Source organism: Sceloporus occidentalis, unplaced genomic scaffold (genome assembly GCF_023333645.1).
Source record: "Sceloporus occidentalis isolate IW3139 unplaced genomic scaffold, rSceOcc1.0.p SCAF_13, whole genome shotgun sequence".
In the NCBI taxonomy this organism is placed as follows: Eukaryota; Metazoa; Chordata; class Lepidosauria; order Squamata; family Phrynosomatidae; genus Sceloporus; species Sceloporus occidentalis.
The window spans coordinates 2,137,518-2,663,257 of NW_028316993.1; the positions used below are offsets into that span (position 1 = coordinate 2,137,518).

A 525,740-nucleotide genomic window follows, 5' to 3' on the forward strand; every position below is an offset into this window, starting at 1 on the left:
TTATCCCCAGAAGAAGGAACTCATCTTCTCGACTTGGCTCCCATTCACGGAAAGGACTACGCTAGGAATTGAGAAAGTCTGATGGGTATGAGCTTAGCCACTTGTTAGGAACAAGGTACAACTTACTGTTGTTCTTGTGCCACTGGGAAATACAGGGGAATGCTCACTGTTGCCCCCAAGGGGCCAATTCAGATATTGCACTTTGGAAATTCAGATTAAAAATCAGAAGACTTACCAGTTGCAGCATAAAGGCATTACACATATAACTTATTTCTCCCTCTATTATTGCTCACACCTGTTCCTGTTCCAGTAAATGTAATGAATTACAGCCATGGTAGTTTCAGGCAAAGAAATTAACTGCATTCCTCAATGCAAAAAGTAACTAACTGACAAAGCACAAGAATGAGTTACTTCCTATCTCCATTCAGAGGACCACCACTCTACATCCAAAGTTAAGGGCAAAGAAATGTAAGTTTGTTAGAAAGGCAATGGTACTTTTATAATCTCCTCATATTGTCATTTACAGTTTCATGTGCCACCATGTGTCACAGACTTGAGTTTTGGATCATCAACGATTAGGATTTTGTCTAAGGATCTAGGAAATCTTGGATTGTCATCAGACAATGTGACACGTTCCAAGTAGTGTTGCCTTTTGTAGTTGTCATTCAGTTATCCTATCTATGGTGATTTCATTCAGGTGTCTTGACAGTCCATTTGGAACAGCTCCCAGAGCACCTATCACTACTAGAACTACCATTGTATTAATATCATCACCATCATCAACATCGTCATCATCATCATCATCATCATCATGTTCCTTGCCTTTCTCTCATTATAACTTTCATACCCTACCTTCTCATTTCAGACAGTATAGCACAGATTGAGAGTCAGCATAGTTTGAGCACTGGGCCAGTACCCTGGAGACCAGGGTTCGAATCCCCACTTAGCCATGAAAACCCACTTGGTGACCTTGAGCATGTCACACTCTCTCGGCTTTAGAGGATGGTCATGACAAACCCTCCTTTGAAGAAACTCGCCAAGAAACCCCCGCAACAGGTTTGCCATAAGTCAGATATGACTTAAAGGGCAACCAACACACACACCAGAGATTATCCCTGGCCCATTTTCCCCAGCTGCATGGAATACCTAGTGGCTATAGTCAGCAAGTTACTTCCTTTTAAAAATAAAGAAGCTAAAGAAGGCTAAATTGAGAAATAACTCCAGACCAAGAGGGAATGACTGCCACAAGGACAGACAAGGAGCAAGGATAGATAGATATGTTTTATTCGGTCAATAACCAGCAAGATTTGAAAAGATGCAATGCATGATACATAAGTGCAGCGATAAATTTCAAGTGATACACAATAAAATCATGTAAAATAAAATAATATAAAAACACACACTCGCCTCTGATTTTATACATTTCATAATTACATGAAAATAAAAGACGCTAACATCCTTTGTACAAATAGCAAAGAAACATTGGCAGTATTTTAGGGATGCAAAGGAGCGGGGAGGGATCTGAACCTGTGTCATACCAGTTCAGAGCTGGTTCTCAGAACAGGTTCCTTGTTTTGACTCCCCACACACCCCTGTTCCCCGCTAGACTTAACCACTGATACCTTCCCTAAATCTAGCCCTTGTGATTCTGGGTTTTTTTTTTTGAACTAGTCCCCTCTAGTGATATTTCTAAGAACCCAAGATCCAAGCAAACAAGGCTACAGAGTTTGTGCATTGCCTCACTCGGCATCTTAAACCCCCAGACTTCTCTGGGAAGGAGCTCCCCCTGCTCCACGCATACACTTTTTTATATAACGCCCCGATTTAGGAACTTTCCCTTCTCTTGCCAGAGACTCAAATCCCTTCCTTTGTTCTCTGTCTGGCCTTCTTGTTCCCTCATGACGGGTCACATGCCCCATGGAGCGCCGGAGCTTTCCGAGGATTACCAAGTTGGCCTCTTCTGTTTCGTGGGGCCCTTCCTTGACAAAATGAACCTCGTGGCATGTGCCTTAAGCAACCAGGCATGGAAAGACCAACCTGGAGAACCTGCCTGGGCAGCTTCGGTGACATTTTTCCATCAAGGAACACAAAGTGCCGCATAGTCTTCTTCCAGTGGATAGTCTTCTTCCGTTGCTCGTGAGACAATGGGCACCTTGAGGTACACGACATGCGCAAGCTATGTAAGTGTAACAATGGCCATAAACACCATGTAGGGACTGTAAGACTAAGGCCATGGCCACCATAGAAGAGTCAGGACCATCTGTGATTATTTTGAAGGACTATCTAGATTTCTAGACAACATTCTCGCTCATTCATTCCCAAACTTTGGTCCTCCAGAAGCCCAAGACAGCTTGATCAATCAATCAGTCAATCTTTATTTATGGTCAATAGACCCGTTGAGGCGTACAGTAACTGAGATCACACAAACTGAAAGCTTGCATAATGCATAAGCCAATATAAAATGGACAAATTGCATTGAAATACAGAAAGTGAAGCATAAAATTAAGCATTCAGGTTAGATTTCAACACTGAAGATTGTTTCGGTTATGAAATGATAGATTCTAGGATATAGATCCTAGCAGAGGATTCTAAGTATTTCAGCAAACTATACATCCTAGGATTGTTTAGGATGGAAGCAGGGCACTTAAAGTGATATTAAACTGCTATAATTGCGCAGTGTGAATAGACCCATGGTCACCTGGAGGCCTTCGTCTTTGCCTGAAACCAGTTTATGAATGTTCAAAGAACAGTTCAAGGGGTTGAGGCAAGAATCTGAATGCGCTCCAAGGCTTTTGCCTCCCCCACACTCTGCCCAGGAAAGTAATGCCAGCTGTATTTTTTACTGCTGGGTTGGGCTCCTACATTACGCCGGCGAGACACCAAAAGCCATGATTAATTTTATTGTCCTTTTAATTTCATATTCTCCCTCCCTTTTCCTTTCTGCTGCCCATGGCTGCCAAGCCCTCCAGGGTACAGCTAGGATGGAGGGCAAGGAAAGATGAAATACAAGGAGGAATTCTCTTTAGAGAATGATCTCTTTTAATATTGCAATAGTTTAATTCCATCTTACTTTTGCAAGTTTTTAATTGTACTGTATTTTTAAACTGTAAGCTGCTTTGGGTCCCAATTCTGGGAGGAAAATGGGATACAATATCATCATCATCATCATCATCATCATCATCATCATCATCATCATCCATCTGATGAAAAATAGGCTTGCCAGTTCAGGATAGTCTCCAGCCCTGTGGCTTCTAGGCGAAAACCTGAGACCTAGGGATGGCCTCTGGTGAGGTCTTTAAGCATTATGTGCGGCTTAAGTACCAACCACAGCTTGTGTTCACCATTTATCATTTACACACAGTCACAATCTTAGCTAAAGAGTATGTTTCTAGATCAAGGTGCAATGAGGGGATCCTTCCTTCACACCTATTTAAGGAGATGGAATAAGGACCTTTTAATCTATCCTACTTGTTTGTAGCCAGAAATAGTGAATTAATTATTTCTCCATCAAGGAGGAGAATAGGTTAGGGATGCTGTTCTGGAGAAGGTTTTGTGATGGCAACTTTGACCAGTGGCCACAGGTTGGAAGTGAGTAACCAGTACTCATTTCAGAGATAAGAAACTACAGTACTGTTGGCCAATTGGCAGCCAAGCCACTGGGCAGCACTGATTCATTTCCACCATGTCGATTTCATTGTGAAACTCTTTTGACACACAATGGGTTGTGTTTGCTTATCGGGGCTGCCAAATCACCCAGAACTTGCCTTGATAGTGATTCCGTCCCTAATTAGATGGTCAAAGAAACAATTGTCCTGCAGAGCCTTTTCCAGTAAGTCTGCAGAAATGTTGTGGATTGAGAAACCACACAAGTTGAAACTGTGAAGGCGAAAAAAGGGGAACAATGTGGATGCTGAGTCACATCTTTCATATGTATTTATTTATTAGATCATTATCTCCTCCTCCTCCTCCTCCTTCTATTTATCCCCTGACCTTTCCCCAAAAGGGATGCATCTGCACTGCAGAAATAATCCAGTTTGACACTACTTTAACTGCCATGGCTCACTGCTATGGAGTTCTGGTAACTGTGGTTTTGTGAGACATTTAGCCTTCTCTGTCAGAGAACATTGGTGCCACAACAGCAAACAAAAATTCCCAGGATTCCACAGTGTTGAGCCACGTTAAAGTTAAAGTGTTGTCAAACTGGATTATTTCTACTGTGCAGATGCAACCTATGAAACTCAAAGAGACTCATAACTGCTTAAATAAACATAGTGGTTTAAATGTTGGCGTTCGACTCTGGAGGCCAGGGTTCGATTCCTGTGGCAAGTCACACTCTCTCCTCTTGACAATAGCTTTCCAGAACATGAGACAAACTATGTTCACTTCATTCAGAGACCTCCAAACACTGATTGAATAGCATCTACGTACTTTGTTCTGCCATCATACAATCCAGTATGTTGTTCTTGTGTGCCTTGAAGTTGTTTCCAACTTATAGAGACTCCAAGGTGAAGCTATCAAGGGGTTTTCATGCAAGATCTCTTCAGAGGACGTTTACCATTGCCTTCCCCAGAGGCTGAGAGAGTGTGACTTGCCCAAGGTCACCCAGTGGGTTTCATGGCTGAGTGGGGATTCGAACCTTGGTCTCCAGAGTCGTGGTCCAGCATCCAAATCCCTAAGGCACACTGGTTGCAACAGCTGCTGATTTTTAATATTAGTAGTAAGGGGAATGTATTCCCAACTATACTTTGCACTGTGTTCACTCCTCCTCCGCACTCATAAGCCACACAACACCATTAAAAACTCTTTGTTCTGCTTTTCATCTAAATTGCCTTGAATTACTGGTATATTGTGTCTCCTGTAACCCAAGAGAGAGTCAGTATGCTGCAATGGCATTCCAGGTTCAGATTTAGGCAATCTGAGTTCAAATTGTGGAGGAGGGAACAGGGACCTGTAGGCCTGCCAAAAGGTGACACTCCAGGGACACAGCTGAGGAATCAGGTAGTGCATTTTGGAAAACTGTAGCTTAGAATGGAATGGAACATTACAGTCTTTTACCATTTTTTGTGCATCATGGATCATTTTTCAGAGGATCTGAGACTCTTCTGGAAAATGCAACTCTCCTTTGATTTTAAATTGGCCGGATATGCCATTCAACCCAAAACAACAACAATGAATGAATGAGAGATTTCAGAATCATGTGCCGTTACTTAGCACATGATATGGCACATGCCGTGTGTAGATATACAGGTTGAGTCTCCCTTATCCTAAATGCTTTGGACCAGAGATGTTTTGGATTTTGGATATTTTTTTTTGGATTTCGGAATATTTGTGTTTGCATATATGTCTATAATGAGATGTCTTGGAGACGGGACCAAGTCTATACACAAAATCCATTTATGTTTCCTATACACCTTATACACATAGCCTGAAGGTGATTTTATATCACTTTAGTAATTTTGTGCATGGAGCAGAGTTTGTATACATTGAATGATTTGAAAACAAAAGTGTCACTAACTCAGCCACTCATGGAAAAATGTTTTGGAGTGTTTCAGATTTCAGAGACTCAACCTGCATCTCTCAATAAAAACAAACCTTATGAAATTTAGCAAATGAAGTGACCTACCGTGCTCTTGATGCGCAACTCTATGCCCTGGGTGTCCCCCATCACAGCTGCTCCAAAGGGGGACCAGCTCCCAGTCTTTCCAATCCAGCCAGACCTTTTGTCTCTCTTTGAATTTCCCCCGTGCTTTTATGAGAAGGGTTCTTTCTGCCGGCGTTGCCCGGATCTGTTCATACACGTGTGGGATCCGGCAGTGCAGAGGGCAACAGGGTTACCTGTGTTTCTCTGCAAAGAGAGAGGAAAAGAAAACAAGGAGGGGGAGAGTTACAGCTTGTTTGGGTCATGTTGGGGCTCGAAGATCCAGGAGGGGGACATTGCTGGCATTTTGTGCAGGGCATAGTACAGTTGGGCCCTGTATCCATAGATCCATTTCACACAGCATCCACGGCTTGAAAATATTCCCACAAAACATAAATTCCAAAAAGCAAACCTTGATTTTGCACTTTTATATAGGGACACCGTTTTACTGTGCCGTTGTATTTAATGGGACTTGAGTATCCACTGGTTTTGTTATCCACAGGGGATCCTGGAACCAAACCGCAGTGGATACCAAGGGCCCACTGGGCATCAAAAAACCAGCCTGGTGTAGTGGCTTGATCTTTGGAATAGGACTCCAGGAGACCAAGGTTCAAATCCTCCCTTGGGCAAGCAAACCCTTCACATTTATTCCATCTCAGCCTTAGAGGAAGGCAATAGGCTGGCATACCTCCTCTGAAGAAATCTTGCTTTTCAGAGCAAGTGTGGTATAGTAATTTAAGTGCTGGATTATGACTCTGGGGGACCAGGTGACCTTGGTCAAGTCACACTCTCTCAGCCGCAGAGGATGGCAATGGCAAACCCCCTCTGAAGAAATTTGCTGAAACTTATGGCTGTAGGGTCGCGATAAGTCTGACATGACGTGAAAGCACACAACAACAACAATAACAACAACAACAACAACAAACCAGGAAGGATAAGATTTCACCCCATCTTCTACTCTCCTACCTGCTGAGTTCACTGAATGCAAACTACTTTGACCCTTGGGACTCAGTTTGCAGCATCTGAAGGAAGCTGAGGACAAAGAGGGGAAAGTAGGAGGAAGCAGGACATTTTTAAAACAGCTGATAAGGTGGGATGACACAGTATTAATCTGGACTATCCTTGCAAATTCAATACCATTGAGGAATATGTTTGCAAAACCCAGCCACTCCACTGATAAGGAATCCTATACTTTGCCTATTTCTGCCACACATACCCCATACAGCCCATTTGAAGGCAGGGAGTTTGGAAACAAACAAGAGACAAGGGAGGTGGAAGACAGGGGGAGGAAATTATTCACTCGGTTGGGAACTAACAAGTGAGTGACATTAATCCGGAGGAGGACAGCTGGCTGTGTCTGACATCCTGGACCAGTGTGTGACAAAGCTGCCTGGCGTCTTGCATGGCACTTTGGCTTGCAGGATCATGGCACCCTACGGGGCTGTGGGTTCCCCCCCTCTGATATATATATATATATATATATATATATATATATATATATATATATAATGTAAAGGTCACCTCTAATGGGTGATTGGGGGACAAGTCTGGAAGAGGAATGGCACACATGTGCATGTGCTTTTTACCTGTGAGACAGAAGATCAGTCTACTGAAAACCACAGTAACAATCCAGGAGCAACCTCTGTTTGACTACAATTGGGAGAATTTTCTTCGATCCAAGACTCCCAGTGGCACACAACCCAGAACACAAGGGCACAACTCCAGAATGTGAAAGATGGCCTTTGATAAGTGTTTCCTGGGCCCTTTCACACTCCACAATTATAGCACTATGATTCCACTTTTAACTGTTATGGCAATGTCCTATGGAATCTGGGATTTGTGGTTCAGGGAGCAATATTTAGAGGGATCACACAATGGCAAAACACCCCCACCCCCAAGAAGTGGAATAAGTTTCAAGTGCCCCTTTATTGGGCATTGATGGTGCAAGAGCACAGGGGTGACTATTAATGACTTTGTAGGTTTGCATGCATCATGTGAATAGCAAATTTAAATGCAGGAACATTCATATACTATCATACACAATCACCCCATCTGAGTTCTACCACCAACCCCAAAACACAGACATTGGGTTGAAAATTGCCACTCAAAGTGAAGTCGAAGGCTTTCACAGCCGGGTTTTTCGGGCTATGTGGCGATGTTCTAGAAGAATTTATTCCTGACATTTCACTAGCATCTGTGGCTGGCATCGAGATTATTCTAGAACATGGCCACATAGTCTGAAAAACCCACAAAAAACTATGCCACTCAAAGTGGGTTTTTTAAGTACGCCATTTTGTGGTTCAGTGCTGTTTTGCATTAGTAATTTTGCTTGAATCTTTTAAACACAATGGATCATTTTAAGATGTGCTTAATCTTTCAACCGTGGCATTTTAACAGTCCAGTTAATTGCTGTGGGTGCATGCATCTGTCCATTTAAAAGCGTGCTTATGGCTTGTTAGAAAGATATCTACTAACAGCAATTAATTTGCAAAGGGAGAGGGAAGCCACCTCTCTGCTAGGAGCATGGATCATGTACTCTTGCACAGGTACAAGTTTATATACCCCCAGGAAAATCATGTGGCACTCAAGATTGCAATGGGCTGCAGCTCTTAGCATTCCTCCCCACTGGTTATGCTGACTGGAACTGCTGGTAATGGCAGTACAACAACATCTGGAGGGTTGCACCATTGCCACCCCTGGCACAGAAGATAAGAAAGAGCCTGAACTGGTTGCCAAAGAGACTGGCATCCATTTCTGACCAAGCTCATAACGCACTCCAGTTTGTTGAAGATATTTTCTTATTCTGAAAAATGAACAAACTCCAGACTTTTCACTCTTGGAGATGGATCTTCTCCTTCTGCCCCAGTTGCTCAGCAGAGATGGACCTACGGCAAGGTGGAGAGTGGGCCATTCTCCTCCCTACACTAACGTATTTTGGTGCGCCCAAGGCAACGTCACTTTTGACTGCCATTTTGAGTGGGAGTTTATGGGCTTTCAAGGTAGGGGGGCAGGAAGCAAACCATTGCATTTTTAGATGCACTTTGCCCAGTTTGAAGGGAGGGAAGTCAGCCTGGAAAAATTAAATGAGAGAGTTTGGGGAAGCTGCAGGGACTTCCATAAGGGTTCCAAGGGTCGCATGTAGCCAATGGGCCCGTCTCTGCCCTAGGGCATTTTGGTGGTGCTCTAGTCTTCCTGTTAAAAGCAGCAAAAATATAAACTACAACTGCATATCTGACAATTTAATGTTCTCCAAAACCCAGAAGTTCCACCTAAGGGAACAGTTGGTCCTTTGGCTAAGAAGGTCCTTCTTAGAAGTCCAAGTTTGCATCAGATGCCGCAGCACAACACAGGGCTGCGGAGGCACAAGGCTGGCAGAAGGGGACATCAAACACAGCAGAGAGGACAAAAGCATCCTTGTGCACAAATCCACCCAGGAATTCCAAGCTCTTGTTAATACCTTTGGAAATGTGTGTGGCGGAGCTGGACCTGGAGGCTGCCCCTGGTCCCAGGAGAAGAAAAGGGGGGACAGAAAAGGAGGGGGAAATGGGGCAGTGGAATTCGCTACCCAAATATGCACACGCATCACAGTACATCTAGAATGTAGTTTCTTTGCCCAAGGCAGGTCTCACCATTTTGCGCAGTCATCTCAGCAGCAGATGGTTTGGGTTCTTTTTGCACTTATAAGTTAATATTAATTTCATGCATTAAAAATGCCAAAATTTCTGCCAGCAAAGTGAGGGAGGAGAGCTCCAGAACTTCCCCTAATTGACATATCCCTGGTCTGTCTGTCCATCCTTCCATCTATTCCGTCCCTAGATCACAGAAGATCGTGGCCTGAAAAACCCACAAAAACTATGGATGACGGCTATGAAAGCCTTCAATTTCTCTGCATTGTTTTGAATTTGGCAGAGATCATGATCATGCAGAACTATCTCCTACAGGCCACTCAATACAGGTTTGTTACACCCCAACCTCCTTTTTATCGGACGTAATCGTTGCTGCAGTGAAAGGAGAGATTTCACCCTCCGCTCCTGCTCTCAAAATGTATACTTACAACTGGAGTGAAATGGGGATTGTAATCCACTTTAGTGATTGGGAGCATGGAATTGGTATTGGCGGTGACAGGCCTTTGGAAATTCATTAACAAAAAGTGGAAGCATGGATGGAAATCAAGGCGAAGTGCCTGGAATATGTGGTTAATTTTTAGCAATGATGTATTTTAAGGATGCTGAAAGTATATTTTATTGCAGTTCTTTGTATACATGTGCCTTCAAGTCACCTATCAATTTATGGCAATCCCATTAATTTCCAAGGGTTTTCTTAGGCAAGGAATATTCAGAGGTGCTTTGGCCAGTTCTTTCTCTCAAACATGGATATATAGCACCACTCCAACATTTCATCACTCCTCTCCAAATTAATGAAGTGCTAACTGTTTTTGCTTTTTACAGCCTTTTGAAGTAAGCTGAGGGCAAAGGAAGAAAGCAAGAAGAGAGGAAAGAAACTTTATCAATAGTCGCCGCGCCACAGGATTCATTACGGAAGAACCTTATCTTACTGTATGCACATATGTTGGAATTTTTCTGGGCTTGTGTAAGCTGTACCTGTTACGGTTGAACGTAGAATCACAGAATCCTAGAATTGGAAGAGGCCTCAAAAAGGGCCATCCAGTCCAACCCTATTCTGCCATGCAGGAACTCTCCATCAAAGCATCCCCAAAAGATGGCAATCCAGCCTCTGTTTAAAGACTCCATCACACTTTGAGGGAATGCATTCCACTATCGAACAGCTCTTACTGTCAGGAGGTTCCTCTTAATGTTTAGATGGAATCTCTTTCCCTGGAGCTTGCATCCATTGCTCTGGGTCCTATTCTCTGGAGCAGCTTGCTCCATCCACATTATGGCATCCCGTCAAACTTGTTTCGTTCTCTAACCATAAAGGCTGATCTGGAACCATAATAAAGTTCTGCATAATGCTTGTAACTTTGTGTTCACCCTAAAAATCAGGGGGGACAGGATTTTAGGTTTATCCGCCCCACCTCTCCGCCTCCCCAAAATGCTCCTCATCCTTGGCTTGGGAGGCCAGGGAGCAGCTGGGCGGAGAGTGTGGAAATCTTGATGATTAGTTTGTTTTTTAGACGCAGGGATTTGTGGCTGATTAACCTTAATCCCTTCAGTGTGATGGAACCCCATATGTGACTGGGCTCCAGTGAAAGGCGGGGGGACGATAGAAGGGGAGAAAGCATAGACAAGGACATAAATAATTTACGGTGAAAATCATACTCACAGACGCACACAGGGCCAGGATCTAACCATGGAACATATACATTCATGTTAGTCCAGGGCCTATCTCCAGATTATTTTAGGGGTCGTGTGTTCTGTGCTTTTTAGAGGGGACACACTCGGCAGACGTCCGGCATGGCAAAGATCCCATAGAGAGGCAGTAAATCCTTTTCTCAAGGCCAACCAAGGCCAACTCTGCCATCGGAGAAGAACCTGAGTTTGGGGTGGGGTGTGGAAAGCCATACCCTCCAACATTTCACAACTGAAAAGCAGGGCATGTGTGGCCAAGCGACATCAGAGAGTGGTCAAGATAGCGAGAGATTAATGAGGAAGAACCCACAAGCTAGGAGGGACTGCCGCAGTTTGCTTTTGCCGAAGCATACCGGGAAGGGCAACATTCTGCCCTCTTCTTTCCTCTCCTCCCTGCTAAGCTGAATGCAAACTGTGAAGTCAAAGGATTTCCGCCTTGATCATGCAATTGGAAAGGCGGGATATAAATAAAAATTATTATTATTATTATTATTATTATTATTTCACGGCCGGAATCCATAGTTTTTTGTAGGGTTTTTGGGCTATGTGGCTGTGTTCTGGAGGAGTTTATTCCCGACATATTGCCAGCAATATGTGGCTGGCATCTTCCCTGAAACCCAGTGGGTTTTATGGCTGAGTTGGGAGTCGAACCCCAGATCTCCAGAGTCATAGTCCAACTCTCAAGCTACAACACTACGCTAGGTGTAGGGGACATATTTTTGTTACCGGTCCATAGTTGTGCTTCCCACCATTACCACACAGACATTTAACACAAGGCTTTCTCTCTTTACATTATCTTCCATGCCAGGAAAACGTCTCATCTGTTAAAATTACACACCTCCCAACTGTCCCAATTTGGCAGAGACAGTCCCAATTCATCCTCTGCCATCCCACTTTTCCAGCTACTTTAAAAATGTCCCACTTTCCCCCTCTTCCTCCTACTTTCCCACTTCATCCTAGATTACATGGGCCCTTGGTATCCACTAGGGTTTGGTTCCAGGACCCTCCGCAGACAACAAAATCAATGGATGCTCAAGTCCCATTAAATACAATGGCATATTAAAATGGTATGAAATTTCTGTTATGTTAAAGATACAGGAGTGAGAGCAGATATAAAGGCGATACCAATACACAGAAGCTATGCTAGAATCAAAGAAGGGAATGGGGAAAATGGCAATGTGCTTTCTCTCTCTGCCTCCCTCTCTGACACAATCTGGTCACATTTTTATTTTCTGAATGACTTGCTGCGTTCCTAGCATCCAAACCTGGCATGGCCTCTCTCCCATCCATTATATAAATGAAAGCAAGCTGGCAGAAGAGGTAGATTTGAGGAAAACCAGCTCTCCGCTTGAATGCTGGTTGGTGTCAAGGGCATCTTTGCCCCTCGGACTGGGCAGGAGATAGGGTGGCATGACTCCTGTCCAAAAATAGAGATGATAGCCACAAAGCTTTTTGTCCTGATTGAGAAAAGGGACAGATTCTGTTCCTGAAAGGGGATTAATACTTGCCAGCCTGGCATCTGTGGTTGTCTGAGTGTAACTACATTCTGTATCAAAAGAAGGGAGGGGGGAAATGTGGCAGCGCCTTTAAGGCTACCTGTTTTTATTTCAGCATGCGCTAAAACGTGTTGTGTCTAATGTAACATTCTCACTTGTGTGGACAAAAGCTCTGTACCATCTTTGTCTCTATCATCCTCACTATTTGGATTGGTTAGCAACCAACTTTAGCAAAGAGGTGGGTTAGTCTCCACTTCCCAGCTCCACTTTTGTCCTCTGGCTGTCAGTGAAAGGTTTCCCAGCTTTTGAACTGAAACCTATAGTTTGTCTTTAATGGTAGCATGATGTACACCATGTTTTGTGGCGCCATCAAGGTGGTTCCACGTTATGTTGGCCTCCATGGCATCCTGTCATGTCTTGCAAACTCAGGGATGTGGCTTCTTTGAGTCCATCTGGATTTGTAGCTATGAAACGTTATCTCTGTTACAAAAAGCATCACTATTAACTTTCCCCACATTTCATCGCAAGATTCTTCTCACATTCCAGCGTTGGACATGACGACTTCAACATCAGTTCATCCCTTTTTTTCCTCCTCCTCTGCCTTCCTCGTCTTTTTGTAACATCTTGCCTGATGAAGAGCTCCGGAAACCTCAAAAGCTTGCCTATTTGGTTGACCTTCAGTTGGCCTCTTAAAAGGTATTACACTAATATGGTTTTTGGCATCCACTTTCTGAAGCTTCTGCCCTGCAGATAACATTGCTTGTTTATGCTTAAACAAAACAAGATTGGCATTTCTAAAGCCAGACAATCAAACATTTTAAAATGTTGTGTTGAACGAGACATTGCTGCCCTCTGTTGATCAGATGTTACTTTTACAGGGAATCTAGTCCTGTTCTTTGAAGACACCAACGAATAGGATCTGGAACCTAAATCTAAATCTACTCTGTGAGCTACCTCTCTATAACTTTGGACTTTGCTTCCCAGATGACTTCCATTATTGATGTTTTTACCCAATGTTTCCATTAAAAACAACCCAACTCTGTCGTTCTTACACAAAGCAGCGGGGAGAGGAAGCTTGCAAACATTGCTTCAGTCATGCCAGAGTTGAGCCGCTGGTGCTTCTTCTGCAAAAATGGAATTGCCAGTTTCCCTTGTTCGTTGTGCCTGCGCTTCTCCATCTCCAACATCTTGATACCAGGATTATCTTGACTTGATTGCATCTGACAAGTTTGCATTAAATTTAGCGGTGCTGTGACATATAGGCCCAGACCAGCCCACTTTTAGCTACCTTAATATGGATTAGAGGCCAGGCATCTCAGGGTGGTTAATTTGGACAGGCAGATGGGCATCTGAGGACATCGAGGCTTTCTCTTTGGAAAAGACAGGACCATGAGTCTTCCTTGGAGCTGGACGGAAGGCAGGGCTGGCCTGTGGTCAAAAATGGGTTGATCAGAAGAGGGCTGTGGCAAAACCTCAGACAGAAGAGATGCTGTGTCCACCGTTGGGAAGAATGGATGGACACTTGCATTGGGAAGATGTTTGGCAGAGGGCAGAATAGTTGGATGGCATAGCTCCTTGGACCAAAAATCTTTGCCGTCACTTATTTAGCACAGGTATTCTTACGCTTAATTCTGAAATCATGAAACAGGAGGGTTAGGAACATCATTTGTTTTGTAAAAAGAAAACTGAATTCTCAAGGTGCTAACCAAAAGCCTACCAACTTCTCAAGGGTGAATCAATGGAAGTCATAACTTGGCAGTCTCTCTCGGCACGAGTGAAAATGCTGCCTTTAACCTAAGGATCCGAGCTGATTTCATGGATTGTACCTTTGAGATTGCTTTCTTTGTTTGGTGACAACTCACAAGGCTTTCTCCACCATCAGTTGTAAAACAACCACACGGTGGCACTCTCTACCTACTAAATCCAGAAAGCAATTGCCACCGCAGAGTATCTTTCAGGAGTCAATCATCTTACTCTAAAATTTCTGTGGGTGCAGATTAATGCTTCTTAAAATCCTTCAAATTAGTTTTTGAAAGGCTTGTAATCGTTAACATTCCCTGATTATTTGACAACAAAACCCTAATAGTTAAATCCACTGTACCTCAAAGGTTGCAGGAAAGGTTGCTTCACCAAGTATAGAGAACACCAAGAGCCAAATGTTCAGCTTTGGAAATCATACTCTGGATTTGTTGATCGATCAACTAGACATTGCAACTATAGCGGCATATTAGGTGCTAATTTACCTTCAAATCAGGAGATGGACATGCATTAATGATAAGGGTACCACATTTTTAGAAGCATCTGAGCAAACAAAAAGTGGCATTTTTTTAAACTACCGGTCTTAATGCTGAGAATAGCTTTACCTCTTAAAATTTCTGTTTTGCTGGCTGTTAAAAGTGTAAGAATAGGTCCAACAAGAGATGGCAGCCTGGTTTAAAATTGTTATTCCTACATAGCCAGTTGTACAAAACAGATGCCATATTAGAGAGAACAAGAAGCTAAGCTTTCAGCCAAGCATGTCCGGTTGAAATCTTACTTCTGTTGTGAACCTACTCAAATCACTCTAGTCAAGCCACTCTTCTCAGCCTTGCCTTTACAACACAATAAAAGACCAGATTTATAGGACTGTTCCACCAGGATAAGATATTCAAAGATATAGCTGTGTTAGTCTGTAGAATCAGTACATAGAGACCTTGTAGTACCTTTGAGACTAACTGAAAGAAAGAAGTTGGCAACATGAGCAGACTTAAGTCTGCATCTGAGGAAGTAGAGTTAAGACTCCGAAAGCTCATGCTGCCAACTTCTTTCTTTCGGTTAGTCTCAAAGGTGCTACCAGATCTCACAAGGTAAGATATATGAAGCATCTTGTACATTCAAAAAATGCTAATGCTGAAACCATCACCTTAACACATTTTTGCCATTTTAGCAGTCGTCTTGCTCTGGAACTGGGTATAGCTCCAGGCCTCTCTGAGGGTTGTTTTGGTACCAGGCATGGACACATGTCACTGCTGTAGCATACATTTTATTAGAGGTAAATGATGCTGCAGATGAAATACAGCAGGGAAGCATTCCAGCTCTTTTGCTAATGGTGTCCAGCATCCCTCTCACAGCCAATGATAGAACTCGTCCCTCAAACAAATTCTATCCGGACTATCCTTCGATGGCATTCAATTCCAATCCCTATCACTGGACCTATGAAGAGTTGGGGTGGATATGAAGGCTGGGATCGGAGTTGGGGAGAGCATCTTTCTGTTGCTAGTTTACTTGCACAGTTCTCATTGCTAGTCTGGGGGAGACGAGTCATGCTTGTGCATTTTTGTTTGCTTCTGCACTATATAAACCTCGGTACTATATAAGCCTCACCTTGGGGGAAATGCACTCCAGCCTAAGAGCAACATTTGTCAGCATTCATTACTGAAAGAAGTCCTGGGAAGGCCTGAAACTACACCCGGTTCTAGAACAAGATAGCAGCTTTGATAGACAGAGTCTGAAACAACTTGCTTCCAGTGAAAGAACATAGCAAACTCCTTCCGCAAGCCACCCTTCACAAAAATTACGGAAACTAAGATGTCGTCATTCAACATTTATTATTTTTCTCTTACTGCTTCAAGGTGAGCCCCTATTGATACAAAGGTCAGAATCACAGACACGAGACAAATGGAAAACAGGAAAATAAATGATCTAGAAAGCACTTCTAGCCTAAATACAAAGCAAAATAAAAAGACTCGACTAACAGAAGGAAAACAAAGTGTAGTGTTCTTTGCAGGTATTTTACAAACTGAAGACCGAAAGCTCTTTTATTGTTGAAATGCCTATATCTACGCAGGTTGTGTGTACAAAAACCAGATATTTCAAAAATGTCCCCTTGTCGGGTGTGTTTTTGTTTGCTTTTTTGCAATTCTGGAAGAAAAAAAAAGTTTTACAAAAAACAACATCCAGAAGTCTTGCAGATTTCAAAGGATTTTTTTTGTGTTTTGTTTTCGTTTGTACATGATGAACAGGAATCAAGCCTCCTGATTCCGGAGAGGTACTACAATAGATAAGATAATCTAACATTTCCTCACACATCCTAGCCACTACAAACAGGATTTAGGAGAGAGAAACAAAATAAAAAATAAAATCTGGAGTGTATCCTAAGTACACAAGCAAGGTGGGGTTGCCCAGGGAGGGTTGGTAAGTGTTAAAGAGACGGGGAAGGAGAACTTAAGCCCGTTCGCCACGGATGCGGCGGGCCAGCTGTATGTCTTTTGGCATGATGGTGACCCGCTTGGCGTGAATGGCACACAGGTTGGTGTCTTCAAACAGACCCACGAGATACGCCTCGCTGGCTTCCTGTCAAAGCAAAGAAACAAGAGACACGCAGTCAAAACAAAGCTAGTTTGGAGGGGACAACTTTGCAATACACAGACACAGGGGAGATTTAGATATCTCATCTTTGCAGTGCCAACTGTTCCCACGAGGAGGAGCTGATTCTATGTGGTTCTTACCTCGAAGAGCAGCAAGTACATTAAAGCTTTATCTTACTATAGCCATTATGGTGTGGTGGTTTGAACACTGGACTACAACTCTGGAGGCCAGGGTTCAAATCCCTACTCAGCCATGGAAATAAAAGGACGACAAGAGAAGGAACAGGGAAAGAGGCACAAACCTGCAGGGCTCCAATGGCAGCACTCTGGAACCGCAGGTCTGTCTTAAAGTCCTGAGCAATTTCACGGACCAGGCGCTGGAATGGCAACTTGCGGATCAGCAACTCCGTGGATTTCTGGTACCGCCGGATCTCTCGCAGTGCCACAGTGCCAGGCCTGAATGGAACAACACACACACACAAAAATAGACTTAAAGCTTCTTCAGACTGAAACACTGTTAATTTAAAGTTGCTGAGTTTGCCCTCATTGCCAAATCAATGTGGATTTTAAATAATAAGCCGGTTGAAGATTTTTTGGAAAGACAGGAAATTGTTTATGGACTTTCACAGCAATAAGAAATCTCAGAATGTAATATGTGGTTACATTAGTCAGAAACGACTTGAAGGCAGTTTGGACTTTGGAGCCTTGCTGTATTTGAGGTATTTGGGTCCCCCCCCCCTTTCTCTTTTTTCTTTTTCTTCTCAATACTACTTTATTGCTATTATATATTTTCTAAGCGTATATCATTTTTATTTTGATTCTGTATTAGATTGTTAGTGTTAAGGAGCAACAAACAAATAAAATGCTCAGTCAGAAGTCAATGCTGTTGAGGATGTTTACACAAAACTAAACCAAACTAAACTGCATCCTTTCATTCTCAAATCTCCAGCACCATGACAGACCCTTGCCATCTCATAAGGCCATCCAGAAAACTTGAGCAACCATGTGAGGCCCATGTACCTGTAGCGATGAGGTTTCTTCACTCCCCCAGTGGATGGTGCGCTTTTTCGAGCTGCTTTAGTGGCCAGCTGCTTTCGAGGTGCCTTCCCTCCAGTGGACTTACGGGCAGTTTGCTTGGTACGCGCCATCCTGGGAGTCTCTTAGAAGTTAGGAAACCTGCCGAGGGAGAAAAATTGCAGGAGATTCATTCATAGGAAAAGCTAAATGCTGTCGACAGCTCTGCATCCTATTTTGCACTGCAGGTATAATCCACTTTGACACCGCCATGGCTCCATGCTATGGAATTATGCGGACCGTAGCTTCGTGAGATATTTAGCCTTCTCTGTCAAAGAGCTCTGGTGCCACAACAAACTACACATCCCAAGAATCCACAGCACTGAGCCATGGCAGTTAAACTGGTATCAAACTGGATTACTTCTGCAGTGTGGACACATCCCAAATTCTAGGGCAAGGTGGGCAAAGTCCAGCTTGGGTGTGATATGTGATCCCTTAGCATAGTTTCCACTCCCAATATTCTCTGATCCCTACCTGCAATTTTTAATTTTTCTAAACTTACAAATGACCCCTTTTAAAGTAGTTTCTGGTTTTAGAAAAGAGGAATAAGAAGCTCCTAGGAAGCCAACAACTTGGCAACATTGGTCCAAAACACACTGCAGCAACAATCCAGTTTGAGACTGCCTTAACTGCCCTGGCTCAGTGCTAGGGAACCCTGGGAACTGTAGTTTTGCGAGATACTTAGTCTTCTCTTTCAGAGAGCTTTGGTGCCACAATAAACTACAGTTCCCAGATCTCCCTAGCATTGAGCTAGGGCAGTTAAAGCAGTCTCAAACAGGATTATTTCTGCAGGGTGTTTTGGACCATTGTCTCCATGTCCCCTTTACAATGTGATCATGCTCAAGTGCCATGAAATACAATGGCACTTTTGGAATATATTTGAAGCTGTGGATAGTTGAATCTGTGGACAAAAACCCACAGATATGGAGGGCTGGTTGTTATTTCAGAACAGAGTGACCCAGAGGTCCTAAGCACCAAGGAGGACAAAGGCAGCACAAAATATAGGACATCCCAGGGAAAAAATTGTAGGACATGATCAAAGCAAAGCTAGAAACATTAACGTAAAGGTAGTTTCAAGCTTCTTAGCTTCTCAAGATGGAGGACATTTGGAGATTCATGGGCCAAAGGCTGAAATGTAGGACAGGTCCTGGGAAAAGGAGGACATGTCTGGTCTCACACACATAAATAAAACAACACTTTAGGATTCCAGATAAGGGACACTGAACTTGTTATCTTCCTTTTTAATAAATGGAAGTAATATGCACCCATTATGACTATGACAGGTTCATAAACAGTGTGTGTGTGTGTTGTGTTGTGTGTCTTGTGTACCACTTTTGTCATATTTTGGCTCTAAATTTCAGGAAGCAAACAGACGAAGAGATAATAATAAGAAGAAAAAGCTCAATTTATGAAGTGACGTAAATTATTATTATTATTATTATTTCCTCAGCCCTCAAATCTTCACAAAAGCAGAAAAGGGCCGTTGCCATGGCAACAGGACAGGCCTCCCCCCCCTTTTTCCTCTCTTTTTTCCCTTCCACAACTATTTATAGCATCCAATGAAGGTTAGGCTGAGGCAATATGGGCGCTAAAAAATGAGCAAAAGACTGTTCCCAAAGTTTTTATTTTTATTTGACAGAAAGAAATAATGACCACTGAGGAGACCTGGCTGAGGTAAAAACACCTGGGGGATATACTTTGCGTGAAAACTACAAGCCCCAAGAGCCTTTGCAGAAGAGGAGCTCTCTTGATTGGGTATCGAGCGTCACGTGGCACAAAGAAGAAAAAACAACCAGCAACAAAAGCGCATGCGCATCCTCTAGTTTCCCCCTCCAAGGCGGTAGCCCCTCCCTCCTCCCGACTGGCCTTCGCGCGGTCGGCCAATTATTGGCTTATAACCCAGCAGAGCGAAAAAGGGAGGGGCTGCAAAAAAACACAAACCCCGCTCGGGTGATTGACACCACTTTACAACCAATCCGCGTCCGAGATGCCTCAGCAGCTCCGACCTATCAAGGAGCCCGCCGTAATCCTCCGCTCGAAAGCCAATCAGCTTCGGGATGCACACGGAAGGCGGGACTGGGAGTTAGTGGGGGGGCGACGCATCTCCTCAGACGACCTCAGTTTCTCGTCAACCCCCCTTTTTTCTCTCTCTTTTACCTCATCCTTTCCCCAAAATGGAAATAAAGAAAGGGAATAAGGGCGGGAAAGGGTTCGGCGCCTCGTTGCCTTCATTTACCTGAGGGTTCTGCCTCGCAGTTTCAAGCGGCCGTTGGTCGTCCCGCGACGGCGCTCGCTCGGGCTGCTGCCTGTTTCACTCGCTTTCCGCTTTTCCCGCCAGCCCCAACAGAAAATGGCGGGTTCCAGGGCCAGGCTATTTAACCATCATGCAACGGGGCTGAAGTGGGGAAGGAAGGTGGGGGGAAGAAACGGCGGGTCGGCTGAGGTAACCGGCGCCATTTTGTCAGCGCCTCCTCGGCTCTGGTCACTCGCGTTTCTCATCCCTCAAGGCCTTTTCCAGCCCCAGAAGTACGAAAGTTAATTACATTATTATATAAAAAGCACACAGAAGCATAAAATGTTGGTTGTTTACCTTCCCTCATCGACCTGGAGCGCCTTTTTAGCGCCACTGTTATAGTCCCTCAGGGCCTTTTTTCATGCCAAAGAGTGAAAATAATAATTAAAAAAGCCACAGAAACATGAAACTATTGTTTGCTGTCCTTTTCAGCTTCATTTTTTATGGTCCCTGACAGACTTTTTTTCGAGCCAAAGAGTGAAAATAAAAATAAAAGGCCACAGAAACATAAAATGTTTGTTGTTTACCATTCTTGAGTGCTTTTTCAGCTCCACTTTTCTGGCCCCTGACGGCCTTTTTCAGCTCAAAAAGTGAAAAAATAAAATAATAATTAAAAAAAGCCACAGAAACATAAAATATTGGTTGTTTACTGTCCTCTAGTAGATGTCAAGCGCCTTTTCAGATCCATTTTTCCGGTTCCTGAGGACCTTTTTCAAGCCAAAGAGTGATGATAATAATAATAATAATAATAATAATAATAATAATTTAAAAATTAAATAATAATAATAATAAATTTTATTTCTACCCCGCCCTTCCAAGAAATGATCAGGGCGGCTTACAGAATTTTAAAAACATTACAATACAGATAAAATTCAATCAGCAATTAAAACCATTATTACAAAACAGGAACAGGAAAATGATAAGTAAAAAATACATCTAACAGGGGCAGTAGAAAAGGCAGAAACAATCATCAATCCAGGGTCAAGGAAACAGAAAGGGGCAGGAAAAACAGACAAACAATTTAAGGTGGGAAGGCCAGCCGGAATAGATATGTTTTCACCTGTTTTTTAAAAACATCTAACGAGGCGGCGGAGCGAAGCTCTGCAGGGAGCTTATTCCAAAGTACAGGGGCAGCAGTGGTAAAAGCCCTCTGTGAGGTCCGAGTCAAATTAGACCTAGGGACCTCCAACAATTTGGTCCCAGATGTTCTGAGTGTGCGGGGTGGATTGTGTGGGGAGAGGCGGTCCTCCAAGTACCCTGGGCCCAAGCCATTTAGGGCTTTATAGGTCAAAACCAACACCTTGTATTGAGCCCGGAAGCGAATAGGCAGCCAGTGAAGATCTTTTAAAATAGGTGTTATATGGTCCGACCTGGAACTACCAGCGACCAATCTGGCTGCCATATTCTGCACTAATTGCAGCTTCCGAGTTTGGTACAAGGGTTGCCCCATGTAGAGCGCATTGCAGAAATCCAATCGAGAGGTTACCAAAGCATGTACAACAGATTCTAGGTCCTTTCGGTCCAGGTAGGGACGCAGCTGGCGTATCAGCCGAAGCTGATAACAGGCACTCCTGACCGTCGCATCCACCTGGGAAGTCAGCTGGAGCGACGAATCAAGGAGTACTCCCAAGCTGCGCACCGAGTCCTTCAGGGGGAGCGTGACCCCGTTCAGGGCCGGGTGACAAATCTCACCACCAGGAACCGGGGAGCCTATCACCAGTACTTCCGTTTTCCCTGGATTCACACTGAGTTTGTTCTCCCTCATCCAGTCCATTACTGACGCCAAGCAGGCATCTAGAGGAGAGATGCCAACCTTAGTTACTGCATCAGTCGGAGACATAGAGAAAATTATCTGGGTGTCATCAGCGTACTGATAACACCGCGCCCCATGTCTCCGGATGATCTCTCCCAGCGGCTTCATGTAAATGTTGAATAGCATAGGGGACAAGATCGCTCCCTGAGGGACACCAGATGTCAGGGCCCTCCTATCGGAGCGACAGTCCCCCAGCTCCACCATCTGGGATCTGCCCGAGAGGTAGGAACGGAACCACTGCAAAGCAGTGCCCCCAATTCCCAACTCCCTCAGGCGTCCCAGAAGGATACCATGGTCAATGGTATCGAACGCCGCTGAGATGTCCAAGAGCACTAACAGGGACACGCTCCCCCTGTCCATGCCCAGACGGAGATCATCAACTAAGGCGACCATGGCAGTCTCAACTCCATAGCCCGCCCGGAAGCCAGTTTGAAATGGGTCCAGAAAATCGGTGTCGTCCAAGATCGACTGAAGCTGGAGGGCGACTGCTCTCTCGATCACCTTCCCTAAGAAAGGTAGCAGCGAGATTGGTCTATAATTATTATGAAGCAGGGGGTCTAAGGAGGGCTTCTTTAGCAGGGGTTTAACCACTGCTGATTTTAATTTAGATGGAAACTGGCCCTCACTTAGAGATGTATTAATTATGTGGTGCAACATTAGTCGCACCACGTCTCCCCCCTGAGCTGCCAACCATGAGGGACAGGGATCAAGAGAGCAAGTCGTCCTCCTAACACTTCGGAGGATCTTGTCCACTTCATCGGTACTAACAAACTCAAAGTGATCCAGTATAACAGGGACCGCGGACGCTTCGGACACCTCTCCTATAGGATCTGCACAAAAACTGGCGTCGAGATCAGCCCTTATCCGAGAGATTTTATCCGCAAAGAAGTTGTTAAAATCGTCGCAGCAGGCTTTTGATGGTTCCAAGATAGGGCTCAGGGTGGGAGGGAGCCGAGTTAGCTCCCTCACAACCCTGAACAGCTCTGCCGGACGCGACTCTGCGGACGCAATACGTGCAGCATAGAAGGAGTTCTTTGCTGCACGTATTGCCACTCCATAAGCTCTTAAATGAGAGCGAAGGAGTGTCCTGTCAGACAAGCGCTGATGTCTTCGCCATTTGTGCTCTAGTCGTTGCACGACCCGCTTCCTTGCCCCGAGATCTTCCGTATACCAGGGTTGTTTATTGGAAGCAGGCCGGAAAGGACGCTTGGGAGCAATGCTGTGTATAGCCCTAGAGAGATTAGAATCCCAGATGTCAACTAGGGCATCAACAGAATCGCCGTCAGAGCCAGTCGTATATCCCTCTAGGGCTTCTTGGAACCTTATGGGTTCCATCAGCCTTCGAGGGTGGACCATCCTAATAGGTCCGCCACCCCCGGGAGGGTTAATGGTAGGAGCCTTGATTCTAGCCTCAACCAGGAAGTGATCCGTCCATGGCAAGGGAGAGACATTAGAGATCTCAACCCACGGAACCTCCATGTCCGTACTGAAGATCACATCAAGAGTATTACCGGCACAATGAGTTGGCCCTGAGACTAATTGAGACAGGCCCATGGCTGCCATGGTAGTCATGAACTCCCGAGCCGCACCTGTTGGAATGTCACTGGCCTCGAAAGGGATGTTGAGGTCCCCCAGAACAAGGAGCCTAGGGGACTCCAACACCAGTTCCGAGACCAGCTGTGTCAGCTCGGCCAGGGAATCTGTTAGCGCACGGGGTGGCCGGTAGACCAACAGAATCCCCAGACTGTCTCTGGCCTTCAGGGACAGGTAAATACATTCGATGTGATCTGTTTTCCGAACTGGGATCCTGGTTAAGGAAAGAGTGTTTTTATGGACCAAGGCAACACCGCCCCCCCGCCCACCTAACCTGATCTGGTCCTTAACTGAGTACCCGGCTGGAAGGGCCTGGGCCCACACTGCCTCATTCTCAAGCCCACAGAAACAAAATATTGGTTGTTTATTGTCCCTCGTCGTTCTCAAGCGCATTTTCAACCCCGCTTTTCTGGACCCTGAGGGCGTTTTTTCAAAAAACTGAGGAAATTATTATTTTACCAAGTATTTGTATACTAATAAATAATAAATAATAAAAATTTATTTATATCCCGCCCCTCTACAAGGTGCAATCTGGGAATGTTTTGGGGTTTTTTCACTAAAGGATGGGGTACAAATACTCTTAAATAAATAAATGACCCCTAAAACATTTCATAAAGTGTGCAAAGAGTTGGACAAAGTGTACAATGTTTTCAGGTTGTTTTGTTGTCCACCTGGAACATGTTTTTTTGGGTAATTTGCCTTTTAAATGCCCTGTGAGGATCAGCTACATCATTAAATATAAAAACGGCCATTTTTCTAAATCCAAAAGTGAATTTATGGCTATGGCTTTTTGTGGTTTTTCGGGTTATGTGCCCATGTTCTAGAAGAGTTTATTCCTGACGTTTCGCCAGCATCTGTGGCTGCCATCTTCAGAGAATGCTGAATTTATAGCTGTTTCAGGCTTTGGTTTTCTCCCCATTTGTCCCCAAAATTGCCCTGGATTTGCCACGCTGCCCATTCCTGGCATACGACAACCTCTCTTCTCTGCGCACTATCTTCTTTATATGACACATGCCACGTTTCTGTGTGTCACATTGTGCCGCGAAGCATCAAAACGGGTTCTTACACATTGCTCCATTCTCCTTGATGTGACATGTCACATCCATGTGCAAATTAAAATCAGCCTCTCTCGTGTCAAGTGCTGAGTAACCTTGCATCTTTCACATTTCGTAACCAACGAAATGCATCACAAACACACCTGTCGTATCACATAGAGCTGGAACCCTGACGTCCGAAAACCTTTTAACCAATTTGCACCGAATCAGGCATATTATACGAATCGCATCAACACTTTCGAGCATTGGTTATCCAAACATATACGAGTATAAGAAGTATTTGTTCCCTGTTCATAGTCTTCAGGGTTTTTATTCCAGATCTCACAGCTCACATAAAACTAGCAGAAACCAGTTTCATGGTTGTTGCCACCATTTCCACATTATCCAATTTTTAACCATGTAGAAGAATCAGCACAAAAATCATACGCTTTAAGGGTTTAAAGAGTGAGCTTCAAGTCAGATATTTACAGCTGAATTCTAAGCACATTTCCTTATAAATACATGAATTGGAGACGATTTCCTCATAGCCATACTTGGGATTCAGCCTCAGCATGTACTTTTTAATACCACTTTTATTTATGGCACTCATAGGAAACTGATTTTTTCTTCTCTATTTTAGGATTTGCAGTTTATAGAGGGATAAACTGCAAATCCTAAAGCTATAAATCACACTGCACAATGCAGCTATTGCAATCCAAGTGGAGCCATAGTGCTATAATTATTATTAGTAGTTCTCTGTTTCTGCATAGCCAGAGAATGTGGCTGTCTTCTTTGTGACCTGATAATAGCACTGCCTCCTGTCAGGCCAAGTGACTTGAGGCTTGTTTTCTCCAAAGCGGTTTTTCCAGTGACCACATCTTGCATGTAAATATAGAATCATAGAATCATAGTTGGAAGAGACCGCTAGGGCCATCCAGTCCAACCCCTGCCATGCTGGAAATGATGGAGAATATACAGTCTGGCTGGAGGGAAATGTGTCTTGGAGCCTAGAACCATCATCCAATTGCAGTGCAATTCGCACTGTGGTTTCAGTTCCTGCTCTATTACAAGAGACTGGCACCATCTCCAGTTGGGCATTATTGGGCAGGTTGGCAAATCTCCACTGAAGAGAAAGATCCAGCACAGTCCTCTGACATTTAAACTCATATTCACTGGGACTGAAATCCTGCTTCCTGCAAACTTCTTCCAGGACCTGGAACAAGGCGGTGCTGGGCCTATGCACACCTTCATGCGCCTCCTGTCCGGGGCCCAAGAACATTCTTCTTAAGAGCTGCAGATCTGCCAGTTTGCTTCTTCTGAGTCTTCCTCCTAATACCAGATTTTATTCTCTGAATGTACTACATACTTTGCAAATTGCACCTTGTGTTTCTGCTTATGTAACATATAGTGGCCCTCTGGTATCTGCTGGGGTTTGGTCCCCCGTAGATGCCAAAATCCATGGATGCTCAAATCACATTAAATGCAATGGCAAAGTAAAATGAAGTCTCTTATATAAAATGGCAAAATCATTGCTTTTTTGAATTTATATTATTAAAAAAGATGTTCCAGCTGTGGATATGGTTGAATCCGTGGATAAAGGATACATGGCTATGGAGGGCCAAATGTATTATGATACAGAAGGCTGGTCTATAGACACTTTTTAGTATGGAACATCTAGTACCTACCTCTTCTGTTTCATCTTGCTAACTCATCTCATTACGAACAGCAGTTATACTATCAGAAACCATTGGGTGCATATAGCCTGCACTAAAGTACTGTTTGCAAACTACGATAGTTTTTGGCACTGTCTCTTCCTACACCACTCTTTGCATGAAAACAGTTTCAAACATAAAACTGTACCACTGAAAATGCACATTCTTCCCATTTATCCCAGCCTCCATTCCCCTCTACAACTGAAGTTTTAATTTTGTATTCCTGTTTCCCTTTTAATTCATCTACTGCTATACATATTCATAGCATAAAGAAATGTGTATATTGGAACTCAGAGAACCCAACAGCCTCAGCTCCATTGCCAGCCTCCTATCATGTAAGATGGGAAGATAGAGACTAGTTGTGGCTTTGACAGAGCCATTAAGTGGCGCTTTGCAAGAACCACAATCCCTAAGTAACTGCATCCTGTTGTCATGGCAACTATAGCCAGTTTTTCACATAAGCCTCCCAGTAGGGTATCAAAGAGCGCTTGCTCAGTGTTGAAAACTGGGAGATTTATCCCTTAAGTGTTCTATAATAGGTACAAATTGTTGGCCACAACTCATACCAAGCTGATTTGTTTTAGAGAGCATTTCTCCATGATTCAACCATCTAGGGGTCAAAAGAAAACAGAGCCTCAAAATGCCCTTTAGGGGGCCAGGAAGACCATAAAACACATCCCCATGTCCCATAGGACACAACATTCATTTTTTGCAAGGGCAGGTGCCACGTTCCAAGGTTTCCTGGAGAGCAAATGGGCCCACATAGGCGGGATACAAACCACCATATAGTACGTATAGGATACGTACTAGGGTTAGGAAGGGGCGGTGCTTCCACACACCCCTAACCCTAGTACGTATCCTATACGTACAAGATGGCGGCGCCCCTTCTACATGGGCGCCGCCATCTTTACGTACTGGACGCATAGTGTCCAGACGTGTCGCGGCGCCTATGATGTCGCGAGTCCGCGCCAGGCGCCTCGCGACGTCATAGAGGCGCCGCAAGAAGAAGCTCCGAAATGGAGCTTCTTTTTTGCTCCGTGCGGGAGCCGCGCGGTTTGACTGCTGCAGCTCCCGCGCGGAGCAAACGGCGGCGGCGGGGAAGCGCCGCAAAGCGGCGGTTTGTATCCCGCCATAGTTTCCCATGTGATGAGCAACTCTGCCATATCTCCCGCACTTTGGCCTGTTACAGACTGCCAAAATAAAGCTGCTTCAAGTCTCTTTGGAGGTATGCTGTTTAAATGATGCATGCATCCCAAGAATCCGGAAGCTGCACCAAAAGCTGCACTCCAGTGCTTAGGAATGGAGTGTGGCTTTGGCGCGACCTCTGGACTCTTAGGACCCATGCATCATTTAAATAGCATACCTCCAAAGAGACCCCAAGCAGCTTTATTTTGGCAGTCTGTAACAGGCCTTTGTTTTAGGCTTAAGGAAGCTTTAAACAAATCATAAGCGAATGGAAGTCATTTCAGTGGTTTGAATGCTACAGCTGTTAACGCCTCAGGAGGCAAAAACGTGATGAAATTAACCCCCACATTTCCCAGAGGACACAATCTTTTAAAAACAATTGGGGTGCCAGGAAAGCTCCCTAGACCTCTTCATGCCTATCTCCTGCTGTAGCCTTATTTATAAAGTAGAGCAATTGGAGTTAGAAGTTGTTGTTTTCTTGGTCTTGAAAAGCAAGGGGTGGGAAGAGGAAATAAAAGCTTTTCTGAGTCATTCTTCAAAGAACAGCCTCAGAACATGTATCCCATTTCAAATGGAAATATATAGGCTACATATGCCCTTCTATACTAAGGGACGGAAAAGATGGGTACCACAAAAGCTCATTCAAAAAGGTAGAGACCAGACTTAAGCCATGGCATTTAATACTGAAGGAGCAACAGTGGCTTTATTGACGGAGGACACCCTAACAGACCCAGTTCCAACCAAACCTAAAATAGTTATATAAAATGTAGGCGTGTGTTTACTATACAAAGCTGGAACACAATCCCAAGAACAAGAAATCACACAGGTGACAACATCTTAAAAGAGGCATTTTATTACCTGCTCACTGCATTCAATAGAAACAATCCATCAGAAAAGGCATCCATGGGCATAAAGAAAGCAAAAAAATTAACATGAACAACAGGAAATTCTAAACCTGATCAAGGCAAATTTTGGGGGATTGGATTCAATGGCAATTTTGGAAGCATTTCTAATTTTTTTGTTTAAAAAATTGAAGGCATTTGAGAATATTCAGTACCCAAAGAGCCAAAAAGCAAAAGATTGGGAAGGAGGCTCTCCATTCTCATCCTCAATCCAAAGCCAGAGCTACTGCTCTCAAATATTAAAACCAGAACCGTAAAGAAAGCGAAGACCCCATACAGCAAACAAAGAACACACAGAGTCAAAGTGGTAATTGTAGTGCCAGGCCCAATTCTGCCTTCAGGTGTCACATCCAGAGCTCAAGTTCTTCATCAGGCTTTGCTCAAGATGGCATCCTACGCAAAGGGGTTTCAGGGAACTGCCAGGCGTCTGATGACATTTCAGCAGCTCCCATCATCAAGCGCTCGGCCAAAATGAACAAAACAGATGTGTCCTTAAGCTAAGAAAGAAGGGCAAAACGTTGTTACAAAGATTTGGTATTAGCAAGGTAAACCAACATTTGCTTTTATCAACCTATGACCACCACCTCTTACCAAGTATACAAAAGCTTCAGAAGAGAGGCTTCAAAGTTAGATTTTACTTTAGGTACTTTCACAAGGCAGTATTGCCAGAAAACCAAATAAGAATTCCACCTCCCCAATGGAATTTGCCTTCACTCCCCAAATTTCTAGCAGTACAGTGAGTGAGATGGTTAAGGAAAGCCATTCAGCTCATGGCTGTGTAGTGAAGCTGGGCTCAAGATGGCTGCCCTTGCAGAAGCCAGAGAACATTCTTCTTACAACTTATGCTGGTGTAACCAGTGTAAATGAGCTGGAGCTTCTGGCCTTCATGTCCCAGGTCCTCTCTAAATTACATCTGAGGCATGCAATTCTACACCAACTAAAAACAAAGCACCTTCTGTAGAACAAGAGGTTGCTTATGAGTTGGGTGGCCATTTTTGCACCTGACAAATGCACCACTTTTTGTGACAAGCAAGATGGAAGCCTTTTATGTCCCTGGGAGTCCAATCAGGTTTCGGGTTTGGTTTTGATGTACATTAGGCATCATCCCCATGTTGAAGTTCTCAGAGCCAGTGTATGAAGCAGAGCCACCACTAGAGGGATCTGAACAACATGTACAAGTCTCCTGCCACAGGTTTTGAAGGAGTAGCATGCCAATCACCAGCTTGCTTTGATTTAGAAGAGCAATCTGGATCTCAGTAAGGAATAAGGACCAGCCTGGATTCAGAATTCTTTTACAGGTATTTTGGTCAGGAGAAATTTAGAGTTGCCTTTACCTTTACTCTCAGTGAACAGTTGCTGCATCCTCAAAGCCATTTTTATGCTAAAGCTGCTTTGATGGCCATAGTTATCTTGCGGAATTTGGTGTCATCATCCACAAAGCCATCTCCATTCTGGCAGAAAGACAGCAAGTTAGAGAGTGTATCAGCTCCGTTAACATTTCAAGGAAACAGGATGGCCCAAGTTCTTACTACCTGAGGTGGCTGTAAATGGCCACCCTCCTGAGCACACCACCACCAGACCCTTATCTCCGATGGAAGAGGAAAATACAGTTGGACTTCCATTATTGCAAGTGATCCATTCCGGACCCCTGCAAAAACAGAGGTTCGTGCATATTCAAGCCTCATAGGCTTGAATGAGGCTTGCCCACATGCGTGCCCACAATTGGAAACAAAGAATTACAGTGGGGCCTCCGCATATGCGGACGTTTTTAAAGCGGCTTTGAGTGTATGCGCTCAAGCCACTGGGCGCGCGTGGGGCAGAAGGGGCAGCGCATCCCATTTAGTTGAATGGGCGTGCGCGCCCGTTGCGCCCCGCGCACCTCTGCGCCGCCATGCACGAGCCCCATTGTTTACAATGGGGCTCGAGCATAGGCGGAAATCGCCATACGTGGCGGGATCCAGAACAGATCCCCCGCGTATGGCGAGGTTCCACTGTACAAAGGGCAGCAATGATCAACCCACAGGTCCCTGGACACTCTTGGATTACAGTTCCCAGAATGCCTCACTTTTGGTCATGCTGACCAAATCTTTGGAGAGCTCAAATCCTACATCATCTGGTGATCCGAGTCTGGGAAACACTCTTGACTGAATGACTGGCTTTTTTGGGCTGTACAATTGTTGAACTGTAATCTCAAGAACTGTGCCTCTCAAGCTCTTGGTGAGACTGAAGCATTTCTTAGACAGGAGAAGCACTTACCTTTTTGGAGTGCACCAGCTTCCCTGCCACTGTCACTTCAAACCATCCTGTGACCTGAGGAGTCCCTTCCCCAGTCTAGGTAGGAAAACAGGAGAAGGCAACTTAAGCAGGCATTCCACCTTCTGGATTTCTCATTCAATGAGAGCCTCTTAACTTCCCCAGCTCTTAAATCCTGGTATTCCTGGATACCAACTGTAAGAGATGTTGGATTATATCTTCATTTCTTCAGCTATACATCCCAAGTGGCCCTCCCTGTAAGGGCATCGCTTGCAGGCCAATCAGATACTTTATTAGTGCAGTCATTAATAAAAGTCATTTCAGCAAAATAACATTTTGTATTTTTACTCTGTTGAAGGTGGTACACAGATATCTCCCTCATGAAGTCATTTTAGACCTTCTGTTACAACGATCTGAAAACCAAATCTTTGAGATACTACAGTAATTCAGCTAAAATTACTAATAGGTGAAACCACAAAGGAGACAGTCTTTTCCTTGTTAAAATTTCTTCTACGGAAGCAAGGTTCTTATCGTTTTTGAGAGATGGATCATATATTTGTGGGAGAGCCCCTGCTTCTCAGGGCAACAGTCGTAGGTTCAATTCCCAGAGCCTCCAGTTAGAAGGATCTAGTAACTACAAGTGATGAGCAGAGCTCTCTTTCAAAAACTGTAGATGGACACTGCTTGTCAGAACATTTATTTTCTCTGAATTCAAAGATATAGTCAAAGACATAGCCATGTTAGTCTGTAGAATCAGTCTGTAGAGAGATCTTGTAGTACCTTTGAGACTAACTGAAAGAAAGGAGTTGGCAGCATCAGCTTTCCTAGACTTCAGCTTACTTCCTTAGATGCATCTTTAGTCTAGGAAAGCTGATGCTGCCAACCTCTTTCTTTCAGTTAGTCTCAAAGGTACTACAAGATCTCTCTACAAACTACTTATTTTCTCTGTTTAAGACATCATTCTATGCTCCCCTCAGTCCAAAAGGCGACATTACAGGGCTAGCTGGAGAATGGGTATAAATGGCACAGAGCATCACCTTCTGCTTCAGGAATATTCAAGTTGCCTGCCCACACTGCGCAGTTATAGTGCTATGATTCCACTTTAACTGCTCTGGCCGCATCCTGTGGCATTCTGGGACTTGTAGTTTGGTGATATTGATGTACTAACACATTTTCTCTCTCAGGGCCAAAACACACTGCAGACATAATCCATTTTGAGACCGCTTTAACTGCTCTGGCTCAATGCTAGGGAACCCTGGGAACTGTAGTTTTGGGAGACGTTTCGCCTTCTCCGTCAGAGAGCTCTGGTGCCACAACAAACTACAACTCCCAGGATTCGCTAGCACTGAGCCAGGGCAGTTAAAGCAGTCTCAAACTGGATTATTTCTGCAGTGAGGGTTGGACCATTGAAGCTAGTCTGGGTCAGCAACAGTGCTAGAGTCCCTTGTTGAGGAACCACAGAGAAGCCAGACAACTCAACCAACGTCAAGAGCGTATACTTACAATTTCCAGCTTGCCCGGAAACTCTTTTTCAAGTTGTTTCCTGAGCTTCTGATACTAGCAAAGAAAGAAAAGGGAGATGTTAGTTTTAGAGTTCAGAAACATCCAAGCCTGTCTGGGGTACTTGGGAGAAAGTAAGGCAAGCCTGAACCCCTGTTAATCCTCCCATTTAGACCCCCTAATCTAGATCTGAGAAGGGTCTGTGGCATTGCCCAAAGGGGCAGAGCTGTTGCAAGTGTACCAGCTAAACCTCTGCATCCATCAAGTTCTTTGGCTCCTTCCAAGAAGGCTGCAGCTTTAATTAACAAGTCAGGAAGAAGAAGGAGCTTACCTTGGGACTGTATCCTCAGGCCCCACTGCAAAAGCAACACAACACACAAAATTAAAAGTAGGTACTGCAAGAAATTATCTACAACCGCCAAGGAATTTATCTCAACTGGCACAAACATCCAGAGAGTCTGTATTTGAACGTCTTCTTCCCAGGCAATGGCTTTGGCTTCAAGCAGGAATGTTTCCCAATTAGTTTCAACTACAGGAAGAGGAATAATACGCACAATGGTTTAAGCTTAGCCTACAAACCCTTTGTTTAGGTCCAAAACACACTGCAAAAATAATCCAGTTTGAGACTGCATTAACTGCCTAGGGAACCCTGGGAACTGTAGTTTATTGTGGCCCCAGAGCTCTCTCAGGACAGAGAAGGCTCAATGTCCCACAAAACTACAGTTCCCAGAATTCCCTAGCATTGAGCCAAGGGCAGTTAAAGTGGTCTCAAACTGGATTATTTCTGCAGTGTGTTTTGGACCTAAGTGATGATGCGTCTCAAACAAGCTGCAGGAACGCAGTTTAAGAAGGCTTTAACTGCCTTGGCTCAGTACTAGGGAATCCTGGGAACTGTAGTTTTCTTATGGCCCCAGAGCTCTCTCTCTCTCTCTCTCTGACAGATGTCTCACAAAACTACAGTTCCCAGAATTCCCTAGCATCGAGCCAAGGGCAGTTCAAGCTGAACTGAACATTATTTGTGCCTTTATTATTACTATTACTATTTTATATTTTAATAGCCCACCTTTCTCCCAATATAGGGACTATATTTTGGCACTTTATGCACTAATGTCTTTTGCACTATATGCATTATTTGTGCACTATTTGCACTATTTTTAGCACTGTATCAAGGGCTGGGGGAAAAGGAGTACAAGCAATCCATAACAGCATCATAGCATAACATTATTAGTAGTATTATTACTATATTATTAATTACATAATGTTCCTGCCAGGTTTCCTTACCAATAGACCACCTTGATTTTGACAGCCATGATGATGGCAGCGAACGTTCAGGCCTCCAACGTTCTCTTATGGAACGCTGAGCTCCAGATCAAAGGCACCGACCGAACGCTGAGAACGCCAACGTTCCGATTTGGAACGTTGCTGCGACTGAAGGCCCTTTTAAGGCGCGGCGCGGGCGAGTCCACTATTTGCAAAGAAAAAAGGGGGGGGGACAGAAGGAGGAAAAACCAACCAACCCAAGAGCCTATTCCTTTTCTCTCCATCGATTTTTCCCTTCCTCTTTTAAATATAAAAGAAGCATGAAATTAAGGTGCAAAGGAAAAAAGGCACAGCAAAGGGCTGGAAAGGTGGCCTTCTCCCCCTCTGCCCAAATGGTTTGGCCCAGTTGGCGATGAATCGCATGACAGCCATGTTGTCCCTAGAATCATAAAATGCTAGAGTTGGAAGTGAGCACAAAGGCCATGACGCACTCCAACTCGCATTCTGCCATGCAGGAACTCCCAATCAAAGCAGAAGGCCACCCAGCCTCTGTTTAAAGGCCTCCAAAGAAGGAGGTCCAAGGCATACTGAGTAAGTCCAAAGCATATTGAAGATACATAGGATCATAGAGTTAGAAGATACCACAAGGGCCATCCAGTCCAACCCCTTGCCATGCAGGAACTCTCCATCAAAGCACTCCCAACAGATGGCTATCCAGCCTCTGTTTAGAAACCTCTAAGGAAGGAGACTCCACTACACTCCGAGGGAATCATAGAATCGTAGAGTTGGAAGAGACCACAAGGGCCCTGATCCAGTCCAACCCCATTCTGCCATGCAGGAAATCCAAATCAAAGCACCCCCGACAGATGGCCATCCAGCCTCTGTTTAAAGACCTCTAAGGAAGGAGACTCCACTACACTTCGAGGGAGTTTGTTCCACTGTCGAACAGCCCTCACTGTCAGGAAGTTCCTCCTAATGTTGAGCTGGAATCTCTTTTCCTGGAACTTGCATCCATTGCTTCAGGTCCTGTTCTCTGGAGCAGCAGAAAACAAGCTTGCTCCCTCCTCAATATGACATCCCTTCAAGTATTTAAACAGGGCTATCATATCCCCTCTTAACCTTCTCTTCTCCAGGCTAAACATCCCCAGTTCCCTGAGTCGTTCCTCATAGGGCATGGTTTCCAGACCCTTCACCATTTTAGTTGCCTTCCTTTGGATACATGGCTCCAGTTTCTCAACATCCTTTTTGAATTGTGGTGGCCAGAACTGGACACAGTTTTCCAGGTGGGACCTGACCAGAGCAGGTACAAAGGAGGACGTCTACTTAGTGGTGCATCCTTCTTTGGAGAAGGAGAGGAAATGAATAAGTAAACAACTGACTCCACATAATGGAGCAGTTAAGGAGAGAACTCATGGGGTTTAGTTCCTCTGCGCCATGCTTTCTGGATGCACAAAGCCCTTTGGGAGGGAGGAGCTGGGGAAGGCATTGCCCAAGCATGTTAAAATCTGTGGTCAGTAAGTGCAGTGTGTGCTGGGCTCAGTGTGCAACATCCAGTATCTGCACTGAACATTATACACAGTGATCATGATGTGCATTGTGCAGTGATCAGTGCATGCGCAAAACAGTATGTGCAGTGATCATGATGTGTGATGGACACAATGTGCAGGGCTGGCAGTTTGTGCAGTGACCAGTATGCACAGTGATAACAATAGCAATACCAAGTACATTTCTATACCACTGAACACTCCCTAGCGATTTACAATGGTGCCACAAGAAACGCCAATTCCCAGAATTCCATAGCACTGAGCCAGGGCAGTTCAAGCAGTGTCAAACCGGGCCAAATTTATTGCTCCAGTGTGGATTCAGCCCTAAACTGTGTGCAGATATGCTTAACACACCAATTACACAGCTCTGGCATAGGCTGGGCTGCTATTCCAGGCTGTTATCCAAAGCAGATGTTCATAAAATCACACATTTTTGTTTTTCACGGACGTCGCTCGATCGGCCGCGCCTCGGAGCAGCTGATTTTGAGCCTGTATCAAAAGACACACGAAACCGACTCTCTAACACAAGGCCCACTTGTATGTTCAGGATGACAATCCTGTGATTGAGAAACATAGCTGGGACCCTCTGTGTGATCTTTCTGTAGAGAGGCAACATCATAAGATTGGAAATACTGGGTGCCTGTTCCAAAACGCGCATCACATACACATCTGACCCCTTTTCTTAAATGTTAAAATGATCTGTTAAGTAAGCTAACACACGCCATGCCCTCCCACTGTCTGGTTTTTGGAGGAACAATCCTGATTAATCCCACTTTTTCAGCCATTTTTGAAATGCCCATTTTTTGTCTCCTCTTTCCTCTTTCTTTTCACCTTATTTCACTTGCTACAAACTGAATTCAAATAGCAAAAGGGGTGTGAACTCCATTAATTTAGCAAGGAGAGGATAGTGGAGGAGAGGACGAAATCATGCCATTTCCCAGTAGACTCAGGCAAAAGCACCATCTTCTCGCTTGGATGTCCTCCCTCATTTTGGTCATCTTGACCAACTGCACTTTTGATGCTGCTTGGCCACCTTTGTCCAGCTTTTCAGCTCTGAAATATTGACAGGTGCCGTATATACTTGATGATAAGTCGACCTCGCGTATCAGTCGAGTGCCAAAGTTATGGATTTTTATATAACCCAGGTATAAGTCAAGGGTAAACCTTAGGGACATGTAACAAAGGATGCAAAAGATGAAGGGAAGGGAAACGATACCAAAGCACACTGCTATTTTTCCAAAAGGCCGGAAGTGGCATCGCAGCAGAAAAAATAGAGAATGGTGGTGCTTCTTTTAGTTTCTTCCAAGATGGACCTTGCCTTTTGCTACTCTACTCAAAGAAGGAGACTGTTCCTTTTTGATAAGAGTTAAGGTACAGCACTTACAGTACTTACGTTGACCCTTGGATAAGACGACCCAGGTTTTTAGGGGTCAATTTTTGGACTAAAATTTCTAGACTTATACATGCCATAGAATCATAGATTTGGAAGAGATCCCAAGGGCCATGCAGTCCAACCTCATTCTGCCATGCAGGAAGACAGAATCAAAGCACCCGCAACAGATGGCCATCCAGCCTCTGTTTAAAAACCTCCAAAGAAGGAGACTCCACTACTCCTTGAGGGAGTGTTTGCCACTGCTGAACGTCTCTTACTCTCAGGAGGTTCTTCCTAATGTTGAAATAGAATCTCTTTTCCTGTAGTTTGCATCCACTGCTCTGTGTCTTATTCTCTGGAGCAGCAGAAAAGAAGCTTGCTCCATCCTCAATATGGCGCTGCTTCAAATATTTAAACAGGGCTATCATATCACCTCTTAGCGTCTCTTCTCCAGACTGAACATACCCTAAGTCTTTCCTCATAAGGCATGATTTCCAGGCTGGTCACCTTCCTTGGGACATGCTCCCTCTTGTTGCGCCAGCTGCAAGGCAGCAGAACACATAAATTAGTTTCTATCCCCTCCTAGTGGGCCCTTAAAAAACAACAACCGTCCTATTGCCTATTTCCAACAACCAGGTAACACAAAACATCCAATACAGGTTAAGTCTCCCTGATTTGAAATGCTTGGGGCCAGAACTGTTTTGGATTTTGACGTTTTTTCCACATGTTGGAATATTTGCCTATACATAATGTGATATCTTGGAGATGGCATCCAGGACTAAAGATGAAATGCATTTATGTTTCGTATATACTTTTTACACATGGTCTGAAGCTGGAAGGGAGGGTTTGCACCATGCTGAGTAACCGGAAAGTACAGGGTCTTGTTTGCAGGTGATATAACTGAGGTCCAGAACACACTGCAGAAATAATCCAGGTTGAGGCCACTTTAACTGCTTTATAAGTATAGTTTATAAGAATTGTAGTTCATTGTGGCACCACAGCTCTCTGAAAGAGAAGGCTAAATGCCTCGCAAAACTACAGTTCCCTGGATTCCCTAGCATTGAGCCAGGGCAGTTCAAGCGGTCTCAAACGGGATGATTTCTGCAGTCTGTTTTGGACCTAAGAGGGGCATCCATACCAGTCAGAACCGTATTAAACAGGAGAGTTATCATACTTGTGTTTTATAGACAATATTTTAAATAATTTTCTGCATGGAACGAAGTTTGCAGAAAAACAAGAAAGCAAAGGCGTCAGTATCTCAGCCGCCCATGTAGACAGTTTTGGATTTTGGAATTCCAGATGACTCAAGCTATATTAATTTTAAAACATCAGTCCTATGAGCAAAAGCAGTCCTTCAGGCCATTATGGACCATCTGAGACTCATATTTGCACCTTAAATTGAACCTGGACACAGTTAAGTAACCAGTGCGGTAGATATAAAATTGGCCAGATAAAGAGTTTGGAAAAGTTACTTTTGGAAAGGAGGCTGAGATGGTATCCTTCTCAGTAAACAAACCTGTGTTGCATTTTCTTCTTTATTAATAACTAGTGCCATCTTGACCCCAGTCTGATGTTGCATGGCCACATGGGGCCAGATTGTCAGCTGTGAAATGTTGGAGCGTATGCTACATTGCTAGACCTAAGCAGATTTTCTGGTTAGTTCCTGGATAGAAGATCACTAAAGGAGTCCTTTGTACATCCCCTTAAGTTCCATTATGGAAGGAAACTTAAATAGAAACATTACTCTTTCTCTCTCTTTTTTTCCCCAGTGTCCTGCACAATTTGGACTTCCCCAAGAAAGGCTCAACTTCTACCTGCTTCCTACTTGTGAATCATCATGATAAATCAATATTTCCCCGCTTCATTCTTGATATACATTTCCTCTCCATCTGCAGGATGCCTCACTGTGAGTCTCATGTCAGCAAAAAGCGCGATTGCTGCAAAAGAAAAGACATCCGACTGAACAAAGATAAAAATCCCCCTCCCTCCATTGCGCACACCACACTTTCGCAGTAATAAAACCCTCTGTTTGAGCCACTGATACTTATTTATAGCTTTCATCTCTTTGCTTGTACAGCAAATCCAGGAAATAAAAAACAGATGTCAGAAAGCTGTCAGATTTAGCTGGCTCATTCCTTCCTAAAATCATTAATGCAACTAAAGCATTTCATTCCTCCCCCCCCCCCCCCCAACCTCTTGCCAAAGGATGCCAAACTTGATCAGACTCCAAAGAATGATCCAGGAAGACAAAAAACAATATAGCAGCATTATTAATGCCAAGGCAGCATGGATCTGGTCAAGAAAGTCAATGGATAGCCACTAAGAACCTTATGAAAGAGCAAGCTATGGTATGAATAAATAATAGGATGCTGTTGCATATTTTAAAATGTCAGACTGAAAACTCTAGTACTGGAAATTGATTTTGCTGCAGATTAAAAATGTATACGTATAACTCAGCATTTTTTCAGGGTTCTGTTTATGTGCCAAATCTCTCACAACCACCGAACATCACTCTGAAATCAACATGGTTTAAGGTCTCTCCATGCTTCCCTTCCTTTCTTTTGTTGTTGTTCTGTGCCTTCAAGTCGTTCCTAAGGAGACCTTGACAAGATTTGTTCAGAGGTTTGCCTTTGTCTTCTCCAGAGGCTGAGAGCATGTGACTTGCCCAAGGTCCAAAATGCAATAACAAATTGAGTTTTTGACTTCTCTGGGATGTTTCTTCAGAGCAGAGGGACATAGGCCAAGCTCCTAGTCATGACTGCACAGTGAGAAATGATAGCAGAATGGTTGCGCTGGAGTTACAGGATCACACAGTTGTGCAATTGAATCCACAAGAGATGGTACTTTCCACCCACACAACCGTTGGACCAACTTCCCGCTTAGTGCTAAAGACTACACTTATGGAAAGTCCTAGAGATGTCAATTGCTTGTGCAATGGTTCATGCCACCGTAACAAGGTTTGTGAAATCCTGAACAAGGTACTTCCTTTGCATCACCTCCAAGAAAGTGCAGTCAGCCACTAGGAAATCCATCATTTATGCCGGTGTAAAGCCACAAGGGTTGCTGTGGCTTAGCAGTTAAGATGCCAGTTCTGACAATTGGAAAAGCCGAAGGTTGGCAGTTTGAGGTCCAAGGGCCACATGATGGGGTGAGCTCCTGTCACTAGTCCCAGCTTCTGCCAACCTAGCAGTTCGAAAGCAAGCAAATGCAAATAGATAGATAGGTACCACTTTGGTGGGAAGGTAACAGGATTTGGTGCAGTCATGATGGCCACATGACTGCCGGACTCATCTTCAGACAACATTGGCTCTTCGGCTTAGAAATGGAGATGAGCACTGTTTCCTACAGTTGGTTACAACTAGACATTCATGTCAAGGGACTACCTTTACTTTGTTAAAGCCACAATAGAATTGCAGGGGAAATAAGCAAATGGTAGAATGGATAATGTTAATTACCATGAAGTTAGCTTCGGGCCCTGTGAGTGAGAGAGCCCTAGGACTGCATCCACACTGCAGAATTAATCCACTTTGACACCACTTTAACTGCTGTGGCTCCATGCTTTGGAATTCTGAGAATTGTAGTTTTGTGAGACATTGAGGCTTCTCTGTCAGAAAGCTCGAGTGACACAACAAACTACTACAAATCCGAGAACTCCATAACCTGGAGCAATGGCAGTTAATGGCATCAAATGGCATCAAACTGGATTATTTCTGCATGGCACTACTTTAACTGCCATTCTACAGTATCCTGGGCTTTGTCATTTTGTAAGGCGCCAGCACTCTTTGACATAGAAGCCTAAAGACCTTGTAAAACTACAAATCCTAGGATCCCAGGGGATGGTGCGAGAGCACATAAAGAGGTGTCAATCTGCATTATTTCTACAGTTTAGATGCACCCTGAATTGAGTATACTTGGTTTGCAACAATGGAAGTGAACTAAATACAGAAGGCTAAAGAGGGAGGAGAGAGAAACGGGGACATTTTGAAAGCAGCCAAAAAACTGGGACAAGAAAGGAGTAACTGAGGCTATCTCTGCCAAATCAGGATAGTTGGTGGGTACCAAATAAAGCGGACAATCTTAGGAGATTCAACTTTTCACCCACACAATGCCACCTTCTGCCACCTGTGATGTGGCTGCTGAATGTGTGCATCTCAATGGGCATCTTACCTTTGCTTCTAGGGCAATGCCAGCCTCAGTTGGTGGAGAGATCCCCACTGAAAGATTCAAGAATATCATCTCTTCTCTCACCTTCTTCTCTCCCAGACTATTCTCAAACCAGTTTGCGGCTCCCATCCGCTCAGGAAGACTGGCTGCCTCTCGACTCTTACTGTTTGGTTAGGCTATTGAAGAAAGTGGGGGTGGCTCCATTGTGGAAGGTGGAGTCCTTAATCCCTGATAAGGTGCAACAGTTCAGATAAAAAGGAAGAGTGTGGCCCATTAAACTCCAGCATCCCTAGCTTACAAGGTTGGTTTGGAGGTTGGCAGTAAAGAAAAGCAAGGCACAGTGTGGGAGGATTCATCCGAAATCCTCCTCTCCTTTTTTCCTTCCAAACCAGATCCCATGGAAGACCTGAAAGGATTTGCGGTAGAAGCCCTGGACGATTTTGCCCAGTTTATGCCAGGTGCTGCCCACCAACCTAGCTTGGGGGGCTCCCGATTCTCCATCACCCCACACTGCCTCTCCCAGAATCCCATGCTGGGATGCTACCCGGGAACATGCTCTGGCCCTGCAGAACTGCCTGCCTATCCTCAAGAGAACTTCAGGAGTGGAGTGGCCCACGGAGAATGGTACCCAACTGGCCCTGCAGATGGACTTTACTCTTCCAGTAAGTGATGCTCTTATCTCTTTGGATTGGATCTCTGCAGGCTTTGGGGACAGAGCACATATTCTGGTTAAGCATGGCTTGGAAATCTTGTAGAGGTGGCTGGAGGCTGAGCTGAAAGCTTAGGCAATATCACACACATAGGTTGCAACAGTTTGCTTTTGCTCGAGTCTCCTGGGAAGGGCACGATTCTGCCCCTCCTCTGTTTTCCCTCCATTGGGTCAACTGAGGGCAAACTACTTCTGCAGGTTGAACTCAATGGGAAGGGGAGAGAGAAGCTGGGATGTTTTAAAAGCAGCTGATTAATTGGACTGTACCTTCCAAATTGGGACAATTAGAGGGTATGTTGCTCCGGATTGAGGGTGACGTGTAGTAGCAGCAGCCTTCTCCAAACTGGTGTCCTCCAGATGTGTTGGACTACAACTCTGGTTCTGTGGATGACGGGAATACGTATTCACAACACATCTGGAGAATCGTGGGCTGGGAAAGGCTGGATTGCAGGGGCAAAGGAGGACACAGTAGAAGTTTGTCTTGCCTTATCATGTTCAGAGAATTAGAGGTATGCAAGTACTCTCTGGGCTTGGATCTGGAAATCTTTGCCAAGAAACGGCAAGAGCACAATCTTAAAGAGGATCTTTGCTATGCTCTGATTTTGGGACAGATAGATGGCCTTCTGTTCCTTTCCTCCCAGTCTCCAGGTATGTGGGGACATCTGGATACAGTGTGCCTGGCGTGGACTGTTTGGGCTACTTGAGCGAGATGATCAAATCGCCCCAGTTCCTCACCGGGAACCCCTCCAAGCGGAAGCGGCGTGTGCTCTTCTCCCGGGCCCAGGTTCACGAGCTGGAAAAGAGGTTTGAGATCCAGAAATACCTGACTGCTCCAGAGCGTGAGCATCTGGCCACCATTACCCGCCTCACCCCAAACCAGGTGAAGATTTGGTTCCAGAACCATCGCTACAAGATGAAGAAGCAAGCCAAGCTTCAGGACTCCAAGGACAACCACCCGGGGCAGGGAACCCACACTCCTTGCGATAGTAGCCTCGTCTCTCAGCCGGACGGTGGCTACAGTTTTGCCAGATCTCCAATGGAGGAGAAATTCTTTCTCCAGGGCTTGGCTTCCAGTCCTGGTGCCGAACCCAACCCACAGCCCCTTGTAAAAACTCCTGAAATCAGCCTTTCGTTTGGTAAATCATGGTAGCTTACAGAGATTTCTTCCCAAAAGAACAAGAGTAGAGTGTGCGGTAACAAGAGGAAGCCCATGCAGAATGTCTGGCACCCAGTAGCATCACTAGGGGTGTGCAAAGTGTGTGAACTGCACCATCAGAAGGGGTGACACCAGGCACCAGCAACCTGTTCCAAGGCTTCACCCCCAGAAAGAAAAGGGGGCACTATTTTTGGTATGCCACTCTCCTTTGAGGGGCAAAGACAGGGCTGAAGCTGCAGACCTTTCTCTCTGCTTTCCCTTCCCGCAACCTCCCCTTCTGAATCTGTTTGGCTCCTTTTCACCATTGTCCTTTGGAGGGCCCTGTTTGCTGGGTTTTCCTCTTCCCTTGAGGATGGAGATCTTTTGTACAGTTGTCCCCTCATATCCATGGATTATTTATCCATGGGTTCAAACATTCATAGTTTTCATGCGCGTGCGCGCGCACACACACACACACACACATATATATATAAAAATTATTCCAAAAAGCAAACCTTGTTTTTTGCCATTTTATATAAGGGGCACCATTTTACTATCCCATTACAGTATATTTAATTGGACTTGAGCATTCATGGATTTTGGTATCCAAGGGGAGTCCTGGAACCAAACCTAAACAGATACCAAGAACAGATACTGTAATTTTAAACATGTTCTTGTTCAGGGGGTGTCCATCTTTGCTTTCTTAGTTATGGGGAGAGGGATTGCTGTAGCAGGACATTGGGTTCCTCCCCATCCCAGAAGGTCCATGTGAGGGACATCATTACAGTATGTACCACACTGGCTAACACTAACCCTAGTGACGCCACTGCCAGAACATAATGTGAGAACATTGCCTCTTCTTGTACCAGCAACACTCGATGGAAAAGGGCTGGTAAAATGCATCCCAGGCCATCAGACACAGCACTGAAAACATGTCAAGATTCACAACAGAAATCCCAAACTCTCTCAGGATTTTTCTACATAGGATTCCCAGATGTCAGGGTCTGGCCTCTAAGTGACTGCCGGGAAAGATGCTGGAAACACAGAGTCCAAGCTGCAGGATGAATGGATGAGAGCACTGCCCTGAAAACAACAACAACAACAACGATGTGCTATTGGGCCCAGTAGATACAGAGTGTTTTGGAGTGGCTGCTGTTCACTCTCCAGAGACTTAATTCCCTCCCTTCATTCCTTTGTACCATTTGTTAGACTTTTCATGTTTATTGGGCTCACATGCCCTGAGCAACTGTAGCTGATGTTCAAATGACATTATCGGATGCCTTTCCCCATGGAACTACCAAGGGCCATCCTTTGGTCTCCAGTTTTTGATCTGAAACGTCAAGGTCTGGGATGATACTAACCTGGGAGCCCTATTTCTGCCCCAGTCGCTGTACTGCCAGTTAGATCTCATCTATCTGCCTCCATCTTCCAGCGGTCCATCGATCCTAGCATCCTGTCTCCAACAGCAACAAGCATGGGATGCTTCAAGGGAGCCATTTAAGGAGACAGCCAGACAGTTACAGCATGAATAAACTATCTGATGCTGCCACTTAGTCCTGCCTTGCACTTTCCCTGTATTAAAAATTTTATTAGTTTACTATATTGGCTAACAGCCAGCGAAGAAGCATTCTTCAAACCCTCCAAGGTAGTTCAAGCAAAACCGTTCCACTCCCAGCTTTGCATCTGCAGGTTATGCATATGACACTCTTGGTTTGTTCTAGCCAGGTCCCATTAAATTATGCCTTCAGTCAGATAAGTCTGCTGTTTTGTGTTTGGGGTGTTCAAATAAACAATTGGAAGGGAGTCAGAATGAGAATCAGAATTTGGAGAAGTTATTTTTGGAACTGCACACCTTTTAAAAAAAAATCTCTTATTTTCTTCCATTGCCTACCTTTCTAACATGTCCACATTAGTGAAGAGCTACAGAGGAAAGATCGGAGACAGATTCTCACAGACACATGGAACATCATTCTAGATACTTTCCCAAGTTTTGTAAGTCATTCTGACTCTTAATTGCATTTAGAAGTCATAGAGCATAGCTGAACACATTAATATTAAACAACAATTCTCTATAAGGCAAAGAAGACCTGAAACCTGATCCGAAAAACAAAGGTTAACATCTGAAAAGGCATTTGTAATTGCAAGAATTCATAAAGATACAGGTTGAGTCTCCCTTATCTGAAATGCTTGGGACCAGAAGTTCTTTGCATTTGGGACGTTTTTATTTATTTTTGCATATACGTCATGAGATATCTTGGAGATGGTATCCAAGTCAAACCATGAAATTCATTTATGTTTCATGCACACTTTGTAAGCATAGCCTAAATGTAATGTTATACACAATATTTTAAAATAATGTTGTACCTGAAATGAAGTTTGCATACACCAAACCATCAGAAAGCAAAAGTGTCATTGTCTCAGATACTCATGTGGACATTTTTGGATTTTGGAGTATTTCAGATTTTGGACATCCTCACATGCCAATGGCATATATATGTCTGGGCCTGGATTCCACTCCACCAAATGCATCTGAGGAAGTAGACTGAAGTCTACGAAAGCTCAGGTTGCCAATTTCTTTCAGTTAGTCTCAAAGGTGCTACAAGATCTCTGTACATACTGATTCTACAGACTACAGGCTATATCTATGGATTTTGGAATTATGGATAATGGAGACTCAACCTTGAAACAGATAGAAGATAGATAGATAGATAGATAGATAGATAGATAGATAGATAGATAGATAGATAGATAGATATCCCACCTAGACATACTAATATTAGTGAAACTTATGTACTTGATAACTACCCTTCATTATGCACTACCCTTCTTTAACACGATCACAACAAGAATGGAGATGGCATGATAAACATGATAAACTTCATATTTAAGGATGTTCCATTGACAGTGGATGGGAAAAGTAGTTTGCCCTCCTTCTGAAAGTACCTGCAAGTAGGCAAGATCAATAACATCCTATATATCAGTATTACCTCCCATCTACACACCTTACAAACAGTTCCAGGTCCCTGTTCCACCAGCAGAAGCCAAGGGTTGGATAAGTTATTGGACTGAATTACAAGCAGAGTCTATTTCTCAATAGATTTGTTTGAAGAGCCTCTCAAAAAGTACTGCATTTTTTGCTAATTTTCTTGGACAACTTCGCTGGGCGTACATTCAGTTCCAGTCGGTTAGTCACTATATTTCCAGTATCTATGAAAGACTTCGTTTTGTAACTGCTGTGCTGCTATATCATCAATTGCCTTGTTCGTAATCAAACTGTGTCGGCACGGATTGTATTTGAATCCCTAATTATTTCTCTAGTCAATGAAAGGATTTATTCCATGTATCAGGGTTTATTGCAAGTAGGGTTGCCAAGTCAGGATCTGAAATTTCCAGGCCAAAACCTGAGAGCTAGCGATGGTAATGTCATAAGGGTGAGACCTGGTGCGGGCCTTAAATATTAAGCATTAAGCGACAACCATAGTTGCTTGTCATTCGAACACATGCATACAAGCAAACATGTACAGATACTATATTTTCCAGGTTGGAAAAAAAATACAGTGGACCATTGGTATCCACTGGTGTTAGGTAACCCTGTAGTACAAACACCTACTACAGCATGGCATAGTGGTTTCAGTGTTGGACTGCAATTCTGGGTTCGATTTCCACCTTGGCCATAAAACTCAATGGCAACCCTCCTCTGAACAAATCTTGCCAAGAAAACCCCATAGCAGGGTCGCCATAAGTCAGGAACAAATTGAAGGCACACATCAGTACATTTCATCTCTTGCTTCTTCATCTGAAACTCAAGCATTTTTCCTCTGAGACTTTGAGAAGAACTGGATGAGGAAATCAGAGCATGCTGATGCATCACAGCCATATTAAGTGTTTCCATGATATCAGATAGAAAAAGCTAGAAGTGCTAGATCTACATTTATTTATCCTCCCCCCCCCCCCAGTGCCATATAAAATGTAACCTAGAATGTACATCATCCTGTTCTGTTTGAATAATTTTGTGCGGTCCAAACCAAGCCCTTTGGAATCACTCATTTTATGGCTGAGTTATTGGTTCTGCATTTTGGGAGTTCCAGCCTGTCATTTCCCAATTATCCGAATGATGCATTTACGTAAGACTGAAATGTTGCCCTATAAATCTCTTCAATTTATGTTTCTGGCAAGTTACACTTAATTAACTGTTCAGAGATTGCTTTGTAAACCTTGCTTTGTAAATTTAACACATATCAGTCAACCATGAAGATTCTAGTTAGACACACACCCACACCCAAAACCGAGCCTGATGCCATCTCATTCCTGGGATGCAACACAAAAACATCCCTAAAAGCAACACAAAGGAGGACAGTATGATACGGCTCTGCTTTAATGTGCTGGATTTCAACATGGTTTTGCTTAGGTAGAAGCAGCTCTGGAGCTAAACGCAAAGCTCTGAACATTACTTTTTTATATGTGTCAAATACTGTAATGATGTTTTGATCCTCAGCATCTTGTCTGTTCATAAATAAGCCACTTCAAATTGTACTAACTCAGTGGATATGTGCTGCTACGTCAGTCAAAAATTGTGCTGCCTAGTAAATATTTGGCCGGCTTCTGTCCCAAGACTCGGCGTTCTTTGATGGCATCTAGAATAATTTGGCACCGGGCAGCTTTTGCAAATACCTGTTTGGAACTTCGTGGCGATAATGCCACCGTTTACTCGGGTTGTTCTGAGCCATTGAACAAATATGTACCCAAGCAGGAAACAAGGGACCGTGTTTCACATCCAGACGCTCTGAAGACTGCCTTGTGTTGGCAGCCAAGTAATCACAGATGGAAGGGGAAATGCTCAGCTTTTAAATGCTGCTTTGCAACACTGGTGCCAGAGAAGTGCAGAGTGATTCATTTAGTGTAGGGATGGGCAACCTATGGTCCTTCTGACATTGCTGGACTGTACCTTTAAACCTCAACAGTGGCTATGTCCATACCCTCCAATGGTCCCAGTTTGGTAGAGATGGCCCTGAGTAATCCTCTGCTATCCCACTTTCTCAATTTTAAAATGTCCCAAGGTCTCTCTCTTCTTCCTATGTTCCTCTTAGACCTTAGCTTACTTCATTTACTGAAAACTCAGTACAAAGTGTTAAATTGTTTGCACTCAATTAATTCAGCAAGGAAGTGAGGAGAGAAGGGGGAAGAATCTGGCCCGTCCCAGTAGGCTCAGGCAAAAGCAAACTGCTGCAGTCTCTCCTAGCTTGCGTGTTCTTTCCTATTAAAAACTTTTCCCATCCTGACCACACTTTGATCTTGCTTGGGCACAAGTGTCCCAGTTTTCATCTTTGAAATTTTGGAGGCTGTGTATTCATCTGTTTAGTGTTTATTTGCACCGGTCACAGGGGATACCTCAAGTCCAGCACTGGGCATAGCATAGTCGGTAGGCTTTCATGTAGCCCTTGCATCCCACATTTGTGCTATCACTGTGCAAATTAGATGCATTCTTAAGCTGGAAACTTGTGGGTCAGACCAAACTAGAATAGACCTATCCAAACAACTATTGAAGAATAATTCTATACATAAGCAAAACCCACTGATTCAGTTGATTTAATTGGGACCAGCAACAGAATTCAGATCCTAGACATTGCATGCATGCGCCAAATAAACAGGCCTCCCTGATCTTCTCTTTGGGCGTTTCGGATGATGCATGGCCCAAACCCTGGTTCTGGTGCAAACAGACCACCCGACCTCTGGCATGTTCTTCAGAATTAGGATATAACACCCTTAAACAGAAGTAAAATAATCTACAGTGGGCCCTTGTTATCTGCTGGGTTTTGGTTCCAGGACCCCCCTATGGATACCAAAATCTGTGGATGTTCAAAGCCCCTTAAGTGCAATGGCATAGTAAAATGGTGTCCCTTATATAAAATGGCAAAATCAAGGCTTGCTTTTTGGAATTTATTTTTAAAATCTTTTCAAATGGCGGATGGTTAAATGCATGGATAAGGAATCAGTGGATATGGAGGGTCGACTGGAGCTTTTACTCTGAATCTTCTGGGAAGATCCAGAGTCCTCCATTATGACACTGGGTGACTATATGAAATGCGTCCCACTGAGCTGGCCGGCACATGTACCGCTGGTGCCAGTTGTTCACTGTGGTCCAAATGAGGTCTCCATCCATGTGATTGAAGCTGGGCACCTCATGGTGACCTCAAAGCAAAGCGACCTGTGGCAGCAGTGGATGCATTCAGTGGATGCATGTGTGTGAACAGTTGCCCTGGCATAGGAACAGGTAACAGTGGAGGTCATAGCAGCCACAAGTATCCTGGCCCATGCAGACAAGGCCCCAGTTTAACTCAGGGCTCAGCCCCAAAGCCTGTTTTCAGTGTCTTAGTCCCACTGTGAAGCAATACACATATTTCTGAACATGTGCAGAGTGCACTTGCAGCATCAACTAGCCACAGCCAGCCTTTCTCTATCCTGCATTTTGGGAATAGTGCTCCCAGAACAGAGATGGCCGAGTGAAAGGGACAGATCTTATGCCTTAGTACCTCTCCCTTTTTAATTTAACCACCGCACTTACATTCGTTAACTCTAATTAGAAGACACGTTTCCATCTATAGCCAAACTAATCCACTTTTGGGGCCCTCTTTAATCTCTGCTGATTGCAAGTTCACAAGAACGATTAACGGGTGTTAAGAAGGAAATAATCTGAGTTATGTGAATTAAAGGCTCCTTTATACAAGCAGGACATCTTTTCATGAATGGTACCATTTCAGAGCTGAAAGGTTGAGTGCTCCACCATTAAAACTAAAAAAGCAAAAGCAAAATGTCTGTCTTGAACATAGGAGACTTTCACACAGGGGAAATCTGGGGATTAAAAAGGCACTTTCCCAGGAAAGTAGCACAATTACAGCAAAGATTTTCACACACATCGTAATCTGGGAGAAGAACCAGGAATGCTCCAGCAACAAATCATTAAAGCATCTGAGGAAGTAGACTGAAGTCTAGGAAAGCTCATGCTGCCAACTTCATTCTTTCAGTCTCAATGGTGCTACAAGATCTCTCTACATACTGATGCTACAGACTAGCGCAGCTATATCTCTGAATTCTCTCTTGAACATATTTATTTATTCAACATATTTACAGCTCTCTCCAGGGCAGGTGCACAAAGGTACAATGTAAACCCAAAATGTCTAAAATACTACAAACTGAAACAAACCAAACATGGCAAAACAGCCTCGGTGCCAGAAGGCACCATTGCATTAGCAGATGTCTGTGTGTGCAATACTAGATTTTACTCAAAAGATAAAGAAGAAAAAAGCATTTACAATATTTCTTAATGCATGATCATTACTAAATGGTTGACCATGTCTGACCAGCCTCAACGACAGACATTTCAAGGGGCTTAGTGGAGTCCCTATCCTAGCCATGGGAGTCCCTTGGGTCCACCGGTCTCCCTATCTATTTGGGAATTTATGCAATAACTCTTGCCCCTTCTTTAAATGGCACAGATTTGCTTTTGCCAGGTTCCTGCGTCGTGCCAACCAACCTGCCCAGAAAGCTTTGCCACCTTCTCATCCTGGCCTAACCCCGAGGCACCTCTGTACTCCTCAAGAATGCCATGAGCTCATTTTGCTCAGATCTTCGAGTGCCTCGGTCAATATTGACTGTCCTTTGCACCCAGCACCCACCTCCCCTTCCCCTGCGTGCTTTTTTTTCTTGGAAACCACTCTGGGACGAGTAAAGATCCTTGCATGGCGCCACTGCGTGTGGGGAAAACAAAGTCTTGTTGACTTTCCCCCCTTCTCAGGCGGAGATTAAAGGTGCCCTGTTGTTTGAAGCCGGGTTAAATTTTGGACAGGAAACAGACCCCATCTTCCTCATCGGGAAAACTATAAGCAAAAAGAAAAGGGCACAGTTTGATCTCCCTCTTCCCATTCCACACTTTAGCATGGAGAAGGAGTTGGAGCTGGGTTCAAGTGTTACCTTTATCTAGGATTCGTTCTTCTGTAGCATGAGACAAATTACAGAGTGTTCAAGGGCCTACAGAGACCATACTCTCCACAACCCCCTCCCTATCTGGGGTGCATCTACACCTTAGAAATAATTCTTTTTGACAATGCTTTAAGTGCCATGACTTAATAATAATAATAATAATAATAATAATAATAATAACAATAAATTTTATTTAAGTGGTCTCAAACTGCATTATTTGTACAGTGTAGATACACAATATAACAGCTTTCCTAAACCAGATGGCCTTAAGATGTGTTAGACCACAACTACTTTCCATTTCCTACTTAGATAGGTTAACCTAATAAAGGTTAAATGAATGAAAATAAATGAATGATACGTTGTTTGGGGATGATGGGGATGTGAAGCCCAACACACAAAGAACATTTCAGGTCAGGAAGGTTGGAATCAGAGGCCGGCTGCTTAGACATATAGGTTGAAGTTTTATTTTTTAAAATGTTATATTTTGTATTTTATAAATGCAATTTTTTTTAAAGGGAAGAGAATGACCTCTTTCTATGTTCAGGAACTCACAGTTAGCTTTCATTTGCACAACCTGGCACACATTTTTCTCACATCGGAAGACCCCTGCTTATTCCCGGGGCCATGTTCCCGGGACACAAATGTGCGCCTGTGAATCAGGCAAGCCTATGAATGTCAGCACATGACATGATGGCAACTGATGGGGAAACTGGCCCGTCAGTCCTGGAACTCACGTCCAGCTGCGATCACAGAAGGCCAAACCTGACATGACAGGCAGACCACAGATTTGACGTGGTTGGTGTCAACTGAACCAAACCAAAACAAACACAAAAATGAAAACAGAGGCTGCATGACGTTACTTTGGGATTCTGCAAAGAATGCTGTGGCACCTGAAAGATGAACCAGTTTTATTATAGTTTGAGTTTTCATGGACCATAGTCTATGCAAGCCCAAGCTATAATAAATAAGTTTGTCTTCAAGGTGTCACAGGATGCTGCCACACTGCAGAATTAATGCAGTTTCACATCACTTTAACTGCCATGGCCCAATGCTATGGGATTTGTAGTTTGTGGTGATGCCAGAGATCTCTGACTGAAGGCTGAACATTTCACAAAACTATAAACCCCCAAATTCCAAAGCACTGACCCATGCCAGCTAAAGCAGTGTCAAACTGTACACTTCTATCCCAAGGCCATGGCTGTATCCTATGGAACCCTGAAAGTTGTAGTTTCAGGAGGTGTTTAGAATTGTCTGGCCTAGAGCTCCCCAAACTACAAATCCCTTGATTCCGTGGAATATAGGCACTGTGTGGGAGTTAAAAGTGAGATTAAAGTGTTATGCTGTGTATAAAAGAGACCTTTGCTTTTTTCGCTGTAACAGACCAACACTGCAAGTTTTGCAAATCCGGAATACGGGGAAGTGATATTTTCTTCCCCATCTATTACTCCTTGTGGTAAAAGATCCCAATGTTACACAACAACAACAACAATGACTACAACAAATAGGTTTTTGTGTGCATAGCTGCTTCCCTGTTGCTGAGCTAAAAAGAGCTTGGGGACAGGCATACAGGTCAGGTTCCATCTAGAAGCAAAGTTGCCTTCCCCAACTCAGCACCCCTCAAATGTGCTGGAATACAACTCCCATCATCCTCATCCAGTGTGGCAAATGCTGCCTCAGGATGATGGGAATTGGACTTTGAAGCAACCAATAATCCAATGGAGCTAGGCCAAACTACGCGTCGTTGGAAAAACGGTTGCACATTGTCCTCCCTTGTTCACCTCCATCCGTGCCTCCACACACATCCCCATCTCACATCTTCCTCGGTTGTTTCTTTGTGCTTATTTTTAGCTTTTAAGTCCCTGGGGGTAGGGACCTGTCAAGGCTTTTACTTGCAAAGCACTACATACTATGTGCGTGGGTGGCTGACACCATATAAACAAGCAAACCAACAAACCATCCAATGAAAATAAAACACGGGAGATGAGAGAAGGCAGACTTGGTCTTGTTTTTAACTTTTTGTGGGGAGGGTTTACTTGGCACTACACGGTTATAGCACGACGAGACCGCTTTGACGTCCATTCCTGAATCCTACCAAACCCTGGGACTTGTAGTTTAGCGAGGCACTAGCCGTTTCCGGCAAAGCATTCTAAACACTTGCCCCCAAATTGCAAACCTCGCAATTCCTTAGGATGTTGCTATGGCAGTTAAGATGGAATTATAGTGTTGTAACTGTGTAGTGTGAAAGAGACCTGGCTTACAGGAGAACCCTCTGAGAATCTAATGAGACCTATAACTCCCTCCCTTGAATAATACTCACGAACCTACAAACACGGACAGTTTATTTGATTCTATTGGATATCGACTTCATATGGACTGATGGTTGTTGCTGCTGCTGCTGCTGAACATCAAGTGGACCTTGATTTATGGTGACCCTATGAATGAAACATCTTTAAATGCCAGAGCCTTGCTCAAGTCTTGCAAACTCAGAGCAGCCATGGCTTCCTTAACTGAACCAATTTACCTGTAGTATGATGCCCTACCTCTATACCTACTGCCTTCTGCTTTACATCTTTATTTTACTATACATAGCATTATCATCGTTTCCAAAAATATTCTTCCAGACCAGTCCATATGAACACGTCAGCATCTGAGCACTTGAAACACTTGGAAAATTAGCACTTCGAAAGACTAAATTTTTACTTTAAAATTGCCAGTAACTGAGAAACGACAGAGTATAAAGAAGAAAATCAAAAGGGTGAGTAAATAAGTAAGTAGTAAGTTCAGCTAATGCCTGCATAAGTCACATTCTGGCCACTGCAGAGTATGGTGTTTTCCAATGACCTTGTGTAATGACGAAAGTCCCTTCCCAAACAGGGTGACCAGGCATCCTCCTTTTCCAGGACATGCCCTACATTTCAGCCTCTTGTCCAGGAGGAATTTCAAAATGCCTTCCATTTTGAGAATGGCTAAGAAACATGGATTTACATTTATATGACAGGTTTAAGCTTTGGTTTTGAAATGTCCTACATTTTTCTTGAATGCCATGCCTTTTGAGGTCCCTTATCCTCCACTAAGGGTTAGGGCATCTGGTCACCCTGTTCCCAAACCCACTTTTTAGCTGCTCCAGACCACCCCAAAATCCCAGTTTACTGGCCAGAAGAGAGGAAGGAGTGGCAGAGAAGCATTTGGTTATGTTCCTGTAACTGGATGCAGAGCATCAATGTCATTTTCCTGGACCTCCAGAATCCCAGAGCAGAGGAAACCTCATTGCTGTATGCCCAGCTATAGGTACATAGCTGGCATACCCTCCAACTATCCCTATTATAGCTGGCAGGGTTGAGAGGGCGGATTTTTCATAGTTCCTTTTGTATGGGACTTTACAACATCTCTCCCAACCCAGGATCTTGGTGATCATGGACCCACTGAAGCTCATACACAGAGTTCTTAAAGCCAAAGGTTAAAGCGCCATCTTTAAAGGACACATTTGGCCTCTCCGCCTCAAGAAGGCACTACAAAACCCAGGGGCAACCTCCTCAACCTCGGAACGGTGGGCTCCTGGCCAGCAAACAAGGCAAACTCAACCCACTCCCTGGAGCCAGCTGGCAGGGACCAGGGCACTCCAGTCGCTAGACAAACACCGCTCTTGGCAAGCCGGGACCCAAGCAGCAGCATTCCAGAAAGATGAATCAAAAGGCAAGGACTCAGCAGCCAAGAATCAGTCCTGTGCCTTTGCCAAAGAGGCCTGTGCCATCTAGATCTCATTGCTTTGAGTGGGTTTTTGTGGAACAGATTGGCATTCTTGTCTCCATAGGCAGGCGTTGCCCTTTGTGCCAACAAGCCCTCTTCAGCACTTGGAAAGTTACATGTTGAACGCAATTCACAAGTGTGGTTGTTAATTATTATAACTAAGAATAATTGGTTATTGTTATAGCCACAATTGTTAAAAATACCTATTTCTCATGGCAACCAAAATAGTTACCTTTAATTATTTTCTGAAAAGAAACCAAAGCCAGACAATATACAGCTTCCCATTAAACGGTCCTGATTTGTTACGGACAGCAACAAATAAAATGGTGCCCATTTGGGACGAGGAGGAGAGATGTACCTGGCAGTGTCCAGCAGCTGTTGCAAATCCTGTGGAAAACAATTGTGCAAGGAGATACTAGATACCTCCTTGCATGGTGCCAGAAAACGTACTCACACTCGCATAACCCCAGTTACACAAGCGTTATGCCACCAAGACGCTTCTGACCTACATCTCTGGCCTTTGCTCTACCCTAAAGTTGCCGTCTGGTACATGCCTATTAGACCAACCTGAACTAGACCAACCTATTAGACCAACCTATACCTATGAATAAATAAGTCCACAGTTTGTGGGGAACTTACTTTCTTTTTATTAAATTACAAACCATAGCCTTGCTGGCTGGGTTACTCCAAGAGCCATGGTTCCCAAAATGATCTTTCCTATGCTCTGAATGTGTGCAGGGTTGACTTGCAGTCTAAAATATAATTTCCACAAAATAGGTTTTATATTGAAATCTCTGAAATTTACCCTAACAAAACAAGGATCATCTTAACAAGTGGGGTGCCACAAGCCATTTCCCGACTCTTTCTTGCACCCCTTTTACTTTATTCCGACTTGAGTGGCTTCACCTTATGGTGCCATGAGGCCTTTTCAATCTGCTTAGAAAAGATAACAGGCCTATTTTAAATTGAAAAAGCATGCCAATCGCCTTCTTGCTACCCTTCCCTAATGCAAACTTTCAAGCTCCTTTCCAGCCACCTGGGTTGGCCTTGGGTTCTTTGGAAATCTCAGGGCACTTCAGGTTCATTGGTAAAGATGGAAGGAAGTGAAAATATAATCCTCCTCTTGCCCTGGGTAACTCCCTGGACAAACAGCTCAGAGCCCACCCAACGTGAGCCTAAGAAGTGGGTCATGCCAGGCCTGGGCAGCCAGCCTCCTGCCACCTTCCCGTCTGCAAAGCAACACTGCTCAGGAGGAGGTCCCCCAAAGCAAGCATAGCATTAGGCAGGCTGAGGGATGAGGTGGTCTTTTATCTGAAAGGAGGTCTGTGGACCCAATGAAGTCCACCTGATCTAGTGCAGTGGTCCCCAAACTTTTTCGGGCTATCCCTTTCCTCTTGGGTGACAACCCTAGTGCCACTCAATGTTTTTGCAATGGAAAAAGGTCCTACTGCTGTCCACTTTCCACCACATCCTTCTCCATCTTATGACCCAGTCCACATTCTGCCATCCAAAACAGGCAGCAAAACCAAGAAGTTTATAGAGTTCCAGATGGATTTTGCTTGGGGTGGGACTGGATGACCTTTGGGGTCTCTTGCAACCCCCTAAGGCAGAAGACGAGAGCCATGGGCAAAATGTTGTTCTTCCCTGTCTTTCTGTTTGTGTTGCTGTTTCTGCCTCCCTGCATCATAAGGAGGGACCTTGTCCTGGGTTCTGGCTTGTGCATGTTTCTGATCTGCCCTTATTGACAAGGACAAGGGAAGACTGGTGGGAGGGGGGAGTTCAAAAGGAGGGCAAGAGGAAGGAAGCTTAAGGGTGCTGCCACACAACTGTCACGACGGCTTGCCAGTGAGAAGATTGAGAAGGGTCCCGACCGTCATGTCCACATGTGGGAAAGAGCACGTGGCCTGTCTTGGTCTCCATCTCAGTGTAGTTCCAGGCCTCCCCAAGAGTGCTTTTGCTGACACATGTTATTACTATAGATAATGATGTAGCAGATGCTGCATGGCACAGAAGCATCCTTTTGCTGATGGGGGTCTTGTTTTCCCATACAGTGTTAGAACTGGGGCCCCAAACAAATTCTACCCAGACTATCCTTGAGTGGTGATCAAATTCAGGCCCCATCACTGGATATATGGGGTACCACAGATCCAGGCCGATGGAAAATGAACTTCCAAGGGTTATATAGTGCAGAAAGAAACAAAGAAAATCAATGTTCACAAGTGTGACCCATATCCTCCCCTCATTGCAATGGGACCTTTACAAACAGGTTAGTAATAGAAGACATTTCACTTCCCCAGTAAGTCCAAAGAAGCCACATTTGGGAGCTGTGTTCTCTGTGTGCTTAGACACACTTTCTTCCATTATAACAAAAGTGGAGAAGTGGTGAAACAAATAAAAAGTCATCCCAGGATGTATTTTGGAAGAAGCATTCAAATGGTGTCTAGACGGTTTAAAATGTTATTGTCTACTTGTGCAAGGCTCAGCTGACCTGTTTCATTTCACATGTGTGAGGTTTGGACAAAAACGTGGCTGAAACTTGTTAAACTGCTCTTTCTTTTCTTGGGTGCAGGGACCTATTCTTATTCTTTCCATATTGTTTCTGTTATAATTTCTATAATAATAATTTTTTAAAATTAAAACAAAAGAAGTCATGCCCAGGGGCACAGCAACTTCATTAACTGAGGTGTACCTGTAAAATGTATGCAAAGGTGTTTGCGCACAGTTTAGATGTGTCTGCAGAGGGAAGCGTTGCAAAGCTTTCATCAGACACTCCCTACAAGGACCCCCCTCGAATTAAGAATTGCCAGTTTGGGGTGACAGGATATTAGGCTCATCCCTCCTGCAAAACAGGAGGGATTTTGTGTCTGTAAAGGGAAGATTGAAAGCAGGACACAACTTCAGCCAATGATGATAAAACTGACTTGCATTCCTTAGCAATGCAAGAGAATGATGTGCAAGTGCCCATTAGTCCACTGAGTGGCGCTATGGACATGCTGCTTGAAGAGCAGAGAGCATTTCCTTCTCTTTTGAATCTAAAGGACCAGTGAGGGTTAGATTGGATGAGACTGGGCATAATGGAGATAACTGTGAAGAAGCACAGATAAAGCATGGAACAAGCGTATGGGTGAAGAGATGCTTGGGAAACAATATGCTCCTTTCCCCACTCTCTACTAGTTTCATGACACTAAGTCCGATAAAGAGACCTGGAGAACTAAAAAATCTGCACATTTTTGTGACACAATGATTGGTTCCAAACTCTGCGCACTGGATTTTTCCTCTCGTGAGATAGCATGTCTATCATCCCTGTCCCATTCTCTTTTAACTGGTCTTTCTATGTCTCTTTGCAGCTGTTTATGTACCCAAGGGACCAAGGCACTACAAATAAAGGCGGATTACTGGACACCACCAGGATGGAAGCTAAACCTACTCCATCTGCAAAACCTCAGCCTCTAGGGAACAAAATAGGAAGGGAAGATGTCTACTTTGTCAAACTGATGCTCTCTATAGTTTGGCATTCTCATCCCACAGCCAGTTGTTTCTTGGATGTCCACAAACAGCACCTGTGTGTGAAGACACTTTCCAACCCGTGTTCCCCAATAACTGGTTTTGGGAGACATATTATTTTTGCTCTTGGAGGTAAAATAGAAGCAGCATCACCAGCAGCCCCATGAAGTCCTATCCTCTCTCTCCTGATCCAATCCCTCCTTTTAAAACCATCGATTTGGGGGCTATCACATCCTGCGGCAAAATGAATTTCACAGCCAGCATCCATAGCTTTTTGTGGGTTTTTCGGACTATGAGGCCATGTCCTAGAAGAGTCCCCCCCCCCCCCGACATTTCACCAGCAGCAGCTATGGATGGCATCTCCAGAGAAATCTGAAACGTCAGGAAAAAACTCTTCTAGAACATGGCCTCATAGCCCAAAAAACCCACAAAAAACTAATGAATTCCACAGTTTACCTATGCACTGAGTAAAGCGGTACTTCTCTTTCTTTACTCATGCAAGGCTCATCTGACCTGGCTGTTTCGCATTTCTCTTGCACATATTGTTAGTTTGGAATAAAATGTTTGTTTAAACATGTTGGATTGCCTTTCTTTTGTGCATCTGCTATAGGAACCCTATCCCTAATGAGTTTTTTGTGGGTTTTTCGGTCTATGTGGCCATGTTCTAGAAGAGCTTATCCCTGATGTTTCACCAGCATCTGTGGCTGGCATCTTCAGAGAATCCTTATCCCTATTCTCTCCATGTTCTTTCTGCCCCTGGTACCCAATCTCCTGTTAAAGAGATAATGCTTTGGAATACATCATAACTGAGGTATATCTGTATCTCACTGATACAATATCCTCTTTTACTTGCCATCCTCTGTGTTGCAGAGACCACACTTCGTCACTTTTCCTAGCTGGGGAAGTCCACCAAAGTCTGGGTCAGCCGAGATCACCTTTCCTGCCTCTTCTGCTCCTCTGTATAATCTTGCTTTCTTTTTCTCCCTCCTTCTCTTGTGGGTGCAATATTATAGGAGTCGCAACTATAAAGAAAATGGAAGAAATTAGCACTCGGGTTCAACAGATTTGCTCAGTCTTCTCTCACTACTGCTGGGAAAAGTGCAACCGCTGCCACGGTGCGCCAACAGGACTCCAGCCGTGGTCTGCTGGCGCAAGATGGAAAGCTGGCATCCATCTCTACTAGACAGCTTGGCACAAGGTGCTGCCTTGAGCCATAGCACTGAATGGAGGTGTGCAAGAGAGCCCTTGCTTTCTGGCAGCAGGCAAAGGACCTGAAGGAAAGAATGATACAAGTGTGCATCTTGTGCAATGTGTGGAGAGGCTTAGTTTTCAAGGACTGCAGCATGGCTGTGTGTATGTGTGTGTGTGTGTCATGGCTGCTGTTGCTGCTGGACCTTGGCAAGCGGTGCAGAAGAAGAGGGACTGCAGTGTGTGGGGGGAGGCTGGTTGTGAGAGAAAGCGCAACTGCTGGCAGGGCATTTTTTAAAGAGTGTCTATTCTCCCATGGAAAAGGTTCAGGGAGCTTTTCCTTTAAATACAATCCTGGCATTCAAATTGTATTGCAAGCGATTTTTGTTGTTGTTGAGAAAGTCAATGCAGAACTGCAAAGCCATTTGTGTATGTGTGTGTGTGCCTCCAAGTCACCTGTCAACTTATAGCAAACCCATCAATTTAATAGGGTTTTCTTAAGATACATATCCAGAGGACAAGCTGCGTTGGCCGTGCGGCAAAATACAGCTGGCCCTCTGTATCCACAGATCCTTTGCCCACAGATTCAACCGTCCATGGCTTGACAATATTCAGATAAATTCCCAAAAGCAAAGGTTGCTTTTGCTATTTTATGAGCTTCCGCGGATCTGGGTTTGGAAAAGATATATATTCAGGGATGATTTCGATTTTGGAGCCTCGCTCATTTCGAAGGAGGCATCAAAATGGGTGGGAATGATGCCCTTCCCTGATTCAGTTGTACGGCGTTCATTCATTTCTCTCTGCTGAGTGCCCACAAGCCAAGATCATTTTTAAAGGCATTTTTTAAAATAAGGCACTTTAAAGTCATCATTGTGTGTCCATATAAACACACAACGGCGACTTTAAAAAAATGCCTCGGCTGCTGGCATCCCCTTCCGTTGCCAAAACAAGCCCAGTTTAGATGCACCCCAGATGTGTTGGGATTGTGTGTTGCAAGGTGATGGATGCATTTCTGTGGCAGGAGAGGAAGGGAAGGAGACCTTGCATGCAGCAATGCAGCACAGAGGCAGTTGTGTATGTTTCTGTTGGGAAGCTGCATTCGTTTTTTCCAGCCGGTTTTCCAGTTCTGCAACATAGATGTCACCCCAAAACCCTTGGGAATCCCCTAATCCTTGGCCTGCTTCTGCAATAACCTAATTGTTATCCAATTGATATAGAGGGACTCCGCAACCTCTGTGTGTGTGTGTGTGCGTGTGCATGTGCATGGTGTGTGTTAGAGACTGCAGCAATGAATGCAGCTGAAATGCTGCAAAAGGGGTGTGAGTGTTCATGGGCAGATACAACAATCTCTTTCTCTGGCAATAAGGAAGATGGGGACAATAAGCATAAAATCATGATGCTGGTGCAAACAGCAGCAGCCCAGTATGTATTTAATCCACACGCAAGACAGGATGGCACTGTCACATTTGTATTACACTACATAAAATATAAAACTATATATACAACTCTCTCTCTTCTCTAGTTTTATATATAGTAATACCTATATCTATGTAGTGATATATATACACATACATACTGAGATAGATATAGTGGTATGTATATCTTTATCTATATAGTGATATATATACGTATATAGTGTGATAGATATAGTGATATCTATCACTATATCTAGTGATATATATAGATACAGCCATAGATAACATACACACACACACACAGGCAGACATATATAAAATAATGAGAGCCATTCTGTTGTGCTGAGTTGACCGCTGGACTAGGACTCTAGAGACCAGGGTTCGGATCCTGCCTTGACCATAGAAACCCACTGGGTGACCCTGGGCAAGTCACACTCTCTCAGCCTCAGATGGCAATGGCAAACTCCCTTTGAATAAATCTTGCCACAAAAACCCTATTATAAAAAGGCTTCCCAATGTTGGGCGGCAGATGGAGGGTCTCTGTCTGGTCTGGCCATAGAGATAGACACAATCACACAGAGGCTCACAAACACAGGCACAGAGACACACACTCACACCCACACCCACACTCACACACAAGCACAGAAACTCTTGCTCACACACAGGCATAGAGACATAGACACACCATACATACACATTCACACCCATACACACACACACAGAAACTCACACTCACAGAGAAAGAGAGAGAGAGAAAAGCACAGAAACTCACACACAGGCACACCATACATACACACATACACACAGGTACAGACACAGATACACACAGAAGCACAGAAACTCACACTCAGGCACAGAGACATAAGAGAGAGAGACATTCACACACCCAGTGAGAGAGACTCTCACACCCACAGATGCACAGATGCACAGAAACTCACACTCACACATAGGCACAAAGGGACAGACACACTCACACAAACACAGGCACAGCAGACACACGCGCTCTCAGACAGAGAGACCTAGGGATAGACACACTTACACAGGCACAGAGACTCACACTCACACCCATCCACAGAGCGAGAGAGATGCAGAGATAGAGACACTCACACACACACAGCCGCGTGCCTTGCACTTAATCCGTCCCCTTCCACCACTCCTCCCTCTCTCACACACACATCACACACACACACACACAACCTCCTCCTCTTACTCCTCTTTCCCTCCTCCTCCTCTGCTTCTTTTGGCTGCCCTTGATCAGCCAGGTGAAGAGAGAGCGCCCAGACCCTAAAGGAAAGGAAGAAAGGAAGAAGAGAGAAAGAAAAAGAAAGAAAGAAAGAAAGAAAAGACAGAAAGGAAGGCTGCCTCTTTCTCTGCTTCTCCAGATGCAGGGATGACTGGGGGGGTCTCTGCGGATGCCCCTGCCAGCCTCCATCCTTCCTCCTCCTCCTCCTCCTTCTTCTCCTCCTCCTTTCCTCCTCCTTCTCCCTTTCCTTCTTCCTGATGGCGAGGAGGGCAGCCTGAGGGCCAGCCAGGGAAGAGGAGGAGGAGGAGCGAGGAAGAAGAAGAAGAGGAGGAGGAGGAGGAGGAAGGGGGCCCCCGGGCTGCTGCTGCTGCTCCTAGTAGTAGGACTGCCATCCCCATCATCCCTGGTCGGAGGCGCCTTCGGATGCAGGGAGAGGCGCCCAGCCCTTCGGAGCGATGGGAGAGTGGACCATCCTGGAAAGGCTGCTGGAGGCTGCGGTCCAACAGCATTCCACCATGATAGGCAGGTGGGTCCCAAAGAGGAGGCATGGACGGAGGGATGGACGGATGGATGCAGCCACACGGGAGGGATAACCCGGATTGGCCCCGCTTTATAACTGTCTGGCTCAAGGCTATGGAATTCTGGGAGTTGGTTGTGGGCCCAGGGGGAAGGCCAACTAGGGCTTGATGTTTCCAGCAAGTTTCCAGCTCTTCTTGGGGCATGTCTTCCATTCTTTTCTGTCAGGGTCCTCCATTTGGAGGACACTTGGCCAGCCTGAGTAGGAAGGAGATGGGAGCCCCTCTTGTTTGGGCATGTCCTCCATTGTTTTCTGGCATGTCCTCCATTTGAGTGGTGAGGCTATCCAGTCACACTGGAGGAGGGAAGATGGAATCCCTTCTTCTTTGGGCATGTCCTCCATTTTAAAGGTGAGGACATCTGGTCAGTCTGGGGAGGGGGAAGATGGAAGCCCCTCTTGTTTGGGCATCCCCTCCATTTTTGTCTAGCATGTCCTCCATTTGGGCATGGAGGACCTCTGGTCAGCTGCTGGGTGGGAAAATGGGGGTCCCCTTTTATTTGGACATGCCCTCTATTTCTCCAGCAGGTCCTCCCTTTTGGAGCTCCTTCTGGTCGCTCACCCAGAGGAGAAAGAGCCATGGATTTATATTGATATAAATATATAAATGTATACATCAGTGTGTGTGTAATATTTATACAGTATATAACTATATACATGTGTATTTGTTTTAAAGCCCTTTCCAAAACTCTAGCCATCTAGGATCTGGCAAGTGCAGCTTGTCCTCTGGAGGGAAAAGGAGTGGAGAGGGAAGCTGCACCTGTGGAAATGCTCTGCTGCTTGGCATTTGAAAACACTTCCCCTGTTTTGCTCCTTTCCCCCTTGAACAAGCTGGATTCCCACTTATTTCCTCACTACTACTACTACTACAGTACTACTACTAGTACTGCTACCCCCTTTGCTCTTTTGCTGTGTGCCTTCAAGTCATTCCCGACTCATGGCACCCCTACCATGGCAAGATTTCATTGAATCGTACAGAGTTGGAGGAGACCCCAAGGGCTCTCCAGTCCAAACCCATTCTGCCATGCAGGAATCCATAGTCAAAGCACCCCTGACAGGTGGTGCTTAAAAGCTTCTGCTTAAAAGCCTCCAAAGGGGACTCCACATTCTGAGGCTGAGAGAGTGTGCCTGGTGCTAGGTCACCCATTGGGTTTGTACGGCCGAGTAGGAAATCAAACCCTGGTCTCCAGAGCCATGCTCCAACACTCAAATACCTATAGCAGGCACCACATCTCTCTCTCTCTTCTTATATGAAGAGTATAGGTGCTGTCATTTCTTCCACCTCTCCAATAATTTTGAAAGTCTGGAGCCACAAGCCCCTAGCAGGATGCGCATTCCTGCGGACATCCAGCCATGTGTTACAGATGCTTCTTTGCAGAGCGAATGAGGGTACGGTCTAGTGGTCGGAGGTGCCGGCAATGCAGTAGTTGCTTCTGTCACTGGGCAAAATGCTTTGGTTTGTGAAGGTTAGGAATCTTCCTCTCCTCTCTCTCTGCCTCCGCTACCTCATGGTTACCCAAAAATGAGGACTTTTGCTCCACGTTAAAGACTAGCAGATTTATAATGCCATAAGCATTCATCGACTAAAATCCAAAGCATCAGATACATACAGTGTTACTCTCAGTTGCTGGTTGTATATCTACTATCGCTTCTTCTTTGTGTATAGGCATAGATAGACAGAAACAGGCATAGGTGTTCATAGTCATTCATATATTCATAGATGTAGAGAGAAACAGGAGCTCATATTCATTCATATATTCATCGCCCTGTCCTCAATTGGCAGGTGTCTTTCTTTCTTTCACATGTACAGGCATGTACTGTATAATGTTTCCCACTGCATGCCTAGGTATATATGTTCCTTCTTCCAAAAGGTAACATTCCCTGGGTCTGTTGAAGTGGCCTAATCCCCCAAAGCTTATGCTGTCACAATTCTGGATTCCACAAAACTCTTGGTTGCTGCAGATTTGTTAGCTATTTTGCTTTTTAAAAATATGTGTTTATTTGGTGCAACAGTTCAACACAGCAACTCATCTAGCAGTTTTGTTTATATCTAACTATCTGTATCTATAACATTTTTCCTGAACTGATGACAAGGAGGCCATGCTGGCCAGGGAGGGATGATGGGAGCTGTAGTCAACGCACATCCAGAGGGCAACAAGTTGAGGAACGCTGCCATAAGTTGGTGCAGACAGGGAAAGCTGGTAGGGTGATGCTCGCTGGAAACTTTTAAGCTCCTTCCAGTCTAGATTTACTTTGACAGCCTGGTTCTTTTTTCCCTTTAAAATATGGGATGAGAAAGTCTGCCCTCCCTAATCCTCAGCTCTTCCAGATTCCTCAGGTGGCCCCTTTTCTGGCCAGAAAAAGGAAGATGTATGTGAACTGTGTCTCCCAGATGCATCCAGCAGAAGAGATTTGTCCTTTACCAGAAGTGTACTCCCCCAGCAAGGAAATAGCCCCAGCAGTACCCCTTTCCCAGGGCTTGGCAGTAACTGGGGGAGAAGGTTTAGATGGTGCGCAGGGGCACACCACGCAGAAGAAGACATAGACATGTATGCATATTACTCAAGTATGTACATGTCACCAATAGCAGTCCCGCTAGAGAAAAGTGGTGGGAAAAGATGAATTATTTGAGCAAGTACAGTGTCTTCCACACCACACTTTCCAACACAACCAAAAAGCTGAAAGAGTATAATATATGGAGCGGGGGAAGAGAAGAACTCTTGGGCATTGATATGTCCTTCCGACAACTTTTAAGACAATAACACACTTTTTGTGTGGCTGGCATCTTCAGAGAATGCTGGCATGGAAGAGAGTTAGATACACACACACACACACAGTGTGACCCTGGGTAGGGAGAAGTGATTTCCATGTTAATCTGTGTATTGTTCTGTTGTTCTGTTTATTGTATTGTTCTGTTGTTGGAACTGCATTTCGTATTGTTGGAATGCAGTGTCCATAATCCTTCAGCAATGGCTGTGCTGGCTAAGGCTGATGGGAACTGCAGGCCAAAAACAGCTGGAATGACATTGCTCACCGCTACTATGGGGGAAGTTATTTAGGAGTAACCTCTAGAAGTCCTTCCATCTCTCCTTTGGCCATCCTACTGACTGAACACATGCTGACACATACTGCTATGGTGCTTGGTCTCTGTTGCCTCCTTGTCTTCTGATTTCTAGGACCCCGCTGTCATTGATAGGGAGACTGTAGCACCCATACTAATTCGGGAAGGAAGGCATCCAAGAAGCAGCAGTAAGGAGTGGCGGGGAGAAAAGAGGGTCAGCATGGCTGGTCAAAGTGGTTTAAGAGGCAGACACTGCAGTCAAGATGGGCCAGAGAGGATCAGTCAAGTGTGCAATAGACCCAGGGAGGGCAGAAGGCAACCAATAGGAATGAAGTGATAGGGCACAAGTGGTTTGGACTGCAGCTCCCATCATCCCTCACCACTGGATATATAGGTTAGAACTGATATGCCCAAAAACATCAGGAGGACTAAAGCTGTTCATTGCTGAAGCAGGGGGAAGAGTGAGTGTGTTGATACTAAGATGGATTGAGTTAGAGAAAGTGGAAAAGAGAAGAATGAAAGATGGGAAGGCCCTCCAATAACTTTCTCTAACCTAATGTTCTCCAAAGGTTATAGGCTGTAACTCCTTTTATCCTTACTTGTTATCCATGCTGCCTGGTGGGAATTGTGGTCTAAAATCTTGCAAAGGGGATTGCTTAGGAACATTCATGCTGGTCTTCAGACAAATGGTACATCCATGGCAGCATCTCGTCTAGAAGAGCAACCAACCTGAGATGCTGCAGCAGAGGTCCCTGGACTGTCATTGGCACGTCCTTTCCTCTAGTTATTTTCAGTTGCTTAGGCCCTAGGATGGTGCCACCCTTTGACATTCTTGGGCAAAGCCTGCTTCTGAGGCCTGCCCACTTCTTTTAATTTCCTCCTGCCCTGTCATTCTGAGCAATGCCTAGTTCATTCACTGACCACTTTTCGGACAAGTGCTGTCACCCAACGTGGCATACATCAACTAAAAAAGTGATGGCTAGGAGCTGGTGTCTCCTCTGTAAGCAAAGCAATAAAACTTCTCTGAGTATGAGCATGATCTTTAAAGGATCAATCTAAGCTGCTGAATCTATTGGATAGGGTGGGAATTGATAGCTCCTTTAATATTTGGATTACAAACTGGAGTAGGTTCACCACCCCACCAACCTGGTTGCCACTGTTTCTTTGGACTTGAACACTGGCTAGCCGATCTTGCTCCTTTGGCTAACGATGGGTCAAAATGCTCCTTCTTCAAGCCAAGCCACCTTTCTGGTATGAAGCGGAAGTGAGGTCTCTCCTGCTTCTCCTTCTCCAGTGGAAAAATGTAGTCAGGTTGGTCTCTCCCTTGAAATGATGTTACTCCTGGGATGCAGGAAGGAAGTTCTTTTCTCACCTTACTCTTTTCCTTGCTGTTTCTAGGATCCTGCTGACAGTGGTGGTGATCTTCCGCATTTTGATAGTGGCCATTGTAGGAGAGACGGTTTACGAGGACGAGCAGACTATGTTCATGTGTAACACGCTGCAGCCGGGCTGCAACCAGGCCTGCTATGACAAGGCCTTCCCCATTTCGCACATACGCTACTGGGTCTTCCAGATTATCCTGGTGTGCACCCCCAGCCTCTGCTTCATCACTTACTCGGTGCACCAGTCGGCGAAGCAGCGGGACCGACGGTATTCCTTCCTCTACCCACTACCGGAAAAAGACTGTGCCCGTGATGGGGGCAAGAAGGTAAAGAACGTCAATGGTATCTTGGTGCAGAATCCTGATGGCTTGTCCAAGGAGGAACCCGACTGCCTGGAGGTGAAGGAAATCCCCAACACCCCCTTGCGGCCGCCCAAGAGCTCCAAGGTCAAGCGCCAAGAGGGCATCTCCCGCTTCTACATCATCCAGGTAAATCTTTTGTCAAACATTGATTGTGATGCTGGGGTTCACCTCCAGATACTTGGGACTTTTGACTTCCAGAATCCCTTACTATTGGCTACGGTGTTTGAGTTTTCTGGTCCCAAATATTTGATGGTCCAAGAGTTGAGAACCCTTTCTAATTTGTTAGATGCTCAGTGTCTGGATTTCCAAGGGAAAGTTTAGAATCCACTGAGAAGAGGAAATGATACTTAAGCCATCAGTGCATTGCTGTAGTAAGGTCATTGCTGTTCCACCTTATGTCAATAGTCACATGTATTTACTACATCACTTGGCAAAGTACAGCCGGATTTTCATATCTTTGGGGGATCTGTTCTGGGACACACACCCTGAGGATATGAAAAAAATGCAGGACCTTAAATCCCGGTGTCCCTAATGTTGGCACAACATGTGTCACAAATGGGGGCAACAAGGCTTACCAACTGTGGATATGCAAATCCACAGGTGGCAAGCCCATGGATGGCAAGGTCCCCTGTGTGCTCCAAGGGGTTTTCTTGGCAAGTATTTTCTGAGGGGGATTGCCATGCTCTGAGGCTGAGAGACTGTGACTTGACCAGGGTCACCCCATGGGCTTCCATGGCCAAGGAGGGCTTTGAAACCTGGTCTCCAATGCTCAGTCCAATGCTCAAACCACTACACCGCACTGGCTCTCATTGGCAGTTTAGGGAGCGGTATTTGAAATTCTTCATCAGAGAGCTCTAGTGCCTCTCCAAACTACAGATTCCAGGACTCCATAGGATGCAGCAATGTATCTGAAGTGGAATCATAGCACTATAATTTATAAAGTATGAAAAGGAACCCAGGTGTCAAGGGAAAAATATAACTGAAGATGGAGCATTTCAGGACGAGGGACAGCTCCAAATGAGTCTTTTCATTCAGTGCTAAGCAAAGAGGCCAGTGAAGACCCAGTCCCATTCTTATTTTTTAATTATTAGCCCACCTTTCTCCTAGTTTGGGGCTCAAGGCAGCTTCCAACAGTTATAACAACCATGGTTAAAATCCATACCATACCAACATTAAAGTGTAAGTAAATTATCAAAAGGGGGGGAAAAACGTTAAAGTGAAAAACATAAAAAACACAAATAAAGTACAAAACCTATTCCCCTTAAATAATAAAATATGAAAGGCCTGCTGGAAGAAAAAGGTCTTCACCTGGAGTTGGAAAGATAGTAAGGAGGGTGGCAGTCTAACCTTTTTGGGAAGGGAGTACTAGCGCTGGGGGCAGCTACCAAGAAGTTCCCAAGAGATATAGTATGAGTTTGGTGGGAGGGAGAATATGGCCATCCTAGCAAAACACAGGCAAGTTCATATGAGGAAAATGCAGATAATTGTAGCCCTTTCACAGCACTTAGGAATCTCTTAGCACACTTTCTAGGATCAAGGGGTTCATAGAGCAAAGCAGAGCTTGGGAACATTACTTTTGGTGTCTAAAAGTCCCAGAATCCTTGACATTAGCATGGCTGCTTAATAACTTGCTGGGGGATTCTAGGGGTTGTAATCCCTCCATGTTGCTGGAGCAAGGCCTTGGGAAACAGTCATGTTGATTCAACACGGCTGCAGTTAACTTGCTTTTAGGGGTGCAATTTGAGGTGACAAGATTCAGTACCCCAAGTTGTCCCTAAGGGCCCTAGTGCACTACACTGTCATAGTGCTATTGTTCCACTTTAGTTTAGTGAAGCCCAAGAGCTCTTTGGATGAGAATTCAAAATGTTCCTCCCTAAACTGCAAATCCTAGGATTCCATTTGATGATGTTGCCGTGGGAGTTAAAGTGGAATAATAGTGCTATAACAGTATTGTGTGATAGAGTCCTAAGTCATCTTACCTCAAATCAATACAGGTTGAGTCTCCCGTAACTGAAATGCTTGGGACCAAAAGTGTTTTGGATTTTGCAGTATCTGTATATACATAAAACCTTGGAGATGGGGCCCAAGTCTAAACATGAAGTTCACTTACGTTTCGTAAATACCTTATACACATAACCTGAAGATAATTTTATAAACAATTTATTGTTCGTGAAACAAAATCTGTGTGCATTGGACCATCAGAAAGCATAGGTGTCACTATCTCAGCCACTCATGTGGACAGTTTTAGGTTTTGGAGTATTTAGGATTTCAGAATTCCAGACAAGAGAGATGCAAACTGTACTTATTATTCTATTCAGGCTGGCCTGTCTCTAAATTTCAGTCACAATGCCCATGACTTTCTTTCCCCCCTCTTTATCCCACAATTTATTATAGCTTTAACAAAAGACTACAATTCTTCTAAATGAAACCAGAACCAGAATACATCAAAAAGTCAATACAAACTGCAAAACAGAGGCTATACTCAGTGCAACAAATAACAAACAATTAAGAAAAAACAGACAAGCCTTAATGTGCAAATAAGCAAATCCCCAGCTAATGGTTGTAGTGGGTATATGATTCCCTGTGCCTATACCTTCCAAGTAGTTGGTTCACCCAAACAGCTCCTTTGTGTCCACAAAATGCCAGCTTAGGTACCCAAACAGCTTGCTTTTATTGCCAGGTTGCAGCTCAAGTATCTTGAGCTACATCAAGAAATACTAAATATTTTGGTTTCCCCAAGTTATTCACATAAACCAAGAGTGGGCAACTGTGGTCCTCCAGATGTTTTCACACTCCAGCTTCCATAATTCCTCTTCATTGACAATCTATACAATAGCCAGGACTGATAGACACTGGCTTGAAAACATCTGAAGGAACATAGCTGCCCGCCCCTTGTATAAACTCTTTGCTATTCCAGTGGCATCTGAATTTTAAGGATTTCAAATGCTTGGCCTCTCTCTCCCGCTACTTCAGGTAGTTTTCCGCAATGCCTTGGAGATTGGTTTCCTAGCAGGACAGTACTTCCTGTATGGGTTCAATGTGCCAGCCATCTTTGAATGCGACCGCTACCCGTGTGTGAAAGAGGTGGAGTGCTACGTCTCCCGCCCCACCGAGAAAACTGTCTTCTTGGTCTTCATGTTTGCTGTGAGTGGGATCTGTGTCCTCCTGAACCTGGCTGAGCTCAACCACCTTGGCTGGCGCAAGATCAAGACGGCCATCCGGGGAGTACAGGCCAGACGGAAATCCATCTGCGAGGTGCGCAAGAAGGACATCTCCTCGCTGGCCCAAGTGCCTACGCTCGGACGGACACAGTCGAGCGAGTCTGCCTACGTTTGAGTTTTGTCAAATCCCGTGAGGGAACGGGGGTCTTGTCAGCGGGTCTTGATTTCGCCCATGCAAAAACCAACCAATTGAATAACCTACAGAACTGACCACAATACCTCCCAAGTTAACGATGCAATATTCTGCGGGTGCTTTCCACAGCCCTTCTCCTCCAACTTCAGGGGAAGGGGCTTCACCTTCGCTTTAAGGGCTGAATAGAGAAATCCAGCTCCTCAGGAGCCAAGGGAAGGGCAGAGGGAGCAGAGGTTCTGCTCCCCGTCATCCTCTTTCAATCTGGCTTCCATTTCATAATTTACACACTTAGTAACTACTATGATTATGGTGCAAGCAAAACAGTGGGGTTCGTGGAAACTTGTGCCTATGACTCCTTTTTATGGACCAGGTGATGCAAACGCATGAAGCAGCAAGATGGCTTTTTGTGGGGGAGGACAGGGAGGGGGGCTCGCTTGGTGGGTTCTAGATATACATACGTATTTCCCCCCCTTTGGGAAAAAGCAAACAATGGGGAGGAGATGAGAGGAGGCTCTCCCTGAACTCTCTCTTGCACGACTGGCGTTCTCTCAGCTGCTGTAATGTAAATATTTAATAAGCGTGATTTTTTTAAAAAAAAGACAAACCAAAAACCCAGTAAGGTATGCAATAAAAAAAGGAATGTTTTGATCATTTTTCTCCCTGGTTGTCTCTCTGTTGGTATTTGGTTTATCAGGACAGGGCAGACAAGAATAGGTTTACCTCTCTGTGTGGCACTGAAAATATTTCAAAGGAAGAGGCAACCGGATCAGTGCCTCTTCGATTGCTGCTAGGGCTACCATTTATTTAAAAATCCAGGCATGTTCCTCTATCCTTAAGAACAGCACAATCTACAGATATAAAGCTCCCCAGTGTTTGATTGCAGAAGTGGACAAAGTATGGCCCTCGAGGCTTTGGACTATAAGTCTCAGCAGTTCTAGTCTGCATCGTAAATGCTGAAGAATGATGGGAGTTACCAATACTGGGAGGGCAATGTTTTAGCCACCACTCCTGTTCTATTGCCGTGACAAATAAGATTTAATTTCAGCATGTCAGGTTGTTCTTATACGCACAGGAGGAAGCGCAAAGGACTGTTATTTGTTGTCTAGTAGACTTCGATTTATGGAGATCCTATGAATGAGAGACTCCAAGAATGCCACCAATCGGCTCAGCTCAGGTTCCCTAAAATCTCCCAGCCAGCTTGACCGCTTTTTAAGTTCTGGATCTGCTTCTGTAAAGAGGCAACGCTAGCAATGCAGCATCCACCAGAGACAATCAGACTATGGGTACATGATGTTTTCCCTCTGATGGAAATTCTCCAAATCTTCCTCTCTTATTTTCTCCCCCAGTTCTGTCCTACTGCCATGGCACAGGGCTGTCCCATTGCCTCGGCCCAAGAGATCTTGGCAAGGCAAAACCTCTCCTCTCCGATGCACCCGTGTGTGAGAGCACACAGAGACACATGGACGCATGCCCCCTCCCACCGCTGTCAGCTGCAGTGGCCTTTCATCCCTTAATCTGTCTTCTAATAGGTCTAAAGCAGAGAAGGAGGTTAACTGGGCACCATCTGGCTCACGCCTGCAAGGGACCAAACAGGCACAGGCTGAACGGTCCAAGATCTCTCAGTTCCAAAGGGATGTGAGGCAACCCAGGAGATCTGACCAAGAGCCCTTCCTGCCTCCAAGGGAGAAGAACCTCAGGAGGCTCATCTCAACCCCCCAAAACGCTTCCCTTTCCAGAAGTCAGGGGGGAAGGATAGCAGACAGCAGGCACACAGCCCAGGCAACAGTTCCTCCTCTATTACATTTACTAATCCTCCCACTTCCTTCTGTCCCCGTCCCCTAAGCTGTTCATAGGCAGCCCCCTATGTCACACCCGTCCATTTTACTTGCCCTCCTGTGGTGCAGTTAAGAGTGTAAACCCCCTCTAAGCTGCTTTGGTGACCCAAACAGATGAGCAAAGGAGTTCAGACAAAAATACGAGGCGCTTAGAAGACAGAAGAGAAGGGTGGAGGGCAGGAACTGGAGGCACTACTAAAATGGGAAGTGTGCTTTCAGGGCACCAGTCCACATGCCCATCATGTCTGTTGAGCCTTCCTGCACCATTTATTTTAGTTCTTTAGATGTTCCCAGACAGCAACTCCCATCCATTCTCACTTTTGTCTATACAGTACTAATAAGAGCTGATGAAAGTTGCAATCCAAAGAAGGCCCCAAACTTGGGAAAAGGTTTTGTTTGGTTTTTTGCATCAAAATGCGCAAAACGTCCCAGACGGCATAACCCTTAGCCATGCTGGATAAGACATTCCAGCAGTTGCTGTAATGTGTCCAAGCCCAAGCCCTGTCCTTCCTTCAAACTATTTTCTGGATGAAGTTTTTGGCTTAGCCACATTTACTCACATCTATCTTTTTGCTTCTCATCTCTCTCCTTGTACTGGTGGTGGAGACCTTGTGGTCCTCCAGATGTTTCAGACTTCATCTCCCAGCTTAAGACAGCATGGCCAATAGTTGGGGACTGTGGAGGTTTTGGAGCAAAACATCATTAGGACTAAAAGATCTTCAGTCTTGACTCAAACAGATCAAAAGCCAAGCTGATGACATACTAAGGCAGCCTGTGTTGAATTACATCCCTGATAGCCATCTTACTTTAATACCTTAAAGCGACATGGAAGGAAAATAGTGCCAAATGGTGATACAAACTTGCATGATCAGTAAGTCATTCTTCTAGAGGAGAACCCTTTAGAGAGGATGAAGGAACAAGTACTCCCTACTCCTCTTTGAAAGCAGCAGAGCACAGCCTTCCACACTCTTCATTTTTCTCACTCCTCCTGAGCTTTTGCAACTAAGGAAAAGGTCAGATTTAACCCTGAGGCTACCATTTGCCAACATTTATCTTAGGCTGACCAGATGCAATAGACCAGCAGTGGCCTGAAACTTCTCCTAAACCAACCCCATTCTATAAGCAAGAGATCTGCTTAATACTCTTGTATGTGACTTCAAGTCACCTGTTCATTTATGGCAACCCCATGAATTCCATAGGATTTTCTAAGGCAAAGGATATTCAGAGGTGATTTGCCATTTCCTTCCTCTGAAATACAGCCTACAGCATCTTGTAGTCCTTGGCGCTGCGCCCATCCGAATACTAACCAAGGCTGACTCTTTGCAGATCAGGATCTGGTGCCTTCAGGGTATTTAGGCCTTCATTTTTATTCACTGTTTTAATGTTTCCTTGACAGCCAGCATGGCATAGTGATGTGAGTGTTGGACTACCTGGAGACCAGAGTTCGACTCCCTGCTGCATCATGAAAGCCACTGGGTGACCTTGGGCAAGTCATATGCTCTCAGCCTCAAGGCAAACCTCCTTTGAACAAATCTTGCCAAGAAAACAGCCTTAGAGTTGCCATAAGTTGGAAACTACATGAAGGCACACAACAAGAACTAATCCAGGTCCAATGTGTCCCAGCAGAGCACTGGAGAAAGAACAGGGTTTTCTTGGATAGATAAGAGAATGTGACTTGCCCAGTCACCTAATGTGTCTCTATGGCTAAGCCAGGATTTGGACATCAGGTTTCCTGGAGTCCTAGTGCAACACTCAAACCACTGCAACATGTAGGCTCACAAAAAGCACCCTGTTCTTGTCAAAATGCCCTCTGCTACATCTCTGCCCTTTACCCATCCATCTTGAAGTCAGCCTGAGTTGGGGAAGGCAACTCCCTCCCCGCCTCCAAAAGCTTGCTCATTTACACTGGGAATGAGGTGAGATCTTATTTATATGTATATCTCTATTAATAAAGGCCTTTGCCCAGCAGGGCTTTGGCAGCTGTTAACCTGTCATTCCCCCCTGCCACTGCTGCTCCTCTACTAAGAGGATGCCAAGCTGAGACAAGTGCAAAGTGCTAAGTTAAAAGTGGAAGGATACAGTCCCCCCTCCCATGTTTGTGTGCCTGTAAAACAACAGACTCAGCCAGGGCAGAGCAGCTGGCTAATTTCTTGCCATGATATGTTGTTAAGGCAGAAGAGCAGAGCCAGTTAGGGGATTGGCAACCCTAGGAGAACCCAGTGCTTTGTGCATCTTCTGAACAGCCATTATGCACACAGGAGAAATGACACACTGAGCATCACTCTTCCAGAGGGCAAGAACACAGATCAAGACATGTACTTCCTTGCTTCCTCTCCTCCTTTTCTTTTTGTAATACACAATGCACACAGCCCCACTATTTCCAACTTTCACTTTCTCTCTTGAGCAAACCCATCCATTATTACAGATGACCACCCTTAAACCTTGTTTGTGGAAGTACTAAAAAAACAAAATTGGGAATGAACTGGGGTAGGATGTAGGCCTCCATTTATTTCCAGTCTTCCTACCGGCTGAATACAAGCCAGTGTGGTGTAGTGGTTTCACTGTCGGACTAGGACTCTGGGAGACCACAGTTTAAATCCCTGCTGGTCATGGAAACTACCCAACAGTAAACCCCTGTCTTAATAAATCTTGCCAAGAAAACCCTAGGGTACAGTCTCAACAAGTCAGTGTTGACTTGAAGGCATACAACAATCAGCGTATACTATAAGCTGGGACTCAAAACCTGGTCTCCAAAGTCCAAGTCCAACACTCAAACCACTACACCACACTGCCTCCTATAAAGTGCATACCCAAGTACATAAACCTAAGCCAAAAAAATAAACTTCAGCACGAGGAGAGTTAGGATGTCAGGACAATCAATCCTTGGTTAGCCTTTTCCATGGAATGCTATCTTTCAATAAGCAGGGACATAGAACATCCCATTCACTTGCAATAACGTGGTAGGACTCAACCACTGCTCTCCCCTCTCCATGAGAAGCAGGCTCAGAAGGACACACATCTTTGTGTGTAGTTTGGTTCTCCCCTTTGTAGCACCAGAATTCATATGGGGTCATAACATTCTTTTTTCCTCCACCTCATGCATCTCTCTACCCCAGTTCTCAGTCCTGGGGCAGAGGAGACGGATGGAGTTTGACACTATTCTTAGCAAGGGACTCTGCTTCTATTTTTACACCCAGATGTGAGCTGGAAAGAGGGGGGCTAGCTGGCTCCCGCACATGACAGCAAAATTGCATTATCCAGTGTCAATTATGCATGGATGCTGTAATGTACCATTGAGCCTTGAACTAACAGTACAGTCCTTGGAGACCAGGGGTGGCAGCAGTGCCAGTGGTGGTGGTGGGGGAGAGCCTTGTTTCTCGGAGGAAGCAGAGGATAGACAAAGCAAGATCCAAACACAGGTGCTTCTTTCTCTCCATTCCCTCCTCCTTTTCTCCTTCACACCTGCTTCCTTTGGCGCTTTCTCTGTTCTACATCACACCAAATGAAGGGGAAAGGAAGGAGGGGAGAACAGCTTGTTATTGGCTTTATAGACATCTGGGGGAAGAGAACACAAGATATCTCCTTGCCTACCACTCCCCAGACTACATTCTTGAATTCCCTGTAAGAAAATCTCCACCAGATATATTACATCTTTTCATCTAGAAACCCCCATTACACAATCCCCAGGTCTTATCAATGGTACAAACATTTCTTTTTAAGCAGTAAGTAAGCCTAGCAGTGTTGGGCCCATTTAAACTCTCAAATGGACAGAAGACTAGAGCAGGCAGCATTGTTTTTCCTTCCAAGGTCTTGAGATTAAGGCACAAATTTACAGAAAAGGTTTACATCGAAGCTTCCTCCCTCCTGTTTCACCACTTCCCTGCCAACTTTTCAGCTGCACGCTTGCATGATCTTTAGGCACAGAGAATGCCCTTTAATCACATCTCTCTGTCAAAATGAGATCCCATTTTCAGAAAGGAGCTGCTCCTAACCGAGAAACAGAAGAAATACATTAGCCAAGCCTGCACTTCATCCAATGTGTTGGTTTACAGTTGTCACAATCATGCACTCGGGTAATGGGACCTGTAGTCCAACACATCTGGAAGGCCTCCCTCATTCTGGGAGAGATGGAAAAATCTATGACTTAAACCTGCTTGAACCAGACACTACAAGGAATCCACCTCTCCCCCACCTGCCCCACGTGTAATATGAAAATAATAACATCCAACTTTTTGTAAAGATTGAACAAATGTAGACAATTAACACTTCTTTGGTTATAAAACTGCTAAATCACACCACTGTTCATGCTTGGTGATGTCTTCAGTCTTCAGGAAATGCCAGGCAAACATCCTCCTTTTTAGAAGGGAGGCAAAACAAAAGGAACATCACACAAGCCTTTATTTTGCATTATGCCTTCGCAGCTGTTATTTCCAATTTCTATGTATGGCCTGTGAAAGCTGGACAGGGAAGAAAACTGATAGGACTCTCCCTAGAAGCCAAGGTAACTAAACTGAGACTATTATACTTTGGACAAATCATGAGAAGATGGGACTTACTAGAAAAGATAATAATGCTTGGTAAGGAAAGGAGAGGCAAACAGGAAGACTGCATTCCAGATGGACATAGTCAAGGAAACAAAGGCCTGGAGTCTGGAAGACCAAGGCAGAACTGTTGATAGGGTGAATTACAGGTATTTCTTTCACAGAATTGCCATCCGTCAGTCAATTTGATGGCAACAACTTTGCAACTGAGCCAAGGCCAACCAATTCACTCTGCTACCCCTAAAGAGTGTTGGCACCTAATACACCGTATTTTCATTCTGACTGTTCTCTCTTAAGGAGGCTGGTCACACACATTTCTCTTCTGTCTCTACTGAGGGCAGCAATTCTGTCATCTATTTGTGCAAGATGGTGTGACTGGACCATTTATAATTCACTTGCATAGACTCAAGTTGATTGCTGCAGTCCTCCAAGGAGGCAGACTCGGACATAAACACAGGCCTACACCTCTTCTAAAGGAATATGCTTCTCATATTTGCAAAATACAATCATAATTCTCATTTACAAAACAGGTGTGGCTTCGTCTCAGTAACAGATGTCTATGAAAATGTACAAGAATCACATGAACTTTGGGCAAGAACACTGTAACGGTGAGTGGCAGCATTTCCCCCTCTTTATCACAGGCCACAGCCTTTCCATTTTTCACTGTGTGCATGAACAGGAGGGACACCTGGCAGCTCACAAGAACAGCAGGTGTGCAGCAGCACAGGCAAGTACTCCAGGGCAGTGGGTCACATAGGTGGTGCTCAGGTGCCCGACGGCATTAGTACCAAAGTAGGTCACAGGCCAATGTGGAAAAAGGAGAAAAGGACTCTGCAGTGGGCCCCATCTATTCCAAAAAGGGAGCACCAGCTCCCACAGGATGCAGGGGAAGGGAGAGGATACAGGGACTAGCATGGGCCTATCTTGGATTGCAAGGAAACAAGCAAGGGGAGTGAGGAACCAGAAAAAGAAGCCAGATGTTGTTCAGTCATGCAGATGAAATCCCAATGGTGCTGCCTTGCTCATCGCAAATGAAAGCCAGCCCTCGAGGTGACAGCAAGTAGATAGGAGACAAGATACACCCAAAGCCACCTCTTTGCTGACAGCTGGCGAGGAACCGGGAAGCCTGTTGCCTTCCCAACCTTTTCCTCCCCCAAACCAGGTGACCTATATCTTTTTTGCAACTGAGGCAGATGGGCATCGCAGGGTTCCACAGCGATGCACAAAGCAGCCTAAAATATTAGAGGATTCTCCTTGGCCCCCCAGGCTGCACTCGCATCCTGCTAGCAAGCAGAGACAGGAGGGACGCTCAAGACTAGAGCTCAGTGACGAATGCTGACAAACTAAGGATGGAAAGAAGAGCTGCCGAGATGATCAAAGGTCTGGAAGACAAATCCTCAGCATCTCATGGTAGGAAGTGGGGGTGTTTTAATCTCCTTTCCTCTAGGCAGGATGGGATGCTGCCGGCTGACAGTTTAATACTTGAAAGGAAGGAAGAGTGAAGAGCCAGCAGTAGGACAAGACACAGCAGGGATGAGGAAGATTCAGGGGTTTAATGTCAAGATGAAGCTTCTCAGTTCTTAGGGTGATTCAGCAATGGAAGAAGAGGTTGAAAAGGCAGGCAGGAGTGTCGCTTTGCAAACAAGTAGGATGGGCCTTTGCTGCTGTGATGACAACAAACCCATCCTTACTCAGTCTTTGGAGATTAAGAACTACTCTCTCTTGGATTACACTAAACCCCCTTCATAGTCCAGACCTTTACATCCAACAGTAGGTGGTAAAGTGAGGTTGGGGACAAGCAGAGCAAGATTCCCCTCCGAGGTGATTTCACCTTCCCAAAAACAGACGCCTGCACATCATGCACTGCTAGCTCCCGCCTTTCCAACTGGTTCAAGTACAATGGCTTCACAGAATTTAAAAATTCGGTCACATCTCCTTGAGCAGAGTAGCAGAAAGAATAAGCACTCTACACTTGACTCATGTTCTCTCAGCATCCAAAAATGAGACATCTACTGGCTCTGCAGACAATGGATTTTGTGTAGCTATTTGATGGTCAGAGGTTGGAAGACTTACCGTTTTTGATTGTAGCTTCCAAAATCTGCAGCAAAGATAGCACCTCTTAATGAGCTTCCAGAAAAGTAACTTTGCTAAGCTCTACTGATAGCCTGTCCCACTCTGTACATTTCGCCTGGGATAATCTCACCTCCCATCCACACATAAAGGATGTACACAGCACATGTGAAGCCATTTCTTTCTCAACAGTAAGCACAATCCAAAATCAAGTTATGCCAAGCAAGCACAAATGGATATTAACTTACAAGGTTAAGACAAAATGCAGGGAACCAACTTGAAGATCAAAGGTTTGTGTCTGCTGGCAATCCTACAGTTCTAGGCAGGTGCAACTTGAAACCACCCTGTCATCTGCTACATGAAATTCAGATGCCTGTAGAAGCCTGCTTCCCCATTTCATTTAAAAACAAATCACACAAAACATCATGGCCTAAATCACCAAATCAGACTTTCTACCACCTGCTCTATATATCTCTTTTAATGAAGAGATCTGCAGATCTCAAAAACTTGCAACATTTATTGTGACCTTTGAACTGGCTTTATAATAAGGCAATACCCTTACTAGGATTTTGGAATTATTCTTTTAAAAGCAGAGTAGAAATAGGCTTGGGACAGAATGTCCAGTTGTGGACTTAGATGACTCATTGGGCCACTCTCACGTGATGAATAAAAGAAACAGGGTTACACCCTCTTCCACCTTGCATATATATTTAAGACCAACAAGGAAAAAAGAAGAGATGATGTCTCCAGTGTGTTTATGGAGTTTTAATGAAACATGAGGGGGCAGGATGAGTTTCCCTGGGGCAATCCATGCTTTACAACCTGCAGAGAGAGACAGAGAGAGAAGGGAGAGAAAATATCAGCAAATTTGAGTGGAGCAGTCAAAAACCAAAGGGAGACGAATGGCTGCATTCAGCTACATTTCTCTTTCAGCCAGAGACAACACCAGTAAACCAGAGAAAGAGAGACAGCTGATTTAATGTCAAATGCTAAACCATCTGAACTAGGTATGAGAGAGATCCGTTTGGAAAGAACAGGTACTACTTGGCAGGGAGAGAACCAAAGCAAAGGGAAGACCTCCTTTTCGCTGGACTATTAGCTGCCCTGAACTAAATGCTACAAGGAATGTGTGCTCCCCTCTTTCTCAAAAGGAACCCTATGACAGCTGTCAATCGCCTGGAGGCTTCATAGGTGAGGGAAAGGACATGGTGCCCTCAAATGAATGTGAATATCTCTCAAAAGTCCTCACTTCTTCATATCAGTATTATGCCTCTTGCCACTCCCCTTCCTCATCTAGTTCATTCTGTGCCTATGGCAAGGGGTCTGAAGCACAAGGAGGAAGAAAGGAGGTGGGAGACTACAGGTGGGAAATGCCAACGCTGAATCCTTCTGTATATAAAAGCAGAACAAACTTACTGCTGTAAGAAAGCTAGCATAGAAGGGAGGCATTTAAGCAGCCTAGACTGTCTTCCTCTGATGGGGTAGTTTTGTTTTTAAGTGTGAGGAAGCACTCAGGAAAACTGGCCTTCTCATCTGCAGTTTAAAATATGGTGGATTCTTCCCACCAGTGGGGCTTAGGTTCCAGGGCCCCCACACACATGGGAAAAATCGCAAATGATCATACCCCATATTACGCAAATCCATGGATTGTCAGCCCACCAATATGAAAGGTCCACTACAGTGTGATGCATTCCATTCCCTCATTCTGCCAAACATGAAGACTACACCTAAAATTCCAACTGGACCGGTGTAATGGAGAACACTATGTAATCTAACTTAACCCAGGACATGGGTATAACTGGAGGACATTTTTTACCACATGGGACAAGGGAGAGTAGAAGTAGATTTATACTCACAAAAGCTTGTTTAGTTAGTCTTAAAGGTGATGCCACATTTCTTTTTTTCCCTTTGCCCTTTCTTCCCTCCTTTTTAAACAAAATCAGCAGAACCAGAAAAACCTGCCTGGTGATCATACCTGAAGAAGAACCCACTTATTGGTCTGCAGAATGGGATCAGTTAGCCAGCCTTGTTGCAGACAGCAGAAGGCTGAAGTATCTCAGTATCAGAGCTTGGAAAAATTATTTTTTGAAATACCAATTTTTAGACTTAATTCTGAAAATTATACCCCCCCCCCCCTCCCCAGGAGAATCTTTTCTAAATATAGCACCATCCCACAACATTCTATTTCCAAGTTTTCTTAGGAGTTTACCAGGTAACATCTGGCTAGAATCTGAGCTCAGCTGGCCAGTTCACAAAGCCAGGAGGTTCCTGGTTTTGAAAAGAGTCTGGCTGAGTGCAGAATCTACCCGGAAGTTAGCTGGGCTGCACTCGGCCAGTGGCACCAGCAACAAAATGCATGCAATAAAATCTGGATGTATCCCAAATTCAAACTTGAAATTGGCACCAGTAAATCGCGTTTTTAGCTTTGGAGTAAACTCCTTAGTTACTAAGAGATGAATCAGTCACTTTGTCAGATACTTACGTGATCTCCCGGAAGGCACGTTTTTCAATATATTTAAGGCGATATTTCCTTTTGAATCTGGAAAGAAAGAGCAAGGAATTTTAGGGACTCATGCAACCAACATACATTCCTTCCTCACATAAAACCAACATATCCGAGTTAACACACACTCTGACAAAGATGCTCCTTTTTAATCTTCTTATACGTGCCCACCCCTCTTTCACCTCATCCTCTGTCTAGCTGGAAGGTTTTTATCATCACTGCAGCATGGTGGAGGACTGGAGAACCTGAGACTTTTCATGTCAGAGCATCAAGTCTGCAGTAAACAATGCAGTTCTCTAGCCACTTTCACTGAAGCTGTGTGCACCTGCCTAAACAGGCAGAGTAAACAGCAGCGGCTTCCAAAACCTTTTAGTCAGCATGTGTGAACATCAAAAAAGACAAAAAAGAGGACAGAAGATTAGCCTGTCTCACCAGTTACTTCAACATAGATCTATACCTTTAGCCACCAAAATGGAAATAATAAGAAAACAGGAGGCTAGTAAAGAAAAATTCATCCTTGGATGCATTTCAGAGTAAGTCCTCAAGTGACCTTGACAAGATTCAAAATGGTTTTGTTCACTTATGCAAAGCTTACCTGATTGTGCATATTGTTGGTTTTGAATAAAAGGTTTGCTGAAACATGTTAAGTGGCTCTTCTTTTTGGTGTAGGAACCTATCCCTATTCATTTCATGTTATTTCTGCCTCTGGTACCACATTTTCAATTACAGAAGTAATAGCAAAGCTTTCTCAGCCTCAGTGGAAAGAAATGGTAAACCTCCTCTGAACAAATCTTGCTGAGAAATCCCTATGAAAGGGTCACTGTAAGTCGGAAATGACTTCAAGGTACACATATTTTGATAGACCAATCAGTCCGCTGGTCAGTCCAACTAACCAACCCACAGATGAGGCTACTCCCTTATCTCTCTTTCTGAGTCATGGTTCTGGGTTTGCCTTATTCCAATCCCTGTGAGGCATTCAGAAAAATAAACTGTGAGTTTCTTGATCAAGTGCAAAAGGTGCCTCCCATTGTAATTTACAGAAAGAGATTATACTGCTTCAGCGAACAAGAGTTTGAGGTGATACTGCATGGGCATCATCCAATACTGTTTCACTCACTTTGCACGTTCTCTGGGCTCTATGAGATTACGTTTTTGGAGGCTCTTGAAACGATCTTTCAGGATATTGCCTTCAGGCTTAGGGAAAAAGAAACAAAAATGACATGTAAAATAGGTGGAAGAGGATGCTTGAATGCAAAGTAATTTATTGCAGCTTAAACATAGGCATCTATTTTTCTGCCACAAAGAACTTGGAAAAATTAATTTCCTTGGACTATGATGCCTAGAAACTTTGTCACTATGGGGGTTCCATAAGCCCAAGAAAAAGTATCTTTCCCAAGTTCTGGAGCCATTTTGGTACTTTAAGTTTTTGCAACCCCACACAATTCCAGGGTTTGCCAAAGGGCACACAGTGTACTTGGCTCTGTGCAGCTCCTTGAAGCCTCACTTGCCTTTTTCTTTTTACTGCCCATGGGACAATCGGGGGAAAGGGGTGGGCTTACCTGAACTGCCAAAATGTATACTTTGGTCGCTTTCTCTCTTAATCTCTCCCCTTTAAATACAGTTAGCCAATGTAACATTAAGGTTTGCCCTGATCAGTCTACTTGCAATCTGAATCATTTCCTAAGACAGACTGCAGCCAGATTTTCTCCTTTCCCTTGCAGCAAAGGGGGATGGGGGTCCAATGGGATGAATATTAAACACTCTTCTCGCCGCTTTGCACTCACACCTTCTGTAGCAACCCTGCAGGTGCCAAGAGTGCAACCCTTCACACAGCGTCAGTTCCTCACATACACTTATTAAGTGCCTTCCTGCTCTCCGAGAAAGCAGCGATTTTCATGAGTTTCATAAGTTGTGGATGCAAGGTGTCAGGAAGTCAGGAGAGGGGTGAAGTTGGAAAAACTGTTTTGAACGATGACTCTCAGAATTCCCCAGCCAGCCCATGTTTCCAAAGCTCTCATCACGTGATACAGGTACAAAGGTCTGAAAAGCCACGGCCAAGGCAGCCCACAAAGTAATAACCAAGGATACTGGGAACTGCCTGAATCTACCAGTGCTCTTACATCCACAGGTGGATGGACTCTCAAGTTAGCAATGGAGGGAGTAATAAAGGCCTTCTGGTTGGTGCCTCAGCTCCCCAGTCCTTACCATCTCGGCAGGGCCAGGGAGCCCCTGGTGACCTTCACATTCCCAGCAAATATTGCTGCAAATTCTCCGAGCGCAAGGATGGGTCTCATCATTGGACACCAAAGGAAAGCAAGAATGTGCAAAGCACAAATCTCTTCCTACCTTCCCTTGAGCTACGTGGAGACAGATTTCCCTGAAGCACTCCATTAGTTTCTGATCCTGCCCATTCAAAGGTCAAACGACCTAGGCTGCTAACACTTTCCAGGAAACTGTGGATGGCCTAAACAAGAAATGTCCAAACTGAGGCTTCCCAAAACTGTTTTTTGTGACTCCTGACCCTGACCCCTTCCCAGTCTTTCCTGGAAGCTGATGGGAGATGCAAACCACTTTTTAAACAGGCCCTTCCACACAATTTTTACCATAAACCCCCCTTTCCCCCCAAAAAAACCCCAAACAGACTTTCAGCCACTTCTGAACTTGGATTTTTGTGGCATTTTTAACAATCTACACCTCCATACACATTCCTTGGTGGGTAACATGGGCAGAACTCAGCCCTGTGCTTCAAAAAAGAGAAGGGTTCAGGAGGAGACCAAAGCACTGTATCAACCCAAGAAGGCAGCACATAGGGGATGGAAGGGATTTTTTTTAGAAAAAGAGAAAACAGGCTTCAGAAGGCTCTAGGACAATAACAACCAATCTGTAGGGGATAGGGATGTCTAGACAGAGCCCTTGTCTATACAAGCTCTCCACAGTCATGCAGTCCAAAGGGTGGGAAAGGCAGGCACCTACTACTCACCTTCAGCCTCCTCAAGGAGTCTGCAAGTTCAGTACTCAGTTGCACATCCATATCAGGATCTTCATACCTGCCAGAGAGAAGGGGGAAAGGCATCTGCTTAGATATATTAGACAAAACGGACCGTGTTCTGCTGTCTCAGCTCATGGTCCTCCTCAGGATTAAATATATCAGTGGGTGCCTCCCAGATAATCCCCTCCTTCCAACCCTGGCCTACCCAAGCTCTTACTTCAGTCTGCCTAGTCGCTTGGGCTTGTTGGCTTCTGCCTTCCGTTTGGCCTCCCGCAGTCGTTTCCGGCGCATCAGCTCAGCCTCCCACCGCTTCACCTGCAGCTTAATGGATCGCAGCTGGAAGACCTCTTGCCGCCGAAGCCGTGCCACCTTCTCCCCCACTTCCCGGGCTTTCTGCATGGAAAAAGGGAGCGCGCTAGGTGAGTGGGTGGCTGGAGAGAACAAGGCCTTACGTAGGATGGGATCTAAATATCCTAAAGGTACCACATACCACCTGACCATGGAAGCTAAACAGAGTCAGCCCTGGTTAACACTTAAATGGGAGACTGGCAATGAATATCAGGTATTACGGGCTGTATTTCAGAGGAAAGAACTGGCAAAACCACTTCAGAGTATTCCTTGCCTAAGAAACACCATTAATTGGGTCATCATAGGTCAACAAATGACTTGAACACACTCCTTTCACCTTCTACTCATAGCAACCCAAGTAGGTTAAGGCAACTCTGAGCAATCTCTTAGCCAGAATGAGATCACTCATAGCCAGGATGGAGAAGAGGGCCTAGAAGCTGGTTCCCTCCCTCCTTCCACAGCTCTTGCAGGGAGCAGATGGCAGGCGCTGGGCTCTGCCAGATGGCTGCATGTTCAGGAGCTGCAGCAGCGGCAACAGCAGCAGCGACAGGCAGGATAATCAAGCTCCCTTTGGCAAGCGGCCCAGGAGGCCGCCCCAATTGCTACTGCTTCTCAAGGGCAGCTCAGGGAGCAATGCCCCGGCAGCCACTGTAGGTACATCTGCAGGAATAACTGCAGTCACGGACACACTGTGTGTTTGTCCAGGGAAAACCAACACAAAAAAGCAAGGTATGCACTCACAGGCCAGTCCATGCCTCTGAAGTACTGAGATTGAAAACAGCTGGAATTGTCCACCATGACAGTCCAAATTTTGCATCAAGGAAGAACTCCGCTGACATACATTTGGCAAGGGGAGCACCTCTGAATACACACTTGCTCTGCATTGTTTATTCTTTTTGTAAATTATGCGACGGAAGAAACAGCTCTGCAATGCAAGGGATCCTAGATTTTAGGCACAGGAAACCTTGCTACTTGTTTTGGCCAGTGAGCAGTCAGCGAGAACTGCTCACACACTTTCCAGCACTAATCATTTCAACAACCTTAGTGGTTTGTGTTTTATGCTATCAGCAGTTGCCTTGGAAATAAACAAGGACTAGAAACTTGGTTTTTAAAAAAATTTAAACGAAAGTGAGGTTTCTCAGGTAGCCGGATTCTGAGTCTGTTGAGTTGGTTTTCTATGCTCCCACAGAATAGCAGAATAAATACAGCCCTGTTCAAAGGTGGCTGCCTGAAAACCAACCATTATCAACAAACCATAGGAGGCATAAGCCCACCCTGTCACCACACACAGGGTGAGCTCCAGCAATTTGAATGCACAAGCCATTGTAAGTTTCCTGGCGATGAGAGATGCAAACCAAGAGTCTAGTTCAAACCTCATCTCCAAGGAGGACTCAGCAGGTGGTGCTCAGCAAACAACTGCATTGAGCCTACATAAACTGGCAATATGGACATAGCACTACTGACCTTTACTAGACATCATAAATGTATTCTTTTTCCAGTATAAATCGCCCTGAATAGTTCAAAATAGTAAATAAAATGTTGCTATTTGTATAGGTGTGAGGACAGATGTACTTATGTGATCCTAAGGAGTCCCAACAGAATGCTATGGAAGACCTTTCATGGAACAATATAAAAAAAGCTCAGTCTTTCTCGCTGAAAATATTCTGTTTTCTCCTTCACAACCAATCAAGGAGAGAGGATTTAAAGGAGAAGTAGCAGTGTAACCCATAGACTTCACATGGTTTCCAAGACAATGTTTCCAGGCTGCACCCTTCTGATACTCCTTCCATGCTAAAAAAAATATCATCTGCACACAGCAGGGGTGATGTCACTCCTGAAAGTCTCCGAGCGCAAAATCTGTGAACAGAGATTTTTGTTGTTGTTGTGCATTCAAGTTGTTTCTGACTTATAGTGACCCTAAGGGATTTTCTTGGGAAGTTTCTTCAGAGGAGGTTTGCCATTGCCTAACCCTAATCCTCTGAGGTCGAGAGTGTGTGACTTGCTCAGGATCACCGATTGGGATTCATGGCCAAGTGGGGATTCTAACCCTGTTTTTCCAGAGTCATAGTCCAACACTCAAACCACAGGGGACAAAATCTCCCTCTGAAAGCAATAACTAAAAACACATCAAGCCACTTCCATCTCTAATTGCCAATCCTTTTTTTCTTTTTGCCATTTTTGGTCCAATGGGACCCAAAGCAGGTGAGAATTTGGCCCCCAGCATTGCCAAAGAAAAGCATCCCTCGTTTAAAGAGTCCAGCCATCTGATGCTAAGACAAGAGATGGGGAGGAAAAGGGTGTGAGGAGAAGAGACATTTACAGAGAAAGCAAGTAAAGTGAGAGGTTCAAGAGGCCTCCAATACAAGTTCAAATGCAGAGATGGGGACCAGTTTTGAGTCTTCTACTAGACTGAGGTTCATCTACTCTCTTCTCCACACTCTGGGGAAACCCACCAGCCGCTTGGCCTCCTTCTCCTTCTTACGCTGTCGCTCCGTTTTCTTTTCTCCCGCTGCCATCCTAGTGTTAGCATCTTCCGGCAGTTCCTCCTCTTGGGGCTTTGACGGGTTCTCCTGTCCTTCCTCACTGTCGGATTCTTCCTCCAAGAGTCCCTCACACTGTTCCCGGAACACCGTCTCCTGTAAGGTGGGACAAAAGTTGCAATATAAGCCAGTGGAAAAACAGTGGTACAGAACACATCCAAATTCACACACGCTGCCTGGAAAACATTCTTCCAAGCAGCTGGCTGCAGATAGTGGGAGCTACAGTCCATAAAATATAGACAGGACTAGGCTGAGGGAGAGAGATTTCAACCTGGCTTTCTAATAGTAGTGCAGGTGCATACTTTGTCCCAGGTTCACAGAACATTTTGCAAAGAGAGGGGAAGAACTGGGAAGGGCTCACCACACTCACCTGTGTGGCTTAGCACACAACCATTGTCCAAACTCCAACAGTAACCATGTGGCTGGCTAAGCACCACCTAGGCACTGTGCCAGAACTTAGCAGAGCCCCTCATTCTACTGAATAACCAGGTTGGTGGGGACACAGTCACACAAAATGCAAACTATCTTCCCTTTAGGACCTGAGCACAGCACAATTTTGAGGTTACTTCCAAAACACAAATGGGCCAAGAAACCGCCTACCCTTTCAAGGTAAAACAATATCATTGCAAGCCTGTCAGCCCTGGGCTGACTGCCAGCTCCTTCCCTAGGTAGGCTGTGGGCTTCCCTTGCGTGTGGGAGGCAACTGCTGAGTGCCAGGCTCTGGCACCTCTGGGAAGGATTACATACCAATGCTCAGAGGCCAGCACATCCCCTTAAACTGATACAGACTTGAAAGGCTCAGGCCTATTAAGATGCTAAATATACCCCTTTCCTCAGGCCAAGTATCAGAGTGAGGGGAGCAAGAGAAGAAAAGGAAGCAGTGCCTAACACCAATCTTCCCTGGTCCTGACAACGAAAAAGGATTCAGGAAATAGTAGAGGTACTAAAAGTCATCAAGTGACAAGGAGGGGGGCAAGTTGGGATCTTGCAGCCTGATGGTAAACTATTGCTTTACACTTGTGGTTGCTAAGCTTTGTTCCCTGGATGCTTATCAATTGCTAATTTCATGAGAGGAATGGCTATGGATCCCTCTTCATTTTTCATCCTCTCCCCAATCTTGTGTCTCCCTCCCCAGATATCTTAACATAACACAATTCTGTCTAGAAGACAAGCAATCACACACAATTCTATGTAATTACCACAAAACTACAAAGAGTTATGTGCCACTTTTAAAACCAGCAAATTCACAATAGCATGAAATTTCACAAACTACAATCCACTTCTTCAGGTGAAGGGAGTCTAATATTAAGAGGTTTAGGCAAACATCCCATTTCCTTTTCCTCTTTAAGACAATGTCAGAATCCTAGCTGGTGCATATCAATGCCTGTCACTTTTGGATGGCTCATTCTTCCCCTTTGGGTGAAGTACTCACTTGGGTGGGGGCCTCAGCCACTGTAGGAAAATTCAGCTGACGCTCCAGTTTTTCTTCTGCCTTCTGTCTCTTTACTTCAATTTCATGTGCCTGTAGGAGCAATGCCTACATAGGGACCAGAGGGAGAGGGGGATAAAGAAAAAGAAGGGGGTAACTGTGAGTAATGGAAGAAGTGTCCCAGTGACTTGTTCACACAATCTCCCCAATGCTGCTACCTACAAACTAAATTCACCAGAACATGTTCTTCTACTCTCTGCAAAAATTGTAACCTGTATCCGTTTCAAACGCTAGCATGACAGCTGGACTAGGACACTAAGATCCAAGATTCAAATCCCTATTTGGGCATGAAAACTGACTGGGTGCCCTTGTGGAAATCACAGTCTTTCAACCTCAGAGGGAGGCAAAGGTAGACCCCCCCCCCTTCAATGAATTATGCCAAGGAAACCCTGTGATAGATTTGCCTTATGCTCACACAAGTCAACAATTACTTGAAGGCACATATAACAACCCCATTCAAGAAACCAGCATTCTGGATTTAAGCAAATAAATGTAATGAGATCCTTTGTGTTTTTTTTCCCCTGATTAAAGTAGCTCTCTCAACTGTATCCATTCAGGGGGAAAATATACCACTGCTGCTTCCCAGCCTACCCTCCAAATTTCCAAGATACCTGATGAGACTGGAAAGTAGGGTTGTAAGACCCTCCTGGTGAGATGACCTCCACGGCTGGCAACTGTGATGGCTTCTTCTTCAACCTCTCTGGCCGCTAAAAGAAACAATAAAGAGACTGAACCAGTTTGTAGCCTTAGTCTTCCTGCCACCTAATGGCTTGCGTTTGCAAGATATTTTTGGACTACAACTGCCAGAAGTGCAACCAGCATGGCCACAAGTCATGTTTGAAGCAATTCTGAGAACTGTAGTTCAAAACAAATTCTTCCTACACCTTCCTTCTTCTCAGAAATTGGCTGACCACTTACTGTGACTGGCTTCTTTTTGGTCTGTTCCAGGAACCAAGTATCCTTCCCAGCTAGGGCTTGATCTAGTGGATCTGTGAGGAGAAAAGGAAAGAGCATTGTATAACTAGGGACACACCTAAGCTTGAGCCTGTGCCTGTTCTGAAAGGGGTGTAAGATGTAGGCTGGCATTTGGAAGCCAAGGGAAGGATAAGACAGAATAGCTGATGTATATTTATCTACCTCAAACTTTTAGAACAGGATAGGGTTTAACTTTAAATCTTAGAAACAAGCTATAAAGTGAGATGGGGACCTCAATTCACTCCCACAAACTTATTAGTACAATCACAGGAATAAGAACCAACTATAGACCTGATAGTAATCTGAAAGCATCACGACTTGTTTCCAAGTTCACACAAACAACACATGATTAGAGCCCTCCATTCACTCTTCATCACCTTGACTGAGGGGCATAAACCTGCGTTAAGGGGAAACTAATCCTTCTTAAGCGACACTGAGTTCCTTTTGGGACTCCCTTAAAATTTGAGGATTAACATGAGGCTCAGCAAAAGTAATAAAAAGCCAATGTTACCCGAACAAGAGGATGAGTGATAAGAATAAAGGATCCCAAACCCTCCCTGTGAGCAGAGGTAATCCTGCTGTACAGTGTAGCTTTGTTTTGGCAGTGGCACAAGCAACAAAAACAGCCCCAGTAGAAAGCGTGGGAAGGCAGTCACGTTCTAAAGAGGGAGATCAATTTGTGATTTAAGACACTAAGATTAGCCTCGAACCCTTGACCCCAGAGGATTGGGGTCAGGAGGGAAGAAAAGTCAGGGGACGATAGATAAAACTGGAGGTTAGGCAAAAAACTGAAGAGTGCAATAGGATGGATGCACCTGCTGAATGGAGCGAATTTGAAAATGTGAATGGCCTCACCTCCTTGTTCTGAGCCAGAACTCTCCTAGAAAGCAACATAAGCCTGTGTGGGAGGGATTCCCTGCAAGGTGGAAATCCCAGAGAAGCAGCCAAGCCAACTGGCTGCATGTATTTTGAGAGACACAGGCTTCTCTCTGCCACAAGGTGGTCCCTCATCATGGAACAGAGCCAAAAAACGACCTACCCACATTCTGTCTTCACTTCCCCACCAGGTTCTAGTCTACAGCTATGCTGGCAAGCGATCCACGATTCATAGCTCCTGGATCTAGGCTGTCACTACTTGCAAATGCAAACACTAAGAGGCTTTAGATAAGGGTAAGAATCATGCAACCCTCCAGATGTTGTTGGACCACAACTTTGAACAGTCCTCTGGGAAGGCTCCTCACCATTAGCTTTTCTGTCTAAGGCTGCAAGGACTTACAACCCAGCAACAGCTCAAAGGTATCAGGATGCCCATGTCTGTGTTAATGCTTAAATATTTGGAGTGGGAGGGTGACCAAGAAAGAGAAGAGACCCAGACATGGTGCTGAAGTTCCCCCAAGATGCTCAGCCAATACTTTCTTTAAGCTGCTGGCAGGTGCTGACCTCTCCTGGAGGCGGCTAGAATGACAGCTGAAAGGTTCAGCCGTATTCCTCAGCATGGTGCCAACCAGATGTGCTCAGCTCTCCACATGCCAACCAGAAAAGCTACAGGGCTGCTGAGACCAGTGGCCCAACACACCTGGGCAAGAGGCAGCAGGCTTGTAGAAGGCTGGCTATGATGGAAAGTGTGTTTTATTTCACTCCTGAAATCCAGATATTGAAGTTGGGAAAAACCATTCATCATGCAACATAAGAAACGCAGAGAAGGTAAAGATAAGCAGGGAGCTGATATGCAGTGTGGGTTACAAGTATGTTACTGGAAATCTTCATCTCCATGAAGGAAAAAAATTAACAATAGAGGAATCTACGTAGCTTAGAAAAGGTAAAAATAGAAAGACTTTAACCTTGCTAGAAGACACAAACACCAATGCAACACACCCTTCCACACTAAGATCAACCTCCACAAGTAGGTATTTTATGAAACAGGGGCATCTAGGCTATGTAACACAAAGCACAACATTTCAAGCAGTTTCTCTTTGGTATTTCCAACCCCCATTGCTCATTGCTAGGCGGGTCTCAGAAAACAGCCTTTCATTATGTGAAGAGCACAAAAATAAATTGTTGTTGTGTGCCCTCAGGTTGTTTCTGACTTAGGCAAATCTATCACAGGGTTTGCTTTGCAAGATTTGTTCAGAGGGTTTTGTTTTGTCTGGTGGCCTTTGTCTTCCTCTGAGGCTGAGAGTATGACTTGCCCACGGTCACCCAGTGGGTTTCCATGGCTAAGTGGGGATTTGAACCTGAGCTAATGCCTTCGTTGTGTGGCTTGTTTGTGGAGTTTGGCCCAGGACCCAGGTCTGCTGATATAGGTACAACTGAACTCTTGCAACACTGGCAGGCTTCCCTCAAACAACTGGGTGGCTGCTGTGCTAACAGAATACAAGGGCCAGACGGGCACACGGTCCGATTTAGCATGGCTCTTACAGTCTTAAAAACAGCCCTCATCTGTCCAGCCGAAGGACTCACTCCACACCAACAAATTTAACGACTCGTCAGATCTCATTTTCCTTCAAAATCTAAGAAGAGAATGCCCAAATTCTAGGCCTCCGTGTTACTCCCTTCTTAACTTACTTGAGTCTGACCAAATGTCATAAAACCCCCTGGAGGGATTGGTGCCTCTTCCTGTTTCCTCAGAGTTCACTTTCGCCGCTGGCGCTTTCCGCAGCCTCTCCTGAAGGAGGCGCTCTTTCCGGGGGATCAGCCCTTTCTCTGACAGCTTCTCCCAAAGCTGTTGCTTCTTCTTGAGCTTCTTGGCATTGGGGACCTGGTGAGCGAGGATGCTGGGAAGAACAAGAAGACGACAAAGGTAATTTATTCTCCCACCCCTTTGCAGAAACTAACTTCAGAGGTCTTGTGGTAGCTTTCTCGTATTAATCTCTACAATTGCAGCTTTAATTCATGGGAGAATGCATCTGAGGAAGCAGACAGAAGTCTAGGAAAGCTCATCCTGCCAATTTCATTCTTTCAGTTAGTTTCAAAGGTGCTACAAGAGTCTACAGACTAACATGGCTATATCTTTGACTTCTTCTCCTCATGGGTTCTTGGAAGAGACTAGCAAAAGAATTACTAATTAGTAAGTAAAGGAGTTAGTAACTGAAAGAGGACATTGTACAAACGGAAAGGCTCTCTTCCTAATCTGAAGATTCAAGGAAACAAACTACATGACAAGGACATGGAATGCATGGCCCTCCAGACGAAGCAGGAGTACAACTCCCAGCATACTATACCATAAGCCATCATGGCTAGGGACTGACAGGGTATAGTCCCACAATGTCTCAAAGCCTTCACATTCCCCATCCTTGCCATTATGCCACAATAGTGGCCCAACAGGGCTCCTATCAGTTAACAGACTATTAGTTATTAATTGGTTACTTGTAGTAACCAATTCCCCTTCCTAGCTCACTGACACCCAAAACACACCACAGAAATAATCCAGTTTGAGACAGCTTTAACTGCCCTGGCTCAATGCTAGGGAACTCTGGGAGATGTAGTCCGTTGTGGAACCAGAGGTGGCTAAATGCCTCAGAAAACTCCACTTCCCAGAGTTCTTTGGCTTTGAGCCAGGGCAGTTAAAGCGGTCTCAAACTGGATTATTTCTGCAGCGTGTTTTGGCTCTTAGACTTACCCTGAAGGTTCGCATCCAAGAGATAGTCCTTAAGAGCCCTTGCAGGATGTGTCAGGCCCCAGAGTAAAACGCAAGAGGAAACTTACTCTTTGGGCGGAGGCACCTTGGAGTCCGGCTGCAGGATCAAGTCGATCCTCAGAGGTTTGTCTTTGGCACGGTTCGGCTTTTGAGCTGAGGCAAAAAACAAAACAGAAACAGAAACCTATGACACAAACGCAAGCCACAAACACACTCTATGAAAACGGGATCCCTTTAAGACCCAGTGATGGCAAGCCAATATAATCCTTACCTTTCTCTTCCTTGCCAAGGTCTACAAAGAACAAGCCTTCGTCTGGCTTCTCTGAGAGCGGACCTCTGGGAAGAAAGAAAGAAGGAAGGAAAGAAAGAAAGAAAGAAAAGAAGGGCAAATGATGAAACTGTTTTCAAGGTTGCGGTTTTTGTCCTCCTGCCTTTTGTTCAGCTGCTGCTACTACTATACTACTCATTCATTTATACCCAAAAGGCTATTGGAGTGGCTTACACTTTCTTATATGCGATTGCTAATTAAATATACTTAACTAATTAACTATTAATTGCTGAATATGAATAAAGCCCATGTATTTTAAAGCAAGCCCCTCCCCCATTCCTCTCCTTTCCCCTTCAATGCCTTTTGCCTTTCCTAAGCCATTCCTCCTCCCAGAGGGATCCCCGGCCGGGGCCTCTTCCTCCTCCTCCGGAGCCTCACCCGATCTGCCTGAGCTCCGTGCTCTTCTCCTCCAGCCATTCGCCCAGCTCCCGGCCCAGCTCCGCCTCCGGACCCCGCCACCGTTTCCAGCCTTTCTTGCGGTTCCTGGCGCCTTTACCGCCCGCCCGACGCGAAGGAGCCCGGCTCGGGTCGCGGGACTTGGGCCCGAAGCCCAGGAAACCCGCCGAAGAAGGAGCCGCCGAAGACGCCTCGCTGCTGGGAGGCTTCCCTGACGCCGCTTCGCCGCCCGACGCCATCTTGGGCCACGAGAGAGAGAGGGAGAAAGACCGCACCGGAAGTGGACAAGGCTCACTTCCGCTCCCGGGCGCCATTTTCCTCCAGCGCCGGAGGGAACTTCCGGTCGGAGAGCCAATGGGAAAAAAACAAACCCTTGAGAGGGTAAAGAGGAAAGGTGGAAATGAAACGCAACCTAAACTTCCGGTACTTTTAAGGCTAAGAAGCCCTGAGAGGGTAAAGAGGAAAGGTGGAAATGAAACGCAACCTAAACTTCCGGTACTTTTAAGGCTAAGAAGCACTGAGAGGGTAAAGAGGAAAGGTGGAAATGAAACGCAACCTAAACTTCCGGTACTTTTAAGGCTAAGAAGCCCTGAGAGGGTAAAGAGGAAAGGTGGAAATGAAACGCAACCTAAACTTCCGGTACTTTTAAGGCTAAGAAGCCCTGAGAGGGTAAAGAGGAAAGGTGGAAATGAAACGCAACCTAAACTTCCGGTACTTTTAAGGCTAAGAAGCCCTGAGAGGGTAAAGAGGAAAGGTGGAAATGAAACACAACCTAAACTTCCGGTACTTTTAAGGCTAAGAAGCCCTGAGAGGGTAAAGAGGAAAGGTGGAAATGAAACACAACCTAAACTTCCGGTACTTTTAAGGCTAAGAAGCCCTGAGAGGGTAAAGAGGAAAGGTGGAAATGAAACACAACCTAAACTTCCGGTACTTTTAAGGCTAAGAAGCCCTGAGAGGGTAAAGAGGAAAGGTGGAAATGAAACACAACCTAAACTTCCGGTACTTTTAAGGCTAAGAAGCCCTGAGAGGGTAAAGAGGAAAGGTGGAAATGAAACACAACCTAAACTTCCGGTACTACTAAGGTCAATATAATAATAATAATAGTTTTATTAACATTTAATAAAATAATTTTAATAATAATTATTATAAGAATAATTATATTATTATTACTAATTTAATTATAATATAATTATAGTATTACAATTATATTATATAATATTATAATTATAAATAAAATAAATAAAATATTTATTTATAGCCCGCCTTTCCACAGATCAAGGCGGGTTACACTAATTATAATATTACTATAATATAATAATAATAATAATAATAATAATAATATAATATAGTTAATAATAATAGTTATAATAATTGTGATTATAATAGTAATTATGATTATAGTTATAATTATTATTATTATTATAATTATACTAATTATTATGATTACAATTATGATAATAATAATTATTATTTACAGTAAAAATAGTAAAATATGTAATACAGTGAACCACAACAATATCACAATCCTCCCAACCAAACCACCACCAACATTAAAATATACCATCTGGTTACAATTCAATATCTCACTTTGTTGTTGTTTGTGTGCCATTGTTGGTCCAGTCCACACTGCAGAAGATAATCCAGTTTGGCACCACTTTAACTGCCCTGGCTCAATGCCAGGGAATGCTGGGAAGTGTAGTCTTGTCAGAATGGTCCTGGCCATTGCATTCCCCATCATCCCCATGAACAGATGTGAGAGCTGCACAGTGAAGGAAGCAGACAGAAAGAAAACCAACCCCTTCCCTTATTAAAAAATGGAAAATCAAGGTTTGATATTTGAAATGTATACTTTTTCCAGACATTTTCAAACCCTGGATGCCTGAATCCGTCTATAAGAAATCCACGTATAAGAAGGGCCGACTGTACTTAGGATCTTGTGGACAGCCAAAAAGACAAACATAATGGGTTCTTGAACAGATCAGACCAGGGCTCTCCTTGGAAGGAAAGATGATCAAGTTGAGGCTATCGTACTTTGGCCAAATAATGAGAAGAAACAGATCACTAGAAGAAACAATAATGCTAAGAAAGGTCGAGGGTGGAAGAATGAGAGGAAGACCACAAACCAGATGGAGAGACTCAATCAGGGGGTAATAATAATAATAATGAGACTAGGACCCAATGGAGCAATGGATGCAAGCTTTAGGAAAAGAGATTCCACCTCAATATTAGGAAGGACCTCCTGTTCGTCAGTGGAATATATAATCTTGGAGTATAGTGGAGTCTCTCTCCTTGGAGGCCTTTAAGCAGAGGCTGGATGGCCATCTGTCAGGGATGCTTTGAGTGAGAGTTCCTGCATGGCAGAATGGGGTTCGACTGGATCAGGGCCCTTCTTGGGGTCTCTTCCAACTCTATGATTCTATAATAATAATAATAATAATAATAATAATAATAATAATTTTATTTGTTATCTGTGATCGAGACGTATTACGACATAGTTAAAACACAATCACTACATAAAATACACATATGAAGCTGCATCTCTACGCAATACTTATATTACAATACACAGGTCAATAATTAAATGTAAAATCCATGTTTAAAATTAATGGTTTATGGGTAAGGACTCACAGGATCTGGGCAAGACTGCAAGGGAAGATAGGGATTCTTGGAGATGAGTCGGAAACGACTCAAGGGTAGCTAACGACAACAGTGACAACAACAATGGCTTTTAACACCTTTGCCTGATGAAGAAGCCAGTGGAGCTTCGGAAACTTGCAAGATGTATTTTGTGCATTTTGTTTGGTTCAATAAAGGTATCGATGTTTTGTGGATTGGATTCATCCGTGGAATAAACTGTTTGGAAGTTCTGACCTACAGCCACTAGGGGGCAGGCTAACTCCAGTCCTTGCTGCTCCCAAAGGGCTGGGCTTTGGGTGCGGTTGCAAAGTTGTGGTTGTGTTTTTCCAACTACTACCTAACTAACTGTTTTCGTAGGAGTTAAGGACTGGCAGATATATTTCTATTTCTTCTTCTTCAAAGAAGGAGAACAAGCGTACAAATTCAAAGCACCCCCATCATAACCACGAACATACAACTAACAATCGCATTCGACGTATGTTTGATAAACTGACCTCTAACCACTAGGACTTTCCCCCGTGATAAAGTCCTTAACCTCTTACAGCTTTATCTATAACATCTTTAACTTATAACCTATCTTATTGTTTAATTTCTTTACCTATCTTTCCTATTTCCTTCCTTCTATCCGCTTTACACCACTCTGACATCTCCTTCTCTCCTCTCCTCAATCTCTCTCCTCTTTCTTCTCTCTCTCTGTTCCCTCTCAATCCTTCCATATCATCCCCTTCTTCTTCACTTTTCCTTTTCCCTCCTTCAAAAGCACCCTCTTATGACTTCCACCCACTTTCTGTTCGCTTACGCCAATTCTCTTCTAACTTACGTCTAACCTTCTCTCTCATGTGAAGTCGAAGGTTTTCATGGCTGGCATCCATAGTTGTTTTGTGGGTTTTTCAGGCTATGTGGCCATGTACTAGAAGTGTTTATTCCTGACGTTTTGCCAGCATCTGTGGCTGGCATCTTCAGAGGATGCAGAAGTATATATACCCACTCTCTTCCATGCCACCAGCCTCTGAAGATGCCAGCCACAGATGCTGGCAAAACGTCAGGAATAAACACTTCTAGTACATGGCCACACAGACCAAAACGTCCACAATAAACTTCTCTCTTCCCTTTCTCAATCAACCTTCTGCCTTTTGTCTCATTTACTTCGGCATTCATTTCACCTGCATCTGTGGGTGACATCTTCAGAGGCTGGTGGCATGGAAGTGAGTGGAGTCGCACAGTATATATACTCCAGCCACAGATGCAGGCAAAACATCAGGAATAAATTCTTCTAGGATGTGGCCACATAGCCTGGAAAACCCACAGAAAACCTCGAATGGTTGCTTTGAATGCATCCGCCTCATCGATTCCATCTTTATTTGCAGTGCTGACATGAGTGAGCAACAACTTGCAGAGATGCGGTTTTGTGCGAGCAACAACCAGAACATGTGAGTGAGGATACTCGGATAGTGACACTAAAAAGAACGACGTCTGAACAGCCCCTAAGATGGTAAGGAAGGATGCCATGTCAGAACGGAGGCATATAGAAATGCGGTGGCTCTCCATCTGAGAAGGTGAAAGACCTCTATTACAACCAGTGGCCCTCCAGATGTTATGGGACACCTGTTCCCATCAGCACATGCCAGCTAGTCTGTGGTGTCGGTGGAGGATGATGGGAAGGCCAGTGATTCTTCAGCCTTGGCCCAATGTTAGTACTAGGGTGCAAGAAGAAACAGAAAGGGAAATCCTGAAGCTGGTCTTCTTTCTCCTTGTCCTGGAGGCAGCAGAAGCTCCTGCGTCATTCCTTACCCAACGGCCAACTTTCCACGCAAGCACACTCTGTGCTTGGCTCTGTGCATTTCCCCGACACTCATTTCCCCCGTTCTTGCTCCACCTTCTGCCTCCCCTCTTTTTCCAGCACCTACAAAATGTTTTTGGTCTCTGCACTGGCAGTGCCCTTTTTCCATCGAGGGCAAAGGGTAGAGCAAGCTAAGGGCCATTACGTGTGTCCCAAATCAGAACCACGAACTTGGAAATTGCAAACTGGCAAGGAAGAACAGAGTTGCATTCTCCCCTCCTGCATACAGAGGGGAAATCCTGTATTAAGGTGGGCTGATTCCTATGACACAGAAGGCAATTCTTTCAGCTCCTGGGGAGAAGGTGGTAATGTGTCCACCAGATTAGAACAGCGGAAATAAGATCTAGGAAGCCAGAGCTCTTGCCCAGTAACATCAGAGTGTATTCAAGATGGCAAAAGTTATTAATGAGGAGGAATACACACAAACTAAGATGGGCTGCAGCAGTTTGTTTTTATCTGGTCGCATCAGGAAGGAGAAGATTCTGCCCCTTTCTTCTCCCATTCCTGGTGAGTTCATGTAGTACAAACTATGTTTGCGGTGTTAAATCATTTTGCAGCAGATGAAGTAAGCTGAGGACAAAAGAGGAAAGTGAGAGGAGGAGAGAGAAACTCAGTCATGTTAAAAGCAGCTGAAAAAGTAGGATGGCAGAGGATTAACTGTGCCAAATTGGAGCAGTTGGAGGGTATGTTATCATTTGTGAGTTGCCTTGCAAACTTTGTATTTCGGAGGACAGGAGAGTTCATAGGCCAGTATATAAGTAATGGAAAGAAAGAAATAGTCATCAGAAGGGTGGATATATACCCTCCTGCTCAGTATTTCATTCCATGCTTATTAGTCATACAGAGATGCGAATCTGTGTTATTTGGGGCTTGTGAATATCCTTTTGCCTTGTCAACTGTGTGATGAATAAAGTGTGTTCCAAGCAAATATTCAGGGAAGCTTCTCAAAAGTTGGCAATTTCTGAGTTGATCAGGATGGATGTTATTAGCCAAAAAATATTAATAGAGTTTGGCTGAGCAGACTGGGAGGAATTCACTGTTTACTTTTGCAGATTGATATCCAGGGCTGAATTTAAAAAATACAGTGAGGTTGTTGCTATATACTAGGGTTGTTGCTATTTTTTTAGCATTTAAAATGTTGACTTTCTTCCAGGCAGCCTTGCTGTGAATCATGTGAATCTTCCACCCAAAATGGTTCCTATCTAAACCGTCCTGCCCGCAAAGCATCTGCAAAGAGGGTACTACATATGTTGGTAGGACCCTCTGCTGACACAGAGAAGGCTGAGAGCGGGTCAGTCTCAATTGGGAGTTTGCCCCAATGCCAGCCCCACTGTGGGATCGCTTGTTCGGAGCAGCTTGGTACCGCTTGTTCTTTTTGGCCAGAGAAAGGAATTTGAAAGTTTCCTTTGGCTGGGCTGGGAGTGTTCTGGCAGCGGCCCAGTGGGTGACTCACATGGACTGGGAACACTTGCCATGCCCTGCCAAACAGAAAAGCTGTGCGGAGCTCCAGAACTAGTCCCCACCCCAAAACCTCTGTGTTGGCCAGACCATCCCTGGTTGCATATGGGCAGAGCATCCCAAAGCTCCTTTTATTTTAACTCCAGTGCCCCAAATGCCAATGAGGTTCTGGATGTTGCAGCCCAAATGTAATTTTTGCAGTGATGGGGGAATGAGCTCTGTATCACCTGGGATGGCGACATTTAGAAAACCACCTGTCTCCATGTATGTCTGTGAGATTATCATGAGACTCTTTGGAGACAACCTATTATTATTATTATTATTATTATTATTATTATTATTATGCTTTATTTATATTTGGCTCAGTAGTTGGATGCAAGGAACACCCCATTGAACCATTAGCATCTCCTAAGAAGGTGGGGGGAAGGTCCATTTGAAATTCTAAAGAGCATCTGCCAACCAGTGTAGAGTGGCTGGACACAGCAGTAAATTCCCAGTTCAACCATTATTATTTCCTAGTAATAGTCCTACTAGGTTCAACATTGGTCAGTCTTCATCTAGAATCTTGCATCCAGTTCTGGACATCTCATGTTAAGAAGGATATAAACAAATTGGAGCAGGTTCAGAAAAGGGCAACAAGGATAAAGGGCATGGAGAGTAAAACACACAAAGAAAGGTTGAAGGATTTGCCCATGTTCAGCTTGGTGAAGAGAAGACCGAGGGGCGACATGACTGCACTCTTTAAATACATCGAAGGCTTAATGGAGAGGATGGGACAGGTTTCTTCTCTGCTGACTTTGAGGGTAGGACCAGATCTAATGGTTTTAAATTACAGGAAGGTAGATTTCAACATTAGAAGGAACTTCTGGACAATGAGAGTGGTTCAGCAATTGAACCAATGCCCCACAGATTGCAGAATAGAATGAAGGAACAGACAAGACTCAGGCTGGTAAATAAATGTTTTATTCCAGCTGAAATGCTGTTAGAGGCACATCACAAAAGCAGCAAGGCCCTCCTAGAGTTCAGACTGCAACCCCTGGATCCCTGGAAGATTGCAAGAAGGCCAGCAGCTGGACCCCAGGAAACATTGGACAGCAAGGATCCCTAGACTTCCCACCCAGCTGGAATGAAACATATTGCCTTCATCCTGAGGTGCCATGCCAGTCCTCTTGCCATAGCATCCTTCTAGATGGGGCAGCTATTGCCGGTGCCAAAGAATGGGGTGGTGGTGGGATGCAGATGTTTCCCACCTTCCCCTACAGTCAAAGTGACTGGGGATGACCTTGCAGGTGCAGGAATGCCAGGTACGCTTTGGCAGCAGAACAAATCAGGCTAAAACTAAGCAAATGTAAACAAGGATATTCATAGTGTATTGGGTTTTTTTCCTTCTATAGATAATTTGCATTATTTGCTCTGGCTGTGGAGTGTGGGGGTTTGAGTTGCAGAGATCGGTGTTTTTAACTGGTGTGGCAGTTTTCCATCCTGAGCACACACTGATATTGTTGGCCACACGTATCCCAGTTTTAGTCTGTAAAACGTTGGAGGGGATGCACGCTTGCAAATTTTCACACAGGCCTTCTGTGGCTGCTTGTCAGTTTCACGCCTTGTTCCTTGTCTTTTCCACCCAGCCCAGAAATCTCCCCAAATTCTCTTTATTCTCCCCAAGGCAAACTCCAAGAGAGACAGGCAGATAAAAGCTGCTGTTTACATATCAAATGAGAATATGCATGTGATTTTTTTCTGCAACGCCATAATAATAAACTTGATGGTGAACGGTGATGAGGAAGTAGGTAGCTAACTACTACAGTGAAAGAAAAAAAGTATAGTAGAATCAGAAGAAACCATTTTACATAAAGCAACGCTGGTGGAATAGTTGTTCTTATATTCACATGAAAATAAACTTGTCCTGGATTGGTTACCCTCCAGAGACTGGATGAACGCAGCTGGAGAAAAACAGTAGATTTGGACAGTACTACTGATAGTTGTCTGCTTTCCAAACAATATAATCAGTGGATGGAATGTATTGTGTGTTACACACAACCCTAAACTAGTTGTGCCAGGGCAAAATCGGGACTTTCTGACAACAAGAAACACCTCTTTTTATATATAACAGAAGTAACAAGTTGTTAAACCATATGATTTTAAGAAATAGCTGGAAATCTTTTACATCCATTTTTCCTCTTCATCATCCCCTTGGATTTTAAAAATGGAAAGCAAATATCCAAAAAAGAGAAGCAAGAAATGTGTGCAAGTCTAAGCAAAAATATACAAACCTATGTAACTAAAGACTTGAGCCTAGGACTTTAGTTTGTTATTTGGAATCAACGTGTAAAATCCAGATCTCCTCTGGAAGTTTGTTCCAAGATCTCCTCCTGAAGCCCTTCCACAGTCCCTATAACTGTCTGGGGCCCTTTTTCAGCTTTAGTTCTTCATAGGAACCATTTGGCCTGTCCATACTATTCTAACTAGAAAGAGTATTGTAAAATCTGTGAAATCACAGCAGCTCAGCCAATGACCTGAAGTGGCTCTAAAAATGACCTTTACTTTTTCAGAAGTCACACTTGCAACGCTGGCAAAAGGTGAGAGAGGTGAACTTCAGAAACATCTGGAGGCCCACATATTCCTCCTTTTTCCTTAACATGGAATTTCAAAAGATCTAAACTTGAATAAAACTACAGCAACTAATATTCCTTCATTAATACTGTACAACTATTAAAATGCATGGAGAATAATAGGGAAAGGTTGGCCACCCACAGTTTAGGCTCTTCTACAAGTTGTGTGAAGCAGAGCTTGGAAAAGTCACTTTTGCGAATGACAATGTTCCAAATTCCATAGTATTCTAGGAAACATAGTTCATAAAAGTGTTTTTTCCAAACTCTGCTAAGGACAGAACACGGTTTCCTGGACTCTTTGGTAAAGAAGACACATAGCCCTGACTAGAAGTATTTCACAGTCCTCCAGAGGACTATAGAGATGTAGCTGCTAAACCTGAGAATGTGGGTGGATGCAGTCCTTGCATCTCTCGATGGCCAGCCCTCCAGAGTTTCCTCTCCTAGAGCAGTTCTACACCAAAGATGTTCTCTCCCCAGGGAACTGCAGTTTTATGTCAAGAACTAGGAACCTCTTAAGAATTCTTAGCAATTGCAGAGGGAATGTTTAATATAAAACTAACAAACATTGGTAGTGTAGGTATACCTTCTTGAAACACAAGGAGCGTTGTGATTGTGCTGTGTGTGAGCAAAGTGTGATTTTGGTTGTCCTAGTAAAAGGAAAAGAAGGCACATAAAGTGTGATAGGGGTGAATGGGAGCAGAATGTGGGAAAAGTTGCTTTGGCGGTTATAACTCCCAGAATCTCTCAGATTCTGGAAGTTGTCGTTTAAAAAAGTAACTTTTGAAATAACAACAAAAAAGAACATTTTGAAGCCTTGGGTGGGAGTGGAAGAGGGAAGGAGTTACCCCCAGCACCAAGTGAGCTGGGGTCTAGCACCAAAAGGCAGGTCACTTGCTAACCTGCAGAAGAATAGATTTCAAAGTCCTGATTAATCCTCTGCCATCCCACTTTTTCAAACTATTTTGGGCAAGTATCTGTGCTATTTAGGATGTCATCAAAGGTTGGCTCTTAGTGCACAAAAGTACTCTGCAATGACACAAGTACCTGACAAATTGTTGCACAACAGCACAACCCAGTTTACTTATGGTGCTTGATGCTATGGAATTGTGGCTACACTGATGTAATTATATACAGTACTACACACCTGGTGGACAGGATCTCAACTGAAATGTCCAAATTGTGCCTTTCTCTAGTGATGATAAAACGTTTAAGCATTAATCCCTCATGGGTGTCCCCAAACATGTAAAGGCTTGCTTCCCCTTACTAGAGAAGAGGCTCACTTCTGTTAAGTCCCTTCTGAAAAGAAGGGAGGCTGACACCATTCAATTCCACCTGCAAACTGAGGGCACATCAAGGCTTGAAAAGGTTGCTTTTTGGAGCTGCAACTCCCAGAATCCTCCAGACAACATGCTCACTGAGAATCCATTGGAATTCTGGGAGCTGAGTCCAAAAAACAACAACAATACCCTTCTCCAATCCCTATGACATTCCCCTCCCTGTGCAGGGAAACAATTCAAAGACTACAATTGAGCTACTATTGCCCAAAGCATGTCACTACCTACCCCCTGAATTCAAGGTCTAGCACCACAAATTCCCTTCCAGATCCTACCTGGCTCAGTTGTAAAACTGTCCTCAGCCCAACACAAACTTGGTTTTTGCACTTACTGGCCATGTTCTTGCTGTGAGGGACTTTCCATCAGATAAGGATGTCCTCATAATTTTATCCCTTTAGAAACTGATATTTTTCTTTCTTAATGAAGGCATAATTTTGTCTGCATGGTGAAGAAAACCAACACACACCCTCCTTCACTTCCTCCAGTAAAACTATAGCCTTCCCATGTATCCTGTACATCACTATAATGAGAACACATGCATCAAATGGAAAGGAACAGTGGGCCCAGAGACACATTTTGTATCCCTCTCCATTACCGCAGCTGTGGGAAGATGGACCACTTTTACCTTGTCCCCCCAAAATTAGGCCAAAGTAGGTAAGAGAAATACATCCTTCCTAACTTCTATTTGCTCATGGGCTTGAATAAGTTGGCAACAACATTTCTAGCCTTTTCTTTCCTAACATGCTTCATGCTTCTGCTTCATCTTCTTCCACCCTCAAACACACAGACAACATTGCAAAAGCACATGTCTGTCAATAACTGCACACTCCGAGTTCATGCCAGGGTAGACTTAAAGTAGACAAGACTTTTCCCATTTCTAATGGATAAGGAGACCCAGGAGGAGGATTAGGGCCAGCTAGAGTCTAAACTGGTAGCAGGAATGAAGTCAAAATTAACATGGTTTGGAAACTGAAGTTGGTTTTCACTTAAACTGATGTGGATTAGGCTGCAGCCTCCTGGAACAGTCTGAGCCTGGGCTGAATGAGGCAGTGTTCTTATGCAACAAACTTGTAAAGTATGGAGCTCTTTGGGTCTGATTTCTGAGGAAGGAAAACATCTTAGAAAAGTCCAGTCCAATACAGATGGATGTTTGGTCATTGGCATCTCTAGAATGCAGGCTGAAAGTGTAGAGTTGAACTTGAAGACCAAATTAAGTAGTTTCAACTAGGGCTGAAGGAGTGAAGCCTACAGAGAACTGAAGTCTGTTGAGGCAGACCAAAGCATTATTGAGTCTGGTAGGGACAAAAGACAAAGCAGAAGGTGACATTGAAGCTTAGTTGAAGGAAGGAGTATCTCCTGATGCAATCCAGCACATGTTTGCTAAGCAAGTATGAGACCTTCTTGAGGAATTAAAGCCTTTAAAATACCTTCTTATGCCTGGCTTGGTTGGAAGATCAAAAGGTGGAGAAGAACCAGGGCTTACTGGAGCAGTTCAAGCCTGGTTTAGGGATGGGAGGCAAGCTCCCGAAAAGCCTTCTTATTCAGCTGACCCCTTCTGCCGGCGCTTAGAAGGTGGCACAAGATGGCGAGGCAGATCAGATGGTAAGCCATGTCCTTCTAGCTTGACTTCAATCAGGTGGCTGGCAAGAGCAAACTCCTCATCATCCAGCATGCCATCACGGTCTACGTCACTGAGCTTCCAGATTTTGCCAAGGACGGAGTTGGGCAGCTTGGTGGTGACCATCCATGTCTTGGCCTTTGTGCCACTCAGCTTGCCATCCATTGGAGATAAGTTGTAGAAGATCTCATCATATTTGGGTTTGTCCTTGGTCACCACCCATTCATCTTCATCCATCCCCTCATAGGCCCCCTCGGTTGCTCCTTCAACAAAGGGACCATTCCGGGTGCCATCAAAGGCGCCACCATGCACAATCTGCTCAGGGACCTCTGTCTCCTCCTGGCGCAAAAGCGGCATCAGCTTGGCAATGTCTAGAGTCAGCAGCTCATCCAAAGCATCCACCATGCGTGGCTTCAGGCCATGGAATTTGGTGAAGTCATGCACCATCAGCATTTCCTGGGGAAAGAACAAATCAGGGAGGGGGAGATGACATAGCCCAGAGGAATGATCCTGCCTCCTATAGCTAATGTTTCTGCCCTGACAACATTCAAATACAGCACTACACACATTAATCTTTGTTCCTCTAAATGTTTTGGATTTCAGCTGCCATAATCCCTGGCACTTGACAGGTGCTTCTGACAGCTAAAGCCCAAAGTATTTGGAGGCCTCAGGTGTTAGAACCATTGCATTAAGTAACAATGAAGATGTGCTGTGAAACTAGTTAGGATGCAGCTCATCTATCACCATATATCTCTCAGACACAATGCTCACAGAACCATGTTCCTCAAGAAGCCTGTGGCAGGTTACAGTTAGCCAATAGCTTGTCTACTTGCATAGAATCATAGAGCTGAAAAGGACCACAAATGTCATCTACGTAATCCAATTTTCTGCCATGCAGGAATACACAATTAAAGCACTCCCCAAAGATGTCCCTCCACCCCTCTGTTGAAAGACCTCCAAAGGAGACTCCACCATCCTCCAAGGTATTCTAGTCTATTGATTAACAGCTTTTACAGTCCTCACCTGCATCTTGTTGCAGTCGGGGAAATCGCCAGGTGAGATGTGATGCTCAAGTTGGATCTTGGCAAAAATAACAGGCAGTTTGTTGATGAGCTGTTTCTTCTTGTTCTCCTTCCCAAAGACAGAAGGCATCTCCCTCTTCAGATGGCTGATAATGTGAGCATGGACCTGGGGGTCCAGGAAACAGAGGGAGTGCATTAACTGCTGGGGGGCCCATTCCTTATGTTGGAACTGTTGAAGTTTTTGGAAGCTGAACTCCAAATGCTGTTGAAGAATCACCACTTTTCTACCATTGGCGGAACTGTTCTGGTGTCACAGAATCTCCTTGGGGTTTTGAAAGTTATTAGAAATAAGAAGGAGGTAGAAAAAGATGCCGGCAAACCAGGAAGGTTCTGTGGGGCATGGCTGGTGAGGGAAGTGCTCAGGTGAAGGCAAAGGAAGTGAAGCCTAGCAGCCAGAGTAACCAAAAACTAAAATGCTGACCAAAAAGAAAGAGAGGACCCAAAGCTGTGGTGGCAGAAGAAAAGACTAGGAAGTTGGCTGGAAAGGAAAGAAATGCCAAAAGATCCAGGTGAGAGCTTAAGAAAGTTACTTTTAGGAGGCTGTGCCAGAATTCTGGGAGAATTTCTAGGAGGTATAGCCAAAACAAGGAAGGTTGGAGAATAAAAAGGAGAAGTATGAATTCGTTCAAGCAGCCCAATCTTGTTTTAGACTTTTAGTGAAACGGTCTAGGAAGAAGCGGGGGGGGGGGGATCTACTATATTCCCTTTAGTTGTTAGTTGGGATGTGACTAATGAAGCACCAACATTTTACAAAAGGTTCTAGCATAGAAACCTTGCCTCTGGAGGAAGGGCTGCATCCTCTGCTTCTGACTAGAAGACCATGTTCTCCGGCCTTTCTGGAGTCATTTTATTCCAACTCTTAGCTAGATTTATGTCCCATTACTTCCTGTGCTAAGCGACAAAGCCTATTGTCTGGACCAGCAGAGAAATCTCCACAGAGTCAGCTGGATACAGACAGTACATCTTGAGGTGATGGCTAAGCGAGTACCGGAGGCGCCTGGGGCGTGAGAGAGAGGATTCAGACTTTAGCAAGACAGGATGCAGCAAAGCAGAGGATGTGTCCGTAAAGAGCAGAGAAAGGAGCCAGGTTGTAAATCTTGCCTGCATCTCTGATAGGGGAATAGTTGAACTGGATGGGAATATGGAGCATTGAGTTAGGACCGAAATGACTCTGGGGCTGAATCTGACACTCCTGAGGTTCTCTTGGGGCTCCCCAGAAGGCAATGCCACCTTCCCAATGATACCATAATTTGGGGCTCCCCAGCTTTTCAATAAGCTTCCCCCCATTGTAAAATTCTGAGACGCCTCTCCTTGCAGATGCGCACAAAAAGAGCCAATATCACATTAAACTAGAGTATGCCATACCCTCCAACTGTCCTGATTTGTCAGGGACAGTTCTGAGTAATCTTTTCTTGCCCCACTTTTTCAGCTGCTTTTAGAATGCCCCTGTTTCTCCGTCCTTCTCCCATTTTCCACCTTTGGCTTCAGCTTACTTTGAATTGCTGCAAACTGAGTTCAAGGCGCCAAATAGTTTGCATTCCATTAACTTAACAGTAGGGAGAGGAATATTGTGCTTCCCAGCAGACTCAAGCAAAAGCTAACTGCTGCAGCCTATCCTTGTTTGTGTGTTCTTCCTTATTGGTAACTTTTGTCATCTTGGTCACACTATACTGTTGCTTGTTTACATGTGTACTAGTTTTCGTCGGTGAAAAGTTGGAAGATATGCCATTCTTTTCCAGGCACCTGAACCAGGTGACAGCTAAGGGAGTAATGCCAATGCTCTTGGGAAGAGTGAACATTACTGGAGGGACTTCTAGAGTCCTCAGATGAAGCCATTATTGAAGTACCTTTTGTTAGAGGAGAAAGAGTTGGAACATGCAAATGGAGGGAGTGAAGTTGGCCCCAACAATTGTTCTTATATTTTTACTGCTACAAGTAGGGAAAGGGTTTAGGTTTTATTTATTTTTTGGCTTGTGTGTCAGGATAACTCTGTTAAGCCATGGTGAAATCGAAGTAACTTGGTTAACCTTGTGTCTCACTATCTAATAAAGAAAATAAAGGCTATGCACCAGAGCTTAGGAAAATACTTTTTAGAAGTTGTTCTTTCTCTTACGTATTACAAGTAATTTGTAATTACATTTGTTGTAGCGGTCATTACTCTTTTCATTATGTTCAGTTACTTTTTTGAGGAAAAACAGCGCTTAGGATTGATAATAGCATAACATTTGAAATATTCCTCTGAAAGTGCTTAGAAAGTAAATAGGAACCATTACTCATTACATTGATAATAAAGTTTGTGAATTAAATAATGAATTTGCTTTGCTCTTATTTCTTAAATGCCTTTTGAAATGTGTTGTGACACCCTAGAAACTAGCCTTAGGTAACTGCATTCGTTGTGACTTGTTATTTCTAAGCTCTGCTTTGAATGTTGTGGACCCCCAAACAAGGTTTCCAAGCTCTGAGGACTCTTTTCCCTAATGTTCAGCTCACGCCTCCACTTCTCTCAATTTGGCATGGTTAAAAAGGAGCGAAAAAAATCAGCATTAAAAAGATGCGGGTTAAATGGGTCTAGCGCATGCCCCCCCCTCTGAATCTCTTCAGAGAATTGATTCCAGTGGGAACCAGGGTCTTTTGAACCAGTTCAAACCGATTTGCAATCCAGTTTAAAAGGTAGTGGGTATCAGGCCTAGGATCAAGGCCCTGGGATTTATTTAATCAGGACCGCAGGGAAGGCGCTACCTTGTCGGAAAGGCTTAATGAGGAAAACAGAGCAGAAATACATGGGGCTGGGAAATAGGAAAGGGGTGGCCAAGCCCATAAACACATCGTACCTTCAAGCACAATGCACAGACTTCCTTTGTGGGGATGTAACCATTGTTCCAGTTGGAGAGCGGGTGGGTTCTCCTACTAAGGAGAACAGGAAAAGCAGCAGTTTAAAAGAAAGGGGGGGGGGGGCACTGAAAGAAACAGCAGTGTCCTTCAATGGCGAAAAGAGAATGAGGGTCCAGGAGGGGAAGATGGTAGAAGTGCTCCATCCAAGGAGAAGTTATCCTTTTTGTGGTCCAATTGCTTAAGCCTTTAAGAGAGACTGGTACTCTCCATGAGTCCCTGTACCAGGAGGAAGGCAGGATATAAATCAATCAATCAATCAAGTGTGGGCTGGACTATAACTCTCATCACCATCTGTCTGGGGAACGATGGGACTTGTAGACAACACATCTGGAAGGCACTCAGTTGTGGAAGGCTTCTATCAGATGACACAACTTTGAGAAACAAAGCTCTTTCCATCAATGGTAGGCAATTTAAGGATGAAGCAAGATACCGAATTTTGAGTGGAGGATACTCCATGACCTTTGAGGCAATAGCCAAATAGGCAAAGTTGGCTAGTGTCTCTCTTCCTATTCATCCTGTCTACAATGGGACATCGGTCCTACTTATCTCAGTTTGGTTGGAATGCAACCATTCCCCTATTGGATTAGGCCATTGAAGAGGACCTCCCTTTTAGGTTTCTTCACCATCTTTCATATTGTAATGGAAACACCATTTCAGTGTACTGTACAATCTTTTCTTTGCCCTCCGGTTCCATTACAATAGAAACATTCTGCCTGTGGTCTAAGACAGAGGTGGAGAAAGCACAGGTTGCATGTGTTTCTCAAGACTTCTGGACTGTTTGATGGTTTTGCCATAAACGTATTCTAAGGCCACCCAGCTTTCCCATAAAACTGAAAGGGGACCTCCAGCCATTCTGAGTTGATTTCTTTCCATATTTTAAAACACTTTTGGGACTTTTGCTTATGCCTAAATCTAGAGGGAAGGGTTAGAATCCGCCCGTCTTTCCTGCATTTGAACTCAGTTTGCAGTTATTGAAGTAAGCTAAGGACAGAGTGGGAAAGTGGGAGGAAGAGAGAGAAACCGGGACATTTTAAAAGCAGCTGGAAAAGTGGGACAGCAGAGGATTAATCTGGACAGTCCCTGACAAATCAGGAGAGTTGGAGGGTATGTGATGTTCTTTCTGAGGAATATTACCATGAGTCCCTCTTCCTCGTTTCATCCCTTTCCCTCCTCTGGTACCCCAATACTCACCCTGACCAGACGGGCTCTCTTGACCAAATCATTAAGCTTCCTCAGGGCAGAATTCCGGGGCAGGTTCTGGATGTCCGTGAACAAGTCCTGCTCCTCAAGCTCAAAGAGCCGTCGGTTGTCAGAGATCATCAGTGGCTCCGACCAGAAGGACCCGATGTAGACACGCAGCACCTCGGGGGTGTTGAACACCTTGCCCAGTGACCACATGAGGGCACCATAGACCCGCATCAGCTGCTGCGTCTCCACCATGTCGGCCTTGTTCAGGACCACCCGGATCTTGTCCTCGTTGCCCTTGAGGGCCCGGATGGCCTCTGAGAACTCGTCTGAGATCTCCAGCTTGTGGGCATCAAAAAGGAGGATGATGAGATCCACACGCTCAGCAAACCACTGCAGCACGGCTGGGAAGTCATAGCCTGAAAAGAAAAGGTTTGTGGGCCAAGAGGTTATTCTGCTATGCTTTTGAAGGGCTAATAACATGATTTCCCATTGTTCTTTTGTGGGTTTTGGGGGCTATGTGGCCATGTTCTGAAAGAGTTTATTCCTGATGTTTCACCTGCATTTGAGGCTGACATCTTCAGAGAATGAAGATGCCTGTGAAACGTCAGGAATAAACTCTTCTAGAAGACGGTCACATAGCCTGAAAAAACCACAAAAAAACAACAGATGCCAGCCATGACTTTTCGTTACTCTCAGAAACAATGAGTTGAAGCAAGTCATGTTGTCATGTGTACTGTGTTAATTTTTCCCGGCAACAATGTTCCCTCCAACTGTCCAAAATAATCCAACTGAGCAGGTCGGTTCTAGTCAGCATTACCAACAGGATTCAGGACATAAGAAGCCTCCTTGTGCTACATTTAACCACTGGGCTCATTACTGTCAACTCTGATGGGCAGGAACTCTGCCCATCACCAGTGCTTAAGAAAGAGTCAACTGGTAATCCTACCAGATTTTCAACCATTGAGTAAGGAGGGATGGCACACTCTCTTCTCTTTTGCCTCAGGTAACAAAACAGCATGGGCTGAAATTATATTTCAATCCAACACTGGACTCCCCACTTTTCCTCTTTCTCTCTCCTAAATCTCACCCAGTTGGGGCATCTCCTCAAACCAGTTTCATTAAGGAAAAGGCAAGACAGGATGCTGGCTTTCATGTTAGCATTCCCTCTGACATTTCACAGACAAAAGCCATGACATGTGTGGGCCAAGCAACACTGCAGAGAATCAAGATGGCAAAAATTATGAATGGGAAAGAAGACACAAGCCAGGAGAGGCTGCGGCAGTTTTATTTTGCCTGACCATCCTGGGAAGGGTAATATTCCTCCCCTTACTATGAATCTGGATCAGATTCATAGCTCCATTGACCTTGAAGCCACCACTAAAGAGGAAGGAGAAGGAGACGGAGAGTTTGTCCTACAGGTAACATTTCAGTATGATTCTTCACTCCCACCAACCTGCATGCCTCTTCCCTGAGCAAGGAAAGCAGATTTCCCCCTGTGCTTTTAGCTTACATTCACCTCTTCTCTCCCCGCACGCCACCCCCATCAACATGAAACAAGTTTCATAGCTCTCTCTGCTTTTGGATCCCAGCCATCCACTCAGCCGCTCCTCCTCATTGCCTCTTGGCAGCTGAGGTTCACAAGGGCCTATTCCACAGCACCAAAAAAGGAAACCAAGCGTTCCATAGGAAAGTCTGAGCAAGGAGGGCTCATTGTTCTGACACACTAAAGAAAAATAATAAAGATGGGAGATCTAAATAAAAGGAGGGGGAAACTGGCCACGCAGCTCTTATCTTAGTGAACCATGGGGCCTCCTTGGCTCATGCAGGGGAAAAAGAGGTTGCCAAAGGTCTAAATGGTGGCACATGCTTTATTTTTGGGGAAGAGTCTGCAATGCTCAAGACCGGATTGGTGTCACAAGATAGAGTTAGGGAAGGTTAGACAAAGGAACCATTCTCTGCCCCAGTTTGCCCCAGGGCTGGCAAAAAAACCCCAACAAAAAACCGAACCAAAGAAAAACAAAAAACCCAAAGCCTCAGAAACTTGCAAAAGCTGGCCTTCATTTATTGGACTGCAACTCCAAGAAGCCATGCTGGCTCAGAAACTGTAGCAGTTGTAGGCCAAAGCAATAACTTTTCCAAGATGTGGGAAAGACTGGCAGAGCAACATTTAACACTAAGGTGGACAGTGGATACTTTAACTGATAAAACAAATACTGTACCTCTGGGTATGTGCAGAGTGCTTTTTGTTCCTCGTGGAGGAGTTAAGGGTGAGTCACACACTTAGGAACAGGCCAAGAACCAAACCTTAGAAAAATGATTTTTTTTGGACTACAACACAGAATGGTCTATATAGCTCCATGTCAGGGATGCTTAGTTATGGATTCCTGCACTGTCAATTCATTAGATCAGAAGACCTTGGAATGCCTTTTCAGTTCTATGGCTCTGCATCCCAGAATTCCCAAGCTGGCATAGTCATTGAGGGAATACAATGAATCATTGTTGTCGTGTGCCTTCAAGTTGTTTCTGACTTATGGCAACCCTAAAGTGAACCTATCACGGGGGTTTCTTGGCCAAATTTGTTCAGTGGGAGTATGCCATTACCATTGTCTGAGGCTGAGAGACTGTGACTTGCCCAAGATTACCCAGTGGGTTTCATCAAACCCTGATCTCCAGGATTGTAGTACAATGCTCAAACCAGTACCCCATGATGGCTCTCCAAGGAACTGTAGCCCTTAAAAAGGTAAAATTTTGAAGCTCTGAAGACTTTTTATATTGAAAGGCACAGTTCCCAAGCAAGCCTGAGCCTGCCCTAATACCTCTTTTGTAAAGAAATTAACAATGGAGAATTGGGAGCGTTGGCAGGAAATATCTGGTTGTGCCTCCATTTCTTATCAGCTATTGCATTTCTGAAGGATCTTGCAATAATTGTGCAGACAAGAGGAGGATTCCAAGAAAGATACAAAGATCAATAACGTTCAAAAGGGGATGTTTCCCATTTTCCCTTTGGGTTTATTAGCCAGAAAAATACACCACACAGCCTGTTAAAAGGAGACCATTTTCTAGGTAACTAGCCTGTGCCAGGGCCAGTCCTCCAGGAGGCCAGAACAGATAAATGGACTCTCCGTCTCCATAGATGCAGGGCATGGAAAAATTACTTTTGGGGGCTAAAACTACCAGAATCCTCCAGCCAGTAAGTCCACTGTCTCTAGTCTGATATAACAGATAAAAGTTCAGGAACAGCATGCTCATTGCAAGGCTTGGTTAGGCCCAGGAGAATGAAGGATTGTTGAAGAGGAATGGTGTGCCTGGAAAGGATTTTTCCATCAGATTCTTGTGTTTATTTAAGAAAGGAAAGGAAGAGAAAGAGAAAAAGAAGCAGAAGGAGGGGGTGAAAACACAAAGCATGTGTTTATAAGCTCTTCCTGTTAAACATAACGGACATCCACAATGGATCATCAGCAAGCAGAAATAATAAAAGGGAGACCCACATAGCCACCTTCCCCAAGCCAGTACCTCCAAAATGTTTTGGATCAGGACTCAAAATACGTTGGGCTTTTGTGTGCCATCATGCAGCTGTATTAAGCATACCCTTTAACCGTCCCTTTTCGTCAAGTATAATCCTGATTAATTCTTTATCACTATACTTTTTGAATTGCTTTTTAAATGTCCCAGTTTCTCTCCCCTTCTCCCACTTCCACACTTGGTCCTCAGCTTACTTCAGTTGCTGCAAACTGAGTCCAAAATGCAGAGTAGTTTGCACTCCATTAACTCCATGGGAGGAGAAGAAAGAAGGGGACAGAATCTTGTCCTTCCCTGTAGTCTCAGGCAAAAGCAAACTGCTGTAGCTTCTCCTAGTTTGTGTGTTTATCCTCATTAATAACTGTCACTATCTTGACCACGTTTTGATGTTGCTTGGTCACATGCGTACCATTTTTCAGCTATGAAATGTTGGAGGGAAAGGCACAGGATTCCAGATTTTGACATTCCAGAAATCTGATTGGAGTTGTGTGTTTCATTGCAAACAGTGGCACAAGCACATCTTTCCCTTCCTCGTCTTCCAATGAAGAAACAATCATTCACAGTGATGGGCAGGCCGCTTGGCTCCCACATGTCCTGACACGCCGCAGGAATTTCCTCTCCACTTTGGAACCCCACAGCTCCATGGCTGCATTCAGGCAAGAGAGCCAGCAAAAGGCAGGCCTGGGCTGGCAGAACCAGGGCAGTAATCAACACATGAGCGGACGGAGAAACAAGGAGAAACCTTCTAGTCTGTGTAGGTGGAATGGCCGGGTGAAATGTGGGTGAGAAAGAGTCAGCTCAATTCCCAAGGCAGGAGGGGGAACTTTTTCCAAACATACCCATAATTTTCCAGCCGTCTGAAGCTCAGGAGGAGGAAGTCTGTGCTTTTAACTGTGGTGGTGAGACTTGAAAGAGGCCTCAGGGCCATGAAAACAGCGGCCTCATTCCCACTACCTTTTAAACCGGATCGCAATTTGGTTTGAACTGGTTCAAATGATCCTGGTTCCCACTTAAACCGAATCGCTGAAACGATTTGGTGAGGGGGGCCATGCACCAGACCCATTTAAACCACGTCTTTTTGACGTTGATTTTTTCTGCGTATTTTCAATAAATTGGTTTCACGCAAGTGTGAACCACATACAGATCGGAACTGATTTAAATTTGCCGGCTGGAGCGGGTCCATTTTGAACCAATTCATGCATGAATATGAACCACAAGTGGAATATTTTAGAGGGAAAAAATGTGAAGGCAAGGGTAAAAAAAAAACCATTTGAACAAATTCTGCCAAGAAAATGCAAAGGTAAGTTGGTATTAGCATCACCATAAGTCAGGAATGACTTGAAGGCACACAACAATTGTAAGGCGCTCGGGGTATAAGTACTCTAATAATAATAACAACAAGAACAAAAAGGCATTACTTTTGTGGGCTATAATTCCCAGAATCCCCAGCTGGCAGTGGATTCTGGGAGTTGTAGCTCAAACTGTACAGTTTCTAAGCTCCACCTCTACAGACCAGAGATAAGAAGGACAGGGTGCATGGTAGTTAAGCAAAGGACCACCCATGTATTGTTTTGTTGCGCTCTGCAACAGGCAAATGCTAACCTTTGCTTCACCCAGGCAGTTTCCTAGTTACCACCTTTGCATGCAGACATGCGAATGTTCCAGGTCCTGGAAAGGATCCCTTCTTCCTCCTCCTCCTCCGTCCTTGGCACTGACAGAGACATTCCTCAGCATGTTGCAAGTCAATCATTGTGCATTCAGTTGCCATGGCACAAGGGGTGCTTTTCCCCCACAGAGACTGAGCAGACTGTGGCTTCTCACCTTCTTCTATTTTGTACCATCCGCTTCCTTCAAGTCTCTCCCAACAAAACCCCCAGACAAAATTTGATTGCAGCTCAGCCCTGTCTAACCTTAGCCCTCCAAGCCTAAGCAATCTCCTTCTGGATACACAAGGGTATCTTTCCCTCTGAGCTTGGAAGTTGGACTTTTGAAGTGTACAGCTTCCACAATCCCGCAGCTAGCATTTCCATTTTCTGAGAACAATATACAAAGAGAGAGGCAATGTGGCTCAGTCAGCATAGCCAATGTGTGTTGTAGTCTCAAAAAGTAACTTTTAAATTGTTCCAGTTTCAACTCCTCCCACTTTCTCCCTTCAACTGAACAAAATGAGTTCAAACACAGAAGTAGTTTGCACTGGAACTCAGCAAGGGAAAGAGGAGAAAGAGGGGACAGCATCTTTCCTTTCCCTGCAGCTGCTCCTAGCTTGCCTGTTCTTCCCTTTTAAGAACATTTGCCATCATGATCATACTCTGATGTTGCTTCGCACACATATCCCAGTTTTAATCTGAGAACATGGGATATATTGGCTTGAATGACGCTGGGAATTTACCATCCAAAAAAAGTAAGTTTCCTATACTGTGCTTTCTCTACCTCTATATGGTACCGTCTGGAAGGTTAGACTATTCCTTCACTCTGCCAGTTGCTGAATCAATGGCACACTCATCTACAAAACATGTCCCTTGTAATGAAAGTTAGAACGTAACATATAGTGGAAAGGACTCAGAAGAATTTACTGATGCAGAAGAGCCTAGCTGCACAACAGCACACATCTTGTTATGATCCCAGAAGGACAACTTGTCCACAAGGAGGCAGATTCCTGGCATGCCACTGCAGTAAACAAGACCATATTAGTTGCAGGGTGCCACGTTTCTCTAGGTTCCACTTCACCCTATTCACTGAGGTGGGGCACGTTCAGATTCCCCACATACCTTCACATAAAATATAGAGATAATACTGGAGACTTGTGTATCTCTCCAGTTATTAGTCTCTGCGGACAGCAAGTTGGAAATCATGAAAGGAGGTGGAGAAGAGAGAGCCCATCCTCTCTCCATAGGCCAGATAGGTTTAGGATTGCCATATTTGAGGGTGCTGTCCAGAAATCCTAGTTTTGGTGGGTCACCTCTGGACAATGGGTGGAGGTTCAAATTTTCATCTCAAGGCAAGAGATAAGGCTTGATGCAAACCTCAGTCAGAGAGCTTTTTAGCAAAGACTAATTAAATCAAGTGTTACAGTGTGCAAGTACATTTCATTTACAATCAGGGAAAAATTATGGGACATTTTAAAAGCAGTTTAAAAAAGGGGACAGTAGAGGATTAATCAGGAATTTCTCTGCAAAGTAGGGACATTGAAGGGTACGGTGATGACCAGGGAGGCATCCCTAAGTCTCAGGTTTTTGCCTGGAAATTTCAGGTCCTGGGAGGATCATTAGATAAGTTATTTTGAGGAATTAACATTCCAGCACGCTGACCAGGGGAAACAAGAGTTGTAGTCCCCCAGAATAGCTTTCCAATCTCTGGTCTTGCTGGAATGAAACACCATCCAGATTCAGCACATCCCACACAGTGGAAACCAGCAGTTCCAAGGGGAAAGGAGTGCAGGAATGTAAGCGTCAGAGGGAGAGCCCGAAAGGGCTGCCCCAGCCTCACCCTGTCCTCACGAAGGAACTTCGGGTGGAACATGTTAACCCATGCTGCCCAGGAACAGAGTGCATTGCAGCCCCATCTCTCCCTAGAAGCTCCATTGGGACCCAGTGTATTTCTGCAGAATTTTCTAGCATGCAAAACCTTCTATTCTTGTCGCTATTGTTGCAGCCTTCCCTTTTTATTCTTCCAAAGCCTACTCTCTGAAGAAGGTTGCCCAGAACCATGTAAAAAATATCCTAGCTGGGAGCATTCTCCCCTCTAGATAAAAGCACAAGATTCATGCCATACTAGGAAAACCTACTTCTTTGAATTTAATGGCCCCAACCCCCAAACAACATATCATCCAAAACAGGGACATAGCCAAGGGAGGGGGGGTCTGTGGGGTCCTGACCCACCCCCCTTCCATTAGAAAAATGAATGGCATGTACTGCTGCACCACCGCACCCAAGCCCAATTATAATGGTGGCACTTAGTCTGCCCCCCCTTCCTAAAATCTTGGCTACGTCCCTGTCCAGAATCATGATTTTGGGGGGGATGACAAGCAATGTTGTACAAAACAGTAACTTTTCCAACTGCGATCTCTCTCCTTTGCACCAAAAGCAGTATCAGATAAGAGGGAATTCTATGCAATTCTAAAGCTTGTATGCTTTTTCCTAAATACTGGTTGATTGTAACTAAAGAGCCAGATAGAGAAATATGCTGCATATGGTATCAGCTGACTAGAGGACAACCCATATCAAATCCCTGCAAAGCAATAAAACTCAGATGACTTCAGCCAAGGAAACCTTCTAACGTTTGAGCTGCTTCAAAGGGCTGTTTTAAATATAAAATGGGGGCAAACTCTCATCTGTGCTGTTATGAAATTCCTAGGGGGCAAATGTATTAACTTCACTAGCAGTTTGTTTGTTCTTTGCCCATGTCACTGAAATGTTTTTGGAATCCCCTGGCCCTCATCTCAAGGGGAGCACTTGTGTCTAGGTTCAAGAGTGCTCTTGAGAAACCTAGGAATGTGAATAGCCCATCTCAAAACTGTTTTACCTTTGGACTGCCTCCCTCACATCCATTCTGATCCCATTCAATAGCTGCTTTCATATCTTATTTGTTCCTACTTGAGCTAAAACTGTCCTTGCATTTTATAAGCTATTGTACAATATATGTATTTCTGTGTGCATTCTGCACTACCTAGGAAAATTATATTCAGGTATGTTGTTCCCAAAAACCCATCCATGTTGGCTGGGGCATGCTGGGAGCTGTCACTGAATGAAGAACATCCCCAAACTCTGTCAAATCTGACCTTGCACTGACTCAGAGTCTCTCTAACCTGTGTTTTGTTCACACAACCAGGGTGTGTACATGGCTGTTGCTGTTGCTGAACTCCTCCCCATTCCTTTGACAGTAACATAAAATGCAGAAATTTAGAAGAGGAAGCTTTCATGCCTTCCAACATTTCACAGATAAAAAACTGGGACATATGTGGCCAAGCAACAAGAGAATGTGATCAAAATTGCAAAAGCTGTTACCAAGGAACAGTGACAGTTTGCAGCAGTTTGCGTTTGCCTAAGCCTACAGGGAAGGGCAAAGCTCTTCATCTCCTCTTTCCCTTCCCAAGTGAACACAGTGGAAACTATTTCTTTTTTACTTTGAACTCAATTTGCAGCAACTGAAGTAACCTGATGACAGGAGAAAGTGGGAGGCGGAGAGAGAAATTGGGACATTTTCCAAGCAGCTGAAAAAGTGGGATGAGAGTGGATTAATCAGGTCTGTCACTTCCAAACTGAGACAATTGGAAGGTAACAGTTTTATCCAGAAACTTAAGTTCTTTACATTTTTGCATATCAAATTGCTATCAAGGGCAAGGGGAGGGAGATTGGGAACCTGAATCCTTGGGACTACTGTCCTCCCTGCCACTCTGTCTCCCCATAGGGCTGCTTCCCCTTCATGCGGGTAGGGCTTCCCCCCCTACAGCTGCTTCCTTTGTTTTGAAATGAATCTGCGCACTCTTTGTTTCCTTTGAAATCAACCTCGGAGAGACTGAATCAATATTTACCAGCCCAGACCTTGGCAGACAGGAACACAATAGGGCTTGATATACCGAGGCCTGGCCAAGAGCCACAAAACACCCAGGGATATGCCAGAGCCAGCAGAGACTATGAACATGGGAGAAGAACCAAGCAAAGGCTGCTTGGGTACTTTCTGAAGCAGGTGCAGACACGAAGGAAGCAGAATGTGGACAACTTACTCTTTCAAACAACTCCCAGAACAGGGGACTGGGAGATTCTGGGAGTTATCCTTCAAAAAAATAATGTATTTCCAATTTCAGGAAAGAAGAGTATCATGGGATACGAGGCTGATAAATGTGCCGGTTTCATTTCTCATGTTCTTTCCTTTGGACTCCTAAAGAAAATTGCACATTTTGAAAATTTCTCACCAAAAATGATCCAAATCTGGTATAACTTAGGAGTTTATTACAAGGGATGGATCCCGTGCAGAAATGGATTTAAAAATCGGGGGGGGGGGGGGGGGTTGTAAAGGTGGGTTGATTTTCAGACAAGTAAGTAAAGCAACATTAACGCAACATTATCCCAAATGGAAAGTCGACAAAGCCTGCTCCTTTTTTACTTTTGGGATTTTCCCAAAGTAAAAAGGAGTGGGTGTTGTCTACTTTCCGTTTGGATTAATATCACATTAATGCTCATTAAACCTTACATTGTGTGAAAATCAACCCGCTTTTGCAAGTTTTGTTCACTTTCTGTTCAGGTTAACCCCTGACATCGTCTGAGAATCTAACCACTATTACGGGGTTTTCCCCAGTTTAAGTTCAGTTTCTGCACAGGATCCATCCCATGTGATAAACTCCTTAGTGTCCAGGGCTTAGGAGCAGGAGGTGGCGATGATGGGCTTTTGTTAGCAGTAGGTCTTTAAATAAATGATTAATCTGCACCCTCCAAGGTTACTGATTTGGCAGTAATGGTCCTGAATAATCCTCTTTTTCCCACTGTCCCAGCTGCTTTTCATGTCCCAATTTCTCACTTTCTTCCCACTCCCCGCTTGTCCTCAGCAGTGATAAACTCAGCTAGAGAGAAGAGAAGAGAAGAGAAGCTGGAATCGTTCCCTTTTCTGTAGGCTCAGGCAAAAGCAAACTGCTGTAGCCCCTCTTAGCCTGTGTGTTCTTCCTCATTGTGAACTTCTGACGTCTTGACCACACTCTGAATTTCCTTGGCCACATGTGTCCCTATGATCTATGAAATACTGGAGGCCATGGGTATACTGTTGTAATCACATCCTACATTAGTAAAGCTTGGATTTGATGAGCCCCACAGCTTTAAATTCCCATTCAACTTTTTGATTCAGGATTTCCATGGATGACTTTGAGTGTGCACCAAAAAGAGAGCGACAAATGTCCACAAGTCCCCAATACCTGTCCCCATTGCCTTACCTCGACTGACGCGTTGTTTCGCACCTGACAGGATCCCCGGGGTGTCTATAAGACTGATGCTCTCCAGAACCTGGTTGGGCAAGTGAGCACACATGAACCTAAAGGGAGAGAAGGCTAGAGTCAGGGTGAGAGGCTTGTGGAGAAGAGAGCAGTGAAAAAAGGGTTGTGTGTTGCACAGGCACCTTATGACAATCTACAAGCATCATCTAACTAGTTACGGACAACAGAGACTCCAGCTCCCAGAATCCCTCACCAATGGCTATGCTGGCTAGAGCTAGTGGGCATTGTAGGCCAAAAACATCTGGAGGGCCACAGTTGTCCATTCCTGGCCTCAGCCTTTGAGCACAGAACACCTAGATTTATAATTTATTGATTAGCTTTAAGTTACACCTCACCTTTAGGCATAATTGTATTCAACATTTGCTTTACTCTTAATGTATTTCATAAGCTGTCTTGGAGATTGAAAATCAAAAGGTGCTTTATAAATATGTATTTTAAACAGGAAATATAAAATTAAGCAGAGCCTTTCCTGCATTCCTTGAGAAAACCAGGGTGTTCTTAAATTTACAGCTTCCACCAGTCCTGGCTCCAAACCTTTCTACTCCGAGTGAAGGACAAATATGCCATTCCCTTCCCTTTTGTGTGTCAAAACATATTGAACATAGCACACTAACCTATCGGAAGTAGGTAGAGTTGTTTTCTTATTTATGGCGTCTTCCCATTTTCTGCTTTTATTCCATTACAACAGTGTCCTGTATCCAAATCCTGGCAGATGAGAGGAGCTTGATCAAGGAACTCAATCAAATGTTCCTTGAAAATGCAGATGCTGTGCAGTTACCTCCCGCAGTGGTGCAGAAAGCTGCTCTCTCTGTGCCTACCTAGCTGAAGCAGCTATATCAGGAATATGCTCTTTAACATTTCGCAGGTGAAAACTGGGACATGTATGGCCAAGCAACATCAGAGTGTAGTGAAGATGGCAAAAGTTATTAAATGAGGAAGAGCCCACAAGCTAGCAGCAGTTTGCTTTGGCCTGAGTCTACTGGGAAAGGCAGACTGCTGCTCTATCCTCTTCCCTCCTGCTGGGATAATTGAGTGCAACCTATTAAAATGGGGTGACATAGGATTGAGATGACTGTCCCTGCTAAGTTAGGTCATTTGGAGGGTATGCAGTTATTCTGTCTGCCATGGTCAAGGTGGGCAACTTCTGCGCCCCTCAAGATGTCACTAGCCCGCAACTCCCAATATCCCTAGCCCACCCAGCCAATGGAGAGGAATGATGGGAGGTGCAATCCAACATCATCTGCTGGGCCACCTGTTCTACGCCTTGGTATAGACATTGTGCCTCAAAGCAGCAGAAGACAACTTTGTTCTGTCTTCCACAGATTTGTATTAACTTCCTGGCTCCACATAATCAATTAGGACAAATTTGCTTCTGCAATTGAGCTTCCCCTCCCTGCGATTCCAGCAATTTCAACATGTCGTCATTGATTAAGAGGAGCCAGCAAGTTAAGACCAACACATGCTTGATGTTTGCAGTTAGATTTTTTTTATATCTCTCAGTTTTATCTCATTTGGGGCATGTCAGATTGTGGGGTTCCAGGGAAACAAGGTGGGGAAGACAAAGAATTGAAGCAACAGCTGCCAAAAACCCGGCTGTGCTATGCGCCTAGGGTGGAGTTTATGTTTACAAACCCCTCGATGGAGGAAGGCGCATGGATCATCCAGTATAAACAAGGATGCTAAAAGTAGAGCCTGCCGGAAAATACCAAGGGACATCCAACTCCAAAGTTTCCCACTGTCTTGGGCCAAATGGCAACTAACAGTAGCTTTAAAGAAGTCTGCACCTTTCAAAAAGAGGTTTGGGACTGAATTGGTCTCAGTTTTATAAATAGATCTCAGGTTAGGCAAGGCGATGCAGCAAAGGAAAAACAGTGGGTTTTCTGTCAGTCTATGAAAAGGCTCAAAATCTCTGCCCATAACACCGTGGCTTTATGACAGGCTGAGAACCATGCAGTCTTCCAACTGGAATTCCCATTAGCCTTAAGCCATAGTATAATCAATGCTGGGGAATGCTGGGAGCTACAGTCTAACAGCATGTGGAGAGATGCATGATTCTTACCCCTTCCATAAAGAAATGCCCATGCTGATTCTGGGATTCTGGGAATTGTAGTCCAAAAAGTAACTTTCTCCAGCTTGGCTTTAAAGTCACCTTCCCTGCATGTTTTCCCCTCCCACACATGGATGTAGGAGCTATATTCCAGAAATCATCTCTTTCTGTTAAGATTACCACGGAAGGGAGAATTTCATCACAGACCATTTCTGTCTAGGCTGAAGAAGTGGCAGAAATTTCTCCCATCTTGTGCAAATGCTAAGGTCACAAGATGCTCACCCTACACTGCATGTGCATTGAGCAAGTGTCGTTTGATATTTCAAGATCTGAGTTAATATTCTGACTTGGTTCTAACTGTCTCTCAGTATAACAGTGGACCTTCTACAAAAGAAAGCAACATTTGCTAAAAGAAGGTTGGCTCTTAAAATCAGAGCTTGGAAACATTACTTTTTGGGACTATAACTCCCCAAATCCTCCAGCTATCATCATAACCATGTTGGCTGGAGGATTCTGAGATACAGAATCAAAAAAGTGCATTGTATAAAACTGTTTTAAATAGAGATGTGTATAGCCAGCAGGTGTAATGGTTTGAGCATTGGACTATGGCTCTGGAGACCAGGTTTGAGTCCCCACTGAGGCATGGAAACCCACTGGGTGACCTTGGGCGAGTCACAATCTCTCAGTCTCAGAGGAAGACAAGCAAAACCCCTCTGAATAAATTGTGCCAAGAAAACCCTGAGTTTATCACACAAAGGAGATCGGGAGTTTATCCCGTGAATATCTCGGAAAAATCGCATAATTACGTGAAACGATTTCACACTTTGCACAAAACCCGCCATTAAAGCGGTCACAAAGAAATATTAACACACATTTTTTTACTTTTGGGATTTCAGTGACAATGCATTTCCGACATCACTTTATTATAATAATTATTATTATTATTATTATTATTAACCTTTATTTATAAAGCGCTGTAAATTTACACTTTATGTGTGCAATTGCATGTGATCATCATTCACGCAATTACTCTCCATTTCTGCTTTATTTGCAGGATGCTTGAAATGCGCTTTAATCTCTCTTTAATGCCAAAATTAGCCCCAGTGTGATAAACTCCAGCGATAGGGTTGCCATTAACCAGAAATGACTTGAAACCACGCAGTAAGAAGTGTAGGCATAAAGGTGGGGAAGAGACTCTTTCTCTTCCCACATGGTCACTCTGGTCTTGTCTTTCTTCACTGTGCAGCACAGCTGCTATGGGCACAAGAGCCCTGTCCTGTTAAGCATGTGGCTACCCTGTGCTGGGTAGGCCTTCCCTTACAAAGCTCATGCTTCCCATTTCTCCCTGGCCTCTGTCTTGTGGGAACGTCTCCCTCCTGGCTCCAACAGCCAACACATCTGGACAGCTAATTTATTTCCTAACCGTTGGGAGATGCTGGGGTGTTACCAGGACATCCTGGCACAGAGAGCCCTGCTGCATTCCAGAGAGCTGGGCTCACATCCCCCACCAAAGAACTTCATCCTACTTCTCTCCATTCCTCGCCCTGGCAAAGAACGAGGAGGGTGGGAATAGGTGCCCGTTTACAATCCACACAGAGCTCTTTCTCTACCTTGTGCTCCCCTCTCTGCCTAGTTGGACAGTATCTGCAGCAGATCACAAAAGAAAGAAAGGGAGATCCCCAAGAGGGAGCAGAGTTTCGAAGTTCAATTAATCAATCGATTTTATTTACGGTCTTTGACCAAAGTATCTCAACAATATATTATTATTAACCAGTAAAAGCAAACTTACAAATATACCAGTACATCAACATAAAATCAGTTCAAACATAAATGTGCATATAGACAGATAGCACCTCACACCAGGATGGAGGGACCTATCTTCTAGCAGAGTCTAGTAGTTAAAGAGTGTTTCCCCAGCAAGAATCATGAGTATTATATTTGGACACTGTTACCTAATTTAGGTAGAATTCAAAGAGCTAGGGAAAATCTGTATGCAAAAGCATCTTGCAGCACTTTTGAGAATAACTATGGGCTCGAACAGGCAGGACAAAATAAAGCTGCTTCGGGTCACTTTGGAGGCATGCTGTTTAAACGACACATGCATCTTAAGAGGCCAGAAGCTGCACCAAAGCTATGCTCCAGTCCTTAGGACTGGAGCGTGGCTTTGGCATGGCTTCTGGGCTCTTAGGACGCATGATGCATCATTTAAACAGCATACCTCCAAAGATGGTGGTTCTTTTAAGAGCAAGGGCCCAAAGCAAAGATGAAATACAGTTTCAATCTACATCCTTAGAGATCAGATCCCTGTTTGCATTAAGTTTTTAGTAGTGCTCTGCCCCACCCCAATGCATGGTGGATTGCATGATTCTTAGAACAGCCATCATTTTCTTTTTTTATGATAGCTCTTTTAAAAGAAGGAGACAGATACAAGGAGGAGGAGATGACCAGCTGCAAAAGATGCCTCTAGCCCTTTTATGGTTGCACTGAACAGAGGATTTAGCTGGGGCAACTTTTCTCTCACTTAACAAGATAAACTGCTAAAAATATGTCTTCTATCTTTCTACTTTTGATTTTTTTAAAGAGTCAGTGTCTTGTTCTTCTGGCTAAAAGTCCTTGATATGAGCTGTCAAAACTACTGGAGAAAGCCAATGTGGCGTGAGTGTCGGATGAGCATTGGGAAGGCTAACCCTGCTTTCCAAACATGAAGGTTGCTGCATGATTGTGGGGTGTTCGCTATTTTTTTAGCCCAGCTTTTCTCACAAGGTTGTTCTGATTATACCAGTGGTGATAGTGAGAGAAAAGAACTCTACCCTACACTGAGCTTCTTGGGAAGCCCAGATACATGGCCAGAGTTTTGTCCTGGGGTGGTGGCGGCTGTTTATTTATTTACTTATTGCATTTATATCAATAAATTGAATTTACTGAATTTATATTCTGCCTTTCTCCCAGGATAGGATTCCAACCCTGAAATCCAGTGCCACATTGAGGTTAATAAAGGTGGCTCTTGGGTATGAAAGATCTCTCCTGTCTATCTGATCCCAGTGTTGCCCAAAGAATATAAGACAGAGCTTTAGACAGAGATTGACCGTTGGTCCATCTAACATGGGCCTGTTACAGATTGCCAAAATAAAGCTGCTTCGGGTTTCTTTGGAGTTATGCTGTTTAAATGATGCGTGGGTCCTAAGAGTCCGGAGGTCGCGCCAAAGCCACACTCCATTCCTAAGCACCGGAGTGCAGCTTTGGTGCAGCTTCCGGATTCTTAGGATGCATGCATCATTTAAACAGCATACCTCCAAAGAGACCCAAAGCAGCTTTATTTTGGCAGTCTGTAACAGGCATCAGTATCAACAGCTCTGACTGGCAGCACTGCCAAGTTAGTTGAGTGCAAGTGATTTTTGCACTTTGAACTCAGTTTGCAGCAATTGAAGTAAGCTGAGGACAAAGGGGAAACGTGAGAGTAGGAGAGAGAACCTGGGACATTTTAAAAGCAGCTGAAAGATGGGACAGCAGAGGATTAACTGGAGCTCTCCCTGCTAAATCAGGACTGATGGAGGGAATGGTGTTCAAGCTGGTAGAGTGATTGAAGAATGCATACAAAGGCCAGAAAATACAAGAGAAGGAAAAGACCCCTGGTTGGGGCACTCACCGGTTAAGAAAGGTGTTTCCAAAGGGGTTGAGTTTTCGGAAGGGCTTTTTGGGGTCCACAATGAGAGCGTTGCCTGGTATGATCCCCTCTGTTTCGCCGTGCATTACAGCAATGAAAGAGTCCGTGGTGGGCTCAGGCCCAATGCGGCTCCCAGGGATATCTTGTTCCAGCAGATATTTGATGAAGGTGGTCTTACCAGTAGAGTACTGACCCACCACCAGCACCATGGGCTTATTGTCAAAGTCGGCATCCTCCAGGGCTGGTGAATGGAAGTCATGGAAGCGGTAGAACTCCTCCACTGGCAGTAGTTTCCTCTTGTAGAGGTCCTTGAGGCCCTCCGTAACCGTGCGGATCACCTCAGGTGTCTTCTTCTCATTCTTCTTCATCCAGCTGAACATCTTGACTGTGCTGGGAAGTGGCACGATGCCTACTCCCTTGGAATGGAGCTCTAAATCAAGAAATTGGTGGTGAAAACGAAAAGAGCAGGGAGGGGTAAAATGTGACCGAAATTAAAGTCTGGGTGGAAAGCCCACAAATGCTTCAGAGATGTAGATCTTGAGAGACCAAAAAACAGGTAAGGCCCCAAAATGTGACCCAAAGACGTATGAAATCTTGTGTTGAAAAGATATCCGGTGAGTTTATGGGTCTCTTTCTAATCTGTTCAGGACCCGAAATAAACGTAAATCAGCAGATCCTTTGGGTGGTGCCTCTGCTGTAGATCTTCTCAGTCAAAGAGGCTTGACTTGGGTGGGTTGGTCCAGATATTTAGAGAGGTCAAGAGCTCTGATGAGTAGATCCCCTGAGAGATCCTTTTCCACAGGAGGCAAAGGATCTTCTGATGATGTTCTCTCAGCTCGAAATGTGCTTATTATCCAAAATGCTGGTCCCCAAAGCACAGAATTCACTTTGCAACTGGGAAAAAGTTGCTCATAGGTGGGAATCACTGAATTTCTTCTGTCTTTGAATAAAATATGTTACTTTCTTCTTCCAAATGCTATGGGAAGAGGCAGAAAGCCAGCAACAAACAGTGCAGTACAGGCAAGGACAGTGTGGGTGGAAACACACATACACACTGATGCCAGCTTCAGATGGAAAATCCCTCTTGTTTATTTGTGGAAATGGTGATTTTTTCCTCCCTCTCTTCTTCTAAGATCCCAAGAAGCATCTGAAGAGGATTCCTGCTTGGAAGAGGAGCTGGCTGTCAGGATGAGCAGCTGCCAAGAGGCAGGGAGCAGAATACATTAACATAAATTATTTGGGATGGGATGGGAGTGTTGGGACAGCCAACAATTTGAGAACAAATAATGTGCCAAAAAAATTATGAACATTCCCTGCTCTCTCCATTGCAAGAATGTGGCTTTGGGAACTAACAGCCTCTGATGCCATCATGTGGTTCAAAGAGGAAAAATAAGCCTCAAGGTGTGATTTTGTGTTTTCTCATTGGCATAACAAATATGAATGTTGGCATGTACATGTGTATGTGCCTTCAAGTCACCTCTTGACTTATGGCCATCCAATGAATTTCATGGGGTTTTCTTAGGCAAGGAATACTCAGAAGTGGCTTTGACAGTTCCTTCCTCTGAAATATAGCCTGAAGTACCTGGTATTTTCTGGTGGTCTCCCATCCAAGCAGGATTAACCCTGCTTAGCTTCCAAGATCATTTGGGATCTGGTGTTGTCAGGGTATATAGGTCTCCTAGCACTGCTACTACTTTTTACAAAGAATGTGTAAATAGAGGATGGGTTTCCTTTCCCACCAAATAACAATATGTCAGGACAAGGTGATAGTTAACAGTATTCCAGTTGCTCATGACATGGGATCCATCAACATACATTAATCCTCTGTTCTCAAGCAAGAGAGCACAAACTGCAACGACTTTCTCCAACTTGGCATCCTCCAGCTGTTTCAGAAGACCACAGCATTTATCACCCCAAGTTGGCATGGCCAATGGTCAGCTCAATGCTCAAGCAGGTATATTCGGGCAAGAGAGGTGCCCCTTCAAGTATGCCATTCAAGAGGTTGCAACATTTCAACTCCAGTCTGTAAAGATTCATAAACCACTTCTGCAGAACTGTTAAACAGGTTTGCTTGTTCCAATGCAGCCTTAATTTGTTTGCATGCTTAATTTATGGTTGGAGCCAGGAGTCAGGGAGAAGCACCCCTTCCTTCCACTCAGACCAAGTGAGGTGTTGGCCCTTGGTGGACTTTTCTATACTGCTGAGTTTGCTTCCTCTGGAAATATTCCTTTTTCGATTTGCAGGTCTCTTAATGATTAATAAATGTGATACTAATAAATGTTTTAATGGATACATAATGTGACTGTTTGGTCTTACTGCAGTTTGGATTATTTGATCATTAGATTGCCTTGATAATTCCAAATACAAACAGGCAAAGGTGAATATTCAATAAACTGAAAATGGAAGGTGTAGTGAGGAGTTTGATGGTAGCAGGTGAATCTAAGTACTTTGCCCCAGCCTACCTGGTCTGTGTTCATCTTTTCTCTGCCTCTGTATTATCTCAGTTGGATGTCTGGCTTCCTTCTGATCGATTCCTCCTTTCCAAGTATGTGTCTTGTTATATGCTCCCTAATCTTGCCTGCTGGTCTCATGTATGGGGAAGGATGCTCTTTCCCTGCCAGTGTTAAACTGGAGTGTCCAGTCTGGTTATATTATGTTTACAAAATGGGATGGGTATTATCTTGTTCTTCACCTCAGGCAACAAAGTCCTTTGGGTGGCCCTAATCTGTAGGTTGGCATGGCCCAGGGGCTATAATTTAGTAGCTCAGGATGCACAGACCTTTCCCTCCAGAAAAATAACACTTTCCAATTTAAAATATTTCATTAATGAAACAAAATATTAGATAACTAATAGACAAGTACAATATCTTCATGCCTGGCAAGCCCTAACTATGTTTACTTTACAACAGGTTGCTTGCCGCTTCCTCCCAAGGTGGTCAAAGATTAACTATTATGGCCTTCATAAAGTCAGGACAAGCATTAACTCTCTAACAGCCATACTAATCTGTTAGATGAGAGATAGAGCTCATCCTCCTCTTGATTTCGTCAACTCTGAGAGCAGGGCAGTTATGTTCCAGACAACATGTATATACAACATTTGTACATAAAACATCCTAAATGAACATTCATCTGTTTCAGGATGGAGAACATGTGGCCCTTCAGATGTTGGCAGACTCCAACACCCATTGTCCATCACAATTGGCTATGCTGGCCAAACCTGATGGGCATTGCAATCCAACAATGTCTAGAGGGCCACAAATTGTCCAGAAAATGACCCACCCTAATCGGTATGATCCTTCATAGCATTTACTCTTAGACTCCACTGGTGGCTTCTGGCAAATCATGTTCTTTGAAATCTCAGTTCCATTAACTGTAAATTGGGAGAAAAGGCTGCCTTGCTTGATTTCCACAACTGGAAATTTTGGACTTGAGCGCCCACAGTCTCTTCCCATTGGCTATACTGGATGACTTGGAAGACAGCACAAGGGCCATTCAGTCTAACCTCTTGCCATGCAGCCCAAAACCTTGGAAGACCAATGTAGTTAAGAAACACTAGTTTAACGCACTTATGTGAAGTATGGCTCCTTCATGGAACTGTGTAGCAAAGGGTTAAATTCAGTATCCCTGTATCCAAGTCCAAAAGTGAAACACTTCCAGTTTGCTCTGGTGAAACTGGGAGGTGCCTTTGTGTATCCTCTTTGCACTCTATAAAGGGACCCAAGTCAATGGTCAAGACACAGTTGGTCTCAACCATGTCTGGCCCCCGTATCACCATCCATCTCATCAAGGACTCCGACGCCAAAGGAGAGACCCGAGTTATACCTTACCGTGAACAGAACTATCAGGAGCTGAAGCGCCAGTGCCTCCAACAAGGATGCCTCTTCCTCGACCCTGAGTTCAAACCCTGTGCAGAGTCACTTGGATACCGTGAGCTAGGACCCGGCTCTGTGAATATTCAGCAGGTGGTATGGAAGAGGCCAAAGGTGAGCTGGGGAGAAGAAATATTTGTATTTTGCATGTGCTTCACTCTTTGTTAAGAGCAGTCAGTGTACTGTTGCTCTAGTACTGGCACTACTATCAGGGTAGGCAACAACCGCAGGTCTGAGGGTCAATCAATCTCCTGACCCCAGACAGCAAAAATGCTCCGCCAAAACATACCCCATCTTCTGATTTTGCAAAATGAGTACATTTTGGTGTTAAACAGTGCAAGTGGTGCTGTAGCCTATTTAAAAAGAGCAATTTTAAAAATGGTGGCCAGAAAAAGGGCACCCCCAGGGAGTCTGGAATGGGTTGAAGACCACTGAAACAGCCTTGTGAGGGTATGTGTGGTCAGTCCTAGATGCACTTTAACCTCCCCTGCCCTCAGCACCTTTGCAATATTGCAAAAAGATGGGAACTGGCTAATTATTTAATTCATAACTGTATTGCCCTCTGATCTTGAAAGCGAAGTAGGGTGAACCCTGCTTAGTACCTTGAAGCACAATATACCTTGAATTGGAGACATGGGTAGGAGGATGCCATATGCTACTCTGCCTCAAGCAGCCAAAAGTCTTGGCCCAGCTCTTTGTTATGATCTTGGGAAGTTAAAAGTGAGAAACACTGAGGCTAAGACTCCTCCAAGCTCACCAGATGCATGCGGTAGGGAGCAAATATTCAAACAAGAAGTTGTGTTGGCAGGGTACAATGGTTATAAAGAGATCAATGGAAAGGTGGAGCAGTGGCTGGCTGTAAACTGCAGTATTCATAATTTCTACCTGAGGACAAACATAGTGAGGAGATAAGATATTGTAGATAAGAAGCAAGTAGAAGGAGACACACCTCTGCATCAGAGCTTGGAAAAGTTCCTTTTTGGACTACAACCCCCAGCCTTTGTAGCCTGTGCTATTTTTACAGGACATCTGCAAGCACGGATCTCCCCACTTTGTTCGTGAAGGAATGAATCGGACAGATGTCTGCCAGGGGCAACTAGGTAACAGTTCCTTTGCTGTCCTTCTCTGTACCTCCTTGTTTCACTGTTACCTTCACCTTATATTCCCATGGGATTCCTGTACCTTTGAACAGAACAGAAATTCAGCATGTAAAGCTGTACTGACCATCTTTCCATCTCTCCCCATGAGGGAAAAACTTCATCCATTTCATTTCTGTCTTACATACAGAATAGCAGCACACCCACAGCATCAACACCCTCTTTTATATACCTTGTCTTGCTTATTTTATTGTTAATTCAGTTTAGAGTTGGTATCTTTATTTATCTGCACCACTTCTGTACCTTTAATAGCAGCCTGTTGCATAAAAATTTAGCCAGTGGAGTCTACCTGATATTACATCTCCATCCCAGGAAAAGCTGTACCTGTTATCAAAAAGGACCAGTTCCTTAAAAAAAGGTGTCAACCTTAATTGTCCCATGGACTAAGTTTATACTACAAACATGAAGCAATTTAGCTGAAGTGAAACATTTGCAACGCTGTGACAGGCCTAAAGATTTTACCAAACTTTCCACAAAAACATTGTTTCCAAGATTTAGAGGGAGAACCAATCTCCATTAAGGTTTTATAATGTGTCTACATGTGGGATGAAAAATGTAGCCTCACCCTATAAAAACAGTGCTATTATAAATCTGATGCAGATGCAGGGATTATGGACTTTACCACTAGCTTGCTGTCTTGCCACAATTGCACTAGTTTAAGAATGGAAGCATGCCGGTTTGGCATCATTTCTTATCACACTTTCCCCCCAAGATCCATGTCTACCTGATCTGTTTTTCATACTGGCAAGTGCTGGCTTCTGAGAAGAAGAGTGGGAATGAGCGACAGCGGCTGTCTCGAAAGATGATGAGAGGAGAGAGAGAACAGCTCTTGGTCTTGCCACATTTTGTTGCAACAGGCTTCACTTGCACTTCTTATGTCCAAACTAGTTTTTCCTTCCCATCTCTTGAAGGTAACTGCTGGTTCCTGGCAGCTGCTGCATCCCTCACCTTGTACCCACAACTCCTGTTCCGGGTGGTCCCACAGGACCAACATTTTGAAGGTGCTGAATACGCTGGCATCTTCCATTTCCAGGTGAGATGGTCTGGCATGGTCTTGTGATTCTCTAGGGATGATTTCAGAGTCCTACTCAAGACTCTGATACTCACTGCTATCCTTGTCTTTTTCTTAATTGCTCATGGTGACTAAATGGTGCATTCCACTGTCTGGCTAAAGATAAAATTCCAGCTCTTTCTTAGTCCAGAGATTCAGTGACCAAAGTGGTGTTGAACTGCATTATTTCTATAGTGTAGATACAGCTTCAGTTTCATGGAGGTATACTATTTGTTCTTATTCCCTGTGGGTGCATCATCTATCCCATCATCAACAAACAGTATCCACAAGCAATACCCCCATCATCCCAAATCCCAAAGCACAGCAAACCTGTTATGGATTTCCAAACACTTCAAAAATATACCAAACCAGTTTCTCAGAGACTGAAGTTAGATTACTGGGCAACAGGGGTGAGAATCATGCAGCCCTCCAGATGTTTTTCGACTGCAACTCCCAGCATTCCTCTTCACTGGCGGTCCCTGCTAGGACTGTTGAGATGTGAGTCTAAAAATATCTGAAGGGCCACAGAATCTCTTCCCATTTTCACCTGTACAGGGAATGAGGGGCACAGCCTGTCTTCAGTCCTCCCTTCCTCTACCTCTCTGCCACTGACCTTTTATTATCTCTGAATCCCTCAGTTCTGGCAATATGGGCAATGGGTGGATGTGGTCGTAGACGACCTGCTGCCAACCATCGGTGACAAGCTGCTTTTTGTGCGCTCCCCGGAGTATGATGAGTTCTGGATGCCTTTGTTGGAAAAAGCCTATGCCAAGTAAGTTAGATGTCATTTTTCTATGCCAGCATCCCTTACTTCTCACATGCCTGGCCACAGTATGAATTATAGCACACTAGTTTTCATTTCTATTTTTATTTCTCCTTTACAGAATTTAAATGGCAATCATATGGCAATCATATGGCCTGCTAAGTCCGTTTCTCATCATTCATTTTTATACAGATGTGCTTCTGTCTCTGCAGCCTCTCCTGGCTTAACTCTAGATGCCCTCTTCTGGCAGACAAAAATGTATAGATGCCATCAGACTGATAATTCTGTTGGTTACACTTCTCTAAATCAAGGATTTGAAGCCACTTATTTGGGGTGAATGTAGGGTTCAGGGTATAAAGTGTATCTTTATGTTTTTAAAGTGTGGGAGAAGGATATGTCACCTGTCGGCTTATGGCAACCCCACGAATTTCACAGGATTTTCTTAGGCAAGGAATCCTCAAAGGTGGTTTTGCCAGTGTCTTCCTTTGAAATACAGCCTATAGCACCTGGTATTCATTGGTGGTCTCCCAGTCAATTACTAAGCAGGGCAGATCCTGCTTAACTCCCAAGATCAGATAGGATCTGATGCCTTGAGGGTATTCAGGACATATTGTATTGTATTATATTAATGTACAAGCTCAAATGTAAGTATGAATGCCTGTACACTACTGTATTATAAGTGTATGAGGAAGCAAGGAACTAATACTACAATATACAGTTCACAGACTGAATGAAAAGTTTTAAAAAAGCAACCCATCGTCACAAAAGTCACAAATAGCAACCCATCATCACAAATAGGGACCATTTCTAGGGAGCTGAACTGTTCCAGTACATTTCTTTATGCTATTATCTGTTTTCCCCTCTTCCTCTGATCTCCCTCTACCCTCCTGCAAAAAAAAAAAAGGCTAAATGGCTCCTATGAAGCAATGAATGGAGGATACATGAATGAGGCCTTTGTGGACTTCACTGGTGGAATTGGGGAGACCCTCTCCTTAAAAGTACCTAACTCCAAGCTCTTCAAGACTATTCAGTCAGCACTGAGCAGGAACTCTTTGATGGGAGCACACATTGAGGTGAGTGCAATTGGAAGTCTGCAAGAAGCACTGATTCCTGTAGAGAGCTTTGTGTACTCTGCCTTTCCTTCCATGAACCAAGTGGTGTCTTGGCTGAGTGCAGATTTTCAATTCTTGACCACCCTGACCTCTCGGCCTCAGAGGGAGCCATCAGGCAGACCAGCAACATCTTGGACTGCCTGAAGGAAGAGGCCCCTCCCTCCTCAACTGTCATCTCGGCCTCAGAGGGAGCCATCAGGCAGACCAGCAACATCAGGGACTGCCTGAAGGAAGAGGCCCCTCCCTCCTCAACTGTCATCTCGGCCTCAGAGGGAGCCATCAGGCAGACCAGCAACATCTTGGACTGCCTGAAGGAAGAGGCCCCTCCCTCCTCAACTGTCATCTCGGCCTCAGAGGGAGCCATCAGGCAGACCAGCAACATCAGGGACTGCCTGAAGGAAGAGGCCCCTCCCTCCTCAACTGTCATCTCGGCCTCAGAGGGAGCCATCAGGCAGACCAGCAACATCAGGGACTGCCTGAAGGAAGAGGCCCCTCCCTCCTCAACTGTCATCTCGGCCTCAGAGGGAGCCAGCAGGCAGACCAGCAACATCTTGGACTGCCTGAAGGAAGAGGCCCCTCCCTCCTCAACTGTCATCTCGGCTTCAGAGGGAGCCATCAGGCAGACCCAGCAACATCAGGGACTGCCTGAAGGAAGAGGCCCCTCCCTCCTCAACTGTCATCTCGGCCTCAGAGGGAGCCATCAGGCAGACCCAGCAACATCAGGGTCTGCCTGAAGGAAGAGGCCCCTCCCTCCTCAACTGTCATCTCGGCCTCAGAGGGAGCCATCAGGCAGACCAGCAACATCAGGGACTGCCTGAAGGAAGAGGCCCCTCCCTCCTCAACTGTCATCTCGGCCTCAGAGGGAGCCAGCAGGCAGACCAGCAACATCTTGGACTGCCTGAAGGAAGAGGCCCCTCCCTCCTCAACTGTCATCTCGGCCTCAGAGGGAGCCATCAGGCAGACCAGCAACATCAGGGACTGCCTGAAGGAAGAGGCCCCTCCCTCCTCAACTGTCATCTCGGCCTCAGAGGGAGCCATCAGGCAGACCCAGCAACATCTTGGACTGCCTGAAGGAAGAGGCCCCTCCCTCCTCAACTGTCATCTCGGCCTCAGAGGGAGCCATCAGGCAGACCCAGCAACATCAGGGACTGCCTGAAGGAAGAGGCCCCTCCCTCCTCAACTGTCATCTCGGCCTCAGAGGGAGCCATCAGGCAGACCCAGCAACATCAAGGTCTGCCTGAAGGAAGAGGCCCCTCCCTCCTCAACTGTCATCTCGGCCTCAGAGGGAGCCATCAGGCAGACCAGCAACATCAGGGACTGCCTGAAGGAAGAGGCCCCTCCCTCCTCAACTGTCATCTCGGCCTCAGAGGGAGCCAGCAGGCAGACCAGCAACATCTTGGACTGCCTGAAGGAAGAGGCCCCTCCCTCCTCAACTGTCATCTCGGCCTCAGAGGGAGCCATCAGGCAGACCAGCAACATCAGGGACTGCCTGAAGGAAGAGGCCCCTCCCTCCTCAACTGTCATCTCGGCCTCAGAGGGAGCCAGCAGGCAGACCAGCAACATCTTGGACTGCCTGAAGGAAGAGGCCCCTCCCTCCTCAACTGTCATCTCGGCCTCAGAGGGAGCCATCAGGCAGACCCAGCAACATCTTGGACTGCCTGAAGGAAGAGGCCCCTCCCTCCTCAACTGTCATCTCGGCCTCAGAGGGAGCCAGCAGGCAGACCAGCAACATCAGGGACTGCCTGAAGGAAGAGGCCCCTCCCTCCTCAACTGTCATCTCGGCCTCAGAGGGAGCCATCAGGCAGACCCAGCAACATCTTGGACTGCCTGAAGGAAGAGGCCCCTCCCTCCTCAACTGTCATCTCGGCCTCAGAGGGAGCCAGCAGGCAGACCAGCAACATCTTGGACTGCCTGAAGGATGAGACTTCTCCCTCCTTTAACTGTATTTTTATTGTATTAACGATTTTACTGTACACCGCTATGATCATCGCGGAATAGCGGTCTATAAATAAAACATATTATTATTATTATTATTATTTTTTCAGACAACACCAAACCAAATAACAACAACAACAACAACACATGTACACTCCAGCTCTCCCAATCCTTCATCTGCTTCTTCTACCTCTCAGATTACAGCAACTAGAAAATTAAGATGTATTGGATTTTAGGCCACCTGAGAGTCAAACTAAACAATATGTTTAGTGCATGTTTAGAAGTGCTGCTTAAAGTACTGAAAGACATGTGTTTGTCATAGCACTTGCTTGGGGTTTGCCTTACCTTGTGCATCATGCATTTAGCGTATTTCTTTTGTGATGTCTCATTAGAGGATAAGCGTAGGTGTAATCTGCAAATTTGATTGCTGAGGCACATAAATCCTGTTGTCAGAGAGAAAATGGATTAACTGAAGGGAATACACATTCCCTTTAATGTGAAACTTGACTCTCTATGTCTTAAGTAACTACAGTCTAATTGCAAATGGATCTTGCAGCACCTTTGAGACTAACTGAAAACTAGAAGTTGGTAATATGATGAGGTTTTGAAGACTTGGGCCTACTTCCTCAGATGCATCTGGGGAAGTAGGCTCAAGTCTATGAAAGCTCATGTTACCAACTTCTGTCTTTCAGTTAGTCTCAAAGGTGCTGCAAGATCCCTTTGCATCCTGATTTTCCAAACTAACATGGGCATGTCTTTGAATTCTACAGTCTGATTGTTCTGCCTATTCTCCCTGTTTCAGGTTAAGAGGTCTGAGGACATTGAAGCACCAACTCCAGAGGGGCTGGTGAAAGGACATGCCTACTCCATCACGGGGATCCGCAAGGTATGTCTTGGAAGACCCCAGACTGACCTATTCCTGCTTTTGAGGACTGAATGTCAGAAAGCAGCAAGCAACAAAGTGATGAACTGGGGAACAAGAGGAAATGCTGGAGGATTTAATGGGGGGAAATGGGGCTAGAATTTGCTTGATAGAGGAAAGGAATTTTTATGTCTCTCCTGGCTTTGTTTATTCCAGGGGTGGGAATAGCCTGGTTCTTCGGATGTTTTTGGGCTGCAGCTCCCAGCAGCCTTATCCAGTACAGTCAATGGAAACAATCTGGGAGTTGTAGTCCAGCAATATTTGGAGGGATGCATGATTCAGAATATTGTTTATTTATTTATAGTATAGTAATATAGTAGGATGTACAGGTGGATAGACTCATTCGACGAAGCTACGGCTGTGAATTTGCAAGAGCTGAGCAGGTCTGGACTTGGAGATCTCTCATTCATAGGGTTGCTGTAAGCTGAAGTTGACTTGATGACAATGAACAACATCATCACATAGGGGAAAGCACATTGCCCTGATAGTGCAATTCTGCTTGTAATTAATAGTTGAGGGGTGCATTAGGCTGCAACTTTCAACATTGATCATCGCTGATTATATTACTCAGCTTGCTGCGAGTTGCAGTCCAAGACCATCTAGAGGGTTGCATGATTCAGAATATAGCAGGTTGAACATTCCTTCCTAGATTGACCTAGATGACAAGAAGGTGACGCTGGTAAGACTGCGAAATCCATGGGGCTACCAGGAATGGACTGGCCGCTGGAGTGACAAGTGAGTGTCTCTCGTATGTGTCATGGGCTGCAGAGAATGGCATTTAGGATAGGTTTTCCAAACCTAATGCCCTCCAGTTGTGTTGGGTTACAACTATAAACTTCCACCCAGCTATGCTTCTGCTTTTGGGGACATGTCCCACTGTTTCACATTCAGCTGTCTCAATAAAATTTGGGCTCATTTGCTCCCTCCTCTAACGATTTGACTCACCTGTGAAGGGGATATCAGAAGCTCCTGTTTTACTGACTTTTTAGGGTTACTACCAAAGCTGTACTTAATTTATGGTTACTGGAAAAGAAGCCGGTTTTGACAACTCGCTTGAATATGACTTGTTTCCATTAACCATGGACATGGGACTGGAGGTGGAAAGAGAGAAAAACTTTAAAAACAAGGCATTGAAAGAATCCTCTCGCTAGGAAGGGATTTCCAGTCTCAGTACCACCATTGAATCTTTATGGTGGTTATAAAGCATGCTTAGAATTAAACTATACGGAAAAGGACATCTGAAAAATTAGATTTGTAAACTGTCTTTTCAACTTTTATGGTTGAAAGTTGAGATAAATCTAATTTAATGACTATAGTTCAACTTTCATCCCTCCATTCACCTATCTGCCAGTGTACATAGTGCCTCATGGTGTCTTCATTGCACCAGCTTTGCCTATGAAAGCTCTTAGCAGTTCATTTCCATTTCTCTTTGTTTTGGCTTTTGCTTTTCTTCTGGCTTCAGGTCACCACTGTGGTCATCTTTGGACCCTGCACTCCGGAAGAAGCTTCATGTGGTTGATCTGAAAGATGGAGAATTTTGGTAAGGAATTTGGCCTCCACTTTAAAAAAGGACAACGATGCACAGGAAACATCTCTTGCATGCCCAGATGTTTAATACAGCTTGTAAAGTTACTTTTTGGACTACAACTCCCAGGCCCTCCCAACCCCAGCCAGTAGCTTTAAACTAAATCTTTAGATATTGCTGCTCATCCTCACACAGTTTGAACAGAAGTATGAGGGCCTAAATACTTAAAGACACCAAGTCCTGTTTGATCTTGGAAGCTAAACAGGATCAGACTTGGTTAGTATTTGAATGGGATACTGTCAATGAATACTAGGTGCTGTAGGCTATATTTCAGAAGAAGGAACTGGCAAAACCACTTCTGAGAACTCCTTGCCTAAGAAAATCGTATGAAATTCATGGGATTGCTACAAGTCAACACACACACACAAACACACAATATCAGGTAGTAGGAACACTGCTGATAGAGACAAGGCCAACAGGTGGCACTATATAACTGCTTCTGCTTTGCTCCCACTATACAGGATGCAACTGGTTGATTTCATACGTCATTTTGATGTCTTGGAGATCTGCCACTTTAGTGCTGGCAATGCACAAGAGGGAACTCGCCATTGCTGGAACATGAACTGCTTCCAAGGGTGCTGGGTCAAAGGTCACACTGCTGGTGGATGCCAGACCTTCCAACCATGGGGTAATTCTCTGGGGTTGGCAGGCAAGGAGGCAGAGCTATGCGTAGTAATCACTTGTGTGCTGTTGCAAACCGAAGCCAAAGGGCATTCTGCATGCAGAGAAAGGATGCCTCCTTTTGCAACATTCCTCAAAGTGCATGTGCTGCCGTAATGGGGAGTATTACCAGTATATGTGAGTGACAGGATTCTTGCCATGGTACTACCTTTGTATCCATGGGGGATCCATTCTGGACCCCCCCCTTCCCTGAGGAGACAAAGAAATCCGCAACCTGGAGTCAATTGACACTAATGGTGGTGCGCCATGTGCACCTGCTAGCACGGCTACATGCATACACTGCTATTTGGCACAATGGGGCTTGCCATCCGCAGATGCTGAAATCTGCGCATGGCAAGCCTGTAGATGATGAGGTCCCACTGTACCTGAGTACAAGTTGAGCTCATGCATAAGTCAAAGGCAGGCTTGGGGAATTTTCATATAACACATGGATAAGTTGAGGGTGAAACTTAGGGTATATAATATTGATGAATCAGGCTATGTTTCTGCAAGGTTCATTCTTGAACTCCCCCAAGACAAGCCTGAAGTGTGCTCTGATATCCAAGTGGTTATGGACCTGATTCTGAGGTCTAGATGTTCTCCACTTTGCAGACACCTTCTGGATGAATCCCCAGTTCCATGTTTCACTGCTGCAGCCGGATGAGAAAGAGCTGAAGAAGCAGCAGGAAAGGGGACAAAAATATCAGGACCCCACCTGCACCCTCCTTGTCTCTTTGATGCAGCAGGATCGACGCAAGAGCAGATGGAGGGGAAAGGACTTTCTGCTCATCTGCTTTCAGGTTTTCCAGGTGGGTGCATGGGGTCTATGGGACAAGTGCTCCCTTCCCAGATCTAATATAGTGACAAGGTTTGCTCAAGGGCCAATTGGGACATGGGTGGGTAAAATATGGCCCTATGGCCAGATGTGGCTTCCCAAAGCTGTTGTATAGCTTTCACCTTCACTGACTCCATGGAATGTCATTAGCTTATTTGCTTTCTAGGCTATGACTTTCTCGCCTTCTTACTAATTGTTTTAAACTTATTCTCCCCCTGCCCTTCTCTTCCCTTGCAGGTGACCAAACAGGTAATAACTCAAATTGGTTTTATTTTGCTTGTGGAATGGTACGGCTGGAAGTAACAGGAAGATACATGTTCAGCTGAAAATGGGAAGGAAAGAATAGTATCATTCGATTCAAAGCAAAGGGAAGATTTTTTAAACATTATATATGGCATAGCAATTTAACTTCTTTCAATGGTAGTCAATAAAGTTCATGGGGAAGGATGATGAGTTTGGGGCCAATAGCAGCTATTTCTCCAGTGTTCCTTTATATGTACTTTAAGTGCTTTAAGACTACTTTTAATTCAGTGGGGTTTTGAATATGATCTTTTTAAATGGATACTACTTTGAGGGAGCTGCAAATTTTAATTTTAAGCTTTAGATGTATTCTATCTACATTATAAGCTGCTTCGGTTCTGCATGGTGATAAACATGGAATACTCCACTTCTTTTCAAACAGCACTGAGATCTTCCCCCAACAACCAAATAGTGTCTTCTCAGTTCAGAAATCACTTCGCCCAAAAATCTTTGTTGGAGCTGACCATGTAAGGTCATTCCTTTGGGTTCTCTTAGGGAAAGCAGTAGGGCTTGCTTCCCCTCCGAGACAGAACTTGCAAAAATTATTCTCTTTTTGGACCAGAACACTCAGCATCCTTAGCTAGCATAGCCAGTGCTCCTATAAAGTTCAGGCTAAAACCCTGAGCAGACTCACCATTCCATTGACAACATGGAAGTCACCAGCTATAACTATTCCAAGGTCTGATGGAGTGACTTCATGGGCTGCACTTTTACTTCCAGTACCTCCAGCTGAAGAACACAACCCAAAGAAAGGCATTGTTCCACACACTGAAGCCGGTCAGCCACCCTTTCAGTGGTTATTCAAGAGACATCACAGGATACCTCCAGTTACCTCCTGGGGATTATCTGATCATCCCTAACACCCAGTCACCTTTGGAAGAGGCAAACTTCACCCTCCGCGTTTTCACAGAGAAGAAACATCAGTTCTTGTGAGTGTCTGGTCCAGGTTTTGTTTTGTTTTAAAACCTATACATTCCCTAGGTCTCTTGGGTTTAGGGATGGGAAGAATATTCACAATTATTCATTTTCAAGGCAAACCTCTCCAGGTTTCCCAACAGTGGAAAAACCTCATCAGGATGAATAGCCCAGTAAGAATGTTGTGCAATTTTGTCCTGGTATTTGATATTCCAAAGTTTTGTGGAGGACTTACTATGTGAAGAAAAATGCATGGTGTTTTGTGTGAAATAAAACCAAACAAACCCTGTTCTCTATGAAGTTAATGGGTTTCTGCACGGAAAACACCGTTTCCGCAGCAAATTGTGTTTTGTGTACAGACAATAGGGTCTTTCAGCAAAAATAACCCAAACCTATTTTGCTCTGCAGAATAGTTCCTGCAGACAGTACACTTTGGGGTGTCTGAATATGGTGAGAATACTTGTAATGAATATTCATTTTGTCCCACAGCAGGGAGAAAACTACTTTAATAATTTGTCCTTGCATGCAAGGATGAAAGAGTTATAGCTCAACCTGGGTTCTACAGCAACTTTGAGATTGCCCTGTACCCTATCAAAATAAATTTGGTTATGGCTAGACCTAGCAAGAAGGAGAACATGGCCAGCCCTCACATATAGCCACCCTGGGCAGCAAATTTGAGGTGTTGTCATGAAAGAGCAGCAAATTTTAAGTTATTGAATTTGTCCAGTGGTAATTTGACTGAATGGGAGAAGTGCTTGCTGGGTTTCCTGCTTGATGTGCCAAAATAATCTGGTTGGTTTTTAGCTATTATACATCTTGATTTGGGTGGTTCCAAGGCAGCCAAATAACCAGACACAGCCCTGAAAGAGTGGCTACACATTTAGGGTTTCAGTAAATCCAGATTGGCTGGTGTTCTTTGGGCAGATGGACTATTCCTCTATAAGCCAGGCTTGTAATGGAGTAATGCTCAGGTTTACTGGTTTAGAAATTCCTTAATGATATGATGTTTCCATTCCAGGGAAATTGATGCAGAAGTCAGTGCAGATGGCAAGGCATTGCAGGTAATTGCTTCTCATGCTGGTTATTTCAATATGTTTGTTCACAGTCCAAGTGCTGGACTCAATGCATGTGTTTGTTGGCTTTGATTTAGCATCTTGAGAATCCTTGCTTAATCAGTAAGTTTTACGGTTTGGTTTATTAAAAAGCTCTGTGTGGATTCATGCAAGATCTAGCCAACCATCACTCTCCACAGCCAGTGGGAACTGGAAGCATTTATGAATGTGATGTGATCCAACCATTTTGTCCTTAAAGGGTGACTATGGATTCACAACAGGTTTACTACTCCAGAGTTGTGCCCTTTTCTCTCTCAAGCTTCTCTTTCTCCCCAGGCAATGATGCCACCCAAGACTGGACTAGACAAAATCCTTGAGAAAACTTTCCTGGAATATGCAGGACAGGTAAGATAGTTTTTGAATCCTGAATAGTTTCTGAATTCTGAATGTGTGACCATTCTTGCATTTTTGTTTCTTACAGGACCAACAAATGGGCATTGATGAACTCCAGGGCATTCTGAACCAGTCGATGATTCCTTGTGAGTACGCTTAGTTGGGTTCACTCTGCCATCTTTCCCCTTTCTGTCCTTCCCAGAATTTTAAATCCAAAAGGAACTTGGCATTCACATCCTTTACTGTATATCAAGAGAAAATATGTGTTGGCTGTAGTGATAAGCCAACAGGAAGGATGGAAATCTTTATTTATTTTCTCTTTGCACACAAGGACAACACATTTCAAAAGCCTGCTCCTTGCTGAGTGAGATGATAAGAACATTCTTGCACATTTTCTTTTTCCTTTTTTGCATTTTCGGACTTTTTGGTGAAAATGTAATGACAGATTTTTTACATTGCATTTTGTGCAAACAGATGTAGAACATGGCCACATAGCCTAAAAAACCCCCAAAAAACTATGGATGCTGCCCATGAAAGCCTTTATTATTATTATTATTATTATTATTATTATTATTATTATTATGTACAAAATGAAACAAGAGTGGTTTGTTTGGGGTTTTTTTTGGGGGGAAGGGTTGTTTGTTTTTGGTAAAAATAGAAAATTTCACATACACGAAAGAAGAAAACGAAAAAGCAGGGTCTTTTCCAGTGACATCCCTGAAGACGGGTGGCTTTTCCAAGGAGCAATGCCAGAAAATCATCCAGCATTTCAGTGTATCCTTTTGGTGAGAAGTAAACAGGGACTTGTCACTGAGAAGAAAGAGGATAATAGGAATAGTAGAACTACAGAACTGATCTACTCCAACCCCTTGCTAGTGGAGGAAACTACAGTTAAAACAGAAAACAAACCCACCCCATCTTCCACATAACAGCCCTTCAGATATTGCAAAATGGTTATTATGTCATATGGAAGATGGTGTATTCCCTACGATACATCATTTGCTTCTCCTTAACTATACTACAGGGGAATAAGACAAACAAGCTGACACTAGGTGACTTTAAGCAGTTCTGCAATAGGATGCAAGAATGGGAGGTGAGTGCATATCCAAAAAATAGCTTCTCTGTGTGTATCTATACTACAGAGTTACCCAAGGTTGGTACAACTCTACATGATATGGATCCATGCTATGGTATCCTGGGAATTGTAGGTCCACTCTTTCGAACTATTGTGGCAGAGATAGCGCACAGAGAATTCTAACTGCCATACTAAACTATAAATCCCAGGATTCCATTGGTCAGAGTTATGGCTGTTAATTTAATATTGTTTATAAAAAATCCTGCTGTTTTAAATTTTGTAATTTTAATATTTTATTGTATTAATGTATCACGATCCATTTTACGAGAGTGAACACCAGGAATTTAGTTTAATATACATAATACTTTATATTGTATGTATTGTTTAATTGCTGTTGGCATCATATTAATGGATAATCTCTGGTACTCTAATGCTGGCCTGCATGGTCGTTTTAGCTTATGATAATGCTGTGTTTTGAATGTTTGTGCTTTGAATGTGTTGGGAGTACCTGCATTGATAGACGGAAGCACACAGAAGATGAAATAAACAAAAATGTCACTGTGTCAGCTCTTGCACACATAGCAGGCTGCAAGACACTAACCTCTCCTGTATTCTTCAAAGCGTATATTCATGATTTATGATGTGGATGGATCTGGCAGCATGAACACCCATGAAATCCGGCTGGCAATGGATGCTGCAGGTGAAAAAGAATGGAGATTGCAGAGAGAGAATGTGCTGTCTTATTCCAGAGAATGTGCTGTACTATTTCAGGGTTCATATTGTGGTAATACCTTTATTAGGTCGACAAAATGGTACAAAATTATCTAAGCAAGCGGATCCTTCCTCCATATCCTGTTGAAACACTGTTTTGTGCCATAACAAAGGTGTTATGAAAAGAGTTTCAAATTTGTCTTATGGCTACCCTCACATTTGTACTTCTTTATTATAGAACTGGGTAGTTTAAAGACTTTAAATCTACAAACATTTAGTGGTTGGTTAAGGCCAATGGAATAGGTGCCTTCTTTCATAAGTAATAGTTAAACTAAATAGACAATGGGACAGGTTTTTTTTAAACTTGAAAAGGGCCATTTGTAGTAGAGGCTTGGGTTCTCTTTGATGACCTCTGTGCCACAGAGTTGCAAATTGAAACATTTGTCAATGCACATCGGAACAAGGATAATGGTACTGCATGGTATAGCAATTCCATGCAACCTTTAATGTGACTGGTACTTCTACAAGATCTGGGGACCTGAGATTGGGAAACACTGGGTTAGAAGACGTGGGTTTTAGACCTCTAATGGTTTCTGTCCTGAGAACTGTTAGATCTAGAATAAACTATGCAAAGGAAAAAAAAGGACAGATTTACTTAGTCTACCGTATTTACTGAGATTGCAGAATCTAGTTCCATACTGTTAAGTGCAATACACGTTAATATTGTTGCACCTGCTTTCATTTAGGATTCCACTTAAATAATCAGACGACAGAGACCCTTGTGCAAAAATATGGCAATCCCTGGCTCCAGATAGACTTCAGCAGCTTTGTTTTCCTCATGGTGCACCTGGAAAGCATTTTCCGTAAGGCCAAAAAGATCTCCCAAGTGTTCTTGTTGTCAACACATTTGTGTCCTTCCTTTCAATACACTTAAAATACTCGGCATTGTATTCTCATGTGAGTCGGCTCTTAGACCATCCATCTATTATAATTTATCCTACCATTATAGATGCCAATCTGTGTTTTGCCTGCTGTAATCTAATATTTGGAAACCTGCAGCACTGAATTTGAGTATTTATCAGTATGGGCAGGGCTTAGCTCTAAACTTTAGAGTCTCTAACCAAATGGGAATCCTGATATGGCATATCTATTTCTTTCACTAGTGTGGTGCAAAAGCAAAGATGCTGATGGAAATGGAGTTGTCCACATGACAGAAGAAGAGGTGAGGAAGAGAGGATGAGCTTTAGGTTTATGTACAATTTTATAAAGTTAAAAATCTGAATACATCTCTTACCCCATTAACTTTCTTCCCCCTCTTCCTTTCTCCTTTTCTCTTTATGGCTGTTGTGAGTATCTTAATCTGTTCATTAAAGCAGAACCCGCAGAGGCAATGAACATTCACTGGGTTTCATTTCCTTTTCTTTCTTGCAGTGGATGGCACTTGCCAGATCCCCCTGATTCGGAAGAGGTCACACAACCAGCTTCTGCTTTTAAAAATCACCTGTGGATGGAGATTGTACTTCATTATACGCCTAGACTCAGCATTAATTAAACATCTCAAGTTCTGTACCTAGAATACAGTGGACCCTTGTTATATGCTGGGGTTTGGTTCCAAGATCCCCCGTGTATAACAAAATCCGTGTATGCTCAAGTCCCATTAAATATAATGACATAGCAAAATGGTGTCCCTTATAAAAATGGAAAATCAAGGTAAATTTATACTTTTGGGGAACATTTTCAAACCGTGTATGCTTGAATCCGTGTATAAAAAATCCGTGTATAAGAAGGGCCGACTGTATTTCAGTTCTGCAATCAGAATACATAAAGCACATAAGAAAAGCAGCTGCTCCTTTTGGCTTTTGTCACACAATGGCTTACAGCTGAAAAGAAAGCGATTGAAAGTGAAGTGCTTAATGTCCATGTTAACACAATTTTGTTGATGACCAACACTCCAGCATTTTAAATTGTTTTAAACTGTGCTTTTAATTTGGTTCTGTTCTAAAATTTTATTACAAATATTTAAGACTGAGACCCATTTTGGGAGAAAAGCCAGACAGCAATCCAATAAATGAAATGATTGACTCATAATTAAACACATTAACAGGAACTATCTGTCATGTGTATAATGGGTTGCAAGATGCTAATCTCCCTTATAAACCCACAGCATACACTGACTACGGTGCATCTACGCTGTAGATATGCAGTGTAGAAATGCAGTTTTGGCACCACTTTAAGTGCTGTAGCATGAGCATATAGAAACATGAGATTTTACAAGGTCTTTAGTCTTCTCTGCCAAAGAGTGCTGGTGTCGCACAAAACTACAAATCCCAAGATCTTGTAGGCTGGAGCCATGGCAGTTAAAAGTGGTGCACACTGTAGCTGCATCCTATGACACAGATAGGTTTGATATCGTGAACACCCATGAAATGCAACTGTTTTTTATGCTGTGGATGAAAGGATAAAAAAAGATAATAAAATTCTTTATTATATAGTTGGGTTTTTAATAATTATATTAAATATAATATATATTCCGCTACAAGATGCTTCTAGATGTTTTTCTTCTCCTAGTGACTACTACACATGAGAGGGGAAAATCACATGAGAACATTTTAGACTGTATCATGACTACTGAGTCAGTGTGGCATCGTGGTTTGAGTGTCGGACTACAACTCCAGAGACCAGGGTTTGATTCCCAGATCAACCGTGAAACCCACTGGGTGATCATGGGCAAGTCACACGCTCTCAGCCTCTTCTGAACAAATCTTGCCAAGAAAACCCAGCGATAGGGTTGCCATCAAGAAATGACTTGAAAGCACACAACAACAATAACAACTCATTAAAATGTTAACAGTGCCTCTTCATGCATTTTAACCTTTTATAATCTGGGAAGAAGGCCCTCATAAATGGAAAGACACCCTTTAATCACAGGGGGGCAATGTGGTCTGCTAGACTCAGACAGTTGCCCATGCCTGCTTTAGGTGGTTTGGTATGGCAGGATAGGAATAATGATATGAAACATCTATGGCAAATACAAGCCTTTGTCTCTTCCTGGTACAGCCTTTATTGCGGTGACAGAGCTGAAACCAAGAAGACAGCCTGACAATTGGTACAACTGGTCGCCACCACTTTGTGCCTCTCCTCAGTCAAATACATTGACATTGGCGGTAAAAATTAGCAGATCGGGTCAAGGTGACCAGATAGCATAACTGCAAAGCCGGACACGGCACCACAAAAAGTAGGAAGTTCAAGGAAAATGTTGGATGCTCAAGGAAAATGTAGGGCATTACCAAATAAAAGCTCAAAAGGCTCATATCTTAGGACATGGGAGGTGGATAAAGTGGATTTAAATCCTGGGAAAATCACGCAAAAGAAGGATTGTTTTCAGACACATCAAACTAATGGAGCATTAACCCGACAGAAAGTGGGCAAAATTGGCCGCTTTTTACTTTTGGGATTTTCCCAAAAGTAAAAGTTGGCTGATTTTGCCCACTTTCTGCACAGGTTAATGTCACATTAATGCTCAATATGCATATTATCTGAAAACACTCCTGCTTTTGAGGGATTGTCCTGGGATTTAAACCCCATTTTTGTATGGGATTTGGCCGCTTGCCTCCATAGACATGTAAATTCATGCGTTGTAGTCGTGCTCAAAATGGAGAACGTTTTGAAATTCCTCCTGGACCGAAGGTTGAAATGAAAGGCATGTCCCGGAAAAAGAGGGCATCTGGTCAGCCTGGATAGGGTTAGGTATGATGTAATACAAATGAAAGGGCTAGTAGTGGCCTACGAGTGGCATTTACAAGCCTTAATTGGGAAATAAAGTTAGTTTGCTCTCAAAATATGGTCAAGGGAAGGCTTGCATGAGAGCCAACATGTCTCCCTTAGAAGGAAGCTTGATATATCAAAAGAGAAGATAGCAGAATGGGTGGCGTCTGAGAAATTACTTTTCTTTCCTCATGTCTGTTTCCAAGGCACCTCAGGTCCTAGATGGACGAGCTTCAAAATGGCACAAGCAGACCTGTGTTTGTAGCCTACAAGATATTTCCCCTCTTCTTATCTCTAAGGCTGCATCCACACTGCAGAAATAATCCAGACTGAGAACTCTTTAACTGCCATGGCTCAATGCTATGAAATTCTGGGGAACTGGAGTATGTTGTAGCACCAGAGTTTTTTGTCAGAGAAGACGAAACGTCTCAAAAAATTACAGTTCCCTGAATTCCACAGCATTGAACCATGGTAGTTAAAGTGGTGTCAACCTGGATTATTTCTGCAGTGCGGATGCAAGTGACCATGGGCCAAAACACCTGGGCTTTCTATAATGGCTACAGGCAATAGATTTATTGAAATGTGACTATTCTTAGGGAGTAATGAAAGCTATGGTCCAAAACACACTGTAGAAATAATCCAGTTTGAGGCCACTTGCTAGGGAATTCTGGGAACTGCAGTTTTCTGAGTCGGGGAGCTCTGGTGCTACAATAAACTACACAATAAACTGGAACCAGGGCAGTTAAAGCAATCTCAAACAGGATTATTTCTGCAGTGTGTTTTAGACCTATTTATTCTTTGCAATTCTGCATGTTTTCTGCATGCAGAACTTATGTGCAGAACCCCAGGCTTCCACAGGATGACGCCATGACAGTTAAAGTGGCACCAAACTGCATTTATTCTGCAATGTGGCAGCAGACACATGAGTTAATGTCCATTTTAGCAGGCTTTCCTTCATTCCTCATGACTAGCCCTGTACAGAGGCTACTGTTCCAAGATGGCTGGAACCAATGAACAAGAGTACTTCTTTTAAGATTGTGTTGGGAAACACTGTGGCATTTTTAGTGGGACCATAATAAATTTGTTGGTTCCATGCCAACTGACAGGACAGTAAAAATAGGCCCAGAAATAAAACATCTCTGAGGTTAATGAAAAAAAATATAGACTAGAGGGAATTGGCAATTGAGAGATTGGTGTTGGGAGAACTGAAATGGACAGTTGGTTTTTGAGAAATGGCTAAATGTTCAAAACTGAGGTAAAATTTGTGAGGAAAAAAGGAGTTTGAAAGGCAAGCTGAACCACAAATTAACCATCTATAACCCGCTCTGAGAGACTTTGTAGCTAAAGAGCGGTGTATAAATACTATAAGAAAATGAATAAACATGGCAGGAAGTAATAAAGTAAAAAATAAAGAAAAATGATGAAATATATGTGCAAAATTGCAAAAAATACAGATTCTGTGAGGAGAATTTCCCCCCCCGGTGATAAAATTCAATTTAAAAAAATTTAAATAATAAATTCAGTGAAAAGAAACGTACAAAATCTGCACTAAAGTCAAGAAAACTAGGAAGAAAAGGAGAAGATACTTGTATGATCAACAGACATTAATAATAATGCGATCTGATATATGGGTTTATGATAGAAAAGAATAAAATATGTGAGGAAAAAGCCTCCTCATGAAAGTTTCTAAAACAGAGCTGATGGGTTATTTGAACCTTAAAGTAGGTTTTCAAAGAAGTTTAGCTAATATAGTGAAGGAAAGGAAAGGGAATTATTATCAAATTGAATATTAAACCAAAAGAACGTGGGTCTACAAGCAACCCAAGCCAAAAAAAAAGAACTAATGTGGTCTAATAGTTTGAGTATTGGGCTATGACTCTGGGAAGCCAGGGTTCGAATTCCTGATCAGGCATGGGCAAGTCACACCCTCTCAGCCTCAGAAGCAGGCAAAGGCAAACCCTTTCTGAACAAATTTTGCATTATAAACCTATGATAATGTTGCTATAGGATTGCCATAAACTGAAAATGACTTGAAGGCACCCAACTATAGCAAGATGTTAAAAAGCAGGATACAGCAGAGAAAACATTGTCAAAGAAATCAGAATTATTAAACAAAAGAGGATGCAAAAGGAAAGAGGAGCTGGAATGATGCTTATTAGTCAAGCAAAATAAGAAATAAACATATTGAACACAGCAGTGAGATAACTGTGGCCATTTCATAGTGCATCCTTTTCAGATAACATATTTTAACTAGAGAGCACACCTTTTGCATTGCATTTCCTAAAGAGTATTCTCCAGTTAAACAGCACACTTTATTTTCTGTGTGTGACAGTTTATTTAAAAATGATTAGAAACATTAAACACATTGTTTAATGTTCAAACATATTGTTTTTGAATGCAGGAATCACAACATAAGAAATGCACCAAATAACTGTCTGTGCCATTTTGACAGCCTAATAGATGCCTGTCATTTTAAATATGGTTTATAAATACATAGTTTTAAAAAGAGAGGTGGATGTAATTATGAAAAAATAAAGACATTTTCCCATTGTTTCTCACTTGTTCCTTCTCACTGTGCTTTGCATTTCTGTATTTAGGGGCTAGGTGTTAAAATAGGACTACCTATAAATCAATTTCCCTTTACTATAGAGTAGTTTACTTGTCTTGGGTTTTGTCCAGACTTTACCGAAGGTGTGCAAGTTCTGAACCCTGTCTCCAAAATAGGTTTAACATTCATCCTATGAAAGATTTCCCATATCTTGGATCAAACATAATAAAAATGGAGACTGCAGTCAGGAAATCAGAAGATCAGGAATGGGAAGGGCAATGAAAGAACTAGACAAGATCCTAAAATGCAAAGATATGGCATTGAACACCAAGGTTAGGACCGTCCAAGCCATGCTATTCCTAATCACTATGTTCAGATGTGAGAGCTGGACAGTGAAGAAAGTGGATATAAAGAAAATCAACTCAATAGAGATGTGGTGCTGGAGAAGAGTGGTGAAGATACCATGGATGGCCAAAAAGACAAGCAAACGGGTCCTTGATCAGATCAAGACTGGACTCTCTTTGGAAGTGAAGATGACTAAACTTTGGACACATCATGAGAAGGAATGATTTATTCTAAAAAAACAATAATGCTAGGAAAAGTAGAAGGTGGTAGAATGAGGGGATGACCGCATGCCAGATGGTTAGATTTGACCAGGGAGGTTGCCCTAAACCTGCAGGAACTGAGCAGAAAGGTTGGGGATGGGAGAAAGGTTGGAGATATCTCATCCATAGGGTCACCATGAATTGTGAACATAAAAGTAGTTTCAAAAACCTCTGCAACAAACATACTTGAAAAGGAAGGGTTGCTTATGCATGCTGCCGTCATACTGCTGCAACCTCTCAGTTGTTATGCTGAAAGCAAATGGACAACCGAAACCCAACAGGAATCAAAGAATGAGCATCCAAGCAAAACTCTCTCCCCATACATCTGAGAATTTAATCAGCTGGGGAGATCTGCCACACTGAAAAAGATAAATCACTGCTAGAGGGAAATAGATTTTATTTTATTGAAACGATAAGGGAAGGCCTCCTATAGTCACCTTGACCTCTAGTTGAAATCTTGGCTCAACACGAAGACCAACACCTACCTTGTAAATGTTGCTTTAGTTCAATTAAAATGTCCCAATTAAGATACATATGATTTGTAAACAGAACATATTTTAGTTTTTTGTGGGTTTTATGTGAACATATTTTATCGGTCTAATTGCAAATGAAACATTTACATTTACATTTTCTCTGACTCTTTCAAGAAGCTGGGGAACTTCCTTGCTAGGCAGAGACAGTTGTCTTTGCTCTTGGATGGTAGTTTCAAGCATCATTCTTGAGTTTGCTTTGGATATTTACTAGGGATCTCCTGAGAGAAGCTCACTAATGGTAGAAAATATTATCAAACAAGTTTCTGACTCTGGCTGGTCAGTTTTCATAAGATGCTTTCATGGATTCTCATAGGGCAGGGGCAGGGAAGATGTTTTGGCTCGTGGACCAAACTATATATAGGTTGCCATGAGTAATAAAAGGCAAAACCCAAAATACCAGGACATCATGGTGCATCTCCAAAACTACACAGCATTGTAGTGGAGTGCAGCAGCTAGTCTGCCTTGCCTCCTCTTCCAGGATTGACATCTGTGCCATGTATGTCAATAACCAATAGTGTCTGCAAGCACATGCATTTTCTCTCTCTTCTGTCACTAGTAAACAATTCAGCCATGATGAAGCTAGGTTGGCTTGGGCCTTCATATTTTTCAGACTGGATTGTCATGGCACAGAAAAATTTCATTAAGGCCAAATGCTATTCCTATACACCAGGGAACCAACAGCCCGAATCTATATTGCAAATCCCAAGTAGACCTACTGAATCAATGGAGTTTGCATAGTGCTGACTCAGCTTTCAGCAATTAATTCAATGAGTCCCACTTTAATTGGATTACTAGTAGGATTCAGGCTGACATCTGATTTTGCTGCTTTGCCCCACCTTTGCTTTGGTGACAGATGTCACCTGGTGATTTAAAAGTTACCTTATCTGTAGTATTGTTCCTTTGAGGAAACTGATCCTGTGTGGGTTTTTCCTGGCATGAACAAAATCTTGGACTGAGCACAGAAAAAAGGAGGTACCTCTCTACACACCCAAGATACACATTGTCCTTGTACACTATAAAATGACCCCAGAAAACAGAATAGCCACAGCTTGACTCAGCCATGGCTCCCACTGGTGTCACTATTCGTCTCCATAAGGTCCCTAGTACCATCAGTGAAGATGGCTGTGTTCTGGATTTCCACCCTGAACAAAACTACTGCAAACTGAAGGAAGAGTATCTCCGAAAGGGAGAACTTTTCACAGATCCTTACTTCAGAGCCTCTTCAGAATCACTTGGATATGGTAGACTGGGACCTCACACCCAGGTCTCCCAAAACATTACTTGGAAGAGGCCAAAGGTGAGATAGAAATAAGTCAGTCTTGTTTTGTATCTGGGTTAATAGTTATCACAGGCAGGGACAGAGCAAACATCTGGGGAAAAAATTATTCACAGCGTCCTTCCTTTTAATACTGAAAAGGTCTACTCTGATGGAGAATGCAGACTGCAACTCTAGAAATTTCAGGACATTGCTCCTGAAGAAGGCCAGCTGGTGATAAGGCCAAAATGCATTGGGGTTTTTTTTAAAGAAATAAAGGTTTGGGGGCATGTGGGACTTTGTCTCCTTTCATTCTTCCACTTAGTAGTTATCACAACCACTTCCCAAGAGAAACAGTTTACTATCAATGTAGTGTTGTAGATTAAAGAGATTAGTGTTATAGGTAAGGGTTAAATGTGATTCTGAGCCCCCAGATTTATCAGGCTAACAAATCACCATTTCTAAAACTTTACAGGACATCTGGAAGCATGGAACCCCCAAATTTATGGAGAAAGGAATGACTCGACATGATGTTCTTCAGAGAGAACTGGGTAAGATACAGATCAAATTAAATTTAACCCACTCTCTATGGTAGCCTCATTTTTCATTATTAAATTTTCCAGCCTTTGTTTGTTTTGTGTTTGCCTTTGCAGGACTCCTTTCCTTTAACAGCTACAAAACAATTAGATATTTGACAGGTATAGCTGCCACTGTAGCTACTGTATATTGCACTGACTCAAACGTTTTGTGGCCAGTGAAAAGATGTGAAGTCTATATTATTAATTGTTGATGGCTAGGTTAGGAATTCTACATCAAACCCCCCCCCCCCCCCTGTAATTCCTGACCAACCTACAAGAAAATAAATGCATTCGAGAAAAACATCAAATTGATTGATTTATAGGGGTTTCTGTTGTTTTGTTTTTTTCAGGCTCTGTGGCCATGTGCCAGAAGAGTTTGTTTCTGACGTTTTGCCAGCATCTGTGGCTGGCATCTTCAGAGGATACATCTTCAGAGAATGGCATTCTCTGAAGATGCCAGCAACAGATGCTGGTGAAATGTTAGAAACAAACTCTTATAGAACATGGCCACAGAGCCCGAAAAACGCACAAAAAAATATGGATGCCATGAAAGCCTTCAACTTCACATTGATTGATTGATAATTTGAATGGTAACGCACAGGCACGTTTAACACATACACAACAAGCAGTTTCACACTTAAATGAACAGTACAACAGGGAGAGAAAAATCTTTAAGTATATGTAATTATGGGAAACAATGCTCAGGGAGTGATTCTTGTTGTGAGACTTGGGATGCTGGATGTTTAATCTCTTGAGGTGTCATGATGATAATACTTTTCTATTTCAAACAGTAGCACAAAATAAATCCCAGCCCTTCCATCTGCTACAGGTGATTGCTGGTTCATGGCAGCCGCTGCATCCCTCACCTTTCACCCTCAGCTCTTGGCAAGGGTGGTCCCTCTAGATCAAAGTTTTGATGAGGGGGAATATGCTGGCATCTTCCATTTCCGGGTGAGTTTGGTAGAATTTTGTCCTCCACAAAACATCATAGATGCAAAATCAGAACTCATTTGGAGAAGAGTGAGATGGGACGTAATAGCTAACTGTAAATATTGAAAGGGATATCATGTAGAAGATGGTGCCAGCTTCTTTGCTGCTGCTCCAGAGGCTAGAACCTGAATTATTATTATTATTATTATTATTATTATTATTATTATCCTGCCCTTTCCCCAAAACTGGGACTCAGGGTGGCTTACAAGATTTAAAAAAAAATAGAACAATTCAAAGCATATTTTTAGTTGATTCAAATTAAAGAAAAAAGATTCCAGTTAAACATTAGGAAGATTTTTTTTTTCTGTAAGAGCTGTTCAACCATGGAATAGACTGTCTTGGAGGGCAGTGGCCTCTTCATCTTTACAGGTCTTTAAACAGAGGTGACAGTATTGTCAGAGACCACATGACTACATGGAGAACAGTAGACCTAATATCAAAACATATGTGCTGGAGGGGCACTGAGGTTGCTGCCTAAAAAGAAAGGAGGCGTAGCCCAAAAAGGATTGGGGACCACTGGTCTAGATAGTCTTTGTGGTCCCTTCCAAATCTAAGATTCTATTACAGTCTGCCCTTGCCATATGCAGACTTCCCATATGCAATGTTTAGCATACACATAAGAGAAGCAGCAAGGGATAAAATGGCACACGCTCCAGAGACATGTGCCACCATACAAACAAATGGGACTTGAGCATAGTTGTTTTTTTCTCATATGCAGGGGTTCTGGAATGGGAAGGGCAGACTATATTCAAGTTCTTTCCCCTGAGCTACTCAAGGTTACTGAAGACATTTCAATCCAAAGTTCTAGCTTTGCAGATAGAAACAGAAGATAAGTGGCTGTAAAGGCCACAGGCAGAGAATACAATAAAGTCTATTTAGGTTCTGTTAAACAGGAAAGGTTTTTGGAAACATATTACATTAAAATTTACATCAAGCCTTCAGTAAGATGTGCACTGCTGTCCCTTCTCTGTTCCACTGGAAAAACCAGCATCAGTGCTTCCTTTGGACAGATTCTGTCTCTTGTGCAAAGTGTATGCACACTTCGGTGTGAGTGACACAGGCTCTCTGATTCCTCTGTTTCTCCAGTTCTGGCAATATGGCCAGTGGGTGGATGTGGTGGTGGATGACCTCCTGCCTGTTTTGAATGGAAAGCTATACTTTGCAATACAAAATGATGACTTCTGGATGCCTTTGCTGGAGAAAGCTTATGCCAAGTGAGTTCAGTAGAAGTTCTTAATGCAGATTCTCAGGTGGGTGGGCAACTTATGCAATATAATGCTGTATTGCCTGTGCCTTTACTTTTACGTACATTGTGGCATTGCATCCTGCATTAAGGTGTCAAGGCTCAGAAGCAAATTGGGTGGTTTGAGATTTTTAGCATCTGCACCAAGCAGGAGAAGCAAAGCTTAGAAAGTTATTTTTGAAGAGTATTGCAATTTGTGCCTATTCTTCAATACAACATTTGAAAGGTGATTTGGTGTTATTGCTTGTTGTAATGTTGACAAAGTAACTAATTCTGTTGCTTTACACATAGTGCCAAATGCTGGGTTTTCTATTACGCTGTTACTTTTTTGAAAGAAAGAACCTAGAGATTGCCATAAAACTTGAAAAATGTCTCTAAAATGCCCTTCAAAACTAATATTTGGAAGCAACTGGAACCTTTACTCTTTATATTAAGCAAGAAAAGTTCCACTTATTCCTTACATTACTTTTGAAAGGTGTCCTCCTTATACAGTGCTCTTGCTGCCTGAAAAAAGGGAATTAGTTAATTATCGATGTTATTAGTAACTTGTTGATCTTGAGCTCTGAACAGAACTGCCTCTATGGGACATCAAAAAGCTAATGCTACTACATTTAATTAAGGTCCAAAACATACTGCGTAAGGACAGGTTGCTGATATTTAACCCTATTTCTTTGGGTGGTCATCTGCAAATTCACACAAATGGGTTATTCTGCACCTGTGCAGAGCCATTCGGAACCAGTCAGTCCTCTATATACATGGATTCTTTCTCCAGGGATTCAAGCATCCATGGCTTAAAAATTTTAAAACTATCTAAATTCCATAAAGCAATCCTTGATTTTGCAATTTTATACATGAGACACCTGGAATATTGTGTCCAGTTCTGGGCACCACAATTTAAAAAGGATGTGGAGAAACTGGAGCGTGTCCAAAGGAGAGTGACGAAAGGTCTGGAAACCATGCCCTATGAGGAACAACTAAGGGAGCTGGGGATGTTTAGCCTGGAGAAGAGAAGGTTAAGAGGCGATATGATAGCCCTGTTTAAATACTTGAAGGGATGTCATATTGAGGAGGAAAGAGCAAGCTTGTTTTCTGCTGCTCCAGAGACTAGGACCTGGAGCAATGGATGCAGGCTCCAGGAAAAGAGATTCCAGCTCAACATTAGGAGGAACTTCCTGACAGTAAGGGCTGTTCGACAGTGGAACACATTTCTTCCTTGGAGTGTAGTGGAGTCTCCTTCTTTGGAGGTCTCTAAACAGAGGCTGGATGGTCATCTGTCAATGGGGATGCTTTGATTTGGATTGCCTGCATGGAAGGGTTTTGGACTGGATGGCCCTTGCGGTCTCTTCTAACGCTATGATCCTATGATTCTATCACACCATTTTATTTTGCCATTGTATTTAATGAGACTTGAGCATCCATAGATTTTGGCATCCGGAGGGGGCTGGGGGGACTGGAACCAAACCCCAGCAGATACCAAGGGCTCACTGTACTGTTTTTTTCTTTTTTAAATAGAGAAGTCTCAAAACAAGACAAGAATTCCATGGACTTTGTTTCACTAGGAAATAATGTCTGTATAAAAAGGACCAGTAGTACCTTTTAAAAACCTCAACAGTCTGTTCATGAGCAATGAGAAAATCAAGAGAGATTTCCCAGCTTGTGGCAGAATAGTCTTGTAAAATTTAAGTTTGTAAAATTACCCTAACAGATATATACCTAGAAAGTCAGCTAATCGACAGGGCAGAACTGGCACACAAGCACTTAGTTATGTTGTGTACTGTTCATACAGTTTTGGATTCACCCTTCCTTCAATGCATTATTTTTACATGCTACTCATTTGTACTGTTTTCTCTTTCTCTATTTGAAAAGACTTAATGGCTCATATGAAGCCATAGAATATGGACAGCTGAATGAGGCCTTTGTGGACTTAACTGGTGGAATTGGGCAGATAATAGACCCCAAAAATAACATTAAGCTTTTTGAGACCATTGAGATGGCACTGGAAAGGAAGTCCTTGCTGGGAGCATGCATCTTCGTAAGTGAATGGTGGTTTGCATGGGTGCTGATCTGACTTAGGACTATGTACAGTATCATTTCCTATTCAGTGCATATATAACTTAAATTAGCTTATTGGAAATCCCAGTATTAAAAGGTAACTAGAGAGACAGTCCGATAGAGAGAGATGCAGTACCTAAATAGGAATCCCTGTCTATGTAATGAGGGGAAAGACAACGTATAAGTTTCTTCCAACAATATTTAATTAATTTATTTATTAACTTCTATACCACCTTTCTCCCCAGAAGGGACCCAGGGTGACTTGCAAGATAAAACAAAATTAAAACATCACAATAAAAATTTAAAAACAATTAAAAGCTGTGCATACTGTATTCAGAGCTCCAATATCACACGTCCTCAGAACTGCACAACCGGGGCTGATGCTCTCTTCCTGAGTCTCCTTTAAACTGGCCTCTCTGCCTCATGTCCTACTCAGCACACCTTTTAGTATTTTTTTAAAATTCTTTTACGTTATGCAATTCCAGAGCTCTGGTACAGCAATATAAGTAAAAATAAAAAGTTTGAAAATAAAAGAAATGTGGGAAGGTAATCAGTTTGTTTGGGATTAACAAAGGGAAGGGGGACAAGGGGAGAGGAGAAAACACTAGAGTTTATCAAATGGGAGGAATTTCTCTTAAATTCAAATGAAAGGAAAATGGGGCCAGAACGCATTCACTTAAAGTCACTAGTTTTGCGCAATTACATGAATATGCATTGCGTTTGAACTGGCTCCCCACTGCCCAAAAACAGCATGCCATTGCCCGAATTTGCAGTCTATCACGCAATAACGTTAAACCCCATGATTGTGTTCGGACTGACTTCCCATTGGCCGAATTTGTACGTAGTGGGTTATTACACAATAACGTTAAACTCCATGATTGTGTTCAGATTGCCATCAGATTATACTTCCAATTCCCCTTGTCTGATAAACTCCACTGACACCACATAACTACCGTGGCAGCCATGTTTCGCACCTGGGCATTTACACCATTGACAACTCATTGATGAGTTCCCTCCAACAATTAAAACCTAATTGTGGTTGGGGAATGTCACAGCTATGGGTTGGAGGCGGAGGTGTGCAATAAGTATTGCCAAAGCCACTTTTTTCCAGGTGTAATTACAGTTTAAAAGCCACCTTAGTAATCTCCTAAGTGGTGATTGGAAATATGGAAGAGTTATAAATGAATACATCTACCTTGATTCAAGCTGCTTGCTACAGTGTTAATACATATCCTTAGTAGAAACATGGAGGTTTTCCAAGTGGGTGAGAATCTTTTTGTTTTGGTCTCAAAAATAATATATAATATATTTAAGGTTTTTAAGATTAATTGACCCTGTTGTTGGCAACTATTGATTTTTCTACTATGTGAAATTTTGGTTTCCCCCAGGATTTTAAAGGTGTAGTAGATCGAAAGGGGCTGCGGGGTGGACATGCCTACTCCATCATTGGGACCCACAAGGTATGTCTTGGAATAATCCAGATCAGCATTTTCTAATGTTCAGAGCCATATGCCACAAAACAGAAAGTAGACAAAGGATGGTCAGAGAAACAAGATGAAGTCTTGAGGGATCCCTTGAGGGGGAAATAGTATAGGGAACATTGCGGAGGGGAGTAGAGAAAGAAAGAGTGTGCGCCCCTGGTCTACTATTATTTCTACTAAATAATGACATGCATGTGGGGACAACTGAGAGCATAGAATCTAATCCTCTAGCATTAGTAGTTGTGCAGAATAAATAATATTTGATGGGAGCAGCTGCCATATTGATCTGAGAAAAGTCCATCACCTTAAATTTCCACTCAATCTTTAGTGGTCAAGGTTATCCAAGAGTGAGCTATTCTTTCTACTTGGTCCAAAGAAAAATGCATCTATAAGCAGATACTGGGTTCTATTCTCTTTCCTATCTTATGTCCATAATACATAATCTGTGAAGATGATTCCAGTCAGCTGTGGTGTCTTCAAAATATTATTTTCCCGTCTCATTCATGATATGTTATGGGGCAGGGATAAAGGTGTTTACTACATCCATCTTTTCTTCCACTTTTTCATAGAAGAAAAATGGGGAGAAGGAAACAACCCAGAACATCTGTGGTTTTTGATACCTCTAGGAGCTTCTATAAAATGGGAAACAGATGACACAACCACACATTTTTGTATTCATTCCTAGCTCACCATAGAAGGCAAGAAGGTGAGGCTGGTGAAACTACGGAATCCCTGGGGCCACACAGAGTGGACAGGCAACTGGAGTGACAGGTGAAAATGCCAAATGGATACTGTGGGCAGAGAGAGAGGAAACAGGGGCTGCTGGATACTACAGCAGGGCATATTGCAAAATAGATTCTGGCTATCATAGACATTGTACCCTTACAGTAATATGTTTAGCTAGGTTACATGTGCTTAAGATTAGTAGTAGTTCTCTTCATGTTGACTTAAATGCAGAAGAAGGGGGGGGGATGAAGATATGAGGAAGGAACACCAACAATCTAAGATAGCTGATGATACCATATTACTAGTGGAAAGCACCACAAACCTGGAACAATTGCTATGGAATGTTAAAGATGTAAATGCAAAGACAGGCCTAATGCTGAACATAAAGAAAACAAAAATAATGAAGAGAAGAAATACATAAGTTCAACCTAGACAACATTGATCAGAATGGAGACTGCAGCCAAAAAATAAGAAGACAGCTAGAAATGGGAAGGGCAGCTATGAAAGAACTAGATAAGATCCTAAAGGGTAAAGATATAACAACTGAGCACCAAAGTCAGAATTGTCCAGACATTCACTATTCACTGTCACCATGTATGGCTGTGAGAGCTGGACAGCGAAGAAAGCAGATAGGAAGAAAATTAACTCATTTAAGATGTGGTGCTGAAGAAGAGTGTTGTTGAAGATACCATGGACAACCAAAATGAGAAACCAATGGGCCCTTGTACAGATCAAGCTAGATATCTCCTTAGAAGCCAAGATGACTTAACTGAGGTTGTCATATTTTTGGCTACATCATGAGAAGACATGACTCACTCAAAAAGGCACTGGAATGGTAGAGGATAGGAGAAAAAGAGGAAGACTGCACACCAGATGGCTAGATTCAATTAGGGAAGTCATGGGCATGAAGCTACAGGACTTAAACAGAGCAATGGGGCTTGGAGATGTCTCATGCACAGTGTTGTCATGGGTCAAGGCCAACTTGAGGTCAGCCAACAGCAACTCTCTATGTTGATGATACCTGTTAATTGATTGATGCTCTAGTCATAAAACAAAAGTTCTAACCTTATTCCTATTCTTTTCTCTTCTCTTCGCTTTAGTTCAGAAATGTGGTCCAAGGTCGATTCTGAGCACCAGAAAACACTGATTGAGGAAAAAGAAAACAAGAATGACGGTGAATTCTGGTAAGAGTTTTCTAATGTTGTTGGACACTGAAAGACTTAGTCTGTGTCAATATAAATTGAGAAATCCTGTAGTACACTCAATAAAAGAATCTTGTAGTACACTCAAGACTGAGGGGAAAAACTCTAGCTTAATCTTTCATGGACTCTTGTTTGGCACATATGATGAAGTGGACTGGAGTCCATAAAAGCTTATGCCAGAAATTTCTTTTTCTCGGTCTCAAAGATGCTTGGATTCCTTTATACTGTATCTCTTCAAGGTTAGACATGTAAGTAATGCCATCATTGAACCAACCCAATGTTATCAGTCTTTGTTATGTTTTTGGAACCATCACTGATTGTGTCTTCACAATCCATTTTCTATAATTGATCCAAATAAATCAACAGCATCCCAGAGGATTTCTTGTACATGCGTCCCTCCACATTTGTTCACAAATGTTTAGGACTTCCTGCTTGTCTCCACACTATTTCTTCAACACTGACTGTGGGTTAATTTTATTTATTTAAAACGTTTGTTTTATCACCTCTCAACCCACAAAGGCCTTCAAAAATGATGCATAATGGGTTTACAGCCTGAATGGACAGTCAGTGGCAACTCCGGTACACTGTACTAATTTCACAACCCTGTTTTATCAGTACATTTTTATAGTCTCTGTTTTGCTTCTGTTTAACTAGGATGGAGCTGGGTGATTTTAAACTGCGTTTTCAGCGACTGGATATCTGCCATTTAAGCATCAGTACACTAAAAGAAGAGGGAGGCCATTATTCTTGGAAACCTACAACTCACCATGGACGCTGGATCAAGGGTGTTAATTATGGTAGCTGCTTATGGGGTAATCTTTGGGCTCATGTTGGTTGAAGCTCATTGTTGGTGTTTGTGGGTGTTCAGAAGAAGAGCTATAAATAGAGACTATGCTAAGGAATTGAGGGAGAGGGGGAGAGAGAGGTTTCTATCCTGGCTGGGGTCTTAAAATTTAAAACTTGACAACACAGAGAGAATAGTCTAGACTAAACTAGAATAGAATAGAAAGAATTAGTAGGGCAAGCAAACCATTGAGCAAGAGCAAGTATATCTATTTCATGTTCATCTAAACCTTATATAAGCTCAAATTTGAGAATGTGTGAGAGATGGTGCTACATATGTAAGAGAGAAGTACTGGCCAGTTGTACATAATTCCCAAACAAATCATTTTGTTCTATATTTCCCTGGCCATATGTAATCTCATGAAACTGGGTAAATGCCTAATAAATGATCTAACCAGCTGGAAAAAAACAGAGGCATGGACCTTTCCTTCCGGAGTATATTTTATTGGGGAGGTGGAATTCTGTGGAGCAGATGAGTTAAATTCATGGGAGATTAAAATGTGACACACATACACACACACACACACTTGATAGATTTTTATTCCAATGTCACCAAACTATAATTCCCAGAATTCCAGAGCACGGGGCCAGGACACTTAAAGTGGTGTCAACCTAAATTATTTCTGCAGTGTAGATGCAGCCTGTCTCAGGGTTTGGTGCTAAAATCTCAGAGCCTGAGAAGGGCCTGACTGGGCAAACCTATCCTCTCTACTAGAGGGAATGAACTAGAGCCGGAGGAGTGGACAACTGGCAATGTTTGGGAGGTGGCAGCATTAGCTCTCCAAGAGTTTCAGGGAAGACATCCTTCTCTTGCCATATCACAGTATCCTTGCCCTCGATATTATTTGTACCTTTTTATTTTTTCTGTTTTTGTATGGTTTTTGCTTGCAGGCCATTTTAGTCCCCCTTTTAAAACAGGACATCAAACAGAAGTCAACTTCAAGTTAATTTCTTGCTTTTTAAAAAAAGGCCTTTAAAATGGCCTGAGTGGGAAGAATGATTGTAAAATTGTCCCTTCCATCCTAAGAAATATGGGGATGGGGAGAATTTGGCCATTTTTTAAATGGAGAATAATTTGGGAGATGTGTATGGCCGCATAATGTCTTTGGGGGGCTGCATGTGACTCATGACAAATTGTGGGGTTACATAAAACAAGGCCATGGATATTAGAATGGTATACCCTGTGGTAACTTGTGTGCAGTCTGGCTACACCATCTGCCTTTGTTCAAGAATTAGACAGTAATGAAGCAGGCATGTTTAAAAGAGGAGTTCTCCTGTCCAAGGTTTTAAGTATAGTACATCTGAATATCCAAATGGGTTTACACCTAATTTTGAGACTCCTGTCTTCTCTATTGTGTAGATAAAAACTTCTGGAATAACCCTCAATACATTGTTTCATTGCGGGAACCGGACAAGGCAGAATGGGACCCTAAGGGAAAGAAATATCAACTCCAGAAGTCCAGCTGCACCCTTATTGTCTCCTTGATGCAGAAGAACTGGCGCAAGGGCAAACCAGACGGAAAGAAAATGTTGCATCTCCAGTTGTACATCTATGAGGTATGGAACCAACTATGGACAGATGAATCTCAGAATCTACTTTTCAGTTAGCAACTATTATTAGTGAAGTTTCACTCATTTATTAGTGAGGTTCCAGGGGGGATGATTAAATAAAAATGTCAGGCCAACTCAAACTGATCTTCCAGAAGGCCACCGCTCTGTTCCATCATCTTCCCTGATGTATTGCCTACATACACTTTACTGTTTCTGTTCTTCCTGCAGCTGAAAAATTTGCTCCTGACAAGAGTAGGAGATAAAGGAAGGCAAACTGGGCTACAAGAGCTATGCACACTTAACATACTGAATACAGTGGAATCTACTTTTAAGTAAACTTGCTTTGAATTGTATTGTTCATTGGGCAACACTCACTATGAGTTGGGTTTGCCCCAGGACCTGTCAGTTTCTAATTGTTAAATCAATAACAATACTTCATATAAAACTGTTTTAGAGTGTCCATATAAATTCTCACTCTTGGAACAGTCCTTATTACAATCTCTTCTTAATATTAGGTTCTGTATGGCTTGCCTAAGCTTACATTATTGATCTCCAGAATGTTTTGCTCCCAAACAAATTATTATGGTAGTCCTTACCCCTTCCATGGGGGATTCATTTCAAGACCCATCCACCTCCGAGTAGATGCCTGAAACCATGGATAGTACCAAACCCTGTAGCAGTAATATTTTTGGATGGTGACTGACCAGGGGTAACAGGAAACCACAGACCAAAAACACAAATAAGGTGGGGGGAACTACATAATATTTTCAGACAATAGCCCTTATCAGATGAGTCTGGAACTGGGGGTCTTCAGCACTGGGCGGTTCGAATTCACGTTATTTCGCACAATACCATCATACCAGCATTCGAATGGCCCAATCCGAACTCACGTGAATGCGCGAGATGCCGAACTGAATGCGTACTGGCTCCTCTTTTTGGAGCGTGTTGGCCAGTGCGCTGATAAGGGGATTGGCAATATCCTGGATTGGGGCTCTGTTCGATCTCAGTGCGAATGGCTCTGGTGTGACTACCCAATCCTGAATTCCATCGCAAGACCCCCAGATTCCAATTTTAACTTCCGGTGGGTCTTTCCTCTTGCCGGTTCCAGGGAAGCGGGGGGGGGGGCGGTTCCAGCGGCCTCCTCCTCCTCCTCCCGGCTTGGGAGCCAGCATAAGCTGCATCCCAAGAAGGGAAGAGGCGCGGGGGGCCGCTGGAATCGTGGTTCCGGCAGCCTCCTCCTCCTCCTCCTCCCGGCTTGGGAGCCAGCATAGGCTGCATCCCAAGAAGGGAAGAGGCGCGGGGGCCGCTGGAACGGCGGCGATCGCCGCGATTCTAGCGGCCCCACGCCTGTTCCCTTCTTGGGATGCAGCTTATGCTGGCTCCCAAGCCGGGAGGAGGAGGAGGAAAAAAGCATCCCCATTTACTTAGATGGCCATCCAGCCTCTTTGACAGCCGCTGGAACTGGTCCTCCCCCCCCCCCCCCCCCCCCCAGAATACATATTCACACACTCACACACACACACGTACAACCGGGCATTGCTAATTTGTTGCAAGGGAAGGTCATGGTAACGTTAAAACCAAGCAGGAATGTAGAGAGGAAACAGAGAGGAATGTAGAGAGGGCACGTTGTATCGCGATTGTTAATGTGCATGAGCTGGCTCTCCAGCTGTTTACCGGGCTGTCATGACGTGACCTCCCCTTTCACCCCGGAAGCGTTTAAGGTCGCAACCCATGCAGGGCACCACTGAGCATGTGCGAGGGGGCCGATACGAATCGGCCAATCCTCATGTTGAGCACCGGTGTGACAAAACATTCTGCACTGAATGCACTTCGCGCGAATGCGTATTGGCCAATTTGAATCATGCCAATTCGGAGGGGCTCCCAGGTATGATGGTATTGTGCGAAATAACGTGAATTCGAACCGCCCAGTGCTGAAGACCCCCAGTTCCAGACTCATCTGATAAGGGCTTTTGACTGACAGCAGGTAACTGAAATCATGGAAACCAAAATCACACATAAGGGTAGAGTATTTTATTTTATTTTATTTTTTATTTGATATCTTATGCCACCTTTCTCCTGCCAAGGGGCCCAAGGCAGCTTACAATAATTTAAAACAGAAAATAAAATATTAATTTTAGATTAGACTGGTTTTTCTGCATGCAGCTCCATATTTAGTTGCTCTGCATTAATCTCTCCTCCACCTAATTTTGTCTTGCAGGTGCCCAAAGAGGTAACGAATGAGGTAACTATCCAGTTGATTTTCATTTGAGATTATCTTCTCCTATCATCATAACAGTTGGAAGTGAAAGGGAGGGAGAAATGTGATCAGTAGCACCCCTAATATGTTTGACACCCAGTGTGGATAATTTTTTAATATCCCCTCTCCCCTCTTCAACAGCCTTTTCCAGTTCTGGTACAGCTGCTGGTCAGGTGGGAAGGAGGACACTCGCATTCCCACCCAACCAGCAAAATCACCAGACCTGGAACTTCAGCACTCCTTTTTCCACCAGCTGCAATCCAGGTGACACCTCTATGTGAGTTGTCACACTGTGTGGTCTACACACCTCTAACAATGCCTCTGAATTTGACTGAGTTTGTGATGGAGTGCATTTGGATGGCTAGCAGAATCCACACTAGGTTAGAAAGAGAAGTAAAGGTTGTATAAAGTCAGAGGGGTAGTCTTATACAGCAAGTATATCCCAAACTCTATATTTAACTGGAAAAATTGGGGGTTGTCTTATACGCCGGAAAATACAGTAATGCCCAGAAACACACTTACTTCGGGGCTGTGCATACTGGCCTTAAAGGCTGGCATGGAGGCGGAATCAGGGCGTAGGGTCCTCATGATGCACACCCCAGCTCCACCCCCATGGTGTTGTGATGCCATGTTCCACACCACACAGCATGCAATGTCATGGCACTCCTTTGCCTCTGTGTACATACAACGCAGCACCAAAGGAGTGCTGGCCAGTGAGCTACACTGTGGCAATGCAGCTAACGCATCCTTCAGAACATGTACAAGTATTTTTTCCCCTACAGAATATCCTGGAAAATAATACATATGTTTCAGTTGAGCACACAGTAGACACTTCCACATTGTCCATACCATTTTATATTTGCTATATGTCTGCTCCATCCCCAATTCATCCCTGGAGTATGTAAGTGAAGCCAAGGTTCAAGTGCATTTGCTCCAAGATAGCAATCTGATTGTTTAAACCAAATGTTGGGCTCAGGGCAGCATAGTGGCTGTAAGGTAGTAATCTGAATCAAATTTAGCATGACATTAAATGCATGTTTGTAATTAATGTTCATTTTTTATAGATGTGTATACACATGGCAAACTGGTAATTTTCAGAGATCCTGTATACATGGGGCAAAAGGGTTTTGCTCCTCCTGGCCTCGCATTAGCCTGGGCCAGGATCCAGCAGACCAGACTTAGATTGGGTGGGTCTGGTCTGATCCCTGCCTGAAGGGAGCTTAATCTTGTCTTAACCTGGTCTAGAAAGACTAGCTGTTTGCTGTGAAATTTCTAGGAATCTCTCTGGTAACAGCTGGCAGACCAGATGTCCCCAGATACCCTGCAGCTGCCTCATTGCTGCATCTGGTGGAAGATCCCTACCACAGCCTGTGATGTCTGAATGAGGCACCTGGCCACAAGGGTGTAGCTAGGCTCCCTACTTCTCTCTTACAGGCTGCAATGGGGCTCTTCTCACTAGACACAACAGCGAGGCAAATATTGGACACACAGCTGTAGCAGGTCTGTGGTGTGGCGGCATGCGTGCATGCAAACACCCTCCCTTCACCACAGCTTCCTGGAGACTGACCCGGTGCAGAAGCAGGACAGGGTAGCACAGGTTTAGGGCCAGGATCACAGCAGACAGAAAGGATTTTACCTCTGTTTTTTCTTATTGTGATCTTAATAACATCACTCCTCTGAAGCTGTTTGAACTCGGAAGAGACCCTTCACTGGCAGCAGTTTCCTGTTCTCAAAAGCATGCTTAATGTCATATGTACTTACTCTCAATTATGGACATGTCATTGGCATTATATGACCGAAAATTGCTCTTTCTCATGTATTACCATTTTTTCCTCAGTCTTTACAGCTGATGACTACAACCCAAAGAAAAGAACTGCTCTCTAAATTCAGATATGTTGCTGAAACCCCTGAGGGATCCAGGGACATCACAGGCATCTTCCAGCTATCTCCTGGAAATTACATGATTATTCCCTTCACCACATTCTATTATGATGGGGCTGAATTCATCCTCCGTATCTTTACTGAGACAAAACATGAGTGCTTGTGAGTTCTTAAGTCACTGTGGCTTTTAATGCATAAAGTTATACCAATGATGTTATCTTAACCTATAAAGGTATGTTTGTGTATTGGGTCATTCAACATATTTGATACTGCTTCAGATCAAGTTAGAGTGAAGTCCCTAGAGATATGAGACTTCCTTAATGTAGCAGTGACCTAATTTGCAATTATGCTTTCAATGGGGTTGGAGCCCTCACGGGAATTTTAATCCCCAAGATTCACAATCATGTCTTCGAGTTTGGGTCTATTCAATTAAATTTAAGGGCATTTGGGAAACTCAGATTTAAAAATGTAGACCTGTGGCTCGCTTCACAACTTGATGCAAAGAATTCCATCCAGATCTTAGGAAAGTTACTTTTAGGACTACAGTTGTCAGAAGTTCTAGCCCAAAAAAGTAATGATTTCCTACTCAGGTTGTATTGACTAGTACTATTTGGGCATTATGAATATAGAGATAATATTTTTCACACTCACCCCTTCCTTGTGCATTTCTGTCACTCTCCTCCTGTAGAGAAGGGTCTTTGGAAAGTCACTTTTAGGATGGGTGGCATAGGCCTCTTGCCAAGAGCAGAAGTTCTTAACCATGTAAAATTGCCTTCTAGGGAACTCGATGATGAAATCAGTGCGGAGGAGAAGACACTTAAAGTAATGGCTTGTTTGGCAACATTTTATTATTATTTCATGTGGTTGGGTGCATATATTTAAATTTTTAGCCTGAAACTAATATTGTGTGAGCTTTTACCAAAACTGAAGAAGGACACTTGATGGGAGGGTTGTGGTAAAAGCTTGCAGTGGCTGCTAATTCAAACTGCTCTAAAATGGATTTTAGATTTCCTAAAGGTGAAAGAGAAAGCCCTGAGAATTAAATGTACTTAAAATAGCTCTATGAATTATCTGGGATTTTTATGATCTCATGACTACTCAAACATACTCCCTTGAGGAATTTAAAACGAAACTATCACTGAAGTCTGGTTCTCATGGGAGTGGCAAATGTATGTCTAGATGTGTTGGTTTAAATATGAATATACAACTCACTTCTTCATATAAAGCATTTGCTGTTCACAGAAAGCTAATGTCTCAAAAAAAAGGTTATCTAGAACTGATACTGTGTTTTCCATGCGCTAGGATTGTATTTGATTTTTTTTAAAATAGAAGAGTACTGTATTATGGGCACTTCATTTGCAGACTGAATTATTGTGGCCAAGGAGCAGATAGAATTAATCTCTGTGCTATCAAGAAAAATAACTGTTTGGGAGACTCTGTTCTGGATCTATAGCAAGTGGGAATTAGTTACCTAAATATGTTGCATTTATAATATTCAGACTTCTTTTCCTCCAAGGTTGAGCCCCCCAAAAAAACTGGAGTAAACCGGATGATGGACATAACATTCCAGCAATATGCCAGACAGGTAAAGGTGTGCAAGGTAAAGGACTGCTCTGGTGCTCTAGTTGCAACCAGGAGCAGTAAAGGAAGAGACAGTTGTTGTGAAAATGGAAGGGGAAGAAGTTTGGGAGGCACACCACACTCTCTCAGCCTCAGAGGAATGCAATGGAATAAATCTTGCCAAGATAGCCTAGTCACAGGGTCATCATAAGTCAGATTCAACTAGAAGGCTCATAAGAGCAACAGAACCAATAGAGGTGATTTCACTGTAGGAATAAGGTATAGAGCTTTGGCTTGGCCTGGAGAAGTACCTCATAGGGTAATAATCTGGAAGGATATGGGATACATGAGGCAGGATGTGTGATTTCCACCCCCACCACTCCACCCCCACCTGTGGATTGTTTGTTTTAGGATAAGAAGATTGGCACTGTTGAATTTAAGGAGTTTATGAACCACACTTACACCAGTGGTGAGTATCCAGTGATGATGTCCCTGACTTGCTAGGCTCTCTCTGCTGTCCTTTAGTTCTTTCCCATATTGGTGGTGCTAGAAGTTTAGCTCTGGAAGAGCTTAAGCAATCCTTTGTTGGAAGGAATAGAGGACAGGGCTTTTCTCTCCTCTCTCTCTCTGTAACCCTTCAGGTGGATCTTAACATCATTAATCTAGTTCAGTATTATTTACTTAACAGGCAGAAGCAGCTCTCTAAGCTTTCACAAACAACTGTTTTCTAGTTATATTAGTGAATATAGTGGGGCTATGGCCCTGCTACATATAAAATATTTCTTCCACCTCTGGAGTTGCAAAGACACAAGAACCCTGCTAGAAGAATCTCAGGGCAACCAATCTTATTCTGAGATCACTGTCTGAACCACTGGACCCATTTCATGGAGATGAGGCAGGGATGGTGGGGTCTAGGATCCTTTTATTCTGATTTAATCTCTTCAAATCCTGTCCAGTAGACATGCTGCAGTAATACTGACCTCATGTTTTCACAACTTTTTTCTCTAGGCCAGGAACTGCAGAAAGATGCCTTTTCTCTGGAGGACTGCCTGAAAATAATTCAGCATTTTGATGTATCCTTTTGCAGAACAGCAATTGGAACTATGGGTTAATGGGAAGTGGGGATTAATCACATGGAAACCTCACCCCTGGAAACAAAAGACTGTGTCTTCTTAAGTGAAAGAAAAGGCTGCAAGATGCAAAGATACTTCTGTGTGAGCAATGAAGTTTGTATTGACAACTGGGAGACCCAGCGACAGACCCACTTCCCAGAGGAAGGCCTGTTGACTGTTCAGTTGTCAAGCCAGGAGCAACAGAAGAGTAGATGGCAAGACAGACAGTAGTACTAATAGCTGAACAGCTACTCATTCTGTGGAGGTGGGCTTAGACAGCTGAACTAGCCTTTATTGAAGGGTGGAAGAGGTACTGCATATCCAGTCGGCCATAACCAGTAGGGAAGAATGCTGGGACTTGCAGTCCAACATCTGGAGGGCAACCCTGTCCTGTTCCATTGGTCCTTCTATAAAAACAAAGATGTTAAAAAAGGACAAAAGCTCTGTCCTTTCCAGCATTGAAGCTTTCTAAACCTGACCTCCAAGGCTCCTACTTAGCCAGGGAATCAGAGTGGGAGTTAGGCAGCTCATGGCCTTAAAAGGCACAAAGGTGGCCCATAAAAGTGGCAAACCTTTTCACATTAGCAGGCTATACTCTAGTGTATGCTGTCACCATTCTTAACAGCAACCAATATTATCACCTGCTTTTCCTTAATGAACAACAGGAGAGTGGAACAGGCAGGCTGACACGAGACGCTTTTATGCAGTGCGTCGCTAAGATCAATGAATGGGTGGTGAGTACAAGCCAGACGCTGAAAGGACAGGTGGCCTCTTGCTCCTACACACTCTGTGGGACTAGGAGTTAAGGGGCCACCCAATTGTATACACAGTTGGTGTTGCTGCCTAATTTTTTATTTTTGTCTCTGTTCTAGCATGCAAACTGTTTTGAGAAGGCTTTTCTTTCTTGAGTGACAAAATATAACATAAACACATTAAATAAACCAACAGAGACCCTGGAACTGTTTTTAAAGTGAGACGTTCCAACATTGGCAGGAAGGTTGATCTTTATCTTGTCTGCTTGCAGGGGGAGGACATATTACTTCCCCCATCCATTATCACAGAAACATCCTTAAGGAAGAAAACTCTTACAAGCACAATATGCACCTAGAAGTGCCCTCCATTTGTTAAGTGTAGCTTATTCTCAAACAAGAGTGCCTAGGATAGATTGCAGGGCAGGAAGCCTTTATTATTCCTGGGAGAGCTAACAACAGCAACTGGCTTAATATCTTTTCATGCTTGACCAGGAGCCCTGGTGGCGCAGTGGTTCAATGCCTATACTGCAGCCACTTACTCACAAATCAGGATTGTGAGTTCAATATCAGCAAAAGGGCTCAAGCTCAAATCAGGCTTGCATCCTTCCGCTAAAATGAGTACCCAGATTGTTGGGGGCAACTAGCTTACACTTTGTAAACCGCTTAGGGAGATCTTAAGTGCACTGATAAGCGGTATAGAAATGTACTTGCTATTGCTATTTAGAACACTTCTGATTGATAATTCCAGCAGAGGCTCAACTACATAGGATTCTTGGTGATCCCATTTTGACAGTTCATGAAGACAGTTCAAGCCCTCCTCTTATTTTGGAGTCCATGTAAGAACACATAAGCCTAGGCTGTTTTTGAACCTCAGGCCATAAGCTTGCTTCTTTATAGTACCTAAGCTCCTGTAGAGATCCTCCTTGGCAAAGCAATAGCTTCCCTTAGGCTACTTAATTGGTTTAGAAGTAGGATGGGTCTCTGAACTCATTGATTTGATCTATCTCACGCCTCTTAGCCAACCCTCTGGATTGTTTGCCGTGTGCATAATGTCACAAGATGCTAAATTTCTCCTTTATATTCCATAGCGCATATTTATAGACTATGATGCTGATGTCTCTGGAACCATGGATGTCTATGAAATATGTGGTGCCTTGGAGGCTGCAGGTAAAAAGGAGTGAAGGGGATTATTCTGTTTATTATAGAACTGGATTTTTATGAAGGCTTGTTGTTATATGTATAGGAACCATTTTAAAAATCCTTCTTACAAGTGGAGTTAGGAAGGAATCATCATTACAAGATTCTTCTGACATGCTATGCTTCCACTAAATACAACAGAACTGTTTCTTAACACGAAAATTTGGGAAAACAGTAGCTGGAGTTAGCAGAAATTAGTGCAGGAATTTGAACAGCCGTAGAAAAACAGCAGAGACAGAAGTGCTGATACAGAGCAAAGACTCATATGTAGAAGGTGCCTGTCCCTTTTGGTGGTTTGATATTGCAATGTACAGCTCTGACAATGAGAAGTCTCTGGCTCCATCTGCACTGCAGAAATAATACAGTTCGGCATTGCTTTAACTGCCATGGTTCATTGCTATGGAATCCTGGGATTTGCTAGTTTGTTGTGACACCAGTGCTCTCTGACAGAAATGACTAAATATCCCCCAACAGTATGAATCCCAGGATTCCTTAGCACTGAGCCATGGCAGGTAAAATAATGTCAAATTGCATTAATTCTGCAGTGCAGATGCAGCTTCTGGAGGAAATGCAGCTATTCCAGTGGTTCCCAAACTTTGGTCCTCCAGATGTTTTGGACTTCAGCTCCCAGAATACCTGATCATTGGCCAAGCTGACTGAGGTTTCTGGTTGCTGAAGTCCAAAACACCTGGAAGACCAAAGTTTGAGAATCACTGTGGGCTCAGATCTATAGCAATGGTCAGAAAAGGGAGAAGAGTCTAACAAGCAATGCAGTTGGTCCATACAACATTTTGCCCATCAGTCAAATATACTAGTGTTTGCGCTGAAAGTTATCTGAGTCAGGTATAGACTAGTGAAAACTAAGGGTTGGTGGTGGCAATCAAGCAGCATCACAAGTTCAACCTTTAAGACGGAGGGAAAATAGTTACAGAACTTTGCTGATAAAAGATATTACAAGGCGGGAGGGATCGTGCTTACATTCTGGATCAGAAGGGACAGGTCTGAAGCCTACCTGAGGTGCAGAAATAAGACTTTAGAATATGGGCAAAATGCTGGAATGACAGGAGAGGATAAATAAGATTTGGAGAGGTTAGGTTTCAACCCACCCACCCTTTGCTACCGACGACTAGTTGAAACATCTTAATGCAAACAACCCTGTGGGTTTATTTTTCAGAATTGATTCAGGTCTACAAAACGCAGCTAATGCTAAATCTGCTTTTACGCAGGGTTCCACTTAAACAACGAGACCATCAAGGCTCTTCTGGAGAAATTCAGCGATCGTTTCTATCAGATACACTTTGACAAATTTGTAACTTGCCTGGTTCTCCTGGAAAGTGTTTTCCGTAAGCGATAACTTCTTTCTCATCTTATTATCATAATGAAATGGCTCCAGAGGGTTTTGGATTCTCCATGAGGGTTTAAAACAGAGATTGGTTGGTCACCTCTCTCAAAAGATTTAGCTGGCATGTGTGTGTGTGCGCGCACTGTTTTGGAGTCTCTCACAACTCTATGATTCTGCAGCAAACTATGACAGTTAGTTGTATCATTTCCTTCCTCAATTGGAGTTAAAAGCATTGTCTAAAAATACTGTTTAATTTTATCCTCATCTGTGCCACTACATGCCATGGGCTGAAAGGTGCCCAGTGCGACCCAGTGAGATAAACTACTGTGCAAATTTAAGCCCATTTTTTTTGTCCAAGCCCCAGCCCAATGCACCATTTGCACACTTTTTGCAATTCAAGATCCTGCCTGACATGATAAAAATCCTGTTTCTTTCCAACAGGAAAGGTCAAATCTTGGGATACTAGGAACCTGCCTGAAAACATGGTAAGGAACAGGGGTTGGATTAAACTTCTCACAACTAAAAACAAATTTTGCTCAGTGATTTCTTCCATTTCATCCAAGTTGAAAGTAGTTATGATACCAAATTCTGATGCTGAGCATCAAAGGGGTGGAGTATGTGCATGTGCTCATGAAAGAGGAAAAGAAGACAATCCAGAGTGTGAAGTCCCACTGCAGCCTTAATAGCTGTTTTTGGAATTAACCCATTAACAGCCAAGGTGAACCTATGCAATGTTTTTCCTCTATAGATGGCAAGGGCAGAGTAGGGGCATTTTGGTTAACTGGCAGGTTTTAAACTAACAACCAAAAATAAAATCCATGAGCATTTCGTTTTCATCTGAGTAGTGGGAACTGTGGAACTAGCACAAGCTGTTGAACTGCAGTTTCCAGTATTCCTTGCCTTTGGCTATCCTGGCTAGGAGTTCTGGGAGTTTCAGCCCAAGACCAGTTGAAAGGCCACACAATTACCACCCTTGATCTATGGAATGAATACCTTTCATTGTTCAAATAAGAGAAAGTATACAAAGATGCTAGTGCAAGAACAGGTGTGGAGAGTTGCATTCAAATGAGTTTTCAGTGTAGCTCACTGGCCAGTTTTAAAACTGCAAAGTGGATTTCTCCAGCCCCAAAGGAGCTTGCTGCTATACACACAGCTCCCCTTCAACACTTGGTGACCTTTGCAGCTGTCTTACCTTTTCGACTAAATTTTGCTCAGTGATTTCTTCCATTTCATCCAAGTTGAAAGTAGTTATGATACTGAATTCGACACAATCCCAATGTGAAATGGAAGCTCACCTGGCTGTATTTCTGCCTTTCAGTGGCTGGACCTCATCAAGTCATCCTGATTCGGAAGAGCTGATCCAGCCGTCCTCATTGTAACAATCACTGAATGATCGTAATTCATGGCTATCGTAAAAGGTTTCCGTATTGATTAAGCTCTTTCCAAGTTCTACATTAGAAAAAAAACCTGACCTTTGCTGCCAGCAAAAAAAGAAATACAAAATTGTGGGAAAACTGCTAGCTATTTTGATTCTGACATACAGTACAAGCATCTGATTAAAAATAGGTATTTGGGTGTCTGTGTTGGGGATTGTAATCAAACATAATCGACAGTCTTTATACAATAACTTCTGAAATAAAATCTTTTGGCATGAACCCGTTATAAGACTCTCTTCTTGCAGCACTGCCACTGTTCCCTTTTCACTGACTGTACTTTTACACACCGACACAAAGGTCCATCTCTACTTCAGCAGACTCCATTAGGCTTGTTGTTCTGCATTGACACATCACAGGACCACCTCTGGATTATTTTATAACGCTCAAGGAAGACATTCTTCCAAAAAGCCTTTTGCAAAGCATTCCCCGTATTTACCTTCCTCTCAAGAAAAGCCAAACCAATTCCTGTACCATTTTTAAAAAGAAGAGCAAATTTAATTTACACAGAAGTACTAAATGTACATAATTCTTTTAAAAAATTGTTATACACAATAAATACAGTACAAAATTATTTTATAGTACTATATTTTGTTTTTCTGAACTGTGATGAAGTCCAAACTGGTACCAGCAGGGGAAGGAAAGAAAAAACCTGGTTACTTTCTTGTTTTTTAATACTAAAAGAAGTGGGGTATTAGGTTTTGCTTTCTTTTACTGGGAAAGCCAAAGGATACAGAAGGACCTAACTGGGTTTCCTTAACTTTTGGAAATGGCCTTTTTACCTTCGTATGGCGCCCATTTTAAGTTCTAAATGAGCTATGAGTTGAACTGCGCAGGTTGGAAGCTTCCCAAGAGCTGCACTCTGCCTCTTTCCTTCTCTTTTCCAATACCCCTCCCTTAAAGAAGTAAAAGAAACACTCCGTGTAAATTTAAATACGCACTCGAGAGATGGACATTTCCCCTCTCTACCTTTGTGCTTATAAAACAACAAAACAAAACAAAAATCTATGGTCACTTTAAATATGCTTCAAAATACTGGAAAGAATCAGATGTTAAATACATGTCCCCGTTAAAAATAATAAGAGTGCCAATGTAGATTAACCTTTCATCGGGAGGGAAACGTTTCCCCCCCCCCCCCCCAACTTAACCATTTTTGCAGTCTGAAGAGGTGGCAACCCAATGAGCTGACGTTCCCAAATCCACACTTTTTAGAAGAAAATAAAAGGACACTAAACAAAACAAAAAGCCAAACAATGTCATATACATTTATATATATATTTATATATATAAAAAGAAGAAAACCCCACCAGCTTGGGAGTCAGAAAATCCCTTATTGCTTCCTAACCGTATATTTTTCTTCCCCCGAACCCAACAATAACAAGGGCATTTAGGTGGAGAGCACCGTAGGCTTCAGCCAAGTAGCTTCAAAGCCAGATCTGGTTGTTGTCTTTGTTTGGGAAGGATGTTCCTCCATCAGCTCTTCACACCGAAAGAAGAACCACTTGTTATCCTTCTACTCATTGGCAATTTTTCATAGATGCTAGAATTCTGTTCTACTTTATGGAAGGAACAAATTTACCACTGGCTGGTAAAGCCTGTTTGTGTAGGAAGGCTGTGATACATCAGAGTACATACAGGATCCTGGATCAGGGCAGTAGAGTGGGACCAAGTCCTGGTTCTTTCTGGACTCCTTCTACAAGGATTTTAGCTGTATCCACATTGCAGAAATAATCTGTTGTGATGCCACTCCATACTAGGAAGTTCCGGGGATTGTTGTTTGTTGAGACACCAGAGCAGAGCTCTAAATCCCCAGAATTCCTTAGCATGGAGCCATGGCAGTTAAAGTGGCGTCAAACCAGATTATTTCTGCACTGCGGATGCAGCTCTTGGAAATTGGGGCAAACATTGGGAACGTGCTTCAGGACATACTAAACTGCTCCTCTCCCAAGAAAGATGATTTAAAATACCACCTCATCCAAAATGAAATCAGGAACGGCACAATTAAACTGTGTGCCATACAATGTGTAAATGGAAAGCAGTATCTCCGTTTCTCTTTACAGTATAATAGAGAGAATCCATTGAGACAGCCTCAAATACCTGTCAGAAATGAATAAGAACTGTACAGGGGACTTTCCCAATGGATCGTCTTTGAAAAGGGAATCTGCTGCCTGATCCAGTAAACCCCTCATGCACATTCTGACAAAGACATAACCGTATCTGCGTGAGGCTTTGAGCATTTATGAGCAACAAAGCACAAAAAGCCAAGGGTTGGGGGGCCTCTGGTATACCATTTTCTTCAGCAGCCTACACCATTGGTAAGAATGGTAATGAAACATCCCATCGGAGACAAAACAAGACAAAGAAAGGGAGAGAAATGTAGACCTTTTAACCTCACTTTTGGTTCAATTACACCCCTAAAACGTTCTTCTCCAGTAAACTGCATTTTAAGGACACAAAATTCTTATTCCTACTTCACAAGACACAGTAAAGTTTAAAGAAGATGGGACTGATGCTAAAAAAATTAGCTTTGGACCAAGAGCAAAATTTTACAGTATCTTCTGCTTTTCCAGTTCTGTGATTGAAGCATTTTGGGCATTACTTCTTATCATTTTTTGGGGGGGGATGCCTGACATTGCCACAGAATTAATGACAATAAGACAGAATTAAAAATAATAATAATAATGGACATCCATGATGTATTGCATGTTTAGAAACTAGTCTGTGAAACAAAATGGAACCCAGAAACCTCCACTTGTAAGTTCTCTGTCCTTTGTCAAAACATATCAGTGATAATAAGGCAAGAGAATAATACTATTATAAAAAGCAGGCCTAAATTCAGTCTTTTATTTCTCTAAACTAGGCCCTGATCAGCTTTCTACCATCGCATGCCTGTGCAAATATCTGTCAAACATGCCTTGCAAGAAGAGCAATGTGTAAAATATTTGCACATTGAGATTTCTCTGTGTGTTTGGCGATCCCTGCAGGTGCAAACAAGCAAAGGAGAACGGGAAAAACCAATTCTTTCTTCATTTAAAAAACCCAAACAAAGGTTAAAACAATGAAGCGAACTGTGCACATACATGTGTTGTATGTGCACGCATACCCATATGTACTTAGAAGAATGAAGTGATGGCAGAAACTCAGCCAGAATTCCATGAAACTGGTGTAAAAGATCTACCTTGGGCACTGGGACAAATAACCTGGCTACCAAATCATTTATACTTAGAATCGGCTGTTCTTTCAAAACTAGTTATCCCAAAAGTACTTGCTTCAGTTCCCCAAACTGCCCAAGCTGTTCCTGCTGCTATGGACAAGATATAGAGCTCTGTTTTTTAAGAATGAAAATATGGAATAAATAGATGGATATGTTAAGGCAAGCTTCCTCAACTTGCATTCCTCTAGATGGACTAGACTGCAATTCCCATAACTTCTTAGCTAGCTTGTGGATTATGGAAACTGTAGTGCATCCCAGCCAGAGGATGTGTTTGAGGACGTCTGCATTAAGGCTTCACCAAATTTGTGCTTAATATTTGGGTGAGAAGTGAATAAAAAAGAGGCTTCAGGATATTCCATGTTTAGGGAACACCCAGTTGTTTTCACTTTTCTATCTGCCACATCCCTTTGGGGACTGATTGAAGAACATACTTTTAACTTTAACTTTTAAGAGGAGTAATCCTAGTATAACATAATGGCTGTTAATATTCTGAAGAGAATTGCTTGCTTTCTTAATATGTTAAAGGTACAATTCAAAAAAGTTTCTGGGGCCTTTCAGCTCAGGCTTCTGTGGATTATCCTCCTAAGAAAGATGTTTAAAAAGCTCTGGAGTTCAAAACCTTAGGACAATTTATCATCAGAGTTTGGCCGTGGCAGTGATCTTCAAGACAAATATCAAAGAGGTTTTGTTTCAGCACTGCTTGAGAAAGGGGGGGAAAAGCAAATGTAGAAAAGAGAAATGCAAAGGAATTCTCAAGGCAGCTGCAGCAAATTCCTGCCTCCCTGAAATCATAATAGCATTAAAAATAAAGAAAGAAAGAATGAATTCTGAAAGTAGAAGAGAGAAAACCAAAGATTTATAGCTAATGAATGAACGCAGAGGACTTAGCACCATTCGAAAAAGACAAAGTCAGACTTCCAGTACTTGGCCATAGTCTTGCTCTTGGTTTATATTGTGGAAAGGCATCCAACAAAGTAGGCTGCTCTGCTTTTCATCTGAATGTAATAACAAGAAAGGTATCTCTCTTTCTCTCTCTTAAAAATAAAAACAAGAAAGAAGAAGGCAATGGGAATAACACAAAAGACATATCCAATGTTATTAGTAGATAAAGGGGCTGTTTGTTGTGGAACAGTTCTAAACAGACACTTATTGAACACTGCAGCTGTTTATAGTTGCTTTCTAACTTGTGTGCAAGCGCATACAAGTCTGTTTTGAGTTCAGGCAGAGTGCCTATTTTGAAAAGAAGACACTGTCAAAAGAGGAGGCACACTAACAAAAACAGGGCACACATAAAAAAATGCAGCTATGCTCTGGCCATTCCCACTTTAGTTTAACCCAATGCTCAGAGTGGCTGAACTGGAAAAACCCTTGTCGCGATGAAGCAGGCTTTGACTCGAGGCTTTTTTTGAGAGTGGGGAGGAAGATTTGCTTTCCCTTTCTTAAGTTATGCAGAAAATCCTTCTCTGTCGCAAAAACGGGAGGATTTCTACATGCTCATATCAATTCTCTCGATGGCTGAGACGAATTCCCACTCTGGGAGATAGGATCTTTGGGGAGAAGCTCACCTCACAACTGCTCCACAAAGAAGTAATAACAGCATAAGTGAACACCACAACCTGGCTTTGAAAGTTTCTTGGATGCAAGCAAGCCTCAAGGTAATAGGAATCTCCCTTCTTGTCTCTACAATCTCTTTCACCCATAGCATAAAGGGACATTTTGGCACTGAAAATATAGACAAAGGTGGTCTGGGCTTTTGCGGGCTCTTTTTGTTGTTGTTGTTGCATTAAATCTTTCATCTATAGGTTAGTTTGGAAGACTGTAAAACAGTGAGGAGCTCACTGAGGACGCCTGAAAAGACTAAGAATCAAGGCTGGAACTGCGCTGTTGGTATTGCACTTTAAGACTGGGTTGTAAGCAAGACTGAGGAAGAAATGTCAACTAATCTGCAGTGCTCTATGGAGGGCCCTGAAAACTTGAAAACTGAAAGGGTAATAATGATCCTGATTTGCTGCAAACAGATGTTGGTCTGCAGTCCACCATGAGAAAGGGATATAAAGCAGAAAAATATTGCCATCGCCACTTCTCTCGCAGTAAGAGTATGTGCAACTTCTAGTTATGCAGAACTCACGGAGCAGAAGAGAGATTGCTTCACAGCTACAGTCAGAGCAAGGCTACTTTTGAGAGTTGGGGCCACTTCAGACATTATGACAAGTTCCTACCTGCCCATGTACTGTGCCACATTGTGCCAAGTCACAACAAACAGTCAAGTGGCTAAAAATATTCAAAGAGCAAGCACTTGTGCTCTTTGCTTGCGAAAGAGTTCTGCACTAACTCAAGATTGAACATTTTACCATGAACAGAAGGCTGCCTGATGAAAAGGCATCGCTTGCCCCGTTTCCTCTTTTTCGCTGTCACACAGACCAGCTGCGGAGGAAGAGAAGAGGTCCTTGCTTTTTGACGAAGCAAGCTGAAAGATGTTCTCTAAGCCTCTAAGTACACCAAGGGCCACTCTGCCTAGTCTCTGGTAATGGACCATTAAGCCATAAAAGAAAAAGAGGAAAGAGAGATGGCACTTCCAAAGGTACAAGAGAGCAGCTATGCAAAGTCTGGCAGGGACAAGGGAGCTAGAGAGGCAGAAGAGGAAGGACTATGGAGTGGAGGAACCTAAAAGTGAAGGACTGCCTAACAGCACCTTTATTACCACAATGAGTGCAACCCTTTAGTCTCGATTCTGTCTGGGGTCTTGTCAACACTTCTGGGGGGAAAGGAAACTCTTCATTATTTGAGAGAGACTTGGAATGATTCATGTACAACTGTTTTGAAGGCTACTCTCTACATATCAGTCTCTGGTGTGATTGATTTTCAACTCCGCCAGGCTGCTGTTAACCAAAGACTACATCTTATATTAGCTGTTACAAGGACAAATTCTTGATCTCAGGTCACCCCTGTGATGCAAATTTTAACATGAGGTTTTATCCATTTTTTCTCTTGGAGACAAGACTAATGTAGACTAGGAAACATGGCTTTTTGATGGCCATGATACTGGAATTCTTTTGTCCTCATACAAAACAATATACCTGACACATGGGGAAACTTATTAGTAGACAGCCCCCCTTTACTGTTGGCACTCAAACATCTTTTACTGCAAGTTGTACTCCAATAAGGCTTACCAGGCCTCAACAAAGAAAAATTATAGACCACAACAAAAAAAGAGACAATCAGAGAAAGAAAAGTGAAATTCGTTTTAAAAACAACTTTCCACAGCTGCAAAGGTCTAGCAGGAAAATAGCACAAAACTGCGCAACTGCAAAGATGAGTCTTTTTTATTTCTCGCAGTGGCCAGCAGAGCTGTATTAGTGGGCTCTGGAGAAGATCGAGGGTTGGATCTAGATTAAGTTAGCCCCACACTAATGAAATCCACCAGGAAAGTTAAGATATGAATTAATTTAGTTTTGATTCAACCCAGTGTGGCTGGCATTGCTTTCTTCTCCTCCAGCGGACTAAAGCGAGAAGCTGACAGATCCCAAGGGGTTCCTATTCTCTCCCACAACTCATGTGCAAGTAGCTGTATGAGAAGGGCCAAGCTGTGTATTTAAAAATAAGAAAGGTCAGAAAGAATAATTCATACCATGACAGTCACCTATACATCCTGAAAGCTGTAACAAAAGGTAGAAGCGCACAAAGATACAGAGAGGAGGAAACTGCTTGCCTACCTGCCTTTGCCTGCCTTACCAAGGGGAGCAGCTACCTACACTGCAGTATGTGAACACTGAGATTTCAGTTAGAACCCACTCTTATGAAACGGTCAGCCTGACTCTGTTTTATGTCAAAAAGGGAAGGAGAGACAGCTACCCTCTTGCCAGAACCTTCCGTACTCCGCTCATCACGGCCACATTAACCAGCCCCATCCGCACCCAAAAGGAGACTGGTTCTCTCTTTCAAACTCATTGATTTATAAACTCATAACCGTTTTTTATTTGCTTTTAAGTGTTAGTGTTTGTATCATTTCACCTCTCTTTCTTGCGTTTTGTTCAGAACTTACTTTTTTTGTCAAAAGGGAAGGGGGGGGGGGAAGAAAGCAGATAGTTTATACTTAAAATAACTTAAGAAACCTGACAAAAATCAATTACATACTTGCCCTTTGTGGCAACTCCCAGGGACTTGTCCCCCTGCCCCATTGCTTTGGCCTCCCTGCTGGCTTTGGGCACGGGATTTGTTAAAACGTTCTCAACAGAATAGTGGACTTTTAAGGGGGGGGGGGAATAAATCCAATTATCATCATTCAGAGATTCAAATTAGCAATTTGTTACAGAATCTAAATATTACACAGCCAACACTACCTATCGGCCCCAATCCAACCCCCTCCCACCTGCCTGCCTGGCAGTTGCTGAACTTTCCTCTTCTTCTTTTAGCGGTGCATGTGATGAGACAAGCGTATTGTAAATCCAGCCGCAGCTTATACTTTACAACAACCCAAACCCATCATATCAACACTTGGATGGATGAAGCCTCTGTAGGACATTCTTGTTGCCCTCTCCGCTTGAGACCCTCACGCTTCCCTTCTGGTATCAGCCCCATCCTCTAAGGGTCTCTAAGGAGGGGCACCTTGGCTTCCAACCATTTTCCAGCCAACAGAAGCTGCTCCAGCTTCAGTCCTTGGCTTGCTTTGTACAGTCTCCGCTCACTTTCCATTTCTGTTATCTATTCAACGTCCTTGCTCCAAGGCCGCCATTGTGATTGGGGGCAAGGTATGTGTCTGTGCGGTGGACAGGGGAGGAGAAAGGGGAAGAGGAGGAGTTATAGGAAGAGGAGGGTGTTCGGGTGTTCTGGCCCCCAGCCTGAGGTTGCTGCAAATTCAGGATGCTGTCAATGGCGCTCTGTAGATGCTCATTAAGTGAGTCATCTGGGGGGCTGTCACTGGAGAAGCTGGCATTGTCCACGTCAAAAGATTCCGACTTCCGACGTTTGGCTGGCGGGAGAGGCACCTCCCATGCGAGTTCAGGAGCAGAACCATGGTCAGGCGGCTCGGTCTTTATCATCCGGTGATAAAACTCATCCTCAACCTCTGCTAATTCCTTCATAAGGCCACTGGTTGAATCGTCGGTCTTGGGAGGGGCAGGGCTTTCCTGCATCACGAGGGAACGGGCGTCACTCCGGTTGAAGAAAGTATGTTTGGTGTTTTCCTCTGGCCTGCCCTTCTCTGCCACAGACACAGAGGAACTCTCATGAGTCTTGTGGGAAGTAATGACGCTCCTGGACCCACCATCCTGCTTGATGATCAGGGTGCTTGGCACCATGTCAGCTTTGGGAGTACTTCCTTTCAGGGTGGCGTCTGGCGCTTTATCTGCTACAAAAGCATCCACATTCTCCCGGTAAGTCTTCCGAAGAGGAAGCCTGCAGTAAGTCACAATAGGTTTCTTCTCCGTTGGAGCTGCAGTGATGTGGTCAACTGTCCCATTCATTTGCCCCGCCATCGAGGTGGCAGTGGTGGTGGTAGCGGTGGTGGCAGCAGCAACAATTGAGGATGTTGAATGCTGGTCCACTGTTTTGATCACTGTGCAGACAGGTGGCGGCGTCTGGTGAACTGGGTCCAAGGCAGTGTTGTGAACCACTTTGCTAAGTCCTGCCTCCTGCTTGATCTTCAGTTTCAGTCCAATCCGGCTCCGGGCTTCGTAGGTTTTGATAGGTGGCTTGCTCCTGGAAGGCAAGGCATCTTCATCACCATCCAGTGAAGGAGAGGCCTTGGCCCACGTCACTGAGGGAGAGCCTCCGCTGTGCTTGATGACCAGTTTTGTGGGGTTGATCTGGGTTGCCATCTGCACTGGAGGTGTCTTCAGGTTCTCGGAAGCTGAAGTGACACTGCTAGGCAGAGAGCCCTGAGCCACAGATGAGGCAAAACTCTGTGACCGCGAAGAGGAAGAAACATATTCATCTGGAAGAGAAAAAACATTCGCTTTTACCTATGGCGGCTGCATTTCAATAATTGTATGTCAGCTTAGAAACAAGATATATGAAAGAGCTTGTAACTTTATGAACAAACCAAGTTCTTAAACCAAACCACGGCTTAAGAGCTTGTCTTGCCTCAAAGCTGGAGACGTCTATGTACTACTGAGCTGGATCAGAGAGAACTCCTATATGCTGAAACCAACTAACACGACTATGTCTTTTAATCATATCCGCTTAAGATAACCCCACATTTGTCTCTGTATCTCATATTCTCAATCATTTTATTTTTCAAGAAGATCAGATGTCAAGCCTGCCTCAGAGTGAACTATTTGCTTTGGAAATCCTTAACTTCATAATGGCAGCTACAGAGGCCGATGGTGGTTACCCATTAGTGACAGAAAAGTAGTCCGGACATGCTCAGGAGCACTCTTTGGTTTATAATACATTCAAAGCATAATTCAAGTTTTAAAAAGCAACACCCCTCCCCTCTTACCAGGCTTCTCCTTCGCTAATTGTTTATCAAGAGCTAAGGTGGTCTTTTCCTCCTGTATGAACATCCGATCGATCATCACCATCTCTGCTGAAGGACTAACTCTCTGCCAAAAAAGCAGGAAATAACGGTGAGGATCCGGTGGAGGCAAAGCAAGTGCAGATTTTGCTTTTAAAAACAACCAGACTGAGCTTTTTTACACTCTACTTTCAAATTCATATATTTTTGCAGTCTCCTTCCCTTTGCCATCTCCTTTGGAAAACTGCAATATTTTTTTACAATGCTTTAAATTCTACTCTGATAAATGTGTGGTAAAGATTAATGAAACAATCCTATATTAAAGTTGTCAGGCAACTGAGGGTAGAGGATACATTTATTCTGCTGCCCCTTCTGTTTGTAAATAAAAATACATCAGTTATAATACAAACAGAAGGAAAGAAAATAACTTAATATCTCCTAATTAAATATTTATCTCAGATATCAAGCTCAGAGCTCAAACTAAGCAAGTATTGTCAATAAAAGCAGACTGGCATCATTTGTGTTCATTCCTAACTTCGATTTGTTTAAAACGAAGTGGAAATGTCTAACGTAAGAACAATCCTATCCCAGTATTCTTTTCATAAAATGTTTGCTGCCTTGTGCTGATTTTTAATTAAAGATACTAACACAGTACAAAAGGAACCATGTTAACCACAACAACGCACAAGTCATTTGGATTGCCTCTTGGCCATTTCCTGGGATTCTGACTGACTATTCTGGTAAATACTGGGGAATTGCGTGGATTTTGGTAAAACCTTCTGGGGAATATCTTCGAGTCTTGTTGGCAACACTGAAAAAGAGGCAGCTGAAGAAGAAAAAGCTTACCCGTGACTCCTCCAAGAGCAGTAGGCGATATTTGTTCAGCATGGCTTGTGTGCGTCTCAACAACTGTGTTGACACCATTTCAAACTCTTCATCTATTAGAAAAAAGCAGAGTGAGGAAGGCAGGAAGGTGGAAAGAAAAGCTGGTCATATATTTGCTTCCTGTAAAGAGGAAATGTGCCTGTGTTGTATTCCTTCAAGTCATTTCCAGCCTGTGGAGACTCTAAGGCAAGCCTATAACAGAGCTTTCTCAGCAAGACTTATTCAGAAGGTGCTTTTCATTACGTTCCCCTATGCTGAGGGAGTACAACTTGCCCAAGTCACCCAGTGGATTTCCATGGCTAAGTGCATGCTTGAACCCTGATCTCCCAGAGTCCCAGTCCAACATTTAAATTACTAGCCCCTGCTGGCTGCTTCTTTAAATGCCTTTGTGAACCCCCTTTACATCTACATCTGGACACCGTGCCACCCCAGCACTTGACGTAGTATATGAATAAAAATATTTTGTTTGTTTAGTGTGCATATTTTGATTCACACATTCATGTATATTCATATTTTAACATCTTATAAGGAAATAGCTCTCCTCTTCCCTCAATTGGAGCCTCCAAGTGCCCTCCTTGCTTTCCCCCCTCCAAGACAGAAAAGCTTTGGGAAGAAGAGGAAGAGGAGGTGTTGGGATCAGGGCCTCCAAATCTCATCCCCCCCCCCCCCCCCCGAGTAACTCTGGTGCCTCCCTGCGGGTTTCAACTCACCGTTTGAGAACCACTGCTGTAAACTTTGAATTACCTAATACAGTTAAGCTAAATATTTGAAGATTCCATATTGCCAAAAAGATGCCATGCAGTCCAGATCAACTCACCTTTCCGATAGTCATGGGGAGAAGGCAATGCTCCCTGATAAACATGGTACGGTAGGAGCCTCTGTAAAGCGTCTTCAAATGACCGAAATGAAGTTTTGTAATCAGGATGGAGGACCGCTCCTTGGTGTTTATGCAGCTGCTCCAAGAAACTAAAGGAAGCAGCAGGAAAGAATGCAAAGGGGTTTTAACCCAGAATATCAAGCCCACTATAACCTTTCAAAGTTGAGGGCCAGTGTTAATAATTTGATTATTTTATGCATCCCATTCAATTCTAACCCTATTCCAACAATCATGTACCTCTGCAAGTACAGCTGAGGCCTGAATACTGTACCTCGTTTTCTGAGGACAGAGACTGTAATCCATGAAAGCTCAAGCTGAAATAAATCTCTTGACCTAAAGGTGCCACAAGACACCCTTTTTATCTCCATCTTCTATTCAAGCTCTGGAAGGCATACCACTACTTTAGCCCAGATATGTATATGCAGTTTCACACTGGACAACCAGTGACTAGGAGCCTGACCTTTATCCATAGGAAATTCAGTAGGGCAAGCTTTGATTAACAACATCATTCCAGTACTGTGCTTCTCTTTCTATAATTGCATGATCTTTGGATTTCTTTTCATCAGGGACTTACCAAGCTTCCTTGCTGGGCTGTAGCATCGGGGCTGGTTTCTTCAGGCTACCAAGCTTGCTATCATACTGATTATGAAAGGAAACATAAGAACAAAGGTGCAATAATTGAACTGGAGACCACATAGAAAAACACATTTCAATTTCTATCTGAAAAAGGGAGCAGGCCAGGGCTGGAAGGATGGTGCTGGGAAATTAAGATAAACGTATCACTTTATTTATGAGCTACATTTATATCCAGCTTTCGTCTATTAAGTCTAAGGGAAAGACACATGGCTTTTCTTCCTCCCCACTTTAACCTCACAATAATCCTGTGTGGTAGGAAAGGCTAAATGACAGAGAATCACCATCCCAAGCTCATCCGGTGAATTTCTGAGGAGTCGAATCTGGATCTCTTAAATCAATGTGCCAAGGTAAAAGCATGTTAAAGAAGTCATTAAGGGACCCATAAAAAGTGACATATTGTGTTTCTCCTCACCTGCTGCTGGATTTGGGCAGGTGCTGAAGGCATGAGTTGTGGCAAACTCTTTCCAACCACTTGGAGCTGAAGTGGACTTTTCCCCAGATTCAGGCCTGACACAGAGCTAATTACTCCAGGCTTAGCCTGCTAAAGTAGCAAGGAGGAAGCTTTAAACTACATGGATTGGAATAAATTAAAAACCAATACACTAAGCAAGCTATTAGCAACACAGACAGCAAGAAACCAAATGCCAAGGCATTGCTACCTCCCATGGAGATGGAGATGAATCTTATCTGGATTCTTTGGTGCTGTACTGGTAAAACTTTACTATCTACATGGATCACTAGTGCCTTTATAAACGGCTGCTTACATTATAATGAGTTTAATTAATTAACTAGTAATTAAGATGAATGAAGGCATGTTCACAGTATTAGCTGAGAGCATGGGAACACCTTTCCCCATTCTGAGTGGCCAGGAGCGTGCTCAGCATACATGGGCCTGACTGCCTTCAGAATATCCTGCCCATTCATCCTTAACCAGCAATGGCATAACTGCACCACTGGCAATTTAAAGGCTCTCAGTCAGAAGTTCTTTAATAAAGTACTTTGTGTACCTTTACAGTTTTAACAAAACTATCTTTCTAAGAGACAACTTGTGAAGAACATAGATCAGACACTAAATGCTGACTACAGATGAATTACACCAATCTGCTTTATAGGTCAAATGTAATCAGCCAAAAATAAAAAAAAGAAATAATGGAGGAATGTACATCTGCATGTTGAAAAAGAGAATGGGAGCTTTGCCTCACTCTGTTCTCTGTTTTAAATTGGTTTAAGTACATTGACCTCAGGATGAATAAAAACCTCTCCTGGTATTGGCTTAATTCATATTAATATGGATAGCTCGTTGTTTTCTCTTTATGCCATAAGAGGGCACAGTGATTTTGAACTATACAACAGGCGTCTTCCAACTCACTCTGAAATGCAGCTGCCCTGTCCTCAAGAATCAAATTGAGTCATACGGTTTTGAACTGATATAGGTCACATATGAGAACTCAAAGTGGCAGGTATGTATGTATGGTTCTAACTTCAACACTGATAACTCATAAAGCAGTTATAGACAATAAACCTCGTGGGTAGGATGATGTTGCTTCTGATTCAGGATGATGGTTCAGCAAGAACTATAGCAATAGTGCTAAAAAAAATCTGATAACAACAGCATGGTTACATTTTATTACAAAAAAACTGTACTAGCAATCCCACCTGAACTGGCTGCTGTATAGTGAGAGGAACTGCAGGTTTTCCTTGGCCTGGGATTGCTTTGCCTCCAGATATAGTTGTGGAGCTGCTGGAAAATGTTTTGCTGTCTGCAGGGGCTGCAGTAGAAACAGCTAGAGAATTGGGAAGCAGGGATGGGGGAGACACAAACAAATCAGATTACAGAAAAAGACATAGACACATATTTTAGAGCTTCTAAAAAGAGATATAGGTCCAAAACACACTGCAGAAATAATCCAGTTTGAGACTGCTTTAACTGCCCTGGCTCAATGCTAGGGAATTCTGGGAACTGTGTAGTTTTGTGAGACATTTAGCCCTCTCTGATAGAGAGCTTTGGTACCACAATAAATTCTCAACCACCCCCTGCCACTGCAGCATAGCACACCAAAATGTGCCTTATGCCCATGTAATAAATTGTTATATCAGTGTAAACCATCAAGAAAATACCAGCCAATATCTCATCCCACCATCCCAAACTGGAAAAACCCTGAACAGGTCCTAATAATGATGAGGTGCTTCTGAACAATGAAGCCCCAATGACTACAAGGTGGTAACTTTTCTATTCAAACTCAACATCACTGACATATTACAGGACCCCTGACCACTTCTGGATGGTCACAGGAGGAGTTAGAGGAGTGGTTGCAGCAGAAGGAAAGAAACCCTTCCTTTCCTGTTGTCTGTATGGAGAAGCAGATACACACAAACTCATGAAGCAAAAAGAGGATGAGTGATACTCAAAAAGGATGAACCCTTTCCCAAACACACTGCCAGCAAAGCGTACCAGGGAGAGATTGATCAACTTACAGACTGAAGCTGATTTGACCAACACGGGTGTTTGCTGCTGGAGGTGTGCTGTTGGTTGGGCAGGTTGGCCTCCACTTCCTCCTCCACCACCACCGCTGCTTCCTCCTCCTCTTTCCCGTTGTACTTGCCCCTTTTCAAGCACCGGGGCTGCCTTGCTAGAACCAGCATTGGAAGGCTGAACTGCAGTGGAGACAGGCGCATGGCTAGGAATGGGTGGTGCCTGAGTTGTCGTCACTGTGATCTGCTGCTGTCCTTGGCTGCTAACCAGGACTGAAGAGGATTGGCTGCTGAACTGGCTCAGCACAGGTGGCGCTTGGCTAGTGGAGGTTGGCTGTTTCGTTTGCAGGATAATCCCCTGGGGTACCTAGATGAGATTTTTAAAAAATAAGACAGAGAATGTCAGGACAGCCAGGTACCAGTGCCTTCCAGTTCTAGCATGAACTAGGGTTCACCCAGACAAAGCCCTGGAACCCACTGGCATTGCTGCTGCAAACTGCCACATGATATTTTTTGACAGAGAATATAAGTGGGAATCATAGGACTTTCCAGAAGATGATGCTGGGGAAGTGAAATTCCCAAAAGCTCCAACCAGCATAGCTAGGTAAGTGCTGGAATCCTACATTTCCTTTCTGTATTCAATTAGTGCAGCAATCAAAGATAACTTTGGCTAGATTTTCATTAAGACAGGGAATTCCTGGCCTTCTAGTGGCAAAAGTCAGTATATGTAAGTGGCATAAACATGGGTCACTTAGCTTCAGCAACTGGTTGTGATGCTTTAAATAAACCTTGTTCACTCTAAGTATTTGGAATAAGGAAGGACATGTTCCAGTTAAACGGAGTCCCTGTTGAGTTTTTGGAGGGGGTGGGGATAAGGAAAATGTAGGAAGAAAAAATATGGTATTATTACAGTTTAGTGGTTCGCCTATCCTAGCAAGCTGTTTTATTTATTTATTTATTTAAAATGCGTGTTCTACCTGCTGAAAGCGGTCCGTGAGCTGCTTCTGCTGAGGTATAGGAGCTGGAATTGCAGAGAGCGCCTGAAACTGATTTGGGACCATCTGGAAACTCCTCTGTTGTTCTGCGGTGAGATGAAGCGTCTGGGTCGGCGTGGGAGGCCTGATGGAGCCCTGGGCAGAGAACTGAAGCTGGAAATGAGGGGAATGGGAATGCTGAACCTCCGACGGAGCCTGAATTTGGGATTGGAGCCGAGCTTGCACTTGGGTCTCGACCTGGGGCTGAAGTTGGGGGGCAAGCTGAACCTGTAGCTGAAGATGTGGTGGTGTGGCCAACTGAGGCTGCCCCTCCGGCTGGGCCTGTGGTGCTTGGAATGGTACCTGAGGCTGTGAGGGGGGCCGAAGGGGGTGTTGGTTGGGGCCATGAGGGGAAGAAGCAATTTGATTCTGGATCACATACAAGTTCTGCATCTGAGTCTGAGGGGTGCAGGACCGTGACAAGGGCTCAGAAGGAGGCCGGGACAATGTCTGAGGTTGGGAAGGGGGCCTGGAGTGAGGCCGGGAAGGGGGTCGGGAAAGAGGCTGAGGCTGCGACGGAGGACGGGATTGGTGTGGAGACTGCATCTGCGAGAGGTGTGTGGGCTGGAGCTGGGGGCTCTCCCCCATGGAGGGATGAGGTAGTGAATGGGATGGGGAAGCTCCAGGGAGTTTCTGTTGCCCTGAAGGCAACTGAAAGAGGGCCATTGGGGATGGAGGTGGGAGAGAAGGAAGAAAAGGGAAAGAGGAAAATTGGGTTAGAAGTTGCTCATGAAAACACTCTGATGTCCCTAGGCACCAGAATCCAACAGAAGCTGACAAGAATTATGGAGTCCAAAAGCTCACAATTGCCAGCTTGAGGCTGCTTGTTCTTCCCTTCTCTTCGGTTCACACAGCTGACCCCGAGTCAAAAGGAGAAGATTTCAGGAGCAGACTGTCAAATCTATATGCCATCCAACCAGAATACTTATGGGGTATCTGCCAAATTTATTTCACTGCTTCAGCTTTTTGGCAAGAGCTTGTTTTTAATTAAGGTGAAAATAACAACAACAAAAACACTGAAACCAACTCTGAAAGGTTATCCTATTGAGTGTGACTCAAACTGTTCCCTTCCTCTACCTCTCCCACTGGCTTAAGCGGCAGCTTATTCCCAAAATCAGATGTTGGAGGATGGTACCACTGGAGATTAAATCATTATATAATATAATTCTTCTGAAGCAAGGTACCAGGGATGAGAGGAAGAAGATGATTTCTGCTATTATTCTGGTGAACTGGGAGAAGGGAAAGGATCCTTCTAATCCCCACATGCACACACACTTCCTTTTAACATTGTCCTAGGCAAAAAACTTTCCTAGGTTCCACTGAATCAACTCAAAATTGAAATTCACCTCCAACACTACCTTTGTTACTCAATTCCCTATTCTCACATGACTGTTAAAGATGGGCATAGTTGTTTGATTATGAAAACAAAACAATTTCAAAAGTTTCTCTGAGCTTTTTTTTTGGCAAGGAAATGCTGTAAAAAAGTGCACAAAATGCACCAACATTTTACAAACAGTAAATCCCAAAATTCTAATTTTTTCCAGTGGTTAACTATTGTCTTCTAAGGGTGTTTTCCAACTGAGAATAGAAAATATGTACTTACAGAAAACATACTTGGTCATTACTCTATTTTCACAAAATCGTTACACAGCATCTTTCCTCAAGAAGCCTGAGTCCTAAATCCTGGCACCATGCCTTAGCTACACCAGCCCTAGGCAGAGCATCCCCACACTGTAGAAAGGCCTCTGCCAGTTCATACAACATTTTGAACATGCATATATCACACAGAGACTCAAGCTGTTAATCCCCAGCCCCCACCCCACCCCAGATATACAGCGAGGATAGAGATGTGCATTCTGACAAGAGATAGAAACATACCACATGTGCAATGTGCAACTCTAAGGGAACAGAGAAGACGGGAAGAAAAGCAACAGAAGGCAGCAGCAACTCCACCAGACTTCCCAGGGTTAGTGAGGATCAAAAAGGAAGCAAGCAAGAGCAGCAACAGGAAGAAGAGACAAACAGGCGAGGGCCACAGACTGGCAACAGGATCCAGGAAGAGAAGGAAGACGATACAGCACTTTGGCTGATAAAAACAAGGGAGTAGGGGATTTATGCCCATTTCTGGATTGTTTATGTGTAGCTGTGTGTGCCCACAACAATTAATGGGCTGTTCCTACCAAGCTGTGCTGATAGCTATAACTCACCTGCTTCTGTTTTGTGTCTGGAAGCTTCCTGGTTAAGTTGGCTCATATGTGTTATGCCCATCTTTGGACTGTAACCTGCTCTGTGGAGGGTCAACAGTCTCAATGCACACTGTCAAATGACTCATACCTTGATGGGACTGTATAAACAGTCATTGTCACCACCATCTTTCAGTTTTCTCTCCATTCTCAAACTGGGTATCATTAGAGAGGCTTGTAAAGCATTCTAGGAACTAAATTATCCTTCTATGACCTATGCAAATTTTCACCTTTATTTGTTGCTCATCTTAACAGTACAAGAAGCTGTATCTTCCTGTAAGAGAGCAGGAATGTCAATATACCTCCTGGTTGGTAGTCCTGTTTGCCCACTTGTCTTATTCAAATGTTTCCACAAGGGGGAGACTTCCATTGCTATCTTTAAAAATCCTATCACCACCAACACCCAAGCCTCCTAGCCTTTGTTTTGAACTGTGGGAGAATGCTTGCAAGCACAAGCCTAAATGAGATGCTAACATTTCTCTTTCTTTGTGGTCTGCACAGAGAAGGTGCAGAAGAAAGCAAGAAGCTGAAGGGAAAAACTAAGAAAAAATGCCCAGACGTGTTAGACAGGAGGGTATAAGGCAGGAGAACAGGCCAAAGCAAGGCAACTTTGTGGATCTGCAAACAGGTAAGGGCTACCTGGCAAGCCAGTGCCTGCTGGGAAGGGCCAGCTGAGAACTGAGGTATTTTGGACTCCACCGGTGGCAGGTTGTGGTTCTGGCTCAGCTCTCGGCTGGCAGGCGGCTGCAGGACTGCGCCTACGCTGCTGCTGACTATCACCGAGGCTGGGACACTGCTTGTGGTGCTGAGTGCGGTGGTGGCTATGCTGTAGATGGGCAGAGGCATGGACAGGTGGGGAGAGACTGTGGATTCGCTCATAGTACTCTCCTGCTGCATTTTCAGGGTTGGCGAATAAAACTGCTGCTGCTGCTGCTGCTGCTGCTGACTCCGTTCCTTCTGAAATTTCCAAGAGATTTAGCATGGACCATGTTTATGTTAACTACCCACTTTAACCACCCACTTTTGGTCACTGTTGCTTACTGTGAACGCACATATGAATCTCACAGAATACAATACCTGTAGTACCAACATAATCTAACTATTATATGCGAAAATGTGGTCTTAAAGAGTCTCCCTCCCCCTCTGGCTAGTGTGAAAGACATTAACGTAAACAATATTTCAATTAAAAGGTTCACAGAATTTTCTTTTGAACAGCAAGATTTTTCATGATCTGTAATGGTAGCCATACAGCCTAAACATCAGAGACTGGGCTGTGGTTCCATTTACAGAATGCAATTTCTAGATACAGGTATGCATGAAATTACACCACACGAATGGCAAATACACCTCAGCTGCTCTTCTGCCTGGCTCAGGAGAGCCAATCTGGAGAAATCTGACTCAACTATTGATTTCCATAACATTCATCTTGTCTCAGCTCCACAATCCAGACATTTGATGTTTTAATTCCCCCTCTTCCGCATTTTAAAATATATAAACATTAGGGAAATTGGCATGTATCAACTTAAGTTTCATCTAAACGGTGCTTTAAGAAGGTTGCAGATTTTGCAGAAGGGTGAGATTGGCCAAGAGTGATACAGCAAGAGAACAGGAGCTCTCTGGGGCAAAGCAGAGATAAAAGTCTTGAGACAGTCAGTGTGGGGGGCAGGAAGGAGAAGCAAACAGTGTGAGACATGAAAAGTTATATATTTTAATAACTGGAAAGACATCCAGACTTCGGGGGGGAGGTGTCTTTCCTGCTTTAAGCATATATTTGAAAAGTCCCTTCCTCATCTGTCATTATGTCTAGAATTATTTTTTTTATTAAAAAGAACGACTGAAGTTTTGATGGTTCTGTGGAGTCAGTGCATGCAGCTTTCTTGGCTCCTTATTGTTACTGTAAATGTTAAACTGGAGTATACACCAAGAGGGACAGAGCCAATTAAACAACCTAGCAGAACTAGTCATCATATTAGGAAACTTTTCACTTGCCTGTTGGAGGAACATCTGCATGGAATCCTGGGAGATGATGGTTCCAGCAGCTGTCTGGCCCAAAATAATTTTTTCAGGACTGGATGCCACCAAGTTAGGACTGGGCTGAGAAGTCCCAGGAAGTTGCGCTGACTGTTGAGGTGGTGGAGTTTGTTGCTGCACATTCACCTGAAGCTGGGCAGGAGCAGAAGTATGCTGGGAACTGGGCTGGACGGTTAATATGTTTGCCTGGTCACTGCTTGCCAGCAGGTTGGTGTTGGAGGCTGGCTGTGGTTGAATGAGATTGGGACTCTGGCTGCTAGCACTAGGGGGTGCTTGGATGGTCACAGTTGGGTTGAGGTTCTCAGTGGCATTTAACATAGCCACTTGGTTGGGCAGGGTGACTCCTTGGATAACAGTCTGGCCAGCCTGATTGATGGCACCGCCAGCCAGGGAAGCTGCAACACTGGGCTGGCTCTGAGTTGTCAGGCTACCAGCCAGGGAAACAGGCATCTGGAAGAGAGTTGGCTGGCCAACCTGCCCTGGTTGTAGCTGGATAGGAGCAGAAAGAATATGGGCTGTCCCATGTGCATTCTGTGATGTCAGGACCTGCCCCAAGTTCAGCTGGCTTGCCAGGTTCTGATTGGTGAGGATCTGGGCAGGCAGTGCTTGGTTTGTTATTAGTTGCCCACCAGGCCCTTGGCTAGTGATGATATGGGTTTGACCACTAGGATGAGAAGTTGTTAAAATCTGTCCTCCCATGTTAGCCTGCAGGGCTGACAGCTGCTGGGGAATCTGGACTGCAGAAGTGCCAGTGAGTTGTCCTGGGAGAAGGAACTGGTTCTGACCCTGCAGCATGGCCTGAGGGACATGCTGCGCCGGGATCACAATGCTGCTGCCTTGATTCAGCAAATGGACACTCATAGGCTTGCTCAGGGCCTGCTGCTGTGGCGGGGGCTGCTTGAACATGTTGGCAGGCAGCCCTGGTGGGAACCCAGAGAGGACCACATTCTGCCCTGCTTTGCCGGCCATGAAGGTTAAGTTCTGCTGGGCTTTCTGTTGTTGGAGGGCAGCCTCATTCTGGATCGTTAGGGTAGCATTGTTGGGGCCAAATGGTTTGGGCGTGATCTGGTACAACTTCTGCTGGAGGACTCCAGCAGGCTTGGGCTGAATTGGTGTGGGCGTCCGGTGAATGATCACATTTTGGGCTTGCACTAGTGAGCTGCTCAAGTTGGATGTGACGGTGAGAGGCTGGGAGCCCTGGGTGGCAGATACACTCCCAAACATGGAGCTTCCATTCAGTGTTGTTGTGGCTACTGCTGGGAGATTCTTCTGGATGACAAGCCCAGCATTCTGTGGAGAGACCCCAGCAGAGGCAAGCGTGACCTGCTGCTGCTCCGGGGCAGTCTGGGTGATGTAACTGCCGACTGGCATAGTAGCCACTTGGGAAGGCTGGACTTGCTTCGCAATGATCTGCTGACCAGGCTGGTTAATTGCCATGACTTGTTGGCCCACCACCTGAATCTGCCCAATGCCCAGTGCTCCACTGGGGCTCCCATTGGGTAACCCTTGTAGGTTGGATATTGGCTGGATGGTGACATTTCCCAAGCCCACTTGCTGGAGAAAAGGCTGCACACTGATGGCCTTGTTGACCACATCAGCCCCTACTGATTGCTGCACCAGTGCCTGATGGGTCAACACTGCAGGCTGCTGAAGTCCAATGAGGTCAGCCCCACTGGAAAAAATCTGCGGAGTGCCATCAGAGGCAGTATGGACCACTGGCTGTAGCGTAGGGAGCTGGAAAGACCCCAGGTCCAGCTCTGCCTCTGCTTCCAGAGTCTGCTCGGTAATGTTTGCCTCTTGCAGGCTCTGCTGGAGAATGTCACAGGGCTGGTCTGAGTTCTGCAGGTTGCCCCCGCTCCCAGAAGGCGATCCCAGGATGTCATCTTCCAAGAAGTCTAAGTCAACACTTGTTGTGGGCTGGCTCTGCTCAGGGTTCAAATGATTGCCAGAGGATTCCTGTACGTGCAGCTGAAGAAGAATGAAGAGGAAGCATAGAGGGAGAAAAGTAAGCATCTCTCTGATATGAACAAAACAGAATTTTTGGATTGTCTTGTGTTCAGCAGATTTATATTTCTATTGGATGCTACCAGACAGGATCCTTCATCTACTCTGTATCTGGCTGGCCAAGAGTGTGCATGCAAATATTTTAAACAACACTGCTATTTATGTAATGCACTTGTTTTCTGAAGACTCCATCATTTTATTAGGAAGAAATCAAAGTTTGTTTCCTTTTCCTCATTTCCATTGGTCTCACCCTCACCATGGCTGCTTTGAATCATAGGAAGAGGAATAGGTCAATACAAACATTAGCTGGAGGGAGACAATTTAAGTTGGAAAAATGGCAAAGAGTTAAAAACCCCATCGCCTCCAGGGACACGGTCCTAATCCGAATTAGCTCCCCTTCCCTTGGTGCTTTTAGGCAAAGAAAAAGAAGTCAGGAAATTCAGTCATGATTCTTCCTCATCCAGCCCTCAACATACATCATTACAATGCACTTCTGACTGCAACTTCATTTGGACTAAGAGTGGTTAAGCATTTTCTGTCTTATATCATGCCTCACAAGAAAACATCTGGTACAAGACAAAAGCACTTCACTATCTAAGTTCCCAAGGCACACAAATGGAAGTTACTGACCTCATTCTAAGAGAAATCTTTCCCAGGCTTTCACAACCCCCGAACCTTTACTAAGCTGATCACCGTGATCAGGCCCTCCCCACCAAACAGAACAAAGCACCGGGATGGAAAAGGACAGCAAATGAAACATCCAAAGACAGCTAAAGCTCCAAATGAATGGTTCAAAATGAGCATGAGTTGGTCATAGAAATCACAGCTCTGCACCACCACCTTTCATTGTATCCCAGAATTAGTAACTGTGTGAATGAAATCAAATCATTATGGAAGATCATGCAGGGAATTGATTAACAGGTCTGTGAACAGTCTACGGTGAACTCTGACTGCACTGTTTCCCTACCTCTGACACTTTAGTCTCCATACTTTCTATAAAAGTGGTTAGAGTACAATATGCTTTTAAATTAACTTGTTTTACTATAGCATAGCTACAAATGCCAGGCCCAGAATCAAATGTAGATATAGGTACAGATTGATCCCCCCCCCATGACATGAGAGAAATGAGAGGTTTCCACTCCTATCAATTTTGCCTTTGCTCTGCCTACCTGTTTATAACCAAACTTTATGCACACACTGATCCAAACAGCTGTATCACACAAAAGAGTCTAGAAGTAGGCTGTCACAATGTTTAGTGACTTTCTGCAGTTTTTTTAAACCATATTAAACAGAGATGCTAAGTTGTTAATGGCACACATATGCCTTCCTATGTCTTTTCCTTCCTTATCATGCTTGCTTGCCATCATGGGGATGTAACCTTGCATCCTTCATCATGCACTACAAAAATGATGTGTTTGCAAAGAAAGGACATGATGATGCAAAGAGGAATATAAACTGTACTTCAAAAATGAGGTGAAAAATACATACCCCAGCACCCTCAAAGAAGGCACTGGCTGCATCTCCTGTGTTGTCCAGGAGATCATCACTGTCAATCTGTAACCAAAAAGATTCAAATTACTGTATGTGAATGTAAATTTAAGGTTGACAGTGTTCAGGGAATCAGGCTAATGTGAAATGGAGACCAAATGGCATCACTTTCCAGAACTTGGAGATATTACTTAGACAACAATTCTGCAGATCTCTCCTCAACCAGCATGGTCAGGGGCCATATTGACTGAGGGATTCCTGGAGGTACAAGCCTCCAAATTAAATCTTGCAAGTTTTCCTGTATCTGCAGACCAAGCCACAAGATCACTTCCTCTCAGTGGCTTGATTTCTTTCCAGGAGCTATCAATACATTCCCAATTGTAAAAGAAAAAACACTTTGTTTTTTCTCTGTCTTCTTAAAAAGAAAGTAATTTATCATATGTAACTACTAAGTAGTTTTATGACTGCTTTTATTTGCCAATGTTCCATGTTCTCTTGAGAAAAAGACTGGCAGGATAGTCTTCACAGGTCATCATTTCTAGGATTGGTACCACCTCTGTTCTCTGTGTCACTTCTCTCTTTGTAAGCATAGAAGCCAAAAGCAATTCAAGGAGGCATTTTGATTTGTTAATTAAGCATGCAGCAACTTAAGCATTTATAGAAATACATGCAAGAGCAACACCTCACCTTTTCAGATCCATGTAAAAAATCGTTCAAGGCCTGAGGATCGCTGGGGGGGAAAGCAACACAAGGAATGCTTTAATGGAAGAGTTGCAGACTCAACGTTTCTAGTATCCCCTTGATTTTTAAAATTGACCAATAGAGGATGACTACAATTCACTTATCATATACATTTGTGTCCAGCACTTGTTTATTAGCATTTTGATGGAAAAGAGTAACACAAATATTTATATAAATATGTACATACATATGCACACAAAATGTTTTTTCTTTGTCTTGTAGAATAGGATAAAAACGACTTCTTCAGACAAACCAAACGCTAAGTGGGTTTTTTTTAAATGTATTACAATATGTGCTAGTCTTGATCTCTGAATTACCTTGAAATAGCTAGTAAAGTTACTCTTTACCACAGGCCACATTTTGACATTAAACATGAAGATGCACAATTGTTTTCAGCTGCACTCAGCATCAGTTGGGTGTTGTGGGAGGACACATATTTGTGCACGTGTGTAAACCTATGTATGCACACACATCAAACTTCTATTTTATTTTACTGTATTTACCAAGTAGGGACCCAAGGCAGCTTCCGTAAGAGCAAATTAAAAATGTTTACAAAAAGTTTCAAAACCAATTCAAAAATGCCACATTAAAATACTATAAAATTGATTAAAAATCATACAAAGGTTAGAAACAGATTAGACATACATCTATAAACATACCCCTCCAATATCTCAAGGGATGGTGAGGGTTAAACCCACAGAGATCTAGGATTGCTGGTATGTGAATATGTGTGTGTATAGAAAAAGCCTTAAACTTCACTTTACCTAGCAATCATTACTAAAATTGCCGGGAGCTTGAAGAGGCAAAGTTTAAGGCTTAATATATTCCCTGGCAATTTTAGTTTCTAAAATGAAATGGGTCTAGTACTATGTAATGCATTCTCATATTCTTAGAAAGCATATATTTTCACACTTAGGGCTTATAAGTGTTGCTAGAAGATGCACAGGCATTCGTCTTCCAGCTGTTCTATGTGGATTTTGGTTAATGAGACTTGCTATGCAGGGTGGGAATCATGTGGCTTTCCAGATGTTACTGGGCTGTTAACTCCAACCATTCCTCTTAACTGACTAAGCGGACTAGGACTGCTAGGACTTGCAGTCCAACAACATCTGGAGGGCTGCATGATACCCATTCCTGCTGCTAGGCCAACCTGCGTTATCCACAGGCATATAACAATGGCAGCCACAGTTAATGATTATGGAGTTCACAGAATTTAAATTGAGCACTGATGAAAATTATAGCATTTGATATTTTGAAAATATGCAGCCACACCAGAGAAGAAAAAATAATAAGGACACACTATTCTTGTCAAGGGCAAATACTTACCAAATTACATCTAACAAGCATCGGCCATCTTCATCATCCATGTCAACTGAAAGAAAGAGTTGGAAGCCATATTAAAATGAAGAAAATAACATGTGGTATATGTCATGCTAGTGAAAGGTTCCTTCCCCATCACAGTTCCTTGAGTAGGCCTATATATATTTACCTAGAGAAAAGTCTCACTGACCCAGTGGAATGTACTTCTAAGTAAATATGGGTATATTTGCAATATAAGAAGACTATGTGACAGGAAAACATGCAACATCCTGACTACCCGGCCCAAACAGTCCTGGCTTACTGTTCCATGTTTCTCATTGCATAGGATCAATATGGCTAGTAAATCCATTTGAATCTTTGTGTAAATTCGAGAAGAAGATTTTGTAAAGCGAATAATTCATTTCTTTCCTGACAATATTACCTCGTTTCATTGCATAAGATTTTGCTTTAATACTTCTAAAACAAACCAACACACTTGTGAGTGAACATACATAAATGACAAAATTCAATTTCTATTGCATCTCCTGCCAAGTATCTTTTGTTACAATGAGCATGTCTGGAAAGATCAAAAGACACCCGGTGTATTTTGACTGGGAAATATGACAGAAAGCCATTCCTTTTCCCACTGAAATCTCTAGTGAGTAAGTGACATTATCAGAAGGCCAGAGATACTTCACAGCTGAGAGGAGGAGAGAGAAAACCCTCTGAATTCTGTGGCTGTGATTTTCAATAGCTTAGCAAGGTCAAAGAGTCCAGGCCATCCCTGGAGGGATATTAATTTTCTTGTTTCTGAAAGAATTATTTGCAAAAATCCATAAAAATGACAGCTTGATAGGTTGCGTTTATTCATTAGCTGATCAAAAGGCACAGAGAGAGATGCCCACTTAGTAAATCAACTGGTCACACTGCCCTTTCTTCCTCCAAATTCAGCATAATGAAACCTCAAAATAATTTTACTGAGCAATTTAAACATTTGTTTGCCACCCAAAATGTCCCTGTATCCTTTAGGAAACATGATTGTCCCTACAGTTCTGTTGCCCCTATGAAGCACTTCAAATGCCTTTGAAATTCAGCACAGACTCCCCGATTCTCCTTAAATCTGAAAATGGAGCAGGGAGGAATTCTCAATCCCACACTGAGCTTCAAGGTGTTAAGAACACCCCAATTTGGGTAGGGGGGCAGAGTAACTCTAATCATGTAGAATATATATCCAGGGGTCGCAAAGTAGAATAACATCCAAAGTTTACAAAACAGCGATACCTTTATTGACCAACCAAAATGCACAAAATATGTGATGCAAGCTTTCAAAGCTCCACTGGTATCTTTTATCAGGTAAAGATATTAATAAACAAATAGAAGAAAGAAAGAAAAAATATGATGGGGATGTCTACATTTTGTCAAGATGATGTTACAGTTGTTCTCAGCGAAGCTGCTATGGCCTGATGAAGAAGCCTGTAGAACTTTGAAAGCTTGCATAATCTATTTTGTGCATTCTGGTTAGCCCGTAAAGGTATCACTGTTTTCTGGATTTCTAATCATGAAAGTTGGCTAGCTATGAAAGCAGCTAACATTTGGGCACCCCTGGTTGTACTGACTGGGAGATGGCATGAAGAGCATCTAAACCAGGGGTGAGCAGCTACAAGGTCTGGGGGCCTATGCCTGGACTGCCAACTATGCAAAATAAAACAAGACAGGAAGAAATCAGAACTTCTAGTTTGGAAAAACAGGTGGGAGTTTTGACATTAAACAGAGCAGGAGAGATTGCAACCTAGGCAAAAGGTGAATTTCTGTTTTGGATGTTTTCAAGAGAGGCAATTCTTTCCTTTCCTTTTCCTGATCAAGGGTAGGATAGTCTGGGATTTCTGGAGGAGCCAAAGGCTGCGTTTCTTTATTTCTAGAGCACTTAGGAGATCATACCTAGGAGCCCCTAGCATATCACATACAACCGTGCTCTTATTCAGAAAAGACAAACCCTTTTATACATTGCTCAACATCTGGTAAATAAGGAAGACACAAGGAGTTACTTCACACAGAACAGTCATGGGGGAAAAGGCTCCAACTTCCAAAGTGACTCTTTCTAAGGGAAAGTGCATGTATTATAATTGAGAGCCAACATGATGTAGTGGTTTGGGTGCTGGACTATGACTATGGAGAGCAGGATTCGATTCCCAGCTCAGCCATGAAACCCACTGGGTGACCTTGAGCATGTCACACGTGTCAAGATACGGCAAACCTGCTCTGAACAAATCTTACCAAGAAAACCCCTTGACAGGTTTGCCTTAGAGTCACCACGAGTTGGAAATAACTTTAAAGCACACAACAATGTAATGCCCAGTGTATACCTGAAGAGACATCACTGCTCAGGTCCCACACTCTTCCGAATGACACCACACAGAGGCCATAGAAACCAGGATAGAAATAATTATTCTACCCTTCTGCCACACTACATGCTAGTTCCTACATCCAAAGATGAAGGTTTTTGTATTATCCTTCCAGCTCCCAACTGTCACAGCCACATACTATCTGCTGCCCTTATACACTGCAATGACTCCTTTGCTTTTGCTGCCAGAACGTCTCTGCCTTGGGGCTTTGAACACAGCTAGGCTGTCTAGCTCCATCCCTGTTCTGTGCATTGTCTTTTTGAAGCTGCTCCTTCCTCACTCTTAAGCTGCAGCTGCCTCTGGCAACTACAAGCCACAGTGGCAAACAGGAGCAATCCACAGAAAAGTGGTGGTGGCAGGGAATTGATGAGTTTTGCCTAATGAAAGGTAAGACAGCAGCGCAGTGTAGAAGGAAGAGATCATTTCCTGGCAGCCTTGCTTTGAAAAGGTCAAGAACTAAGCAATTCACTGAAGCTGAGTTCCTTTCCATCAAGGTCTGGGTCAAGTTAATGCGTGTGTATGTGTGCACGCCTTCAAGCAGACATATGGCAACCCCCATGAATTACACAGGGTTTTCTTAGGCAAGGAATCCTCAGAGGTGGTTTTGCTAGTTTCTTCCTCTGAAACACAGCCTACAGCACCTGGTATTTCGTGGTGGTCTCCCATTCAGTTACAGTGGACCCTTGGTATCTGCTGGGGTTTGGTTCCAGGACCCACTCTGGATAACGAAATCTATAAATGCTCAAGTCCCATAAATACAATGGTGTAGTAAAATGGTGTCCATTATATAAAATAGCAAAACCAAGGTTTCCTTTTGGAATTTATATCTTTTTGGAATATTTTCAAGCCATGGATAGTTGGATCCCTGGATGAAGAATCTGTTGATATGGAGGGAAGCTTTTACTAATCAGGGCTGATCCTGTTTAGCTTTCAAGATCAGACAAGATCTGATGCTTGTAGTGTATTCAGGCCTTTCACAGGGCAGTGAAATTAAAACTGGATGATGACTTTGAAAATCAGAGTTTGATTTCCCCCTCAGCCATGGAAACCTACTGGGTGGCTTTCAGCAAATCACATACTCTCAGCCCCACAAAACCCTGTGATAGCTTCTCCTTAGAGTTACCATACGGTGAAACAACTTGAAGGTACACAACAATGAATTGTTGGCTTGTGCTGCACCATTCAGAGTATAAAGATCTATCCATTTGAAATTATCCTCCTCTCTTTGTAAATTATTCTTAGAGCACACTATCAGCACTCTCCAAATTAATTTTCAAGGTCTTGTTTAGACCTCCCTGTAAACACTTTTATAGAAGTAGGAACTTTTCCCACGTCACCCTCCATTTACCTCAATTGGTGCAAACTAAGCTCAAAGTGCAAAAGTAGATAATACTCATTTAACTCAATGGGAGTAGAAAGATGAGGAAGAGGTGGAATCTTGCCCTTCCTAGAAGGATCAGGCAAAAACAAACTGTTGTAAACTCTCCTAGCTTGTGTGGTGTTCTTCATTAATAACCTTTACCATCTTGACCACACTCCACTGCTGCTTGGCCATAGATTTCCTAGTTTCTGTGAAATGTAGGGTATGTCGAGGTAATTGTATCAAGCGCACTTAAGCATTGTTTCAGATTTTGTGACATGCTTGCCCAAAAAAGCTTGGTTCCCTTGGATTCTCCTTGCTGGAGAAGGGTTTCAATATGTTAAGAACCATTTAGCCACAAGGCATCCTGCCTCAGAGTTCAAGAGTGGGCCACATTGCCTCAGAGGTATACTTTTCAGCTCCTGTGCTTTTCTCTAATAGGGGAAAGTGAGTACCAAAAATGGCAGTCCCACCTGATTAGGAGCTTTGCCCCCTGTAATTATTTCTTTACATTTTGCAGAAATTTTTATTGACGTACGTAGCAATCTTGTCACCCAACAAGGGTTTTCTCTAGGAATTTCTACATTTTCCAGCACAACTCTATGGCCAACCTCCAGCAAAACTGCACTGGAGGACCTAGAGATTCCTAGAGATAACATATTAATAACAAACGCAAATAATCAAATCTGGAAAAGGCACAAATGTGGAGGGCCAACTGTACACATTTTCCTGGCAGTGCTGACACTGAGCATAGTACTACCATTCTTCTGATGTACATCTCCTCTCCACAGAGACACGCACTTAGTTATTTTCTGTAACTTCTGACGTCACAGAAACTTCAAACAAGCACAAGGGGGGCAAATCCCTCCAAACATCCCAGAAGAATTCTCTTTCCCTTAATGTGAAATGGCATTTTTAAGATCTCTGGAGTAAAAGGTGAGTATATTTGGCTTGATAACCATATAGCATACTGAAATATACGAGTTGAGGAAGACTGAGGCCACGTAACACATTACTGGAAATGTAAGACACCCCCCACCCCCGCTGATCCTGTCCGCTTGCCAAGTTCAAAGTTCTGGCTTTTCTTATACTTGTTAAAGCTCCCTTGTAAGACAACTCTTTGCAAGGCAGCGGCTGGCTCTCCATCATTGCCTCTCCACCCCTGGACACATTTCTCATGGATCCTCTCCAAGCAAATCAAAACTCTGGCAGTCAAACCATCTTGGTTCACACACAGGCCCACATCTTACGGAGCAAGCTATTCCAAACAGCAGTCAAATCGGCTGCCACATCCTCTTCCTTTTTCACAAAGCAGTCCCCACTACAGAATGGCCACTGTTATGTCTCATGTTCACAGCAACAAAGACAAGCTGTGTTAGGTACTTCTGTAGGAGACAGTGCTGATGCGCAGCAAGCTCAGTCTATAATGTTTACATATAGAGAAGCAGATGCAATTATGGATGGGCCACATGAACTGAGCAGGTGCGCCTTTTTAAAAGGCAGATGATAATAATCTTGTGATGCTTAAGATTACCTCCAAAATCTTTAGCCCACAAAAGTCATGTCTCTGAGTAAGTTACCGTTTTAGGATTTAAGACATTTTTATAGTCAGGCAATCTCTCTTGGTGCATTATACAGAATGAGGTAGTAATCATGCAGCCCTCCAGATGCTATTGGATTGGAAATCCAAGCAACCCTAGTTAGCATAGACAATGGTGAAAAATGCTGGGAGTTATAATCCATCATCTGGAGGTGTCATGAGTTCCCCTCTGATGTAGAACTGTATGTGAAAGTAGGTAGAAACAGCTTTTCAGATTCTGCCCATCCTGGTTATTCTATCTATTAAAAATATGAAGACCCATCCAGATTGCCCTTTTCCTGAAAATAAAAACAAGAAGGAAGTTTCCAAGAGTGCCAATCCATCTTTTAAATAGGTTGCTGAGCTCCTCTGCACTGTGCTAATATAAAAACAAACAAATGAAAACAAAACAGAAGACCATTTTTCAAATCCAGATTAGGTGTTTTTTCCCCCCACTGTTGTTTCTGTTTTCATATTTGGGGGCATTTCCATCTGGTCCCCTGACCTAAGATCTGTGTTAAATGAAATGACTACAGGAGGGTTTTGCATATACGTAGTGTTAAATTTAAGAGAGCAGAGTTGTGTACATACAAGTCGCCACTTAAATGCATCGGTCAACGAGAGAGGGGTATGCGTGTGCACACTGGTTGACATGGAGCTTCCTTCATCACCCAAGTTCAGGACAATCAAAGCAAGCAAGCCAATTGTTCTTGTAAGTGCCATCTCAATGTGACTGTGTGTATAGGCCTTGAGACAATATATTCAACAGGCCTGGAAAGCCTTTTAGGCATTTAGGGCCAAATATGCATTACGGAGCTTCTGGCTGAGCTGCCACTATCATCTGAGATGCCGGTTCAGTGAATTGGATGGTTGTTCTCCTCCCAGTCTTGTCTGAAAGGAGCACTCAAGTGCTAAAACAGACAGGATACAAAAAAGAAGCAACAAAGTACACAACTAGTTCATAGAAAAGACCCTCTTGTGGCAACTGACATGACTCAAGAAGCCGCTCTACATCTTATGTGCCTTATCTCAGTTAGTTTTGGAGACTGCCATTCTTCGGTTATCTTTGCATGTATTATAGAGACGGGAGAACTAAGAGAGAGGGAACTCCTGAAATAAAATGTAATATGATAAGCATTAGCTGCAGAAGACTTGATTAAGTAAGATGACAATAGCTTAATTTAGAAGTTTGGAAGCTGTATCACAGAAGAGAGGGTCACCTTAGGTTAGTGAGAGACCAACCAATACGGCCATAGACCATAGACACCACACTCATCACCTTTCCATGCTCCACTAACCTTTGGGACTTTATATGAGAGCACCTCTTTAGTAGTCTGCCACCACTTCCTCAGTGCTTTCTCATGTATTATACCAATAAAATCTCAACATGTTTGAAGCCAGCCAATTGTACCTGGCTTGTATGGGAGCCAAGCAAGAGGAGGCCAAACATTTCTGCTTCCAATAACTCAAGAGAAGAGAAAGCATTTATAATTGCTAGCAGTGAAAGAAAGTTGGCTCTTGCAGGCCTGGGCACTCTCAGCCAAAGAGTTCCTTTCACATCTACTTTCCCACAGAAAGCTTTGGGAGCAGGGAGTCTGCGGTTTAATTGGCAGCACATCCTCTGCCTTATCTGAGCGACTTTGAATAATCAGATTACTTTCAGGTAAGACACAGCACAAGGTTGATTTGTCAAAGCAGAATGACGTTTCTCTCCATTTTTCGCTTATGTGCTTCCCTTCTCCAATTAAAGTATGTGTCCCTACTAATGGTGTACCAATTTTATCTCCAAAACTCTTATCAGTTGCACACCCCTTCCTTCAGAGCGCCAGAGAAATTAAGGAGAGGATTGTTCATTAAAACAGAGGCGGCAGAAAGCTCCTCTTCCTTGCAAATGGAAAAGAAAATATAATCAGAAGTCTGAAATAGGGATCCTAGGATTTGTAGTTTTAGGAGGTCCTAGAGCTTTCCCTTAAAAAAAAAGTGCTCAAGTGATAATGGATGGTAGATCAGAAGAGGGGCCCGGATCTTTATATTATTATTTATTTAGTTTAATTATATGTCACTATTCTCCCTGAGTGGGATCCAAGGAGGCTCATAAAAGAATCAGCTAAAAAGATCTGTACAGTCTAATTCACACAACTATTACTCCAAGTTTGTAAACTTCACTGCTGAGAGATTTCGGCCCATGGCTCAGAAACCAGGGATGGCTTCCATCAAGAATTCACAAATTCAATGGAAGTCAGTGGGATTAATCTCTTTCCCTTTGGCAACAACCTCTGCCAAAGACAAAGGCTCTTTCCTCTGTGAATTGCAGACAACACTGAGGTGCCTTCAACTATAATAGATGCAAAACATCCCCCTTCCCCATTTGACACAGAGGATTCTGGAAGGAGTGAAGTCAGCATCATGCTTCTTACTCAACTCATGTGTGGAACTGTTTTTGTCTCCTCCAAAACCAGTACAAAGAGGTCAAACCTTGCTCTTCAATCTCCAAAGTTTGCAGCATGTGCAGAGGATTGAGGATGGGGATGTGTGCGCTGAACCCATGTATTATGGCTGACTACAAACTTAACAGCATAAGCCAAATCTGTGGACAACTGGATCCTATTGCCTTTACATGACTTCACATCTTAAACATATTTAATTCTCAGTATGAGTCAGCATGCTGTAGTGGTTTGGGTGCTAGACTAGGACTCTGCAGACCAGGGTTCGAATCTCTGCTCCACCACAGAAACCCACTGAGTTACCTGGCTCAAGCCACACTCTCTCACCTCAAAGGAAGGCAATGGCAAAGCCGCTCTGAACAAATCTTGCCAAGAAAACCCCTGATGGTTGCCATAAATCATGAACTATTTTGAAGGCGCACAAAAATAACAACAAAATTTATCTAGTTCCAAATTCTAGCAAGACGTTTTACAGACAGACAGACATATATTTGTAGGGCCTAAATACCCTAAAAGCCATCAGATCCCAGCTGATCCTGGAAGCTAAGCAGGGTCAGCTGTGATTAGAACTTGGATGGGAGACCACCAACAAATCCCAGGTGCTGTAGGCTATATTTCAGAGGAAGGAACTTGCAAAACCACCCCTGAGAATTCCTTGTCTAAAAAAACCCTATTAAATTCATGGAGCCGTCGAAAGTCGTCAGGTCTTTAAAAACTAATAACATTTCAGTCAAAACCACAAAGGTATTTGTGAAGAATCTGCAATGCTGTACTATTTTACTGTTGGAAACCCTTGGAACTGTTTGTTCATTTAACAACTGTGTTTCATTTATATGAAGCTTATCATTTTCAGACCCAGCACAGATTCTCTCTCTGTAAACTGAGGAAGAACAATCTGCTCTGCGTGTAGTGAAAGCACAGGTAAATACAGATACCTAAAAGGGGGAACAAGTTGGAGGAAGGAAGACTAGCTATTTCTTTGCCACCAGAGGAGAACAGAGTGGGATGGGAAAGTCTTTTCCCAAGCTCTCATCTTCAAGAAGCGTATTTTAAAAAATGAAACACAAATGCAAAACTGCGAGAGAAGCAATAAAGCATCACAGATGGCAATCCATTTATTACTGCAAGACATTGCAGAAAACATCCAAGCGATCCTACAAAGAGGATCAAGAAAACAAAACAAAACAAAACAAAATCCCAGCAGTCGTATGATGTTACCTTCTCGGGAGTCTATTGCCTTCTCAGTTACAGTAGCGCAGTCCATTAAAAATCACCCGGAATACTAACCCCCTATTTACACTTTCATCCACCTATCAGAGGTTTTGTTTTTACAGCTCTTCTGCTGGGGCTGCTGAACAATGAACGGTGCCTGGGGCAAAAAAGGCTTCCCCATTATGAAAACCCGGCATCTGGTATTATGTGCCAACACATGGTGTGTGTCGCTCTTCCTCCCCCCTTTCCACCCTCCCTTTCCCCTGCTTTAGCTTGGCTGGGATTCATGTCTTGACCAATAGCGCTAGGCAGGAATTGCCACAGACCTCTGAAGCAGCAAGACTGCCTGCCGCGCATTCGCAGGGGGTGAGGGGGAGACTCAAATGCCAGTATCTCCACAAAAGGATTGTTGCAGAAGGGGGTCTCTGGCCAGAGAAGGGAGGGATACAACAGGCTATTGATGGCCTTTGGTTGGGGGGAGATGCACTTAGACTGGGCAGCTTCTTGTTATTTTGGAAAAGATGTTCATTGTACATCGTAATATACACATACTGACATAAACCTGCTAATATAAAACATGTTACAAAAACAAACCATACAAAACATATAAGCCATCATATTCTTTCTTCTCTCCTTATCGATCTCCTTCCCCTAACTGTTTCCGTGCCACTAATTTTTGAAAGTGTCATACTGAGGATGGAGCAAGTTGTTTTCTGCCACTGGAGCAATGGATACAGGAAAAGAGATTCCACCTAAACAGTTAGGAAGAACATCCTGACAGTAAGAGCTGTTTGACCGTGGGACACTCTCTTGGAGATCGGTGGAGTCTCCTTCTTTGCAGGTTTTTAAACAGAGGCTGGATGACTATCTGTGGGGGTTGCTTTGATTGTGAGTTCCTGCATGGCAAGGGTTTGCACTGGATGGCCCTTGGGGTCTCTTCCAACTCTATGATTCTATTTTTTCCTTTCTAATATTAACTGCCTATCTCTTCATCTATCTTTCCCTCCTGCCATTTACCCACTTCTTCATACCTTCTTCATACATTCCCTTTCTTTCCTAGACTGGGCAGCTTCAAGGGAGTGTCCAGCTGTTTATGTGAGGAAATTTCAGCATGATGAAATTCAGAGATTGCCTCAAATGAGGTACCCAGAAAGGTGACTGTTTTCCATTGGCCAATCTTTAGATGGGTTTCAAACTCCTCAGCAGGCAGAATGGAAAGGGAAGCAGATCTCAGGCACAGCCTGTTCATCTCTTCAAAACCCCAATATGTGTTTTACGCATGAAACACAGCTGCAGATTTTGAATTCGAAGGCACATCTTTTGAAGTCATCTGCACAGATTTAAATTAAAGGCCAGAACCAAAAAAGAGAAGGAACACCTGGTCCCTTATGCCAACATTTCTACCTCTTGTTCTTATGAAGCAACACAGGGACAACTGACTATGCTTGTGTAATGCAAAAGGCTCAGTTTGTGAAGAAAGCTTTATGAAAATATTACTACAGATTGAGTAGCCCTTATCCAGAATTCTGTAATATTACAGAGTGGGAGTTCCAGACTAGGGGCAACCCATGAGAAGAAGGCCCTGCCTCATGTTCCCATTAACTGTGCCTGTCAATGTGGTGAGACTGAAAGAAGGTCCTCTTCTGAGAAACTCATTCTCTGAGCAGGGTCATATGAGGAGACATCTGTTTTAACCTAAGTATCATAAATAGCATGCTAAATTGTTCCTGTAAACAGAATATCTCATGCATCTTTCACCAAAATAACTTTCTGTCCATTTTTTAATGAATATTACAAAACCGTATTGAAACAATGAAGTAACTGTAGCAATAAAACAAAACCCCGAACTAAAAGAAGCAGGGTGGGGGAGAAGGTCAAGAGCAGTGAATGATGCTGTAAAAACAGAAGTTGTAAAGTTAATTTTCAAAGCAATCAATTCTGTTATGTCTCATAAAATTTATGAAATAAATTGTTCCTGTTATTATGATGGGAAAAGATGACTTTTTGCATTATTTGTTACTCTTCCATTACCTTCTGTTCCTTTTTGGAGGGGAAAGAACACCACAAAATGCCACTGCGCTGGCCTCAGAGGGAGAGAAAAAGAGGCAGGCACAGCGCTGCCATGCCTGAGCCCAGAAGCAAATGAAAGGCCTTCTCGGCATCCCAAGTGGCCATTGCCCTAAAGGTCAATGATTCTGGTTGAACAAGAGGACATCACAGCTGCACTGCCACCAAGAACTCATGCAATGCAAATATGAATGAAAGCTGCCAATGATGATTCCAACAGTCTCTCCGTTTAGCCCATACTAAGAATGAAGATGCACTGCTAACAAAGGTGTACAGTCAAGACAAGACATAATTATTCAAGATTACATTGTATAACAAGAATTCAAAGATATAGCCAATGGTCCAAATGCGACTGAGGAAGTAGACTTCAGTCTGCGAAAGCTCATGCTGTCAACTTCTTTCTTTCATTTAGTCTCAAAGGTGCTACAAGATCCCTCTGCATTAACAAAACCATCAAACCATACATTACAGTCATAAAAATACGGCCAACAGGTAATTGCTAAAAGCAACAACGAAGATAATAGAAATGAGCAATACTAAAAAAACAACAGAAATGTTAAAAGATGTTACATATTAAAACTGGCAGAAAATAAAACTAGGTGTTGACAGTCAGTGAAAGAAGAGTACCTACAGTCCTTGGTGGAAGAGACACACCAAGAGGAAGCCTAACAGATTTCAATTAGGAAGACGTTCCAGAAACTGCCCTACTGTGTTGTGCTAGGACTACAGCAGTGATTCCCAAACTCTGGTCCTCTAGGTGTTTTGGACTTCAGCTCCCAGAAGCCTCAGCAATCTTGGCCAATGTTATTGGATTCTGGGAACTGAAGTCCAAAACACCTGGAAGGCCAGAGTTTGGGAAATCACTGGACTAGCCATGGGCACAGTGGACACAGACAATAAGTAGCTGCAACACACTTGGTATAGAAGCAGGAAGAATGCCAAACTGAGATTCCAGATCGGGGAAGAAGTCTTTCCCAAAGGGATGAGAGGACTTAGTGAAAGGACTCTTGGGTTCTATTTCTGGCTCTTCTGTTCAGCTTATGCCCTTGGAGAAGACGCTTCACCTTTCCATGACTCTGTTTACCGATCAGAATATACTGGAGGGCCTCCCAGGAGAACAGCAAAGCTTGACTAATGAATGACTGAAAAGTACCTAGAGGCTTCTTGGGATTAAAGGTGATTTGCCAAAATCAGGTATTCATAGCAGTGTTAGTTTTGATGTAGCGACAATACATAACCTTCAGGAAAGCAAACACAATAGGGTGCTTTGCTTGTATAAAGAACGGCAGCTGTTTGATATCGTTTCCAAATTCTAAAACATCTTTGAAACCGTCTAAGAAGTGAATGCATAACAGCAACAGATCAAATCACAAAATTGTATTCTTGTGGTGACCTGGATATCCCCCAGTCCCTGAACAATACACATTTCTGGTTGCTGCAGGAGAACAGCAAAATACCTAACTAGATTTTGGGAATCTCTTGATAGCTCATGCTGCAAATCAAGTATATTTTTAATGTGTACATTAAATCGAAATGCTTAAAATGTCATGAGAAATAGTGACCAATAACTAAAGGCACCAGATCCCATCTGATCTTGGAAGGTAAGCAGGTTAGTAATGGTAAGCAGGGAAATCGCCAACAAATACCAGGTCCTATAAGAAGATATACTGCAGAGGAAGGAACTGGGAAAACCACCTCTGAGTATTTCTTGCCTAAGAAAACCCTGTGAAGTTCAAGAGGACACCATAGGTTGAGAGATGACTTGTACACACAAACAAAGGAATAGTTAAGTCTGCTATTGCACAATTGACCCAGAATCAGCTCAGGATTCAAGATTACTATCTTAGATATGTAAGGAGCAGAAAACAAGAGAGCAGAAGAACAACTGACTCATGCTACTGTACTTCCTGTTTTATGTCAGCACATTTTTTGACACAGGACTAACCTCCAAGTACTTTACATCAATAGTATTGTGCAAACCAATACTTATTTCCCAGCTGTGTATACATAATAAAAGGGCCATACAGTTTTAAACAGCTTAAACATGTAACTTCACACAATTATAATCCAATTACAAAATTGTCATATTTATTCTCTAAAATCCTTTACTGAAGTAATACTCTCTATACCTGAGGCTTATGAACACCATTCCTACCTACCTCTATCGTTGCTATTTTAATAGAAGCTATTGCCATTTCAGGTTAGTAAGAAAAAGATGCATGAAGTAAAAGACCTTACTTTAAATCCCAGAACACATTTTAAATTGCTCGAAACCTGGCACATGGCCTGCTTAAATCAAGCGTTGGGCAAACTGGCCCAACTTTCATCCATCATGATCTATTATCAGCCACACACATTCTTCCCCCAAAAATGCATACCAGGAATGAATAGAAGACAGATAAAGTTCCTTTACAGAACTGAAACAAGGGACCAAAACACACTGCAGATATAATCCAGTTTGAGACCACTTTAACTGCCCTGGCTCAGTGCTAGGGAAGCCTGGGAACTGTAGTTTATTGTGGCACCAGAGCTCTTTGACAGAAAGGCTAAATGTCTCCCAAAACTGCAGTTCCCAGAATTCCCTAGCATTGAACCAGGGCAGTTAAAGCGGTTTCAAACTGGATTATTTCTGCAGTGTGTTTTGGACCATGATGAACAGTCTACCTTCGACTTCACAGTCCACTTGTGCCTTATTTTAAGGCAACACTATCACTAATTATAAATCAGAGAACTATAAGCATTGTCAGGGGGCTTTTAAAAATCACTAAAGTGATCCCTAAGCTTTTAAATATCTACAATATCTGGATAAGACAGCGCATGCAAACGGCACAGATCTCTCCCAACACAAAACTCCCTGACAACAGCTCAGCCACACGTTTTCCTAGCCAGAAAATAAAATGGCTCAAATCGAATCTTTGACTGTTACCCAGCATTGCATCAGAACCCAAGGAAAACTTGGCAGCTCTCCTGCTGTTCAGCGTTCCTTCCCCCTTCTGCTTCCTGCCACAAGGTTCGATGGAGTGGTTGGAACGCTAATAACAGTAGCCTGCTAAAAGCGAGGGCTGGAATAGGAACTAAAGTCCCAGTCACAGGTTTATTGCATATCTCAGTCAAGGTGGCTTACCTGCAACAGTGGTCCCTCAGGTGGTCATCTGTGCACTTACACATGTGAAATGGGTTCGGTTATTCTCTGACCAACAAATGAGTTTGCATTTTCCTACAATATCTGATCGGGGAGTCAGCCAAAAGATACCAGTAGGAATGAGAGAGGGAACTCCCTAGCATAGCTTTTCCAGGTAATGCCATGAAGCCAGGTGCCTGCTGCATTGACTTGCTGGGTAGAAAGACAGGGGTGGAGTGTGCTGGAGATACGTTTGCCAGCTCAAGATTGTCCCCGTGCCCTGAGGTTTCTGGTTCAAAACCTGAGATGGCCCCTGATGATGTAATTAGGCATCATGCATTCAATACTAACCACAATTGCTCACAGCTTGTCATTCAAACACACACAGACAGAACGTATTTTCCTGTTTGGAATCAAGACCTTGCCTAATCTTATCTAAAAGGTCAATTCCCAGATCAAGGTGAAATGAGGGGGTTATTAGGGTGATGGGGTGAGGAATATTTAATTTACACTACTTGCTTCTAGAATGGAAGGTGGATACATAGTAGAATGAAGGGTGAGCCCTGGCACAGTGCCTGGGAGGAGGAAGCTATCAAAGTAAGGGGAGTCTTTGTAAGTTGCAGTAACAAACCCATTCAGTTTTCCAAAGGATAGCAATCTGGATGTTCTATTAGATGGACTGGAGACACACACAGCCTTTTCCTCTTGCCTAGGTCTGAGCCCACTAAAACCGGAGCACCCTTCTCTCCCACTTAACTACAATAACAGGACTCTGAGAGTAAAAACCAGGCCCTAAAATCTGGCAACTCTAGTTGGAGAGCTGACTGGGGTGGGGTGGGGGATGGCACTGCCCAGGTAGAAAGTCAAAGATGCCATTTAGAGGGGTCTGTTTGTAAGCCATAAGGTGGACAAAGACCCTCTATAGCCAAAAGTAATTCGGTTTGGAAAAGAAACCAGGCCAAAATTATGGTGTTTTTAAAAAAGAGCTGAAGTTTAAATCTGGCAGCAAATGTAAAATGACAATATGACAGTGTGCACATGCAAACACACACAATACAAATTACAGTACATCAGGTCAGAGAAACATGTGTTGAATGCATGCAACAGATATGCACCTTAACAGATAAGCATTAACCAAACAAAAGATACATTTTTCTCCCTTCATTCTATTGCATCTCAAAGCCCGGCCAACGCCATGCTTACATTGCTTTTTTACTGTAACAAACTGCTTTCTTTTAGCCGATTAAAGAAGTGACAAAAACATGGGTATTATTTACATAGCTATTAATGTAATTTTACTTAACCCTCCACCCCATAAATCATTTTATAGGCGATGCAGCTAATCTGTGTACAGTTCTTTCATGTACTCTCTACTGTTCCTGTTTTGAGGCTTCATACATCTGATACTGTCTTGCTGCCATAAGTAAATATTTCTGATATCACCCCAGGAGAATTTGCTGCATTACTCATATGGACAAAAGTACAACTCTGCTTACTCACGCTTTGTAAATCTTCTTGAATACAAGCATCTGGGAAAGCTGTGAGATGCTGTCACAAATGTCTACAAGTGCCCATGTCTTTTGGGGAGAGGGATACAATAATCAAATGCTATTTCTATTAAAATATTTTAAGACTGCAGGGAAGGAAAGAATATTATATGCGCAGGATCACTACTTTTCATTTCAAAGTATTAAAAAGTCTCAGGAAACAGAATCTAACACTACAATTCTGATACTACTTGTGAGTAAGAGGTTTCAGGCAGCTAGCCAAAACCTTGATGCAGGGGGACGCAGCCAAGAATGGGGCTCCTATTTTCCAAATGACAGCTAGCTAAATTTGGAAGAAGTTAGATGAAGGCTCTTTTGGGGGGGAGGGAAGAGTACAAAAATGCTTGTTGAGTGTAGCCCAGATTCTAAGAAAGGAAAAAAGTTCCTTATGCTCTCAATTTTCTTTCTGCATCAAATGTTATTTCTCCTCTTTTTGAAATTTATTTGAAAGAGAAGAGAACATATTTTTGGCAACAGGAATGTTTAAATGTTTCAGTAACAGCTGTGCAAATGCACACTGAATTGACTGTAATAATACTAGGAGCTGAGCTACAGTTTCTTTTGCAGATCCTCTTTCTGCTCAAAGCAAGGGGATGCTTACTGCCAACAGTAGTTCCAACTCCATTTATTATGCGATAACATTCAATGTTAAGTCTATTTTTAGAACTCACACACACACACACAACATGCTTGTGAAACCAGGAAAAGGCAACATGAAACAAGGAAAGGCTTCCTAGTGACACAAGCTCCAACAGAAGTGAGATCCTGGAGCTTCCGTAATACTGCATTTCTTTTTTAAAATGCACATGAAGTTTCAGAGAGTCAAACAGATACAAAAAGCTATGCAGTACGACTAGAGCTTTTCAAAGTCTACCACTGTGGACATTTTAGCCATTGCTGCAGAATAGCAAACACAACACTTGACTTGAGGATTCATTAGAGGGGCTGATGAAAACAAACAAGATATCTTACTCTCAACAAGCTCTCACCAGGAACCATCACTAGGTAATATGGGACTCCCAAAGAATGTTCTGCTGTAAGATGCTTCAACAGGAAGCGTCCAATGAAATTTATTTTCAGCCTTTCGATTCCAGCTCACAAATGTTAAAGGTGCCTCTGAGCTCTTCAGAGCAGATATAGCGAAAGTATTGTTGTCAACAACATGGAAACATTAATAAGAGCCCTAAAGCTGTAAGAGGGTTTAGAGACAGAAGCATCTGTCAGGAGCTTGCTTTACAGTACAAGTGTGCAAAATGCAGCTGTAGGGCTCCAAGTGTACAGATATGGAAATTCACCCTTTTGTATCAGTTGCAGACCAGTTTTTCAAAAGTAGAAGTGGACTTGTTATGGGTATGGGGGTGGGTGGGATTTGATGGGGGCCCAAGGATCCTGGGGGGGGGGGGGAACCCTGACCCCTGGACCCATTCTAGTTGCCCACCCTTGTTCGACACTGTAAGCAGGAACAGCTCCTCACCGGAGGATGCAATGGAGGAAACCTGCTTATATCAGGTTGGATTATTTGCCCACCCAGACCAGTCCTGTTTGTTCTGACTGGCAGCAATGGTCTTCAGATCTTTTCCATCACTTATGGCCAGATCTTTCTAAAACCCACTGGGCGACCTTAGGCAAGTCACATGCTCTCAGCCTGAGGGAAAGGCCATGGCAAAACTCCGCTGAACAAGTCTTGCCAAGAAAACCTCATGACAGGGTTGCCATAGTATTTATTTATTTATTTGGAAATAAGTTGGAAATGATCTGAAGGCACACAACAACAACACAAACCACAAACTAGACACTGCCAGTGTAGTACGCTGGTTTTATTGTTCCATCAGGACTCTGGGAAGCCAGGATTCAACTCTCTGCTCAACCATGGAAACTCAGTGGGTGGACCATGGGCAAGTCTCATTCTCTCAGCTTCACAGAAAGGCAATGGCAAACCCTGTGAGGAAATCTTGCCAAGAAAATCCCATGATAGTTTCTTCTTAGGATTAGTTGGAAACAACTTGAACGCAGACAACAAACACTACACTGGACTTGCACAACCCTGAAAAGGATACCTCTCTGGCTTCCCCTTTTGCCACCTCTGAGAAAGTTGGGTAACCGCCTTTATGCCTGTGTAAAACTTGACAGGCTTCCAGCCTACTACGACTCTGGCCGACCGGAGTTCAAATCCTCAGTCAGCCACAGAAACCCACTGAGGTCACACTCCCTCAGCCTCAGAGGAAAGCAATGGCAAACTCCTCTTAACACATCTTGCCAAGTGAACCCTATAACAGTTTCACCTTAGGGTCATTTCAAGCTAGAAATGACTTGAAGGCACTCAACCACTACCAACAACTGAGCCTGAGATCTTCAGCATATAAAATATCTACTCTGCTACTGAACCATATGTTTCCCCCACCCCACTCCCAAAAGAGCAGGAAATGTATGAGACACGTACCCATGGACTCAAGAAGTTTTGTTACTGAGTAGTATACGGTTGGCCCTCCTTATCCACAGGTTTTTTATCCACAGATTCAAGTATCAACGGCTTTAAAATACTCAACAAAAGTATGAATTCCAAAGAGCAAACCTTTATTTTGCCATTTTATATATGGGACACCATTTTGCTATGCCACTATATTTAATGGGACTTGAGCATTCCCAGATTTTGTTATCCACAGCGGATACTGGGACCAAACCCCAGCAGATAACAAGGAGCCACTGTATAACTACAGTTGGTCCTTTACATTTGCTGTTTTGACTTTTGAGGCTTTGATTATTCAGAGATTTGATTAATATATTCTCTCTAGGAAACTCTAGGTCCTCCAGCATGACTCTATTGTCAACCTATGCCAAAAGTCACACCGAAGGACTAGATTCCTAAAGAGAACACTTCTGTAGGCATTTGTAGGTCCTCCAGCACAATTTCACGGTCAACTTCTGGCAGGTCTTGGCCACAGAATTGCTCTGGGGGACCTAGAGATTCCTTTCAGGTTAAAAAAAGATGTTTTATTTGTGTGTTTTTCCACTTTTGTCCCTAATTCCAGCGAATGTGGAGGGTCCGCTGCCCTACACTGTAAATAAAGCAATGGTGGAAACCACTGTCTCTGAAATCAGTATTTCCACACATCTTAGAAAGCATGCACTTTTGGGACTGGATATCTATGTCTATTCTTCCCATTCTGAATAGCACAGAACACTAATCCTTGGTGATTTCCACGTCAACATAATCAGAGGTTACAATTATGTTTTTAAAAACCCAGAAATTTTCATGTAAGACAATGCACTGGATATTCAGGCACATTAGGACACTATTCAAGCACATTTTCCCTCCTCGCACAGATAGTAAGCAGAGCCCATGAGTATCGTCTCTTAAAAGCTAACAGCTTGTTACACAGGTAAATATCACCTATGATTGCCAACAGGCGGCACAGTAATTAGCATATAGCCATGAACTGCTTTTGGAAGCCAGGAGGGGGACATAATTTTAAGACGGAGACTGCAATCCGCACAATGTTCAGCCTGGCATACAAGAGCAGCCTGAGCCCCAGTGACTCCAAATGGGGAAAATCCAGTTTATGTTTCTTGCTTTGAGATCTCAGCAAATCAGATCAAGAGCAGCCTGTAGAACAGGAAGGCAGTGTTCCCTGCAGGTTTTAACCCTTCTGCAGCACAATAGGAGCTTAGCTTCTACATACAGAGGATGATTTGGTTTGTAGAACAATCTTGCAGCACCTTTGAGACTAACTGAAATAAAGAAATTGGCAGCATGAGCTTTCCTAGACTTCAGACTTTTACTTCCTGAGATGCATCACTATGTTGTTCTGTTTCTATTGTGCTAAGTTGCTTTGCATTTATTTGTTAAAAGTCAACAAATAAACCAACAGATGTAAAATGTCTGTTTGGAGCAACTGTCTAACTACTTGCAGGAAGGCAAGAGAGTTGTGCAACTGGCAGACTGGAATACTTCAAACTGGAAATGCAAACTAAGCCCCTCTGAATAAATATTGCCAAGAAAAACATGTTCGTCTTAGGATCGCCATAAGTCGGATATGACCTTAAGGCACACCACACACACACACACACACACACCAAAGAAACAAATCCATAGTTGCTAAATCTTATTTGATAAATTGTTCTAATGTAGGAACGAAAAGAAAAACAGAACCTCTTAATCAGGGGTAGGCAACCTTTTTGAGCCGGGGGCCGGGTTGCTGTCCCTCAGACAACTGGGGGGCCGAAGCCAAAAAATAAATAATTAAACAATTTTTTAAAAATTAAATAAATAAATAAACCGGGACAAATGTAGGACAAAAATTTCAAATGGAGGACACTTTTAAAAATGGATGACATGCAAAAAAAATGCTGATTTTTTAAAAAATGTTAATATAAATGCATATTTCGGAGGCTTCTATAGACAATTGCCCCCCTTGCCCGCTGCTTGCCCCCCTTGCCTGCCGCTTGCCCCCCTTGCCCGCCTCCTCCTGATAGGCCAAAGGCCCCATGCCCTGACGTGAGAGGCCAAAGGCTCCGGCGGCAATCGGCGGCAGGACCGGGCTGGGGCCGGTCCCAAGGCCTTGCCGGGCCGCATCCGGCCCGCGGGCCACAGGTTGCCTACCCCTGCGAGTCTTAACTGTTCCACAGCATCCTCATTTGGAGGGATGTGGAAAGGTTGCCTGAAATATTTAACTGATGCTAAATCGCTAATGCAGCTGTTCTGGCAAATGTACACTGTCTTTTAGCACTCTTGGTTTCTTCAGTTGTTCATTTCAATTCCTTGTTTCTGTGCCACTGCTCTTTTTAATACACACACACACACACACACACACACACACACACACACACACAAATGGATTTGGTATCCATCTCTTATTTTATTAAGTGAAGCTGGGACACCCATTAAAAACCTGATTTGAGCAACAAGGTCAGCTATCTCCTTGATGCCAATTATGTAACTTTTTCAAACTTAAAAACATTCAGCAGCACACATAACACTTAAGAGCATGGTTCTCCAGGTGATGCTGGACTTTAACTCTCAGCATTCCTCACTGTTGGCTATGCTGACTAGAGCTGGTGTGACCTGCAATCCAACATCATCTAGAAGACTACAAGTCAATTTTAAGTAGGGTTAAATTTGTCAATTGTGTCAGTTTTAAGTAGGGTTTCCCCCTCCACAATGCAAATGTAGAAATCCACTGGTTTTATACTTGCTGGTTTTAAACAGCATAGACTTTATTACAACGGTAATTGTACTGAGCTGATCCTGAGCCAATCTCATGAATAATAAATACTTATTATTGATATTAGAGGGTTTTTTCAGCACTCTAAATGCTGCACAAACATGATGTAGGAAAGAGCACTCTCACTCAATGTACAGTCAAGGATTCCACATAGTAAGCAATCACTCTCTGGGAATATACAGTACTATATACTTGTATTTTTTTAAATGTTTTTGTTTGCCACCTTTCTTTCAAAAACCCTAAGGCTATATATGTGTTCTCCAACCTTCCTCAACTGTCCTGTGAAGAAGGCTATTTTTGAGAGTGACCACTGGGTCCAATGGCCTTCATGACCAAGTTAAAGTAGAGTCTCTCTGATCTTAGTTGAATAATACAGGATACATGCCAACCCTACTTATAAAACTGAAATACAAATGCTTCTACAGATCACACCATAACATAGCTTAAAACTAATGAGCAATCTGGTATGTCAAATTCAACATTTAAAAGATTTCATTAGACTTTTCAAAAGATACATTTGCAAATATTCAAACTGTTTGGAATCTTGCATCAATAGTTTACACAATCCTAAGCAGTAAAACTATGCCATTTTAATATAAACTACCCACAGTACTAAAGTCACTAATAAGAAGCAGATCCCAACATCTACAGAAATCCATCATTCTCAATCCATTTTTTGGACCAAGGCATCTCGCAGCCAAACCCCAACTGCACTGAGACGAGAGGTTCATGTGATCAGGTTCCCATTAGTTATGGCTACTATCCTGTTAATGTGTGTGCATATGAACCACACTCTGACATCTTTATGATCTTTTCAAGAAGGTCCCTTCCACATGTAATTTGAAACATGACAGTGTCTGCAATTCAACAACAACAACAAAGCATTTCCCTTTCAACAAAGTCTTAGGATTTCCCCTAAAAGTGAAGACTTTGTCACAGCAGTTATTTTTAACCGGCAGAACAGAAATCCATGACTAATAAGTTATTCTAGTCTCTAAATTACAACGATGGGCCGGAGGGCTCAGAATAATTTCAGTATATTTAAAATATTTCTGAAAGAAAAGCGGCTTTAATAAACTAACACTGAGGTGGGGAAGTCAGGAGTCATCTGCAGAGTCTCTTTTGGGGCCGTACTATATGTAACAGTAGTGACCCATTTAATTTAAGGCTAAGTCAGCCTAAATCCATATAACTTAAGTGTGTGTTCAAGTGGGTATGTATGCACCCACTTTTTAAAACAAAGGAGACACATAGGTACAGGGCACATAAAGCTTCTATCACACTTGGTTAGCCACTGTGCAATATATTCCCCCAGGTGTTTTTTGTCCTCGGCAGATCTCCAGTGCCAAAAATGAGTGGGAGAAAGGAGAAAACCTGTTGTAGGTGAAAGGCAAGGAATTCTTGGAAGGTGGAGACCTTCCTACCTGGATGCTCCTTTTGCACTAAAAATCACCTCATTCCCATTCCCATCTTGATATGTGATGGCAACACAAGGACTTAAAGAAAATTCTGTCGTGACACATCTCCTTAGAGCCCTTCCAGTTTTTGGAAACCCAAGCAACAATCCCTATAACAAGCTGAAGAAGGCAGGTTCAATATACTTTTTATTTGGTGATGTTTTTTGAAAGAAAATAAGATTGGTTCTTCTTGAACCTCCCACCCAACTAATTCTGTCATGTGCACTTATAAATAAGTTAGATTGCAAAAGGTCTCAAAGGAAAATAAGGAACCACAAAAACAGAGAGAAATTAAAACTTATCGCTACAGTATATCTAGGGTTCTCTTGTCTAGAAAGCCCAATGTAAGAGCCAGGGCCAGATCCCTGCAACTTGGCTATGTACTGTCAATGGCAGGAGCTACCACAGGACTCTTAAGAGCCAGTGTGATGTAGTGGTTTGAGCATTGGACTAGGACTTCGGACACCAGGGTTCAAATCCCCACTCAATCATGGAAACCCATTGGGTGACCTCAGGCAAGTCACACACTCTCAGCCCCAAACAAGGGCAATGGCAAACCCCCTCTGAACAAATCTTGCCAAGAAAATCCCACAACAGTTAGACTTAGGAATCCCGCAAGTCAGAAATGACTTCAAGACACACAACAAAAAACACAGGACAGATTTCTGGGGGGAAGGGAGAAGTGGTGTCCCAATCTGTGGTGTCACCCAATGTGTATGGGGGCTACCAGGGGGTGTGCTTGGCCTTCTTCTTTCTCTGCCATCACTGCCAAGCCAGGAGGGATGCAGCAGGAAAAGGTCCCAACCGGGTGTCACCTCTCTTCTGTGGTGTCACCTGGTGCAGGCCACAATTCTCACACATCCCTTGTGATGTGTAAGGAGTGCAAGGATTCATCAAACTCTTCCTCCTTCGTCACTTTTCATTAGTGTTGACAGAATATAGCTGATTAGGATTAGTGCTATCAAAGTGCCATATAATAAAAGCCCAGAAAATATGCTCTCCTTCACCATGGCTTTAAAATTTCTGGAGATTCTACATCGCTATTCCTAAGTGAACGTACAAGGACATAAGCTCCAATAATTGCCAATGGAATCACTGAAAAGTGTAAACATTATTGGCAGCAGGCTAAGTTTCCCCAGGTCATGCAAAAGTAGCAGCAAAAAAGAGAGTGTTAATGTTGAGGAAGAGAGGCCTCCTTGCCATTTCCATTACTATTTTATTTTATAAGGCATCTTGGGGCCTCCAGGTTTCTTCTGTTTCAATAAGCAGCCCAAACTCTGGACAAATGAAGTATTTATTGCCTGTTTGGAGCATGATTCCATTATTTTAAGTACTACATAGAACAGGTGTGTCTGTCAATATGTGTAATTCCTCTTGCATCCCTCTAACAAGTAAGAAACAAGGTGCCAGAACTAAATCAGGTTTCCTGCAACAGGTGGGGAAACACGGCTTCAGTCACTGTATAAACACACGTCTTGCTGAAGAAGACAATTTATACAGTAACGGCCAAGGTTTGAATCGAGTACAACAGCTTTACTAGTAGATACTTAAAATAAATACCATTAAAAGCCACACATACACACACCTCACCAGCCAAAGCTCTGATGACTCAGTCCTGTTACAGAAGTTCTTCTAGACTGTTCAGCTTCCCGGCCAAGCACCTGGATTCCATGCTAATTCGCCAAGGCAAGCCTTTCATGTGGGAGCTCTGTAATGACATGTCAACCTGCTGTTTTAGTCACCAAATAAATGTATCTGCAACAGTTGGCTAAGGACACAGTCATCTTTAGTTTCTGTACACATATGCAGTCTTCAGCACAACCCTTGCAGAAATAATTTATTCTAGGAGAGGAATCGTAGAGTTGGAAGAGACCCCAAGAAGGGCCACCCAGTCCAACCCCATTCTGCCATGCAGGAAATCTAAATCAGAGCATCCCTGACAGATGGCCATCCAGCCTCTGCTTAAAGACCTCCAAAGAAGAAGACTCCACCACACAAACAAAATAGTGAAGAATTTACTTGTAAACATGGTGTCACGCAGTTTAGAGCTTGAACTCTGGACACTTATGGCCCAAGGCTGGGGCCTAACCTACTGAGTTACCTAGATCTATATGTGCTCTGGCTCATGAGCCATTTTGATTCATGGAAGAATACACAACATAAGGTAACAGGAAACTCATAAGAGGTACTCTGTAAAGCCAAAGGATCCATCAAGGCCTGGTTGAACTTCAAAAAGCTTGGCCTTTTGACTACTGCCTGGCCAACTTGACGTTGCTGCCCTTTAGACTCCAGCCTAAGTCTCAGCCCTTGATTCGGAAGCATATCACAGAGCTTGGGCTGAAGTACAGTCAGCCCTCCATATCTATGGATTCTTTATCCACAGATTCAAGCATTCAAGGCTTGATAATATTTTTTATAAAATATACATTCCAAAAAGCAAACACTGATTTTGCCGCTTTATATAAGAGGCACTATTTTACAATGTGACTGTATTTAATGAAACCTGAGCATATACTCAGGTTGGCTACATGCTTCCCATTCCTTGGATAGGGAGGCCAAAGGAAGGCCAACACTGTTATATGTGGGACTGATTCTCAATGATTTCTGCCAAGTCTAAGAGACAAAATAAAGAGCATGAATCAGTCAAGACTTTTGGAAAGGTTTAAAACCAACTCTTTCGGCAACACTGGGCCACCAACCATTGGTGCAGGGTCAACCTTTAACCCAATCTTGTTAGAAATTATGAATTATGTATTCATAATCGCATGGTTATTCGATTTCACCTGCCCTCGGTATACCCTAAGCGCCTCTTTTACTTTCACCCAAATGAATACTGCTGTTTGGATTCTTTCTGTTGATATCAGTCAGAATGCTATCATCAAGCTTTTCAGATTGCAGTAAATAAAAGGCTCAAGAGGAGGATCCAAGGCACAATGCTGAAAATTATTCTCTCCGATTTGTACAAGAGTTTGTTGGCTTCTGGAGCTGGTGGACCCCTGGAAAGCCTCTCCAGCAACAGTCAGTGGCTGCAGTAACAACCTCTGCCAATGCCTGATTCACAGAGAGCTCTGCTGAGACAACAAGAAGAAAAATATCCTTGTGTTAATGGTGGGGGCTTTGCTATTAAGTGTAGAAATGCAGATCAGCAGCAGTCCTTATGGGGGCAATGGGGAGAAAGGAGAAGGGGGGGAAAACACAGAATAATCTCAAATTACTTTTACAGTTAACGTTTCTAAAAAGTGGAGCCCTCCGAAGAATGGTTTCCGTTTATAGATCCTTTTGCTCCTCTTACTTGCTTGTTTGGCACTTCCGGAGAATACAATCTGAGATTATTGCAGCAACATGGGAGGAGGGAATGCCAGAGCTAGCTAGCTCTCTGAAGGCCCATGTATAAAACCACAATAGCAGTTATCAGACACATGCGCAGTGGGAAGGAAGTAGTCCCCTTCCTCTCAAGTGTCTTCTCTCTACGTCACAATAAACAGATTTTTCTACTGAGGGAAAAGGGAGAGGGACTGTGTTTATGTCCCTCTCTCTCTCTGTGTAGCACTCACACAACAAACAACAAAGCATACTGTAGTACAGATAGTTGAAAATTACAATCTCCCTGCAGGAAGGGATTTGTGGAGTCTGCAAGAATTCTATAGGGAATCCAGGAAATCTCCATTTCAATGCAGGACCAGCAGGGACACTATCTTTTCCTTCAGCTGTGGGGGTGGCTGGCAGGAAAGCAATGAGCAGGGTTTGATATTGGAGAGGGATTCCTGCAGAAAGATGCCTCTGTAGACGTGTTTTCAAACAAGATCCAAAAGACAGGGGAAAACAGTTTTTAAAAAACCCCAACAACAGCCACAGTTGCATAGCATAGGAAGGGGGAAAATCAAAATAAAAACTACAGATTACAAACTCGAAGGATGCCGTTTTCTCATGGTTTAATGCAGTTTTTAAAAATGCCTTGCGCTTCTGCTTGCCAATAATTCTTCGCCAAATATTTTTTTTAAACTAATTTGACTATGAATATGGATACTTTTTAAATAAAAACCTAATGATACATTGTAATAGGGTAATGATCAAATGGTGAGGCCAAGCTTGTTCCACAGGGTTGGAGGCCAACACACTTCACTAAAACCAATTAAGATTTAAAACCTGAAATTTACATTTCATTCAAGAGTGCAGACATGCATGCTTTCTCTTGCTCTCTCTCACACACAAACACTTATGCTGCCTCTCACATATTACACACACCTCCTAATGAAACAGCGGGACAGTGGGCTTCTATGACTGAGCAGGGATTCAAACCCAGGTCCTCCAGGGTTCTGGTCCAACACTCAAACCACTACGCCACATGGCTATCAACATTAAAATCCCAAATCTAAATTTAAAAATAGAAACATTTTAAAATGTTTTTTAAATCCCTGATTTACCCCCAAAAGACTACAATAGCCTTTCCACATTCGCTGGGGATAGAGGCACAGGACCCCTGTGAAAATGGGAAAGTGGCAACTAAAAAACACCTTTTTACCTAAGAGAACACCTCTCTAAGAATCTCTATATCCTCCAGTGTTGGGAGATGTTGACCATAGAACTGCCCTGGAGGGTCAGCAAATACCTAGGTACATGTTTTCTATCGGAATGTCACTGATGGTACATGAGCACTTTGGCGCCTGGTATGCTGTGCCATATGTCAGGACAGAAATTAATGGGTGCCAATTATTATAATTCTAGGACCCTAATTACATTCCCAACAGGAGTTAATGATGCCTCTTTTGCAACTTCTAGCAAAAAAGGGCCACGTATGTGAGACTGACCAGACAAGAATTGGCAAGAAAGGCTTAACCCACACCTGATATACACACCACACATCTGGTCTAGCAAACACCGCACATCTGGTCTAGCAAAGGAGCAGGTTTCATTCTGGCTTTTTCCCCAGTTAATTTGAGAACAAAATGAAATGTAAATTCATTTTTCAGATTTTGCATTACAAACACTCAAATAAGGAGTATCAAGGAGAGCAGCAAAGTGCAGCTAGGATCCAGAATCTGTTAAAATCCCAGCTGTGGAGGGCATGCTAGAGAAAACTCTCGTATGTATACATTAGTCAGACTGAGGCTGCAAACTGCCTCCCATAGTCGATTAGGGAAAGCAGTACTTCTAAAACAAATCAATAATTAGATTATCACAATTTTACAACAGTGAGGGATATCGTTTGATTTTCCATCTCTGGGACCAAAAAAATCTTTGGAACCCACTGTGTCTGTAACAAAACACTCCATGCATCTCGGCTTCCTTAGAGTAGAAATAATCGTCTATAGAAATATGAGTTTTTCTTCTTCTTCTTCTTCTAAGTAATGATGACAGTTTATTCTATGTTGTCTATTTGATGAATATTTGGAAAAATGTAAGGACTGAGACACTCAGCATATGTATGATTAGCAGAGGTTTCAGGTAAATGTTGAATAGTATGCGAGGGACCACAAACCAATGCCCAAGGAGTCAAACAGGAACCCCCAAGCAGCCCCTTCTGGGCCTGTCCCTCTAAGAAGCAGCAGAGCTACTGTGAACCCACTAACTGTTGCCAGGTCACAGGATCATTCAGGTAACAGCAGGCTTTTTGCTGAGAAGGAACTACCTGGAGGCAAAATAAGAAATGTGAAGAGGCCAACTTACTCTTCTCAGCTTTAAGCAAAAGTACCTAACTGACTTATAAATAGCCACAAGTCACACTTATGCTGTTAGTGCCTGTGAAGCATACTCACAGTAGGTAATTGCCTACCGTATACATTCAACAGGTATTATCTATAAAGTAAGTATGGATTCATTTACAAACTGTAGGAACCGTCAGTGGTAAATGAACCTGGGTATCCCATGCGACAGGCAGGGATACTTACTTCTATACTGGTGAGGAAAAAACAGTAAGCACATGGTAAATATTTTATAATCTGCTTCTTTGATATATGCTTCAGCTTCTCCTTGTATTTTGTGATTGAATACTGTATTGATTGCCTTTACCTCTGGACTAAAAAGGGGGGGGACATTCATTCAGAACAAAGGGTCATATCTAGCCCAATATTCTGTTCCCACAATGGCCAACATATGTCTCTGGGAAGCTCATAAGCGGATCCTAAAAGCAAGTGCCCTCATTCCTTATTGCTCCTTAGCAACTTGCATTCAGTAATTCCATATTTCCATTATGCCTAATAGCTATAGCATGGCAAAGTTAGTTTCTTTGGACTACAACTGCATCCTCCCACCACTCCAACAGCCAGTTTGTCATGATCTGGTGGGTTATAATCTTGGGGAAATGTAGGAATTGTAGTCAAAACAAAACAAACTTTTCCAAGCTTTGCTAATAGCCATTGGAAGTCTTGCTCCCTCATACACTTGTCAAATTCCCCTGCAAAGCCCTCTAAACTAGCTGCTCCTGTGCTCCTTGTATCTCCCATTCATTCGGATTCCATTTTTAACCCATGCACATCATGGAAAGCACCATATGACTTGATGGTGATTCAGAATAAATTTGGAGGAAGAAGTTACTATCTCTGGCCCAGCTCTTTCTTCTATTCCTAATCCCTTCCACAATGACTCCAACTCTCCCACTGCCACGGACTTATTTACAATTGGCAAACTGTACGTTCAGAATATATTTTGCACATTAAAAATTTGCTCACTCTGTGTACATACAATACGGATATCTGTCACTGGAGGAACAAGAGGGGCTTCGCCTCATCCCATTTTCCCCTATGATAAACAGTTTGCCAAGGTTTTATATTGTTGCAAAACCTGTATGGCTACTTCACACACACTACTTTCAACTTCTACATTACAGAAGAGGACAGCTGAAGAAGACTAAAGCAATGAATACTCTCAGCTTCTTCTGGAATTGACAAATAAAAGGCAAGTTGGAGCCCAGACTTTCGATCCACAGCACAATATCCTATGCAATGTTTCTGGACAAAATACAATTTTAATTCACTAAAAATCAACCAAAATAACAGAATGGAGGAAAAAATAGGCTTGTTTCCTCTTCTGTACGTAAAACCTTTTTAAAAGGAGCTGAAGTCACAGTTGAAAGGGGAAGAGAAAATGTGACATGTAGGAATAACAATCGTTCTGAAACATTTTGAGGGGACTTTGGCATCTCATAAAAGCACGAAGCTGAATTTAAAAATAAAAAACAACAACTGGCAATTTGCCATCTGGGCTTTAAAAGGAAACAGTGGCTGAGCAATGACGCTGGGAAGGCTTCCAGCTCTGGCCCGGCTGCTGCTGCTGCTGCCGCTGTGTCCATAGGTGGTGGCTGAAATGTCTCATTTCTAGGTCAGGAGACCTTCCTTGTCTCTGCCCCCTCCAGCTCCTCTCCCTTTCCTTTTCCCTTCCCCCCCCAAACATGCCGTATTTACTTCTAACATTTTGCTTGAAATCACTTCCAGACTAGCATTCCCTCAGCCACAGCAGGAGCAGGAGGAGGAGTACAATGGGAGGCAAAGTGTTCCCTTTTCAAGGGATGGGAGAAAAGAGACGGAGGAGAGCACGGCGTACTCTGCCTTTTGCTGTATTACAGACAAATATTACCTCCATCTCTGTACACCAGACACGCTGTCACGCTTGCCTGAACTACACGCTATTTGGGGAGGGTTCTCTTCAAAACACACACTCACCCAGGCACACAAGTCTTGGCAAAAGCCTTAAAAGGTTTCAATTGGAATTTATTTTATGTGAATTCTAAGATTTTTCTTTTTTTAAGCTGCATACATTGACTGTTTCAGGAAAACCCCAGGCCTCAGTTCCCTTGAATGGAAAGAGATAGCAAGGTATTCTCAAACCGCTGCTGAAATCTTGGCAGAGAGGGACTTAGTTGCAAACTGCATTCCCTGGTTTCCCTGATACAGGCAAGAGAGCCTTCAGCTTCTTGACCCAGTCTTACTCCTCATAATTCCCGTATCCTCCAAGCAATCCTCTTTCGTTCTCTTTGTCCACGCCTAGAGCCACCTCAGCAATCTCCTTCCTCCTAAAAAAGGTTCTTGTATCTCAGGGTTTTAAGTCAGGGGTCAGAAGAAGCCAATAGCTGGAGTTTGCCCAACTCTTGATAATTAAACTTGCCCCTTCTTCTACAACAGGAATGGGAACGGTGCAGTCTGCAAATCTCAGCATCCAAATCTCAGCATCCTTGACAATGTGCTTTGCTGGCTGGGCAATAAGACCAGGGGACTAAGCTAGCTTTTAAGGAAGAGTCACAGTAGCAACATCTGGAGATCCATGTAATTCTCATCCATGTCCTAGAACATTTAAATTGCATATAACACTGGTTGTGTCCATCCCAGTGGTACCCCCCCTTTCATCTGAGGAACACTAATCTATGTAAATGTAGATAAACGGGTAGATATAAAATAGGAAAGATTTGAAATTTGGCCTTGCAATTCAAGTAGCCCCAAGCGTCCTGTTTTGGCCAGCTGATCAAAGCGACATTTCCCTCCAATTATGAAGTGCCATACTCTTGAATCAGGAACTGCCTATCAAACTAGAAATGTCCTTCTAATCCACTCCAAAGAAAAGAATAAAGAATGTCCCTCAAGGTTCAACCGGCCAACTGATGGGAACGACTTTCCTCTCCAACAAGCCTCTGTTGCTTAGGAACAGGAAGGATGAATTAAGAAGAGAGCTCATTGTTAAAAGACTGCCAAAAGCAGATGAACAAGGCACGCTAAAGGTTGCAAGAAGAGGACAAGGGTCCATCGAGCGGCATACGGTGTACAGCAGTGATGGCACCTTCCTGGAATTTTGGAATCAAGGACAGAGAGGAGGACACTGAAGGGATGGAAGTGGGTTAAAGGCAGTGGGCCACATGGGGATACAATACTCCATGGGGTAAGACAAGGGGATGAAAAGCTCCATTAACCAAAGCATGTTGACTAGAGAAGTGGTTAAGCAGCATTTTAACATAGGGAAGGACAAACTATCTCTAGATCAGTGGTTTCCAAACTTTGGTCCTCCAGATGTTTTGGTCCCAGCTCCCAGGATGCTTGACTGTTGGCCAAGCTGGCTAGCATTTTGGGGAGATAAGGTCCAAAACACCTGGAGGGCAAATGTTTGGGAACCACTGTTCTAGATGATCCCCGAGAATGTTTCACACTACAAGACTAGTGAAATTATTTTAGGGCACACTGAACATACTTTAGTTTTGTGCCATGATACATTTTGAGATCTCAAAAATGAATCAAAGTTACCTGTTCTTCAAAGAACATCATTTGAGAACAAAGATGGGAATCATCTAGTTAGACTGCAACTTTCAACATTTCTCACCACTGGTGATGCTGGCCAGGGCTACAGTCCAACACCTGGAGAAATGCATGGTTCCCACCCCTGCTGTAGAGCTTTACAGCGCATAAGCACTTTATAGCTGAGACAAAGAAATCTGTTAATTTCACATCATAACAATTAATGTCAGTCCCTAGCCTATAGATTTTAGTGAAGTGGGTGAACAACGTTTGCTACATGAAATTCAAAGAGGATTGGGCTGATCAATTTGACAATCTAGGCCAGGGGTAGGCAACCTGCGGCCCGCGGGCCGAATGCGGCCCAGCAAGGCCTTGGGACCGGCCCCCGCCCAGTCCTGCTGCCGATTGCCGCCAGAGCCTTTGGCCTCTCGCGTGAGGGTGTGGGGCCTTTGGCGTATCAGGAGGAGGCGGGCAAGGGGGGGCAAGCAGCAGGCAAGGGGGGCAAGCGGCGGGCAAGGGGGGCAATTGTCTATAGAAGCCTCAGAAACATGCATTTATATTAACATTTTTTAAAAAAGCAGCCAATTTTTTAGCGTGTTCTCCATTTTAAAAAAAAGTGTCCTCCATTTGAAAATTTTGTCCTACATTTGTCCCGGTTTATTTATTTATTTATTTATTTTTCAAAAATTATTTAATTATTTATTTTTTGGCTTCGGCCCCCCAGTTGTCTGAGGGACAGTAACCCGGCCCCCGGCTCAAAAAGGTTGCCTACCCCTGATCTAGGCAGATATAAGATTTAACAAGACACAGATTGGTTTTACTTTCCTTCTTTCTAACATAACTGTTAATATCAGAGGGAGAAGCTTTAAGAAATGTCTGTGAAAGAGGATTCAGAAAGAGGTATTATACAATAGTTAAGAAAAGAACATGATGACCATTTGGAGCTGTCCTGAAGCCTAGGCTGTATACAGGGAGGAAGGTGTCCACTAAAACTTTCCAGAGACAAAAAGAATTTGTCTCTGGCCTTCTTGAGTTCAGCTTACACTTTTGAATTTGGGGAAGGAATGCCATTCCAGGACATCTGGAGAACAAATAATGGAATGTTGTGGTGAAGGGGGGAGACCTCTCTCATTCACTGTTTGGGATGTGGACCTCAGTAAACTAGGCCTGGGGTAATCCCAAATGTAATGGGACTTACTTCTGACTATGCATGCACAGGACTGCATTATGGGCAATGCTGCTTTATCAATGGTACAATAGAAGCAAATGCTCCAGGGCCTCACTAAGGGGCTCCATTCCTTTGTTAATGCCACAGACAAACATAAACCCCTTCTACAGTACGACACCTGTATCTGCAAATTCAGTATCCATGGTTTTACTTACCCATGTATGAAAAACTATGTTCTCTCTAGGTTCTCAAGTGCAATTCTATGGTCAGCTTCCAGCATTTCTAGGTCCTCCAATGTGATTCCATGGTATGCTTGGGCTGGAAGTTGTGCAGCTCAATGAAAATAATAGGGTACCTTATTACTTGCAGTTTCAGGCATCCATAGGGGAGGGTTTTTTAGAAAGTAAACTCCCCTATGGATATGATGCTGTCAAGCAATAATTATTCCAGCAGAGAGCCTGGCTGTAGATCTCTCCATACCCTTCCTAATGATCAACTGTATTTACCATCCATTCTTGCCCCCATTTCCAGGCCAAAGGGATGCCAAGAACTGCCATTTCTCTCTGGCCTTGGCCAAAGAAGTCTCCTCTTGGCTTGACAGCAAATTCAGAAATGAACATTCTTTCTTTGGATTGAGATACACATTCTACCAGAACTGCATGTAATGTCAGCTTAATTACTATTTTTTTATTCTAAAAATGTCCTTAAGTAAATGATTTGCAAGAAATATTATATTGTTAGCCAAATTCCTGTTGCTCTCCCCCCTGAAAAGCTGTTCACCTAACTACTTTCAGGCCTCTTTGAGGTTTCAGCTCCTTACCTGCAAGAGAAACATGAGCAAGGAAACAACAGTGGGGCAGTATCTGAGGAAAACCAATAAATGGTAGAAGAATTAGGTGCCTTCCATAGTGTCTTTCCACTAGAAAATCCTTCCTCGGGTGAGTGACATGTAGAAGAGATTGGCACATGGTTAATGTTACCAATAGGAGGCTTTTAAAAAAGAGAATAGATGCTATCCTATGGAGTCTGCAGTCAGTCATGATCATAACTATAGATGCCTCACAGAGGATGACAGATTGTTCTAAAGTGAAGAGGGTCAGAGATAGAGCAATACCAGATGTCTTGAGTTCAAATCAACAATCCAGAAAGCTATTCATATAAAAAAATAAGTCCAAACCTGAAATGAACAAGTTTGGTACAGGCTTTTTCATTTATTATTATTTTTTACGCACAAAAGAAACTCGATAAGAGTTTTGGGATTGATAGATCTGCACCTTCAACAGTATGCTCTTGATTTTAGCACACAGATTTTGAAGATATGCAAAATCAGGAAACCAAGAGAAGGAACATTGCAGATGGTCAAATCCTACTTTCTCCAGATATTTTTTAAAATATTAGCAACAAGCACAGGTAACTGCTAAGAAAGAGAGAAATATGTCATTGGATAGGGGGATTGAAGAAAGGAAGCTGATATAAGGAGCCAGAGAAACACACCACACACACACACACACACATTAAAAGAGAAGGAGATAGAGAATCAAAATTAGAGGAAGTCAAAATAGACCCCAAATTGTTTCGGAAAGAAATGCCCCATAATTTGCTAAAGAACACTCTATAGCTTGGAAAAGGAAAAAGGGCAACAATGGCCAGAGAATTGTCACACGTGTGCCTTTAGCCAAAAGGTCTTTAGACAACTTTGCCAATACTGGCTGCACAAATTAGTCTTCACCTGGCCCTCTGATGACACTAGACCATCAGAACAGATGGATGTCCTATTTGGCAACCGTCATGTCAAAATTCACCCTCAGCTTATCTGACTAGCTTGCTTTAAGGTATACCAACAGGACACAAGGGAATGAAGTTGTCAGCTAAACATCTGATCATTTTTGGCCTCTCGTTCTGACAGTCGGACACCTCTACTTAATGGGCAGAAGAGAGGCAGCCATCTGGTGCAAGATCAAGTGGACTAAGATTCATATCTTCAGAAATGTAATGTTGCAGCTTGAATACCTCACATTTATTCAACATAATACTTTCGATTTGTATTATTCAGTCTCAAATGTAAGCCTCACCAAAATCAAATTTTAAATAGAGGGAAATGATGTAAAGAATGTTACAGGATTAAGTCACTGCCTCAGTACTAGCTGTGGGGAAAAGGGAACCCAGATATTTGGTTTTTAAATTAGAGATGACCTGCTCTCGCATTTTGTTTGTTTGTTCATTTTAGGTTTTTGCCTGATGGTGCTCTTCATCTTCAGTGTGATTAAGAGTGAAGTGCCATTGTACTTTTTAAATGCCAGCGGGAACTGCATCTTTTCTAAATACTACACTGCCTCATATCCTTTGTCTCTCCGTTTAGAATATAATGTCACTCACCTGGAGCTAGAGGTGGGTTGATGTGATGTAGAATACACCTATAAAAGGCTACACAGAGAGAATGGATGGGTGTCCTAGAGAAATACTCTGTATTTCTCTGCTCTGTCAGAGTGTATCTGGTGTACCTCCTTGTGTGTGCACACAATTCTTGTGCTCCTTTTGTAGTTGTATTTGCACTTTCTGTTGAAAATTCAAAGCACAAAGAATTTAACGCAGCTCAAGCCCCTTCACTTTTAAATTATGAACATGGGCCCTATACAGACAGGCCAAAATAAAGCTGCTTCGAGTCACTTTGGAGGCATGGTGTTTCAATGATGCATGGGTCCTAAGAGTCTGGAAGCTGCACCAAAGCTGCACTACAGTCCTTAGGACTGGAGCATGGCTTTGGTGCGGCTTCTAGACTCTTAGGATGCATGTATCATTTAAACAGCATACAGTACTTGCAAAGTGACTCAAAGCAGCTTTATTTTGGCCTGTCTGTATCAGGCCAAAGACACTCTTTTTGAGAAGATCACAGACTTGTTTCAAGGATTTCCTCTGTTTGTTACAGAGTTTGGGATTAAAACTTTTTCCAGCTTGAAACACATAGGACATCTAATTCTCTACTAAATAGGTGGCAATGCCAACAGCTCTTTCTAACACACACACACATCCCTTAGTAAAACTACCCAGGGTCTGGTAAGAAGGCTTTGTAAACTGCACCCAACCTACAGTTCACCTGGTTTAACCTTTTGAGCTCTTTTAAATAAAACTTTACTTCAGAAATTTATATTAGGACCATTGTTGTCATTATCTCAGTATGTTAATTGTTAATATGGCTTTATTCATTCGGAAGAAAGGAAATATTATTCTCATGCTGTAAATAGAAAACTGAAGAATTATTCAAGAAAGTGATTGTCATGCCTTAAATCACAAGGGAAGCCTGTAAACAAAATGTGAGTGTTCTCCCAAGGCTCTTATTTGAAGCAGTCAAGGAAATTCCACATTGTTGGTTTAGTGCCCAAACAACACTGAAGGATTTTTATTATATCACAACACCACATTGCTTGTAGAAACTGGCAGAGGGATACTGAATCATGTCACTACACCAGCAATGGATTGGGCAACAATCTCTTGGAGTAGGGATGAAAAAGAGGGCAAAGTGGTGAATGGTTACATGCCTAAGGCTCCTTCCTGGTATATATTTCCCTTGCCAATTGCACACCTTATTCCACAGAACAGAATGTTTCTGTAGTCAACATTAACATCTATATGCAGCCCACCCAGTAGGACCATAAATTCTTCCATACTGTAAAGACACAAAAAATTGCTGAATGGCTTGTGACTGAAAGCAAAAGGAATGCATATAGGTGTAATACAGTCTGCAGCTTTAGAAAAATTGTATGTCCGTGCCCTCCTCCAATCACTGATAATAGCTATTAGTAAAATATGACATCTTTAGCAAGACACCTAATTCTATTTTTCTCCCCCCCCCCCCCACACATTTGCTATTGAAGCCTTGACAAGCCTTCGTTATAAGGAGCAAGTGATTCGCCTTTTGCAAAACCTCACTGGTTTCCAATTCATTTCTGTGTCTAAATAAGTTAAAACGAGGATGGCCAGTGTTTTGCCTCTGCCCATATGAGCCTACTGTTCTCTATTTCTGTCTAACTTCTGAATACTGGTTGATGTGGACGTGGGGAAGGCTACTCTTTGCCTGCAGTGAATTGTGAATCTCCCTGCCTAAGGTGGCCTACCTTGCCCGGTCTCTGATTTTTTCCACTGCTGTATAGAGTCCCTTTTATTCTGATAGATATTGGACCTGTTAAACTCTTCACTGTTTTCATGCTTCTTGAAATTTGGTGAGCTCCTGCTACTATCGTCTCTCCCAGGGTTTAAATTTTAAAAACATGTTTCTTGTTGGTTAGTTGGTTTAAATTTAACGTGAGAATCTTATTACTTTCTTTTTCCTTTCTTTCAACAGGAAGACAGAGACAAATTAGTTTTATAGTTATGAGTCCACTGGGCTGTCTTGAAGAAGAGCCAGATTTGGACTGAGAAGAGCTGAGCATTACATTCTTGTGTGCCCATGAAATATACTGGATGGCCTATACAAGGCAGCTGTGAGGACAGAAAGGGGTAACCATAACTTAATCCTCAGGTCCTTGGAGGAAAGGCATGATATACACTGCGATGGCACTTTAAGTAGAACAGTAAGGAAAACTGGGTGATGCAATATATTCACCATCTTGTGTTTTGCATTCCTCACAAATGCTTTAAAATGACATTGCCTTAGATGCACAAAGTGTACAGCATCAAGGGTTTTTAAAACACACACACACAAAATTAAAACAAACATGGCATATTTGGGGATGAGAATGTGTGCCAATCGCTGCTGTCCGTCAGCAGCTCTATTCGTCTGGCTCTGTGTCGCTTGTTCTTTTTTCCACTATAATAGGCTCAGAGAAACTATGGCAAACAGTAGGTCAAGGTACAAAGGTCTTTGAGGGAAAGACTGTGAAAAAGGTACATTGCAAGCTGCGATATGTACAGAAGGCAGCTGTGCTCAACCATCAAAAGGCACATCGTGCTAAAAGGGTGTGTAGTCCCCAGCTTCTAAAAGAAATAGCAAGAAAGCACTAGCTGGTGGGATCCAATTGCAAAAAGAATGAAACGGGGAAAAGTAAAATGTAGCCTCACTTAAAAGTCAACAGCACTATAGATGGCTAACAGATGAGGTAAGTTATAGAAAGTATTGCTCAAAGCATCAAGGAACAATAAGCAGGGGATAGTAAGAAATGTGCAGCCTAGCCACTGGTAACTTAGCCACTGGTATATTTACAAATAAATATGTACACGTTGTTCCTTTTTATTTTGAACACTAGAAGAAACTTCAGCTCAGAAACTATTATTATGATACTTGCTGGATTAATTTCTACCTTGCAGCGTAAGGATCACAAAGTGGCCCCTAAAGGATTGACAGACGCATAGTTATTAAAATCCCTCAGAGGGAAGAGTCCCCAATGTAGCAAGTTTATTAAGTTTCCCATTTAATTGCATTAAAAGTATGCACTTACACTTTCCAATTACTCCAGTGCCTCAGAGTAAATTATCACAGAGTTATTAATTTGTGGATGTGAACGCATAACATTGCAAGATCCAAAATTTATCAATATGGCTGGTGGAGAATGGGGAGCAAAACTTTTCAACAGCGGCACTTTCATTTCTTGTCTGCTTTTGAACTTGGCAACAGAATGGGATCTCTGGAAGTCAGACAGCCTAAGTCATTATCAAATTAAATTCAGACAATAAAAGTTAAGGATACAACTCAAATCTACTAAAGAAGCAAGATGAAGACAAGTCACAACATTACTTGACTATTTTTACACACCCCATAGTATTTAGGAAACCCTGACTTAGGAGCTGGAGTTTATCCTTCATTGTTCGCTTTGCAAAAGACCAGAGAAGACTAAGACAGATGCAGTCTTACATGTTCTGCTTGAGGAGTAAATGTTTTCTCTCTTGCAGACTCCAAAGTAAAGAAATTCACTAAATGCAATATTCACATATCAACGTATTTCCTGGATGAGGGTCAGGGGAAAAGAACCCAGAAATCACAAAGGAACCAGACCATATTTATTATGCATAGGCCATGGCTTCTCTGCTACTAAACTGGTCTTACAGGATGAACATCACATTCGGAGTATAGGTATTGGCGGCAGAATCCCAGGTAACTAAGGTTCACAGTCAGAGAGTTTGCTACTGTGACTCTTCCTTGACATCTAGCTTAGTCCCGTGGTCATTTGAAGAGGATGAAATAAACTATAATACAAACACTTTTGTACAACAAGAGTTTAAAGTCATGCCAGACTATGATAACTTTCCTTCACCTTTCCTGTACATCTCCAGCCAAAGGTTAAGTAGGCCTTCAAAATAAAACAAGACCTGATGGTTTGATCTTAATGTCTTTGCACGTAAAAACCAAACAGTAAAAGGAAGAGTGCAAAGGTTGTTCCTGAAGTGATTTACCTAACTCCTTTTTTCTTTTTAGCTTGGTTCTGGCCATGGTCTTTTAGCAGGAGTTGGATGCCAACCTATCAGGGGTGCTTTCGCTGTCTATCTCTACATGGTTGAGATTGGATGAGATGGAGCTCATCCTCCCAACTCTATGATCCTAAGGAGGTTATCTTCCTTCCTTCCTTCCTGCTGAAGGCAAATGAACTGTCTTTTGTTTTTAAGAAACGTCTCATGGAGCTCTGGAATTCTCTAGACGTTTTTCAAGGATTTTACCATAAGATCAGTAGACACAGGTAGCTTGTTGTAGGACATATTAGGCCTGACCTAGGATAGATACCCTCCCAGTTTACATAACACAATGGTTTCCTTTATGCCCTCCTAACTAACTACACGGGTTGAATTCTCTTAGAAAGCCTGAACTCCTCTGATTTACATATTAAAACAAATGAACAGGAACTAATTAGCACATTACAAGTTTTATTCTCATTGACAACTATGCTAGAATCTATTGCACACACAGCCACAGAACAGGATTGTGTCATTTAGTTCTAGCTCTCATTTTCCCATTCTCACTCAATAGATATAAACCAAGCAAATATACTGCAATAAGAATTTAAATCTGGATGCACAAACATGCTAGTGGCAGTTTCCTCTGTCAACAGTTTAGTAGCTGCATGTTTTATGTTAACATTAAGTATCTGGTAGAAACCACAGGAACGTCAGCTTTTCTAACCTAAAGATAGGTTGGCAACAGGTAGCAAATATGCTGAACTATGAAAACTGGAGAGCAAGCCCTCATATAGGTTATATTCTCAATTGCCACATTTGTTGGTCTCTCCACATTCTTTTTGTCTCTGGATTGACAAATGAGGGCCTACTGGCATTGTTGAGGAGACCATAATTGGTCCTGAGACCACTGGTTGTTGATCCTACTGTATAGCTTCATTAGCTAAGATTTTCAACAAAGCCAATGCAATCATCTGTATATCTCAATTATTCTCCACGACTAAATCATTCCATTCCTTTCCAATATGCTTCTTGACTGGTTAAGGACCCCCCTCCCCAAAACTACACCTTCCTAATCCTTCTCAGTTAGAATAATGCATAGAAATTATATTTCATTCCTTGCAATAAGTCAGTGTTGTACACTTCTGATTTGTTGTTGTTGTTAACTGCCTCCATGTCAATAGCAATCCGACAGTATCCTCTACTGTTTTGCTTAGGTCCTGCAAATATACACCTGTGACCTCTTTGAGTCTATCCATCTGATATACAGCCTACCTTTCCTAGCATTATTGTCTTTTCTAATAAGTCATGTCTTCTTATGATGTGGCCAGAGTATGACAGCCTCAGTATGTATCTTGGCTTCTAGGGAGATTTCAGGCTTGATCTGTTCAAGGACCCATTTGTTTGTTCTTTTGGCTGTCTGTGGCATCCTCACTACTCTCCTCCAGCACCGTATCTCAAATGAGTTGATTTTCTTCCCATCCGCATTCTTCACTGTCCAGCTTTCGCATTCATACATGGCGATGGGGAATACATAGCTTGGGCAATTCTGATTTTAGCGTCCATTCGTATATTTTTACTCTTTAGGATCTTGTCTCTTTCATAGCTTTCCCATCCCTAGTCTTCTGATTTCTTGACTACAACATTTATTAACATTTCATAAATGTCTGATCCTAGCTATGGGTGCTCTTTAACTATTTCGATTTCCTCATTGTCTAGGTAATAATAATTTAATAATAATTTATTTCTATTTTGCTTTTCTCCATGGAATCAAGTTTATGTATGTCTTCCATTGTAATTATTTTGGTTTTCTTTATGTTTAGCTTTAAAGCAGTGGTTGGGATCATGTAGCCAACAAGATGTTGTTGGATCACAACTTCCAACAGTCCTAGCTAGCACAGCAGATAGTGAAAAATGTTAGGTGCTGCAGGCCAACAGTATCCGAAATGCTGCACAATTCCTTATGGTATGTAGAGGAACGCAAGTGATTCTATTTCCTCCGTCTTTTCCATGCACCGCTAGAAAGAGCTCCAGCGGCTCATATGGTGCGGTCAATACATGCCTTCCTGGCATTGTGGAGACCCAGCTCTTCAAGGAGGACTTTTAGACAAGCCAAACGAATAATCTACTCAAATTGCTGATTTGGGTTAGTAGAGCATTTCATTATACAGTATTTCCATGATTATCTTGATTATTTTCTTCTTCTATATTGTTAACAGTTTTAAGTTCAGAGCAATGCTTCTCAAATGAGGGGACATACTACTCTGAGCGTTCGATGTTTCAAATGAGTGGTTCCCTAATTGCCTACTAAGGGAATTAAAGAACTGCATTTTTGTAGGATGTATTGATTTCAATTAAGTTCCCAAGTTTTAATTCATGTATTGTGTGAACAAGCGTGTATATCAATTGGTTAGTATAACAATTAAAATACATTGGTTTGTAACTAAATACAGCTGATATACTTACTACATAGGAGCACATTCCAAAAGCTTGGGTTAAGTAGCTCACCCAGATTTTACATTATAAAACTGCATCTTTTAAGAGATAAGGTGGAAGAATCTGAAAATCAAAGGTATTGGTTTGGTTCTGCGTTTATACAAAAGGAAACTAAGCATGACAACTTACTGACAGAAGTCATAATCCAGGACAGGTTGAGTCTCCCATATCCAGAAATCTGAAATATTCCAAAATCCCAAACTGTCCATCTAAATGGCTGAGACAATAACACCTTTGCTTTCTGATGGTTCAATGTACACAAATCTTGCACAAAATTATACAAAATACTGTGTATAAAATTACCTTCAGGCTATGTGTACAAGGTGTATACAAAACGTAACTGAATTTCATGTTTAGACTTGGGTTCCAGCTCCAAGATATCTTATCATGTATATGCAAATATTCCCAAATTTGAAAAACTCTGAAATCCAAAACACTTCCGGTCCCAAGCATTTCTGATAAGTGAGACTCAACCTGAATGGAGTTAAGACCTGCTGGACAGAGAGACAAAAAAACCCTGGACCTTCTGAACCAATGGAGATAGTTACAGAGCAAAACAGTGTTTGTTCAGGAGACAAAAAAAACAAATGTTTACCCTGAGTGGCCAAAAAACTAAATGGTAAGGAAGAGGCAACTTTGCTTTATCTGCATTATATCCAAACTGCATTCATAATAGTGATATTATAAGTAGCCTTAATGGAGAATTTTTTTTTTTTTTTGTATTTTGCCCATGTTTATGCCATTATGGTTTAGGCACTCTGATCTTTTGCCTTTGTTTGGAAACCTACTAGAGTCACATGCTGCCTCTTGTGCCATTATCTACTACCACTGTTCTACAGACTAAGGACTAAAACACACTGCAGAAATAATCCAGTTTGAGACCGTTTTAACTGCCTTGGCTCAGTGCTAGGGAATCCTGGGAATTGTAGTTTATTGTAGCACCAGAGCGCTGACAGAAGTGGCTACATGTCTCACAAAACCAGTTCCCAGAATTTCCTAGCACTGAGCCAGGGCAGTTAAAGTGGTCTCAAACTGAATTATTTTTGCAGTGTGTTTTGGACCTAACTTATAAACCTTCTGCAACATACTGTCAGTCCACACCACTTGAGAAACCGGTGAGGACACAGTGCAGACAAAAGCTAATGCGCAAATATGCTATCACAGGTCTATGTGCACAAAAAGATTTACAGTTTGAAGAAACCTCCAAGGACCATCTAGTTCGACTCCCTACCAAAGGAGGAAAATCTCTAGTTAAAGTACTCCTAAGTCTTAGCCATCCATCCACTACTCAAAAACCTTCTGTTGAGGTTCTGTATTCCACTGTCAATCAGCTCTTACCACTAGGGAATTCTTACTCGTGTTGTAATTTCAATCTGCTGGTTCAGGTCCTATCATCTGGGGCAACTGAAAGCAAGCTCACTCCATCTTCCACAAATACTTGAAAGACAGCTATCAGATCGCCTCTGTCTTCTCTTCCTCTGGCTACACATTCTCAGTTCCCTCACCCATTCCAGGCTCCTTACCACCTTGGTTGCCCGCCTTTGGACACATTCCAGTTTGCTGACATCCTTAGTGATGTCAGATCCCAGCAGAACAGAGTAAGCTATTACTTCTCTTGAGCTGGACACCATACTTCTCTTGATGCACTGCCTTGTTTTTGCTACTACATCATACCACTGACTCATGTGTTTAGCGTCAACATTAAATTAAAATTACAGTTGTCCCTCCATATCTACAGATTCTTTATGCACAGATTCTACTACCCACGGCTTGAAAATATTCCCAAAAGCTATAAATTCCAAAAAGCCAACCTTGATTTAGCGATTTTATATAAGGGACACCATTTTACTGTGCCACTGTATTTAATGGGACTTGAGCATCCATTGGTTTTGGTATCCATGGGAGGGGAGGGGACAAGGCATCCCTGGAACCAAACCAGAGCAGATACCAATGACCCCTGTATAGTAAATAAATAAAAGAATAAAAACATATATTACAGCACCATCACCACTGTTTAGTCTGGATTAAACCTGAGTTTGTTAGTCCTTGCCCAGCGCATTACCACTTCCAAGCCTTTGATGTTAGCATCTACTAATATTAAATATTGGAACTGCTTCTGTAGATGAACATAACCTAAATAACTATCCTGTGCTCTTGCTATAAATAACAAAACACATATTCAAAAGTCATGGTGGGGGGGGGGGGGGAGATGCTGATCAGTAAGTAATTTTGTTTTATAAAGGAGAGGATGTGTTACTGTTAATCACATCCTTAAATCAGGATTATGAACATGCAACCCTCCAGACGCGGTTGAGCTGCAACTCCCACCATTCCTCACCAATGAGTATGCTGATTTGCTAGGGCTGCTGGGAGTTGCAGTCCAAACAATATCTGGAGCGTGGCACCACTTCCTGCCTCAGAGCATCTCAAGCATCCTGCAATACAAACAAGAAGCATTCCAGGGTTTCAAACTTTTTTTTCCATGTTGTGTTGTTAAAGAAGGCTCTTCTCTTTCATTCCATGCAACATTTCATAAATGGGGACAGCTGTACTTGGCATTAAAAATAAGAGACACCACGATAACTCCATTCCAACTAAAACAGCAGAAATTCCATGTTTTCAGTCAGCTTTACTTCTCCCTAAACATTGGTGGCTGTCACGGATGAAGAATACGTTTACTACTTGGTGAGAGCTAACAAGAAATCATGAACCTCTAGCTCCCACTAATGTAATGGATCCACACCAATTGATGCACAATGATTTGGCACACATACACACCACAAAGGAGACTAGGACAACTTCAAAGGAACATTCATTTAAAAAATCTTAAACTATGTTTCCTTAAAAACAAACAAACCTCAAACCCCAAATCTATGGCAGACAAGAGGGATAAAACTTAATCCTCTCCTTCTTTCTAAGGAGGTGCATTAATCACAATTGCTGCCGTTGATCCATTTCTCAATGGTACAAGAACAGCGGCAGAATCGTTTCAGTACAGATATATAAAGCAAAATTAAAATGCTAGCTAACAATTCTGAGAGCAAAACCTTTATTTTGGCCACATTGTCTTGGCTGCCTGGAAAATTTCTATAGGCCTTGTTTTGGAATAAATGTATTAAGTGAAATAAAATCACATGTACACAATTATAACTGGGTTATTTCTGTGAAATAGTTGGCTGGCCAAAGACTTAAGAAGGTACTCAGGTATCCTTCAGTAAATGAATCAGAATTACTAATGTAATCAATCTCAAGCCATATCACTATAGTGTTATTTCATGTTGTGTTGTTACCTGTAAACAACAACAAAAAACATCAAAACAATATACTGTCACATTAGAGTGTATTAATATAATCAAAACAAGTAAGGGAAACCCAGCAATGTCACTTGTGTTTGTCAAAAGCCACTGTTTCCAAGTCCACTCAGACAAAAGACAGACACAATAAATCTCAGCCCTGTCTCCAGATCTCCAAACACCTTTTCATTAACACTAATTTTCAGTGCCGAAAGTTTTGATAAACATCAGTACTACTGGAAATAACTCACTCCAGGGCTGTCCATACAACATGAATCCATTGCAGTCAGGGTAAGGGGAGAGTAGCTTCAAGGTGGGGGGGGGGGGAACCCTGCTTTTTGTTTACTTTGGATTTAGAAAACATATATAGAATGACCTCTTGTGTGTTTTAGTGCGTTTATTACTGTGAACTTTGAGGTAGGTAAGGGTCTGGATAAACTCCAGAGGAGATTAACTAAATTGGACTACTAGGGGCATATAGAAAAACAGGCCAAGGCGGAGAACTAAAGTTTGGACGTTTTGCGAACGTCTGTGACATAAGAGCATAAGAGAATCAAGAAACAAAGACAAATGTGTACAAAAATAAAATAGGAGATGGAGCCATGATGTGTGTATTAAGTGAACAGAACACCTGAAAAGCAACAACTGTATGTTTATGCCACAGAAAGGCATCTCCTCAAGGAAACACAAGAATGAATTTGCCAGAACACAAGAACTGTGAAGATAGCATTTAGCAACAAAAATCACTTCAGAGGGAAACCTCTAGACTACTTGTTTCATTGTGCTGCCCTGTTTTCTCTTGAACCCTATCAGCACAAAACAGACATTGCAGGAGAAGGCCAGAAGCCCAAGTTTGAGATTGCATAAAGAGGAGGTTTAGTGGAGGAAGAAGTAAGGAGATGATGGCCCACTTCTGTTAAGTCTTTAAAAATAATGTATCAGAATAAAAATGTCACTGAAATGTTTGGAAGCCCCTTTTCAAAAGCAGACACCATCAACACCGGATTTCTCCCTTTCAGTCTGACAGCAGAGAAAAGAAACCCTTTCTCCCCTCTCTCTTCTGGCCTTGCACTGGGCCACAGGAGTACTCAGAAATACACAAACCAGGCATCTCCTGCCTACTAGAAAGTGGGGACAGGCAACCCTTTGCTGTTGTTTTGGAAATGGAATAGTATGCAGGTGGAGGGGGAAAGGCAAGCAAAACAGACCACTGGGAAATCCATCCCCCTCCCCTCCTCCTAGACCTAGAGAACACATACTCATCCGAACGCTGCAAAGGATCTCCCCTTCTCTTATTCCCCCCTCCAAAAAAAAATCCCTTCCTGCTGGAAAAAGGAAAAGCTTATATCAGAAGCCTAGAGAGGCTCTAACAAGCAAGGATAGATGAAGGGAGGGAGGGAGAAAAATCTCCCAGAGCCCCCCACCAAAAACACAAACCAACCAACACCCTTATTCCAGAGGCCTGTAGGACTCTATGTCAGGGATGGATGGATGGTTGGGGGGATCTCCTAAAGCCCCCCCCCCCAACCCTTATTCCAGAAGTCTGGAGGGCTCTATACAAAGGAAGGGTGAAGGGGGTATAGATTTGGTTGGAGGGAAATCTCTTAGAAACCCCCCCAATCCTTATTCCAGCGGTCTGGGTGGGCCTATACCAAGGAAGGATTTGGGGGACATCTCCTAGAGCCCACCTACCCCCAAGTCCTTATTCCAGAAGCCTGGAGGGTTCTATATCATAGAAGGCTGAATAGTTGAGGGGAAATCTCCTAGAACCCCCCCACCACCACCACCAAAATAACAATAAAAGCTTGGAGGACTCTATACCAAGGAAGGATTGGGGGGAAATCTCCTAGAGGCCACCCCCCAAAACCCTTCTTCCAGAGGCCTTGAGGGCTCTATATGCCAAGGAATGGTAAATGGCCCAATTCCAGAGGTCTGGAGAGCAATATACCAAGGAAAGGTGTTGGGAAATCTACAGTCCCCCAAAACCTTTATATCAGAAGCCTGGGGGGCAATATACCAAGGAACAGTGGAGGGCAATTGCCTAAAGCCCCCCAAAAGATTTATTCCAGAAGCCAGGAGGGCTCTATACCAAGGAAGGGTAGAGGGAAATCTAAAAAAACCCACAATCTTTATATCAGAAGAGTGGAGGGCAATATATCAAGGCAGTGTGGGTGGTTGGGGGGGAGACATCTCCTAGACCCCCCCCAAAAAAAAACACCCCTTAATTCCAAGGTCTGGGAGGCAATCTATCAAGGAAGGGTAGAGGGCAATCTCCTGGAGCCCCATAATATCTGTATTTCATAACCCTGGAGGACTCTATACCAAGGAAGGGCAGAGAGGGAAATATCCTAGAGAGCCCCCTCTGAAAGAAAACCCTTTATATCAGGAGCCTGGAGGGCAATACACCAAAGAAGGGTAGATGGCTGGAGGGGGGGGGGGGCATCTCCTAGAGCCACCAAACGCCTAATTCCAGAGATCTGGAGGGCAATATACCAAGGAAGGGGGGACAGTTAGGGCGAGATGTAGAGCCATCCCCCCCCCAACCTTTATTCCAAAAGCCTGGAAGGAAAGAAGGAAGGAAGGGAGGGAGGATGGATGAGTGAGGGTGAATCTCCCAGAGGCCTCCCTCAAAGCCCAGCCCAGGCTTGGCCCCCAAAGACCAGGACCCTTTTATGATGATGGTGGTGGTGATGGTGGCATTAAATGGGGCGACACTGTTTTGTGTAGAGAAGCCCTGGAGCCCCAGAGAGAGAGAGAGAGAGAGAGAGAGAGGGGCTGGACTGGGGGAGCCAGGGCTGCTGCTGCTGCTGCTGCTGGTGTTGCTGCTCCTACCCAGAGAAACACACACACACAGAGGGCTGGCTGGCTCCCTCCCTGCCGTGTTGTTGTTGTGTTGGTGTTGGTGGTTGTGTGTTGTGGCGTGCCCCCCTCCCCTTCCAAGAGGGCCCTGTCACAAGCCCCGGCTGCCAGGTAGCCAGAGTTAAGAGATTTAAAGAGAAATTGCTACATTGTAACAAACTCACCGTGATGTTTGAGCAGCAGTCGGCGCGGGGTCTCCCAGACATCCCCGCACGGGCTCCGCTGCAAGGACCCCGACGAGGCACGGGCTCAGGGCTGCCCGACGCAGCGCCTGACTCCAGCCGCAGCAACAAGCAAAGCAGCAGGCCACTGCCTCCTCCTCCTCCTCTGCAAAAGGGAGAAGAAGAAGCAACACAAAACAAAGTCAACAACGACAACAATAGTCATATTTAATGTGGCAAAACATGACCCCAGGAACAAAACTGCAAGGAGGTGGGCATCTGCTTTATTTCTTTTGCAATAAAATAAGTGCCCACCTCCTTGCAGTTTTGCTCCTGGGGTCATGTTTTGCAACATTAAGTAAAATTAAATGCAGATTTAATAATAATAATAATAATAATAACAACAACAACAACTTGCTTCATCTCCTCTAATGGGGCCTCCTTGCAATCCTATATTTTTAATATTAAATTTAAATGCATTTTAATATATATATATATATATATATATATATAAAATACCTTGCTTCACCTTTTCCAGTGGCACTTCCTTGCAAACTTCTGTTTTTAAAATTAAACGAAATACATTTTTCAAAAGCTCCCTTCACATCTTCCAAGGGCACTTCATTGCAATCTTATATTTTTAACATTAAATTAAATGCAATTTTTTTTTAAATAATAAGATCTTCCTCCACTTAAATATAAATTAAATTCAATGCAATTAAAAAGCAAGAACATCTCCCTCCACTTCATTGGCATTTGGGGTTGCCAACATAAGCCGTGTGTGTGCCGGAGAGCATCCCCATGTCAAGCAAGGGCTGAATTAAAGGGGCAGCTGCTCAGAAGGCCAAAGAGAAGGAGGGCAAAGATGGAAGGGAGAGAGCCCTGCAAGAGTGGTCAAGGAGCAGGGGGACCAGGGGCCTTAGCAGCCAAGGAGGACAAGGCCATCCCAAAGGAGGAGGGCATGCCCCAAAACAAAAGCTAAAAGCACTCACAGGGATGTCAACTCATGCTTCTTAGTCCTTCTCAAAATGGAGACCTTCAAACAGAGGCTGGATGGCCATCTGTCAATGGGGATGCTCTGATTTAGATTTCCTGCATGGCAGAATGGGGTTGGACTGGATCAGGGCCCTTCTTGGGGTCTCTTACAACTCTAGGATTCTATGGGTCTATGAGACATTGGGTAATTCTTCCTAGACAGAAGGTTGACATGGAGGACAGGAGGATATCTGGGAACCCTGTGTAAATTGTATGTATATAAACACACACACACACATAAACATACACACATATATACGTACGCACACACATATACAACATATATATATATATATACACACACACATATACATAAACACACATTGTGTGTGTATATATATATATATATATCACACACAGCTATATATACACACAATACATATACATACACATATATGCATATATATACATATATATATACACATACACAGCATATAAACAGCATATATATATATATATATATACACACTGTATACACACATATAAATACATATACACACAACATATATATGTGTGTGTGTATTATATACACACACACAACATATATATCTACAGTGCTATATAAATAAAGCTGAAGAGCGGGGTTTAAATAAATATTATTATTATTAATAATAATGATCATCATGTATATATACATGAATATACACACATACACACACACACAGGTCATGGTGGCCTATCTGGTCACTCTGAAAGGGGAGCAGGTATAATGGATGCTGCCTGTATACATAAACCTTGTGCTGCAAATCAAGTGAGCAACTGTGGGATCCAGGGGCCAATTTTCTTCACTTGGGGCCCTCTAAAGCCCAGAGTGACTGCCAAAAACCAAAACAAGCTTTTTAGAAAATGCTAAACAATGTGCAAGGGGCCTTCTATAACCACTTTAAAAAGCAAGTTACTGTTCCTAAAAGCCTCCAAAGGAGTCAGTTCTGTTCTCAAAAAAGAAGGGTTTTGGGGAATGCATTTATCCCAAATATTGCACTTTATCCACCTTTGCTGGGAGTGTTACACGTACCTGGAAAGCATGTAATGTTTGTATTCTTCTCATTGTGGTATTAAAATAATAGATTATTAAACAATGGTAATAATAATGGAAGACTCAGGAGGTACTTTTGCCAATAGTTATGCCAATTTCAAGGTTTTACGATCTGTTTAACAACATGTATCAGTTGCAGTGAGTCATTTGTTTGACTGTATAGTTGTACTAGATATTGCCTACCGCATTGCTCTGTAGTTCATAAAGTATCTAGGAATTTTAAGTTTGCAATCCTACACACACACATTCATAGAAGTCTCATTGAGTACATACTTGTACAACTTGTGTTAAAAACAGAAGGGAAATAAACTTACCAATAAGGAAATCACTAATAAGGATGTAGACTTAGTGTGAATAATAAGCCATTTTTATGTCCAGATCACCAGAACTGTAGGGTATTAGACACAGGGAAGTGCATGTCTCAATAAACTGTATATTAGAATTTGAAGGAACCGTTTTAATACAAAGATCTTACCTTTTGCAGAGAAAATTCAATGCAATATATACCACAACGTAAACACTTTTTTGTGTATGCTTGCTTGGAAACAAGTCTTACGGCGTTTAATAGCACTTACTTGAGGAAGCATTCATAGGTTTGCCAGTCCTGAGCAAGTTTGCTTGATGCCACTTAGTTCATTGGGACTTGCTGATAAAGCCTATTTATCATAATGGGTCGTTCTCAACGGTTTTTCTCAGCTGCTCAGCCCAGAGCCATCGATCTGGAGATGGAAAACAAACAAGTGATGTCTGTTTTATTAATGAGAACAAGTCACGTTTTTTATTTTATCAATCAGAGCAAGTCAGAACAAGTCTGAACAAAGAATGACAGCATTCAGACTTTAGTCCTCATTTCTAATCTTACTATGAACCCATACAAAATTCTATTTGAACACTGTTTTTCTAACATGTATAAGAGTGATTTATTACATAGGGTTGAGTTTGAACCTGACGATGGCTCAAGGTGTTCTGCCATTGAATTACTGTAAACACACACTGAGAACCAGTGATTTGAGCGTTGGACTATGACTGTGGAGACCAGGGTTCAAATTGTGGCTTGGCCACGTAAACCCTTGAGCAAGGCACACTTTCTCAGCCTCAGAGGATGGCAATGACAAAAACCCCTATGAAGAAACTTGCCAAGAAGTAATAGTGCAATAATAGTTTTCAGGACAGGTGTTGCGTGGACAACTAGTCCATCGCTGTTGTATTTGCTTTGGGTCCAAAACACACTGCAGAAATAATCCAGTCTGAAACTGCTTTAACTGCCCTGGCTCAGTGCTAGGGAATCCTGGGAATTGTAGTTTATTGTGGCACCAGAGCTCTCTGACAGAGAAAGCTCAATGTCTCACAAACCTACAGTTTCCAGAACTCCCTGGCATTAAGCCACGGCAATTAAAGCCGTCTCAAACTGGATTATTTCTGCAGTGTGTTTTGGACCTTAGTTGTATTGATTAGTATTAATGCATGATTTTGCAAGGGATTGGCTCTGCTGCTTCCCCCAGAGCAAAAAGTCGTCGTCATCATCATCATCATCAACAGTAAAATGCAAGCAGTAACTCAGTTACTCGTTTTGGATGCAAGTAACTGAAACGAGGCAGGAGGGGGATTTCTTGGTGTAAAGTGTGCTTGTCCTCAATGCTCTGCTTGCAGCCAGCCAGGCTCTGCTAAATAAGACTAGTCTGCAGTCAGGCATCTGGAAGCCCAGCTCAGCAATGGGTCCTTGGCTGGCTAATTAAAAACTGGTTTTGCGCCTTGCCTTGATTGGCTGAAAGTGGAGCAGAGGGCCGGGCTCAGAGCAGGCTTCCCTGGCCCTGATTAGACAGGCTGGCTGTGATTGACTGCGGTTGCTAATTAACCCAGGGGCAGGGCTTCCCTGCTGTGTTTACACTCTGCCATTGGTGGGATTTGAATGGGCTCCAGTTTGTGGTTCTGTTTGGGTGGGACTGGCTTGGGAAGGGCTATAAAAAAGGCTGCACAGAAGGCATTGGGAAGAAGAAGAAGACTAAGAGGGTTTTGCAAGGGGGGAAAAGAGGAAAAGGCTTTCCAGGAATTCAGTTCTTCTTTCTCTCTTGTCCAAAACACACTGCAGGAATAAGCTACTTTTGAGACTGCTTTGGTCCAGAACACACTGCAGAAATAATCCAGTTTTGAAACTGCTCTGGCCCCAAAACACACTGCAGAAATAATCAGGTTCAGACACAGTGCAGAAGTAATCCACCTTGAGACTGCTTAGGTCCAAAGCACACTGCAGAAATGATCCAGTTTTGAGACTGTGTTGGTCCAAAACACACTGCAGAAATAATCCAGTTTGAGATTTTTTAGGTCCAAAGCACACTGCAGAAATAATCCAGTTTGAGATTTTTTAGGTCCAAAGCACACTGCAGAAATAATCCAGTTTGAAACTGATCTGGCCCATAACACACCCCAGAAATAATCCAGTTTTGCTGCCCCTTTAACTGCCCTGGTTCAGTGCTGGGAAAGTCTGAATAAGCTGAGTAAACTACAATTCCCAGGAATCCCTAGCACTGAGCCATGCCAGTTAAAGCAGTCTCAAACTGGATTATTTCTGCAGTGTGTTTTGGATCGACGCAGATTATTTCTGGAGTGTGTTGTGGAGCTCTGCCATCCTCTAGCTGTGAAAAGACCCCCTTTCCTCCTGTGGTTTGAGAACAGGATGAGTCCTGAAAGGATATATGTTTGGAGGGATACATCTGAGTCACAATTTAGGGTCCCTGGTCTCTTGCCTCCAAGAGTCAAACCTGTGTGTTTAGGCCAGTGGTCCCCACTCTGCGCCCTTTAAGAGATTTGGGACGTCAGCTCTCAGAAGCCTCATCCCTGTTGGTCAAGAGTCTGGGAGATGAAGTCCAAAACCATTTGGGGATCACTGGTTAGACTATGATTAGTTTCAAATGCTGGGTTTAATAGGGAAACAGATCAGCTGTTGCGGTTGGTGGGGATTCTCTCTGCTGTGGCTTTGTAAGGTTTTCTGCCCCTGGCATCCATTCTAAGCATGTTGCTGTAGAAACGTCTGGAGGGAATGTTCAGGAGGTGGACCAGCTTGGCAGCAGAGGAGGAGGAGGTAGGAGAGGGGTTCCTTGTGTGGCTTACAAACATCTTATCATTATAATTATTTCACTATTATTACAGTTGTTAGCTGCCTTATAGTCAATCCCGACTCATCCTGTAAATAAGACGCCTCCAAGTCCCTCCATCCTCTACCTTCCAGCTTAGGTCTCTGTGATGGAGTCTGTCCATCTGGCTTGTGGTCTTCCTCCCTTTCTATTTCCCTCCACCTTCCCCAGCATCTTTTCTAATGAGGTCCTGCTTTCTCATGATGGGGCTGAAGTATAGCAACCTTAATTTAGTCATCTTGGGACTCTAGGAAGAGTTCTGGCTTGATCTGTCCAAGGACCCATTTATTTGTCTTACTACAATAAGCCCTTAGTTAGTATCTGCTGGGGTTTGGTTCCAGGACCGGCCTTTGGGTACCAAAACCTGTGGATGCTCAAGTAGTCCCATTAAGCATCATGGTGCAGAGGTTCCCAACCTGTGCTTTTATTTTCCGTTCCAGGAAAATAAAAGAAATAAAAATGGAATGAAATTAAATAATAAGACTATATCCTTATATGTACTCCTAAACACCATTAACATGTAAGGCATAGGGTAGGACTCTTAGGGGCTATAGAAATAAGGGCTGCGCTAGTTAAAAAGGTTGGGAACCCTGGGTTTAGTGAAATGGCATCCCTTACATAAAATAGCAAAGTCAAGCTTTGCTTTTTGGAATTTATATCTTTTTGGAATATTTTAAAACTGGATAGTTGAATCTGTGTGTAATAATGATGATAATAATGATGATGAATAATGATGATAATAATGATGAATCCGTGGATATGGGAGGAGGGGCAACTGTATTTTATTTACTTATATCTCGCCTTTCTCCCAATATAGGTCCTCAAGGTGGGGAACTGCAAGTTTAAATCAATGCAATTTTTAAAACATGGGTTTCAATGGGCTGTGTGTGTTTATCTATCTATCTATCTGTCTATCTATCTACATATACAGAAGCTTGTGCTCAAAATGGAAGACATTTTAGAATTCCTCTTGGAAAGGCTGAAATGTAAGACATGTCCTGCAAAGAGGAGGTTGTCTGGTCAACCTGTATAAATCCCATATATATATATATATATATATAATTGCACACACCATATAAAAGTCAGGGTCTAATCCTGAGGGCAAGATGTTTTATTATTAGCCTTTTGGCTGAAGAGCTAATAATACTATAAATAATACTATAAATAATAAATAATAACATTTGTATTGCACTATCACAGTATCTAGTTTCCCAGACTGACCTCCCTTTTACTCTGGTGCTGACTGTCCTCCTCCTTACCCCAAATTGCCTCTCTCCAACTCGCCTTTTTAATTATTTTAATCTGTATTTTTATTTGTTACTGTTTTTCTTTTGGTGGGAGGGATTATGCTCTGTTAACTTTTGTTCTTATTAAGTATTATATTGTATTAATTGTATTTCTGTAACCCGTCTTGATCCATAGGGAGAAGTGGGATATAAATACATTATTATTATTATTATTATTATTATCATTATTATACACAGCTCCTTAATGAAGGTGACTTATTGGTCATTTAGGGAACAGTCTTTGACATTATTCATGTGTCAACCTTAATGTGGCTATATATATATATATATGTGTGTGTGTGTGTGTGTGTATATATATGTCATGTGTGTGGAATACTAAGGTTCATAACACACTGCAGAAATAATCCAGTTCGGGACTGCTTTAAGTGCCCTGTCTCAGTGCTAGGGAATCATGGGAACTGTAGTCTATTGTGGCACCAGAGCTCTTTCTGACAGAGGAGGCGCAATGTCTCACAAAACTACAATTCCCATAATTCCCTAGCATTGAGCCAGGGCAGTTAAAGCGCTTTCAAACTGGATTATTCCCGCAGTATGCTCTGGATTTGAGTCTTCCTTCCCTCCTGCACCTATTCCCCTCACGAACAACAGCCTAATTTCCCCTCAACTGTCTCTCTACCTAAGTCCCTATCTCTCCAATTCACAACAAAATGGCGGCCGGCCGCTCCCCTCCCTTCCCCCCCACAACCCGCTTTCCCGCCTAAACCCCGCGCCGACCAATGGGAGAGAGGGAAAGCGTTTCATAGACGGGGGCGGGGCTCATTATCCTCGGTTCCGCCCTCTTCCTGACGTCGCTGCACGGAAGCTCCGCCCCTCTCCGCCTCGCCTCGTGCCGTTCGGGGGCGGGACCGGCTTCTTGGTGGGCGTGGCCAGTGAAGCAGAGGGGAGCGAGAAAGGCTGAGCATGCGCAGGCGCGCGACGACGGGTAAATCAGCATCACTCTGTTGCTGCTGCTTCTGAGGCTTTGCTCTCCCTTTGAGGAAAAGGGAAGCCCCTTTTCTCTCTCAGGTGCAACTGCACCCCCTTATTGCCCCCCTTTATATCCCCTTTTAGACCCTATTTCTTAACAGGTAGCTCTCTTAATACCTTTATTTGGTATTTTTAAGTAGCTCAGCCTTCCCTTTTCTCTTGAAATTTGCTTTTTTCCATAAAAGAAGGGTGCAAAACAACAACAACAACAATAAACAAACCCCCAAACCTCCATTTTTTCCTCCTTAGCCCCTCTTTCCTCCTCCTCCTCCACCCTGTTTGTTGTCAGTTTGTGTCAGTTAGGGCACCACCATCTTAGCCACAAATAAGCCTAAGAACAGCCCCCCAAAAAGCCCTATTTTGTGTTAAAGAGCCTTCTTCTCCCCCCAAAAAACCCCCAAAGTTAGGAATATTAATTCTTAATTTTAATAACATTAACCATTAAACGCAATGTCTTTACCCTTAGGGATGTCCTTGAGTCATTGAGGGCAGGTGTCCTCCTTTTTCCCCAGGGCATGTCCTACATTTTCAAGCTTTCTGTCCCAATTTCAGAATAATCCCTTTATTTTTGAGCATGACTTAAGAAGGATGGTGAATCCATATTTATATGCCTCTAGAGCCTTTGGGCTCATTGGAAGAAAGAAGTTGGCAGCATGAGCTTCTTGCCTAGACTTAAGTCTACTTCCTTCCAAATGCATTTGGAATGTTTCAAATTTGGAATTTGAAACTGCATCTGAGGAAGTGGACCGGAGTCTAGGAAAACTCAAGCTGCCTCCATTTTGTGGCGCCTTGCTCTCCTTTTCCAGGGCATGCCTTGCCATTCCCATCCTTCTCTCCCAGTTTCAAAATGTCCTCCACGTTGAGCATAAGAAGCATGAGTTTATATGTTCATAGGAACGGATTTAGCTTGTTTTGTTTGGTCATGCCCTGCGTTTTTCTTGCATGCAAAGAAATCTTGTAGCGCCCTTGAAACCCACTGAAAGAAAGAAGTTGGCAGCATGAGGTTTCATAGATAAACGTGGGTCCAAAACACACTGCAGAAATATATTCTGGGAACTGTGGTTTTGTGAGACATTTAGCCGCCTCCTTCGGAGAGCTTTGGTGCCTCAATAAACTACAGTTCCCAGGATTCCCAGGGCAGTTAAAGCAATATCAAAGTGGATTATTTCTGCTGTGCATTTTGGCCCTAAATCTTCCTACAGTGCCATTTATGAGTGGCTCCCAAACTGTTCATCACCTAAAAACCTTCAGTTGACGAATCTGCCATTTAAAGCGTGAAGTTTAATTATAAATGTACATTTGCTGAATCTGAACAGACTTATATCCTCAGTAAACATTGGCCTCATACAGACAGGCCAAAATAAAGCTGCTTCGGGTCACTTTGGAGAGATGCTGTTTAAATGATGCATGCGTCCTAAGAGTCCTGAAGCCATGCCAAAACCACAATCCAGTCCTAAGGACTGGAGCGCAGCTTTGGCACAGCTTCCAGACTCTTAGGATGCATGCATGATTTAAACAGCATACCTCCAAAGTGACCTGAAGCAGCTTTATTTGGGCAGTCTGTAAGGGGCCTTGGGTGCGAGTCTGCCGATAATTGTGATTCCAGACTTGCAATCTCTTCGTTCTTCACGGTTCCTTCTTAATCTTTTGTTTTTAGCAAACTGAAACGCAAACTCCAAGCAGAGAAGGTGGTCAGCTATGGACCAGTATCCGTGTGACGACGGTTCCCTCCAATCTGAGATGCAGCTTCATGAGTTTTCAGGGAATCAGGCTTTGGATTGTAATGATACATTCAGCCATGATTTATGCCCAGATATGAGAGACATGATTTATTCAGGACTGAACAACGTGGATGTGGATCCTAGCCTTTCAGCTACGAATATCAATAACGACTCTTTGGAGGACAACCTGGACTCACTGTCTTTGTATTCGGTGAAGGATTGCGATTCTACTAAACTCCTAGAAGACTGTGACACAGATTCGCGGCCGCTTTTGCACGGTGAGGTGTCCTGGTTGGTTGATTTGTAGCATGTATAAGGTATTAGCCTAAATCAGAAGTGGGCAAAGTGTGGTCTCTGAAATGCCCCAGACCGCCATTAAACAAATACAGTGGACCCTTGTTATCTGCTGGGGTTTGGTTCCAAGATCCCCTGTGGATAACAAAATCCGTGTGTGCTCAAATCCCATTAAATATAATGGCATAGCAAAATGGTGTCCCTTATAAAAATTGAAAAGCAAGGTTTGGTATTTGAAATTTATACTGTTTTTGAACATTTTCAAACCATGGGTGCTTGAATCAGTGTATAAAAAATCCATGTATAAGAAGGGCTGAATAAATTCTTGGGTGATTTTTATTCCAGCTCCCTTCTGCAAGATGACTCAAAGCAACTCCAAAGCCAAAAGCATTCACTGAGAATCTGCCTAAACTGAAACCAGAAGTGACATTACTTTCTGTTTCTGTTTTGTCTGGTTTTTATTTAATTTTTTCCAGGGGCATCTGTGAGTTTTCAAGGAATGTTATTATTATTATTATTATTAATCTTTATTTATAAAGCACTGTAAATTTACACAGCGCTGTACATACAGTCTTTTTTAATTAGACGGTTCCCTGCCCTCCGGCTTACAATGTTGGTGGGTTGGGGAGAGGAAAACTGCTATGTTCTACATGGGTTTGAGCCATTTGGGGGAGCGGGGGGCAAAACGATCACCTGGAAAGATGAGTATTTTTATAAAGTGCTTTGGTGCATTGATACAGCTCCCCAAGGGATGCAGGGTAGTGAAAATTGGCCCTAACCCCCCTCCACTGTTGGCCACCTGTAGCCTAAAAAGAAAAAGGGAAACCTAAGTTCTGGCTTTGGATTTGCTGAGTATTCCTTCTCTTGCCAAGTAACTCCCATTGCTCTTCACTTCTTCACAAAAAGGACCATAAAACATGAATGGCAGGTGCATGGTTGCAAACATACAAGGAATGTGGATTGCTTGTTTAAAGGTGTTCTGAGGACTCTGTTGCTGAAAGTCTAGGAGTAAAGTGGTATGGGACAGATTTGTGAAACGTGCTCAAAGACACACAGCAGCAGCAACAACAACAAAAGGGTTAAAACCATTTAAAAACATTAACATATTTTTGAAAAATCAAAATGATAGCCTCACCTGGTAGATCTTTGTGCCTGAGGATATAGTGGATTTAGCTTACTCTCTGCAAAATCAGTAGCATTCACTCACCACTCTTACAAGGTCCAGGCTGGCATATGCGCACCGTTTTCTTCTGCCATATGGAACCAAGCAATAGTTGGGAGATGGGATATTTTTCTTCTGTGACAAAATCCACTTCATTGTTTAAACTCCAGACATTTTCTTTGAGAGCATTTCTATTTTGGGTTTGAAAGTGCTTTCCATGCATTGGCTGTGTTCCCACAAAATACTGAGACAACATTTTTCAGGATCCTGGTTTATAGTTCACAAGTGTGTTGCTCAGTTCCTTGCCAACCAGGAGCTTCTTTCACCAGGGTGGGAAAGCCTGGAGTTATTCCCATCCAAAGCAAGGATCCTGTCATGTTTCTCCTTTAAAAAGTCAAAGTTAGGTGACCGGGTCTGAAGTCCTCTTCTGTTCCCAGTTTTGTTAGATGAGTGCCAAGACCAGCTCTCTGTTTCCTGATCATGCTAAGCATTTCCACCTTGGTAGTTCCTAGTGAGTTTTAGTTGCTCCTGCTTATAGGAGAACACAGATCAGAGTATGAATTAGCACACTTACATATGAAACAATAAGCTAGGATCTTGAAGAATTTGAGCATTTAGTGCGTGGGTGAATGTGGTGACTATCTAATGAATCTATACAGCAAACTGATTGGTATTCTTATTCGTGTGTTGGAGAAGTGTTGGGGTGTGGACTAAGCAAAAACTGGCTTGCCTAACACTGCCTAGCAGGGTAAACCAGATTTGAACCAGAAACTATTTAGGTCACACTCATATTAACTGCACCAATACTAGTAACGTTGTCTTTACTAACGGGGTTTTTAATTGTTTTTATATTGATGTAATTGATTGGATGTATTATTATGTTGTTGTATTGTTTATTATGTTGTTCACCGCCCTGATCTTTGGAAGGGCGGTATATAAATAAATTTTTTATTTATTTTTATTTTATTTTATGTTTTTAGAATTAGGGCTTCCTGCCCCTTCAGCACCAAAAGAAGCGGAGCAAGGAGGCAGATCCAGCTCTGGCAATGGAAAGAAAGGCAAGAACCAGCAAAGCTCCCCTCAAGCTCCTTTTCTGGATTGCAGCCTCTGTGGGAAGGTTTTCAGCAGCACCAGTTCACTTAGCAAGCATTATGTGACTCACAGCCAGGAACGGAAGCATGTCTGCAAGATCTGCAGCAAAGCATTTAAGCGGCAGGACCACCTGTATGTATCTGCTAATAACACTGATTTAAATATATGAGGATAATTCTTGCTCCAGTAGAAATATGGCCTGTTTCAGTTTGCATCTGTACGCGGCAAATAACCATGCACAGTTAATATTCCTTAGTTATTGGGGATGACACAATCTGGCTTAAATTAAGTAAATGGCAAAACTGCTACTGAAGTTGCTTTGCAGCAATGGTCTGAACACACTGTTCAGTAGAGTGATATGTTCAGGTTTCGTAGCACTAGTTCTGGGAGAATTCCCACTACAAATACGCAACTGGTATTTTGGAAACAGAGGCTTTCTAATGTTGCTTTGTGATGTGTGAAAGAATTTAAGGCCCACAGAGAACTGCGAGGTCTGAGGGGATATTGGTACAAAGATTTACAGGGAAAGTATCTTGAACAAAAAAAAAAGTGGAACTCTGGAAAGCTATTGACCTATTATTTTCTTGGAGACCAAACTAATATCTCCCTATTCCTGCTGCCACTTGTAGCTTTCCAGTAACACATCATCTTGTTATTGAGAGAATTTTCCATGAAAGCTAGAGCCTATGGCCAAAGATGTGGGCTTAGTTATCCCCAAGAGTGGTTAACCTGGGCCTGGATGATAATGTTTTAGATTGGAGTTGGAGGCTTGTATGGTGGAATACTGCCACTAATTCGTTTCAGCTAGAAAAGTATCATACTTGAGGGAAGGCTAATGTACAACCTTTCTCTCTGGCATCATGTTTTATACATGGAGGGTTTTTTGTTTTTTTTAGAGGCGCATTCAGTTGTGTGCACCCTCACTGTTCAAGATGCAAGTTGGACCAGGGATCATAGCAGAACAAAACAAAACAGGGTTATTATTGCCCACACAAAACATTCATAGCCCTGCTTGGTTAGGAAAGCTGAAGGGACAGCTGGGATGAGCAGAGCAATTCCAGTGCCTACTCAGTGCCTAGGCCAGTGAAATCCCTGTCTGATGATTCATCTTGTAGGGCCAGTTATCTGGAGATACGGATTTGCAGAGGTAGCCCTGGCACCTCCTGACATATAGCCGAGGCATAGATTTATTACCCCTGAGAGTGCACCCACCTTTTCACTCCTCATTGTTCCTTCCTTTCCTGCCTTGGGCTATCACCCTCCTTTTAACCTGCTTTCCTTGGGCTGTGCTTCTTTAAATTCTCTTTCTTTGACATTCTGCCTGTCCTTCCTAACCTCAGGACCAAAAGAACTTGGCCAGTTGTAGTCAGAAAGTTGTTTCTGACTACCCAAAGTTCCTTTCTGATGAGAAGACAGTTAAAGTAATTATAAACATACCTCTGTTAACAGAACTTCTGTCAAAATTTCCTTTTTACAGCCTTTTTATGCCCATCCAACCCACACTTATTATCCACATCTTCTGTCTAGATGGAAGGTTCTCTTAACAGAATCAGCACTAGAGGGATGTTGAAGGAGAAACATTGACTATAGGTATCAGATGGCTGCAGCATGTCTGCAATAAGCAAGTCAATAAAGCTAGAGGTTTTATTCCAGCTGATCCAACTGTAGCTATGTCTGCCTCCTTGCAATAGGAAAGGTAAACATCGGCTGTCTTCAGCATCTATTACTGAGGATGTGTGATAGCAGAACAGCAGGAGAAGAGAAAAGCAGATACAGTTGCCTCTCTGGTAAATTAAAAAAGCAACATGTAGTTTTGTAAATTTGGCCATCAAAATGGAAATTGTAACAAAAGTGAAAAATGGTGAGAGCAACCAAATAATAATAATAAAAAAACCCATTCCTGAATGGTTTTTGAAGAAGCTTTGAAGTAGTCTATATAGCAGGGCCAAAATTCTTCTTTTTCCTTACACAAATTTACCTGACCTGGTTGTTTCATTCCACATTTGTAAATTGTTAGTTTTGGATAAAAGGTTTGCTGAAAATGCTTGAACTGTTCTTCCTTTTTTTGCTGCAGGAATGTGTCCCTATTCTTTCCATGTTATTTCTGTGTCTGATGCCAAATTTTCTGTTAAAGTAGTAATACCCAGGAACACATCTACTTTGTTAACTGTATTGCCATATGCTTCATTACTCTTAAGTCCTTGAATTGTGGTATTGATAATGAGAGTTACATTAACCAAGATCGGAAGAGATTTTGGCGATTAATAATAATTTTTCAGGTTAGCCCTCTCTCCAATGCTGGCATTTTTAAAAGATTGTATCAATTCTTTCCCCAAAACTTTAGGAGTGGTCACATGCTAACCCACCAAAAAACAAAGCCGTTCATGTGCATAGAACAAGGTTGCAATAAGAGTTACTCAGACCATCGGTCTCTTCGGCGGCATTATGAAATGCACCATGGTTTGAAGTTGTTAAAGGATGATGATGCTTCTGAAGGTGCCCCTTCTCCACATGAGTCCCGAATCCAGATGGGATCCAGCAGCACGAGAACTGCAGAGAGACTGGCTGTTCATCCTGAACCTCAAGCCCCTAATGATTTCCTCTTGGCCAACAGAGACTTGCTGAGGTGTATTGTCAGTAACTTTGTTGGCCAGAAGTTTCCACCCGCTTCTTCACCCTCGGTGGGACAGAATGAACCAAACTCCAGGAGATCCTTGCAAGCTTGCACCTCTCTTTGTGGGCAGATTTCCTGTGTTCCCACAAGTTCTGCTATGCTCATGGAAACCACAGGTGATACAGAAATGAAGGAACTTTATTCTTGTCAAAAGAATACAACGTCTTCCAGTTTCTATACCATCATTAATCCTGGAAATGTATCTGTACTTGGGCCAGCAGAGAACACAAATTTGCCAGACCGACAGCCACATTCAGACCCTCCCTTCCCTTTAGAAGCCACACCCATGGAGTATTGGTCAAACAGTGGTATTCCTCATTTCCCGTTATTCAGAGGCCAAAAGATTCCTGCTACTTCTCACCAGTCAAGCGGCAGCTTCCAGTGGGTTAGAAATGTGCCACCAGCTTGCACCAAAAGCAAAGGAGGTGGTGTTTATGTTGCTCAAATGTCATCTGCTTCAGGTCAAGACGTTTCACAAGGAATTGGGGGACCTTCCCCTGCTTTTGATTCTTTGTCACATAACATTGACCATCCTGATGTTTTGTCCTTCAGCCCACTCTTAAAAACACAAGGGGAAATTTCCGGGGAGCCAAAGCTCAGTGGCTTTGAAGAGACTTTTAGGTCAGGAACAAGGTTTCCAGATGCTCCACAGCAAGGTGTTCTGCAGAAGAGTGAAACAGGGCCAGTCTTCAGGCAGCTGTTTATGAAATCACAAGAATCTTCTGTGAACCAGGACAAACTACAAGTTCAGAGTCACCTGTTCCAGAGGATCACCAAATCTCAGCACATTGTGTCTCACACCCAGATTTCTGCTCCATCGCAGCTAGTAGTTGGGGAGACTGAGCAGGTGGTAGCGAAACCACTCCAGAGTACGTTGCAGCAGCAGCAGCAGACTGATTTACTTCACTCAGTTACAGAACCAACAGAAAGGGAACAATCTCCTATACATGCAAAAAAGGCCTTGGCCCAATTTCAGAAGGACTTCCCATATGAAAGTGAAAAAGAAGGGCAGCACTCAGCTACTGTTCTGCAGCCCTTTCAGCCATTTTCTGTACAACCTGTAAACTCGGACAGCATTTCTCACGCAAAGCAGGCCAGGACCTTGAAGGCAGGATGCCTGGGATTCAAAGACTTCTCTAATTCTAGCCAGTCACTAATGTATGAATCCACTCCAGGAAACCACACTTATGGGAAATTGAGCCAGTTGGAGAATGGCTCTCCTGGATCAAGGAAGAAAGAGAAGAGCAAAGCTTCTACCAAAGAATCAGGAGGCAAAGGGCATTCTCGATGTGGTAGACCCCGCCGGAAAGAGAAGCCAAAGTTCGACGTGTCTTCTGTAGCTTCTCCCAGTCAAGTGGCCATGGCATCCTTCTCCTTGCCTAGTACCTCATTTGACAATGGAGCCAGAGGGAAGGCAAAGCTGCCTATTTTCAACAGAATTCAGGTACGTTTAAATAACTCTCTTTATAAAATTTAAAAAAGGATTCATATTTTAAAAAAGAACTTAAGCAAAAGCAAAGAGTGCTGTTCTCTGTTGTTTATATCAGGGATGGGGATCATACAACCCTCCAAGTGCTGTTGGTTTCCATGTTGGAGAAACCTTAGCCAGCACAGCCAGTTTTAAGAAAGACTGGAAATGTTAGGCTACGTCTGCATTGCTGAAATACTGCGGTTTGACACCACTTTAACTAGCATGGCTCATTGATGTGGAATCTTGGGATTTGTAGTTTGTTGAGGCACCAGAGGCCTTGGTGAAGGAACCTAAATATGTCATAAAACTACAAATCTGAGAATTCCATAGCACTGAACCATGGCAGTTAAACTGGTGTCAAATGGCATTATTTCTGCAGTGAAGATGCAACTTTAGTCTAAGAATATCTGGAGAGAACATGGTTACTACCCTTAAAAGTCTGTCACACTTTATGAGAGTCATCAGACTTTCTTGTTAGCGTATCTGGAGGAAATCTATTAGGCTCATCTTATGCAATAGACAGTACTTGGAAAAGTTACTTTTGGGGGCTAGAAGTTCCAGAATCTGTCCATCGGCAAGGACATGTAAGGATTAAAGGATTAAGGTACAGATATTTAATCACTGCGCCACCAGGGCTCCCTTAATTAATTCTTAAGATGAAAAGTTTATTTTAAAAGGATCAAGCGCATTTAACTTTTTCCCTCCCCTCCAACACAGGGTGGAAATATCTACAGTTATACTAATGCAGTGAGGGAAGAACACTTTTCTCCTGGATGGTAAGCATGATGTTTTAATAGTGCCTAAAATAGATGGAGCGTATGCTTTTATTTGCTAGGCATCCATTTATGCAGCGGTAATGGGAGTTACATACACTTGTGCTTTATGTATTTTCATTTAGTTAGGGGTTTGCTGGGATCATGCTTGTCAGCTGAAAAATTGGTGCACTAAAAGACATTGCCTTATTTATAGTGCTGTGCTATTTGGGATAAACACAGAGTTAGTAGTTGTGATAAAATTTGGACCTGACGGGAGGGTTTTTTTTTAACCAGTTCCCCAAAGCTGGCAACCTCTTAGAATTTCCTTGGTAAAATTAAGAGGAAGATCACAAAAAGGGGATAGTCCTTTGGACATCTATGGGTGCCTGAGATTTCTGTCTTTTTTCTTCTTTACTTTACACACAACCTATATATAAAGTTTGGGAGTATTTAGGTGTAAGGAAAGGTTAGCATGTTTAAATACAAGACTGAAATAGGTGAGAGCGTATTGTTTGGAACTGAAAACTTTATATTGATTAGCTTGGTTCTATTAGGCAGATTAGCTTCTGCCTAAAAAGCACAGACCCTTTGTCCCATGCCAGGATAAAGGCTAAGACATATACTTGGTTTTTCTGACACCAGTTCAAAAATGTCTTGTTCAAGTCATTTTGAAGTGTCTAGAATTGCTGGCTAGTCTTTAAAATGCCACACAACCTCTTTTTCTTTCCCATTTTATACTCAAACACACTAACAAAAAGAACTATCTGAAACATGGTGTGCAGAGAGAGAAAGTGTTTAATAAATTACTAGACCAGCTCTCTTTTAAATGCAAATTCATCAGGACCAGGCAGAGGATGTCAACCCTGGAGATATAAACCTAACAGTATCTTCTAACTCAGAGATGGGATGCCAGAGGCAATGGCTTTGTGAAAAGCTAATCAGAAAAGTTTATGCTAGTATATGAGATTACTGTTTGCCAACTTTGCCATGCTAATGGAAGCTGATTTGGGAAAATATACTTCTGCCTATTAATACATTTAATAGTACATGTGCAGAGAAAACGGGCTGTCTGAGAGATAGCAAGCCAACATTTTTAGAGAAAGAGTCAGAAATGGTTTGTGTTATGGTACATGGCTGAGGCTGTTCAAAGAATATAAGTACAGCTGTTCAGTTGGGCTGACATATGCCCCTGAGGAGCTCTTTGACTTCCAGCCATTATGTTTCCAACAGCATTTACTTGTATACGATATCCTATTGGGTTTTTCTTCTCTAGATAAAACAGTTTGCAGGTAAATGAACTGCAGAAATTCATTTAGAGACAAATATAAAACACACCCTCAAGCAGAAAACGTAAATACGCATACAATATGGGCTGAGTGAAAATTCAGGCTTCGTAATATGTTTTCTCATCTCTTTATGTGTCATCTTTTCCCATCAGTGGTAAGACTGAGGGAGATCCTGGAGACAAGAGTGAGCATGGTGGAAGCAACTTTGTTTGCACAACCTGCAGTCAGCTCTTTTATACTGAGAGGGGCCTGAACAGTCATATGTGTTTCTATAGTGAGCAGTGGCGGCCTCCACCAATGAAGGAAAACCAGCAGGTAAAATAGAAACCAAACTCTGGTAAATGAACAAAGGTTATTCCCTGTGCTGATCATTCATATAAATTTGATATAACAAGGAGAATTTGTTTGTATTATATAACAAAGGAGTACTGTATAATGTTTGTCTTAATAAGGGATACCAAATCTGAATCCCTGCAGTAGCCACAAGACATGCTCGATGGCCTTGAGTAAGTCCCCAAGATTACTAAACTGGGGCTTTGGACATTTCATACTTGAGCGTACCAAACATTCATATTTTGGACATATCATGAGATGATATGATTTACTGGGGAAGATGATATAGGCCTGTTACAGACTGCCAAAATAAAGCTGCTTCGGGTCTCTTTGGAGGTATGCTGTTTAAATGATGCATGGGTCCTAAGAGTCCGGAGGTCGCACCAAAGCCACGGTCCATTCCTAAGCACTGGAGTGTAGCTTTGGTGCAGCTTCCAGATTCTTAGGACCCATGCATCATTTAAATAGCATATCTCCAAAGAGACCCAAAGCAGCTTTATTTTGGCAGTCTGTAACAGGCCATTGTTTAGTAAAGTGGAAGGCAATGGGAAAAGAGGGAGACCACACAGGTGGATTGATTCAATCAAAGAAGACACAAATGCCTTGAATTTGCAAGACACAAGGAGGATAGTTGATGAACAGGGGTCTTGGGGGTCTCTCATTTATTGGGTCACTATAAGTTGACTTGAGAGCAAATAAGAAGAGGATTGTACCTAACTGCACTTGAATTCCCTCTAAATAGCTTGTCCTCTGTTCTTATGTGACATCACTTGTCACATTTTTGTATTTATTTAGAAACACTGAACTCCACTGTCTCAACTGAGGGTGCTCAAGACAGTTAGCTTTATGAATACCAACACAACAACAACAGTAGATTCATTAAATAAAAGTTTATCCAAAACATTCAAAATATTGCAAATTATTTATTAATTCAGTGGTAGAGATTGGTGGATGTGGGTTGAGACAGAACCAACCTGCTTGCATTGTTTCCTTTTCCTCCTTTGTTAACATTTTGAAAGGTTTATGGCTTATAAGGGAAAGCATCAGTGATATCAGGCATGTTGTTTCCCCTACTATGCTTCTGGCCCATGTAGAATAATTATGCCAGGAATACTCCTTCGTATTGATTATTGAACTTCTTTCCTATTAAGGAAATCTGTCCCCTAGTGATTGGAGGTGTTGTTATTTTAAAGTATAAATCAAATAAAATTAGCAAGTTAATGTAAGCCCTCCCCCCATAATGGTGCACAGCCCTACTATGTCTGCTAGTATAGATGCCAAGTGTCTCGGTTTCAAGGTCTTGGAGCTATGGTAGAGAGACATTCTTTTTCCCCCATGGAGTATTCTTTCTCCTTTAAAAAATACCATACATTCTTATTATCTGCCTTAAGCTCTTTGAAAGGGGCAAGGTTGAAAATAAAATTTAAATAATTAGTATTGCATTTAGTGTACTTGTTGCTAGAATGCACAATTTTTATAGATAAATATATATTTGCTCTCCTTTAAGGCATGTGAGGCAGAAAATTTACAAGCTCAGAAACTGTCCTTCAAGGCAGCAGGGGATGGAGACACTACTTCTGAAATCAAAAGGCCTTCAGAAGATGTAGCTGTAGCACCTTTTGTAATTCCCGTCTCAGTACCTGTAACAACTACAAATCGGCAGCAAGAGGACAAAGTGGGTGGTGATTTCTGTTATTAAACTCGGATAATATGAAGATATGTTAAATGTTAAAGACCTAAATGAACTAATGGATACAGAGGTGCATTGGGGCTTCATAATTACTTGTGTGATGTGTGTGTAGCGTTCCAACCTGTGTAGAGTGTAGGAAGGGGGTTGTATTGTCATAAGGCAATATGAACAATAGAGGACCAAAATACTTTATTTTGAAACATTGTTTGAACAGCATCAGAGAACTCTGACTTAGTATTTCTATAGCAAAACTGCAAACTTAAACTGGGCAAATTAAATTGCTGCACCTTTATACCTTTGACTTGGAACGATCTATTTTACCCAGCATGTATATAGTGGTCTGATACAGAGTGTTTAAAGTTCTTTGCAGCCATTACTTCTTTGTAAATCAGAGTGAAAATCATGTTGTCCTCCAGATGATGTTGGACTGCGTTTCCCAGCATTATTCATTATTATTGTCTTAGTCCCTGAGGAAGGGATGGTGGCGTAGAGGTTGTGAGATGAACCCTTATGTAAGCCACATAATGACATCACTGCAAAGCTGAGCATCCTGACTTGTAGTTCATTCTCTTGACCACTGTGCTGTGCCAGAACTCTGGGCATGGGGATTTTTCATCTCCCAGATCTTGGTATATCCTGTAATTGCATCAAGTCCCAGAATTTCTTCAGTGATTGCTTAACAGCCTGCAGTTGTTGATCAGAGTTTCCAGCTCTCCCTTGTCTTTATTGACATGATACTTCATTGAAATGACTACTATTGTCCTTTAGTAGACCCAAAATCTACTGAGCTGTTTCCTGTGTGTCCCTTGATCAAATCTGTTCTTGTGTCAAAGGCCACATAACTAGTCTTACACAGAGGCTTTCTAAAATAAGGCTTCTTTCTTTATCTTTATCTGTAAGTGATTTGTTCTCTGGTATGGGTTCCCAATCCTCCTGCCTTTTTTACCACAACCATAAAGGGTGTAGGCAGGCCTGCAGTTCTGCGATTTCCTTTTGCCATTAATGCACTTCTCCCTCTTCAATGTCTGTAATCCAGGATAGACTTTCTGTTCAGCAAAGGAAACCTTTCAAGACCCCCAAGAGTATGCACATTCTATGGTCTCTCCTTTCACTCAGACCCAACCATCCTCTTTTTCTTTCTGCTCTCCAGTAGTTCCTCCTCCCAGAATTTTACAGATAGGTACTAGGGAACATGCAGTTTCCCAGAGTTCTCTCTCTCTCCTATTCAAATGGCATCCATTTCATCCCCCAAAGGTCTCTTGTAAAATATTTCTGGCCTGGGAAGTTACCTCAGATTGGTCAGTAAAGGAGAGACCCAGTGAAAGTCCAATTCAGTAGCTGGAAGAACAGTGCTCCAATCTTCTGCCCACCAAAAGGCTATCACTTTCTCACTTCTATCACTTGACAAGTGTTTGTATGTTTCTGGGTAGCATCAGAGTTGCCAATAATGGTAGGGCAGAGAGTGAAAATAGCTATAGCTGGAAAATAGCTATAACAAAGATGCAATAGGTAAAGGAGCAAGACACTGATGTCATAATCCTGTCAGCCAGTAGACCTGGTGGGTCATAGGAAAGGAGAAAACTAAGTCCTGTGAGTACAGTTGAAAGAGATGGGTATATAATGGGGGCCTCCATGTCTTCAGGCTTGCCATCCATGAACTTAAAATCTGCGGACAGCAAGCCCCATTGTTCCCAAGGCGGCTGTGCACATGTCACGCCACCATTAGGGACAATGGGACTTGAGGTCTTGTGTTTTTTGGTATCTGCAGGGGAGGGTCCAAAATGAATCCCCCGCAGATACTAAGGTCCAACTGTGTTTAGCCTGAAGAAGAGAACAGGATATGTATTAGCTATGTTCAGAAACACGGAGGACTGTCACATAGAAGATGGGGCAGACAGGTGTAGAATAACAGGTGGAATTTTCAAGAAATGAGATTTCACCTAAGTATTAGGAGAAACATCCAATGGCGAGAGCTGTTCAGCAAATGCCTTGCAAGGTGCTGGGTTCTACTTTGCTAGAGGTCTGGATGGGCATCCATCAGAGATGCTGTAATGGCAAGATCCCTGCATTATACAGGGAGGTGGACTGGTATGCCTTTTAGTTCTGTAATTCTTGATAGTCTTTCAGATGTGTTGGTCTCAAGTGAGAAACATCCAGTGCTGCTTGCTTACTTGCATATCAGGCACTAAGCAGGCCATATTGTTTTTCTTTTTCCCTGTAGCAGTTTAAGATCCCATGAGTTGTGTCTGTTTTCTCAGGCTGATGAGAAGGCAAGCCAGGATGAAAAGGATTTCCAGGAAGGCATGCCACCAAAGAAGAAGAAGAGGAGAACCTGCCCAAAGTCACTTTTCATCCCACCACCTCCATTAGTCTGCAGTGAAATACAGCCTGGCACTGGAGGATGCTACCAGAGTAACCTTCGCTCACCTGTCTTCCTCATGGATCACCTCCTGCAGGGCTTAGTCCAGTGCTCACCATATACACCTCCACCAATGCTCAGCCCCATTCGTGAGGGTTCAGGGCTATATTTCAACACTCTTTGTTCCTCCTCTGCAAATACTGCTACTACCAATGCATATAGCTCAGTTTTAAGTAAGTAATGACCTTATAATACTCTGAAAATATAAAGATGCCTTATACTGAGTTAGATTGTGAATCCATTTAGCTTTGAACTGCCTACTCTGACTGGCTACTCCTATAATTCATGAAGGCAGGGATATTTCCAGCTTCACTATCTGATGTCCTTTTAGAGTGTCAGGCAATGCTATCAAGCACCTCCCCTCACTTTAGGATGAGACAGTCCAAAATGAAATGAGAAGATGAATCTTGTAGGTTGAATAGCACTCAGTGTGCTACTGGAGTGCATTAGAGGAAAATTATGAGTAGCGTTGTTCTCTATTAAAAGTGTTTAGGTTTGCAGCCAGTAATGTAAGTGTGTCAGCATTAAGGAGAGCAGTTTCTCATTTGCAGTAATGGGGAATGTTTGGATGCTGCAGCCTAGACACTTTCTTAATGCTTGTATTTGCCTGTTTCATTCCACAAAGGTCAGAGAAAGCATATGCAATCTGAAACAAACACACATACCCCCACACACATTGTCTGTCTGTCTGTGTACGCCTTCAAGTCAGCTGTCAACTTAAGGCGGGCCCATGGAGGGTGGGAGAGGATTCTACTTTCTTCATTGTATTTCTGTCTTTCCTTTTCCAATTTAGATGGAGTGGATGGAGCCCTTTTGTTCTCCCTTGTGAAAGATACCACCAAAATCAGCATAGAACCGTAAGTGAGGGAATAGAAATACTGATAAGCAAATGCAGTGATATCTTACCTTCTGCTGCTCTCTGGGTTGGTGAGCAGAGGAATCCACATAAATGGGCTTCACTCAATCATTTACCAGAGACAGGGGAAAGGATGTGATGTTATAAACCATTTGGTTGATTTCCTATGTCAGTTATCCCGAGGCTTCTGTTCTTGCCCTGCCTATGCCAAGAGAAAGCTCTTTTTCTTAACTCCTTCATCCTTTAGAAGCCATTCTCTGTTGCTTCTTTTACTTCAAATTGTTTATGGGGACAGAAGATGGTACAGAGAAGGGCTACCAAGGCAGTTCACAACAATAAAACACTATCCTGATAACAATAAAACCATCATAAAAAAACAAAACCAGAAGCTGGCAAATGCACTTAAAGCCTGTTAGAACATTTGTGTTGATTTTCTGCCCAAAAGCTGTCTGCCCAAAAGCTGTCATTGAGAAGGCCTTATCTGATCTCATTTGCTTCAGTGCAGGTGTCACCAGGTTAACAATCTGTGCATTGCAGATTGCATTCTGAGTAGCTCATGCTTCTTGTTAGATGTACATCTGTCTGCATGGCATTGTGCTTTATTTATGTATTAATTCTATGTTACTCTATACAGCAACTCAATAAATTTCTTAGAGCTAATCTTACAACAACAGCTTGCTAGTTGTTGTACAAATGTGTAGGGAAAGTGGGGAGTCCTTGCTGTGCAATAAAGAAGCTTTCTTCTTTTGTAGCAAAGACTTTCTCAATCTCATATAAGTCAGTGTCCATGGTAAATTGATTAGATGCTTTCATATGAAAAACTTCCTGATCTGTCAGTTCCACACCATATATATATATATATATATATATATATATATATCCACAGCATCAGTGTGAGACTGTCACAGTAGACTTTGTATCCAGGCAGGTACATTTGGGAGATGCCTATTCTTCACTGTCAAGACCCCAGGGCTTTTAAAGTTAATGCCAGTACTTTGAACTAGGCCCAGAAATGGTCTGGAAGCCCAATGGTGGTCATAACATTTCTGCACCTTTACCTATTCTTCACCTCTGCCCTGGCTGTCTAGACTGTAAGACACCCGAACAGAGATACTATGTCTGGTCTACTACTTGTAAATGATAAATCAGTGTTAAATGACAGCAGTTAAAATGTCTTACACCCAGAAAGCCAGCTTCAGGGACATAGTTCAATGTTTTGGTTCAAAAGCCATGAAAAAACTTAGGACACCTGGAGATTCTGCTCTTACAGAAATGAAACGTGAAAACTTGTTCTTTGTAACTTTTAGATTTGGTCTAATAAACATTATTTTCACTGCTAATGTTATGTTTTGTCACAGAGTTAATTCTTTACTTCTTCTATCATTCCAGCCACATTAATATTGGAAGTCGTTTTCAGGCAGAAATACCTGACCTCCAAGATAGATCATCCATGGAGAACTATGAACATCCTGCTTCGCTAGTGTGGAAGCCATGGGGTGATATCACAACCAATAAGGAAACACAGAAAAGAGGTGGGATAATAATTTTCCTCCCGAAGTTCACCCTTCCCCAAATTCAAGTTCCACCACTTTTCTTCTGAATCATTGTTCTATAAATTTCCTCGAGTCCAGACTTTGTTCATCTTTTGTTTTTGTTTTTAATCTCACTTGCAGTGACAGATCTATTAAAATTGGCCTGCTCCAGTGCGATGCCTGGAGGAGGAACCAACATAGAGCTAGCTGTCCATTGTCTGCATGAAGCCCAAGGAAATATTTTGGTAAGATGCAATAAATTATTTGCAGACAAAACCAGGTGTTTTTTTCGTTGTGCTTTTGAGAATCTCAGGTTGTTGGCTTGTAAAGGGAAAACACTAGAAAGCGACCATAAAACCTAAATGAAGTAGGAGCTGTCTTGAAGAAAACTGCTTAAACAGAAAATGTTGCAAGTTTTTAGTGATTTCAAGTTAAGCTAAACATGTGCAAAACATTCTAAGCCATGTTGCAAAAATGTTTCGCTGGTATTAAAACAGCTAGAATACCGAAATAAGATACAAAGATCAGGTGTGTGCTTGCTCCTTTTTGGTGAGTTTGTATGTATGGCATAGCCATATGTTGCTCAATTGCTGCCATTAATGCTTTGGAAATAATTTCTATATGGAGCTGGTTTAATTGGTTGTTCAGTGTGGAAACCTGGGCTACTAAGGCATAGTCCACTCAGAACTGTGTCATTAAATAAACTGCTGAATTCAATCTACTATTAGACTCTGTAGGGAGGCTCTCCTATGGAGGCATTTGGGGACATTTTAGAAATGTCTGATTTGCTGGGGGGGAGTTTTTTTTATCCCAGGAGGCACAGAAATGCTCCTTGAGGCTGCATGCAGTCCATGGGCCACATGTTCCCCACCCCGCCATAAAAGATGGGAAAATATAGCATAGAATTGCAATATATGAGCAAACTGCTGTTGGATAGCTCTACAAATGTAGTATTTGTATTTCCTTGTGCATAAAAGCGCTGTGTCTAATGGTATAACCTCTCCAGGCAGTTACCAGATGTCACTTAATGGTGAGGTTGGCACATTCCAATTGAATAGTATTAATTGTTTCGCACTTTTAAAGTTTCCACTGTCCAGAGTTCTTGGGTATTAAAAATTATTAAACACTAATACAGTTGGGGTCATTCTTTATAGTTTCTGTGACTCACAGATACACAACTATTCAGATGTCAAGACTCCTACCTTTTAAACCTTGGGCCTGTTACAGACTGCCAAAATAAAGCTGCTTCGGGTCTCTTTGGAGGTATGCTGTTTAAATGTTGCATGCATCTTAAGAATCCGGAAGCTGCACCAAAGCTGCACTCCAGTGCTTAGGAATGGAGTGTGGCTTTGGCGCAACCTCCGGACTCTTAGGACCCATGCATCGTTTAAACAGCATACCTCCAAAGAGACCCCAAGCAGCTTTATTTTGGCAGTCTGTAACAGGCCTAAGTTTCTCTTGCTTATTTCTGTTTGGAGAGAGTTTATGAGTTTTTCTAAAATAATTCCCAGGAAGCGCTGGAGATGCTGTTACTCCAAGGACCACAGAAGTCTCCTTTTCATCCTCTCGCTAACTATCATTACTCAGGTAAAACTATCATTACTCAGGTAAAAGCCACTCTGGAACCCACATGAATTTTAGTAGGTTATCTACTATAGTAGGGAATGCCTTGAGAAGTTAAAGGTTGCAAGCCTATGTATATTTGGATTGAACTGAATGGCTGCAGCCTCAATGTTCTTACAAAGGAAACCTGTGTATGTCCCACTGTATTCGTTGGGGACATTCTTAACATTTAAGATCACATCTGTATGGGAGGAGTCTAGTGTTGGAAGAAGCATGTGATCTGGGCATTTCAGTCCAATCATGGTAGTTGCGCCCATTCCTTTTGAGTTGAAAGGAATATGACATCTGTGGATGTCTGTTGAGGAACAACAAATGGCAAATGGCAGTTCTGTTTTGTCAGTTTGAAATTTATAGTGAATATATGCAGCAGCATGTATCATAGTAACTAACTGGAGTAAGTCATACTGCCTAAAGTTATAATTGCATAGTTAAGGTCTGAAAAATAACAAATATGAAGCTACATTAAACAGTGTTGAGAGGGTTGTCTGGTTTCATAAATAAACTAAAATATGGGCACTTACATGTCTGGTAAGACAAGTAACAAGAAAAAAGGCAGTGAAGATTTTCATTTCATGAACCTGATGGTCCATTCAGCAGATTGTCTGTACTTATTTCTCTCTTGTTGGCCACTCCAGGTTCACATCTATGGACTACAACTGAGAAGCAGTTGTTTAAGAAGGCCTTTGGCTTGCACAAGAAGGATTTTTATCTCATACAAAAGAAGGTAAGATGTTTAGTAGACCAAGGAGCCATTTTCCAAAGTGCTTCATGTCAAAAATTGGATGCATCTTTTGTTTGTTCTGTCTGTTCAGAATATTTTATCTGAAGGCTATCCTATTTGTTTTATTTTTAATACTTACTGTTATAGATTATATTGGTTACTTTAAAAACTATTAATTATTTTAAATTTTAAAATGCAAATACTTAATTATTTTGTATTATAGCAGATTAGGTTAAGTTCTCTGTCTCTCTTGAACAAAGATGCTCCCTGATCACTACATATCTTTGATTGCATCTAATCTGAGATTCAGTTGACCCCAGGGAATAGAGAGAGAAAAATGACAACTACTACTTACCTGTTTTATACGTGATAATGTGTTAGTTACTCTTTGAATGCTCACTTTGAGTATTTCCTCTTCTTTTTCCCCACCTCCTCCTTTGATAGATACAAACTAAGACTGTTTCCCAATGTGTTGAATACTACTATAGCTGGAAAAAAATACTAAAATTTGACTGCAGTCGAACACAAGTGGTAGAAAAGAGGAAGAGAGAGCAGGATGAGGTAGAAATGGATGAAGAAAAGGTAGAGAAAGATTGCTGGGGATGTGGCTGAGGTTTAAAGAATTAAGTTATGCGTTTTCTCTTACAACATGGCCTCTCTGGTTTTAGGCAACTTTAAATTCATATAGCATATTCTTCTGAGGGTAGGAGTATTTTTCTTTCTGGTTTTTCTGTTTCTATTCCATGTGTTTTTTGAAATAGGTGCTTATCCACAAAGCTTATGGATTGAGTGAGTGACTAGAGCAGAGTACTTGTGGCTGGTCCAAGGGCCAATTATCTGCCTGTCTGCCACCACTGCTTTTGGTTTGCCAATAGTACATCTTTTTGTACCAGAACAAGATGCTCCAAGGGGTGGATGCCTTAGAGAACAATGGTGCCCCTGGAAACATCTAGAAAGCATGATTCTCCTCTCAAACAAGATGCCCACACATAGAGTGGCTTCTTTTAATGCTAAGATGTGGCTTTCCGTAGTGCTGGATCACTGGGGCTGAGGCAGCTACCCAAATGGCACTGAGAGCTGCATGTTGGCAACCCCTCCTTTAAGATATTACAAGGTCACATTCTGAAATGTCTGATACTTAATAGGTTGCTGCCCCTGTCCAGACTTTCCATAAGAGGTGTCTCAAGGTGTTCAGACTACCCTGTAAATCTAACATATTTACTGCTGCCTTTTATAGACACAGCCGTTGCGTTTTTTGAGAAGAGCTTAGTGGCTTGGCATAGGTAAAATTACAAAAATGATGAGTACTGTATTTCTCACCCTTGTAAGAATCTGCCTCTGGTTGGCTTCAGTACCTTTGGGCCAAAGTAGACATGATATCAATCTACATCTTTGGAGGTTTTTCTGTAGTAAATAACAGCAACTTAGAGGTAGTAAGTTTAGTTTTTTGCTCTAGAGGAATCAGTGAAAATCAGGACTACAGCAGAGAGCAAACGATGAGAGCCATGTTTGCAACTTTCCAGAAATGAAAGACCAACACAGAAGGCCCAGTCCTGTGATTAATTTCATATCTGCTTTGGTCCTTAGTCTAGCCGTCTTGTATGTGTGAGGTTAGAGAGTGTCTTATGTATAGTCTCTCTATTGCATACAATATGTCTTTTCAGCATCTCCCAAGTATTACGTTCTTTCAGGGAGGTTCAGGTTTGATACCATCCCTAAATACTAAACCACCACCTGTTGCTAACTACATTTTAACTTTGGTTGTGGGATGCTTTGTTGGCTTTGTTGAAGTCCAGTAATGTGAAAACAAAGTATATTTATAGAGGGGGGCCTCCTATTTGTTGACCATAAATCGGCTCACCTGGGACCTTCCTTGATATTTTTCTGACACCAGGCAAAATTCTTTTTAAAATCATTCTAGTACCTTAATTTCTACATTACGCTATCGTTTCGGTACAGTTGTTGTGCCTTGAGGTCATTTCCAATTTACGATGACCTTATGACAAACCTATCATAGGATTTTCTTGGCATGTTTTCTCCTGAATGGGTTTGCCTTTGCCTTCCTCTGAGGCTGAGAGAATATGACCTGCCCAAGGCCACCCAGCGGCTGAGTGGGAATTCGAATTCTGGTCTCCCAAGTTGTAGTCCAATGCTCAAACCCCCATGGCTTTCAGTTTTAGTTCTGTAGAGAGTATTTTGTACCTGATAGTAGTGGATATGGTTGTTTTATACATTTTTGGGGGGGGATGTTGTTTCATTTATTGACGATTGATGTTGGGGAACTAATTTTCATTGGTTCTCTCTTGGACCAGAGAGTTCTTGTTAACTCCTCTATCACTCACAGATAGAGTAAATTAGTAAAATGAATGGAATGAATTAACTAGATTTAATTAATAAATGCACAAATATGTCATGACTTTGATGAATTTCAGATTATGTGCAGCCCAAAGAAAAAGCAATGCCACCTGCCTAAACAGGAAAATAAGCTAAAGCCAAGGACTTACAAAAAAGCAGCACAGAGCACCTTCAGCCCAACCTGCAGCCAGAAGGACATTCTAGATAGGCCCAGAAGCACAGACAGTCAGGGTGTATTCCCATGTAAAGAGTGTGCAAGGTAGCAGTTTGTTCATTGTATTGTTTTATTGTGCTTATTTTGACATGTCTAGTTGGTGCTTAACCAAAATCACCTGGTTTGCCTCTCCTTTCTATGGGGTGGCTCACTGATAGTTTGGAAAGCTCTCCCATAGTTCAAACATATTACCACTCTCCCTGTTGGTCAGAAAACCCTTTAACATTCAAAGCTTGAGTAGCAGGGGAGAGAGACTGTACTGTGGCCTTAACTATCCAAGCTGGGATATTGTATGCACAATATTACCTTGCTATTGTGTCCCAAGTAACAGTACTGAAAAAGCTTGGTCTTTATCATCTGCCCACATCTAGAGTGTTCGAGAAGATAAAAAGCCGGAATGCTCACATGAAGCGCCATCGCCTCCAGGAGCAGATGGAGCCAATGATAAAGATTAAGTGGCCAACAAAGCATCTAAAACATGAGCCAAAGAAGGAAGAAAGAAACCCGGATATTAGTTTCCTACAGTGGTAACTGGGAAGGCACCATTCCAAGGTAAGTATGCTGATAAACCTGTTCACACCAACAAAACAAGTCAGAGTAATGTTGATGCAGTTCTCGAAGCCACATAAACACACAATGTAGCATCCGTTCATTCATGTTGGGTTATGGTCATGTTTGGTTTGGTTAATGTATTTAGCACCTTTTTAATCCTGAGACAGAAAATAAAGTTACTAAGTGAGCCTGAATTAATTTTTATTTATGCATAATTGCGAGAATCCTGTATAATTGCATAAAATATAAAATAACTGTAAAATAGTTTTTGTTCATTATATAATAGGGCTGTTTGTTGATGGTTTTCTTCAGTTATAGAAGGAAAGTGTTTGAAATTTTATGAGTGACCCTCATTCTCTTCCCCTTCTCTGCTGCTTTGTCTTTCAGGGTTTTGGTATATATACATACATTTATATATTGGAGGAGAGGATGGAATAGACCAATCACTGAGAAATCACCATTGTATTTAGTATCTTTTTTGGGACTGATGTTTACACAGCTGCTTTTTGATTCACTCCATACTACTGTGGTTATTGTTGTTTTGTATGCACTCACAGCGTTGCCTATTAAATTGGGTTCCACATCCAAAGTTGTTAACCTCTGCCTGGATTTCAGTCCAAACAGAAAGGGGTCTTGTAACTTCAGTGCAGCCTTCCTCAACTTGGTGTTGGACTACAACTACTTCACTGGCATATCCCTGCATAACAGAATGTCCGTTTGTGTAAAAAACCAGCAGAACCCATTAAGAAGAAAACACAAAACGGAACTGAAACATTTAATCCATCGAATATGATTTATCTCTCCAATATCCCTGGTATTGTTCTTTTAACATACTGTCACTTGATGCACTTTATTGCAGCATTACTTTGCATGAGTAACTCAGCCATGAAGAGAGAAAAATTTCCAGAACAAAACAGTACACAATCCTTTCCACTCCAGCTGAACATTAATGCAGATCTGTTTGTGTTGTGAGGTTGGTGTCTTCTTATCTCAAAGTTGAATGATATACACAAAATGTGTAGTTACTGCTGATCTAGCCTCACTGAGAAGTTGTCTCGTGTGTAGGACCATAGTACCCCTTTCTGAAACCCAGTTCCCTATGGGTCCCATGAATGAGGTGGCAGGAGTAGCAATAGCCTCAGAGACAAAAAGAAAGTAAGGCCAAGGCTCATGAAAGCAGATTGTCATTCACTTCCCATAGTGTGTAGTACTGAAGTGTTTTCCAAATGTTGACCCATTTCCCATTGTGAACTATTCAGTAAGGAGAAAATACGGGACTAACTTCCTCAGATGCACATACCTCCTCCATATCTGCAACCATCACTGGTCTAAATGTTTCTTACAGTTCTGTGTAAGTATCAAGTTTTCTCAGAAGAGGAAGGCCTACTAGGCTCATAAATAGATTCTCACCTGGCTTGCCAATGGTTTGTTAGAAACTTCTCCAAGAAACGAGACAGATAATCATTGCAACACTTGTTACTTTCAAATATATTCAAATATGTAGTGTGGATGCAAACTTGATTGATTGGGTTATCCTTATGGACACTTGTATGGATGCTTATAAGTACAATGAGCCCTCCGTACTTTTTTGTCCGGATAGTCCAAGTGAGGTGTAGTGGATTCTCCTTCGACTTTACTGACTTGCTACAATACTGGGTTGTACATTAGCCTTTCACTCTGATTCCCTCGTTCTTTTTGTCTCGACCTGTTTTTCTTCTTTATTAAAACAGTAAAAATTCTCATTTGTTTACTTTTTTCTTTCTTGCTCCTTCTGTTCTCTTCACACCTTGCCGTTTTTCCTCGAGGGCTTTTTGAGCCCATTGATTTCTTGATGCGTTTTCCTTTCTGTCTCAGCCCTTGACAACCTTGTGTCTTAACATATGGCCTGGGAGGCTGGAATAACTGCTAAACTACAAGTACTTTCAGGGCCAAGCCTTCTGTCCTCTTCAAAGTCAAACAGCTCTCCCACAACGTATGTTAAAAGTACTTTTAAAAGACTGGCGGCTCAGTCTTTCTGCAGGGAGTTGCTTAATGGTATGCACTTCCCTTTTGTCTGCCCAGGTTCCATTTGTTCAAAAGGAGGTACCCACACACTTCAAGTTCAAGTAGAGCCCAAGAGGGTGCAAATGCAGGTGCCATGCATGTCTAAGTCACTGTGCTCATTCTTCCCCTACTTAGTGGCCATTTTATTCAGTATATGCTGCTTCCCATATAATATTTGGTTCAGTTTGTGCATCATCCCCAACTGACTACTATAGGATGTTTTGTACCTCAAACTGGGAACATTGAAGGCAATTCTTAAGAAAAAGGTCAGGTGGTATACTCTAGTTTAAAGACAGGTGGCAACTACAGCACCATCATAGATTTAAATTCCTAATTTACAAGGAAAATATATTTAAAAGATTCAGTGGGCACAGTTTTAGTAGACTTTATCAGCAGGGCTCAGATCCATACCAGGAGCCTGGACCCATCACTAGGTTTGTGTTCAGGGGAGCATCAGGTCTCAATGCACTGATATCTCATATGCCTTAGGATCTAATACAACGATTCCCAAACTTTAGTCCTCCAAGGTGTTTTGGACTTCAACTCCCAGAAGCCCCAGCCAGTGGTTAGGAATTCTGAGAGCTGAAGTCCAAAACATCTGGAGGATCAAAGTCTAGGAACCACTGGCCTAGTGCATGCCTCCCTCCATTTCCTCTCATTTTTGGAGAACTTCAGAAAGTCTGCTTCAGTTATCATAATTGGTTTAATTTTAAGTTTTCTACTGGAACCCATTTTCAATACATAGTGCGTTGAAAGGCAAGCATTAAGTTTTTGCATGGCAGGAACCAGAAGTGGGCAACATCTGTCTCTTGAGATGATATATGATCCCAGTCCCCATTAGCCCTAGATAGAAACTGCAGTTCAACAATATAGGGAGGGCTAGACATTCCCAACTCCAACAATAAAATCTCTTCATTCAACAGCAGCATGATTATTTGTTTTATATGCTTCCTGGCAACAACACTCCATGGATAATATATTGCATCCTCATACATTCACAAGTACTTCGCACCTAGCAATTCGTATTACATTTGGAGCTGAGTTGTGAATTGCCTAAGCAAGTCCAGCTCCTCACCTTTGTTCATCATACCTGGTCTTTCTTCACACTTCTAGAATGCTGCAGGATGGGTTATGAACACACATACACACCCCACCAGTACTCATACTTTTCCATGCAAACATATACTTGTGCAGTGAAGGTCTGTGAGTACATTAACCCCACTAAAGCAAAATCTGCATACAGGTTTAATATTTCCCCCTACTCTATATGAACTGCCTACACTATTCATACTCTTTCTCTGTTGCTAGACATAAGAAAGCACCTTTGAGCACTCAAGCATTTGTTTTTTTTGCATGGAAACCCTCACAGACCTGCCTTCTGTGCCCCAAACAATACTCAACACTAGCCTTTCAACGGACAACCTACACAGCTTTTTGTTTACTTTTAAAAGCATGATTTGTTTTTAACCAACTAACATTGCTTGCAAGATATTGGACAAGTCACACTCTTTCAGCCACAGCAAAAGTTAATGGCAAACCTCTGAAGAAATCTTGCCAAGAAAACCTTAGTACAGGGTTGCCATAAGTCAAATTTGAGTTGAAGGCACATAACACACACACAGCATTGCTATCTTCTTCTTAGCTCAAGGTGTGCATTGCAATTTCAGATCAAGACCTGGTTCTTGTGAGCATCTCAGGGGTTTGATTTACTTACAGAAGGACGACGTTACAATGGGTATCCTGGTGCATATATTATAAGCACCACTCATTCATAGGCTTAGTATATGTGAGTAGTATCTACTTCATACGTAAGCAGAGATGTTTGAAATTGTGCAGAAGGAAATACACAAGGGATGCAAGTCAAAGGGACTGAAGAAGTCTAACAGAGATTGGCCTCCTGATCACTTTCAAGAGAAGCCAAAGCTGAGCTGTCTTCTAAGAACCAATTGACTGGCAGAAGACACAGTACTGGACTTGCTGGCTCTTGATCTGATCCAGAAGGGCAATTCTTATAAGAGGCAGCCACAACACCAAAGCAGTCATACCAAGCTTACTCTGGCCAACAAGACAAACACATGAATAAACGTATGGTGTTAGTTCTGCCTCTCCAGGACTGCAAGGATGAGAAAGTGGGAAGCCAGAGTGATGGAAGACTTTGCAGAAGGAAGCCTGCTTTCTTTCACAGCAAGAGAAGGCAAGCTGTGGCCCTACAGAAGTAGTCAGATTCCCATCTCCAATCAGCTGCAACTATCAGAGATGATGAGAGCTGGTGTCAAAACAACTAGAGGACCACAATGCTACTATCCCTGGTTTACAGGGATCCAAATGGGGAGTGAGGAACGCCAATGCTCCTTCATTGGAAGGGCCTCCCAGGAATCATTATAAAGTAGGGGCAGATAACTGGAAGGCCTGGGGGCTGCATTAGCTCCCTCAGGAGACTTTGGAGCACTGCACTCTGCAATATATATATGCACTAGTATCTTTTTATGAGCCATTGTACTTGTTCATATTTCTGCTACAGCCTAGAACACGCCTCTTCAAGAAGAAAATTATGCTTATTTAGGGAAAGACCTACCACTACAGCAAAAAAACCATGAATAAGTTTAGACAGCAGGCAAATGTTTAAATTAACAGACAGAGCCTAGCTCTGACCTCGGACTACACTAAAGTGACCTGAAGGTTAAGGTGTCCTTTCAAGATGGTCTTCCATCTCCCAGTGTACTGACCACACTCCAATTCTCTGAGTGCTTTTCCCACACCCAACTTTCAGAACTGGTTGTGCACAGTCTTAGTCAGATTCTCATTGCCATTTCTCACAGATTCTAAGAAATCAAAATTTTGATGCAAGAAGAGAATTTGGTCCAGATTTTCTGGGGCAAGTACACCTCTCCTGTGCTCCAGGGCACTTTCGCTGGCAGCAAAGGCCTGATCTGGGGGCACAACTGTTGCAGGTATGGCCAGGTACTGCCGGGCTAATCTGGCTACAGAGGGAAAACGATGTTCATTGTTCTTCCACCAGTCCAAGGGGTTAGTGCTACGCTTGCACAGGGGTTCCACAATGTAGTTCTCCAGTTGCTGGTGGATCTCAGGCATACTCTCAGTTGGGTCTTTTCCTAAAAGGATGTCATACATACTCTGGGACTGCCCGCTTGGACCTCTTTCCTTGTGAGTAGAGAGCTGGTTGCCTGCTTCACCAACCTCTGCTTTGTAGTCAGAGTTTGGAACCCAAAATTGGTTTGAGATTGGGGACTGGTGGTTAAAGAACTGGGACAACATGCTTTTGATTTTTTTGTGCAGCTCACTCCGCAGACTGGGGCTGAGGAATCTCATTTCTTTGAAGCGCGGGTCTAAGAAGGATGCCACCACTGCTGGGCTCTCCAGCAGTTTCTCATCATCTAAGATTCCCCAACACTGTGTGAGTTCCGACCTGATATTGTTCACCACAGTCTTGATGATGCCGCTTGCTTCTTCTGACTGCTGCCCGATGGCAGTAACAATTCCATGGATGCATGGCATCAAGGAAGAGATGGAGAAGTTCTGCTCCTCCCGCAAGAAGGAAGTGGCAATCTTTAGTGTTCTCATGACAGGCACCAGATCCTGCAAGAGCTTCCACTGGTGGTCAGCCAAATTCTGGACCACTGTTGTTCCCTTGGGATGTTCCTCCAACACGGACATGATAGCCCACTTGAGATCCAGTAGACACTCACACATTTCAATGGTGGTTACCCACCGAGCTCCAGTGTCCATCACCAGCTTCAGTTTAGTCTTGTTGATAGCTTCCAGTTTGCTGTTTAGTGAGCAGGTAGCCTTAGCATCCTGCTGAAAGTAGCAGACAATGCTACGAGCAGCACTCAGGGCCTCTTGCACCTGCTCCACCTCAAGACCTGCCTTGACACACTGATGTAGCAGGTGAGCAGCACAGCAAAGGCTAGTCCAGCCATAGACACACTTGAGCTGTGACGAGTTCAACTCCATGTCCTGAAGGCTGTCATGCATCACACAGAAAACAGACTTATTGGATAACGCAAAGTCAGTCAAGACTGAGTATAGCCTGTCTCCCAAATTGCTCTCCGTTTTGTTTTCATGCACCTGTTGGGTCTCCAAGATACATCTTGCTCGACGCCATTCCCCATCAATAAAGCTAGCCATGATTGTCAGGTATGTCTGGTTGGGCTGGGAGAGCCAGAACTCAGCACAGATCACAATAGACTGGGCTGTTTGTAGGTAGTATTCTAGGTGTTGCTTGACAACATTATATCGGTGCCATAACATGCTAGAGAGCTGCATAGGAGATGGAAGAATAAAACTAGGTTCTAGATAGCCAATTAAAAGGCCAAAGCCTTTGTCCTTCACTACTGAAAGGGGATGAAGGTCCCGAAAAATCATTTCTAACACAAGTTCCAGAATCACATCCGTCCTGGGTTCTGTGCAGGGCACAGTGTGGTACTGATTATTGTTTTCAGGTGTCAGCTGGCGGGCCCTTTTTATTGCAGTTTCCTGAGCAATGTAGTCAGGGTCTGCAATCTGGTCATCCTTTAATTGAGACAACAAAGTGTCACGAATGCTGTGTTTCCTCACCAGGTGTTCCCTCATGGTAGTGGTGCTATTGTGGAAGGACAGCTGTTTCTTGCAGACGTTGCATTCGACATAGGCATCCCCCAGCTTGGTGTAATAGTTCCACACCTTGGATTTGCGCCGGTCAACGTAGAGAGACGTGCTCGTCCCATCGTGGCCACTACCTTTTTCGCGCCTCCTTCTGGTGCATGGGCCCAGGTTGGCTGGCATGGCACAGGTGTTGAAGACCATTGATATTTCCTCTGTTGGAAGGGAAGGAAGAAGTGTAACTTCATTGATTTGCCCTTTGTTCAGTGCAAAAAATGGCAGCAGAAGGCTGAGACTGAATTGCCTTGTTATGCTTTCTGCTAAAATAACTGGAAATGATCCTTATCTGTTCCCTTCTTCACCCCACCCATCTTACACCACCAAGTTAGAAGATAGCCAACTAATTCCTTTCATGTGTCCTTTTGTGGTGTTCCCTGGTTCAAAAATACTGGGTTCAGTATTTTTAAAAATGGTTTATTTATTTATTACAATCTGGAACCTCCTGGAAAACGTCAACCATCTCTGAATAAATTTGATCCAAACTCACAACCTTGGTAACTTCCAGGATTTATATTATCTGATGGCCAATGAAGGCATGGTCCCAAATGTATAACTGGATTAAGAATCCACTTGAACAAATGATACATGAACCACCTTGCTCCCACCCTGTCCTTGTTGGCTGTGTTATGATGCAGCAACAGATCTGAGAGAACCAGAGTTGATACTAAACAGTTATGATACACTGCCTACAAAACAGACTTTGTCACTAGTGTCTGCTATGAGAAGACAGCTCTATACATGCAAATGTCATCAAGAAAGAATAAGTTAGGGACAGAAAGAATGTTGCATACCTTGTACTGTCTGAGGGTAGGATGGGGTGAGTATAGGGAGAGTTTGTACTTCTATGATCTCCTCCTTGGGCTGAGCATCTCTTTCATGATCCTCAAGTTTGACACATTTCTGCAAGAATTCACTGACCCTTTTGGAGCTCACATCTTCCATGTCGGTCTTGATGGGAGATGAGGGAAAGAAAGAAAGAGCAAGAGTTACCAGAAAAAGCAACAGCAACCAAGGCGTTCAGATCCACAAACTTCCACACAGCAGCTCTACCCTACAAAAAGCAATGTGGGTGAATTACCTTTACTTCAGCACATACTTCCATTGAAATCACCGGCTGTTCCTCACAGGAGAAGGAGAGCAGAAAGTTTGCAAGATCGGGGCCTTTAGGCAATAGAAATAAGGAGTCAAGAGCAAGGCAGCCGAGTTCTTAACTGACATCAATTTTAAAAGATTCTAATTAGGGTCCAAACTATATATATTTTTAATAAAATTATGAATACTATGACCTATAAATTAACTAGCTTTTATGTTATAAAGGCAAAACCTAGGTGTTTGTTACAAACAGCACAACAGCTACAACTGAGATATGCAAGGTGAAAAAATGCTCATATAAAGTATGTCGTTGCAGCAGGGATTGAAACGGGTGGGAATCGAACCATTCAGTGATTACACTGTGTGTATTTATCATTTCCATTGGATGTCCAAAAGCCAGAACAGGGTATCCATGTAGGCAAACAAAGGCCCCATATAGACAGGCCAAAATAAAGCTGCTTCAGGTCACTTTGGAGGTATGCTGTTTAAATGATGTATGTGTCCAGTCCTAAGGACGGAAGCACAGCTTTGGCGCAGCTTCCGGACTCTTAGGACGCATGCATTATTTAAGCAGCATACCTCCAAAGTGACCTGAAGCAGCTTTATTTTGGCCTTTCTGTATGGAGCCAAAGATTACTTTAAAAGGCCTTGATTGATTACAATTACTTTTCCCCGGCCAATTTGCCTTGCAAACCCCTTTCAGCTTGACATTTCAGACGCTATGATTCTGAAGAACCCTTCCTGCTCTGTAGGGTAGGTCAGAACAATATGTTGCTGCTGTATACCTTCCAGCATTGCACAGATGAAAACTAGGAAACATGTAGGCAGGCAATATCATGATGTGGTCCAGATAGCAAAGGTTATGAATGAGGAGGAACACACAAGCTATAAGAGGCTGCAGCAGTTTGCTTTTGCTTGAGCCTCCATGGATGAGCATCCCTTCCTCTCCTTGCTGAGCACCAACTATTTTTAGCATTTAGGCTTTGGATTCTTTTCCACCATGGTTTCCCCAGTAGAACAAAACAAATGAGGTTGCAGCCCTACAAACACATACTAAGGATGTGGCTCCATCGAACATATTGAACTGCAGTCCTATGCATGTTACTTCAGCATGCGCAGGAGTCCCTTCAATATGTTAAATCCTAGCTGTAGAAATCTTCCATGCCCATTAGATATTCAAACACATTAATTTCATAAAACAGGAACTTACACATTCCAATGTGGTTCAGTGAGCAACACTTTTCCTTAATTCAAAGGAGTTTTCCAAAGGAAGAAGAAAAAAAGTACAGCAAATCCAGATGCTCAGTGTGAGAATAAATAAAAATTGGAAAGGGGAGAGAGAAGTCAGGAATAAAGGAATAAAGCAGCACCTTTGAGACAAACTGATTTATTCTAGCATGTGCTTTTGAGGATTATCAAGCCACTTTTTCAGATATGAAAATCCATGCTAAAATAAGCTAGTTAGTCTCAAAGGTACTGCATGGTTCCTTCAACTCCCTTTCCCGTTTTATATGGAAATAGACAAGTACAATTGTCTCTTTAAAAACTACTACAATGAACAAGTATAGGAGATCAGGCACAAGTGTGGATTCTGAGTGCATGACAAAGGGACAGCAAATGTCAAAGGGACAATGCAAGGGGTAGCAAGCATCCTGCAGATGTCTCTGCTGGCTAAACAGAGGGGCTCAACACTGCAGTGAACCTAGGTTGGCTGGGAGTTGTGTTTGCACAGCCACATCACTAAACCTGCAGATTTAAGTGCCGGCATGCAAGATGAAATCAGTAAATAACATTTTACTAGGAGGAGAGCCAGTGTGGTGTAGTGGTTTGGGTGATGGACCAGGGTGCAAATCCCTGCTTGGCCATGGATGACCTTGAGCAAACCATATTCTCTTGGAACACAAAGGCAAACCTGTGTATGAATAAATCTTACCAAGAAAACCCTGTGATAGGTTCACATCAGGGTTGCCATCAGTCAAAATTTACTAGAAGGCACAGAACAAAAACAATTTTACTGGGAATGCCCTTGGGAACTTCTGAATAGATCTGCTGCTACACTACTAGGGGCACTTATCCATTAGTAGATGTGCTAGCCATCTAACAGCATGGCTTTGCACTGTGTAAACTGCACAATGAAATTTGTACACATTTTCACATTGTGTCATCTCTTAGAACAGAGACTTTTATTTTAAGAATCCGTACAGGAGCAAGATTGTTAGCATAGGAAAGGAACATTTATCCATGCAGTTTTTCACCTCACTGAATGATCCCTCTGACCCCTTTATGTACCTTTGTCCATTTATGAGACAGTGAAAACAAGCAAGCAAAACCTGGCAGGATTTCGACTCTTGTTCTCCCACTTCAGCCATGACTTTAAATTAAAACACACCAACATTAAAATCTGTGATTCTTCTTGTCCCAGTGCTTTGAGTTTCTTATTTAAAATGAAAAGGAAAGGTTGTTCTGCATAGTCAGTTGCTTTTATAGTTAACTGACATGCTTCTAGAGAGTTGATGCCCAATGCTACCAGTCCAGGGACATAGTGCAGCCATTCCATTCTAAGACAATTTCATGGATATTTGCATGTATGCGTGTGTTTGTGTGGCAATGAAAAAAGACAGAAGCCATAGTAGGAAAATGCAAAAAAGGGGTAGGCACTGATGTCTGAACCCCTGTAAAATTCCATTAATAAGACAGACGATGACTGTAAAAATCAACGTCTCATTTGGAAGCACCCCAAGAGCTCCCAAACGAATAACCCATAGACATTTAGGGTCTCAAAAGGCAAGCCTTTGAGAGGAAAATCTCCCTCCTCCACAACTGTGTGCTAATAACAAAAGCTAATACTCACACAGAGAAACACACATTACAAAGGTTTAACTCAAAACTGGTGTGCTGTTGATTTACCTATCTTGGTTATACTGATCTCTTCACTGATATTGACATAAAACAAATATCTAGAGAGAAAGAGAGAGAAGGTGAGTGGGAAGGAGGACATCATACAGATTTGGAGGGAGACAGGGCAGACACAAATTTGTGTTGTTCTGTATGAGAAAGGGATGCTACTGAGATTCTCTTGATGACCCAAATGGTCCTAAACATGATTTAGGCACTAACAAAGAAGCCAAAAGACGGGAATGCTTTCTTCATCTCTTGCAGGTGGATTCCACCTCCTTCCCATCTGTCACCTCTCTGTCCTTAGCAAATACAGCTGTCAGAGCATGTAGGAAAAGCAAAGGGACAGAAAGAGAAGGGGTAATTAGGTACAATGAGTTCCCCTCCATCTGTCCCTCCATGCCCCACTACCAAGCGTACTCACTCCTTTGTTATCCTGAGCATAGCGCAGCCTTGCAGTCTCACAGCTCCTGGTGCAGTAAAATGGGCATTGCAGCCTAACCTCTCCTCGGAAGTGATTCCATCAGGGCTCCTCTGAAAAGTTCACAGCAGCATGGAAAACGTCCCTGGACTGCAACAGTGTCCCCAAGATGCTGCAAAGCGGGGTGAAGACACGGTTGTGCCCTTCCAGCGTTGCACTTCGGAGCACCTGCACATGGATTGAAAAGATACGTCAATACACAACCCTACAGTGGTTAAAGTGGAATCACAATGTGTAACCATATGGAAGGGACCTGGAATTAATTTCACAGGAGTGGCCAGAAGTATGATTTGCCAGATATTATGACAATGGTTTCATGTAATAATAATAATAATAATAATAATAATAATTATTATTATTATTATTATTATTGATCAAGTTGTAAATTTCTGTCCCATTTTGCTTTTGCTTTCCTTATTTGTTAAAGATAATTCTAACCTGAAACATAGGAAACTGATCATTTTTCTCATAGCCAGATAAGAAGTAGCCAAATGTTGGAAGTCTGGTGACCTCTCCATTGAGAACTGATGGGTCAGAATTTGGGGCATGCATTTGATGGAGAAACTGCCTGCTATGGTGACGTTTTGCATTGGCCATAAAAGGACCGACACATTTCAAGAAGACCTGGATGATCTATATTGACTATGGTCCAAAACACACAGCAGAAATAATCCAGTTTGAGACCCCTTGGCTCAATGCTATGGAAGACCATTTCACATTCTCTGTCAGAGAGCTCTGGTGCCACAAGAAACTACAAATCCCAGGATTCCTTAGCACTGGGCCAGGGCAGTTAAAGTGGTCTCAAACTGGATTATTTCTGCAGTGTGTTCTGCAGCTAAAATATGCACACACAAAAAGTTAGCGTTAAAAAGGATTTCAGCTTAAAATGGCTTAAACCTGCACCTAAAAGGATAATGTGCAATTTAAAAAATGATGTGCAATTAAAACAGTTCAGTTGAAAAGAGTCCACCAAATGTTTCAATCTTAATATTGAGTTCAATGGCACTTACATGACAATAGGCCCACACAGGATTGCATAGTCTCTGCTTCCGTCTTTACAACCGAGTCAGTGCTCTGCAAAATGACAACGAAATGGGAAGAGGAGAGCAAGTGAATCTTTCTGGAAAGGAGGAAGCATGAAACAGCTGCTTTCTTTGGCAGAAGGATGCGTTCGGTGTGGCTTCCTCCACAGCCGCAAAATGCTTTCCTCTTGAGAGGCAACTTCCCAGTGTTTACTCAGTTCCTTGTTTGTATACGCTCCTTCCTTTCAAGGATACTTCTGTGCTTCTACAAAAGAGCATTGCAAATGTTACGGTTTAATGCATTTATTAGTTGGCATTACTTAGAGGGCCCTTTCACGCATCAATTAGTGTCATGGGTCCACTTTACCTGCCACAAATCCAGGGTTTTGTAGTTTGGTGAAATGCAACAGAGGATTTATCTAGCTAAGAATTCAAAGGTGCTTTCCTTTAATTACAAGTGAGAGCCAACATGGAGTAGTGGTTTGAGTATTGGACTACAACTCCAAGAAACCAAGGCCTTATTCCCACTTACAAATAAATTGCTTTGCGATCCGAATCAATGGATCGATTCAACAGCGGAGCCGTGGTTCACACTACATTTGTCCCAATCGCATGTTTTCCCTGTAAAGTAACCCACTTGTGGATCATGTTCACGAATGGATCGACTCAAAATGGACCCGCTGCAGCCGGCCGAAGGGCAAATTTAAATCGATTCTGATCTGCATCTGGTTCACACTTGTGTGGAATAGACGCAGAAAAAATCAGTGTTGAATAAGTCTAGGGCATGGCCCCCCTCACTGAATCGCTTCAGCAATTTGGTTCAAGTGTGAACCAGGGTCATTTGAACAGTTTCAAACCAGTTTGCGCTCCGGTTTAAAAGGCAGTGGGAATCGGGCCCAGGGCTCAAATTCTTTATCACGTGTGTGTGTGTGTATTTAATACCCTTATTGATTTCCTCAACTCTTATCTTAGTCTAATGTATTTTGCACCCTATTTCATTAAATGTGCTTTTATTTGCAACTTCTAAGAGTTCCAAAGGCTAGATTAGCTTCCACCTCTAGGAGGGCCTTCACCATCTTGGCCCCCAACCTCTGGAACTCTCTGCCCCTTGAGCTCTGCTTAGCCACCTCCCTAGCCCAATTTAAGAAGGGGCTGAAAACCTACTTCTTCAAGCAGGCCTACCCCTGACTATTTCGCCCCAGAGTGCTCTCCCCCCCCCCCCCCATCCGTCAGCATTGTCAAGCTGGCACGGATTTGATTGTTTTTATTGTACTGTACTGTTTTTAAATTATGTTTGTATTATTATATTGTTGTATGCCTTTTGTTGTACACCGCCCTGATTCTAAGAAGGGCGGTATATAAATAAATTTTATTATTATTATTATTATTATTTGCCTACTATTGGCTTTAACTCTTAACTCTTGTCTTAAGTTTTATGAGCTTTTAGGTGTGACCAAGTTTTATTTTTGTATGTAGTATATTTTGATACTCGGATTTTTGTATTTTGCAATTTGTATTGTGCATTTCTTGATACAGACTAACAGTCAGCTAACTAATCAATAAACCTGTTGTTGTTATCACACACACACACACATATATGTACGTATTTATATCATTATTATTTCCTCACATCTTTTTCAATTCTGTGTACTTGACATATACTATTATAAGTTTATATATATATATATATATATATACACACACATACACACATATGTATTTATACATATACAAATAATATATATATATACATGTGCATATATAATATACCATATGTTGTTATATTATATATATATATATATATATTTAAAATACCATATTATTATGTCACAATAGTATAATCTTTTATTATTGTTGTTGTTAAATAAAGCCCAGTCACCCCTCGCTTTGAAATGGTACAACCCAACCTCCCCTTGCCCCCCCCCACAACGGGCTGAATCATTCCTGCCCTGCGCTGATCACGTGACTCCAATGAGTCAGCACAACCATAGTCACGTGATGCAGAACGCGGCCCCACAGCCGGCGCCGGCCGCGGTGGCTTCTGGGAATTCCAAAGAGGGGGGCGTGGCTTTTGGTGTCTAAGCCCTCCAGGTCACGTGACAGAGTTGTTGTGGTGTGAGCTGCTTCCGCGCGCGCTGACGTCACCGCGCGTGCGTCGACGTCGTCGCCGACGTCGCCTCAGTCCCTCAGAGAGAGGGGAAGAAGAAGGAGTGAGAGGCTTCGGCTCCTGTTAGCATCGCGGCGTCGGGCCCATGGCGATGGATACGAGCGGCAAGGAGAAGGAAGCGCTGCAGCTGCTGGCCGAAGCGGACAAGAAAGTCCGCGGCTCCCATGGCTTCTTCTCGGGACTCTTCGGGTGAGGAGGCCCAAGGGACCAAGGAAGGGAAGAGGGAGGGAAGGGGGAAAGGAAGAGGAGGAAGCGGCAAACGCCCTCCAGAAATAATAACCCAGTCTCAGGCCGCTCAATGCGAGGGATTCTGGGAGTTGTAGTTCTGGGAGACATTGAGCCTTCTCTGTCAGAGAGAGAGCTCTGGGGCCGCAATAAACTACACTTCCCAGGGTTCCTTGGGCTTGGCCAGGGCAGCTAAAGCAGTCTCAGGCTGGATGATCATTTCTGCAGGGGGTTCGGACTTGGACCTTTCTTCCTGCAGTTCTAGATCAGAGGACGAGCCCTGAAAGGATCCGCGCTCGGAAATAATAACCCGGTTTGAGACTGCTCTAACTGCTCAGTGCTGGGAATCCTGGGAACTGTAGGAAGCGGTCCAAGGCTCTAACCACTAGGGCATACTGCTAGGGCAAAAGGCCAGCCCTAATGAGCAAAGGCAGGGCTGAAGCAGCTGAACTGAAGGAGGGGTCAGGGATGTGAAGAAGGGGAGAGGATATGATGATGCCTGACTCATTGCTATCCCCCCTTTCTCCCAGTCACTTCAAGTGAAATGCAAAGTGTCAAAGCTTCAGAAAGAATGAAACGGTGTTTAATTACAATTAAAATATATCTGAAGACTGTGCTTGGTTTGCACAAAGAGAGAGAGAGAGAGAGAGAGGAGAGGGAATAAAACAGAAGGAGGCTGTCTTTGTGGCAGCTTTGAGGCCATTTTGCTTCCGCTGCCCAAGGCTTTGTGGCCTGCAACCCACCTCTTCATCTGTCCTGAGTCCAGGAAAGGTGTTATGCCAAAACCATGGTCTGGAAGCCACTGAGCTGGTCGTGTTCAGGCTACCTTCAGCCTGAGGAAGAGAAGGTTAAGGTGCGGCATGGTAGCCATGTTTGAATATTTGAAGGGAGGGATGTCTTATTGGGGATGAGAGGCAGTCTTGTGTAGTGGTTTGAGCATTGGCCTGTGACTCTGTAGAGCAGGGGCCCAATTGCCTTTCAGCCATAGAAAGTTGCCGGGTGATCTTTGGGCAAGTCGCACTCTCTGAGCCTCAGAGATTGGAAATGGCAAACTCCTTGTGAAGAAGCATGCCAAGAAAACCCCACGATATGGTTGCCGTAAGTCAGAAACAACTTGAAAGGCACACAGCAACAACATGTTGAGGATGGAGCAATCCTGTTTTCTGCTGCGCCAGAGACTAGAACGTGGAGCAGTGGGTTCAAGTTACAAGAAAAGAGGTTCCATCTAAAGATGAAGAATGACTTCTTGACAGTAAGGGCTGTTTGGCAGCGGAATGCACTGCCTTGGTTTGCAGGGGAGTCTCCTTCCTTGGAGGGTTTTAAACAGGCTGGATGACCATCTGTCAGGATGGCTATATCCGCCTGCATGGCAGGGCTTGGTCTGGCTGGTTCTTGGGGTCTCCTCCAACTCTATAATACTTTGACTCTATGAGTCTATGAAACAAATTGGCATGTTTTAAAGGTACTGCAATACCTCTTTTTATACTGAAGTGGGCTCACAGGGCTCTCTCTCTTTCTCTCTCTGTTGGCTTTGGAAATCACCAAGTAGGGAGAAGCTTCTCTTCTCTTAGCTTAGTAGAAGCCAATGGAGTCACACCCACAGAAGAGGAATGGAGGGAGTTCCAGGGCAGATAAAAAGGGCTTCACACAGGCCAGAGTTCCTGCTCCAGGTTGTAGTGATGGCTGGTGCCTGGGGCTGCTGCCACATTGCAGAATTAATGCAGTTTGACACCGCTTTAACTGCCTTTGCAATTCCTGGGGTTTGTAGCTTTGTCGTGGCACCAGAGTTCCCTGAGAGAGAAGGCTGAATGTCTCACTAAACTCCAAATCTCAGAATGCCATAGGAGTTGTAGGGATGTGATTTCTTTTACCTACTCCTTGGTAACCAGTTCAAGTGGTGCCTCTTTACGGCTGCTGTGTATAATGGAAATCCGCACGCTTCTTCAGTTTTATATATTCAGTGGCATGATAGAAAGACGAAACAGGAACCTGTTGGAGCAATCTGGTGGGGCAGGAGTAACCTCTGAAAGTGCTGATCAGGAGGTATTGTAGCAAATATTAATTGAGAAGCAAAGGTGTAACTTAATTACAAGACGTTTAAGGAAGAGCAGAGGAGAGTATTCAATGTGAGTTTTAGGGTTTCATCTCTGTGGTCTGTTGTTTGTATGAGTGGTACAATAATTGAAGATAGCTCTGGGCCTGTCTTAGTTAGCAGCTGGAATAAATAGGAGACGCCTGAAAGAAAATACACAAAAGGTGATTTTCCTGAAAGCCATTGGTTTTGTTCTTGTGGAAGCCCAAAATATCTTGGTAGCTTGTCATGTAAAGAGCCTTCCTCATATCCACTGCCATATGTGTATCTTGCAGTTTGTCACCCTCACAACTAAACATTTGGTCCACATTTTTGTTATGTTTGCAGAACTTTAGGATTCAATTCCAGTCACCAGAGGTGGGCCTTAATCTCTTTCCAGGGGAAGCATTAATCTGTCCCCTTTCTTCACATTCATAAATATTATAGGGGAATTGTCCTCTTTCGCGGAAGTAAAAGGACTCGGCAGACAGTATCATACATGACCTGGATAGAAACCTGGAGCAAGCGGCTCAAACTGCAGTCTCTTGTATCATTCCATGTAGCCTTGATGCCAGTTTGCACCATGAAATCTGTACTCCAGCCTGTTCAAAACACGTTTTCTTCTTTCCTGCCCCCAGCAGTTTGTCCATGAGTAAAAGTCCTCCGGTTTCATCTGTTTTTCCAGTTTTGTGCCTTTCACAGCTTCCCAGGGGCATAACTGGAGTGTTGCGATTTGACTGTTAGAGGCTTCTGGCTTGACAGAAGGCAGAGGAGGTCATAGTCGCATCTGAGCTGCTGTGATTTGGCTTAGTTTCTATTACTGTTCCAGCTTTCCAGGCTGTGTAAGGCAGAAGAGTAGTTAAGTCCCAGGTACATTTCCCAGAAGGCAGTGAGCTACTAAAGCTTAGGCAGACTAATACAATCGTGTGAGGATTAAGGATTTGTGCAAATAGTGGCTTGTGATTGGTTGGTCTACCAGAGCTTTTGTCATCCTGGAAAGGTTTGCTAAGTTTCTTAGGACTGATTGCCCTGTATCAGCTCTCTCAGTAAAAGTGTCTTAGTACTGTTAATCATGTTCTTTCATTCTCTGAATTTTATTGAAAGCAGGAGTGCTTATATGAATGAAGCACCTATGCAGGATCAGCCTAGATTTGCTGTGCTTAAGGGTGGGCAGAGTTTGGAGTGAATCACAGAATCATAGAGTTGGAAGAGACTACAAGCACCATTCAGTCCAGCCCCTGACATGCAGGAACTCATAATCAAAGCATCCCCAACAGATGGCCATCCAGACTCTGTTTAAAAGCCTCCAAAGAGGAGACCACCATACTCTGAGAGAGCACCTTCCACTATCAAATACTGTAACTCTTAATGTCAGGAATGTTTAGGTGAAATCTCTTTTCCTGTAGCCCGAATCCATTGCTGGGTCCTAGCCTCTGGACCAGCCAAAAGCAAGCTGGCTCAATCCTTAATATGATATCCAGATATTTAAAGCTGGCTATCATGTCAGCCCTTAACCATCTCTTCTCCAGGCTAAACACACCCAGCTCCCTAAGCCATTTCTCATAGGGCAGGGCTTCCACCATTTTGGGCACCTTTCTCTGGACATACTCCAGCTTGTCTACATCCTTCTTGAATTGTGGTGCCCAGGACTGGGCACAGTATTCCTCTGAGACTGAGAGAGTGTGATTTCTCCAAGGCTGCCCAGTGCCTTTCCATGGCTGAGCAAGGATTCAGACCCTGGTCTCCAGAATCATAGTCCACTGCTCAAACCAGTAAGCCAGGCTGGCTCTTGAAGTATCACTATATTAACTAAGGTATGGTTGCCTGTAAATGAGCCTTGATCTCTCTTCACCTTTGAAGAAGTTCAGAAGGATTACTTAACAAACAAGAGTTTGCTTACCTCCATCCAAAGCTACAGCTGTCTGAACATTTGTAAACGGGACTTCAGTAAAGTAGAAAAGTCTGCAAGATAGCTTCCCCCAATGTTCCAGATGCATTGGACTACAACACTCCTGAACACTGCTCATCACTCCTAAGGCTAGCAGAGGCCTGTGGCAATTAAAACGTTAATGCTGCTTGGGTTTCTGAGATGAACTACAATCCATGAAAGCTGATTCTGTAATAAATGTATTAGCCTTTATGGTGCCACGGTTCTCTGTTCGTCTTAAGAGTGATGAAGCCAACAAATAATGAAGCTATAAGATGTGGGCCTGTGTTGAAGAATCCTTTATTTGCTTAAAACCCAAACTTGGTTCTGTTCAGTTCTGGATATCCTCCTTGCAATTAAATCTGTCTTCTCACCGAGAAAAAGAGCCTGCTTCTTTCATCGTCTATTCTAAGATGACCTTTGTGGTTCCCCCTCCCTTATTGCATAATCTGTGGCTTGGGGTGAGTTAAATGAAGGGAGATGATTCAGGGCAGCATAATGGAAAAGCACAGCAGCGGGAGATGCTGCTTTTTCTTGGAAAACTAAATGCTTGGAGCCAAACCTGGGATTACATTGTGTTGTGTGTGTGTGAGAGAGAGATGGAGGCTTCAGTTGTCCTTGAGTTGTGATAAAAACAGTATTTGTTTGAAATGCTTTTTTTCCTTCTTGAAAATGGGGCTTAGACAGAACCTTAATCCAGTAACCTGTTGGCGGTGAAGGGAGAATTGGCCTGTGCCTGCAGCTTTCCTAGCTAGCTGTGCATCGGTTTTTTCTCTGCAGGCAATGTCTGTTATTGAAGCAGCAGCAGCAGCAGCAGCCAGCGCTTGGTGGAGAGAGGAGGCAGGCGAGGGATGGAGGCATATGACAGAGCTGGTGACTCAAGGCTGATTTTTCCTATCACAGAACACACAGCTGAGCCCTGAGAGGCGGAACACCTCTTCACCAGGGAGCTGAAATAGATAATGATTTTTCACATGCTGTGAGAAAGAACATGGTCCATGGCTGGCAGTGACAGTTGATGGGAGGAAATGATTTGCTTCTAGGATGGAAAGGGGAGTGGGAGGGAGAAGTGATAAAACAGAAGTGCTATACTTGAAGGCTGTTTGTTTTTCCGACCCAGAACACTTTATTTACAAGCCAAAAGAGCCACAGTCCCATTTACTGATGGATATAAGCATGTGGAGATAATCGTGTTAGGTTGCTTAATGTGTCTGGGAGTGTGGGTCACTAATGTATCCGGTCACAGAGTCCTGTGTAGGGTTAGGGTAAGTACAGTTGCCCCTCCACATTTGCAGCTTTGACTTTTGTGAATTTGATTATTTGTGGTTTTGCTTAATATGTTCTCTCTAGGTCCTCCAGCGCAATTCTGCCAGAAGTTGACCATAGAGTTGTGCTGGAGAACCTAGAAGCTCCTAGAAAAAACACTTCTCTGGGCACTTGTAGGTTCTCCAGCATGATTCTGTGATCAACATCTGACAGTTGTTGACCATAGAGTTGCACTGGAGAACCTGGGGATTCCTAGAGAGGTGATATCTTAGGTAAAAAGAATAGTGGTTTTTATTTGCGTTTTCTTCTTCTTCTCACATTCACAGGGTTCCTTCACTCCTAATCCCAGCAAATGTGAAGGGACTACTGTGTACCTTACTGGACTCACTGGGGCTGTATATTTAAAAGAACGCACCTACTTCTTAAAGAACAATCCATTCCATTTGAGTTCTAGGAATTGTAATTTTGGGAAGACGAATGTTGAGATCTCTGTTCACCTGCATCTTGACAAAAATGCAGTTCCAAGGTTGTTGGCTATAGTTACCAAACTGGATGATGGTTGTGGGGCAGGCAGATCATTTTCTATATAATGAATAGGGAAAGTCTAAAATTTGTGGTTTTAGACAGTCCTGAAAGATTCTTTGTATGGCAGTTATGAATGTGATTTTTACTTGAGGTTGCAATTGAGATCAAATACACAATTTAGGGTGTGATTTTAAAGCAGTCTTCTCCAGACGGATCCCCTTCAAATGTTTTGGGCTCGAACTCTTATCAGGCCCAGCCAGCATCGCCAGCAGCTGGGAGTAATAGGAAATGTTAGCTGAAGCATCAAAAGACTGTCAGGTTGAGGAAGGCTATTACAAAGGATTTTAGAATATAGGTCTCATTAAATGCTTTTCAGCTTAGGGAAGGTTCTAGCTGGAGGACATGTTACAGATTAAAAGGTTCTCTGGTGATTTTTAAAAAAATCTTTAAAGGCTGTAACATTCCCATGTTTTCCAAACTGCCCTTGTTGTTGTGTGTCTTCAAGTCATTTTTGACTTATGACAACCCTAAGGCTTCACTCTGGTGCCTCAGCAAACTACCATTCCCAGAGTTCCATTGCCTTGAGTCATGGCAGTTAAAGCAGGCTCAAACTGCATTGTTTCTGCAGTACAATTGCATTCCAAGGAGCCAGAATAAGCCTGAAGGTATGGAAAAAGAGTGCACCATGTTCTGGTAGCCAGGAAGAATCCTTACAGAGTCTCTGCTGTGGGCATATGTCACATTCAAAAGGCTTAAAAGTTGGATCAGGGCTTTGTGGGCGGTAAATTCCCCATTCCTGTTCAGTCAGTCCAACTGCTGAAAGGTTCTTACTGTCAGGAAGTTCTTTCTGATATTTAGACAGAATTTCCTTTCGTAATTGGAATCCATTGGAGCATTGAAAAACAAGATTGCTGCATCTCCCACATGCTAGATTTTCAGAAATTTAAAGATGGTCATCATCTCAGTCTTCTCTTCTAAGACTAAACATACCTAGCTCCTTCAACCATTCCTCTGGGCTTGGGTTTCAGACCTTGTATTTGTTTCCCCTCTTCTAGACAAGATAGCTCTAAATGCATTGCTTAAGATGTATTTAGATATACAAATATGCCTCCAAAAATATCTTACAAAGTATACATTTTGTTCCATGTTTAGAATTAGTTGCGAACCAGTCTAAAGTGGTACATTATTCTGCAATGGATAAGCCCTTCTTTTTCTGTACAGTGTTCATATGTGACCAGGTGGCTGTGTTTGTTAGTATAGCAAGCTGATGCTGTGGTATTTTATTTTTCACCCTAGGGGTGGCTCTTCCAGGGTTGAAGAAGCATGCGATATCTATGCGAGAGCAGCCAATATGTTTAAAATGGCAAAGAACTGGAGTGGTACGTATCATCCCTGTAACACTATGTTTATTAAACTCAGATTATATTTCATGAACAGCACGCTCGTATTGATGAGATGCACATCACTGCATCCGCCTGTGGTGCAGTTCCCTTCTACTCACATTGCAGCACAGATGTGTGTTTCACAGTTTGAGACGTTGGAAGCCTGTTAGCTTCAGAAGAATAAATCTATAATAGTTTGTAAAACCAGAAACTGCTAAGAGAGTCTGTTGTGTTAACCAGTTTCTTGTGAACTGGTAGATTAGGTTTTATGGTTTGTGGACAGTATTCTCAGAGGAATGGCTGTAGTTCAGTGGAAGAGCATCCCCTTTGAATGCTGAATGTTTAAAGTTCAGTTTCTGGCATTCTGTTTGGCCTGAGAAGGATCTTTCTCTCAAACCTGGGATCATTGCTGCTAGTCATCATGAGCTAGATTTGGGTTTCCCAGACTTTGGTCCTCTAGGTGTTTTGAACTTTTGAATTCCTGGCTGTTGACCCAACTGGCTGGAGCTTTTGGGAGCTGAAGTCCAAAAAATGAAACAAAACCCCAGAGGACCAAAGTTTGGGAAGCACTGGGCTAGATGAACCAGCAGCTTCACTTGGAATGATGCAGCAGCCTATGTAAGGAAAAGGTGAAATCTGTTTTGTTTGTCTTCCAGAAGTCTAAATGTATTTTAGGGGGTGGTAGTTGTGTGGGTGGTAAGACGAGAGCTCTGCAGTCAGATGCTTAAGCCTCTGAACAATTAGCAGCATAATAATAACTATAGGAATATGAATCCAAACCACATTACTCTAGCCATCTTCATGTTTCTAGATCAGGATTGACAGCTTGCTTCCCTTCAAAAGATTTTGAGTTTCAGCTACTAACATTCTTTGCCTTTGGCCAGGCTGATTGTAACTGATGGAAGTTGCAGCCCAGCAACACTTGGAGGGCCACAAGCTCCCCAGCCCTTTCTAGAAATAAGAGGGAGTCTTATTTTATTTATATTCAACCTTTTCTCCAGAGCTACAACTCAAGATGGCTTATAGTATAGAGTAAATCAAAGAATGCAACAGTTGTTGTTTAAAAGTATCTAAACTATGTATACCAGTCAAAATAGTTTAAAACATTATCAAAAGTTCTTTCTTAAAAACAACCAATTCTGTTTGCCTTGGAGACCCTGGTTTTGGATCTGTAATGTGCTTTAACAAATTCCAAGTCTTACACAGCCATATATCATCCCCTTTTCTCTCTTCTAGCTGCTGGGAATGCTTTCTGCCAGGCTGCTCAGTTGCACCTCCAGCTACAGAACAAGCATGATGCAGCCATGAGCTTTGTGGATGCAGGCAATGCCTTCAAGAAAGCAGATCCTCAAGGTGCGTAAAGTGGATTCTCATCTTATAATTCTGTCTTATCAAAGCTCAGGCAGGATTTGATTATGAGAAGGGGTATGTAAGTGCAGTAATGTTTCATGGAATGAGGTCCATTTGTACAGCACAAGTATTCTAAACACTTGCATCTTAGATGCATAGTTGATTGTTTTGTTACCTATGCAGACATGTTTAACAGCAAAATTTAAATTCCAGAACTTTCCACCATGCAGAGTACATAAATTCTTGGGTTTAACTGAATGCACAGTTTCTTGCTGAAAAAATGCATATTGTATTCATACTCTACACTTTTTTTGTAGTTGCCTGCCCATCCTGTCTGGTGGCTAAGACAGGGGGACAATGCCAACAATTGAATAGTCATACTTTGGCTTAATAAGTGGATATGTGCCTGACCCCTTTGCTCACCCACAGAGCCCTTTTCTCCTCTTTTTCTAGTTTGATTTGTGAAATGACGAAGTTTGTTTAAGATCCAGACTTATCTTGAAACTCATCTAGTATCCATAATTACCCAGTTCTAGATAAAATGGGAAACCATATTTAATTAGATGTTTTTGCATTTCTCTGAATTTCATCCCAAAGAGAATGGCCTGCATGCATATAGATAGATAGATAGATAGATAGATAGATAGATAGATAGAGAGATCTTGTCTTATTAAGACAGTATAATTGAATGCAAGCACTTGTATTGGACTTGGTTGCATCTTGGCAACCAAATGCTGCCCTGTAAATGCTTCCTCACTTTCTCCAAAGCTGCAAGTCACGTAGGCTGTTGAAGGGCAGAAGCTAGATGCCAGCTGGCTTCTTTGCATTATGTACTGAGATGTCCTGCTTTAGTAGGAATCCTTAGTCTGCAGCATTGCATAAGAGATGCATGTTAACAAATCCCCTCCCACTGGGTTGTGTAGATCTTACAGATATGAAATCCATAACTTCAGTTCATGAGTGTATTTGACATTTAAATGTCTCTGTATTCAGGCCTCATTTTAGGGGTTTCTTGGGTTTATACCCATGAACAGCTGTAAGAGTCCTAAGACTCTTCTGTGTAATTTGATATGAAATAACAAGGATAACTAAAGCCTTTCTTTGAACTTCGCTAAACTGTGTGAAATTGTAGAGATCAGGAAAGTTGCTTCTTTGGATTACAACTCCCAGAATGCCTTAGTCAGCATGGCCATTGGCAATATTAGCTGGGGAATTTTGGGTGGTGTAGTTGACAACAGTGATCCTTCTAGCCCCTGGCGAGACTAGGATACAACATCAAGACATGCTCACCCCTTGAAGGCAGTAGTTTTGAGCAGGTTCTTCAGTCCTCTTCTTGTTAGTTGTTTGTTTTCCTGCAATGTTAACTAGGGTATGCAGGGCCTTTGCTCTGTGTTTTCTTTCAGTCGGAGATGTACTTCGCCTCTTAAAGAGGATTCCTCACTCAGGATTTTGTGTGTCAGACTTCTGCCATTTATTAACAGGAAAGGAGGCAGGCAAATAAGTGAGGCGCCAGCGGAGGAGGAGTAGATCGCCTTCTCCTGCGTCTGCCTTGACTCTGCCAGTAGTTTCTGGGGGAAAGATGATAAAGTAACCTGAGGAGAAAACAAATTTAATCCTCCCTAGGGATTTGCTTAATCTTTTGGAGATTTGCATTCTGATTATCGGCTGTGGTGGCAGAGCTAAAGAGTGAGCTTCAGCCTTGTCACTGAGGGAGGCAGAGCATTGGGGATGGTCAAGGGCAAGCACCAGCAACATGTTTTTTAAAAGAGGTGACATTAAATGGCTGTCACCCTTTGGGTTGTCTGCCTTTAGTTTGTGTTTGGTATGGTCTGGTTTGTGTTTGGTTTGTGTGAGGACAGCCTTGCATTCTGCTGGTGATAGAACAGACAATGGGAATGGTCCTTGCCCACCCTTTTAAGATGTGTGCCAGAGAAGCTCAAATATTCACTTGCAACTCTTGGCTTTGCTGAACTGATTCTGATGAAAGATGCTGGGTTTGAATTCTAAAACCCATCATTATTTAGTAACAGAAGAGTACATGTCTCCATGTATGACTTTAGGAGTTTTCCTGGGTGCCACCATTGGGTAAAGTAAAAGACATTTTTAGTGGTGAAACCCCCAAAGTGATTACTCCAGATCCCACTTTAATGTTTTGTTACTGGATTAAAGCTTTTAAAATATATATTTAAACTACCATGTTTGTATGTGTCTATGAATTTGGTGTGAGAGTGGCATATGAATAGTTAAATGAAACACACACTTGCAGTTGTGGAGAAGATTGTTAGTGGAGCCAGAGGGAAGGGGACTCAGTGGGGTAAAGTAATCTTGTGCTGAGCATTTAAAGTTACTTTGGAAAGCTTGGTTCTGATTCTGAAATTTCCAGCCATGACTGTTTCTGTTCTTGGACCAACTTTTCAATGCTGCAGTTCTTCAGTAGGCCACATAAGGGCAGCATAGGATCCCACTCTCTTGAGCCCTGCTATACAGCTGTGCATGCCCCTTAAGTGGTCAGTAGCATTGGATAATTGCTGAAATGTTCTCAGAGTAGAATTTGGGTGTGGGGCTAGTTGCATACGTCCCTTAACTGTTGAGAATACAAATTAATCAATTCTACAGGACTGCTTTGTGTCCTGTTCCAGCTCCCAGAAGATCTGCAGACCTCAGCAGCTTTTTCGTAAGTTGCTATTAATCCTCAGGGAAGGAATTGTGCTGTACATATATATATACACCCACAGCTTTGTTCCTTACTGGGAGATGGCTGTCAGATGGCTTTATTTCTTCATGTTATCATGTTTAAAGCTGGCAACACTGTCTTCTTCTTTTATTAACAGAGGCCATTAACTGTCTCCTCAGAGCTATTGAGATCTACACAGACATGGTAAGCTAATGTCATATGTGTGTGAAGTTCAGAACTTGATTTTAAAAGATTCAGAATATTTCATGCATTTTATATTTGAGCATGGAAATAGCACCTTTTGTGCAATATACACTGCCTCCCATATAAAAATATTACTGTTTATGCAGAAATCATTTTCTTTCATGCTGACAAACCACGTGCAGCTCTGTGCAAATGAATTTTCCAAAATGAAATTCCAAATAGTGAAGAAAGCTTGGAAAATGGGCAGAATTCCCTGTATTCTCATGGAGCAGGGAGAAAAGTACTGAAATCATTCATTACATTCTGGAGTGAAATAAATGAAGATTTATATTATTATTCCCAGCAGCAAAACCTATAATAGTAGTCCAGTAACAGTTGGAGGGCCACAAATTTTTCATCTCTGACATACAAGACAGTGTGTATATATGTAGACAAGCACAATGTTACTGGTGTTGAGAATACTTATATATATAGCAGGTTACTTTTTCTAAGTGAATCAAGAACACATTGAAGCTGGTATGGCTGATCTCTAGCCTAGATTACTACTCTTTTTTTGTAAACTTGTGCAGGTTTGTTGAATCTTTCAGTCTCCATGTGTGTCAGGTATACTTTGATATGCATCATGCCTCTGAATATTTTGCTTGAAGGCTGAGAGAATATTTGAGTGGATACAGATTGATTTCTAGGGTTTCACTGAGAGCCAGGAGACTCAAGATAGTTGTCAGGTTTCAGCACAGTTAGATACTACCTAGGACCTAAAATTGGAGTGCTTTGGGGCTATGAGGGCTACACATATGTACCCATTGCCCCTGGATGTTCATACCTGTTTTATTCACTCTCTGTCTTTCCCCTCTTTTAGGGCCGTTTCACTATTGCAGCCAAACACCACATAACAATAGCAGAGATCTATGAGACGGAGCTTGTGGACATTGAAAAGGTATGATGAGAAGAATTTGAAATGTTCGTTTTAATCATGCTTCTTCTAACAGCCATGTTTCAGATGATTTTGAAAAAATGGGGAGAGGATGAAGGTGCAGTATATGGCTGCTCGCTGGAGGCAGATGTGCTTTCTTATGATGCAAAGTACGACAGCCTCAATTTTATCATCTTGACCTCTAGGGGGAATTCAGCCTTGATCTGTTCAAGGACCCATTTGTTTGTCTTTTTGGTTGTTCACAGTATCCTCAGTACTCTTTTCCTGCACCACATCTCAAATGAATTGATTTTCCTCCCGTCTGCCTTCTTCACTGTGCAGCTCTCACATCTGTACATAATGATGAGGAATACAGTGGATTTGACAATTCTGTCTTTAGTGCTCATTTGTATATCTTTACTCTTTATTATCTTGCCTAGTTCTTTCATAGTTGCCCTTCACATTCCTATTTTTCTTCTTTTTTGGCAGCAAAGCAGTGGAGGATAGAGAGATTTGGAGATGTTTCATCCACAGGGTCACCATGTGTTGGGGTCAACTTAGCAACAAACAACAACATGTACCTTTGCTCTGAACCCAAAGCTTTTGTTTGACCTTATGTTCTCATCCTTCCTTTTCTTCTCTGCTTCCTTTCCAGGCAATAGCTCATTATGAACAAGCTGCAGATTACTATAAAGGTGAAGAATCTAATAGGTAATTGGAGAATTCTGTTATTCCTGTCCCCTTTTCTAGTTGGGTGTTCAGAGCAGATAAAATCACTGCTTTATGGTAACTCCCTATGGTAGCTCTTGGATAGGCCTCAGAAGGTGATGCCAGGGATTTGCTGCTCTTATGAGATTTATCACATGAGGCACCTTTTTTTTCTTGGAGGGAGGACTCTTCAGTGTGCTGCTTAGCCACCTTATAAACAACTTTGTAATGCAGTGGGTCCCCTGAATGGGTGCCTTGTGTCAGTAATGGATTTTATTAGAGTGGATGAAACAGCTCAGTCCAGATAAGGCAGAGTTGTTTATCAAAATCTAATTGATTTAGGAGTTGCTGACTCTTCCTGGAAGGGTTGACTAGTACGCCTAGACTTCAGTGCTTTAAGACATTCAGGTAGTAGCTTTGATCAGGAGTGCTTTTCCCTACTGAAATTAGTATCCCAGAGTACTGCCATATATACTCGACTATATATCGACCTCATGTATAAATCAAGGGCAAGTTTTGGGCCAAAATTGTGGATTTTGCTATAATGTCAAAGAACATACAAATTTCCAGCAGACATAACTCTTTGTGCTTACTCTTAAGGCTAGATGGATGAGAGTAGAGGGAGTTAGTGCTTCTACGACAGATTATACTCTTGCTTTTCACCAGGGGATGGTTCCTTCTTTTAAATCAGAGTTAAGATACAGTACTTATATTGACCCATGGATAAGTCGACTCAGGTTGTACCGCCATTAAGGAGAATAGGACTTGAGGTCCTATGTTTTTTGCTATCCGTGGGGGAGGGGGGAGTCCGGAATAAGAGCTGACTGAATATTTCCATTCAGGTAATACCTTGGCAGCCTTGTTCTCTTGGAAAAAAACAATTACCTGTCCTTGTTCAGAAATAGCAGTGGCCTGTCATGGGCCACCTGAATGGACAAGACAGCATTGAACTGTGGAACAAGAGTTCTGCCCAAGGCAAACTAGCCCAAGTCAGAGACATGTCTTGCCCAGAATAGTTGTGAAGATGGATGAAGTGTATTTGATTTGATTTATATCATTCCTATCCTTATAAATAGGCCAGTGCAATTAAATTTTGTTGCCTGCTCGGCATCTCAAGGCAGACTTTTGATCAAACCCAGTGTGGGCAGAATGCTGAAAATAAGAGTGTGAGTCAGGGGGCTGCATGTTTTAGTTATATAACTAGTGTGACTTGAGCATATTTTCTGTGAGCTTCACAAATGACAAGGTGATATTAGTGAATACATGGCAGTGACAGCTAAGGTGGAGGAGATGGGTGCAAAACTCCCCCTTTTCACTCTCCTTGCAGGAAGTGTTGCTCTTCCTATACACACAATATCAGCATTAATGTTGATTTGTATCTTGTTTTTCATTTTAACCTTCCTGAGTAAACCATCCTGAATATTTTTCTTGTTGAAAGGTGGTGTATGCCTTTACATATACACCACATGTGTACCACAGAACTGTGGTTTAGTGGGCAGTTTAAGAAATAAAATAAACAACAAAAAATACTTTCTCTGAATATACCGACCATGTATCCTATATAAATCTGGCTTTTCCTAGCCAAATTACCTCTAACCTGAGGAAGAAGAGGGTTCAAAAATTGACCAGGGAGTGGAGATGGGGGAAGTAGTAGACATTTTCATGGGAGAAGTGGAGCAATTGGGGAAATGGTCAAGGCTCCCTTTGATAGACTTGGGAAAATTCCCTCCAGATCTCTTTGCTTTTTATCTCATTCATAAGATATTGCTACATACTGAATGAATATCACCTTTAGGGTGAGGGCAGTGGACGGACTGGCTCATAGAAACATAGAGTTGGAAGAGACCACTAGATTTCCATTCTGTGGTAGATGCGCACATACAAGTCAGAGCCCTATGGAGTTTTAGGGAAGCCTCTGCTTTCTTGGTGTCATAGCTTTCTCCCTCCAAAGAGCAGCTCCTTCTTGTGCCCTCAGGTCTCAACCCTTTCCCAAAGAGGGGTGTGAAGCAGCAAGTTGGTCTCTCCTTCACATTTTAATTGATGTTCAGTGTGTTTGTCCTTGACACATGTTGCTTCACTATGCCATCCCACCACATTTGTTCCCTGTCTGCCTATATCTATGTGGCACTATTTTGTTGTGCTTCAGTGCCTAAATTTTTGGACAGCACCAAAGATAACAGAGCTTTCCTTCTGCATGTTTGACAAATAATAGTATAGCCCCTGTCCTTGCAGGGTGACTGATCTAGATTTATTGACAGAGTCTGAGTTATGTTTTAAGTATGCTTGGCTTAATCGAGGGGTAGGCCGCATGGCTTCCTTCAGTTCCAGTAACTGTTGGCTTGACCATTGACTATGCTGCCTGGAGCTGCTGGAGTTGTAATTTCTAGCCTTAGGACAAAGTAGGGAGAATCTTCGCTACCAGGCCTCTTATTCTAGTTGTTCTCATTTTAAAAACATTATGTTTCCAGTTGGGTTGAGAAGAGGGTGCCTCTGTCTGGCAAACAAATAATAGAATTCCCAGACAAAGAAAGGTCTTTGTTTGCCTTAGTCCAACATCAGTTACTCATCCATAGAACCCTGGGGAAACAGCAGTCTTTCTTTCCCCTTTGGGTTGGCTTGCCTTGTTTGTGAGATCTCTTGTGTTTTGATCTTGCCAGTTCTTAAGCTGATCCTTTTTGAAGTCTTAGAGCCAACTGACATTTCCACATATGTGCATAGAGGGGAGAGATGTGGGGTTGGGTGGTGGCTGTTGGCTGTTCTCTTCTTTGTTCAGATGTCTCAAGCTCATCTTCCTCTTTCTGTAGCTCTGCTAACAAGTGTTTGCTGAAAGTGGCGACCTATGCAGCTCAGCTGGAGCAGTACCAGAAGGCTATTGAGATCTATGAGCAGGTCTGGTTATTGGTGTCCCCACCCCTGTTTTCCACAAACTCCTAACTGAAATTGTAAATTATAAATAGCTTATTGATCATGTTTTAGTATAATATATGTAAATTAAACTGGAGTCAGGGTTACATAAAATCACATATCCAGGCAGTCTGAATTTAACATCTGAAAAGGGAATGGTTTTTAATATAGCTTAATTGTATTTGGACAAACTTTATATTGTCAGAAGGGCTATGTGATTTCTCTCTGACAGTGGAAGAGGAGAATGCCAACTGGGCACCAAGTCTATGGGAGTTTCAAGCAGTGTGCTGACCCCAATGAAACTGAATGTAGTCTCCAGAGCTTGTTTAAATATGTGCCTGTGATTATATGCTGCTTTTTGGCATCTCTTAGGTGGGCACCAGTGCCATGGACAGTCCTCTGCTGAAGTACAGTGCAAAGGAGTATTTTTTCAAAGCAGCCCTCTGCCATTTCTGCATTGACATGCTCAACGCCAAGGTTTGGACAACTTTTTGTATTCCTAGAGAAGTCACTAATTTAAATATTACAAGGATCTGTAATTCCAAGGGCCTGTAGAATCTACTGTGTGGAATAAAGCTGCTCTATAGGAAAGGCTTGATCCTTTCCAGATATCTGCAGGATTTGGGGAGAGTGCAGCACTGTAGATTTCTTGCATCATATGAGGAAAGGTAACAGGTTGCCACACTAGTGGATGCAGAGTAGAAGCTTGCAGGATCTGAAAATTTTAATTCTGGATCACAGCCTGAAGCCATGTAGTTGTTATTTTTTTAAAGCAAGAATTTGATCAAAACATTAGGTTGATAGCATGAAGCCCATGTATAATTCTGGCAGGGAGAAGGGGGCTTTTCAGCATATTGCAGCAAGGAATTGGGGCTTCTGGTGGTCCAGCTTGTTAAAACCTGGATAGCCATGTTACTGGATTCTTTGACTGCCTAGTAGCTAACTAGCTGCCTATTCTTTTTCTTCCCTAAATCAGTTGGCTGTACAGAAATATGAAGAAATGTTTCCAGCTTTCTCAGACTCCAGAGAATGCAAACTGGTTAAAGTGAGTAGCTTTTACTGGGCCTTCGAAGTACACACTAGATGTTTGCTAGCTCATTTGTTTTACGTGACTGGAAGAGGCTTTTGTCAGTCTTGTAGTGTACAAGGTATCTGTGTGTTTATATAAAACAAGAAAGTGATGGTGAACTGGAAGCAAGAGGCTATGTGCTCAAACTATGACAAAGAAAAAGGAATATTGAATAAAGGATTTGTGGAAGGGAGCATAGAAGTAGTTCCTAAATATGAACTCCAGAATCCAAAAGATGTCAAGAATTGGCAATACTTAACTATTCAAATCTTGTAGTTTGTTTTCCCCGCTCTGGGCCTGTTGCTAGCATTAAACTTGGATCTCTCCCAAATCACACGGCACAGCTCTCCAATCTGGGTGCCTCTTCAGGCAATGAAGCGCATGTATTGAAAGCATCTGTCTTTGGATTTTTCTCTGGTCATTGGTTAAAGGTCACAGTGGGATGGATGCTGCTGTAGTCTGTCATCTTGCTGTGTTTGGGAATCAGTCCTAAAATTCACTAATCTCTTTTTTCCTTCATAGAAATTGCTTGATGCTCATGAGGAACAGAACATTGACAGCTACACTGAATCAGTAAGTTTCTTCTCTGGCCATTTCTTGAGAGCCTGGTGAACATTGTGAGCTGATAGAGTATCTAATGTCTCTTAAAGAATCTAAGGGGTTTGGCCTGGTTAAGAAGCTTTAGTCTGAGAGATGGCTGTTGAGATGGCTCATGTTGTCTCCAGCTGGTGGTTTCTAGTGTTCATGGACTTTTTCATAAGAAGGAAAACATTGGCTTCACATTTAATGTGTTGAGAAGAAGAGCAGCCAAAGCTGGAGTGGAAAAGACTGGCAGTGATGGGCACTAAAAACACATAAATGGTTTAGGGGACCAGCAATTAGAGGCACCTAGATTAAGCTTTTCTACTTTGGTGACAGCATAGAAGGAAAAGAAGTCTGGTAAAAATATCAGCTGTGGGAACAACCTGGTAGCTGCCATTCTTGGCGACTGGCTCTAGTTCAGCATCCAGTACTTCCTTGTCATAGAACCTCTCCAAGAAGGCCAGCTACTGACCTGTGTTTTATATCCATAACTTCAGGGTCCTGCTTTCCAAGCTAAAGTTCTTTTTGCAAAAATTAACCTTTCTTTATCCAAGATAAACTACTGCTGGTTTTTATTTTCCCAGCAGAACTGGAAACTGCTAGATTGCTATAGCGAGATCTAGCTGGTTTTTCTAGTGAAGTCAAAGAGAGGTGATAAAAACAGTGTAGCTGACAATAGGTGTAACAGCAAGACAGATCAGCTTAGCCTTTATCAGTGGCAGCACTCAATGGTGAATTTGCCTATGGAATTTGGATAGCTGGCCCTTAAACAGTTGCCATCAGCTAGTAAAAGTTTTTTTCCTTGCTGAGAAGATAATGTTTTTATCTGAAGTCTTCCTTCAGTTCTGCTTCCTTCCCTTGTAGTTTGTTTATGATGCTGTGATATTAGCTGTTGTAAGCTGCCATAAGTAGTCTGCATGTATTAGAAAGGCAACTTTGAAATGCTTTTATAAAAATTAAATCTATTGTAGAAAAGAGAATGTTATGCACTAGCTGAATTTAGTTGCATTTTAATAGTCAACCTTGACTATTGACTACTCCTTGCTAGAGATTTGCTGCATCTCAGTTCTTGTGTTTTTCTGCCACCAGGTGAAGGAGTATGACTCTATCTCTCGTCTTGACCAGTGGCTCACTACCATGCTCCTGCGCATCAAGAAAACCATACAGGGTGAAGAAGAGGACCTGCGCTAAGCCCTGCCCTGCCCTGCCCTGCCCTGCCCCACCCTCTGCTCCTCATCTGCAGAATCCTGCATGGATCAGCTCTGCGGGAGGGAGGAGAGGGGTCTTGGCACAAAGGAACTGGACTTGAATGGCAATTGGTTTATTACGGCTCAATTATGGCTCCCTTTCTCATAACCCCTCTCCCTGCCACCACATCTTTGTACTGCAGGAAGCCAGGCAGGGGAGTGTCACTTGTGGACTAGCTCTGACTTGAAGAGAGATGAAGACTGTAACATGAAGTTCTCCATTTTTTTGTTGCCTCACTATCCCCTTCTCATATCAGGGCGTATCGCTTCTTGAGCCGGTGTTTACATCCTTCTGATAACTTAAAACTTGTATGGCTTTAGCAGGTTCGACTGATGGCACCACTTCCTTCTCCTCCCCCCCAAATCTTGTTGAAGCTCATCTCACGACGGGACGTGACCTCTTCTTTGCAGCAGAAGAGACGTCCAGCCACTGTGGCCTCATCCCATCCCATCCCTCTGTTTGCAGCTCTTAGAATTGTACCAGCCTATCTTCCTTAATCAGAGATTGCAGGATGGGTTGCGATGTCATCCTGTTCCTTAAACGTCTTGCAAAAGAGGAGCATTGCTTCCTCTTCTAAAGATTGGCATGATGAGCATGTCAGAGCGTGTCTCCCCTGGAGGCTGGTTCCCTGCTGCCCTTTTGAATACTTGCATCTATCTGAGATCTCCCAGAAATTCCTGTTATGTTCTGGCATATATTGAACCTGTGCTTCTGTTCCTAACTTCTAGTATGCTTTTTCTTGCACCTCAGATGTGTACCATTTTTCAATTTAGGTAGGAAGGTGTCATCCCAGCTCTTTCCCTTACCTTTAGGTGCTGAGTCACTCGCCCCTATATAATATACTTGAGTATGGGGCTCATAATATATACCTATTGCCAGCCACTAGGGGATGCTGGGTGTTCATTCTCCCATTGCCTGTATGTGGCAAGAGGCAGGCAAATCTCGAACCATGCAGCAGGTAGCCAAAAACCTATTTAATGCTAGTAACTCTGTCTTGTGTGCCAGCCATCTTAATAATTACCATCTTGTCTTGCATGGTTCACCCCCTTCATGCTTAGTTTGGAAAGAGCATTTCTTTTGCCAAGTATTCCATGTTCTGTATGCATTGTCATGAAGCTTTGCAAGGTTTTTTCCCCCTTCTGAGTTTCCTGTTGTGTTGGCTTTAAAAAAGAAGAAGAAGAAGCAACTTTATCATGTAGCCTGGGCAAAGGGTTTGAAATTTCATTTTGGGGGGGGGGGGGGGTTCTTGTGTTAACTTTTTATAATTCAGATGTGTGGGTTGGGTGCAATGGGGATTGGAATTAAGAAGCGCTGCTGAATGTTCTCAATTGTTTGCCCGAACGTGATGGAAAATAGCTTGTGCATAGCAAACAATTTAAAAAACACTTTGCATGGGTTGGGGGGGGATCTTAAAGTAACGTCCATCTAACAGTAGTCTCTCTAGCTTAAGTTCCTGACGCTTGTCTAAGCGACTTGCATGTTTTTTAGATGTATCTCTCCTTGCTGTCCTCCCAGCCACCGGTGTTTCAGGACTAATTCCTCCACCTTCCCATCAGCCCTTCTAAATTGTTGTTTTTGCTTCTGAACACTGGCTGTGATTCTGTCTATAAACACAGTTGTACGCTTGAATCTGCCTGACTGTATGTGTGGTCTTTTTAAATATATATATACTGGTAGATTTGGGCAGCATTTGAATGAACTTGATTTTCAGCTTCTCATCCTCTACTAAGCAGTGTGGCTTAGAGGGCTGGGGGCTGTAGGCAGTCTGCACTTAATAAAGGGCAACATAACCCTCAGAGGAAAGCAGCACTGTGGTACCTGTATAATTATGCAAAATAAACTTGCACATGTCCTTTTGGACGCTGCATTATGCAAGACTCTGAATCTCCATCTTAACTGGAATGCCTCTGGTCTGGCTCTGAAAGTTTCACATGGTTTGTCAGGGATGGTGAGGGTTTCTCAAAACATCTTTGGGGAACCTGGTTCTGGAAGGCTGTTCTGTTGCGCACTACTTGTGCCAAAACAAAGGCACATGGTCTCAGGCCATTCATGGCGCAGGATAAGAATTGCTCCACTGTTTTAAAAGGAGATTCCTAGATAATGAAAAAGCTACTCTTTAGTGCTGTAAAGACCCAGAACTGCAGACAGCCTTGTCAGCATTGCATCCAAAATATATGGCATAGTTTGTTGAAAATGAATAGATGTGAACCTTGCATTTCCTTGGAAGTGCTGCCTGAATTAAGGAAAAGCTTTAATTATGAGGTCTTTGATTTAACCAAATGAAATCAGTACATTTGTAGAATCTAGTAAGGGGAGAGATAGCAGTGAAAAGCAGGCTGTAATTACTGTATTGGAAATACTGGGTATATGAACCTGAGTAAGAATATATCCATTGCTATTAAAGTCATATGAAAACGTAATGCAGCCACACTTAATGAAAAGCACAGCACAAAAATCCAAACGAAAGGCTTGTCTGTCAGCTTCCATTCTAGGCAGGTTTCCAGTTTAATGTCCTTTTCTAATTTGGAAAAGGAAAAGGAGAACTAAGTGCGAATCTGCTCTCTGGGAATTGGGCCGCTGCTGGTCAGCCCTTGTTATTTATTAAAGGGCACCTTTTAATGTACAGTAAAGGTTTAAGTGACTGTGCCAATTGAGCATTTAAAAGTCTTGAGTTCCCAGTGTTAATCACATTCGCATAGAGATAACAGGCGGTGTGCCTTCCCTTGCAGACTCAAGTATCCTGCCTTGCAACCTTTTTCTATGCTGTGTAGGATTCTACTTTTTAAAGCCTCTTATGTTTGAAATAATTATCTTAGGCATGGGTTATGGAGCATAGCCTCTCCATGGGAGACTGGCAGAGCTTGCGCTGTCTCAGGCTTCTCAAGCTTACTGTCACAATGGCAGTGGTAAGAAGAAAGGGATATTTTGCTGCTGGTCATTGTGTTCCTTGTGTTTTTGACCATCGTTTTTTGTCAGAGCCCTCAAATGCACTCAAGAGCGTTAGTCAACGGCAGTGAATACACCAAAAGCCACCCAGGTTTTTGTTTTACGTTTGCTTTTGCAGAGATGGTACTACATTAATAAACGTATCTAAACTTATCTTAGCTCTGATTCTCAATATTCCGCTTTACTGTTACGTGTTTCTTTGCTTGGGTCTCATTTTAATTTAATTGTTTACATTTTCGGACCATAAAGTCCACGTTAAAAAAAAGTTCACATGGGCTTCATTTAAAGCCAAAGCCGCCTGAGTTTTGTGTAGGTTTTGTGAGGCATCAGCACTCTTTGGCAGAGAAGGCTAAAGACCACGTGTCTTTTAAAACTGCATTTCATACTCTTAACTAGTGTGTTTTAATGCTTGTCAGTTTAATTCTATAGCAGTCTTCACCTCTGTATGCTTTTAAATTGTGTGTGTGTGTATATATATATTAAATTGTAAGCTGCTTTGAGTTCCAGCTCTAGAGAAGAAAAAAGGTTATAAATAAATACAATAACTGTAGTAATATAGAGGGAGGGGGGACAGAGAAAGTAGTTTTACAATTATTTATTTATTTATGGTATTTAAATAAATAAATTGATGGTTGTAAAATATTTTAAAAATAAAATTATATTTATTTATATCCTGCAATATATACACACATACACACACACATATATATATATATATACACACACACTATATATTATACTAATATTTTATGTGTGTGTGTATATATAACTATATATATATATATACACACACACACACACATATATATATATATACACACACTGTATATTATACTAATATTTTATGTGTGTGTGTATATATAACTATACAGTATATATATATATATATATATACACACACACACACACACACACATATATATATATGTATAATTCTAAAACTAAAATCTCATGATTCCATAGTTTGGAGCCGGAGCATTTAAAGCTGTATGAAACTGAATTAGTTTTTCTAGTGTAGTTGCAGCTAACTCCTCCTAGCCCCTCCCCCTTCCACCGCCCTCGTGACGTCACGGCGTATACGCACGCCGTCCTCTCGTCTCTTCCAATCAGAGCAGGCGCACAGGGCGAAAGGAATCTGGAGCGGCCATTTTGAAAGCGGGCGGGCGGGCGGGCAGGCGAAAAGAGGCGTGTTCTGACGTCACATTCTGGCGCCGCGGCGACAGAGAGAGAAAGAGCGAGAGGGCCCGCTTTTTAATATCCTCGGAGGGCTGCCCTTCGCGGTGCCTGAACCGAAAGATGGAGCCTTGTTCCGGCGGTTGCCCCTTTTTAGAAGACAGCTTCACCCGTTTCTCCTCGCAGAGCAACGTTTATGGGCTGGCGGCGCTGCCGGGGGCCTCTCGGGGCGGAGGGCGAGGGCAGGGGCCCGAGGAGGGCCCTCAGCAGTGGGGCAGCCGAGGCGGCCGCGGGCAGGAAGAAGAGGAGGGTCCCGGGGGGCTCCTGGCTGCCACTCTCAAGGGGAAGGTCATCTATTTCCGCTACCAAGGCCTCAGGCAGAAGCTGCGGCCGGTGGCCAGGGAGCTCCAGTTCACCTACATCCCAGGTCAGGGAGAGGGGTCTCTGTGTGTGTGTCTATACATGTATATATATATATATAGGCTGCATCAGTGTCTAGATCCAGGGAAGTCATAGTGCCCCTCTATTCTGCTCTGGTCAGGCCCCACCTGGAAGACTGTGTCCAGTTCTGGGCAACACAATTCAAAAAGGATGTGGAGACACTGGAGCCATGTGTCCAAAGGAGGGCGACTAAAAGGGTGAAGGGTCTGGAAACCATGAAGCCCTATGAGGAAAGACTTAGGGAGCTGGGTCTGTTTAGCCTGGAGCAGAGAAGGTTAAGAGGGGATATGATGGCCCTGTTTAAATACTTGAAGGGATATATCATATTGAGGAGGGAGCAAGCTTGTTTTCTGCTGCTCCAGAGAACAGGACACAATGGAGCAATGGGTGCAAGCTCCAGGAAAAGAGATTCCACCTCAACATTAGGAGGAACTTCCTGACAGTAAGGGCTGTATTGATAGTGGAAGACATTCCCTTGGAGAGTGGTGGAGTCTCCTTCTTTGGAGGTCTTTAAACAGAGGCTGGATGGGGTGATTTGACTGAGAGTTCCTGCATGGCAGAAGAAGCAGTTTGGACTGGATGGCCCTTTTTGGGGTCTCTTCCAACTCCATGATTCTACGTTTCTATGAAAGATTTCTCATACTTTGTTTCAAATATTGATCAGAACAGAGACTGCGGTGAAGAAACCAGAAGAAGACTAGGGTTGGGAAGGGCAGCTATGAAAGAACTAGGCCAGATCAGAAAATGCAAGGGCATAACTCTGAGTACTAAAGCGAGGACCACCCAAGCCAGCGTATTCCCCATCTCCATGTGCAGATGAGAGAGCTGGACAGTCAGGAAAGCCAATGGAAGATATTGTGAACAGCCAAAAAAGACAAACAGATGGATTCTGGAACAAAGCAAGCCTGGCATCTCCCTGGAAGCCAAGAGGATCAAATTGAGGCTGCCATACTTTACCCACACCATGAGGAGAAATGAGTAATTAGAAACAGCAATGATGCTAGGAAGGGTGGAAAGTAGTAGAAAGAGAAGAAGACCCAAAATGACTTATCTTCTTCTTCTCTTCCTTGGATGAACATTGGTTCAGACTTCTGACTTTTTCCCTTGCAAAGTTGCAATAGGAATGGGCAAAGTATAACCTGGGTTTTTTACATGCAGCTCCCCAAAGTTTGTTTTTGTAGCCCCACACCACTCTAAACTCTTTATATTACCCTTTTTCTGGCCAACAAAACCAAACCCTGGATGCCTTGTAACCTTTCATGCAGGTTGCAGCCACCTTCAGTTGCCCTTGATTGATCTTATGTGTCTCTTTCTTTTTCAGTCGATGCTGAGATCGTGTCTATTGACACTTTCAATAAGTCACCCCCCAAGAGAGGCCTAGTGGTGGGGATTACCTTCATTAAGGTAAGCAGTTTTTATAACATGGAGAAACGTAGGGCGGAAAAATGAAATGCACAGATTATGGGGGGCACCTGGATGAATGAAACTACATGTGAAAGGGATCTGGGAGTCCAAGTAGACCACAAGTTGAACATGAGTCAACAGTGCGACGCTGCAGCTAAAAAGGCCAATGCAATCTTAGGCTGCATCAATAGAAGTATAGTGTCTAGATCAAGGGAAGTCATAGTGCCACTCTATTTTGCTCTGGTCAAGTCTCACCTGGAATACTGTGTCCACTTCTGGGCACCACAGATTAAAAAGGATGTGGAGAAACTGAAGCCATGTATCCAAAGAGGGTGACTAAAATGGTGAAGGATCTGGAAACCATGTCCAATGAGAAACAACTTAGGGAGCTGGGGACGTTTATCCTTGAGAAGAGAAGGTTAAGAGGTGATATGATAGCCCTGTTTAAATACTTGAAGGGATGTCATATTGAGGAGGGAGCAAGCTTGTTTTCTGATGCTCCAGAGACTAGGACCCGGAGCAATGGATGCAAGCTCCAGGAAAAGAGATTCCACCTCAACATTAGGAGGAACTTCCTGACAGTAAGGGCTGTTCAACAGTGGAACACACTCTTTCCTTGGAGTGTAGTGGAGTCTCCTTCCTTAGAGCTTTTTAAACAGAGGCTGGATGGCCATCTATCAGGGATGCTTTGATTGTGATTTCCTGCATGGCAGAATGGGGTTGGGCTGGATGGCCCTTGCGGTCTCTTCCAACTCTATGATTCTATGATAACTTGTCCTATACACAACTAGCAAATTTAGTGCTTCACATGTATGAGTGTGAGATGAACACAACTATACCTTGCCTTTTAGTAGTTTTTAGAATTGTTGTATTCAGGAACATAAAACTGTATAAGTATATAACCTAACACAGGTGTGTGTAGGTAATTAGACGCTTGTTGTGGTTCTTTCACAGCACCTATGTATATAACCTGTCAAAAAGTAATGATGTGATCTCATGGTTTAGGGCAGGAGTGAGTAGATCCCCAGATTTCCAGGACCTACTTTTTAATGGAACCTGAAATCTTCTAAATAGACCCCATTAAAGAAGGGATGCACTTAGAAGTAAAATCAAAGGAGTGGTGTGGCACCTATCAGAATAACATTGTGGGTTACAATTAATTTAATCAGGTGCAAGGAGCATAATCTAAGAGGTGTGGTATAATGCCAAGGGTACATGATTGGGGATGATATCAGAGCAAATCTGGGCTCAGAAATTATATTATTAACACTGGCCATTAACAAAAATGGTTGGTGATAACACAAACCTCCAGGTAATAAGTGAGGATAAGTGGGTGGGTTGCGATATGTAAAAGCTCATGCTGTGATAAATCCATTCCTTCTTAAAGTCCCCACACTGCTGTTCTGTTGTATTGATGCGAAACAGACTAGCATGGCTCTTCGTTTGGGCGTTGCTATTTAAAATTAAAGAATTCAGAGCTCAGGACTTTGTTCCTGGAACTGTCACTTAAGACAGCCATAGGGAGTCTGTTCAAACCTGTAAAAGACTGGAATCATCATCACAGGAAACCTAATAAGAAACATTAAGTGGTTCTTGCAGTTACAATTAAATTTAATCCTGTAAAGACCTCCATTTGACTTCTGGGAATACAGCATCAGTGCTTTTTTCCAGGCTGTTTTTGAACCTCTTTATTGCCACTGTAGCTTACCTATCAGTAAGATGCGCTTGTTAAAAGCTATACTATGACTAAAGGTCTTACATAGATGGGATACCCCCCCACACACACACACACCCATTCAAGTCATTATTTTACTGACAGCTTTCCATTTGCTTAAATCAGAACAGAACTTATGATGCCCGCCACCTCAATGCCATGTACATATGAAGCTATTGTGCTCTTATTTCTGCTGTGAAATGAACTACATTATGCCTGTTTTATTTCTTCTCTTCTCCGCAGGATTCTGGAGACAAAGCCAGCCCCTTTCTTAACATTTATTGTGACTATGAGCCAGGCTCTGAATATAACCTAGATTCGATTGCGCGTAAGTCTTCACTGCCTCTTTCCGCCTTTTAATCCTAAAGAGGGAAAGATCTTTGTCCCCTTAGCTCTCCCTCTCTGGTTTCTTCTGGTTTCTTCCCTGCCTGTAAATCTGCATCTTGTAAGTGTGATATACTGTATTAAAAGCAGTAAGGAAATCTTCATAAATCCTGTTGAAGGCAGGATTTAATTTTTCTTGGTGTGGAATATGGCTTTTCCAGAGCCTGCTGCTTTGTCAAGGCTTGTGGAGTTGGAAATTTAAAAGCGACTGGACATGGTTCCATTGGCAAACAGAAGAGACTTTTGAGGCCAACATTTCCCTGTAATCAAGTGGACTAAAACTTGCTATCTTAATGCACATTAAATTGTCTCTGCATTCTAATTTGGATAACATCTGATCCTCAGCAGCACTGACCTCCTTTTGATTTAGGGATAACCCTGAACATTCATAATGTAATGAAGCTTGGAATATATCCTTTCATGCTTGGAAGGAAATTGGGATTGTTGGGTGGGGGGGTTGGACTACAACTTCCAGAGTCTTCCGGGTATCATAGCCAGTGGCTGGGAGATTCTGACAGTTGTCATCCAAAGGATGCCTTTTCCAAGCTTTGTTCATGCTCTTGGTGTGGGATTGGGGCCCAGTTTCTTTTTTGTTCTTCAGTGAGTATCCTGATCCCCATCCCCCTTTTCTCTCTAGAGAGCTGTTTGAACCTGGAGCTGCAGTTTACCCCTTTTCAACTCTATCATGCAGAGTATGTATGATTTTAACCCTTTCTCATCTTTGCTAAAACTCAATAATACCCCTGACCTTCTAGATTTGCTCCTTTCAACCTTTATAATTAGTCAAGTAAACCATTAGCACATTCAAGAGGGGTTGGCTTTAGGTTAAGGGATCTCCATTGTTGGGGTTCATCAACTGGCAGTAGATTGAAATGCCACACAATGAGAATTGTAAAAAATTATTTTGAAGATGCATGTTTGGGCAAGACTGGTCTAAACTGAGCTGCTAATTTGCGCCACTTATTCTTGAGTGTCTACATGTTATGTGCATGTGTCTGGTTCAGAATGAGGCTTATTGGGGAGGGGTGAAATAAACTCAATATACTGTATGTGTATAACTTGATTGACATTTTTTAAAAAGCTGCTTCTCTCTTGGCAGAGTCCAGGTTGGTGGGCAGCCAGAGACAGTTTTCCTTCTGAGTGGTAATGACCCTGCTATTCATTTGTACAAAGAGGTAAGGCCACTGGTGAACTCTTCCCTCTGTAATGCTTGTTTGGGTGCTCTCCTTGAAAGCCTATTTTGTTTAAATTTCACTCTGCTATTCCACTTGGAGGGACTCCCCACAACAACTGTTTAGCTCTGAGAAATACTTTTATATTTATTTATTTATTAATTAAATGCTTGGCTTGGTTGACTACTTTCTGGAAGCTTATTTTGTTCAGATTTTAACATGCTATTCCACTTGCACGTGCCCCTCCCATCACATCCATTTAGCCCTGAGAAATCATTTATGTATGCATGCATGTATTTAATATCCTGCCTTTCTCGCAATATGGGACCCGGGGCAGCTTACCACAAGCTTGAATCATAACCAGGAGGAGGCTTTGCCAATGCCTCTCACTGAGAAGGGAAGAATTAAAGTGCCCTTTGCCTGCCAAGACTGAACTGACATTGGTGTGGAGGGTGGTTGGAGCTCCTCTGGCTTCTCATCTCCTTTTCAACTTAATATAAACTTCTCCCCCATTGGTTTTGCTTTTTTTAGAGCCTAGTTGTTGACCACTGCTCTGTAATGTGTATTTAAAAAGCACTCTGTTGTTGTTGTTTGTAATGGTAATGACAGTTTTTGTTTTTCCCCAGTCCATGATTCAGGGCAGAGTACAAAATCCTGCCCAGCCTGTCTAGTTAGAATATATACAGCTTTGATATTTGTATCACATTAAAAAATGGTTAAACTAACAGTAGAATTAAAAGCAGTTAAAAACAATGCCATTTGCACCTGCCTATGGGATGAGAGCAAGGAGGGTGCCAATCTAAAGTCTCTATTCCAGAGCCTGGAAGCAGCCACTGAGAAGACACTCTCCCATGTTCCCACCAGCTTTACCCCATGAACTGTTTGGCTTTTGAGTGTAGGTAACACACACCTATCCTTTCCTTATCATGGCAAAAGATGGGGAGTTGCATAAGTAGAAAGCCTGGGCAGCATCAGTTTACATGATGGAGTGGTGAGCTATGGTATGACTGCATGACACTCCTTCCTTACAGAATGAAGAGCTGCACCAGTTTGAGGAGCAGCCAGTGGAGAACCTCTTTCCCGAACTCAAGGAGCTGCCAAGCAAGTAAGGCAAGGCTGGTTTGTGGGGAAGGCTAACCCCTGTGTGAATCAGAAATGGGGAGACAGTGCTGCTAGGAGGAGGGCAGGTAGCAGGGCTGTAGTTTGTATATTGACAAGGTATCCTTTCCATGCATGTGCACTTTCTGTGATGTAGGACTCAGTTTTGATGCATCTACAGCAATTTGTGAAAAATCATTCTCTTCTTTGACATGCCTACAGGCATTCAACATTTCATCAGAGAAAAGCAAATTTAGTAGTGTTGGCTTTTGAAAGTCGCATGTTGGAAGGAATTTCAAGTGGACACTTTTTCCAAGTTTACAAAGAAATCATCGTTTATTAATAGGTCAGATCATTATAATAAGATGACTTGTACACATTTACTTTCTAAGCACTGTTCTTTAGTTTACACAACTATTTTGGGAGGTGGTAATGAAGCTTACAAAAACTCAACAGATGCCAGAGGCCGGAATTCCAAAGATTCCATAGTATGCAATGAAGGCAGTTAGTGGGATGAAAGTATAATTATTGTAGTGTAAAAGAGACCCCTGTCTCTCTCCACAGTTTTCAGTTTAGGCCCCTTCCCTAAAATTATGATGGTTCCTCCTTTGCAGTGTGCTGTGGCTAGATGTGTACAACATCCCAAATTCAGGAAAGCGCCTCACAGCCTTTGGCTGCCAGAGTGGTTATATCCGAGTCGCCCATGTTGAACCCTCCAGCAGAGGTGAGTTGTTTTAAAATGGTTTTTATTTATGTTGGTTCAGTAGCAGGTTCCTTGGCTCACAATTGGGCTTCCCAGGGACTTGATTGTACAACTGTTTTTGTGTGCTTTAAAGTTGTTCTTGACTTAAGATGAACCTAAGGCGAACCTATCACAGGAGGTTCTTGGCAAGATGTGTTCAGAGGGGGTTTACCTTTGCCTTCCTTTGTGGCTGAGAGACGGCGACTTGCCGAAGATCATCCAGTAGGTTTTCATGGCTGAACAGGGTTTCAAACCTTGTCTCCCAGACTCCTATCTACACTATGACTACCACAGACTTTAGCAGTCTGGCTATGCTGAACTGCAGAATTTGTTATTTCCGACTTGCCCAGCAGTGGTGGCATTGCTTTGATGAGGGCTCTTATCTCCCCCCCTCCTTCAACTCCCTTCCTCAGTGGTACTACAGAGTTGGAGCATCCAGCAAGATGGTCCCATCTCCAAAGTGCTGGTCTTTGCCCTGCCCACGGGCTCCTGTCTAGGAGATCTTTCTGGAACGGCACCTTTACATGGTAAGAAATAGGAGGGGCCATGGCAGAACCTCTAGAGTCACAAACTGGCAAGGAAGATGAGACCCTGGTTTCCTTAAACTCAGTAGCCTTTGGGAGTGGCAGAAGGTCCCAAATTTTGTTCCCTTTATAGGCCACTCCAGCTTTGTGTGCGTGTCTGTATGTGCATTTTTAATGTTTGTGCCTTCTCTCTCAGGTAGTGCTGGCAGCCATTCTCAGAGCTACAGCGTCCTTGTCACCAGCACTATTGAGCTGTCGGTTGTCTACAGGTGAGCAGAATATCTGCCTAGCCTGTTATTAGGCTCCACTTTGCTTTGAAAAGCTAGAAAATGTGGTGTTTTTTTAGAGGCGGGTGACATTCACAGAAATGGAATAAGTTATCAAGTGTATATGGAGGGTATTTTTGTTGTTGTTGGGGCTACCACAGTTTTGTTTTTTCTGAATTGGTAAAGTCACTGAGAGTCCCCAACATAGCTGAGTGGTAAGTGCTACTATAAAGGTACAGCTGCACATAGGATGTTGGCCCTTCCTGGGTTGTGACTATACCACCCACTTTACCACTTGTGAGGGGTACCATGACAAATCATGGTGGTATTTGCTGTTGTCTCCTTGATCTCCAGAGACCCATTGTGGTGTAGTGGCTTGAGTGTTGGTTATGACTCTGGGAGACCAGGTTTCAAGTCCCCAGTTGGCCAAGGAAACCCACTGGGTGGCCTTGGGTGAATCCTACTGTCTCAGCCTCCGAGGAAGCCAAAGGCAAACAATCTCTGAACAAATCTTGCCAAGAAACCCTGTGATAGGTTTGTCTTAAGAGTCTTGGTAAGTCAAAAACAACCTGAAGGCACATAACAACAGCAACAACAACTTGGTGTCCTATGTTTTAGGAGTGGACAGTTAGGTCTACTTAAATGTGAGCCCCATATGTATTTTACAGTCTTCAGGAGAGGATTTTCCCTTGGTCCTATCACCATCACCAGTTTGTTTGGTGAAGACATGGGAGAAACCTTTCTCAGTGGCTACTCCTAGGAATTCAAAAGCTATTCTGATTTTAGCTGGTTGGGGTGGAAGGGTGTGCAGTGTATCTTTCTACTATGTGCAGAATGTCTTTTTGATTTGTTCATTTTTAACTGGATTTTACCCCTTATTGACGCGTCTCCCAAAATAAGAATAACTTTTTTGCCAGCTGTGTTCTATGATATGAGCGATTTTCCTGTCTCCTTCCCAGAAATATATTGCAGCGGGGCCTTGAGGACCAGTTGATCCTGCCCTTGAGTGATCACTATGACAGCGTAATCTGTGCCCTTGTAACTGACGTTGACTTTGACTGTGAGCCTGAGATTCTCCTTGGCACTTATGGACAGGTAGAGTCTGAGTCTTCCTGTTGTCCTTATCAGCTCAGATATATTGGTGCTGTTTTCCTCCCTACTTAAATTCTCTCTAGGGGTTATCAGAGAACGGGTTTTTCATAATAATCTTCTTTACAAATAGCTTTACAAAAAGCCAAGGTTTTCCCCAGCTGTGCTTCCTAAGATGCTGAGGCTGAAATCTAGAAGAAGCTGCTGGCACCAGAACTTGGAATAATTACTTTTTTTGGACACCTTGCTCAGGATTCTGGGATTTGCAGCCCAGAAAACCCAACTTTCACAGACTTTGTCTCTTTGAAGCAGTTTTCTTTCTTTCAAAAATAATCTAAAGCTGGGATAGCCTCATAAATCTTGCAAATGCTGTGAGAGCTCTTAGGAAGATACAGATAGAAACTCAAGAGGAGCCAACATCTGGAGGTGCTGAATAATGCAGCATGAACTTGGAATTGCATCTCACACCCAAGCTGGGCAAATCATACATGTCAGTGCTTGAGTTAAGGGGGGTTACGCAGCTGTTGAAAGAATCTAAGCAAAAGCCCCAGATACAAATGTGTAGAGCTGAGAGTTAGGAGCCTCATGACCTGGGGCTAAATCCAGCCCTCCTAGGATCCTAGTCCTGTCCCCCTGTTTGTCCCAGATGGCCAGAACCCCTTTCCCACGATTCCATTATTGATGCCTCCCTGGTGCCTGCTGCAGGTGTTGTGTTGATGAGAGGAGGAAAATAGATATTTGGGTTTGCTGCACTGGAAAAGTCTATGCAGGAGGGTTTTTGGGTGACAAAAATTGACTCTTGGCCTTCATGAAGTTGCCTAGTCCTGTTCTATCACCATGAATGATGAAAATCTACTTCTAAAGATTGCTGAGTTGCCTAGGTGCTCCTCAGTGAAAGCTGTGCTGACTTTTTGGAGTGTTCTGTTGATTGCGATCTGTCTTCCTTGGCCTTCCAGGAGCTTTTGTGCTACAAGTACAGGTTCTCACATGGCCATGCGGTGGGCACAGCAAAACCCCATCCCTTTGGTCAGCCTGATGGGGAGTTTCACCTACTCTGGCAGCGCACTTTCCCCAGTCCTCTCCTGTCCATGGAGTATGTGGACCTGACCAGCGATGGGCTCTGTGAACTGGCTGTGGTGTGCTTGAAGGGGCTGCATATTCTCCAGGTTTGTGATGGTGGTGGTGTGGATTGTCATTGGAAATCTGGGGGGTGGGGGGGTGGCAGGATAAGGCAGTTTCAGCAAGCCCTTTCCCATTGGCCCTCTTTTCATTTTTTTAAAAATATAAGTTGACTCTCACTTATCCGGAATTCAGAAATCCAAAATATTCCAAAACCCTTTTTCATGTCAGGTAGTCACACCTTTGCTTTCTGGTGGTTCAGTGTACACAAACTTTGTTTCATGCACAACATTATTAAAATGACTGTACAAAATTGCCTTTAGGCTATGGGTATAAAGCGTATAAGAAACATACATTTATTTCATGTTTAACCTTTGTCCTGTTTCCAAGATATCTCATTATGTTCATATATGCAAATATAGGTATTCCAAAATCCAAAGCATTCTATATATTCTCCCAAGCATTTCAGATAAGGGAGACTCAACCTGTAATGAAAAGTCAAGTATGTGTGAGCCATTCTTTGCATTCACTGGCCAGAGCAATACTGGAGGCAGGTTTAATTCTTCCTGATCCAGTTGGGTAGAAGAAAGGTTGCTGAGTTCTTTGTAGTATTCCTGAAAGTAAGAGGCCTAAGTTCTTAATTAAAAACAAACAGATTAAGCTGAATATGCAGGAGAGAGGCTGTAAGAGGTCTTCAATGTCCCTGAGAAACTTCCCCTCCCCAACCCTACAATGTCTTCTGCATGGCCCACTCCTCCTCCTCTCAGAATAAACATTATTAGAGAACTCATAATAAATTAAAGAAAGGTTATCCCAAATAACTTCTAATCATATTCAATTCTTTAACCGCAACACGCTGGCAAAAAGCCCAGATCTCCAGGTGTAGCCGATCCACTTTGCGCTGCCAACTTTTGCTTCCGACACACTTTCTTTTTGATTTCCATTTTATTCTGAGCTTGGCGCTGACTCTTGTTCAGCAGAGCTGAGCATCACAAGAACTGAAACGCCAGCATCTAAACACACTCCTCACCTGTTTAATGTACTATACTTACAAGCAGTGCCTGTTTATTGATGCACCTTTAGACCACTTTGTTTCTTGAGGACAGCAGCAGTGGTATGTTGCTTCTATCTTCACAGTCATCACACTCTATTTCTGGGTATATGTTCTTATCAGAACCTGGAGAAATAATTTTCCTGGACTATATAACTCCCAGCATCTGGTGGGGGGATTCTGCGAGATGTAATCCAGAAAAGTTAACTTTCCCCAGTGTTGATATTTTTGTAAAGAGAATGATCCATTATTTTGTGTCCTGGCAGATCAGAAGACAAGTATAAATTCTTTGACACAAAATCTTTTCTCTTGCTTTCCATCTTTCAACTGTACTCCCATCTTCCAACAGCATAGCCTCACACAGGCAGCCCAGTGTCTCTTGGAGCGGCTTCGGTTAAAGGTGGCAGGTTGCGAGGCCCAGGAAAGTATCACTCTGCACCTTCAGGATCCCAAGGCTGAGGAGGTTGAGGGGAGTGGATCAAAGGAATGATGGAGGTGGCTGAGCCTTTATTGCTTTTTCACTTTGTCTGGAAGAAGAGATGAATCCAGATGGTAGTGGCTTTCCAGAGGCACCTTCCAACTCTGTTGAAGAGTCCCAGAAGGGAACCGGAATCAAACAGAGGGCCATGGCAGGAATGAAGTGAAAGGATGCAGGCAGTCCTCTCAACTGACATTTCTGGGATGCCTCTCCATGTGTAAAGATAACTGGACAGTAAGTGGTCTTCTTGGTACTTGGAGGCAAACCTCACTCATGATTCATCTTGCAGATTTTTGTAATTCTTGCCTTCACCACCAAAGGTCTGCCCTGAATTTGACCTGACCTGACTCTGTAAATAGAAATTAAACTTTGTATGATGAGCAGTGTGGCCATGTGATGGACTGAATCCTGAAATGCCATGAAGACAGCCATTCCTAATTTATTTTAAAATGTCTCAGTAGCCTTTCCAAGTATTCAAAGCAGCTTGCATCAACAATAACAACAGCACATTAAAATAAAAGCCACACAGCAAATCTCAGTAAAGCAGTCAAAATCTTCTGCAAAGTCATAAAGACACGGGTACTAAGCAGAATAGCTCTGAGTGTTTTTGGTTTCAGAAAGCCAAAAGATCCCTCCCATTGTGAGCAGGCTTACTTTGAAATAGATCCAATTGTAGCTCTTGCCCCCCATGTTCCCTCCATTTTCTTTTCACTTTCCAAAGCTAAATCTCATACAGTCCTCTGTAGCTCAGTGGTAGAGCACATGGTTGCATGCAGAAGGTTCCAGGTTTAGTCTTGAACATTTCCAGGTGTGGCTGGAAATGTGTTCCCTTGATAGACATTGTTAATCTGAGTACAGTTGTGTTGGGTATGCTCTAGGATACAGCTATGGCTGCCATTTTGCTTGAATGAAAGTACCATTCATCATTTCTGACTACTTTCAGAGAACGGCAAGGATGAGGAAAGCATGTACATGCGTGTGTGTTGGTTTCTCAACCTCCTTCTTCCAAACATGCCTCATCACAAAGTTGTGACATGTGGTGACAAGATGGGGGCTTTTTTCATTGGCACTAGACTGAGATGCTCATCTAGTTGAGTTGGGCTGGGAATATAGCTCAGTAGGATCAGTACAAGAATTGTGTGTCTAAAACCTCAGATTCTTGAGTTAAAAGAATAATAGGGAATTGTAATTTTCTAAAGGAGCTTTCCCAAGGACTTGGGTAGGTGGATAAATAATCGGACATGATAACAGGCAGCTTCTTTGGCTTGTTAGGACGCAGCCAAAATGTTGCCTTTTAGAGGGAATTTTTGGCCTGGACTAACATTATCCAGCTGGCGTAATTCCGCCCGCAGCCACCCCCACTGCTTCCAATATTCTCCCTTGGATGTTTTCCGACTGTTAACCATTATTTTCAAAATCTGTATTACACTGCCATCTTGGAAGTCTTGACGGACCAGCAAGATCTAATTGTTTTAATCAAATAAATGAACGAAAGCAGGACAGTGTGGAGATTGTGTTGAAAAAGCATGTTTCTGGTACGTATGGCTGTGAAATTAAGCTGGGATGTCTTTGGGCACCGGGTGCTGCTGGCTGAAATCCCAGAAGCCAGAAGGTTTAGTTGATTAAGATTTTCATTGATGGAGGGGAAGGGAGTGCAGAGAGGGGTTCATGGCCCTGCATGATTCTCTGCCTCTCCCATGACTAGCCTATTAAGAATAAATTATGCCCGATAATACAAATTGTAGCACGCAAGCAAAGTTTTTTACAGATTTGCTCAGTTAGCACCAACTATGCATGCCACATAAGATTTCCTTTTGTGACACAGCTATCATCATCTTTATCACAGAATCTTAGAGCTGGAAGGGATAACAAGGGCTGTCCCACCTCCTTCCATGCAAGAATACACAACTCAAGCACTCCTTAAAAATGCCCACCCAACCTCTCTTTTAAAAACTCCAAAGATGGAGAGTCCACAACCCTCCATTGCGCAGTCGATCTACCCTTACAGTACAGAAATTCTTTCTAATGGTTAGGTGGAATCTCTTGTAATTTGAACCCATTGGTTCATGTGCTAGTCTATAGAGCAGCAGAAAACAGGTTCACTCCATCTTCTACAGGACATCCCTTCAGACATTTTAAGATGGTTATCACATCTCAATCTTCTCCAACATAAATGTGCCCAGCTCTCTCTGACTTAGAGGCACAGTCAGAGGACTCAGACTCTGAAGACATGGAGGAGGCTGAGATGGGCAGATCTGAGGCTGCCTGGATCTACAGTCCCAGAGGAGGCCCAGGAAGCTGCAGAGGGAGGAACGGACTCTAGGTTGCAGGTGCTAGGACCTGTGGAGTCAAGACAGGTCAAGGAGTCTTTGAGACTAGCCAAAAGGAGAGCTAATAGGTTTCAGCTGAGAGAAGCTGAGGCCTTTTAAAGGACCTCCAGCTGCAGAGATTCTTTGCAGATGACAATCAGTCTTGCAGCCTTGTTCCTTGCTCTTGGATTCATGACTCTGGTTATCTGACCTCTGGACTTGCCTTGCGACTACAGTCTTGCCTCTGCTCTTTGCTATGACTGACTGACTGGCATTGTGTGCCCCTTGGACTGGACTCTGGACTATTCTTTTGTATACTCCTCTGCTGTGCTGTCCTCAGTAGATCAAAAAGTCTGGAAGCTATGCCCAATGAGACATAGCTGAGGGAAATGGATCTGTTTAGCCTGGAGAAGAGAAGATTAAGAGGTGGCGTGTTAGCCATGTTTAAATATTTGAAGGGATGTCATATTGAGGATGGAGCAAGCTTGTTTTTTGCTGCTCCAGAGACTAGGACACGGAGCAGTGGATTCAAACTAGAGAAAAGAGATTCCAGCTCAACATTAGGAAGCACTTCCTTTCACTAAGAGCTGTTTGACAGTGGAAGATGCTGTCTTGAAGTGTGGTGGAGTCTCCTTTGGAGGTTTTTAAGCAAGCTGGATGGACATTGGTTGGGAATGCGCATAGCACACACATCATTCCTAGGCTGTCCTGAACAGGGGAGCTGTCCATTGACACCTGTGCTGAAATGCCTTGCTCAGTCTCCACTGGGAGAAGGCAGATCAGCCAGAGTTCCTGGGTGACTTGTAAAGAAAGAGTTGAGCAAGGCTGTGGGTTGTGGTGGTGGCCAACCCTGGATCAGCCCTGATTCTACAAGAAGAACAGGTCCCTTATGTGCACACACTGAACCCCAACTCCAACCCTACATTGCAATGGGGAGGTGTTCCCTTGTGCCAGTCTATCCATGCACGATTTTGGAAATAGCATATAAATGACCCCAGAAAACCTACCCAGGGGTAGCTGTGTTGGCCATGTAGCACAACTCCAATAACACCCCAAATCCTTTATGGGGCAAACCAAAATGCGTAAAATACATGTCGCAAGCTTTCAAAGCTCCACTGGCTTCTTTGTCCGGGAAAGGTGTTTAAATAGAAATCATACAGGAGGGGAGGAAAAAACATTACAAGAACAAATCATGGTAATGATAGTCCCAAGAGTGCATTTAGCCAAGATGTTACTAAAAACTAAGGTGCACATGCAGAAATGTAAATCCAAAGCGCACTGCAGAAATGATCCAGTTTGAGACCGCTTTAACTGCCCTGCGCTCAGTGCTAGAGAATCCTGAGATTTGTAGTTTGTTGTGGCACCAGAGATCTCTAACAGAGAAGCCTGAATGGCTCACAAAACAATTCCCAGGATCCCCTAGCATGGAGCCAAGGCAGTTAAAGCAGCTTCAGACTGGATGGTTTCTGCAGTCTGTTTTGAACCATCAACTCAGGCTTCTTAGTCCTGCTCCAAATGGAGGACGTTTTGGAGATGCCTCCTGGCCAGGGAGTTGACATGGAGGACATGTCCTGGAAAAGGAGGATCTCTGGTGATCTAAGGGGGAACCCTGTCTTTGAGCTGCCCCAGATGGGAAGCTTCTTGCTGGCTGTAATGGTGCCAGCTTGCTGGCTGACATTCTTGCCCCCCCCTGCCCCTCTGCCAGCTGTTTTCTGTGGGTCCCCAGAGTTCCCTTCCTCTCTGCCCCCAGCCTCCTCCTCCTCCTCCTCCTCTTCTACCAGCAATGCTCCTCCTTTCCTCTCTCCTCTCTTCTTTTCACACCAGAGGCGCACTCTCTCTTCAGGCTGGAAAGAAAGCAGGGAGAATCTCTTTCTCTCTCTCTCTCTGGGGCTGGTAGGGGGGCTTCTTCCCCTTCAGACCAAGCTCTCCTGGAGGCTTGACCCCCTTCCCCAAGCCAAGCCCTTTCCCTTTGGACCAGGCATCCCTCTCCTGGAGTGGTCTCCCTCCATCCGCCGACCAGAAAGGGAACCGCTCCTGGTTGGGCACCATGGCGAGGAAGTGAGACCGGTTGGCATCACTGCCACTGTGGGGGCACTGAAGGGGTTTCACAGCCAGTGGAAGAAGGTATGTGCATGGGATGGAGAGACTGGGCTGACCCTTCCTTATACCCCCCCCCCCAAGGTTCCTTCTTTCCTCCTTTCCTATTCTTGCTACGAATCAAGATCCAACCATGCCCAACCTGTGCCAATGCCTCTTCCTTGGGGTATAGCTGTGCCAGCTTGCATTTGGGGTTGTGTGTGTGTGGGGGGGTCTCCTTTCTTCTCTTTGCCCCGATCCTATTCCAAACCCCTCCACCCTCCAAGAGCTTGCTGCCATCTCTGTGCCAGCATCCTGATCCGAATCCACAACCGGTGCCAATCCAGGGATCACTCCAGCGGAGCAACGCCTGGAAAGACACATTGCCTCAAGAGTCAAGGCGATCCTGGCACCAAAGGGGGTGATGGTGGATGGTGCCCCTACTATTCATAGATCATGCCAGGTGGGCATCCTAAGGAAAGAGCAGGAAAGCTCTGTCAGGGGAAGGTTTGCATTTTAAAAGACCCCTTTGCCCATTTGTCTGTTGTGGTCAGGGAATGTGGAGAGGCAAGCTCAACCCCTTAGCAACTGCAAAAAGACATGAGTAAAATGATGATATTGATGATTGATGATGATGATGATGATGATGAGACTGAGTGAAGCCCAGCTAGGATTTTCCTATTGCTCAAAGTTGGACATTTTGAGGGTGCTCCTGCACTTGGTGGGATCTGAATTTGGGGCTTTCGAAGGAGGGCTGAAAAGGATTTGGCTGCCTTACTATTTCATGTGATCCCAATGTGAGAATGGAAAGAAAGAAAGGCATCAACATATATCCCTGGATGTGTGCTTCCTCCTGCAATTTTGATGCTTCTGCTTGACTACAAGGCACACCAAACAGGGCTCTCCGCAAGATGTCTGTATGCCCAGAATTTTGCATTTTAGGAGCATAGGGTGGAAGACGTGTTCCTCCTTGCTTCCTTTAATTAATTTAATTTTAAAAATCAATGTAATTTAATTAGTTTAAGGGGGAAAAAGCACCTTTCCAAAGGTTTTGTGCAATGGTGCTTGCCAGCCTGAAGTAGTAACAGAGTGATGGATTTGATGCGCAACTGGACACCATCGAAACATAGTTTTGCCTTCTCTTTATTCATGGTTTCCACCACCAACATCCCACCCTCTTCCGAATTTGGGGTCAGGGTACCAAGGGGCATCTTTGGGGCAAGATATGCCCCTGTGCTTGGTATTGGGTACATGTTATGCCTCAGCACATGGCCTAGCTTGTACAGAGCCCCAATCCCCAGATGTCTTGTGCAATTTTGCATGGTTTTTAACTATATTGTGGCCATTTTAATGTGCAAACTGCACGGAGTCCTAATCTTGAGAAGAAGGCAGGCTGTGCATCATGATGATGGTGATCATTCTCATGCAGAACACACTACAAGGGGAAGACCTGGGAGAAACCGGACGTACAGTTGTCTGAAAAGTACGTTTGAATTATGTTAAATAATCAATATGGATTTTTTTTGTAAAGGGAATTTTATTTTTCCTGCTGCTTCGAATTGCCTTTTTGGACACTCTCCATCCAAAGTGTGGCCATGATGTTGGGACTGAGGGTCACAGAGGCCCTTTCACACGACACTGTTATAGCACTACAATGCCACTCTAAACTGCCATGGCTCCATCCTATGGTAACCTGGGATTTGTAGTTTAGGGAGAGGCGTTTAGAATTTTCTGCCAAAGAGTGCTAGTATCACACAGAACTACAGAGCCCAGGATTTCGTAGGATGCAACCATGGCAGTTAAAGTGGAGTCATAGTGCTAAAACTGTGCATTATGAAAGGGCCCTTGGTATTGAAAGCTTAGCAATGCCAATGCTCTGAAAGAAAGTCACCATGGTTCCATTTTCCCATCTGTATAATGGAGGCAGGGACTTCTCTGTCCCATTTGGGCCCTTACCTTTTGCTCTGTGTGTAGGCCAGCCTATTTGAACCCATGGCCTTCCAGATGTGTTGGATTACAACTCCAAGAATGGAGCACTGGAGTGAAACACATTTGGAAGGCATCAGAAAGATTTTCTGCGTTGGTTATGGGATGCTGGTTATAGTTGGCTGGGGATTATGGGTGTTGTGATCCAACACATCCAAGTGTGGGCCTTGGGTCTGAAAGCAAAAGACGAATGATTGAGAAGAATATAATCATTTCTGTCACAATAACTTATGGGTACTGGCTCACCAGGCTGCTTCAGTTCAAACCTTAATATAAGTTACATCTTCACTGCAGAAACAATCCAGTTTAACACCACTAACTGCTGTGGCTCAGTGCTTTGGAATCCTGGGATTTGTAGTTTGTTGTGGCTTCAGAGCACTCCAACAGAGAAGGCTAAACACCTCACAAAACTGCAATTCCCAGAATCCCATAGCACTGAGGCATGGTGTCAAAAGTGGATTATTTCCGCAGTGCGGACGCAGCCTTAGTCGGCAAACTTAACCAAATGTCCATCAGTTTCCAAGGTCTAATACTCAGTTGATGCCATAAGACATCAACAACAAACTATAAATCCCATGATATCCTAGGATTGTTGTGGGGATGAAATGAGGCAATGCCAGACATGGTTCCTTGAGCTCATTTCAGGAAGATTAGGATGTAAATAAAATTATTTCCGCAAAGAAGGTGATGCTGCCTCTAAGGCCAGTCATTTCCTTGGTGCAAGCATTGGAGTGCAAAGGGCCAGATGGCATTTCACATCCTAAACACATCTGCAATGTGAGCTACAGACCAACCAGGAATTCCCCAGTTTTTACCAATTCCAGTGGCGGCAACAACAACAAAATCTGCACCTGTTGAATTTCTGTCCATTACACTGTTGGGGAAGACATAAGAGGTGTTTTGTCAAAAGGAAGGAAAAAAGACATGCGCTTTAGCCTAGTCTCCATTGGGTACCTAGGCACCTACATTGCTACTTGCATTTTTACCAACTAAAATCCATATTCTGTGCCTGAGGGGCTTTGGAGAAAGCCAAGGGGACCATGGTCAAAATCCTCAAGACATTTCTGCCTGTCCGTGTGTGATAATATATAATATTGGAACAAGAAAGAGAGAAATAAGATGATGATTCAGGGGATGACCTCCGATTCTAGCTCCTTCCCATTTGGGTAGCACATCTTTCTTGGAAACATGACAGGTGTCAAGCTGCCATTGGAAAGATGGGTTTTGCTACCATCGGTGACACATTTATTCTGCAGTTGCAAGAAAAGCAAATTTCCCTCCGGGGGACAAGAAGGTGGAAATATAGGAACAGGACTAGGAAATCTATATCCCGGACATGGAAGAAAGAGGGGCTTCTTCAAGCTCTCTGGTTGGGTTTCTGCATCATTTCAGATCATGCTGACATTTGAGATGATTTCTGGGGGGAAAGGCACTGCCACCTTAGTGAGCTGCAGGTGCCAAAAATAGAGCCCCTTTCGCATACAGCTGCATCTGCACTGTGGAAATGTTCCACTTGGAAACCACTTTAATTGCCATGGTTCAATGCTATGGAATCCTGGGATTTGTAGTTTTATGAGACATTTAGCCTAGGACTTGTATATTGGTCATGGTCAGATGCTGTCCTCCGGATCTTTTGCAATATAGGTGCAGAGCTAGGAGAAGTTCCTGGGTGTTTGTTGTTGTTGTTGTTGTTGTTGATGATGATGATGCCTGGGGGATTATGTACTCTGTAGTAAAAAAATGGGACTTTCCCCCAGTTCTGTATATCTGTGGATGGAAATACTGCAACAGACAGGGCTTGTGAGTGGGAGTCATCTTTCCACCATTCTTGTTCATAGACCCATCCCTTCATAAGGAAAGAACATGTGTGTGAATCCACACTGCATGCTGTTGTTCAGCATCCTTAAAAGTGTTAACGGTGTTTCATTTTTAGACTGGGCCACTGCTTCTATTGGCCTTTGCGTTTGTTTTTATTTCATTGGTAGCCGACCATTTTGCTGAACTGTGCTGGGGCATAGTTTGGTTTGGAAGTCTCTTTTGTATCTAGATAACCCAGGAGAGTAGTAGTTTGAGCGTAGAACTCTGGAGACCAGGGTTCGAATCCCAGCTCGGCCATGGAAACCCACTGGGCAAGTCACACACTCTCAGCCTCAGGGGATGGCAATGACAAACCTCCTCTGAAAAACATGCCAAGAGAACCCCATGATAGATTGGCCTTAGGGTTACCGTCAGTCAGAAATAGCTTGAAGGCACACAACAACAACAACAACAACAAGAACAACAACAGATAGCCTAGGAGGAAAGATGGGTTTAAATTAAATAGATAAATAAATGGATAGAATCAGGAAGATGAATAGATAGATAGATAGATAGATAGATAGATAGATAGGCAGATAGATCTAGAATTGGAATTAGAGCTGTTTCTTGTGGGATTGGACCCAAGTGGTGAGGGATCCAGCATTGGTCTTTTGCAGGTGTTTTGGGCCATGAGGCCATGTTCTAGAAGAGTTTATTCCTGACGTTCGCCAGCAGCTGTGGCTGGCATCTTCAGAAAATGCTGGCATGGAAGAGTCAATGAATTTAACTCTATAACTTGGGCAGAGCTTTGGGAAATCCCTTCATCTGGACTTTGCGATGACTGTTGTTGTGTTGTGTGCCTCCAAGTCATTTCTGACTTATGGCAATCCTAAGGCAAGCCTATCACAGGGTTTACATAGCAGAATTTGTTCAGAAAGGGTTTGCTCTTGCCTCCCTCTGGGGATGAGAAAGTGCAACTTGCCCAAGGTCAGCCAGTGGGTTTCCATGGCCGAGTGAGGATTCGAACCCTGGTCTCTCAGTGTCCTAGTCCAACGCTCAAACCACCGTGTTGGTTCTCTTGTTTGGACTACAACTCCCAAGTGGTCAAGCTGCTTGGGATTATGGGAGCTGTCATCCAAAAAAGGGCCTTTCTTAAGCTCTGACCCTGAAATTTGTTGGGCACCTGTGCAGATAAAAGGCTATCAAAGCACCTTGTGCATAATAGCATGAACTCTCCTGCAAAGGAAAGGCTCCTTGAACTGTTTCAGGGAAGGAGCAGATAGACAGATAGAGAGGGCCTTGTGTTGCATGCATGTGCCGAATGCAGAACAAGGCTCTTGCTGTGCAGATAATTTTGTGCCAACAAAATCCAAATTTGATACACCGCATGTCCTCGTAACAAGTCCCAATCTGCTACTGAGCAGCAGATGAATATGTGCGAGAATCGCCTCGGAGGAGGCGTGAAAGCAATGTATTTCACGCCTTTCTCTCCTGAGGCCGAAAAGGGGAAGGGAAAAAGAAGAAGAAGAAAGAAAGAAAGAAGTGAGGCTCTATCCATCTTCCATCCCTGCTGTATTTTGTGCCATCACCCCAAGGCCACTCTGGCTCTTGTCTATTCCCCAGACTATAAACGCTGGCCTCCCTTAATCTGCTCCTCCTGAGTCTAGCTGCTTCTTGGTTTCTTAATGATTCCTTTGCAACCTTCTCCTGTTTCTCTCCCAGGAGTGATACCGGAGGTCCAAAACACACTGTGAAAAGAACCCAGTCTCAAACCACTTTAACTGCCTCGGCTCAATGCTGAGGAATTCTAGGAACTGAAGTTTGGGGAGACATTACTGAGCCTTCTCTATCAGAGCCTCTGGTGCTATAGTTGGCCCTCCTTATCCACGGATATTTTAATCCAAGGATTTGAGCATCCATGGCTTGAAAATATTCCCCCAAAGTCTACATTCCAAATAGCAAACCCTGATTTTCCATTTTATGTAAGTAGCACTATTTTAGTGTGCTGTTGTATTTAATGGGACTTGAGCATCCACAAATGTTGTTATCCATGGGGATCCTTAGTTGAACCAAACCCCAACGGATAACAAGGACCCACTGTACAATTCCCAGGATTTCCTAGCCCTGAGTCAGGGCAGTTAAAGTGATGTTAAACTGGATTATTTTTGCAGTGCAGATGCATCTTATATTAAAGTTGGAACTGAAGCAGCCTGGTGCACCAATACCCATAAGGTATTGTGACTATACTCTTCTCAACCATTCGTCTTTTGCATTCAGACCAGTTTTTGCCAACCCAAGGCCAAGGCAGTTAAAGTGGAACTGGCAAAACCAACTCTGAGTATTCCTTGCCTAAGAAAACCCAATGAAATTCATGGGGTTGTTGTAAATTGCCTGGCGTCTTGAGGTTTTACACACACACACACACACACACACACACACACACACACGTACACACAGCCTAGACTAAACCTGCACTTTCTGGCAATCCTGGAGAAGTGGCGTTGAAACCAGCGCCTCTTCTCTGGCTCCTAATTCCACTTCTTTTTTGTATGCAGTAGATGTGTTTATGACGCATCTGGAAGAACATTGGGTATTTTTACTGGCAGAGTGCAGCGGATTGGCACAGAGGTCGTGTCTAAGGGAAGGGAGCAACTACTCCGCAGAGCTGGTAATTAGATAAAAAGGAAAAAATAATGACACTTGATGTTTTCAGGTGATCAGAGCAGAAGAAGAGTAGTAGAAAAGAGCCATAAACTTAGTTCCGGAAGCCCCTACATCTGGCTTCCATAGGGCTGCTAGTAGCCATTATAGACACATCATGTGTCACCAGCTATTTCTCTCTGGACTCACCCAGATTGATAGCTAGTGCAGATTCAGATGCATTTAATGTTATAGCATGTCGCTTCGGGCTGGTTTCCCCCATTTCTTCATCCGTACATCATTTTTAAAAAAAATGTAAAATGGGTGTTGTGCAGCCTTCCCAAGTGTCCTGAAGAGCTTGACCAGACATGAGAAATGGGGCAGAAAACTGAAGACTTGAGCAGCTATGGCCAAATCTCCCTCCCCAAAACAACAGTGCACTATACAATAAGAAGCGCTGTGTTGGATCAAACCAAAGATCCATCTTGCCCAGCATTCTCTTGCCTCATCTGCAGCCAAGTGAGATCCCAGAAAGAGGAGATCAACACATTGGCACCATCTTCTGCCTCCTGTTCCTCAGTAACCTGGATTAATACTTGAAAATTCAATTTAAAATGGATACCAAGGGGGCAACTACACTGTAGAAAGAATGCAGCTGGACACCACTTTAGGTGCTGTAGCTCCATCCTACGGAACCTTGGGATTTGTAGTTCCGCAAGGTCTTTAGTGGTGGTGCCTCACCAGACTACAAATCCCAGTACTCCAAAGGATGGAGCTACAGCACTTAAAGTGGTGTCAGACTGCATTATTTCTCCCGTGCCGATGCACCCCAAGTTGCTACAAAGTTGGCTTCCTTTATGTGATTGAGGCTTAACGTATCCTGCTTCAGGGCATTGCCAGGGGCTGCCCCTTGGAACAGTATAAGGCCCCATCTCCTGTACCATCACAAAAGGCCATCCCTAGGTCTCATGTTTGGGCCCTGCAATTTCCTAGGATAATTCTGTGTTGGCAACCCTATAATGGGGGCAATATCCATATAACCAGGCGGATACATTGTCTGCAAGGGCATGCGTTCGAGAGTGGAAATATCAGTACTATATTTTGCATCACAGATTGACAGAAAATGCAGGGTTGCCAGGTCAGGCCTATCCCAGGTCCTGATATTTCAGGTTCAAATCCTGAAACCTAGGAATGATCCCTTGCAGTGTTAAAGGAGCCAGGGTCTGGTGATGATATAAGGAGGATGTTATAAGGGACATCTTTGGTGATGCCATCAAGCAACAAGCATCACCCGCAATGGCACAGAGTATGGCTCTTAGATAAAAGACACCAAGGCTTACCCATGAGAAAATGTCGAGAGTGACCGACACTTTTCAAGATGGCACTCTTGCCCTCCGATTCCTCCCTTTGCCCTGAGGACTGGAGTATAGCATCCAGGCCAGGACTTCAGATTTGGGAACCCTACAGGAAAAGCAATGGTTTGGAAGATATTGTCAGCATCGATTGTGGGTGGTTCCGCACTGTGGTCTTCCGTTGCGCAAGGAGATTCCCAGAGACTCCTCTGTGGTCATTTGCAACAATCACCCGGGATGAGAAAGGAAAACACTTTCACCTCTGGCCCAAGCCTTGCAAAGCTGTCCATTTCTCCAGTGCGGAGCGTCCTGCTGTGTCTGTCGGAGGGTATTAAGCTCCACGCCTCTTTAATGAGCCCTTGCTAATTCCCAATCCACTTTGGAAGCCAGCCTGCAAATTAATGAGGAAAAGAGCCATTTAATTTTGACTAATTCCTCCCTCTCTTCTTTGCCTCCCCCCCTTTGGTTGGTGAGTCAAATGGGCATTAATCCCACCCGCCTGGGCACTCCGTCGTTTGAAATTAAACTGAACTGTGTGTATAATCCTTTCTCTTTCCGTCGGACAATACTGCAATGCTTGATAATGCTTTCTTATCCCTAATCCAGAGCTTTGTCTTCTGGGCTGCTTGAGTAAATAGAGGTCCCAGGCATGTCAGCTTGCAATGTCTCCCAAAACGTGATGCAGGAAAGGTGCGGAGTTAGCATCTTCAGTCTTTTTGCCCCAGTTGGCCGTAAATTGGAAACGACTCGAAGGCATGTATCAACAACATTGTATCTGCATTGTATTCTTGTTCACTAACTCAAGGTTAGTTAAGAGAAAGAGTCATTGGATTGTGGAATTCACTACTCCATCTTCTGAGGATCATCGCTTTGCACACATTTGAGAATACTGTAGTAACGATTGCTCCAGCGGCTCAATAATCTTTCCCCCATTAGGACCAATATTCTTCTGAATGCAGTTATTGGGGAACTGAGTTGGGAGGGAGCTTTTACATTCATGTCCTGCTTGCAAACTTCTTTAGAGGCATCTTTTTATCCACGCAAGAGCTGTCAGGCCTTGGTGGGATCCAACAGAGCTCTTTTGATGATTTCAAACAATCTCTAAAGGAGACCATTGTTACCGGTCTGTTAGGTGATCAGATTAAAGAGCAAGAGCCTGTCGGAGTCTATGCAATGTCTCTTGGGGGTAAAACCAGAAAAAGGCAAGGCCTAACCTTGCAAGTCGGTACCAGGGATGTAAGAGTTAATTTCGACCTGGAGGAGCAAAATATCCTGAGTTGTGGCTAGCTGTGGTACATTAAAGACTCTTAGTATGCCTTGAGGTAGGTGTCTGTCTAAGCAAGAAAGCTGATGCCATGAAATGTAGCTGTGTAGCCTTGGGCCCAGAACAACATGTAAAACAAGTTAACTAAGGCTGTCAACCCATTCTTTTTATAGATTAACTGTCTGGCTTTTAATTGATCAATCATTAAAATTAAATAAATACGGGGGGTGCGAAACCTCAGTGAAGATGTCTCTTTGAGGCTTCGGCAGGGAGCAAGAAGACAGTTTTTCTTAGTGCTAAATCATTCATTAGGCGGGTGTTTTTTTTAATGGCAATTAATAAAAGCTGGGGGAAATTTGCTCAGCTGCTTGCAGACTTTACCCCTCTCAACAAAATCCTGTAATGTAGATTAAAAGCTTTAAAGTGTGAATGTGAGACATCTGTGTTTACAGATACCTTTGGTCCTTGGAGAACCTGGCTGCAATCCAGTTGGTGACATAAGAGCAGGTTGGATCTCCCTTATCCAGGATTTCTGAAATCCAAGTACTCCGAAACCCCAAACTCTTCTCATCGGTGGCTGAGATAGTGACGCCTTTGCTTTCCGATAGTTCAGTGCACACAAAGTTTGTTTCCTTCACAACATTATTTTAAAATGTTAAGTATAAAATATTAGGTTTACAAGGTATATATTAAACACAAATGAATTCTGTGTTTAGACTTGAATTCGATCTCCATGATATCTTATGAAGTATGTACAAATATTCCAAAATCCAAGACACTTCTGGTTCCAGGCATTTTGGATAAAGAAGCCTCAACCTGTACAGATAACTGTATGTCTGGTTTTGAATGGAATGCAAGGCTATTCTTAGGGTTGCCAGAGTGAACACTAAAGAAGGCTCCTAAACCTTTAATGATTGTTCAGAGGAGGGAATTCCAGCAAGCGTTGCTTACTATCTGGTTGAATGATGAGCAACACTTGCTCCAATCCCCTATTTTATACTACCATTAAAAGTACAGTACAGTGGGCCCTTGGTATCCACTGAGGTTTGGTTCCAGGACCCTCGTAAATTCCAAAAACCATGGATGCTCAAGTCCCATTATATACAATGACAGACTAAAATGGTATATTTATATAAAATGACAAAATCAAGGTGTGAAATTCACATATATTAAATATTTTCAAGCCGTCTTGTGTTTGACACTGTGAGCAAGGAGGGGAAATAGTTAATTAATTAGTTTAGTAATTGGTTTAGGAATTAATTAGTATTGGGACAAGTATCTTCTTCCCCTAATTCTTTCTCCAGGTGGGCCTTAGCCTCAGCACTGTAAGGCAACCGTCTGGATTTCCAGCCCATTTGTGCCTACAAGTGCGCCTATGCGCCTGTGTGTGCGTTAGTCACCCAAATCAGCTTCAAGCAGCTATTAAAAAGCTCCAAACCCTCAATTGGAAAGAGGAAGAAACGTTAACAGAGGCCCATTGTTGTCCTTTGGTAGAATGAACCTCCCAGATGTTTTAATTGGTGTTTCGCCCAGATAGAGTTAATGAGGCGATTACGTTAATTACAGGAATGTTTGTGTTGGAGAAAAGGGTTCCTGGTGTTCCCCTTCTAGGAGGGTGACAGTGCTAGGCACTTTCTCGACTCCCGCTAAGTCCCCTTGATGCGCCGGACAACCTCTGGCAGCCACTGCGTGAGATGACGCGGGTTCAAGTCTCCTCCTGGTGCTCCACTCTTACCACCAGTAGCTATCCTGAGGTTGGTAGATCTCTTTCCCTTCTTGTGATCTTGCAAGGGGACCATTTCTCAGATGGGAAACTCTGCACAGAGTTTGGGGAAATCGCTTTCTCTGGACTGTGGCTGAAGGATTCCTTGTTGTTGTTGTTGTTGTTGTTGTTGTTGTGTGCCTTCAAGCCATTTCCAACGTATGGCGACCCTATCATGGGGTTTTCTGGGCAGGTTTCTTCAGAGAGGGTTTGCCATTGCCCTCCTCTCAGGCTCAGATCTCCAACTGGTCTCAAACCAGATTATTTCTGCAGTGTGTTTTGGACCTGAGTTTGCTTCTATTGTAGCATCTTTGTGTAGCATGAATTAAAGGAAGTCTAGTAATAGGGGAATATGGTGGTGGAGGTGGAAGTCAAAGTGTTTGATGGTTTTTGTCAGCATTTTGGCCTATGTTAGGATTGTTGTTGTTTGCTTGTAATTTTTGTATGTTAGATGACACAGTGAGGCATAGTGCTCTGAGTGTTGGACTGTGACTCAAGACCAGGGTTTGATTCCCAGCTCGGCCACGAAACCCAATGGGTGACTTTGGGTAAGTCACATCTTCACAACCTCAGGGAAGTGCATTGGCAATCCTCCTTTGACCAAATCCTGCCAAGTAAACCCCAGGATGGTTACGCTTTAGGGTTGCCATAAGTTGGTAATGACTTGAAGACACACAACAAACAGCAGGTTTTGTATGGTAGCTTTTAGTCTCTCGTACTTCTCTCTCTTGTAGGATGTAGGATATTGGCCATCATCATCATCATCAATAATGCCAAAAGGAACTATCTCTTTCTCTGGTGCCCCAATTGTGGCACAGAAGTGTGACTGGCACGGTCTCTGCAGACTTCTGGTGCCAAGGAAAAGCTTCCCTGTTCTTTCAGACATTTTAATGGCCCAACCAGTCCTTTGTGTTGTTGTTGCTCCCTTTAAAAATGATCTTATGAAAGCCAGAACCATTTGTTTTAATGTTGTAATATCAGAAACAATTGTGTAGAAAGACAATTGCAGCAAAAAACGCCTTTGTGTCGCCATAAATTGGAAAGGACTTGAAGGCACACAACAACAACAACAAAATTATTTATGATCTAGGATTGTTGCTCCAGGATCTAGGGCAGTCTAAAAACAGACCACAAACAAGCAACGCACTTCACTTTACGATACGATCGGTTCCCTTTCTTCCTCTGTCCTGGTTGGAGGGGTGTTTAAAAACATGCTGGAGACAGCATCAGGAATATCTATCTGATCTGATCTAGTTAAACCTAGTCTAGTCTGATCTAATCTAATCTAATCTAATTCTCTCTCTCTCTTTCAAGATCATTCATGTGCCATACTTGATCAGAATATATGTCAGGGTTATGTCTAGCATCAAATCAATAGGGTTAAATGGAAGAACAAAGAGAACGGCGGCAGATGTTTTTCAAAAAGCAATTATGATTAAAGATTCAGAAAAACGTCCTAATAGTAAGACGCATTTTATAATGGAATGAACCCTCTCAGAATATGGTAGATTCTCCTTTGCTGGAGATCTTGAAACTGAGGTTGGATATCCATCTGTCGGGAAAGCAAGAGCTGTGGATTCCTGCTCTGGAAGAGGTTAGACTAGATCAATGTTTCCAAACTTTGCTTCTCCGGGTGTTTTGGACTTCCACTCCCAGAAGCCACAGACAGCTTGGCCAATGGTTTGGGGATCCTGGGAGAGGTCCAAAACATCTGGAGGACCAAAGTTTGGCAACCACTGCACTAGGTGATTCTTTGGGTCCCTTCCAGTTCTTTGATTCTGTGTGTGTGTGTGTGTGTATATATATATATATATATATATATGTGTGTGTGTGTGTGTGTGTGTGTGTGTGTGTGTGTGCATATATATATGGCCTGAGATGCATGATAGCAACCATCCTGTAGGGCACTCTTCACAGGCCTCCCTAGATCGCGCATATATATATATATATAGGAGTCCAAGGAGGTTGCATGCCATAGCGCCAACTTCTCCAGTGATGCCAATGCCTTGATGAAAAGGCTACCAAGAGCCAAGCTCTTCCAACTGCTCTCCTTCCCACCCAGCAGCTGCCATTCGCCCCAAAGCCAGCCGCTCGGCTCCAAAAAGGCAACTCGGCTCATCCTCCAGAGCCAGCCACGGTCCCTGATCAACTTCTATTTCTCTTCCTTTCTGTATTCCCGAGTTGAGCATCCTTTTTATAGCCTGGTTGCTACGGGAACAGTGTTGTTGCTATGTGCGGAGGAGACCGCGGCAACACTAGCAAGAGGAGCTCATGTTTGGAGGAGGCAGGTGCGGATGAGCCTGTTTTCACAGATGTAGCGTTCCAGGGTGGAGTGGTTTGAGTGTTGGATTGGGACACTGGGAGACCTGGGTTCGAATCCTGGCTTGGTCATGGGTGGTTTTGAGCAACTCACACTCTCTCAGCCTCAGAGGATGGCAATGGCAGAACCTATCTAGATCCTCCTAAGCAACACTTCAGTCAACATCTGCAAGAGGTTGACCATGAAATTGCACTAGAGTACCTACAAAATGCCTAGAGAAGTGTTCTCTCTAGGAATCTCTAGATCCTCCAGGGCAATACTATGGTCAAGATCTGCTATACATTGACCATGGAATTGTACTGGAGGACCTACAAATGCCTAGAGAAGTGTTCTCTCTAGGTCTGTGTTTGACACAGATATGTCTGTGTTTGCTTGTTTTTCCTTTTTAAGGTATGGAAAAGGCTTTGGTGTGTGCCTGTTTCAATTTCTCCTCTTGTCCAAAGTTGTCTGAACTGATCAGTTTATCGCAGTGGTTTGGTGTCATTGTTGTTGTGTGCTTTCAAGTCATTTCCAACTTATGGCAAACCTAAGGCAACCCTATTATGGGGTTTTCTTGGCAAATTTCTTCAGAGGGGTTTTTGGCATTGCCATCCTCTGAGGCTGAGAGTTGCTTAAGTTGGTTTCCACGGCCAAGCTGGGATTCGAACCCCGGTCTCCAGAGTCCTAGTCAAGTGCTCAAACCACTACCCCACACTGTCTCTCGGGAATACACTCCGGGAACGGAAATCGATTTTGAGCCAAGTGTATCACCCATATTAATCTTGGGTCCCGGTGAAAAAGCGTGACACACTTTCCTGGCTGCAGGCCATGTTATTTAAAGGCTGGCATAGCCATGCTTGAATATTAAAGGTATGTCTCATTGTCTATGACTAACATGAGCCAGTGTGGTTTAGTAGTTTGAGTGTCAGGCTTGGACTGTTAAAAACTAGGGGTGCATCTTTGTTGTAGGAATAATGCAACGTGAGACCACTTTAGCTCCTGTGGCTCCATCTTACAGAATCCTGGGATTTGTAGTTTTGTGAGGACAGGCAAGCTTTGGCAGAGAAGACTAAAGACCTGGTCAAACGACAAACCTCAGGGTTACATATGAAGAAGCGGCAGCACTTAAAGTGGTGTCAAATGGCATTATTTCCACAGTGTAGATGCACCCTTGGCGCTTTTGAACCCCCACTCAGATCTCACCAACTGGAGGACCTCTCTGTTGCAGAAGAAGGTCATGCTAAGCCGACTTTGAATAAATCTTACCAAGAAAACTCTTGGACATATTATATACAAACATATATACATATGTATATTGCCCAATACTATATACCAATAAGCAGCCCTTAAATCCAAAATACACTGCAGAAATAATCCAGTTTGAGACCACTTTGACTGTCCTGGCTCAATGCTAGGCAATTCAGGGAGCTGTAGTTTGGGGAGACATTGAGCCTTCTTTGTCGGAGAGCTCTGGTGCCACAATAAACTACAATTCCCAGGATTCCCTAGCATTGAGCCAGGAGAGTTAAGACAGTCTCAAACTGGATTATTCCTGCAGTGTGTTTTGGACCTTAATAGATTAACTCCCTATTTATCTCTTTGGCAATATACTGGGGATGGGGGAACATGGGACCCTCAAAAACCTGTTGGATTGCAGCTTCTGTTGTCTGCCTAGGGATGTTTCTGGGAGCTATAGGTTTTTAAAAAAGGAATATTACCTACCTCTGGGAATAAATAGGCCCATCTCTGTATGTCAAATCGTCAAATATCTCTTCTTTTCACACAGTGGGGGAACTTTTTGACCTAGATGGAGACCCTTGCTGCAGCTATTATGAAGGCTTCAAAACGTAACCGCAGCCGAGGCCCTGAATGCACAGGCCTTTTAAGTTTTTCTTTTTTGCAATCTTAAATAAACCCAAAAATAGGTCCCCAAATATAGATGCCAAACCTACCCCTTTCCTTTTAAAAAACATCTCTTCCCTATCCTCCCACTCCAGTCCCCTCTGAAATGGCACCGCTGGAGCTGGGCTTTGAAATGAAATGAAAATAAGAGCTTTGAGATAATTAAAGGTTTTTCATCGTTAGGAAACGGCAGAGGTATACTATAAGGTGGAGGTAAGAGTAGGCACAGGGCAAGATAGAAATGAAACATGTCTTTCTTCCTCTTTCCCTTCCCTTCTCTTCCTTCCTTTTCTTTCCTTTTGCTTTCTTTCTTTCTTTCCTTTTGCTTGCTTTCTTTCTTTCTTTCTTATGTCTCCCTCCTCTCTCTCTCTCTCTCTCAACCAAAAAACCTTATTAATAAATCAGATCAATCCATCATTAATTCTGGAACTTAGTCAAAGATGGCCAGATCTTAAAGACATGGCTTGGTTGGATGCTCAGGTTGGTTTGGGAGAGATGGCCTCATTCAGTAACTTGGAAGCTGCCTTGGTCATAGAAGAAGAGGTTTCAGATCAGCCACAGTTCGACTCAAAGGGACATCCTCTCTTGGCATAGGCATGCTTCCTCTGATTTTTAATGGAACCGCGTTACATTTTATTGCATGAAAATGGCAGTTCTCCCTTTGAAGGACTGTCAAAAAGCAGCATGGGAAGGGAGCACAGCTCTCTTGATGTTGTCATGGTCTTCACTGGAAAACTCTATTGCATTTCTGTTTAAATTATAGCCATTCTTTTTAAAGGCACATCTATAGAAATAAATCATGATTTGCAAACAATAAACATCTGTGTCGTCTTTTGCTCTCCTGTTGGCTGTGCTATCGTATCCCAGGGGATTCTAGGAACCATAGTCCAAAGAAGGATAAGATTTTCCCCTAGCTCTAATTTCTCTTGTGCATCCCTAAGAGGCTAAACTGCCACAGCAGCAGGGAATCCTAAAGTATACGAAAAGAGCTGGCACCTGATGTATTGAGCTGCCTTTCCCCCTTCCTTTGGCACTTCCTGACTGGTAAACCAGCATAGATCTTGACCTTAAGCATCCATCACCTGAGTGTGGCGGTTGGAGTGGATGGCCTTTTAATGTGCTTTCCAGCTTTATCATGGTATGATTTCAAGGCACTAGCAAAGGATTCTTTGAGGTCCTTTCCTTGGACAAGGTTATCAAACGACTCTTTGGCAGAGCCCTTTCTTCAGGCGCACACTGGGCTGGCCAATGCCTTCCATCTCAGGCCCTGGCTTTTATTCCAGACTTTAAAGAAAACATCCAAGGGTGCTGACCCTATTGTGAGGCTAAGGATCAGAACATTGAATGGCTCCTTTAAAATCTGAAACAATACCCAGAGTAGACCAGCTGTTCAGCACATTGACCAGCTCCTTCAAAGTCTAGCATTAAATCTGGGGTCATCTGAGTATTCAGAACCTTGTGGATGATGTAGTAGTTGTTGTTAACTGCTTTCAAGTTGATCCCGACTCATGGCAACCCTATGGATGAGACATCTCCAAGATCCCCTGTCCTCCACTGCTCTGCATTTGTAGATTTGTGCCCATGACCAACCTGGTTGGGTCTATCCATCCGGTATGTGGCCTCCATCTCCTCCTACTGCCTTCTACCTTTCCCAGCATTGTTGCCTTTTCTAGTGAGACATACCTTCTCACGATGTGACCAAAGTCCGACAGCTTCAATTTGATCATCTTGGCTTCCAAAGAGATTTCAGGCTCGATCTGTTTGCAAAATGTCATGGCTTGAATCAAAATTCTCATCCAGGACATAAAAGTGACAGAGAAAGAGGGATGGATGGAAAGAGGGATGAGCAGAGATGTCTATTTGGGGGGTGTTGGTCAAAATGAAGGCATTGCATTCCCCTAATAAAATTGTTGTCCCCCAATGAAATTTCCATCAGTGCCCTATTTTCTAGCATTACAGTTACTTAAAACTTCAGTTGACCATTTAGAAACACAGTTTAGGCACCCACCGAAAAGGACATGCAACGTTTTTAAAGGAATGCAAAACACACTGAATGTTGATTGCATGAAGGAGATCGGGAGCTTATCCATGAATATTACAGAAAAACTGCATAATTTTGCAAAACAATTTCACATGACGTCGCGCAAAACCCGCCATTAAACTTGACACAAAGAAACATTAACCCGCACCTTTTTACTTTTGGGATTTCAACGACAATGCATTTCCGATATCACTTTATTTACACAAATGCGTGTGATAATTATTCATGCAATTACTCGCTATTTTGCTTTATTTGCAAGATGCTTCAAATGCGCTTTAATCTCTCTTTAATATTAGCCCCAGTATGATAAACTCCTTAGAGTACTAGGCATGAACGATTTCCAATGTCCCACCCTCTTCAATGCTAGAAATTGGAGAAGTGAAGGAAAGTTTAATAGGGGGGTTCTTATTTGAGGTGGGCAATCCCCTCATCTTGCCCCCTTGTAACAACATGCTGTGTATGTGTGTTACACGCACTTTACAACAAGTCCCTCCCCATTTGTCTTTCCAGCACAACGCTGTCTATTCCAGGGGTGGGCAGGGGAGGAAAAGGTCAGAATTGGTTGGTACAGCTCTGGATGATCTGCAATAGATCACAATTTCCCCCCTTGTTTTGCTCTCTGTTGCTTAAAAGCAGCAATAACAAAATGTTCTCCCAGCCTGCCCACCAGCCAAATAAATTTGGCTGCTGAAATGCAAACGACTCAGAGTAACCAGGAATGGATCTGAGTGTAAAAGAACTACAAACTCTGTTTTCCATTCTGGTACAAAAGCACAATTCTAGCACTGGGTCTCCATTTCCAAGGGACTGTCATTTGCACCTGGCTCTTCTGATTTTAGTGAAAAGGCAACACATTTCTGGAAAGTGTGAAGCATATATACCTCTGCCATGACTATTTTGACTAACCAGACATTGCTCCTACTGCTATTGGAGTGGAGTTAAATCTCACAGTAGCTGTGGTGGCAACGTCTATTCAAGGGTAGTAGTAACTTTGGCGCCATCACAGTGGTAGGAGTAGAGGTCCCCATATTTGGTACCATTGCAGTGGGACAAGTGGAGGTCCCCACAGTACATTAAAGGATTCTGACCTACACTTCCCAGAATTCCCCCATGCCATGCTGGTGGGGGATTCTGGGAAATTGAGTCCAAAAACCTCCTTAAGCTCTGCTCCAGGGTCACAAGCAGGGTGATTTCTCCACCCTGGGCTTTCCACTCCACCAAATGCATCTCAAGAAGTAGGCTCCACTTTTCAAAACCTCATGCTACCAGCTTCTGTCTTTCAGTTAGTTTCAAAGGTGCTGCAAGATCCCTTTGCATCCTGAGTTTCCAGACTAGCATGGCATGGTCTTTGAATTCTACTGCTGATGTGAGATACTTCTAGCTGGAGATGGCCGTCCAATGAGCCTTGATCTGGGGATTTCTTTGTAATGTATGCAAACTATATGGCTGGCTGCAGGGTGACATTAGTTAAAGAGAATAAGGCTTTTCCAAACCTGAGACTGGCTTCCCAGATGTCCGGTGGTTTCAGCAAGAGCACTTCTAGGCAGCTAGAACCTGGGTCTCTCTCCCATCCTGTTTTTGTTCTTGGTCTTGGAGGGATTCCCCCATTCTGCCTGGATTAATGAGGCCTCCTGATTTAATGAGGCCCTCCGTCAGCACTTCGGAGGCTGACAAAGCAAAACGGCTAGGAAACCACACAACCAGCCGCTGCCAACTCTGGCCTGTGGCATTTCAGTGCAGCTCTCCTCCTGTCAAGCCGAAAGCAAGATTTGGAGCAGGAACTGCAGCTGTCAGACGAGAATCATAAACCTTGAATAAAACATCATAAAATAAGGGAAACTCGACACATGGTAAAAAGCAGCAGTCATAAGTAAAGCAGCAAAAATGTGTTACAGCGCTCAGTGTCCAAAAACTAGAACAAAAAGGATGATGCCACTGCCCATGTTGGCCGGGGGATTCTGGGAGGCATAGTGCACAAAAAAGGAAAAATTTGCAAGTGCTGGATGGCATTAACTCACATCTGGAAGGATGGCAGAGAAGCAATTATTGGAGGGTAGAGGGAATGGCATTCCCAAACTGTGGAGCTACAACAGAAAAGACCCAGCAGTTTCTCATGAGGCAGGAGTATGTGTATATACATGTGTATATACAAAATATCCATCACAATATTGCCCATGTGTGTCCAAATGTCCTGAAGAATTGAGAATTATTTTGCATAGAAAAACATGTGGAGGGAACTGTGTGCAAAAAAAAAAAAAAACACCCTGTTTTCTGTGCAGAAAAAAAGTAGAAAATAGGATTTTTGGTGTGTTTCAGAAAGCCTGCTCTCTGTGTAGAAAGAAAGGTTTCCTGCATAGGAAGCAGTGTTCTCTGCACAGAAAATAGGTTGTGTATGTGCACATGCAGGAAACCTGTTTCTGCACATAGGTTTATGTGCAAAGAAGAAAAATGTTTTTAGTGCAAAAATCCCATACATATCACTTTTGCTTCCCCAGCTTTGGACTGGTACCTTAGCTTTCGGCCTCTGCATCCCCCATCAAGCGCATGGGTTTTCATCTTCCCAAGTGAATGACGACACTGAGGAAGACTGTCCTGTGCCTGGTTTCGAAGGCTATGTTTGTGGCTGTAGAAGTGGCAGAAGGTGCCTGTGACCCAGGTTATTTTCCTTCCATGATGAAACCCATGCAAAAGTGCTAAATCCTCTCTCAAGTCTGAGATCATCCTCGCATCATTAGGGAGACTCCTGGGAGCATTCCCATGAATGGAAACTCTGATGTTGGCAGAATCCTGGCAGCTTCCTAATTGCCAGACTGGTGCCACTGTCTAATCAGCTTAGCTGACATTGTGGCTATTCAAGTGGAGGGCAAACACAGTAAGATTCATTTCCCCACTCAGCCATTCCAGCCTCTTCTCCAGACTGTCGTCTTGCCTAGATCCAGAGTCCCTGCTTCAATAAGCCCATCTTGTCTGCCAGGCAAAGCCGTATGCTTGCTCTCTCTGTTAGAAACCAGCATGGTAAAGTGGTCAGAGTATTAGAATATGGCTCTAGAGACCAGGGTTTGAATCCCCACTCGGCCATGAAAACCCACTGGGTGACCTTTGGCAAGTCACACTCTCTCAGCCTCAATGGAGGGCAATGGCAAACCTCCTCTGAAGAAACTTGCCAAGAAAACACTGTGATAGTGTCACCATATGTCGGAAATGACTTGAAGGCACACAGCACACAAAGACAAGATATCCCTTGGACAGTTCCCAATGTCTTTTGGTAAAACTGGACTTGCTACTTCATTTCCATGCACAAAGGATTTTGAATTTGAATTGACATTGTCACATACTAATGGCGCGTGCGCGTGTGTGTGTGTCTGTCCCTGGTTTCCACTCCATTAAATGCATCTGCAGAAGCAGATTGAAGTCTACGAAAGCTCATACTGCCAACTTCATTACAGTTAGTCTCAAAGGTGGTACAAGACCTCTCTACATACAAGAACTCCCTGTTCTCACACTTTGAGAAGGCTCTGGCTGAGATCCATCACTTGCGTGTGGAGTTTTATACTCTGTGTGTGTTTGTTGGCTTTGGGATGGGTTGGATAGAATATCAGGGACTACTGAAAGCCCCTTGTCCTGTGATATTTCAAAAATGAGACACACAAACTGGAGATATGTACCTATTTCTGGTCTCTCGCTTTCCCTTCTCCACAGTTTCCAAGTAGTGTCCCCTTTTACCTTACCTTTCTGGACTACAGCTCCCACCATCCTGGACCGAAGGCTTTGGGGAGCTATCACCCCAAACAATAACCTTTGCATTTCACTCTCTTTAGGTCTTGAGAGAAAGGGGGCCTATAAAAACAAGTAAATAATAAATAATTTTATTGACTTTATTTATATGCCGCCATGCTCCCCGGATGAGATCCAAAGCAGCTCCCAGCCCAACAAATTTAAAACATTTACAAAAAAAGTTTTAAAACCAGTTTAAGACCACTACATTCATACATTATAAAACTGATGAGAAACATTATAAAACTTCCCTTGCACCTCTTCTGTATGCTAGTTTTTGCAGCTCAGTTTTGTTCAAGAATAAAAATAGCAATAGATTTTGCTTGTTTTCCACCCAGGAGTTGGTTGAATGGAACAAGACTGGTGCCTTGGCTCTTATCAGAAGAATCCATCTGTTCTGTTGGAGGGCCCAATATGAGCAAGAGGCAGTGGGGGAGTGATGCTTCAAGATGGCACAGAAATCCACAGGAGAGTGGAGAGGTTTAATATTTAATATTTAGTATTAGTTTAGTATTGAAGCGTGAACGGGGCTCAGAGGGAAAGGCTTTTGAACTCTGAGGTTCCATGGAGATCAAATTGTCAAGAAATGCCCTGAAAAACCACATCTAGACCTGCTTGTGGGTCCTTGTCCAGTAGCACAGTTGGTGAAAGATAAGTGGTCACTGTATCCTCCAATGATCCCTGTTTAGTGAAGGATGGTAGTATCTCAGACTTCGCTTGCCACCTTCCAATCCTTGCCCATGCTATTGGTTCACTTGTCCAAATGTGCTGTTTGTAGGGGGGGTGCAGTTTTTGGTGGGTGACTATTGTAGTGTGGCCAGGTTTTCAAATCCAAAATGAGGAACATGTATGTATGTATGTATGTATGTATGTATGTATGTATTTATGTATGTATTAGGATGCTTTGTCTTAGTGGTTAAGATGCAGTTCTGATGATCGGTAGGTTGGCAGTTCGATGTGAAAGTGCCGCATGATGGGGTGAGCTCCTGTCACTAGTCCCAGCTATTGCCAACCTAGCAATTTGAAAGCATGCAAATGCAACTAGATAAATAGATACCACTTTAGTGGAAAGGTAGCAGCGTTTGGTGCAGTCATGTTGGCCACATGACCACCAGAGTAGTCCTTGGACAATGCTGGCTCTTTGGCTTAGTGATGGAGATGAGCACCGCTTCCTACAGTCAGTTATGACTAGACATTCATGTCAAGGGACTACCTTTACCTTTATTTATCTATGTACAGTGGATCCTTGGTATCCAAATAGCCCACCACCTATTTGATGGTGCTATCATGGAGCATAGGGAACCATTCGCTCTTCACTCACCATATTTGTTTTTCTTCTCTTGATCAGATCCTGTTGGCCTCAACCACCCACGGAGGATGCCGCTATCACGGTGGGGGTGGTGGCTGTCCTCTTGCTCTTTTGCCAAGGTTTTGGTTGCTTCAGTCCTCTTTGCAGAAGATGCCTCCTGGGCTGAAGCCTTCACACCTGAAGTGGAGGACAATGTCACCAATTGTGAAGGATCCAACAAGTGTCAACCAGGAGTGATCCTCCCTGTTTGGCAGCCGGACAACCCTTCCTTTGGAGACAAGGCTGCCAGGGCGATTGTCTACTTTGTTGCCATGATGTACATGTTCCTGGGAGTCTCCATCATTGCCGATCGCTTCATGGCATCCATTGAGGTGATCACCTCCAAAGAAAAGGAGATCACCATCACCAAATCCAATGGCGAGACTAGCATTGGCACGGTGAGGATCTGGAATGAGACAGTCTCCAACCTCACCCTCATGGCCTTGGGTTCATCAGCACCTGAGATACTTCTCTCTGTCATTGAAGTTTGCGGCCACAACTTCCAAGCTGGTCAGTTGGGTCCCGGAACCATTGTGGGCAGTGCAGCCTTCAACATGTTTGTGGTCATTGCCGTGTGTGTCTACGTCATCCCAAACGGGGAAGTCCGCAGGATCAAGCACCTGAGAGTCTTCTTCGTGACTGCTTCCTGGAGCATCTTTGCCTACATTTGGTTGTACCTGATCTTGGCAGTCTTTTCCCCTGGGATCGTGCAAGTCTGGGAGGCTTTGCTCACTCTTGTCTTCTTTCCCGTCTGTGTCGTCTTTGCTTGGATGGCGGACAAGCGCCTGCTCTTCTACAAGTATGTCTACAAGAGGTACAGGGCTGACCCACGCAGTGGCATCATAATCGGAACAGAAGGTGAGTTCCCCAAAGGGATAGAAATGGATGGAGGCTTTGTGGCCAATGACCATAGAGAGAGTGTCTTTGTCGATGGGAGCGCAGCCTCCGTCGCTCCACTCCCAGTCACCACCCAAGAGGATAAAGAGTTGGATGAGAGCCGCAAAGAAGTCATCCAGATCCTGAAAGACCTTAAACAGAAGCACCCAGACAAAGAACTGGAACAGCTGGTGGAGATGGCCAACTACTACGCCTTGTTGCACCAGCAGAAAAGCCGAGCTTTCTATCGCATCCAGGCAACCCGCATGATGACTGGGGCAGGAAACATCCTCAAGAAGCATGTGTCTGAGTTCTCCAAGAAGTCCGCCAACCTGCTTGAAGTTCCATCAGAGGCAGAAGTGGAAGAGAACTACAGCAAAATCTTCTTTGAGCCGTGCATGTACCACTGCTTGGAGAACTGTGGCTCAGTCACTTTAACCGTGGCTTGCGAACAGGGCGGCGATACTTACAACACCTTCTATGTAGATTACAAGACGGAGGATGGCTCAGCCAAAGCGGGCTCAGATTACGAGTATAGCGAGGGGACATTGATCTTCAAGCCTGGCGAAACCCAGAAGGAACTGAAGATTGGTATCATTGATGATGATATCTTTGAAGAGGATGAGCATTTCTTTGTCAGGCTGCTGAACTTGCGTGTGGGTGATGCTGAGGGCATGTTTGAGTCGGACTCGGCTGACCACCCCAAGGGGCGGCTTGTGGCCCCCTTGGTGGCCACCGTAACCATATTGGACGATGACCATGCTGGCATCTTTACCTTCCAGGACAAACTGTTGAGAGTCAGCGAGTGCCAAGGGACCCTGGAGGTCAAGGTGATCCGTAGTTCGGGGGCTCGGGGGACTGTGATGGTCCCCTACCAGACGGTGGAAGGGACAGCACACGGAGGAGGTGTGGACTATGAAGACTCCTGCGGGGAGCTGGAATTCAAGGATGACGAAACAGTGTAAGTAAGCCATCCTCTTCTTGCGATCAGTGATGTGCCGTATTGGGTTCTTGACACATAAAATTGAAAGTATGTTATAAGGAAGGGAGCAACTTTTATTCCAATTTCATCTTGTTTTCATTGTTTGTCTAGGAAAAACTTGTTCTCATGATGGAGTGTTTTCATGGAGAGGGGATTTTTTGGACAGGCACACCATGGACATACAGTAGTACTATGCGGGCATCCATACAACCAGCCTCTGTACACTCTATAGAGACATATTAGCCTCATTCCATAACATCCTTGTTAGCAAGGGTCAAGCTATCCAGTCTCATGGGTTAGAGAGCAAGGGCCCATTCACACTACAGAATTATAGTCCGATGATTCCACTTTAACTGCCATAGGTCCCATTTTATGGAATCATGGGATTTGCAGTTTTAGGGAGGGGCATTTACAGGATTCCCAGACTCCAAGCTGCTCTAGTGCCTCATCAAACTACCAATCCCTTCATTCTATAGGATGGAATCTAGCCAATTAAAGTGGAACCATAGAGTTGTAATATTGTAGTGTGAATAGGCCATGGCTTATGGTCTCGGTGGGGCTGTAACAAGCAACCGTACTATTCTGAACACATCTGAACACATTGTTTTATTTGATTTTGAAAGGGACTATAACTCCTAAGATACCCCAGCCTGGGAGTTGTAGTCCCCCCAAAGGAACTTTCTCCATCGGTGCCCTAAATTCTCCTTTTCCTACCTTGCCATATTCACTACCAGGAATGCCAGTTGCCAATCTGGCCCTTTCTTTGGCACTGCCACCCCTCCAGTTTTTCCAGGTTTCTGTAATGCTCCCTGGTTTCTCCTTCTGGCTACTTTATGGACATCCATTTTTGGAAAGCCGGAGTTGTGGCAACCCCAGTTCTCCAGCCGTGCCTATCATTGCCGTTTCCGCTTTTCTTCTCCTGTTGCAAAATTGTAGGGGCTAAGCTGGTGGCAGATTGTCAAAGCGATCAAGAGCCCTGATTTTCTATGAAACCAGAGCCCTTGATTGCTTTATAAATTGCGGGGGGGGGGGGGGGGGGGGCTATCTTTGCTTAGATGCAGCCCAAACTTTCTCCCCAGCTGCCACATAATGTAAAAAAATGGAAGTTTTATTAGTGTGAGAGAATGGGAGAGCCAGGCGAAGGAAAAGGCTGCAGTTTTATTCATAAAAAATGTTCATTTGGAAAGCTTTGCTTCAGACTGGTACTCCGTGAATTAAAGCAATAATTTTGCACTGCTTTTTTTCTTTGGTGAGTTTCCAAAAGAAAAAAGGAAAAGGAAAAAGTGGTGCGTTTGTTTGGGTAGTTTTAAATTCCTAGGAGCCAAAATGGCTGAGTGGGAAAAACTGAGGCTGCGTCCAGACTGCAGAAATAATGCAGTTTGGCACCACTTTAACCTCCGTGGCTGAATGCTATCGAATTCTGGGAAGTGCAGTTTTGAGAGGCATTTTGCTTTCTCTGTCACATAACCCTGGTGTCGCAACAAACTACAGTTCCCTGAATTCCATAGCATTCAACCATGGCAGTTAAAGTGATGTCAAACGGCATTATTTCTGCAGTGCAGATGCAGCCTGAGATCCCTATGTGTCTGTGTGAGTGATTTAAAACTGTGGTGCTGATAGCCACACTCTCTCAGCCTCAGAGGAAGGCAAGGGCACACCTCCTATGAGTAAATCTTGCCACAAAGGAGAGGGTCACCATAAGTCAGAGTTGACTTCAAGGCACATAATTCCAAATTACATGCATCATTGCAAACATTAGCAACCTCATGTTACACATATGTTACGTGGCTAATAGGACTGTAGTCATAGGAGTGTGTGGGTGGGAAGGAGGCAGACAACTACTCTGTCTTTAACCTATAAATTGGATTTCTTAAGGCGCTGATACCTTTTCTTGGGCGTATTGAAATATCCTTAGGATTGGAATATTTATGGGTGTTCACTGCATCCTTAATCCAGACTGAGAACCAGTCGCCTCTTTACTCACCCAAAGTCTCTTGTCAGGTCATGTAAAATCATGGTATGAAATAATGAAATGTTAATGTGATGGTTGGCCAGGAGACAGAGCGAGAGGGACTCTCCCCAGTTGACTTCTTCCGGTGAAGTTTGTTTTTGGGAACGTGCCATTACCTCTCTGTCAACGAACGTCCCTTTTGGGTGACGGATGGCCTGGCCATCTGTTTCAAGGCAGGTTGTCAAATGTTTGCACAAAGGACACTGCCAGAGCCAACACAGCCCCTTAAAACAGGGATGGAGAATGTACAGCCTGTGAGCAATGGGCTGTTTTTGTGGCCTTTGGGCTACCCAGGTCTTAAAACAAATGGCAATTTCTATGCATTGGCTGAAGAACATCTGCGGAGAGTAATAAAAAGTCACTTTACTGAGAGTGGTTTCTCACTCTTGGGACAAAATTGACAGTTGATAAAATTGGTAATGGGTAAAATACACATGTGGGAGCCAGCATGGTGTAGTGGTTTGAGTGCTGGACTAGGATTCTGGGTTCAAATTCCTCCTTGAAAAACCAACTAAATTGTCTTGGGGAAGTCACTCTCTCAGCCTCAGAGGAAGGCAATGACAAACCCTCTCTGAAAAGCCTTACCAAGAAAACCCTGTGATAGGTTTAGCTTAGTGTTGCTCAAGTGACTTGAAGACACATAACAACAACAACACACCAGGAACATTGCTTTTATTCCCATAGTTTTAGTATTAGGTTTAACTGTGGTGGAAGAAATTTAAACTGTGTGTGTATGTATATATAATGAAAGGGAAAAGGTGGGAAGAGAAATAGATTGGATAAGGGCAAAGACAGGCATGTAGATTTATATGAGCTGACCATATTCCCAAAGCATATTTTCTTGAAACTTGCATCTATACATGCAACGCTAAAGCAGTAAGATCCTCTGACCATTTGGTATATAAAGATGGAACATCTAATGCAGTTTGACACCACTTTAACTGCCGTGGCTCAATGCTATGGAAATCTAGGATCTATAGTTTATTGTGGCACCAGGCTAAGTATCTCACAAAACTACAAATCCCAAAATCCCTTAGCATTGAGCCATGGCGGTTAAACTAGTGTCATATTTCATTACTTCTGCAGTGCAGATGTAGCCATTGTGTCATGATGTGTCCAAAATACGACAGCCTGAATTTAGTCAGTTTGGTTTCTAGCAACAATTCAGGCCCGCTTTCTTTGAAAACCCACTTATTTGGGTTGTTTGGCAATCTTAGTGTATCTGCAAAACTCTCCTCCTCCAGCACCACATTTCAAATGGGCTGATTCTCATCCTATCAGCTTTTTTACTTTGACCAAAGAACCTGAGGAGGTTCATGATACCCCTGATATAGAATCCCTTGGCTGTCTCTGTAGTAAAGTATCTGAAAGTCTAAATTGTGGGATGCAATCTTTTCTGAAATAAATAATGCGATTCGCCAGCATCTTACAAAAAGACTCCGGAAGCAGGCCTCCTGGGCTTTTTTTCAAGGAGGCATTGCAAAGGTTTCTCCCAAACTCTTAATTGGTTATTTATTAGTAGCTGCAAGATTGGCCATCACTCAATTTTGGGATAGATTGAAAGGGAGGATTTGGGATGACCGGGTCTAATAAGATATGGCAACTAGCTCCGATAGAAAAATTAACTAAGAAACGTCAAACCGCCGAAGGAAAGCAAGAAAAACACAACTTGACTGTGATCTGAAATTGTAGAATACAAAGATATAGCCATGTTAGTCTGTAGGATCAGTACGTAGAGAGATCTTGGAGCACTTTTGAGACTAAGTGAAAGAAAGAAGTTGGCAGCAGGAGCTTTCCTAGACTTCAGTCTATTTCCTAAGTCTACGAAAGCTCACGCTGCCAACTTTTTTATTTCAGTTAGTCTCAAAGGTGCTACAAGATCTCTACATTTGAAAATATGTTAATATACGGGTGGAAAAGAAATAATGGTCTTGCCACTTGCTTCTTTTTTCCTTTCCTTCCTGTCGGATCAATTGAATGCAGACTATATGTTCACATTCAGTTTGCACCAATTCAAATAAGCTGAGGACGACAGAGGAAAGTTGGTGGATGAGAGAGAAACCGGGACATTGTAAAAACAGCTGGGAAAGTGGGACGGCAGAGGATGAACAAGGACTGATCCCTGCCAAATTGGGACAGCTGGAGGGTATAGAAGAATGAGGAAGAGGAGAATGGGGAGAGTGTAAGACTCCTAAGAGCTAGCATCGGGGACAACATCCAGACAGGCTCCAGGCAAGTCCAGCACCTTTCCCTTGAGCTTTCGTCCATTTGCCTCCTCCTCCTCCTCCTCCTTGTCTCTGGAGGACCCGGGGGAGGCATTTTTCAATGATGCTGGAACATTCTGTCTCTTCCCACCCGCACTTCATCTGCCGCCTCCCAGCCTTGGTCTGCCAAGCTCAAAAGAGGCATAAATTGCTATTGATTTGTCACTCTTGATGATGCTTCAGACCTCCAGTTCATCAGCACCGGCCTCATCTGGCTGTGATGCTGACAAGCTCATGGGGGGAGAGAATTAACACAGCAGTGTTTTATATCTAGAGTGGGAGACGAAGAAGGAGGAAAAGGAAGAGAAAAACGGAACCCCGGAGATGCCAAAACACCTTGCAAGTTTTAGGGTTCCCAGAGCGAAAACTGTATCTTCAATGGTTGTGTAGAAGAGGGAATGTCAGCAGGCATTGCTTGGTACCTGGTTGCAAGACAAGCAGGATCTGTTGAAATTTTCTTGTATTCAAGGTGCAAAAGCTCTCTCCAGTTTTCACTCTGGCAAACCTACGAATTCTCTGAAGTGGTGCATGTTTGGGGACCCTTTTGCATTACACACTTATCACCCTATAATCCCACTTTCACTGCCATGGCTGTGTCATATGGAAACCTGGGATTTGCAGTTAAGGTGGGGATATTTAGACGTCTTAGCCATCCCAAAACCTCACGCTGAAGTACAAATTCCAAAGGTTCTTTTACACTACATGATTATAGTGCTGCGATTCCACTGTTAACTATTCAAGGACCGCCCTGTTGAATCCAAGGATTTGTAGTTTGGCGAAGCACTTCAGATCTCAGACTCTGACTGAGTAGCCCTCCCTGAACTGCAGATCCCAGGATTTCATAACAGGGAAGTTAAAAGTTGAATCCCCGCACTATAGAGAGTCAGAGTGAAAGGGTTTTTGTTCTGAATGAGGACCCAGAAGGTAGCAGAACATAAAGAACTCAAAGGAACTAGGAGAAAAAGGGACTCATGCCTCGGAGTCCCAGGTCTCAGGGCATGGCCTTGCGTTTCCAGACTTGACCTCTCTTCTTTGGTCCTCAGGACAAAAGGGAGAAGTCACAGGATGAAAGCATTGCCTTGGAAATTATGTTCAAGCTGATGAGACTCACCAAACAGAAGAACATGGAGGGAAAATGAACTGGAAAATGGTGTGTTTCTCCCCTCCTCCTGCACTTTTCAAAGCAGAGCTCAGGAAACATAATTTCCAATGGCAGAAACATTTGCTCCTTTCCTGGCCTTGGTATTTATTATGTGCATTGCATGCTCTGAGCCACTGTGGTTGGATTCTTAATGCATCATGGCTAATGACATCGACGGGGGTATTTCCTAGGTCTTGGGGTTTGATCCCAAAACATCAGGGGCTTGGATGCCTCGGACTTGGCAACCCTATAATCATGAAACATCACCTCCCCCAGGAAAAACCAAGCTTTGGAAGCCAAGGGCCAGATTTCCCCAAGGGTGAGAAAGATGCTCAGAAATTCATGCGCCTGGGAAATCCCACACCGTATGAATAATTCACAGCTGTGTTGCGGTGGAAGTCGGTGGGAAAAGGTCTTCACCAGGCCTGGAGCTAAGCCTACGTGTGGTTTTTGAATTCAAAACAGCTTAGGCTCTGTGATAGGGTGTGTGTGTGTGTTTCTTTCTTTTGAATTCTTTCTCCTTTATCTTTTCTACCAACACAAGCTGGCTGAATCAGTACAGAAGAAAGCACTTGTTTCTCGGCAGGTGGTGGGAGACGGGATTTGGGAACATTTCAGCTATTGTGATAGTTTATTCCTGCCTTCTCCAGTTGGGGTTGCCAGAATGAAAACTGGAGAGGGCTCTTGTGCCTCTAACAGCTGCGTAGAAGTGGGAATTTCAGCAGGAATGGCTGGTCCCTCCAAACCACATAGCATGAGATACACTACTTTATAGAATATAGTTGGTTTTGTGGTTGCTGTGTGCCTTCAAGTTGTTTCTGACTTACTGTATGGCGACCCTAAGGCAAACCTATCATATGTTTTTCTTGGCAAGGTTTGCTCAGAGGAGGTTTGCCGTTGAGGCTTCCCCTGAAGCTGAGAGCATGCGACTTGCTCCAAGTCAGCCAGTGGCTTTCATGACCAAGCGGAGTCTCCAGAGTCACAGTCTGATGCTCAAACCACTATGCCATACTGGCTCTCATAGTTAGCTTTGCTGCCTGGGAAACGATGGGTGTTGTAGTCCCCTCTTTAAAAAAGGAACTTTCTCAGCCTTTCCCAAAGTCTCATTATTTCTCAGGGCTAGCTGTAGATCTATATATTTATTTGTTACATTGAAAGCTGAAATGAAAAGACCTGGAGTCCATTTGCATTGCATCATTACAGTGCTATGATTCCACTTTAACTGTCTATCCTTAGGGGACTTGTAGTTTGTTGAACCACTAAGACACCTGGCTGAGAACTATAAATTCCCCTCTGTAAACTGTAGATCCCAAGATGCCATAGGACAGAACCGTGGCAGTTAAAGTGCAATAATAATGCAATAATTCATGGTGTGAATGGGTCTCTGGAATCACTGGCAAATGCCCCGTATCAGTCCTATCTCTGACTTTTCTTTCACTTTGCCATCACTGCCTATTCCTGCAAAGGTATCCCAGCAGAACGTAAATGAATGCAGAATGAACCACATCAGAGAGGGCTCCATTTTCTCTTTTCCCACTGTTTTCCGTTCCTAGCCCACCTTCATGATTCATTCCCAATCTGGTCAGCCAAGAAGAGGAGAAAGGTCCCCTGTATTTTTAATGTCTGGCATTAGTGAGGCGCTGACAGGTTGTTTTTATTAATGGCTCTCTTTTTTGTAGTCTCTGGATTAGAGAGATAGAGAGACAGAAAGTGTGGGTGGGGAGAGCAAAACCTCTGGAAGGTAAAACCATTTTGGTGCGGAGGTGGAAAATGAGACTAATTAATGATAGTCCTTAAATTGGAACAGCACTAATTCCCCCATCTTTTCATGGGGTGGGGAGTCTGTAGGATGCGGTAAACCTCCCTGTCGCTCTGGGGATGCTATAGAAAAAGGGTCTGTTACGTTTAGGAGCACTGTGTCTCTATCTGTCTGGGCCTGCCTTCTTTCCCCCTTCTTATTAAACAGATCTCAACCCACTAAAAGGCTGGTCTGGGTACCTAATGAGAACCAGAGAAATCCCCAAAGAAACTGGGTTAAGTGGGAAGGTTGGTTCTTGAATCTGGGAAGAATGGAGAGTCCACAATTCCCCGGCTGGATTCCTGTTTCATGGTGTATGCTATGTAACGTTATATAAACTCAGTTATATAGCAGAGGCGCTAAGAAACCCAGTTAGTGAATGGTGAAGATACATAACGGGACACTGGCAAGAATCTCCTGGTGCCCATCAGGCTGTGCTGATGCACATCAGTCCTGATGCACAATGGGACCAATGCACAGCATTGTACACTGGTTCCAATGTGCCTCAGTCACTTCCCTGGCTCCCTAGATAGTAACAGAAGAGCAGCCCTTCACTAGATGCGGATATTATAGGACTTCCCAATTCTAATTCTCCCAGATGTAAGTCCACTTACGAAGACGTAAGTCCCCAACAGGATTCCGATCCCCATTAATTTCTAATGTTATTTTTAGCTTTATGGGAGGATAGGGTGGGGTGGAGGTACGGATGTGGTTTTTTAATTGGGTTTCACCATTTTGCCTTTGCTATCTGCCAAAGTGCCATCTGTGTTTGGAGACCTTCCATTACACACCACCCAGTGTGTTCTTGGATTTGTCTCTCCGCCTCCCGCCGCGAGAGCGATCAGCTCGCTCTTATTTTTAAAAGACACGCTGAGAGCCGAATCTCCAGAACTCCAACGGCTTGCGATAAAATGGTAGGAGTTGCTAAGGGCTGTCACCACCTTCCAGGCAAAGAGAGAAATAAACTGAGGATGCCAGCCTGGGAGAGAAAGGGGTGTTTTCTCCTGATCTGGATTCTGAAACTGGAATGGTTGGGAATCTTAACAGCACAGGTAGCGCATTGTTTATAGGGGCATCTTGGTTGTAAATTTTGGGGGTGGGGGAAGGTTTTCTCACAACCCTAAACAATTTTTTAAGAAGAAATATTTATGAAGGCAGCCTGTGCCAAAGCGATGCCAGCTGCCTCTGCAGTGATTGGTGGTAGCAGCCCTCCTGGCAGGTTGTCATTGCAAGTTTGATGGGAGCGTGGGCATTGGAATATGGGGAAAGCGCTCAAGAGAGGGAGGAGGGCTTTGTCAACGCGCATGATGTGCTCAGTGACCCTGTGGCCTGTGCATAAATGATCAGAGAAGGAAGATGTACAGGCAGTTAGACCACTTAAGAATTTACTAGCAATCGATCTCTCCAACAAACGTGCCGAAAAGTAAGAACTCAAATCCGAGAGATGTATAAATTATGCTTTATTGCCTACAAAAGACCTGGTCCCTGCCCCAGATGGTTACAATCCAAAATTTAACCAAGAGCACTAGGGCCCTACTCACACTGAGGATTGCTTTCTGCTTCTCTCTTTTTAAGGTGACCGTCTCAACAGCAGTTCCAAAAGGTGCACATTAAAGCCAAGGTCAAGACCTTTCATCAAAGAAATGCAGCCTAATTTAGCTCACAGTGTTTCACCTTGCTTGCGCTACGTCACCTCACTTGCTTGCGATGCTACACAACCAAATGCGCATCACCTGTTGGTGCACAATGTAGAATGCACAGCCATGTGCAACCACACCATCAGTGCAAAATGATGTGCAATGTGGAACACATGATGTAGACTGTAGAAGAATGCACAGTGATACTACATGTGTAACTCTGCTTTTGTAACTCTCACTTGAATATGGACATTATGTGTTGGCCCAAACAATACAACTTTAAGCCTAAGTTTCCTTACTCCAGTGCATCTCACGTCATCTGATATGGTTGTATCAACATGGCTATCATGTCACCCCTTAACCTTCTCTTCTCCAGGCTAAACATACCCAGCTGCCTAAGCCACTCCTCATAGCGCATGGTTTCCAGACTTTTCCCCATTTTGGTTGCCCTCCTCCAGACATGCTCCAGCTTATCAACATCGTTCTTGAATTGTAGTGACCAGAACTAGATACAGTAGGAAGTGTCTAGATCAAGGGAAGTACTAGTGCCACTCTATTCTGCTTTGGGCTGACCTCACCTTGAATACTGAGTAAGATTTTTGCCCTTCAAAATGAAATTTTCCTTCATTCCACCAATTTCTAGCATTCCAGAGAGAGAAACATATAAAGACTTCATATATCCGCTCTGCCGGCATTCCCTTGTTCACTTTTCTTTGGGTGCCTTAACTCCCTTTCTAAATGCTCAAGTGAGGTTTCAAGTTAGAAATTTGGGGACTGGGGGAAATTTCACTGAGGAAGGACAGAATTGTTGGCCTGTTACAGACAGCCAAAATAAAGCTGCTTCGAGTCACTTTGGAGGTATGATATTTCAATGATACATGCGTCCTAAGAGTCCAAAGGCCGCACCAAAGCCACGCTCCAGTCCTAAGGACTGGAGTGCAGCTTTGGTGAAGCTTCCAGACTGTTAGGACTCATGCATCATTGAAATACCATACCTCCAAAGTGACTTGAAGCAGCTTTATTTTGGCTGTCTGTAACAGGCCGTTATTTCAGAATGCAAAGCCCTAATTCTGCCTCCCTTGTAGCTAGATGCCTGTCCCTTTGATCAATGCCCCCCCCCCCCTGGTCTCAGGTTTCGGCCTATTAAATCTCAGTGCCTTGGATGATAATAACTTGGTAACCTTAATCTAAACTAGTACACAAAGAGATATTGTAGCATGTTTGAAACTAAACTAAGGTTTCTCAACCAAGGGTCTCTGCAACCCAAGGGTCTCTCCATGAGAGATATGGAGGGAAAATAAACTTTATAAAGCTGCAGACCATTTTCAGGCAGGGGTTCCCTGAGACTTGCAAATTGTTTTAAAGGTTCCTCCAAGATAAAAAGAGTGAGAGAGGCTAAACAACATCTGAAAAAGCCATTTCAGAGAGCAACTACAATTTCAGTTCTGCTAAGTTCTAGGAACTGAGCTGCGACACTCCCCATTTAACACATGCATGCGCACAAGTGTGCAAAGCACATGCACTACTGCTTGGGACTTTCTGCTGCTAAAGAGGTGGCACAGCTGCAGATTGGAAAAGGCGAAACTAGGGCCGCTCTTTCCCTGCCATTTCGCACCAGAAGTGTATTTCCCTCCTCCCTCTGTGGCCCACCGCCATCTGCATCCATGGCAGGCAGAGGGTCGCTTTTGGTTCCCAATTGGTTCTGCACTCTGGCATGTGGGAGGGAAACCAAATGTTTTTCTCTGCAGGGCAGCTGCGCTCTGACTGAACCAGCTTTCTGAGCCAAACGGCTCGGCACTTGTTGCCAAAGCTGCCATGGAGCCAGGCCTTGTTTAAACATGAGGCTAAGTATCTGTTGAGGAGGGCTGGAGCTATCGCCATTCTTTTTCTTGTTGCTGTTATTAACAATAGAGTATCAGCAATGTTTGCTGTAATTCAATGGCTGGCTGGTTGTTATTGTAGTTGTCAACTGGCATCAAGTTGACATTGGTTTATGGATTATGAACTGCCCTGGCCTTGCAGACTTAAGGCTGTGGCTTCCTTGACTGAGTCTATCCATCTATAATGTAGGCTTCCTCTTTTCCTTCTGCCTTCTACTTTGCCAGCCAAGCAACATTGTTTTTTTTTTCTAGTGAGTCATGTCTTCTCATGACTTCTCATATCTCCAAAGGATGACATACTCAGTTTAGTCATCTTGGCTTCTAGGAGATTTCAGGCTTGATTTGCTCCATTGTCTTTTTGGCAGTCCACCGTATCTGTACAACTCTTCTCTAGCATCACATCTCAAAAGAGCTGATTTTCTTCTTACCAGCTTTCTTCTCTGTGCTTTCGATAGCATGGACAATCCTGATTTTCACAAGTGTTGTAGTGGAGTCAAAGCACTGGGATGTCTCGATTCCCCAGATTCCATAGGATGGAGCTAAAGTAGTGTCAGACTATATTATTTGTGCAATGTAGATGCATCCCCACAAGTCTTCTAATTTATTCTAGCAATTGGATCGAATCCCTAGCTTTTGTCAAATGGCTATGGAGATTACACTAGGTCACCCTAGGTTTTCTCCAACGCCAAACTGCAGGACCATAAAATACAATCCAGAACTCTGAACCATTCTTCTTTGGGCCTTACAATTCCAAGAATCTCCTGACCAGCACAGATAATGGTACAAATGGAAAGGATATTTGCAATTATTCATTCTCAGGTTGAAATATTTGTTTTCCAACCATAGGCCAGTGAGAATTTTGTTCAGTTTCCCCCCTGGTATTCAGTGTTGTTCATTTTTCCTGAACAGAAAACCATTTTTGCATGCAAGAGCACACATGTTTTTGCTCTGCAGAATAATTCCGGTGCAACACTTGAACATTAGAATAAGGGAGAATCAATGCAGAAGAATATTCATTTTCTCCTGAAATGAGGAGCAAACAGTTTGTTTGTCTTGGCATGATGGAAGGACAAAATGGTTAAGGATTTACATCTCTCACTAGCGGTCATATTGACTGGCAGTTCCTAGGAGCTGTGATTTGAAAAGGTTCTTCTGAAAGCTCTGGTACATTTCAGCATAGCCTTTCCCCAGAAGTCTGTTAATGCAACAGCATCCATTTCAAGAGATCATTCATTCTGAACTTCTCTGTCTTCAGTGGACCCTGCCTGATCCCTGCCATCTTTAGCACCAGGGTGGCAGCAATGTCTCTGGAGCTGAGTGCACACGTCTGCTTTCCAGATGTGACCTGCCTGGTTTGCAAAAATGAAATAGAATGAAGTCATTAAAAAACCAACAGGCTAAACCGTCATTCAGAAATGTTTCTCCTGGCTGCAAATCAACCCAGGGCTGGAGAATTTAATGGTGCCTTTTCTCTGCCCTGATGCATTGGAATCAGAGCTTGGAGTGTAATCATTATGTGTGTGTGTGTGTGTGTGTGTGTGTGTGTGTATATATATCTCAGTACTTGAACATATGTAGTGTGCATTTTCTTCACAGAGGAAGGAAGGAGCTTGTTTTCTGCTGCTCCTTGGAAGGGAGAGAGCTCCCCTTCTTTGGAGGCCTTCAAAGAGAGATTGGTTGGGAGTCTTCCAAGTCAGATTCGCTGCAAAATACGTCGCGTTATATGCCAACTGGGAATGGGACCAAGAGTGCTTAAACTCTGTATTCCTGTTGAGCAAGGATTGGAATAGATGGCCCTTGGAGTGCCTTGCAACTCTATGGCTGCAAAAATAATCCAGTTTGACACCACTTTAACTACCGTGGCTCAACGCTATGGAACTCTGTGAATTATAATTTTGTGAGACGTTGAGCCTTCTCTGTGAGAGAGCTCTCCTGCTACAGCAAACTACAGTTCCCAGGCTTCCATAGCATTGAGTGGTATTAAACTGGATTATTTTTGCAGTGCCGATGCAGTCTACAATCCTACGATTCTGTTCCCACTGTGTTGCTGTAAACCAAGAGGGGTTTATAGATTAGCTGTCACTACATCTTATTTGCCCCCCCCCCCAATTCCTACAAAGCCAATTGTTTCTCTCGGTTGTTTCTCCCTTCTTCTGCTCACCAACCTTTTCTCTGCCCCCCCCCCCTCCTTCAACCTCCAAATGAACAACAATTGTAGTGATGGTGCCAAGAGAAGATTAATCCCCCGTAATCCCTGAGGATAAAGGAAGAAATTATCTGCCTGCTCCCCACCCCCACCAACGGTGGATGGCAGGACCAGGATGGAAACACAGGATGGGATTATAAAACTGCTGGGTTTAAGCTTCTGGAAGCATGAAAAGATGTTGATGAAAACAACAGGCAGGGATGCATCACTGCATTTTCTCTTGGCTAATGGGGCTTTCAGAAAACCAGGTGGACTCAGGTGTGGCCCGTCCATATTTATGGATCCATGCTGAGTCTCGGACATGAGACCCACTGGGTGGCCTTGGTCACATTCTCTCAGCCTCAGGGGGAGGCAATGGCAAGCGTCCTCTGAACAAATCTTGCCAAGAGAACCCCATGATAGGTTCATCTTAGGGTCTTCATAAGTAAGAAATGACTTGAAGGCACACAACAACAACAATAACAGAGTGATGAGAGCCAGCTTGCTGGTGTAGTCGTTGGACTAGGACTCTGGGAGACCCAGATTTGAATGGCTGAAAAGAGGTGGATTTGAAGATGCCAGCCACAGATGCTGGCAAAACGTCAGGAATAAACTCTTATAGAGCATGGCCCCAAAACCCCACAAAACAACTATGGATGCCGGCCATGAAAGCCTTCAACTTCACATGACTGAGTGACTTTGCGTGAGTCACAGTCTCTCAGCCTCAGAGGAAGCAAGCCTCCTTTGAATATATCTATTCTAACCCCCAGACCTTCCACAATGCACAACTGAACACAGTATTCCAAGTGGAGTCTAACCAAAGCAGAATAGAACAGCACTACTATTTCTCACTGAATACTAAAGTCAAGGTTATCTGTGCCATACTATTTATGATTTGTATGTATGCCTGTGAAAGCTGTATAGTACAGAAAACTAGCAGAATCAATTCATTTGAAATGTGGTGGTGGAGGAGAGTCCTGAAGATATCTTGGCCTGTCGAAAAGACAAATAGATGGGTCCAAGAGCAAATCAAGGCTGAACTCTCCCTAGGAACCAAGAAGGCTAGACTGAGATGGTTATATTTTGGACATACCACAAGTCATTAGAAAAGCTATAATGCTTGGGAAGGCGGAAGGCAGTAGGAAACAAGAAAGACCACAGTACAGGTGGATAGGTCTACTCAGTCAAGAAGGATGTGGCCCTGAGTTTGCAAGATCTGTAGATAACAGGAGGACTTGGAGGTCTCTCATTGATAGGGTCCCCATAAGTCAACTTGATGATGCTTAACAACAACTACTTCCTTTCCCTGCTATCTCAGCCATAGCTGGAAGGAACAATCCATATGAAAACCCATTCCTTACAATGGCTAATGATCAAGAACACCAGCTTCTACAGGCTGTCCTAAGGTGCGATTTCTCTGAACGGCGTGAAACGGTGCATATCGTGTTTATCCCTTAGGTAGGGGAGAACAAAGAACCATTTTCTCTGCTGCCGCCGGGTCTCTTTCGGTGCAATATCCCACCTGCTCTCCCTTTACCTGCTGCCTCCATATTTATGTTTTATGATCTAATTCTCCTGGCTGAATACTTGAATTTCCTCCTTGGAGAGATTAAAGCGATGCCAGCCTGACCTCCTTCTCCTCTTTCCCGCAACAGTTTCCAAGCTTGAAGAGCAGGGAGCTTTCCTGCTTTAGAAATCAGGTTCTGTTGAAAAGGAAAAAGGATACAGAACAGCAGCTGAGAACAAGGGTTGGCATGGTTTGTGGTCCTCCCAGAAACACCTTCCTGGTGGCCGCTGTTCTGAAATGTGATGAACAGCAGGGCTGATCCACAGTAGGGCTTTTTGTGGTCTTATGTTCGCTCTGGGAATCCAGCAAAACAAATGAGTGATCTAACACTCAGCATATGCAGACCAAATGGTGAACATCATGACATGGACAGAACCTGAGATGGAGCAGAAGGAGATCCTAAAAATGCATACAGTGGTCTTCTTCTGCAAACATCCTGCTTCCCTTTGAAGGAAGCATTGTGGAACCAGGAGTGGGAAAATTGGGCCTAAAAGTGGAGTCTATATGGGGGCCCTGAAGCCCTCTCTCTCTAAAGTCCCTGAAATTTTGGTATGATTTTTGGACAATTTTTGTTTCAAAACCATGTAGGAAGCTCCCAAACGCACAAAAACCCATGAAAATGTCACCATCCCACCAGCACCAGCTGCCAGAATCTCATTCTACCAGATGCCTCCATTTCTTCTGTAGTCCTTCTCAAAATGGTGCTAGGAAGTGAACATTTGGGTTTTCTGTGTTGTGTGTGTGGCTTGCAATGGTGGTGGAGACCACAAAATTTGCACATGGCGTTTTGCACAAGGGAAAAAAGTGTTTTCTGTGCAGGAAACAATATTCTGTGCATATATAGTGTTTCCACATAGAAACGTTATATTCGATGCAGAAGATGAGGTAGTGGGGGAATTAACCTGGGCAAACTTTGCACACGGTTGTTTTGCACAGACAATGGCATTTTCTATGTAGGAAAAAGCATTTTTTCCCCACACAAAAGGTAATGTTTTTGTGCAGAAAATGCTGTTTTCGGTGCAAGTTCACAAAATCACCAGTAAATCTTGCACAGGATAAGTCCGGAAGTGTGAATAGTCTTTGAAAACTGAACAGGTTTTGAAGACTTTCTAAGAGAGGGAAGAAAATGCCAAAATTCAAGAAGAAAATTAGCCAAGGATTACATCCCTAGGACAGCTCCGCCATGCATCTTGTCTTCCCCTGCGACGGATACATGGAGGCACCCCGCCTTGGAAAATGAAAGTGATCTGTAAACATCTGATTAGTAGCCAGTGATGAGTCTAATCGCCATGACTTTAATCGCCTTTTAAAACCATCCAAGCTGGCAGCCATAACTGGGGGTGAATTGCCCAGTATAACTATATGCTGTGCAAAGAGGGCCTTGCTTTAGTCTCTCCTAAATCCCCCACCATTCAGTTTCGGTGGTTGGCCCCAGGTTCAAGAATGAAGCCGAGATGGAGGGAAATGCCTCCTTATCTAATCCCTCCAAGATGTGCTTTGGCTGGCAGTCTGTTGATGAAATGACTATCAATGAAAGCTCAGGAGGCAAGTGCAAAAGCCGAGTTGAATATTAAGAAAACAGAACTTATGGCAACACATAGAAACATGGAACCATAGAGTTGGAGGGAACCCCACAAACCATCTCTTTCAATCCCCTGCACAATGCAAGACCTTCCGCCAAAGCATCCCCAGCTTGTAGCTGTCCAGCCTCTTTCTAAAGATGTCCCAAGAAAGAAACCCCACCATGCCTCTAGGGCTGCCTCCGCACTGCAGAAATAATCCAGGTTGATAGCACTTTAACTGCCCTGGCTCAATGCTATGGAATTATAGAAACTGTGGTTTTGTGGGGCCTTTAGTCTTCCCCCTCACAGAGCTCTGGTGCCACAAGAAGAGACAGTTCCCAGAATTCCATAGCATTGACCCAGGGCAGTTCAAGTGATGTCAATGTGGATTATTTCCGCATCTGCAGCCTTAGTAACTGATTCTACTTCTGCATTGCTCTTACTGTCAAGACATTCCTTCGACAACTTAAATCTACTTGCCAGTCACCTAAAACTATGAGACCTCTGGGTTGGCAAAGAAGAAACCTGCACCCTCTTGTCTGCAACAGCCCTTTAGCTATTTAAACAGCGCATGTCTGCATTCAGTTCAAGGTGGCCGAAGCAGACTTGCATGTACAGTGCCGTTGTGCATGCAGGTGGGTGCAGATTTATACAGGGCAGTAAGCATTGGCCAGCTCATTTTCACTAGGCTGAAATCCATTTGGCCTCTTCCACAGGGCACCGCTTGGTCCCCCTGATCATCTCACCTGGCTCATTGCTTGGAAGATCACATTTCCACCGGCACATGCAGCAGTGCCAGCTCCCGCTTTTGCCAATTCCACCCCCGTCCTAGCAGCCGCCGAGTCCTCCATCAGCCGCCCACACACCCAAGGCTCAGGCTGCTTGCTTCTTTATTAAAACCCGGTTCCCTGGAGCACCCGCCGCTTCTCCTGTAGCCTGGCATAGATTTATCTTCACCCGGCATGGTGTCTTATTGCTTTACCTCCCCGGCCAATGTATTTCTTTTTCCGCATCCAGAGAAATATGAAGGGCTCCAGGCTCATATTTGGGGCAAGGTGGAGGTGATATCTTAAGGAACTGATCAGATAGATGCCCTGCATTTTCAGCAGGAGCAATCTTCCTCAGAAGATAGTTTTTATGTGTGCAAAGGGGGCTTTCTTTTTGATTTCGTGTGACTTGGTTGTTTTTAAAGCTGTTTTTTTTTTAAAAAAAGCAGCATTTGAACAAACAATGTTCAGTCTCCCTGAAGATGGAAATCACACAGTCCAGAGGAAATTCTAGCAGGGGATGGAGGCATGAAGCCCTGCATCTCCCCCATTCCTCCTCCTCCTCCTTCTCTTAGTGGATGCATATTCCGCATTTATTTGGAATAGGGGTGTAATTCTTTAGTAACTTTATTTTCAAAGGAAGCAATGAATAATTTTAACATTTTCCCCCTGCCATGAGAAAGTATTTAAAAACAAGAGTAAATCAAGCCTGAACTCTCCCTAGAAGCCAAGATGACTCAACTGAGACTGTTATACTTTGGCCGCATCATGAGAAGAGTGGACTCACTAGGAAAGACTCTAATGCTTGGAAAGGTGGAATAATAATAATAATAATAATAATCATTTATTTGTATAGGGCCATAAATGTGCATGGCCCTTTACAGAAACAATCAGTTCAAAACATTAAATCCTGACAGAGGCATACAATCTAATGCAGGTAGAAGGTAGAAGGAAAGATGGATTCCAGATGGATAGACTCAACATAGCCCTGATTCTGCAAGACCTGAGCAGGGCTGTTCAGAACAGGACAACTTGGAGGTCTCTCATTCATAGGGTCACCATAAGTTGAAGTCGCCTTGAAGGCAACTAACAACATGTGTCTTAAAGACACAGGGGGGCCACTACATTTGGTAGTCCTGAATCGTGAGGAATCTGTATGTAGGGCAAGAAACTACTGCCAGAAGAGAAGTTGGAGGAATGGAATGGTTCCCAGTTGGCAAAGGGGTCAGGCAAGGCTGCAGAGTAAGAAAAGGATTTAGGCCCAGAAGATTGCTTCAGTCTGAAGGAGGTCCCCATTGAGCAGAAGACAAATTATGAGGCAGTGCTACCTTTACAGGGGTTGGACTGGATGACCTCAGGGAACCTATTTAGAGGAGATTGCTTTTGAATGAAGAACTAGAGAGCAGTGGTTTCTGCACATCCTGCTCTAAGGCCCAGATACCTGTGAAGGAAAGAGTTTTTCAGGTTCCTAGTCATCTTTCCCCTGCTCCCATTAAAAAAGCATTGACTGAGAACTGGAAACTTATTTAACTCTCTCTCTCTCAGCTTTAATTAGAATTTTCCTGTTAATTCTCCTTCCCAGCCTCTGCATTAATTTTTTTTAAATGATAGTGAATCAAAGACACATTTGACATTTTTCACCGTCACTTTAATAAATTGCCATTGGCTGAAAAAACCCATTAAAGGCCAAAAGAGAGAGAGAATGGAGGGAACTGATTTTCCCCCCTTAACGGAGAGATTTTAATACTTCTTTCCACCACTTCAGTCACCAGAGAACTACTAGGAGAAAGAAAGTGTTTCTCTTTGGTGTTTCAGGATTGCAAACTCATCTTTTGTACAGTTCAGGTTGGCTGGGGAATGTTTCTCTTGGGCTGTAGCTCACATAGAATATCAGAATCATAGAAGTGGAAGAAACCATAAATGCCATCCAGTTCAACCCCCTGCCATGCAGGAATACACCATCAAAGCACCCCCAACAGATAGCCATCAAGCCTCTGTTTAAAAACCTCCAAAGAAGGAGACTCCATCAGACTCCAAGGCAGCATCTTCCACTGTTGAATAGCTCTTACTATCAGGAAGTTCTTCCTAATGTTTAGGTGGAATATCTTTCCCCATAACTTGCATCCATTGTTCAGGGTCCTAGTCTCTGGTGCAGCAGAAAACAAGCTTGCACTATCCTCAAAATGGCACCCCTTCAAATATTTAAACATGGCTATCATGTCACCACCTAACCTTCCTTCTCCATGCTAAACATCCCCAGCTCCCTGAGACACTTCTGATAGAGCATGGCTTCCACCATTTTGGTCACCCTCCTCTGGACGTACTCCAGCTTGTCAAAGACCTTCTTGAATTGTGGTTCCTAGAACTGGACACAATATTCCAGGCAAGGTCTGATGAAAGCAAAATAGAGTGTTACTATGAGGGCCAGCCTGGCGTAGTGCTTTGAGTGTTAGACCTTGACCCTGGAGACCAAGGTTCGATTCCCAGCTCAGCTATGGAAACCCACTGGGTGGTTTTGGGCAAGTCACAATCTCAAATACAATGGCCCTATACAGACAGCCAAAATAAAGCTGCTTCAAGTCACTTTGGAGGTATGGTGTTTCAATGATGCATAGGTCCTAAGAGTCTGGAAGCTGCACCAAAGCTGCACTACAGTCCTTAGGACTGGAGCGTGGCTTTGGTTCGGCTTCTGGACTCTTAGGACGCATGCATCATTGAAACACCATACCTCCAAAGTGACTTGAAGCAGCTTTATTTTGGCTGTCTGTAACAGGACATATTCTCCTTTCAGGCTAGGAACAGCTCTTTCCCTTGCATTTAGCCACCGCAAGTAGCTGAGAATTTTGATCCATTCATTATATATATATGAGCTTACCAAAATGATGCAACCAGATTTTAAAAAACAGAGGGACCAGACCTTGTGAGTGTTATTTTTTGGAGGTTACAACTCCCAATATACCCAGCTAATGGCTTGGAGGATCTTGGGAATTGTAGTCCAAGGAGTAACTTTCCCAAGATCTGCTTCTGGCAAGAGGAGCGCCCTGTTTGTTGAGGCTTCTGTGTGTTTCTGGCAAGAGTGACCCCCGGTTGGCAAAACTAGACATAATGTTGTAATGAGGAATGCTGAACATCATTTCTGCCCGAGACACGATAGATTGGCCATTCCTCTGCAGTGTAATTCCCGGCATTTGCTATATCTGACATCCTTTATCAAATGCAAATGCTTTTCAGATGCTAGCCCAATTTGTTAGACAGCGCAGAGTATAAGACACTTAAGATGACCTATTCAAGCACCCTGAAGTGGGGAGGAATTTTTTGCCTTTCTAAATTATATTGTCACGGATTGTTTCCTTGTAAGAAAATGGTGTGTCTTGGGTGAGTCAGAATTAGAAGGCCTCTCTGTACAGGTTTTTCTTCTTTCTCTGCACTTCAAGGCAATACTTGGAGATTTTCACCACTATTCTGTGTTAACTGCTTAGTTACTAGGGAGTTTATCACACTGGGGCTAATTTTGGCATTAAAGAGAGATTAAAGCACATTTAAAGCATCCTACAAATAAAGCAAAAATGTAATTACGCAAATAATTATCACATGCAATTGCACAAATAAAGTGATATCAGAAATGCATTGTTGCTAAAATCCTGAAATTAAAAAGATGCGCGTTAATGCTTCTATGTGACTGGTTTTGTGTGACGCTGTGTGAAATCGTTTCGCATACTTACGCGATTTTTCCGGGATATTCATGGGATAAACTCCTGATCTCCTTTGTGTGATAAACTTCTAAGTAATATTTCCTGATCTGACCTCCCTAATGTGCCTAATGTGACAGCTGTCTATTAAGCTGTCCCTTGCCTAATGTGACAGCTGTCTATTAAGCTGTCCCCAAAGGAGCTGTCCAAGGTGCCGAATTGTACATCCAAAAGAGTGCCTTGGATAGAGCCTTGTCTGAAATACAGCCCAGAGTAGACTCACTGTTCCCTTGACATGGAAGTCACTGGCTAGCGCTGAGCCCAGTTGTAACCAAGCAACTAATAGAGTCTTCTGCTCCTTAAAAACCCGGGTGTCAAAGGCCCCGTCTGGCCTCTTCTTCATCCAGTCCGTCTGCTCTAAGTGTGGGAAGGTGATGGATGGCGCTGTTTAATAAATCCCAGAGGGGTGCTGGTTTCATTGTGTGGCTTATTCGTCTTGGGTTATTTGTTTGCTATCTGTCAGGAGGCTCTTGTCTGTGTTGCTAAATTTAGCGGAGAGGTGGAGACCGGCATTGCTATGTTCACTTTCCAGAGAGTATGAAATGTTAAAGAGGGAAAGGTGTTGCAAGAGCTCTTTTTTCCCCTTGAAATACTTTGGGGAAGGGTTGTGAGGTCTTTTGGGCTCCATAGGGTTCTTTGTCAGGCCGTTTGTGTCAGGGGTGGCTGGGACAGTCTTTTAAAACGGAAGGTGTTTAAGGAAAGGGCTTGTGAAAGGATGCTGTGCTGTTTAAATTGTACTGTTTCACCACTTTTAAACCTTTTTAGGTGTCTATTTTAAACTGTTTTAATACAATATTGTGATTTTATTTATATATCTAATTTACATTCGGCTTTTCTTCCATCGCTGTTGTATGCCTTCAAGGCATTTCTGACATATGGTGGTCCTAAGGCAAACCTATTGCAGGGTTTTCTTGTGAAGATTTGCTCAGAAGGGATTGGACTCTGCCTTCCTCTGAGGCTGAGAGTGTGTGACAGCCAAGATCACTCAGTGGGTTTCCATGGCTGAGTGGGGATTTGAACTCAGGTCTCCAGAGTCATCGTCCAACACTACATTACACCATGTTGGCTCTCATGTGGGACTTCTGTTCTATTCTATTCTACCCCTCCTTTTTCAAGCTTCGCTTAACCATCTCCTAGCCTGACGTAGAGTTCTGTATAACTCCAAAGCATGCACACTTTGTGGCATTTCAATTCATCCTAATAAAGGTACACTATTACTCTGCTCTGGGTTTGGGGATTCCATCCTGCCCCCATGAAGCAACATTTCTATCTTTGTTTTGGGTTTGTTTTTGTTTGTTTGTTTTAATGTGGGATTTTGTGTCGCTTGAAATGTTTCCAGCCCAGGAAACAAGCCCTGAGTGCTTTTCGGCTTGTTGGAGGCAAGATTGGAAGATGCACCGTAATGTGTCTGTTTCTCTCTGGCTGCGTCTCGAGAGGCTGCTCTCCTGATCTTTCATTAAGGGCTGTTTTGACATGCAAATTCAGGATCCCGTTGGGGGTAGGCGTTGCATCGTCGGAGCAGAGCAGACGGCTTGTTTTTCTAAATGGGTTTATTTTTAAAAGCACATTAATTTGTTCATAGGGAGGAAGACGGCATAATACATATATATATATATGCTGGCACTCTTGAGTTTGACAACTCTATTGGTTGTAAGCTCAAGCCGCCCAGCACAAAACCTCCAATAGCTACAGATGACCCTTTTAGTGGTGGTCAATGGCTTCCATCTTTGGAGCAAGCAATCCATTCCGGGTTGTAGTCCAAACATGGAAGGTTGGGGATACAGTTCAGCATCTTGGATAGTTCCTTTAAAGTCTGGTGGTCTTATTGACCTTTGGTTGCCCTATTTTGGCACACGATTTCAGTCATTTCTGGCTTATGGAAACCCTAAAGCGACTCTATTCTGGGGTTTTCTCAGCAAGATTTGTTCAGAGGGTGTTTGCCTTTGCCTTCCTTTGAGGCTGAGAGAGTGTGACATCCACAAGGCCACCCAGTGGGTTTTCAAGGCTAAACGGAGATGTGAACCCTGGCATTCCAGCTTCCTAGTCCAACACACAATCCACAACACCACACTAGCAGACAAGCTAACAACTACATATAAATAACATATACAGTGGGCCCTTGTTATCCACTGGGGTTTGGCTCCAGGATCCCCTGTGGATACAAAAATCCAAGGATGCCCAAGTCCCATTAAATATAATGGCATAGTAAAATGGTGTCTCTTATATAAAATGGCAAAATCAAGCTTTGCTTTTTGGAATTTATATATTGTAAAAAAATGTTTTCAAAGCATAGATGGTAGAATCCATGGATAAAAAATCCATGGATACAGAGGACTGGCTGTACAAGTAAAATACACCAGAAAAAATATCGACTGCTTCATGAATTTGCAGGTAGCAGGTGATGCTATCGTCTCCGCCGATCCAAAAATTTGATCTTTGATTTTGCAAAGACCCTCTCGAATCCACTGTCTGGAGGTTTTTTTCTGCCCCAAAGCCCCAGATACTGCTGGATGTTGGTGTGATAGACAGTGTCTTGTTTCACACTCTCTGCTCCCTGACTAGTAAGTGATCCTGAGGGGCAGCCTTTTCCAAGATCGGTTACATTATAAAGACATAGCACCAGAGATGTCTCCTTTGGGACCATGCAGGTGGTTGGCTAGTTTGCAACCATCTCTTTATAAACATACGTATTTACAGACACATTTGTGATACCAGTGTGTTGATACCAGTACAGATACACGGGGCAAGGACAAGCTGGTACCAGACAGATATTGTTCTCCATTAACGCAGCCTCAGTTTTCCCCAAACCAAACAGACTGCTCCCCTTCTTCTGCCTCTTCCCTCCTGAGTCTGCTCCTTGTGAGCCAGCAGCAAAAATTCAAAGCATTTTTTCCCCTCTGATGCTCAGCCACATCTTAAACAGCAAAATTTCTTTCCTCCCAGCTCTTTCCACATCTTTGGCAGATCAAGGATTGGGTTGCATGCTGGGCCATAGAGTTCAGTGGTGCAGCACATGTCATGCTTGCCTAGGGCCCCAGATCAAACTTGCAAGGGAAAGGAGGAGAGAAGAGTGCACAAAGATAGTTTGGGATGTAGCTATGGAGGGCAAAGAGAGGACATTGCCTCCCACCGAATAAGAATTCAACCCCCTCCCATGAAATTTTCCTCCGGACCCCAAATTTCTAGCATTGCAGTCACTTGTACCTTCAGCTGAGCATTTAGAAATCACTGTTTAGACTTCCAAAGGGAAAGGGCAGGTAAAGTAACAGAGGGAATTCAGGCATCTTAAACAGAAGAGTTGTAGGTGTGAACAATTTTCAATGGATCATTCTATGCAATGCTAGAAATTTGGGCCTTGGAGGAAAATTTCATTATGGGGTAGACACCTTACATGCCTTCATTTTGCATCTCGTGTCGCTACACTCTTGGATCAAATCTTCTCTTTCAGAAGCACACAACCGTTCCCAGCACATTATATTGTTTTCCAGAAGGTGGGGAGTGTGGGTTCAGCGCTTGTGGCTTTATCATTTCCCACAAGTCCTGCCAATAACTCATGTGCTCGAAATTTGGATTGCCTTAATTCTGAGAAGCAGGGCTAGCCTGACAAAAGGTCTAACCTGGAGCAGTCCATTACAATATATATATATATATATATATATATATATATATATATGCCAGCTCCGGTGTCCCCCTCCCCATCTGCCCGCCAGCAGTTTGCGATGCAGTTACTGGGCACAGATAAATATTTTAGCACTCCATGAAATATTAATGTTGCTCCATCTTCATCTTCTTTTGCTCTGTTAGCAGGGGCCCTGAGCATGAAAGATGAAAATAATTGCTCCTTCAACAGAGGTCTTGAAATAAGTGTAATTTCTTTTATGTGTTAAAGAAAAATAAGCCCAGATGAAGTGGGAATGTAAAGACTGGGAAAGCCTGGGGTCATGTGACCGTCATGGCACCCAAAGTCAAATGCAAAGAGGCCCAGTGCTAATGCAGTTTGACAAGCACTCTTGGCTCCCAGTGGTAGCATAGAAGTTTGCACAATGGCGCCTCAGTCTCATATAAGATGAGGGTGCGACATGGGCCTCATTCTCACTTACAAACAGATCCCTTTGTGATCTAAATCGATTAATCGGTTCAGCAGCAGAACATGGTTCACACGACATTTGGCCCGATCGCATTTTCTTGCTGTAAAGCAAAATAAAATAACCCACTTGTGGTTCACATGGGCGAATGAATCGATTCAGTTTAAACTGTTTCCCGTGAGAGTCTCTCAAAATAACCCACTTGTGGTTCACATTGGCAAATGAATCGGTTCAATTTGAAGCATTTTCAGTGGGGTTTTTTTCTCTCTGTCCATCATCAAAATTGCATTTATGTACTTTTACGTACGTCCGGCGCTGTGCCAATGAAATCCCAAAAGTAAAAAGATGTGTGTTAATGCTTCTTTGTGACCAATGAAATTATTCCTTCTGAAGTTACCCTCATAATGCAATACAGTCGGCTCGCCTTATCCATGGATTTTTTTTATCCACAGATCCAAGCATCCACAGCTTGACAGTATTCAAAAAAAAGTATAAATTCCAAATAGCAAACCTTGATTTTCCATTTTATATTAGAGACGCCATTTTCCTTTTCCATTATATTTAATGGGACTTGAGCGTCCATGGATTTTGTTATTCATGGGGGATCTTGGCACCAAACCCCAGCGGATACCAAGGAGCAACTGTACATTCATTATTGGGAAACTGAACCATCTGCAAGTAATTAGTTATTTGAAACTAGTTACTTCCAAGTTTGGCAAGCTTTTAAGAGACTTTATTTTTAAAAAAGGACAGTTTAAACCTGATTTCATCTTGGTATGAATCAGATGTGCCTTCCCCTTACCTCTCTTTTGGTGCACACTGACAAAATTGTGTGCGGCTGAAAGGTGTGGTGTATGTGTGATCACAGCTTTGCCTAGAGGGTCTGGCGCTAAGGGGAAAAAAGGCCTTCTCTCTGAATAATAGCATAATCTCACACGCACATGTACACCCACAGACTGAGCCTGTCTGGCGCACATGCTGGTTTGGGACGGAGAAAATAAAGGAGAGCCGGGCTGAGCAAAACAGAACAAAGGGGGCCAGGTGGGAAGGATGGAAAACGTTTGAAACTACAAAAGGATCTTAAGTGTGGGCAAGCAGGAGAAGGCGAGGAATGTGAATAAAAACAACTTTCTTAGATGGAGCAAAATAATTTTTGCCACGGTGAGGGAGAGCCAACACTGGACACAGTGTTTGAAGCCCATCTGAATCTCCATTTATTTGGACCTTGGAAGATAGCTTGGCTTGACCCACTGGCTTTTGTTTTCCTTGACATGGAGAATATGGGTGCAGCTACACTGCAGAATGCGCTCTGACACAAGACCCTCAGCTCCATAGTCATGATAGATACAAGCTGAACTTGGAAACATTGGACTAGATCCTATTGTTACATCCAACCAAAGTAAATCCACTGAAGCAACTAGATTTACCTATGTGTTATCACTCAACACCTTAGGGTGCGTCTGCATTGGAGAAATAAGGAAATTTGGTACAACTTTAACTTCCACGGCTCCGTCTTATGAAACCCTGGGATTTGTAGATTTGTGCGACGCCAGCCCTCTTTGGCAGAGAAAGCGAAAAGCCTTGCAAAACTACAAATCTCATGTTTCCATAGGATGGAGCTACGGATATGCTTTATATGGTATATATATGGTTTATGTGGCATATATCTGGGCTTTTTGTCCCCTGAAACTTCCAAGGTACGGGGATCATAAATGCACAGAAGGAAGACTACCAACTATCACCCCAAGTGAAATCTGAGATGACGCATGAAGAAAATTGTGAGAAGCAATTTCAGGCAAGTTGAGAAAAAGGTTGACAAGACCAGTCCCCCTTCCCTAGTTCTCTAGCGGGGCGGTTGGCACATTGTTCAGGGGGCATGGCAATGGGTCGAGATTTTTTCGTGTTTCAGAAAAGGTGCAAATATCTGCCTCGCTTTGCGGAGACCCAAGTACGGTTTTGTGAGCCAGAGACACAGATGGAGACAAGGGTGCAGGCCGAGGCCACAGGAAGCCATAAATAGATAATGTAGCAGTGCTTTCCCTGCGATGTTTTTGAGCTTTCTCTCCCATTCCTCTGCCTTGTCTTTCCCTTTCTGAGGGGAGATGGGGGTGTCTCTGTAATTTGTCAGTAATTGATTTCTCTGAGCTTCATGTCAACAAGAAGGATCTGGGTTACCGTGGCAACCATTCCCCAATGCTATTGATGGGAAGGGGGCGGCAAGGATGCTCTGGAGAGGCCTGCTCCTCCTCCGCCTCAAAATGGCAGCCAAGCATCACTGTCTCCTAATGCTCCTCTTTGTCAATTCCCTTTAATTGATTTGTCTGGTGGACCCCAATGGGCTAGAGAAGAGCCTTGGGGAACTTAGGTCAGCCTTCATAAAACCAAGAAAGAGAAGAAGAGGGAGAGGCTGCATCTGCACTGCACAAATAATCCATCTTGATGCCACTTTAACTGCCCTGGCTCAAAGCTGTCGGGTTCTGGGAACTGTAGTTTGCTGTGACACCTGAGCTCCCTGGCAGAGAAGGCTAAGTGTCTCAGTACACTACGAACTCCATAACTTCATAGCATTGAGCCATGGCAGTTAAAGCGATGCCAAACTGGATTATTTCAGCAATGTGGATGCAGCCAGAAAGAGGCTGCTTTTAAAATGTCCCAGTTTCTCGCTCCTCCTCCCGCTTTCCTCTTCCGTCCCCAGTTTGCTTCCGTTGCTGCAAACTGAGTACAAAGTGCAAAAGTAGTTTGAGAGGAGAGGGCAAAGTCTTGATCTTCTCAGTAGGCTTATTTGAGGGTCTCTTCTTATCTTCATGCTTTCCTAAGGTCAGTGCATAAATTCCAGGGCTCCTTGGCTAAAAACAGTAGTTTTGCACTTCCCACTAGAAACCTTTGCCCTCTTGTTGCCCGGTTTCACCCTTTTGACCACACGCTGCTCTTGCTTGGCCACATGTGTCCCGGTTTTCATCTGCGAATTGCTGGAAGACATGCAACATACAGTCAGAGTCAGCAGCCTTATCTGAACTCCTGGAACCCGAAAGTGGACTGATGCAGTCCTGGAACGATGCCCAAGACAGCTGTTTGCGGGTCTCAGCGCATGGGAAAGGGGACCAGGCTGGCTGGGAAATTTGGGGAGCTGTCATCCATAAAGGGGGAAAAAATTCTCTTCTCTGCCAGACACACATCTTGTTAGGGACATATGTGACTGTCAGTTGTGATATGCATGTGGAATGTTTTGGGAGTTTTTAACAATGCACAATGGTTGCATCTAGTTGATGGTGATGTAAGTGGAGTTGTAAATGTGGGATTGTTGTATATTTAGTAATGCCCTGAAGGACACAGTTGTATGTGAATGGAGAGCAACTCTATGTGTGACCTGTGGGGGAGTACAAAAGCCCATCTAAAGAGAAGGAGACAAAAGAAACGTACATGTTTTCGGTTATGGAGGCAGCAGTGTACATTCTGATCCACCGAGCCAAAGGCAACCTACAGAGCTTTGCATTGTACTCTCCCACAGCCATGTTTGCAGTCATTGCTGGGCCGCAAATTCACACCTGATTCAACAAACATGCCTGGTGATAACTAATGCAGACTATATATATATATATATATTGTTGTGGTTGTTGTTGTGTGCCTTCAAGTTATCTCTGACCAATGGCGACCCTAAAGGTTTTCATATCATGGGGTTTTCTTGGCATGTTTTGTTCAGAGGAGGTTTACCATTTCATCCCTCTTTCCCAAGACTGTCCAGTATATTTCCATGGCTGAGCAGAGATTCAAGCTGTATGAAATCACTACACCTTGCTGTCTCTGTAGAAGTCTATGTTGATAAATCTATAGTTATCAATGATGATGATGATGATGCATTGGCTTTAAATACACTTATATGGAAATCTTTCCCTCTGACTTGAAAGCTTTCTGTCCTTTGGGGGTTTAATGTTGCAGATCGAGTGACTACTGCTCAGGTGGAAGTGCACTCTATATATGCTCAAAGGCACTCTTCCTCTCTTTTGGGGGTATAGGAGGTGCCCTGTGACAAAGTCCTATTAACCCTAAGTAAGGCAGTCCCATTAAACCTGTGCTGATTTGGTTTAAGTAATCTTCATTTGATGAGTCTCTTGGAACTAGAATTGAATTTAGAGCAATTTATATCTCATTTAAAGAGATATCTGTTTTGGACAATCTCTTTCCGTGAGATTTCTTGCAGCCTGCAAATGAATCGAAACAGGATGACAAATATGTAAGCAATTGTATAAGGGATATGTGTGTGTTAGACTTTAATATTCGCCTCCAAAAATGCAGGGGAGAGTGAGGAAATAAACTGTGGGTGGAACAGAGTGAATAATTAGCTGTGACAAACTTTGTAGAAGTGAGTTGGGGGGGAAATGAGTCAGAAAGGGGTATATTCTCAGAGAGACGAGATGAAATGTTTGCCAAGATGGACCGACAAATAAAGTTATGTGCCAAACAAAGAAAAACAAAAATTCCTCTCTGGTGTCACCTGTAAATAGCATTCTTTGGCTGGAATTCAGTATGGGACTTACATCTCCATATGTGGACTTAATGTCTGCGGGAAATAAAACTGAGCAGTTTTGCAAAGTCCATGTTCAGCTCAAGCGCATGAGAGATCTTATTTCAGCACCACGATCAGCAGCAATACTATCTTGCGTAGTCCCACACATGGATCAGTTTATTTGCAATCCCTCAGGCTAGAAACTAAATGCATGCCTTTCACCTCCGAATGTGGTGGATGTCTGGAACTCACCGCCTCCCAAAAAAACAGGGAGCAAGGCATAGCAGAGGTTGCAAAGCTCTGGGCTTGTGCAACCGTGTAGACTGCAAGACTGCAAGAGTCACAAGTGTATTAGGTCCAATCCACACTGGAGAAATAATCCAGTTTAACACCGCTTTAACTGCCCTGGCTCAGTGCTAGAGAATCCTGGGGATTATAGTTTATTGTGGCACTATAGCTATCTCTGATAGAGAAGGCTAAATATGTCACACAACTACAGTTCCCAGAATTCCCTAGCATGGAGCCAAGGCAGTTAAAGTGGTGTCAGAGTGAATTATTTCTTCATTGTGGATTGGACTTTAGCCACAACTACTCTGCCTCTGCACAAGGTTGTCAGGATTGCCCCTATATTGGGAGAAAGGTGGGATATAATAAAATCAATCAATCAATCAATAAGATTCTCTGATCAAATTTGGGGAACAACAGCTCCCTAAATCCACCCCTGACTGCATTTCAAAATACTATCCTAAAACAGCATTGATACAAGACCTAACAGCCACAGTACCAAAGTACAAAATGCTTTGCAAAGCTGCTTCGATTGCAAAAGTTACAAATCCAGTTGAAAGGGGCTTTAAATAGAAGTGTCTTTACTTGCCAGCAAGATGCCTGCACATAAAGAGCTTGTGAACTGAGCTCCACAATTTTGGGGCTGACACTGAGAAAGCTCTGCTTCTTGCGCATATCGGCCTGGCAGACCTTGTTGATGCAGATCTCAGCGTCTGGGCAGAAATGCAGGGGCAAAGGCCATCCGTCAGATCACATTTTGTCAGGATTCAAATGGGAGCGGTGGCAGTGAATGAAGGTGATGAGGATGAGGAGGATGAGGATGACTGCTTAGCATTACTGTTAGACAGCTTTTCATAGAGAGAGGCGTATGCATTCAACATCTTGATAAAACATAGGTGCATGGCTCCAAGATGGTCATTTTTGTTTCTTTCTCCTGTTTGATGCTTAACACCTTGGCTTGAGGAAGAAGCCAGTTGAGCTTTGAAAGCTTGCATCACGCCTTTTGTGCATTTTCGTTGCACAATAAAGCTATTGCTGTTTTGTGGGTTTTGGATGTCATTGTACTTTGCTCTATAGCCAACACAGCTACCTCTGGCTACGCTTTCAAATCTTCCTGGCATCCAGTATCCTTTGCCTTTGCCTTCCTTCCATCTTATTTGGTTGATGCCTGCAGCTCCTGTGTTTCTGATGCCGTCACTTTCCTCCATCTGCTGGGCCAGGATAGAGAGAGCGGAGGAGCAGCCAGGAAGGCACCCTGCCACTCCGCATCCCTTCTGGGACATGCTTCCCCTAATCTAGCTGCCAACAGACTCTTCACCCACCAGAGAAACACCTCCTGCTCTTTGGAACATGTTGGGAGAAGGAGGATGTGAAACCCAGAGATGTGTGGTCTGATGAGTACATTTCAGCTCTGCGAGGCGTGTGGTCGAAAATCCCTTCCCATTATTTGAATGCAGAAGGAATTTTCCAAATGTGGATCTTGAGATTCCAATGTATTTTTACTTTAAGCTTTGGTCGCCACAAGAGTGACTGCACTGCGGAAATAATGCCGTTTGACATGGCTTTCACTCCCATGGCTCAAGGCTGTGGAGTCCTGGGATTTGTAGTTTGGGGAGAGCTCTGCTGCCACAACAAACGACAAATTGCAGGATTCCATAGCCCAAGGGCCATACACATTGGTGTTTAAAAAATGCAAGTCTGAAATGTGATGCATAGGGTTCACCCTTAAATGGGATGCTTAACAAGATAGGTCTTCCATTGGATCCTGGTTGAATTGTTTTGTTTGGAGAGATGATCTGAGTATGGCCTGCACCTTCCATTCTGGTATCCAATAGTATGCCAAAACAGTGTACATTTCTATTTTTGTACTCACACTGGGCATGTATTTTCACACTCAGCACTGTTGCTTTTGTTGTCCAACAGATTCAAAAGCACCCCGAATGAGCATAGCATTCATCCACATTAGGACATTTTGGACTTCAGCTCTAAGAACCCCAGACTATTAGTCAACATGGCTGAGGCTTCTGGGCATGGAAGTTCAAAGTCTCTTAAAGGGCACAGTTTGGGGACCACTGCATTAGGATGTCTGCTTCCACACCAGTATTGCTATCATCATCATCCATCATCATCATCCATCATCCATCATCTTCATCATCACCACCAACACCATAGTCATCATTGTTTTCTCAGAACCTGAACTCAAGCCAGCTTAGAAAGACGGAAAGTCACAAAATTAAAAGCACTTACAAAGACTTAAATAAATTTCATTATATCCCAGAAGGAACTAATAAGTAACAATTCATATAACAAGTGGCTTTTGTAGGGTTAAAGTGATGTATTTGGGACTTCACAATGAGTTACTTTTAAAACGTTACTTTAAAAAACCCCAAACCCTTTCCTAGCTATGAAAGACCTTTAATGCTCTTCCTTTCCCTGTTTCTCTTCTCCTGGGCAGGAAATCCCTTTATGTGAAAATTGTAGATGTGGAAGAATATGAGAAGAAGGACAGCTTTTTCATAGAGCTGGGGCAGCCACGCTGGTTGAAAAGGGGCATCTCAGGTAAGCGGAAAGAAAAACAACTGTTTTGCAAGGGGGCAACAGAAGACTGAGGCACAGTCTTCACACCGTCTTCTGGGAATCTCAGGAGTTGCTCAGAGGTTCATCACAGGAGAGGATCAATAATGATAAAGGAGTGTTCCTGGAAGCCGGTTCACACAGCAGCACCATCATTAAAGCTTCTTTCTAGTAGTCACTTTCTGTGAGGATGCTTGGTATGACTATTATCAAGTGGCAAAAATGTGGCTTTGCAAGATTGTGACCCAGGATCCTTTGCAATACACAGTGGTTTTGTGGTGGACAGGTCAATGGTATGAAACCTGATTCAGTCATGGTTGGAAACTTGGAAGAGTTACCTTTTTTGACTGCAGTTCTCAAAAACCTCCAATGTTATCTGTAGGATTATGGGACTGGCAATCCAAAAAGGCAGGTTTGTTGACCTCTGCTTAGAGGAGTAGTCCCATTGGAATCAATGGAACTGGTGGTCAAGACTAACTCAGGTCCCATTGATTTTGATGGTCCTCCCTCCTAAGTATGATTAAAGTTGCATCTACACTGCAGAATTACTGCAGTTGGACACTGTTTTAACTTTCTTTTCTCTGAAGATGCCAGCCACAGATACTGGCAAAACATCAGGAATAAACTCTTCTGGAACATGGCCACAGAGCCCAAAAAATCCACAAAAAACTATGGATGACAGCCATGAAAGCCTTGGACTTCACACTGTTTTAACTGCCATGGCTCCTTCCTGTGGGATTTTGGGATTTGCGCTTTGTTGTGGCACAAGTGCCCTCTGACAGAGAAGGCTAAAAAGCTCACAAAACTACAAATCCCAGAATTCCATAGCATGGCAGTTAAAGTGGTGTCAAACTGCATTAATTCTTCAGTTTATATGCAGCCTGAGTCAGGAATTCAACACAGTATGGAAAGAAAGAAGTGCAAGTTACTGAAGGCAGATGATCTGAAGTGAGGACAGAGGAGGTGACCATGGTTCCTCTGCCACTTGTAGCTGAGGAGGAGAGGATTTGTGGTGGGGCTGCTTCTGTTGCAATGATAAAATCCCAATGTTAAGGCTTCAGGAACTGCATCAGTCCCTTTCCCCAGTACTGTTCAGCATGACCTCCAGTTGCGTTCTATTCATGACCAAGTGTGCATTGGAGAACCTTCTTCTACTGGTCTCCAAGCACATATGTGGACAGCATATTGTCATTTAAAACACTGAGCAGACTACATATTTATGCAAGTTGGCTGGAAAAGCATGTGGATGTCTGTTTTATCACACGGAGCCGAGATTGGAAAAGTGACTTTGGGGGACGAGAGTTCACAGTGCCAGGATGCAATGACTGGGTGTGTACCCAGGCTGGGCCTAACAGTAGCTAGACAGCCAGCCGCTGCCATGGGCTACTGTTAGGGCCAGCCCTGGAAGACACCCAGTCATTGCATCCTGGCACTGTCCCCAAAGGAGTCTAGTAATTCCTTAGAAGCCGAGGGTGCTTTGAGCCAGAGGTCCCTGCTGAATTGCCTTTGATGGCAGGTCCCCACAGCCATTCCATCCCCCCTTTTCTCCTCCTTTAGATCATGAATCTTTCTGTCTCTGTATTGACAAAGCTGCATAATCTCTCTGTCTTTCTTTCCCTCTCTTTGTCTCCTTGACTGCAGCCCTCTTGCTCAATCAAGGTAAGCTTTTGCCACCCCTTATCTTCCTTTTCTAACCTGCTCTGCGTGTCCCACTCCATCCATCCCCACTGGATTTCTTGCAGGCGCATATAAATCTCATCAGACATCATGAGATTCCTTGACACCACTCACCGCCGCTAATAATGCTCTGCTTACAGCCTGGAATTGCTTTTCGCAATATGTTCATTTCGTTCTGTGTCTAAGTGCTTGGTATTTATTAGGCTCTTGTATAGCTCCAGGACAAGGGAAATCAATGTCCCCCAAGTCTAGATGTTCCTGGATTACAGTTACCATCATTCCTTACCATTGGTTACACTGGATGGGGATGTTGGGAACTGGAGCCAAGCAACCTTCTCTATCCCTCCTACAGAGGGATGCCAAATGTAACTGATAATGGCCTTCTGGGCAGTTTACTCAGAGGTAAATCTCACTTACTTCAGCAGGGTTTACTCTCAGGGAAGTGAGAACAGGAATGCAGCCTGAATCAGGGTTTAAGATGCAGGTTTGTAGGATTGGAAATTTTCCTAAGAGGCTTCTTTTCCTGTCTAATGTACAATTATCAAGTATTTAGCTTGTACTTTGCAAAAATGGTAAGAAGATGAAATCAAGCCTCGAACCTTCGATGAATATAGTATGGGATTTTGCTCAGTTTGTGGTATATGGCAAAGTTGTTTGAAATTTTGGATTCAGTCCTGTTAGTGCAGAAAGGGAAAAAAAAACAGGCAGAGATGCAGCAGCTGTGAAGGATGCCCCAACCCCAATACCCTCAGCTTGGAAAAGTTACTTTTTTGGACTGTGACTTAAAGACTCTCCCCAGCTGGCATGGGCAAGATTCATGGGGCTATTTTGGGAGCCGTGGTCCAAAAGATTACTTTCCTAAGGTCTGCCCATACCTATGCATCACATTGATTGTTCCCAATCCTATACAACTTCATGCACATGTCAAAAGCATACTGTGCTACATCCGATCAAATGCTCCATTTGGTCCAGTTTTCATTCTGTTTTCAGGTATAGCCAACAAAGTGCCTCTAGAATCTCCCAGGATGGATGCGAAAGATGTGGCAGTTTGCCTTGTTTGATTGCCTTGAATACTTGCCACTGAACATGGAAGTTCCAGCCGTAACAAACAGTTATAGACCTCTCCTCCCGAGGAATTTCTAGTCCTAATATCTTTCCTAGTGGAAGGCATGGGTTACGGCACAACCTCCAACATTTCCCAGATGAAAACTGGAACACTTGTGGCCAAGCAACATCAGAGTGAGATCAAGATGGCAAAATTTAATAGGGAGAAGACACAAGTTAGGAGAGCTGCAGCAGTTTGCTTTTGTTGAGCCATTTGCCCAGTGCCAAACTGGATGCAAATGTATTGATTGTTTTCACCGGGAAAAAGTTGGTAGGACTTTGTAGGAAACGAAAAAGCTTTGGGGAAAATTAGGGACATCTCTTTCTTTCTCACAGAGAGAGAGAGAGAGAGAACATATGTATTTTCTTCACACCTCCTTGCAGGAGTGCTGGAAAGAAACACATCTCTCATGGAAACGATGTCTTAAAACAATAGGCCTTCCCTCCAGGAATGGAGCCAAATTCCCCTTATCCCCAAATGCTCCTAGCTAGACAGGAGGAGCAAAAGGGAGCTGAGCCCCATGGGCTCTGCAAGCAGATGAGGTACAGCCTTCGATGAAACATCTGTGTCAATGCGCAGGAGTGCCATGCGTGGGCGGGGGAATGCCACAGGAGAGCGAGTGTGCGTGGGAGAAAGTGTGTGCTAGCAGCACAGGCACATTAGCCATGTGCGGGGGAAGAGATGGAGTGTGTGGGAGAAAACCTATGCGGTTTTGGAAGAGGCTGAGATGGCAAAGGGGTGGCTCCAGAGACAGAGGCAATTCTCACCTGTGCGAAAGTGTTCTCGGTGTGCTGGGGGTCAAACAACCTGCGTCTGGGGAGAGGACTAGCAAGGAGATTGGGATGAAATGGTTGGGAGGGTCAAGAGGGAGGTCTGGAGAAGGCAGACTTCTTTTGCAAAGACTGTGGGTCTAAAAATGCAAGTATCTAGCAAAGGTGTGTGTGTGAGAAAGAGCAAGAATGAGAGACATCCAGACAGAGAGAAGGATGGAGAAACCACCACCAGAGCATCCTTGCATTTCCCCAGAAGCTGCATTCACGGATCTGGCATTATGCTTGCATAGTGTTAAGTCTGCACTCCCGTAGTTACATAGTGGTTGCACTGCACCACCCTTCTGCTGATAAGCAACATTGTGCAACCGTCTGTGCATTTGCCAATGTGCCTGCTGATGGTCTCGTTGTGTAATTGGGAATGCACAGTGGGCGTTTCTGCAATCTCGGGGAAGAAATTGGTAAAACCAAAGGCACTGGCAAATAGTTGATCCTCGTCAATAAATGGTAATGACATGGATGGAAACCTTTTTTTAAAAAGTTATTGGAAATGACAATAATGGTTAGTAATGTGAAAGGCAGTAAGCAGGGAGACTACATTACTGGTGGATTGATTCAGTCAATGAATCCACAGCCCTGAGTTTGCAAGACCTGAGCAGGATAGTTGAGGAGAAGGGGTCTTGGGGGTCTCCCATCCCTAACTGCCATGTCAATGTTGACGATGGCAAATAACACAAGGATAAAATGGAACAGAAAAGCAGTGAGCAACATCCAAAGTATGACCACCTCAGCTTAGTTGTTTTTGCTTTTAGTGAGAATTCAGGCCTCATTTGCTCTAAGACTCATTTATTTGTCTTTTTAGCAGTCCATGGTGTCTATAGAACTCCAGGAGTTGGTTTTCTTCTATCAGCTTTCTTTATTGTACAGCTTTCACAATCATGTATAGAAATCAGAAATACTATGCCCTGGATGACTCAAGCCTTGGTGTTGAATGATATCTCTTTATACTTGGGGATCTTGTCTAGTTTCTTCATGGCTGCCTTTTCAAGTCTTCTTGACTACTGTCTCCATTTTGGTTAAAACTCCCCCCTGGTTATACTCTCAACGTTTCTAGAAAGACAATAGACTTGAGGCTGTAGTCCATGGGTTAAGACAACATGCAACTCATATTCCCTTGGGTTAATCCATTTCCTCTCCAACAGTGGAATTTCCTCAGAGATGTGCATGACCAAACTTGCAAATGAAGTCCATGTTTACTTTCCCAGTGACCAATCCAAAACGAAGCACGCTGCATGCAAGATATGTAGGTGAAGAAAATCACATAAATGTCTTTCACCATTTGAATGAGTCCTTCTTCTAAAAACATACTAAGCTTATTATTTAGTCTACATCCCACCCCAAACATATGTTTATTTAAAGGGGAAAGTCTGGCCTGCATGTGCCAGGGGAAAAGGGCTGTTCATCTGTGAAATCCCATGCAAAAATAGATTAGTTTTAAAGGTGTCGCAGTGTTCTTTGTTGTCATTCATGCTGTGTTTTCCCTAAACCAGTAGATGCTGACAAAAAACTCTCTGCCGAAGAGGAGGAGGCCCGGCGGATTGCCGAGATGGGAAAGCCCATCCTTGGGGAAAACTCCCGCCTTGAAGTCATCATTGAGGAATCCTATGATTTCAAGGTAAGAAGAGAAGCATTCAGATTCACAGGGCTCCTTCTATCCCAACCCTGAAATTCATGCAGTTGATATAAATTGCCAGGCACACACACAAACACACACAATGGCAAGGAGCAGAAGGTGCCAACACTGTGTGACAACCGATGGAACAGGGGGCCAGAGCCTAGTCTAGCCATATTCCTGCTATTTTGGAGGGGTGGAATGAGGGTGCTGTTATTTTTCCATGTCTCCAGAGAGTGAGAGCAGCAACCCTGGTTAGGTAAATATTTTACTAGGGAAAATTCATGACTTCTGCCTTTTGCGTAGGATGTGCAGCAACCTCAGTTATGTATCTCTGTTGCTCCCTCTTTTGCAGAACACAGTGGACAAGCTGATCAAGAAGACAAACCTGGCCCTGGTGATTGGCACCCATTCCTGGAGGGAGCAGTTCCTTGAAGCCATCACTGTGAGCGCAGGTACGTGATCCTCACGCAAAGTAATCTGGGCATCTCAAGAAAGGTCTGACCTTATGATCCATCATTGGTATGAATTCTGGGAGCTCTCATCCAAAAAAGATCCCCTTCCCTGATGCAGCCCACAAAATTGGGGACCGGGCTGAAGGAAAAGCAGCTGAACATGAGAGTGGTGCTTGGGGAGTTCTTTACTGACACAAGCACACACACACACACAAACACGCCACTTTACTTTGCAGCTATTCCTCCGTCATGTCTTCTGTTTAGAGCACTTGATATGTTTGGTAAGTGCTTTGCAGCAGCGATGAATTTTCACAACAGTCCTGCCCACACAGAGGCGGTTCGGTCCTTGTCTTCGGCTGAAATTTTGCATCGGAAGGATAAGTGGTTTTGGAGAGCTACAGCCATCTATAGACACCGGCTTTGCGCCATTCTGCAGTTTTCCCAGTGTTTTTCCAAGTGCATCCCAGTCCAGCTGCACAGGGGGAAGAGAGAGCAAATCCACATTTTAATACAACCCTCCTTCTAATGAGCTGCTATGGGGAAAAATAGGATGAAGAGTTGGCTGAATAATGATGTCCTTCATTCCTAATTTGAAGCACTTAAGTCTTTTGTAGCTTGGTGCGGTATCCAGCTTGGTCTGTCACAGCGCTCTGGTGTCTCATCATACTACAGATCCCCAGGATTCTGCAAGATAGAGTCTTGGCCGTTAAAGTGGTGTCAAACTGCTTTAATTCTGCAGTGTGGTTACACTCCTTGAATCAAAAGGCTATTGAAAAGGCAAGGGGTAAATGAATTGATGGTAATGATGATGATCCCCTAACGCATACTTTTCATTGCAGCTTGGTGATCCTTTATCAGTTGGAAAAAAAGAGGCTAATGTTGGCCATAGATCTTTCATGTATCATGTGCTATGGCAGCTGCACCCTCTGCTGGCCAGACTCCCAAATGTTAGAAGTTCTGTCCCATTTTGAGTGCCCTCCTCTCCCCATTTTATTTGCAAAAAATAGGAACTCTTTATGTTATCATCATCATCGTCATCATCATCATCATCATTATTAACCTGCCTCTCCCCATGGATCGAGGGGGGAACAACAAGAATTAACAGATGCACCACATCAGTTAAAACACATCAGTTCAAATACACATCATTTTAAAAGGACAAATAAGGCAACTGTTCTAATACAGGTTTTCTCCTCTCTCTTCTTAATGTCTGATGAAGAGTTCTGTGAAGCTCAAAAGCATGCATGCACTCTTTCTTTTTGCACTCTCTTTTCCTACTCCTTCCCTAGCAAGACAAAGACTTCTATGATTCTATGACTGCTCCCTCCTTGCTGTCTTTCTACTGGCAAGAGAAAAGTTTGCTACTCCAAGTGTCACCCGCCAACTGTGAGGCATCTGAGATGCATCTGAGAAAGTAGACTGAAGTCTATTAAAGCTCATTATGCCAATTTCTTTCTTTCAGATAGTCTCAAGGGTGCTACAAGATCTCTCTGCGTACTGATTCTGCAGACTAACATGGCTATGTCTTTGCATTTTAGTATGTGTTTCGGTGGGCTTTTGTGTATCTCTGTGTATAGGTTACTATCCCTGAAAGCTCATGCTAAAATAAACCAGTTACAGGGAATCTAGTTAAGAAAGCCTCTTTCAATATAGCTCTTTCTTTACGAACTGTTTTTATCACTGCCCAGCCCTTGTTTTCTTCCTTCTCTAACCCAGACTCGCATCTCTAATCCAGACTTGTCCCTTTCCTAGGCGACGAGGAGGATGAAGAAGACGGCCGCGAGGAGCGGCTTCCGTCCTGCTTCGACTACGTCATGCACTTCCTGACCGTCTTCTGGAAGGTCCTGTTTGCCTGTGTGCCACCCACCGAATACTGGAACGGCTGGGCCTGCTTCAGCGTCAGCATCCTGGTCATTGGGATGCTGACCGCCCTCATCGGAGACTTGGCCTCTCACTTTGGCTGCACTGTGGGCCTCAAGGACTCCGTCAACGCTGTTGTCTTTGTGGCCTTGGGCACCTCCATTCCAGGTATTAGAAACCTCCCAGAACAGTATAGCTCAGATGTTGGAAAGTGCCTTTTAAAAAAAGAACAATACAGACCAATCCCCTGTAAATGTTTCATTTACTCACTGTTTCATTTACTCACATCTGGGGGGGGGGGGGGGAATCTCTCTGGACATCTGGAGGTCCTCCAGTATGACCCTATGATCAGCTTCTGGCAGAAATACAGTCTTTGTCATTATCTGTAGTTTTTGCTATCCGCAGTATGTCTGGAAATGTGTCCTCTGCAGATACAAGGGTCGGACTGTAATTAGCTACATTTATAGTAGTTAGCAACTAGAAGAGTTCTAGGTGTGAACAATTTTCAATGCCTCCCTCTCTGAATTGCTGGAAATATGGGGCCTAAAGGGAAATTTCACTTTGGGGAGCAGAATTCTTATTTGGGGTCAAGGCCCTCATTTTTCCCTACCACTCCACCCCATAGCTGCATCCCTGGAAGCATTCTTTACCCCCAAGTTTTACTGCCTCTTCTCACATCTCCTCATGGCTCTCCTCTTTTCCCAGACACCTTCGCCAGCAAAGTGGCTGCCCTCCAGGACCAGTGCGCCGACGCTTCCATTGGCAACGTGACGGGAAGCAATGCGGTCAACGTCTTCCTGGGCCTGGGAGTGGCCTGGTCAGTGGCTGCCATTTACTGGGCCTTCCAAGGCAAAACATTTGAGGTGCAGACGGGCACCTTGGCCTTCTCCGTCACTCTCTTCACCATCTTCGCCTTTGTTTGCATCAGCGTCCTGATGTACCGCCGCCGGCCGCACATAGGCGGTGAGCTAGGGGGGCCCCGAACCGCCAAAATCCTCACCACTTGCCTCTTCATGGGCCTTTGGTTCCTCTACATCCTCTTTGCCAGCCTTGAAGCCTACTGCCACATCTCAGGCTTCTGAAGGAACCACCCACCCCAAGGTTTAGGCCAGGGCATGGGACAAAACTCTGGACCACAAGGGCGCCTTTGATGAAAAGACACTGCAGGCTGCATTCCTTCCTATCCCCCATCCTCAGCTTTCCGAGCATCCTTTCTTTACTTTTGAAACCTCCATATCTGTGAGACAAAGAATGCCCTCTCTCCAAACCCCAGGAGCAGAGGCTTCCTTTAATTTTGCTGCCCAGGAAAAGAAGAAGATTGCACAATGGGTGGATAGACTTCATGAAGAAAGCCATTGCCCTGAGTTTGCAGGGATTGAGTAAGGCTGCTGCTGTTGGACAGTCTTGGACGTCTCTCATTCATAAGGTTGCCCTAAGTCTGAGCCAACTTGTCGATATCTGACAACAATCCTCCCCTTCCTAATTGTTATTGGTGTCTACTCCAGTGCTCCAACATTCTCGCACTCCAAACCAGAAGCCCTTCTTTTCTCTCCTCTCCTTTCATATCTGACTCTAGTAACAAGGACCAGCTACATTCCTGGGACCTCTCTCACACATAGAAACTAGTGTGCAAGCCAAGAGGGATGGACCAGGGTGTGTGCGTGTGTGCGTGTGTATGTGTGTACTGTCCTAACGCCCAATTGTTGCCCATCCTTACCAAAATACCCTCTAATATGTCTGCTAAGGTGCCCTTTAATGGTTCTACTTTTCAACTGCACCTAGAACCACAGAATCAGAGGGAAAGAGAGGTTCTTTCCCTCCAATGTTTACTCAGAAGTGGGTCTCTTCTTTCTCTTGTTGATATAGGAGAGACATGTATTTGACGGTCTCCCAGAGTGGTACGCTTACATCAGCAGTGACGGAAGTTTTGCCATTTTCTTCTCTCTCTCTCTTTTACAATTTGACGTTTTCGATAGTCTTCTTGTGGTTTTAAAAACAACAGCAGGTTAACTGAACTGGGGTTATACTAAGAGGAACCAGAAATGGGCTCCACTTTGCACAAGCTCAATGCAACAAAAAGGAAGGGACTTTGAGCATAGCTCCCACCCCACTCCTAATTCTGTGGGTTTTTTGAAGGCAGGTGGATAGGCAGATGGAGGGACAAGGCAAAGCATTTCCAGGATTTCTTTTGTTTCTTTGTGTGTTTTGGTGAGGTTGTGCATATCAGCAGTGACTTGGGTCCGAACAACCATTTTAAGACGCTTTTCACTCCTGCTTTGCTCTCAGTGACAAAAGGTGTTAAATTAATGGTATGTATCCCTTGTTTAAGGAAGACAGAACCTTCTTCCTTTGATTTTCCCAGCATTAACATGGTGGCCTTTTTGCTCATTCCACACTAAACTTGTATTCAGAGACTACAGATATCAGGGCAGGGAGTTGGACTGCATCTCTTTGGATTACTAGTTGTCATCTTGGCTGGGTAAGTTTGGAGAGTTAGTGTCCAAAAACATAATATTTCCATGACCAGCATATGAGTGGATCATTTGGGAAGTTTTTGGCTGCATCTACACTGTAGAATTAATGCAGTTTGACACTGCTTTAACTGCCATGGTTCTATGCTATGGAATTCTGAGATATGTAGTTTTGTGAGATACTTAGCCTTCTCTGTCAAGGGGCTCTGGTAGCATAACAAACTACAAATCCTAGGATTTTATACAATGGAGCCATGAGAGTTAAAGTGATGTCAAACTATATTAATTCTGAAGTGTGGCACCAATGTTCTTGACTCATCCCATACTGGGACTGGTGTCATAGATGTGGGAAGTAACACATGATCCAGCCAATCAAATAGGACTTTTTACGTGGCATATGGGATCCACTGGTCAAAAAGAAGACATTCCTCTGAAGCCAAAATGTAGGAGTTGAGGCTACTACTTTGCTGAAAGAAATCCTCCTGGGGTGGTATTACATGATGGATGTCCTCTTACAGCTACAGAACATGAGACTCCGAGAGAACACAGTTTTGCCTTTGGTCATCTGATTTTTCTCTATCATTTTTTTCTTCCCAGGCAACCGAATTTCTCTTTGTCGAGTACCATTTTGTCTAACGTATGTTAAAGTCAACTGCCGGGCATTATGATTCCGCATCCTAGTAGACCTTGTTTTCTACAAGCGAACAAGTCTCTATGAATGCCTGTGAGACAGAAACGATTGGACATTGACCTTCATTCAGAATATGTGTTGGAACTACTCTGTAGATACAGCCAATAGTATTCAGTAAGTACAGGAACAGGTAGTATAGTAACCTTAAATCAGAAGAACACAGTGACCAAAGTGACTGAATGTCTTCTGGTCAGGGTTTCGTGGAGAAACTATGGAAGCCATCTTTTGCAAAGGAAGGATTATAATGAGTTGTCGAATGAACTGAAATCGTAGACATGTTCAGAGATGGCCTTGGCTTAGTCGTCCTGCTATGTGACAGTTGCTTAACCGTGCAAAGATCATCTCCGAGCTCTGATTTCTGCACCCCGACTGCCCATCTTTCTGTAGCTGACAAACAGAAGAAGAGTGTGCCCACATATTTAATAACCAGCACAGCACCTTTAAGAATTGTGCCCCAAATGGAAGCCCTGATCAGAAAACAATCTGCCAGGGAGACCATTTTGTCAAAAGATATTATGGATAAAGAGCCATGCCGTTTTCTTTCTTGTTTTATGCGAGTGCGCAGAGAAGACCCTTTTGAGAAGTGTCCTCCATAGTTACAAATATGGCATAATTCTGGGGCAGTGGTAGTTCCATGACAGAACCACACTTTTCCAGGTCCCATCGGATGTGGAGAAAGGCAGTGGAAGGCTGTTTATTTTGCACAGATGCAAGTTTCACATAGAGTCCATAGCAAGGCCATAACCCCTTTCCCCGTCTGGGATCACTTCAAATCATTAGGTATTCGGTGGGGTGTTTTATACAAACCAGAGTGGAATGCATTGTAACAATGTTGTAGGGCTGGTTCATTTATTGGAAAGTACAAGTACAAGGAAGCCAACTGGACACAAGATTATCTCTTCTCTGTATCGTGATGCTTCCGCTCAATTTGGTTTGCCAGTTTCAGAGTTCAAAAATATTGACTACAACTGGACGGGATCCATCCATTTTCAAGGGCAATGCCTAAAGTAGGAAAGGTGGACTTGTGGCTCAAGGGCCCAATCTGCTCCATGGGCATCTCTATACCACAAAGCCATCTTGCCTGCTATGTTGGGATGGATACCAAAACTCTTCCCCACTTCTAGCCTAGAGAAATCTAGTTAAATAGTTTTGGAGGTATAGTGGGGCCTAAGTAAGACTTAATCCAGCCAGACCCATAGACAACGCACCATGTTTTATGGGTCAGTCTGATAAAAATACTAATCAGCCCCAAGGTTTCAGGATGGAGCCTGAAACAGAGGAGCCTGGCCATATCTCGTTCAAAGGCATCTAAGTCTAAGACATTGCCTTGAATGTGGTTATTTGCACAGGAGAGAAAACCAGCAGATAAGAGACTCAACTTTTACCTTGTAAAGTTCTTTTGAAAAACGACATTAAAACCCAGAGTGAATTCACTTCCCCATTGCCATGGAAGCTATCAGATGCCACTGAGAGAGGGAAACAAGAGGGAGAAAGCCATAAGGCATGTGGAGGAATGGGTCTGAAGGCCATAGCAGCCACTGTGGTATTTGAAATAGTTTTCTCATACATTTCCAGGGGAAGCTCTTGAGATGGGATGAATGTTTCCTTTGGACTGATCCCACACAAGGAGGCCCATCACTCCAGTCCTTTTGGTTCCCTCTCACCTTCTTGACGCAGCTGCAGATGCTGCCTTGCCTCCAAAGAAGATGGGGAACTCTTTGCACCAGAGGAGTCTTCTCTCTCCCTTTCCAAACATGGGGCCAGGCTTGTCTCAAAGGAGCAAGATTGTGCACTCAAATAGCCCCATGATTTGGACTCCTTTTTATTTTAAAAATCACCTATCCTTCCTCATATTCCCATTTGACTTTCTTAAGAAACTCTAAAATGGGGGAGAACAATTTTCTAATGTATCCTAGAGACCAGATCTGGACTGGGGAAATGCTGAACCGGTCAAACGGTGGGTTGAGGTGGACTCCAAAGTGTTGTTTTTAATATCTGGTTTTCTTAACACTTCTTCCTCTTTGGCGTATGATGGAAGATCACTTTCAAAGACTTTGTAGCTTCTTTCTGCTTGGCAGGGCAGGGGCACAAAAGAAAAAAAGAAATCTTTACCCAGTGGACGTCTCTTTTCTTCTTTTCTGGTATTTTTGCTCTTTCTACCGTTCAGTTTTTAAAAAAATAATCATTGTGGTTCTCTCACTTGCTTCAGGTAGATTCTGTCTGTTTCGTCATTTTGCAGACAGACGGCCTTCTTTGCATGTTGCGTTCTAAGGGGAAATGGACAACTTCATGAATACATTTTATTTTGAATTGGGGAGAACTCCCCCTCCTCAAATCTCACTGAGTCTGGTTATTTTCAAGACCAACTTCTCTTTGGCTTTGTACCTTGGTCCCTCTTTGGATAGCATCCTCTGGGGTATATCCTGAGATCCCTCGCACGCCACATCGGCAAATGGAAAATTCATGTATGTTAAATAATGCACATTTCAAGTAGCCAACTGCCTGAAATGTAGCTTTGGACATGAAGGAGATCCGATGTAAAAGGATCTAAGGGAGAGGTGGAAAGAGTAGGGTGAGGAAAGGAAAAGACTACAAGTAAACTGAGAGGTTCTTAGGGTGGAACAATGCCGTTAATTGAAGGGAACCCCAAAAATGAAATCTGGCAATGAAAGGCCATTCATTGCCTCTTTAATTACAGATGAGTAACTAAGTAATGTCTCCTGGCCTACCTTCCCAAAAATACTACTATCAGTAGGTTTGCCCTTGCTATAGTCTGGCTTATGGGAGGTAAATGGAGCCAATGTGACTACATGACGTTGGCACAGAACTGGCTAAAACTGGCATTGCCCTCATTCTGAGTGAGAGGTTGGCATTTGCCACCATTGAATCAGTATAGGACTGGGTTGTGTATCCCTCTTTGGCTGTGCCCTTGCTGGTCCTCTCTCCCTTCTTAAGGGTTTCTTTAAACTGGGTATCCTTTCACAAAAAGCCATTCAGAGAGAGGACTGTGTGAAAGCCATTCACATAGAGGACCATCTATATAGGGCACATAGCCTTCCATCTCACAAGGTTCTTTGAACTAAGCCAAGTCATAACAGGTCTTGCAGAGATCTGTAGTTTTAAAGAAGGAAATGTGTACTTAAGGATAAGGGTAGTGACCACTAGATGGTAGCATAAGGCTAAGATGACTTATTTTTACCCAACATATATTTCCTTCTCAGAAGGAAATATATTCAGGTGAGAAATAACTTGAAGGCACACAATAACAGCAACAACAAAAACCCTGGCAAGTGGCAAAATACAACAAATCCAAAACCCACAAGCAGCAATAGTTTTATTTGGCCAGTTCCAAAGCATAAAATATACTGTGCAAGGTTTCCAAACTTCACTGACTTCTTTGTCCAGCAAAGATGCTTTAAAACTATACAGGAGAAAAATGGGGATGACGCTAGAGTCACAGGCCTACATTCTGTCTGAGATGTTGTCAGTTAAGATGGCACTCAGGGATTTCAATGCAGGCAGTGTGGCCTGCTTCCTCCCAGCTTCTTGATAGATAAACCCAGGTACTGAGGCCTACATCCCCCCCAATTAGTGTCCGCACCATGGAGAGATCCTCTAATGCTCCAATGGCTGGTCAATCCACTCCAAATTTTAATCCAAACTCTAATCCTAAATACTGAATCTAACCTTCAGAATAGATTAAGCACCTTGGATAGCTCTTAGAAAGTTTAGGCTGAAACTCGAAGTCGGCTCACTACTCCATTAACATAGAAGCCATTGGTGGCCACTGAGTCGCTGTGATCTAAGTGCCATGAGACAGCTTCAAACCTAGCTGCACTGCATTGCAACCACCTTCTTCCTTTATTGCTATTCCCAACCTGTGACTCCATGAAAAGCAAGGTCAGGACACCTCTATCTTTAATAGTTGCATGGAAGAGGAAATGTCAGCAGGGGCAGCTTTTCATGCAAGCTTCTCCTGCTGGAATTCCCGATTAAAAGCACAGAAGCCCTGAACTCTTTTTTCATGGGGCCAGAGAATCACACATTTGAAATGTGGCTCTAGAGGAGAGTTCTATGGAACCCATGGATTGCCAAAAATGACAAATACAGTCGGCTCTACACATTTGCTGCTTTGACTTATGTGGGTTTGATTATTCATGGATGACATTAATACGCTCTTTCTAGGTATCTTTAGAAACTCTACCATCAACTTCTGACAAAAGTCACACTGGAGGACCTAGAGATTCCTAGAAAGAACAATTCTCTAGGCATTTTTAGGGTCTCCAGTGCAATTCTGTACTCAACCTTTGGCAGATGTTAGCCATAGAGTTGCCCTGGAGGACCAAGCTATTCATAGAGAGGTATTCTCTTAGGTTAAAAAAATTAGTATTTTTCAATTTGCAGTTTTTCCACTTTTATGGGGTCCTGTGCCCCTAACCCCAGTGAATGTGGAAGGTCAACTGTAAGTGAATTCAAGAGCACATTGAACCTGAATCAGAAGCCAAAATGACTAAATCGAGGCTATCCCATATCAAGGGACAACACGGTGTGTTAGAGAAGATTATAATACTTGGTGTGATGGTCAGAAAAGAGGAAGACCACTTTACAAGGAAGCCACAGTCCTGAATATGCAAGACATGAGCATTAACAAAAGTGCGTTTTGGAGATCTCATTCATAGGGCATCACAGGTTGGGGCTGATTTGACAACAACAATCTTACACCACAAGACTTGGGCAAAGGGAAGGATGCAACCCCCCCCAGCTTCCCCTCCCCCCAGCTTTGGGATTCACAATTGAATCCCAAAGCTCCTCAGTTCCCTGAAAAGGAGGTACAGTCGGCCCTTCTTATACACGGATTTTTTATACACGGATTCCAGCATACACGGTTTGAAAATGTTCAAAAAAAGTATACATTTACCTTGATTTTCCATTTTTTATAAGGGGCACCATTTTGTTATGTCATTATATTTAGTGGGACCTGAGCATACATGGGTTTTGTTATACACGGGGGATCTTGGAACCAAACCCCAGCGTATAACAAGGGTCCACTGTATCCAAAACTTCAAGATGCAAATCAAAGCTCCAGCCATAAGATGGCGCTCTAGATTCAACATTAGAATCAGCCCACTAGTCACTCTGAGCAAACTGCTGGTTCTATGGCAATCACATGGCTGTGTGTTTGTGTTTGTGTGTGTAAAATACATCCATGAACAGCAAAGAATTCAGTCTCTTTGGATGCTCTTTGAACACAACATGAACTACGTATCTGTTTTTTAAAAATGTGTGCAAAGAGAATATGAGGAGGCTGCAAGCAATGATGGATGGACTGCTAGATAGTGGCTTTTACATATCGAATCCAAAGAAAATGAGCCAATATGAAGGAAGCAGGCATGGAAACACAGACCAAGTTGTGAAGTCGAAGATGCCAGCCACAGATGCTAGCGAAACATCAGGAATAAACTCTTCTAGGACATGGCCACAGCCTGAAAAACCCACAAAAAACTATAGCCCAAGCACTTCTGCGGCTTGGGCCAGTTACCTTTTGGAGACCACAAGTCCTTGCATTGCTGCGGAATTCAGGGGGATGTATTTCCCCAAAAGTAACTTTTCCAAACTCTAACCTAGGTGAACGTTCCAGCATCAAGATGCAAGAAATGGAGGAGGATTATACAAGGACACAAGGAAGTAGAGATGAATCCACCGAAGGAAGAGGACTGGAAAGTTGGCCATTTTACACAATTCCAACATTAAAACAATATTGAACAAAAAAAAAAAAAGCAACAACTTAATAAAACAAATATACTCTTCGAGAACTTTTTAAAAAGAAAAGCAAATGGTTCCTAAAAATAATTTTAATTAATTAATTAATTAATTAATTTTAAATAGCCTGAGCACTTTGGTATTCAATGACATTCTTTTAGCTGCCCATCAAAAGCTTGAAACGGATGACGCCAAGCTAACATGCCTTAGCAAGAATTCAAGATATAGTCATGTTAGTCTGGAGAATCAGTATCTACAGAGACCTTGGCCTTGTGGGGTTTTGTATCTTTGTTTAACCTTCATATGTTTTTACCTTTCTGGCATCAAGTTGTTTAGGCTCAAGGCTGCCAGTTGCTGACCATCAGTCTATAACCCCTTTTCTCTGTTTCGACATGTGACCTAGAATATCTATCTTTCCTCCTGTTTTCTTGCTCTGCCTTCATGGAGGGCCCACCCCGCATGTTAATATAGGAGCCTATTTATCACTGTGTCGAAGAACATACCTTTTTTCCCTATTATTATTTAATTTCGTACCGGTTGAAAAATGCACCGCAATCAAGTTTGGTATTCAGTCTAATAGAGGTGACATAACAATTCTACTTTCCTCCCATCCAGGATCGCAATAAAGAATGGAGCTGGGAGGTGATAGATTTCGAGAGAGAATATTTATGACTTCCCAGCGATTATACATGTTTTCACCAAAGCAGGAGTTTATTGCCAGGGTGGACATTGCAGAGTGTGAATGCATCTATCTGTGTATATTTTCATCCAGCCTGCAGGCAGCTGGCATGAGGCAAGACATTACAGGACAGATGCCACCTTTGTTGGCGCTCCTGAGCCTGTGGTTTAAAGAGGAACAAAAAGGGAAGCCGCCATTCACCATTTGCTTGGTATGGACCTTTGGACCAGAGGTTGGGTCCAATTCCATACCATGATTTGCTTGGTATGGAGTTTTTGGACCTCTGGAACCACACCCCAGCAGATAACAAGGACCTACTTCATTTCAGAAAATCCAGCCATAAAGGGAATGTTACTTTCTCCTTCTGAGCCAATATGGTGTAGTGGTTTGGGCGTTGGACTATAACTGGAGACCAGGGTTCGAATCCTGCTCAGCCATGGCACCCATTAGGTAACCTTGGCCAGGTCCCATGCTTTCAGCCTCAAGGGAAAGCAAAGGCAAACCTCTTGTGAACGAATCTCGCCAAGAAAACCCCACAACATGGCCCTAGGTTCGCCATAAGTTGGAAACGACTTGAAGACACACACTTTCTCCTTCTAGCTCTCCAAACCTTCCCATAAGAAAGAAGTTGACAGCATGAGCTTTTTGTAGACTTACATCTCCTTCCTCAGATGCATTTGGAAGTCGACTTAAGTCTAGGAAAGCTCATGCTGCCAACGTCTTCCTTTCAGTTGGTCTCAAAGGTACTACAACAAGATCTCTTTGCATATTGATTCTGCAGACTCACACAGCTATATCTTTGAATGCTACCAAATTCTTCCCCTTTTGTGTTTTGTTCTCTGACTGGCAGGTGAAGGAAGGGCTCAACAGCTGGCAAGGGGGCTCCTGTGCCTTGGACAGAAGACCCAGGACTGGGGGTTCGGTGCCCCCTTTTTCTTTATGTTACAATTTTGGAGACAAAACTCCCCATGAGCTTCAACACCCCCCTCGCTGTGGTTCCATCTCCCTCCTGCTTCGGGGTCATCTGTGTTTTGTTTGCTATTGTCTTCCTTGGATTTGTTCTGCCTCTGGGGGCCCAGTGCGCTCAGATGCCCCCACTTTCATTCAGAGCGCCTTGCGCTATTGTTCCCAGCCTGACAGGTGTATAATTGGATGATTAATGTGGCTTCATTAGCCTGTGATTGAACCAGGGATGGCCATGCATTGTATTTAAAGCCTTCCCAGAGACCATGTGAGGTTGTGGCTGGGGGGGGGGGGGGAAGGAAAAAGCTGCCCTTCACCCATCTGCTTAAGCCTTTTGTCATCTCCAGCAACTCAGATCCATCCCAGGCTTGCATTCGAGTGCTGCTTCAATGTGCAGCTTCTCTGGGCCTAGCACAGATCCACCAGCATTGCATAGACGGAAACCGGGACCCATGTGGCCAAGAGGCATCAAGAGTGTGGTCAAGATGGCCAGTGTTATTTATTTATTTATTTTATATGCCGACCAAGGCGGCATGCAGTCAAAACATTTAAAATCTCAATAATAGTCCAAACTTTTAAATACATCTACACCCAATTTAAAAAATCACATAAAAATATACAAACGTTCAAAACATACGAAACACCCACCTGCTCCATAAAAACCCCAACACACCCTGCTATGCATTATATACATATATACGGTAATACATATGCTAAGCAGTGGAAGAAGTTCCTTTGGAGGATGGCGGCTTTCAGAATCTCTCAGGTGGCTGGGGAATTCTGGGAAATGTCCCCCACCCCACCCCACCCCCCCAAAAAAAAGGATTTTCTCTCCATGATCTCCAAAAGATTAACAGGATGGGATCTGAACTGCAGGGAAAATGGGGCATGCATGATGGACGGATGGGTGGGTGGAAAACAAGGTCCCCCCTGCCCTATAAATCACACCATTGCACAGCATGACCTCTGAGCAGAGCCCAATTAAATAGGGCTTTGGGAAAGTTACTTTTTTGGACCAACTCTTTGGAATATTCTGAAAAATGCAGTCCATAAAGGAAGTGTTTCAGGTTTTGAGATGAAAACATGCTGTAACCCTAAGCCAGGGGTAGGCAATCTTTTTGATCCAGGGGCCGGGTTGTTGTCCCTCAGGCAACTGGGGGGCCGAAGCCAAATAAATAAATAATTAATTAATTAAAAAAAATTAATTATATAAATAAACCAGGACAAATGTAGGACAAAATTTTCAAATGGAAGACACTTTTTAAAAAAAAATGGAGGACACTCGAAAAAATTTGCTGATTTTTAAAAAATGTTAATATAAATGCATGTTTCCGAGGCTTCTATAAACAATTGCCCCCCAAAGGCCCCGGCGGCAATCAGCGGCAGGACCGGGCTGGGGCCGGTCCCAAGGCCTCGCCGGGCCGCATCTGGCCCGCGGGCCACAGGTTGCCTACCCCTGCCCTAAGCTTTCATGTGGCTCTCCAGATGGACTGCCAGTCCCAGCAGCCCCTAGCCAGCACAGCCAATTGTGGGAATGCTGGGAGTTGTAGTTCAGCTGTATCTGGAGGGCCACATGAATCCCATCCCTACCCTAAAAGAAGTCAAGCTTAAGAGGTCTCATAGCACCAAATACTGTATATACTCTTATACATGAGATTGACCCAAAAAACCTGAGTGGAATTATCCATGGGTCAATGTAAGTACTGTATCTTAACTCTTATTTAAAAGAAGGAACTATTCCTCGGTGAAAAGCAAGAATATAATCTGTCCTGGAAGCACTAACTCCCTCTACTTTCATCCATCCAGCCTTAAGAGTAAGCACAAAGAGTTACTACGTCTGCTGGAATTTTGTAAGTTCTTTTGACATTGTTTTGCTTTGTTTCATCCTTTAGATCCTTTGGTATATGCCCCTAAATTTTACCCTCGACATATCCAGGGGTCATAGCAAAATCCATAATTTTGGACCCAAAACTTGCCCTCGACTTATACATGAGGTCAACTTATAGTCGAGTATATATGGTAATACACTGTGAATGAACATTGGGTCCTTAGTATCCACTGGGGTTTGGTTCCAGGAACAACACCCCCACCCCCACCGGTGGATATCAAAATCTGTGGATGTTCCAGTATCATTAAATATAATGGTGTAGTAAAATGGTGTTCCTATTATATAATATGGCAAAATCAAGGTTTGCTTTTTTGGAATTTATATCTTTTTTAAAACTATGGACGCTTGAATCCATGAATAAAGAATCCATGGATATAGAAGCCCCCGCCATAAGGAGGCAGCATGGTGTAGCAGTCTGAGTGTTGGACTTGGACTCCAGGAGACCAGGTTTTGAACTCTGCTCAGCCATGGAAGCCCAATGGGTGACCTTGGGCACCTTACACTCCCAAAGCCCCAGAGAAAAGCCATGGCAAACCTCCTCCGAAGAAATCTTGCCCAGATTTGCCGTCAGATGCCTTAAGATGGAGTGGACTTGGAAGGCACATAGCAAGAGCATCACCTAAGGGGCCTTTGACTGTGGTTGACTTAGCGTAAAACCCAACACTCCCTGGACCATCTTTAGGAGGCTTGTAGAATTAGGCCTTGCGCCATGCTTATATCCAAACCTCTGGGAAACCAAGCGGTGCTCAGAAACCAGTGGCTCTGAAAAACATACCCAAACTCACATACACCAAGAGACACAGAGACTCAGTCCAGCTTGCTTCCTCCCTCCTTCATGAATCTTTTCCTTCCCCCTTCCACACACCCCCAACTCCCCAGAGAACTGCAGCTTGACTGGCGAGCATCGCTGGGTGATAAATGACTTTATTATGATTCTTATTTCCCCAGCTCCCCACCCCTTTCTATTTTTTTTCCTGCTGGAAAGCCCGGGTTCCCAACACCTAATTCTACCTCTTTGGCATGGCCCATCCATCATCCCCCCACCGCCCTCCCACTCTTGCCATACTGAGCCTCTCGCAGTGACATTACCCACCAATTGCTCTGGCTGCTAGCATGAATCACGCAACCAACGGTCGGCCACGGGTGCCCCGTAAATAATTAGCATGCCCTAAACCTCCACACAACACATCCCCCCTCATCCTTGTTTGTTGTTCAGCTATCCCTAGCAAAGGCTCCAAACTGGAAATGCTTTGGCATTGTGTATATACATGCAAAAAAATGTGAAATAGATACGCCAGCATCCTCCAAAATAGATGCCCTGCAAGGAATAAGCATGCAAACCACATCACACATGATGAGTTGCAGCTCCCAGCACATACGACACATATGTGATGATCTCCGTTTGAAAAACAAAAGACCCCATAAAATGAGGCCTTAGTCTGGTATTGCAAAGTGCAAGCCTCTCTATGGAGAGCTGCCAGATCTCAGGGTCTGGCGCCAAGTCTCCGGTTTTTGTGGCCTATCTCCAGGTGGGATTTGGACAAAGATCTAGCCGTGTCACTCTGTAGAATCCCATTGTGGGAGAAAGGCGGGCTATAAATCCTGGAAATAAAATAAATATATAAAAAAAGAGGTTGGCAGCATTTGCTTTCGTAGACTTAAGTAGACTCAAGTCTACTTTTTAGATGCATTTGAACATCCTCTGATGCATTTCAACATCAAATGCATCTGAGGAAGTAGGCTGAAGTCTACAAAAGACTTCAGTGTGACTTGCATGCCAATAACAGAACGCCAGCCCAAGTCTAACAGAGAAGGAAAATTGTACACAACATGTACACACACACACACCTTTCAAGGCAGCACTGTCACCTTGGGATTCCTTCCCCTGGGCCTGAGGACTAGGGACTCTGGTCCAAGACACATTGCAGAAATAATCCAATTTGAGAACGCTTTAACTGCCCTGGCTCAGTGCTAGGGAATCCTGGGAATTATAGTTTACTGTGGCACCAGAGCTCTCTGGCAGAAAAGGCTAAATGTCTCACAAAACTACAGTTTCCAGAATTCCCTAGCAAACTGAGCCAAGGCAGTTAAAGCGGTTTAATACCGGATTATTTCTGCTGCATGTTTTGGACCTCGTGACATCGGTTATAAACCTTTCCTAAACTGAAACATCCCCCTTCTTCTCTTTCTGTGGGATTCATATTATTCCTGTGCAGCATTATTTATTTTCAAGTTAAGGAGAAAAGCCATGATATGTGAAGCAGTCTTTCAGGGCATGTGCCGCGGGGCACGCAAAAAGGCAGAACATGGCGGCATTAATATTCCCCAAGGCAAAAGGATGTCAGGCTGAACCTGATGGATCTCCGATCTGCTCACTTGGAGAGCTCTTAACTCTTCTTCTGGCTCTAATCCCTCTCTGGGCCACCAGGCCATCCATCAGGTTGTCCATCTGTGGGCCCAGCAAGAGCCATTATCCCCTTCCCATAATCAAGAGTCTGATGTGCGGAGAGATAGATCACTGATGGCAGACGTCCTTATGAATTCTCCTTGGTGCCTTGGTAACAGGTAAAAGCCCAGTCTAGTAAGATGCAGCCGTTGTCTCTCCTGCTGTCCATTTCGGCAGAGCTTAAATGCTTTGGGCAACCAGCACAAAAGAAGGTCCTTTTTCAAACTGGTGCTCTCTAGAAATACTGGATTACAATTCCCACTATCCCCAACCAGCCTATTCATGTTATATTCTCCATATATCTGGAGGGCACCAGGTGAGGAAAGCCTTATATGAACCTCTGGGCGATGATGTCACATCAGGAGCATAGAGCATAGTACAAAAAGGTCCTTTCTCAAACTGGTGCCCTCTGGAGAGGCTGGATTCCAATTCCCACTATCCCTAACCAACTACCTCATGTTGTGTTCCCCATGCATCTGGAGGGCACCTGATGAAGAAAGCCTTCTATGAACGTCTGGACCAAGATGTCACATCAGGAGCATAAAGCATAGTACAAAAAAGTCCTTTCTCAGGATGGTGCTCTCTAGCGATGCTGGGTTACAATTCCCACCATTCCCAACCAAGCTCTTCATGCTATGTTCTCCATGCATCTGGTGGGCACCAGGTAAGGAAAGGCTTCTATGAAGTTCTGGACCCAAGATGTTGCATCAGGCACATAGAGCATAGCAATCCACACCTGCAATTCTATATCCCTCCAACAGCTGTAAAGCCCCATTAAATGGCTGGGGAAGGGAAGAAAGGAGTGGGAAAGACTGACCATATAGCCAGTGTTATATGGTTTCCAAATGGTGGAGTTCATTGCTCTTTCTTCTGTTTAAAGAATTATGGCAGGGATGGATGGCCGTTTTCATTCTTCACTGACATCTCCTCTTTACCAGTCATTGACCAGCCATAGAACTGCCCCCCTTGGCATGTGCCTGGCAGAGGGGAGGTTTTGGACAGAACGCATGGGGTAAGTGAATAGTCCCTTGTGCCCTGCCCAAAATAACACATAATGTGAATCCGGCCACGGATACTCCCTGGGTTACTTTGAGCAAGTCACACTCTCTCAGCCTCGGAGGGTGGTAATGGCAAGCCCCCTCTGAAGAAACATGTACAGAGGCCCTTGGTATCCACTGGGCTTTGGTTCTAGGACCCCAGGCCCACATGCATACCAAAATCCATGGATACTCAAGTCCCATTCAGTGCAGTGGCGTAATAAAATGATGTCCCTTATATCAAATGGCCAAGGTTTGATTTGGGAATTTATATATTTTAAAAATATTTTCAACTTGTGGGTGATTGAATCCATGGATATAGAGGCCAACTGTAAATGTTCTGTGGACTCCAACTCTCTCAACTCCAGCCAACATGGACGATGGTAAGGAATTATGGGAATGGTAGTTGAAAACTTCAGGTTGGCCAGGTGTTTCCCATTCCTTCAGGAGAGGGAACAAAGCAGGACTCCTCAGTGGATAATATCAAGCAGTTACAAGACAAATGGGGGTCAAGATCAGACTCCAGGTATCCTGTGGCAAGTGCATTCACTGCTCTGTAAAATGCTGCTGCAGGTTTTTGTGATGGTACTAAAACCTGAATAGCCTGTTTGATCAGAAATGGCAACAGAGTGACCAGAGTGGGAAGCGTTTTTGAGATAAGGGCCTCTCTTCCTTCCATCACTTTTGCAAATGGCAATATTGGTTTTATTACAAACCACCGCTTCCTAATAAACCTGCCGTTTTTTCTTTGGGGACTACTGAGCAGCGTTTAGATTTAATGATGGGGCTGCATTTTTGATTGCATTGTTTCAGTGTTAAATGCTGATTAACCCCTGGCCAAGCCATCTTGATTACTGCAATAGAAAAACGTGGTGCTGGAAATATGTTGTTGTTGCCGTTGTTGTTTTTGAGGGGTGCGTGTGCTAGAAACAGTGCCTCCGTTACAACACAATCCGTTCTTAGGGGGTTAGGCATGTCCGCATGCATAGGTTTTGCCATGCGGATGTACTTTTGGGGCACTGCGCTAATATTCCCTTCCTCTCCCTGCAGCATCCCCTCCAAAAGCCCCTGTGCTTTGTAAAGAGCAGCCCAAGATATTCTACTATCTGTGGCAAACAAGAGGACTCCTTCTAATTCCAGACTGGTTAGCAGACTCTCTTATCTCAGTGGTCTGATGACTGCCCCTGTTATACCTGAGCAAGAGGCTGGTGCAACAAACAAGGTGACTACTGTATATTGGGCTGCCTCCATCATTTGTCACCTGAGGCCATTGCTTCACTATGCCTCAAGGTAGGGCGGGTTCTGATATTTGGCCTCTGAGCAAACAATCCCCACCTCTACCATACGACAAGAACAACAAAAAGACACCAGAAGGCAAAGTTGGTTCGTTTTGATTTTCTTTTTTCTCGAATTATTTCCATTTTTCTTTTTCTTAAAAAAAACAAAGCACATTAAAAAAAACAAACCCAAAAAGGAACTCAAAAGGAAAATCAAAAGTACCATTTAATTTACTTCCCCTTTCTGAGCATCAACACCAATAATTAATTAATAATTAAAACCTCCGGAAGGAAGAAAGGAGGAGGAAGGGGAGGGAATATAACAAAAACGGGAAGGAAAATAAAAAAACCCAAACCCTGCTTTGAACATCGTCTCGCTTGGAAAAGAAGTCCGTGGAGGGAAAATGAGGCCCGGAGCTGAGCCAGGCCTCCTCAGCGGTGGCAGAGAGTGTACAAACGTGCGCATGGTCCGCGGGTGGTGGGGGGAAACGAAATACAGAACAGACCCCAACAAATCCAACATTAACCCCTCAGCCTTCCCACTGCCCATGTCTCTCTTTCAGGATGGCGGTGGCTGTCCATCTCTTTCTTCTTTCAGTGCTGGGGAGGGAGAGACTCCTTTCCATCTCAGGCCGGCTGGCTTATTGTGATCTGTCGACCGGTCCCCAAACCTTGGTTTACGAGACGCCACTCAGAGGGTCAGAACTCTTTGAGGTCTTGGCTGCGCGCTGTTGGATCAGCTTTCCATTTGGCAACAAAGGGGTGAAGAAAGAGCTGGGACAGGGATGATAACACGGGACACCCCATCCGTATTCAATCCGTCCGGGTGGGTTGTTAAGGGTCGCTTCCTCGGGTCGTGTGTGGCAGTGCGGACGGTGGGCGTGCATCGGGGGTTGGCGAGGAGGGAGAACAGTCTATGGCACGTTCTTGCAGACTGCGGGAGAAGTCAGCAGGAAGGGCATGCTGGACCCTGAGGTGCCACAGGTCTTGCGCCCCTAAACCTGGTGGGGTGTGTTGGCCAGCACCCCTAACCTTATCTGGCAACCTGAGAGAACCAAAAGAAAAGAGGACGGTGAGTGCCATTCAGACATTACTTCATCCATCAGGCTAGAATCCTGTGCATGACTTATGCTGGCATGAATACCACTGCATGAGCAGCTACGCTTCTTAGGACTTAGCACAGGGACAATATCAACGCAAGGACTTAGTACAAGGAGCCCTAGTGGCACAGTGGTTAAATGGCAGTATTGCAACGACAAGGTTGTGAGTTGGATTCCAGGGCTCCAAGGCTGACTCAGCCTTCTATCCTTTCATAGGCCAGTTAAATGAGTACCCAGCTTTTAGGGGGCAATTGGCTTATGCATTGTAAACTGCTTAGAGAGTGCTGAGTTCACTGATAAGTGATATAGAAATGTAAATGCCATTACTATTAATTCAACCTGTGTTTGCTTGAGAAAGGCCCCAAGTGAAAGACACAACCACCACTACCAGCCAGTCACCTCCAACTCCCCAAATACTCACTTCCCCTCTGGTGCCAGCAGTGAGCTTTACATGTAGTGCCATTGCCCCTCCATGCCCATTGTCATTCCCATTGGTCCTGGAAGCAGAGAGGGGAAACAAGAGTTAAATCCCTTCCTACACTGTGGGTAGCCTGATCCCCAGTCTACATCATGCAAACAGAGAAAACAGCTTCTTCTCAGTGTGAACATTGTGGCACATCCCCTGAGCCCTGTGCTACCTGATAAAACAAGAATAAAGGCAAAGTGGTTTCTTGTTAGAGTTTGGAAAATTCCCTTTTGGGACAACAGCTCCCAGCATCCAGGAACTCATCCAGGTTCTATTTCATAGGCCATTAGCTACCTATTGTCCTTCCACATTCTCCCTCCTTCCCTCGTGCCCTGCTCCCTTGTTGTGATCTCCATTCACCTGGGGGACGGATCGTCATGTGCTGTTGCCCATCCATGACATAGCCTCCCATCGGTTGCCCATCGGGACTGTACGGTGCACCCTGACCTGTTCGGAAGAGACAAAGAACAATCTAGCAAATGTCTCTCCCTATTTCCAAGCTGTCTGCAGACTCTAACAAAGAAATGAAAACAATAACCAATACTCTCTCGAAGTGGTGAGATGCCACCACAACCCCATAACCTTCACATGTCCCAATTTGACAGGAACAGTCCCAGTTAATCCTCTATCATCCCACTTTTTCAGCTCCTTCTAAAGTGCCCCAGTTTTACTCTCCTTTCCCCTTGGTCCTCAGCTTACTTCAGTTGCTGCAAACTGAGTTCAAAGTGCAAAAGTGTTTTGCACTCCATTAACTCAGCAGAGGGGAGAGGGGAAGGGGGGCAGAAACACATCGCGGAGCAAAAGGTGAGTTGTTTTATAACTGGTATTATGTGGATTCAGTGCAGAACTGGTCTGACATCGTGAAGACAGTCTGCACTCCAATTGGAGATCTGGCCCTGCGTCATGCAGACAGATCTCTGTGAAACCACTTCATTTGGCCCATGTAAACATGTCCTTTGCCTTCCTCTCCTCCAACCACAAGAATTCTTTTTCTCCACCTGAAAATAAAAAAACCCTACCCGTCCGATTTGATTGATCGATCATAGGTTGAACTATGCGCCGCCGGGCATTAATAAACCTATAAAAGACAGCAGAAGAAACAGTGAGGCCAAAATGCTCTTAAAGTCTGGGGTTTTTGAAGCTCTTTTTATGCACTTGAAGTCTTAGAAAGTAGTTTTACAAGGTCTTTAGCCTTCTCCGTCAGAGAGCTCTAGTGACGGAACAAACTACAAATCCCAGGATTCCATAGCATTGAGCCATGGCAATTAAAGCAGTGTCAATTTGCTTTATTTCTGCAGCGCGGCAGCAGCCTAGCTTACGAACCTATAGCTGCAATATAGAAACCCAGACGGCATTATTTTAAAAACACACTCCGCGATTAACAAGGGTTAAAGACATGTCTAAAACATTATTGCAAAATAAAAGATAAAGACATAGGATACCACACAGGCTGCTTCTACATAATTTTAATCTCAAAGGCCTGCCTGAATAGAAAGGTATTCATCTGATGAGAGGAAGAGAGCAGCAAGGGGGACAGCCCGCTGTGCATGTGCAATGGTTGACACAATTTTAAATTGCTTTAACTGGTTTTAAATTGTCTGCTTTTAATTAATAAATGATTGGAAATGTTTCTAGATTTTCTCGCTCATGCGCTGTGTGCCTTCAAGTTGTTCCCAGCTTGTGGCAACCCTATCAGAGTGTTTCCTTGGCAAGGTTTGTTCCGAGGAGGATTGCCTTTGCCTTCCTCGGAGGATGAGAAAATGTGACTTTCCGTGACCCAGTGAGGATTCGAACCTTGGTCTCCAGAGTCGTAGTCCGACACGCAAACCACTATGCAATGCTGGCTCATTTGACATTGTTTTTTATCTTTAAAAGTTGCACCTCACAACTTGTGATGCAAAATCTCGGACATTATTTAATGGGAAACAAACCAATGAACCCAGGTCTTGTGTGCTCTGATAAAAGTCCCCAGAATGGGACACAACGAAGTGAACTGCAAGACTTGGGGAAAGAATTTAAGGTGAAAGCATCCAAACACCAGCCTTTTGAGATCCTTACCAGTTATTCACTTGCAAGATCGTCAGTCCCGTATCCTGAGCTAATTGTTTCTTTTGTTCTTCTGAGGGATAAGGGTGCTGTAAGAAGAGAAAAGGAAGAATTAAAACGTGCAAAAACCCAGCCTGACTTCACTTGGGGAGCATCCAGACTGATATTCCAAAATCCCAGATTGTCCATATCGGCGGCTAAGATAGTGACACCTTTGCTTTCTGATGGATCAATGCACACAAACTTTGTTGCATGCACAAAATGATTAAAGATATTGTGCCTAACATTACCTTCACGCTATGTGTATAAGGTCCATACGAAACAGAAATGCATTTCATGTTTAGACACGAGTCCCACCTCCAAGATGTCTCATTATGTATCAGGAAATATTTCAAAATCTGACAAAGTCCGAAATCCCAAACACTTCTGGTCCCAAGCATTTCGGATATGGGAGACGCACAACTTGTACTGACTAAGGCTGACTCTGATTAGCTTCCACAATTTGGAAATTAAGGGGACCAGAAAGCCACAAGAAAAAGGAATTGGAGAAGAAAACAAAAGTCTGGCGCAACCAGTTTGTATGATCAGTGGAATCAGGTCTTTTCTCAACATTTTGGCTAAGATCAAGTGTAGTGCCATGCATGTCATGTATACAATATCCGCCTTTCATTCCCATTGCCATCCCCAGGTCTCAAGCAGATATTCAATATATGAAAACAGATCCGGGGTAGCCATGTTGGACACATAGCAAAGTACAATAACATCCCAAATCCACAAAACAGCGATATCTTTTTTGGGCCAACCAAAATGCACAAAATTCATTTGCTTGCAATAAATGTATTTTGTGCATTTTGGTTGGCCAATTTCAATATACAAAGCCCTCATTTTCCTTCTTTCGTTGTCTCCTGCACTGGATGGGGACCTCTTGCTTCCAAGTCCCCTTTTTATCCCACTTCTCTGGCCTTTTAGCTGCCAGTTCAGATGATGGATGAGGTAGGTCTTTGGCCACAGGTCACCCAGCTGGACCTCTTTGGAAGCCTCCATTCTGACAGCGCAATGATGGATGAGGAAAGGTCTTGCTTAGCCTCCCAGGTCAGGAGGAACAGGGCAAGGACCCAGACTCAAAAGCGCCAAGGAAGCCATGAAAACAAAAGACCCCACTTGCCTTGAGCCCTAGAACCAGTTGGGACTTCTCTCAGAGATAACATTATGGAGATGGCTTCACCCTTCGACAAGGGACAGGCCAATTTCTCCAGAAAGCCATGTGTCCCCCCTGGGTTTCCCCATACACACACCTTTTAAAAAGGGGTTGGACACAAATCAACACATCCATTTTGTATATGTGGAGGGTCTTACTCCTGAATGTAGTATTTTAGGCAGCTGTTGTCAGATCTCTGGGCTTGGCTCTGAGCACACACACCGTTTGCACGTTGAACTCACTTTGCAGCAATTGAAGTAAGCTTGAAGTCAAAGGGAGAAAGTGGGAGGAAGAGGGAGAAACTGGGACCTTTTAAAAGTGGATGAAAAGTGGGATGGCAGGGGATTAATTGGGATTGTCTCAGCCAATCTGGGACAGCTGGAAGGTGTGAAAAAACATATCCTGCCACTTTCGGCTCCTTGGAGGAAATCTAGTAGAGCCACTAAACAAATAAATCCTAGATCTCCCCTAAGAGGGCAGAGGAGGGTGTGATTGATCAGTTATTGGAGTCTCCATACTTCACTCCCCATCTTTTGGCTGAGACAAGGCCTGGTTCTCCATAGCTAGCCACCCACCGCCCCATAGCCCTCCTCCCTCCCTGCCAATACGTTCAGGGTAATTGGCTAGAATTGATTACCCTTCACCAGCCTCTAATAGCTTTATAGCTCCTTCAATTAGCCACTAATTGGCCAGCGCTCATTAACTCGCCTTTGTTTAACTAACCAGGGAGAGGCCCTGCCTAATTGCCTGGCAGCAGGGCTAGCAGCGGGCAGAGAGAGCCAAGGCCCAGAAAGGAAGAACGCCTGGATGGTGGGCATGGAAAAATGCCCACCGTTTGGAAGCTCTCAGCTGCAGGAGGGTGAACAGGGGGATGGAGACCCTCTTAACTCCGCCATCAGGGAACGGAGTAGCAGCAAAGAGCCCTCACTGAGCAAGAAAGGAGCAATTTCTGTACCCATACCCTTCAACATTTCATAGGCATATAGCAAAGCAACATCAGGATATGCTCAAGAAGGAAAAACTTGCTAATGAGAAAGAACACACAAGCTAGGAGATGCTGCAGCAGTTTGCTTTTGCCTGCACCTACTGGGAAGGGTGAGATTCTGTCTTCTCCTTTCTCTTACTCCTACCGAGTTGAGTATAGGCTTCTTTCACCCTTCGAACTCAGTTGCACATCCTCCCTGTTGCTGTTAAAGGAACTGGGCAATTATTAGATGCATCTATGCTACTAATCTCAGCCTTTTTTGATATCCGCTGCAAACTGGTGGCATAAAACAGTGATACCTTTATCGGGACAACTAAAATGCACAATATACATGTTGCAAGCTCTCAAAGCTTTTAAATTGGTCAGGTCATATATTTTTTTTGCATGCAAAGCCGCAATCTTTAGATATAGGGAAGGGGCCTCAAGATTTAAATAAGTACATAATTAATAACTCTGGGCAGGATGCATATGTCCATTATCCTTTGGTTTTCACAGCCGCAGCTGAGAATGGAATGCTGCCTTTCTCTCTCTCTCTCTCTCTCTCTCTCTGACCATTTCCCAACTCTCATGCTTTGGGTTCTTACCGACAAGTGTTGAAATAGCCATGCACGCATAATGTTTGTGGCCACTTTGGGGAAGATGCCTCGCTTCTTGTTCCGTTTTTTATCTCGGTCTAAGTCGTCGTCGTCTCCTGTGCTGGGGGAGGCCACGCTGTTGTCTAGACAGTCCCCTGTGAGGCAAGCGGGGAAGGAGAAAAAGAGAAACATGAGCCAGCAGTGTGATGCTGCAGCAAAGAAGGCAAGCGATATCTTACCCTGCATTAATCAAAACATAATTTCAAAAGACAAGGGAAGCAATAGTCCTACTATATTTCGTATCAATTGATCTCATCTGGAGTACAGTTCTGGGCGTGTTATTTTAAAAGGATATAAAGTTGGAGAAGGTTCAGAGAAGGGCAGCAAGGATAAGAAGTCTGGAGAAGAAAACATATGAGGAAAGGTTGAGTGAGTTGAGCATGTTCAGCCAATGGGTGACATGGTTGCACTCTTTAAATATCTATAGGGCTATCACAGAGAAGAAGGTGCAAATTTGTTCTCTTCTGATCACATCTAAAGGTTTGAAGTTACAGGAGAGTAGATTTTGAATGAACCCTAGAAGGAACGTCTTGTGGGTAAAAGCTGTTCGGCAATGGAACTGATTCTCTAGAAAGGTGTTGGGGTCTCTTTCTTTGGAAGTCTTCAGTAAAAGACTGGATAGCTTCCTGTTAGGGATGCTCTAGCTAGAGTTTCTATATTGAGGAAGGCATAGATTTGATGGCCTATGAGGACTCTTCCAACTCTATGATTCTATGTAATAAAGAACCTTAAGGAGATAGAGCAGAAGGGAGAAGAAACACAGCAACAGTTGGATCTGTGATGCACAGAATGCTTCTAGATGGAAGACTCTGCTTATTAGCAGTTAGAAGGCACCGTCCATCTATTCTGTCTTTTGTGTAGTAAGGAAATAGACAGAAGACGCAGTGGAAAATAAATATAGGCTATGAGTAGAGGATGTCATCAATTCAAACTTGTGTTTAAAAAAACCAGGAGGCAAGATGTGGACAGCTCTACGCCTTGCAGAGCCTGGTTGAAAGGAAGTTTTAGAACCATACCTTATGTGGCCACTGGAGGGAGACATGGGACCATGTACTGAACAACTTAACAGCCCCCTAGAGGTGACTGAAAGAATTTCATCACTGGTAGACTGAAACTAATCATGAAAGCATCATCTGCAACAATAATGAGTAACTACACTGTTGTTTTTATTCCCTTGATTCACTTTATCTCACTCATACTCATAGATGGCTGAACAATCTATAGCTCAAACCACTACAGTTCCTGAGCTTGAGAGATAATTGTACATATGCTGGTCCAGGATTTTATATCTAACAGCAGCTAGTCAGATGCCTACATGAAAGCAGAGCACCTGGTGGGAATTCGAACCCAGGTCTCCAATGCTAGTCCTAGTCCAGCACTCAAACAACTCCCCTATGCTGGCTCCAGGGATAGGCCCCTATATGGCAAAAAGGAAGCAAAACCAACATGTTTCAGTAAGCTTTTTATTCAAAACTAACACCATGCGCTTGTGAAATCCAACAACCACGTCAGGTCAGCCTTGCAGGAATAAACGAAAGCATTTTAAACTTTCTAGAGACCTCTTGAAAGCGTCTTCTAAAATGCATCCTGGGATTATTACTTCTCTTCCAACCACCTCCATTTTTCTTATGATTTCCATTTTGGAGGTGAAATTTACAGATCTTTTCCAACATGCCAGGGCAGCTGCTGAGACAGGTTAACCTGTTTTGCTTCCGTTTTACTCTTCCCACATGCTCAGAAAGGATTCTGGAGGCAGCTGTATACCTTGTAGGCTCAGCTAAAGGAGAATCCCATTCTTTCCCAGGTCAAGTTTTATTGCATTGTTTACTGCAGACATGGCTGCTGTAAGCCAACATTGAAAGTGTGCCTTTCTCTGACCCTCCATCACCTTCCTCCCAATGCCAAAGTTGCAAAGAAGAAAAAGCCCTTCCAGCGGCGAGACAGAAGACAAGAAAAGGTGGAGGCCAGCTTGGGCTGCACCGATAAAAAGGCTTGTTTGGTTAATTGGAATATGCCTGTATGGTGGAGGACGCTACCTCGCTGGCAGCATTTTAAGTAAGCTTCATCCGCCAGTCCAGTCCGTTTCTCTACACGAGTTGCACACCTGCCAACATTTTACAGATGAAAAACGGGACCCATGTGGCCAAGCTGTGGTCAAGATTGCAAAAGATATTAAGGAAGAACAGACAAGCTACCAGAGGCTGCAGCCCTTTGCTTTTTGTCTGAGCCTTGGAAAAAAGCAAGATTGTACCTCCAGTTTTACCTCTTGTTCCACTGAGTTAATGGAGTGCAAATACCTTTGGATGCTAAAGTCAGTTTGAAGCAACTGATGTGGGCTGAGGACAAAGGTGGAAAGCGGAAGGAGGAGAAACCAAGATAGAAAAAGTGGGACGGCTGAGGATTAATCAGGGTTTTCAAGTTGGAGGGTGTGGGATTGGAGCAGAGAACACCATCTTGTCCTCTCCTTCAAGCAGCAAAATGTCTCCATCGGGTCTACTTTACAGGACTGTTGTATGATCATTGATTATGTGCCTTGCCAAACAGTAATAAACACATAAGAGGCTTATTACAGAAACAGCATTGTGACATAGTTAAGCAAGTGCTGGACTGGGATTAGCAGGGAGCCTTAAGTTCAAATCCACACCCAGACATGGTGATCCTTGTGTGCCCTTGAGCCAGTCATTTTCTCTGTTTCTAACCTACCTCACAGGGTTGTTGTGAAGCTCAAACAGGGACATGGGAGTGCCACTCTGAGCAACGTGGAGATAAGACCGGTTTCAAATTAACCCATTTTAATGATAAATAAAAATAATACAGGATCGTTTTTGTGGCTTTTTCGGGCTATGTGACCATGTTCTAGAAGAGACTGCATTCTCTGAAGATGCCAGCCACAGATGCTGGCGAAACGTCAGTGATAAACTCTTCTAGAACATGGCCACATAGCCCGAAAAACCCACAAAAAACTATGGATGCCGTCCATGAAAGCCTTCGATTACACTAATATAGGATTGCTTCCACTCTCCACCTTCCTTTCTTTATGCATTCTTCTGCTGGCACAAAACCCATGAGTTTCTAACCCAGCTTCAAGGGGCTCTGCAATATAAATAAACTGGATCTCCAATCTCCCCTGAATGCTCAATAAAATGAAAGGGGAAGGGGAGCCACAGATCTGGACCCCCAGCTATCCAGTCCCATCCCATCCCATCCCCTCTTCTTCCTCCCCGCACACACGAATCTTGCCTAAGAAACACAAAATCCCATCCCTTCTTCTCTTGCAAGCCCCCCCCCCTTGCCAATCCTACCCCAATGGAACAGCTGCTACGCTTTTATATCCTCCGGCTAAAAGGCAGCTTAAAAGCCCTGCCTGGAGGGGGACGTAAATTATGCATCAGAGAAAACGCAGCCATCGCCTGTGTCCCCACTTGATCAGGAGTCCCACCCTGCTTTTCTCTTCCTCCCCATGCAAATACATACATACATACATATATATCACGCACACATACACATCTCCACCTCCACTGTCTTTCGGTGCTAGAACTTGGGTATCTGTGTTGGTGAGGAGAGGGAACACAGTCACTCGCCAAAGCACCAAATGGGGAAGAAATCAATAACGTAAAACCAAGGAAAAACAGAAGGTCAGGTTGATCGTTCCAATGGCAGCGGCTTTATCATTGCAGTGAGGTGTGAACAATGTCAGCAAACCCTCACCAATATCTGGCTGGCTGATCTGGGTAATTTTTATCCCAGTTACAAGGTCTGGGGGGACTCTATGGGCAAAGAATAGGTTGAGCAGAGATGTGACGCAAGACAGAATAGACTGAGTAGATGTTGGGAACATGGCTCCATGGAGAGCCACGGCATAGACAAGGCACGCTCTTCCTAAAACCAAGAACCCAGTCTCTGAACCAAGGAAACCAAGACTTTTAGCAGCAAGGTGTTCAGGAAATAAAAGACATGCAATGGAACATGCAATGGAAATCAATGTGCATATTTCCAAAAACAAATACTATTTTGAGGTCAACTGTCATGGTGTCAGTGAAAGCGGCCACTCATTGGTACAAGGAAAGATCATATTCAGTGTTTTCCCTTTTCCATTCCCTGCTATACCCACACAGCAAAACCAGACTATTGGCCTCAAAAAGAAAACAAGAGAGTTCCTTGATTTATCCACTTGGTTAAAACTGATTCAGGGATGGATGGATGGAGATATATATATATATATATATATATATATATATATATATATATATTTTCTGTCATCCATTAATGTTTAAAACTCAACTCACCTGTTAGTGAAAGGTTACAGTAATAAGACCAATGGGCATCTCTACCTCCCTCCCTCTCTCTCTCTCTCTCTATCTGGAACTTCAAAATAATGCACAAGCAATACCTTTTTTCATAGGTGGCTGCGGGAGTGACACTTTACTTTCTGATGGTTCTGTTAACACAAGCTGTATTTCATGCACAAAATTGTGTAAAATATTGTGTACAAACGTACCCTCGGGCTATGTGCATATGGAACATAAATGAATTTTGTGTTTAGACATGCGCCACATCCCATCTCCAAGATATCTCATTATATACATATATGCAAATACAGGTATTTTAGAATCCAAAAAAATCCGAAATCCAGAACAATTCTGGGCCCGAACATTTGGGATAAGGAAGACTCCCCATTCTGCATTCTCCACTATCTCAGAAAACAGGGCACCTAGCTTTACCTGCCTTGTTGTCGTGTGCCTTCCAGTTGTTTCTGACTTATGGTGAATCTATGGAGACTTGAGCCTACAAAAGCTCATGCTACCAACTTCTCTCTTTCAGCTAGTCTCAAAGGTGCTAGAAGATCCCTTTGCGGACTAATTTTCCAGACTAACCCACCTACGTCTATGAATTCTAAGAAACATTAAGACAGTGGTTGCTGTTAAATCCGTCCAGGAATAATAAAGGCTGCCTGCAATTTACTTGTGTGAAAGGGCATCACTTGGTGGCGCAAGGGGTGCAAACCACACTCGGTGACCACTCAGATAGGGGTGTCACCCAGTGCGCTGGTGGGAAGGGGTATCTGCTCTATTGACTAGGTGAGAAAACTTCTCTCCCCCTTTACTGCCCAGCCAGCAGCTCCGCAAGATCTGGTAAAGCTATTGAAGTGTGTTTATGTGTGTGTGTGTTACAAAATGGCCCACACTGAGTGTCAAATATACCAGGCACACCACTCCCTGTGCGCACTTACTTGGGCATAAGCTACACTGAACACATGGAGGGCACTTCTAAGTGCACATTGTGCTTGTCAGTGCCATCCTATTTAAGGATGTTTGAATGATAATGGCTGTGTTTAAGGGGATTTCAATGACAATGGGTGGAAAAAGCAATCTGTCCTCCCCCTGCAAGTACCGGAAAGCAGACAAAATTAATAAGAACCTGCTCAACAATGTGGAGCACCCCTCCTCATCTTAAAACTAGTTCTGGGGGCCCTGCGCTTTCCTCACCATCACTGCCTTCGCCCCCATCGCGAGATGCAAACAAGGCACCCCTTACATGAGGAAAAGCAATGACTTATCATTGGGCAAAACGAATGACTTATTAAGCTCCTGATGGGCATATCCATGTGCCCATGCGCGCACACACAAAATGTTCTGTCCTATATTCCACTTTGCAAAAAGTCTTCTACCCCTCCATCTCCTGTTCAGGCAGGCCCTGACCCCTTGACCCTCGAGGAACTTTGCCATTCAGCTCAGAGGGAGAAGAGAATAGAGAGGAGGGGAGGACAGACCCTTAGGCCTGGCTTTTTTCTTTGGCTGCCATAATTAACGGGCCCCCAGAGGTCACATACTCATGGCAAAGTGGAACTCGGTCCCAGCCTTTGTTGTTGTTATATATATTTATATCCTTCCTTTTCCCCAAAACTGGGATTCAAGGCAGCTTGTAAGACCGCCATACCTTTTTGTTGCTCACTTGCTGCCATTGCACATTTTTGCACATTTTTACCTGAAAGATCACCTCTCCAGGAATCACCAGGTCCTCCAATGTAATTCTGTGGTCAATATCTGCCTGAAGTTGACCATAAGACCCATGCTGGAGGACCTACAAATGCCTAGAGAGGTGTTTTCTCTAGGAACATCTAAGTTCTCCAGCACAGCTCTATGGTCAGCTTCTGGCAGAGTTGCGCTGGAGGACCTAGAGATTCCTAGAGAGAACATATTGATCAAAACCACAGATAATCAAATCTTCAAAAGTCAAAACCACCAATGTGGAGGGTGAACTTTGTTTGATATAAAATTGATTTAACTGCTTGTCTGGAAAGGAACCTAGAGCTACCAAGCCAGAATCTGCCCAGCACTGTGTTGTTCCATAAGATATTAGACTCCATTCAGGGTGAAGACCCTCTGCCTCTCCATTCTGCATTCCCCACTATCTCAAAAAACAGGGCACTTAGCCTTGTTGTTGATGGGAGCCTTCCAGTTGCTTCCGACGTATGGTGACCCTACGGAGACTTGAGCCTACGAAAGCTCATGCTCCTAGTTTCTTTCTTCCGGTGAGTCTCAAAGGCGCTCCAAGATTCCTTTGCAGAGTGATTTTCCAGACTAACACACCTATGTCTTTGAATTCTAAGAAACATTAAGACAGTTTTGACTCCTTCAGGAGGGCTATGGAGGGCATCTCTCCTGGCCAGCATTGAGCTGCTGGGAGTCTAATTTTTTGGAGAAAGGTGGGATATCAATAAAGTGTTTCATTCCTTGCTTGGTCATTTTGGGATACCCAAAGCAACAAATGCATCACTTCTGGTGCCTTCTTGCTTCTAAGAGTTCCTTCTTCTATAAGATCTCCCTACACTGTCCCTCCTCTAGAACAAAGACAGCAGCAATTCCAGATTTTCCAAGATAAATCAACATTTTCCCCTACTCCGCACTCTGTTCCTGCACTACTGGAGACTTAATTTCTGCAATGTCTGACAAGCCTAGGGAGATTCTATGGGGCATCTTGGAGCTCAGCAACAGTGACCCTCAACATGACCCCCAGCTTTCAGAGCCGCTAGCTCCCTACCCCTCCCTCCATCTTCCGCTGGCCTTTTCTCTTCCTTTCTTCCGTTGGATGCCCCCATTCTCAGGGTATTTACTCAACAGATGGCGAGTGCTGGAATGCAGAGGCCCTCCATGTCTGTGTGTGCAAATGTACACACACACTATAATTAGCATAACCCCAATCCCCAGCTTTTCGACAACACATGCACGCAGATGTTACGGGCATCTACACACCCAGGCCGCGCATGCGCGGAGACCCCGAGCACCCAGATGGGGAGACATAAATTCATCTTTCCTTCTGGGTTTGGAGACGCAGAGGAAATGGGAGATGCAACCCTCAGAAGTCAAGGCCTCATTTGCTTGCAAACACAGACTATGGGAAATGGGGTGGTGCAGTTCTTTTTGAGATCTTCTGACCAGGAAAGCCCTAGAGTTCTTGTGGTGCTATGGGAGAGTTCCACAGATACCATGGATTGCCAAAAAGACAATAAAATAGGTCCAAGAGCAAATCAAGCCTGAACAGGGTGTGAACTGTACCAAGCTTTGGTGACCCTGGCTCATCTTAAAGTCATGTAGGTTTGTGCACTTGCATGTGTAACCCTTTGAACACGGAAGGTGGCATTAATAATAGAAACATAAAGTTAGACAGGACCACAAAGACAATCTATTCCAACCTCCTGCCATGCATGAACATGCAACTAAATCACTTTGTTTAAAGACCTCCAAAGAAGGAATCATAGGAGCCATCAGCTACTACTACTGCATCTTTCTTTCTTTCTTTCTTTCTTTCTTTCTTTCTTTCTTTCTCTCTTTTTTCATGCTACTCTATAAAGTGCTGTGTCATGTTATAGCAGCCAACAAGTGCTCCACTTCCAAAGCCACTCCACCACTTACCTTGTTCACTGGAGTTATCTCCGCTTTGCGACGCAATTCCACCACTGGAGGGTCCCGGCGTTCCCGAATGCGTAGATCCTGTTTCGTCATGGTCCCGGATCCAGGAATTGTTCTACATGCCAAGAGAGTCCAGACAAGAAGGCGACTAGATTAGTTTATCTCCAACTCTGGAATAGTGGTAGCCGGTGGCTTCCATGTCAGTGGGACAGTGACTCCATATCAGGTGCTAACTTAACATTTTCAAGATGCTATCCAGGTTCCTAAAACTAATTTGGGGATAGGGTTTAACACCTTTTAAAAGTTTGCGCTAAAACCCAGGTTGCCCATTGGTTTGCCTGGGATGGAACTTCAGCTCTACAGAAGCTTCACCTATTGAATTCCTGCCTGTCAGGTGGCTGTTGATGGCTCAGGAACCCTAGCAAGAGCTGTGGAAGCCATCTGTCCCTCTGCGCTCCTGCAAATCCTTTAAGGAGGGGGCCTGGGGTTAGCAGGGATTTCCACAACGCCTCTGTTGGGACTGTAATTATTTTGACCCGCTCCCCTGCCCTTGGCCCAACTCAACAAGAGTTCAAAGGCCCAGCTACTGAAGGGGCTCAGGTTGCACCCCGTGCCCCCCTTCCTGCCCTGCCCTGCCCATGCCCTGCCTGATTAACCTGGCAGCGTTGATCACAGGCACCCCACAAGCGGGAGGCCTCGGGGTTCACGGGGTTAAGGAGCTGAGGATTTCCAAAGAGAACCCAACACTTGTAACCCACCCTAAACAAGCAGGGGAGGGGGTCTCTTGCAAGCTCTCCAAGTCAACACTCCCCCTTAATGAGGAGCAGACCTCAACAGCGGCAGCAATGGCTCTTCCAGACCAAGCCTTGGAAGAATCTAGCCCAGGGTTGGAAAATCCAGTTTGCAGATCCAAAGGAGCTAGACAAGGTGCAATGACCTGAGACAGGGAAGGGAGAGAGACCCCCTCCAAAAAATCTACGCAGATTAAGAATATTAGGATCAAGAATATTAGGTTTAAAAACGACTGGTCCTAACCATTGATGTGTTATGTTTTATTATGTTCATATTATTGTTGTTAGGTTTAAAAAGGGCCAGTCCTAACTACAGAGGTTCTATACCCCTCTGTTGATCCCAAAATCGGTGGATGCCCAACTCCCATTAAATAAAAATGGAACAGTACAATGGTGTTCCTTATATAAAATGTTAATAATCAAGCTTTTCTTTTTTTAATTTGTATGTTTTAAAAATATTTTCCAAAGCGTGGATGCTTGAATCTGTAGATAAAAAATCCGTGGATATGGAGGGCTGACTGTACGTGTTACGTTTTTTTCTTGAATGTCCCACATTTTGTGGTGCATTGTCCTCCTTTGCAGTTAGGACATCTGGTCACACTATTATTAGGCCTTGAGCCTGGAAGCATTTTAACTACAACACCCAGTATCCTCTAGTCAGCATCATCTGTGGAGATTCTGGGATTTGCAGTCCTCCAAAAAGAAACCTTTCCAGTTTCTGAGTGACAGGCACTAACCTAGCATCAGCATCGTTTGGAGGTTTTGGTTGTTGTGGCCTCCATTGGAGGCAGAAAGGGGCTGCGTCTCACCGTCCTTTTCTCCCCGTCTGTCGAGCCCCTAACTGAAAGAAAGAAGTTGGCAGCATGAGCTTTGGTAGACTTAAGTCTACTTCCTCAGATGCACCAGATACATCTGAGAAAGTAGACTTAAGTCTACAAAAGCTCATGCTGCCAATTTCTTTCTTTTGGTTCATCTCAAAGGTGCTACAAGATCTCTCTGCATACTGATTCTATAGACTCACACAGCTATATCTTTGTATTGTTTAAAATATTTGCTCCAGGTCTTTTCATCAGTTACAGACTTGTTTCGGCTGGTTCTTGTGCCTGAGACCCTTCTTTTTTTTAGTTGTTGGGGGCAGAGAGGAAGACCACTGCCCCTGTGCCCTACACACAGCATGCCACGTCTGTCTTTGGCGTTGGCACACCGGGTGGTTGTCCTGGGTTTGGCTCGGGAAAAGGAATCCCCCTTTGCACAGGAGAGTCTTAGATGTGCAATCCTGGCCTTGTGGGGATTAGCCACCTTCCCTGCTGTCTTTTTCTCTCCTTCCACCAACAACACCCCCACCCCAAAAACCCCTCCATTCTGCAGAGGAGATCCCAGCCCCAATAGCCTGGAGGCACATTAAAAATGCAGGAAAGTTGCTATAGGCAAATGAAGGAGTCGACTGCATTAGCGGCGCTTGGGAAAAAATGAGAAAGTTGTGCGGTTGGGGGGAGGTTGTGCGGGGAGATCAGGGGCAGTACAAGAGGCGACCAAGTCTCCTTCATTACCAGCAAACTGTCAGGGATGATTATTTTCCAAGTGCCTGACCCTTTTCTTTCTCTCATGAATGTTGCAAAGAGAGAAGCACTGTGGATTTTTCTATTTTATTTTATTTTAAAGGAGGAGGGAGTAATAAAGTGATTGTAGCAAACCGGCGTGGGGTACAAGAGGATGGAAAACAGGGAAGGAAGGGACTAGATTTAGTCCTACAATCAGTCATCCATTACTTTCTCCTTAAAGTGAGGCTACGGCGAGTTGAAAGAAATTTCAGTTCCTCTGGTGTCTATCTTTTGTGTTGTTGTTGGTGGTGTGTGTCTTCAAGTCATGTCCGACTTATGGCGGCCCTAAGGTGGTGAACCTATCATTGGGATTTCTTGGCCAGATTTGTTCCAAGGAGGTTTGTCATTGCCTTCCCTTGAGGCTGAGAGAGTGTGACTGGCCCAAGGTCTCAAGTGGTGAATCAAACCTTAGTCTCCAGCAAGCAAGCATTTGCATATGCTAATTCACATGTACCAATTTAAAAATAATCATCATTTTCAAAGAATTACTGTAACAATGCTGGTGACCTGGCCCCCTGATTTTAGCAGCAAAACGTGAGACCTAGGGATGACCCCTTGTGATGTCACAGGGGGGCTGGCCCAAGTGATGTAACAGTGTGATGTAATAGGGGGAATCCTCATGTGATGTCACTAAGCGTGATACCTCCAGGGTCAGCCAAAGCTGAACAGAGTATGCCATACAAATTAAAAACGTCAAGTCTAACAAATGAAGAAACTATACACACACATATGCATTTCTGAAAGCAGTATTCTTGCCCTAAGATTTCTGCTGCTGAGCTGATGACCAGAAGATCCAGCCTCTAAGAGCTAGGAGCCCTAGACTAGGACTCCGGGAGACCAGGGTTCAAATCCTCCCTTGGTCATGGAAGTAGAATTCAAAGATGTAACCGTATAGCCTGTATAATCAGTCTGTAGAGAAATCTTGTAGCACCTTTGAGACTAACTAAAGAAAGAAGTTGCAACATGAGCTTTCATAGACTTAGGTCTAAATGCTTCCTCATATGCATTTGGTCATGGAAACCATAGGTGACCTTGGGCAAAGCACACTTTCTCAGCCTCAGATAAAGGCAAGGGCAAACCCCTCTGCAAACAAATTCTGCCAAGAAAACAATGTGATAGGTTTGCCTTAGGGCTGCCCTAAGTCAGAAATGACTTGAAGGCACACAACAGCAGCAGCAATGTATTTTATGCACTGCAGCTCCCAGTAGCCATGTTGGCTGAAGGATTCTGGGATATATCTTTAATCGAAGCAGGCAAACAGTTCCACTGAAGCCACCCAAACGCCATGCGTCCCCAATAGCCTACCTGATCAGAGAGGCTGGCGCAAGACCCACCGAAATCTTCCAGGTCGGACTTGGAGCCCCCGTCTCTGTCATCGATAACCAGGTCGATAGGCATCTTCCCCTTGAGGCAGGTGATGTAACGGTGGCAGAAGTTGTCGCAGAGGTCATGTACCTATTGTCAGTGCACAACAAGAGGGACACAAGTTAAAACAATAGCAACACAGCATCTCAGGACTGAAGAGCTTAGCAAGAGTAGAGTTGCTGACCATGAAAGTTTCCTCTTGTTCATTTGCTCTTGTTGCCCGCTGCAGGAGTATAAATCTGGAATCCTATATACTCAATACGATAAATAAGGTCTATAATACTAAAATTAAAAACAGTTGGAGACAAATACTATACAGTCGTCCCTTCTATTTTCCAGACTTGGAGTGCACAGTCTCGCTTTTCGCGATGGCAAGGCGGGGAGGGATTAAAATGGCATGCGTGCCCATGGCTTCTTATAACCAATGGGCTTTGAATATATGCTAATTTCCATTTTCGCAGGGGGGGTCTGGAACTACCATCCCAGAATCCCATAGCCTTGAATCATGACAGTTAAAGGGGCATCAAACTGAATTATTTCTGCAGTGCGGATGCAGCCAGGGTCTGACCTAGTTTGGAACCGCTGTAAATGGAGGCACGGTAAAGATGGAAGCAACTTACTGGGTTCTTCCCGGGTGGATGAATGGGGCAATCCTTCCCTCTCACTCTCCCCATTGCCTTTTCATCTCCCCAGAAGACCTTCCCTCTGAACTAAGAGGGCACTCCCGCCTGCTCTTGTCCTCTTTTGAACTCAATCCTCTTTTCATCCTTACCCAGGATAAAGGATTAAACCCCAGCTTCTAGACTCCGCTGCTTCCCAGCAGGGGCCCACTGTGTGAATCAAAGGGTTAATTATCACATTAACAAGGGATTTATCAGGTTACAAACACAGAGTTTTATTGTATGGGTAATGAGCTCATTACTCCGGCAAAGGAAAGACGCTGCTCTAGCCCAGCGGAAGCCAGGGACTTGGCCTGGGTCAAACTGGCACCTTCATTTAGGGGATTTAGTGGGGGGAAACCTTCTCCCTACCTCTCACTCTCTTTCAAGGCCCACCAAAGCTTGGGAAAGTTACTTTTGGGAGAAGAACTCCCAGAATCACTTGGCCAACATGGCCACTGGGGATTGCGAGAGTAGGGTCACGCAAAAGGAACTTTTCCAAGCTCGGCTGGGCTATCCCATTCTCATACCTTTCAATGTTGATGATCAAACCAGTAACATATGGGGACAAGCAACATCAGAGTGTGACCAAGATGGCAAACGTTATTAATGAGGGAAAACAAATAAATTAGGCAAGTCTGCAACAGGTTGCTTTTGCCTGAGCTTACTGGGAAGGGGAAGATTCTACCCCTCGTCTCCTGCATCTGTTGAGGGCAAACTACTCTTGCCCTTTGAACTCAAGTTTGCAGCAACTGCAATAAGCTGAGGACAATGGGGCTAAGTGGAAGGAGGAGAGGAAAGCAGTTGAAAAGTGGGTGACAGAGGGCTAATCAGGAAGGCCACTACCAAAATTTGGACAGTTGCAGGTATGGAATATCCCTTGGATGTTTGTAAAAAAGAGGTTGAATGGCCTTCACGGATGCTTTACTTGTGATGCTAGTTCATTGGAGTAGAGGACTCTAGCATCCAAATCCTGTCGGTAACAAATGCAAGCAAAAGTTGTGGTACACATGTGGAGAGACCTTTTTGGACAACCCAGACTGGACATATCCAAGCTGATGGCAATGGGAGCATAGTTCCAGATGTGGATCCGTTGCACATGCACAGTAATGTCTCTAAGGTCATGCATCAATGCATATTGTGCATTGCACATTCTTTGTGCATTGTGCAATGCATTGACAGACATGTGCATTCACTGTTTCTGATACTCTGCTCTGCTCTGATCGCCAGCATAGGAACTGCATAATGCTAGCAAAGCACAACTCTATGGTCAGATATTGACTCTACACTGAGACCATGGAATACCGCAGCCTCCCAATGCTCTATTTCTCTTATTTTATGAGTCTATGAATTCTGGTAAAGAGTACAGAACGCCATGGAGAATGAAGCTCCGAGTCTCTTTTTAAAATGTCTCCTCTCCACTTGCACCCATATGAGGAGATACGTCGAAATTGGAGCCAGCTGTTCCTGTCCTATTGAGAAAGGGAAATTATTTGCAATGTCTTTTCCCCCCCTTTTTTCTTTTTGGCTGGAGGATAGTCTGGGTCTTGTTTTGTTTTGAATTCCATCATTTGAAATTGTTGGGTTTTCCCCTAGGATGCGGCTCTGGTTTTTCTCTTTTCTTTTCCAAGGACCACCTCAGGCTTTCGAGCCGCGCGAAGATTGCAGTTTTTGTCAAAGCGCTGGGGAAAAAATGCGTGGGATAAAGCATTATTCTGCCCAGAAAACTGCGGACAGAGAATCTGAGATTTCCTTTTGGAAAAGATAAAATTAAAAGAATAGAACAAAACGCAAGTTTCTGTCCCTCATGTTTCCAAAGAGAGGCTTGAAAGTCATGGGGGTGATGCTTAAAGCCAGCAAGAGAGTGAATCTGTTCTGGGTTTAAGTCCAAACTTTAAAAGCACTATCCCTTTGCAAACATCTCCTGATTTGTAAACCAATTGTTGATATATTTTTACAAATATTCTTTCCATCCCTAGTCCAGATTCAATCCCAAAGTGGATCCACTGCTTTCCAAATCTGGGGAGCCACCAGCCTCTTGAGACTGTATAAGATTTTTGGGTCCGAAACCAGAGAAGATATTGGTAAAACAGTTAAGGATGCTTGAATAATTCATGTAGAAATAGGCAACCTATGCAAAAATGGTACACTTTACATAATTTATACAGGTGGGAAAAACCCAGCTTCTCCTGGTACAGAATTTTAAAACTGTCATAGCACTCTGAACACATAGCACTACATCTTTAAAATTCTTCACAAACCTAATTTTGGCCTAAAGCTCAGTTTCAAACAGCTGTTGCCAGAAACAGCAGCTCTTTCCATGGAGGATGTCTCTAATAAAGCAGGAACCACCTTCTGCCTATTCTGTAACATTTCTAATCCCTTAAAAAAGAAGGGAAGGCGGTTAGTGGAGATGGATGGAAAGGTAGAGGACTAGGATAAAACTACATTTCCAAGCCAACATCTGTACCTTTTCTAACTCCAGAAGGTGGAACCTCAGGACTTGGATGGCCTGGATCATCTGAAATTGTAAAGAAGAAGAAAAATGTTTAATGTCATCATGAATTTAGAAAGAGTACCATTTTCCTTTTTTCATAAGCCTCCTTGGAGACATATTCTCCATTTATTTCACAGGTAAAAATTGGCACATCCCTGGCCAAGTAACATCAGAGTGTAATCAGGATGGCAAAAGTTACCAATGAGGAGAGATTTTGGTTGGGGTGCAGTAGGCTGGAGAATAACTCCATGCACCCCATCCAAAAAGAGTCATACGCATCAGTAAACCACATTTATATATATGTTATGCCTCTATGTCACCCGATGTGTGTGATACACTACACCTTCTTATGATTCCTGGCAACCTGGAAGCATTCAGCACCTGAAGCTTTCCAAACACTGGTACCCTCCAGATGTGTTGGGCTACAAGTCTCACTGTCCCAGACAGAGCTTAAAGAACCTATTTTGGGGACCATAATTCCCCAAAATCATCATCATGATCATCATCATGCTCATGCTCATCATCATCATCATCATCATCATCATCATCTCCTGGCCAGGAGATTGTAGCAGTTGTGATCCAAAAGGGATGAGGGCTTTGTGAGAGCCTTTGTGGTTGAAGAGTGGTGTATAAATACTCTAATAAATAAAATAAATATGTGATGGCTATCTGTCAATGGGGATGCTTTGATTTAGATTTCCTGCATGGCAGGGAGTTGGACTGGATGGCCCTTGCATTCTCTTCTAACTCTATGCTGCTATGATTCTATGAGAGGATGCAACCTCTGATCATAATTGTTCCCAGCATGGTTTCTGGGAGCTCTCCTTGCCAGATAGATCTGCCACCATTTTGTCCTGGCCAGTTGGGGAAAGTGGCAGAGCTATCAGATAATTCATGAGGACTTTTGAAGGGACGTCTTGACAGTAAGAGCAGTTTGACAATGGAACCAATTGTCTAGAAGATGTTCTCTGGACATCTTCAAAAGGAGGACAGCTACCTGCTGGGGAAGCTTTAGCTGGAGATCCTGTAAAAGCCACATTTCATGATCAACAAGTCTCCTTCCAGTTCTATGATTATAGATCCAATGACACACCTACTAACGTTTAACAAATTGTATTTTGTATTTTAACATATTATACCTTACCTCAAGCTTTGAAGAGAGGTGGGAAAGAAATAAAATTATTATTATTATTATTATTATTATTATTATTATTTATCATTATCATTATGAACAAATTAAAACCAGGTGCATGTGGTTGAGCAAGATTGAAAGGTGTGGTCAAAAGTGGGGAGGCCAGGCAACAAGAGGGTTAAAGTTATGAATGAGGAAGAAGGCACAAAGTTACTATTCTAAGCAGAAGAACCTTAGGATTTCTGTTCTGAAAAAAGGAAGGGAAGCTGAGTTAATCCAGCGCAAACTCTCTTTGCACTTCGAACTCAGTTTGCAGCAAAGAAAGTAATCTGGGGACAAAGGGGGAAAGTGGGAGGAGGAGAGAAAAACCGGGACATTTTAAAAGCAGCTGAAAAGGCAGGAAAGCAGAGGCTTAACTGGGACCATCCCTGCCAAACTTGGACACAGTTAGAGGGTATTGCAAAGACATCACTGGCAGAACAACACGGCCAAGAGGGTTTTGCAGGTTCAGACTGGATCTGATATTTGAAAAAGGCCAGTTTCAAATATGTGGTGGCCATTCTCCAGATATCTCCATTATCATCTGACCCATTAGAATTTGGTCTTAGGGGAAAAGTCTGCTCAACAGCCCAACAAAATAAGGTTGCTGTTTTCATCCCTTTCTTGCTGAGATAGGGATGCTCACTCTGAGCACCATGCCTATGGTGGGTTAAAATGGTATTCTGAGATTTGCAGGGATGGGTATCACACAGCTTTCGCTCCCACCGGCTGCCAGTATACCCCAAAAACCTGATTCGACTTATCCATGGGTCAATGCAAGTACTGTATGTTAACTCTTATCTAAAAGAAGGAACCATCCCCTGGTGAAAAGCAAAAGTTTAATCTGTCTTGGAAGCACTGGCCCCCTCTGCTCTCTCATCCATCCAGCCTTAAGAGTAAGCACAAAGAGTTTTGTAAGTTCTTTGACATTGTTTTGCTTTGCTTCATCCTTTAGATCCTTTTCTATACGCCCCTAGGTTTTACCCTTGACTTATCCATGGGCCTTTGCAAAATCCATAATTCTGGCCCCAAATCTTGTCCTCAATTTGTAGTGGAGTATATATGGTACGTTGGGAAAAGTGAGGCAAATGAGGTATTTTGTGCACACAGATAGGAACGGGGGAGAAAGTTACAAAAAAGAGACAGAAAGACCTCCCCAGTCCCTTATGAAACAGAAAAGGATGTCAGATCCACAAGGAACGAGGTTCAGGTGTTCTGTTTTGTGTTTCCAGTTTATTGGCAGCTGAAACTTGTTTTCAAAAAACAAAAAGATAGGAAAGTAAAGGCGGCATCCTTACCAAGTTATCCAGCTCAGGATTGGAAGAAAATAAAGGCTTTTCTGTCCTAACCTAAAAATAGACATTTTGGGAGTGGGGAGGGAGGAACAGAAGAAAACAGAAGGAGCGTTAGTAGGGGGGACAAAAACATGACAGAGGGAAGTATAAGATGCGCATCGTTGAAAAATCTGTTTCTCTCATTTCCCAGAAACTGTAAAGTTAAGAACAAAAAATGCGACTCTCTCGTTCCCCGGAGAGTTCCAGCTGGCAGGAGAATGTATATTTCACTTTAAAGGGTTTGCATCCTCCCTGTCTCTCCCTCCAGTAGCCCCCTGCGCTTTTCGAATTCCTCCACATTTCTCCTCCCGCCTCCCAAGGCCAGTTTTCCACCATATGTCTCCTCTTGTACGGAAATCCCGGTGCTAAATCATTGCAGCGTACTGAACAGACCCAGTCAGGTCCCCAACATCAATCCCTTCATTCTTGAGGCTACGATAAGAGCATCCCCAATTCTAAGAATTCAACTTTTTGGGTAGATGGATAGGTCCTTTGGACTTGGCTGAAGGTGGAGGAGTAGAGCCCATTTTTGGCCAAAGCTTGGAAAAGTTGATTTTTAAGGGGGGAATCAACAGGGGAAGGAAAGTTTTTATTCATTTTGCTTACTCACAGAGGAAAGGCAAATGACATTTCCCATCCATTACCATTACTGTTAAATATGAAGACGCATACAAGCACAGCATCTGCTCAGAAGGGCCCTCGGTGTCATCAGCAAAGCTTACTTCTATCCTCCAACATTTCACACATGAAAACTGGGACATGTGTAGCCAGGGAACATCAGAGTGTGGTCAAGAGGACAAAAATTACAATGAGAAAGAACAGACAAGCAAAGGAGAAGCTGCAGCCGTTTGCTTTTGCCTGAGTCTAAAGGGAAGGGCAAGGTTCTGCTCCTTCCACTCCTCTTCTCCCTCCTGAGTTAGCCAAGTGAGAACCACTTTTGCACCTTGAACGATGTTTACAGCAACTGAAGTAAGCTGAGGGCAAAGTGGGAGTAGAAGAGAGAAACCGGGACATTTTAACAGGAGCTGAGGAAGTGGGATGGCAGAGGATTAAATGCGACTGTCACTGCCAAATCGGAACAGTTGGATGGCATGCTTACACCCCGTTCCAAACTGAATTTGGCAACACTTGGTATCACGTGGCACAAAGATAGCAGGATATATCCAGTGCCACTACTCCAACCTGAATTGCTGAGAGAGGAACTTTATCTCCCCCATTCCATACGATTAACGTATCACATATTTTAATACTTGGTGCTTGGTCTTCCTGCTTGAGCGACTTGATGGGCTAAGCCGTAAATGTTGCTCTGTTTGATCATCCCGAGAAGCGTTTAGCATTTAATAACTCCAGACATTATTTCTTCAAGACTTCGGAGTTTATATACAGGTATGAAGATCGAGGCACTCAGTGGCTGAATGTTTTTCAGCAGAGAGAGAGAGAGAGTAAGGTGCTTCAATACATTCATAGCCATTCGATCTGCAGAAAGTACTGAATCCGCTTTGGAAAAGTTCCTTTTTGGTTTGTTGGGATACAACAGCTTCCTAAAATCCCTGACTCCAAGTCATCAGAGATGTGATAAATTTATCACACAGGCAAATATACACTATAGACTATAGGCCAACCTTCTACAAGCCCATCCCTTCCTGAGGTGCTCACTGTAGCCCCTATCATCCCCAACCAGCATGTGCATAAATGATGGAAGTTGTAGTGCAAGAGGCCAGGAGGCACCAAGATCAGGAGAATGCTGTTGGAAGCAGAAAAACAGACGCTTTTAGGGAACGTTTGGAAGCAGAAAAACATCTGGGGTCATCCCTATTTAGAACATCATCCTAGTCCTCTTCTTTCATTGCTTCACTGCCCTGTCCTCTGAAACAAGATATGTCAGTAAATTGACCATAACAATTTCAGTTTTATTTTATTTTACTATTTCATTTTAAAAAGTGATGGGCCTTTGGATGTTCTGGCTCTTAAAAGAGTTGAGATCATTTTGTTTAAATACAAGGTGCTTTAATACAAGTGATTCTTAAGCTTCTGTCCTCCAAAGTCCAGAATCCCTGACCACTACCAATGCTGAATGGCCCTTCTGGGAAATGAAGTCCAACAATAGCTGAGGATCCATTTTATGGAGCCATTGATTTAATAGAATCCTTGCATTGATAACCGATCTGACTGCAATGTTTTCCCCCCTAGTAAGTCCAGTAAGTATGAAACATTTAGCAATATTTACTGCCTGGATACAGAGGGGTGGAAGAAAAAATAATGTACTAAGACATCAACTAAAAGGCAGGAAAGGGAACACTTTTAAACATGTCTTTTCAAAAATAGGATCTACATTAAGTTCAGTGGCACGGGACATACAGTGGAGCATATGGTCAAAGTCCAAGAAGTACCAGAGCGCCAAGGAGTCAATGACTCTTCCATTTTTTCAGCTGCAAATGTGCAACTAGATGGATAACATGCACATCCAGCCACTGATTCGCTGTGAGAGAGCAACCCAACCCAATCATTTGCAAAGACAGGGTTATTGTGGAAAGTGGTACTAAATATCTCCTTCTGCAATGATCTCAGAAAGTGCATACACTGACATAATGGGTGGTGAGGCCAACAAAGGTCACCAAGAAAATTCTGACCATGATGTTACATCCTATGCTCACACCTGCACAGCACCCTGTTGCTAAAAGGGTACCATTTGGAGATATGTGGACTAAGGAGGTGAGGACCAAGAATGGTTGTGGAGACTGGGCCGTTCTCCCCCATGAAATCCAGAGGACCAGATAATGTCAAGGTATCATAGGCTCCTGCCTCAAGTCTTCAGACTCATCCCTGACATCATTCAGTCTATGATGCTAGGAAAAAAATCATGGGGGTATATCTCTTGATATAGACCTCTAGAGCAAATTATTGTAGGCATATCTCCTTGCAACAAGGGGAAATGTTTATCCATTACTCTGATATTCTGAAAGGATCAAAGTCTTTATCAAGAGACCAAACAGCCACTGTTCTTCACCTCTGGCGAGTCAAAAATTGCCTCCAGGCGACCAGTCCAGGATACTTAGCGGAAATGGACTCTTTTATTAACTTATTTGTAAAGGTCACCCGTGAGTTAAACAAGTATGAGCAGGTCAGGTAGCCTAGGAAATATACAGTCGAGTGACTTAGAAGATTTATTTGCAAGGCTAGCTTAACCTCTTGTTCCAGACTACCACCAAGCATTCTTCCACTGCTGAGCCCCCCAGCTTATCCCCAGCTCCGTTCTCCCAAAACTGACCTGTTTGGCAAAGACGGCAATGTCTTCATTGAAGGAATCCGACGAACAGACGTCTCCTCCTGGATAAGAGCCAGACGTATCCCGGGGAGAGCAAGTTGCCAGCTCACATTTTTCAAAGACCAGGGCCAGCAATGGGAACAAGGGGTGCCTGCGAAGAAGAGGAGAGGCTTAGAGTCTGGCACAGAGGCAAGCATACCAAGCCAACATTGCAGCTTGAGTTGAGAAACCAGGGCAGCTAGGTGCAAGGTGCCTGTGATTTTTGCATCTCTCAAACTGTAGTAACATCAACATCAACTGATGAGGAAGGATAGCTGGTTGGGGATCTCCATGGGCCATTCAATAGGGAAGGGGAAATTACAGGCGTAATGAGGACGCCTCAATTCCTAGTGTTTAAACCCAAGAATCAAAGAAGCACGAGGACACACAGAAAAGGACACATTTGAGACAATTTGGTGGCCACTCATTTTAATTGCACATCCCTACTATCCTTGCAACTTAAATCTTGCGCGCATATATATATATATATATATATATATATATTGATCATCTTAAAATGAGTCAAAGTATCTAAAATTATATCCCAGCTCTAATGGCTCAAAGTTCTTTACTGATCATCTTCTCTGTTTACTTTGTCGAACTTCTTGTTGTTTGGGTGCACCTACACCGTCGAAATGTTCAGTCTGACACCATTTTAAGTGCTGTAGCTCCATCCTATGGAATCCTGGGAGTTGTAGTTTGACAAGGTCTTTAGCCTCCTCTGCCAAAGCATGCCGGTGCCTCACGAAACTACAGATCCCAGGATCCTGTTGGAAGGAGCTATGGCATTTAAGGTTTTAAAAAGCTAAAAATTTGAAATTTGAATTTTAAGCAATTCTGAGGCTTCTCCTTTCACCCCACTCCCACCGTCACTTAAAACATTTTTAAATTTAAACATGCCAAAAAGTAAGCGTGGTTTGAAGAGCATTGGTGTCACTTTCCTTTCAGGTGTCAGTGCACCTCCCGCACTCCCATAGTGACACCACTGAACAGGAGACATCCCTGGGAGGCCCAAATCCGTATGCGCTACATAAAACCATTCCTCCTAGGATCAGGATGGAGACCCACCTCCACCCTCTTCTGTGATGGATGTCTCTGTAACTTCCAAGATCCAACCAGCGAAGGTCCTCCCCCGTCCTCCCCCTTCTCTTTCCACTAACCCACCCCCAGATTTGGATGGATAGCTAGAAAGACAGAGTGTTCCCAGCCATACACTATACAAGTTCACGCACCATATGTTACACAAATATTTCTAGCAGAGGCCCAGCACGGTGCAACTGTTAAGTGAGCGTCTCCACCGGACTTTTTAAGATCCCCTATGTAAAACAAAACAAAACCAAAAGAGGAGGAAAAAGGAATCGGGGAAGGCAAAATCCTGCAAAAAAGAAATCCCATGCCCCCCCTCTCCTTTGAAAGAGAAAAATTGCAAATTAAAACCATGGCCAGCTGTAACCAGGGATTTGGGGAGGGAGGGTGTTTGTTGCAAAGGGGGAAGAATGCAGTCTGAGTACTTTTAATGTCGACAAGGGTGGGAAAACACAGATTTGCTTTAAGAATGCTGGAATGTTTCAAATTGTAAGATGCAAGTCGACGGCAAAAGGAAGGGAAACCCGTCATATTCCCTTTTTTTGGGATGTTTCCTCCAGTAACGTTTTTTGAAACCAGTGTCCGAATCTGACAGGCTGTACTACTAGGGATAGAAGGCAACATGTTTTTTATATTTCCTAACTTGCGTTTCGGCTGGTTTCTGCCCACCTTTGAATTAGGATTTATGGGGTGGCACAGTCCGAACCTGAAAGCTTAGCCTTAGATGGGTTCAAGACGAGAGCCCTACTCCGCCTGATCATTTCATTCTAGGAAATCAGGGTCAGCTGTTTTCTAAAGTTCATATCCTTTAGTGGCCTTTTTTATTTTTTGGGAAATATATATTTTCTTTACAGTTGAAAAGAGAACTTTATATAATTATTCCGCGCGGCAAATATTTAACCGTTCGTTGAAAAGCTCAATCGCGCAGAAAAGGGACATTCTCAGTCGTCCAAGGAATAATCAAGTCGAAAAGCTGAAGGGGGTGGGTGAAGAAATCCAGAGCATTTCCTTTCAATGAGCAAATGGATTTTGGGGGGGTTCCTAAAGTGGGCAATTCCTCTCTCCTGGCCACCTTTTTGCTCTTAATGACAGAGCTGTCAAATGACTTGGGGTGAAGGAGTGAAAAGACACAGCCCCGCTTGACTGGCCCATAAATCTTTCCGCGGGGTCAAAGAAGCTAGCTTTGGAAACTTTTGGCGGAGGAGAAGAAACCAAAAAACTTTGCAGAGAAAGGGTGAGTGAGATGAAGGGAGAGGGCCTCCTTGGTGGCTGCTCCCAGGCTTTGCAACTCCTTCCCAAGGGAAGCCAATGGGGCCCCGTCTTTGCTCTCTTTTTCATGTTCGTTCCATGCCATCCGGCTTTTACGAACACATTGAGATGGGCTTCCATTGCTGTGTGGCGCTGTTTTCAAGGTTTGTCTGCCATCTTTTAATTGAACATTAATGTTTTTCATGTTTGATGCGTTTAACTTTGTTTATTTTTCAAGTAACTTGGGTACTTTTACTTGGGTGGAAACTTTTGTATTGTTCCCATCTCGATCGTTTCGAATACATTGTTCGCTCCCTGGAGTCTCATCGTTGAGAGAAAAGTGGGATATAAATAAATGACTTTTATTGAAACTTTTGTATAGTTTCCCTTGTATTGCTCCAAATATATTGTGAGTCTCAATGTTGATCTCAATGTTTAGAGAAAGTTGGATAGAAATGAATAACTTTTATTGAACCTTTTGTATAGTTTCCATCTATATGGTTTAAAATACATTGTTAGCTGACTCAGTGTTGAAAGGTGGGAAATGAATGAATAAATAAATAGAGGACATGGGCCCCATCCACTAAATGATAAATCCAGTCCAGCTAAAACCAATGGACCATGCATAGAACTGGGCACATTGCAATGCAAGCTTGTATTTTTGAGTATTCGCCTTCAAAAAACAACCGAGGTTTATCTCTCCCTTTCATGAGCAAATGCATATGTTGTAAAGTTGTACCCAGTTGTGGAGGTGTCACCGGCTGTGTCTTTTGTCAGAGGAGGCACTTGATGGCAAAAAGGCATGTTTAGTTCTGTATGATTGGAGAAGAAAGCATGCGGAAGAAAAGATTGATAGGGAATGTGACAACCATAAATATCTGAAGGGATGTCACCTTACAAGACGGAGCGGGCTTGTCTTCTGCTGCTCCGGAGGCTAGGATGCAAACCAACGGATTCAGAAAAGAGAATCCACCTCGACATTAGGAAGAACATGATGATGGTAAGAGCTGTTTGACGGTGGAATAGAGAACCTCAGAAGGCAATGGACTCTAAACAAAGGGGCGTTTTGGATGTGAATTTCTGCATGGCGGAAGGATTAGACTAAGCGACTATAAGGTCCTTTCCAACTCTATGCCGTTTATCACACAAGATCAGGAGTTTATCCCATGAATATCCTGGAAAAACTGCATAATTACACAAAATGATTTCACACGACGTCGCACAAAACTCACCATTAAAGTGGTCACAAAGAAGCATTAATGCGCCTCTTTTTACTTTTGGGACCTCAGCGACAATGCATTTCCGATATCACTTTATCTGCGTGATTGCGTGTGATAATCATTCACGCAATAATTCGTCATTTTCGCTTTATTTGCGGGATACTTTAAATGCGTTTTAATCTCTCTTTAATGTTGAAACTCCTAGGATACGTGGAGCGGCGACAAGCCGAGTCCTACCTTATTACTCATAAGAGACTCTATGGACTAGCTATGTTTATTCAGGACAACTTTGTGGCTAAACAAGAGACCCGTGCAGTGCTTAAACCTGGCAAAGAAGAGTGACGAGCAAACCTAAAAGACTGCTTGGACCATCATCCACATTGCTAAGAGATGTCAAAGAGACCATTCATGACCAAAAGATCCCCCTTTACATTATTACAGGGAAATATAACTAAGGAAGCCTGCATTTCAAGAGTCCAAAGAGGCAATACTCCAATCCAATTTTCTTCTAGAGGTGCCCCTTTTTTTCTGGTTCATCGCAGTACTTTGTTTCCTTACCCTTACTATGTTTTATTGTTGCTTTGGATTGTTGCTAGCCACCGTCTATAGAAATAAGCAAGAAAATGGGGTTTTATATATTTATTTTGCATTTTCTGTCTTCGCACAAGCGTGGAGGAAACCCACCAGAAATGTGGTGCAGCCTTAAGCCGTCATTTACGAAGCCTCATTTACAAAGCGTTAACCACACAGAAACATCCGCTCCTCCACGGATTGATTTAAACTAGTCTTTATGTGGCGGCCACAATATTGGCTGTACCAATTTCTTGCCACCTGAACCTAGCCCTCATTTCTACATCCTACCAACTCTAGTCACCCCTTGAGATTTGGGGCTGGTGGCATGGTTCGAATGTTGGACAAGGAGTATGGAAGACCAGGGTTCGGATTCCCATTAGTCCAAAGAAACCCAACTGGGTGATTATGGCCAAGTCACACTCTCTCAGCCTAAGAGGAAGGGAATGACAAACCCTCCTCTGAACAAATTGTGCCAAAGAAGTCCAGAGACAGGGCGGCCTTAGGGTCACCATAAGTCAGAAAGGCTTTGAACAGTACTCAGAATTTACTACTGCAAGATGTAGTGGCAGTTTTTAGATAAGGAGAGGCCACTTGAACACCTGCTAGCTACAACCATGAAACAGAACATCCACGTGCAAGAGAAGTCTATCCTTAAATACTGAGAACGTGGAACAGAGATGGATTGTTGCATTCACACCTGATCAATGGAGCACCAGAAGCAGGACTTCTTGGGCAACAACTCCCAGAATCCCCATCTGCCAACATTGTTAGAAGCACAAATCATCACTAAAAACAAGCCACCGGATGAAGTGTGCTCAAACAAATCCAGCTGTTCTCACAGTGGACCGGCCATATAAGATTCAGACTATACTTGTGCCATGCAGTTCTATCAGATTCAGACCTCTTTAATTGCTAAAGTTCCATTCCACAGAATCCTGGGAGTTGTAGTTTGCTCAGCCTTCTCTCTAGTGCTCTGATTCTAAGCACCTCATCAAAACTACAAATCCCATGTTTCGGTAGGCTGGAGCCATGGTAGCCGAAGTGGTCCAAAACTGAATGGTCCAAAACACGTTGCAGAAATAATCCCAGTTTGAGATAACTTTTATTCACCTGGCGCCATGTTTTTGTAGGAACTGTAGCTTTGTGAGACACATCACCTTCACTGCCAGAGAGTTGTGGTGCCACAATAGACTACAAATCCCACTGAGCCAGGGCAGTGAAAGTGATCTCAAACTGGATTATTTCTTTTTGGACCTGAGACAACTTGTATGGCAGAAGTATGTCTTCAGTGGTCCAAGGAACTCCGAGGTCTTTTGAGCACTGTTAATGGAAAGAGAATTCGAATCCTAGCTCAGCCATGCAAAGACATTGGGCGACCAGTCACACTCTCTCAGCCTCAGAGGATGGCAAAGGCAAATCCCCTCTGAAGAAACCAAGAACACCCCACGATAGGGTCTCCTTAGGGCCGCCATAAATTGGCAACAACTTGAAGGCACACACAGCTCTAAACTCTCAGGGAAGTGCAGCTGGGTGTGTGAGACATCCCAAAGCTTCCACTGAGCTCACAAAAGCATCCTTGCATTCTCTCACAAACACATCTGTCAACGCTGAGATGATCGAATGACCAAGTGGTACAGCTGCCTCCTGCCACCCCTTTGCACCAAATGGTGTGCTGTGAAAGAGAGCAACAAAGCAATTTGCAAAGACCTGGGCATGCAACCACTAAACTATACAACCCTTCCCTTGCAAAATGTGTGTGAGGATTAATCTTTGGGCCAACAGACAACATTCCTCACAGTCCCGCCTTCCAAGGATTTTATTACAATGCCAACCCAGCCTGGTGCCCAGCTAAAACATTAATCCAGTCCCTTGTTTCCAGCCTGATGAATGCATTTGGGGATTTTTATCATTTGAGGCCTGTCTTTGTTATTCTATACCTTCAGGGTATTTCTAACTTATGGCAACCCTAAGGGGTTTTCTTGGCAAGTCTCTTCTTTTGCCATTGCCATCCTCTGCGGCTGAGAGAGGATGTGGCCCAGTGGGTTTCCATGGCTGGAGTTCAAACCCTGGTCTTTCAGGGTCCCAAGCCAATGCTCAAAGCACTACACCACACTGACTCTCCTTTCTCGATGTACTCCTTTCTACCAAGGTATACTGCCTCTAAAACTGGAGGTTCTCCTGGGAGTTTACCGCACCAGGGCTAATTTTGGCATGAAAGAGAGATTAAAGCACTTTTAAGCATCCCACAAATGAAGTGAAAATGGTGAGCAACTGCGCGAAAGATTATCACATGCAATTGCGCACATAAAGCGATATCGGAAATGCATTGTCGCTGAAAGTACGTCAATGCTTCTTTGTGACCACTTTAATGGCAGGTTTTGTGCGACATCGCGTGAAATTGTTTTGCGTAATTGCACGATTTTCCCGGGACGTTCACGGGATAAACTCCCATGTGATAAACCCCTTGGCTACCTTGCAAGGCTTGTTGGCGTGTGCCTTGCAGTGCTTTCCCAGGTATGGTGACCCAAATACCCTAAAGGCATCCGATCCCACCTGGTTTTTGAAAACTAAGCAGGGCCAGCCCCGGTTAGGACTTGGAGGGGAAACTGCCCATGGATGCCAGGTGCTGCAGGCTATGTTTCAGATTGGCAAAACCACCTCTAAGGATTCCTTGCCTAAGAAAACCCTATGAAATTAATACTTTAATTTGAAGGCACGTTCACACACATACACACAAGGAGAATCTATCATGGCTTTTATTTCTTCAGAGGGGGTTTGCCACTGCCTTCCTCTGAGCCAGGATTCAAAGCCTGGCATCCCCCGGCATCCATCCATTTGTCTTCTTATATTTCAGCTCAGAATTAAGACACTACAACATCCTTTTTCTTTTCATGTCCCAAAAGAAACAGATTGCTGGGCCACTGCTTCTACTAACAGAGGACAACTAAGCCTGTTCCATGAAGCATCAAACTCCTCTCTTTCCCCCTCATTCTGCCACCATGCATTGATACCCCCATTTTATGAAACCATTCCCTGAATTTGCCACTATCCAAAAGGAAAGAGGTTTACATCTGGTCCTTTGTGAGTGGACACTGAAACGTATTTTCCTCTTAGGTCTTTTTACTCCTTCGCTCCTCAATTCCTTGCCTTTAGTTTGAGCATCAAAGTTATGGGTCCCTTTTTCTTCTTCTTCTATTATTATTATTATTATTATTATTATTATTATTATTTTATGTGATGGTGATTATGATGATTATGTGGATATTTTAATATGTTGTGAGCCGCTCTAGTTACAGAAAAGCAGGATAAAAATAAAAGTTTTATTTTTATTATTATTTATTTATGATTGTTGTTATTTTATCATCATCATCATCACCATCATCATCACTGGTTCATGATGCATTATTATTATTATTTTATAATCATCATCTTTGTTTCATGATGAGTTGTTATTATTATTATTATTATTATTATTTATCATCATTATCTTTGGGCATCAAAGATAATTATTATTATTATTATTATTTTATAATCATTATCGTATTTGGTTCATGATAGGTTGTTGTTATTATTATTATTGTTTATCATCATCAGCTTTGGTTCCTGATATTATTATTATCATTATTATTATTATTTTATAACCTTTGGTTCATGATGAGTTGTTGTTGTTATTTATCATCATCATCATCTTTGGTTCAAGGAGAGAGAAAAGGATTTGTAAGTTTGAGGCCCAAACTAAAGGCAAGGAATTGTAGGGAGAAGGAGTAGAAAGACCAAAGAAGGAAAATAAATACATTTCAGAGTCCACTCACAAAGGACCAGATGTAAACCTATTATTATTATTATTATTATTATTATTATTTCTTGCCCACCTCTCCCCATGGATGTTAAAAGATATCTCTTTTAACACTGCAACTGCAAGAAACTAGTGCTCTGGAATTCAAAATCTGTCATTTTCAGCCCAAATATTCACCATTCCCTAATTCTTGCCTTCTTCTGAAAGCTGACCCTAAAAGCATACAAAAGGCCTTTGAAAACGAGGTGTGCACAGTCTCTAGGGTTTCAGAAATGCAAAAGCCAGGATAAGTTTGGATCCAGGTTTCTTTAAAGAGCCCAGGGGCAAAGAGATCTTTTGAATCCATGAGATCCACCCTTAGAAATAAATCAAGGCAGGAAAAAGCATAGGTGTTTGTATGAAGCCAAACAAGGAATGGAGGTAGATTTGCAAGGATCTGAAGGGAAAAGTCCTAAGAAACAAACTCTGGAGAGATCCGGCACAAATCCAAAGGGATCTTTAAGATCAAGGATGCTATAATAAAGCAAGGCAGCTCTGGATGATCCATTAAAACCCAGAGAGAATAGAAAGATCCAATGGAACCCAGACAGAACAGATGGATCCATTAGAACCCAAAGGAGGAGGAGGATGAGCAGCCTCCTAAAAAGGACCCCAAAGCCCTCTTTCCTTCCTCTCAAAAATTCCCCACCTTGGGGCCAACGTGGAGCAGGTCTTCTCAGAGGTAAATCCCCTTGGGATCCACAGATCTTCCTCCCAGGTAAGGAGAGAGGAGCTGGATCGGGTCCCTCACTGCAGAAATCATCCAGTCTGATACCACTTTACCTGCCCTGGCTCCATGAAGTGGTGTCAAACTAGATTATTTCTGCAGTGCGGATGCCACAAAGGAGGACAAGGCCCTGTGCAATGTAGGACACTCCAGAAAAATGACCAAATACAAGTGAGAGGAAAAACAAAACACAGAGACATAAATACATGCTCCTTAGGGATGCTCAGACATGTAGTGATTGGCTTCATGATGCTTAGTGAGGCTCCAAATGGAAACATGAATTCATGCTCCTTAGTGATGCTCAGAAATATAGGGAAACCTTCATGATTCTTAGTGAAGGAAGGCAGGTCCAGGAAAAGAAGTCCAGGAAATGGAGGACAGGTCCTGGAAAAGGAGGGCAGGTCCAGGGAAGGGAGGATAGGTCCAGGGAAGGCAGGACACCCCTGGCCACCCTGTCACTCTCCAGTCCAAAACTGAGACTTACCCATAGATTTCATCTTTTTCTCTCTTCAGGGCATCATTGGTACCCAGCCCGGGAGGCATGCCAGGCCTGTGGGTGCTGACCCCTGCGGAGCCATAGGGAGAGGCCTGGCTGAGAGGGTGGGGTCCCAGGGCCCGGCTTCCTGGGTGGGGGTCTCCGAAGCCCCCGGCCCCCGGCAGAGAGACCCCCTCCATCCCGGCGTAATGGACCAACTCATCGTACTGCAGGCCCAGCGGGGCAGAGACCGGCACCAAAGGAGAAAGGAGAAGACACACTTTAGACACTGCACTTCCAAATATACTGTACCCCCAGCAGACCTTCCTTCCCAAAAGGGCAGAGAGGGAGGAGACCCTGCCAAAAAGAAATGGGACTATAATAGGATTTAGGCTGCCTCTGCACTGCAAAATTAATCCAGTTTGGCATCACTTTAACTGGCTCTGTGCTATGGAATAATTGGAGTTGTTGTTGGTTGCCGCACACCAGAGCAAAGCTGTATTGTAGACGTAGGCCCAAAACACACTGCAGAAATAATCCAGTTTGAGACTGCTTTAACTGCCCTAGTTCAGTGCTAGGGAATCTTGGGAAATTTTATTGTGGCCCCAGAGTTCCCTGACAGAGAAGGTTAAGTGTCTCACAGGACCACAATTCCCCGAGTGCCCTAGTATTGAGCCAAGGTGGTTAAAGTGGTCTCAAACTGGGTTATTTCTACAGTGTGTGTTGGATCATAGGCCTCATCTGCACTGCAGAAGTAAGGCAGTTTGATACCGCTTTAACTGCCATGGCTCAATGCTATGGGATTTTGGGTTTTGTAGTTTGTTGTGGCACTAGAGCTCTCTGACAGAGAAGGCTAAACCACTCACAAAACTAAACACCCCAGGATTCCATAGCCTTGAGCCATGGCAGTTAAAGTGGGGTCAAACCAGATTATTTCTGCAGTGAGGATGCAGACTGAGTCCCAAGTAGGGCATGTGCCCTCCCCAGACTGGCCTTGCCAATGTTCCTACTTCCAAATTTCCACTACAAAGATATTGCCCCCAAAAGACATATCTTATCCTTGTTCAGGTCAGACCCCAAGAATGGACATCCAAGGAGGGAGAAAGGAGGGTTTTGTTCCCCCGAAATAAAAAGTCTGTCCCCCCAGGAGAGGTTTCCCTTCAGTCCCCAAATATTGAGCCTTGCAGCAACTCCACAAACTTCTGCTGAGAATTTAGAAAACAGAAATTAGGGATACAAAGAAAAGAGAGAAGACACAAAAGAGGGAACTGAGCAAATAGGAAAGAGTTCCAAAAAGAGGAATGATTTTCAGCATCTCACTTTTTGCAATGCTAGACATTTGGATAATATGGGAAGATCTCCTCCAAAGATGGTGGGACTTTGTTTCTGACTTAGGGCGACCCTAAAGCAAACCTGAGTTTTCTTGGCAAGATTTGTTCAAAATTAGCCTTTGCCTTCCTCTGAGGCTGAGAGAGTGTCACCCAAAGGGTTTCCATGGCTGAGCGGGGATTCAAACCCTGATCTTCAGAGCTACATCCCAGCTGAGCCCCCTTCCCAAAAGATCAAAGATCCAGGTCTCCCTCAGGAACTAAAAGGATAATATTCTTTTTTATGCGTCCAACAATTCTTGGAATGCTTCGTCGGTTATTAGGCCCTTTTGCCTGACTGATAACACACACGATTAACTGCATTAGGCGATAGATTTGTGAGAGATTTGGGCATTTTGCTTGGCCAATAAAGGTACGGCTGCTTTGTGGATTTGGGATGTTATTGTCCTTTGCATTAGAAGATGTTGATGATGGTGATGGCATTTCACTGTATTCTCTGCTTTTACTAGTTTGCATTATGAAGATGTTTCTCTGCTACTATTTTGCATTAGATGACGATCTTAATGGTATTTCACTGTATGCCCTGCTTCTACAATTTTGCATTAGATGATGATGATATTTCAATGTATACTTCTATTATTTTGCATTAGATGATGATGATATTTCAATGTATACGTCTATCATTTTGCATTAGAGGACGGTGATATTTCACTGTATTCTTTACTTCTACACTTTTGCATTAGATGGTTTTGATATTTCACTGTATTCTCTGTTTGTACTATTTTGCATTAGATGATGATGATATTTCATTGTATACGTCTAATATTTTGCATTAGATGATGATGATGATGCCATTTCACTGTATTCTCTGCTTCTACCATTTCGTAAAAGAGCGCATGCAAGTCTGCAACCTTCACAATGTCTTGAGATGGCCCTATACCTTAAAAATATCAAACCTATTATTTCATATCAAAGATATTCAAAGATATTATTCCCCCCCTTGCAATTTTTTTTGCCTGAAGAAGGGGAAATAAAACAGCGAAGTGCTGGTAAGTTATTGACCTTTTTTAAAGGGGACTTCTTGGAAAGATCTCCAATTCTCCCCAGAGGCAAAACAACGATATAGGATTAAGGTTGCTTAAATGTGGCCCTTTGGGACCGTTCCTGCGACCCTCAGCTCTCCAGATTTCCCTCTGGATTTTTGGTTTTACTTCTTGCTCAGAAACAAATGGGGAACTAGATTGCCTTTCTCAGACCCCCTCCAAGAGCATCGATTCACTTTTGAATTTAGGCATTCCTGAAATGTTTAACCATTAAAAAAAAAGTTTTGCAAAACTAAAATCAGACTTTTAATTTTAAAAAAATGGTTTGGGGACATTTGGGGCAATCTTTATGTCCCCACCCCAGGATCCCAAAATAGTCCCTTAGACCTGATCCAGTTGACAGGAACCTGGTTCATCTTCCCCTCCTCCCCAACCTTTTTGGCCCTGTTTTTGTGGATTTGGGGTGTTATTGCACTTTGCAGTTATGGCCAACACTTCTCCCTTTGGATACGTTTCCTTCATCGGTTTGGTTTTCTTAGTCCTTCTTTGCTCACAAACCCAAAAGTTCCAGCTCGTTCCCATAGATCTCCATCCGTACCTTGGCTGGCAAAATGCATAGTCCAAGGGCAAGAGGGAGCATTTCTGCTTCTAACCATCCTTCACCATAACCCCAAACTTCACTAGCCTCCCAAGCTGGGCTTTTCCAATCCTTTTGTTGTTCTTGCTGGTGCCTTTTCATTGCTGAAGTCAATTTCATGCCATCTTGGCTGGTCAGTTTGACCAAGCCGGCCTTGTTCATGCCAACCATCCCCATTCCTTAGCCAGCCCCACAGAGGGAACTATATATCCTTTTAAGGGGAAAAGCCCCAAAGTGAAATATAGATGCCCATACCTTTTCATAGATATACAAAATTCCTCGCTGATCAGGCTTTCTAATTTTTGCTCCCGATATTTCTTTCTTTTTTAAAACTTCTCTCCCTCCAAAAATAAAATAAAATAAAGACCCTATCTGCTATATTATGATTATTAATTATTATTATTTAAAAAATCCCAAATCTGTTAAGTTTTTCAATGAACAAGAAGAGGAAGCCAGGGTCACTTTTTGGGACGCTTTTGCAAGTTAGCAGGGGAACCTTCCTCCTAAAAAGGGAAGGAAGGCAGTGAACTTTTCAGAAAGAAAAATTCAACACACAAAGCAAAGAAACACACAAAACATCACACGGCTTGGGTTTCCCAGCCTGGGATTTGGACTAGTCTCAAGTCAATTCAATTCCCATGCTTTTTAAAACTGGGCTTTTAAAAGGGGGGGAAATGTGTGTGTTTCGGTTGCCTGTGGGCTTATGGCGAACCTATTAATTTTATAGGGTTTTTTTTAGGAAAGGGGTATTCAGAGATGTTTTTGCCAATTCCTTCCTCTGAAACAGAGCTTCCAACACACAGGATTCAAAATCCTGGACATTTATTAACTTTCTTCCCTGCCATCCTCTTAGTTTCCTCCTTGTTTCCAAGATCAAGTAGTAAAAATACACTTTTTCCTTTGCTCCCCTTCCTTCCTTCCTTCCTTCCTTCCTTCCTTCCTTCCTTCCTTTTATTATTTCCAGAGAATTAATGAAACAAATATTATTTAATGAATTTAAAGAATTTATTAAATCTTCACTTTAGCACTTTAAACTTTAATTTTAAAAAAAAATTAAAACAGGGGGAAAAACTTTTCCTATCTCCTTCTCTCCCCAAAGGAATTTTTTCCTTCCTTGCCAACTATTCTTATTTAAATCATCCCTTTATCTCAGCTTTTGTTTGTGCAAAACAGAACCATTTCACCTCTATCTCTTGGTTTGCAAACCCTCATTTTTCTTCCTCAAACTCCTCAATCTATCTTTCCAAGGATGCCACTTTTCCAAAATGCATATTTTAAAATCGATCACAACTGATTCAATTCTTTACAGATCCTCTCTTGGCCGCTTGGAGAGGTATATTGTTTGAGATCTACTGGATTTTTTAAAAAGGGATTTTTTAAATCCCTGGGCTGCAGAAATGAAAGTTCAAGCTCAGGGTCTACAAAAGTATTGATCCTGTTTTGAAATGGCTTCGCGGGAGTGGGAAAAGTTTTAAAGTGTTTCCAACTCTCGCCTGCTTTTGCCGATAGAGAAATCAATGCATTGCTATCATCGGAAAAATTAATCAGAAGATTTTAAAAATGTATTATATATGTGTGTGTGTGTGGATAGAGAGAGAGAGAGAGAGAGAGAGAGAGAGAGATGTAGATATGTATAAAGCAGCAAATGCTGACTTCAGATTGGAAAGAAAGTTGGAAAAATTCTCCTCTATCACTTTACAGGGTTTTTATTTAAAGGGTTGGTTTAAAAAGTGAGATTCATACAAAAAGATGCTTGCTCATTTTGCCTGGCTTGGAAAAGGTAAAAAGCTGGATTTCAAAATATGGGAGCTGCAATGTTACCCCTTTCAAAAATAAATTGTTATTAACTAAATGGTGATGGTTGGGACTTTCAGAGTCATATGGAAAAAAAGAAAAGAAAAGAAAAGAAAGGAAAGAAAGAAAGAAAGAAAGAAAGGAAAGAGTTTTTTCCCTGCCTCTCTGACAACTGGCCACATTGAAGCCCCATTAACCCCAGGCTTTCAAGCCATGCAGTCCTTTTCTGCCTCTCCATGGAGGGCCTTCAAAGGAGGAGAAGAGAGTGGAAAAACTTGAGAAAGGCATCACAAAATGCCACAAAGCAGCCCCATTGAGGCTTTGAAATGAGCAGCACCAAATCAAAGCCAAAAGGCTGAAGGGAGTCAAGGGATGGCTTGCCCTGGAGGAGAGGGGTTTTTGGGGGGTGGAAGGAGGGTTTTCTCTCCCCCAAAGTCACACCCTGTGCCTCTCTCTCTTTTGCAGAGGTTTGCTAGGGAGACTTGTCAAGAGGGATGGGGTTACCTTTACAGCCAGATCTGTCCAACAAAGTTTAAAGAGGACCTAGAGAGGGCTTGAGATCCTCTAGAAGCGAGAACTATTTGTCCTTCTTGGACAATAATATGATATATATTTACACATCCAAACTTGATCTGGGAGGATTTTTGGGGGGAGGAAAGGAGGCAAACAGGTTCAAGCCCAGAACAGAGGTTGCTGTACAATTTTGCAGAAATACAATTTATTATTATTATTATTATTACTATTATTATTATTATTATTATTATTATTTTAGAAAAGGCATGGCCTTTCTTCCTCCAATATTGTGCCCTCCTTTCACCAATTCCACTTGACATTTGCCAACCAGACTTTAGTGGGATAAAAAGACATATTTACACATCCAAAGTTGACCTGGGAGGCTTTTTTGGGTGGAGGAAAGGTATTTAGAAGGCAAACAGGTTCAAGCCCATGACAGAGATTGCTCTACAGTTTTGCAGGAATACAATTTTGCACAAACAATTCTTTTCCTTTCTTTTCTTTTCTTTTTTCCCTCCCTCTCTTTTTTCTCTCCAAAGCAAAAAAGATTCCACAAGGAGGGGGGAAAAGGGTCTTTTTGTCCAAACTGGAGGTTTAGTTTGGAAATCAACAAGTCAAGAAGGACTTGTTTTAGTTTTAATTTTTTTGGCAAAGAAAAAAAGAAAAAGAAAGGACACTCCAGGCCAAAACTATCCAGGGATCTTGGAGGAGAGAAAGTGCATGTGAAAGGACAGAAAAGAGAGATCTAGAAGGAGAGCATCACCTACCCTTTGTGCCATCAGATAGTCCTAAATGTTATCCTCCAGGATGTCTTTTCCTTACGGCTTTAAAGTTTCCAGGGAAAACTTCAGTCCTTTCCAAAGAAGGGGTCTTTCATTCTGGCTCCCTCCTTAAGTCCATCATTCCAACAAAACCAAGGAAGAGGAGGAGAGCAACAATCAAAAATTAGGACAATGTTGCCAAAAAGATGAAGAAGAAGAAAGGATTTTAGTTTTCTTAGTTGTTGCTGCTGTTTGAAAACAAAGAATATATATATTCATATATAATGATTTTTCTCTCCAAACCCAGAGGGACGGTTGCCTTGCAGCTTGGTCAAGAGTTTCAAAGAAGAATTTCGACAATGTCCCCAAATTTCAGCCTTTGGAGTCTGAAAAACTAAGCAGGCGAGTTATTCGGGTGCCGGCTTGAGGTTTCCATGAATGTGGTCTTATGTGTTAAAAAGATAAAATAGAATAAAATAAAATAAGGGGGGATTTATTTTCTTGCTTGGAGGGATCTCCTTTCTCCCAAGTAGCTGTCCATCAAGCCTTGAGGGATCTGTCAGACTTCCAAGTGACTGATGGTCCTTGCAGAAGATGTCTCAGGAGCAAAGTGGTGGTAGTTTTTTTGGAAGGATGGAAGGGAGGAGGAGGAGGAGAGAAAGAGAGAGAGAGAGAAAGAGAGGGGTGTGAGGAGGACCCACAACTACCAAGACCCCCTGCTCCAAAACACTCTCACTCTCCTAGCCTTGATTTCTTTCTTTCTCTTTTCTTTCTCTTTCTTTCCTTCTTTTTGTTCCCCCTCCTCCTGAGCTGCTGCTTTCTTCCCTCCTTCAAAACATGGACAATATCCACTATGTGTGTGTCCTCCCCCCCCCCTTTATTTTCAGTGGTTGGGGGGCTTCAATCCTATCAAAAGCCAAGATGCAAGGAATGAAAAAGAAAAGCAAAGAAAAAGGAGGGAGGAGAAAGAGAAAGAGAAGGTGGAGGAGAGGTGTGGGGGGGCTCAGAGGGTCCCAAAAGCCCCCCCACCCAGCCTGTCCGCCCCAGAGGCTCCAGATCCTTAAAAGAGCCCCCTCTTTTCAGCCAACAGAGAGAGGCCAGCCAAGCAAAAGAGGGGGGGGGGGAGACAGAGACAGAGACACACACACACAAGATGGGTTTGTCAATTTCTGGTCCCCTCCTTCTCTTAAAGCAGCAGTAGATCTTGCATTTAGAAAGGATGGATGGATAGAGGGATGGAGGGATGTAGAAATAGATGAAGCACCTTCTCTTCCTTGCCCTCCTTTTCTGGTCTGCTTGGGAGTTTGGAATTTGTATGGGGAAGGCGGAAAAATATATTGGGGTGCGGATGAGAATATCTATGCTTTGAGGAGGCCCAAAATAATAATCGTAAGGATATATGCATCCAATGGATTGCCTGCATGCATGTGTGTATGTGTGCCTATGTTCTCCTTGCTGGTGCCTGCCCTCTCTCTATCTGTATCTCTCTCTTAGGTGGCTCTGTTTGCTTCTCTCTCTGTATATCTGGGAAGGAGAAGAAGAAGAGGAGGAGGAGGAGGGGAGGAGAGGCAGAGAAAGAAAGATGCTCTCTCTCTCAGCTCCACAGCCCAGAGCTATGATGAACACATCCGGAAGTAGAAGGGTTTGTGCATTAACTCATTCTCTGCCTGCCTCTTAGGAAGCCAGAGGAGGAGGTGAGCATCAGCTGAACTCTGGCAGAGGAGCATGGCTGAGCATAGAGACTAACGCTCTCCTTGCCAGCATCTAGAGCCATCCTGGCCTTGCTGCTTTTGCCTTTGGCCCTTCGCTTTCCTTGAACCCAATAACTGTCCTCTTCCTTGCAGGCCAGGGCTTGTCGACGTTTAGCTCTGGCACCTGTTTGTGTCTATGTTTATTGTGCCTTATGCACTGTCATTGTTTTTCCGCATCAGGTCATACCGTTTTGTATCTCTCTAACCCTCCTTGTCTGGCATCCCCCAAGAAGGAGACATATATATATGGCAAATACTGATTTTTTAAAAATTTGTATCTTCCAGGTAAGGAGATGATGGAGGAAGGCCTTAACGGAGGCGGCGGAATGGAGCCTGTGGATGTCGCACCTCACGCAATGGCTCCATAGAAACTCCTCGTTCAGTGGCAGTCTACCAGTGAGTACCACTTGCCAAGCAGCAACCGTAGGAAAAACGTGGCGGCCTTCATAGCCTGGCTTCCCAGAGGTAATCTGCTTTTGAAACAAGGGGAAAGCAGCCCTCATTCATAGTCAGGTCGCTTGTGATATCCTGACATTTGCTGCCTAGATTCCAGCTGTTCATATTGCACCCCACAAATAGCAGCCTCTGAAAGCTTAAAACACCTTTTATTTGGCATATCTTTATATGAACTGCAGCAATGCAGTACGCCAGATACAGTCCACAAATGCCTGTGCCAAATAAAAACGGATAAGTCTTTAAGACGCTGCTGATTCTTTTTGTGTTTGTCGCTGAAATGCACCCGGCACGGCTCATTTTTGGCCACTAAAAACATGGGCCTCCTTAGCCCTAGATAAGCTACTGCCTCTCCATTTTTGCAATGTGCGTAATTGTTAGCTGCATTTGGTCAGCTTCATTTTATGGTGCATCTATGAATGAGAGACCTTTGATACATTAATAGTTCTGCTCAGGTCTTGCAAAGCCAGGGCTGTGGCTTCCTTGATTTTTCACCTGTAATGTGGTTTTCCTCTTTTTCCAGTATCTTTTCTCATATGTCATGTTGTCTTGTGATATGGCCAAAGTGTGAGAGCCTCTGCTTAGTCATTTTGGTTTCTAGGGAGAGTCTAGGCTTGATTTGCTCTCTATTTATTTGTCTTTTTCTGCAGCAGCCCATTATATCTGTAGATATATATCCTCAAGCATCACATTTCAAACACGTTGCTTCTCTTCCTGTCAGCTTTTTTCATTCACTGTCTACCTTTTGCAACCATACATAGGCACTGGAAATACTATGGCCTGGGTGATAGTTGGTATCCAACTATATATCTTTACACTGGAGGATCTCGTCTCATTCCTTCAAGCTGCCCTCAAGTCCCAGTCTTCTTGCGCTCTCTTGACTACAGTCTCCATTCTGATTTATGGCTGAGCCGAAGTATAGAAAATCTTTAACCATTTTGATCTCTTCACCATCCCCTTTCAAGTTAAGTAAATCATCTGTGGTCATTACTTTTGTTTTTCTTAATGTTCAACTGTAACCTGTCTTTGCATTTTCTTTGCACTGCGGCCATTAGAAAGAGTTTACACTTATACTATCAGCATAGCCAAAGAGCTGGAAAACACCCAAAGGATGACTTGAATCAAATTGTTGGGACCAGAGCCATCCAAATCCAGATTCTGCACAGGACAGATGAAGCGGGACCTCTTTCCTCAAAAGCACATGTAGAGAGATCTTGAGGCACCTTTGAGACTAACTAAAGAAAGAAGTTGGCAGCATGAGCTTTCCTAGACTAAAGTCTACTTCCTCAGGTGAATTTACTCCTCCAGTGTAAAGATATATTGTTGAATACCAAAGTACAGTGGGACCTTGTTATCTGCTGGGGTTTGGTTCCAGGGTCCCCCATGGATAATAAAATCCATGGATGCTGCAGTCCCATTAAATATAATGGCAGAGCAAAATGGTGTCCCTTATATAAATTGGCAAAATCAAGGTTTGCTATTTGGAATTTATGCTTTTTTTGGAAGCCATGGATGCTTGAATCTGTGGATAAAAAAATATGTGAATAAGGAGGACTGACTGTAAATGCATCTGAGGAAGTAGACTTAAGTCTAGGAAAGCTCCTGCTGCCAACTTCTTTCTTTCAGTGAGTCTCAAAGGTGCTACTAGATCTCTCTGCATACTGATTCTGCAGACTAACCCGGCTATATCTTTGATTTCTAACACAATTAGCATCTTCTTTACATGTAGGATTTTACATAAGAACATCAGCAAAAACTAAATTTAAAAAATTAGGACAATCATTGCATTGGAGTCTGTTGCAAAACAACAAGTCAACAAAGTCATGGTGACAAGGGTTAACCCACCAATGAGAATTCCAGTGTTTGCTTCTGTAAACTGCCAAGGACTTTGACTTATGGGGAGCCCATGAATGAGAGACCTCCAGATAATCCTGTCCTCAGGTCTTGCAGAGTCAGGGCTATGGCTTCCTTGACTGAGTCTATCCATCTGTAATACAGTCTTCCTCTTTTCCTACTGCCTTCTCCCTTTCCAGTGTCATTTCCAGTGCATCCTGTTGTCTCATGATGTGTCCAAAGTACGACAGTCTCCGTTTAGTCATCTTAGCTTCTAGGAACAGCTAGGCTTGATTTGCTCTGGGACCCATGCATTTGTCATGTTCACAATCCACGGTATCCATATAACTGCTGAAGGCTATAATAATGCTTCATGCTTATAGGAGTGTTTGTAGGTACAGAATCAAGGGCATGTTGTCATACCCAAACATCCAGAGCCAGGGAACACAGGTTCACATGAGGCAGGACATTTCTTATGAGGCGCTGTATCTGCCTTTTCTTTTTGCTAAAAACAAAAATAAAGCTTTAACCGAACTAGTTCCATGCCTTAAAATACTAGTATTTTTTTTCTGTCTGCACATAATAGGTGTGTAAAACGTGGTGACATTACTTAGGAGTCTACTTTGTGTATCTAATTCAGTTTTGCAGAGCTGGGCTATCAGGATTTCTATAAGCTTAGGGTGTTTACGTCTGTGTTGGATACTGTGCTTATTGTATTATTATTATTATTATTATTATTATGCTTTATTTATATAGCGCTGTAGACTTGCACAGCATTGTACATAGAAACAATAAGATACATAAAGATGTCCATGTGGCTGCCCATGAGAAAGAAAGAGAGGTAACATTAATGTACATAGTATTTTGCAAACAGCAGAAACTTATGAAAATCTAAAAATTAAAAATGGTCAATCCCATTAAAAAAATTTAAAAATGGGCAATGCATCACAAAAATGATAGTAAAATAAAGGTAGGGAGGAACAAGGGAAGAATAGGCTTTTATTTCACTTATACATAATTACAGCGAAGAAAGAGGAACACAATTTATGAGTGCGCATGTCACCACGATATTTCATAATGATCAATATCCCGTCGATAGGCAAATAAAAATAGTGGAGACATGTGCAGAATCCTCCCGTTAAAGAGCCTCACAATTTAATATACAACTACTCCACTTTTCATTTTGCTTTTTAAGATCCACTATACAGACGGGGCGTTTCGACCGTTGGAAAAATAACGTTCAAACCTATAAAAGGAGAGTAAAGATCATTTTCTGATTTATCTTGCCAAGAAAAGAAAATTTGCAAGAAACGTTGCCCGCTTTTTCTCTTTCGCTGACAAATATTGCCTCTTTATGAGAATAAACACACACACACACATACATATATATATATTCTCCCTCCCTTCCTTTTCTCTTTTTGTCCTTTCTCCTGCCATGGGTTGAGGGAGACCGAAGTGTTTGTCAAGGCAAAATTAGCCTGGGGTTGACATGATGATTATCCAAGATTGTTAGTTTGGGGTTTGAAAGCTCTGTGATGGATAACAGTAATCACACTTGGGTCCCTCCAACTGGCTGAGAAAAGCTTGGTAGTAGACACCTGCATTAGGCCACCGAAATCGCTTTCCCAAGGGCTGGCTCAGTTATGCGTGGATATATACATATATATCTATAACAATCACTTGATCATTCGATACTCAACGATTAGCGTGCGAACGTATGGACCGGCTGCATTGAAATCCGGTATTCTAAGTGGGAAAAAACACATGCACATAATTTTGTGGATACGGGGGTGTTGATGTCTGCGATAGCTTATCCATATCCATTCCCCTTCATTTTCTCTCTCGCACGCGTATATCAACTCTTTTCGTCGCTCACCTTTAATAATAGTCGCCCAGCGATAGCAATTCAGACCCTAATCATCGCCTCTCATTTAGATTATCTGAAGGCACTCTTTCCAGGGCTTCCCTTGGAAAAGGATATCAGACTTGCTTTCTCCTATGTTCCGATTTTGAGGAATAATAGAATCAAACAGTGAGTCAATGTGGTATCGTGCTTTCAGTGCTGGACTACGACTCTGGGATCGAATCCTCTCTTGCCCATGGAAACCCACTGGATGACCTTAGGCAAGTCACACTCTCTCAGCCTCAGAGGAAGGCAATGGCAAATCCCCTTGAACAAATCTTATCAAGAACACCCTGTGACAGGTTCGCCTTAGAGTCACCATAAGTCAGAAATGACTTGAAGGCACATGAGAACAAGAAGCACCCAGCTAGGACTGTTCGGCTGCATCTACACTGCAGAATTAATGCAGTTTGACACAGCTTTAATTGCCATGGCCCAATACTGGGATTTGTAGTTTTGCAGGCCTCTGTTAGAGAATGCTAGCGTCACAACAAAGTGAAAATCCCAGGGTTCTGTAGAATGGAGCCATGGCAGTTAAGAGTGAAAGCCAGCATGGCACAGTGGTTTGAGTGTTGGACTAGGACTCTGAAGACCAGGGTTCAATTCCCAGCTTGGCCATGAAATCTACTATGTGACTTTGGCCAAGTCACATACTCTCAGCCTCAGAACACACTGGCAAACCTCCTCAGAACAAACCTTGCCACAAAAAGCCCATTGTAGGGTCACCATGAGTTGGAAACAACTTGAAGGCACCCAACACACAGGGAGGACCTCCTTTTGACATCAGATGAGATGAACCCTGGTGATGCCATTCGGCAGGATGGAACATGCAGTACCAAGCACAGTTGCTCAGAGGATACTATCCAAATCGAAAACACCATGCTTAAGTAAACATGAAAATATATACATGTGCTTTTCAAGATGGTGCTCTCGCCCTGAGGTTCTTCCTCCTTGCCCTTTAGACCAGAGAAGGAGGTCTGGGCCCACTTGCCATGGATGGCCAAGCCTTGCTCACAACCCCACAGCTATCATGTTGCTAAAATTGCGGTGTTCTTGACACAACGGGTTCCGTTCCACTGCAAGCTGACAGTTTTGTGTGTTTCACGACCACCATATAAACATTTAAATATATATATATATATATATATATATATATATACACACACACATACACACACACACACACACACACACACAAACCCAAAGCACACACTTGAGTTTTTCTGGGGGCTGTTTGGCTTTTTGTGCTCTTTTATTGTTTTTAACACACACACACACATTCTGCTTTGGCTTCTTAGATTGTGACTCCAGGCAGTTGGCCACATAATTAAAAACACAGATGCAACTAAAAAGGCAATAAACCATCATCTTAAAAGACAATTAAAGCAATTACCATATAAAAGGCTAACACAAGCAGACCAGCAAGGAGCAGAGAAGGACCTCATACCCTCCAATTGTTCCCATTTGACAGAGAGAAGTTGGATTCATCCTCTTGGATGAATTTTTCAGCTGTTATTCAGAATGTCCCAGTTTCTCTTCCTCCCACCTTTTCTATGGCTTGGCCATAGAAACCTACTAGGTGACCTTAGGCAAGTTGTTTTCTCTCAGCCTCCAAGGATGGCAAAGGCAAACCCCCTCTGAACTAAGTTTGCCAAGAAAACCCTGTGATAGGCTTGCCTTAGGGTCGCCATAAGTCATGGCTTGAAGGCACATAGCAGCAACAAAGTGAGGATGGTGCATGCCACCAGATTTCCCGTTTCTATGTATGGTTGTGAAAACTGGACAGTAAAAAAGCTGAAAGGAGGGAAATATGATGCTGGAGAAGAGTTCTTTGGATCCTGTAGTGTGCTAAAAAGACAAATAAATGGGTCCTAGAGCAAATCAACTGAGCCAGCATTGCATAGTGGTTTGAGTATTGGATTCAAAGATATTGCCATATTAGTCTGCAGAATCAGTCTGTAGAGAGATCTTGTAGCACCTTTGAGACTAAGTGAAAGAAAGATGTTGGCAGCATGAGCTTTCCTAGGCTTCAGTCTACTTCCTCAGATGTTTTCAGACATCTGGGGAAGTGCACCGAAGTCTACGAAAGCTCATGCTGCCAACTTCTTTCTTTCTGGAGACCAGATGCATTTAGACATCTGGGGAAGTAGACCGAAGTCTACGAAAGCTCATGCTGCCAACTTCTTTCTGGAGACCAGGGTTCGATTCCCATCTCAGCCATGGGACCCACTGTGGGCCCAGTCACTCTCTCGGCCTCTCGCAAGATTTCTCTTTTCATTTCCAAAGAGAAAAATACATTATGTCTGTGCGCATGTGTGTGAGAGCCGTTGTGATGTAGCGGTCTGCGTGTTGGAAGATGACTCTGGAAACCAGGAATCGAATCTCTGCTTGGCCATGGAAACCCACGGAAATCGACTCTCTCGGTCTCAAGGGGAGGCAACGGCAAACCTCCTCTGAACCAACCTTGCCAAGAAAACCCCATGATTTCAGGAACGACTTGAAGGCACACAACAAGAACAAGAGCAAATCGAGCTTGAACCCTTCCTCCAAGCCATGATGACTGAAACGAGGCTGTCGTACTTTGGCCTAGTCAAGTCTAGTCAGGCTTAAGGATCTGGTGTAGATACACAGAGCAAAGCCAAGAGCGGTATGATCCCTTCAGCAAAAAGGAACCAGGGGATCCTTCAAGTGCACACTTTCTCTTTCTCATCAGGAATGGCTTTTAATTGGCACTTTTGTTACATAAGGCTTCATTAGGGGGAAAAGCCACTGAAGGTAATTTGTCACTAATTGCTCAATTATCTTCCTTGAGAAGAGGCTTGAAAAAGAAAGCACTCCGAGTACCTTTTTTTTGCAAACTTTAAGGTTAAAATATTATTAAAAGGGGAGAAAAGGCGACCGGAGTCAAGCATTAATTTTCATTGGTGTGACAAAGAGAACAAGAAAAATGAAGGGGGGGAATTAAGATGAGGCAAGGGATGAAAATCTAACTTCACAAAGGGGTTAAGAAACAGATTTCCTGGAATCTCTTTTCACTTTTCTTGTGGATGCTGGTCTTTTTTCGCCCGCTTTGCTCCCCAGGTTTGCAGCCACATGTTGGGCAAGTGACTAGAAAACTTCTGCCTCCGTCAGATCTTTGGATAAAAAGGCAAAATCAAAGCTGAGTTATACCCAGACTATTGAATTTGGGTAATACTATCAAGAGTACATTTTAAAGAAGTCATAGCTGGATAATAACAGACCACTAGACTGCTAAACAAGAGTGGCATAAGCATAGAAGCAAATCCAAGTTCCGCAAGTGGCAATACTTTTAATGGGACAACTCCAAAGCCTAAAATACATCATGCGAGCTTTTGAAGCTTCACTGGCTTCATCATCAGGCAAAGATGTTAAAAATCATAGAGGAGAAAAACGGTGACGTTGTTAGAGTCACAGGCCTACATTTGGTCTGTCAGCTTAAGATGGTATTGAGGGGTTTAGGGGCACTCCACTTACTGGCCGCGTGAGAAGTCAAAACAAAGGATAATAAAAGACAGGTAAGAAAAATCCATTAGCATTAGTTTTGAAATGTTACTTTTTGGACTACAGCACCCAGAATGCCCCTGCCAGGCATGTAATGCCCTCAAACAGAAGGTTTCCAAGTTCAGGGTGCAGGCTTTTGAGTCCTACAGAGCTCTTCATCAGGCAACCGGACGAAGCGCTCTGGAGAACCTTAAACGTTGCACCACTTTTGGGATACTAATATAGGAATGACCGAACTCTGATTTTTGTTTCATGCAGACACACACACACACATATATATATACATATGCATACACACAGAGACATGGCTACATGCATGCATGAGTATTAGGCTGGTTTTACATTCGTTTGTTGCCTGATTTTAGGGAGGAAAGAGGCAGAAGGGAGGAGAAAAAGAGGAGAAAGGAGGAGGGGGGGAGAAGAAAAAGAAAAAGAGAAGGGAGTGGTGAGGAGGGCAAGAAAGAAGAGGAGAATAAAGAAGAGGAAGGATGAAGCTCCCTGAAGCTTTGGGCACTCTCTTGTGCTGCAGGCATGAGCTGTGGCTTGAGGCCCAGTCCTGGCCTTGTCACCCCAAAGGCCTGCCTCCTCTCCTCCTCCATCTCCATCTCCATCTCTCCCTTCCCAGGACCAGGCCCTGACTGAGAGGCTTTCCCTCCCAAAATGATTAATGGCCCTCCCTTGCCCCCCTCACCCCTGTTGCTATGTAAGAGCATCTGAGTCTCCCCCCTTCCTTCGCTCCCTCCTGAAGCTGGGCCAGCTGCTGGGATCACATCTGGACGGGAGGAAGAAGAAAAAGGCATGGAAGGAAGGAGAGAAGAGAGAGAGAGAGACTGTAAAGACATCCAAAAGAGCAACAACAAGATAGGAAGAAGTCCCACCACATTCCCATTTTACACTTGTAAACTTTCACAACAACAAGGTGTGCGCATGTTTTCTAGAAGGAGAGAGGTACCCAAGACCAGACCCATCTCTTCCAGTGTTTCGTTTCCAGTCCAGTGCTTTTGGGAAACTGTGAAACTCAGTTAACAACAAAACAAAAGAACAGACATTATTATTAGGGCCAGGAAGAATGCCACAGAAATGTGCAAGTATTTGAGTTCTCCAGAAGTCTTCAATAAGGAGGCTGGAAACAGCATCCTCCTTGCATCCTGATGGGCAGCTGAACAGATTCAGTGCTACAGACAAACCACGGAAATTATTATCATTATCATTATCATTATTATTAGGACCAGGAAGAATACTACAGAAATGTGAAAGCGTTTGAGTTCTCCAGAACTCTTAATCAAGATGGACAAAAAAGTTAGGAGATGGGAGAGAAACATTTTATATTCATATATATATATATATATATATGTTTCTCTCCCGTCTCCTGTTTTGTACTATCCAGCTGTGTGTGTGTGTGTGTGTGTGTGTGTGTGTGTGTACTGGGCAGGTGCTTGGAAGTTCAGCTATTACACCTAATACATAGCTACAACTATTATATTGGACATTACAGTTTTGTAATTATACTATGTTAGATATTACATAGACATTACATAGCTACAACTATATAATTGTTATATGCTGCTACATAACTAAATAGCTGATTACTATTAGCACAAAGAACCTCCAGATATAATTCCTCTGGAATGCTTTGGGATATTCAAATACAGGGAGAATGTCTTGGAGAAATATGGAACCAGAAATATGGTCCAGGCAACCAGAAGTCCAGGCATGAAAAGCAGTCCTGGGCAGGGTCCAAAGCAAATGTCACCAGAAGGAGCAATGAAAGGTAAGGGCAGAAGTTCTGAAATCCACAAAGCCAGATCTATCAGACCAGGTCACAAAGGAAGTGTTGGAGTTTATTGTTTGCATTTAACAAATGGCCTTAGTTAAATTAATTTATGTTGTTGTGGTTAACTGCCTTTGAGTCATCCTCAACTCATGGTGACCCTGTGGAGGAGACATCTCCAAGTCTCCCTATCCTCAAACTTTCAGCTCAGCTGTGGCAGATTCAAACATGACCTCCCTGATCAAGTCTATCCTTCCAGTATGCTTTCTCTCTTTTGGCTTCCCTCCATCTTTCCTACTATTATTGTCATTTCTAGTGAGTAGCGCCTTTTCTTGATGCATCCAAAGTGCGACAGCCTCAGTTTCATCATCTTTGCTTCCAGGGAGAGTTCAGGCTTGATCTGTTCTAGGACCCATTTGTTTGTCTTTTGGGCCATCCATGGGATCCTCAGCACTCTTCTCCAGCACCACATCTCAAATGAATTGTCTTCCTATCCACTGTCATCACTGTCCAGCTCTCACATCCGTACATGATGATCAGGAATACCACAGTTTGGATGATTGGAACTTTAGCGTTCAGTATCCTCTCTTAGGATCTTGTCTAGTTCTTTCATAGCCATCCATTTTTTGAGCACCAGAAGAGAGCCAGCATGGTGTAGTGCTTTGCGCATTGGACTATGATTCTGGAGCCATGGGTTCAAATCGCCACATGAGCATATAAACCCACTGCATGCTCTTGGGTAAGTCACAGTCAGCCTCAGAGGATGGCAATGGTAAACCACCTCCGATGAAACCTACCCAGAAAACCTTATGAGAGGTCCAACTTTGGGTTGTCATAAGTAAAAAATGAAGGCATGCAACAACAAAAACAGAAGACAAGAATCCCTTGCAGTCTCTTCCAACTCTATGATTCTATGACATGGACCTTCACCATTCAGAATTGACTCTGCATACTTTCTGTACTACAAATGCCATTTCCTATGCAGAACATTGTATTTTCTGTACAAAGGATGCCCAGTACAAACTTACAGACAGAATTAAGTGTCCAACTGCAAAACCTCACAGTATCCAAAGACTTTCTGGCTGCAGGGGGGCAAAAGTTGCTCAGATTGCCCCCTGCTTCCTTGGTGAATGAAATTAGCAAAGAAGGATGCCTCCCTCCAACCGAGTTTAACCAATTCACCATAGTAATGCTGTGTAACATGTAAAGCTTGCGGGATCAGAGCTTAATTTTATTCACCGCCACCCTATGTGGGTTATTTTTTTAAAAACCCTTTCATTTTGTTTCAGATTTCAAGTAATGCACCCTTGTAATCCTGCCCCCCTTTTTATCTCCCCTGTTTTTTCTCTCCTTCCCAATGCAAAACCCCCCAACCTACCAAAAAATAAAAAGGCATCCAGAGCTGCCCAAGGCTGGGATACTTTATCATAAATTACAAGCGCTGCTAGTCCATAAAATCAACAGGACCTGGAGTGTTTATGTTGGTGTGTTAAAGCAGCCCTTCCATTATAGACAAGAAAACATGCCAGGAATGCCGCCTTTGAAATGCCTCGCCACGTAAAATATATTTATGGCAGGGCAGCTGTGGATTTAAAGGTGCAGTGCTCACATTTATGACCTCTCGTTACATACAATTTTCAGTTAAAAGAAATCTTTTCTCTGCCCTCCCCTTCCTCGCCGCCTCCTCTTTTGGCTGATCCCATAATTCATTCTCAGGTTGAAAAAAAAGGTTGGTTGGTGAGTTTCAAGGTGTCCCTCCTCCTCTTTCCACCCCTAACCCTCAAAACCCCTTCTTCTGCCTTACAAATCGTGTTTCGGTTCTGATAGATCCAGTATAAAAGGGAGAATGGCTTATATGGCACGGTTGTTGGGATCTGTTGTGGAAATAGGAGGGCGATTCTTGGCCAACGACAACGCAAGAAAAACCTGGGAAATGAAATTCTGTAGATATTTGGTTTGTTCTTGCAGACTTTCAAGTTATTTCGGACGTATGGCAACCCTAAAGTGAACCTTCCTGGGGATTTTCTGGAGCTGAGAGTGTGTGGCTTACCCAAGCTCACCCAATGGGCTTTCACAGCCAAGCAGGGAATGGTACCCAGCTCTCCAGAGTTGTAGTCCATGATTTAAAAGGTCCAGAAAAGTCAAAAAGCAAAAGACGAAAGTCTTATTATCAGTCAGTCGGTCAAATTGTATTGCTTTTGGCCAGTGGCCTTTGCATAAAACAGTATCACAAAAACAACAAAATACGTACATATTTGCAACATCGGTGTTTATACAGCAATTTAAAACTAAACTAACTAAGTCTTATTATCAATAAGCACAAAGGGTTGGGAAATTGATAAAGAGGAGGAGAAATGAATAGGCAGGAGCTGACGTTCAGTTAGTGATGGACACATGCGCAAGTGGGGTGGATAATTTGCCACAGCACAACAGACGTTGTTGTGCTAACAGTGGTGGAAGAGGCATTGCACACACACACAGCAACATTGTGCACCATGCACTGCATTTTGCATGTGGTGCATTTCACAACAGCAACCGGTCTTTGCCTGCCATGTGGTGCACAATGTTGCTGTTCTGCACAGGCGTTGCGTTGTGCTGCCATAGTGCATTTCCACATATGGATATTGGTGCTATGCTGAGCAGGGCTTTGGGTCTGTAGATCTGACTCCAAAGTCTGAATCAATTCCTTAATAAAAAGAAAATGGATGTTAATTAGCAATCACAAATGTACTATGGCAAAATGATAGCAGAAGGCATCTTATCATATCACCACCAAATGGATCACCATTACATTGATAGAACATAAACATATAGTTTATAAATACAAATGAATACCCAGCTTATTGGGGGCAATTGGTTTACAGATTGTAAACTGCTTAGAGAATGCTGAGTTCACTATTAATAAATGTAAATGCTATTGCTATATATTTATTTGACTAAGTATAAAATAATACCCTTGGTATCCACTGGGGTTTGGTTCCTGAACTCTAATCCATGGATGTTCAAGTCCCATTAAATACAATGGCATAGCAAAATGGTGTCTCTTATATAAAATGGAAAACCAAGGTTTGGTATTTGGAATTTATACTCTTTTTTGGAATATTTCCAAGCCATGGATGCTTGAATCCGTGGATAAAAAATCTGTGGATAAGGAGGGCTGACTATACTTGTATGCAACTCATTTTCATCATTGGCAACCGAAGAAGGCAGAAGCCAAAATGTTTTGTTTGTGCTATATTTTTTTCAGTTCTTCAAGAAATACATAAGTATAAATGATAGCTTTGCCATATATTATAATATTATAAAATTTTATTTCAAAGTATATATTTTTACTGACAGAAACTCCATCCAAAATTGCTTCTGGCTTCACAACTTCGACTCCACAACTCTGATCCGGAGGAGATATTAGATTTCCGCTGATTATTTGTTACCTGTTTTTAAAAGATGTGCCTCCCCTATTTTGAACAGTAACCTAAACAGAAATTTAAAATGTGAAGATTTCTTTGCTAGGGACATGCGAGTCTGTCATTTCCTATTCAAATTGTAGTAAATTTGGATGGAATGGAAAGGAAATTCTCAGCAGCTACTAGTCAGTAAGTCATGTTGCTGTTCTTGGCACAGCAGCAGGAACCATGCTTAAAATGTGGCAACAGTATTAATAGATTAAATATTTGACTCAGTCTGTAACGGTTCCGCCGATTAATACATTAGATTAATAGATTTCAAACTACTGAGTGAATTAAAAAGGAACCCTTCCCAATTAATCAGGGAGCCCAAAGAAGGATTGTCGGGGAACAGAATTCCATGTGTGTAACAGAGCGGTGTCACATCTCCCTCTTCCCAGGCTTTGTAAAAGTTACTTTTTAGGCTCCAGCTCCGTGCCCAGGCTGGTTGAGGAATTCAGGGAGTCCAAAAAGTAACTTTCTCCCCACCTTGTCAGCAGAAAAGTTTTGTATTCACACAAAGAGCTCTTAGAAGAGGCATTCTCCCTATTTCCCCCATGCAAGGGAGAAAGCCTCTTCCAAAATAGAGAATATCACAACAATACTGAAAAGAAAGAAAACCAGTTTTAGTTTATTTTACAAGTACAGGGGGCCCTTGGTATCCGCTGAGGTTCGGATCCAGGACCCTCCATGGACACCAAAATCCATGGATGCTCATGTCCCATTAAATGAAATAGAAGCAAAACGTTGTCTCTTCTATAAAATCAAGGTTTGCTTTTGGGGAATGTATATGTGTGTGGATATATATATATATATATATATATATATATATATATATATATATTTCAAGCTATAGATGATTGAATGAATGGATAAAGGATCTGTGCATAAGAAGGTCTCCATTAATGATGGAGATACATTCCTGGGCATTGCTTTTTTCTAACAGCAAATTTGGTACCAAAGGCAGAAATAACATGAAAAGAAAAAGGATAGAGTCCTACACCACAGAAAAGAAGAGTATTTCATCATGTCTCAAAAAACTTTGTATCTAAAACTAATAGTATGCCCAGGTGAAATGCAACAGTCAGCTCAGGTAGATAAGTGAGTGAACAAACCCCTTTGGAACCTTCCAAGAACGCACATGAAAACATCTCCCAAAACGCATCTGAAGATGAGTTTTTCTTCCACCAGCCCCAGCTTTACTTGCAACTTTGACTTTTGCAGATTTGATCATTCACGGATTTTGTTGCTATGTCCTCTCTAAGAACTTCTGAGTCTTCCAGTGGGACTCTTCTGGAATTTGACCATAGAGTCATGCGGGAAGACCTAGCGATTCCTAGAGAGAGCACCTCTCTAGGCATTTGTAGGCCCTCCAGCGCAGTTCTATGGTCAAATTCCCACAGATGTTGACCATAGAGATTCCAAGAGAGGTGTTCTCTCTGAAAAATCGAGTGGTTTCTTATTTACAGTTTTCCCACTTTCATGGGGGTCCTGAGCCTCTAACCTCTGCAAATATGGAGGGGCCACTGTAATTTCATTTTCGTAGCCAAACCTATAGACTTTTTAACATGCTGGGGGTAAGGCAGGCCCATCCACTTTCCACTTTCTTTTTGCTCTTCATATATATTCAGTAAGGGATTTTAAAAGCCAGGTGCACACAGATACAGAAAAGGATCAGAACATAATCTCACTCTTCCTCAAGTCAAACTTTATTGCAATGTTTATTGACACTGAATGTCTATCGTTTTGCACGCTTTCTTCACCAACCCCCCAATGCTAAAGCTGCTTAAAAAAAGTCTAGTTAGACAAAGGATGAGAAGAAACAGTGGGGCTAAGAAGGTGCAAAAAGAGTGTGAAAAGGAGTGTCTTCATCTTTCTTCACTTTCTTAACTGAAGCATGACCGTATTTTATTTATTGGTCTAAATATGGAGACATACGCAGACTGACTAACTGACAAATAAAACCGATTTGCATTTGAATTGATCCGATGCTCCTGTCTCGTCATTGACATACAACAAGATATTTTTTTGCAGAACTAAATATCTACTTTGCATTCCAGGATTTATCTTTCTGATATGGACAGAAAGATATTTTTAATGCAACTTTACATGGTGTTTTTACTTGCATTTTGAAGCCTGTCGCTGCCCCCTCATTTCCAGCTACATATGGAAATCTATAACATTCCCTTGAATCATAAACTTTACAAAAATGGAAATTGCGGCAATAAACCTTTGCCAAAAAGCCACTCTGGAAGGCTGTTAGCCTTTAAAGGTGTCTGTAGCTTGAACAACCTCCCGTGCTTTTAACCAATTCATCAACTAATTTGCCAGTTCAAATAAATATTACATTATCTCTAGCGGATCCTTTAAGGGTAATTTATGATTCCGCTGGGTTTCGGGAGACGTAAATGATCTAAGGGATCTTTGGGTTCCTTGCGGAAATAACATCGAGGGGGGGAAATGAGGGAAAGATCCCCAACTATTCCCCAATAGTTTAGCATTAGAAAGCATTGAAAGCACTGTCACCTAAAACCCTTCTATCTGCTCTGTTTGCATTGCCTGAGTGCCCTTTTGCATTGGATGGCTAAACTGTATTTCTATATGCCGAACTGAAATTTAAAGTTATTGAATGCTAGAAAATTTGGAGACGGAAAGAAAATGGCATTGGGAAGTTTGTCGTTCGTTGCCCTCAAGTCGCCTTCTGGTGACCCTATGAAGGGGAGACCTCCAAGTCACTCTGTTATTATTAATATCCCTACTCATCTCTTGCAAACTCAGAGCTGTGCCTTCCTTGATTGAGTATTTGCCTTTCACCTCTGAGCGCATCAGCAGCTGAACGTCTTTTCGGCTTGAGTCCAGTTGCGTCATTAGACACACTGCGGCGCATACTTGTCCTCTGCTCTTCCCCAGTCGCTGGCTGAGTGCCTTCCAACCCTGGAGTCTCACTTTCGGCAATATTTCTTGCTTCATTTTGGACTCTCTCATCATAGGGTTTTCATAGGATGAGACGTTCAGAAGCGGTTTACGAGGGCCTCGCTAACAAGTACAATAACATTACTACAGCAATAGGAATAACATTTACCTTTCTATACTGCTTCATAGCAAACTAAGCACTCTTTAGCAGTAGAATTCAAAGACATAGCCGTGTTAGTCCATAGAATCAGTACATAGAGAGAGCTTGTAGCATCTTTGAGACTATCTGAAAGAAAGAAATGCATCTGGGGAAGTAGACTGAAGTCTACGAAAGCTCATGCTGCCAGTTTCTTTCTTTCAGTTAGTCTCAAAGGTGCTACAAGGTCTCTCTACATACTAAGCCCTCTCTAAGTGGTTTACAATCTGTAAGCCAGTTGCCCCCAACAAGCTGGGTACTCATTTTACTGAGCTATGAAGGGATCCAAAATAATATCCAAAATCCACAAGACAGCAATACCAAGCAAAATGCATATTGAAATTATCGCTGTCTTGTGGATTTTGGATGCTATTGTACTTTGCTTACGGTAAACACGGCTATTCCTGGATATATTTCCCTCTAACAAGGGTTTGGTGCTACTGCCATTGGCTCTGAAAGATGGTGCTTTATGGTGCTACTGCCATTGGCTCTGAAAGACCTTCTGCCAATGTCAAACACACACACACACCACTGTTGCTCCTGCGCAGTAGTTGTTTCGTACATTTAGTCTGACTCCTCAGCAAAAGCTTGTCTGACCTGGGAGATCCTACCAGTAGCATAGCCTCAACACTCACACATGTGTCTGTGTGTCTTCACGTTGTCTGATGATTTATGGTGACCCCATTGTATGTCATAGGGTTTTCTCAGGCAAGGAATGCTCAGAGGTGGTTTCATCAGTTCCTGCCACTGAAATACAGCCTGTGTTTGTTGTTATGTGCCTCCAAGTCATTTCTGACTTACGGCAACCCTAATGTGAACCTATCCTAAAGTTTTCTTGGCATGTTTCTTCAGAGTGGGTTTGCCATTGCTGTCCTCTAACGCTGAGAAAGTGTGACTTGTGCAAAGTCATCCAGAGTTGTATTTTTTATGCTCTGGTGAGGAATCAAACCCTGATCTCCAGAGTTATAATCCAACATTCAAACTTCTACATCATGTTGGCTCTCACTTGGTATTCCTTGGGGATCTCCCATCTCTGTGTGTGCCTTCAAGTCCAACGTTTCGCAGATGAAAACCAGGACAAATGCGGTCAAGCAGCATCCGAATGTGCCCAGATGGCAAAGGTTACGAAGCAGGAAGAATGCACAAGTTTGGAGACGCTGCAGCAGTTTGCTTTTGCCTGTGCCTACTGGGAAGGTATAGCCTCTGCCCCTCCTTTCTTTTGCTCCTTGCTGCATTAATTGAGTGCAAACTGCTTTTCTGCTTTGAAATCAGTTGGCAAACATTGAAAGAAGCTGAAGACAAAGAGGGAAAGAGAGAGAAAGTGGGACATTTTAAAAGCAGCTGCAAAAAAAGTGGGATGACAAAGGATTAACTGGGACCACACTGTGCCAAACTGAGACAGCTGGAGGGCATGATATTTGCCTTTCCATGCCTACAGCCTTATAAACAACGTGAAGCCATTCCTCACAATGGAAGGAAGATGCCACCAGCCACAGAGAGCTAAAAGCAAATCTGTGGTTGACAAAACAGAGACTGACCTAAAATAAAATACACGAATGCATGGCTTTGCAGAAATAATTGAATTGTTGCACAGTTTAATTGGTGGTTGGGTAAATTAATCAACTAAAGCTTTAGTTGATGGATGAGGTGGTTCCAGCTGCTGTGGGTTCAGTGTAGACGGACTTATGTTCCACAACTAGGAATGAAAGCAAAAACTGTACATTCCTTTTAGCCTTTGCCTCTCAGACCAAGTGGTAGCTTTTGCTAATTAAATTGGAGGGGATATTACACTGCTGGTAATATGTCAAGAAGGCACCTGCACCAAGGGCTTTGCAATATGCAAATATGTCGAAAACGTAATCTCTGATCAATTCATTAAATTGGGTAAAGGCCGAGGATTAATTGGCTAAAATGGCTTAATGACTAGGCGGTTCAGATCCCAAAAGCAATCAGCCGGTATGACAATACCAGTCTGAAAATACATATATTAAAAGGGAACACTCTAAGAGTGTCTTTGCCTCCGTCAACAAAGGAGCAAGGAGCCTACAGGTCCAGGTGGGGCAAAATGCAAACATTTGTTGTTGTCGTTGTGTGCCTTCAAGTCATTTCTGCGCCATTATGGCAACCCTAAAGCAAACCTATAACAGTTTTTCTTGACAAGATTTCTCCAGAAGGCCTTTGCTCATGCCTTCCTCTGAGGCTGAGAGAGTGTGAGTTCACCCAAGGTGGCTTTCCCAGACTGAGTAGGAATTCGAACCCTTGTCTCCCAGAATCCTAGTCCAACATCTGAATTACACAGAAGTTTGCCGTTTGCTTGATTCTAAGACTGAGTGACTTCGACTTGCCAAAGCCATCCAATGCATATCCGTAGCTGAGTCGGGATTTGAACCCTGGTCCCTTGGAGTCCTAGTCCAACACTGAAACCACCATCTCATGCTGACTGTCCCTTCGCTAATAGAAAGCTCCTTGGGGTCCCGGGGCCTGTCTGTCCTCCATCAATGCTACTCCATCACTCCTTCCCCGCGTATCCCCGAGGCTCCCTATAAATAAATACATGATAATTGAAATCAATGGGACTTAGTTCAAAGCAAATGTGCTTAAGAGCAGGAAGGAAGGCAGAGGAGCTAAGGTCAGAGCGCCATCATGATGGGAAACAGGTTTGATCATGAAATCCCACCCCAGCCCTTGTCCCCTCCTCTGCCCTCCTTTCTCCCCCAAATTCGCCTTGTTCTCCAAGGAAAGGTGATTATCGCCTGGGCATGATCTATTTACCATACTAAAGACAGGAGCCTTTGAACTTTTATTATCCAATACCAAGACTCTCTCTCTCTCTCTTTTTGGAATCCAATCCTTAAAATACTCAAAAGGCCTTCCTCGGGAGATTTGCTTTAAGAAAGATGTTGAGCAGGGGAGAAAGGAGAGAGGGGGCTTAATTCCCCAATTCTCTGGAGTTTCTTCTTTTTTCCCCCCTCCTCACTTTCTTCATGGCACTCAAGGGGAAAATTACTTTAAGCGATATTATTCCACCCGCCTCACTCCTAAACAACTAGCGGAGTTTGCACCAATTGCATAAAGTGGGAGAGATATTATTGTTGGTTGCAATACCCGAAAAGTTGGATCTGGGATGACAGGGCCTAGAATCTGAAGCCTTCGAAAGCTCCTGCTGCCAACTTCTTTCAGTTAGTCTCAAAGGTGCTACTTACAATGCCTAGGATCGCCCAGCAAACTTCACCGCTGGGTTTTTAGGAACTGGAATGGGTCTTCTCTCACACAGGGATTCTGGGAACTGCAGTCAGTCCTGTTTTCCCTTTCCCCAAAGCTGAGGAAGTGCTGCTTCGAAAGCTGGTGACATGTACCTTGTGCATTTCAGTTGGGCCCAATAAAGGTATAAAGGAGAGCCAACATAGTGTAATGGTTTAAGCATTGGACTATGACTCTGGAGATGAGGGTTTGAACCCCAGTTTGGCCATGTAAACCCACTTTGGATGAGCAGAACAGAGGGTGAGCCTTGGCACCATAACAACCGAGGTTGCATCCACACTGCATAAATACAGTATTTTGACAGAACTTTAACTGCCATGGCTCATTGCTATGGAACTGGTAGTTTGGTGAGATATTTCACCTTATCTCTCCAAGAGGGCTCTGGTGACACAACAAAGTACAGTTTTCCAGGATTCCATAGGATGGAGCCAGGACAGTTAAGTGGCATCGAATTGTATTAATCCTACAGTGTGGCAGCAGTCTCTGTTAGTGAATTGTGAAGATGCTTGATGAGACACCAGAAAGAGTGTTCTGATGCACCTTAAGCTCTGTTCTTAGCTGATGTGCTGATGCACAACAGGACCAATGTTTATTGGGACTGATGCGTATTGGTCTCCATGCACATCAGTGCATTGTGCACTGGTTTCAGTGTGCATTGGTCACTTTGTTGTCTCCCCTATGTATGAATGTATATGTCTGTATGAATGTAACAGCAGCCCCCTGCTGGATACGGACGTTACCGAACTGCTGAATTCTCATTTCTGCAGACATAAATCCATGCAGCAAAGACACAAATCCCCAACAAGATTCCAGCCAGGGTTTCCTTGGCAAGGTTTCTTCCAAGAAGTTTTGCCATTGGCTTCCTTGAAAGCTAAGAGAGTGTGACATCAGATATCAACTAATGTCTTTCCATGGTTGAGTGGGGATTTGAAGTCTGGTCTTAGGTCTAACCTGCACAGCAGAAATCATGCGTGCTTTAACTGCCATGGCTCCATGCTATGGAATCCTGGGATTTGAGGTTGCTGCGGCACCAGGGCTCTCTCACAAAATCTCTCACAAAACTACAAATCCCAGTATTCATAGCCATGGCAGTTAAAGCAATGTCAAACTGCATGGTTTCTGCAGTGCAGATTAGACCAAAGTCTCAGCGAGTCCAGGGTTCAAATTTCCCATGGAAAGTGTCAAACTGCCTTATTTTTCCAGTGCAGATTAAACCTTGGTCTAGCAGTCAAACCACTGCACCATATTGCCTCTACCTGTTGCTAACACTGAAAATCAAAGGACCGGGTCAAGTCTCTTCTGCGTTGATCAAAACAGAGCCAAAGCAACTTTGGTTCCTCAGTCCCAGGATTTTGCAGGATGCCCCCATGGCAGTTAAAGTGGACTCATCCCACCATAAGTATGTGAATGTGAAAGAGCTCATGGAGGGTCACACAATTCACACCTTGACTCTAAATCCAATGGTTCCTCCCAAATAAGAATGGTTCCATTAAATCCAATGAGAATTTAGCAAGTCGACCACTAGGCATGTTCCATGAATAAAATGGGTCGACTCTAGTAGGGACTGGCATTGGATGTAGGTTACTCTATACATCACAGTCTCTCTAAGTGCAGTGTTTTGGAAGAGGGATGGAGCAGCAGTAAACTGTCCACAACACAAGACAAAATACAGTATTCCATACAGTATTCAAAACCAACTCTCCAAGGTGCTGAAACCTCTCCTTAAAATAGGTTCAAGTGTCTCGGATCGCCCCTTTAAAGTTCAGAGTGAAACCTGGAGCAGATTGACCACCTCACGGACGCTCAAGGCCCCTGCCACCATTCATTCTGCTTATAACTCATTGGATGTAATGAGTTGCAAGAAAGCAATGCAGCTGCTTGTAAGGAATTGCGGTTTGGTCACTTTCCTCCTCGTTCCCTCTTAGTTTGGGCATTCTTCCTCATTTTTAATTTTTGCCATCTTAACCACACTCTGGTGGCACTTGGCCACATTTGTCCCAGTTTGCATCTGTAGGAACCTGCTCCAACTTGACAATTGTTGTTGTTGCAGGCCTTCAAGTCGCATCTGACTTACAGTTGCTCTAAGGGGTTTTCTTGGCAAGATTTGTCCGGAGGAGTTTTGCCACCATTGCTGTCCTTGGAGGCTGAGAGTGTGTGACTTGCCCAAGGTCAACCAATGCGTTTCCGTGGTTGAGCAGGGACACACAACAACAAAAATGAACACACAACAACAACAATTTTGAATTCTGGTCCCATAATAGTAGTCCAACACTCAAACCACTACACCATGATGAACCTCTAAGGCACCCAAAACTGGACATAGTACTCTGAATGAATTTACTCAGCATAGAATATACTGGGACAACTACTTCTCTTGACTTGGAAACTATGCTTCTATTTATGTTTCCTTGCCCTACCTGGGGATGCTGAGTACTGAACCTGAGACCTTCTGCATTCGAGGCTTGTGTTTTACCACCGGACTAGGCTACTCATCTCTTACTTCTACCCTGTATTTCAAATGCACTAATGCTCTGAAACAAGCAGGCACATTAGTTCAGCAGGTTTTCATATGTGAACCATAAGCTGTGCCACGTGGTTTAGTTACAAAATGTGTTACGGAGGAATGTGTGCAGAAAGGGAGAAATTGGGTTGTTTTTAAAGAGAAATCACCAAAGAAGAAGGGCAAGAAAAGGCAGAAATGGAGAGGATGCAGAAGGTGAAGAAAGAAATAATTACATTCATTAGATATGTAATACTGGCATGCTGGATATATTTTTTAAAGTACTGTAAACCCCTTTGGATATAAGTGCAGTCAATCAATAACTAGGAATACTATGACACTGTAAAGCCAGTCTGCACTCTGCACATGCTCAAAAGCCATCTCTTCCTTAATATTGCTTGACTTACAAGCCTTAATGGTCTGAGTGGCATATAAATCAGTGGCTGGTTTTGTTAAAGGGACTGTTGGGGGCCCGTTTTAAGTAATTTGAATTTAGCCGAAACTGAAAACAGAAATGTTTGCGTCATGTAATTCATGCATGGGGCACTATGTTAATTTTACAGAGCAACACATGGCCACCTTCAGTGAAATCAATACTTTCATTTGGTATGTAGGGAGAACACCAACTTGTTAATAGCTACTTTGTGACTGTCAGCTTTACGTGCCATAAATTTCCACTGTTCCTGTTGCTGTTGTGAAAACCTGGCAACATAAGCAGGGATGGAAAAATATTCCTGTGGTGCGGTGCTCCTTTGTCCTTGAAGGCCCAAGGCCTCGCATGCAAGACGTGTCCAAAAATGTGTACAGAGAAACTCTCCAAAGATTGCGTCCGATTTGGGTCAGCCGTCCAGAAGTCTTACTGTCCGAAAGATTTCAGAATTCGTCTTATTGTCAATGGGAGTTATCTAGGCTTTGCTTTTTCTTGCAAAAATAATGAGATTAATGGGGAGAGGGGAAATGAAGAAATACGGTGAAAACATGAAATATTCGGGGGGGGGGATATGCATTGATTAGGAACTTTGTCAACTTGCAAAGGGATTTTGTAATACTTTTGAGACTGACTGGGAGAAAGATGGACTCTATGCATCCAAGGAAGTCGACCAAGTCTATGAAATCTTATGCTACAACATCCTTCGCTCACTTTGTCTCAAAGGTGCTCCAAGATCCCTTTGCATACTGATATTCCAGACTAACCCAGCTATGTCTCCGAAGACATTATTTATTTATTTATTTGCAATATGACTCCATTCCCGCCAGTGTCCTTCCTCCCCACTGTCTCTATTGAAGCCCATGACAAACAAGTCCTATATTTCAAAGAGCCAGGAATGAGAATGCCCCAAACCAGCATGCCAAATCAGGCCCGCTTGGCCAAATGGCCCCCATACGGCCTCATTCACACATCACAGTCCCTTTGTTCACAGAGCCATCGCCTCTTTAGCACTTCTGTGCTAAAGGGTTGGCCCTCCGCATGTGTCCAGGGGGCTTCCACAAAAGGGTTCCCCTCCCCTCCATCTTGGGTAAGGACATCTCCAACAACGGGGAGGGTCTCAAAAATTTGAGGAGTTGTAGTCCGCCCCCCCTTTGCAAACTCAAGGATATTTGCAGGAACCAGAACCAGTTCATGTGATATTCCATCAAGAAACAGAACTTTTCAGGAATTGGGGCAGAGAACCAAAAACTCCAGGTCTCTTGTCCTTTTAGTTTAAAAAGTGCAAGCAAGTTCTTTTCTGTTGCTCCATCAACTTTCTGCATTACATGTGTAGATGTACCATCATCATCATCATCATCATCATCATCATCAAGTATGTATACGCATCATCCATTTATTTCATTTGCAGTTGTGTGCCTTTATGTTGCTTCTGACTTTTGATAAGGCAAATTTATCAAGAGGTTGCCTCCATATTCAGAGGTAGGCAATGGCAAATCTCCTATGTACAAAACTTGCTATAGGTTGGCTTTAGGGTTGCTGTAAGTTGGAAATGGGCTTGAAGGCACACAACAAAAAACATAAAAGGCTAGCTGTGGATAGTAGAATCCATGGATAAGGAATCTGTGGATACAGAGGGCCGACTGTCATTCAAACCAATTTCCCTCTTCACATTATTTCCAACAGCATTAGTTGGACACACCAATCTTAGCAACAGCAATAGCATGGACATTTCTGTACCGCTTACCAGTGAACTCAACAGTCTCTAAGCGATTTACAATCTGTAAACCAAAGGCCCCCAACAAGCTGGGTACTCATTTTACCAACCTACGAAAGGAAGGAAGGCTGAGACAACCTTGGAGTCTTGCATGGGATCAAACTCACAACCTTGTTGCTGCAGGACTGGCATTTAACCACTGCGCCACCTTCTCTTAAGCTGCGTGGAAACTCCGAAGGCTGCTGCAGTCTACCTCTGAGTAAACAATGCCAGGGATGAAGAAGAGGGATGTTTGTTCACCGACACATTCTGATTATATGTTTCCCAAAGGTGTTGAGGCTGACCACCGCCAGAAGGAAGACTTTGCGCAAAATGGGAGCCTGGTCTAATCCAGGGAGGTTTCCTTTCCTTGGCATGAAACCCAAGCAATGCTGCAATTTACTCCCCGCCCCCCCCCCCCATCTCTTTGCTGCTGCTGCAGAGTTATTTCCTCCATCCTTGCTCTCCTCCTTGCTCTTTTGGAAGTCAGGGGAGAAATTTCCAGCTAATGTCGAGATAATTACCGCCTCTCCGCCCGGCCAAGGCAATTAGTGGAGAGATTTGGGGGCCTCGTTTGTTCAAAGATAAAATGCGTTAACACTCAATTAATTCCTTCAGATCCGGGGCTGATAAGGCGATGGGAAGTTACAGGCTGGCAATTAAACAAACAAGTCCATGTACTTTGAATTCTAGAGGGGCCAAAAAAAGAGAGAGAAAGCCAAGAGAGGAGGAGGGGGATCTGAAAGAACAAGAACAGGAAAAGACACTAAAGAAAGAATGGATACGAGGATGAGAAGGAAGGAAGGAAGGAAGGAAGGAAGGAAAGAAAGAAAGAAAGAAAGAAAGAAAGAAAGAAAGAAAGAAAGGCCAAAGGTACAACTATCCTACTATTCTTGGTTCGCATAGGCCTCTTCTTCTACAAGTCTGGCATTAAGAAACAGCAGCCCACTCCTGTTCTTTGTTTCCAACAACAAATGATAAGAACTATCCTGACTTTGGTAACACAACGGCTGCATCTGCACTCCAGCATTAATCCAGTTTGACACCGGTTTACTACAGCGCTAAATTTTGCACGAAATGGAAGTTTGGTCTCAAAATGTCCTGCATCTACATTGGGGAGATAATCCAGCTTGACCATATTTCTGCCCCAAGAAACAGTCTGTTCAAAGACATAAAGGATTAGTGAAGGACTGGATTTAAGGTGCCATTACTTTCTTGCAAACACTGCTCCTCTTTACTGAGAAGAGATGCAAACACACAAACACACGCGCGCACACAGGCACACTGGCCTCTGTGTAAGGGAGGAACAAGGAAATGCAAACAGGAGGAAGAGAATGGAGAGTGTGATAAATAAATCACAGCTAAATGTCGGCACAGAGAAGAAAGAGAAGGCAAAGAGGGAATGTAGAGCAGAAAGTGGGGAGAGAGAGGCTGAGGTCTCCCTTGGGAATCTAACAGCCCCAGGTCCAGATAGAAAGCCCTACTGGTTGGAAACTAGTCATCCAGGAATAAGGTAGACCTCTCTACAAGCCTGGTATGAAATTCTGGGAGCTATAGTTTTGCGAGATATTTAGCCTTCCCTGTCTGGTGCCACATCCAACTGCAAATCCCAGCCTTGAGCCATGGCACTTAAAGCGGTGTCAAGTTGCTGTATTTCTGCAGTGTGGCAGCAGCCTCCATCTTATTGCTTGCGTGCGCATGTATGTGCCTTCCATATGTAGAGAGAAGTTTCATAAACTAAAGCCTACTTCCTCAGGTGCACTGGGCCATGCATTTGGTTATGCGCCTTCAAGTTGCCTGTCAACTTATGACAACCCCATGAATAGAAAAAATAAGAGATGCGTTTTGGGGTCTTCTTTGCTGCCCAGCTGTGAAAAGAAAGATAGCTATTGGGCACAACCTACTAAGATGTTCTCATGTGCAAAGCTCAGTGGAATATATGGGAGCATTTTTGCTTCGATGAGGTTTGCACACAAGTAGTATGCTGCCTCCTTGTTTTGTAATGAGGTTTGTGCAGGAAAACACTCCGCAACGCTCCTGCCCTTGAAATAAAAAAAATAGTTTCTTGGAGCAAAGAAGGGGCAAAGCAAAATTTCTGCCAGTCAACCTCCAGACCAGATTTACCAACTTGATAAGGAAGAGAGACCCTGGGCACAACTGCCTTCCCTTTAAAATATACAAATACACAAACAATAAAGCGATTCCCACTTCCCCAATGGGATCGGCAGAGGATATTTTTAACCCGCTCTCTGCAAAACCCAGTTCATTTATTTTGCTTGGCTGTTATGACTGTAGTGTATGCCTTTTTTACCGCCTCCTCTGCCTCTCTGCCACCCTGTTAAATATTTATCAGGCCCGTTTATTTAGCAAGACAATTAGTGTCAGGGATCCTTTAGGAAAATAAACTCTTGCAAAGATGGATAGAACTGCAGAGAAAGAGAGGGAGAGAGGAAGAGAAGAAGGGAGGAGGGAAGAGATGGGGAAAGGGCACTCCTCAAACGCATGCCACAGATCTGAACAAAATGATCTTTATTGTTGTAGAGAGTGGGGGCACTGGAGTAATTCTCCTTCCCCTTTGCAATATTTCTCCCTTTCCTCCTTTGTTTCAAAGCTTTCTAAAAGAGAGAGATGGGAGGAAAGAGTAAGAGAAGTATGACGCAACCCGAAATCTGGCTGGAAGGAAACATATCCGCCATTGATGCTTAGGCACTTGGTTGGATGTGGATCTGGGCAAACCTCTGGTCTCCCATTTTGTGGGCTGCCAGATAGATTTCAGAGGTTTTCCCCAGCACCAGAAATCATGTGCGCATGTGTTTTTAAACGACTGGAAAGAAACCAAGACGTTCTCCTTGCATATTATTCATTGTGTCTGTTTTCTTTAAAAAACAAAGCCCTTATTGGAACATGATGATAAAGAACAGAAAAGGAAAAATCAACAGCAAGTCTATTTCCAAATTTCCAGGGATGGAAAAGGAATTTTGTTACTGTGTGCCTTCGAGTCGACTTACGGAAACTCTAAGGCAAACGTATCACAGGTACGCTTAGCAAAATTTGTTCAGAGAGGGTTTGTCCTTGCCATCCTCTGAGGCTGAGAGAATGTGACTTGCCCTAAGGTCACCCAGTGGGTTTCTTTGGCTGAGTGGCGATTGGAGAGACGCTGGGACATTCGACAAGCGACTGAGAAAGTGGGATGGCAGAGAAGTAATCCAGGGCTGTCTTTATGAAAGCAAGACACCAGGACACTTCAAGAGGGACCTACCCAAAATATTTCGCATAGAAATGGGTGAATCATCTTGCACTATTTCAAATTAATTGCTTGAGTCACAATGAATGCAATCTAAACATTAAGAAACCATTTTTAATCAAGTGTAATTAAAAGAAGAATGACATTAACAGTAGTCATGAATCATCATTTTCGGTCTCCTTGAGGGGAAAACGACGCATGACAAAGAATACAAGGCATACTGCCGAAAATATCAGCACAACGTTGGGTCCTTGTTGCCTCTTCCTCTCTTTTTAATAACTATCCAACAAAAGAAATCGGACAATATAGATCTCCTGGGAGTCCATAATACCTGGCCAGAGAGCAATGTGCCCAATGTATCGTTGCACGATGCCACGCTCTGCTCTTACGTCCTCCTAACCACTCTTCCCACAGGCAAATTTAGAGGTTCTCTAGTTGAACTGCAAAATCTGTACCAATATGGTGGAATTCTTCACCCTCAAGGGGTTGGTCTGTTATATTTCTGCGTGGTTTTATGTCCCGGGAATGCTTTCCTAAATGGAGTGAGCTTGTTTTGTTGTGGCACTACAACAGGTGTGACTGGAGCATTCCATCATCCCAACTGCACACACAATACAACTCATAGTCCCAAAGGTGGGTTGCTTATTATGCTAGTTTAGGCAGGGGCATCACTAGGGAGGTGCAGGGGGTGCAAAGCACACTGGGTGACACATCAGAGAGAAGTGCCTCCTGGTGCAATGAAGGGTGCGATGCCTTCTGCATCTGGAAGCTTTGCTAGATGGGTGGGAAAATGAGTCTCTTCCCTTTGCCACCTGGCCAGCATCTCCTCCAGGCCCATAAAAGTTGTGGGGCAGCAGGAACAGTCCAACAACTGCTAGTGGCTCTGCTGGCCAGTTGGTAAAGAGAGTCACCTTCTTTTGCTGTCCAGACAGGAGCTCTGCCAGACCTGGAAAAGGCTATTGAAGAGAGAAAGGGGAGTGTTAAAAATGATCTGCACTCAGACAATGCATCCACCTGTGGCACAGATGTCTTAATGCCAATTTATACATCAGATGTGATGCTAACAGTCACTTTCCTAGAACCCTCCTTGGTAGCAGACACTTGCAAGGTCTGATATCCAATATGTTTCATGGACCAACAGTTGCATATCAAATCTCTTCTGACTGTGTTGTTTCTTCATGAGTTGTGTGCATGCTAACACAAAATAACACAAAACCCTTCCTAGGGTTGCTGGTTCAGGATTATCCCAGGCCCTGAGGCTTCCAGGCCCAAACCTGAGACCTAAGGATGGCGAGGTCTTAAGTGCATTATGCATTAAGCCCCATCCACAGTTGCTCGCAACTTGTCATTCAAATTCACAGCTATAGAGAGAACATGTTTTCCTGAGTTGCAATTCAGGCAGGTATCTTAGCTAAACTAGCTGTTCCCAGATCAAGGTGAAAACAGGGGATTGTTCCTTGTCATTTACTTTTGGAGAAGAGATAAGGAACATTTCATCTAGCCTCTATGCTTCTAGCCAGAAGGTGGGTGCAGAGCAGAATGGAGGGTGAGTCCTGGCACCACAATGGGTACAAGAGGAGGCAAATGCTAACTAAGTAAACACATACACCTCCTGGAGAGTCTTTGCAAGTTGCAAAAGCCTTGGGAATTATACGTTTCATTTGGAGCAGTGACTCATGCACATACCTCTGAAAACAGGTAATCCTTTCTTGCGAACCTCTTATGCTGGAAGCATCCGCGGTGCTTCTAATTTTAATTCAGGAGTGGGAAAGTTTATTTCTCATCTATCAGAACCTTAGGGAACACGTCCTCCACCGCCCTCCGCCTACATTTTGCGGGAGCGACAGATTCCTTACCAACATCATTCGCACACACTAATCCCAGGCCTTTCCTAATTTAAATTATCCCCCCTCCCCTTATCCTTTCTCTCCTTTTGTTTTTATGGTAGAAACTTTCTGACTTCCTTGAAAGGGAAAAAGACATTTGGGAAGAGAAATGCTTCTCCACCTTTTCTTTCGGCTTTGCAACCCAAACCCTAGCTGCCCGTTGACCATGGCGGGGGGCTTGGGGCGAGGGACTGCTTTCTATTTTGCAGTTCTTTGGGAGTTTTATCTGAAGCCCCAAACCCTGGGAAGTCTGGTTTTTGTACATTTCAACAAAAGGGTTTAAAAAAAACCCCAAGCCCCCAGCTGTGTTGAATTTATCACTTGCTCCCTAATTGATAATGGGGTGGTCGGAGTATTGGAACTGGCAGGTTTTGATGCTCTCCCATATGCCAGCCAGTTCTGCCAAAAGGAAAGAAGGTGGCGAGGAAAGAGGAGGAGGAAGAAATGGAGAGAAACATGAAATGTTAAACCCTGGGCTACAACGGGCAGATGGGCTGCTTCAATTCAACAGCATCCCAGATTCCCCCGCATGTGCAACATCCACCCCAAAAAGAAAAGAAAAGGCTTTGAAAGGGGCAGGAAACACCAGGGGTTTGGACGTCAAAGGCGTCACTGGCATTGCTTTCCTGTTCCAACATTTCACCAATGGAAACTGGCACGCATGGGGCCAAGCCACATCAGAGTGGCATCAAGATGGCAGAAGTTATGAATAAGGGAGGAAGAGTTCTGGGCATGGATGATGTTCAGTGTTTCCCTCCCAATTCACATAATAGACTTATGGGTAGATTAGCCCTTGGTTTCCTTCTGTTTTCATTGGAGGGTATGATGAGGCAGTTGATAAAAGTGGGATCTAAGTCAAAGGGATCAAATAAATAAGGTTTCCCTTCAATCCAAAAGAAATGTAACAGGGGTATTAATCAGGGCTCCAGGCCTTCCTGGTTGTTGACTGACATCGGGGAACTTGCTGCGAAGAGAAAGGTTATTCGGAAACACAAGAGTGTTTTGTTGGCTCCCCACCTGACTCCCGTTTAAGCAAACTTTAGCCATTTCTGCTTCTACAATAATCATAATAAAAAAGCATTGGAATTGCCTGGTGCTCAGCGGTGGGAGTTTGATCCCATTCCAGCCCCCTACCAGTTGAAGGATGCCTCCCTCGATCTATTAATAATACAGTTGGCGGCAAGGGTTATCCATCACAGTGATTGATTTATTATTAGGTAAGAGGGCCATCGAGATGGATTGTGGAAATTACATGCCTGCCAATACATTCTGCTGGCCCAGATTTGGATCTTGCTTACAGCAGCTTTATGTCCATCGAGATTCCTATCACTCCAATGGAGTTGCTACCAGGGTTCTCAGAGCGGAAACTGGAAAGGGCTCCTGTGCTTTTAATGGTTGTGTAGATGAGGGAATTTCAGCTAGTGTTACTGGTCATGTAAATAGATAACAAGCAATACCTGCTGAACCTCTATCTTTTACTGTGAGCCCCCCACATTCGCTGGGTTTAGGGGTGCAGTGAAAGTGGGAACCTTGCAAATAAAAAACCTGTTTTTAACCTGTGAGAACACCTCTCTAGGAATCTCTAGGTCCTCCAGTGTGACTCTATGAACAACATCTGGAAGAAATTGATCATAGAATCATTCTGGAGGACCTGCAAATGCCTAGAGACGTGTTTTCTTTAGGAATCTCTAGGTCCTCCAGTGTGACTCTATGGTCAATTTCTAGCAGCATCACTCTGGAAGACTTAGAGATAGAGAGAACATATTAATCACATTCGTGAAAAATCAATCCTAAGGACTGGAGCACAGCTTTGGCACAGGTTTTACCCTCTTAAGATGTGTGTGTCATTTAAACAGCATACCTCCAAAATGACCCAAAGCAGCTTTATTTTGGCCTGTCTGTTCGGGTCCTTACTCCCTCTTGAAACCAAAAGAGGCAAACAAGCAAGCTTTTGGGTATCTTTTAGACAGGGACCCCCGGCCTACATGGAGTTGGCTTGCCGTTTTCCAAAGAACAAGCCTGAGGATCAATACGCTAATTAGGAACCAATGCAACCCACCTGTCTGGGATAAACAAGCCCTGGAAGGTGTTCATTGGGATTTAATTACAATCGATACATTGCCAATACCCAGAGGTGACGGGTGCGCTTTGGAAGAGATTAACAACATATCAACCCCACGGCTTGAGCTGAAAGCATGTGTTTCCCCAGAGAGGCTCCGTGGAGGACTTGTAAAATACACCAGAGCCAACTTATGGCAAACACTCTGGGCTTTTTGCTTTTCTGGTGTGTGTGTGTGTGTGTGTGTGTGTGTGTGTGTGTATTAGACTGCCTTTTTACTCAAAGGTATAAGAGTTCTGATGGTGATAAAATGACAGTAAAATAAGTCTATTCTTGTGGAAGCTCATCTAGACTATAGAGTGTTACAAAATGGTCTCCGTAAAGCTATTACATTCTACGGTGCGTAAGACTACAAGATTTTCTTGTTGTTATTGTGGACCTTCAAGTCTTAGTTTTTTGTGGGTTTTTCGGGCTATGTGGCCATATCCTATAGGAGTTTATTCCTGACGTTTCGCCAGCATCTTCAAGTCCTTTCCGACTTATGGCAACCCTCAGGCAAACCGATCCCAGGGTTTTCTTGGCAAGATTTGTTCAGAGGACATTTGCCTTTGCCTCCCTCCGAGGCTGAGAAGATGTGATTTGCCCATTGTGTTTCCATGGCCAAGATTCAAACTCTGGTCTCCATAGTCCAACATTCAAACAGCTACTTTGTGCTGGTTCTCAAAATTAAGCCCATCATTTCCAAATTGAAGGTCCAAAACCATAATTGAATCCAACAACAAACACGTCCTGGGAACCCAAAGCGTTTTACCATAAAGGAGGGTCACTTGTTGCATCTTCTGATTTCCTGGCTGCTCTGCACCTTCCAAAGAGATCAAGTTGGGAATAAGGAGTCCTTCCATGTCTCTGTAGTGATTGAATTTGAGTCTTCCATTTGGGTCTACCAAGATGGTCAGAGGGATCTCTCTCACTGTCAGATGGGATTGCCAACTGCATTTTTCTGGAGTCACTGGTCTCAGCCTGCCTTATTGCTAAAGGAAGGAAAATGGGGACAGTGCCTTATCCAGAAACATCAGAGGCAACGTCCCCAAAAGGTTGTTAATTTTGTATTCCTCACCTTCAAAGTGCAATTTCTCAGATGTAACCAGAGCTGTGGAGTCGGAAGCAATTTCGGGTGGAGTCAGAATTGACCCCAACTCCAGCTTCATAGTAAAAACTTATTACACTAAATTCCTATAATACCAAATACTAAGATGCCAGCCACAGATGCTGGCAAAACGTCAGGAATAAACTCTTCTAGAACATGGCCACCGAGCCCGAAAAAATCCCAGAAAAACCAAATTCCTAGTTTGTTGCCTATTTACTTTCGTAAGAATTTAGGAAAGATTTTGTATTCAGAAATGTTAATCACATGAATATATGTTGTGTTCTATCAATCTAAGCATCTGAATGGTTCACACAGTAAAATGATTTGTGCTACCATTTTGCTGCAGCAAATTTGTTATTACGAATTCATCAATGGCAAATGTAGATTAATTAGGGATTAAGGAATCGGAACTGAACCACAGAAAACTAGAAGAGTCAGCATCAAAGGTGTCCCATACTGACTCCACAGCCCTGGATGAAGGAATGGAGTAAACCTCCCATTTTAATATAGAGGAAACTGGGATTTTTGGCTGGCAGCAATTTGAAAAATGCCCATTGAATTATTTGCAGGTTTGAGTCAGAGGTCTCCAAACTCAGACAGCTATCATCCAGTCTCCAAGTAGAAAACAACTGATCAAATCCAGGGAGAGCAGTTGACTAGGAAAATGAAGAAGAGCCACACATTTTCTCATCCTTGACAAGAAAGGGCACCTGGACAAACGGAGACGTTCCATCAGAAAACAAAATTGTTAACCGAAATGAGGTTTTCTTGCCTCTGTAGGAGAACAAAAAGACCAATGCTTTTCTGGGCAGCGTCACTCGCAAAATACATTGGAGACTTTTTGCACAAAACTAGACACTCTCAAGCTTTCACAAAAATGTATTTTATGCAAAAAATAAATCAAATATCCAAAGTTTCGTTGTTGTTATTGTTATTGTCATTAACTGTCCTCGAGTCGATCTCAACTCATGGTGCTTTTGTGAATGGGACACTTCCAAGCCCCCTGACCGATTTGTTTGTTTGTTTGTTTTTATCCTGCCTTTCTTCCAAAAAGGGACCCAAGGACCCACCTTCACTTCAAATCCCGTAGGCTCAGTTCCATGGCCTCTTTCATTGAGTCTATCCATCCAGTATGTGGCCTTCATCTCTTCCTACTGCCATCCACCTTTCCTAACATGACTGTCTTTTCCAGTCTTCTCGTGATGTTACCAAAGAAGGACTACCTCAATTTAGTCACCTTGGTTTTCGGTGAGAGTTCAAGACTTGATCTGCTCTAGGATCCATTTGTTTGTCTTTTTGGCTGTCTGTGGGATCCATGAAAGCCAGAGAGGTGTAGGGTTTGAGATCAGGGTTTGATTCCCCGCTTGGCCACAGATATCCGCCAGGTGAACTTGGGTGAGTCCCATACTCTCAGCTCCAGAAAACCTTAGGATCACCATAAATTGGAAATGACTTGAAGGCACACAACAACAACCAGCACTCTTCTCCAGCGCCACATCTCAAATGAATGGATTTTCTATCTCCTTTCTTCATTTACTAGCTCTCACAAGCACAACATGGTGATGGGGAATATAATGGATTGGACAACCCTAACTTTTTTTAATCTCCCCTCTAAAAAAATCCAGAATGTGAGAAATCATCAAATATGACCCAAGTGGGGAGAAAACTATTAAAATGTTTCCTTCCCATGTGCAAGAATAAAGAGTGACATCCCTACAAATGGACGCATTGGGCTGAGAGGCAGGGCTTCTGCTGGTCCTTCTCATTCCCAGCTCCAACAGGTCTTCCCCTTTGATGCTCCCACTCCATGCTCCTAAGCTCCCCTGTGCCCTTCTCTTGTGCAAATGGAGGCATTTCAAAAGGGGTAGACTCCATCAGCAAATCAAAGATCGAAGAGTAGCAGAGAAAGGTCAGGACAGGAGTCCTGACAAAATGAGCAAAAGGAGAGCATCCACCCCTAGATCTGCCTCTTATTGACATTTTCCTTCCATCCCCAAATTTGCAGAGAGCAGCATACACAGGTTGAGTCGCCCTTATCCAAAATGCTTGGGACCTGAAGTGTTTTGGATTTTGGATTTTGGAACATTTGCATATACATAGTGAGAGAGCTTGGAGATGGGACCCAAGTCTAAACATGAAATTCATTTATGTTTCGTATACACCTAACATAAGCCTCAGTGGAGGCTTTCTTCTGTGCCTCTGCCTGATTCACATTTCCGGAAGCCATCAATCCAACCCTAAACACCTAGACTCACAAGTAAGTCCCACTATGAAGTCCCATGAGTGATACTCACAAAACTACAAATCCCAGTATCCTGTAGGATGGAGCCATGGCGGTTAAAGGGGTGTCAAACTGCATTATTTCTGCAGCGGAGGTGCACCCAAAGAAGCTTCGAAAGCTCGTGTGATGTACTGTCCACGTTTCCATTGGCCCAATAAAGGCACCACCATTTTGCGGATGTGGCACGGCCAACACAGCTACCCCTGAATATGTTTCTACAACAGATCCAGAAAGCAAGTGTATCTCTTCTTTAACATCTCAAGTTGTCTTGTTTTCTGTCCTCTTCTTTTTAACCCCTCTTAACACACCAACACATCTGCAAAACAGTAGCCCCAAGCTGGGCAAAGGCATTCCTTCGATGCTGCAGTAGCAGCCTCCTTTATTTGATTTTCCTTTATTTTACAATTCATGCAAACTCTCCCAGCGCAGTGGCCTTGATTAATGATCAGAGCTTGGGAGCAGCAGAAAGAAAGGGGGGAAACCAGAAACAGAGAGAGAAATATAGTGGGTGAGTGGAAAACACTGGGGCGTGAATGGAATGAAGGCTTTTAACCCCTTGCTAGTTATGCCAAAACCACAAGACTGGCTTGCCTTGGCTGGTGCAGGAAAGACATTCAATGGGGGAGATGAACCCCTCTGAGACACCATGATTTTAACCATATGCCTCTCCTTGTTCCACCATGCATTTATTTATGATGTCATTATCCTGCCCCCTTTCCCCCCATTGCTCCATCATGTACGGTTCTCTCTCTTGTACCCTTGTTCCCACAAAAATTCGGCAGTTTTTGCAGAGCACAGGTAGAGCAGACTGGAAGATCTTGACTTTGCTAAGATCATATGCTCCCCAACGTTTCATACATGACAATTGGGATATGTGTGGCCAAGCAACCTCAGAGCGTGGTCAAGATGAGGAAGGATATACAAGCTAGGGGAGGCTATGAGAAGGACCTGACAAACTCTGAGTACTCCTTGTCTAAGAAAACCCTATGAAAATGCAAGGGGTTGCATGCATTGACAAAACCTGAAGGCGCATATGCACACAGAGAGAAATTGCAGCAGTTTGCTTTGGCCTGAGCCAACAGGGAAGGAGAAGATTCTGTCCCTCCTTTCTTTTCCCTTCTGGTAAGTTAACTCAGTGCAAACTACTTTTGCACTTACAACTCCGGATGCAAGAACTGAAATAAGCTGAGGGCAAAGGGGGAAAGCGGGAGAAGGGGAGAGAAACTGGGATGTTTTAAACGCAGCTGGAAAAGTGGGATGGCGCAGGATTAACTGAGATTGTTTCTGCCACGTTGGGACGTACTTCTGAGATTGCCAACGCTTTTTAAAAACCTGCTCCTGTGCATCCATTCACTTCATCGTCCGGCATTAGCAAGTGATCATATGCATCGGTGCTTTAGCTGCTGATACCTACAGACCAATGCGTAATTTAAAGACCAAGGAGGAAACCTGCCCCAGTTTTGGCCAGCTGATAACTTCATAGTCATCACAGCTGAGTTCTTGGGATGTGTCTGATTTGGAAACCACTACACAGACTGGTCAATTAATTTTGTTTTTATCCATCAGTGTTATTTCAACTGACCCCTGCCTGATACTCCATATGCCTTAAATCCCTTCGCCTTCTGCTTCCTTGGTGGGCAGCCTCTCCAGCAATGTAACTGGACCTTCCCTCGTGTTTATCAAGGGAAATTTAATTTAGCGGACTCGTGTCTCGCTAAATAAATGGGAGTCTGCCTTGAGAAAACAAGTACATAGGCATTTCCTGCCCTGAACTTTCCAGAGAAGAGAGACGGATCAAAGCCCCTGTCTAGGTCAGACCTTCTGGTAGGAACAGCTTGTGTTTCTGTGACTTGTGCTTCATGTTTCAGTGGTGGGTTTTTTAAAAACAGAGTGCTAGAAAACAGGGGTGAACATGTTTATTCTGAGCAACAGCAAACCCAGGAAGCATTGCCATCACTCACAGTTGGCTTTGTAAAGCGCATGTTGAAGATCTGGTTGGCTACATGGCTAGCGTCATAAACAACGTCACGCTTGATACAGGGTCCCTGCTTGGCTAGGATCGTTCTTTCCAGCAGGAGAAAGATGCTCTTGAAAGAAAAGGAAAAATAATAATAGCAAAGCAGATGGACGTCGGGGAACATAAAAGTCAGGATCATCTATGCCATAAGATTTCCACTTTCTGCCTATGGGTCTGGAAGGTGGACAGTGAAGAAAGCTGACCATAAAGGATTTAACTCATTTGGGATGTGGATGAGACTTCTACAGATAGCATGCGCTGCTAAAAAGACAAATGAATGAATCCAAGAGCAAATCGAGCCTGAACTCTCTCTGGAAGTCAAAATGATGAAACTTGGGCTATCCTACTTTGGGCACATCATGAGATACTCATTGGAAAAGATAACGCTTGGCAAAGTGGAAGGCGGTAGTAAAAGAGAAAGAATGCGTTACAGATGGATGGGTTCAATAAAAGAAGTCACGGCCCTGACTTTGCAAGATCTGAGCAAGGCAGTTGATGGCAAAGATGTCAAACTCAACTTGATGGTGAATAACAGTAACAGGCACATTACCAACTGCTGAATTGCAATCACTTCATGTTTATTGCATTTGAGATGATATTTTCATTTCCCACACTGCTTACATATTTGAGGATATTTAGTTTAAAATATGTTAAATAAACAGATGTTTGTTGTTATTATTCTGAAATAAATGTTCAGAGTCGGGTTGACCCCAGAGCTAGGAGAATTTACTGTTTGTGGTAACATCCTCCAAAATCCTCCAGCCCATGGCATTTGGGATGTTGTAAGTTAAGAAAACTCCATGAGGTTGCTAGACGTTGGGTACCTTAGGGTGGCCATAAGTTGGGAATGACTTGGAGGCATACAACGACAACGACAGCATCAACAAGAAAAAGAGTAACACCTCTGTGTTCTGGTTGAGTTTCCTCTTCCATCTAGTCCCAACATTCTTCTTTAAATCTCACAGAAGTATTGCATATTAACCTATATGTCTAATATTCCCTTTTTAAAGAAGTTAAAAGGGCACAAGAAGAGGCTGCAGCAGTTTGCTTTTGGCTAAGCCTACTGGGAAAGGTAAGATTCCACCTCTACTCTCCTTTCCTTAATCGGGTGCAAACTATTTCCCCCTTTAACTCAGTTTGCAAAAACTGAAGCAAGCAGAGGACAAAAGGAGAAAGTGGGAGAAGTAGAGAGTGGGTTGGCAGAGGTTTGATCGGTCCTATTGGAGGGTATGCTCTCTTATTACTCTTCTGCCATCGCTGAATTCCTTCCTGCAAGGCCTCCTTCTGTCATCTCTGATGCCTGCTTTGCTTTCACCCTCCAGATTAATCATTGCAAACCAGACTTGAGTTCGCAAACCCCACCAATAAGCATCACTGCCTTTCTCAGCAAGGCTGGAAGGTGGAGAATAAGCCAAGGGAAGAAAAGCCAAAGGAGAGCACGCACAACAGAAAAGGAGCAATGAGGATAGCGAAGGCGGGAGGGAGGGTTGGCGAAAGTTGCACTAGGCCTGTTGGATAAACCCCGACGAGAAAAGGGTTAAAGTTGGATTTAATCAACAGTCACTAATTAATCCCCTGGATGACATTAGATTGTGGGCTACATTGCTGCAGTGGGGGGGGGGATGAGGACAGCATGGGGGGGAGTCTAATTCACTCTAGTGATTTCTCCAGGGACATTTGGGTTGTTGTGGCAGGCAACATTCATAAATCACCATTTAAGCTGGGGGAGGGCAGGGGAGGCGAGAGGGGGGCTGTGTGCTGCCAGGATGCTGGGAGCTCTGGCTGCTTGGTTGCAAACACAAAGTGGGGACGATGGAGCAGTCGATCCTGGCAGAGGTCAAGCCAAACTTGGTTGCTCTGGCTACTTGTTTGCAAATACAGGGTGGGGAGGATGGGAAAGTCAATCCTGGCAGAGGTCAAGCCACACTCCTTAGAGAAAAGAATACAACAGTTGCAAAAAAATACAACACTTTAGTCATCTTGGCTTCGAGGGAGAGTCCAGGTCTAATTTGCTCCGGGACCCGTTCATTTGCCTTTTTGGCAATCCATGGTATCTACAAAACCCTTCTCCAGCACCACCTTTCAAATGAGCTGACTCTCTCTTCCTATCAGATTTCTCCACTCTCCAGCTTTTTTGACCATACACAGAAATCAGAAACAGTATGAACATTTTTTTGTACACTGTAAATTTTTAACTATCTTTTAACTGTTGTAAACTGTCTTGAATCCCAAACTGAGGGAAAAGTGGGAGATATATATATGGTGTGTGTGTGTGTGTGTGTGTGTGTGTGTGTGTGTGTGATATATATGAAGAGAAGGCAAAGAATACAAGGAAGAGGAGGAAGAAGAAGTAATGGTGGGAAGAATGGAGGAAGGGATGGAAGGATGGAGGAAAAAAGGAATGCAAGTTTCCAAACATCTTTTCTCATTGTAGTGGCCTAAGCACTGGACTATGACTCTGGAGACCAGGGTTCAATTCCTGCTTGCCCATTAAATCCCACTGGATGACCTTGGGCAAGTCACACTCTCTCAGCCCCAGAGAACCTGTTATAGGTTTGCCTTAGGGTCGCCATAAGTCGGAAGTGACTCAAAGGCAAACAACTATAACAACAACAACAGGAAAACAGGAATGCATTCTTAATTGCAAGCTGTAAAATAACATAACATTTGAAATTGTCATGCAGCCGCTCCTTCCTGGTGCTTTCACATCATCCCCAGCCAGTCGGGTTGGAGTTGGAGATGATGGGCATTGTAGTCGAACACAAATGGAAGGCCCCAAAGTGTGGAAGGTTGCACAGGAGCCTGGTCAGCAGTGAAGCTACAAACAAGGCTCTCTTCTGCTGCATCCGCCCAGCCATCCTCCCTCTTTCTCTCCCCCCTTCTTTCAGAGTTCTGGTTCCTTTCTATTTAAGATTTATGGGTAGCTTCTTATCATCTATGAACAGCCCACGTTCCACCTGGAGAGAGCATAGAGAGTTCCCATCCATCATGGGGAGGGGATCTGTCACAGCAGGAGCCGGGTGAGCCAGGGGAAGGGACCTCTCCCAGCACCCTGCCTTAAAAGGGGTTTCGGCATGGGATCCTTCTAGGGCTGCGCATGTTTCATTCCTCCCTTCTCTCCCCTCCCTTTTCATCCTGCAGCCAGGGAGGACCCAGAGCCAAAGCACCATCTTTTCTATGGCTCAGCCATGAGCAGCCAACAGCCCCTGTCTCTTGGGAAATAAATCTCCAACAAGAAAGAGGCAGGCCTGCTCAATGGAACCATCGCCTCAATTTAGCCTCAGCTATTGGCATGCGGCAAAGCATTCCCTGGTCTTCAAACCCCACGACACCACACTGGTTCCTAAGTCTGCATAATGCAAACCAAACAAACAAGGGGCATAAAGCATGAAAGGAGTCACTTTTGCACATGTGTATAAAAAAGAAAGTACCACCTTAACATGTATAACTTAACTGCAAATGAAGGTAGTCAGTCAGTTTTTCTCTCCTCCTCCCTTTGCCTTCAGATTACTTCAGTTGCTGCCAACTGAGCTGAAAGTGCAAAAACAGTTTGCACTCAATTATATTTGTAAGATTTGTATCCCACCTTTCTTCCAAAAATGTATTTATCCTCATGAATAACTTTTGCCATCTTGATCTCACTCTGATGTTGCTTGGCCACATGTGTCCTGGTTTTCATTTGTGAAAGGGCAAGGCGTCATGCAGTATGTGGGCATAACTAAATGGCATTTATGTGGCTGTAAATAATGAAGCTCTACAAAAATTCACCCTGGACAATGAGAAAATTGAAATAGTTAAAGCATTCCCATACCGCTTGGATCAAACATTGATCTGAACGCAGACTGCAGTCAAGAAACGAGAAGAAGACTGGGATTGGGAAGGACAGCTATGAAAGAACTAGACAAGATCATGAAATATAAAGACATAACTCTGAACACTAAAGTGAGGATTGCCCAAGCCACTATATTCCTATGTACAGATGTGAGATGGACAGTGAAAGAAGCAGATTGGAAGAAAATAAACTCATTTGAGATATGGTGCTGGAGAAGAGTGATACCATGGACAGCCAAGAAGACAGACAAATGGGTTCTAGATCAGATCAAGCCAGAACTCTCCCTGGAAGTCAAGATGATTGAGGCTGCTGCACTTTGGCCACATCATGCAGAAAAATGAATCATTAGACAAGAATGCTGCTAGGGAAGATTGAAGGCAGTAGAGAGAGAGGAAGACCACATGCCAGATGGTTAAACTTGAGCAGAGAAGACATGGGCCTGGGCCTGCAGGACCTGAGCAGAGAAGCTGAAGACAGGGGTCTTAGAGATGTCTCATTCATAGGGTCACCATGAGTCGAAGTCAACTCCAAAGTCAAAGTCAACTCCCACATATTCATCTGGGAGACTCCAGCCATGTCTTTCAGCCTTGATGTTCTTGTCTGCATAATAGGAAGAAACCACATCGGTCCTCAAGAGGACAACCAGTGAAGGTCAGGTTGATATGCAGAATGAAGTTGGAACCGCCAGAGAAAACAGACCTGCTGTCCTCACTGTGTTCAAGCTATAAAACATTCCCTCCTCTCCTTTCCTTGCTGGGCACCCAGCCAGGGTCTGCATTTAGCTGTAAAATCGTGGTAAGCAGTGCCAGGGGAGCAGCCTACTCCCAACCTCCCCAGCAGAATAAGTAAAAGCTCTTAGAACACCATCCCCGGCCCAGGACACTGCTGCCCACGCCGTGAGTGGCAATACACAGTGTCCTCGCTGGGCTCTGCCCTTGGCAAAAGGCAGACTTTTACTCTGGCAAACTTTGGAAAACACAGATTTTTAAAAAACTGAACATCTAGCCTATCTCAGAGGGCTGGCATAACATAATGGTCTGAGTGCTGGACTATGACTCTGGAACCAAGGTTCAGATCCCTGCTTAGCCACAAAACCCACTGGGTGACTTTGGGCAAGTCACACACTCTCAGCCTCAGAGGATGGCAATGGCAAACCCCCTCTAGAGAAATTTACCCAGAAAACCCCAATGGAGAAAACATTTGTCTTTGGGAACATCTTAAGGTTGCCATGCATCAACAACAGAAGCCAACGACAAAGCCTACCGCACACCATGTGCGTTGATCACTTAACAAGTAACGTTTGGGGGGCCTGCAACTCTTAGGGTCCCCCAGCCAGCCTAGCAATTTCCTCCCATGTTATTACTTCCTCTGGTACAAAATTTTCAGTTAAAGGAAGAGCCAAAATGGTGTAGGGGTTTGACTATTGGACGATGACTCTGGAGAGCAGGGTTCAAATCCCTGCTTAGCCATGGGAACCCATTAGGTGACCTTGGACAAATCATACGCTCCCAGCCCCAGAGGAAGGGAAATGCTGAACAAAACTTGTCATGAAAACCCCAAGATAGGGTTGCCTTAGGGTCGCCATAAGTCAGAAACAACTTGAAGGCACACAGCAACAGCAGTGCCAAGCCATACATTTGAACCAGGCACAGCTGTATTCGCAAAGCATGTCCTTTGCAAACCCAAGCATTGCAAAGCTATGGTTCCTCTGCCTCCTGCTTGCTTGCGAAGACATTTTGCCATTAGGGTCTTGATAAAACCCAGTGCAGTGTTGGCTTCTCTTTCCTCCAGCCACCCACCCAGGGGCTGCACTGAGCGCATGCCTAGGGGCACCCAACTTGCAATGCTGGAGTTTTTGAAAACCAAAGTTGAACCCTTCGAGGGCCTTAGCAGGGATGAGATTATGCCTCCTCCTGTATAGTCAGCGCTGACGCAAATTCTCACACAAGGGATTTTTAAAATTATTTTTAAAAGGGAGGTGTGGGGGGGGGGGATTGTTCAGCTCCAGAATCTGACAGCAATAGGAGGGACCCATTAAGGAATTAGCACTCAGGAGCTGTCAAGGTCCCCCCCTCCTTCTCCTTAATGAGACGGCTCAATTAAGCGCCTGGAGGAAGCCAGGCATGAAACACAGGGGGGTCCGCCCCCCACCCACCCTTGCCATCTCTCTGCTGACGGCTTAATTGCCCCCTCCTCTTTTCCCAGACATCCCCTGTCATTTTCACAAGCCCCTCATTACGGGAGGGTGGCTTGATGGTGGAAAAGCTCTTCCACACACACTTCCATGTGCCACCACCCACCCACCCACTCACCCACCCCAATTTCAGAGCCTCTGATCTCTCCACTCCCCATTCTCTTTCCCTGATCATTCTTCCCTTTGCTTCTGAGATCACCACCCGGACTCAGCTAGCAAAAAACAAACAAAACCCCAAATCCACCATTTTGCTGCTATAGAAATTTCTTCCTTGCAGCTCTTGCTTGCATTTGCAGTAGGGTCCAGGCCCGAGACTGCTTATCACTGCAGAATCCCAAAATCCACACATCCCTGCTGTTGTTCATAGAATCCTAGAGCTGGAAGAGACTCCAAGGGTCATCCAGTCCAAGGCCCTTCTGCCATGCAGGAACTCACAATCAAAGCACCCCTGACAGATGGCCATCCAGCCTCTGTTTAAAGACCTCCAAAGAAGGAGATTCCACTATTCTCCATTGAGGGAGCATGTTCCACTATCAAACAGCTCTTACTGTCAGGAAGTTCTTCCTAATGTTGAGGTGGAATCCCTTTTCCTGTAGCTTGCATCCATTGTTCCATATCCTATTCCCTGGAACAGCAGAAAACAAGCTTGTTCCATCCTCAATATGACATCTCTTCAAATACTTAAACAAGGCTATCATATCCCCTCTTAACCTTTTCTTCTTCAGGCGAAATATATCCAGTTCCCTAAGTTGCTCATCCTAAAGCATGGTTTCCAGACCCTTCACCATTTTGGTCTCCCTCCTCTGGACAGGCTTGTCAATATCCTTTTTGAATAGCTAGCTTGTCAATATCCCTTTTGAACTGTGGTGCCCAGAACTGGACATAGTATTCCAGGTGAGAATACTTGTTATATGTGTTCAAATCATTTCTGACTTATGGCAACCCTAAGGCAACCCTATCCTGGAGTTTGCTTGGCAAGATTTCTTCAGAGGAGGTTTGCTGTTGCCTTCCTCTAAGGCTGAGAGCAGGAGACATGACCAAGGTGACACAAGAGATTTCGTGATTCTTGGTCTCCATAGTCACGGTCCAACACTCAAACCATGATGCCATGCACACTTTCCTGCTTTTGCCTATGCGGAAAATGGTGCAAGCTTGTTTTCTGTTAGTTCAGATACTAGAGTGAGAACCAACAGCTTCATAAGAGGTTCCACTTTAACATTAGGATGGACGTCTTTAAGAGGTACAGCTTTGGCAAGTGGTGGACTCTCCATGTTTGGAGTCCTTTAAACAGAGGATAGATGAGCCTCTTTAAGGAATGTTTTAGTTGCGTATTACTGCATGGTAGGGGGTTGGAATAGATGGCCCTTGCAGGTCCTTCCAAGTGAAAAATCCATCTTTGGCAGCCTTTAAACAGAGGCTTTTTAAGGAATGTTTTAATTTAGCTGCATGATAGGAGGTTGGAATAGATTACCCTTTTGGGTCCTTCCAAGTGAAAGATTCTACAATTCTGCCTTCCACCCTTGGATTATCATACCTGGTATGATAGATAGCAATCCATCAGTTATGAGAGAGAGTTAGAGAGAGGTATATATATATATATATATATATATAGAGAGAGAGAGAGAGAGAGAGAGAGAGAGAGATTTTGTGGCTGCTGTTGTAAACCCCCACCTCTTTCTCCTACTTTTATTTTTTTTAAACAAAACAAATCTAGTGAAATTTCTACAGGCCATAAATCTGGCTAAGATTGAACTGCACTCGGCACCCATCAGCAGTAGCCATCCATCTTGCCAATGAAGTTTCATTCCGAGGGAAGAATGAATCGCACTGCGAGGGTACCTGGTAATTAAATTCTGTTCGCCACCCGTTCCAGCCTGGGCTGGTCAATGGAGAAAACATTTGTCTTTGGGGAAAGCCGCCACCCTTCTCCAAACTCCAAATCAAGACTCCGGGACGCTATTTCCCATCGTATGGATTAAAGCCATTGATTACTGTCTGGGCCCATTTATCATGGGAAATAGCTTTATATTGCAAAGTTTAGAGCTCTAATTTGTCATCCACCCATCCCCGGCACTAATCATATTTTTATTCAGATTTAATTTGTTTTCTCTTTGCTTGCTTTCTCAAACCCCCACCCAACCACCCCACCCGCCATACCCACTCCACTTGGCATCCCTCGCTAAATTTCGACTTTTCCGCATGTGCATTTCATGAGAAAATCCCACCCTCTCAGGTATTTATGACCAGATGAAATGTTATGTGGAAAAGGGAGGATTTTTGGAAGGTGAGAGATGTGGGAATTAATGACTGAATGAAGTACACTTACTCAGCTCATAAGGTTGCCAACTTTTTTTCTCCGTTGGGCTCTGTTTCTCTACCATGAATAACAGCCCAAGCTACAGATAGTTCTGAGCAATATTGTTTTATCACCATGCTATTAAAAGGCTGGTTTCTAAAGACTGAGCTGTGCTAAAAGTACAGGAGCAAGCATACCATACTTTCGGGTCGCCTTGCAAATCTATTTGGGCTGCAAAAATTAACAGCACAACTCCTCCAAAATGGAGCTTTTCCTAAAGAATTGTGTCTTGGCTTAGTATTAAAACATTAGTTCTACTAGTGAGCAAGGATATAGTATACCATAAGCATATGTGAGCAAAAGTAGTGATTTTCCCATTGTACCTAGAAAATGGCAGTTTGCCCTTTCAACATAATCAAACAGAGGGCTAATGTCACAGATGGCCTTTCCGAAACTTTCTGATATGATCACCACTGTTTCCAGTATCTGTTTCCAAAGCCATAGTTTAAAAGGCTCAGAGACACAGTTCTCCACTGCCTTCAAAGAATATCCACTCCAGATTTTCCTTCCTTTGCTGCAGCAGCTCTTCTTCACAACTAAGTCATTTTGGGTTGCTGTGGTTTTTTGCCACCAGCCTCCAGAATTCATGTGAAAACTTCTCTGGTCGTCTCCATTCCCTTTCTAATGTAGAAAGTAGGAAAGAAAGCTCAGCGGCAACTAGGGCTGGAGAATGGAGAAAGGCTGCAGGACAGACAGGCAGCAAGAAAAAGGCAGACATTAAACAATTATGAGAAAGGGAAAGGGAAAGCAAAAGGAATGGTCTTCTGCCTCTACCAGCCAGTCACCCAGACCATTTGCAAAGCAAACATTTCTGCTGTTCCTAAAAATCCTATCAACGATTGGAATGAAATGGCAGAAAGTAGGAGTCATTTGCAAGACATTCCCAAGATAAAACAGTGGAAATTGGGACTCCAACCTTTTTGAGGAAGAGGAGAGTGATGGTGAAGGAAAGCAACAGATCAGATTGGAGGCCAAGGCTTTGGGCACAAAACAGGAGAGAACTGAAAACACAATATTGAGCCATAATGGCATATTTAGAAATGGCACAGCCAGCCTTTCTCATTCCGCTCACGAATCAGATCTGAAGTGTTCCCAGAAAGGGAAGAGAGAAGAAAGAGGAGGGTGGGAAAAAGGCATATTCATTATTAAACTATAAGTCGACTTCGTGTATAAGTCGACAGCAGCTTTGGGGCCAAAATTATGGATTTTGACATGACCCATGGATAAGTCGAGGGCAAAACTTAGAGGCATATAACAAAGGATCTAAAGGATGAAGCAAAGGAAAACAATGCCAAAAAAACCCAAAACCCTTACAATATTTCCAAAGGCATGTTTGTGCCGATACTAAAGAGTGTAAGGATGAGTGAATAGACTGGGGTCAGTGCCTCCTTTTTAAAATAAGAGTTAAAGTACAGTACTTACATTGACTCCTGAATAAGTTGACTCAGGGTTTTGGGGTCAATTTTTGACTAACATTTCTAGACATATACATATACATGAGTATATACAGTATTTATTTTTTTCCATTTATATACCATTTTATAGAGCAGAGAGGGGGCCAGACTAACCTCTCATCAAGGGCATCAATGGGGGTGTAGGGGGTGCGTACCATAACAGGTAAACACCCAGTGAGATGGTCACTGCCATCCGTCCCAGGATCCCTCCTGGCTACAATTTCTGCCAGACAGGGCATCTCTGCCATCCATCGGCTGCAGCTGCTGGCGATGGTGGGCTGCTATTGCCACCCGACAACCCCTCCTGGGTCTGGGTGAGTGCCCACCAGCAGCCCCACCAGACCCAGAAAGCATTGGGCTTCTGCTTCCACTCGGCAGCCCCACCAGACATGGAAGCAATACCTCACTCTCCCCACAGCAAAGGCAACCTGGCTGGCAGAAGGGACATTTGGGGGTGCTGGCATGAGTTACCCCCCTAAGGTGACCTCAACTCTAGTAACTCCACTGCCTCTCAGGGAAGGGAATTCCAAAAGACAGGAGCAGCTACTGAGAAGGTTCTCTCTTGTGTCTTCACCATATGGGCCTCTGATGGTGGTGTGACCAGAAGAAAGCCCTCCTTTGAGGATCTGAAATCTATGGCAGGTTTCTATATGGAGATATCATAGGCGATACCATTCAGTACTAGAGACTGCCTCTCCCAAATCTACCACATATAGTATTTCTTTAGCAGCTGATTTGCAATGCAAGGTCCCTCCTTGGGCACTCTTGCTGGCCATGATCAAAGACTCTCTCTGATCTGTTAGATTTATCCAAGCGCACCCAGCTCCAGCTCTGTGTAGTTCTGTGGCTCAATGCATCAGAACATGGGTGGCCTCCAAATCCCAAATAGGCAGGGAGTGGAAAGTAATCCAGTGCAAACAGATGGCATCCACATTTAGAAGTGTGTCCAAATGTTCACCTGGAAGCAGAGGTCGTCCATCCAAGCTGTGCGACTTCGCATTGCAAGTCCCTCCGGTCGCACATCCCCCTTTACTTTCTGGTAGACCTAGTGGAGCTCAAGATCGGAGTGTTAAACGTTGATCTGTGGACCTTTGGCAGAACCCCATCATAATGGCAAAGTTTATTGTGCTTTGTGAGGAGAGGCAGGTGGTGGAAAGGTCCCAAAAAATACAGCCGCTCTCTTGGCTGCGTTTTTGAGGAGAATGATGCCACTTTCCTGGAAACAGAGACGCCTGCTCTGCCATAATTCTTCATTACGCCCGTTTAATGGAACAAAAGGGGAACTCCGATGTGGCTGAAGGTCACTTCTGCCGTAGTGGAGAAAAATGTGGCTGGGGTCCCATATTGCTTTTGACCTTCAAGTGCTGGGAAGCAGGAGGAAAGGCAAGAAGGGAATTGGGAGGGGAAGACGACAAGTTGGTTGAGCAGAGGCATGACCGTCCATGTTAACAAGGTGGTGCGGTTTGTGGTGCTTCTTCAGGGCCACTTTGGGGTGCTCTGGAGATCGGATGGGAACCAAAGGCCCACATTAGGAAGCGAGGCAGACACTGAAGTTTCAGTGGCATCTATAGAGAGGACCCCAGCCAAACCAATCCACTCCATACATCCTTTGATACAATGGTATAGGAAGACAACATTGTGGGGACTCAGTTCCTTCTCATAAAGCCACAGTATGGGTAGCATCCTAGCTAGCGCTACCAGAGAACAGCAATAATGGCATAACCTTTCACAAACTCCCAAGTAGAACTTATTAATGTTGCCATGGGCTTCTCCTTTTCTTTCTCCTTCTCTTTCATCTATTCCACCTTTTCCATTTTATTATGTTATAGCATTTATGGTATAGCATGCTATCAGATGGTGTAGTGGTTTGAGCATTGGACCACTGTAGACCAGGGTTTGAATCCCTGTTTGGCCATGGAAATGCGGTGGATGGCCTTAGGCAAGTCACACACTCTCAGCCTCAGAGAAAGGCAAGAGCAAACCCTCTCTGAACAAATTTTGCCAAGAAAAACCCACGAAAAGGTCACCATTAGCCAGAAACATCTTGGAAAGCACACCACAATCCAATGTTAAGTAACCTTGCTCTCAGTCCTTGATCGCCTCTGGCCATCAAGTTGAAAAATATTTATGCTGTCAGGCTTTTCTAAATTGACTGAAGTTAACAGTGTTTATATGCTTAGTTACAATTAATTTTAATGTTTTAACTTTATACATTATTTATTGTTTTAATAACTGTTGTGTTTATGCTTTCATTTATGTTTTTGTATGGTTTTTAATCTGAGTGCTAAATAAAAATTTAAAAACACAAATACATGCAAATAACAAAACACTACTTTTTTAACTGGAGAGAACACCTCTCTAGGAATGGCTAGGTCCTCCAGGACAATTCTGTGGTCAATATCTAACCATGAAATTGTGCTGGATGACCTACAATGGCTCAAGAAGTGTTCTCTCTAGGTCCTCCAGGGCAATTCTATGGTCAAGATCTGCCAGACGCTGACCATGAAATTGCGCTGGAGGACCTACAAATGTCTGGAGGACTGTTCTCACTAGGAATCTCTAGGTCCTCCTTCCAGCCTGACGTTGGCCAAAGTTGACAACAAAGTCATGCTGGAGGGTTTAAAGATTCCTAGAGATAATGTATTAATAAAATCCATGAAGAACCAAAGCCGCCAAAGTCAAAGACGCAAATGTGGAGGGACAACTGTGTTTGGGGATGGCTTCGGCCACCCCATCAAAGCTCTGTGGCCTTCTTTTGGGGGACACCCCCCAATGTCAGGGCTGCTGTGCTCTGGCTCTCTGTCCTGTTGTTGTTCTTGCCTCCATCCTCTGAGCCCCCTCTTGCCGTCTCCCTCTCCAGCACTTTTAATTTTCCAGGCTGCGCTCCACTCCTGGGTCAATCGCAACATTTTTCTTCCCTACTGTCAGCCAAGCCATCGTGCCGAGCCAGAGAGAGGCAAAGCCCAATCAACCGCTCTATGGATTGAAATCGTTGTTTACGGCTGGGGACCATTGATCACCTAAATGGCTTTATGTTAATGAAGGCGGTTTTCACTTCCATTTTTCTTAGCCGCCTTCTGAAAACCTTTGACAGGTGCTGCAAAGCTGCAACTTCGCCTCCATCCCCCTTCCTTCCTTCCTTCCTTCCTTCCTTTAAAGCCACAGCATCCCTCTTCTTCTTCCTCTTCCTCCTCCTCCTCTTCTTTTTCTTGTGTCATTTAATAATAATATTTTTTTTAAAAGAAGAAAAAGCAGGAGCAGATTTTGTAACAATAAAAGATAAGTCCAGACCAACAAGGGAGATGGGAGGGAGAACGAAAAGGAAGAGAGCGTCCCTGAAGGGCAGTTTTTTAAGGAGCTCTGAAGCAACAGTGGAAATGGGTTACAGATGATGTACTACTAAAAACAAGCCGGGTGCGATGTGAAACTATACAACAAAAGGCAGGTTCCAGAGAAAGACGAGGCTGGGTATATGTTGCAGGCCCGACACATACCACAAACTCTTCATATGCCACAGCCCCCCATACTCACTTTTCTTTGAGCATCCCAAAAGAGCAGAAGTAGTGTTGCTCCATTTCCATGCCTAGATACATGGTGCGCTCCAGAAGTCTTTATTGGGGAGCCTCTGAAATCCTACAGTGCAGCTGTAGTCCTCTGACGGTCCCAGTTTGGCAAGGACAGTCCCAATTCATCTTCTGCCATCCTGCTTTTTCAGCTGTTAAGATGTCCACATTTCTCTCTTCTCCTCCTACGTTGCCCCCTTTGTTCTCAGCTTAGTTCAACTGGTGCAAACTGAGTTCAAAGGATAAAAGTAGTTTACGCTCAGCTCCATGGGCAGAATGAAAGAGGGAAGAAGGGGGCAGATTCCCAGTAGGCTCAGGCCAAACCAAAATGCTGCAGACCTCTCCTGGCTTGTCTCTGCTTCCTCATTCCTCAGAATGGAAGAAGAGAAGAGGAGACAGATTCTTTCCCTTCCCATTAGGCTCAGGCAAAAGCAAGATGTTGCTGAATCTCCTGGCTTGTGTGCACTTCCTTATTGCACCATATGTTTCATATACACCTTATGCACATTAGGGGAAGATGATTTTATACAACACTTGTGCATGAAATAAAGTTTGGGTACGTTGAAACATCAGAAAGCAAAGGGGTCACTATCTCAGCCGCCCATGAACAGAGGTTTTTGGAATATGGAATTCAGCATTCTCAGTAAGGTAGGTTCGACCTGTAATAACTTTTGTCACCTTGACCACACTGTGATGTTGCTTTGTCACATGTGTGAAATACTGAATGGTATGCACTTCGTGTTCAAAGCGACTGGGAATGGAATGATCCAATATTGAAGAATAAAGTCTGAGCTTGGAAGAGCTACTTTTGTACCCATCAGCTCCCAGAACTCTACAACCAACCGCCATTATACTGGTTGGGAGATTGTTGTAAGTTTCGGTCTGCAAAATGGCTTTAGTTGATATACCTTTGCAGAATAATAGCAAAGGGACAGCATTGGGAAGCCAGAGGTCTGGAGTTCAAATCTTGGTCATCCACTAATTAATGCTGGTTAGAAAAAGAGAATCTTTCTTCAGCCAAAAATGGCTTGAAGAGGTTTTCTGTATAACTGGAGTGACCAAGTGTTGGAGGCTATGGGGCCACATTAGCTCCTCCAGTGGACCTTGGAGGGCTATACTCCCAGCTGTTCCACTCCACTCCATATATATATATATATATATATATATATCCCCTCAAATGCCTTCTAGAGGGTGTGAGGGCATTTTTGCATGTTTTTAGGACATGCTATTAGGTTTTTAGGCACATTCCAAGATCAGAAGGTATCTGGTGCCTTTAGGGAAGCTAGGCACATTATTGTTGCATGCTTTCAAGTCATTTCCAGCTTATGGTGACCCTATCACCATAGGTTTTCCTGGCAAGATTTATTCAGAGGAGGTTTACCATTGCCATCCTCTGAGGCTGAGAGTGTGTGATTTGCCCAAAGTCACCCACTGGGTTTCCATGCCTGAGCTGGGATTCAAACCCTGGTCTCCAGAATCATAGACCAGCATTCGAACCACTATGCCACATTGGCTTTCACATTGGAGAAGGTTAAAATGCCTCTCCTAAGGCTGAGTTTCTGGTGGTAAGAACTCTCAGCTAAAATATGCTAACATCTTTTGATCCTACCTTTCTGCTTTTGGTCCTATTTACCATGAAATCAATCTCTCCTCTGAACCACCCTGAAAATGGATTCATCCATTGGCCTGAAAGAGGGACCCAGTCCTTAAACACAAGTATGTGGCAGTGTATTGAAAAGCCAGAAAATGCTGTGCAGATGTCAAGGAAAACAACAATTGATCCAAGCAGGAACCGAAAGTAGAACACCTGGGAAAGAAGTGAAATGTTCATATCTGGAAACACACATGCAGAGGTAGGGGGAGAACAAGTCTTTACTATAATCCTACTATTTTATAGGGAAAGGTCCCACTGGAGAAGGATCTGCAGAGAGGGTGGGTGTCTCCACCCAGAAGCATGCTGCTGTTGCACCCAAATGCTTAAATCCTACCAAAGACTCAAAGGAGATTGGCAAGAAACCTCATGTTCCCCGCCTCTCCCAATTGCGAGTTCAAGGATTCCCCCGAGCAAACAATCTCTAAAGAGCTTAGAGCAGGATTAAGTTTGGGATGTACCAGCCGTAGGATTAAGGCTCCTACAAGTTGAAAGAGGCTCAGTTTTCCCCAGAGCAGCGAAACCAAGGCATCAAGGCACAGAGGTGAAAGTGAGGGGGTCTAGCCAGGTACGAAGCACCTGTGTAAGGTGTGGATGGGTGAGAGTCTTACCCTACTATAGGGCAAGGGACAGTTTGGAGTTAATATCAAATAGTAAGAAACAACATGATGATGATGATCAGGATCATAATAATGATGGTATTTATTTATATTGGAAGAGATAAAAGAAAGTCCCATGTGCTGTTGATGGTCCACAAACGTGATTATCTTTAAAAGCCCAACGCGTTTTGGTCTTGTCACAAATTGGCCTTCTTCGGGGGCTACTGTAAAATGAATAAAAGTATATATATTATAGTTGCGGTATTGGGACAACACATAAATCATCTCTAAAAACATAATTTGTTAAAAATCAAATATCATCTATTATCCATATTATCATATACATACCTATCACCAGAGATTTCAGGAGTTGGAGTCTGAACTTTCAACAAAGTGGACACTCTCTGGATTAGGAGGATGGGACTAGGACTACCAATGCGTTCATATTTATGGATTTTTGAAGCAACATCATCAAAGAGAACCACTAAGAAGATACATGATGGCTTGAAATTATTTTTTAAAAGATATGCATTCCAAAAAGCAATCCTCAGTTTTACCATTTTATATGAGGGGCACCATTTTACGATGCCATTGTATTCCATGGGACTTGAGCATCCATGGATTTTGGGACTCACAGGGGACTCCTGGAACCAAACCTCAGCAGAGACCAAGGGCCCACCGAACGTGTCTGAAGAAGCATGTGCAAGACCCCTGGCTTCTTGTCATTTTTTGCCTCCTAACGCAATACACCCCTACTTTAGATTCTGGCGCCTCAGCCAAAACAAAAGCCCTTTTGAACAAGGGCAAGAGGGGGTGCAGAGGGGAGAGGAGGAATATTTTGCTCATGGAGCCCCTCTCTCCTGCTAATTGTGCAGCGTCTGCCCTTTGCAAAGTTAGAGCTCAGCCGGTTCCTAAATGATGCTATTTGTACTGTTTGGCTTGGCAGTTAATGGAGTCAGCCAGGGCAGAAGCAAATGCCTGAGGGTCACTCCCAGGCCAGTATTGCCGCCGAGGCCTCTATTCCTTGCCGCCTGCCTCGGCAAGCAGTCACTGGGTCTGACCCACCATTTCCTGTATTTAGTCTGCTTTGCAGAAGTGGGGATGGGTGGGTTTAAACATTTCCCCACCCACCCCATCAATTCCATTTGTGCCCCTTGGCACACTGATAGGGCCATGCCAACCAAGAGTATGGCAGATGTTCATGCCACTGCTTGGAATGAAAGTTATCATGGGTTGACAAAGGAACCACCAACTGAAGGGCTATTATTGGACCACAGTGACCTGAGGATGGAGAGGGAGCGGATGCAGGAGTCCAGTTTCAAAACCAGGCTTCATGATCTTTATGTCTCACCAAGCAAGAGTCACGCGGTTTGCAAGCATGCCTCTAAAACAATGAGAGCTAGAAATTTACTTTAAAAAAATGAAATTACTAAGAAGCCATAAACATATTTTAGGCATCCGTGAAGCTACCCCTTTAGCATTCTGAGACCGAAAGACATTTATCCTCTGCTTTGTGTATTCTTTATAATGCATTTCTTTCAAAAGCATGAAGACCAGCATGCAGACTTTTTATGGGCCTAGGAGCATATGGGAGCCATCAATCCCACATGACACCAAAGGTGAAGGGTCAACTCTCCATCCGTGGCTGTCTGTCCAGGAAATATGACCTTTCCCAATTACACCTAACTGTGCTGACCTCCATCCACTAGACGGCAGGGTCATTCCTGCCCCGGTTGACCTGGTGAAACGGTTTCCACATCCAAAGCAGCCCTGGCCATACAAGCCAGAGGCAATCTCTGCCCCAAAGAAGCTACAAGCAAAAACGAAAAGATCTTGGTCCTCCCACTTTGGAGGATATGGAAACCAAGTTAAACCACAGTTACCAAAGTCAGAAGAGAACTGTGTGGTTCCCTGCTTGGTTCTCGATGCCGTAGCCACAGAATACAGATAGTGCCACCAACATATTAATGATGGCCATCATTTTGAAAGGGATCTAGGAGTTCTAGCAGGCTCCAAGTTTGAACATGAGTCAATAATGTGATGCAGCAGACAAAAAAGCCAATGCAATTCTAAGCTGCATCAGTAGAAATATAGCATCTAGTTTGAGGGAAGTAAATAGTTTCACTCTATTCTGCTTTGGTCATCTGAAATACTGTGTCCAGTTCTGGGCACAATTCAAAAGGGATGTTGAGAAGCTGGAGCATGACTAGAGGAGGGCAACCAAAATGGTGAAAGGCCTGGAAACCATGCCCTATGAGGAGAGAATTGGAAATCTGGGTATGTTTAACCTGGAGGTGATATGATAGCCCTGTTTAAATATTTGAAGGGGTGTCATACTGATGATGGAGCAAATTTAGTTTCTGCGGCTCCAGTGAATAGGGCCTGGAGCAACAGGTTCAAACTACTGGAAAACTACTAAACATTAGGAAGCACTTCCTGACCATAAGAGCTGTCTGGTAGTGGAATACTCTCCATTGGAGTCTGGTGGAGACTCCTTCCTTGGAGTTTTTTAAACATGGTCTGGATGGCCATCTGTCAAGGGTGCTTTAATAGTGTATTCTGGCATGGCAGGTGGTTGAATGCAATGGTCCTTGAGGTCTCTTCCAACGCTATGATTTTATGAAAGTTGGCTTTGTATAGGGACCAATGACTTGTATAGGTACCAATGAGTTCAGGAGAAGGGGGATGTTTATACTTAGATGATATGATAGCCATCCTTCATTATCTGAAAAGATGTCATGTGGAAGATGGAAGGACCTTGTTTTCTGCTGCTGTGGAGACTAGAAACATAGAATCATTGCGTCGGAAGAGACCGCAAGGGCCATCCAGTCCAACCCCATTCTGCCATGCAGGAACTCTCAATCAAAGCATCCCCAACAGATGGCCATCCAGCCTCTGTTTAAAGACCTCTAAGGAAGGAGACTCCACTACACTCCGAGAAAGGAGTGTGTTCCACTGTCGAACAGCCCTCACTGTCAGGAAGTTCCTCCTAATGTTGAGGTGGAATCTCTTTTCCTGAAGCTTGCATCCATTGCTCTGGGTCCTAGTCTCTGGAGCAGCAGAAAACAAGCTTGCTACCTCCTCAATATGACATCCCTTCAGATATTTAAACAGGGCTATCATATCATATTGCTTCTAAATCTAATATTCGATAACTCTATATCTTTTACTTACCAGTTGCAACGGTTTCTCTTGTTCCAGGCAAAATGGAATATAAGGATTCTCATGATTTCAATAGCCACCATGCAATACCAAACTAGAAGAGATGAATCAAATACAATATACATTTCCATTTTAAACAGCACTTTGGATCCAAGAAAGAAAGAAAGAAAAGTTTTCTCTATTACTTTTCTGTCTTATAATTATTTTATTTTATTTTTAAATGGGAGGACAGAAGCATGTCATTAAGGACAATGGGGAACTTTAATCAGGTTTGCTCGAAATAAAATATATATAGAACCTCGCTAAAAAGATTTGAATGAAGGTTTTAGGAGCGCTGGCATCAAAGCCCGGTTGCCTTTTGAAGTTGTTAATCCCTTTTGGAAATCATATTTTGGGCATAAAAGCTCACAATGGAAGGAGCTATGGAGGTCAGGCCCTGGATGTCGGCAAAATCATATCCCTCCGAGATGTCTCTATTATATCTCCCTCCTCGTCTTTCTTGGCTTCACAATCCCCCTATTGTTGCCAGAGGTCCCCACCGTTATCGTGTTATACGAAGCTGGGGTGAGACCGAGCTTGTGGGGGTGGGAGAAAGGAAAGAATCGCACAGAGGACAAATCAGGTCTAGCAAGAAGGTTGGAGGATGGAGGAGAGAGAGGAGAGAGGCAGAGAAAAACCCCACCAGCAAGAACGGCCCTCGCTCTGAGAAGAAAAACCCCTTTTCTGTGCATCTGAGGAAGTGCATAATGCTGTTTGATACCACTTTGACTGCCATGGCTCCATCCTACAGATGGAGACGCAATCCATCAACATCTGGAGGGCATCTTGTCCAACATTTCATAGACATGTGAGGCCAAGAAACATCGGAGTGTGGCCAAGATGGCAAATGTTATTAAGGAAGGAGAACACATAAGCTAGGAGAGGCTGCGGCAGTTTGCTTTTGCTTGAGCCTCCTGGGAAGAACAAGATGCTGCCTTCTCTTCTCCTCTCCTGCTGCGGAGTTAAACTGAACACAAAATTGAACTCTGTTTGCAACAGTCCAAGTAGGAAAAGTAGGGAGGAGAGAAAAAACTGGGACATTATAAAAGCAGCTTTAAAAGTGGCATGAAAGAGGATTAATTGGGACTGCCATGGACAAATATGGGCAGTTGGAGGGTATGGGAGGGCCACAAGACATGCTACCCATCATCCATATTCTACATATGCCACAGGCAAGGCTGTGCCAAAGAGGGCCTAGCCATCATGTGGCACAGCACAGACCTCTCTCACTTATTTGCCAAGTCCACCCTTCCTGAGACATGGAGGCGCACATCTTTTAAGATGATTCTCTCTTGCATCTTCTTTCAAGGAGGAGGTGGCGTCCTCATCCCTGCCAGTCATCTTTCCTCTCCAGGGGCTGCCTGCAGCAACGTAAATAAATAGCAAAGGAGCGTGTAGAGGCAGCCTTTCCATTGCTGTTCTCCAGATGCCCTCAGGCTATTATATTAGGCTTCTTCCTCCCGTCCCCACACTTCGCCACATGCCCAGCTCTTATCTGTGCTGGGAGACCAGCCAAGTCCCTCAATTCGGAGAGGTGTCCAAAGAGGTTGGGTGATGAAGAGGGAAATGACAGAACAGGGCAAAGCAATACAGAGCTTGGGGGGAAAGACATCGGATCAAGGAAGGGGAGTCATGGTGGGATCCTTTCCAGATCAAAGGCATCCCCATAATCTCAGGTGAGATGCAGAAGAGGGTCCAGTGAGATACAGTAGGTTACCTTGAACCAGTCACTTTCCCTCACAATATAAATTATCTCATAGGATTGTTGTGAAGATAAAAACAGGTGGGAGAAAAAGAACCAGATGTGTGCCCTTAGCTACATAACAAGAAGGGCAAAGAAATATAAACAGTAGCGCGTGCACACACACACACAATTCTTTACTACACCTCTATGCAATAAGTCCATTTTGCAATTACAAATATTTGAGCCGATCCATTAAGAGTGTTTTTAACTCACCAAATCAAGACTCCAGTTATGGAATACAGTCGGCCCTCCACATCCACAGATTCCTTATCCACGTGCTCAAGCATCCATGCCTTGAAAATGTGTGTATACACACACACACACACACACACACACACTCCAAAAATCAAACCTTGAATTTGCCATTTTGTATAAGGAACATCATTTTACTGCACTGTTGTATTTACAGTAATGGGGCTTGATCATCCATGGATCTTGGTATCTATGCGGGGGTCCTGGAAGCAAACCCCAGTGGATAACAAGGACCACCTATTGAAAGGGGCATGCAAGAAGGGACACTCCCTGCACCCCAAAATCATAACAACAGCTGCCCCAGATTCCACATATTACCTCTGCACTCCATCATGATGCCAGGAGGCTGTCTATATACACATTGTAGTATGTTGCCTGGTGCCGTCACCCTAGTGCAAGTCTCTCCCTCAGAGTTCAGAAACAAGGTGCCCAGCATTGATGACATGGGTGTGAACCTCATGACCACAAAGGGAGCAACTTGCACCAGCGCTAGGTGACTCAATGCAAAGAATGTGTAGACAGCCACCTGCCATTGTTATGAGTGGGAGTAAAAGATAAGGTTTTTAATACCAATTTAACAAAGGGATAGGACTCATTCAGTGCAGAACTGGCCTCACATCATGAAGATAGCCTACACCCAAGTCGGAGATTTGCTCTGCATCACATAGACAGGTTGCGGTGAGGGCAGGTGGAAACCAGTTTAATTGGCCTGTGTAGACAAGTCCCTAAGATTGAATTCCCCATATCTTTCAGTAGCTTGGTATCCAAGTTTGCAGCCTCAGACCATGAAGTTTCCAGATTCAAGCACCAGCAGCCCCCATCATACCACTCTCTGTGCCCAGAGTATAACACCAACTAGTCTTGGTCAACATCTAGCTTTTCCAGAGAGCTATTTGGACAACTACACTGCGAATGGGAAGGGCAGCTATGAAGGAACTGGACAAGATCATAAAGAGTAGATATACAATTGTTAGAATTGTCCAAGCTATTGTATTCCCCATCACTATGTATGGAGGTGAAACCTGGACAGCGAAGAAAGCGGATAGGAGGAAAATCAATTCATTTGAGATGTGGTGCTGGAGAAGACAGCTGAGGATAACATAGATGGCGGAAAAGACAAATGAGTGAGTCCTTGAACAGATCAAGCCTGAACTCTCCCTGAAAGCCAAGATGATCAAGTTGAGGCCGTCGTACTTTGGCCACATCATGAGAAGGCATAACCATAATGCTAGGAAAGGTGGAGAGCACTAGAAAGAGAGGAGGACCGCAGGCCAGATGGCTGGACTCCATTAGGGAGGTCACAGGCATGAATCTACAAGACGTAAGCAGAGTAGTGGAGAGCAAGGGGGCCATGTCTCATCAACAGGGATACCATGAGTCAAGAACGACTAGAGGGCAGTTAACAACAACAATAAACTTAGACAACTAGAGTGTGTGTTAAGAACATCAGAAATCCATCCCCATCCAGCTCTGTTAGGATGAATCCAAATGTTTGGACTGCTACAAACACTGTTTTCAATGGGAATGAATAAGTGACACCTTACCCTGGACATCTTATGGATTTCAAAGTGTCGGGCAAATTTTGGCTGCATTTAATCCAGTTTGGTTCTTTAGAGACTGAATCTATGGGTTACTGGAGACCTCCAGTGGCTAAATTGAAGAATATCTGTTACCCGCTTGAGAATCTACTCCTTCTCGGTTTCGCTGTTCAAAAGTGTTGAGTGCAACATACCTCCAATCCCCATGGCTCATTCTTCTTCCCATACTTCAGTTCCCTGTTTCTTCCTTTATTTCTTATTCATGCTTCTGCCATCTTCCAAAACCTTCTAGGATGCATCTGCGGTGTAGAAATAATGCTGTTTAACACGACTTTAAATGCTGTAGTTCCATCCTATGGAATCCTGAGTTTAAAGCATTACAAAGTCTTCAGTCGTCTCTACCAAAGAGTGCTGGTGCCCCACAAAAGTACAAATCCTTTCCCTCAACTCTTAGTGGGACTTCTAGTATCAGAACTTGGGAAAGTGCAAAGTATTGTTGAACTCATTTGGCAGCAGTTGAACTAATCTAACAACAAAGGAGGATGTGGGGAAAGGAGAGAGAGCCTGGGACCTTTTAAAAGCAGCTGAAAAAGTGGGAGGACAGCAATGGCGACCGTCTGCCAATGGAAATGGTTGAAGGATATGGGATAAAAATATCAGCATCAGCAACTCCATCACCTCCTTCCTTCCTTCTCTGAGCATCCCTGAAGCTCACTGACTGGTCACCAAGAAGGGATCAGACCATGTTAATAAGTCGTTCATTTTTAATTTGTCAGGATTAACGGAGATTCTCCTGAGTCCATGTTATACCCCAGAGTCCTGATGCTGCATTACTCTGAGACACAGAAACATCTTCACCAACTCTTAGGTACAGTATTAGGAGAGACGATGAGACCCAACAACACTCAAAGATTGCTGCTTCTTCTCTTATATATATATTATGCCTTTGAGGTTTTGTTTGGAAAGCTCTCACTTTCTGGTCCAAGTGAAGCCTGTCTCCAATTAGTCCGGGTCCTTCTTCTCCGGGCGATGAAGCCTCCTTCCCTTTGAACCCCTTCGGAGCTGGAACAGGTCTCCATCGCTGCTAATCCTCTTTGACACCCGTGGCCAAAAACCTACCTCCAAAAGGGACGATTTCTCCTGCTTTAATTGGGGACACTTCTTCCTTAATGCTCTTTAATTAGACAAATTGGCCGCGGCCTCCAGCGATGGCAGAGAGGCCCAAAGAGCGGGAGGCGGCAGGTTAATAGCAGCTAAAAATAGCTTGCCGGTAAGGAGCCAAAGCAGGGATACGGAGCAGGAGACATTCTTCCTTGATGCACAATGGAGGAAAGGTGGAAGGGAAGGGGCCCTTGGAGGGCCTGGGGCTCGGATGGAGGGCAATGGACCTCACTTGGTTTACCATCATTTGGTTTATCATCCTTTCCCTCAACTCTTAGTGAGAATTCCAGTATGTCAACTAGGGAAAGCTATTTGCTTGACCTACAGCTCCCAGAATCCCCCAGACAGGTTGGCCGATGCTTCCAAGGGATTCTGGGAGTTGTTTTTGAAAGTACTGTCCCCAAGCACAGCACTAAGGGCTGTACAAAGAAGGGAGTACCGGGAAACATTTTTGCTGAATGCTGGTCAGCAAACAGGTAGGTGATGAGGCTGCCTCCTCTTTGCCAATACTTCCATGGCGATGCTGATCTCCTGCACTCCTGCCTCCTTTTCCTTCCCCAATTGGGGCTACTTGTGAGGGGGGCATCTGAACCCCTTTTTCTCCTCTTTCTTAGTCTTCCTAGGGGCATACATCTCTGGGACAGAGCCAGGACTGGCCAGGAAAGCTTTGGGTTTGATGCTGCTGTTGCCTGAGAAGGCATTTAGAAATGAATCAAAGCATGTGCCAGTTGCAAAGGGTGGACGCAGCAGCAATATTGGAGTTTATCACATGGGAGGAATTTCTCTTAATTTCAAATGAAAAGAAAGTGAGGCCAGAATGCATTCACTTAAAGTCGCTAGTTTAGCGAAATTACATGAATGCTCATTGCATTCGAACTGGCTTCCCATTGCCCAAAAATAGCATGCCATTGCCCGAATTTGCATGTGGTAGTCTATCAAGCAATAATGTGAAACCCCATGATTGTGTCCAGATTGCCATTGGATTATACTTCCAATTTCCTTTGTCTGATAAACTCCCTAGTCCCCACAAGAAGCAGTTAGGTAAATCAAATGGATTCCAAGAACTGGTTCCGATAAACCGATGTGAACCAATGGAATGGCATCACTGGTCAAGACCAGGCTAAGTGGAGTTTTTGTGGGAGTTGTAGTCCAAAAAGTGGCTTTCATAGGCTCTAGACCTGTTGCCATGAATTCTTCAGATTCTCTATCAAGAAGAACAAGGGTAAATCTTAACCTGGATTAAAGCTTCAGAGCCTTAGGGCCCGAACAGACAGGCCAAAATAAAGCTGCTTCAAGTCACTTTGGAGGTATGCTGTTTAAATGATGCATGTGTCCTAAGAGGCTGGAAACCACAGTAAGCCACCCTCCAGTTCTAAGGACTACAACGCAGCTTTGGCCCAGCTTCTAATCTACCAATTCAATTAATGAAAGCTGGCACTCCTAAGCATAATATTACTGAAGCACTGAACACAGTGTCTTTTATCCGGATTCACTGGATTTCAGCCAACAGAGCATGAGTAATTTTTCACACACAGGGAGAGACCCCTCCAAAAATGCCCATTAGAGTTAATAGCCAATTTGGGATACATGTCGGAGCATTGATGGTGCCAAGAGGATCCAGACTGAGTGTCCCAGCTTGCCTGGAGTATTACCACCATGATTTATAGGAATAGTAAGATTGGTTCCTAGACATCTACGGTTGATACGAGAAGCGACTGAATGGAGGCTGTTAGAAGAGGGACAAGGGCACCTTTTTCCAGGCACTTCATTATCGAGATTTGCATTTCTCTTCTTCCAGGGCAGGTCACTGCGTGCTAGAATTAAACATTAGAAATATCTGCTGGATAGATTATTTGCTCTTGAAACAACTGAATTAATTCTAAATACAAGTCAGGCTTAAACCGTGACGCCATGGTTTGAGCGTTGGACAATGACTCTAGAGACCAGACTTTGAATCCACACTCAGCCATGTAAATCCACTGGGTGACTCTGGGCAGGTCACACTTTCTCAGCCACAGAGAATGGCAATAGCAAACCTGTACAACAAAAGCAATGTGCCAAGAAAACCAGGTGATAGGTTTACCTTGGTGTTTCCATAAGTTGGAAACTGCTGGAAGACACACAATAATTATAATCAGGACTCGAATATGGGTGCCTCCAAGGTTTTCAGGTGAAAAACAGGACATGGCTTCTGTCCTTTTAAACATAGGCAGCCATTGGGACCCTGAAGTGTGGCTCCTAAAGCCCTGATGAAGCTCCCAGATCCTTCCCAAATAGCATAATTGTCAGCTGATATTTTTTTCCCCATGTGAAAACCAGCCAAATGCACCTAAATCCATCCACAAATGTGGCAGCTTACTTTCCCAGAGCCTCCCCTTCCAAAGCAAAAGAAAACAAAAGGGCCATCAATCAGCCAAAATGTGACATCATTTTGGCACATTGAAACCGGGGAGGCATGGGAGGAAATGGCTTTAATGGTGCTACTGGTGCAGCTTTTAATGGTTCAGGAGCACTCTCCTGGTTCTCACCTGGCAATCCCAGTGTTTCCTTGACATTATGAAAGAAGCATATTTCTTACAATTTAAGGTGTAAAATGCTATTAAGATGGAAATCCAGGCTGCCCTCTTACCTTTGGTAATCCATACCTTTGCTAGAACCTGCATTACTATTAAAACCAATAAACAAATGGCTCCTTTACTCTGATTTCTTGGTGTTTATTGGAAGTTCCTCTGTATCTGTGACTTATTTTCCTGCAGCTAGAAGTAGCTGATTTGCTCACAAGGAAACAAGCAGGTCTGGTTTGGACAGTAATACAGAAGCGTCTCTGGTAATCCACCAACTCTTCCCTAAGCTTTCCAAAGAAACCCAGCAGCAATATTCATCATTAAGACTTGGTTGTAAGCCCTGATTTGAGAGTTTCGCTCCCTAAAATTAGAACAAGGGGAAAAGACACCATACAGACTCAGTGTTCTTTATCTTTGCTGACTTTTCTTTCTTTGGTGACTTCTTAATTCTAGTTAAAAGGAAGACCAAAAAGGAGCCGCCATGGGCTTGGCTGAAAGACCTTGCCCAGGCCTGTTATCTTTCGAAGAACTGCTTGGATTAATAAATGGCATCCGGCAATGAAAAGGAGCTGGCCCTTGAAAGAGTTTACACTGAATGGAAAGACCTCTCTTTCTCTCTCTGGCCCTGGAGACTACAATCTCAGTGTCTTTGAGCTGAGATGCAGCTCTGCTGCCATTAGATAAAAAGAGCCCCACAGAAAAGGAGCAGGTCTTGGGAGATCTTGTCTCCAGCTAACAAGAAGCAGAAAAGCAGCCGAAAAGCACTATCCAAAGGGCTGTACTATTGGAAAACAATACTAAGCCCTGCCCGGGAGTTAGATGAGATCCTATGTGGATTTTTTGGAGGGAGGGAATTTTAACCCAAATCCCCTGTACCCATCTCAAAGAAGTCCATACAGGTGTCAACTCAGATTTTGGGGAATGGATTTACATGTGCGCATACATATTCCTTAGGGACCAGTGGACCTTATTACACCAGATAAATCCCAGGCAGAAACAGGATTTAAATGTAGGAAAACCCCGCAAATGCAAACGTTTCTTCCAAAGAGCAATAACTCGAAAATAAAGTGAACGGGAAGTTGAGATAAACTACCTATTTTTACTTTCAGGGATGTCTGGGGACCTCAGAGACATAGTTTTGAACCCACATACATGCATGGCAATAGGGAATGCAATGGCTTGTGCGATTCTAACTTTTGTGCTCAGTTGTATATCCTTGCATTTTAGAACTAGGATCTTCTCTAGTTCTTTCATAAGTGCCCTTCCCATTCTTAATCTTCTGCTTTCCTGGCTCCATTCTCCATTGGTATCCATGTTTGACCCCCTCAGATTTCGGTATCCAGAGGGGTTCCTGGAACCAAACTCCAATGGATGCCAAGGGCCTTCTGAACAGTAATAGTGGCATATATCCACCAGTTGGGCACATGTGCCACTCAGTATGGTATGTTTCTCTTTTGGTTAGGTTTGTCCTGTTCTTGTTGCTACTGATTTAATGATTTTAACTGTATTATGGTTTTGCTGTATTGTGGAGTCACTTTAAGGAGGGAGTGGATATTGGGATTTATTTTATTATGCTATATGTTTTTTTATGGATGTAAGCTGCCTCAATCTTATTGAAGAGGTGGGATAGAAATAAATATTACTGTATTATTATTTGTTTATGCTTGCTTTAGACAGATATGTTTGTTGTGCAGCTTGTGAGAGGTGCATTTTTTAAATTTACTCTACGTATAGAGTTTTATTTATTTATAATCTTTATCAGATTGCTGGGTATGTTCTTTAAATCACAAAACCCAGAGTAAAACCTTGCTTCTCTCATATATTCTGCACCCATTTCCCTCTCTCCAAATTGAGCCCATCGGACCCTGTAGAAGTCACTAGCGAGCTCGCAATTCGGCGGCTCGCGTTACTCTACATTTTTCTAACGTCTATCAACCGCTGGCTAAAACTCAGCGGTGTGCGCTTTACGGCCTGCTCTAGCCACCGTCTCCAAGGCAACCAGCGACACTTAACGGATTCCCCTAGCAACCAATGCAAACCTGCCTGGGAAGACGCAAAGTTTTCCTCGCTTTACGACACTCGAGCTTGTGCTGTCTGTTTCCAGGGCAACCAGAGGCTGCCTTTGCTATAGCAACTGCCCTGGCACAGTGCTAGGGAACCCTGGGAGTTGTAGTTTATTGTGGCACCTTCTGACAGAGAAGGCGAATACATGTCTCACAAAACTCCAGTTCCCATAACCCTCTAGCCTTGAGCCAGGGCAGTGAAAGCGCTCTATTTCTGCAGTGTGTTTCAGCCTTTTCTCCTTCCTTCGTGGGAAGTTTCTTCCTACTAATGATAAACCTGTGTTCAAGGAACTGGTGGACTCTATATGAAAAGGATCTAGGAGTCCAAGTAGACCACAAGTTGAACATGAGTCAACAGTGCGATGCGGCAGCTAACAAGGCCAATGCGATTCTAGGCTGCATCAATAGAAGTATAGTGTCTAGATCCAGGGAAGTCATAGTGCCACTCTATTCTGCTCTGGTCAGGCCCCACCTGGAAGACTGTGTCCAGTTCTGGGCAACACAATTCAAAAAGGATGTGGAGACACTGGAGCCATGTGTCCAAAGGAGGGCGACTAAAAGGGTGAAGGGTCTGGAAACCATGAAGCCCTATGAGGAAAGACTTAGGGAGCTGGGTCTGTTTAGCCTGGAGCAGAGAAGGTTAAGAGGGGATATGATGGCCCTGTTTAAATACTTGAAGGGATATATCATATTGAGGAGGGAGCAAGCTTGTTTTCTGCTGCTCCAGAGAATAGGACACAATGGAGCAATGGGTGCAAGCTCCAGGAAAAGAGATTCCACCTCAACATTAGGAGGAACTTCTTGACAGTAAGGGCTGTATTGATAGTGGAAGACATTCCCTTGGAGAGTGGTGGAGTCTCCTTCTTTGGAGGTCTTTAAACAGAGGCTGGATGGGGTGATTTGACTGGGAGTTCCTGCATGGCAGAAGAAGCAGTTTGGACTGGATGGCCCTTGTTGTCTCTTCCAACTCCATGATTCTATGATCAGCCTCAACCAATGGCCATCCAGCCTGTTTAAAAACCAAAGGAGGAGACTCCACCATCCTCCATTCCACTATGGAAGGGCTCTTATTCCTCCTAATGTTGAGCTGGAATCTCTTTTCCTGTAGCTTGCATCCATTGCTCCTCTGGAGCTTCCTCCTCAATATGGCATCCCTTTAAGTATTTAAACAGGGCTATCATATCACCTGTTAACCTCTAAATTCCCAAGAGCCTTGATTTTATTTGGGAACCCACAGGAATGAAAGAACATAATGCGCACATCAGGACCAAGTAAAAAACCGCAATCCATTGAATAAGCCTTTCGTTTTGCAGAGTACCTCCTCAGACTCCTTCATTTAAAAAATAATGGGGTGGACAGGGAGAAGGAGAAGAGGAAATTGTTACTTTATTTCTTTAAAATGTTTATTTTGAACAGAGTTTCACCTCTTTTAAAAAAGATTCTGTAAAGCAAGCTCACTTCATCTTCCTCATGATGCCCATATTTAAAGATGGCTTTCATTTCTGACCACCATTGGGCACAAAATGACTTCTCCATGAAAGCCTAAGAAGCTGCTACCAGTCATTATAAACTTTGTATGACGCTTTACGATCTGGGCCAACACCCGGGCAGGGCTTAGTATTGTTTTCCAATAGTACAGCCCTTTGGATAGTGCTTTTCGGCTGCTTTTCTGCTTCTTGTTAGCTGGAGACAAGATCTCCCAAGACCTGCTCCTTTTCTGTGGGGCTCTTTTTATCTAATGGCAGCAGAGCTGCATCTCAGCTCAAAGACACTGAGATTGTAGTCTCCAGGGCCAGAGAGAGAAAGAGAGGTCTTTCCATTCAGTGTAAACTCTTTCAAGGGCCAGCTCCTTTTCATTGCCGGATGCCATTTATTAATCCAAGCAGTTCTTCGAAAGATAACAGGCCTGGGCAAGGTCTTTCAGCCAAGCCCACGGCGGCTCCTTTTTGGTCTTCCTTTTAACTAGAATTAAGAAGTCACCAAAGAAAGAAAAGTCAGCAAAGATAAAGAACACTGAGTCTGTATGGTGTCTTTTCCCCTTGTTCTAATTTTAGGGAACGAAACTCTCAAATCAGGGCTTACAACCAAGTCTTAATGATGAATATTGCTGCTGGGTTTCTTTGGAAAGCTTAGGGAAGAGTTGGTGGATTACCAGAGACGCTTCTGTATTACTGTCCAAACCAGACCTGCTTGTTTCCTTGTGAGCAAATCAAATCTAGTTGCAGGAAAACAAGACACAGATACAGAGGAACTTCCAATAAACACCAAGAAAACAGAGTAAAGGAGTCATTTGTTTATTGGTTTTAATAGTAATGCTGGTTTCAGTAAACCAAGTGAGGTCCATTGCCCTCCATCCGAGCCCCAGGCCCTCCAAGGGCCCCTTCCCTTCCACCTTTCCTCCATTGTGCATCAAGGAAGAATGTCTCCTGCTCCGTATCCCTGCTTTGGCTCCTTACCGGCAAGATATTTTTAGCTGCTATTAACCTGCCGCCTCCCGCTCTTTGGGCCTCTCTGCCATCGCTGGAGGCCGCGGCCAATTTGTCTAATTAAAGAGCATTAAGGAAGAAGTGTCCCCAATTAAAGCAGGAGAAATCGTCCCTTTTGGAGGTAGGTTTTTGGCCACGGGTGTCAAAGAGGATTAGCAGCGATGGAGACCTGTTCCAGCTCCGAAGGGGTTCAAAGGGAAGGAGGCTTCATCGCCCGGAGAAGAAGGACCCGGACTAATTGGAGACAGGCTTCACTTGGACCAGAAAGTGAGAGCTTTCCAAACAAAACCTCAAAGGCATAATATATATATAAGAGAAGAAGCAGCAATCTTTGAGTGTTGTTGGGTCTCATCGTCTCTCCTAATACTGTACCTAAGAGTTGGTGAAGATGTTTCTGTGTCTCAGAGTAATGCAGCATCAGGACTCTGGGGTATAACATGGACTCAGGAGAATCTCCGTTAATCCTGACAAATTAAAAATGAACGACTTATTAACATGGTCTGATCCCTTCTTGGTGACCAGTCAGTGAGCTTCAGGGATGCTCAGAGAAGGAAGGAAGGAGGTGATGGAGTTGCTGATGCTGATATTTTTATCCCATACCCTTCAGCTATCCCAAACTGGGCAAGGATTATTAATCTGCTGTCATCCCGCTTTGTCACCTTATTTATTAATTATGGTATTTATACCCTGCCTTTCAGCCCTAAAGGCTATCGAAGCAGCTTATGATTATTTTTAATTAGAATTAATTAACTC

General features: G+C 43.5%; 15 protein-coding genes and 1 long non-coding RNA gene across 41 annotated transcripts; 8 read left to right on the plus strand and 8 right to left on the minus strand.

Moving 5' to 3' along the window:
* Positions 1-16,011: 16,011 nt before the first annotated feature.
* Positions 16,012-20,243, minus strand: LOC149304541 (histone H3.3A). The gene is made up of 4 exons (XM_089478676.1): positions 20,100-20,243; positions 17,810-17,965; positions 17,092-17,245; positions 16,012-16,775 (listed from the first exon to the last, which is right to left on the minus strand). Exons 2-4 carry the CDS (start codon positions 17,935-17,937, stop codon positions 16,647-16,649), a joined length of 411 nt encoding a protein of 136 aa, XP_089334802.1. The 5' UTR covers positions 17,938-17,965; positions 20,100-20,243; the 3' UTR covers positions 16,012-16,646.
* An 8,087-nt stretch (positions 20,244-28,330) lies between these two features.
* SELENOW (selenoprotein W) lies at positions 28,331-33,585 on the minus strand. The gene is made up of 6 exons (XM_089478677.1): positions 33,430-33,585; positions 32,480-32,504; positions 32,152-32,205; positions 30,652-30,726; positions 29,730-29,846; positions 28,331-28,892 (listed from the first exon to the last, which is right to left on the minus strand). Exons 1-5 carry the CDS (start codon positions 33,456-33,458, stop codon positions 29,772-29,774), a joined length of 258 nt encoding a protein of 85 aa, XP_089334803.1. The 5' UTR covers positions 33,459-33,585; the 3' UTR covers positions 28,331-28,892; positions 29,730-29,771.
* Positions 33,586-40,761: 7,176 nt separating this feature from the next.
* LOC149304543 (thyroid transcription factor 1-like) lies at positions 40,762-58,110 on the plus strand. Of its 2 annotated transcripts, none has more exons than XM_089478675.1 (2): positions 40,762-41,150; positions 41,839-44,570. In XM_089478675.1, exons 1-2 carry the CDS (start codon positions 40,886-40,888, stop codon positions 42,345-42,347), a joined length of 774 nt encoding a protein of 257 aa, XP_089334801.1. In that variant the 5' UTR covers positions 40,762-40,885; the 3' UTR covers positions 42,348-44,570. The 2 variants fall into 2 exon arrangements, 1 of the variants encoding a protein (XP_089334801.1); XR_016271836.1 differs by lacking the exon at positions 41,839-44,570 and adding an exon at positions 57,404-58,110 and having other exon boundaries at positions 41,077-41,150.
* A 3,255-nt stretch (positions 58,111-61,365) lies between these two features.
* LOC149304544 (gap junction delta-2 protein-like) lies at positions 61,366-70,770 on the plus strand. The gene is made up of 3 exons (XM_089479525.1): positions 61,366-61,932; positions 66,440-66,911; positions 69,759-70,770. The coding sequence occupies exons 1-3, from the start codon at positions 61,862-61,864 to the stop codon at positions 70,119-70,121; spliced, it is 906 nt and encodes a 301-aa protein (XP_089335651.1). The 5' UTR covers positions 61,366-61,861; the 3' UTR covers positions 70,122-70,770.
* Positions 70,771-79,335: 8,565 nt separating this feature from the next.
* NOP53 (NOP53 ribosome biogenesis factor) lies at positions 79,336-94,054 on the minus strand. 2 transcript variants are annotated; one of them, XM_089479524.1, is made up of 13 exons: positions 93,773-94,054; positions 93,338-93,402; positions 93,135-93,219; positions 91,995-92,203; positions 89,373-89,443; positions 89,066-89,161; positions 88,398-88,502; positions 86,879-87,061; positions 84,295-84,470; positions 84,069-84,135; positions 82,206-82,282; positions 81,068-81,124; positions 79,336-79,407 (listed from the first exon to the last, which is right to left on the minus strand). In XM_089479524.1, the coding sequence occupies exons 1-13, from the start codon at positions 94,027-94,029 to the stop codon at positions 79,401-79,403; spliced, it is 1,455 nt and encodes a 484-aa protein (XP_089335650.1). In that variant the 5' UTR covers positions 94,030-94,054; the 3' UTR covers positions 79,336-79,400. The 2 variants fall into 2 exon arrangements, with proteins under 2 accessions (XP_089335650.1, XP_089335649.1); XM_089479523.1 differs by having other exon boundaries at positions 79,336-80,560.
* A 6,612-nt stretch (positions 94,055-100,666) lies between these two features.
* Positions 100,667-128,020, minus strand: EHD2 (EH domain containing 2). Its single transcript, XM_089479521.1, has 5 exons — positions 126,643-128,020; positions 120,890-120,987; positions 110,455-110,867; positions 106,313-106,477; positions 100,667-105,745 (listed from the first exon to the last, which is right to left on the minus strand). Exons 1-5 carry the CDS (start codon positions 127,038-127,040, stop codon positions 105,209-105,211), a joined length of 1,611 nt encoding a protein of 536 aa, XP_089335647.1. The 5' UTR covers positions 127,041-128,020; the 3' UTR covers positions 100,667-105,208.
* Positions 128,021-130,412: 2,392 nt separating this feature from the next.
* Positions 130,413-146,787, plus strand: LOC149304547 (calpain-12-like). Its single transcript, XM_089479077.1, has 21 exons — positions 130,413-130,643; positions 131,554-131,629; positions 132,598-132,719; positions 133,376-133,509; positions 134,405-134,573; positions 137,350-137,433; positions 138,119-138,204; positions 138,932-139,009; positions 139,516-139,682; positions 140,327-140,523; positions 140,787-140,798; positions 141,570-141,778; positions 142,783-142,825; positions 143,153-143,221; positions 143,298-143,355; positions 143,919-143,983; positions 144,234-144,302; positions 144,906-144,984; positions 145,742-145,858; positions 146,159-146,217; positions 146,427-146,787. Exons 1-21 carry the CDS (start codon positions 130,413-130,415, stop codon positions 146,451-146,453), a joined length of 2,151 nt encoding a protein of 716 aa, XP_089335203.1. The 3' UTR covers positions 146,454-146,787.
* Positions 146,788-148,067: 1,280 nt separating this feature from the next.
* On the plus strand, positions 148,068-176,135 carry LOC149304548 (calpain-2 catalytic subunit-like). Of its 12 annotated transcripts, XM_089479509.1 has the most exons (22): positions 149,568-149,780; positions 153,352-153,743; positions 154,177-154,252; positions 155,109-155,230; positions 156,356-156,483; positions 158,379-158,544; positions 159,953-160,024; positions 160,731-160,816; positions 161,872-161,955; positions 162,628-162,785; positions 164,177-164,373; positions 166,586-166,609; positions 168,462-168,667; positions 169,285-169,327; positions 170,022-170,090; positions 170,477-170,534; positions 171,074-171,138; positions 171,843-171,911; positions 173,018-173,096; positions 174,353-174,469; positions 174,910-174,953; positions 175,787-176,134. In XM_089479509.1, exons 2-22 carry the CDS (start codon positions 153,507-153,509, stop codon positions 175,811-175,813), a joined length of 2,127 nt encoding a protein of 708 aa, XP_089335635.1. In that variant the 5' UTR covers positions 149,568-149,780; positions 153,352-153,506; the 3' UTR covers positions 175,814-176,134. The 12 variants fall into 12 exon arrangements, with proteins under 12 accessions (XP_089335644.1, XP_089335645.1, XP_089335640.1 ...); XM_089479514.1 differs by lacking the exons at positions 149,568-149,780; positions 153,352-153,743 and adding an exon at positions 148,244-148,270; XM_089479516.1 differs by lacking the exons at positions 149,568-149,780; positions 153,352-153,743 and adding an exon at positions 148,581-148,742.
* A 241-nt stretch (positions 176,136-176,376) lies between these two features.
* On the minus strand, positions 176,377-249,358 carry LOC149304549 (BRD4-interacting chromatin-remodeling complex-associated protein-like). 3 transcript variants are annotated; one of them, XM_089479434.1, is made up of 15 exons: positions 249,264-249,358; positions 201,307-201,352; positions 199,927-199,969; positions 199,240-199,305; positions 195,706-197,715; positions 194,356-194,673; positions 191,417-192,124; positions 190,443-190,806; positions 189,624-189,751; positions 188,380-188,505; positions 187,906-187,970; positions 187,272-187,420; positions 186,416-186,507; positions 185,555-185,657; positions 176,377-185,047 (listed from the first exon to the last, which is right to left on the minus strand). In XM_089479434.1, exons 2-15 carry the CDS (start codon positions 201,345-201,347, stop codon positions 183,813-183,815), a joined length of 5,448 nt encoding a protein of 1,815 aa, XP_089335560.1. In that variant the 5' UTR covers positions 201,348-201,352; positions 249,264-249,358; the 3' UTR covers positions 176,377-183,812. The 3 variants fall into 3 exon arrangements, with proteins under 3 accessions (XP_089335560.1, XP_089335559.1, XP_089335561.1); XM_089479433.1 differs by having other exon boundaries at positions 188,380-188,508; XM_089479435.1 differs by lacking the exon at positions 199,240-199,305 and having other exon boundaries at positions 188,380-188,508.
* A 5,034-nt stretch (positions 249,359-254,392) lies between these two features.
* On the plus strand, positions 254,393-280,074 carry ZNF541 (zinc finger protein 541). 7 transcript variants are annotated; one of them, XM_089479544.1, is made up of 17 exons: positions 254,393-254,410; positions 258,393-258,734; positions 260,893-261,136; positions 263,349-265,122; positions 265,867-265,925; positions 267,343-267,505; positions 269,031-269,198; positions 271,472-271,805; positions 272,426-272,489; positions 273,878-274,020; positions 274,162-274,265; positions 275,532-275,607; positions 276,279-276,367; positions 276,809-276,946; positions 278,797-278,978; positions 279,305-279,485; positions 279,873-280,074. In XM_089479544.1, exons 2-16 carry the CDS (start codon positions 258,434-258,436, stop codon positions 279,462-279,464), a joined length of 3,999 nt encoding a protein of 1,332 aa, XP_089335670.1. In that variant the 5' UTR covers positions 254,393-254,410; positions 258,393-258,433; the 3' UTR covers positions 279,465-279,485; positions 279,873-280,074. The 7 variants fall into 7 exon arrangements, with proteins under 7 accessions (XP_089335670.1, XP_089335668.1, XP_089335669.1 ...); XM_089479542.1 differs by lacking the exon at positions 254,393-254,410 and adding an exon at positions 256,597-256,691; XM_089479543.1 differs by lacking the exon at positions 254,393-254,410 and adding an exon at positions 256,729-256,774.
* A 75-nt stretch (positions 280,075-280,149) lies between these two features.
* Positions 280,150-290,743, minus strand: LOC149304551 (E3 SUMO-protein ligase ZBED1-like). 2 transcript variants are annotated; one of them, XM_089479549.1, is made up of 4 exons: positions 290,602-290,743; positions 287,269-287,351; positions 286,982-287,138; positions 280,150-286,345 (listed from the first exon to the last, which is right to left on the minus strand). In XM_089479549.1, the coding sequence occupies exons 2-4, from the start codon at positions 287,290-287,292 to the stop codon at positions 284,295-284,297; spliced, it is 2,232 nt and encodes a 743-aa protein (XP_089335675.1). In that variant the 5' UTR covers positions 287,293-287,351; positions 290,602-290,743; the 3' UTR covers positions 280,150-284,294. The 2 variants fall into 2 exon arrangements, with proteins under 2 accessions (XP_089335675.1, XP_089335676.1); XM_089479550.1 differs by lacking the exon at positions 287,269-287,351.
* A 3,102-nt stretch (positions 290,744-293,845) lies between these two features.
* Positions 293,846-314,524, plus strand: LOC149304552 (alpha-soluble NSF attachment protein). The gene is made up of 11 exons (XM_089478207.1): positions 293,846-294,036; positions 301,158-301,240; positions 302,480-302,596; positions 305,425-305,471; positions 306,331-306,408; positions 307,040-307,095; positions 309,897-309,981; positions 310,369-310,473; positions 310,973-311,041; positions 311,588-311,638; positions 312,737-314,524. Exons 1-11 carry the CDS (start codon positions 293,933-293,935, stop codon positions 312,836-312,838), a joined length of 897 nt encoding a protein of 298 aa, XP_089334333.1. The 5' UTR covers positions 293,846-293,932; the 3' UTR covers positions 312,839-314,524.
* A 2,551-nt stretch (positions 314,525-317,075) lies between these two features.
* LOC149304553 (KICSTOR complex protein kaptin-like) lies at positions 317,076-329,988 on the plus strand. The gene is made up of 12 exons (XM_089478803.1): positions 317,076-317,441; positions 318,777-318,859; positions 320,817-320,901; positions 321,595-321,649; positions 322,057-322,132; positions 323,161-323,234; positions 323,842-323,951; positions 324,383-324,496; positions 324,690-324,762; positions 325,719-325,854; positions 326,805-327,014; positions 328,368-329,988. The coding sequence occupies exons 1-12, from the start codon at positions 317,138-317,140 to the stop codon at positions 328,506-328,508; spliced, it is 1,461 nt and encodes a 486-aa protein (XP_089334929.1). The 5' UTR covers positions 317,076-317,137; the 3' UTR covers positions 328,509-329,988.
* A 2,643-nt stretch (positions 329,989-332,631) lies between these two features.
* On the plus strand, positions 332,632-400,761 carry SLC8A2 (solute carrier family 8 member A2). Of its 3 annotated transcripts, XR_016271826.1 has the most exons (9): positions 332,632-332,929; positions 355,047-356,883; positions 388,795-388,898; positions 390,555-390,572; positions 394,016-394,140; positions 394,493-394,592; positions 396,345-396,620; positions 397,158-398,105; positions 399,521-400,761. XR_016271826.1 is itself a non-coding variant. In XM_089478476.1 (8 exons), the coding sequence occupies exons 2-8, from the start codon at positions 355,076-355,078 to the stop codon at positions 397,532-397,534; spliced, it is 2,808 nt and encodes a 935-aa protein (XP_089334602.1). In that variant the 5' UTR covers positions 332,632-332,929; positions 355,047-355,075; the 3' UTR covers positions 397,535-400,761. The 3 variants fall into 3 exon arrangements, 2 of the variants coding, with proteins under 2 accessions (XP_089334602.1, XP_089334604.1); XM_089478476.1 differs by having other exon boundaries at positions 397,158-400,761; XM_089478478.1 differs by having other exon boundaries at positions 394,019-394,140; positions 397,158-400,761.
* A 13,021-nt stretch (positions 400,762-413,782) lies between these two features.
* MEIS3 (Meis homeobox 3) lies at positions 413,783-457,475 on the minus strand. 2 transcript variants are annotated; one of them, XM_089478380.1, is made up of 13 exons: positions 455,973-457,475; positions 449,900-450,117; positions 440,691-440,838; positions 437,387-437,437; positions 434,891-434,941; positions 431,702-431,851; positions 428,008-428,119; positions 420,044-420,189; positions 417,289-417,365; positions 416,250-416,308; positions 415,591-415,677; positions 415,186-415,261; positions 413,783-414,709 (listed from the first exon to the last, which is right to left on the minus strand). In XM_089478380.1, the coding sequence occupies exons 1-12, from the start codon at positions 455,982-455,984 to the stop codon at positions 415,212-415,214; spliced, it is 1,161 nt and encodes a 386-aa protein (XP_089334506.1). In that variant the 5' UTR covers positions 455,985-457,475; the 3' UTR covers positions 413,783-414,709; positions 415,186-415,211. The 2 variants fall into 2 exon arrangements, with proteins under 2 accessions (XP_089334506.1, XP_089334507.1); XM_089478381.1 differs by lacking the exon at positions 437,387-437,437.
* Positions 457,476-510,090: 52,615 nt separating this feature from the next.
* On the minus strand, positions 510,091-520,631 carry LOC149304556 (uncharacterized). Its single transcript, XR_016271818.1, has 4 exons — positions 520,504-520,631; positions 516,908-517,012; positions 513,153-513,234; positions 510,091-510,202 (listed from the first exon to the last, which is right to left on the minus strand). It is a non-coding gene; the product is annotated as an uncharacterized LOC149304556 (long non-coding RNA).
* Positions 520,632-525,740: the final 5,109 nt, after the last annotated feature.

Bases quoted from the DNA above. Each gene is read 5' to 3' on its own strand.
- LOC149304548 (XM_089479509.1), top strand. From the start codon at position 153,507: ATGGCTCCCACTGGTGTCACTATTCGTCTCCATAAGGTCCCTAGTACC. The intron at 169,328-170,021 runs GTAATGGCTTGT...TTTTCCTCCAAG, and splicing joins CGGAGGAGAAGACACTTAAA to GTTGAGCCCCCCAAAAAAAC. The intron at 170,535-171,073 runs GTGAGTATCCAG...TTTTTTCTCTAG, and splicing joins GAACCACACTTACACCAGTG to GCCAGGAACTGCAGAAAGAT.
- NOP53 (XM_089479523.1), bottom strand. From the start codon at position 94,029: ATGGCGTCGGGCGGCGAAGCGGCGTCAGGGAAGCCTCCCAGCAGCGAG. The intron at 92,204-93,134 runs GTAAGTTTCCTC...TGTTCTTCCCAG, and splicing joins AAGGTGCCTCCGCCCAAAGA to CATCCTCGCTCACCAGGTCC. The intron at 80,561-81,067 runs GTAAGTATCTGA...GTTCTTCTTCAG, and splicing joins CGTGCCTTCCGGGAGATCAC to GTATGATCACCAGGCAGGTT.
- LOC149304549 (XM_089479433.1), bottom strand. From the start codon at position 201,347: ATGGATGATGAAGATGGCCGATGCTTGTTAGATGTAATTTG. The intron at 199,306-199,926 runs GTGAGGTGTTGC...TTTTGGTTACAG, and splicing joins TTTTACATGGATCTGAAAAG to ATTGACAGTGATGATCTCCT. The intron at 189,752-190,442 runs GTAAGTTGATCA...CCAATTCTCTAG, and splicing joins GGTCAAATCAGCTTCAGTCT to CTGTTTCTACTGCAGCCCCT.
- LOC149304547 (XM_089479077.1), top strand. From the start codon at position 130,413: ATGTCTGGCCCCCGTATCACCATCCATCTCATCAAGGACTCCGACGCC. The intron at 145,859-146,158 runs GTAAGGCCAAAA...TTCTTTCACTAG, and splicing joins GCACCTGGAAAGCATTTTCC to TGTGGTGCAAAAGCAAAGAT. The intron at 146,218-146,426 runs GTGAGGAAGAGA...TCTTTCTTGCAG, and splicing joins TCCACATGACAGAAGAAGAG to TGGATGGCACTTGCCAGATC.
- EHD2 (XM_089479521.1), bottom strand. From the start codon at position 127,040: ATGTTCAGCTGGATGAAGAAGAATGAGAAGAAGACACCTGAGGTGATC. The intron at 106,478-110,454 runs GTGAGTATTGGG...CTGGACCCCCAG, and splicing joins AGAGAGCCCGTCTGGTCAGG to GTCCATGCTCACATTATCAG. The intron at 105,746-106,312 runs GTGAGGACTGTA...TTCTTTCCCCAG, and splicing joins CCGACTGCAACAAGATGCAG to GAAATGCTGATGGTGCATGA.
- LOC149304544 (XM_089479525.1), top strand. From the start codon at position 61,862: ATGGGAGAGTGGACCATCCTGGAAAGGCTGCTGGAGGCTGCGGTCCAA. The intron at 61,933-66,439 runs GTGGGTCCCAAA...TGCTGTTTCTAG, and splicing joins CATTCCACCATGATAGGCAG to GATCCTGCTGACAGTGGTGG. The intron at 66,912-69,758 runs GTAAATCTTTTG...CCGCTACTTCAG, and splicing joins CCCGCTTCTACATCATCCAG to GTAGTTTTCCGCAATGCCTT.
- SLC8A2 (XM_089478476.1), top strand. From the start codon at position 355,076: ATGCCGCTATCACGGTGGGGGTGGTGGCTGTCCTCTTGCTCTTTTGCC. The intron at 394,141-394,492 runs GTAAGAAGAGAA...CCTCTTTTGCAG, and splicing joins AGGAATCCTATGATTTCAAG to AACACAGTGGACAAGCTGAT. The intron at 396,621-397,157 runs GTATTAGAAACC...CTCTTTTCCCAG, and splicing joins CTTGGGCACCTCCATTCCAG to ACACCTTCGCCAGCAAAGTG.
- LOC149304552 (XM_089478207.1), top strand. From the start codon at position 293,933: ATGGCGATGGATACGAGCGGCAAGGAGAAGGAAGCGCTGCAGCTGCTG. The intron at 301,241-302,479 runs GTACGTATCATC...TCTCTCTTCTAG, and splicing joins AATGGCAAAGAACTGGAGTG to CTGCTGGGAATGCTTTCTGC. The intron at 309,982-310,368 runs GTCTGGTTATTG...GGCATCTCTTAG, and splicing joins CTATTGAGATCTATGAGCAG to GTGGGCACCAGTGCCATGGA.
- ZNF541 (XM_089479544.1), top strand. From the start codon at position 258,434: ATGGACCAGTATCCGTGTGACGACGGTTCCCTCCAATCTGAGATGCAG. The intron at 272,490-273,877 runs GTAAGTGAGGGA...CTATCATTCCAG, and splicing joins ACCAAAATCAGCATAGAACC to CCACATTAATATTGGAAGTC. The intron at 276,947-278,796 runs GTAGAGAAAGAT...GATGAATTTCAG, and splicing joins TAGAAATGGATGAAGAAAAG to ATTATGTGCAGCCCAAAGAA.
- LOC149304553 (XM_089478803.1), top strand. From the start codon at position 317,138: ATGGAGCCTTGTTCCGGCGGTTGCCCCTTTTTAGAAGACAGCTTCACC. The intron at 324,497-324,689 runs GTAAGAAATAGG...CTTCTCTCTCAG, and splicing joins TGGAACGGCACCTTTACATG to GTAGTGCTGGCAGCCATTCT. The intron at 325,855-326,804 runs GTAGAGTCTGAG...TTGGCCTTCCAG, and splicing joins TCCTTGGCACTTATGGACAG to GAGCTTTTGTGCTACAAGTA.
- LOC149304541 (XM_089478676.1), bottom strand. From the start codon at position 17,937: ATGGCGCGTACCAAGCAAACTGCCCGTAAGTCCACTGGAGGGAAGGCA. The intron at 17,246-17,809 runs GTACATGGGCCT...TGTTCCATTCAG, and splicing joins AAGAAACCTCATCGCTACAG to GCCTGGCACTGTGGCACTGC. The intron at 16,776-17,091 runs GTTTGTGCCTCT...TTGCTTTGACAG, and splicing joins CTGCCATTGGAGCCCTGCAG to GAAGCCAGCGAGGCGTATCT.
- MEIS3 (XM_089478380.1), bottom strand. The intron at 434,942-437,386 runs GTAAGGATGCCG...TTACAATTTCAG, and splicing joins ATCCTGAGCTGGATAACTTG to ATGATCCAGGCCATCCAAGT. The intron at 415,678-416,249 runs GTAGGGTTTTTT...TCTTCCGAACAG, and splicing joins CGATCAATCAAATCGGACGG to GTCAGGGTGCACCGTACAGT.
- LOC149304543 (XM_089478675.1), top strand. From the start codon at position 40,886: ATGGAAGACCTGAAAGGATTTGCGGTAGAAGCCCTGGACGATTTTGCC. The intron at 41,151-41,838 runs GTAAGTGATGCT...CTTTCCTCCCAG, and splicing joins AGATGGACTTTACTCTTCCA to TCTCCAGGTATGTGGGGACA.
- LOC149304551 (XM_089479549.1), bottom strand. From the start codon at position 287,292: ATGGAAGTATGTGCTGAAGTAAAG. The intron at 287,139-287,268 runs GTAATTCACCCA...TCTCCCATCAAG, and splicing joins AAGTATGTGCTGAAGTAAAG to ACCGACATGGAAGATGTGAG. The intron at 286,346-286,981 runs GTATGCAACATT...CCCTTCCAACAG, and splicing joins CTACCCTCAGACAGTACAAG to AGGAAATATCAATGGTCTTC.